Source organism: Schistocerca gregaria, chromosome 7, assembly GCF_023897955.1.
Source record: "Schistocerca gregaria isolate iqSchGreg1 chromosome 7, iqSchGreg1.2, whole genome shotgun sequence".
Lineage (NCBI taxonomy): Eukaryota > Metazoa > Arthropoda > Insecta > Orthoptera > Acrididae > Schistocerca > Schistocerca gregaria.
In genome coordinates this window covers 192,103,396-192,680,111 of record NC_064926.1, presented here as the reverse complement: position 1 = coordinate 192,680,111, position 576,716 = coordinate 192,103,396, and the positions used below count along the sequence as shown (strand labels likewise).

Below are 576,716 nucleotides of genomic sequence, written 5' to 3'. Positions count from 1 at the left end.
ACCTGTGAAGCGCAAAAATGCTGAGCGGCGCATGTCATCGCTGCTGCAACCGCGTATACTGCTTCGAGCAGCTGTTGCAGCATTTCGCCATCATGGTCGGCCTCAGTACGTTGGCGGTACCACGCAGTCGACAGCCAGTGGTGTTACTGAAAATCAGGGCGCATACAGCATTGTGACAGGAGAACTACGGTATGTGACGCATGGGACAACTGCGTGTCAACAACCCTGGCCGTGCCTGCGCAACCGAGACATGGATCTATACTCTGTTCATTATAAGAATAAACCCGGCGTAAACAAACACAAACGCGATGATTGGTCAGAAGCCATAGCACAAGTACACTGGTGTTGTTATGCTCTTGGAAATAGGTTCTACTTATGTATTACATATATTATTACTAAGTTACGTTAAATGAAGCGTAAGATATTCTAACGTATTAACAGTCATAAACATTTTTCATAATCACGCTTTATCTACGTAATTTTTACTTAAAAAATCGTGTGCAGTCACTCTCTCCGCACTGTTGTGCTCTGACCGTCGCGCTGTTAATGCGCAGTATGAAAATGCCTGAGGCTGCTTCCTGCTCCGTAGTGAATCATGCATGTAGAACTCGGTTAAAAAGTGCTGAGAAATAGCTTGTTCTTAATGTTCTTCAAGTACCCGTGGTCTAGGGGTAGCGTCTTTGATTCATAATCAAAACGTCTTCGGTCCCGGGTCCGATCCCCGCCACTGCCTAAATTTTGATAAATAGCATCGGCGGCCGAAGACTTCCGGCATAAGAAGTCAGCCTCATTCTACCAACGGCCATGTCAAAGAGGGCGGAGGAGCGGATAGAGGTTCAGGGCACTCTCTTGTCCTAGGGGTGGGAAATTGCCCCTGAAGGCGGAAGAATCAGCAATGATCAACGACATGAGGATGCAGAAGGCAATGGAAACCACTGCATTAAAGACACGTAACGTGTATCCACAGGACTTGTGGCCTGTAGTTGAAGAAGTGTCATGATGATCTCTCCATTGGCAAAAGATTCCGCAATAGTCCCCCATTCGTACCTCCGGGAGGGTACTGCCAAGGGGGAGGTTACAATGAGAAAAAGATTGAATAATCAACGAAAGGATAATGTTCTACGAGTCGGGGCGTGGAATGTCAGAAGCTTGAACGTGGTAGGGAAACTAGAAAATCTGAAAAGGGAAATGCAAAGGCTCAATCTAGATATAGTAGGGGTCAGTGAAGTGAAGTGGAAGGAAGACAAGGATTTCTGCTCAGATGATTATCGGGTAATATCAACAGCAGCAGAAAATGGTATAACAGGTGTAGGATTCGTTATGAATAGGAAGGTAGGGCAGTGGGTGTGTTACTGTGAACAGTTCAGTGACCGAGTTGTTCTAATCAGAATCGACAGCAGACCAACACCGACAACGATAGTTCAGGTATACATGCCGACGTCGCAAGCTGAAGATGAACAGATAGAAAAAGTGTATGAGGATATTGAAAGGGTAATGCAGTATGTAAAGGGGGATGAAAATCTAATAGTCATGGGCGACTGGAATGCAGTTGTAGGGGAAGGAGTAGAAGAAAAGGTTACAGGAGAATATGGGCTTGGGACAAGGAATGAAAGAGGAGAAAGACTAATTGAGTTCTGTAACAAGTTTCAGCTAGTAATAGCGAATACCCTGTTCAAGAATCACAAGAGGAGGAGATATACTTGGAAAAGGCGGGAGATACGGCAAGATTTCAATTAGATTACATCATGGTCAGACAGAGATTCCGAAATCAGATACTGGATTGTAAGGCGTACCCAGGGGCAGATATAGGCTCAGATCACAATATAGTAGTGATGAAGAGTAGGCTGAAGTTCAAGACATTAGTCAGGAAGAATCAATACGCTAAGGAGTGGGATACGGAAGTTCTAAGGAATGACGAGATACGTTTGAAGTTCTCTAACGCTACAGATACAGAAATAAGGAATAGCGCAGTAGGCAACACAGTTGAAGAGGAACGTACGTCTCTAAAAAGGCCCATCACAGAAATTGGGAAGGAAAACATAGGTACAAAGAAGGCAGCTACGAAGAAACCATGGGTAACAAAAGAGATACTTCAGTTGATTGATGAAAGGAGGAAGTACAAACATGTTCCGGGAAAATCAGGAATACAGAAATACAAGTCGCTGAGGAATGAAATAAATAGGAAGTGCAGGGATGCTAAGACGAAATGGCTGCAGGAAAAATGTGAAGACATCGAAAAAGATATGATTGTCGGAAGGACAGACTCAGCATACAGGAAAGTCAAAACAACCTTTGGTGACATTAAAAGCAACGGTGGTAACATTAAGAGTCCAACGGGAATTCCACTGTTAAATGAAGAGGAGAGAGCAAGTAGGTGGAAAGAATACACTGAAAGCCTCTATGAGGGTGAAGATTTGTCTGATGTGATAGAAGAAGAAACAGGTGTCGATTTAGAAGAGGTAGGGGATGCAGTATTAGAATCGGAATTTAAAAGAGCTTTGGAGGACTTACGGTCAAATAAGGCAGAAGGGATAGATAACATTCCATCAGAATTTCTAAAATCATTAGGGGAAGTGGCAACAAAACGACTATTCACCTTGGTGTGTAGAATATATGAGTCTGGCGACATATCATCTGACTTTCGGAAAAAGCATCATCCACACAATTCCGAAGACGGCAAGAGCTGACAAGTGCGAGAATTATCGCACAATCAGCTTAACAGGTCATGCATCGAAGCTGCTTACAAGAATAATATACAGAAGAATGGAAAAGAAAATTGAGAATGCGCTAGGTGACGATCAGTTTGGCTTTAGGAAAAGTAAAGGCACGAGAGAGGCACTTCTGACGTTACGGCTAATAATGGAAGCAAGGCTAAAGAAAAATCAAGACACGTTCATAGGATTTGTCGACCTGGAAAAAGCGTTCGACAATATAAAATGGTGCAAGCTGTTCAAGATTCTGAAAAAGTAGGGGTAAGCTATAGGGAGAGACGGGTCATATATAATATGTACAACAACCAAGAGGAAATAATAAGAGTGGACTATCAAGACAAGAACGAAGTGCTCTTATTAAGAAGGGTGTAAGACAAGGCTGTAGCCTTTCGCCCCTACTCTTTAATCTGTACATCGAGGAAGCATTGATGGAAATAAAAGAAAGGTTCAGGAGTGGAATTAAAATACAAGCTGAAAGGATATCAGTGATACGATTCGCTGATGACATTGCTATCCTGAGTGAAAGTGAAGAAGAATTAAATGATCTGCTGAACGGAATGAATAGTCTAATGAGTACACAGTATGGTTTGAGAGTAAATCGGAGAAAGACGAAGGTAATGAGAAGTAGTAGAAATGAGAACAGCGAGAAACTTAACATCAGGATTGATGGTCACGAAGTCAATGAAGTTAAGGAATTCTGCTACCTAGGCAGTAAAATAACTAATGACGGACGGAGCAAGGAGGACATCAAAAGCAGACTCGCTATGCCAAAAAAGGCATTTCTGGCCAAGAGAAGTCTACTAATATCGAATACCGGCCTTAATTTGAGGAAAAAATTTCTGAGGATGTACGTCTGGAGTACAGCATTGTATGTTAGTGAAACATGGACTGTGGGAAAATCGGAACAGAAGAGAATAGAAGCATTTGAGATGTGGTGCTATAGACGAATGTTGAAAATTAGGTGGACTGATAAGGTAAGGAATGAGGAGGTTCTACGCAGAATCGGAGAGGAAAGGAATATGTGGAAAACACTGATAAGGAGAAGGGACAGGATGATAGGACATCTGCTAAGACATGAGGGAATGACTCCCATGGTACTAGAGGGAGCTGTAGAGGGCAAAAACTGTAGAGGAAGACAGAGATTGGAATACGTCAAGCAAATAATTGAGGACGTAGGTTGCAAGTGCTACTCTGAGATCAAGAGGTTAGCACAGGAAAGGAATTCGTGGCGGGCCGCATAAAACCAGTCAGTAGACTGACGAAAAAAAAATCTTCATAAATTTACAGAAAAAAATCGGCTTTGAAGTTTTTCAAGTGCTACACTTGATACAGTTTGAACTGTACGTACACACTGGATGTATAGCGGGGTTGGTAGCTCAGTAGACTGCTAACCTCGTGTAGTTTAGGGACCGCTGGTTCGAGTCTCGCGTTGGTCATACTTTTTTTTTCGTTCAATTTCAAATACCTACATCTCGTAATTGTAAAATCCATCATAATTGTTTGTGAATAATGCACGTGTTCTTGTTTCTAGTTGCATATTACACACTAAATTCCTGTTTTTATTGCAAATATAAATTCTTAATTAACGATACATTTACATCTACATTTATACTCCGCAACGGTGTGTGGCGGAGGGCACTTTACGTGCCACTGTCATTACCTCCCTTTTATGTTCCAGTCGCGTATGGTTCGCGGAAATAATGACTGTCTGAAAGACTCCGTGCGCGCTCGAATCTCTCTAATTCTACATTCGTCATCTCCTCGGGGGGTATAAGTAGGGGGAAACAATATATTCGATACCTCATCGAGAAACGCACCTTCTCGAAACCTGGAGAGCAAGCTACACCGCGATGCAGAGCGCCTCTCTTGAAGAGTCTGCCACTTGAGTTTGCTAAACATCTCCGTAACGCTATCACGGTTACCAAATAACCCTGTGACGAAACGCGCCGCTCTTCTTTGGATCTCCTCTATCTCCTAGGTCGAACGAGTGTTTTGTAAGCCACCTCCTTTGTTGATGGACTACATTTTCTAAGGACTCTACCAATGAATCTCAACCTGGTACCCGCCTTACCAACAATTAATTTTATATGATCATTCCATTTCAAATCGTTCCGCACGTATACTCCCAGATATTTAACAGAAGTAACTGCTACCAGTGTTTGTTCCGCTATCATATAATCATACAATAAAGGATCCTTATTTCTATGCATTCGCAATACATTACATTTGTCTATGTTAAGGGTCAGTTGCCACTCCCTGCACCAAGTGCCTATCTGCTGCAGATCTTCCTGCATTTCGCTACAATTTTCTAATGCTGCAACTTCCCTGTATACTACAGCATCATCCGCGAAATCCGCATGGAACTTCCGACACTATCTACTAGGTCATTTATATATATTGTGAAAAGCAATGGTCCCATAACACTCCCCTGTAGCACGCCAGAGGTCACTTTAACGTCTGTAGACGTCTCTCCATTAAGAACAACATGCTGTGTTCTGTTTGCTAAAAACTCTTCAATCCTGCCACACAGCTGGTCTGATATGTCGTAGGCTCTTACTTTATTTATCAGGCGACAGTGCGGAACTGTATCGAACGCCTTCCGAAAGACAAGGAAAATAGCATCTATCTGGGAGCCTGTATCTAATATTTTCTGGGTCTCATGAACAAATAAAGCGAGTTGGGTCTCACACGATCGCTGTTTCCGGAATCCACGTTGATTCCTACAGATCAGATTCTGGGCTTCCTAAAACGACATGATACGCGAGCAAAAAACTTGTGCTAAAATTCTTCAACAGATCGACGTCAGAGATATAGGTCTATAGTTTTGCGCATCTGCTCGACGACCCTTCTTGAAAACTGGGACTACCTGTGCTCTTTTCCAATCATTTGGAACCTTCCGTCCCTCTAGAGACTTGCGGTACACGGCTGTTAGAAGGGGGGAACGTTCCTTCGCGTACTCTGTGTAGAATCGAACTGGTATCCCGTCAGGTCCAGTGGACTTTCCTCTGTTGAGTGATTCCAGTTGCTTTTCTATTCCTTGGACACTTATTTCGATGTCAGCAATTTTTTCGTTTGTGCGAGGATTTAGAGAAGGAACTGCAGTGCGGTCTTCCTCTGTGGAACAGCTTTGGAAAAGGGTGTTTAGTATTTCAGCTTTACGCGTGTCATCCTCTGTTTCAATGCCATCATTATCCCAGAGTGTCTGGATATGACGTTTCGAGCCACTTACTGATTTAACGTAAGACCAGAACTTCCTCGGATTTTCTGTCAAGTCGGTACATAGAATGTTACTTTCGAATTCACTGAACGGTTCACGCATAGCCCTCCTTACGCTAACTTTGACATCCTTTAGCTTCTGTTTGTCTGAGAGGTTTTGGCTGCGTTTAAACTTGCAGTGAAGCTCTTGCTTTCGCAGTAGTTTCCTAACTTTGCTGTTGAACCACGGTGGGTTTTTTCCGTCCCTCACAGTTTTACTCGGCACGTACCTGTCTAAAGCGCATTTTACGATTGCCTTAAACTTTTTCCAATAACACTCACCATTGGCAGTTTCGGAACAGAAATTTTCGTTTTGATCTGTTAGGTAGTCTAAAATCTGCCTTCTATTACTCTTGCTAAGCAGATAAACCTTCCTCCCTTTTTTTTATATTCCTATTAACTTCCATATTCAGGGATGCTGCAACGGTCTTATGATCACTGATTCCGTGTTCTGCAATTACAGAGTCGAAAAGTTCGGATCTGTTTGCTATCAGCAGGTCCATGATGTTATCTCCACGAGTCGGTTCTCTGTTTAATTGCTCGAGGTAATTTTAGGATAGTGCACTCAGTATAATGTCATTCGATGCTCTGTACCTACCACCCGTCCTAAACATCTGAGGGTCCCAGTCTATATCTGGTAACTTGAAATCTCCACCTAAGACTATAACATGCTGAGAAAATTTATGTGAAATGTGTTCCAAATTTTCTCTCAGTTGTTCTGCCACTAATGCTGTTGAGTCGGGAGCTCGGTAAAAGGAGCCAATTATTAACCTAGCTCGGTTGTTGAGTGTAACCTCCACCCATAATAATTAACAGGAACTATCCACTTCTACTTTACTACAGGATAAACTACTACTAACAACGACAAACACACCACCACCGGTTGCATGCAATCTATCCTTTCTAAACACCGCCTGTGCCTTTGTAAAAATTTCGGCAGAATTTATCTCTGGCTTCAACCAGGTTTCTGTACCTATAACGATTTCAGCTTCGATGCTTTCTATCAGCGCTTGAAGTTCCGGTACTTTACCAATGCAGCTTCGGCAGTTAACAATTACAATACCGATTGCTGCTTGGTCCCCGCATGTCCTGACTTTGCCCCACACCCTTTGAGGCTGTAGCCCTTTCTGTACTTGCCCGAGGCCATCTAACCTAAAAAACCGCCCAGTCCACGCCACACAACCCCTGCTACCCGTGTAGCCGTTTGCTGCGTGTAGTGGACTCCTGACCTATCCAGAGGAACCCGAAACCCCACCACCCTATGACGCAAGTCGAGGAATCTGCAGCCCACACGGTCTCAGCCTCTGATTCAGACCCTCCACTCGGCTCTGTACCAAAGGTCCGCAGTCAGTCCTGTCGACGATGCTGCAGATGGTGAGCTCTGCATTCATCCCGCTAACGAGACTGGCAGTCTTCAACAAACCAGATAGCCGCCGGAAGCCAGAGAGGATTTCCTCCGATCCATAGCGACACACATCACTGGTGCCGAAATGAGCGACCACCTGCAGATGGGTGCACCCTGTACCCTTCATGGCATCCGGAAGCACCCTTTTCGCATCTGGAATGAATCCCCCCGGTATGCACACGGAGTGCACACTGGTTTTCTTCCCCTCTCTTGCTGCCATATCCCTAAGGGGCCCCATTATGCGCCTGACGTTGGAGCTCCCAACGACGAGCCCACCCTCTGCGACCGCCCGGATCTTGCAGACTGAGGGTCAACCTCTGGAACAGCACAAGCAGCCATGTCCAGTCGAAGATCAGTATCAGCCTGAGACAGAGCCTGAAACCGGTTCGTCAGACAAACTGGAGAGGCCTTCCGTTCAGCCCTCCGGAATGTCTTTCGCCCCCTGCCACACCTTTAGACGACCTCCCACTCTACCACAGGTAAGGGATCAGTCTCAATATGGGCAGTATCCTGGGCAGCCACAGCCGTAGTCCGATCGGGGGATGCGTGGGACGAGCTGGCCGTCCCCGACAAACCCCCATCCAGACCCCCACAGTGATGCCCATTGGCAACAGCCTCAAGCTGTGTGACCGAAGCCAACACTGCCTGAAGCTGGGAGCGAAGGGATGCCAACTCAGCCTGCATCCGAACACAGCAGTTGCAGTCTCTATCCATGCTAAAAACTGTTGTGCGGAGAACGTCTGAACTAAACTACAGAGAGCACAAAGAAATCGACACAAAATTTAAACGGTTATTAAAATACAAGATTGCTTAGTAAATGCAGTAATGCTGCTACTTGCGCATTGCTGACACACTGCTCGGCGGCGGAAGGAGACTACGCGATTTTACACTATTCAGGTACTAAAACGCGATGCTAAAACTCTCAAATACTATAATACGCCTGAAATTTATGAATTAAACAATGCAAGTACCAAAAACACGGAAATTAAGAATTAAACTACGTAAGAAATGAGTGAGCTAGGAGTATACGACTTTCTGCTGGCAGCTGCTTATCCAACGGCGGCAAGGAGCACACTGTATGTATTGTATGAATGATTTTTAACAAAGGTTGCTTTAATAAAGGGCCGTGCGGTATTAGCCGAGTGGTCTCAGGCGCTGCAGTCAAGGACTGTGCTGCTGCTCCCGGCGGAGATTCGAGTCCTCCCTCGGGCATGGGTGTGTGTGTTTGTCCTTAGGATAATTTAGGTTAAGTAGTGTGTAAGCTTAGGGACTGACGACCTTAGCAGTTAAGTCCCATAACATTTCACACACACGCATTTAATAAGGGAAACATGACAATTTAATTATTTAGGACACAAATTAAAAACCAAATGTCCATTGTTTTGCATCACAAACGTAGTTTTGCACGAACCAGGGTGATAAGTGTCGTGGGAACATGAAAGATGACATTTTCACGGCATCGACCACACCATACAAATGCTGCATTTTTACATTTGCCACTGTACCATTACACTATGAACCTAACAGAACTGATCTGTGGCCAAGTTAAGGGATCTGTCGCGAGAAATAGCAAGACTGTTAAGCTGCCAGACGTTCTGGAAATAAAACACGCAGCGTTTTGCTATGTCACTGGCGGGATACAGAACGATACGTCGTAAAAGAAGAGGAGAAAATGCGGCGCCTGTGTGCCCTTGTGGATTCGGTTGTTGATCGACTCGTTATCAATGTTTCAGAACTGAACTGTATTTTTCGGATTGCCAGACGACTGACTGTAATTAATACATTCAGTGGCTTCAGTATTAAACAATACGTGAAGTCAACGCAGTAGGCCTTTGCGTCACACTACCTCGCTCAGAAAAATTACCCTGTGTTTAAGTTACGAACTTTCATCACTCTTGTTTGTAATTAGAATACTATGTTATGTGAAAAAACGAGAGCATTTTATGCTTTCCGTCTGGTCATCTAAGAACTATGCAGTAGCGCTGGAGTTTTGCCGAATAATATTTCATTCTCTTTAAGAATTAAATCACCTTCGAAGCTATATTGTTTCTCTGCTCGTCTCTTCTTACGTCTGAACTACAACTACTCACATCGTTGCAGATTAGCTGGGCCTGCTGGCTGGCCAGCACTATCCACGTTACATGAGCCGGTAAAGCCATTGTCCCGCATTGTCGCTCAGTCTATGTGCTTGTAATGCTAAAGACCTGAAAACATTCCGATCTGCCCGTTGGCAAAATGAAACAAACACAGATCTATGTCCCCTAACAACTGATCAAATGAGGAATTCACTACCACATACTAAAATGGTATTACCTGGTCTCCCCCGCACACAACACCGCCCAATATTACTGAGCCTTGGAGTGCAACACCCCCTAATTAGATCCACGCAGAAACCAAATTAGAATTTCAGGAAAGCAGACTGTACAACTTCTGCCAAGGAAGTGGACTCACACCTGCGATGAGTCCCACCCTCTGCAGGGAACTATACACGGTTTGTGGGCGTCCTTACTGCAGCAGCAAAACTTAACATCCCTCGTGGCTATAGGAAAGAATACATCGCATGTCGGAATCGAGAAGCTGAAATTCTTTATAACGAATTCCAAAGAACTGGAGATCCTGACATACGAAACCAAATTCTAAACGCCATAAATGAAGGCAGAAGGGAAAGATGGGAACATACAAGAAAAAACCTGAACTTCACCCGGTCTAGCAGGCAGGCATGGTCTCTCTTACGCCAGTTGAGAACAGGAACACCCCTAATCCATTAACAACTCGAAAATACACTACTGACCATTAAAATTGCTACACCACGAAGATGACGTGCTACAGACGCGAAATTTAACCGACAGGAAGAAGATGCTGTGACATGAAAATGATTAGCTTTTCAGAGCATTCACACAAAGTTGGCGCCGGTGGCGACACCAACAACATGCTGACATGAAGAAAGTTTCCAACCCATTTCTCATACACAAACAGCAGTTGACCGGCGTTGCCTGGTAAAACGTTGTTGTGATGCTTCGTGTAAGGTGGAGAAATGTGTAGCATCACGTATCCGAATTAGACAAAGGTCGGATTGTAGCCTATCGCGACTGCGGTTTATCGTATCGCGACATTGCTGCTCGCGTTGGTCGAGATCCAATAACTGTTAGCAGAATATGGAATCGGTGGGTTCAGGAGGGTAATACGAAACGCCGTGCCGTATCCCAACGGCCTCGTATCACTAGCAGTTGAGATGACGGGCATCTTATCCGCATGGCTGTAACGGACCGTGCAGCCACGTCTCGATCCCTGAGTCAACAGATGGGGACGTTTGCAAGACAACAACCATCTGCACCAACAGTTCGACGACTTTTGCAGCAGCATGGACTATCAGCTCGGAGACCATGGCTGCGATTACCCTTGACGCTACATCACAGACAGGAGCGCCTGCGATGGTGTACTCAACGACGAACCTGGGTGCACGAATGGGAAAACGTCATTTTTTCGGAGGAATCCAGGTTCTGTTTACAGCATCATGATGGTCGCATCCGTGTTTGGCGACATCGCGGTGAACACACATTGGATGCGTGTATTCGTCATCGCCATACTGGCGTGTCACCCGGCGTGATGTTATGGGGTGCTATTGGTTACACGTCTCGGCCACCTCTTGTTCGCATTGACGGCACATTGAACAGTGGACGTTACATTTCAGATGTGTTACGACCCGTGACTTTACCCTTCATTCTATCCCTCCGAAACCCTACATTTCAGCAGGATAATGCAAGACCGCATGTTGCAGGTCGTGTAGGGGCCTTTCTGGATACAGAAAATGTTCGACTGCTGCCCTGGCCAGCACATTTTCCAGATCTCTCACCAATTGAAAACGTCTGGTCAATGGTGGCCGTGCAACTGTCTCGTCACAATACGCCAGTCACTACTCGTGATGAACTGTGGTATCGTGTTGAAGCTGCATGGGCAGCTGTACCTGTACACTTCATCCAAGCTCTGTTTGACTAAATGCCCAGGCGTATCAAGTCCGTTATTACGGCCAGAGGTGGTTGTTCTGGGTACTGATTTCTCAGGATCTATGCACCCAAATTGCGTGAAAAGTAATTACATGACAGTTGTAGTATAAAATTTTTGTCCAATGAACACCCGTTTATCATCTGCATTTCTTCTCGGTGTAGCAATTTTAATGGCCAGTAGTGTATCTCCTTCACAAGTAGCACTACTGATAAAACGACATCCGGAAAATGTCCCAGTAGATGATATTTCGATAAAGATATTAAAGCAGAGATTAAAACTATCAACAGCCAACTCGAAGAACATACGGATTTCTCTATTCCGTTCACAGATTTGGAAATAAATAACGTGATAAAATCTCTTAAACTGAGGAAAGGCGCCGGTCTAGGCGGTATATTCGCTGAATTCGTAAGACACCTGGGCCCCTCTGACCGTGCATGGCTTAGACAATTCTACTGTGACATCATGAACATCAGCTGGGTTCCCTGACAGTTCATGATAGCCAAAATCCTCGCAATCTTAAAACCAGGAAAGCCACAGGATGACCCAGCTAGCTATTGGCCAATAGCTCTATTGAGCATTTGCTACAAGCTAGTAGAAATACTGCTGTACCATAGACTATATGACTCCATAGATAGACTAATTCCTGCAGACCAGGCAGGATTTAAAAACAAACGGAGCTGCTGTGAACAAGTCCTTTCCTTAACCTCATACATTGAGTCAGGCTTTCAAAGGGCCCAAAAAACCTGTGTGGCTTTTGTGGACCTCTCGGCCGCCTATGATAAAATCTGGGTTGACGGACTCATACTGAAGCTGAAAAAAGCGATCACCTGCCGCAAGACAACTAAGCTTCTGGAAAACATGCTGAAATATCGCCACTTCAGAGGGAACGTAGGTCAATCTACGAGTAAATCCTACTCAATAAACAGTGGGCTCCTACAGGGATCAGTGTTGGCTCACATTTTCTTCAACCTATACACGAGTGACATGCCAGCAATTAAATTGCAAAAATTCTGCTATGCAGATGACATTGCAATAGCCACTCAGAGTAAGACATTCGAAGAGGGGGAAGCTACTCTGTCAACGGACCTCCAACTTCTTAACCAGTATTATACGAAATGGCGGCTCTGCCCAAATCCAAATAAAACTGAAGTAAGCATATTCCACCTGAACAATCATGAGGAAAGACGAGAGTTGCAAGTAACATTCTGCAATGAGCGATTAACGCACAACAGCCATCGAAAATATCTAGGAAAAACTCTTGACCCGTCGCTAACCTATAAAAACACATAGAAATAACCAGAATGAGATTTTCACTCTGCAGCGGAGTGTGCGTTGATATGAAACTTCCTGGAAGATTAAAACTGTGTGCCGGACCGAGACTCGAACTCGGGACCTTTGCCTTTCGCGGGCAAGTGCTCTATCAACTGAGATACCCAAGCACGATTCACGCCTCGTCCCCACAGCCTTACTTCTGCCAGTACCTCGTCTCCTACGTTCCAAACTTTACAGAAGCTCTCCTGTGAACCTTGCAGAACTAGCACTCCTGAAAGAAAAGATGTTGCGGAGACATGGCTTTGCCATAGCCTGGGGGATGTTTCCAGAATGAGATTTTCGCTCTGCAGCGGAGTGTGCGCTGATATGAAACTTCCTGCCAGATGGAAGGTAGGAGACGAGGTACTGGCAGAAGTAAGGCTTTGAGGACGGGGCGTGAGTCGTGCTTGGGTAGCTCAGTTGGTAGAGCACTTGCCAGCGAAAGGCAAAGGTCCCAAGTTCGAATCTCGGTCCGGCACACAGTTTTAATCTGTCAGGAAGTTACACAGAAATAACCAGTCAAAAGATAAAAACCGAAATAACATATTAAGAAAGCTTGACTGGAACCTCCTGGGGAGCTCTAGCGAACACCCATCGCACCGCGTCACATTCTCTTGTTTACTCGCTGGCAGAATACCGCGCCCCAGTCTGGTACAAGAGCACACACGAAGAAAATACACTCCTGGAAATTGAAATAAGAACACAGTGAATTCATTGTCCCAGGAAGGGGAAACTTTATTGACACATTCCTGGGATCAGATACATCACATGATCACACTGACAGAACCACAGGCACATAGACACAGGCAACAGAGCATGCATAATGTCGGCACTAGTACAGTGTATCTCCACCTTTCGCAGCAATGCAGGCTGCTATTCTCCCATGGAGACGATCGTAGAGATGCTGGATGTAGTCCTGTGGAAGGGCTTGCCATGCCATTTCCACCTGGCGCCTCAGTTGGACCAGCGTTCGTGCTGGACGTGCAGACCGCGTGAGACGACGCTTCATCCAGTCCCAAACTTACTCAATGGGGGACAGATCCGGAGATCTTGCTGGCCAGGGTAGTTGGCTTACACCTTCTATAGCACATTGGGTGGCACGGGATACATGCGGACGTGCATTGTCCTGTTGAAACAGCAAGTTCCCTTGCCGGTCTAGGAATGGTAGAACGATGGGTTCGATGACGGTTTGGATGTACCGTGCACTATTCAGTGTCCCCTCGACGATCACCAGAGGTGTACGGCCAGTGTAGGAGATCGCTCCCCACACCATGATGCCGGGTGTTGGCCCTGTGTGCCTCGGTCGTATGCAGTCCTGATTGTGGCGCTCACCTGCACGGCGCCAAACACGCATACGACCATCATTGGCACCAAGGCAGAAGCGACTCTCATCGCTGAAGACGACACGTCTCCATTCGTCCCTCCATTCACGCCCATCGCGACACCACTGGAGGCGGGCTGTACGATGTTGGGGCGTGAGCGGAACACGGCCTAACGGTGTGCGGGAATGTAGCCCAGCTTCATGGAGACGGTTGCGAATGGTCCTCGCCGATACCCCAGGAGCAACAGTGTCCCTAATTTGCTGGGAAGTGGCGGTGCGGTCCCCTACGGCAGTGCGTAGGATCCTACGGTCTTGGCGTGCATCCGTGCGTCGCTGCGGTCCGGTCCCAGGTCGACGGGCACGTGCACCTTCCGCCGACCACTGGCGACAACATCGATGTACTGTGGAGACCTCACGCCCCACGTGTTGAGCAATTCGGCGGTACGTCCACCCGGCCTCCCGCATGCCCACTATATGCCCTCGCTCAAAGTCCGTCAACTGCACATACGGTTCACGTCCACGCTGTCGCGGCATGCTACCAGTGTTAAAGACTGCGATGGAGCTCCGTATGCCACGCCAAACTGGCTGACACTGACGGCGGCGGTGCACAAATGCGGTTTCTGGTGTGTCCGCTGTGCCGTGCGTGTGATCATTGCTTGTACAGCCCTCTCGCAGTGTCCGGAGCAAGTATGGTGGGTCTGACACACCGGTGTCAATGTGTTCTTTTTTCCATTTCCAGGAGTGTAGCTGCTCAGCTTAATACCACCATGAGGATTGTCTCAGGAACTCTGCAATCAACTCCACTTCCCTGGCTTCATGCCCTTTGCAATTTAGCTCCTCTCTCCCTCAGAAGTCACCAAGCAACTATCCGAGAATGGAAGAAAATTATTGACCTCTCTGTCTCTGAAGATATACCTATCGGAAAAATATTGGACCATCTACCAACTACCTGCCTAAAATCCAGGAAACCTATATGGGAAGACAAAGTCCTCAAATTCCTAGAAAGGTACGACATAGCAAGGGAATGGAGGCAATGCTGGTCGCTGAATAATCACCATCCTCTCGTCAGTGATTTTGATCCTTTGATACCGGTGGAAGGAATGCAAATGACCAGAAGAACTTGGTGCAGACTTAATCGTGTGAGGACTAACCACGGCAGGTGTAAGGCCATTCTCCACAAATGGAAACTCACTGATGACCCACGATGCGACTGTGGTGCACAAGAACAAACAATCCCTCACCAGATCTTCGAATGTCCTGCGAGGAGGTTTGAAGGAGAATGGAGGGATATCATGACTGTTACTCCACGTGCTGTTAAGTGAGTGACCTACTTAGGTGTGGACTTGTAATACCTGCAGTGGCTGTCTCCCTAATTTTCGCGTATTGTTGTTTGCAATCAATCATGTAATAATATTTTTTAATTCGTTTACTATATTAATTAATAGTATGTGTGCCATACGCTAAATAAATAAGTTAACCCTTCTCCAAGGTTAGCATACTAGACTCGCAGTCAGGAGGGCGACGGCTCAAACCCGCATCCGGCCACCTTGTTTACTTTTCCGTGATTTTCCTAAATCGCTCCATGGAAATGCCGGTATGGTTCCTTTGAAACGGCACGGCCGATTTACTTCCCCCTCATTGCCTCAGCTCAAGTTCATGCTCCGTTTCTAATGACCCCGATGTCGATGAGACGTTAAACCCTACCATCCTTCCTTCTTTCCTTCCTTTTTCCTGTTGCCAGGAATCGCTATGTTACTATCATCCGCTCATGTGGTGAAATTACTCTCCATTACCATGATATGCCTGGAGTGTGGTAGAGGTATTGACGTTGCATCCAATTTTCACGGATTTACCCAACGTGGTGCCTTCATCGGTCACAGATTCTTCGCTACATTTGTTTTCTATGTATGCAGAACAGTTCCTTTCTTTGATTTTGCCATCTCCACACTCTCTTCCAACTCCACAGGCGCATTCTGGTGTTACCCGTCGAGCATGTTATCAAATGGTTCAAATGGCTCTGAGCACTATGGAACTTAATATCTGGGGTCATCAGTTCCCTAGAACTTAGAACTACTTAGACTTAACTAACCTAAGGACATAACACACATCCATACCCGATGCAGGATTCGAACGTGCGACAGTAGCGGTCGCGCGGTTCCAGATCGAAGCGCTTAGAACCGCTCGGCGACACCGCCTGGCCATGCATGTTATCAGTTATCAGTGATGCCGATATCATACTGGTCGAATGATTTATTGTCAGCTTTATCACTCTCCATCCCGTCCCCTTGCTCTTCAGTCATAGTTTCTGTAACTTATTCGTTCGCATTTCTTGAATTCCAGGCACCCATAAAGAGGTCAGTAAGCCCCAACAGAACAGTTACATACGTCATATCTACAGTCAGTTTTCCCTCAGGTGTGCAGTTGAATTGCATATGGAACTTGACCGATGTTGGTTCTCATAAAAAACATACGCCCGATGATTGCATCAGTCACATAATAGGGTACGTGCCTTTGTCTATTCGACTGTCACTTCACTTGCCATGGCAACAGTTCTCAGACCACATATCTTTTCCTGTACCGCAAACTGTACGGTATTAGCTAAACATTACTCTGACGTTTCCGAGCGGCACTACAAGACTATACAGAAACTCCAGACATTCGCAGAACCCGTTTATTCTGAATCTGGGGAACTACGACCACAACCATAAATGGAAACGTAAAAGACCAAAAGACATACTTGTAAGGACCTAACATCTACCGCCAAGTACACGCAAATACAACGGTACAGCCACCATTACTGAATATCCAGTTGGAACACACTTGCCGAATAACTGACACCACGCAGGGAAGCCGTACCGCACACTACATGCAGACAAGCTCCACACACCCCCCACACAGTGAGATGATCTAATCTCCCATTAATATATAACGATCCTGATTGTTCCAGGAATGCAGCAGCTGCAGCATACTCGGATACATCGCCATGGCCTGCCACGGTAATGATGCATGATACCCATACTAACAAACCAAACCTTGCATGAACTATCGTCGCTAGTAAGCCACTGCTCTTACTATCCATCCCACTGTCGCAGAGGTTTTTTTCCCACGGCACGAGTTTATGCACTTTTTTTCTGCTCTTCAAATTGCTACCCTCATTTGCGTTTCGTCCACTATCTATCACCTGATGGACCGTGTTAATGCGTAGTATTACCCAGACGCACATCAAAGCCCAGCATTCTGTGATCCACTTACTAGATAACCAACATATTGACGGAGGTGACAGTAGAACTTTTGGTTTGGTCACCACGTCGGTGCGGGCGTGGAGGGGCTCCATCTCTTTCTTCCGAGTGGCACTTTTAACGGTAAATTAGAGACTGCTACAGATTGCAAGACAAGATCTTCGTGTATTATTAACGTTGTGCTAACAAACCACTATTATTCTTAAATTTTACGCCATCATAGTGCTCCTGACTATTCGCTCACAAACGTCGTTATTTACGCACATAGCCTCAAAAAAATAATAATAAAATAAAAAAAATTCAAATGGCTCTAAGCACTGTGGGACTTAACATCTGAGATCATCTAAGCACTATGGGACTTAACATCTGAGGTCATCACATCCCTAGAACGTAGAACTATTTAAACCTATCTAACCTAAGGACATCACACACATCCATGCCTGAGGCAGGATTCGAACCTCCGACCATAGCAGCAGTGCGGTTCCGGACTGAAGCGCCTAGAACCGCTCGGCCACAGCTGCCGGCATGCAGGCAGCATATATACATCTTACACTGTTGTTAATTTGAATACCTATCACTTCCTCATCAGGCAACTTGACGTCATCAGTCAGCCATTTACGAACAGCGAGTGGGGTATTATTCTCGTCGTTACAAAATTAAATTTCAAGGTTTCTCTCCGCGAGAAAAACATGTTATTTACAGTTGAGCTGACGCTTTCCTTCAGCGCAAACGACACTCCGCAGTAAACAAACGCTCCGCTGGTCACAGCCGCAGTGTATCGCCGCACGCCGCGCTTTCCAAACACGGACTGGTGTTACAATGTCCTCCAATCAATAACCACCGGTACATCATTAGCTATCAATTAATTACAACAAACAGTACCAAACACGAGAAGTTCAAATGGTTCAAATGGCTCTGAGCACGACGGGACTTAACATCTGAGGTCATCACTCACCTAGAACTTAGAACTACTTAAACCTAACTAATCTAAGGACATCACACACATCCATGCCCGAGGCAGGATTCGAACCTGGGAACGTAGCGGTCTCGCGGTTCCAGACTGAAGCGCCTAGAACCGCTCGGCCACACCGAACACGAAAAGTCCTCAAAGTGCTGGTGCTCTGACACAGTATATATTCATAGATCATAAGTTATCAAATAAGACCCATCACTTACGGATTTCAGCTGTAAACAACAAATCCATATGGGGTCACCCACATTCTACTTGCGGCGCACAATGTGATCTTTCACCTTGAAGCTCCCCCCTCATCTCCTTTATGGGGTTTTGTGTGATTTACCGAAGCCGCCTAGCAGTTAATTATTATGAATATATGACTGTGTACTTGATGGATGAAAGGCCATCGGCTTTTCTCCTGTGGTTTCGGGCGTATTTCAACAGAGTGCCGCTGTTCTCAGACGAAATAGGTAATGATTAAAAGTTTTTCTATTACACTACTGGCCATTAAAATTGCTACACCACGAAGATGACGAGCTACAGGCGTGAAATTTAACCGACAGGAAGAAAATGCTGTCATATGCAAATGATTAGCTTTTAGGAGCATTCACACAAGTTTGGCGCCGGTGGCGACACCTACGCGTGCTGACATGAGGAAAGTTTCCAACCGATTTCTCATACACAAACAGCAGTTGACCGGCGTTGCCTGGTTAAGCGTTGTTGTGATGCCTCGTGTAAGGAGGAGAAATGGGTACCATCACGTTTCCGACTTTCATAAAGGTCGGATTTTACCCCATCGCGATTTCGGTTTATCGTATTGCGACATTGCTGCTCGCGTTGGTCGAGATCCAATGATTGTTAGCAGAATATGGAATCGGTGAGTTCAGGAGGGTAATACGGAACGCCGTGCAGAATCCCAACGGCGTCGTATAACTAGCAGTCCAGATGACAAACATCTTATCCGCATGGCTGTAACAAATCGTACAGCCACGTCTCGATCACTGAGTCAACAGATGGGGACGTTTTCAAAACAACCATCTGCACGAACAGTTCGACGACGTTTGCAGCAACATGAACTATCACCTCAGAGACCATGTTTGCGGTCACCATTGACTCAGCATCACAGACAGGAGCGCCTGCGATGGTCTACTCAACGACGAACCTGGGTACACGAATGGCAAAACGTCATTTTTTCGGATGAATGCAGGTTCTGCCTACAGCATCATTGATGGTCGCATCCGTGTCTGGCGACATTGCGGTGAACGCACATTGGAAGCGTGTATTCGTCATCGCCAGACTGGCGTATCACCCGGCGTGATGGTATGGGGTGCCATTGGTTACACGTCTCGGACACCTCTTGTTCGCATTGACGGCACTTTGAACAGTGGACGTTACATTTCAGATGTGTTACGACCCGTGGCTCTGCCCTTCATTCGTTTCCTGCGAAACCCTACATTTAAGCAGGATAATGCACGACCGCATGTTGCAGGTCCTATTTTTTCTGGATACAGAAAATGTTCGACTGCTGCCCTGACCAGCACATTCTCCATATCTCTCACGAACTGAAAACGTCTGGTCAATGGTGGCCGAGCAACTGTCTCGTCACAATACGCCAGTCACTACTTTTGATGAACTGTGGTATCGTGTTGAAGCTGCATGGGCCGCTGTACCTGTACACGCCATCCAAACTCTGTTTGACTCAATGCCCAGGCGTATCAGGGCCGTTATTGCGGCCAGAGATGGTTGTTCTGGGTACTGATTTCTTAGGATCTATACACCCAAATTGCGTGAAAATGTAATCACATGTTAGTTCTAGTAGAATATATTTGTCCAATGAATACCCGTTTATCATTTGCACTACTTCTTGGTGTAGCAATTTTGATGGCCAGTAGTTTATTAAAGACCACAAAGGTTGTGATATACAAAGTGATATGTGTTTTCTATTAAAACACAAATTCTGCGGCAGTTGCTACCTTCGCCTTACACGTTTAATTACGTTTATATATTTTATTGGCTGCGTCACACGCAATGATGATGTATAAGATTCACAACAATCCTCAGTGCAATCCATGGTTGTTGCTGGCCTACGCGGTTGACGCGAAACAAGTAATTCGGCACTTGTCACTTTTGGTTTTATATCATTCGCGAATCGGTATTGATGAAGGTCAACTGCACGACGATAAGGCGACGCGCTCATTTATCACACTCCGGAGAATTTACAATTTACTCCTTACAAGGCACACTGTACTCAGCTCGACCGCCATTTTTTTTATTTTTGCCAGTCTTTCCAGTACTGCTTTCACTCGCACTAATCTCACTGCCTCCTGCACCTCTCGGCAATCAACTGTCTGCTATCGACCTGGGTATCGTATACTATTACCTATGTTCGTGAGATCACGGATCCCTTACGATCTCATTCGTCACATTCCTTTGCATGCAGTAAAAGTCTGATTTACTCAGTCTTTTGCGCTACGGACTACTATGGAACGTGAAATTCCACATTGAGATGTCAGAAATCTCGACGAGCTCCTCGCCCTCAAATGCTTTAATGTCTCGCGTGAGGACAGCTTAAGGAAATTCCACTTAGTGGTGCCACGAAACTCCTGCACCTCAATCTCTACGTTCGGTTTTACGTTTCGTGTGAGGATGGCTTTATGAAAAATGATTAATAAAAACCACCTCAGTTGTATTACGAGTGTTATACATGTATTGTGTTACAAACGGTTTCGTTCGTAGAAATTTCCAGGTCAACAGTTTTATTCTCGCTGTTGAACTGCATGGGGTGCTCTTTATGCCTGGTCAGGCGAAGAGGAAATAATCTTGACTCAGACTAAAACTCACAATTTGAAGATGTTCAAGTAACGAAACCGGTCGTAACGTAATAAATGCGTAACAATGTAGCTGAGGTGGATTATATTAATCATTAACACTGTCAGCTGTGGTGCTCAGCATGATCAAGATTATTTTATGAAAAGTGATTACCACCGGAACCGTTTCTGGTGCTGTGCAAGTTGTGGCAGGAGCTGGGCAGCTCACTAAGACAGCCAGTGTGTGCTTCGCATTGCTGGCAGCTGCCATGAATCTCCGTCTACATGTTAGGCGGATATCTGGGGCCTGGTTCTGGGAGGAATCAAAGTTTGTTACTGTCTCTGATTTCCATACGCAACTTACTGACACTTTTACTGTTAATGGGCCACAGATATCTCAGATTTTAATAGTAATGAAATATATAAACAAATGAAACTAAATGGTTCCAGACACCTTTCCAAGTCTTAAATATGTACGATGTATAGAAGATTTTGACCGTAAGAGCGCGCAAAAATTTAACAAGAGGTAGAGGATGCTCCACTGAACAATTTGAGGCAGGGAACCTGGGATTGGAGAAGGCAGCCTAAGGAGATATTAGGAATAAAATCACATTGCTTGTTTATTTACGCTAGTTACAGTTAACTGCAAATACCATCATCGACCCAATGAACGTATCATTTGTATTGTATCTCACAAAATTTGCTGAAACTGACGGCCATCAACCTTAATGCAGGTTGACATCGACGAACAAGTTTCTGTCGTACCCTGACAAATATCCTTGGTGTGTTTCGAATCACACGACAAGCAGATACAATTGTGGCAACTAATTCCATCTCCGTGTCCACTGGGGTCTCATGCAAAAGTTGTTTTAGATATCCCCATAGGAAGTAATCAAGGGGATTCAAGTAAGGTGACCTCGCAGGCCATGGAAGAGGACCCCCTCTTCCAACCTAATAGTCAGGAAATACAGCACTGAGATGGTTGCGGACATCCTCATTGAAGTGAGGTGGTGCACCGTCATGTTTCATCCACATCCTCTCATGAACAGCCAAGGCTACGTTCTCCAGAAACGCAGCTAGAACTACACTACTGGCCATTAAAATTGTTACACAAAGAAGAAATGCAGATGGTAAACGAGTATTCACTGGACACATATATTATCCTGCTTAAATGTAGGGTTTCGCAGGGATCGAAGAGTAGAGCCACGGATCGTAACACATCTGAAATGTAACGTCCACTGTTCGAAGTGCCGTCAATGTGAACAAGAGGTGACCGAGACGTGTAACCAATGGCACCCCATACCTTCACGCCGGGTGACACGCCAGTATGGCGATGACGAATACACGCTTCCAATGTGCGTTCACCGCGATGTCGCCAAACACGGATGCTACCATTATGATGTTGTAAACAGAACATGGATTCATCCGAAAAAATGACGTTTTGCCACTCGTGGACGCAGGTTCGTCGTTGAGTACGCCATCGCAGGCGCTGCTGTCTGTGATGCAGCGTCAACGGTAAACGCAGCCATGATCTCCGAGCTGATAGTCCATGCTGCTGCAAACTCCGTCGAACTGTTCGTGCAGGTGGTTGTTGTCTTGGAAACGTCCCCATCTGTTGACTCGGTGATCGGAACGTGGCTGCACGTTCCGTTGCAGCCATGCGGATAAGATGCCTGTCATCTCGACTGTTAGTGATACGAGGCTGTTGGGATCCATTACGGCGTTCCGTATTACCCTCCTGAGCCCACCGTTTCCATATTGTGCTAACAGTCATGGTATATCGACCAACGCGAGCAGCAATGTCCCGATACGATAAAGCGCAATCGCGATAGGCTACAATCCGACCTTTATCAAAGTCGGAAACGTGATAGTAACCATTTCTCCTCCTTACACGAGGCATCACAATAACGTTTAATCAGGCAACGCCGGTCAACTGCTGTTTGTGTATGAGAAATTGGTTGTAAACTTTCTTCCTGTCAGCACGTTGTACGTGTCGCCACCGGCGCCAACTTTGTGTGAATGCTCTGAAAAGCTAATCACTTGCATATCACAGCATCTTCTTCCGGTCGGTTAAATTTCGCGTCTGAAGCACGTCATCTTCGTGGTGTAGCAATTTTAATGGCCAGTAGTGTATTTCCACGAACCTCAAGTACAGGTGGCCATTCAGGCAGCCAGCTAGAAGGTGTGGCTCGTCCTCCTCGTTTCCTTGCAGGAAATAAAGAATGTACATGGAAATAAACAGCACATTACGTATAAACGTGTACGCCTGTTAATTGCAAATAACCTGGGAAACAGTAACGCTAGACTAAGCGCAGACAGACTTACTTCCATATCTCCTTAGGCCGGCTTCTCGCCCCATGTTCCCTATCTCATATTGTTCAGTGGAGCGTTCTCTATGTCCTGTTAAATTTTTGCACGCTCTTGGAGTAACACCCTATATATGCGGACTGAAGCAACAAATGAAACTTTGTACCAGGAGCGAGATTCGAACCCAACTCTGTTGCCTACTAGGCAGATGCGCTAACCACTAGGCCAACCTGGCACAACGGCTTTGCACGACTGCACGGTCTATCCCTGCACGCCACCCTCCTCAATCCAAATTCCCGTTCACGTCTCAGCCTACTGGGCTTTCCCCCTAAACTCGAACAGCATTGCAGAGGCTCTCCAACTGCATTGGAATAGCACGTCGAACGAAACGGGGTATCCTGCCTGAAACCCAGGCATAGGTGCTTTAATCAAATGAAACTGTATATCCTAGTCTTTGTGCAAATTTTCATTCATCGCTTCAGTCTGCACATATAAATGGCTCTGAGCAGTATGCGACTTAACATCTGAGGTCATCAGTCCCCTAGAACTTGGAACTACTTAAACCTAACTAATCTAAGGACATCACACACATCCATGCCCGAGGCAGGATTCGAACCTACGACCGTAGCGGTCGCGCGGTTCCAGACTAAGTGCCTAGAACCGCTCGGCCACACCGGCCCGCTGCACATTTACATCATAGACGTTTAAGCGTTGCAAAGATCTCTCGAACCATATAGTTTCATTTGATCAATAGCATCTATGTGTGGAGTTCAGGCAGGACCTCTCGTTTCATTCGATGCTGAGGTGCTATTCCAGTACAGTTGGAGAGCCTCTGCAATGCTTTTTCGAGATTAGGGGGAATGTCGAGTAGGCTGAGAGGTGAATGGGAATTTAGATCGTGGAGAGAGACGTGCTAGGATAGTCTGTGCAGTTGTGCAGAGCCACAGTGTTAGGGTGGCGTAGTGGTCAGCGGATCTGCCCAGTGAGGACACCCAGGTTCGAATCCCGGCCTTGGTACAAATTTTCATTCGTTGCTTCATCTTGGATATCTACACATAAATATAAAAATTTTTAATACAATAATAATACATTGTGTAATTACCATTAAACATATAAAAATGTTTTGCTGTAAGAACAATAACTTTGTTTACATCGGTGAATAGTTCATTGCTTTAGGATAACGTCCAGAAACTTTCAATTCAGAGACATCTAGCCTCTGAAAAGGATAGGTACGAAAAATTGAAAGTATTTGTGTCACAGAGTTCATTTAAGAAGTATAGAAGGAATAAACTGTAACAACTTGTGAATTATGAAACCAAGAGGTAAACTTACAACATCATGTATAAAAGTTGTATTATTTGGGAAGAAAACATTACACTCTAAAAGTATCTGTTACTAAAACAAAAGTTATGGTTCATTACAGAAATTTCCCAGTTGGATCTAAGGTACTTATCAAAAATAAGATACTTGACCAATTTTCGAGTTCCAGTTATTTAGGCAGTGCCGTAAGTCTGGACATAGGCAAACACACAGAAAAGGACAACAACAAATTTAAACATATATCTGGAAATACAAACAAAACTTTAAAACAATAAAGTTAGCATTGCCACAGAACTGGAACTATGTAAAACAATGGCATTGCCTATACTACCTTATGACAGTGATCATATATTGAGAAAAAAAAGAGGTGAAAACAACATTCAGTAAGCAGAAATTAGGTTTTTACAACTATCAAAGGTCGCTCAAGGAGGAACAACATAAAAAAATGATGACGTCCGGGTAGAATTGGGAATTTATAATTTAAATTAGGATGTTGAAGTATACAGGGAAGAATGGAGACAACACCGCGCGCGGACGGTTGTACACAGAATTCCAGTCGTTGTAAACAAGTACAAGCCCTCAGGAAGAAGAGGCGTAGGACGGTCGAGAAAGAGATGCAGTTCTTCCCCCCCCTACCAGTGTTCCTGTTTTACTCCACCGTTTTGATAACTATAACTTGCTCACAGACTACTTGAAAGTCACCGGCATCCAAATTTAATTTATGTTGCCGAGGTCTTCGTTTTCAAATTACATCAGATCGGTTCGTAATTTTGTGTTTTGATTTGCGTACGGAGCTCTGTTTGTACATTACATGTTCATTGCTGCTCTCTTGTGCATTTTCTGTCACCGCCTACTGGCGCTATTGTACATACCGTTGGTTGTATTATGTTTGTCATTTTGGGTTTTTCTCGTATTTTAAGTACGTCTATCTCTATGCTATAACTCTCACATTGTTATATGATATTATTTGCAGTTCTGTTCTTCAGCTGTTGTTGTACTTATTTATGTTGTACGGTGTTTTCCCTTTAATGTTTTATCCTTTCCGTAAGAGCATATGTATGTTTGTCATAATGTTGCTATATAGTTCTATTTGTAATTCTGCTCCAATGTCATTGTCATCACTGCCATGGGTTCTCTGGCGTTTGTCTAATTGCGCTTCTGTTTTACTTTAAGAGCGTGTTTATATGCTCACTTTGTGATTTTGTGCTATTCTACTTTTTTGAAATTGTGTTTCTTTGGCACTTTATAATCCTTGCTGGCTGTACGGTCCTTGTAACCCAAAGCCAAAACAAAGAAATAAAAGCCGGACGCGGTGGTCTCGCGGTTCTAGGCGCGCAGTCCGGAACCGTGCGACTGCTGCGGTCGCAGGTTCGAATCCTGCCTCGGGCATGGATGTGTGTGATGTCCTTAGGTTAGTTAGGTTTAAGTAGTTCTAAGTTCTAGGGGACTGATGACCACAGCAGTTGAGTCCCATAGTGCTCAGAGACATTTGAACCAAAGAAATAAAGAAAAAAAGAGATGGAGTTTCATAGTGTGAAGTAGGAACAAGCCTTGAAGCACAGAAGAAGAAGAAGGAGAAAAAGAACTTCGTTGACACCATAACTTATTCAGATAGAATAGAAGTGTATAGTTATAGTTTATTAGTATTTCACTAAACAGTACAGTTCGAACATTGGTCTGCGAGCTATGGATGTATGAATGTGGAGATGAGGAGAATGTTGTACCTTTAAGTAGCTTCTGTCTACGTTCACTAAGCCAGCCTTTCTGTTTTCCATTTTTGTTAACCGAGGGTCTTTCCCCTTGTGTCTTGTCTTACTCTACTTTCTTTGGTTTGCTGGTTCTACATGGGGATCTATTGTCCGTGTCGGTTTTGTTGTTGACAGCAGGTATATTCATGCTGTGAATCTGCGCCTTTACGCCCTCACATAATCGGTTGAAAGTCCGGGGCGTTGCTACCAGACGTTGGCAATGTTTCTTCGAAGCAGAATCCTAAAGAAACATAATGTTAAAATAATCTTCCGGCCGCCTTTGTTCTCATCTCGGTCCGGGATAGGACGGTCTGGGATTACGGTAGGCTGGAATCTACAGATTAAAATTCCCAGTGTCACCAAACCTACATTCCTCAGACCACATACACAGTACGTGAAAGGTCCGGTAAACGTGAACGTCACACTTGCCTTTCGCAGCTCAGCAAGCCAGCTACAGCCGAGCACCACGGGACATTCTGTGGATTATCCTGCCATGGAGTGTCAGGAGTTCCTTCTAGGATTCAATTGTTAAGGAATCTGTGGAAATACGTTTAGTGCAAAATCTTATTAATGGCGATGGCAGCTTTCAACAGGATAATGCGTGGGATCCGGTGATTTCTTTAATACCTTCAGAAAGAAACACGCATCTAGCGACAGTAAATTACAATAATCAGACATTTGAATTCGGACTATGCGAGCCTGCATTCCGACGGAGGGCGTGAATGTACACTCATGCTCATAAATTAAGGATAATTGCAGAATTTGGTGCTACACAATGTGGTGTAAGTAGGATGTTTAGGTTTTTTTATTGGTAACGCCGCCGCCACGTAGCGCTCTGTATGAAAATCACTGGCTGTGCCGTGTGCAGTCTGTGGCTGGTTTGCATTGTTGTCTGCCATTGTAGTGCTGGGCAGCGGCAACTGGATGCGTAGCGTTGCGCAGTTGGAGGTGAGCCGCCAGCAGTGGTGGACGTGGGGAGAGAGATGGCGGAGTTTTGAAATTTGTAAGACTGGATGTCATGAACTGCTATATATATTATGACTATTAAGGTAAATACATTGTTTGTTCTCTATTAAAATCTTTCATTTGCTAACTATACCTATCATTAGTTAGTGCCTTCCGTAGTTTCAATCTTTTATTTAGCTGGCAGTAGTGGTGCTCGCTATATTGCAGTAGTTCGAGTAACGAATATTTTTGGTGAGGTAAGTGATTTGTGAAAGGTATAGGTTAATGTTAGTGAGGGCCATTCTTTCGTAGGGATTTTTAAAAGTCAGATTGCGCTGCGCTAAGGGATACTGTGTGTCAGTTTAAGCACAGTCTTGTATAATTTTTCCAAGGGGACGTTTCAGTGGCACTACACAAAACTGGCGCTAATAGCATAGGCACATAGGAAACACACACGACACAGATCTATAAGTCCACGGTATTGGCCATAAGTTGAGAAAACCGACCCCAAACACATGTGCTTCAAGACGCCAATGTTTCCTGTGCATGTACCCTGACATCAATATGGAATATGATCACCAAGCACACGCACATAGACCGCACGACGGGTTGGCACACTCTGGATCAGGTGGTCGAGCAGCTGCTGGGCTACAGCCTCCCATTCTTGCATCAGTGCCTGTCGGAGCTCCTGAAGTGTCCTAGGGGTTGAAGACGTGCAGCGATACGTCGACCGAGAGCATCCCAGACGTGCTCGATGGAGTTTAGGTCTGTCGAACAGGCGGGCCACTCCATTCGCATGATATCTTCTGTTTCAAGGTACTCCTCCACGATGGCAGCTCGATGGGGCCGTGCGTTACCATCCATCAGGAGGAAGGTGGGACCCACTGCATCCCTGAAAAGGCGGAAATACTGGTGTAAAATGACGTCCCGATACACCTGGCCTGTTACAGTTCCTCTGTAAAAGGCATGCAGGGGTGTACATGCACTAATCATAATCCCACACCACACCATCAAACCACGACCTCCATACAGGTCCCTTTCAAGGATATTAAGGGGTAGGTGTCTGGTTCCTGGTTCACGCCAGATGAAAACCCGGCGAGAATCACTGTTCAGGCTATAACTGGACTCGTCCGTGAACATAACCTGGGACCACTGTCCCAATGACTATGTACTGCGTTTTTGACACCAGGCTTTATGGGCTCTTCAGTGACCATGGGTCAGCTGAATGCACCTTGCAGGTCTCCAGGCGAATAAACCATGGCTGTTCAGTCGTCTGTAGTCTGTGTGTCTGGAAACAACTGTTCCAGTGGCTGCGGTAAGGCCCGAGAAAGGCTACCTCCAGTACTCCGTGGCCGTCTGCGGGCACTGATGGTGAGATATCGGTCTTCTTGTGATGTTGTACACTGTGGACGTCCTGTACTGTAGCGCCTGGACACGTTTCCTCTCTGCTGGATTCGTTGCCATAATCCTGAGAACACTTTGTGGCACACGGAGGGCCCGTGCTACGACCTGCAGTGTTTGACCAGCTTCCAGTCGCCCTAGTATTCTACCCCTCATAACGTCATTAATGTGTGTTCTTTGAGCCATTTTCAACACACTCACCATTAGCAAGCCTGAAAACGTCTGCACACTTACTCGCTGCACCGTACTCTGGCATGCACCAACACACCTCTGCGTATGTGGACTGCTGCCAGCGCCACCGTGCGACGACCGCGGGTCAAATGCACCGCATTGTCATACCCCGAAGTGATTTAAAACCGAAAACCGCCCACTAGAGCGTTGTTTCAACATATATCAGCATTATCCTTAGTTTATGAGCATGAGTGTAGTATTAACATTACGTATGGGCCTGCGCGCCGAAGATGGAGCAGTATTCGAAGAGGGTGCTAAACTCGACAGAGGGCTGACTGCCTACAGTCGGCTTAAAGCCTAGTTTACACGACGACACCGGCTTGCGCCACTCGTTGCGTGGAATGAGTTCCACGCAAATGGTTTCGTATATGTCAATAGACACGCTGCCATCTGTGTACACTTCAGTTTCGTCGTTTGTGGGTGCTGTATATTCTTGTCTAAAATGAAAATTTTGACACCTGTACGTTTTGTGCCGGGGTTAATGTTTCTTTGCGTTACATCGCTGCACAAGAAAAAGAAAAAGGATAAAAAATTAAGATACGTGTTTGGATTCGTGAGTGGTTCAAGAAAAGACCTCAGCTCAGCTGCTGAGCGACCTTTGTACAAGAAATTGTAATGCAGGATCCAAGAAGTTATTTTAATCACCTGCGAATGTCACCAGACGATTTCACGTATCTTTTAAGCACAGTGAGCAATGCAATAAGCAGGAAAGAGGCTGTAATGCGTTAAGCATTGTCGCTAGGGCTAAAGTTACAAATTGCGTTGCATTTCCTGGCAAATGGCGTTTCATATTCTCCGCTACATTACCCGTATCGCTTTCCTAAATCCACAACTGCCAACTTTTTTATGATGCCATTTAAATGTAACTTGCGGAATACATGAAGGTAAAGCATAACACTGTGTATTTTTGTAATATTATTATTAAAGATCAGAAAAATACATTTGCAGTGAGACCACACCATTACAATTTAACTTAATTCATTGTGGCATCATAGTATAAGCTGCTGGCTTTTGTCTTATTCGCCTTCTAGTATTTCCTCGCCAGCAACTAACTGTTCTGAATGGACCTGTTCTTTCTTTTGCCGTTCGGCAAAGAAACGCTTCCACTAATGGGTAATTAGAGAATGGATTTCCTCCGTCAGTTCCATGTTATATTCTTGTGGCCATTTCCGAATTCCTTCATAATGCTCCTGCAAAACCTGGCAATTTCACCCTCCTCCTCAGGCTGATTTGTAATTGACCTTAGCGCATCGACAGCATTTTCGAGATCCTGCAAAGGGTCTTCGGCACCCTTTTCTTTGTACTGTGTTTTGATGCTGACTGCAACTTGCTGCTGCAACATTGCACATTCACTCTGTCATTGATTTTGTTCATGCTAGATGTGGGTGGAGACTGTGGTTCCCTTGTTGGTATGTCCTCCAATGCATGCTGATTTTCATCTTCTTCAGTTTCTTTATCATCATCCTGGAAGGGGGAGAATGGCATTGTTATAACCAGACTTGTAGTATACGTGATCATTCTAATGAACTGCAAGTAGTGTAGCGAAAGTTGGAAAGAGCCAAAATTGCTTAGGTCTAGTTTACAAGACGACACTAGGTTGCATGCAACTGCGCTACCTGACCAATGCGCAAGCGCGGCGCGCGTTTGCGCAACTCGATGGTGAAACTAAGGAGTTTCGGCTCGTTACCAACTTTCGCGACACTACTTGCATGAGTTTTGAGGTTAGACGTTTCAGGAAACAAACGGAAGAGTGAAGTGTTGAACGGAAGAATATACCCGCCTCTTGGACATCTACGCTACGCATAGTGTGGAATTTCAACGACGACAACTATAAAAACAAGCAGCGCCGTGTTGCTGCACTTGAGGCCATCCCACGCGATATAAACATTGAAGGACTGATGATTCCTGAGCTACAGGGCAAAATGCATTCAATTAGTAGTACATATACAAACTAACTAAGAAAAATACAGGTAAGCAAAACATCTGGCTTTGGAATTGCCCACTTCTACAAATCCCATGGTTCGACACGGCTGACTCGTTTTTAAATTGTATTCAAGAGAGAAGTATACACAAATATGGTAAGTTAAATTCTTTATGCAACATTCATATACACTCCTGGAAATTGAAATAAGAACACCGTGAATTCATTGTCCCAGGAAGGGGAAACTTTGACACATTCCTGGGGTCAGATACATCACATGATCACACTGACAGAACCACAGGCACATAGACACAGGCAACAGAGCATGCATAATGTCGGCACTAGTACAGTGTATATCCACCTTTCGCAGCAATGCAGGCTGCTATTCTCCCATGGAGACGATCGTAGAGATGCTGGATGTAGTCCTGTGGAACGGCTTGCCATGCCATTTCCACCTGGCGCCTCAGTTGGACCAGCGTTCGTGCTGGACGTGCAGACCGCGTGAGACGACGCTTCATCCAGTCCCAAACATTCTCAATGGGGGACAGATCCGGAGATCTTGCTGGCCAGGGTAGTTGACTTACACCTTCTAGAGCAAGTTGGGTGGCACGGGATACATGCGGACGTGCATTGTCCTGTTGGAACAGCAAGTTCCCTTGCCGGTCTAGGAATGGTAGAACGATGGGTTCGATGACGGTTTGGATGTACCGTGCACTATTCAGTGTCCCCTCGACGATCACCAGAGGTGTACGGCCAGTGTAGGAGATCGCTCCCCACACCATGATGCCGGGTGTTGGCCCTGTGTGCCTCGGTCGTATGCAGTCCTGATTGTGGCGCTCACCTGCACGGCGCCAAACACGCATACGACCATCATTGGCACCAAGGCAGAAGCGACTCTCATCGCTGAAGACGACACGTCTCCATTCGTCCCTCCATTCACGCCTGTCGCGACACCACTGGAGGCGGGCTGCATGATGTTGGGGCGTGAGCGGAAGACGGCCTAACGGTGTGCGGGACGGTAGCCCAGCTTCGTGGAGACGGTTGCGAATGGTTCTCGCCGATACCCCAGGAGGAACAGTGCCCCTAATTTGCTGGGAAGTGGCGGTGCGGTCCCCTACGGCACTGCGTAGGATCCTATGGTCTTGGCGTGCATCCGTGCGTCGCTGCGGTCCGGTCCCAGGTCGACGGGCACGTGCACCTTCCGCCGACCACTGGCGACAACATCGATGTACTGTGGAGACCTCACGCCCCACGTGTTGAGCAATTCGGTGGTACGTCCACACGGCCTCCCGCATGCCCACTATGCGCCCTCGCTCAAAGTCCGTCAACTGCACATACAGTTCACGTCCACGCTGTCGCGGCATGCTACCAGTGTTAAGGACTGCGATGGAGCTCCGTATGCCACGGCAAAGTGGCTGACACTGACGGCGGCGGTGCACAAATGCTGCGCAGCTAGCGCCATTCGACGGCCAACACCGCGATTCCTGGTGTGTCCGCTGTGCCGTGCGTGTGATCATTGCTTGTACAGCCCTCTCGCAGTGTCCGGAGCAAGTATGGTGGGTCTGACACACCGGTGTCAATGTGTTCTTTTTTCCATTTCCAGGAGTGTATTTAAAAAGTCACCAGTGCTTAACATTCACAAGTGTTATTAGTCTTAAGTTTTGCCAAGGTACAGCTTCATCTGTAACAAAGTAATCTGAAAACTGTGCTCTTCTTAATGCTACTTGTTTTGAATAATTATTACTGCCCGCTTGTAGATCATCATTTATGCTCCTCCATATCCCTGGCTGGTAAAATCCACTTTCCACATTCACCTGGTGTATGAATTGAGGCTGTACATACTGTTGGGGAGCTGCTTTTCCCTGACAGTTGTGGACAGCGCTTGTAGCCCTGACAATTTTGTCCATTATTTGTGAGCGGAGCCGTCTTGATTTCTCAAATACACGAAATTTCGACACAAGAATTCTGAACGCATTTTCTACAACACGTCAAGGTCCCGAAATCCTGTAGTTGAACTTTTTTTTTCTTTTACCCTCAGTGGGCATTCTTCTGAAAAAGGATTCATCAAATACGGTGTCAACGGGAAACATCATGTTGTTATTGTTGTGGTCTTCAGTCCAGAGACAGGTTTGATGCAGCTCTCCATGCTACTCTATCCTGTTTAAGCTTCTTCATCTGAATAATTTCTTTTATCTCATCATACGTTTCATCAATCTCGTCGTCAGCTGCGGAGGTAGTTGGCATATAAACTTGTACTACTGTGGTAGGTGTGGGATTAGTCACAATACACCAGTCACTACTCTTGATGAACTGTGGTATCGCGTTGAAGCTGCATGGGCAGCTGTACCTGTACACGCCATCCAAGGTCTGGTTGACTCAATGCCAAGGCGTATCAAGGCCGTTATTACGGCCAGAGGTGGTTGTTCTGGGTACTGATTTCTCAGGATCTATGCACCCAAATTGCCTGAAAACGTAATCACATGTCAGTTGTAGTATAATATATTTGTCCAATGAATTCCCGTTTTTCATTTGCATTTCTTCTTGGCGTAGCAATTTTAATGGCCAGTAGTGTATGTACTGAAGTGAATCCTGGGTGAAGGGTCACTTGTGTGCAGGGTTGGGTTCCGGGACCGGGTCGTGGGGAGGATGCAGGCCGATGGTAGCTCGGATAAACTACGTGAAAAGTCAAATATTTTGTTAAAACTGATGCGACGACACTAGTGGCGTGGCGGAGCGGCAGCCGCGCCACCTCTCAGATGCTGGCGAGTGTGGCGCGACATTAGCACTTAGGAATGCTGACGCTGGGATCATCTTGTGCCCCAGTTACGCGTGGCACGGCTGCTCACAGACGCTGACAACGATGCTGCAGACAGCTGGAACACCTGCTGGGGTTGGCAAACTGGTGTGTTGGATGTAGCCTCTGTTAGTGGCGTCGTGTTGTGCCAAGTCATCTGTACCAGCGCAGAAGGGTGACTGGTTATACCGACCCGGCCCTCCAGGGGAGAAATCGGGCTGCTTCTGGAGCCAGCTTGCAAACAGCCCATAGTCGAGTGTTACCATGTACAGAGAGGAGGACTTGGTGCTAGAAGACGGTGGTGCATCAGTGGAGATTCCCGAATTCGTGGCAGCTGCTTGCCGTCCCGCACCGCTCACACGCCTGACGTAGGCTTCTCGTCGTAGTAGGCGCTGCCGGACCGCTGAACCCTGTGCTAAGCTTGACGGTTGTTTGTGCGCGTTAGCGATCCACTTGTGGCAACTTGCTGCTTCCAGCCAAGTTCAGAACAACAACGCAAAAACGGCTTGGCTCGCCCCAACTTGGCAGGACGGCGGTGTTTGGCCTAGTCCGCCTCGCATTTCTTAACAGCCCTGTAGCTGCAGCTGGCCGCCTTCAGCTGAGCTGCTGATTTCAGTAATAACGTCCGAAAAGTAGTGGAACTGCTACAACTGCACTGACAGCACAACACAGACAAGAAGCCTAGTGAGTTGGGGACATTCGAATAGTGTGGCAGGTTGGTGTACTGCAAAGCCATTTCAACACCAGTGGATGGCGCTGCACCAGCTGTTGGGTATCTTGGACTGCAAAAGGAGCTGTCCTCGGATTAATGCACTGTGACAGAAGAACGGGATAGTAGTGCAGCATTGCTGCAGCTTTTGTAGCGTAAGACCCGTGATATACTTAATTATCAGACACATTCTTTTTTCTGCCGAGCACCGCGACACAGAGACTTCCGTCGAGCGTTCTGTCGTAACGCCTTCTCTTCAATTAAAACAGGTGGCGGTCATATTTATAGACTTTCTGAAATTTCGTCAGCCACGACTGTTAATAAATCTTTGTTCATAAAATACTTCTCGAACTGAATAAAGTTCATTCTGGCAGCTATTCATTTCTCCAACTCTTAGAAGAGCACTTAAAAAATATAATAAACTTTCGACACTACTCGTATTTCGTGTCTTCCCCCTGTGCTGGTAAATGCACAGTCCCATTCTCGTAGTGAAGTGAAGAAAGGAAGGAAGGAAGGAAGGAAGGAAGGAAGGAAGGAAGGAAGGAAGATTGGGTTGAACGTCTCAACGACATCGAAGTCATTAGAGACGGAGCGCAAGTTCGGATTGTGTCATGGATGGGGAAGAAAATTAGACGACCAATTAAAAGGAACCGTCCTGACATTTACCTGGAGCGATTTAGGTAAATCACGGAAAACCTAAATATGGTTTCCCGGACCCGGATTTGAACCGTCGACCTCCGTAATGCGAGTCCAGTGTGCTAACCACGGCACCACCTCGCTCGGTTGTAGTGAAGGAGTAACATCGCACAGAAGCTATGTCATAACGTAAGAATTAAGCTGAATTATGAACGTGCCAATGTTCTGGAAGTTTCGAAACTAGGAAGCAGAATTGTATCCGGTGCCTTCCTATTGTTTTAGCAAGAGATTTCGCCATGTACCCCTCTCCAACCTGCCATAAAGTCAGCCATATCGACTGCCAATTTTCTGGTCTCGAGAAACATTTCAGTGCTAAAGTCGATCTTGCAGTTGCTCTTAAAAGTGGTTTTTGTTGTTGTTGTTTTTGTTGATTATGTTCTTCAGTCTGAAGACTCGTTTGATGCATCTCTCCATGTTAGTGTATCCTGTGTAAGTCTCTTCATATTTTTATAAGAACAGCAAGATAAGATGCTCGTTCAATAACAAATGCGACGACTTTTCTGAAAGCAGGTTGGTTTTATTCAAGATTCCAATACACCATATTGTTCCCCACTCTTTTGGATACAAAGCCATATTTTTCAATATAGTTTGCCACCGTACTGGGAATGTCTGTACGAATGAATAGTACCATTCTGCCGGTCGACGTCGGATCCCACGTCTTGCTGCATCAATAACCATCCGACTTCCAGGTACTGTTTCCTGCGTAGTGCAACCTTCATTGAGCCAAACATATGGAAGTAGGAAGGTATGATATCCTGGCTGTAGCGTGGATGAGGAAGAACAGTCCAATAAACTTTTGTGATCTCCTCTCTGGTGCACAAACTGTGTGACGCCTTGCGTTGTCATGGAGAAGGACAAGTTAGTTTCCATTTTTTGTTGTGATGAATACGCTGTTTGCGCGACTTTGTTGCGATGATGACAGACTATTGGTCCGAGGACTCTCTGTGCTTTTGTTCACTGCTAGGTCTCTATAGACATTCTGCAAGCGCCTATGATCATCTGCACTGCTCTGCTTTCCCGCCGAAAGAAACTCAATAGCAACTGTCTGTTATGTTACTTCGTTACCGACGCCAAAGGCTTTGTATACGGCAGCTAGCTGTCGGAACTTCTTGAAACTATAGAGGCTGAAGCGGGACTATTCCACGATGTCCCACAACAAATGCCGCATATTTTCAACCGAAACTTCGTCATTAGAAATTGTTTTGCATTATCTGTTGAACGCACTAGTCGATCCATTTGAACCTCCTTGTTGCATTCAACCTATAGTCTCCCTCTGCAATTTTTACCCCTAACGCTTCCATTATCAAACTGATGATTCCTTGGTGTCTCAGATGCGTACTCTCAACAAACCCTTCTTTAATGTTGTGCCATAAATTTCTTTTTTCCGCTACTCAGTTCAATACGTCCTCATTAGTTATTCGATCTATCCACCTACTTTGCAGCATTCTACTGTAGCATCACTAATGCAATTGGTCCTCGCTTTCAAGGATTCTAAAATCTCGCCGCCTACTGCGTGCAGTGTTCCTCTCTACCGAAGTGGCGCTGCCTGGCGGCTGTTGTCACGACGCGAGACTTGCAGTGGCTGCTGGAGCTGGAGTCTTTCCTCTCGTGACGTGCAATGAAGTGGGAGTTGCTAGCAGTATAGGCCTACCAGTTAGCAGTTGTGATGATAGCTTTACTTCCTACTTCAATCGCTGAGGTTGAAGCGACGGTTCGCACCGGCCGTCGTGTGCAGGAGTGTGGATTTACAAACTATTTAGTATTCCTCTGGGAATGCAAGTAGTTTTGAGACGTTTCTGCCTGCTGCAAGATGGCTTGATCACTCACTTGTAAATTGTGAGAGCACTGAATAGAGTCGGTCACATTCTACCAGCTGCGGTTTAGTGTTTGCATCGTGCTGCAGGCACTGACAAGTTGACCTCCTAACGGTTTTGCGTCGAGTTCGGTGAGCGATTCTGTTCCTGGCCGATTAAGGTGTCAAGTCTTTGGAAATTGATCCTGACTTGCTTTGATGTTACCGCAACGACGTATGGTTGGTGATTTGGTGCAGGACAATACGGATAAAAATTTGGAAATTTGAGGTAAGGTCTTATGGGACCAAACTGCTGAGGTCATCGGTCCCTAAGCTTACACACTACTTAATCTAACTTACGCTAAGGACGACACACACACACCCATGCTCGAGGGAGGACTCGAACCTCTGACGGGAGGGAGACACGATGACCGTGACAAGACGCCTACGACCGTGCGGCTACGCCGCGGGTCTGGACAGTACGTTTTGTGTGCGAACCGTGCTGAGGATCAGTTACCAGTATCTGGTGCTTTGCACAGTCAATTTTCTACTCAGATTTCTGAACTTGTGCAGTTTGATTGAGACCCTGTATTGGTTTTCTGTATCAGTGATTCTATAATTCATTTAGTGAACTTATTGATGGGGAAATGAATGTTGTACATCGTTCAGGAGGAGACGACAAGTCTCGCTAGTGTATTGTGTGGAATAGCAAGCAACTGTAGTTGAATCCGGTTGCTGTCTGAATTGTCACTTGGTTTGGTGTGTCCATGTCTGGATGGTCCGAGGACGTGTGGTGCGCCGAGACCATATCCGTGAGAGTATTATTTGACTGGTTGTATTTATGAACTTAAATTTTGCTGGCCGCGTTAACAAAATTTTCTTAATCTTGTTGGTTGTGTTCCCTAAACGGGGTTTTGATTGTACGTTCACCGGAACATCTCAATTAAGTTATTGTCTGTGCTGATCAGTGCCTTCCTCATGTTGATTAATGTCAATTGATTGTAAGGAGGAACGTCCGCTCATTATTGAAGGTTGTCTACTTTTCTCAGTGGGCATCCCGAGCTGTTAAGGAGAGGTTTACTATCTTTAGCCCGAAAAAAGCATGTTCTTTGATAATTTTTTTCTCTGGGTGTGTTATGATATCAATGTCAAATTTAGTCAAAATGTTTATTGAAATTTTCTCTACAAACTGGAATTTTTTCGACCGGAAATGTCGAAGAGCAAAGGCGGAAGTGCCGTCGGAACGAGACAAAATTTCGATGTAGACCTCCACGCGCGGTATGTCACAGGTCGGCCGGCTCGTCTGAAATCAAAATTGAGTCGACGTAAGCGAAGTATATGAGATTCTTTAGGAGTTGTACCTCGCTTAAGTTATTTAAACCATAGGAAACAAACTAGTGGCCATTTGAAAAAAATAGGGTTTTTCATCGATTTTACGACCAAGTAAAGATATTTATAGTTGATGGATCGGAATAAAAGTGGTACAACTCAGAAATTTCGTTAGCTTCGTCGGAAACAAAGAATCATGCCAATCGGCGATAAAAAGAAAGTCATTTCGAGAAAAACGCGTCTGAAGTTTTGACTACATATAAATGCAATGTTATGCAACTTACGTTCAATCTGCTACTCCGGGTCCATAAACTAGTCCTTCCTCTTCCTCACAGAGGACGTTCTGCTCCTTCTAGGCCATCCTGCGCTGCTCCAGAATCGCTCGTACGGCCGGTGACAAGCGGTTTTCGGCAACTTGAATTCGTTGGTCGTCCGAATGCTTGGCGAACTGCGTCGAATAGAGTCCCAGGGTGCCGTCCATCGTTGTCATGGTCTTCAGAATTGCTAAATACCCTTCAATGAAGCTGCTCACTGCCAGGAAAGTCGCAATCTTCACAGTCTTCGCACCAAAATGCAAATACTTGCGGGCTAACTTCCAAACACACGCGTTAAAACTTTCATTTGAATTTTGTTTATTTCCTCCCTAGCACCGGTACAAAAAGGGCCTCGTCGATCGGATGAATCACTTTTTGAACTTCTTTGGAGAGCGGCCGGTAATGTTGATATTCGTCCAGCTGTCCGGTAGCCTCTGCAATGCGCCACTTGCACCAACTAGTTTCCCCAGCCGGACAATTTTGGTGTTGTGGATGGTCATTCGTCGAGCACTTGTGGAAATACGTTGCCCAAATTGCCTTCTTCATCTGTTCCATCAAGTTGGAATGCCGTCGGATTGCCAAGCCGCAGTATGTCGCAAGTTCCTTGATCACTTTATCAGTTTTAGTCATGGGAAAGCACATAGAATGATTTTTCAGGGCTACAAGGTCGAAATTCCCGAAAAAAAACTGGTGCGTGAAAAAGGCGGATGTTAGGCAAGTGCATTTTTTTGTTCAACCGCGAATAACAAGCATTTCCGTTCCGTATTCGGAAAAACAATTTCAGGGGTGGATTCTAAACACTTTTATGGATCCAAAAAAGCAATTTTTAAAAAATTGATTTTTTGAACCAAAAGATAGTGAACCTCCCCTTAAGATCAAAATACTACAGCGAGAGATGTTCTGATTCTACCAGTGATAAATCAGCGTCAGTGCGCTATTTGCATGGCTACTGCCGTGTGCTTCAACTGTCATTGTTGGCCAGGATAAGACTTGTGTCGGGTGCTATACCCTTTGTTTACTGAAAATGTCTTCGAACAAAAGAGTCATTTTCCGGTCCTTTGTAAATAATGTCCTACGACAAACGGGCACTGCCTTAATTGTGTGTTACGCCATTTTCGTTATTGAACACTCTATGTTAACAGTCGGCTTGGGTGTAGTTTAGTGAGTGGCCACTAGTGTGCCTACTACTTTGTAACAACCATTGCTACTAACAGGTAACGCGGTATCTGAGTTATGAAATGAAATGAGCGTTTATCGTCATTGGCCGGGAGGCCCCTCTGCGTGCAGGTCCGGCCGCGTTGGTGCAGGTCTTATTACATCCGACGCCACATTGGGCGACCTCCGCGCTGGATAATGATGATGAACACAGCACAACACCCAGTCCCTGAGCGGAGAAAATCCCCGACCCAGGCAGGAATCGAACCCGGGCCAGTAGGACGGCAATCCGTCACGCTGACCACTTTCTTTTTTATCTCATTTTGTTCGCTGTTGTTCGTTGCATCTGCTCGAGGCGGACGTCGTAACACATCCATTGATCGATTAACCAAGTTTATTTATTTATTTATTTATTTGTGTGCAGAGGGCACGTAACCCTCTGACCGAACACGCTGAGCTACCGTGCCGTCAGCCACCGAGCTATCGGGGCAGACATCTGAGTTATGTAAAAAGGGTACTAGGGAAGTTTTACAATACAGCTTTATTTATTTAATTTTTACCAAGTAATTTCCGCCATATTGAATATACCTCTCCATCCTCCGAAACCAATCTCTAAACCAGTTCTCACAAGTTTCTGTTGGGAGTAAGACACGCTCGTTGTCTCAAGCCCTCACGAGATCCTAATCACTTGAAAACTGTATTTTCACATGCGGGAATAGTGCAAAGTCACAAGAAGCAAGGCCTGGATTGTGAGGAGGGTGTTCAAGAAGTTTCAGTCCTGTATCCCGCAAATATTCGATGCACGCTTTGGCGCAATGAGCTGGAGCGTTGTCATGACGGAGAAACCAAGTGTCCATTCTCGACTTCGGTCGCAGATTCCTCAAGGATTGGATGGCTTTGGGCAGGCACTGCTCAGTGTACCACTTAGCTGTGACTTCTTCTGTGTGTCCAAAACAACACTCTGCACATTTCCACTCGATTTGAAAAAATCTTTTATCATTTTCTTCTTTACTAATCGATTGTGTCGTCATCTCCAAAGACCCAAACTTTGAATTTAGTCAGCACGTCATAATAGTACAGCCAAGTCTCGTCGCCTGTCACGATGTTATTCACAAACTGAGATTGTCCCTTAGAAAACTTCTTTAACATCTCCTGGCACCAAGTCAAACGTTGTTTCATCTGCTCTTCCGTCAGTCTGTGCGGCACCCAGAGATAACAAAGTATCTTTGCATGAAAATGATGATGTCGAGTAGAACGAATTACTGGTGCGTTTAGTTCTAAGCTATCCTCTATCTGCTTATAGGTCACTCGCCTGCCTTCGTCTAGCACTTTCCTCACAGCATCAATCTTTTCCACCGTAACTGACGATCGTGGCATTCCCGACCTCTCAGCTTCCTCCAGAGTGAAACTTCCTCTTTGGAATGCTCTGTACCACCTGAATACAGTTGCACAATGTGGACACACATCAACAAGTGCAAGAGTCATATCTTCAAAGTCTATGTTTAAATCACGTGTGAAGCTATTCCGCAAAACTGCCCGAATATCACTTCGTGACCACGATGCCATAGCGAGCACTTCTAACTAACCCTGCTAGTGAACGACTGTGCCCGCAGACTTGGCACAGCGGCTACAGTGCAGGTATAAAGTTATCTCAGAACACAGCAACAATCATCCTCTATGACTTATTTTTGCGTCGCACTGTTAAACTTTCCTAGTACCCTTGTAACTACAGTGAATGTTGGTACTTAATTGTTAAGTGCATTGCTGCCTTGAAATTTAATATTTATTGACGCTAAATGTTATTTTCTTGAAGTTTTCAGTTAATCGTCACCAGTCAATGTATTTCTCATCCAATCTTTAAATTGTTAGTTAATGGCATGTTTTATTTGTCAAATTTTAAATACGAAAGTGGCCAACCAGATGTGCTGTTATTCGAAGTGGAAGGAAGTTAGAAGTGTTCAGTAGATCAAATTGGTTATTCAGATCTCTATTGCACAACAAGAGCACTTGTGCTTCCATTTATCTTCCATCCTCGGCAATTCCGCGGTTCGCTCCGACAATGTTATCGACGCCGCACTGGTCGAGATGGGTCAAGTTCTCTCAGCATCTTCTGATTTAATGCGACTACATTAATATTGTTTTACATTAACTGATCGTCATCTTACCCGTTTTCAAGACACCATCCATCCCGTTCAAATGCTCTTCAAAGTCCTTTGCTCTCTCTGACAGAATTACAATGTCATCAGCAAACCCCAAAGTTCGCATTTCTTGTCCCTGAACATTAATTCCATTACCAACATTTTATTTGGTTTCCTTCACAGCTTGCTCACAGTACAGATTGAATAACATAGGGGATGTGCTTCATCTATGGCTTATTCTGGGCTCGATCACTGCCTCCATTTCACGTCCTTAGACTCTTATAACTGCATTATGTTTTTGTACAATTTGTGGGTAACGTTTAGCTCCCTGCATTTCATCCGTGTTAAATTGTAAGGTGAAGTAAATTCTCTAGTTTATTTTTGATAGCTGATGAGATTGGTGTCAATTCTGTTTTTGTTCGATGAGCCATACTTCATACTTGTGCTCTGGACATTTTTCAGACATATGTATTTAATAGTCGACATGTTACGCCACAGAGTTTCTGAGTTCAAGCAGTGTGATCTTTGGTTTTCAGTAGTTCGTCGTTGCCTGTGTACAATTCGGGTGCATTAAGTGACAGAATCTGGTGTCGGTCACACTAATGAGGGGTTTGGGTTTATGTAGCATTTTTTATTTGTATTCACTGTTCAAATGGATCAAATGGCTCTGAGTACTATGGGACTCAACTTCTAACGTCATCAGTCCCCTAGAACTCAGAACTACTTAAACCTAAATAACCTAAGGACATTACACACATCCATGCCCGAGGTAGATTTGAACCTGCGACCGTAGCGGTCACGCGGTTCCAGGCTGTAGCGCTTAGAACCGCCTGGCCACCCCGGCCGGCGGAGAATAACAGATACAGAGATATAGATGCAGAGGATGTTGGTGATTGCAAATGTTGTTCCGTAAAGATTGATTTTAGAAGTTTGAAGATATTCAGGTAATGTTACAGTTTCATTGCTTGCTTGAGCTTGAGAAGGCATATTTTGGGTATGATTTTTCTTTATGGACTCGGGTCGGTTAGTTCGATTGTCGAGACCTTATTAAACAAAATTATCTGTTCATATGGCTTGGACTTAGTCATAGATTCATCACTCGTTTACCATTCCATTAAAGAGTTACATGGCAGAGCTATAATTTTTGTAAGAAGTGAATTTTGTAAAGATCGCTGTAATCGTTTAAAATCAGTTACATAATACAGTTTTTTAAATACTAGTTTCTTATATTTCATTCAGCAGGTTCCACTTCTTTCACCGTCTCCGTACTAAAGTTTATTTTGTGATAGAATATTAGGTTTTCCATGATTTCTCTAAACCACTTCAGGCAAACGCCGGTATGCTGCCGTTGAAAGGGCACGGCCAACTTCCTTCCCCATCCTTCCCTAATCCGACGATTGATGACCTCGCTGTTTGGTCTCCGCCCCCGAATGGGCCAACCACGTAATAGAATGTCACGGCGTTGCACATAGCAGCATCTGACCCAGGTATTGCCAGACAAAACTCCACCAAATGAATCATGTTTTTCATGTTAATGTTTTTCATTTTGAAATAAGCAAAAATTTCATACCACGTTGCACCAACACTTTCTTTGTCACCTTCTTCACTTTTTATTAAGTTCTGTGCACATGAAAATTCATCGAACAGTTCGTCTTCATCAACAGGAAAATTTGGTACAGTACTTTTAACAAAAACACAACAGTCCTGAGTATCCTTCCCCTGTAGCTGCTCCTTTTCAGTATTAACCCAGTCAAATGCTTTAAAATGTGTGAGAAATGGTAAACACCATTCTTTAATATACTCAACGCAAGAGTCATAGAAGATGTCAGCATAAATATAAAATTGTTCTACAGTAATTTCACCCTCTTCTTCCAGCTTTTTTAGAGTCTCATGTACAAAGGATGTGATAACTCTTTCAGATTTCCTACATTGTAATTTGCCCAATAATTTGTTTATTTCTTGACAAACTTCCACTAGTGTGATTTCTTGTTTCTCAATACATTTAATTGTTGTGGAGAAAGGTTTTAGCTGGCTAAAAAGAAAATGTAGAAGAACAATAGACACAGGGTTATCAAATAATTGTTTAAGGATAACAGGACACTTATCGAGGGAAATGAAATATGATTTCAAAGCAGGAAATAACTCTACATTTCTTTCCAATGCTGATAGCAGAGGTAGCCACCTTGTCTTGCTGTGCCCAAGTACAGTTTTGTATTCAGTTTCAGTAAACTCACAGAATGACTTCAGAGATTCGGCCCTTACTGTATATATGTGGAAATGCTGGTAGATTTTGTTTACAATTAATTTGCAGTCGATGGGTAGGCAATCTGAGCCAGTTTGTAAGGAATTGTGCACCACATGTGCTGGACAGCCAACACCTACTATATTATTCACTGTGTTCTGTTGCAGTTTATAGAACAAATTGTTTTTTCCTTTCCTCTGCTTACCAACAAAATTGGTGTTAGTGTTGTCTGTAGAAACTGCAATCACCTTTCCCCTCAAGATCATATTTCTTTAAAACCTCCAGCACATAATTCTGAAGTAAATGTGAAGTTTCTCCAGCTAAATTGACCAATTCGAGCACTTTCACAGTGATGCCATTTTTAAGGTGAAAATACCTGATAAGGAGAGGAACCAACTTCAAATCCAGATGATTCGATGTATCAATAATTACAGAAATGATTCGAGCACTTTTCAGTTCATTTAATTGTGTATCCACATGTGAATTTAGGACTGAAAAGTTTTTAACAATTGCTGTAGTACAGTCCATTGACTTAAAGCTATGGTTATGCATTCCACTGTGGTACGCAAACGTAGCTTCTCGTGCTGCCAACTGCCTATCAATTTCTGTTACTGATTTTAAGTTTACATAGTAGTCACTCACGCATTTATTTGCTCTTCTCGCTTGCTCATTCATGCGATGTTTCTTCGTCTTAATGTGATTCACAATGTCAGACCTTCCACCATGACCAATAGCAAATTTTGATCTGCACAACGTACATTCTACAGTTTCTCCACTACTAGTGATAAAAGGAAACTCGCTTTTTATATTGCTGTTAAAATTACACTTGCGTTTTGGCATAATGAAACAGTGATTGCACAGTGCAAAACATTTACAGTGTGGTGACGAAAACCAGAGAGCAAGTATCAGTGGTGAAGTGTATCTCTGGACCGAAAGGACGAATTCAGTGGATCGATTTAGAAGAGAGGAATCTTCGTTGTTATTCGTAACCTATAGTGCGTTTAAAAATACTCGCGATTTTTGACAGTTCGGTACATGTTTGGGGTATGCTATAAGTCATCACACGCTTCCTAGCGTAAATAATTGCGCAGTTAATAGCAAGTCAAACAACCAGTAGCGTAAAATACTCTAGCCAAGCGGAATCATAAAAAAAAACGGGACATTTGAGTGTCCCAAAAAAAAATTTCCGGACAGCGGTACATTTTGGTAAAAAAACGGGACTGTCCCGGGAAAAACGGGACGAATGGACACCCTATGTTACAGACAAGTGCGGAGTACAACCAAAGAGCCGCAATTATTGAAAGTCTTCGCGCTGGGCGTTCGCCCATAGAAATGTTCGATTCTTCGATTCCCGAGATCAACTGTTTACGATACTGTGGCCAAGAATAATGCTTCTGAGAAGTCTGGGCAAGGTTCCGTTAAACTGGCATGGAAACCTCATTCGAGGAAACACATGTCACGAGCTGCAGCAGTCATCAAAAAGGCTCAGGCGCTGATTTTGGAGACCCGGAGCAACCGTTGAGTATATTAGCGTCAGTATTGAATGTCAGAGAGCGAACAATGCGTCGGATGTCAGAGGAGGATCTTATACGAGCCATTTAGTACAAATTTGGCTCTCGGATAACGTTGACATGTTCTGGCCCCTGAATAGCCCGAATTTGACCCCTCTCGACTGCTATGTTTGGAGCGTGGCCGAAAAAGTTATCGATAAGACGAGGCACCCTCAAATCGCATCTCTATGCACCGTTATCGAAGCAGAATTCGCGAATGTGGACAGCCTTGTATTAAAGAATGCGTGCGATCGTTTCAGGTCAAGATTGGAGGTGGTCATTGCAGCTGAAGGGTGATAAGGCGAGTAATGTTAACTCTTGAAAAATACCACTATTTATATGTAAAAGTATTTTCATTTTCATTTATATGTTTTTTAAATAAATTGGCTTTAAAAAAGAAGTTTCACTTGTCCGGGTTTAAGCGTCGCACCCTGTATAGAGTTTCACACGATAACTTCTTGAGCATACAGTTCTAGATTTTTTGGTTCAAATGGCTCTGAGCACTATGGGACTCAACTGCTGTGGTCATAAGTCCCCTAGAACTTAGAACTACTTAAACCTAACTAACCTAAGGACATCACACACATCCATGCCCGAGGCAGGATTCGAACCTGCGACCGTAGCAGTCACGCGGTTCCAGACTGAGCGCCTAGATTAGATTTTTTAATTACTTTTAGTAAAAGTTCATTGGAGTAAAGTTACACAATTTCACTTGGATTTGGCGACCCCTTTCATCAGATAGCGTTTACGTAAGCATACCACTTGCATTGCTCAGTTGAAAAGAACTTTCACATTACACTACATACAACACGAAAATTAAGAATAGGTGACCTTTATACAAAGCAAAACAAATAAAACTGTTACAACCTTCAGAATTTCGAGGAACGTATTCCAGCCAACAATATTAGAAACTTTCTCTTAATCGGCAATCGCTACAAATGTGATTTGTGTTTCCTTTATCCTATCTTCTAAGATCAGTCGTAGAGGAAGTACGATCCTACGCGTTCTTACATTTCCCTGGAACACAAACTGGTCTTCCTTAATGTCAACATCAATAAATTTATTTCAATCTTCGGTACATCTACATCTACATCGATACTCTGCAAATCACATTTAAGTGCCTGGCAGACGGTTCATCGAACCACCTTCACAATTCTCTATTATTCCAATATCGTATAGCGCGCGGAAAGAATGAACACCCATATCTTTCCATACTAGCTCTGATTTCCCTGATTTTATCTTGGTGATCGTTCCTCCCTATGTAAGTCGGTGTCAACAAAATATTTTCGCATTCGAAGGAGAAAGTTGGTGATTGGGATTTCGTGAGAAGATTTCGTCTTACCGAAAAACGCCTTTTGTTTAATGATGTCCATCCGAAATCCTGTATTATTTCTGTGACACACTCTCCCATGTTTCGCGATAATACGAATCGTGCTGTCTTTCTTTGAACTTTTTCGACGTACTCCGTCAGTCCTATCTGGTAAGCATCCCACACCGCGCAGCAGTATTCTAAAAGAGGACGGACAAGCGCAGTGTAGGCAGTCTCTTTAGTAGGTCTGTTGCATTTACTAAGTGTCCTGCAAATAAAACGCAGTCTTTAGTTAGCCTTCCCCACAACATTTTCTATGTGTTCCTTCCAATTTAAGCACCAATATTTTCCAACCATGACTTACTGAATTGGTAGTTAGTTAACTTTCATAACTGTCATCATCCACCCTGTTTTTGATTTGTAATTGTTACATTCTCCTTGAAGTTTGAGATAATTTCACCTCTGTCATATTCGAGAGGCATCCAGTAAGTAATGCAACACATTTTTTGCTGAACGCAGGTTTGTTTTACTCAGGATTCCAATAGACCATACTATTCCCCTCTCTTCTGGCTACCAAACTCTATTTTTCAACACTATCTCTGTTCAATTAGACAGCCTTAGGCCACCTTACTAGGAGAGCCTGTATGTCTGCATATTACCACTCTACTGGTCAACGCCGGAGTCAACGTCTTGCTGTATCAGTAACAACCCAGTCATTCACGTATTGCTTCCCGTGGAGTGCATCCTCCTTTGGGACAAACAGAAGTTGGAAGGTGCAAAATCCGGGCTGTAGGGAGGAAGAGAACGAACAGTCGTCGTCCAGCGACTCACCGTGCTTTAGTTCACTGCCACGTCTCCATACACATTCTGCAACTGCCTACGAATATCTGCGATGTTCTGGCTATCTGCCAAAAGGAACTTACGGATTCCTGATATTCACGGTACCTCTTAACATGGTCGTACGGGAAAATCCCCACTTCATCGCTACCTCGGAGGTGCTGTGTCCCATCGCTCGTGCGCCGACTATAACACCAAGTTCAAACTCATTTAAATCTTGATAACCTGCCATTGTAGCAGCAGTAACCGACCTAACAACTGCGCCAGTCACTTGTTGCCTTACATAGGCATTGCCGATCGCCGTGCCATTTCTTGTATTTGAATATGTATGCCTATACCAATTTCTTTGGCACTTCAGTATATTAACTAATGTAATTGTGGTGTGTGTACTGTAAGACCTTCGGTACACACACCATCAGATTATTTGACTTGTCGCTCTAACGAAGTAGGCGAGTGTTAGCAATATGTCTCGTGGTCATATCGTGGCGTGTTTATCTTCTGCAATTAGGTCAGACGATAGAAATGCCACTTGGACACTTAGAGTAGCACATTGACGATGACCAACTTTAAACAGAACTTGATTAATTTTCACACACATTTATTAAAATAATAACAATCATAAACCTTACTTAACTTGACTCTGGAGGCCATTTACAATTGACAATCTGAAGTTCCTTTGGTCTTGGTACGTTAATCTTATTCTCACATATCTCTGATACTTGACAAAGTGTCTATACATTTCTCTTCATGGCTATGTACAGGTATATGGTAATCTTATTAGGTTCAAATGGCTCTGAGCACTATGGGACTTAACAGCTGTGGTCATAAGTCCCCTAGAACTTAGAACTACTTAAACCTAACTAACCTAAGGACATCACACACATTCATGCCCGAGGCAGGATTCGAACCTGCGACCGTAGCAGTCGCATGGTTCCGGACTGCGTGCCTAGAACCGCGAGACCACCGCTGCCGTCAATCTTATTAGGCGCATACTGAAACTTGACTACAGAAAAATGCAGACTAATGCAGACTGAGTAATCGGAGGTCTGTACACTCGTTATAACACCTCGTGCATTCAGGTATCACTGCGAGAGTGTGATCCATGAGGAGAAAAGGTTCTACGTTAGCAGCAATCTCATTGGCTGCGTTACATATTAACACGCGGATCGGCGGAAGCAGAATTTGGTCCGTCTCTAAGACAGCGCCATCTCGCAGTGCGGAGATGGACGAGCACTGCGCCTGCGCTGTTGTGCTTAGCGGGGCGCGGTCTTGTGGGAAAGTTGTGTACACGCTGACTGCTCGGAACTATGTACACAACAGTAATCTTAGTTTTCAGTATTGTCATAACTTATTTTTAACCTCATTAAATTGTCAAATGCTGTATACATACCGTTATTACTCAAAAGAGGTACTTTCTTTTTGACTGGGCAGAAAATACCCCACATCCCAGGTTATGTGACAGAACAATTATATCCCAGGTTATGGGTTAATTGTATGACTCTCCCATTCTCTACCTGGCAAGGTAAAATCTCCTCTTACTACAATTTCATCATCAAGCAATTTGCCCTTGATATTTTCCATGTTGTCTGTTAATGAGCTCTGCTTTTACAGCTTGGAAGATTACAGAATGTACACCAGTAAATGTTTTGAGAGGACTAGTCATCGCAGTGTACTGAATGATGTTTTCAGTAGGTGTGACAGATTTTCCAAGCCAAGTAAATAGTCGCTAGGGAAATCCTGCGCTTTTCCAAATGTAGTGCCAAATTCCAACATGGACGGTGAAGGAAAGGCCTTTATGTGAGATGCGATCTCGCAGCAAGCGTTCAGGAATCTTTTGGGAGAATGCTTTAGAAATACTGCAGGGCTGGACGACCCTGTTTATAAACAGGACGAGATGTTTCCAGTTCAGAAGGTTGAAAGGGTTGCTATTGTTCCGGACGTGCTCTGGTGCACCATTAGGAGCAGCCGAGGCGCTCAAGGGCTTCAGCAGGTAGCGGCACGTCATCTGGGCGGCCCACGCGGGCTCTTGTACCTAGCAGGTAGCGGCGAGAATTAGCGGCGACACTGAATGATGTGGAATTACCACCAGATCCCACTTACAAACATTAAATGCGCTCACCACAGCATGTCAAACTAAAGGCATTATTTTTTAAACTTCAGTTACCGTAACGAATACTAAAAAAGTGCATATTACTTATCTTACCGTTATATTTTTGAGGTGTTACTTATTTTAAAATGTAGTGTTTCATGTGTTTTTCATCAGCATTTGAGCGTAGTTTATTTTGTAACTCTTTTATAAAAATTAATGTTAGCCAGCTGGAATGTTGTAAAATACTGTAATACACGTCACTCGAACAGAGTGTTATATTAGGGGAAAGAGAACAGTGACAGCCAATAGGAAGAAAAGTGAAACATATAGTGAGGGCAAGGCATTGTCAACTGGGTCTGTTCAAAATGGCTCTGAGCACTATGGGACTCATCATCTGAGGTCATCAGTCCCCTAGAACTTAGTACTACTTAAACCTAACTAACCTAAGGACATCAACACTTCCATGCCCGAGGCAGGATTCGAACCTGCGACCGCAGCAGTCACGCGGTTCCGGACTGAAGAGCCTAGAACCGCACGGCCACCGCGGCGGGATACTGGGTTTGTGTCGGAGGCTTGGTACAATACAGAGATCTATATTGAGGACGCGATTTTGTAAAACTTGGCGAGTTTTGATTTTTTGCTGCAAGTTGCCACATAGTGAAGTTTTGGAATCTCAATCATTTCATGAGTCCATCGCGCCCTACAGTTTCCTAGCGACACTTTGAATGTATTTGTGAATTTGGCTGAAGTTCAGTGAAGTAGCTAGAGCCACTAGTACGGTTTTTTTAGTGAATAAAAAAATTGAACTTTGTAGACATTCGTTGTGTTGCTTAGCTTTTTTGTTGTAAACAAATCCAGCTACGTCCTCTGATTTAAATTGCTGTTAACAAGTTTACAAAGCAGTTATAAATGTGTAATCTTTGTAAATAAGAACTATTTTGGAGGGGTGTGTGGCAATCCGTCACTAGGCTACATCTGACGAGCCAAAAGCGGGTAAATACGATCACGCATTTACTTTCTTTTCCCCAGATACTTGTATCGAAACTAAGTTGTAGCTAGTGGGTTTCTGTTTCAGGAGGTCAATAAAAGCATCCAGTTACCAAGTCTGACCCTCTCTCAATGTTTAACTTCACATTCATAATATGCAATAACATCACTAGATGTAGTAGAAGTAGTACATCTACACTGATTCCGCGCCCTTTGTTTAGATGTGTGACGTCATGCAACTAACGCCATTGACCTAGAGGTGACATCACAAGCCAAGCTCGCCTTATCAGTGATATCACTCTCATCAGTAATATCAACCTTAGCAGTCGCGCCGTGCAGATAAACCCCAGTCCTGCCTCCTCTCCCTTCCCCTGACTCTCCTCTCTCCCCCTCGTCATCTCGAGCCAGTCACAACAAAGTACACTACTGGCATTATACTAGAACTCACATGTGATTACATTTTCACGTAATTTGGGAGCGTAGATCCTGAGAAATAAGTACCCAAAACAACCACCTCTGGCCGTGATAACGGCCTCGATACGCCTGGGCATTGAGTCAAACAGAGCTTGGGTGGCGTGTACAGGTACAGCTGCCCATGCAGCTTCAACACGATACCACATTTCATCAAGAGTAGTGACTGGCGTATTGTGGCGAGCCAGTTGCTCGGCCACCATTGACCAGACGTTTTCAGTTGGTGAGAGATCTGGAAAATGTGCTGGCTAGGGCATCAGTCATACATTTTATGTATACAGAAAGGCCTGCACAGGACCTGCAACATGCGATAGTGCATTATCCTGCTGAAATGTAGGGTTTCGCAGGGATCGAATGAAGGGCAGAGCCACGGGTCGTAACATCTGAAATGTAACGTCCACTGTTCAGAGTGCCGTGAATGCGAACAAGAGGTGTCCGAGACGTGTAACCAATGGCACCCCATACCATCACGCCGGGTGATACGCCAGTATGGCGATGACGAATACACGCTTCCAATGTGCGTTCACTGCGATGTCGCCAAACACGACTGCAACCATCATGATGCTGTAAACAGAGCCTGGATTCATCCGAAAAAATGACGTTTTGCCATTCGTGCACCCAGATTCGTTGTTGAGTACACCATCGCAGGTGCTCCTCTCTGTGATGCAGCGTCAAGGGTAACCGCAGTCATAGTCTCCGAGCTGATAGTCCATGCTGCTGCAAACGTCGTCGTACTGTTCGTGCAGATGGTTGTTGTCTTGCAAACGTCCCCATCTGTTGACTCAGGGATCGAGAGGTAGCTGCACGATCCGTTACAGCCATGCGGATAAGATGCCTGTCATCTCGACTGTTAGTGATACGAGGCCGTTGGGATCCAGCACGGCGTTCCGTATTACCCTCCTGAACCCACCGATTCTATATTCTGCTAACAGTCATTGGATCTCGACCAACGCGAGCGGCAATGTCGCGATACGATAAACCACAATCGCGATAGGCTACAATTCGACCTTCATCAAAGTCGGAAACGTGATGGTACGCATTTCTCCTCCTTACACGAGGCATCACAACAACGTTACAACAGGCAACGCCGGTCAACTGCTGTTTGTGTATGAGAAATCGGTTGGAAACTTTCCTCATGTCAGCACTTTGTAGGTGTCACCACCGGCGCCATCCTTGTGTGAGTGCTCTGAAAAGCTAATCATTTACATATTACAGCAGCTTCTTCCTATCGGTTAAATTTCGCGTCTGTAGCACGTCATCTTCGTGGTGTAGCAATTTTAATGGCCAGTAGTGTATTAACATGAGTCGTAAAATCACAGGGGTAAAAAACAAAAAAGAAGGGAGTTGTCATTATGCCATATACTTGAAGCTGAAGCTTGCCATCTTAGATAGCCCAAAACATAAGGTTCACTGCATTTACATCGCCATAGTTCACCATAGTGATACTTCCGTCTGATGTCACTCTGACATTCCCACATCCAGTTTCGACCTTTGGGGATACTTATCGAATTTTGTGGTCGTAACCCAAAAGCATTATGCTTTTATTGTGTGGATACGTTGTTGATTTGTTAAAAATTCCAGCTAGTTTCATTTACGGCTGTACTAGTTGATCGGATCGTAGTCGTATATTTGAGGAATCACATTTCATTTGTATCTAGAGCCGTTCAAGCAGTATCTTATTTGCTTACATGAATTATGGCTGCCCTTTTCACTTTCTTCCTTGTGTTTTTAACTACTTTCCAAACTGCAAACACTCCCACTTTCAAGGCATTCTTTAACTGTCTCGTCCCTGCACAACACATGGCTACATGACCGCGCTAACTGTTGGTGCAGCATCTTATGCCCTAAATTCCTCTCGGTGATAATTACGCATTGTTCACATTTCCTCCCATTTTAAAACGATTCTGGGTAGAACAACTGGTTCAAAAATGGTTCAAATGGTTCTGAGCACTATGGGACTTAACTTCTGAGGTCATCAGTCCCCTAGAACGTTTTTTTTTTTTTTTTTTTTTTTAAAAAAAAAAAAAAAAAAACTTTATTCATCATTAATAATAATAATTATACAATATTAACCCACTTCCTTAATAGCATTAGTGGGTCGTAATATTAATACATTTATTATTGTTTCATGCAGCATGCTACAAGATATGATGTGCTACAGGTTACTACAACAATGGGCATTATACTATATATCCCTACTACTTAAGAAACTATTACTATCACTAATTTCTAATTTCTACACCTGCAGCGTCACATATGTGCCAGTAGAATATATAAACCTACTTTGCAAGCCTTGCTCTTCGGGCTAACCCCAAAGAGCTTGCCCCCGGCACTGGGCTGGCCAAGATGTTAACTCGCTGCAGTTCCATAACCTAACATAATATCCTATTCTAAGTCCTACAGAGCTAACTTATCCTAAGTCAAATCTGGTGCATCTCTAAGTCGGTGAGATTAACCCCTCCTCCCCCTAGAACTTAGAACTACTTATGCCTAACTAACCTAAGGGCATCACACACATCCATGCCCGAGGCAGGATTCGAACCTGCGACCGTAGCGGTCTCGCGGTTCTAAACTGTAGCGCCTAGAACCGCTCGGCCACCCCGGCCGGCTAGAACAACTGGAGACAGACGTCATGAGTGCGTCTATTCTGTGTTGTACTGCCCCACCACTTACGCCTTTAGGTAATTAAACTGTAGATGCCCAACGAAGACTGTCACAGCAGAGCAGCCGAGAAGCCAACTCAAGCAGACCGCTGCTCTCGGCATTTGGCGTAGCTGCCCGAGTACTTGTCGTAGATCGTTCCTCGAAGCGCTTAAGAACCGTCTCTTTAAATGCAGCATCCCGTCGGGTTTGAGGCCTTCCAGCATCACCATGATATCCGACTAACGAGCGTGTTTCGCCAAGTCGCCGGTGAACTGCTGTAAATGTTTGCGGGTGTGGGTGGCATTTTGCTGCGTACCGTTCCTCATACAGCCGTCGAGCTTCATGCACATTACTGTCGGATAGTCCATAAACAAAAACCATATCTCGTTATTCTTCAAACGAATACTGTGCCGCCATGCTTACTATATGATTAAATCGCAGGTGATGTGTGTGAGCTCTGAAGCGAAGCTTACGTGTGAATGAATCTGGCTTGAGGTGGAGACAAAAGAGCAAGACCTATTCGACACGTGTGCGTGTCATGTTGGGTTAGTGACGGAGCAAGGGACGTTTTTGTGCGTGAACCATCAACCACAGCGCTGACTGTAAACCGACAAGCAGCAGCAGCAGTCCCCCCCAGCCAATCGGAGCATGTGGCACCACCAAGTCAAGTTTCTGTAGTTTAAAAATTGTGCCTTGTCGACAAACACAACATTAGTAAGTTTGGTTCGTACTGGCACAAGCTATCCAGGGTTAAAATTTCGAGACACAATTTTCGGTTACCCTGTGTTTATATGTGAGGGCTCCTCTACAGGTATGTTTGGGACGAGAAATCTGCAGTCTTATACTTATGGAATCCTCACATCTTGCCCAACAGAGCATAGAGCCATAAAAATACCTCTAGCCTTCTTCCAGAACTTGCGTATGTCCACCCACAAATTTCTCTTCTATCGGCGGACTGGCACCCTTGAAACGGCACTGTATGGACCGTTCAATGATTAAATACGATGTTTTACAATCGTACCTTCTTAAAAGGACAGCATCATCGATAGATATCGACGGGTGCGGCCACTTGCCATTTATCTCTCTCTCGTAAGCGGCCCCAACGCAGGCGCCACGAAACTCCCATGATGTAGGATGGAACGTTGATTTATTATGTTGTAGAATATTTATTTAATTTTAATATGTTCACGCACGTGAAATAACTTTTACAACCTATTCCCATCTTTCCTGAAGTGATGTCAGCCATTAGTTTGGAAGCAGACAACTCTTGGTAGACTGTAGTGGTGCCAACTTTGTTTCCTTGGGCTTGAGTGGCAGAGATCGACGACAGGCAAAACTTTGTCAAAGAGAATGCGAGAACATATGGTTTAGCGGGGAGATGTTGGTCAGGCTCCCCGCTCCACCGAATCGAATACCAGAGGCTCTCAGGAGCTCCGCCATGGTAAGTGGCTGTTCTGCGAAGAAAGGGTAAGCGAGTGGACGTGCCTTCACCATGTCCGTCTCGATTGGTAATGGAAAAAGGTATTGGAATTCTAGACATTTGTGAGTAACCCACTCTTTTTCAGCCCAGCGTTGAATAGGGAAACCAATGACTCCACTCATAGTTATTTTGATTATTTTCTGTTGTATGATTTTTGTGTATTGAGAGTGATATATGTATGTCTTTGTGTTCACGCCACGTGGTAGGCAACGTTAGGCTGGGATAGTGAAATTATCCATCTATACGATAGAGTTAGGTAACGAACTGTGTGACTTTCAATTTATTTATGTGGTTTAGGAATTTTGGAAGGGTTTATTGATTTTTAATGTGTGTTTTTTGTGTATTACAAATAGGGGCCACGTGTTCCACGTGTGACGAACTAGTAACACGGCAGCTACGCTCGCCTATAGAGAAACTCGAGTAGAAGCAATAGATTATTTAAATAAACTACTACCGCCTCACGGTACAGGCATTTAAACAGTTTCAACCGTTTGATTACAATCTTGTAAGCACGTGGAAAGCCACTTTGAGCCCACGTGGTCATAGCCACCACGTGCACATGCAGTATCCTTTGATACTGGCTAAATTCTAACTGAAGTTGCTATACAGTACAGAATAGGAGTATAGAAAAGAAAGCTATATCGTCTAATGGCAAGACGATCTCTGTCCTCACTCCACTGCATGCCGGTGTTGAATCTGAACTAGGTGCATGTTTCAGCTCTTGTCTATCCTGTCTTAAGTGTTTAAGTATTACAGTTGCGGGAACATTGCTAGTGGCTGATGAGATGCAATCCCGCCTTTCCCAGAAATAGAGTGCATGTTGCGTGGAGTTGTGTAAAATAATAAGAGGATTCACCTCCACCTAACATATATTAAATTAGGAGAAACATCTATGAAACAAATAAAGCAAATTTATTCAGAATAACTTCAGTATGCTATGCTTGAACAAACCCTATCCCCTCTAACAATTATAAATATTAATGGCACAGACTGCCAATAGGTATGCTGCGTTCTATGATGGAAAACTCCTTCATTGATCCCTCCAAAAGAATCCGTTGGGCATTATTACCAATCAGAGCCTACATATCGTTAGACACTGCCATAATTGCCGGAAGTCTTATCGGTTTCTACTGGCCGTGGACCAGCGTGTTTAATATCCATACCCATAGAGGGCTGTAATACAGATGAAGGAAGTTTCTGAGAACCTTTGACAGAAAAGCAGTGAAACTAATTGCAAAATTCTTCCTTATCGCTAAAGAAAGTAAAATATCCCTAAACATACCTATAAGTAAGAATAGATAATTTCCCCACAAACAGATAACTTTTAATGAAGGCAACTTCTGCCAGAATCTGTTTCAAGTAAAATACCCCCAGCGACAGTCCCTTTTCACCCTCTTCTCTGCATTCTCCGCCCAAATCTCACTGTTGCCCGCTTTCTGGGATCTTTACTGTACTTGACAACACCCTCACCGGAGAAAAACGCTTTAGGAACTAGGGAGCGGCGGTCATCTCGTGCAGAATTCCAGTGACGTACACTCCTGGAAATTGAAATAAGAACACCGTGAATTCATTGTCCCAGGAAGGGGAAACTTTATTGACACATTCCTGGGGTCAGATACATCACATGATCACACTGACAGAACCACAGGCACATAGACACAGGCAACAGAGCATGCACAATGTCGGCACTAGTACAGTGTATATCCACCTTTCGCAGCAATGCAGGCTGCTATTCTCCCATGGAGACGATCGTAGAGATGCTGGATGTAGTCCTGTGGAACGGCTTGCCATGCCATTTCCACCTGGCGCCTCGGTTGGACCAGCGTTCGTGCTGGACGTGCAGACCGCGTGAGACGACGCTTCATCCAGTCCCAAACATGCTCAATGGGGGACAGATCCGGAGATCTTGCTGGCCAGGGTAGTTGACTTACACCTTCTAGAGCACGTTGGGTGGCACGGGATACATGCGGACGTGCATTGCCCTGTTGGAACAGCAAGTTCCCTTGCCGGTCTAGGAATGGTAGAACGATGGGTTCGATGACGGTTTGGATGTACCGTGCACTATTCAGTGTCCCCTCGACGATCACCAGAGGTGTACGGCCAGTGTAGGAGATCGCTCCCCACACCATGAAGCCGGGTGTTGGCCCTGTGTGCCTCGGTCGTATGCAGTCTTGATTGTGGCGCTCACCTGCACGGCGCCAAACACGCATACGACCATCATTGGCACCAAGGCAGAAGCGACTCTCATCGCTGAAGGCGACAAGTCTCCATTCGTCCCTCCATTCACGCCTGTCGCGACACCACTGGAGGCGGGCTGCACGATGTTGGGGCGTGAGCAGAAGACGGCCTAACGGTGTGCGGGACCGTAGCCCAGCTTCATGGAGACGGTTGCGAATGGTGCTCGCCGATACCACAGGAGCAACAGTGTCCCTAATTTGCTGGGAAGTGGCGGTGCGGTCCCCTACGGCAGTGCGTAGGATCCTACGGTCTTGGCGTGCATCCGTGCGTCGCTGCGGTCCGGTCCCAGGTCGACGGGCACGTGCACCTTCCGCCGACCACTGGCGACAACATCTATGTACTGTGGAGACCTCACGCCCCACGTGTTGAGCAATTCGGCGGTACGTCCACCCGGCCTCCCGCATGCCCACTATACGCCCTCGCTCAAAGTGCGTCAACTGCACATACGGTTCACGTCCACGCTGTCGCAGCATGCTACCAGTGTTAAAGACTGCGATGGAGCTCCGTATGCCACGGCAAACTGGCTGACACTGACGGCGGCGGTGCACAAATGCTGCGCAGCTAGCGTCATTCGACGGCCAACACCGCGGTTCCTGGTGTGTCCGCTGTGCCGTGCGTGTGATCATTGCTTGTACAGCCCTCTCGCAGTGTCCGGAGCAAGTATGATGGGTCTGACACACCGGTGTCAATGTGTTCTTTTTTCCATTTCCAGGAGTGTAGATACCTGCTGTCAGCACTGTGTCGGCTGGCGACGGGCGTCCGCTCACCCCGTCCAGAGCACACAGCAGCCTTCGCCGAACGCTGTCCCACTTGGCGTCGCCGTCACCTTTACAATCTGCGGTAAGTTAATGCTGCCTACTGCCCCACTTTGATGTGCTGTCTGTCTGTGAAGCTGCCAGCCCGCCCAAACGCAATTCTCAAAAAATAAAGCGCCAAGTATTTCATGTATTGGCAATCACTGTCGGATAATCTGTAATATAAATAAAGGAATACACACAAATCTAACTAATACGATCTATATATCATTACATAATTTGAAAAGTTGCTACTCACCATATAGCAAAGATACTGAGTCGCTGATAGGCACAACAAAAAGACAATTAAAGCTTTCGGCCATTTAGACTTCCCTCAACAGTAGACACACACACACACACACACACACACACACACACACGACTGCAGTATAGGCAACTGAAGGCAGCAGACCAGTGCATGATGGAAGTGGCGACTGCGCGAAGGTGAGGAGGCTGGCGTGCGGAGGGGAGGGATAGTATGGTGGTGGGGGGTGGCAGACAGTGAAGTGCTGCAGGTTAGACGGAGGACACCATCATCTACTCCACTCCAGTCACTGACGTCATCTATCCCATCAAAGGTAGGGCTACCTGTGAAACCAGTCAAGTGATTTACAAACTAAGCTGCAACTACTGTGCTGCAGTCTATGTAGGTATGACATCCAACAAGCTGTCTGTCTTCATGAATGGCTACCAACCAACTGTGGCCAAGAAACAAGTGGACCACCCTGTTGCTGAACACTCTGCCAAATATGACATCCTTCATTTCAATGACTGCTTTACAGCCTGTGCCATATCGATTCTTCCCACCAACAACTGCTTTTCTTAATCCCTACAATACATCCTATGTTCCCATAACCAACCTGGCCTCAACCTTCGTTAGTCATTGTTCTCACCTACCCAGCTCCTTCCCTGTTCCCATTCCAGTACTACACAGCTGTCATTCTGCCGTCACACCCAGTCTTTTTATTTCTCCCCTTTTCCGCTACTGCCCCCCCCTCCCCACCTCTCCCCTGATTACCGTCTAACCAGCAGTACTTCACTGTCCGCCACCCCCACCATACAATCCTTCCCCCCCCCCCTCCAGCCTCCTCCTTACACCCAACTAGTCACCACTCCCATCATGGTGCTGCTGCTTCCAGTGTGGTTGCATTTGCATGAGTATGTGTGTGTGTGTGTGTGTGTGTGTGTGTGTGCGTGTGCGTCTGTTGTCTATTGCTGACGAAGGCCTTAATGGCCGCAAGCTTTAATTGTGAGAGTCTTTTTGTTGTCTGTGACTCAGCATCTCCATTATATGATGAGTAGCAACTTGCCATTCCATAATACATTATAATGTTACATTCCATCCTGGATTTTACATTGTTTGATTCAGTACAAAATTTACATATCAGATATCGATAATGTGAAACTCAATGAAACTTTCAGTTTCGACATCTTACCGTGTGCATGACTGTATGAATGTGTTTCTGTACTTTGCTTCCTCTCTGGTGAAAGATGTGGCCGAAAACTTAGGTGAATGCACTATGCATCGTGTGAGTAGCTGTATACCTGCTTCACAGTGTAGTTATGCCCTCATGAAGTTTGTCGTAAATAATCGCTTGCACTTCATCAGGAACAATGATGGGCGTAAGAATAATGCCATAAGAAAAATATGATATTCATTACACCACATTAAGGTTGTCTGTAGCAGAGAGGTTCACAATGGTGCAGCCAAACGTTCTGATCACTGACCCATTGATATAAAATGCCTGACAGACAGCAAAGTAAATTTTGAAACTTAACTGAAGACGCTTCTCTTTGACATCTCCTCTATTCCGCAGAAGGCTATTATTGCAATGTGAGAATGGTGATGGGTAGAAATTACTGACTAACATCTTTCCATCTTTAATTAAAAAATAATAAATTACCAGCATGGAGCCATATTTAAAAATTGATGTTGGTTTAAAATGAGACATTCCACATCATTAATGATTTATTGTGCAAAAGATACACTGAACATGAAACTAACTAACTAGTGGTACATCACAAAGCGTGGTACAGACATAATTATATACTTTTAAAACATTAAAAAAATCAGAAGTAACATGATCAAAGTAGACGTACTTTTCAATTGTAATACGTTTGGTTATTCCTGAAAAACTGACAAAGTTACTAGCGAGAAATATTCCAGGGAAAGAAGCAAATACTAGGCTACAGTTGGAGAGGTGGGCCTTATGCTACACAGGTTAGGCTATCATTACTAAAAAGATGACTTGCATACATGTCAAATTAAAATACTATTTTACGTTTGAGACCATTCCCTTATCACATTTATAGTACTGTGCAATGCTGTTACATATTAAAAAAATTATATCATTTTTTACGCTGTAAATTACTATTATTGGTCACACTGGATGACGCATCATAGGTAAGATTGCACAGCGAGGAGGTGTGTAAATTACAGTGAGACTAATGCACTGACAATCTAACAAAATAAGAACACTATTCTGCATGGCCAAATGGGTCGTATTACTAGAACAAATATGGACTAAAGAACAGTAAAATCTTTCGAAATAGCCTCCTGACACTATGTTATTCGTGTAAGCACTGCTCTGTTTTTTTGACATTTCAGTAATCGTTTGTTGACATGTGCAAGATAGGCTAGCATGCTCAAAAATGGTTCAAATGTCTCTAAGCACTATGGGACTTAACATCTGAGGTCATCAGTCTCCTAGACTTAGAACTACTTAAACCTATCTAACCTAAGGACATCACACACATCCATGACCGGGGTAGGATTCGAAACTGCGATCGTAGCGCTAGCATGCCTTGGTCCTTTCGTCATTGGAAAATGTTGCGGATAAGAACTGAATGAAGAAAAGGTGCAATCCCAGTAAGCAAACTTGCACATTTTACGGAGTTCAAGCTGCATTTGCTGTCGATACAAGTGCAGTAAAAGGAGGAATTAAATGGAGTACGAAGGTGTCCTTTGCACATCACTTCCTCTTCTTTTTGGTTACTCCTATCAGTACAAAAAAGTTACATTAGCGAGGCCAAATGTGTCATTACTAGAGCAAATACACATTCAAAAACAGAAAAACGTTTGAAATAGCATTCATGTAAACATTGTAATTTTTAGAGTTTAGAACAGTTGTTGGCGCACACGTAAGAAATAATAAACAAGAAGCAATCGTAAACAGTAGCCTGCTAATATCTGCGGCTATTTAAGATGGCGACAGGCCGACTCTGGCTTCAAAACAACTTACAGCGTTAAGTCTATAACACCATCTATCTTCTTTCTTTTGCTCCTTGGTACAAATGGTGTCAAGCGACATTATTTCTGTGAAAATGAAGACCATGATGTAGTTTTCCAAGTACACGTCCTCCTTTTGTGATTATTGAACAATTGCCGGCCCGAGTGGCCGAGCGGTTCTAGGCGCTACAGTCTGGAACCGCGCGACCGCTACTGTTAAGTAGTGCTCAGAGCCATTTGAACCATTTGAACAGAGTATTTGCTATTACTAGCTGAAACTTATTACAGAACTCAATTAATCCTCCTCTCTCATTCCTTGTCCCAATCCCATATTCTCCTGTAACATTTTCTTCTACTCCTTCCCCTACAGCTGCACTGCCCATGACTATTAGATTTTCATCTCCTTTTACGTGCTGTATTAACTTTTCAATATTCTCATTTATTTTCTCTATCTCTTCATCTTCAGCTTGCGACGTCGGCATGTGTACCTGAACTATCGTTGTCGGTATTCGTTTTCTGTCGATTCTGATCGGAACAACCCTATCACTGAACTGTTCAGTGACTCATTCAAAGTGACTCACTTTCAGCTGTACTTTCCTATTCATAACGAATCCTACTCCCGTTATACCATTTTCTGATGCTGTTGTTATTACCCTATATTAATCCCATGAGTAATCTTTGTGTCCTTTCCATTTCACTTCACTGACCAGTACTATATCTAGACTGAGCCTTTGCATTTCCCTTTTCAGGTTTTGTAGCTTTCCTACCACTTTCAAGCTTCTGACATTCCCCACCCCGTCTCTTAGAATGTCATCCTTTCGCTGACTATTCAATTTTTTTCACATGGTCACCTTATCCTTGGCACTCCGTTCCCAGAGATCCGAATGGGAGATTATTCCGGAATCTTTTGCCAATGGAGTGATCATCACGACACTTCTTCAGTTACAGGTCACATGTCCTGTGGAAAAACGTTGTGTGTCTTTAATGCAGTGGTTTCCATTGCCTTCAGCATCCTCACGCCGTTGATCATTTCTGATTCTTCCGTCTTTAGGGGCAGCTTCCCACCCTAAGGGCAAGAGAGTGGTCTGAACCTCTGTCCGCTCCTCTGCCCTCTTGGACAAGATCATTGGCAGAATGAGAGGACTTCTTATGCCGGAAGTCCTCGGTCACCAATGCTGATAATCAAAATTTAGTCGGTGGCAGATTTCGAACCCGAGACCGATTTCTAATCAAAGACGCTATCCCCCCCCCCCTTTTTTTTCATTTTGACGAGCCAGCTCTCTGACCGAACATGCTGAGCTGCTACCCCTAGAGTGCGAGTTTTATAACATGTAGATTACACATTGCCAATGGAACAGTTACATGGATGACCACCACTAATTCTGATTGATTGTTAACTATGTATAATTAAAAACTAATCTGAGTTGGATAGCTAGTGACGGGGGAAACATAAAAACATATTTACAAATGTACATGCAGTGGCGCGCGCTGCAAGATTAACGTTTTTTCCCCTCGAACCAATAGCAAACCACCTCTACTAAGACCTTGCCTAGTACGGCGGTGCGGGTCTCTCACATCGTTCCCCTACGCTGTGTAAAGGAGTATGGGACTTCATCATCATTTCCTCGAACCTATTTTTTTTAACAATTGCATAGAATTTTTTCTTCATCAGTAAATACAACGTGCTCATCCATGCGTCGTGTGCAAATATACCGACGTCGGTGTACACAAATGGCGCTCATAAATACATATTTTCACCACACATACACACACACATACACACACAGACAGACACATAGTTACTTACACTACGATGAAAGGGCCATGCTATTCTGTCACATTCACACCCAGTCTCATCCTCTCCCCCTCACTCAATCAGTCTCCTACCCCCCCCCCCCCCACCCTTCTCAAGTGATTAGTGTGAGTGCAGGAGAGTTTCAATCCCGTCAACATAAATTACTCTTATCATCATGAGGCGACAGGCCGATTTTTTATGGCAGCACAGCGTAATATTTGCGCAAAAAAAGTTGACACTCTGCGCGGTGGCTGATGGGAGCGACTGTAAATGTGAAATGCCTTTACGGTCGCTCCCATCAGCCACCGCGCAGAGTGTCAACTTTATTTGCGTGTGTAGTACATCTCGTGTCCTCTCAGTCGAATCCTAGTTTGCTGCACCATGTGCTGTGTCTGCGCTGGAGCACCGATAACATCACTGTACAGACATCGCAAATAGTCTTTGATACAGCAAGCTCTGAATGCCACACGACAGACACCCTTAGGCTGCCTCTGGGTGGCATCCACCAATGTGTGATACTCAGACATTTTTGCTTGCAGTCCTACAAATTGTGGAATTCCACAATCGGCAATCCATTCACCTCGTCTTTCATAAGGCGGATAACCTTCTTCTTCTGTGGAACAATATCGTAAGGGTTATCGGCCGTGTATGAAGATGTGGCAAATTCATTGGCATGGTACCTCACTACTTCGTACGGGTCACATTTCTTCACCCAATAGACGAAACAATCAATTACTTTATATAAGTAATTTAGGATCAGTGAAATGAGATTTCGCAAACTCATAATGAAAGCAGTACATCTGGAGTTTGGATAGCTCAAATATGCACATCCCCACATAAACAGGTTTCGCGAACGCTGGTTCGACATTCGCTATCTCCACAGCAACAAGGTTCTCACGGAGAATTGTGACCCGTATAAAGTTTGGACTGAGTCATTTTATTATGTCCCAAAGTCCATCCCATTTAGTTCTAATCAAAATTTCATGATGTTCCCTCAAATTATCCATTGTTTTACCGAAAATTGAATTGTTCATTAACTTAAGAAAATCTTTCTCAAAGTCAAACATCCCATAAGCCATCAGTATCGTTTTCAAATCGATATGCTACTTCAACCAGGGAAATTGCTTGAAGAAGATAGCTCAGGTTATTCTCACCAGCTCCATCCCCAATCTGAGAAACTGCTGGAGATTACGAAGGTGAATGATGTGCCTTCATTTATCCCCCACCGTTGTCATCAGTTTTAAGATGGTGCCTTCTTGCAGAACTAGATGTTCTGGACACAGCAGAAAATCGGCGATGTATCATGCAAACTAATAGAGTATCTGTTCTTGAGTCAACCACATACCCTAAATTAGAATTAGATGCCATACCCCCGATTTTGCCACCTAATTCCTTGCATTCGTCTTCGAGCACCCGTGGAGTCTCGCGGGTTTAGCCGAGCGGTCGAGGCGCTGCAGTCATGAACTGTGCGGCTGGTACCGGCGGAGGTTCGAGTCCTCCCTCGGGCATGGGTGTGTGTGTTTGTCCTTAGGATAATTTAGGTTAAGTAGTGTGTAAGCTTAGGGACTGATGACCTTAGCCGTTAAGTCCCATAAGATTTCAAACACATTTGAACATTTTTGCACCCGTGGAAACTCGCCAATCGGTAGTGATTGTTTTCATGGCGTATCCGTAAAAGTTATTAACGTCCAAGTACATGATGTAACTCGTATCAAGGGATGCGTTCAACCTCTCATCCCTGCATGGCTTAACTGCCTTGGCGTGCCTATGAACACACTGGCAAACTCTCCCACGGATCCATTGCTCAAAGAAAAAAAGCATATCACATTTGGTCAATACGTCCCAGCTGCGCTTCGTTTTCTTGAGCATGGCGTCCCAAGACAATCCACGTGCTGTGTATTAAAAGGCGGGACCCAGAGAATAAGTGGTCATGTACAGACTCCGGAATTTCTCGATAACGTCCGCAAACAAGTGCACGTCTTTATCCATGTAAAGCTGTGCATACCCTCCTGAAGTGGAAATGTTGAATTGCCGCCAGAGATTCACGACATGCTCATACCTGCATCCATTATGTTATCGCTTATCAGGTTGCTGGAGAATGCAGTTATGACGGGCAGTCTGGTTTCGCTGGATTTTGCCGTACTATCCAAATACTTGAACAGAAAAGTCTCTTCCTAGTCACAAATTAAAACTTTTCCTCGTCGGGAAATGCAGCTCAAGTGATAATGTTATCCCCAAACGTAGTATTTCAACGTGGTTTTGAAGTGGTGCCTACAACAAAACGTAGCTTGTCAAGGAAGTGGAGTGTAACTCTTGGCGTCATTCGTCTGGAGGATGAGTTATATTTCCCGACGCTGTCAGGTAGGATACTGACCTGATCTTTCTCGATTCCGAAATCAGCCAAGTGGTCAACTAGAAAGTGAGAGTCATATCCACTTAAATTATGGAAGAAAACGGGAATGTGCCTTGGTAACCAGTACATCAAACAGCACCTATTGTGAGCTGCGCCACGGAACTTCCCTGTAAGCTGATAGTGGTCCCTACGAGTAGTTTCTGGATTTCTGTCCAACGGCGTTATTGTACAAATCTTCAGTCTCCTTTACTTTGGTCATGGGAACGTTGTCACTGTAAAGTTTATCAATCTCCCAGGATAGTTTTTCAAACTCAGTGAGAAGCCAAACTGCAAGATTAGCCCCAACATAAGATTTGTAGCGGTTAAGACTCGAATTATAAGGCGATACAATTTGGTACTTGCCTCATATGCTACTTGTTTTTTTCGGCGAATACACCATGTGAGTCTTTAGGGTCACCTTCAAAGTGGGTCACGGGAGCGTGGGGGCATTCAAAGTCGGCGCACACCACAAACGGGCATCGCTCCTGATGGTGAGGATTTTTAAACTTAATGAATTTCTGTTCCTCGGTAGGCACAGTAACACGTACGGGGTCCTTGGAAGAACACTTTACTAGATGCCCTGCTAATATCTTGTCGGAGGAAAGATAAATCATACACCTTAAGCAAATCAGCTTTACACCACAATCTGATGACAATTGTGAGGAAAGGAGTCGTGACATGTCTTTGATCCAAACATAATGATATTTACCTTTCTCCTTATTTTTCTCATTGGAGGATAGCAGCATGTTTACATTCAGCTTACCCTTACCGGCAAATGTTTACAAATCCAGAAGGCCGACGACTATATACTTTTCTGCTCGTCTGCCCTGCTTTTCATCTCCAGGCCATAAACATGAACCCATATACCGGTATTCAGCACCTCAAACTTAGGTATGTCCTGGATCTTGATGGAGAAGTCGATACCGTCACAATTATAAAACCCACGAATAGTATCACGTACATGGTATCTACCAGGACGCTCAGCATGATCTCTAATTTCTCTCGCAAGCCAGGATTGACCGTACAAAATAACCTGATCAGTTTTATTTTGGACATTAATACTTTCCCCCTTATTAGCTGTATTCTTAGGAAGCTTGATACTTTATTTATTGGGCTTGACCTTCCATTTTCTGAATCATAGTCATATGTATGCGTGTCAAAGTCTAGTATTTGGCTGAGAGTTTTACCTGATCCACAAACTTCCATCTCAGAAAACCGGTTCAGTGTAGCACTCAAGGTTGGACGCCAGAGAGGTAGAGAGGTGATGAGGCGGCACCAAGGGTGGCACCGGGGGGCGGCATGGGGATGGCGGTGGAGGCTGTGATGGGTGCCGCAGCTTCCTACACAGCGACGATGTCCGTCTTACAGGGTGGAGCATCCCGCACCAGACCTTGTCTAAGGGGTTGCAATCCTTACCGGCCATTAAAATTGGTACACTACGAAGATGACGTGCTACAGACACGAAATTTAATCGATGCCTGCTTCAACAGATGGGGACGTTTGCAAGACAACAACCATCTGCACGAACAGTTCGACGACGTTTGCAGCAGCATGGACTATCAGCTCGGAGACCATGGCTGCGGTTACCCTTGACTCTGCATCACCGAGCGAGGTGGCGCAGTGGTTAGCACACTGGACTCGCATTCGGGAAGACGACGGTTCAATCCCGTATCCGGCCATCCTAATTTAGGTTTTCCGTGATTTCCCTAAATCGCTTCAGGCAAATGCCGGGATGGTTCTTTGAAAGAGCACGGCCGATTTCCTTCCCTCACCCGAGCTTGCGCTCCGTCTCTAATGACCTCGTTGTCGACGGTACGTTAAACACTAATCTCCTCCTCCTCCTCCTCCTCTGCATCACAGTCAGGAGCGCTTGCGATGGTTTACTCAACGACGAACCTGAGTGCACGAATGGCAAAACGTCAGTTTTTCGGATGAATCCAGGTTCTGTTTACAGCATCATGATGGTCGCATCCGTGTTTGGCGGCATCGCGGTGAACACTATGGGACTTAACATCTATGGTCATCAGTCCCCTAGAACTTAGAACTACTTAAACCTAACTAACCTAAGGACATCACACAACACCCTGTCATCACGAGGCAGAGAAAATCCCTGACTCCGCCGGGAATCTAACTCGGGAACCCGGATTTACACGTCTCAGCCACCTCTTGTTCGCATTGACGGCACTTTCAACAGTGGACGTTACATTTGAGATATGTTACGACCCGTTGCTCTACCCTTCATTCGATCCCTGCGAAACCCTACATTTCAGCAGGATAATGCACTACCACATTTTGCACGTCCTCTACGGGCCTTTCTGGATACAGAAAATGTTCGACTGCTGCCTTGGCCAGCACATTCTCAAGAACTCTCACCAATTGAAAACGTCTGGTTAATGGTGGTCGAGCAACTGGCTCGTCACAATACGCCAGTCACTACTCTTGATGAACTGTGGTATCGTGTTGAAGCTGCATGGGCAGCTGTACCTATACACGCCATCCAAGCTCTGTTTGACAATGCTATTTTTAATGGTCATTACTCTATACATACTAGACTCTCGCTAATCCGATCCTCAGTAGTCCGGCCTCTCAGTAATCCGGCGCAATCCAAAAACACATGCACAATGAATTTTCGTGCACAAAATGCTTACTTAAACAATGCTTTATATACTGTATTTCAAATTTTAGCTTTCCTTACAGTTCTGAATCATGGCTTCTAAAAGGAAACACGTTACGCTAGACTTCAAGCAGAAACTCGAAATTTTAGGAAAGTTAAATCAAAGTTCTTCGCAGAAAGCCATTGCTGCTGAGTTCAATGTTGGACGAGCAACTATTTATGACAGCAAAGAGAAAGAAAATGTTATTCGACAGTACTCAACGCAAACCGATAGTGAGCTCGGAAAGAAGGTTATGCAAAAATGGTTGAAATGGCTCTGGGCACTATGGGACTTAACATCTGAGGTCAGCAGTCCCCTAGACTTAGAACTACTTAAACCTAATTAACCTAAGGACATCACACACATCCATGGAAGGTTATGAGAAAGAGTGAGAATGAAGAACTGGATGTAACAGTTTACAGATGGTTCATACAACAACGCAGTAAAGGAATTCCAGTAATTGGTCCGATTATAAAGAACAAACCAGCTGCATTTAACAAACAACTTGGTGGTAGTAACTTGTTTGCAGCGAGCGAAGGTTGGCTATCAAACTGGAAAAAACGATATAGCATTCGGCAGCTGACAGTCACCAGGGAGAGTCGCTCAGCTAACGCTGATGAGTTTGTAAGCAAAATACGGAAGTCAATAGAGGAAGAAGATTTAACTGCTGATGCCTTCTATAATATTGATGAAACAGGGCTCTTTTACAAGCTGCTTCTTCCAAAAACCTTAACTGCCAAGAACGAGAGGTAGCTCGTGGTTACAAGCAAAAGAAACAGCGCGGAACATTAATGACATGTTGTAATGCAAATGGAACTCATAAACCACCGATTATGGTCATTGGAAAATCCCAACATCCATGTTGTTTTCAACACACTGACGTAAATACTCTACCAGTGCAGCATTACACTTAGAAGAAAGCGTAGATGGATAGAAAAATTATCTCTCAGTGGTTCCATGAAACGTTTGTACCAGCAGTGAGAAAAGAGCTAAAGAAGAAAAAGCTTCCACTGAAAGCTATCCTTATAACTGACAATGCTTCCAGTCATCCTTCAGATGTTTCTCTAAAGCCCGATGGTGTACAAGCACTCTTTCTTCCACCAAATGTAACAGCCCTAATTCATCCCATGGACCAGGGAATTTTGGAATCAATTAAACTTCATTATCGACATTCACTTCTCGTCTCCTTGCTGAACGAAAGTGAAAACGACTCTATCTAGACTATGCTGAAGGCGTGTAAAGCAACATATGTGATGCTTTCCAAGCAGCCGAATCATGGGATAAAGTGGCGACTGCTACCATGATGACTAGCTGGAGAAAATTGTGGCCATCCATTGCTGCCTAGTTGGATTCAGGAGTGAGTGACAGCGATGAGCCAGTCAATTCGGAAATACCAATTACTTTGTACACTGACATGCTTCACAACCTTCCAGGAGGAGAAGAAATTGTTGATGAAGCTGTAACTAAGTGACTGAATGAGGAAAACTGTGATATGGACCCAACTTTAAAAGATAAGTAATAATCAAAGCGTGCAAGAAAGTAATGATGAAAGTGATGAAGAGAGAGCATGAAGATTTCTCACATTGCTGGTGCAAAAGCTGCCGAGGTCTTCCTGGAGTACATTATGCAATAACCAGGTACATGCAGTACCGGGTCCTCCCTCAGGCATGGGTGTGTGTGTTGTTCTTAGCATAAGGTAGAGTTAGTTTACGTAGTGTGTAAGTCTAGGGACCGACGATCCAAGGAGTTTGATCCCTGTAACGCGTCCTCTTATATTATTATGTTTTGCTATTGTTGTTGTTAGAAAAAACTTTATTCAGTCGGTCGTCGAAATTTTGAAATAAAAGTTATTGTGGATGTCGCATAATAAATATTTCGCGTGAAGCGCTGTTGCGACAATTGTGGAAACTATGTCACTGAATATTACAAATAATGTTACTAAAGAATACAGCCGACTGACTACATCAAAAAAGAGGGCAAATGAGTGGTCAAAAAAAAAACTTTAATACGTTAATACTGTGTAGGAAATATAGTTACGCTTGCACACACTCAAATGTATGCGAACATAACGAACGGGATAGAGGCACGTACATTTTGAGTGTAATCATCCCCCGTGGCTTGGATAAAAATAATTACAGTTGAATGCATTCATTCATCTTAGAACGTAAATGCGTGGACTTCGAAATTAAATGAAAAGAAAGACTGCATTTTATGAATGTCGCAGCAAATATACTGAAATTGACGGTAGCGGCCACGAAATGAAAAAGATGAACACATTCACCTACCTCTACTGTTGAGCAGCGTCGCCGTGAAGATCGTCGCCTCCATCTAAATTCTCTCCATAAAATAATAGTAACAATTTTCTAGAATTTCAGGAGCTGGGGCTCATGGTATCACAAAAGACGAAATCGCTCTGCTTCAAAATCACTTTCATTATTTAACCCAATGTTATCAGTAAGAAATGGCACAACACTTCATAACACTAGGACAGGATAACAGCGAAAGGTAACTTATCTTAAAACTAATAAACGAAGAGCGTAAAGCTTCTTTTGTTCAGCAAATGCTTTAGGCATTAATCTCTGGTAGTTGAACTAGTGTCTATATATTCATAATTTTTTTAATATATAATTCCTTTACATCCCTTAGGATTGAACATTTGCAGTACCGAAAGCGGTTACGTTATAAACATGCCGCCGTCGCATATCATCATTGGTGACGGTTAAAATTTAGGGACATGTTTCATAGTGAGGGATACGACTGCATAATTATGTACAGTATATACTCAAGGACTAAGTTTTCTTTGAAAGTTAGTGTGTATTTTAGTATTTAATAAAGTATATCCTCTATGTTTTAAAATTGCATCCTTCGGTTTAATAAAGTACAGTACACTATATCCCCTATGTTTTCAAAATAAATAAAAAATAAATGAATAAAATAAATTTCAAACACTCAATAATCCGGCACTTCCGCTAATCTGGCACCCATATGTGCCAGGAATGGCCGGATTCGTGAGAGTCTATTAAAGAGGAAGATGAAAATATCTCAGCACTTTGTTTATTAGAAGGTGACATGCATTCAATACTACACTACTGGCCATTAAAATTGCTACACCAAGAAGAAATGCAGATGGTAAACGGGTATTCATTGGATAAATATATTATACTAGAACTGAAATGTAATTACATTTTCACACAATTTGGGGGCCGTAATAACGGTCTTGATACGCTTGGGCATCTAGTCAAACAGAACTTGAATGGCGTGTATAGGTACAGCTGCCCATGCACCTTCAACACGATACCACACTGGCGTATTGTGTCGAGCCAGTTGCTCGCCCACCATTGACCAGACGTTTTCAATTGGTGAGAAATCTGCGGAATGTGGGGGCCAGGACAGCAGTCGAACATTTTCTGTGTCCAGAAAGGCCCGTACAGGACCTACAACATGCGGTCGTGCATTAACCTGCTGAAATGTAGGGTTTCGCAGGGATCGAATGAAGGGTAGAGCCACGGATCGTAACACATCTGAAATGTAACGTCCACTGTTCAAAGTGCCGTCAATGCGAACAAGAGGTGTCCGAGACGTGTAACCAATGGCACCCCATACCATTACCCCGGGTGGTACGCCAGTATGGCGATGACGAATACACGCTTCCATTGTGCGCTCACCGCGATTTCGCCAAACACGGATGCGACCATCACGATGCTGTAAACAGAACCTGGATTCATCCGAAAAAATGACGTTTTGCCTTTCGTACAACCAGGTTCGTCGTTGAGTACACCATCGCGGGCGCTCCTGTCTGTGATACAGCGTCAAGGGTAACCGCAGACATGGTCTCCGAGCTGATAGTCCATGCTGCTGCAAACGTCGTCGAACTGTTCGTGCAGATGGTTGTTGTCTTGCAAACGTCCCCATCTGTTGACTCAGGGATCGAGACGTGGTTGCACGATCCGTTACAGCCATGCGGATAAGATGCCTGTCATCTCGACTGCTAGTGGTACGAGGCAGTTGGGATCCAGCACGGCGTTCCGTATTACCCTCCTGAACCCACCGATTCCATATTCTGCTATCAGTCATGGGATCTAGACCAACGCGAGCAGCAATGTCGCGATACGATAAACCGCAGTCGCGATAGGCTACAATCCGACCTTTATCAAAGCCGGAAACGTGATGGTACGCATTTTACACGAGGCATCACAACAACGTTTCACCAGGCAACGCCGGTCAACTGCTGTTTGCGTATGAGAAATCAGTTGGAAACTTTCCTCATGTCAGCACATTGTAGGTGTCGCCACCCGCGCCAACCTTGTGTGAATGCTCTGGAAAGCTAATCATTTGCATATCACAGCATCTTCTTTCTGTCGGTTAAATTTCGCGTCTGTAGCACGCCATCGTCGTGGTGTAGCAATTTTAATGGCCAGTAGTGTATGAAACCCTCAGAAAAACAAAGTTGCAGCCTTCGATTTGAATCTGTACTTACCAGGTAGCTTTCCATCCTCCTCTAATGTTCTCTGGCACTTGCGTCATAGGCACTGCTGCTGCTTGATGGCGCTGATCACTTCATGGTAGTTCAGAGACGAACAATACTTACGATTAATGCACACGAGCGAGAACAAGACAATCGACATCACACGACAGCGGATGAAGGGAGATTGAGGATGGGAGTGGAGGGGCTGGGCTTTTTATACCTTCACTGATTCATCATTGGCCAATAGGAACACAGTATTATGGAACACCTGCCTTAGCGTTAGCCAAAAGGAGGACAATATTCTGGGACACCTCGGTCTACTGGTTTCAGGTGCATGTGCCGCAACCAGAATAGCCACTTGAGGTAGGAATGCCCCAGCAAAGGACGCCACCACAAACAAAGGGAACTGTAGCTTTGGGTTGACCTGGTGGCCAGACGGCAACAAAAATTGCATCTTGCACCCACTGTCACGGGCAGAGGAACTCAGTGGACGCCCAGTATGCAATGTGTAATTTCAATATTGATTGAAGTCATCGTATTCTCAGACTAGTAAAGAAACAAAATCTTTGTATGACACTCCAACAGGTTTTTTTCGTAAAAAACGCAAATGTACCAACTGTAGTACATCCGTCTCGGGATGTTCCAAAGTGTTAAACAAGTATGGTGCTTAGCAGGAGGAACTTGAAATGTGTGTACACATGATACAGAACAGTTTTGCGATAACATTATCGTATGCAAACTTTTCATTGCCTCTTTGCTTGGCCTTTTAAAATTTAACCCGAATGGATGTACTATAGTATTTTGCGATCGCAATGGTGTCTTAGTCGAGAAATTTGTATGATCAAGGTATTAGGTCTACGATAGTTTTTATGCGTGTAAACATGGCGTAAGGCTCAAATAAGCTAACATAAATTCCAGTTTGGTGGTCCGAATATGTAATAAGCCACTGCGTTGGCTGGATTTACAACTATCGAAAATTCGAAAAGGTTTCCTGGACTTCACGAAATCGAGAAAAAAAAGACGAGAGGACTTTTCTAATTGTAATTACTCCCTTTATTCCTTGACAAATATGTGATATCGACGATGTGGGGGGAAGGGGGGGGGCGGAGGTTGCAACTGCGGAGCTATGGTGTGCAGTGCAAAACGACACGCAGCTGTTGTAAGAGTGGACATACCATAAGTTTGTCGGACGCTACACACCTATAAATGATAATCAGAAATGTTAAGTTGCTTGAATGTAAATTTACTGTGGCTTATATTACGATATTTCTCCAGACGTTTGTTGTAACTGATCAGACTACTGTTGCTGTAAAAAATTACGTATGTCTAGCCATAAGGGGAGGGGGGGGGGCTAGATTTGACGTGGAGAATTATGATTTTTGCGCGTTGAGGAGTATATCCGACCATAAGGGGCGATAGATTCTGTTCGTAAACAGCTGCACAACATAGCAATTAAAGGATGCAGCTAGGTCTGCTATAGTGTACAAACACAGCGGGTGATACGTCTATAACAAAATGGATACACAGAACGTCCTCTCCCATAGGTTAACCTAAACAGGTCCTCACATGTTCTTTGTTGCATTATCAACTGCGATGACTATTGCAGCACAGCAATCCATATTGGTGGTGTATTTCCCGGAGGTTGGAGTCCTTCCTTGGGCATTGGTGTGTGTGTTGTTCTTAGCACAAGTTAGTTTAAGTAGTTTGTAAATCTAGGGACCGATGACCACAGCAGTTTGGTCCCTTGGGAATTCACACACATTTGAACATTTTTGGTGTGTTTCCAATCATGTCGTCTGCAGGAGCGTTGTTGATTATCACTTAGTACCGGACACCGGTGCTTTACAACACATGTTTGAGAGAGTATTGGCAGACTGCAACACCTTCCCCAAGCACTTACTAGAAGACTTAAATAATTTTCTAGAACTGAGGAGAATTGAGACACCTATACGGCGTGAGTGTGGACATACCACAGTTTTTTCGGATGCTATACACACACAACTGCGCTGCTTCTCTGAAATTTGAATGTAGCAGTGTGAAGTTACCGTGGTCGGTGTTCCAACATGTGCAAAGAAAATGACTATGTCCGGTTGTAAGGGAGCAATAAATTTGTTGTGGAAATTGAGATTTGAATGCAATCATGTTCAATCATGAGAAAGACATAGATATTGATATTTACAGATCCAAAGTCGTGAGAAGGATGTATTTCTGATGCATCGTTCATTGCTGAATGTCACCAGATTGGTGCTGCAGTGGTAATGCTTAACTATAATTACACTGATAAATATGGGGCTGGCTTCCTAGGACGACTCGCCTGCCGTCCGTTTGCTTGGCGGAGACAGCCACTGACCAGAACACGTGGAGATTTCCAGCTTAATGCACGAGCCGTCGCTGAGCCTCCAAAGCTGGTCAGGTGAACAGTGTCACCTTTTGGGCGGTTGAATAGCGAACTAATACTCAGAATATGTTGGGCAGCCTTCGTGACCACGTGAGAATTCTACGATTTTTACGTGGACATTTGAGAAGATTCAGTAACGATGACCGACAAATGTTGGCGCTGGACATATTGATAACATCCGAATTCCTACCACTCAGGTTATCCTGATCTCCGACGGCCGTTGTGGCCGAGCGGTTCTAGGCGCTTCAGTCTGGAACCGCGCGACCGCTACGGTCGCAGCTTCGAATCCTGCCTCGGGCAAGGATGTGAGTGATGTCCTTAGGTTAGTTAGGTTAGAGTAGCTCTAAGTTCTAGGGGACTGATCACCTCAGATGTTAAGTCCCATAGTGCTCAGAGCCATTTGAACCATATCCTGGTCTCCCTACACGCTCGGGAGGTCTTCTCTGGCGGGCCGAGTCCACCTAAACACCTGGAGCGATTGCTTTGTTGCGCGTCCATGACCGCAACTTGCATTGGATGATGCCTGGTCTGGTGCACTGCATATGGACATTGGGACATGGGCGAGCAGGATGTACGAGGTTTTATGGGATCTCTGACATCTAACTGTGACAACCACTACTATGGAATGAAACATGGCGTCTGTGTCGTGTTTACAAGAGAACGTATAAAAAAAAATTAGAGTTGAATGTAACAGTTTCGTCGTTCCCCCATTTAAAAACTTATAGATATCAAAGAAATCAAATTTTCATCTCATTAAAAAATAAATTTCTGTAATTAAAATTTAATAGTCAAAAAACTAAATTAAGAAAAAACAAAAATTCTAAAACCTATGGAAATTCAATAAGATGGATCGAAACATCTTTATTTTGTTTTTTACCTCGATAAATAAACTTTAATCCAACACTTTTATTTAATTTATCATCGTCTTCTGAACGGATTTTAGTATGACGATTTGAAACAGTAATTTCATATTTATGATCTAAAAGTAACAGGCCTATAACTTTTTGACCATATTTAGTTATAAAAATTTCAGCTTTTGAAATACTGTAACTTTTTTTTAGCACTGCTAATTTAGTAACCGGATCTGCATATCCATTACTATAGCAGTTAAGTTCACTTGCTAGATCTTTAACGAAGCCATCCATGCTTATTTGGTTTTGCTTTTATTTATATAGGAAAAAATGTAGATTTCAAATTTTTTAAAATTAAAATTTTAAATTTTGAAATTGATAATTTTAATTTTTGAAAATAGAATTTTGTTCATATTCGACCTTCTCTATCTTTTTGAAATTATGAAGATAACGTTTTTAAAACTTTTCAAATTTTGTATTGATCTGAGTAATTAAAAATTTTCAGTTAATATTCTGTGCTGGGAATCACAAGTTAAGAACATACACAACCATACCCGAGGGAGGACTCGAACCTCCAGCGGTAGGAGCCGTGCACTCCGCGACATAGTGCCACTAACCGCGCGAGCGAATGGGGATAGTTCAGATAGAATATAATGAAATTACAATTAAATCAGTAGAATTAGCTGTTGACGGGCGTTGATATACATCAACGGGGACAGTTGAAAATGTGTACCCCAATTGGGACACGAACCGGGGATCTCCTGCTTATATGGCAGATGCTCTACCCATCTGAGCCACCGAGGGCATAGAGGATAATGTGACTGCAGGGACTTATCGATGGTACGCTCCTCGTGAGGCCCACATTCTCAATAGTCCACTCAGTACATTCGTAGTGCCCCTACCATCTACATCTACATCTACATCCATACTCCGCAAGCCATCTGACGGTGTGTGGCGGAGGGTACCCTGAGTACCTCTATCGGTTCTCCCTTCTGTTCCAGTCTCGTATTGTACGTGGAAAGAAGGATTGTCGGTATGCTTCTGTGTGGGCTCTAATCTCTCTGATTTTATCCTCATGGTCTCTTCGCGAGATATACGTAGGAGGGAGCAATATACTGCTTGACTCTTCGGTGAAGGTATGTTCTCGAAGCTTTAACAAAAGCCCGTACCGAGCTACTAAGCGTCTCTCCTGCAGAGTCTTCCACTGGAGTTTATCTATCATCTCCGTAACGCTTTCGCAATTACTAAATGATCCTGTAACGAAGCGCGCTGCTCTCCGTTGGATCTTCTCTATCTCTTCTATCAACCCTACCTGGTGCGGATCCCACACTGCTGAGCAGTATTCAAGCATTGGGCGAACAAGCGTACTGTAACCTACTTCCTTTGTTGTCGGATTGCATTTCCTTAAGATTCTTCCAATGAATCTCAGTCTGGCATCTGCTTTACCGACGATCAACTTTATATGATCATTCCATTTTAAATCACTCCTAATGAGTACTCCCAGATAATTTATGGAATTAACTGCTTCCAGTTGCTGACCTGCTATTTTGTAGCTAAATGATAAGGGACCTATCTTTCTATGTATTCGCATCACATTACACTTGTCCACATTGAGATTCAATTGCCATTCCGTGCACCATGCGTCCATTCGCTGCAGATCCTCCTGCATTTCAGTACAATTTTCCATTGTTGCAACCTCTCGATACACCACAGCATCATCTGCAAAAAGCCTCAGTGAACTCCACCAGGTCATTTATGTATATTGTGAATAGCAACGGTCCTATGACACTCCCCTGCGGCACACCTGAAATCACTCTTACTTCGGAAGACTTCTCTCCATTGAGAATGACATACTGCGTTCTGTTATCTAGGAACTCCTCAATCCAATCACACAATTGATCTGATAGTCTGTATGCTCTTACTTTGTTCATTAAACGACTGTGGGGAACTGTGTCAAACGCCTTCCACCAGGTCATTTATGTATATTGTGAATAGCAACGGTCCTATGACACTCCCCTGCGGCACACCTCAAATCACTCTTACTTCGGAAGACTTCTCTCCATTGAGAATGACATACTGCGTTCTGTTATCTAGGAACTCCTCAATCCAATCACACAATTGATCTGATAGTCTGTATGCTCTTACTTTGTTCATTAAACGACTGTGGGGAACTGTGTCAAACGCCTTGCGGAAGTCAAGAAACACGGCATCTACCTGTGAACCCGTGTCTAAGGCCCTCTGAGTCTCGTGGAAGAATAGCGAGAGCTGGGTTTCACACGACCGTCTTTTTCGAAACCCATGCTGATTCCTACAGAGTAGATTTCTAGTCTCCAGAAAAGACATTATACTCGAACATAATACGTGTTCCAAAATTCTACAACTGATCGACGTTAGAGATATAGGTCTATAGTTCTGCACATCTGTTCGACGTTCCTTCTTGAAAACGGGGATGACCTGTGCCCTTTTCCAATCCTTTGGAACGCTTCGCTCTACTGGAGACCTACGGTACACCGCTGCAGGAAGGGGTGCAAGTTCCTTCGCGTACTCTGTGTAAAATCGAACTGGTATTCCATCAGGACCAGCGGCCTTTCCTCTTTTGAGCGATTTTAATTGTTTCTCTATCCCTCTGTCGTCTATTTCGATATCTACCATTTTGTCAACTGTACGACAATCTAGAGAAGGAACTACAGTGCAGTCTTCCTCTGTGAAATAGCTTTGGAAGAAGACATTTAGTAATTCGGCCTTTAGTCTGTCATCCTCTGTTTCAGTACCATTTTGGTCACAGAGTGTCTGGACATTTTGTTTTGATCCACCTACCGCTTTGACATTGGACCAAAATTTCTTAGGATTTTCTGCCAAGTCAGTACATAGAACTTTACTTTCGAATTCATTGAAAGCCTCTCGCATAGCCCTCCTCACACTGCATTTCGCTTCGCGTAATTTTTGTTTGTCTGCAAGGCTTTGGCTATGTTTATGTTTGCTGTGAAGTTCCCTTTGCTTCGTCAGCAGTTTTCTAACTCGGTTGTTGTACCACGGTGGCTCTTTCCCATCTCTTACGATCCTGCTTGGCACATACTCATCTAACGCACATTGTACCATGGTTTTGAACTTTGTCCACTGATCCTCAACACTGTCTGTACTTGAGACAAAACTTTTGTGTTGAGCCACCAAGTACTCTGAAATCTGCTTTTTGTCACTTTTGCTAAACAGAAAAATCTTCCTACCTTTTTTAATATTTCTATTTACGGCTGAAATCATCGATGCAGTAACCGCTTTATGATCGCTGATTCCCTGTTCTGCATTAACTGATTCAAATAGTTCGGGTCTGTTTGTCACCAGAAGGTCTAATATGTTATCGCCACGAGTCGGTTTTCTGTTTAACTGCTCAAGGTAGTTTTCAGATAAAGCACTTAAAAATATTTCACTGGATTCTTTGTCCCTGCCACCCGTTATGAACGTTTGAGTCTCCCAGTCTATATCCGGCAAATTAAAATCTCCACCCAGAACTATAACATGGTGGGGAAATCTACTCGAAATATTTTCCAAATTATTCTTCAGGTGCTGAGCCACAACAGCTGCTGAGCCCGGGGGCCTATAGAGACATCCAATTACCATGTCTGAGCCTGCTTTAACCGTGACCTTCACCCAAATCATTTCACAATTCGAATCTCCGTCAATTTCCTTCGATACTATTGCACTTCTTATCGCTATAAACACGCCTCCCCCTTCACTGTCCAGCCTATCTCTGCGGTATACATTCCAATCCGAGTTTAGGATTTCATTACTGTTTACGTCTGGTTTCAGCCAACTTTCTGTTCCTAGTACTATATGGGCGTTGTGACCGTTTATTAATGAGAGCAGTTCTGGGACCTTTCTATAGACGCTCCTGCAGTTTACTATAAGCACATTAATATTGTTATTCCTTGTTGCATTTTGCCTACTCCAGCCTTGCCGCGTCTCAGGAGGCGTCTTGTCGGGCCTAGGGAGGGAATTCTCTAACCTAAAAAAACCCCATGTGCACTCCACACGTACTCCGCTACCCTCGTAGCCGCTTCCGGCGTGTAGTGCACGCCTGACCTATTCAGGGGGACCCTACATTTCTCCACCCGATAGCGGAGGTCGAGAAATTTGCACCCCAGCTCTCCGCAGAATCGTCTGAGCCTCTGGTTTAAGCCTTCCACTCGGCTCCAAACCAGAGGACCGCGATCGGTTCTGGGAACGATACTACAAATAGATAGCTCTGATTCCACCCCGCGAGCGAGGCTTTCCGCCTTCACCAACTCCGCCAGCCGCCTGTACGAACTGAGGATGACCTCTGAACCCAGACGGCAGGAGTCATTGGTGCCGACATGAGCAACAATTTGCAGTCGGGTGCACCCAGTGCTCTCTATCGCCGCCGGTAGGGCCTCCTCCACATCTCGGATGAGACCCCCTGGCAAGCAGACAGAGTGAACACTGGCCTTCTTCCCCGACCTTTCCGCTATTTCCCTAATGGGCTCCATCACCCGCCTAACGTTGGAGCTCCCAATAACTAATAAACCCCTCCCCCCATGTGCCTGCTCGGACCTTGCTGAAGGAGCAGCCACATGTCCACTCACAGGCAGAGCGGGCGATGCCACACGGCCAGCCTCCACATTGACCCTCCGCCTCGTGCGCCGCGAACGCCGCTGAACCCGCCACTCCCCTTGGGGAGAGGGTGGCCCAACCGCGCCCGGTACCCGCGAAGATGCCTCGACAGCAGGGACAGTGGGTGAAGCATGTAACACCTGGGGTGTACCTTGCGACGCACAGGACTCCCCACTGCCGCTACACTCCGAGGTAGCAGCCTGAAGACGGCTGACCGCGGCCATCAACACGCTCAGCTGTTCGCGAAGAGTGGCCAGCTCCTCCTGCGTCCATTATACCCGTTACTCGCGGCAGACAATCCGCCGCGCCCCCTAAGAGTTCAGGCAATTTGTGTGCGTCCGCACTGACGAAGGTCATCAGCCGGTTAGCCTTAACAATATGAAGATGGCATCTGTTCTTTCGGAGATGCCTGAAAGAAAAGATGCCATTGGTGACCGTGCAGCTCTCGAGAGTCTGCTTTATAAGCAGGAGATCTCAGGTTCGATTCCTGGTCGGGGCACATATTTTCACCTGTCTCTGTTTATGTATATCAACGCCTGTCAGCAGCTAATGGGATTTATTTAATTGTAATTTCATTCTAGAGAGCTGCACAGTCACCAGTGGCGTCTTTTCTTTCGGGCGTACTCCGAAAGAAGAGATTCTATATTAATATAGAATACAATGAGGTGAACATACAAGAGCTGTAGTTGAAACAAAATACACTCCTGGAAATGGAAAAAAGAACACATTGACACCGGTGTGTCAGACCCACCATACTTGCTCCGGACACTGCGAGAGGGCTGTACAAGCAATGATCACACGCACGGCACAGCGGACACACCAGGAACCGCGGTGTTGGTCGTCGAATGGCGCTAGCTGCGCAGCATTTGTGCACCGCCGCCGTCAGTGTCAGCCAGTTTGCCGTGGCATACGGAGCTCCATCGCAGTCTTTAACACTGGTAGCATGCCGCGACAGCGTGGACGTGAACCGTATGTGCAGTTGACGGACTTTGAGCGAGGGCGTATAGTGGGCATGCGGGAGGCCGGGTGGACGTACCGCCGAATTGCTCAACACGTGGGGCGTGAGGTCTCCACAGTACATCGATGTTGTCGCCAGTGGTCGGCGGAAAGTGCACGTGTCCGTCGACCTGGGACCGGACCGCAGCGACGCACGGATGCACACCAAGACCGTAGGATCTTAAGCAGTGCCGTAGGGGACCACTCCGCCACTTCAAAGCAAATTAGGGACACTGTTGCTCCTGGGGTATCGGCGAGGACCATTCGCAACCGTCTCCATGAAGCTGGGCTACGGTCCCGCACACCGTTAGGCCGTCTTCCGCTTACGCCCCAACATCGTGCAGCCCGCCTCCAGTGGTGTCGCGACAGGCGTGAATGGAGGGACGAATGGAGACGTGTCGTCTTCAGCGATGAGAGTCGCTTCTGCCTTGGTGCCAATGATGGTCGTATGCGTGTTTGGCACCGTGCAGGTGAGCGCCACAATCAGGACTGCATACGACCGAGGCACACAGGGCCAACACCCGGCATCATGGTGTGGGGAGCGATCTCCTACACTGGCCGTACACCTCTGGTGATCGTCGAGGGGACACTGAATAGTGCACGGTACATCCAAACCGTCATCGAACCCCATCGTTCTACCATTCCTAGACCGGCAAGGGAACTTGCTGTTCCAACAGGGCAATGCACGTCCGCATGTACCCCGTGCCACCCAACGTGCTCTAGAAGGTGTAAGTCAACTACCCTGGCCAGCAAGATCTCCGGATCTGTCCCCCATTGAGCATGTTTGGGACTGGATGAAGCGTCTTCTCACGCGGTCTGCACGTCCAGCACGAACGCTGGTCCAACCGAGGCGCCAGGTGGAAATGGCATGGCAAGCCGTTCCACAGGACTACATCCAGCATCTCTACGATCGTCTCCATGGGAGAATAGCAGCCTGCATTGCTGCGAAAGGTGGATATACACTGTACTAGTGCCGACATTGTGCATGCTCTGTTGCCTGTGTCTATGTGCCTGTGGTTCTGTCAGTGTGATCATGTGATGTATCTGACCCCAGGAATGTGTCAATAAAGTTTCCCCTTCCTGGGACAATGAATTCACGGTGTTCTTATTTCAGTTTCCAGGAGTGTATATCGTCGTTTTTAATGTTTCGCTTGCAGCAGCGGAACATCTATAAAACCCATTACAGGTACCAACCCGCCAGACCAGGTGTGAATGATAATAATAAAAATCACTTCTCACTTGGTTCAAATGGCTCTGAGCACTAAGGGACTTAACTTCTAAGGTCATCAGTCCCCTAGAACTTAGAACTACGTAAACCTAACTAACCTAAGGACATCACACACATACATGCCCGAGGCAGGATTCGAACCTGCGACCGTAGCGGTCGCGCGGTTCCAAACTGTAGCGCCTAGAACCGCTCGGCCACCGCTGCCGGCTACTTCTCACTACTGGCACTTTTGCATTACAACAAAAATTATAATTCTCCACTTCAGGCGTTAGCTTTCTATTTAAATAGCTTCCCAGCCTCCTTAACACAATACTTCGATTGTTCAACAAGACGGTGCATGAACCAAAAAAGTGTACAGTTCATGTTTTGAGACTACACTTACCTAAAATTGTTCCTCACTGAATCATTATAAGAGCTTTGTATGATACATATTGTCATCGCATGGTCAATTAGTCTTGATAGTTCACCTTTTTAATAATCACTAGCTTATCATTCACCACAATCCGTAGCAAAATAACTACCAAAACGTTCCTACAGCTGATAATTCTATTCAGAATGTACAAGTAATTACGATAGTCGTCCGATACTTACCAGGTTAGCCAGCAGATACAAATTTTCAGTATTAAACCTGAACGCTCCAGACAAACTCGGAACCACTCAGCACGGGTCCTGACCATCGACTACCTAAAATCAATTTCGTGCGAAATGAACAGCGTATCCCACGACGCGAGAAAACCCGTACTTGAGTCATGCAATATTTGAGAATGAGACTACTGAGGAACTTGCAACAAACTTTACACATAATCTCAAACATTTACAAAACTTTATCTCGCTGACGACCACTGCAAAGTGATTACAGGAAAAAGTTTAATTTCCTACAACATTTTCCGTGTTCACGTAGTAAAACTGCCACATGAAGCATTATGTCTTAATTTATCACTTCTTTACTGCCAAATGTATTCGTAACACATTTCGCAGACAGTATTCACATATACCATCGAATGTACCAGAAACGTTACATCATTGTACGACGCTTAATTCACGAGATATTGCATCACAAACACCGAGAAGCGCGAGAAACTGCCGCGACTTTTTAATTTGTTACTTCTGTACTGCTGACTCTCTTCGTAACACATTTCACAGACAGTAGGCACATATATCACTGGATGTACCTGCAAAATTATATCATCGTACAGCACATAGTTCAGCATGTACGACGTCATAAACGTTAAGCTGCGTGATAATGAAATTATAGAGTGAAATTAGCTAGACATACAGCTGCGTATGAATTGTTAAATATATATGAAATGTATTTGACATGTGCGTATCCGAGCAAAGCCACGGTAGAAAGCTCGACCTCAACCCCTGGAACGACTTCAGTTAAATTTGGTATACATATTACACTGAAAAGCCAAGGAAAGTGGTACACCTGCCTCATATCGTTTACGACCCCCACGAGCACGCAGAAGTGCCGCAGCACGAGTGGCGTGGACTCGATCAATGTCTGAAGTAGTGCTGAAGAGAACAGACACTATGAATCCTGCATGGTTGTCCATAAATGTGTAAGAGTATGAGGGGCGGAGATCGCATCTGAGCAGCACGTTGCAAGGCATCCCAGATATGCTCAATAATGTTTGGGGAGCCTGGTGGCCAGTGGAGGTGTTTAACTCAGAAGAGCGTTCCTGGAGCCATTTTGTAGCAATTCTGGACGTGTGGGTGTCGCATTGTCTTGCTGGAAGTGCCCAAGTCTGTCGAAAAGCACAGTGGACATGAGTGGATGTACGTGATCAGACAGGATGCTTACGTACTTGTCACCAGTCAAGAATCGTATCTAGACGTATCAGGGATCCCATATCACTCCAATTTTACACGCCCCACACCATCGCAGAGCCTCCACTACCTTGAACAGTCCCCCACTGACATGTAGGGTCCATGGATTCATGAGGTTGTCTCCATACCCTTACACGAATCTCTTCAGTCGTCGTTGGTCCCATTCTTGCAGGATCTTTTTCCGGTCGCAGCGGTGTCGGAGATTTGATGTTTTACCGAATTCCTGATATTCATGGTTCGCTCGTGAAACTGTCGTACCGGAAAATCCCCACTTCATCGCTACCTCGGAGATGCTCGTGAGCCGACTATAACACTACGTACAGTATCACTTAAATCATGGTAACCTGCCATTGCAGTAGCAGTAACCGATCTAACAACTGCGCCAAACACTTGTTGTCTTATATAAGTTTTGCCGACCGCAGCGCCATATTCTGGCTGTTTACATATCTCTGTATTTGAATACTCATGCCTGTACCAGTTTTTTTTGGCGATTCAGTGTCGTTACAGTCGTGAGAGAAGTACTGTAGGGATCAGAACCAACAGCCTATTACTGGGGTGAGTGTGATAACGTGGAGGCAGATGGGAGTATGGGGAGATATAGCGATGGGATGGAGGAGATAGGCCCAAATAGGATGAGATTGGCAGAGATACGGGAGGGGGGGAATGATAGAGAGAGGGGAGAGGAGATGTAGAAAGGAAAGAGGAGAATAAGGACAAAGGAGGAGGAGGAGGAAGAGGAATAGGTAGAGAGATGGGGAAAGAGGAGATGAATAGACAGAGAGGGAGGAGTAAATGGACAGAGAAAGGGAAAAGATGGACAGAGAAAGGAGGCGAGAAGGAGATGGGCACAGAAATGAAAGGGGAAGAGGTGAACAGAGAGAGGAGAAGGATGAAATGGATAGAGGGAGGAGGATGAGAAGATAGACAGAGAGAGTGGAGGAGGAGATTGACAGAGGGAGGAGGAGAGTGAGAGAAGGGGAAGGAGAAGATGGGCAGAAGGGGGGGGGTTAGCAGATTGACGTATGGGGGAGGGGAGAGAGGAGATGGGCAGAGATAGTGGGAGGAGGTGTGGGCATGGAGGAGGTTGATAGAGAGAGAGGGTGGTGCAAATGGACAGAGAGAGGGAGAAGGAGAGGATGGACTATTATGAGGTCGAATAAATGCACATACAGAAACGCTGGGACTCAACTTGTTTATGGAATAAAAATGTGACGTGTCTGGCCGCAAAGAACAGACTCATCTCAGTAAGCCACCTATCACCACTCTACATAAAATCATATCTAGAATTACCTATATCCTATCTATCAACTTCACCCACTTTCTTCAGAAATTCACCAGTTTTCCTATTACTAGGTATCAAATAAAAAGTTTTGCTAACTGGCACTTTCTCCATTAAATTATTCATCACACCACTTTCATCAAGTGGTTGGATCAAATACTTTAGCCTTGGAGTTTCTTGACTGCTTACAGAAACGAACTGCTCATATGAAAGTTCCTTTTTCATATTTTTATTTTTTCTCAGGCCAATATTTCTCTAAGAACTCTTTTGTGAATTCCAGTTTTAATTTTAAATCCTCTTTACTTTGGCATCCATCAGTTATTTTGCTGCCCACTTATCAAAAGCCATCTATTATTTCTAGTGTCTCATTTCCTAATCTAATCTACTCACCGCTGTCTGGCTTAACTTACCTTTGATTTACTTTTCTTGATGTTCATATTATACATCTTCTTCAAAACGCTACATATTATACATCTTCTTCGAAATACTATCTAATCCGTTCAGCTATTCTTCCAAGTCCTGTGCCAATCTTTGACTGGACTTCGATCTCATCGGCAAATCTAAAAGTTTTTATTTCTTTTCCCCTTTCCAAAGTTTTCCTTGGTGTCCTTATTAGGCTTGCCCAATACACAGATTAAATAATATCAGGAATAGGTTACAATCCTGTTTCACTCTCTTCTCAACTACTACTTCCTTTTACGTGCTTCCACCCCTATATCTGAAGTCTGCTTTCTGTACAAGCTGTGCTTTTTACTACCTGTATTTTATCCCTTCTGCCTTCAGAATTTCAAAGGAAGTAACCCTTCCAACATTGTCGGAAGCTTCCTGTAAATCTACGAATGCTATATACGTAGGTTTGCCTTTCTGCAACATATTTTCTAAGATGAATTGCGGGATCAGTATTGCCTCACGCATTCCTCCACTTCTCCGGAATCCAAACTGATCTCCCTTAATACCTGTCAGCAACTATCGTGGTTGACTATACGACTTTATTGTGAAGATTTTGTCAGAATTTGCGGCTACGTACGTACAGTTTGCGTAACGAAGGAAAGACCGTCTGAATGCCATGATAAAGTAACTCAATCAAAAAAATTGTTGTCACCATTCTAGTGTCGAGATGAGAAACACGTAAATATAACAAAAGTAAAAGGTAGAGTTACTGAAGTACTTTCTCAGAAACAATATTCTCCGCAAATTTCACTGATCAAATCTCGGTGAGGCGAGTCACAGCATCTTCATCTAAAGATGACGAGTACGAAACGTTGCGACATTCCGACGTCACGACTTAGCTGATAATCCGAGAAGATGTCGTCAGTATTCAGTGAACACGTGTATTTCCTAAGAAGGTTCGCAACGCCGATTCGTACCCGAATCAACAATACTTGAATGTGTAATGTCCCCTTAGAAAAATTATGAAGGACTGTGCTGGTAAACTACGATATTTGATTTTCAAACAGCTGAGCAAAACACAAGATACTCAAACAGTTTTCTCTTTACTTATTCTGATCATCACTAAACTGACACAATATTTTAGCTCAACGCAGTCTGACTTTCAATAATCCCTACAAAAGAATGGCCCTGACTAACAATATTCTATACCTTTCATGAATCACTTAACTCACAAAAATCTTCGTTACTCGAACTGCTGCAATACAGCGAGCGCCAACACAGCCAGCTACACAAAAGATTCTAACTACTGAAGGCACTAAATACAGATAGGCATAGTTAGCAAATGAAAGATTTTGATCGAGAACAAACGATATATTTACCTTAATAATGTTAAAAACTCATCATATATATATCTATCAATTCATGACATCCATCTTTACAAAATTCCTTCTTCTGGAGGACACATGTCCAAACCATCCGCTTAAAACTCTGGCATCTCTCTCCCCACATCCACCACTGCAGGCGGCTCAACTACAATTGCGCGCTGTTCACTCCAACTGTCCAACACTACACTAGTGAATATTCCAACAATGAGTTCAACCAGCCACAGACTGTACATAGCGCAGTCAGTGATTTTCATACAGAGCACAACGTATGTAAGACGTCATGGTCTCCTGACCTTCATTGCTTACATATTCCGCCCTCACAATCATATTCCGCACATCAAGACGCTTCATTCGAACCCACACTCCTTAAGATAAAGTCAATGTTGTATGAATTCATGTAAACGATATGCAAATGGCTAATAAATCGCTAGTGTGCACCGTGGTTGAAATACTCGAGGCTGGCGTACACACATACATTCCGGACACGACAGTCACAGGAGCTTTTAGCTCGAGAGAGGAAACAGCACGCCAGGAGGCCAGTCCCAACCCATCTACGTCGGCCGGTGGCCGCCCGTGGAGCAGCGTTCGCCCGAGTGAAAGGAGGAACGACCCCGTGTTCAGTTTAAAAGCAAATTCCTCTACATTGTGTGGGAGCGGCCAGCCTATGCATTCTTTAAGTATAGCACGCAGTTTCAGAGATTTTCACAGGGAGACAGCAAACGCCAAACGCCGATACTACAGATTTCCGGATTGGTCGCCTTAAACGAAACGTCATTCTCCCGTTTTAGAAGAGCAATGCTGATTGGCAAACGATATTTCTGGCGCCTTGAGTTGAAGGAGTAATGGAAGAGACCGAAAGATATATCCCTTCTCGTCTGGCGTGGAGAGGCGCCGTTCCGTTGTCGCTCTTGGAGCGAGGAACAAGTCTCTCCTCAGTACTTCACTGAGAGAGCACCTCTGTCGAGAGCGAATCGAAGTGCGACTCTCTATATTGAGTCCTAGCGATTAAGCATTGTTCACTGTGTTGGCCGACACACTTACTGTGTGGTGCAAATCGACAGAGTTATAGCTAAACGCCTGCGAGCGAATTTTTGAGTGGCATCGCGGTTGACTGGTTATCTGACCGGTGTACCACGCCAATAGTTAGACTGGGGGCGAATAGGAATCCTTGACTTCATCAAGGCGAAGGGAGGGTTTGATTGCCGAAAGCAATCCAGATAGAACGAGAGTTATCTTATTTGTCAGCAGCGAGCGGCGCAGACAGCAGTCATGGCAGCTTATGGTATTGTGCGCTACAGCTATTGCGAGCCCCATATTTCCTCCACAACAGTACACTTCACTGCATTTCACACGCAACAGCCTCGACCGTACCTAGCAACATTCTAAAGGATAATTATTCAAGTTGAGTAGGCGTGTCTCTCAGCCATTCTGCCAAGTCAACAACAATCTTAAACTTTGTATAGAAATTTCGTTAGCGAATCCTACCCTTGAGAGGTATTTTCACATTCCGAAAAGAACCAGGATATAACGAGTTCAATTCATAACTAAAATTACCATTGTGATTTCTCAGAATTTTTACAAAATAAATAGTAACTTTCGTTAGTTTCATGTTTTTCTTACACTAACTAGCACTACTCCAGTACCCAAGTATGCTACTAGTTATGTAAGAAATTTTGTGAATTATTGTGTCATTTCCTTACAGCGGACGACTCCAGAAGATATTTATTGCTGAAAGTTTGCAGACATTTCTCTTTAGAACGTTAAGTGCGTCTGTCTGACTTCTGTAGTAGTGTGGGTATGGAAATTGCATCTTGCAGGAGCCACAGGGTAAAGTGTACATCTCAGATTAATCCGTTGCGCAGAATAACAGATCAACCCCACGCACACACGTGGCGTTACCAACATAAAAAAGTAAACAGCCCGCTTACAAATGAAAGGATATAGCTACAAGGACAGAAGTCGGAAACCCATACATTCACGAATTCGCTTTACGTATACTGTTCATTCACGTTGTCGCAATCTTACAGTGTTATACATATAAAATTATAATCAGAGGGAACAATGGTAGAGATAGAAGTGTAAAATAAATGTAAATTTCGTACTCGAGGTGTCAGTTGCGATATAGCGCGATTCTGATTAGTATTTTTGAGCTATCAATCATACAAGGAAGTTTCTAACGCACTGACTGATTAAAAATGTCCAGATAGAGCGGACATTAATATGGGATGTGGTATCTGAATGTATCTTAAGGAATGGCAACGCATTCTCAATCAAGTACCGAACTCAGAGGAGGTAGTTATGTTGGACGTTGGGGTATTGAGCGAAGATGGCGTATTGTCATGTTGAAGTAAACAATGTCCGTCTCCGAACTGTTCCTCTGCTCCACGCAATACACAGTGCTATAAAACGCGTTTCTATCCTTCCGCATTTAGCCTTTTCTGCGCAATAAGAGGATCTCACTCTAACCAAGAAAATAATCTCCGTACCCAAACATTACCTCCAACGTACTTCAGTGCTGGCACTACTAATGACGGCAGGTAAAGTTGTCGAGGCATTCGTCAAACTCAGACTCTGCGATCGGATTGTCACAGGGTATAGTGCGAGTGGACACTCCAAATCGCTCGCTTCCAGCCAGCCACTAATCGGTGACGTTACTCTTTACACCACCTCAAGCGTTACTTCTACATCTACATTGTAAGAGGTGCATGCCAAAAGAATTTGTTGCTAGCGCACTCGAGCAGATGTAATTTCTATGGATTTATCACGCGCTGCCTGCGATATGTAAGCTGTAAGAGAATCTCAGACCAGAGAGCAGTGTTGTATGCAGTAGGAATTGTGTAGCAGTAGGAGTAAGTAGTTTGCTAGCTAGTAGTCTTGTGTGTGGAGTTGGCTGGGCCGGTCCTGGGGAGCGATGGCAGAGCCTGAGCGTTGTAGTATAAGGTAAAAGCAGCCTCGCGCATATGTAGTAGTATTATATCAAGTCCCATGTAAATGTTTAAAAAAAATCTTTCTCATAAAATGTAACCTTTGACAATCATTCATTTCAATTTTAAGAATTTACTAATTTCTCCAATCCTTGATCATCCTGATCATTGAAAAGAAAAATCAGTTGTTTCCTTTTATACAAGACTAATCTATCGGCCTGAATTGCACTGTGCTGTGCCAGAAAAATTTCTTACAGGAGCAGGTATATACGCGTTATCCGGCGACCTTTTTGAAGTAAGAATGTTAATTTATTCAGAATGATCTTTCAGGGCCATGACGCAGCACTGCTAATGTCCAAATTTATCAGTTTAAATTCACAGTCAATTATTGAAACGTTATAAGTGAGTCACATTTTCATTATTCCTAGGTTACGGAATAATAAACTGTTGGAAGGTTACGCTGAATGTGAATGAATGTTATAATACACAATTATATTTTTTTACTGTGATGGGGGACTAGGATTGGATAACAGAAAAAGGAAGAGAAGAAAAATAGTAGGAGAACTTGGACTGGGTGGGGGGGAATGGAAATGTATGAAAGTGGAAGCCGCCGTTAGAATTTTGCACTAAATCATTTGCATTAAATCATTGCTGACGTTTGGTTTAACAATCATGAAAGACAACTGGATCGTGGAAGAAACATGAAGACATCGGAACATTATACAAGGTGAATCGCCTATAGCGTACACCGCAAATATTTCTGGAATGGAAGGCGCCGTTGAAACGCGTTTTTCACAGATTGGAATGTTCTACAGCCCATACACTGAGTGTTATCAGTCTCGTATGTGTATTTGCTTACAAAAGCTTCAAATGTTTCAATGGAACAGTAGCACAATCGAATTGGAACAAATTAAAATGTCAGGGATGATTGCTGCAGCCTTGCCTTACTGATAGTTATATCTATCTAAGACACCAGTCATTCCGTTCAACTGCTCTTCCGAGTCCACAGCCGTCATAACGGAGCTACAGTGCCATAGACATCGTTCAAAATTTTTACTTGCTCTCCTTAAACTTTCTCATTGCTTTACTTTATTGCCTGTTCAACGAATAAATTAAATAAAATCAGGGATAATCAAAACTGGTTCAAATGGCTCTGAGCACTATGGAACTCAACTTCTGAGGTCATTAGTCCCCTAGAACTTAGAACTACTTAAACCTAACTAACCTAAGGACATCACGCACATCCATGCCCGAGGCAGGATTCGAATCTGCGACCGTAGCGGTCTCGCGGTTCCAAACTGCAGCGCCTAGAACCGCACGGCCACTTCGGCCGGCCCAGTGATAATCGACGACTCCGTCTCACTACCTCCCCAATTATTACTTCCCTTTATGCTCTTCGATTCTTATAATAGCAGTCTTTTTTCTGTACAAGTTGCAGATAATCTTCTGCTCCCTGTATTTTATCCCAGCTAGCTCCATAATTTCAAAGGGTACATTACAGTCAAAATCTTCAAAAGTATCTCTATATCTACAAAAGCTATATACGTAAGTTTGCCTTTATTCACTCTTAGATAAGTCAAAAAAAATTGTTCAAATGGCTCTGAGCACTATGGGACTCAACTGCTGTGGTCATCAGTCCCCTAGAACTTAGAACTACTTAAACCTAAAGACATCACACACACCCATGCCCGAGGCAGTATTCGAACCTGCGACCGTAGCAGTCGCACGGTTCCGGACCGCGCGTCTAGAACCGCGAGACCACCGCGGCAGGCTTAGATAAGTCATAGAGTCAGTATTGCCTCTTGTTTTCGTACATTTCTCCAGAATCCAAAGTGATTTACCGTAAATAATTCGTATCAGCTTTTTGCAGCCATATCTTATGAAACTGATTGTTCTGTAAAATTCATAACCCTCAGTAGCCGCCTTCTTTTGAACTGGAATTGTTATATTTTTCAAGAAGACCGAGGGTACAACTCCGGCATCGTATATCTTACAAACCAGGTGGAATAATCATTCCATGCTTGATTCTTCACAGGATCTAAATAATTCTAAGGGAGTATCGTGTACTCCAGGTGCCTAGATTCGACTTAGGTCTTTTAGTGTCCCGTCGAATTCTTCACCCAGTATCGTATCTCCCATTTCGTCTTCATCTACTTTCTCTTCTCTTTCCGCAATAATGTCTTCGAAATCGTTTCCGTTGTATAACCTGTCTACATATTCCACCTTTCAGCCTTCCCTACTTTGCTTAGCACTGGCTTACCACTTGAGTTCTTGCTGTTCATTCAGATGCTTCTCTTTATTAGAAAGGTTTCTTCTGTTTTTCTATAGGTGGTCTCTATCATTGCTATAGTCACACACACTTCTTCATCTTTTCATTTCTCTTCTAGCCATTCCCGGTTTACCATTTTCCATGTCCAATGAATCTCGTTGTTAGACGTATTTGTTCCATTTTGCCCGGTTAATTTGCGGCATTTTTGTATTGTCCATTTCGTCAACTGAACTCAGTATCTAGTGTGCTTTCAAAGGATTCTTTGAGGGTTTGTCTCTTTGCTTAGTTGTTCCTCTGGTGTCTTCATTGTAGCGTCTCTCATAATTACCCGTTCGTCTTCTGTTGTTACTTTCCCCCGTTTCACTCAGTAGTTACCTAATGCTACGTCTGAAACTTTAAACAACCTGTAGTTCTCTACATAAATAGGTGTTATCGCCTTGTCTGTCAGATCCTCCCCTAGAAATGTGTATCATTCAGAATGGGGTTTCCAAATGTTCAACTTACGATTATGCAGGGTGAATCACCTATCGCTTCCACCGCAAATATTTTAGACACGGAAGGCGCTATAAACATGAGCATGAGGTTTTCACAGAATTAAATTGTAGGCAATGGCACGCATCTGCAACCAATACAGCTGCTTTTTGAGAAATTTACGAAAGGGAAGTTACAGTTAACAAATTTTTAAAAGGGACAGTGCATATTGTCAGTGAAAGCCTAAAAGTAGGGCAAATGAAAATTGAAATGGTGTTTGTTGTAGGAAGCTACTGCAAGGTGTTTACGAGTTGTCTTATTGTGATCGTTGTAGCCACCGACAGCTGTTTGTGCCGCACTGCTGCCTACATGTTAGGCAACGACTTTAAGTTTGTTTACATTGTGTTGTGTATACACTGCGACGGTCCCGTCAGTTATTTTGTGATATTGGACTCAGTAGGAAGTGCTTACAAAATGGCATTTACCAAAGCGGAAAAAGTGTAGATGCTCGGGGTTTATGGTGAATGCACGAAGAATGCAGTTCGTTCGTGTACCGTGGACGCCGAAAGATGTCCCTATAGACGCCAACCATCGCGACAATTACTTGTGAACTTCACACAATTATGAGCGCGTGGTAGTGTAACGCCTAAAATACCTAACAAAAGGAAGCGTGTGACTGGAGAGGACGGTGAAATTAATGTCCTGGCTTCTGTACCAGTGGATCCGCAAAGTAGTTCCCGTGCAATCGCACGAGGAAGCTGCATCAGTCAGGCAGGTGTACCACGCGCTCTCCAGCGTCATAAGTTCCATTCCATCACATCTTCCTCCGTCGAGTGCTGCATGGAAATTATGTTGCGAATCGTGTGAACTCTTGTTCATAGACATTAAAGCATATAGTCCTGACGCATCATGTGTTTTGTTTACGTATGAAGCAACATTTACTAATCATCGCCACATTAAAAATGTACTACTGGTCTGCTGACAATCCCGGTTGCCAAGATAGAACGCCAGCGTCCATGAAGTTTAAACGTGTGTTATAGAATAGTGCAACGTCACCTCTTAGGTCCGTAGAGGGAACACTGAGTTCGCACAGGTATCTCAACCTCCTAACGGACCATCTTCCACACATGTTAGAAAACGTTCCCCTTCAAACTAAGAGGAACCTACGGTATCAGCATGACAGCTGTCCGTCCCATAGTGCATTAGATACGACTGCTTGTCTTCAGGGATTGGTTACCAATCAATGGATTGGGCTAAGTAAACCTGTACCTCCAGCGATCCGTTCCCCAGATCTGACGCCTCTTAGTTTCTTCTGTGCGTGACGCTGAAAGACACTATCTACATGGGCTTACGAACGACGCCAGATGATACGAAACGACATATTACTGCTGCCTGCGGTGGAATTTTTGCTAAAATGCTACAACATGTGCAGCAGTCGTTGCATGGCAGATTGCAAGCTTGTTGTGAAGCTGGTGGTGATCATTTTGAGCGCAAGCTGTGAGACAACATTGGTTCTTTACCTGTGAGACCCCACAGAGGTACTGTACTCATCTTCTTTGTCTTTTGTTTGTCGTAGCCAAAGTCCCCTTTGTCCACCGGAATAGTATTAACACCTGCTTAGAGCTCACAACGCACCCATGTCTAATTCATACTCGTTTGTGTTACCAGATGGAACACACAACGTCTGTGTTTCCAATATTCATATTACGATATCGCGTAAACTACTTGCACTAGACTCCTGCAACAATTATCACTGATATTCTGATTTGCTCTAATTCGAGTGTGGTACTGTCCGTAGGCACTATTCCATTGAAGTATTTGAACCTTTGGTAAATAAATAGACATGCGAAACTGATAACACTTTGAATATGGGCCACAAAGGCTGAAACGTCCCCTTAGAAAAATTATAGACGACTGTGCTTAAACTGACACACAATATTTTTAGCTCAACGCAATCTGACTTTCAATAATCCCTACAAAAGAATGGCCCTGACTAACATTAACCTATACCTTTCGCAAATCACTTACCTCACAAAAATCTTCGTTACTCGAACTACTGCAATACAGCGAGCACCACTACTGCCAGCTAAATAAAAGATTCAAACTACGGAAGGCACTAACTACTGATAGGCACAGTTAGCAAATGAAAGATTTTAATAGAGAACAAACAATGTATTTACCTTTATAGTCATAATATATATATCAGTTCATGACACCAATTCTTACAAATTTCAAAACTCCGCCATCTCTCTCCCCACGTCCACCACTGCTGGCGGCTCACCTCCAACTGCGCAACGCTACTCGCTGTTAGCATCCAGCTGCCGCTGCCCAACACTACAATGGCAGACAACAATGCAAACCAGCCACAGACTGCACACGGCACAGCCAGTGATTTTTATACAGAGCGCTACGTGGCGGCGGCGTTACCAATAAAAAAAACGTAAACAGCCTACTTACAAGGCTATCCCCTACGTAACATTCCAATCTGTGAAACCCGCTTTTCAACGGCACCTTCCATTCCAGAAATATTTGCGGTGTACGTTTTAGGTAATTCACCTTGTATAATCAATCTGAAAAGTTCCGGTATCTCCATGTCTTTTGCACGATCCAATTGTCTTTCACGCTTCTTGAACCAAACGTATTTGATTTAATTGCACTCAGTGCAAAATTTTAACCGGCGGCTTCCCCTTTCATACATTTCCCCCCCAGTCCAAGTTCTCCTACTATTTTTCTTCTCTTCCTTTTTCTATTATCCAATCCTAGTCCCCCATCACTACTACATTTTCGTGTCGCTAACGAGCTGAACAGTTTCTTTTACCTCGTCATAATTCTTGCAGTCTCTTCATCATCTGCAGAAATAGTGTAAATTACACCAATCAAGAACTAAATATTTATTCCCGACTAGTTCTTTATCTCAGAAAACTCAGTACTGTGAGGTACTCCTTGCGTATACCAGTTTCTGAGCGATATATAGGTTGTTGTATTTTTAAGATAAGATACTATGTGCAAACAGCGTCATAAATAATGTGTAGATTTTTGCAAAGAGGGCTTACCGCAGTCTGCACGAAACATCTCTCGGAAATTGCTGTTGCTTACTCTTTACGTATCCTACATACAAAGCAGATGCGCTTCAAGGCAGTCTTACAATATTCCTCAAGGTGGATGTGAGGACTCTGAATTAACAGCACTAAAGAAAGGCGAAGCAGCGTAACTGAAATACTATCGCTTTTTTCTCGTGGAATAGCGGAGCTTATATTTTGAATGCACACCACTGATCGTTATAAAATCTCATCAGCAGTGGAGAAAAAGAACATGTCATTAGAGCAGGAAACGGTCCAGCAGTATACCGTATCTGGAAGATGGGCTTGGCACCTTTGACAGTTTCTCTAGATCAAAATAGGTACGAATACATTTCCGATCAATACACCGTCACAAAGCCGGGAGCACATCACGGATTAGGTTTAACAAAATGTGTAAATTTTCTTCATAATCAGGAAAGTAAAGAACATAATATCAGCTGTTACGATATCAAATAACTTGAGAAAATGTATCTAGTAGCATTTCCAAAGCAGTAGTATGAATGGAGTGAATTTGATTAGCATTTCAGTATGAAGATGGCATGCATTAAGCATTAAATTGGCTTCTAGCGTACTAATACTTTAAATTTTCAGTTAATTAACATTTCAGTGCCACCATACATAGCACGCGGACTTACCGCGATTTATATCATTTCTACTAGTGATGATCATGCAGCGGAATTCTCATTCAGAATCAAGCTTCGGCTAAAATGAATATATATTACGAGGTGTTGCGTTTCGCCTGCGCGAGCGAAACATTTACTGATTACTCTTTGACATCGCGGTGCTCCATGGCGAGCGAAGAAAATCGGAATGTGACTGGACTTCGCTACGAGACACGATAACGAGAGGAAGTGTGCAAAATGAAACAGTCATCGTTAGCTGCCATATTATATTATTTGTGTTTTTGAGATTCACAAAAAGTAGGTAATTTTAATGTGGAGTTTAGTAACGGCCAGAATACAGTCTGTTGCATTTTAAAGGTAATTGTGCGTATTTAATTTTTATGAGAGAATTCTGTGAGGAACTATTATGCACTACAAGCTTGTACATTACTTCGAACATTTGGTGGTCGATGTTTGAGGTAGAACGTGCTTCTATCACACGGTCAAAGCATAGAGAAAGTTTTCTCTGATAAAAAAAAAAAAACTTATTTCACTCGCAGACAATCATCGAAATGCGGATGGCAGCGTTCGAATTCGAGAAGATCCTGTAGAAGTTTTGTTTTTCTTACATTTCAAGAATTTTACAGGCAAATGTCGGAGTCGGCAGCTGCTTCTCCACCACGAGATTAAATTGCCTACGTACGCTGTGGGGATAGTGTTCTTCACAGACATACAAACAGAGACACTACACACACTAGTTCAGTAACAACGAGTTTAATATTACCAGCATGTAAACATTAACTCTTCTTTTGAATAGTAATACACTGTAACACTAGCAGATACAGGTATTAATTTCAGCAGCGTCCTTAAGTCAGAGTTTGAACATAATACAGGGTGTCCACAATGAGACTCCAACATTTTAATATCCTACATCTTTCTCATTTCAGATGGTGGACCTGTGAATCCTGAAGGGGCAGACAGAGCAACTCAACAAATTTGTGGTGTGCAAATTTGATACGCCAAGTGGCTGTAGTGGAGCAGCAATCAATTGTTTCATCAAAATGGACAATATGAAGGAGCGTGCACAAGTGGTCTGGTGGTATGCGGAGACAAAATCGGCGACCCAAGTGCAAAGAAACTTTCGTCGAGTTTACAACAAAGCGCCCCCGTCCTTCAAGGCTATAAAGAAGTGGTGTCACCAGTTTTTGGCTAATGGGAGTGTTGCGAAAGGGCACGGTGGTGGTAAGCCTGGGATCAGCGAACATCATGTGGAACAAGTGCGGCGGTCATTCGAACAAAGTCCACAGAAGTCAGTGCGACAGGCAGCACGAGAACTTCGTATGAAGCGTTCAACAGAGCACAAAGTGCTTCATCAGCGATTACGTTTGCACGTATATAAAGTGCAGGTTGTGCAAGAAATCAAGCATGATGATCGGCCAAAGCGAGAAGAATTTGCATGTGTCATGTTAGATCGCATTGCCGCGGACGAGACATTTTTATCACGCGTGATGTTTACTGACAAGGCAACCTTTCACGTGTCAGGTGCTGGCAATCGTCACAATGTGCTCATCTGGGGGTGCGAAAATCCATATGCAGTCTAGAACCGCGCGACCGCTACGGTCGCAGGTTTGAATCCTGCCTCGGGCATGCATGTGTGTGATGTCCTTAGGTTAGTTAGGTTTAAGTAGTTCTAAGTTCTAGGGAACTGATGACCTCAGCTTTTGTCCCATAGTACTCATAGCCATTTGAACCATTTGACAGTTTAGCAAACAAGGCGAGGAATGGCTCGAATGGTTGTCCCAATTTGAAGAACATCTCATCGCTCACAATGCACCAGATACTGTGAACTTCCCTATTATCAGCAGTAAGAAGTGCAGTGTTTGGGCTTCAAAAAAATTTTTCCCTAACGCCACTCTGAGTGAACTTCGTTATGAATAGGAGGTACAATCGTTAACTACTTATTATGAGCAACAAGTGTATGTGGTAGCAGCTCAGTATCAATTCTTTAATTGCAAAAAAACGGTCAGAACAAACTTATCACGAGTGGGTAACAGATTTGCAGAGTATGACAAGGAACAGCAAATTCAAATGTGCTTGCGTTGCTTTATATTCCGATGTTATGTTGCTTGATGCATGATGCAAATGTGTACAATGTACCTGATGTAAAACTCAGAGAACAGATTTTACAACAGTCCGATCCATCATTTCAGCAGGTAGTGCAAATACTACACTACTGGCCATTAAAATAGCTACACCACGAAGATGACTTTTTACAGAGGCGAAATTTAACCGACAGGAACAAGATACTGTGATATGCAAATAATTAGCTTTTCAGAGCATTCACCCAATGTTGGCGATACCTACAACGTGCTGAAATGAGGAACGTTTCCAACCGATTTCTCACACACAAACAGCAGCTCACCGGCTTTGCCTGCTGAAACGTTGTTATGATGCATCGTGTAACGAGGAGAAATGCGTACCATCACGTTTCCGACTTTGATAAAGGTCGGCTTGGAGCCGGTTTAGCATATCGCGACATTGCTGCTCGCGTTGGTCGAGATCCAATGACTGTTACCAGAATATGGAATCAGTGGATTCAGGAGAGTAATGCAGAACGCCGTACTGGATCCCAAAGGCCTCTTATCACTAACAGTCGAGATGACAGGCATCTTATCCGCATGGCAGTAACGGATCGTGCAGCCACGCCTCGACCCCTGAGTCAACAGATGGGGACGTTTGCAAGACAACAACCATATGCACGAACAGTTCGACGATGTATGCAGCAGTTTGAACTATCAGCTCGGAGACCATGGCTGCGGTTACCTTTGACGCTGCATCACAGACAGGACCACCTGCGATGGTGTACTCAACGACGAACCTGGGTGCACGATTGGCAAAACGCTATTTTTTCGGATAAATCCAAGTTCTATTTACAGCATCATGATGGTCGCATCCATGTTTGGCGACATCGCGGTGAACGTACATTGGAAGCGTGTATTCGTCGTCGCCATACTGGCGTATCACCCGGCGTGATGGTATGGGGTGCCATTGGTTACAGGTCTCGGTCACCTCTTGTTCGGATTGCGGCACTCTGAACAGTGAACGTTACATTTCCGATGTGTTACGACCCGTGGCTCTACTCTTCATTCTATGCCTGCGAAACCCTACATTTCAGCAGGATAATGCACTAACGTATGTTACAGGTCCTGTACGGGCCTTTCTGGATACAGAAAATGTTCGACAGCTGCCGTGGTCAGCACATTCTCCAGATCTGTCACCAATTGAAAACGTCTGGTCAATGGTGGCTGAGCAACTGGCTCGTCACAATACGCCAGTCACTACTCTTGATGAACTGTGGTATCGTGTTGAAGCTGCATGAGCAGCTGTACCTGAACACGCTACCCAAGCTCATTTTGACTGAATACCCAAGCGTATCAAGGCCGTTATTACGGCCAGAGGTGGTTGTTCTGGGTACTGATTTCCCAGGATCTATACTCCCAAACTGCGTAAAAATGTAATCACATGTCAGTTCTAGTATAATATATTTGTCGAATAGAATACCCGTTTATCGTCTGCATTTCTCCTTGGCGTAGTAATTTTAATGGCCAGTAGTGTATTTCTTGTATTTATTTTGCAGGGGTCTTACATGCTTTAACAGTTTCTGGTCGTTTTTGCTAATCATTGTTTTTAGGTTGGTATTGCAGAAATTTTCTTTGCTTTTTTTGTTTGCTTTCCCTGTCTGTTTGTTGCATTTGTGTCTTCCAACATGCCCATCCCTCCTGTTCGCCCCCTGCACAGGCCTCACAACCGCAATCGTCAGATGCCACACAGCTAATGCAGATGTTTCAGTTCCAGACGCAGCAGATTTTTGCACTACTCAACACCGTGCAGCAGCTACTGGCCAACGCTGCGCTCCCAACGGAAAGAGCACCACGCCTACTGCTATACCTGCTTTTCGACAGTTTAGTGAACAAGATGAAGAATGGCTCGAGTGGTTGTCGCAATTTGAAGCACATCTCATAGCTCACAATGTAACAGGTACTGTGAAACTATCCTATTATCAGCATTATGAAGTGCCGTGTTTAGGCTTCAACAAAAACTTTTCCCTAACGCCATTCTGTGTGAAGTTCGTTATGAATAGGCGGTACAGTCGTTATGAGCAACAAGTGCATGTGGTTGCAGCTCAATATCAGTTCTTTACTTGCAAAAAAACGGTCAGAACAAACTTATCACGAGTGCGTAACAGATCTGCAGCGTATGACAAAGAAAGGCAAATTCAAATGTACTTGCGTTGCTTTATATTCAGTTGTTTTGTTGCGTGATGCAATTGTGTACTGTGTACCTGATGTCAAACTCAGAGAACAGATTTTGCAACAGTCCTATCCATCATTCCAGCAGGTAGTGCAAATACTAGATCAGTACGATTCAGGTGCCTTGTCCGTTAATAAATTTGTCAAGTTTAGTCCCTTGCTTACAATCGCCCCATTACGCGATGGTGGCTTGCGCTAGCAGTACGCTAAACAGACGGTAACACAGGCGAACAGAATTATGTCTTGCCCTCGGTGTTATTCATGGCACAAACGCCAAGTCTACCCCTCCCCACAGACTCAGTTTTACGCTTATATAAGGAAAGGGCATGTACAGTCCGTATGTTTGCAATCGAACAAAGGTAAGAATTCGGGCCACTCATAAAAATCTCGTCACAAAGCCCATGTAATTAATGCAGTACATTCGAAGTCTGCATCAGGGATCAGCAAAAATAACAAGTGTGCAGTTTCTACAGTGATATGCCAGTCAGAAAAACTTTTTGTTCATTTACTTATTTGTGGGAAATGTGTGAAATTTCATTTAGACGTGGGAGTCTCTGTCACATTGCTCAATCGTCACACGTATGAACTGTTAGGCTTCCCACGCCTGTCTAAAACTAGCATGGCTTAGAATGGACAAGACATTCTCGTTCTCGGAACATGTACTTTTCCTGTACTTTGCCTGCCATTTATCGCTCGCATATGCGAACAGTGACTTTTTCAGTGCTACAATCCCGCAAGACTGAGAACATATTTGGTCCTGATTCGCTTTCTTTGTTTGGCTTTAATATTCAGTACAATTTTGTCAGTGTCTGCATTCAATGCAAAAGACAGTGTTACTAGCTTGCTAAAAGAACTCCCGGAACTCTTTCCTGAAGTTATAGACAAAGCTAACAATTTTCTTGCACATATTACCCTGAAAGACAATGCCCAGCTAAAATTTTGCTGGGCCAGAACTGTTCCCATTGCATTACGACACAAAGTCGCCGCTGAACTAAAAGATAGCGGAGTTATTGCGCCCATGTCAGCTAGTCAATGGGCAAGTCCACTGGTTTTGCTCCCCAGACCTTCAGGTCGCATTCGCCTCTGTGTTGGCTTTAAGTCTACAGTCAACCCACAAACTGTGAGTGATACTTATCCGTTGCCACGCCCAAAGGATCTCATGGAAAAATTAGGTACTGGACGCTATTTTTCAAAAACTGATTTGCGCGACGCGTATCTTGAAATACCACTCGATGAAGAATTTCAAAAAGTATGTGTAGTAAATACTCATTTGGGCTTGTTTAAATATTTGCGTTTGCCTTTTAGCAGTGCTTCCGCACCCGCCATTTTCCAACAGTATTTGGAACAGCTGACTGCAAACTGTTCAAACTATTTCGATGTTATTGTCGTAGCAGGTTGTACACCTGCAGAACGTATTGCAAATTTGTGTGCTTTGTTTCGTATTTTATCTGATTCAGGACGAAAGTGTAGACTGGACTAGTGTGACTTTTTACATCTGATTTGCAGTATCTTGGTCATGTCATAAAGTCAGGAAGTGTATCCCCTTCAGTCGCATTTGTTAACCATACGAGGTTGCCAGTTCCTCCCAATATCACAGAATTGCTATCAGTTTGAGGGAAAATGAACTATTATATTCGGTTCATGCTGCGCAACTAGTGGCTCTATCGCATCGCTTGCGTTGCAAGCATGTCCCCTTTGTTTGGGCAGATGAGTGCCACGTGGCTTTTCAAAAACTTAAAGATTCATTGCTCAGTGATCGATGCTTAGTTCACTTTGATGCTGAAAAACCAGTTGTGTTGCAAGTTGGCGCTTCCTGTTACTGAATCGGTGCAGTGCTCTCGTTCACAATTGGTGATAAAGACAGGTCTATTGCTTTCGTATCAGAAGTGTTGTCCAAATCTCAGTGTAACTATTCACAAATTGAGAAAGATGCGTTAGCTATGTGTATGGTGTCACCAAATTTCAGCACTATTTGTATGGCAGAAAATTATATTAGGAACGGATCACAAGCCTTTGCAGTCCTTGTTTCATCCGACAAAACCCGTTCCTGTACGAACTGCCCAAATATTGCAAAGATGGACTTTGTTTTGTCTCAATGCCAGTACGAAATTGTGTATCGTCGGATAGATGGTAATGTGGAAGCGCTTTCACGTATTCCGGTTGGCCCTGATACAGACTTTGGCGCTTCTGCTGCATCTTGTTGTCACATCGATACTCAGGATTCTGAATTGCTTCAGTCTTTTCCGCTGAGCTATAAGAAAACTGCACAGGCCACGGAAGCTGATTCAGATTTGAACATTTTGCTAACATATATTCGCACATCTTGGCCGCTTTCTTTGCACAGGATAAAGAACTCTGTAGTGCGCCGATACTTTGCACGTCGGCATAGCCTCGCTGTAAAGAAAGGTGTACTTCTTGTTCAAAATAACAGTGGACAGTGACGAGCTTTGCAGAGAGAAGTGTTGCAGTTACTTCACCAACGACACCGGGGGATTGTTCGTACGAAACAGTTAGCACGTCGACACTCTACTTGGCAGGGTAGGGACACCCAAATAGACCCGGTGACGTCACAGTGTCACACATGTGTGGAAAATCAGTCCGGTCTGTCACAAAAATTCTCTCATCCTGTCTGATCACCTGCATGGATTCACGTCCATTATACATTCCGACGGACTTGAACAATTTCAACAGGACAATGGGCAACACCCCACACGTCCAGGATTGCTGCAGAGCGCCTCCATAAGCACTCTCCTGAGTTTAAATGCTTCCGCTGGCCACCGGACTCCCCAGACATTAACATTATTGAGCATACCTGGGATGCCTTGCAACGAGCTGTTAGAAAGATTTAGACCCCCTCGTACTCTTACGGATTTATGGACAGCCCTGCAGGATTCATGGTGTCAGTTCCCTCTAGCAGTGCGGGCCATGGTCTTGGGGAATTGTCGGTCTGACGTCCTACCGGACGACGCGTTTTGGTTCTCCGATCGTTCATGAGTCGGCTGTATGTGTGTGCATCCACTCCCGTTTTGCCTTCGTGCGTATTTAGTGACTGTTGGGTATTGTTCAGGTCTTCATGCAAGTGTTTGTCAGGTTGTGTCTGTAGTTGCCGTTATTTCAATTGAGGACAATTTTGGGTGGTGTCGGCATTCTGAGAGGTCGGTCGTCTCCTTGGGCGACGTGTAACTGGTTCTCCGAGCGCTTCTGAGCTCCATAGACTTTTAAAGACATAAGGCCACAATGTTTAAAAACAAGAACTCTTAAAAATCAACAAGATAAAAAAAATGCAGTTAAAACACAAATAAAATAAAAAAACATCATGGCTAAGTGGAAAGCCTCAAGCCAAAGCAGATAGAACAAACATATGTAAGGTGCAATGACAATGGCTGAAGGCCACAATTAAGTTTCAAAATTTTAAAATATTTACCATAACCTTTTAAAGGCAGAAGGCCGCAATGTTTAAGATTGAAAGATAAATTTAAGAATTAATTTTGCAAAATTTTTAAGAAAAAGGAAAGCCTTGAATTTTAAGGAGCTGAAAACAGGTAATTAAACACCGGTGGCACTCAGAAGCCTCCAGGGAGGTCGGTCTGCCCTCGTTCACTTAGGCGAGACAGGTGGTGAGCCCAACTACACTTGATCCGTCGGAACCCAACCAGGGGACAGCCACGGACCGACCGACACAACAACTTTCTTCCCATCACTCAGTACTTGAGAACTCAAACACAAAATGTTACGGACGTAATTATCCACGATCAAATATGTACAAACACTCGGTGTGGCTCACAGGAAAACCTCCCCAACTGCGAACCACCGAAACGAACCACAACATGAATGGTCGAGGCACCACTCAACTTTGACGTCCTGGGTCGGTGAACCATGAAGCTCGTAGCGAGTGGACAGCTCCACAAACATTCCGACACTGCGCAGGGATCGGCAGCGGACCCAGCGACTGCACCGCGGTGATATATCCTTCCTGGACCTCATCAACCGACCGACTGTCCGTTAGTCGGTCTGCGACTGCTGCTCCGTCGCGACTGCGCTGCTGGTGCGCCTCCCACTCACTTCCAGACACACTACGGCAGAAATACTGACTCGCACCCAACCATGCAGAGGAAACACGCCCACTGGCAAAACGACATCCCTGCACCAGGAAAGGACCGACTCAAGTTCCTCAAGATGGTAATTGAAGGGGCCCAGAAGTGCTCGGAGAACCAGTTACACGCCGCCCAATGAGACGACCGACCTCTCACAATGCCGACAACACCAAGAATAGTCCTCAGTTGAACTAACGGCAACTACACGCACAACCTGATAAATACTTGCACGAAGACCTGAACAATACCCAGCAGTCACTAAACACGCACGAAGACAAATCGGGATTCGATACACACACACACACACACACACACACACACAGCCGACTCATGAACAATCGAATCAAAACGCGTCGTCCGGTAGGACGACAGACCGACAATTCCCCAAGACCATGGCCCGGCTCAAGTGAGGCGTGGAGGCAATGGCAGGGCGAGCCATGTCTAAACAGACCTCAGTGCTCCAACCCTACAGCACTAGTGCCGCATTGGAACTCTCCGACTGGCAGGTCCGGGCTGCGCTCCAGACGGGTCCCAACCAACCGGCAGCCTGAACTCGCAAGCCGAACTCACTATGAACTGCCCTACGACAGACAACGACAGGGAAGTAATAGCAGTCGAGCACAGACACTACGAGAGGGGATATATCGATACCCACTCCTAGCGCCGCTCACGGTCAGGCAAAGCAACAACTCAGTAACAGTAGTAATCAAAAATAACGTAGTGAGGTGGAAGTACGTTAAAAACAGGGTGTAAATTACATGATGACGGGGACATGAGCCATGCACGGCTCAGAATCTATTACAGAAGAACGGAAAAGCTAGCAGAGGCAGAACTTGAGGAAGCCTACTTTGGATTCTGGATAAATGTAGGAGCACGGGAGGCAATACTGATCCTACGGCTTCTCATGGAAGATAGGTTGAGGACGAAAAAAACCTATGTTTATAGCATTTGTAGACTTCGAGAAAGCTTTTGACGATGTTGACTGGAATACTGTCTTTCAAATTCTGAAGTTGGCAGCGATCAAATACAGAGAGCGAAAGGCTATTTACAATTTGTACAGAGATGAGAGGGCAGCTATAAGAGTGGAGGGGCACGAAAGGAAGCAGTTGTTGAGAAGTGAGTGAGTCAGGATTGTAGCCTATCCCCGACGTTTTTCAATCTGTATATAGTGCAAGCAGTAAAGGAAACAAATGTTAATTTTTGAGTATGAATTAAAATCGAGGGAGAAGAAATAAAAATTTGAGGTTTGCCGATGACATTGCAATTCTGTCAGAAACAGCAAAGGACCTGGAAGAGCAGTTGAACGGAAAGGACAGTGTCTTGAAAGGAGGATATAAGATGAACATCTACAAAAGTAAAACAAGGATAATGGTATGTAGTCGAATTAAATCTGGCGATGTTGAGGGAATTAGATTAGGAAAAGAGGATCTTAAAGTACTACGTAAGTTCTGCTGTTTGGGAAGGAAAATAATTGATGATGGTAGAAGTAGAGAGGATATAAAATGTAAACTGGCAATGGCAAGAAAAGCGTTTCTGAAGAAGAGAAATTTGTTAACATCAAGTATAGATTTAAGTGTCAGGAAGTGCTTTCAGAAAGTATTTGTGTGGAGTGTAGCCACTTCTGGAAGTGAAACATGGACGATAAACAAACAGGTTAGAAAAGGCGAGGATAATCTTGAAACTTGGTGCTACAAAGAATGCTGAAGATTATGTCAGTAGATCACGTAACTAATGAGAAGGTACTAAAAAGAATTGTGGAGAAGAGAAATTTGTGGCACAAGTTGACTAGAAGAAGGGATCGGTTGGTAGGATATGTTCTGAGGCATCAAGGGATCACCAATTTAGTACTGGAGGCCAGCGTGGAGGGTAAAAAGCGTAGAGGGTGACCAAGAGATGAATACAGTAAACAGATTTAGAAGGATGTAAGTTGCAGTAGTTACTCGGAGATGAAGAGGCTTGCACAGGATAGAGTAGCATGGAGAGCTGCATCAAATCAGTCCACAACAACAACAACGCAAGGAACGCAGCTATAATGCATGGTATCAGTATAAAGGGTACCAGACAAGAGAGATACGGGCAGGAACGCTCTTCACTTACTTTCTAAAACGAAGAAACGTATTAGAATCGATCGCAGTCATCGACGGTCTGACTGCCGCTGTACCTTTGTAACGTTATTTAAGAAATTTCTGTACGTAATTTAATTAAATATGAAGCTATTTACAGTAAGAAATGGATTAGTGAGCGTTTTGTACTTTCCGTCGTTTTTGCGACATAACATTTACATAAAACTACGTGGATCTGTCCACGTAGTGCTTTAATCTCCAGTTGAGAGGAGCGGTGTGCCTGCCAGCCACCAGCTCTGATTTACAAGAGATTATAAACGGATGTACAGAGATATTATCTAACTATTATCATAAGAGGAACTAATATTATTGAATTATTATCTTTGTGAAACTCAAGACTACTGAAGGTATGCTTGGGCAATGCTAGTTGTAAGATTATTGTAAAAAGTAAGTCCCATTACAACGTGTGTAAAATCATTTCATTACCAACAGTAAACTTTTGAAGAATCGTTTTCAGAATATAATTAATTTTTGTCAGCAATATTGCATTACTGATTATAATCTCTCCCAAAAATCATCAACGTAAAACTTTTCAAAATTTTATTGTTCTCAAGAAAAAGTTTAACTATGAATTACGTAACTTTAGTCAAATTAATTAAAGAATAACGTCAGCTTTGCTATTAAAGAATAACGTCAGTTCTGGTAATAAATACAGCCACTTATTATGACAGCCCACCAGCAGCTAATAGAGTATAGTAAAACAGTAAGTATATTCATGTCGCAGTTCGATGTAGCAATCAGATGGCCATCCAGTAACAGTAAAAAAAGGTAAGGAACAGTTTTGGGTTATTGCAGGAAACGATTGAGGGCCACGACGACGACATATTCTGTGTTTCGTCGAAATAATCAGCAAATCACTTTTAATAAGCAGCATGTAAATTTGTATGCGAAGATTGCATTTATTATTATGGAAAAAGAGAATTAATTTCAAAGGGAAGATCTAATTTGTTATTATTAAGCAAGAGATAGAAATCCTAAGGGAAGGTTTCATAGGTTATTGTAGAAGGGAAGGTTGCGTAACAAAAAAGATGTAGAGGAGACGGGAAGGTTTCTCTAGGAACTCGCAATTACTGACATTGACAGCAGCAAGGTTCCTCTGATGGCCCAGCTAGTTGAGGAAGGGTGGATGTTTGTGGCTTAACGTAATATGTTGAGCTGTTGCGGTGGGGGAGACGGGGCGAGGGGGTTTTGAGTGATACACCACGTTCTTCAGAAGACATATAGTATTTTGTGTGTAAGCTCTGGGCACAAACAATGCTGAAAAGGTGGAATAGAACGACACGTTCGGTGGTGAGTGTGATAACATGCGATACATTCGTAGTCACACACATGGTGGCTCCGGTCGCTACCTGCCAGCGAACAATCCGTCCGTGCATGCAGGTACATTTACATCTCAAGTAGGGTCTCCCAACCAGTCTTCGGTGTTCACACACAGTCAGACTGGTCGACAAGCGAGTTGTGCTATGATTGGGCGCCTTTACGTGGTGTGCTGATGAAGAGGACTGGAGATTAAAGCACTACGTGGACAGATCCACAGTTTTATGTAAATGTTATGTCGCAAAAATCGATTAGGATGAATGTCGAGTTGGTTGAAAGGCTACGGCCGATTTTCTTTGCCACCGTTCCACAGTGTAAGCTTGCGCTCCGCTTCTAATAACCACGTCGTCGAAGAGGCTTTAAATACTAAACTTACTTCCTTCCTGGATCGATTGACGCCTTTTCAGAAACAATAGTGAAGAATTACTTGTAAAACCTCTAACACAAAACCCACGGCTTCTGATTTACATTTCACAATGTTAGGGAGAGAGTTCAACTACAACCTGGAAGGCTCAAGCGATTTGGCGGGTAGTATCGACAGGGTATCGTGTGAAACTGTTGTACTATGTTGGTGCGTAACTTGGTAGCGTTTTACCATAAGTTTAATAAACACAACAGATGCTCATAAAAGAGACTTTAGTAATTAATGATATATTGTCCTTCACTGCTTACAGCAGTCTGCCACCGCTGGGGTAACTTTTCGATTCTCTGACTGTATAAATCGTGTGATTTTAAGGCTAAGAACTGGTCGAGCCATGTCTGGGGGGGGGCATTTTCATCCGGAAAGGGATTTCTTTGAAAGTTGGTCCATAGTGAGCGGAAAAGGTAAAAACCTGAGGGTGTAAGATCAGGTGAATAGGGTGGTTGAGGAATGACTTACAAACCCAACTTCTGTACAGTGTTTCCTTACCAGTCTACCAGAAAACGGACGGGCGTTATCGTGGATTAGCATCACCTCACGCAGCCTTTATGGTCGTCGTCCATGAATTGCGTCTGCAAGACGTCACAGTTGTTGACAGTAAATGTCAGCAGTGATGGTTACTCTTCAGGGGAGCAAATCGTAGTACACCACGCGTTCGTTTTTCCATCCGGTGCATAACATTAGCTTTTGTAGATGCTCGCATGTCTTTGTAGGGGGAGTTACTGCTTTGTTTTGCCTTAAACATTCCTTTCTTCTCCTTACGTTAGCACAATGGTACCACTTCTTGTCACCAGGAATGGTCGGTGTTGTTCAGGAGCCAATTGATGACAATCAAGCGGCGATGCACACATGGGCACCCGATGATTTCTGTGATTTTGGTTTAGAGCATGCGGTACCCATACACCCGTTCTTAATATTTGCCAGTTCTAGATCAGACTGGCGTGGATCATTGTGGATTAACGCGTTTAAACGATTTTCATCAAACCCTGAAGTTCTTCCTGAACATGGGGAATGACTAATATCAAAACGATCCTCCTTAAAACGAGAAATCATTTTATTGCTTTCCAATGGCATTATCCCTATCATCATCATCATCATCATCATCATCTCAGCCTTTTCCCATTTCATGTGGGGTCGGCGTTGCTTTGCTGGATCCTTCTCTTCCATAAATATCTATCCAGTGCTTCTTCTCTGAGCCATCCTTTCTCCCAAAGGTCCCCTGCTACCTCATCCTTCCATCTCTATTTCGATCTTCTTCTTCTCCTTGGTCTTTCGGTTTCTAGCTCTTTAATTCTTCTCCCCACGTAGTACTTTGGTTCAAATGGCTCTGAGCACTATGGGACTTAACTTCTGTGGTCATCAGTCCACTATAACTCAGAACTACTTAAACCTAACTAACGTAAGGACATCACACACATCCAAGCCCGAGGCAGGATTCGAACCTGCTACCGTAGCGGTCGCGCGGTTCCCGACTGTAGCGCCTAGAACCGCTCGGCCACACCGTCCGGCCACTTAGTACTCCCCTCTTCTCTGCTCATGTCCATACCATCTTAGCCTACTTTCTTGGATCTTCTTCCCTGTGGGCCCCACTTTCACTGTTCCCCTGATGTACTCATTCCTTAGTCTAGCCTTTCGTGTCACCCCACTCATCCACCTTAGCATTCTTATTTCTGCCACTTCCATATTTTTCTCGTTAACTTTTGTAATTGGCCAAGTTTCTGCGCTATACAGCATCACAGGCCTCACCACAGACTTGTAAAGCTTTCCTTTCATTCTGCAGCTAACCTTCTTATCACACAGTACTCCGCTCTGTTCCTCTACTTCATCCCTCCACCGTTTATCCTGTGCTGTATTTCGGCCTCCAGTCCTCCATCACTTTGCATGTAAGAGCCTAGGTATATAAATTTCTTGACCAGCGTCAGTTGTTCCCCTTGTAGGTTAATATATAGGTCTTTGGCATCCTTTGTACACATATACTCTCTTTTCACCCAGCTAATTCTCATTCCCCTTTCCTCCAGAGCTTTTCTCCACTATTCAAGCTTGTCTTGAAGTGCCTCCTGAATGGGTTCACAGATCACAACATCATCGGCAAACATCATGCTCCAACGTGCCTTTTTTTCACATCTTTGACTCGTACATCCAAGACAAGGTCAAAGAGATATGGGCTGGGGGCTGAGCCTTTGTTGCACCTGCACTGCTCTTGACTTGTGTCATTGCACCTTCATATATGTCTTCTACCACCCAGATATATTTTTCTAGCTGGCATTTACTTCTCAGACATCTCCGTATCTCTTGCCTCGGCAGGCTGTCATATGCCTTCTCAAGATCGATAAAGGCCATATGCAGTTCTTGTACTTCTCTGTGCCACGCCACCAATTGCCTTAGTGCAAATATCGCTTCGGTTGTCTCTCTTCCCGGCATAAAACCAATCTGTTCTTCACATATACTCGACAAAAATGTTTCTGGCTGCCTCGGCTAATATCACACCTCTATTGAACACAAACTGAAGAATATGTCGAAAATGTTGCGATTTCTCCACTCGGCACTCCATTCTCTAGCGCCCACAGTTTCATTCACTGTCTTCAAATGACAAAATGACACTATGTAAATTCATATAGCAACAGTAGTTCAAATGGCTCTGAGCACTATGGGACTTAACATCTGAGGCCATCAGTCACCTAGAACTTAGAACTAGTTTAACCTAACTAACCTAAGGACATCAAACACATCCTTGCCCGAAGCAAGATTCGAAGCTGCGGCCGTAGCAGTCGCGCAGTTCCGGACTGAAGCGCCTAAAACTCCTCGACCACAGCGGCCGGCTCATTGTCTGCGATGATTAATAAGAGGTCTACGATACGCATGCCAATCTCCCCAAATTACCATAAACCGTGAAAAAAGTTACGTGAATTTGAACTTGTAGCATTAAAATGAAGAAACTGCAAAAAGGTGGGAATTTAAGGAGATGGGACCTGGATAAACTGAAAGAACCAGAGGTTGTACAGAGTTTCAGGGACAGCATAAGGGAACAATTGACAGAAATGGGGGAAAGAAATACAGTAGAAGAGGAATGGGTAGCTTTGAGGGATGAAGTAGTGAAGGCAGCAGAGGACCAGGTAGGTAAAAAGACGAGGGCTAGTAGAAATCCTTGGGTAACAGAAGAAATATTGAATTTAATTGATGAAAGGAGAAAATATAAAAATGCAGTAAATGAAGCAGGCAAAAAGGAATACAAACGTCTCAAAAATGAGATCGACATGAAGTGCAAAATGGCTAAGCAGGGATGGCTAGAGGACAAATGTACGGATGTAGAGGCTTATCTCACGAGGGGTAAGATAGATACTGCCTACAGGAAAATTAAAGAGACCTTTGGAGAAAAGAGAACCACTTGTATGAATATCAAGAGCTCAGATGGAAACCCAGTTCTAAGCAAAGAAGGGAAAGCAGAAAGGTGGAAGGAGTATATAGAGGGTCTATACAAGGGCGATGTACTTGAAGACAATATTATGGAAATGGAAGAGGATGTAGATGAAGATGAAATGGGAGATACGATACTGCGTGAAGAGTTTGACAGAGCACTGAAAGACCTGAGTCGAAACAAGGCCCCCGGAGTAGACAACATTCCATTGGAACTACTGACGGCCTTGCGAGAGCCAGTCCTGACAAAACTCTACCATCTGGTGAGCAAGATGTATGAAACAGGCGAAATACCCTGAGACTTCAAGAAGAATATAATAATTCCAATCCCAAAGAAAGCAGGTGTTGACAGATGTGAAAATAACCGAACAATCAGTTTAATAAGCCACATCTGCAAAATACTAACTCGAATTCTTTACAGACGAATGGAAAAACTAGTAGAAACCGACCTCGGGGAAGATCAGTTTGGATTCCGTAGAAATACAGGAACACGTGAGGCAATACTGACCTTACGACTTATCTTAGAAGAAAGATTAAGGAAAGGCAAACCTACGTTTCTAGCATTTGTAGACTTAGAGAAAGCTTTTGAGAATGTTGACTGGAATACTCTCTTTCAAATTCTAAAGGTGGCAGGGGTAAAATACAGGGAGCGAAAGGCTATTTACAATTTGTACAGAAACCAGATGGCAGTCATAAGAATCGAGGGACATGAAAGGGAAGCAGTGGTTGGGAAGGGAGTAAGACAGGGTTGCAGCCTCTCCCCGATGTTATTCAATCTGTATATTGAGCAAGCAGTAAAGGAAACAAAAGAAAATTTCGGAGTAGGTATTAAAATCCATGGAGAAGAAATAAAAACTTTGAGGTTCGCCGATGACATCGTAATTCTGTCAGAGACAGCAAAGGACTTGGAAGAGCAGTTGAACGGAATGGACAGTGTCTTGAGAGGAGGATATAAGATGAATATCAACAAAAGCAAAACGAGAATAATGGAATGTAGTCAAATTAAGTCGGGTGATGCTGAGGGAATTAGATTAGGAAATGAGACACTTAAAGTAGTAAAGGAGTTTTGCTATTTGGGGAGCAAAATAACTGATGATGGTCGAAGTAGAGAGGATATAAAATGTAGACTGGCAATGGCAAGGAAAGCGTTTCTGAAGAAGAGAAATTTGTTATCATCGAGTATAGATTTAAGTGTCAGGAGGTCATTTCTGAAAGTATTTGTATGGGGTGTAGCCATGTATGGAAGTGAAACATGGACGATAAATAGTTTGGACAAGAAGAGAATAGAAGCTTTCGAAATGTGGTGCTACAGAAGAATGCTGAAGATTAGATGGGTAGATCGTGTATTGGAGGAAGTATTGAATAGGATGGGGGAGAAGAGAAGTTTGTGGCACAACTTGACCAGAAGAAAGGATCGGTTGGTAGGACATGTTCTGAGGCATCAAGGGATCACCAATTTAGTATTGGAGTGGAGCTTGGAGGGTAAAAATCGTAGAGGGAGACCAAGAGATAAATACACTAAGCAGATTCAGAAGGATGTAGGTTGCAGTAGGTACTGGGAGATGAAGAAGCTTGCACAGGATAGAGCAGCATGGAGAGCTGCATCAAACCAGTTTCAGGACTGAAGACAACAACAGCAAACAAAAACAGCATTTGAATGACCTACCTGTCCCCATAAATCTCAAAGTTACTGCTAATCTCTTGTCGACTGCGATGGCCTCTCTCATTAAGGTATTTTGTTTCTCTGTTTTATCTCGTATCGACACTAATAACTTGGCGCGTACGATGCAGGATCATCGGAAAATAATTAATGAAATGTTTCGGGTCCGTGGTTCTTATATATAAGGATACTAAAGTTGTGACCAGTCGCTCCGTTTCATCAGACATTCTCTGACCCATTTCCTCTTTTTCGTTGTTTTTTGTTGCTTGCAATCTGTAGCTAATATAATTGCAATACACATTTTCTTTTGGGTTTCCGACATTTTAGCCTTGTAAAATCGCACTGTGAACTGGCAATATTTGTCAATGTGAGGTCGCTCCAATATGTTGTAGGTTTGGCAAGCTAGTATTGCCAATAAATATAGAACGTATGCAGGCCTCTAAAGAACGCACTACCAGACCTATGCCGTTCACTGCGAGAGAATTACGTGTCTTGCATTCCACACTTTGTAATACAACCAAATAAGTCAGTTCGCTCGTGCAACATTGCGCAACAGTAAACTACAAATAAAAAATGACAATCGATAAATAAACCCAAAGCTACTGGCATACCTACATACAAAAGAAAAATGCTATCAAGTTGCACACCAACCTAATAAATGCGTTTCCTGAAAATTACCTAGATAAATTAATCAGAGGGCCGATTTGTGAATTGACCGTCTTAGATCTTCTGGGTACCTAGAGGCCCGAACTACTCGATTACATTAATGTAGAGAGCTGTTGCAGTATCACTGAATACGTCTGTAAATAGGAATGTAAAGAAAGGAAGGAAATCATTTGTGCTTAGCAAATGTGACATAAAGTAGATTATAGGTTATCTGAGTGGTCAACGCGACAGATTCCTCTCTGAGACTATGTTAATGAAAAAAATTGATAAAGTTCAAGAGTATCGTACAGTACGCCTTAGGTATGAACCGAGTAAAGCAATAATTCAGTGGTCGTCAAACGTTTTTGCTCAAGAGCCAATGTTGACATTGTGAGGCGGTACCTAGGGCCGCATCTGTATTGATCCTATTATTAATTGATAAGCTACATAAATTAGTATGTTATGAGCGCCCAATTGAGTAGCTATATATAGTAATGACGTGGCTAGTTGACTGCTGGTCCCCAAGTACCGATCGTTAACGATCGTTCGGAGCACTTCCTGCCACTGTTCTCTGTTGCAGACTGCTGTTTGCCTCAGTAACCCAGAAGTTCCGAAGCTGTAATCGCCTGACGAAGTACTATTGTATTGTCTGTGTGAACGGATGATTAATTTATTAAAAATTTCACTGCCGGCCACCTAAACGATGCCGTTCCTTAGAATGACGTCCAATTTTATATTTGTAATATTTTTTTATTAAGAACGGTAGCCAATTTTAGCTGTGGTATTAACCTTTGTGACGTTACAGTACATGCCGCTATGCGAAGTTTGATTGTTCTCTATTTCTTTACTTTTGTAAACTACACTGGAGGATAGTACGTGCCTTGTTAGCTCGGGAATAAAGCTTCAGATAGTCTTGACGGAGACTAGCAAAACCAAGGGTGTGTTTCCGCGCTCGGTGGCCGGTTCAGGCGTCTCTGTGTGTGGGAAACAGCTTCCCAAGGGACTGCGGTTTGCGGAAGTGAGCGAGGCCATGCCAGACGTGTGGTTTTGTGAGCGCAGGCGGCGTTTACCTTTGTAGTCCAAGCCACCGCGGGTCTTCCTGTAGGCTGATGTAAGGGGGTCTCACAAGTTAACTTATATTTTCAAACCGTTAATATGACGCCCACCCGAGGGCGCGTGTTGATGTACTCTCAGTACTAGAAGTATCAACGAGCAGTATTGATGAACCTTAAAATATTCTCTTGAGTACCTTTGAAGTGAATATCCTCGGAGTACTGAAGCAACTTAAATCACTTAATAAAAGCAAGTCTTCTGGTCCAGACTGTATACCAATTAGTTTCCTTTCGGAGTATGCTGATGCATTAGCTCATATACAACCGTTCGCTCGACGAAAGATCCGTACCTAAACACTGGAAAGTTGCACAGGTCACACCAATATTCAAGAAAGGTAGTAGGAGTAATGTAGTAGGAGTAATCCACTAAATTACAGTCCCATATTGTTAACGTCGAATGCAGCAGGATTTTGGAACATATATTGTGTTCGAACATTATGAATTACCTCGAAGAAAACGGTCTACTGACACACAGTCAACATGGGTTTAGAAAACATCGTTCCTGTAAAACACAAGTAGCTCTTTATTGACATGAAGTGTTGAGTGCTATTGACAAGGAATTTCAGATCGATTCCGTATTTCTGGATTTCCGGAAGGCTTTTGACACTGTACCACACGAGCGGCTCGTAGTGAAGTTGCGTGCTTATGGACTATCGTCTCAGTTGTGTGACCGAATTTGTGATTTCCTGTCAGAGAGGTCACAGTTTGTAGTAACTGACGGATAGTCATCGAGTAAAACAGAAGTGATTTCTGGCGTTCCCCAAGGTAGTGTTTTAGGCCCTTTGCTGTTTCTTATCTATATAAACGATTTGGGAGACAATCTGAGCAGCTGTCTTAGGTTGTTTGCAGATGACGCTGTCGTTTATCGACTAATAAAGTCATCAGAAGGTCAAAACAAACTGTATAACGATTTAGAAAAGATGTCTGAATGGTGCGAAAAGCGGCAGTTGGCTCTAAATAACGAAAAGTGTGAGGTCATCCACATGGGTGCTAAAAGGAACTCGTTAAACTTAAATTAAAAGATAAATCAACCTAATCCAAAAGCCGAAAATTCAACTAAATACCTAGGTATTACAATTACGAACAACTAACAACTTAAATTGGAAGGAACACAGAAAATGTTGTGGGGAAGTCTAACCAAAGACTGCGTTTTTTTGGCAGGACACTTAGAAAATGTAACAGACCTACTAAGCAGACTGCCTACACTACACTTGTCCGTCATCTATTAGAATACTGCTGCGCGGTGTGGGATCCTTACCAGATAGGACTGACGGAGTACATCGAAAAAGTTCAAAGAAAGGCAGCACGTTTTGTATCACCGCGAAATATGGGAGAGTGTTTCATAGAAATGCTACAGGAATTTGGCTGGACATCAGATCACAAATTTTCTCCTCCGAATGCGAGAATATTTTGCTGACACTGACCTACATAGGGAGGAATGATCAGCACGATAAAATAGGGAAATCAGAGCTCGTACCGAAAGATATAGGTGTTCATTCTTTCCGCTCGCTGTACGACATTGGAATAATAGAGAATTGTGTAGGTGGTTCGATGAACCCCCTGGCAGGCACTTAAATGTGATTTGCCGAATATCCATGTAGATGTAGAATGGTCAGCACGCACTGAATGTGTGAGGTCGAGTGTTGAAGGTTTGACAGTATTCCCCATTCAGACGTTGACAGAGCTTCAGGAACCAGCCACACGGCGTTAGTGTGCTCTGTTTAATTTTTTCAATTCGCCATTGTGTGTATCATACCCCTAGTAACTTTATCTTGGAACTCTTCCATTGATTCGTGTTTGCGTATAAAAACAACAGTATGGGGATTATGGGTCCGCCGTGATGCAAAACACTTTTGTTATTTATTTATTTAATCCCACACTAGTTTCAGCGACAGGTATCGCCATCAGCAGTGGGTTCTTTGATTCTAAAACATGCAGAAATAGCATAGTTATAAGAGATTCTAAAACATTATTCCATGGTGTACTATTTGGTTTTAAATATTGATTCATGTGAATACTTTCATAATACCTTATTTACTGCACGTCAGAAAACGGCTCTGAGCACTATGGGACTTAACATCTGAGGTCATCAGTCCCCTAGAAATTAGAACTACTTAAACCTAACTAACCTAAGGACATCACACACATCCATGCCCGAGGCAGGATTCGAACCTGCGACTGTAGCGGTCACGCGGTTCCAGACTGAAGCGCCCAGAACCACACGGCCACACCGGCCGGCTGCTCGTCAGAGCCTGATTTTATAATTTCTGCGCCGGTTTCCGACATATTTTGTGCGTTTTTCTGTCGCTGGTTTTCTCAGTACATCATGTCATCTGTAACTGCATGAGGGGCTGTTAATAAAGAAACACTAAACTTGAACTTATGTACGTCAGCGTTGCGATTGCGGTAGTGTTGTGTATACAGTTTTGTGTGTACTAGTTTCTTACGTAGTTTGCCATGTACTTCCGATCGTCAGACGGCTTGCAGCTATTTATATACACAAAAAATGTAACTGTCGCCCCTCGTTCACAATTCAAAACATTACGCTATTTTACTGATAACGACTTCTGATCCTTACTTATGTCTGTGTGCTTGCGTGTTTGTGTTTTCTGTTCTGTGTCCTGTGTCAGTTCTCTTGGAGTGGTAAAGAGAGTGCTGTTGCAAAGTGTTGTGTTGTCGTTTATTACGTTTTCTCCTTCCACTACAGCTTTTTGTATGTGATAATTTTCTGCTGTTGTTAGTCGACAGTATAAACTGTTGCTGAGTTGCAGGATGTTTAAATCACTTTAGATGTTAGTGGGGTGTGGTTTTGATTCATTAGGTCCTCTGGGTAAGTGTGTAAGGTAGCAGTATTTTGCACCTTACTGTAATATAATAATTGTTGCAAAGACGAGTAAGATATCGGTTATTCTTTTATTTATCAGGCAATCAGCCTATTGAAATTAATATAGGGAGTATCAGACGGTATAAGACGCGTATTAACTTTAAGAAATTCGCATGTTGCATGAAGTCGGGGTTCAGGTGATACACTCCTGGAAATGGAAAAAAGAACACATTGACATCGGTGTGTCAGACCCACCATACTTGCTCCGGACACTGCGAGAGGGCTGTACAAGCAATGATCACACGCACGGCACAGCGGACACACCAGGAATCGCGGTGTTGACCGTCGAATGGCGCTAGCTGCGCAGCATTTGTGCACCGCCGCCGTCAGTGTCAGCCAGTTTGCCGTGGCATACGGAGCTCCATCGCAGTCTTTAACACTGGTAGCATGCCGCGACAGCGTGGACGTGAACCGTATGTGCAGTTGACGGACTTTGAGCGAGGGCGTATAGTGGGCATGAGGGAGGCCGGGTGGACGTACCGCCAAATTGCTCAACACGTGGGGCGTGAGGTCTCCACAGTACACCGATGTTGTCGCCAGTGGTCGGCGGAAGGTGCACGTGCCCGTCGACCTGAGAACGGACCGCAGCCACTCACGGATGCACGCCAAGACTGTAGGATCCTACGCAGTGCCGTAGGGGACCGCACCGCCACTTCCCAGCAAATTAGGGACACTGTTGCTCCTGGGGTATCGGCGAGGACCATTCGCAACCGTCTCCATGAAGCTGGGCTACGGTCCCGCACACCGTTAGGCCGTCTTCCGCCCACGCCCCAACATCGTGCAGCCCGCCTCCAGTGGTGTCGCGACAGGCGTGAATGGAGGGACGAATGGAGACGTGTCGTCTTCAGCGATGAGAGTCGCTTCTGCCTTGGTGCCAATGATGGTCGTATGCGTGTTTGGCGCCGTGCAGGTGAGCGCCACAATCAGGACTGCATATGACCGAGGCACACAGGGCCAACACTCGGCATCATGGTGTGGGGAGCGGTCTCCTACACTGGCCGTACACCTCTGGTGATCGTCGAGGGGACACTGAATAGTGCACGGTACATCCAAACCGTCATCGAACCCATCGTTCTACCATTCCTAGACCGGCAAGAGAACTTGCTGTTCCAACAGGACAATGCACGTCCGCATGTATCCCGTGTCACCCAACGTGCTCTAGAAGGTGTAAGTCAACTACCCTGGCCAGCAAGATCTCCGGATCTGTCCCCCATTGAGCGTGTTTGGGACTGGATGAAGCGTCGTCTCACGCGGTCTGCACGTCCAGCACGAACGCTGGTACAACTGAGGCGCCAGGTGGAAATGGCATGGCAAGCCGTTCCACAGGACTACATGCAGCACGTCTACGATCGTCTCCATGGGAGAATAGCAGCCTGCATTGCTGCGAAAGGTGGATATACACTGTACTAGTGCCGACATTGTGCATGCTCTGTTTCCTGTGTCTATGTGCCTGTGGTTCTGTCAGTGTGATCATGTGATGTATCTGACCCCAGGAATGTGTCGATAAAGTTTCCTCTTCCTGGGACAATGTATTCACGGTGTTCTTATTTCAATTTCCAGGAGTGTATTTTCACGGAGTTTGGCTGGAGCGGACGAGCGGTACAGCTCAAAGGCAGGGCAGAGGGGTGCGGAAGTTTACAACTGACCATTACGAGTCGGCATGCGAAAGCACCCCACTGGGGGAGACACGCCGCCGGAGCAGGTAGGCACCCATTGCGCGGACTAACAGGCAGGGCTTCGAGGGACGGCGCCTCGTTGGCGCTGGAAGTTACGCCGACGCCACTATGTCGATATGAGCTGGCGCCTAACGGAGCCTTCCCACGAATCTTAACGTTTTCTGGGGCGTTCTAAGAAACGCGGTTAAGCTAGTGCAATGACCTTTTCCCGCGCGTGGACGAACAGAGAGACACGACTGGTGGGCTCAATTTTGAACGGAGTTTCAGGTTGTTCCAGAACATTCTAGGCGCAATAAGGCGCAGACTGTTTTAATTGTCTGGAAGAAGCTAGGAAATAATAGTGGGAGCGAACTGTGCTGGTCTAGAGCCACGGGATTGGCCAACTCGAAAAATAGCGTGGGGGTGCTGATTTTTGCAGAGCGAAGATTTTGGAGCTGTTATCGAGGAGAAGCGTCTTAGCTACTGTAGCGAGCGGACGTCGTGCTTTTGGCTCCGCTGTAGGAGAGTAAATTCTTTTCAGTGTGTTGTGCAGGACTTTGAATACGTCGGCCAGTTGCAACTGAAACTAGTATTGAGTGCAACTGAAACTAGTATTCAGTTAGGGGAACTGCCATGTTTTACTGTTAGAGACAGGCTGATTCCGCTAATTACGGTTGGGAATACTGTCTCACAGGAAGCAGACAGGAGCAAAGCACTTTCCTTGAGCCACACTTTATTAAAGACGTTACTGGATTCCGTCTTTGGGCTGGGAAGTCCCGTCTTAACGATTGCGAGACGATTGGAAAGAAAGCAGAATTAGGTTTTGAATAGTAGTTTACGAACAGAAACCCTCTTCGCGAAAATAAATTCATTTTTGTTGCAATTGAGGCTCCTCGATGGCGCAGACGCCATCGGCAGCTTGCTGACCTGTCTACGATCCTGCATTTGGTAACGTGATGCTCAGTTTCGACATTTAAAATGGCTCTGAGCACTATGGGACTCAACTGCTGTGGTCATCAGTCCCCTAGAACTTAGAACTACTTAAACCTAACTAACCTAAGGACATCACACACATCCATGCCCGAGGCAGGATTCGAACCTGCGACTGTAGCAGTCGCACTGTTCCGGACTGCGCGCCTAGAACCGCGAGACCACCGCGGCCGGCTTTCGACATTTAATCCTATATTACACATGCCTGTGATTACCAGAGCTCAGTTTTCCAGCCACGCTCTTATTGAGAATTTGTTAATTGCAGTAGGTTTGTCTGACGTATTTTGCCGTCTGACAAGGGGAGAGAGTAGAAAATAACAAGTACAGATGCGTTATCCGACCTTAAGGGTTAGTTTTGGAATTTAAGGGCCAATGTCATTACTAGCTTAATTTTATCACTTATAAATGTATGTCATTGTTCAGTTTGATGTTGGGAAGATTGTTGTTCAATAAATGTGTTCAATGCTATCCTTGTTTGTTTCGTAGTGATAAGTTCCCCGAACACTATTTAGTTATTAAATATTAATCAAAATTAGTGAAGGGGCAGTTTTAATTAACAGGTTGGGTCCCATAACAGGCCTTCAGCCAGAGCCAACGACCCGATCCAATAGGCAAAGTGAACAAGTAAAAGCATTCTTGTTAAACCCCCCCGACATTTGGCTGAGCCGCCTAGGGTCCCTAATTTTCATTTTATTGAAAGAAACCCCTTCCAAGTGTACCTCGTTCGAAAATTTCTGCTTGTTTGTCCTGTGTATTGGGCCTCACAAGAGGTACAAGTGAATTGGTATATTCCACAACTGCTGAGAGCCCAACAAAAGGATCTCACCCAGAGACACAAGACAAGATAACGCAGCAGACCACACCGCATCAGGTAAAAGAAACACATGGTACACACTAATAATATACACTACTGGCCATTAAAATTGCTACACCACGAAGATGACGTGCTACAGACGCGAAATTTAACCGTCAGGAAGAAGATGATGTGATATGCAAATGATTAGCTTTTCAGAGCATTCACACAAGGTTGGCGCCGGTGGCAACACCTACAACGTGCTGACATGAGGAAAGTTTCCAACTGATTTCTCATTCACAAACAGCAGTTGACCGGCGTTGCCTGGTGAAACGTTGTTGTGATACCTCGTGTAAAGAGGAGAAATGCGTACCATCACGTTTCCGACTTTGCTAAAGGTCGAATTGTAGCCTATCGCGATTGCGGTTTATCGTATCGCGACATTGCTGCTCGCGTTGGTCGAGATACAATGACTGTTAGCAGAATATGGAATCGGTGGGTTCAGGAGGGTAATACGGAACGCAGTGCTGCATGCCAACGGCCTCGTATCACTAGCAGTCGAGATGACAGGCATCTTATCCACATGGCTGTAGCGGATCGTGCAGCCACGTCTCGATCCCTGAGTCAACAGATGGGGACGTTTGCAAGACAACAACCCTCTGCACGAACAGTTCGACGACGTTTGCAGCAGCATGGGCTATCAGTTCGGAGACCATGGCTGCGGTTACCCTTGACTCTGCATCACAGACAGGAGCGCCTGCGATGGTGTACCCAACGACGAACCTGGGTGCACGAATGGCAAAACGTCATTTTTTCGGATGAATCCAGGTTCTGTTTAAAGCATCATGATGGCCACATCCGTGTTTGGCGACATCGCAGTGAACGCACATTGGGAGCGTGTATTCGTCATCGCCATACTGGCGTATCATCCGGCGTGATGGTATGGGGTGCCATTGGTTACACGCCCCGGTCACCTCTTGTTGTCATTGACGGCACTTTGAACAGTGGACGTTATATTTCAGATGCGTTACGACCCGTGGCTCTAGCCTTCATTCGATCCCTGCGAAACCCTACATTTCAGCAGGTTAATGCACGAGCACATGTTGCAGGTCCTATACGGGCCTTTCTTGATACAGAAAATGCTCGACTGCTGCCCTGGCCAGCACATTCTCCAGATCTCTCACCAATTGAAAACGTCTGGTCAATGGTGGAAGAGCAACTGGCTCGTCACAATACGCCAGTCACTACTTTTGATGAACTGTGGTATCGTCTTGAAGGTGCCTGAGCAGCTGTGCCTGTACACGCCATCCAAGCTCTGTTTGACTCAATGCCCAGGCGTATCAAGGCCGTTATTACGGCCAGAGGTGGTTGTTCTGAGTACTGATTTCTCAGGATCTATGCACTCAAATTGCGTGAAAATCTAATCACATGTCAGTTCTAGTATAATATATTTGTGCAACGAATACCCGTTTATCATCTGCATTTCTTCTTGGTGTTGCAACTTTAATGGCCAGTAGTGTACGATAATAAAATCACGCATAGAATTCGAAACGTATCGAAAAAGCAATGGATCCCAGTAATATTCCGAATAAACAACTTAGTGCAATAATGCTAAGACCAGGCAAAAGAACCACAGAAAAATCCAGCAATGCGATGGCGATATTTGTTGCTGAATGTAGTTTTGGAGTAAATAAATAAATAATAACAAAAGTGTTTTGCACCAAGACGGAACCACAATTCCCATGTTGTTGCTTTCATCATTCATCAAATTCAGTTTTTAAGGGTAATCTTTTATTTACGACTTTAGAATGTTTAACGGAGGATTATTTATGACACTGCTTAATTTATTAATTTGAAATTATAGTATAGATTGGTGTATTACACAGCAGTTCGGAAAAACGCTCCTCTTGCGAAAAATGCGTCATATGTCTGCGATGACTAGTAAGAGGTGTGCGATATGCATGCCAGTTTCACCAAATTACCACAAATTGTAAAAAAATGTTACGTCAATTGCTTGAACAGGTCCTTGACAGGTAGATATAATTGCTTCACAGATTTCCATAGAATATTACTAATATTGTCCTTGCTGATATTACAGAATTAAACTTCGAGCATTAGAATGACATACCTGTCGCCATAAATCTCGAAGTTACTGATAATCTGTTGTCGACTGCGATGACCTCTCTCATTAATGTATTTTGCTTCTCTGTTTCATCTCGTATCGACACTAATAACTTGGCGTACGATGCAGGAAAATAATTAATGAAATCTTTCGGGTCCGTGGTTCTGATATGTCAGGATACTAAATTTGTGACCAGTCGCTCCCTTTTATCAGGCATTCTCGGACCCATTTCCTCTTTTTCGATGTTTTCTGTTGCTTGCAATCTATAGCTAATATAATTGCAATACACATTTCCTTTTGGGTTTCAGGCATATTAACCTTGTAAAATCTCATTGTCAACTGACGATATTTGTCAATGTGAGGTCACGCCAATATGCTGTAGGTTTGGCAAACTAGTATTGTAAATAAATATAGAAAGTGCGCAGGCCTATAAAGAACGCACTACCACAGCTATGCCGTGCACTGTGATATAATTACGTGTCTTGCATTCCAGACTTTTTAATTCAACCAAATAAGTCAGTTCGCTCCTGCAAAATAGCGCGAAGGGCATAAGAAGTGAATGGGGCACTGCTATCAGCCAGTACCAACCTCTTGCACGTTAATTCACCTTCTGTAAGCTATGGATGGTAAATTTCAGCATTTACATGAATTTAGGAAAATTCTCGCTGACCACTGTGGTCAAAGGTTGGAGTCCTTCCCACCGAGTAGTGGTTTCTTTAGGGCACTGTGTATGACGCCGGCGTCCTGTCCGGAGATGGAAAGAGAGGCGTCTGTTCCAGTTTGGACCCGACCTGTTCGCTGAATTTTCATGTAAGTTTCACACTTTGCGTCTGCACAGTCCCCTTTCCGAGCAGCTCGCAATCTGCGTGCTCTGCTACGCAACTTGTGTTGCCTCATTAATCACATTGCTTCATAGATCTCGACTCTGTTTATTTCGCAATAGCAAGATGCACAGATCAGGGCAACTCATTGTGTTGCCAAGGCAGTCTTCCAGGTAGTTTTGAGGCATCGACCAAAGTGACAGCGGTAGATTCATTATGCATTTGAACATCTAGTGAGCCATATTTTGTTGTAATTTTCCTAAAATAAATGTTCGTTTCACTGAAAACTGATTATCAGTCAGTAGTCCGCCCCCGGTAGCTGAGTGGTGCCGGCACGGTAGCTCAGCGTGTTCGCTCAGGGGGTTAGCTGCCCTCTGTAATAAATAAAACTGTGTTAATGGATCAACAACGAACTTAAACGGATGTCTTACGACGTCCACCCCGAGCTCATGCAACGAAGGAAAGTGAACAAAATGAGAATTAAAAAAAAAAAAAAAAACAGTGGTCAGCGCGACAGAATGTCAATCTTAAGGGCCCGGGTTCGATTCCCGGCTGGGTCGGAGATTTTATCCGCTCACGGACTGGGCGTTGTGTTGTCCTAATCATCATCATTTCATCCCCATCGACACGCAAGTCGCCGAAGTGGCGTCAAATCGAAAGACTTGCACCAGGCGAACGGTCTATCCGACGGTAGGCCCTAGTCATACGACATTTTTTTTTTTTTATCAGTCAGTTTCATTGTGGTTCGTATCTAACTTTGAGTCAATAAATCAGTACTGTTAAATGCAACTGATATTGATTAGGTAACCCATAAATTCGTACATTTTATAAAAATGGGTGTGTATGTGTGTTCCACACCTTCTCCTAAGCCACTAGAGCGATTTCAACCAAACTTGGTGCAAATATCCGTTACTGTGAGGTAAGAATCGTTGTGGGAATAGGTACCTAAAATAGCTCAGGAGATATGTTGCTATAAACAGTGAGTTGCGTGAAGAAGTACCTCATTGTGCATGACGTTTTAATTTATTCCTTTTTAGCCATTAACTCTGTTCTCAATACATTTTGAAGACAGTATCTACGAGTGCCGCTGAAAGTAGCAACAAAAGATATCATTGTATGTCACAGATCAGAAGATATGACGTCGTAAACACTTTGATGCGTGATAATTTGCCGTATCATGCATGACGTTTAAATGTATTACTTCAGTGTTGCCAACGCTATTCGCAACGTATTTCGCAGCCAGTATCCACATATGCCACTAAATGTACCCACAAAAATATATCATTGTACGACACATAGTTCAAGAGGTATGGCCTCATAAACACTGAGATGCGTGAAAAATTGCCGTATCATGCATCAAGTTTTCGTAAGTATAGTCTTTACTACTAAGACATGGTACAGTCGAGTCAAATTAAGGAAATCCTTGTCGCCCGGCAACGCTTTTAACAGCTTTCAATTGCGAAGCAGAAATATCTGTGGGCAAAAACATTAACCGTTTATACAGATACCAAGAAGCGTTGCCAGGGAGACGTTTACAAAATCGCGTTGTAGACATTTCAAAAGTGTCTATTCTCTCCTTGTCTGACCTGTTTATCGTCCATGTTTCATTTTCGTACAAGGCCACACCACTGACAAATGCCTTCAGATAAGACTTCCTAACACTAAAATGTATGTTCAATGTTTAAAAAATTTTCTTCTCCAGAAACAATTTTCTTGCCGTTGCTAGTCTACGTCTATTTACAAACTGTCTTTCTTTCTAGTTCGGAAAACAGTTCGTTACAAAAGATATTGATTTTTGTTGCGGTAATTCATGCCTGGTTTTTACTCAAATCAGGAAACGCTGCCTGGTTGCATAGTTTTGAGCTACTTCCTCTTTTGACACTGTTGATTCCGGCATAATCCCATACTGTTTTGCAGAACTATGCATTTCTTCATGTTTTGAGCTACTTCCTCTTTTGACACTGTTGATTCCGGCATAATCCCATACTGTTTTGCAGAACTATGCATTTCTTCATGTGAAAAACACCACAGCATAACACCACTATTGTTTGTTTGTACCTTTCTTGCTCCATTCGCCGCATGTGTTTTGTTCAGTTCCGGCTGGTGTGGCCGCGCGGTTCTAGGCGCTATAGTCTGGAACCCCGCGACCGCACCGGTCGTAGGTTCGAATCCTGCCTCGGGAATGGATGTGTGTGATGTCCTTAGGTTAGTTAGGTTTAAGTAATTTTAAGCTCTAGGGGACTGATGACCTCAGAAATCAAGTCCCATTGTGATGAGAGCCATTTTTTGTGCAGTGTTATCAACTTCACTGTTAATTATTATCTAAAATATTCTTTTTCTGTTATTTGTCATATGTGTGTTATGTCGATTACTTATTTTATTATGTATTTATTTAATGTATATGAGATTTGAATGTTGTGGGGCAGGGGAGGGTCGGTTTCCATCCCTCTCATTTTCTCATTCTACCTCTACCCTTTTCCATTTCACCTCTTGCTTCTCACTCCCTTTCTTTCAACACTCTCTCCACCACACTATTTTGCATTCATTGTTGAATCGTCCCTTGAAAACCGTCGCAACCAGGCCCCACCTGCTCAATTTCCTATCATACTGCAAATTCTTGAGTTTTAGTCTACAGTTCATAACCAAAAATTACAGCCAGAGTCCCCATCTGCCCCTGGAAATGTCTTAGAGATATTATCTCATGCCGAAATCGCTGTCTTATCATTATATAATCAATTTGGAAACTTCCATTGTCTCCAGGGTTCTTCCACAGACGCAATCGTCTTTCATGATTCTTTTACCAAGTGATAGTGACGATTAAATTATGATCCGTGCAAAATTTAACAGGTGCTTTCTCTTATATCCATTTCCAACGATTTTGTACTCTCCTGCAATTTTTCTTTCTCTTCCTGTTGTTACTACCGAATTCCAGTCACTCAATACTATTAAATATTCCTCTCCCTTAACTCTCAGAATAATTTCTTTTATCTCAATATACATTTCTTTACAATCCCTTCATTATCTGCGGAGCTAGTCAGCTTATAAACATATACTACTGTGGTAGGTGTTGCTTTGTGCCTATATTGGCTACGATAATGTATTCACTATGCTGCTCATAGTACACTACTGACCATTAAAATTGCTACACCACGAAGATGACGTCCTAGAGACGCGAAATTTAACCGACAGGAAGAAGATGATGTGATATGCAAATGATTAGCTTTTCAGAGCATTCACACAAGGTTAGCGCCGGTGGCGACACCGACAACATGCTGACATGAGGAAAGTTTCCAACCGATTTCTCATACACAAACAGCAGCTGACCGGCGTTGCCTGGTGAAACGTTGTTGTGATGCCTCGTCTAAGGAGGAGAAATGCGTACCATCACGTTTCCGACTTTGAAGGTCGGATTGTAGCCTATCGCGACTTTGGTTTATCGTATTGCGACATTGCTGCTCGCGTTGGTCGATATCCAATGACTGTCAGCAGAAAATGGAATCGGTGGGTTCAGGAGGATAATACGGAACGCCGTGCTGGATCCCAACGGCCTTGTACCACTAGCAGTCTAGATGACAGGCATCTTATCCGCATGGCTGTATCGGACCGTGCAGCCACGTGTACATCCCTGAGTCAACAGATGAGGACGTCTGCGAGACAACAAACATCTGTACGAACAGTTCGACGACGTTTGCAGCAGCATGGACTATCAGTTCGGAGACCGTGGCCGCTGTTACCCTTGACGCTACTTCACAGACAGGAGCGCCTGCGATGGGGTACTCAACGACGAACTTGGGTGCACGAATGAAAAAAACGTCATTTTTTCAGATGAATCCAGGTTTTGTTTATAGCATCATGATGGTCGCACCCGTGTTTGGCTACATCGCCGTGAACGCACTTTGGAAGCGTGTATTCGTCATCACCATACTGTCGTATCACCTGGCGTGATGGTATGGTGTGTCATTGATTACACGTCTCGGTCATCTCTTGTTCGCTTTGACGCCACTTTGTACAGTGGACGTTATATTTCAGATGTGTTATGACCCGTGGCTCTAACCTTCATTCGATCCTTGCGAAACCCTACGTTTCAGCAGGATAATGAACGACCACATGTTGCAGGTCCTGCACGGGCCTCTCTGGATACAGAAAATGTTCGACTGCTGCCCTGGCCATTTCATTCTCTAGACCTCTCACCAATTGAAAACGACTGGCCAAAGGTGGCTGAGCAACTGGCTCGTCACAATACGCCAGTACTACTCTTGATGAACTGTGGTATCTTGTTGAAGCTGCATGGGCAGCTGTACGTGTACATTCCATCCAAGCTCTGTTTTGACTCAATGTCCAGGTGTATCAAGGCCGTTATTACGGGCAGAGGTGGTTGTTCTGGGTACTGATTTCTCAGGATCTATGCATCCAAATTGCGTGTAAATATAATCACTTGTCCAATGAACACCCGTTTATCATCTGCATTTCTTCTTGGTGTAGCAATTTTAATGGCCAGTAGTGTAGCTTACCCGTATTCCTATTTTCTTATTCATTATCAGATCAGGTCCAGCGTTGCCCCTATTCGATTTTGTATTTATAGCCCCGTACTCATATACCAGGAGTCCTGTTCATCCTACCACCGAACTTCATTGATCGCTATCTTCAACTTATGCATTTCCTTTTTCTAATGTTCTAACCTACCTACCCGACTGGTGGTTCTGACATTGCACGCTGCGATATATAAAAGGCCAGTTTTTTTTTTTTTTCCTGATGACATCCTTCTGAATTGTCCCTCAGGTAGATCCGAGTAGAGGACTGCTTTACCTCAAGGATATTTTACCTAAGATGCCATCACCATTTATCAGAATAGTAGAGCTGCATGACCCCGGGAATAATAACGGCAGAGCAGAGCCGCGTTGGCTTATGTTACAAGGCCAAATCAGTCAACCATCAAAACTGCTGCCCCTGCAACTACTGAAATGGCTTCTACCCCTCTTCAGAAACCACATGCTTGTTTTTCCTTTCCACATATACCCCTCCATTGTGGCTGCTCCTATGGTACGACTGTCTACAGGATGAAGAAAAATTGCATTTTGAAAAAACATGTATGAAAACGAGGAGTGGGCAACACGCACTGGAACGTATAGACGAACGCGTGTCACCACCTCCCCCCCCCCTTCCCCCCCCCCCCCCCCCCCCCCCACACACACACATGCCCCTACCATACCAGATGTCGTAACTCACTGAGTAGACTGTCCCTGGACCTCTTTCATCCCGACTCCGTCTATTTGCCGATGACCCGGATGGCCGGATAAGAGTGGTCAATTGGGTACAAGAAACTGTGATTCACTACACCTACTGAGTCGGCGAAAAGCAAGTCCTCGATTTGTGATAGAAATTAAGCGTTTCCGGACACATGTCCACATAACATATTTTCTTTCTTTGTGTGTGAGGAATGTTTCCTGAAAGTTTGGCAGTACCTTTTTGTAACACCCTGAATACTGGGAGGTCCATTGATAGTGACCGGGCCAAATATATCACGAAATAAGCGGCAAACCAAAAAACTACAAAGAACGAAACTTGTCTAGCTTGAAGGGGGAAACCAGATGGCGCTATGGTTGGCCCGCTAGATGGCGCTTCCATAGGTCAAACGGATATCAACTGCGTTTTTTTAAAATAGGAACCCCCACGTTTTATTACATATTCGTGTAGTACGAAAAGGAATATGAATGTTTTAGTTGGACCACTTTTTTCGCTTTGTGATAGACGGCGCTGTAATAGTCACAAACATACGGCTCACAATTTTAGACGAACAGTTGGTAACAGGTAGATTTTTTAAATTAAAATACAGAATGTAGGGACGTTTGAACATTTTATTTTGGTTGTTCCAATGTGATACATGTAACTTTGTGAACTTATCATTTCTGAGAAAGCATGCTGTTACAGCGTGATTACCTGTAAATACCACATTAATGCAATAAATGCTCAACATAGAACCCCGAAAACTGGACTCTCGATAACTCGACACTCTGGGAAACTCGACACATTTTTTGGCTTTGAAAAAGAAACAAAACACAGACACCCACGGTATTTTCGTAAAAAGCTAATTTAATTTACAGTAATAATCATTCTTATAGACTATAATAAGGCAGTGAATATATAGCTTTGAAAAGTCTGAAATTATATTTAAATAAACCCTAAACTATCATTAAAAGAATAAAACATAAAATATTGCTGTCGTACAGTAATAGCACTTTTATTAAAAAGTGAAACAGCTGATTTAAGCTTACCTTCAATAGGGCTCAGGGTTCATTAAATAAAAACGATATCTCAAAGTTAATGCTTTAGTACAGTTAATAAAGTTAATACAGTCCGCATAATACTTCCGGTCAAAAAGTATGTAAACAGCGGGTTTTAATTGGCTCTTACATACTAAAAATATTTAAGTATTAGAAAAAACTAATACAGTACTATAGTGATATAGTAATACAGTACTGAACTAGTACTAATATTTCGAAACTGAAAATCTAACATTATGTTTGTCCATTTTATAAAGATTTGCTCAAAATGTCGTAATTAGGGTTAGAGTGTCTTTCGAAAGGTGCAAATTTCGACCGTCTGACTGGAATACTGAATATGAAGTCGTTGATGACTGGTCGGATAACCAATTCATCCAAAACATCTCAGTGGGCATGAAGAACAGCCAAGTTGTTCAATCTCTTCTGTCACATTGTTGATCGGAGATAAAGACTTCAGACTTCTAAGAGATCTAAATCACCGTTCTACTGTTGCTGTCCTAGTCCGAACTAGTTGGGGAAGCTTAATGCACTTCACTACTCCACTTAACATTTCTCCAACTGCACGCTCTTGTGTAATGTACTTTGTTACATCACGCATGTTTTAAAGAATAGTTGTTTTTTAATAGTGATATCGGCTAACATATTGCAGTGTAAGCGCAGTCTCTCAATGTCTAGGTCATTTTTGAAAAAACTCCTTTGATTTTTCCAAATTTGTTTCATCTCTGTTTACTACACTACTGACCATTAAAATTCCTACACCACGAAGATGACGTGCGGCAGACGCGAAATTTAACCGACAGGAAGAAGATGAAATGATTAGCATTTCAGAGCATTCACACAAGATTGGCGCCGGTAGTGACACCTACAACGTGCTGACATGAGGAAAGTTTCCAACCGATTTCTCATACACAAACAGCAGGTGACCGGCGTTGCCTGGTGAAACGTTGTTGTGATGCCTCGTGTAAGGAGGATAAATGCGTACCATCACGCTTCCGACTTTGATAAAGGTCGGATTGCATCCCATCGCGATTGCCGATTATCGTACCGCGACATTGCTGCTCGGGTTGGTCGAGATTCAATGAATGTTAGCAGAATATGGTGGGTTCCGGAGGGTAATACGGAACGCCGTGCTAGATCCCAATGGCCTCGTATCACTAGCAGTCGAGATGACAGGCATCTTATCCGCATGGCTGTAACGGATCGTGCAGCCACGTCTCGATCCCTTAGTCAATAGATGGGGACGTTTGCAAGATAACAACCATCTTCACGAACGTTTGCAGCAGCACGGGCTATCAGCTCGGAGACCATGCCTGCGGTTACCCTTGACGCTGCATCATAGACGGGAGCGCCTGCAATGGTGTACTCAACGACGAACCTGGGTGCACGAATGGCAAAACGTCATTTTTTTCCGGATGAATCCAGGCTCTGTTTACAGCATCATGATGGTCGCATCCGTGTTTGGCGACATCGCTGTGAACGCACATTAGAAGCGTGTATTCGTCATTGCCATACTGGCGTATCATCCGGCGTGATGGTGTGGGGTGTCATTGGTTACATGCCTCGGTAACCTCTTGTCCGCATTGACGGCACTCTGAACAGGGTACGTTACATTTCAGATGTGTTACACCCCGTGGCTCTACCCTCCATTCGATCCCTGTGAAACCCTACATTTCAGCAGCATAATACACGGCCACATGTTGTAGGGCCTGTACGGGTCTTACTGGATACAGAAAATGTTCGACTGCTGCCCTGGCCAGCACATTCTCCAGATCTCTCACCAACTGAAAACGTCTGGTCAGTGGTAGCCGAGCAACTGGCTCGTCACAATACGCCAGTCACTACTCTTGATGAACTGTGGTATCGTGTTGAAGCTGCATGGGCAGCTGTAGCTGTACACGCCATCCAAGTTCTGTTTGACTCAATGCCCAGGCGTATCAAGGCCGTTATTACGGGCAGAGGTGGTTGTTTTGGGTATTGATTTCTCAGGATTTATGCATCCAAATTGCGTGTAAATATAATCACTAGTCCAATGTACACCCGTTTATCATCTGCATTTCTTCTTGGTGTAGCAATTTTAATGGCCAGTAGTGTAAAAGCATGCACTCTTATTCAACTGCAGTGATCTGTGTGAGTCCAGTTGAAGCAAATCGCTCAGTAATGCAAGCTTGCACCGTTTCACAAATTTCAGTGTAAATAGCCTTGTGGTATTCCTTTGGGGTTTTGAAAGTGTGCGGTGAGCTGGCTTCGTTGTTTTCATACTTTTTTGGTATATTTCGATTCCGAGGAAGTGAAAGATCATCAACTTATGAAGGTTTTTCTTTTAAACACAATTCCCAAAAGTGTTCAGAACTATCACGGTTCAATATACATACCAAGCCATCATATATTTTTTCCAGATCAGCAACACTTAGGTGATGGCATTGAATTTTTTTCGTTGCCGTCCTCTACTGGGTTCACTGCATGGCACTAAATATGTAAAAAGAAATGAGTCTTCAATTGTAACATTGACTCAAGGTAGCCTGCGCATTTTTAACTTGCTCTGTTTTGTCCTCTGCAGAAAATGTTTCATAAAACTCTAGAAGTTCTTCAAAGTTTTTCAATATTCTCAAGATACTAGAAGCTAGTCCATCGAGTCAAAGGGGTCGTAGACCTGCTTCGTCGTTGGCGTTCTCACAGCACATGCTTCTGAAAAGTTCCATCCTTGTGTTTATTAAGTCCTTGGCTAAAGGCATAATATCTCTAACACATAAGATGGCGGAGACTGTCTACAACTGCCAACTTTAAACTGTGAGCAGTGCAGTGCACATAACATGCTTTTGGTTGTATATCCAAAACTAATTTTTTAGTCTTTTGAACTTACATCTCATATTCGAGGCACCATCATAGCACTGTCCTCTTAAATTGTCCATTGACGAATCAAGACGAGCAAAAAAGTGTTTTAAAATACTAAACAGGGTTTGTCATTCAGTGATGGGGCGGGGGGTCTCATATAAGTCAATAAATTCTTTGTTGATGATTAAGGAATCATCGACAGTATGAATACAAAGTGACACTTGTTCGTGAATCGAAGAATCACTTGCTTCGTCAACCATAATAGAAAAATGTTCAGTCTTCTTGACTGAAGCCAATGCCTTTCTCAACACAGACTTTCCTAGGAGATCAATGATCTCGCGTCCTACCGACTTCGTCCGCTGAGTGGGGCCTACTGTTTCTCTTCATCCCTAGTAATGTAGATTTACTACCGTGCTACAGTTTTATACTTGACTTGGTCATACTTTGGCATGCAATAATTTAGTGTCACTGGCTTCTGAAGAAGGCCCAATTATTTTGGCTGAAACCTAGGTAAAGATTGGTTTCTGTTTGCAACTGAGGCTAACGTGTTACATGTTCAATTATCACACTTGTTGACAGGGCTGCACAGTGTTAAAAATTCTTAAATTTTCTTATTTATTCTTTTGTCTGTTTCAGATTTTTAATTTTTATTTCGTGTCGCATTATAAACTTTTTCTAAATGTTTTCGATACTTATTTAATAGTTTGGTGAGTACTATGGATTAAAACACATGAGAATGAAATTCTAGATCGTTGAATCGAAAAGATGGCGTGTACATTTATACGAATAATATAAAGAAATCTACTATGCATATACAATTGAATTTTGTACTTTATCCATCTTCTGTAACTGTAAGCATGTTCATTGAAAAAATCAGCAGCTAGTTGCACCATAGTACTGTAGTCAAATGGATCATGCCGATATATACTACAGTACAGTACCAAGCTGCATACAACTGCATGCTTTTGACATTCGCTAATATTGCAATAATTTTAATCTTCGAAGAAGGACACTATGTAGCTGAAACCGGTAAAGAAATAAAATTTCTATTGAGCAACTGGTTGAAGATTTTGTCAATAAATATACAACTGAATGTGTTGTATCGAAGTACAATATCTTCATATACTAGTTGGATAATTATCATTTCTTTTAGATGAAACGCTACTCGTCACTTTAGTTCCGGAGGTACGAAACGTTTGGACTTTTTAAACTCGTCGAAAATGTCAATTTTATAATTTTACTCCACGTGGAAAAGTTTCTGCGGACGGCCCTGCATTCATCAAAACAAACATGACGCACGGCGCATAAATATTGGGAAAGTCACATTACTGTATAATTACAGGATTTCACAACAATCACTGAATTCAGTCACTTCCATTAAATATCTACGAGTATGCATTCGGAGCGTTTTCAAGTGGAACGATCACATAAAATCACGGAGAAGCCAAGTGCCACACTGAAATTCATTGAGAGAAACCTCGGAAATCCAAACTGAAAAGAGGTTACTTTGGAGACCCTTATAGGATCAACACTCCAATTTTGTTTGTCAGTCTGGTGCCCGAGCCAGATAGCATTGACGGAGGAGATAGAGAAGATCCAAAGAAGAGAAGCACTTTTCGTTACAGATTAATTTAGGAAATGAGAAAGCTCCACGGCGATGTCCAGCCAGCTTCAGTAGCAGACGTTGCAAGAGGGGCGTTTTGCATCCCTGTGTTGTGTATTGGAAAAAATCCAAAGTGCACCCTCCTAGAAGAGTCAGCCAACATAATCCTCCCTCCTGCGTGTGTCTCGTGAAAATACCATGAAGATAAGCAGCAATTGTTCTTCCTGCGGTGCATTCGATGGTGGCACAGGAAAAGGATAAATGACAGTGGTACACAAAATAGCCTGCGCCTCGTACCGTAAAGTGAAATACACAATGTAGATGTACATCTAGATAGTTGCAGGTCAAATCAGGTGCAAGATTCCATCGTACTGAACGACTTGTCGTTGCATCAAGAGCGGAACAAGAGACAGTAATATAGGATGTCACATACACTCAAAGGAGCAAGACTTGAAGAAAACCGACGGAAGTGGGAAACGTTCTAAGACAATGCTGCTCAGCACTATGTCAAATAATAGGCATCGTAATTCCTTTATTGTTCAGAACTGTAAGCAACTGGCGAAGAGCAGCATTAGAGCAGAAACATTTGGCTTTCAAACAGTAGTTTCTGCTATAGTGAAATTTTATTACAGCGGAGTGTGCGCTGTTATGAAACTTCCTGGCAGATTAAAACTGTGTGCCGGACCGAGACTCGATCTCGGGACCTTTCCCTTTCCCGGGCAAGTGCTCTACCAAATAAGCTACCCAAGCACGACTCACGCCCCGTCCTCATAGCTTTAATTCCGCCAGTACCTCGTCTCCTACCTTCCAAACTTCACAGAAGCTCTCCTGCGAACCTTGCAGAACTAGCACTCCTGGAAGAAAGGATATTGCGGAGACACGGCTTAGCCACAGCCTGGAGGATGTTTCTAGAATGAAATTTTCACTCTACAGCGGAGTGTGCGCTGATTTAAAACTTCCTGGCAGGGGGCCGAACCGCACAATAACCCTGGGTTCGGTGTGGGGCGTCGGAGGGGTGAAGTGGACTGCGGTAGTCGTCGTGGGGTGGTGGACCACTGCGGCTGCGGCGGAGACTTCGCCTCTCCGTCGTTTCTAGGCCCCTGGTTAAAATACAAATACAAACGTTATGTCTTGTCACGTAACAGCGTGGATGTTATATCCTCGTACCAGCAGTGTCCAGCGACAGATTTGCACCTGGTGTTTAGAATTTGAGCTAGTTCTTTCCAGCGTAAATCGGTTCCGCATTAACGCTTTAGCATATCTGCCAAGTTTCGCTGCCTTATGATAATTACGGTCCACAATGGACGTCGTTGGGTAGCTACACTATAATTATAACCAACTGGTACATGTTTAAGAACACACTGTGTACCAGTAACGGGCACACTTTGCAAAATAGGAAGTAGTGATATATTTGACTGTAAAAAACCATACTGTTAACGTATTGTATAGTAAACGAGTATGCTTCACCACTATGTGAACCCTCTGGTGAATTTCCTAACGGATTGTCGATTCCTCGTAAACACAGATGGAAAGCCGATCCCTCGTAAACATGGATGGAAAGCGGTCCTCAAAATAGAAAGCAATAGCAACGCAAATACCACTGTGGTCGGTTACGTCACCTACTCTCTACAATACCCATATGAAAACATTCCTATGGAAGGAAACAGAAGTGATGATGGTACCGTATTTTTGAAGAAGGAGCGCCAACACCATATTAGAGTTACGATATTGAACGTTGCAACGCAGGATAAAGTGTGTAGCAAAACTAACAAGGTGCGCTAAAAGCAGCCAAGACTACAACAGCCTAATATATTAATTTCTTCATTTTTCTCGCGGAACGATGAACTGAAGCCTGCGACGGATATGACTCTATGAGACAATTACACAATAACTCAGCAGTTATCATAGTTCATTTTCGGCTATTGCAAATACAGAGACGAAATTCCTGGAGATCTCAGTTCCTGCTACGAATTCTGAATGGACCGCATTGGTCGCGAATTGTAGACATGCAAGAAAAACTACAAGATCTTATAAAAGTCTGTCATATACTAAAAAAAGTTTTTAATGATTATATTTGCAATAATATTCTAATGCTATAATTAATTTTAGTACCAAATTTAATTTAACATGTTTGTTGCAAGAATACCGTTTAATTATGAATTTTTCAGGATTCAGTTTGTTCTAACCGTCTACATAGGACTCGGGACTCCAAAATATTAGGTTGGTGCATACCCTTCGCAGAGTTTTTCCGTAATTTTAATACACAATGGGTACATACATCTGAGACTATAGTCATTAATAATATGTTCTCCTTCACTATTTACAACAGTCTGCCAACACTGTGGTAACTTCTCGATTCCGCGAGTGTATAAATCACGTAGTTTTGAATTGAAAATCTCGTCGAGCCATTTTCAGAGCATATTTTCATCCGGAAATGAGAATCCTTGGAAGTTGTTCGATAGTGAGCGGAAAAGGTGAAAATCTAAGTTCGCAAGATCAGCTGAATAGTAGTAGTAGTAGTAGTAGTAGTAGTAGTAGCTTTATTTATTCGTAGATCTCTTTTTACAAGGATATAGGACATGTCCAAATATTTACAAATTTATATCAATTTAAAATAAGTCAACTCATATACTCATATATTTACAGACTTCTAATTAGAGACGATCATTAGATTTATTCCTGGTATATAATACTTTTTTTTACAAATAACTTATTAAATAATGTAATGCCACACTGTTCGCTCATATCTCACTATCAGTCACTCCACACACTAGACATACATTGTTTCATAACACTTCACTCACTACACGCACACACACACACACACACACACACACACACACACACACACACACACACACAGGTGATCTCTGAGCCATTTTCTGCACTGCAACTTCCCATTTGCTATCCTGATTAATCAACCCCCCCCCCCCCCCCCCAATGAACAATGGACCTTGCCGGTGGTGGGGAGGCTTGCGTGCCTCAGCGATACAGATAGCCGTACCGTAGGTGCAACTACAACGGATATCTGTTGAGAGTCCAGACAAACGTGTGGTTCCTGAAGAGGGGCAGCAGCCTTTTCAGTAGTTGCAGGGGCAACAGTCTGGGTGATTGACTTATCTGACCTTGCAACATTAACCAAAACGGCGTTGCTGTGCTGCCACTGCGAACGGTTGAGAGCAAGAGGTAACTACAGCCGTAATTTTTCCCGAGGGCATGCAGCTTTACTGTATGGTTAATGATGATGGCGTCCTCTTGGTTAAAATATTCCGGAGGTAAAATAGTCCTCCATTCAGATCTCCGGGCGGGGACTACTCAGGAGGACGTCGTTATCAGGAGAAAGAAAACTGGCGTTCTACGGATCGGAGCGTGGAATGTCAGATCCCTTAATCGGGCATGTAGGTTAGAAAATTTAAAAAGGGAAATGGATAGGTTAAAGTTAGATATAGTGGGAATTAGTGAAGTTCGGTGGCAGGAGGAACAAGACTTTTGGTCAGGCGAATACAGGGTTATAAATACAAAGTCAAATAGGGGTAATGCAGGAGTAGGTTTAATAATGAATAAAAAAATAGGAATGCCGGTAAGGTACTACAAAAGGCATAGTGAACGCATTATTGTGATCAAGATAGACACGAAGCCCACGCCTACTACAGTAGTACAAGTTTATATACCAACTAGCTCTGCAGATGACGAAGAAATTGAAGAAACGTATGATGAAATAAAAGAGATTATTCAGATAGTGAAGAGAGACGAAAATTTAATAGTCATGGGTGAATGGAATTCGGTAGTAGGAAAAGGGAGAGAAGGAAACGTAGTAGGTGAGTATGGATTGGGGGTAAGAAATGAAAGAGGAAGCCGACTGGTAGAATTTTGCACAGAGCATTACTTAATCATAGCCAACAGTTGGTTCAAGAATTATGAAAGAAGGTTGTATACATGGAAGAACCCTGGAGATACTAAAAGGTATCAGATATATTATATAATGGTAAGACAGAGATTTAGGAACCAGGTTTTAAATTGTAAGACATTTCCAGGAGCAGATGTGGACTCTGACCACAATCTGTTGGTTATGAACTGTAGATTAAAATTAAAGAAACTGCAAAAAGGTGGGAATTTAAGGAGATGGGACCAGGATACACTGAAAGAACCATACAGAGCTTCAGAGAGACCGTAAGGGAACAAATGGCAGGAATGAGGGAAAGAAATACAGTAGAAGAAGAATGGGTAGCTTTGAGGGATGAAGTAGTCAAGGCAGCAGAGGATCAAGTAGGTAAAAAGACGAGGGCTAGTAGAAATCCTTGGGTGAGAGAAAAATATTGAATTTAATTGATGAAAGGAGAAAATATAAAAATGCAGTAAACGAAGCAGGCAAAAAGGAACACAAACGTCTCAAAAATGAGATCGACAGGAAGTGCAAAATGGCTAAGCAGGCATGGCTAGAGGACAAATGTAAGGATGTAGAGGCATATCTCACGAGGGGTAAGATAGATACTGCCTACAGGAAAATTAAAAGAGACTTTTGGAGAAAAGAGAACCACTTGTATGAATATCAAGAGCTCAGATGGAAACACAGTTCTAGGCAAAGAAGGAAAAGCAGAAAGGTGGAAGGAGTATATAGAGGGTCTATATAAGGCCGATTTACTTAAGGACAATATTATGGAAATGGAAGAAGATGTAGATGAAGATGAAATGGGAGAATGATATTGTGTGAAGAGTTTGACAGAGCACTGAAAGACCTAAGTCTAAACAAGGCCCCGGGAGTAGACAACATTCCATTAGAACTACAGACGGCCTTGGGAGAGCCAGTCATGACCAAACTCTACCATCTGGTGAGCAAGATGTATGAGACAGGCGAAATACCCTCAGACTTCAAGAAGAACATAATAATTCCAGTCCCAAAGAAAGCAGGTGTTGACAGATGTGAAAATTACCGAACTATCAGTTTAATAAGTCACGCGAATTCTTTAGAGACGAATGGAAAAATTAGTAGAAGCTGACCTTGGGGATGATCAGTTTGGATTCCGTAGAAATATTGGAACATGTGAGGCAATACTGCCCCTACGGCTTATCTTAGAAGCTAGATTAAGGAAAGACAAACCTACGTTTCTAGCATTTGTAGACTTAGAGAAAGCTTTTGACAATGTTGACTGGAATACTCTTTTTCAAATTCTGAAGGTGGCAGGAGTAAAATACAGGGAGCGAAAGGCTATTTACAATTTGTACAAAAACCAGATGGCAGTTATAAGAGGGGCACGAAAGGGAAGCAGCGGTTGGGAAGGGAGTGAGACAGGGTTGTAGCCTGTCCCCAATGTTATTCAATCTGTATATTGAGCAAGCAGTGAAGGAAACAAAAGAAAAATTCGGAGTAGGTATTAAAATCCATGGAGAAGAAATAAAAACTTTGAGGTTCGCCGATACGTTGTAATCCTGTCAGAGATACCAAAGGACTTGGAAGAGCAGTTGTACGGAATTGATGGTGTCTTGAAGGGAGGCTATAAGATGAACATCAACAAAAGCAAAGTGAGGATAATGGAATGTAGTCGAATTAAGTCGGGTGATGCTGAGGGAATTAGATTAGGAAATGAGACACTTAAAGTAGTAAAAGACTTTTGCTATTTGCGGAGAAAAATAACAGATGATGGTTGAAGTAGAGAGGATATAAAATGTAGACTGGCAATGGCAAGGAAAGCGTTTCTGAAGAAGAGATATTTGTTAACATCGAGTATTGATTTAAGGGTTAGGAAGTCGTTTCTGAAAGTATTTGTATGGAGTGGTAGCCATGTATGGAAGTGAAACATGGACGATAAATAGTTTGGACAAGAAGAAGATAGAAGCTTTCGAAATGTGGTGCTACAGAAGAATGCTGAAGATTAAATGGGTAGATGACATAACTAATGAGGAGGTGTTGAACAGGATTGGGGATAAGAGAAGTTTGTGGCATAACTTGACTAGAAGAAGGGATCGGTTGGGACATGTTCTGAGGCATCAAGGGATCACCAATTTAATATTGGAGGGCAGCGTGGAGTTAAGAAATCGTAGAGGGAGACCAAGAGATGAATACACCTAGCAGATTCAGAAGGATGTAGGTTGCAGTAGGTACGGGGAGATGAAGAAGCTTTCACAGGATAGAGTAGCATGGAGAGCTGCATCAAACCATCTCAGGACTGAAGGCCACAACAACAACAACATCCTGAAAAACTGAGTCAGCATCCCTCCTTAATGAGTGAGATGTTGAGCTCAGAAACAGGAAGAGGTGTTAGTATTGTCCCATGCATAGCGTTGGGGTAAGTATTTCTAGAAAGGAAAAAAAGAAGGAAAAAAACACTAAGTGAAGGTGCTATGTGGAATGTTGGATACTTTACAATCATTATCATTATTATATATTTGTATAACATTTTTTATCAAACCCCTACTCTTTTTTAGCTAGGTAATCCTTCAATGTATAAAATATATTGCATAACACGTACTTCTTAGCTGCCTTTTTAAATAAATGTATTTTTGCAATTTCTTTTATCTCTTTTAGTAATTTATTGTACAGTTTTATTCCTTGATAGAAAATGCTGTTTTGAGTTTTATGTTTATTTTTTCTTGGTAAATGTAAGTTGAGTCTATCTCTTGTTGCATGGTCATGGACAGAGCTGTTTGTGCAGTAATTACCAATGTTTTCTTGATGTGTACAATTGCCTGGTAAATGTATTCACGTGGAGCAGTTAAAATCCCCAATGTTCTGAACAGATATTTACAATGAGCTCGACTAGTATTTTTGGTTATTAGGTGGGCGTGGACTGACTAGCCAACACAACTTCTGTGTAATGTTTGTTGTCAGTGTAGCAGAATGTGGGTGGGTGTTATCATGGAGCAGCATCAGTTCACGAAGTCTTCCTGTTCGTTGTTCATGACTTGCATCTGAAGGACGTCTCAGTTGTTGACAATAAATGTGAGCGATGATGGTTACACCTCAGAGGAGCAATTCTCATTATACCACGCTGTCGCTGTTCCACCAGATGCATAACATTATCATTTGTGGATGCGCACAGGTCTTTCTACCAGAATTTGCTGCTTTGTTTAGGCTAGGCCGTTAATGTCTTTTTCTTATGTTAGCAAAAAAGACACCTTTTCTCGTCACCATTAACAATACAAGTCGTGAGCTGGGGACTGGTAAGCGCCGCCAGTCCCCTGTCACTGTAAGCTCTGGGCATGCTTCAACGACCACCGTGCGGCACAGCGGTGGAATGTTGTGTGTCTCAGGGAGTGGGGATCTTGGCTTGGCCGCCCGGATCTCGAGGATGGAATAAACCTCTATAAACAACCCCTCAATCTCAAGGTGTGCTGCGCGCCGATGAGATGCATGGCTGTTGAGGTGGAACAGTCGTTAGCGGGCAACCTCTGGGGAACCCGCCGCACCTCAGTTGTATAAGGCTTACCTTGGCACGCGGGGCTCTGTCTAGGTGGACTTCTAGTTCCCTAGCTGCTCGTGGGACTGAGATGGAACCCTCGAACTTTTCCTCTTCTCCTCCCAGCGGAGAGGGTGGGCCGCTGGTAGGTTCTAACACCCAATCTAACAAGAGGGCTCCTGTAGTCAGTCGTCCTGATTCAGGTAGTCGTAACAGAATGCATGCTGCTTCGCCGAATGTTTTTCTTGTAATTAAAAGAAAAGATGGGAGTTTCGAGAAAAGTTTCACCATTTTATATCCAGAAGGGCTTAGAAGGCATTGCTGGAACTCTAAAATCTGTAAAGAGCTTGCGAAATGGCACCTTGTTGGTTGAAACATCTAGCTTCCAGCAAGCCCAGAACCTTCACAAGGCACAATTTCTTGGGGAGTTTGCGATAGAGACTGAATTTCACAACATATGAACTACAGCAAGGGTGTTGTGACTTACAGAGATCTCGTTGACATTCCCCAAGACGAACTGAAGGCTGAATGGTCCCGGGAAGGAATTGTCGACGTGCAACACGTTATGAAACGGGTGGATGGTACTCTCGTAAAGACTGACTCGTTTATCCTTACATTTAACACCACCAAATTGCCAGAGCATGTGAAGGCCGGTTTCCTCCGTCTCAGTGTACGGCCCCATGCGGTGTTTTAAATGCCAACACTTTGGACACACTACTCTCGGCTGTAGAGGGGAAGCCACTTGCGGGAATTGTGGTAAAGCCGCCCATGAGGGAGTTGGTTGCTCCTCTCCTCCCAAGTGTGTCAACAGCTCTGGGGATCACCCTGTGTGGAGTAGGGACTGCAGAGTTTTCCTTTAGGAACGGAAGATCCAGGAACTTAAAACTACAAAACGCCTCTCGTATGGTGAGGCGAAGAAAATTTACAAGTCCATGGAGCAGCCCACGTTCGCTGCTTCCTTTTCTTCCGTTCTCAAACAGCCAGTGTTAAAATCCGATGCCACTACACAAACGGAGGTTGCTACTGTCAGCACTAGCACCTGCGTTTGTCCATGTACTTGTGCTGTTGCCGTTCCTGTGAAGCCTGCTGCTCCCCCCGGCCTTCTGACCAGGCCGTGGTAGCTGACGTCATGGAACTTCCTGCCCCTTCCCGGGTCCAGTTTTGTGCACTGCCCAGCGCTGCTACACCCCCTACTGCTTCTGAGGTTTTGGCAGCAATGCCGCCTCAGGCCAGAAAATCGAAGCCAAAGACAAAGGTGAAGACTCGCCCACTAAAGGAGACCGACGTTCTACAGTCTGCTGATGTGGATGTCATTCGCTCTGACGTCTCTCCCGACTCCTCTTCAGAGGCGATGGAGGTTGATGTCAGACTGGGGCACTCATCTCGCCCCAAAACTGAGCCTCCGTCTGTTGTGGGCTCTCCTCCCCGACAGAAAGTGAGAATGAAGGTACTCCCACCCTGATAGATGGCTCCCATTATACAGTGGAACATGAATGGATTCCGGGCACATGTGGAGGAACTGCACCTCCTAGCACGGCAACGCCCCCTGTGCTTGTGTCTACAGGAAACGCATTTCAAACCGTCTGATGCTCCTGTACTAAGGGGCTATACGTCATATCGCAAAGATGACCTGACTGGAGAAAGGGCCAACGGCGGAGTCGCTGTGTTTGTCAATAATGACCACCACTCCTCTGCTCTCCCCCTGGATACTGACCTGCAAGCAGTTGTAGTTGAAATTCATTCACCTCGCTGGCTTACCGTTTGCTCCCTTTATTTACCCCCTCTGGATGCAATGACCTTAGACGCTCTCACAGATCTTATCGAACAACTCCCCCGCCCATTTCTCCTCCTGGGAGACTTCAATGCCCATAATGTCCTGTGGGGCTCCACTTCTCTTTGCGCTCGAGGTCGAATTTTGGAGAGCCTCCTAACATCTCAAGTGTTGTGCATCCTCAACACAGGTACTGCGACTCATTTCTCTCCTGCTACAGGGCTTTCTGCTCTCTAACCCTCACCGACTCTGTTCACTGGGAGGTCATTGACGACCTTCATTCCAGCGATCACTTCCCTATCCGCATTCATCTCCTGGATGGTGTATTGCTGGAGCAGTGGCCACCATCGTGGATAATTGGCAGGGCTAACTGGCCACTATTCACTCGGTTGGCTGTCTTTGACCGCCACAATAGCATCCAAGAACGGGTGGATCACATCACGCTTGTGATCCATCATGCTGCTGACCTGCCCATACCAAAAGAGTGCCGTTCCGCCATCCGGGACAGGCGTGCGGCTCTTCGCCGATTTAAGTGCCGTCCAACAGCGGTCAATCTTACCGCCTTTCGAATCGCGAGAGCCAGGGCACGCCGTGTCATTAAAGAGAGCAAGAAAAGGTCATGGCAGGCGTTCCTGGACTCCATCAACCGTTCCACTTGTTCCACCAAAGTATGGGAAGCCATCCGGCGGATTTCCGGTAAACATAGCCGTTTACCAATAGCTGCTGTCCTGAACCAGGGATGCCTCCAAATGACACCCAGAGCCATTGCTCAGACGCTGGCAGAGCATTTTGCACAAAGTACTCCCACTGCAAATCAGGATCCAGCGTTTCGTCGCTACCGTGCGACTGTCGAAAGAGCGAACTTGGACTTTCGGTCGAACAGTTCTGAGGCGTACAACTCCCCTTTCTCCATCTGGGAACTTGAATCGGCTCTTAGTGAGACTTCTGACACTGCACCAGGTTACGACCGCATCCGGTACTCCATGCTTCGACATCTGCCAGCGGCGTCAAAGGAAATCCTCCTCGAATGTTTTAATCTCGTGGCGGGAGGCAATCCTCATCCCTCTCCTCAAACCAGGAAAGGACCGCACATGTCCCAGTAGTTATCGTAGTATCTCCTTGACAAGCTGTGTCGGAAAGCCCCTGGAACGGATGGTTAACCGGCGTCTGTTCTGGCTGTTAGAAACCAGACAGCTCCTTAGCCGCTTTCAGTGTGGATTCCGAAAATTTCGGTCCACGGTCGACAACCTGACCCTCCTAGAGACGGCTATTCAGCAGGCTTTTCTCCGTCGGCATCACTGTATTGGTGTCTTCTTTGATATCAGTAAGGCATATGATACTACTGTATTCTTGCACAACTGCATCAATGGGGCTTTCGTGGCCGCCTCCCGATTTTCATTCGGTCTTTCCTGTCTCAGCGGTTTTTTTCGGACCCGCGTTGGTAACACACTGTCTGATCGCTTTGAGCAAGAGAACGGTGTCCCCCAGGGCAGCGTTTTAAGCGTTACCCTCTTTGCCATAGCCATCAACAGTATAACGTCTACAGTAAGGAGTCCAGTACAGTGCTCCTTATTTGTGGACGACTTTGCTGTTTTCTGTTGCTCCTTCAATGTTGCAACCGTGAGCCGTCAGTTGCAGCTAACAGTGCGGCGGTTAGAGGAGTGGACTGCAAAGACGGGTTTTCGGTTCTCTGCCGATAAGTGTGTTTGTGTTCATTTTAATCGTTCTCGTCGTCTTTTTACTTTGCCTGCCTTGCATATGAGGGATACTGTCCTACATTTTAGAGACACAGTGCGGTTTCTGGGCCTAACTTTTGACTCCAGGTTGTCATGGCTGCCACACCTACGTGGCTTGAAAGCCAGAACCCTAAAGGCACTCAACATCCTCAAGTGCCTCAGCCACAGGTCTTGGGGAGCGGACAGGGCGCGTCTCCTTCAGCTTTACCGAGCTTTCGTGCGTTCACGGTTGGACTATGGGTGCACAGTATATGGGTCAGCGAGGCCTTCTTATTTGCAGATCCTTGACGCTGTTCACCATGCTGGGATTCGACTGGCCACGGGTGCTTATCGGACCAGTCCCATACCCAGCCTCTGTGCTGAGGCTGGGGAACCGTCACTTACCATCTGGCGGCAGCTCCTGCTGGTGCGCCAGGCTTGTAAGTTTCTTGCAACTCCCGGCTCGCCTGCTCACCATCTTGTTGCCCATCCACCTCTGGACCACCTTTTTTTCCGCCTTCCCCGGGCTACGTTGCCGTTTGGGATCCGTGTGCAACGTGTACTAGAGTCCCTCAGTGTGGAGTCTGTACAACCCCAAATCCAGGGTTTTAACCGCCTGCCACCCTGGTTACTGAAGAGTGATTTTAGATTTATTGCAGTACAAGAGAGATTGCACTCCTGCCACCGTTTTTAATGCAGCATTTTCTGCCATTTTATCTGAGCACCACGACTATGTAGCTGTTTTTACGGATGGGTCGAAACAAGGGGATTCTGTTGGTTGCTCAGTTCTTTTTCAAGATCGTGTCTTCAAGGTCCGCCTGCCTCAGACTTTCGCTGTCATTGATGCAGAATTGTCTGCGATCTTGCGGGCACTGGAGCACATGAGACATTCTTCCTCTCCTAAATTTCTTGTCTGTTCCGATTCACTAAGTGCCCTTCACTTATTGCAACGTTTGTATCCGGCAGACAAAACTGTCCAGACCATCCAGGATGCCCTCCTCCGACTACAGCGACTGGGGAAGGTTGTAGCTTTCTGCTGGATTCCGGGGCATGTCGGCATTGCTGGGAATGAAAGGGCAGATCTCGCAGCCAAGGAGGCGTGTCTCGCCCCACAAGTATCTCAGTGTGCTATCCCCTTGCACACACTCACCTCGCTGTTGAGCTCACGGTTTATGCGTCGGTGGGAGGATGAGTGGCTGGAAGTGACTGACAATAAGCTCCGTTTAGTCAAGCCCACAACGCGTGTGAGGTGTACTTCCTTTTAGCCCCATCGACGGGACGAGGTTCTCCTCACTCGGCTTCGAATAGGCCACAGCCCTATGACGCATGGCTACCTGCTCCGGCGAGAGGACCCTCCAATGTGTGGTGCTTGCGGCGTCCAGGTCACTGTGCACCACGTTTTATTGGATTGCGTTTTATTTTCTGACCAGCGGGCCGCAGCTGACTTGCCAGCGGACCTGCCATCTCTTTTAGGCAACACTCGGACGAATCTGGCTAAAGTTTTAAAGTTCTGTGCCATGTCAAATATTTTTACAAAGTTTTTAGGGAGAGGATTTTAATTTGCTCACTGTGTGACAAGCTAGCCCGTATTTTATGTAAGTGACCAGCCAATAACAATATCCTGTGACATTCTTGTTGCTATGTTTCCCCTTTCCTTAGGTTTTACTTTCTTATGTAGCATTTTCCATCTTTTCCTGCTTTCTTTGAGTGTGTGCTTTAGTTTTCTTAGGTCTGTCCACGTTCGTTCATTTTAATGTGTGTCAGGGCGCTGATGACCTCGATGTTGAGCGCCCATAAGCCCCAACACACCACCACCACCAACAACAATACAAGATAGGAATGGTCGGTGTTGAACCTACCTGCCAGATGAAAACTGTGTGCCCGACCGAGACTCGAACTCGGGACGTTTGCCTTTCGCGGGCAAGTGCTCTACCATCTGAGCTACCGAAGCACGACTCACGCCCGGTACATATCAGCGCACACTCCTCTGCAGAGTGAAAATCTGATTATGGTCGGTGTTGTTCACGAGCCAGTTGATGATGAGCAAGCAGAGGATCGCATATGTCCAATCGCAGAATTTTGTGATTCTGGGTTAGAGCATGTGGTGCCCATACACCCGGTTTTGAACCTTCCCAGTCGCATGCAAATGTCGTACGATGGTGGAATGATCACAGTTCATCACATCTGACCTCGAGTAGACTGGCGTGGATCATTGTGGATTAATGCGTTAATTGATCTTCATCAGATCTCGAAGGTGTTCCTGAACGTGAAGATTCACTAATGTCAAAACGATCCTCCTTAAAACTATTTTCTTGCCGTGCAAATGTTTCTTGTCGCCTCTGCTGCTGTCACCCATCTACTGAACTCAAATAGAAGAATATGTCGGAAATTTCTCCACTTGGCACTACATTTTCCACTGTCCATAGCGCCAGTCACTATCTCTAAATGACAACATGACTATGTGTTAACTCAAGTAGCAACAGTGAATAGCCGACTGTGGTGGCCGAGCGGTTCTAGGCGCTTCAGTCCTGAACCGTGCTGCTGCTACGGTCGCAGGTTCAAATCCTGCCTCGAGCATGGATGTGTGTGATGTCCTTAGATTAGTTAGGTTTAAGTAGCTCTAAGTTCTAGGGGACTCATGACCTCAGATGTTAAGTCCCATAGTGCTCAGAGCCATTTGAACCATTTGAACAGTGAATACAAATAAAAAATGCTACATAAACCCATAGTAACCGGAATACCAACATGCAAAACAAAAACGCTACGAACTTACGCAGCAACGTAATACGTAGCGAAATACCTGAAAGACATTCCTAGACAAATTTCTTCGTACCAAACGACAATAAATGGTGCGATCTATTCCTTCAAGATGGTACTGTTATCCGCAAAAACAATTACAAGTTTTATTTCTTTAAATGGATGGCCTAGTTTCTTTATCCAAGTTCTAGCTGGGAACGGGAGGAAGATTAGGTTTAACGGACCGTCGACAACAAGGTGATTATTACATGCGGAACACAAGCCCTTATTGAGGATGGATAGGGAAAGAAATCGGCATGTCCTGCTCAGAAGAACCATCCACGTATTTGCCTTAGGCGATTTAGACCAAAGCACGGAAAACCGAAATCTGCATAACCAGCCAGGGATTTGGGTCGCCAGCCACCCGAATGCGAGTCCTCAGAGAAAAAAAAAAAATCTATATGCATGTCATCGTACCTGTCTTAGGCTAAAACTGGTTGTTTTGAATTTCAAGTTTTAAATATAATGTAAGATCATTTCACTAGAACAACTCCTTCTATTTCATGGACGAATTCCTATCTAAAAACTGTTAGTCCGTAAAAAAACTATTTTTTAAGAATAGTTGCATAGGTAGTACGGAACCATAATACGTCCATTAATGTTAACATTAATCGTGTAGACATAGTCTGTAAAGTGACTCGTTCCACAACATTTCGATCAAAGAATCGTTTATATGATTTACGGAACATATAAATAACTGACTAACTCTTTTGATATACAAATAAAAATTTGCGAATTAATTTCTGTTACAGGTGGGAAGAAACTTTAATTCAAAAGGCGGTATTTTGTTTGTTTGCAGGTTTTGTAGGAATATGAGATTTTGCAGTCCCGAATGGGTCCTAGTGGTCATATGCTACAGCGCTGCCTTTCAGAATAGAATTATTTTTACGAAATCTAATTACGTAGAGTGTAGAACTCAAATCTACACCGGTTGAGGTGGCGCAGTGGTTAGTACACAAGACTCGCAATCGGGAGGACGACGGTTCTAATCCCCGTCTGGCCATCCAGATTCAGGTTTTCAGAGATTTCCGTATATAGCATACGACAAATGCCGGAATGGTTCCTTTGAAAGGACACGACCGATTTCCCTCCCCAGCAATCCCTTATCTGACCATGTGCTCCGTCTCTAACGATCTCGTTGTCGACTGGAGTTAAACTCTAATCTTCCTTCCTTCCTTCAAAAACTAAAACGAATAGTGGAGGTTTCCGTTTGGAAAAAAAAGTTGATCTTTTCGCTGATAAGAATGTAGTCAAGGAGAAAACTAATGACAACATCTTATGTCGCTATCTCGAACCAGTCGCGGTCATGACTCTTACCGAACAAAAACTTACTACAAGCGTAGATACACTCTTAAGACAAAACAGAACGACCCACCACAAAGGAGTTATCCGAATGGGACGGAAATCGGTAGATGTGATGTACATTATCAGACCAAAAAAAAAAAAAAAAAAAGATTACAATTTCAGAAAAACTGGATGATTTATTCAAGAGAATGAGATTCACAAACCAAATAAGTAAATAACGAGATGGTCCGTCTCTGGCCCTTGTGCAAGCAGTTATTCGGCTTGCATTGATAGAGTTTTTATACTTATATGAATATGGTGTCCGTCCGAAAGAACAGACACCAATCCATATAAGTATATAGTTCTGGCAATGACCTTCCTCTTCTGTGCGGGTGCACACATATTACCCGAACTCTTATGGGACTTGGTAAGAATGTCTTCCACGAGTAATGAGTGTGTTCGGTAGGGACACTTGTAAGTAGGCTGTTTAGTTTTTTTTTATTGGTAACGCCGCCGCTACGTAGCGCTCTGTATGAAAATCACTGGCTGTGCCGTGTGCAGTTTGTGGCTGGTTGGCATTGTTGTAATACTCGCCATTGTAGTGTCGGGCAGCGGCAGCTGGATGCTAACAGCGCGTAGCGTTGCGCAGTTGGAGGTGAGCCGCCAGCAGTGGTGGACGTGGGGAGAGAGATGGCGGAGTTTTGTAATTTGTAAGACTGGATGTCATGAACTATCATATATTTTTTGACTATTAAGGTAAATACACTGTTTGTTCTCTATTAAAATCTTTCATTTGCTAACTATACCTATCAGTAGTTAGTGCCTTCCGTAGTTAGAATCTTTTATTTAGCTGGCAGTAGTGGTGCTCGCTGTATTGCAGTAGTTCGAGTAACGAAGATTTTTTCTGAGGTAAGTGATTTGTGAAAGGTATAGATTAATGCTAGTCAGGCCCATTCTTTCGTAGGGATTTTTGGAAGTCAGATTGCGTTCCGCTAAAGATATTGTGTGTCAGTTTAAGCACAGTCCTGTACAATTTTTCAAAGGGGACGTTTCATATGTCGACCCTTAGCCAAGGCTGCCTCACTGGAATCTTCTGATTTTTTTCTTGTAGTTTGTGTAGTTAGTGTAGCCTTTGTTTATTGCTAGCGCGTTATCATAGAGAGAATTTCCTTTGTAGTTGCAGCCTTTCATTGTTGTACAGTAAAACAGTTGTGGCATCCATGTAGATTTGCACCAAGTATTTCACAGCTTCGCTTGCAATTAACTAGATATTATTTTCAGTGCTATGTTTTTGCTCTTCAGATTGTGCTTTTATGTGTTGTCGTGTGAAATATTGTGACAATAATGGCGTGTGAAAAACGTAACACTAGGCTCCAAAGTAAACTGAGAAATAATAGTGACGACGAGCGTCGCTTATCAGCACCACTGTGTAGTGAATTAACAGACATTCGAAGTAGTAATTTGGTAATTGTGCATAGAGAAATGGAGCGGGCGGCAAATAATGGTGTAGACAATGAAACAAGTAGTGAACAGGGAACAATTATCGATCGATCAGTCGGCAACAGCTCGCCTCAGGAATCCGAAATGACAGAACACAATATTGCAAATACTGTAGACTTATGTTATGGGTCCTCACCGTTTTCTCTAATGAGTCAAGACACATTTTCTGCCTGTCAAAATGTAAATGTTGCCGGTGAAAATGCACTGCCAAAAAGCATAGAAAAACAGATTCCAGACACTAATACACTATTATTGCAATTAATGCAACAAATGGAACAAAATCAGAGACAAACACAGCAAAAGCTTCAAAAGTTAGACACAGTGGAACATATGCTTGAACAAACACGTGAAGATTTAACTATTGAATTACATAAAATCGAATAGAAACGTCAAAAAGTCTGTAATGACATAAAACACAAATTTGTGAGCATTTCCAACCTATTTTTTCGCGGCATGAAAATGCATTAGAGAATCACGAAGCAGCCATAAAAGAACTGCAAACAATTGTTCATGAAAATCATGAGACCTTGCAAGCTAAAATTGACTCAGTTGCATCTACCGATTCGGTTACACAACTTGCAAAAACTCAAGAAAACTTAAAGGACACAGTAGATACTCTGAAAATTGGTTCAGAAAGACGCATGGAGGACATTAGTTCATTATCAGAGAAAGTAGCTGAACTTTCGGATCAGCTAAATAATTTATCTACGAAGGTAGATGATAATGTGAATGACACAAAACCGGCAGTCTTTAACGACACAGAAGAGTTCGAACAAATTAGGAAATTCAATCAAAATCAAATTAATACGCAACACCAAAGAGAAATCCGGGAAGTACAAGATCAGCTGACACAGGTAATACAAGAATTACGTATTTCAGAGGACTCTCGCACACCAATACGGGAAGAGGGACTTAAAAAGCGGAACTGTCACAAAATAATAACACAGGGCACTTTGGAGATTATGAAAGAAATTGGCAAAGTACACCGAATTTTGAGATGGAACCGCCGAAACGACGTAACAATGACCGACATGCGACCCGCCGACATGATGATTTTGACTATAAGCTGTTCATTACTACACGCAAATTCAAAACATTTAAGAATTCTGGCAACGACATTCATCCACAAGCGTGGCTTCATCAATTCTCTCATTGTTTCCCCCCCCCCCCCCCCCCAACTGGTCATTAGAGCACAGATTAGAATTTATGTGTGGCTATTTAGAGAATGAACCAGCTGTAAGAATGCGATCGGTCATTCACGATTGTCACAGTGAAGGAGAATTTTATCATGCCTTCCTCTCAGCGTATTGGTGTCAAGCCACACAAGACCGAGTAAAACATGGCATCATAATGATGAAAAATTTCGAACAATCTGAATTTTCAAGTCTTGTAAAATATTTTGAAGACATGTTACATAAGAATCAGTAGTTGTCAAACCCATATAGCCCCTCAGAACTCATCCGCATTTGCTTAACTAAATTCCCTGAACATTTACGACATATTATTTTGGTAGGACGTTGCAAAGACGACACTGAAGCTTTTCAGCGACTCTTACAAGAACTGGAAATTGACACTGACAATCGCGGAACGCGAAAACAGGAGCACAACAATTACAGGTCACACCTGTCACAATTCCGCGATGACAGAAATAATACACGACAAGGCTATTCGTACAACGTAAACCGTTACCAAAACAGACACCACCCGTATGACAACCGTTGGCAGAGTAGTAATTATTACAGGGAAGGATCACCTCTCCGTGGTAATGACTATCACAGAGACAATCAGAGAAACAGACAATATGGAAACCAAAGTAATTATTATCAAGGGAGACGGAATAACTTAAGACGCAATGGTCCAGCGCGCAGTTACGATTCAGGGAGAAATTCTCCACCACGTGACCGACAAGAAAGAAACTATGGAATCTACCGACATGACGACACACGATATGATCGTAACGACAGACCTGAATTGCAGCAGAACTGGCGGGATTCAAACAGAGCAGGGCCCTCTCGACAAGGTGAATTTGTAGAAGTTAGGTCTCCAAATCCCATTAACGACTCGCGCCAACAAAGACACAATAGGCAATGACTCACACCGCTGGCAGCCACAAAACGTACGCATGAAACTGACGACGCAGCTGCCGTAGCTAGTAATTATGTAAAAATGGAAGACATTAGGGACATATTACTCCAGGAACAGGACGTAAAACATAACAACATTGCATATCCTGTGATTCACATTACAGTAAATGACGTAAAATTTACGGCAGTACTTGACTCAGGCAGTCCCATTTCAGTAATTAGTGAAACAGCTTTTAGTAAATGCAGCAAATCGAAAGATTGTCCCACACTTCCGTTACGCAAGATTAAATTACAAGGTGCAGTCATTGGAAAAAGTGTAGATGTACGCCAACAAACCAACTTAGAATTCTTTTGTCAAAGCCACAGCTTCTCTATGAATTTTCTTATTGTTCCATTATTGTCGACGGAAATTATACTGGGAGTAGACTTTTTGAATGAATACAAAGCAATCTTAAACTTTCATGATGCTGAAATAAGTTTAGAGAAACAAGGTAAGTCAATAGCTTTGAAATTTGAAGATTGGCTCTCAAACCATGACGAGGAAATTAATCGGCTTTACCTTCTGTTAGACAACAGTTCGGAATTTTCTACGGAATTAGACACTAACAATCACTCTGCAAGTACTGACAGGGATGATATCGACGGCATATTTGAAACTAATGAGTTAATTCAGAATAAAATTCAAAAAATTGAGAATTGTAATAACACTGATAGGCAGGACCTTTTTGAGATTTTACAAGCACATTCCACAGTTTTTACTCACAAAACAGGAACAATCAAGGGATTTCAATACCAATTTCGTGTTCGTGAGCATACTAAATTTTGTGTTAGACCATACGTAATTCCAGCACATTATAGGGACAGTGTTAGAACAGAAATACAATCTATGCTTGACGACGGCATTATTGAGCCTGCAGTAAGCTCATACAACAATCCATTACATGTTGTTGAGAAGAAAAATGGATCGATCAGGCTTGTCTTAGATTCGAGACAAATCAATACTATCATTATTCCTGAAACAGACAGGCCGCAAACGTTGGAAGAACTTCTTCAAAATTTTAATGGTGTAAAAGTGTTGTCTTCCATTGATCTCAGATCCAGCTTTTATCAGATCGAACTTCATCCAGAATGTAGAAAATACACAGCTTTCCTTTGTTTCGGCGTTTGTTATCAGTTTCGGAAACTTCCTTTTGGCTTGAACATTTCTTCGGCGGCATTCATTCGCGGGCTAAATTCCATATTACCTGAGTTCTTAAAACGTCACATCACCTTATATGTGGACGATATTCTGATAGCAGAAGCCTCATGGGAACAACATAATCGCATCCTCAACAGCGTGTTACGTATTTTTGCACAATCTGGAATTACAGTTAACTTGGAAAAGTCTGAATTCGGTAGGACAAAGGTGAAGTTTTTGGGACATATTATTTCTTCTGAAGGCATCCAGCCGGATCCTGAAAAGTTAGAAGCAATCAGAGCCATTCCAGTTCCATCCACAAAAAAACAAGTCCGCAGTTTTCTAGGTCTCGTAAATTTTTACCGTCGTTTTCTGAATATGCAAATTCTAGTTACACCAAAACTTTGTTCTCTCACTGGAAAAAATACTATTTGGAACTGGGACGAACAAGCACAGTTGGAATTCAATTCTTTGAAAGAATCGTTACTTAACGCGCCAATACTAGCTCATCCAGATCTCTCACAAGATGTTTGCCTTAGCACAGATTCTTCTAAAGTCGGTCTTGGTGCCCATTTATTTCAAGAAGCCACAGAAAATGACATTACTGTTCAGAAAACCATTGCTTTTGCTAGCCGAGTGCTAACAAAATCTGAAAAAAATTATTCCGTTACTGAATTAGAAGCTTTAGCTATCGTTTGGGCATTTAACAAATTCCGTTTCTTTCTTTATGGTGAGCACGTAAAAGTATACAGTGACCATCGTGCATTACAATTTCTTATGTCTTTAAAATTAAATCATGACAGGTTAAAACGTTGGGCATTGTTTCTGCAAGAATTCCACTTCACAATAGTCTACATTCCCGGCAAGGAGAACATTGTTGCGGACGCACTGTCACGCGCACCGGGTGGGCTTGAGGAATGTAACACAGAAAGCAACCTCGAGAGAAATTTCAGTATTCTTTACATCCAGAAAGTCGCCTTTGAAAACTTCATCACCACATCTTTAAAGGACATTGCTCATGAACAAGATAAAGATCCGATTTGGAAAGACATCAAAAGTAAATGGCATGAAAAGACACACACACAGATACGGCATTATTATCTGGTTAGAAACAACATACTGTTCAAACGATGCACTGTTGATGGCAAGCTATGGGTACTTTGCATTCCAGACGATTTTGTTAATAAGCTCATTTGGTACATTCATTTCAGCTATGCACATTTTGGTCCACGAAAATGTTATCATATTCTTCGAACGACTTGTTATTTTAACAATATGGAAAAGAGAATTCGAAGAGTCTTGTCTATTTGTAAACTTTGTCAAAAGGCGAAACCATCTACTGTCTCTCATCGTGCTCCATTGTTTCCTATCATTCCTTCTAAATTAAAAGAATTTGCTGCTGTTGATCTCTTGGGACCGCTTGTCAGAACATCTAATGGATTTTCGTACGTTCTAGTCGCTGTTGACCTTACTTCAAAATTTGTTTCTTTCACTCCGTTACGTAAAGCCACTGGACGGTCTGTATCCAACGCCTTTGTTAGAAATTTCTTACGTGAAGTTGGACACGTTAGTAAAGTAATTTCAGATAACGGACCGCAATTCAGATCTGCTGTTTGGTCACGCATGCTTCGTAACCATAAAATCAAATCTGTTTTTATTTCATTGTACTCACCACATTGTAACCCGTCTGAACGGATTATGAAAGAAATCAATAAGCTTTGCAGACTTTATTGTCACAGAAAACATCAGCATTGGGACAGATATTTACACTTATTTCAAAACGTGCTGAATGAAATGCCTCATGACTCCACTGCTTTACCACCTGTTCTTGTACTGAAGAATAAAGAACCACCAAACAGAATCAGAGAGCTTGTACCTTTTCCGAATACACGTAAACTTCGACACAAAGACATAATTGATTTGGCTATTAAAAATATAAATTCTGCTGCAGACAAAAGGAAAAAATTAAACGGTAAAGCAAATGCAAAGAAATTATATATTGGTCAGAAAGTTCTCATTAAAGCTCATCCATTGTCACATAAGAAGAAACACTTGAGTCACAAATTCTTTCTAGTTTACAATGGACCTTACAGAATCCGACGTATACCACATGATAATTGCGTTGAAGTTGAAACTCTGCGTACTAGGAGGAGTAAAGGTTTACACCACATTTCACATGTAAAACCGTTTATTGAAAGATAATCTGCTTTTTAACTTGGTATTTGCCATATAACTTTTCACTTCACATTACTAGTATGCTTTGTCAGACTTATAATCTCTTAACATGCAGCAATATTTAAGTTAAATATCCAATCAAGAACCAAGAGAACTTATCTAAACAGAAATTACGAATGCATTGTTACAGTGAACAGATGACACAGTGTCATTGTGTGTGTGTACATTCTTGCTTGTTAGTGGCACGATTATGTAACGACCATAAGGCTGACATAATTAGAACATTTACCAGTACTACTAATGAGATTTTAATGCAACATTTTGGTTTACTTGCAAATACATTCTGGATTTAAAGTACTTTCTGTGAGATACCAGATGACACAGTGGTTAGTATATGTGACAGCTACACGATTATATCACGACGCTACTAATGAGTGACAATTTACAATGTTGCTTTTGCGGTGATCTGCAGTTTTTCTGAATAATTCTGGAAAGTAAAACATGTTTTACTAGTAACTTTTGTGGTATAGCTACAATGAGACAGCCTTTTCTGTAGCACAACAATACGTTACAGTACAGTACTTACTTCATCACGGCAATAAGCGTAGTAACTGTGATATCTATACGCAAAGCATTTCACTTTTGTTTATCATGAGGTAAGTACACTGACTTCTGCAGAACTTAGCTTTCAGTGGACAATAACTACGACACTTCCACAGAGATTGTCTTACAGCAAGACGCACATTTAGCGCTACAGGACACGCATTAAACTATTTATTTTTCAACATATTTGAATTACAAAGAAAGTTTTCCGTGATACAGTTCATTCCATTGCTGTAATCTGTAACACCTGAGGATATAATTACATTAATCCTCAGGGGGGTACACGCCTACTTTGTGTACCATGTGTATGGCAAGCACAAGGAGCCCTAGCTAATATTGTATTTGCTTATACAACTTTACACATCGGTACCATATTTCTCTAACACATTAATTACACAGCTATCTGATCATTTAACTGGGAGAGACAAACATTCATTTTACTACATCAGTGAGAGATGTTTACGTAATTACACAGTTGGATAACTTCACACTTATGAAATTGTATTTTGTCTGTACTTTATGAACTGTTCATATTTTTTCGGAACCATTGTGATACTATGAGAGCTTTGAATGACATATTTGGTATGGGATCATGATTTTTAAAGTACGTTTGAGGTAGATGACACTTTTGACATGAGCAGAGCATTTTTTTTTTTTTAGGTTTTGAAATTATTGGAGGAAGCTACGACGATTTTGAGAATTGACTGAGGTGTTATGATGTTATTTTTACGACGACGATGTGTATTATGTTGCTGAGGTATGTGTAAGCTGATGCTATATGAGTTATTTGGTTATGCTACGTATCTGTTATGATGAAATATTGAAGAAGTGTCGACGAATAAGGTAAGGAATAATGAGTAGTGGTTAGGGACTCTGGTTTGTGAAAAAGGTTGTTGGAAACCAGGAATCGTACTTTAAGAGTTATGAAAACTATGTATATGCGTGAATGTATCACTATGCTGTCGAAAATTTTTGAACACTATTATTTTTAAATGATTTTATTTCTACAGATTTGTAACGCAAATTCTTGACCTGTGAATTTTTTTTATATGAGACTGCCACTGTAGCGGAAACTGGTGTCGTAATATTTCGGTAAGACAATTAAGTGACCTCCTGCATGTAGTGCGTCGTGGGCACCCAGCTTCGGGACAACCACCTGACAAAAGAGAGCCATTAGTGTGTGCCTTCCAGAGGCACAGGTAAAAAAAAAAAGGGCCATTATCCTCTCTATTGACATTCCTTTGTAGAAAGCACCGCAAATACAACACGCTCATTACTGAGAAAGATACTTGCATCTGACACCTGATTATAACAAACGTCTTTCTACGAGAGTTGAGAGAATTCTACTAACTTATGAAATGTCACATGACTATTGAATGATATTTTTATGCTTTGTCCATTGTTGCTTATTTCATTTGATATCTGTTTTCCAGCTGTGTTACAGCATTGGTTTTATAAAATAAAATTAAATGCATTTGCTAATGTGAAAACTTTCTGTCAACAGATCTATTAAATAATAATTTTATGATCCACATTCTTAAAAAAAAGGAGCACTTGGAAAGGAAACAACAATAAGAAGGGACTAGTAACAGGAACTGCATACATAATTTTCTTTTCAAGTACATGGTAATATTTTTTTACAATAAATTTTTGTGGTGCACCACTTAAATTGCATAGACATTAAGATGTGAATAGACATTGTCCTTATCTGCATTGTTGTCTTTAGTGTAACATTTTTTCTGCTTGAGCTTTGTCATGTTTAGGTATAAGTTATAGAATTTGCTGCGGCTGTTTGTCATTCATAGTGCTACTGAATGTCACTTTGTATTACTAGGTTAAGCCAATTTTATTACTGATTTATTTTTCTTGTTTGCTGCGCATTGCCTTATATTAGTTGTAATATTGCGGCCTTTTTTTGCAGATTTCCATTTTTTTTATCATTGCTGTTTGTGTTAATTGTTTTGTGCTGCTGCATTGCCTCGTCCCTTAGTTTAGCATCTGAGCTCAGTAGATTTAAGTTAGCTTAAGAGGGGGTAGCCTATATAAGAGAATGAGTTGCGATGGATTTGAAGAGATGCACTGAGAGGTTATATGAGAAAAGTACAGAAAGCAGGTATAGATAGGACTTTTTGGAAATAATGAAGAACGAAGGGAGATCTCCGAGAAGTAAAGAAAGTTTTGTTTGCAAAATACTGCAGTAAAACAAACCCTGTCCTTTCCTTGTGTTATCCCACTATTTGTTTGTGTACCCTTGTGTATTTGTTTTCTTCCTGTCTCTGTGTACTGTTTCATAGAATTTTTTCTCTTCTAATACTAAGCTACATTCACTATGATGAGGAATACTGTTATCCTCAAATATAATTTGCATTAATAACATGTTATTTACTTTGTAAAGATGTTTACACATTATTTATTCTGTTTTGTTCTAATGCTCATGTGTGAAGTTGATGTTTCAAAAGTTATTCTGGTCTTTTATGTATGTGCTTATGTCGTAATTTCTGTAACACTGATGTATTTGCTATTTCGATTCTTTTGTAAAGCCTGTACTACTGCAAATGTTATCTGTATTGTTATGTTCTTTAAAGACGTATTTTGTACCTTTGTTATTGTATTCTTATGTTATAAAATTGTAATTGACACCAGTTCATCAAATTAAGAACTTGTAAATTACATTTCACTGCACACGTTTCTGTTGGTCATAGTATATGGACAATATGTGAGAAGTAGGGACTGATAGTGTTTGCACGTGTGTTAATAATTCAGTAAGGGACTGGATAACAGCATTGCTGGTTGTAAGAACATTTCAAAAACAATTTTTGTGAGTGCACAAGTGGTGGTCATGGACTTGCTATATTATCCGCAAGACTCTTCAATGGTGATTGTGCACCTGCACAGTCGCAACAGATGGCTGCTGGCCATCTCTACAAGGACTACAGTGGGTCTACACCTTTGATGACCCACCAATACCATTATTTATACAAGGACTGCAATGGGTCTGCACCTCTGGTGGCCCACCAATACCGTAATCTCTACCAGCACTACAGTGGGTTCTGCTCTTTGATGACCTACCTACCGATAGTCTTCAACGTCAACTGACTCTGTTGTGGCCCATTACCTGTCTGCATGTCAAGAGTCAGCACTGTCTTTCGTTGGAAGGACAACACTACTTCTTCAAGACTGCTTAGAAATCCACTACTTCCAAGTGCAATTTCTTTTATTGCTCAGACTTTGAAAAAAAAAAACACTGCATTTTTTACTGTGATGAATGATCAGGACTGTCTATATGGACTGTGAGAAAATTTTAGCTTTTGACCAACATTGTATCGATAAGTGTGTGCATTTCATTTCTTTGTTATTGTAATTATGAAAAAATTTTCAAATCTGTATTGGCCACTGCCCAAAACAACTTGTAAATTTTTTGTGGGGAGCATGGGGGCTATGTAAGTAGGCTGTTTAGTTTTTTTTATTGGTAACGCCGCCGCTACGTAGCGCTCTGTATGAAAATCACTGGCTGTGCCGTGTGCAGTCTGTGGCTGGTTGGCATTGTTGTAATACTCGCCATTGTAGTGTCGGGCAGCGGCAGCTGGATGCTAACAGCGCGTAGCGTTGCGCAGTTGGAGGTGAGCCGCCAGCAGTGGTGGACGTGGGGAGAGAGATGGCGGAGTTTTGTAATTTGTAAGACTGGATGTCATGAACTATCATATATTTTTTGACTATTAAGGTAAATACACTGTTTGTTCTCTATTAAAATCTTTCATTTGCTAACTATACCTATCAGTAGTTAGTGCCTTCCGTAGTTAGAATCTTTTATTTAGCTGGCAGTAGTGGTGCTCGCTGTATTGCAGTAGTTCGAGTAACGAAGATTTTTTCTGAGGTAAGTGATTTGTGAAAGGTATAGATTAATGCTAGTCAGGGCCATTCTTTCGTAGGGATTTTTGGAAGTCAGATTGCGTTGCGCTAAAGATATTGTGTGTCAGTTTAAGCACAGTCCTGTACAATTTTTCAAAGGGGACGTTTCAGACTACGAATGTAGTGTGTGGACATATAAGGTGAGAATGTGGGTCTCGCGGGAGACGTGCGCGAGATAGTCTCTGCAGTCGCATTATCCTCTGTGCCATCGGTGGCTCAGCTGGATAGAGCGTCTGCCATATAAGCAGGAGATCCTGGGTTCGAGTACCGGTCGGGGCAGACATTTTCACCTGTCCCCATTGATATATATCAAAGCCCGTCAGCAGCTGAAGTTATTAATATATAATCCTAATTTCGATCGAGTTTTTGGACATACTCCTGAGGAATATCGTGCCAAATTCTGTCCAACTGGCGCATTACATCTTCAAAATCCCGATCTGCTTGGAGGACCTGCCCATAATGCTCCATAAGGTTCCAGCTGGGAAGAGATCCGGTAACCTTACTGGCCAAGATAGTATTTAGCAAACACGAAGAAAAGCAGTGGAAACTCTCGCCGTGTGCGGGTGGGCATTATCTTGCTGAAACATAAGTCCAGGATTGGGATTAGAATGTCGTGGACATACCGCTTGTCTCTAAGGGTTGCCGCGGATGACAACCAAAGGGATCCTGCTATGAAAAGAAATGGCACCCCTGAACATCACTCCTGATTGTTGGGACATAGGCAGGTGGCAGTCACGTTGGTATCTTACTGTTGCCTGGGTTGCCTCCAGAACACGCCTTTGCTACTCATATAGGCTCATTTCGAAGCGGAACTCATCGCTACAAACAATTCTACTACAGTCAGTGAGATTTTACGTCGAAGACATGTCTGGAGGCGCAACGGGCAGCGGTAGGATACCAGCCTGACTGTCGCCCCCATACGACCCAATAACCAGAAGCGACAATCTCGCATGCCATTTCATTTCAAAGCCGGATACCTTCAGTTGTCATCCGTGGCAACCTTAGAGAACAGCGGTACGCCGACGATATTCTACGCACTCTTTGGTTACCCTTCATGACAAGGCATCCTGGGTTTACATTTCAGCAAGATAACGCCCACCACACAGGGGCGAGAGTTTCTACTGCTTGTCTTTGTGCTTAGTAAACCCTGCCTTGGTCAGCAACGTAGCCGGATCTCTTCAAGATTGAGAATATTTGAACACTATGCACAGGGCCCTCCAACCATCTCGGGATTTTGACGATCTAACTCCAGTTTTTCTGAAACTGCAATGACTTTTTTTTGTCTATACAGGGTGGTCCATTGGTCATGACCGGGCCAAATGTCTCACGAAATAAGCGTCAGTCGAAAAAACTACAAACTTCTCAAGCTTGAAGGGGGAAACCAGATGGCGCTGTGGTTGGCCCGCTAGTTGGCGCTGCCATAGGTCAAACGGATATCAACTACGTTTTTTAAAATAGGAACCCCCATTTCTTACTACATATTCGTGTAGTACGTAAAGAAATATGAAGGTTTTAGTTGCACCACTTTTTTCGCTTTGTGATAGATGGCGCTGTAATAGTCACAAGCACATGGCTCACAATTTTAGACGAACATTTGGTAACAGGTAGGTTTTTTTAAATTAAAATACAGAATGTAGGTACGTTTGAACATTTTATTTCGGTTGTTCCAATGTGATACACGTACCTAAGACAACTTATCATTTCTGAGAACGCATGCTGTTACAGCGTGATTATTTGTAAATACCACATTAATGCAATAAATGCTCAAAATGATGTCCGCCAACCTCACTGAATTTGGCAATACGTGTAACGACATTCCTCTCAACAGCGAGTAGTTCGCCTTCCGTAATGTTCGCATATGCATTAACAATGCGCTGACGCACGTTGTCAGGCGTTGTCTACATCTACATCTACATCCATAATCCGCAAGCCACCTGACGGTGTGTGGCGGAGGGTACCTTGAGTACCTCTATCGGTTCTCCCTTCTATTCCAGTCTCGTATTGTTCGTGGAAAGAAGGATAGTCGGTATGCTTCTGTGTGGGCTCTAATCTCTCTGATTTTATCCTCATGGTCTCTTCGCGAGATATACGTAGGAGGGTGCAATATATTGCTTGACACTTCGGTGAAGGTATGTTCTCGAAACCTTAACAAAAGCCCGTATCGAGCTATTGAGCGTCTCTCCTGCAGAGTCTTCTACTGGAGTATATCTATCATCTCCGTAACGCTTTCGCGATTACTAAATGATCCTGTAACGAAGCGCTCTGCTCTCCGTTGGATCTTCTCTATCTCTTCTATCAACCCTATCTGGTACGGATACCACACTGCTGTGCAGTGTTCAAGCAGTGGGCGAACAAGCGCACTGTAACCTACTTCCTTTGTTTTCGGATTGCATTTCCTTAGGATTCTTCCAATGAGTCGCAGTGTGGCATCTACTTTACCAACAATATGATCATTCCATTTTAAATCACTCTTAATGCGTACTCACAGATAATTTATGGAATTAACTGCTTCCAGTTGCTGACCTGCTATTTTGTAGCTAAATGATAAGGGACCTATCTTTCTATGTATTCGCAGCACATTACACTTGTCTACATTGAGATTCAATTGCCATTCCCTGCACCATGCGTCAATTCGCTGCAGATCCTCCTGCATTTCCGTACAATTTTTCATTGTTACAACCTCTCGATACACCACAGCATCATCTGCAAAAAGCCTCAGTGAACTTCCGATGTCATCCACCAGCTCATTTATGTATATTGTGAATAGTAACGGTCCTATGACACTCCCCTGCGCACACCTGAAATCACTCTTACTTCGGAAGACTTCTCTCCATTGAAATGACATGCTGCGTTCTGTTATCTAGGAACTCTTCAATCCAATCACACAACTGGTCTGATAGTCCATATGCTCTTACTTTGTTCATTAAACGATTGTGGGGAACTGTATCGAACGCCTTGCGGAAGTCAAGAAACACGGCATCTACCTGTGAACCCGTGTCTGTGGCCCTCTGAGTCTCGTGGACGAATAGCGCGAGCTGGGTTTCACACGACCATCTTTTTCGAAACCCATGCTGATTCCTACAGAGTAGATTTCTAGTCTCCAGAAAAGTCATTATACTCGAACATAATACGTGTTCCAAAATTCTACAACTGATCGACGTTATAGGTCTATAGTTTTGCACATCTGTTCGACGTCCCTTCTTGAAAACGAGGATGACCTGTGCCCTTTTCCAATCCTTTGGAACGCTACGCTCTTCTAGAGACCTACGGTACACCGCTGCGAGAAGGGGGGGGGGGGGGCGGGCAAGTTCCTTCGCGTACTCTCTGTAAAATCGAACTGGTATCCCATCAGGTGCAGCGACCTTTCCTCTTTTGAGCGATTTTGATTGTTTCTCTATCCCTCTGTCGTCTATTTCGATATCTACCATTTTGTCATATGTACGACAATCTAGAGAAGGAACTACAGTGAGGTCTTCCTCTGTGAAACAGCTTGGGAAAAAGACATTTAGTATTTCGGCCTTTAGTCTGTCATCCTCTGTTTCAGTACCATTTTGGTCACAGAGTGACTGGACATTTTGTTTTGATCCACCTACCGCTTTGACATAAGATCAAAATATCTAAGTATTTTCTGCCAAGTCAGTAAATAAAACATTACTTTCGTATTCATTGAACGCCTCTCGCATAGCCCTCATCACACTACATTTCGCTTCGCGTAATTTTTGTTTGTCTGAAGGGCTTTGTCTATGTTTATGATTGCTGTGAAGTTCCCTTTGCTTCCGCAGCAGTTTTCTAACTCCGTTGTTGTACCACGGTGGCTCTTTTCCATCTCTTACCATCTTGCTTGGCACATACTCATCTAATGCATATTGTAAGATGGTTTTGAACTTTGTCCACTGATCCTCAACACTATCTTGAGACAAAACTTCTGTGTTGGGCCGTCAGGTACTGTGTAATCTGCTTTTTGTCACTTTTGCTAAACAGAAAAATCTTCCTACCTTTTTAATATTTCTATTTACGGCTGAAATCATCGATGCAGTAACCGCTTCATGATCGCTGATTCCATGTTCTGCGTTAACTGTTTCAAATAGTTCGGGTCTGTTTGTCACCAGAAGGTCTAATATGGATCACTAAAGCAAATATCCTTCGACTTTCCCCACAGAAAAAAATCTGCGGATCTCAGATCCTGTGAACGTGCGGACCATGATATGGTGCTTCCACGACCAATCCACCTGTCATGAAATATGCTATTCAATAGCGCTTCAACCGCACGCGAGCTATGTACCGGACATCCATCATGTTGGCAGAACATTGCCATTCTGTCATGCAGTGAAACACTTGCCATAACATCGGTAGAATATTACGTAGGAAATCAGCATACATTGCACCATTCAGATTGCCATCGATAAAACGGAGGCCATTTATCCATCCTCCCATAAGGCCGCACCATACATTAACCCGCCAAGGTCGCTGATGTTCCACTTGTCGCAGCCATCATGGATTTCCCATTGCCCAGTAGTGCTTATTATGCCGCTTTCCGTTACCGCTGTTGGTGAATTACGCTTCGTCGCTAAATAGAACGCGTGCAAAAATTCTATCATCGTCCCGCAATTTCTCTTATGCCCAGTGGCAGAACTGTACACGACGTTCAAAGTCGTCGCCATTCAATTCCTGGTGCATAGAAATATGGTACGGCTGCAATCGATGTTGATGTAGCATTCTCAATACCGACTTTTTTGAGATTCCCAATTCTCGTGCAATTTGTCTGGTACTAATGTTCGGATTAGCTGCGACAGCAACTAAAACATCTACTTGGGCATCGTCATTTGTTGCAGGTCGTGGTTGTCGTCTCACATGTGGCTGAACACTTCCTGTTCCCTTAAATAACGCAACTATCTGGCGAACGGTCCGGACACTTGGATGATGTCGTCCAGGATACCGAGCAGCATACATAGCACACGCCCGTTGGGCATTTTGATCACAATAGCCATACATCAACACGATATCGACCTTTTGCGCAATTGGTAAAAGGTCCATTTTAACACGGGTAATGTACGATGAAGCAAATACCGTCCGCACTGGCAGAATGTTATGTGATACCACGTACTTATACGTTTGTGACTATTACAGCGCCATCTATCACAAAGCGAAAAAAGTGGTCCAACTAAAACATTCATATTTCTTTACGTATTACACGAATAGGTAATAAAAAATGGGGGCTCCTATTAAAAAAAACGCAGTTGATATCCGTTTGACGTATAGCAGCGCCATCTAGCAGTCCAACCATAGCGCCATCTGCTCTCCACCTTCAAGCTGGACAAGTTTTGTTCTTTGTAGTTTTTTCGTTTGATGCTTATTTCGTGAGATATTTGGCCCGCTCACGATCAATGGACCACCCTGTATATGTACATAACTTATATCGATTTGCGTCCCGTTAGGATAATTTCTTCGTGGTGGGTCTTTTTATTTGCCTTACAGTCTTACAGTGTATTTAAACGTCGCGATTTCCAAATTTTTCAGCTAACTCTGGGAGACTCCAGTATCGTGAAAACCGGGAGTCTCGACAATCATACCAAATTCCCAAAAAGTCATAAGCGTTGTTTAACAGAAGATTCTGTTGAGTTGCGGTCCTGAGGTTTAGCCTACATGGATTGGTTCCTGACCGGAGTGGCTGTACCAAACACTCCTCACAGAAAAAGGCGCTCATTCACATGCTGAGTTCATAGATGGAAGCGACAAACCATAGGACGTTGAGGGAAGGCAAGGCAGAAACGAAATCATGTTCCACTAAGAAAACGTATCGAAAGACTGGTTTTCTAGAACGTACGTGTAAACGAGATTAAGATATAGCATTTACCTCATCTATATGCTCGAATAGCAGTAATCTGCACACCTGTCTTCACGATCTGAGAGCTGAGTGTAGTACAAATATTAGTGACTGCACACTTCGATTGTATACAATGTAAATTATGAATTTGTCAAAGTTGTGAAGGTTCGTTGCTATAATAGTTATTAAGACAAGTAGATGACACAGTTACATCTCATATTTTTGGACAAATGTTATTCAGATAATGTCTTTAACTGAACTGCAATTTCTTAGAAATTATGCTGAAGCGATTTAGTAAGCAGTAAACAAATTATGTAAAATGTTGTAATATATTAATCATAACATAATGTTATTTTTTTAAATCTTAGGCATTTGTGGTTGTTAAAATTGGAGATAACGCTAAATAGGAGGGAGGAGGTGGGGGTGGAGGCAGTAACAAACTTGACGTCCTTCCCCTCTTCCAGAACCCGCTCACAGATCTGCACATATTTCAAACGAACAACTTTGCTTCTACATTTTTCGTTGCCTACAAACTATATCGCTTCTTGGTGACTGTCATCAGTTTATACATGGTGTAGCTAAATACCCTTTACAGACTTTGATGACTTGTAGAGAGAACCAAGACAGTTAAGTTGAGCTAGGAAACAAAACGTTTCTCCACTGCACGAATACAAGATGCTCTCTAATTGCTGCTACATCTTGCCTGGGTCCACTTACAACTAGGGCTCGGCGTGACGACCGCCGAAGTCAGCACAGATACGGTACCTCCGTACCATGTCCCGGTACGTACCATGTACCAGTCTCTGGTCCTCCAACATCTACTGCAGCTATATTACGCACCAGAGGTATTCCTTCGATGCTTTAGGAGTTTCGTTAATAAAGGATTTCATGTGACCCATGACACGTCTAGCAGGATGAAGTCGGGAAAAGGTGCAGACCAGGCATTCGGGGTACAACGACCTATCCAATGTTCCCCAAATCATTGGTCCAGATGATATCGAATCACACGTGAAAGGCCGGCCGGTGTGGCCGAGCGGTTCTAGGCGCTTCAGTCCGGAACCGCGCGACCGCTACGGTCGCAGGTTCGAATCCTGCCTCGGCCATGGATGTGTGTGATGTCCTTAGGCTAGTTAGGTTTAAGTAGTTCTAAGTTCTAGGGACTGATGACCTCAGATGTTAAGTCCCATAGCGCTCAGAGCCATTTGAACCATTTTGAACCACACGTGAAAAATGAAACGATGCGCCATCGCACTGGAACCAAATGTTTTTACAGAGATGCACTGGTATATCTTTCAACAGCCAGTGCAGTACGCTGTCAAGGAACCGCAAGTACGCAGAGATGTGGAAGAAGGTATGGCCCAATCATACTTCCATCCAGGAACCCTTTCTAAGTGTTCAGACCATATTGTTCCTAAGCCCACGAGGGCGCGCAGCATGCGGACCACACATGGCTGTTGTGGAAACTGAGAACGCCTTCCCTGGTGAACTTGGCTCCACGCGTGGGAAGGATCCACCATGGGAAATCGAGCTCGTCCACGCAACTGGGCAAGAACTACTGGCAGAATGGGCTGGTGACGTAAAATCCTGTGGCTGCATTGCGTGTACCTTTTGGGGTGGTACAGGCGCAGCTGCTGCTCGTGCAGAACACGCCAGTTTTGTGGCCGGTTGCTGTCCTAACACCATCAACATCTGTCTTCAAACAGCAGCCACGGTCTCCATCATGTCATCATATGACAAAATTGCACGCCAATCGGTCCGGTAGTCCATCTTCAGTCTGCCTGCTATGTTTCTAGTACTCACCACTCCATCCTCTTCCACTCCATTAGCACAGTCTCTTCAAACTCGGGTGTGCGGCCCCACGGTGGAGCACCTCAGTCGTCCTTGTTGGTGGTGAACTACCCTTCTCCGAGGCCCGCTGGTACACCTTATCAAACAGGGAATGCGAAGATGTCTGGTGCTGTGGAAAACGCTCTGCATGCAACTGACGAACAGTCCGCTCATTGCGCCGAACGTGTCGTTCACTATGGTCAACGGCAACAAGCGAAAAATGAAAGGTACGTACAGCTTTCATTCTGTACTACAGTGAATGATTACTGCTGTACAATAGTAGAGTGTGAACAAAGACCACAAACACAACAGCAAGTACAAATCTCTCTGGCCGGGTACAGCAGCCAGAATGAGCAAAGATTAAAAGCAGAACAGCAGATACAAACCTCTCTGGGCGGATCACAAACTCAGCTGAATCGCAAGTAAACAAGCCTGTAGTGGCCATGGAACACGGGGTGACCGATGACTGATGTACGTAATACCCCAGTCTGTGGCGCCGAAAATGAGAGCGATTTGATCTGTGTTGTGGTTTCTTGCGTAATGGTGCGTTTCCGGACATGAGTTCTTGTGCTAAACTTAACTGTCTTAATCTCCACTACAAGACCTCATCGTCTGTAAAGGGACTTAAGTTACACCCTGTATAATTTGAAAGTATTTGCCTACTCTGAATTTTTTATTGAAGAAAAATGGAAGTGTATCGTTTTCCGGTTACACAAGACTGCAGTCCTGAGGAGATACTCGTTTCACTTACTTTGCAAACAATAAGGAAATGTTCTTGCAGTTTTCCCGGTGGACTGACTGTTGTGTCGTCTTTCGGTCGTGCATCCGGGATGTTAATCAATTTTTACCCCGATATTTCGGCTGACATCTTCAAGACATTTTCACGGTGAATAGCTCGCAAGATTTTTAGATCACTTTACGCAGTATGTGGAGTAACCTCACCTGCGCCAGAGATCTTGCAAGCGAGTCACCTTGAAAATGGCTGAAAGGTTGTCAACCGAAATATGGGAACAAGAATTAATAATATCCCGGGTGCTCGCCCGAAGGATGACGGAATAAGAAATCGGTTATTAATAATATATAAAATTACAGTTACTGAACTTCTTACCAATTCCTACAAGTAAAGGACTAATATCTGTCATATATAATCCATAAACTAAGCTGCCAGGAGAATTGCACTCTTTCTCAGAGGAAGGGTTACCCATACACCTGGACACATTCACCGACATGCGTAACTCCAAAAATTGTTCAAATTGCTCTGACCACTATGGGACTTAATATCTGAGGTCATCAGTCCCCTAGAACTTAGAACTACTTAAACCTAACTAACCTAAGAACATCACACACATCCATTCCCGTGACAGGATTCGAACCAGAGGACGTAGCACTCGCGCAGCTCCGAACTGAAGCGCCTAGAACCGCTCGGCCACCGCGGCCGGCTGCGTAACTCTTAACGTGCAAGCTCCAGATAGCCGCCAGTTCTACACACGTCAGCTCTTACTCCAGGGAGTCCATAAAGTCTTCCTACACACTTCAGCTCTTACTACAGGGTGTCCATAAAGTTTCTTCTACAAACTTCAGTTCTTACTACAGGGTGTCCATAAAGTCTCGCTATCACTTCCAAGAATCATAATCGGAAAACTCTAAACATTCATGGTGGTGTCTGTTTGTTCTATATCGTGTCTTCCTACAACTTTCGCGCAACGACGCTCTGAGCGTGTTTTTTAGGGAATTAACTAGTTTGAACTTGGGACCTGTTGCTGGTAAGGAGACGCCAGACCACACATGGCATGTAGAATTCAGAAGAGTTCAGTGACTAGCGATGATTTAACCAAATACTTAATGATCTCAGCGTCAGCTCCACTGCACTCCCTGTAAAACAATCTTAATACTAACTAAATTTAGTGGAAGGGGTTCAAGGCTTTCCTATTTTTAGTCAGCTGGTAAAATAACGTCGAAAAAGCAGTTTACTTTTACCATAGGAAATTTTATTCTACTCACAAAACATTGTTTATAAATTGCACTATTGATAAAAGGAAATTTTTTAATACAGGATGGTAAAAACCAACTGCGTTCAACAAAAATGTGAACGAATATTCCCTGAATGGGTTTCCAAGTTCTACAATCGATCGAAGGATGACCTATGCCATATAACATCTATAATCTAGGTTTAATTTAAGTTTCACAAAAGAGAAAACTATCAAAATGGTCTACAGTGACCCTCAATTATCTTTAATTACTCATCTAACTTGTCGTAAATTACAGTGGCTGATGTGGCTTCTCAATAACTACATAAAAGAAAAATCATCGCGTTTCAGATTTTTACTTCAAGTGGCAAATGTGAACACCATGAGCTTTAATTGACGATCGACACTAGTATTACGCAAAAAGGAGGTGTCACAGATGAGACTTCTGCAGTTCTGAGTGAAGCTTTATGCGCTGTTATGCGGCATTGCGTGCGTTCATTACCTAGTCGGTGTTCGTCAGGGGGGCGGCGGCCGGCGCAGCAGCCATCCAGCGCGCCGTCTCGGAACTAACTCTCTTCTCCTTACTACAATTTACCGAAGTTGGTTTAAAAATAACTATTTGGCTGTGTTTTCATCTGACCAATCAGGGTCTCAATGTTAATCTTAAGCTCCGCCTACAAAAATTCTGTCTGTCCAATGAGAAGCGTTATACTTTTCGTGGTGGGGCAATGTTTTTAAAGTTTGCAACGTAACAGAGACGCGAAAAAGTCTCACGCGAAAACCTGCAGCTGGTGTGGTCCTTTTAGCGTTATCGTAAGATCTATACTGTTCTTTTGGAGGGCTCTATCTTTTAACATGGGCTGGCGGGTGGTCCTAACGTAACAGAGACGCGAAAAAGTCTCACACTAAAACTTGCAGGTGGTAGTGGCCCTTTTTGTGTTATCGTAAGATCTATACTGTTTTTCTGGAGGGCTCTAGCTTTTAACATGGGCTGGCGGGTGGTCCTTGACGTAACAGAGATGCGAAAAAGTCTCACGCTAAAACGTGCGGGTGGGTGCTGGCGACGTGGGTATCCAGTCCGTCCCTTATCGTAGGGCCTTCTAGCTTAACACGGTTCTGCTCTCGGCTTCTGTTCTCGTTTCTCCCCTCGGAACTGCGTCGGTCTCATGGTGGGAAGGTATGACATGCATTTAGGCGTTCTTGTGTTAGTCTGTGGTATTCCATTTGCTCTCTCGTTACTCGTATTACTTTGGTTAATTTAATGTCACGATTTATTCGGAGCTATGTGACATACTTCTGGATTTGCTTATCATGTCAGGGTTTTCATGGAAGGTGTTGGATTTGCCTGACACCTTACAAAACTATTAAAGATAGAGCATCATAATTTGTTTTAAAACGGATAACAGCGCTCACTTTTTTCCTGTTATGCCATCCGGCCGTTGTGACCGAGCGGTTCTAGGCGCTTCAGTGCGGAACCGCGCTGCTGCTACGGTCGCAGGTTCGAATCCTGCCTCAGTCATGGATGTGTGTGATGTCCTTAGGTTAGTTAGGTTTAAGTAGTTCGAAGTCTAGGGGACTGATGACCTCAGATGTTAAGTCCCATAGTGCTCAGAGCCATTTGAGCCACAAAACAAGGTACTGTTGAATAATTTGTGCGTTCCAACACTTTGCAGAAATGCAATAATGGCTTTGACAACTCTTATCTGTCAAGTTTTCCAACAATGAGATTTTCAATGAAACAGCCACATATGTCCTTTGTTTCGTCGATAGATAACCATGTTTGGTGGTTATTTATACAGGGTGCCCGGGTGTTCCCATTACAGACTTCAAAGACTTGTGGAGGAAAGTGAGTAGGTAACATTTTGAATTGGAACCCATGAAAACATGTTGGTAACACGACCAATTTTACAAGTAATTGATTAAGTATGACGCATCACATCACTTGTTTTACAGTTCCACACGTTAATAATAACCAAATAAATTCCTCGCGTAATTGATGGGTTTTCTTCAACGTGATGCTGATGCAATATAGCCTCTTCCAATTCGGCGTGTCCTTGGAGCACCATAGTCACGTTTGGTGAAGGTACCCTTTCTCGACGCCATTGCGTAATTGAGGCGAAAAGTCGGACATTGTGGAGGACTATCTTGATAAAGACGACTAGCAGCTCTTCCATTACCGTGAGCTTCGCTATTCAGAAGGATCACGCTGTGTATTCTGCAATCATGTACTCAACCATGTTCCTCTAACACTCACAGACACGTAAATGAGGTTCGAATCAGCCAGAGAGGTAGGACAGATGTAAAATGACATCAGCCGATCTGATTTAACTATTCCACACCATGCCTACCTTGATGCATACCCACCTAGCAAACAAGTTTTCAAACGGCTGTAGCACAGAAACGGTACATTTGTGGATATGGGTTTCTATTCAAAATATTGTCTACTAAGTCCCCTCTACAAGTTTGTAACCGGAATTCCTGAATACCCTGTATAGTGATGCATATTTTTGAGGCCCCCAGGTAACAAAAATATAAGTAGTTTTTGCTTAACGTCGATTCATCAGGAATCTGTTCCACACAGTACTTTAGTAGAAATGAACCATATTCATGTATTTAAAGTTTATATTATGATTCATTTGGGAGTTTGAAGTCCTTTGCACCTGCATCAACAGCGTTTTCTTCTTAGACGATTGCACTGCTTTCTTCCTTGTGCACATATCACTAAGTATATGTTGCCTAAGTTGAGACTTCGTATAGCATCCAATTTTCTTATGCACACTCGACATGGAACGATCTCTATATTGCTGTTTTATTCCTGTCTCTGATCACAAATGAATTCTTTAGACGATGACCGGTTTCAGTCTGTAATGACCATCCTCAGATCTTTTTTACACCATGTTCTAAAGTAATACGGCCATAATGGCATCGTCTAAACATTATGGACGTATCTCTTTAGGACATGGTGTAAAAAAGATCTGAGGATGGTAATTACAGACTGAAACGGGTCATCGTCTAAAGAATTCATTTGTGATCAGAAACTGGAATAAAAAAGCATTTTACAGTATTCGATCACTGTTTGTATACGTGATTATGTCGCAGTTGGTAAGATCTCTATATTACTTGTGAAAGTGTTGGCCATTGTACCCAAGATCTTAGATGAACAAACAGTCATGAACTTTTCAGATGTACTATTTGGCAAATTTTTCTTGGTACAAGCTCTTTCTGTTCTGAATCAGTAGAAGTCGTTAGCAATCATGAAACGTCAGGCAGCTGGGTTTGTTTGTTCCATTGCCAATCTCGACTGCACACAGAATGCTACTACACTGCTATACACGGTGCTGTTATTGTATCTGCTTTGCTTCTGAGAAACGGAATTTTGCATCTTACAAAATTGAGCAGTAACAGAAGCATATCCTTCACAATCCAACTCAAAGTGCAGTTGACCCGTAACGCCTCTGCCCAGTTTTTAGCTAAAATAATGAGAAATAGTAAGGAAGCAACCAGAAGCATCGTATTAAAAGTTAGGGGCTGGTAGCTGTATGTGTGTCAGAATAGCAAATACATAAGAGGAGTCAAGATGAGAGTAGCTGAGTTCAGCGGAAAATTGCACCAGACAGTGGTAATGACTGTAGCAGGTGGGTCGATATCATCACTCCTGGGCAAATCTCTTGCTATTGGAGACGTGATTATGGGCCAGGTTTTAGTGAAACAAATGTGCGTTGGAGCGATATAAACATGTCTGGATTTTGAAGCAAAGCCATTCTTGAACTTCTCTCATAGCCGGAGTCCAACAGCATCAACATATCGCCAAGGGTCAAGAAGCGATGGGGCATCACCAGCAGCAGACACGGGTTTGAGACCGGGCTGCACCTCCCATCACCAGCACTAAGTTCCCAAGTGGACTTGGTACCACAGACCTGCCAACATGTCATCCATGCCTGCCACCATCAATATTAAGTTCCTCACAAGACTTAGTGCATCGGCTCCGCTAACATGCCATCTGTGCCTGCTGCTCCCGACACATAGTTGGTGCCTTAGTGCCAGCTGCTGTCTGACACCTGCCAGAGGGCAGCAAGCTGAACCTGACACACTGTCGTCTTCATGCACCACCTTGGTAAACGCATATGGAGCAAGGGGCCATCAGGGCGTCACATCATTGAGGAAAGCAGGACGCCACTGAAGTCACAGTCGTGGCCTCCAGAGACCCTTGGCCTGCCACAGGCCTTCAGTCAGCATCTCAAAGTGCCTACACAGCATCCAAGTCAGAAGCCACCACCCACATGTCAGTGTCAACTGGGGACAACAGACTGAGACGTGTCTGCCTCAGTGAGCTGTGACAGATCTTGTGCTGGAATCAAATAAAGGCATTCTTTACTGTCATCAGCACTCACTCAACGCCTTTGTTCAAGCTGCACCTTTCAAACGCATGTTTTATTACATTAGAACCCGATTTAGAGATACTGTATTTTCTGTTTTCAACATCTATGATAAGTCAGATTTGGACGTTATTCCCAGGGTACAGCATTCTGAGGGTGCTGAGAAGTATGAATAGGGTTAAAAATAAATAAAAATCTAGTTTTATATAGTACTAAGTTAAAATATGTAAACTACAGTTCTGTGAAAAACAAAGTATACATTTCTATGTTTCGTGAAGTGCACATGTTTACATGTCTGAAAAAATAACAGCTGAATGGTTGGATTTCCTCCGAAATATAACACTACTATCTCTCCATCTACTTTACTGAACGCGCGGGATTGGTCGAGCGGTCTCAGGCACTGCAGTCACGGACTGTGCGGCTGGTCCCGGCGGAGGTTCGAGTCCTCCCTCGGTCATGAATATGTGTGTGTTTGTCCTGAGGATAATTTAGGTTAAGTAGTGTGTAAGCTTAGGGACTGATGACCTTAGCAGTTACGTCCCATAGGATTTCACACACATTTGAACATTTTTTACTTTACTGGACATATAAATCTTCTTATTTGCGTTACTTGTCCTATGTACTCCGATAAGCATTATTGCTATGACAGCCTCATGGTTATTGACACTAGTGTATCCACTAGTGTCAGTAACCACGAGGCCTCAAAGTGTTAAGATTTATTTGTTGCCCTTAGATTCAATATATTTCTGTCGTGAGTGGGCTTTCGAAATATCTGTTCTAATGTGTGCCATTCCATCACTGTGCTGGTATAAGAATCAGCATCTCAATTTACTTGTAGTGTATTAAGTTTTGCATTACAGTTACGTATAACTGTTTTTATTTGTGACTAGTTTCGAACACTGGTATTCATTTTCAAACCATTACCTGTATCTCTAATATTTGACTGTATGCTGTTACAATGGAACATTCGTAAGATTTGTTCATACGTAAGATCAACCCAACAAACGTGATTTGACTGTAATGTAATTCTAGTGGCACATTCAAAACACGAAAGACATCTTTGCTTGTTTGTTTGTACAAAAAAGGCAATAACTAATGTAAACAGTAACAAATGTAATATCAACATGAACAGCCATTTGAAGACGAATCTCTCGTTTCGGTATTGGCGCTATTTGTGTAAATAGCTGTTTTCTTCTTTGCAAGAATCGAAGTATAAAAACTTTCTTATTGCCACTTACAAGCAGTTAGTTTCATGGTATGGCATTCAGAATGTTCTTCATCGAATATTTATATTTTGAATTCGTTTCATTTTTTCTTTCTAGTGAATTTATGAGCACATAGCTTTGTGATATTAGAATACCTTCTCAATTTTTTTGAATACAGTTCAGTTATATAGAAACAGAGATATGTTGTTTATTTCATTCTCCCATTTACAACAGTTTCCATGTCCACTCTTATGCAATCATGAATGTCGCTTATCATTACCAAGATTTCTTTTTTTTCTAAAAGTAGTTCTGAAAATAACCTTAGACTTAAAAACAATCCCAGCAAGGGCCTCGTGATTATAGTGTTATAAAGAAAGGAGATAGAAGCATTGGTATACAAGTCAGTAATTTGATATAGCAAAATTACTATCTTGCAGAAAAAATAGTAGAGTTGAAAAATGATTTACACAATTTCCTCTAGGCTAACTCCTTCAACTCTATTAAAGACAATCTCCACAAATATTCTTCAAAATAATATTTTTGATTGTAATACAGTTAAAAAGTTTACTATTTCTTTCTTTCATAGCTTTGTAATTGTAATGTATTGAATTTAAACAAATGAATCTGTTTCATATAACGTAACTTATAATCCTTGGTATATGACACAAGAACACCATTTATTTAAGTAGAACAAAAATGATCATAATGGAGAAAGAAATGAAGTATACAATCATAAAAATATTTGCCATTCAGCCAGTGATCTGAAAAATGTAGTGAAAAATAAATTAAAATTGTGTATCTACATGGTCTAGTCACATTAATGTGACCACTGCCTCTGTTCGACGTCTCTGCAATAACTGCTCACAGACAACAATGACAGCAATAGCTGTCGAGGGTATACAGTGTGTGTTGGGTTGATACGATAAACAATGCAGTCATTGTCGTAATGCAACAACAGAGCAATTTGACGTCCAAAAGGGCATGATCATTGGCTTTCGTACCAAGGGTGAAGCATTTACGAAACTGCTATGTTTGTGAATTCTTTCATGTGCGACCGTGGTTAAATTATACTGTGCATGGCCAGAAAGCGCTATCCAAAACTTGCGCCAAGCAACTATGGTGTATCACGGGCCAAGAGGTGAACTACAGCTGTGGAGATGTGTACGGGCGAATAAACGCTCCACTGTTGAGCACCTGGCTGGCCAAATGAACCAAGAGCTATGACTGTTCAGTGAAAGTTGCCGCATATGAGCCTCCACAGCAGGCACCTGGTTCACGCATCAATGCTCACCAGCGATGAAGGCTGGAATTTGCATGTCAGTACCCCAACCAGACGTCCACTGACGCGACAGATGGCGTTTTCAGATTATTGATGGCCATTGGCGTGTTTGGCGTGGAACGTGTGAAAGCAAATACACTGCAAAAGTCGTCAGTAGGCTCCAGGCTGGAGGAGGGAGAGTTATGGTCTGCGGAAGGTTTTCGTGGTGTTCCTTGGGTGACCTCGTTTTGGGAGGTGCAATGGATCAAACAAATATTGGAGGGGTTCCTTTGGGGTAGCAGCCGAAATTAAACATGCATAAAATATATTATTGTGACAGTGACGGCTAACTACCACTGATTACTGAATCAAAAGCGATATTGTAAATAACTTGTATTTATTGTAAATTATCTCACGATAGAAATTATATCATATTGAACAAATCATGAATGAAAACAAATTAAACAAATTGTACACTGTTCTGAGATATACTACACTGGTAAGATTGGCTCTCAGTTCTTAATGTTAAGTTGATGCAAAGTTAGATTTAATTATGCCCCTGGATAAGCAAATGGTAAATGTGATCTGACTGCGTTCCTATAATCTCAATGTTAAGTTGATGCAAAGTTAGATTTAATTATTCCCCTGGACAAGCAAATGGTGTATGCGATCTGACTGCGTTCCTATAATCTCTTTTGTGTCTGAAATAATACGCACTTCGGAGATCACCACCAAGAAACAAACTAAACAACATGCAAAAAGACAAATAACCAATAAGGAATCGTAAGCAAAACTGCACGGATGCTCAGTGGATGGCAAGAACACGATCCAGCAATTATTTCTGAACTTTACTGCCGCTGCTGCGAGTTTTACAGTACCGTCTACCAGCGTGCTGGCTCCGTCGATACTACTGGGGCGACGACTGCCGCTGCGAAGTCGCTGAATTAAGAAAAGTCTCTCAAATATGTTGAGCAGAATAAACTACTCAGAAACTACCAATACCAGAAGCCCTATAGTTCCTCTAAATGTTATACAACGCTTTCAAGACTGGCTCAACAACCTTTGAGATGCAACCTAGCGTGTCTTGTACTAACGTGCAATACCAGTATGATAGCTCTGTGCACTGGTTGACTAAGTTCAATGGCGACTGCCAGCCTATAAGGCGGAATCAACTGCAATCATACTAGTGGTCAATGCAATGCCTATCGTGGACGATGATGTCCTACTGTGGCTGCAGACTCTAGATCACACACAGCACAGTCTTCAGAATCTAAGTCCCTACCTCAGAGCTACCGAACTTGGTGACTGTCCGCTTTCAGAGCCTAAGACGCTCTCCTACCTGTCTCTCTCTGCACGATGCTCTTGCGACAATCTCTAATCAGCCAATCCCGACGCTGCAAAGGCCTCCCACATCTCCCTCGCGGAATTATACAATTTCTCCACTTATCCAAAAATTTCTGTGTCCAAACAGCGGCGTTGACCCTCAGCGTTTCCCGCACTTTCTTATGAACTGCCCAACCAGAGCTGAGCCCATTTGCCGCTAAATCAGCTCGCGACCGGGCGGCGCCAGCGCGTACGTTGGACGCTCTCTGTCTGCTCAACGCCTCTCACCTGGCACCCGGCGGCGTTCCTTTGGATGCTTGCAGGTCAGTGGCCGCATCTCCTGGGACCTCCGGCCCCTGCACAATGCTCTTCCGGCGCTCACCGTCCTTCGCCACCCCGCCTCCACTGGCAAATCCACTTCGCTTACACCTACAGCATGCAACTAAATATTATCATTACAAAAGCCTGTATTATTTCAGACATGTGTCTAATCATCACGTATCGCTCTTTCTAATCCACCTAATAACACTAATTAACCATTATATGGGTTTATTTACTACAAATATGCAGAATAATCTGCGAAATGAATGTCACAAATGAAAGCCACCTTTCAATATGTATCTGTCCTTGGGAACCGTGTCCGCCCCTATATGCAGTTTGTTTTCCCTCGGCACTATGGCACTACCAGCAGGACAATGCAGCGCATCTCACGGGGGGGTGGGGGGTTAGTGTTTAACGTCCCGTCGACAACGAGGTCATTAGAGACGGAGCGTAAGCTCGGGTTAGGAAGGATTGGGAAGGAAATCGGCCGTGCCCTTTCAAAGGAGCCATCCCGGCATTTGTCTGAAACGATTTAGGGAAATCACGGAAAACCTAAATCAGGATGGCCGGAGACGGGATTGAACCATCGTCCTCCCGAATACGAGTCCAGTGTGCTAATCACTGCGCCACCTCGCTCGGTAGCGCATCTCACGACTTGCAGTATATGTGCCTCGTCTGAATAGTGTTGCGGCCACATGTAGTAAGCGTTGCTTCACGCAGTGGAGAGTGGCAAAATAGAGGCAGCCGGCAATCGAGGCATTGCGAAGTAAGCGCGGCACAGATAGCCTTGCTGACAGTAGCAGACTACCAACCGGCTGACACAAGGACGCACACAGACTGAGCGCCGAGCGAAGCCTGGAGAGTGCTGAGTAAGGGAAGTGAGGCCAACATGCTAAGGTACGCTGCAATATACTGCGGGAGTAATAACAAGAAGCTGTCACCGAGGGTAAGAAAGGTCCTCCTACCGGATATAAATAGTGGAGAGCAGGCAGCAATGGACAGAGGCCATTAGGAAGCAGTTCGGATCTGAGAACGGACATGGTCCGTGTCCGAATGTTCAATCTTCGTGGGTGACGATTCCAGAAGTCTGTTCCAGCTCGCAGGAGTCATTCTTTCGCCGCCAGATGTCAACGTCAGCTTTGGGGGTCAGCCTGATTTCGGTTGGCACCATGGCTAACTCCGGCGAGGAGTTCCAACAGGACCGGCCGCAGCGCGGTCTCGGTCACAGGCGCCGCCGGGGACTGACGCCCGGACTTCACGGCAACCCGGCCCCACGGCGCGTGGTCCGTCCATGACGGGACCTCACGGACATCGCGACTGACGGCTTCCCAGCCGCCGGTGCAGAAGGCGTCTGCAGCTGGACCCACGGCACGTGGACGAGTTCATCTCAACCACAGGGCATCCTGACTTCAGCGGAGCACTGGTGGCCTGAGGCTCCCGAGTGCGATCAGCGGCGCCCGTGGCGCGCATTGTCAGGGAATCAACACAGCAGCAGCCAGGCGGAGGGATCCGCAGGGCTGGGAAGCGAAGACGAGGGAGAAATTGTAAAGAAAGTTCAATAAATGGGAATGAGAGTCTCACGGAAAGCGTGCAAGGGATAAGTCCCAGCAGTCGCGCTATTCATCTCTGTCCTCGGTGGCTCACATAGATAGAGCGTCTGCCATGTAAGCAGGAGATCCCGGGTTCGAGTCCCGGTCGGGGCACACATTTTCAGCTGTCCTCATCGAGGTATATCAACAACACGTGTCGGCAGTTGAGGTTTCCAGTCAGTCATCATTTATTCCAGGGGCAAGCTGCACGGTCATCAACAGTAACTGTTCGAGGACAAGTTACTGTCTTCGTATATATAGTTCAATAAATGATTGTAAAACTCCACGCCGTTTCAGTCTTTGGCGCAGTCTCTGTGTCAGCTGCTAACAAGTAGCGAGAAATCATAAAAAGTCCAGACGTGAACGTAACAACCGGTGCAGAAGTCGTAACAAGTGCAAACGGCCGTAACAATAGTATCAAAATACATTTACTGGACTCCCCTGGCCACCAAATTCCCTAGATTTAAATGCAATCGAGAATCTGTGAGACCACTTCCACCTAGCTGCTCACGCCATGGATCCTCAGCTGAGAAACCTAATGCACCTGGCCATGGCTCTGGAATAGGCATGGTTCCACATCTCCATCGGTACCTTTCAGTATCTCATTGACTCCCTTCCTGCACGTTTTGCAGTGGTCCACACTGCAAAATGTGGTCATTCAGGCTGCTCAGTGTGTAACGATTCATTCTAATCCGAAGAAAGATATCTTAACAGATAATTCTATATAAACATATATGTGTTATTTTTATTGGTAATGCTGAAAATTTAACAGACTCGATTATTATAAATATACGTTACATTAATTTGAGTACAACATGTACTCTAGAGATACATTCTTTTTTAATTGATGTTGTAACACATTGACATGTTTAATGTCATTGCAAGTCAGAAACTGTACTAAAGTTCCCCAGCTATTAGAACTTTGGGTCATTCAGACTGCATCTCATACCCTTGTCTCTGTGGTAATACATATACTATTGGCCATTAAAATTGCTACACCAAGAAGAAATGCAGATGATAAACGGGTATTCATTGGACAAATATATTATACTAGACCCGACATGTGATTACATTTTCACGCAATTTGGATGCATAGAGCCTGAGAAATCAGTACCCAGAACAACCATTTCTAGCCGTAATAACGGCCTTGATACGCCTGGGCATTGAGTCAAAACAGAGCTTGAATGGCGTGTACAGGTACAGCTGTCCATGCAGCGTGCGCGAGTAATGACTGAATGGGCAAATATCTATAAGGTACATTACATATGTAGAATTGTGGACAGTTGGAAATGTGAGTCTCACGGGAAGCGTGCAACGGATAAGTCCCTGTAGTCGCACTCTTCATCTGTGTCCTCTGTGGCTCAGATGGATAGAGCGTCTGCCATGTAAGCAGGAGATCCTGGGTTCGAGTCCCGGTCGGGGCACACATTTTCAGCTCTCCACATCGAGGTATATCAACAACACCCGTCGGCAGCTGAGGGTTTCAGTTAGTCATCATTTAGGCGTTTGCCTGTTACACCCTCTTCATTGAAACTGTTGATTTTCCTCGGCCTTCTTAAATATCTTATGCCCATTGGGTAACAACCATAATTAATTTTGGTAATCTATCGTCTTCCATTCTTGTGACTTAGTCTTTCCAATTGTGTCTGCATTCTTTAATCTGCTCATTTAAGCTCTTCATCTCAGTTCTTTCCTGACGTATGCTTTCATTCACCCGTCAAACAGAATGAACCCAGGTACTCTTCTTAGCAATCTGATCTCAAATGCTTGTATTCTTTATTCATTTCTTTTTGTTACAGATCACGGCTCACTTCGACGTGTTATAACTGCCACACACGTCATTTTGTAGGAATAATATAGTTTCCTTTCTTGCTTTAGTTCTGAGGATTCTACTGTAACGAAATTAAATCTTTCTAGCGACCTTTGTACGCCCATTTCTGTCCTGAAAGAGATAGTATCCCCTTCCTATGAAGTTGAATGGGTTTACTCTTTCTATTTTATGGTCATTTATTATTTTGCTGGGAAATGGATGCTGGCCCCTGAAAGCCAACTTCAGTTTTCTTTGAAGACACTAACGGATTGTATAACTTAGCTATTGTGGGTAAAATATGAATAGCTGTTTGCAGTGTGTCCTCTCTATCAGCAATCACAATCTGATCATCAGCAAATAGAATAATACCTTTGGATGAAGTATAAAAACGTAATTTACCTATCGCTTGCCTCAGTGTGTCGTCGACATAAATATAAAAAAGAATCTTACTCTAATATTTGTTTACCTTATCTTCGATTTTCTTTTTCCTGTAATGGCGATTTCTGTTCCTTGGTGCTACTTTTATTGTTTACAAAGGTGTTCCTGTTTTGTTCATTATCTCCTACAGCTTTTCTCCACTTATCTAAAACCTTCACATTGTCTATGAATAGTTAATGTGTATGCTTATTCAACTACATACACTCCTGGAAATGGAAAAAAGAACACATTGACACCGGTGTGTCAGACTCACCATACTTGCTCCGGACACTGCGAAAGGGCTGTACAAGCAATGATCACACGCACGGCACAGCGGACACACCAGGAACCGCGGTGTTGGCCGTCGAATGGCGCTAGCTGCGCAGCATTTGTGCACCGCCGCCGTCAGTGTCAGCCAGATTGCCGTGGCATACGGATCTCCATCGCAGTCTTTAACACTGGTAGCATGCCGCGACAGCGTGGACGTGAACCGTATGTGCAGTTGACGGACTTTGAGCGAGGGCGTATAGTGGGCATGCGGGAGGCCGGGTGGACGTACCGCTGAATTGCTCAACACGTGGGGCGTGAGGTCTCCACAGTACATCGATGTTGTCGCCAGTGGTCGGCGGAAGGTGCACGTGCCCGTCGACCTGGGACCGGACCGCAGCGACGCACGGATGCACGCCAAGACCGTAGGATCCTACGCAGTGCCGTAGGGGACCGCACCGCCACTTCCCAGCAAATTAGGGACACTGTTGCTCCTGGGGTATCGGCGAGGACCATTCGCAACCGTCTCCATGAAGCTGGGCTACGGTCCCGCACACCGTTAGGCCGTCTTCCGCTCACGCCCCAACATCGTGCAGCCCGCCTCCAGTGGTGTCGCGACAGGCGTGAATGGAGGGACGAATGGAGACGTGTCGTCTTCAGCGATGAGAGTCGCTTCTGCCTTGGTGCCAATGATGGTCGTATGCGTGTTTGGCGCCGTGCAGGTGAGAGCCACAATCAGGACTGCATACGACCGAGGCACACAGGGCCAACACCCGGCGTCATGGTGTGGGGAGCGATCTCCTACACTGGCCGTACACCTCTGGTGATCCTCTAGGGGACACTGAATAGTGCACGGTACATCCAAACCGTCATCGAACCCATCGTTCTACCATTCCTAGACCGGCAAGGGAACTTGCTGTTCCAACAGAACAATGCACGTCCGCATGTATCCCGTGCCACCCAACGTGCTCTAGAAGGTGTAAGTCAACTACCCTGGCCAGCAAGATCTCCGGATCTGTCCCCCATTGAGCATGTTTGGGACTGGATGAAGCGTCGTCTCACGCGGTCTGCACGTCCAGCACGAACGCTGGTCCAACTGAGGCGCCAGGTGGAAATGGCATGGCAAGCCGTTCCACAGGACTACATCCAGCATCTCTACGATCGCCTCCATGGGAGAATAGCAGCCTGCATTGCTGCGAAAGGTGGATATACACTGTACTAGTGCCGACATTGTGCATGCTCTGTTGCCTGTGTCTATGTGCCTGTGGTTCTGTCAGTGTGATCATGTGATGTATCTGACCCTAGGAATGTGTCAATAAAGTTTCCCGTTCCTGGGACAATGAATTCACGGTGTTCTTATTTCAATTTCCTGGAGTGTATTTCTCAATGATTTGTTTAATAGTCAGCTTATTGTCTGTGCATGACCTACCTTTCCTAAGATCCATTTCCTCTTAGAGCAGAACAACTGGTAGTCTTAGTGTTACTCTTATAAAATATTATTAATACCTCATGTTCAGTATACAGATGCCCTTATAGTTTTCGCGATTGCTTCTGTCTACTCTCTTGTTAATAGGTAATATCGTAGCTTATTTCCAGTCCTCTGAAATATCCTTACTTGTCGTACATCCTCCATATAGTTGAAAACTCTGCATATCAGTGTGGGAGATGCATATTAAATCAATTCTGTGTTAATTCCAAAGGTGTCCGGTGTTTTCCATTCCTCATTTTATACATTGCATCTCCTAATGTCTTCATTTGTGTGTAATCTACTGTTCTCTCTTCCTCATCTTCGCACAAATCATTTTTTTCCGGATATTTATTTATGTCGTTTTATTTACATGATATGTAGTAATGAAATTAAATAGAACTGGAAATGATTTGAAATGAGATTTGAATTTATCCAGTGACGAAGAACTAATAGCAATGAAATTAGCTATACTACTGCTAAAAATGATAATAACAGTGACGACAGTGAAATTCATTTAGGAAATGTGGAATGTCTGGTTGGGTATTTAACAGTAAAGGGATCAGGGATGCGTACAGAACAGAGATAGATATTTTTGTTGGTTTAATGTATATGTTACTGTCTCTGTTTTGAAGCTGGGTGTGTTGCTGGGTTCTCTGAAATGCTGTTGGAGTTTGTTCTAAAGTCGGGTTCCTAATAACGAAAAGGACTTGTAGCCGAATAGCGGTGCTTGACGGACAGTATTATTCTGTGATGGGAACGGGTCTTCCTGCTGTGTTTTTCAGGCAAGGGCTTTAGGGTCTAGGGAGTTGTAGTTATCATGAGCAGAAGTGAGTCACCAGTAACCTTGACCATTTGGAGTTCGACCCCGTCGTGTACACTAAATGCTGATTTGATGGATTTATCGACGGCGTTGTTAGCTCAAGACAGAATTTTTCACGACTACCGTCATTTATGTCGATGAAATAATCAGTAAGACTATGTTTTGTTTATGGTTTAGTGATGATTATCGCTAAAGCGAAGTATTGGTTTAGTTTCTAAATTGGTACAGCTTCTAGTTTGCCTATGCTTCCCTAGATCATACAATTTTTTCCACAGAACATCTGGCGTGCCTTAGGTATCGTTTCTCTCACACTGATTTACTCTGTTTGTTTTCTGTTTTAATCAACTCTATTTTCAATGGCGGAAGGTCGTCGGAAAGTTTGATATGCAGTGTCTCTGAGGTTCATGAACCGTTTTATCTCTCCCATTAACCAAGGTGCAGGTGTTCGCTTCAGATTTCCAGTCTTTAGGGGAGATCCTTATTGCGTTATAGAATTACTTTGGTAGTAAATTCGTGGAGTTTGTCTCGTACGTCCAGGAATGGAATGGAAGTCGTCTCCCAAATTATCTCTTGCGCCTCCCCTGCTAGTTCAGGTACTCTGACGCACTTAAAGTCTCTGTACGTAGTCAGTTATAGCTTATTCCTTGGATATTTTACAGTGTACGTCATGAATACGATGTTGTGAGCTGATATTCCAGATATGAATTGCTATGCTTGTGCCCGCCCCCTTAGCTGAGTGGTTAGTGCTTCTGACTGCATTGCACTGCGCCTGGGTTCGATTCGCGGTCAGGTCGGAGATTTTCTCCACTTGGGGGCTGGTGTGTGTTGTCCTCATCATTAGTTCATCATGATCGACAAGTAAGTCGCCGAGTTTGGCGTCAATTGAAAAGACGTAACTCAGCGTCAGAACTTCTCCAGGTGGAGACTCCAGGTCATAAGTGCCATACGATCATTTCTTTTTCTCTCTCTCTCTCTCTTAGATTGTAGATTTTGTGGCAAATATATGCATGAGAGGGTGACTGTAGGCTGTATTATGGGAAGTTTCAATCTCAAACAGTGTTAGATTTGAATAAGAAACTATATACTTCAATTTCCTAGTGAAGAGGCAAAAAAATTATGTTAGTATTTCTAGCATTATTTGTATGCTCTTAAGTCGAATCAAATTTTGAAAGCTCTGTTTTGAAAAAGGCTATCCCGTCTACTTTCGGAGGTCTGTAGGGGATACAGATTAGGCACATTTTGTTAAGGAATTTGATATTTACGAACGTCTATTCGACTTCTTTGTCTTCATGAATGTAGGATGCGAGTAGCACGGTCAGTAGTAAGTCAGAGAGTTTGTATGCCGTTACTCCTCCCCCTCGGCTGTCATTTGTGTGGTGTCTTAGGGCAGTGAAATGTGTGTTTGCGGGACTGGAGTGCATGCTTGGCTTGAACCAGGTGTCCACGTTCATTAGAAGTCATACGTGAATGTCGATATTTTAAAACATATGGCGGAATTTCTCGAAATGAGCTGAAAGTGATTGAACGTTTACGTGAGCTAGAGTGAGTATTGTTAGTTCAGTTGTAGAAGGTGCGACGATACCCCTGGAAGAAAACATAGGTGGTTGTGGCTAACCCGCCCGCCCGATTACAAAAGCGGGAGGAATGCGCTGGAAGGGCGTGGGAGACGGAACCAGGACGGACCGGAGCAGGCAGGCAGGAATGGAAGGGAGGTACTGCGACCGGTTTTGCAGCAGTCGTGTGACAGGGGAAGTGGAGGCATGGAAACAAGTCTCGCTAAGGACAGAAATAATCTTTGCATAACAGTAGCATAAACAAATCAAAAAGAACCGTGGCAAAAAGTGTTGTTAATGTTAATAGTGTTAATGACAAGTAACATCAATGATATGGTAAGCGGTTGGTGAACAAGAAATGGAAGTAAGAAAATATTAAGATAGAAATTGTTAATCTAACTGAACGTAGTAATAAGGGAAAGTAACTCAATAACTATATGAGTAAATTATGGCCAACTATGTTCTAAGGTAACAATACAGACATACTGGTAGAACTAATGGCTGCATACGTAGAAAATTTCTTAGTTCCTAAAGCACAGGCTTCGTTTCCACTTTTTTTCCGCACCATTATCCATCCATCTCTTGTTCGCACATTATGTAGCCCAAATTCGGGTATCACATTATTCAAAATTTTTGATCTTCCTGTAGTGAAATCCTCCTGTATGTCAGACTTGTCTTCTCGAAGTTCTTCATAACTATAAATGTTTTAGATCTGTTTGTACATGATACAAACTGTGTCGGTCAAGGTTTCGCAGATCACAACGTCCTACATCCCAATCTATAAATTCTATACAATTTTGGTAAACATTTTTGGAAACGGTGATCAATAGAGTATTATATTTTAACTAAAGTTCAGTCTTGATGACAACACTTACGTGTCAATAACATAGGCGACCGGTTTCGGTTACATTTATATAACCATCTTCAGACCCATGACTTCCTTGGAGGATGGTAGTCGACTTCGTAGGAGATGAGGAGAGCTCCACCTATCATCCTCCAAGGAAGCCATGGGTCTGAAGATGGTTTTATAACTATAACCGAAACTGGTCACCTATGTTATTGAGACATAAGTGTTGTGATCAAGACTGAACTTTAGTTAAAATATTTTAAACTATAAATTCTGATTATAGAATGTGCTGATGTATGTTTTTTCTCACTTTAAGTTTTTACTACACTGGTCTCCAAAATTAAAGGAACGTATCATTATTTCCCCGTCCTGTGTGTAATTCACGATATAATCATACAAACTGTCAATGGATGTCGTTAAGATCGTATTCTGCACAGGAGATGGCATTCCGATAAACGGACAACCACGCCAGCAATCACGCCGGGGCACCTATCAAGCGGTGTAGTGTTTGCAGGGTAGATCTACATCCTCAATCGTTGCGTACACAGTCATACATGGTACGGAAGCAGGGGAGTCGCAATCTGATGTGGCCCGATGGCTTAATGTGAATCGTTCTGTTGTTTCTCGGATGGGGGGACAGTTTGTAGAGACCGAAACTGTATTCCAGAGACCAGGACAGGGCCGACCAAGTGTGTCATCAGAAAGAGTGGACCATTATTTGGCTGTAAGGGAACGACGGTGCCGCCTTAGCAAAGCGCTGCAACTTGCAACTGACCTCGCAGCATCCTCTGAACGTGTTGTATCGAGGCAAACGGTGTTCTGAAGGCTTCATCAGAGTGGCCTTTATTTTTGGAGACCTTTTCTCTATTTACCTCTGGCGTGTCTTCACACAAGCGAACGTCTACAGTGGAGCCGTCAACATACCACCTGGACGGTCGAATGGTGGCCCAATGTTTTCCTACAGATGAGTCCCGATTTGGTCTGGAGAGTGATACTCGACGGATTCGCATCTGGAGGGAACGTGGAACACGATGTCGGGACCCAAACATTGCGGAAAGAGACCGATATCGAGGAGGATCCCTAATGGTGTGGGCAGGGATTATCTTGAGTACTCGAACACCTCTTCATGAAATTGTACGGCGGAATTAGCAAAGATTTAGCTGCCGTCAGGTACCGTGAGGAGAGCTTGGGATCTCATGCACGGTTATTGCGAGGTACTATGGCCTCAGACTTCATGTTGATGGTCGACAATGCTTTACCTCATCTCATAGGGCATGTCTGGGATGCTTTAGGGACACGGGTTGCATCACATCAGCACCCACGAACCACTCTTCAAGACTTGTGAGCAGCTCTGCAGGAAGAATGGGCGATATTGCCTCAAAATGAGATTGGCGACATCATTCACAGCATGTACCGTCGTTTTTAGGCCTATACTGGTACCAGAGGTACTCACACTCCATACTGAGCACATTAACCAGTTGTCAGAATGTGTGTGCAAATTCGTTAAGTTTGGAAAAAAAGGAGAAATTTTTTTATTGTGTACCGTTAGGCATGTTGCACTTGATTGCGTTTTGTATTCTTTACATTGTTTCTACTTTGATATCACCTGTCTAAACTGTTTTGTGGCAAAATAAACGCAACCTTGCAAAATATCCGTTTGTTGCTTTAATTTTGGAGACCAGTGTATTTAAAAAGTATATCTTAATAGTAAATATTTTAATTTCTCCAACGCACTTTTCAGTGCCGCAGAACAATACGACACTCACATACCCTTCACCTGGAAGAATCAGGAGAGATGTATGGTCCATTTTATAAAAATGGGAAAAAAGGAAATTGCCGCTACTGTCAGCAGATAATTTCCGTACCTTCTGGCTCATCACCAAACCTAAAGAGACATCTAAAATCGAGGCGTCCTAAAGTACTTCTGTAATGATGTAGGTCAGGAAGCCGACCAAGATCGTTGTCAACCGACGCAGAAATTCGAGAAATCATTTCTCGTGAACCATCCTCATCGATGTCTGCTTCCGCCTCGGTTGAAGGTATTCTCCCAGAAAGGCAAACTGAATCTCAAGCTGTATCGTCATCAAGTTCTGGTCCAAGTCCTGATTTATTTTATTTTGTGACGTTCTCATCCTCAACTGCTTCTCATTTATAACAACCAATAAGTAATTTTTTACTATTGTTAAGTAGCTCACATTAAATAAAAGTTTGGCATTAGATGCACTGTTTTTAAAAAGATTTGCACAGAATATAATCCTTTCTCTATAGCTGAAGACAGAGAGTTAAAAAAAAAACTAATGAATATGCTTTGCCCAAAGTATAATTTACGAAACCGAGAAACGTTGTCAAACTCTCTAATGCCCTGTTTCTATAATGAATTATTTGATGAAATTAAAAATGATTTGTCCAGTGCAAAGTCAGTTTGTCTTATGTCTGATGGGTAGACGAGTGTAAATACAGTAACATTAGTTTCTATGCACTCACTGCCCATTCAATAGAACAGAAGAGTGAACTAAAGTAATATATTTTAGAGTGCTTACAATTCGAAGACAGACACACGGCAGAAAACATCTCAAACTGCGTCAAGGCTCTTATCGCCGAATGCAATATCAATTTTCATATCACTGGCATAGTAACGGACAATGCATGAAAAATGAAATTAGCTGCAATGCGTCTGAAAATTCCACGTATCCTTTGCTTTGCACTTTCTTTAAACCTCAATGTGCAACACGCAATTCAGAAGTTCATATGGAAAACGGTTGACGAGGTCAAAAGAGCTGTTACGTTTCCCAAGAAGAGTACCTTTGCTTTAAGCAAACTTGCAGAAACGGTAGAAAATTAAAAGAAAAAGCTCGACTGAAACTAAAACAAGATGTCCCAACCAAATGTAACTCTATTTACGAAATTTTACAAAGATTTGCTTGCAATAAAGATCCCATAATTTCTTGCCTCCCTATTTTGGGTGGAAAGTCGATCACCTTAAACGTAAAAGATACAGACTGGGAGATAACGCAACAGGCTTTACGGATTTTGAAAGTTTTCATTGAGTTAACCAAAGAAGTGTCCTCAGGCTAAAAAATAAAAATCTTGCCAAGATTAATGGAACGGTATCTAAAGTATTTTAAAGACAAAAATAAAGGATGTCCTCAAGAAACAGAGTCATGGCTGATAATTTGCTTGAAGGGTTATCAGAGCGATTTGGGGTTATCTCCAGCAACGAATACTGATTAGTCACGAAACGTTACTGCACCGCGATTTAAAAGGCAAGATTCTTCAGACGACAAAACATCTCAGGGCTTCTACAAGAAGGATATTGCCTAATGAAAACTTTGGTTGTTCAACAAGAATAAACACAACTAATTTCTCAACCAGCTACTACCGTAACACATGACATATCTTCAATCTGGCAGCTCCACGCTAGTCACGAATTGGAAAATGCGACAATGTCGACTTGGACCAATATTTAGCTGAAGGATATTTGCCCAGGGACAGTGATCCCTTAAAATGCTGCGAACAAGAAAATTTCTGTACTCAACGCTATATCAATTGCGGGCTCGGCTCGTGGTTTCCAAACTGGAGAAGGCTGTGACATTTATCAAACGGAACTTTTCTAGACCTCGGACTACGCTACAGAGCAGTCTGTCATCACAACCAAGATTTCAGGAGAGAGGAGGGGGCAATATTGTACTCTAGCCAAAATTTTACAAACTGTATCTCCTTTCTGTTTCATAATGAACTAATAAATAACATCAAAGGCTAACTCCAAGAAAATCTACAGGTAGCTTAAACTCCAACGTCACGTTTCTCGACAGTTTACACAACAAATCATACTAAAAGCAGTGTTTTGGAGAGGTTTTTAGTGCTGTGTATGGTAGCCTCGCAGCATGCCTAATATTTTTGCTATTTTCATTTCTAAACTTCAGATGTTTAAATGTTTTGCGTGCTCAAACCGCAGCGTCTGTGAGATCGAGTGACGAACTGGCTCTGAGCACTATGGGACTAAACATCTCTGGTCATCAGTCCCCTAGAATTTAGAACTACTTAAACCTAACTAACCTAAGAACATCACACAACACCCAATCATCACGAGACAGAGAAAATCCCTGACCCCACCGGGAATCGAACCCGGGAACCCGGGCGCTGGAAGCGAGAACGCTACCGCACGACCACGAGCTGCGGACACGTGTGACGAAACAATGATGTTTCAGTGACGTCACGGATCGTGTGCTGTGATTGACAAGAGCAAATCGAGCTAAAGCTAATGTAATTCACACACCGATAAGTTATATTTATACATATATATTACAAAAGTATTCATTTTTATTGATATAGTGCACGCAACAACTCAGCCGCAATGTAAATTGCTTTGTTAAAATTGGGTGTATACCCTTGCCTGGATCTAAATTGGTTTTTTTAATGATTCACGTTTACCCTGGAACTGGACGCACCAAGATCCTTCACTTTCAGCCTAAACGCATGCTCCATAATTTTACCTGATAAATTGCACATTGAATTCATACTGTGTTGTTTTCGAAACGTGGTATGTTGCTGTTATTTGCATGGGAGTAAAGCTCACTAATCTTATGCTTGATACACTCACAAAAAGAAACTCGCTAATAACACACGTTACCTGCAGACAGCAAGCAAGGAAAATAAAGTAAAGGGACACATTTCACGGCAGGATATAATCCGCGCTCTCTTTCCTCTAATAATTCGTAAAACTCTCGCTAGGTGGTAATACTTATCGTGCAGTAGTGCACTCTGGCGAGACATCTGCAAACTTATTCAACGATGGACAGGATAGCCAATGACAAGGACAAAAAAATACTGTCTAAAATACTATCAAAACAGTAAAACTAAACGTCGATTAAAGACGTGTCAAAGCATAACAGAATATACAGCGACAGGGATTCGACAACTAAATTTCAGTAACTCTATTCATTCCCTTTTGATGTAAACAGTGGAACGTGAAAACTGTAAGTAGATTGGTAGGACAGCCTAGGGCTGCGTTCACACTGCCGGTCGGGCCGAGCCGAGCCTGGCTGGCCGCCGCCAGCTTTGTATCAAACACATGGTTTTGAATTGCGGTGCTCACACTGCCGACACGGCGTGAGCCTCCCGGAGCCGAGCCGGCGACATCCCGAGTGTTTAATATTGCCGGCGCGAGCCTGTGGAGCAGCACTACAGCTTCTGCAGTACACGCATCACACGTCTCCCTTCTGCTTTCATCACAAGTGTCAGTGCACATGTCTTTTATTTTAAGATGTTACCTCACATTTCACAATCAGTGAGGAAAAATTACGTTTATTATAATGATACATGCGAAATTACTTTTATTTCATTCATTTAATCTACCGTATTTACATGCATTTACAACAATAGCCTGCCAGCGATCGCGGCATTGCCGCCACTGAATAGTTCGCATTTACTTGTAAACGGAGGCATATATGAGTGTCACCGAGGGACGGAAATGGTGTCCCTACCAGATGACAAATCATTGTAAAGTCATGCTGTGGCACGTTACTATTAGCTGTTGTCTGTGACATCTTTTTGCGATGTTCTTACTTTAATAAATGCAGAATAACATATACATGGCATTAACTTGTGTCCGTCAATTTGGTATCAGAAATTCGGCTAGTATGACAGTAATGATGCAGTTTCCACATCATGGAACGAAGTAACGAAGGAGTGTGTTTCAGATAGTAAGCACAAATATAAATTATTTTCCTTTATAATTTTGTTTTATTTACAGTGAAATGAGATACACAAAAATACAGTAAATAGCTAAGTACTTTCAAGTCCAAAATTTATTTTTGAAAGGTTTTTTAATTATTTTAAGTTGCATTTTTAACGAAATATTCAACAAAAGTGTTCCTGACAGTTTTCGAACGTAATGTGGAATTTCTGTTGAATGTGGCACCAGCTGTTTGCATATCAGCATTGTTACAAAACTTTTCAGCTTCAACATTGCATCCTTCTCTGTCAAAGACAATATTATGAAGTAGACAAATGCACTTGACTATGTGATCAGCTAAGTCAATGGATGTTTCATTTTCCTTCCTCAGTAGTCTCCATTTATTGGTCATTATACCAAATGCACATTCAACAACTTTTCTTGCTCTGGAATGCATATCATTGTATAGAATCTTCTCGTTGTCCAAATTTCTGCGAGGAGAAGGTCTCATCAAACTCTCTAATAAGGGGTAAGCTTCATCTCCCAGAATGACGTACGGTAGTTCCTGACACATTCCTTCAAGTCTTGTTGGTGGCGGTAATAACAGCCCCCCATTTGTAAGTTTCTTATATATCACACTTTCTTTAAACATGCCTGCATCATACTGTTTACCTTAGGCACCAACATCTACAGCTATAAATTTGTAATTTGCATCAGCAACTGTTTGGAGTACAATTGAATAATACTGTTTGTAATTGTAAAACATGCTGCCAGAAAGTTTAGGACATTGAACACGTATGTTCATCCCGTCTATACATCCGACACAGTTTAGAAATCCCCATCTCGTATGCATTTCACTGGCAATTTCCTTAAATCGAGAAACAGTTGGCGTTGGTAAATGAATGGGAGCAAGTGACTCCCATATGGCGATACAAACGTCTTTCACCTCCACTGATACGGTGGACACTCCTAATCGGAATGACGATGCTAGTGCATGAAAGGAGATGCCAGTGGACAGATACCTGAGAAAAAAAAATCGTAAAATGTGTTACTCAAGTGTGGTGTTGGCCGAAGTTTGTTTGCACAGTAGATATTTACTTAGTCCATGTCATTTCACAGTTATACAACAATAAATAATTAAAGAGGCATGGCCATACTATATTCTTCCAATTAAGATAATGAAATCGAAATGCAAAGACCTGAGAGACAGTTACAGAGAATAACTTGTATAACTTGGCAAAATGTCATGTGATCCAGGGAATAGTATATAAAAATGCAATTCCACTCGGGCTTTGTTCTGTCACATGATTTTCCCAAGTTCCAAGAGCTATGCGCAGTTCCTTATCAGTGGAAATAGAACCACTGAGTCAAAGGGCATTATCTCAAAACTCTTCGCCTGTCAATCTGCCTATCTCACAAGTTAATGAAAAGAATTCTGTGAGGTCATCAGTGGGTCCACATGATGAACCATCACCACTGCCAAGCGCTGCATCATGAAGAAAAAAGAAGAAAAAAGTTGGAAAATTCTGAAGGAGTATTTCTGCGATTCTTCGTTGAAGGCACAGGAAGACATTACCCAAAATGACTAAGCTAATTACTTACTAATGATTCTCAGTAGGCCTATAAACTCTCTTCCCCTCAGAGTTTAGCTTTTGTGAAATTTAAAATACAAAAGCATGACTACAATTAATTGGAGGTAGTGAATGCTGCACAAAGTTCTACTGCAAACCAAAAAGTGTTTACTAACGAATCTTCCCTTATCGTTATAGACAAGTTTTCTTCTGCTGTTATACTTCTGAGAAAATTTGTGTTCCGTTTCGAAATTTTGTCTCGAATGTTCTGCAGCACATACTGAAATGTATTATGATTCATTCTGTAATATGAATAACATTTTTCAGGATAGTTTTTAAGTTCTTCATGTAAAGAAAAAACTCTCCTAAATGTCTGTCGCTATTTATGGGATAAATCCATAGCCTACTAGTTCTTCTGTACTTCAAAACTCGAAGAGTACTGTAGAGTCAAAACAATTCCAATAAAAGAGTGAAGACATTGTTCTATCGACAGCGCAGACTAGCTAAAGGCGAGCAACTGTTGACTGCAGCTGCGTTTTCCACTGACTTGATTGTCAGCTGTCGAAGGGTCGGGATTTTTTTAAATTTATTTATTTGGCCTCCGGCAACTAACAGCCATTTAGCCAAAGAGTGGGGATTACCCCTATAACTTAGAACTACTTAAACCTAACTAACCTAAGGACAGCACACAACACCCAACCATCACGAGGCAGAGAAAATCCCTGACCCCGCCGGGAATCGAACCCGCGCGTGGGAAGCGAGAACACTACCGCACGATCACGAGATGCGGGCAATTCAACAAGTTAGCTAAATTTCATACGCAGCAACATATGATGCAATACGCACCAAACGCAAAATCATAGCCACCCCTAATTTTCGTTGCATACTTTTTGAGTTTTGCGTAGTGTCTTACTAAAATGTGAACATCACAATAAGAATGGCCATTAGCGAGATGATGGGCACTTCGCCACGAAGCTGACATATAACGCTACAAGTAAGGCAGCTAGACGCGTATAGCGCTTGTGGCGCGACGCAGCGCAGCGCGCGTTTTTGTAACATCACAGGTTCAAATGGGACCGCGCAAATTGCGACGCGACGCGACTGGGACGCGACACGCGCCTGCGCCAGGTCGCGCGGCGTTGTGGTTGAGGCACAGTTTCTCGCGCCGCGCGTCGCGCTTGCCTCGCTAGCACCATGGGAAATTTGAGGCGGGGAGCGGAAAAGAAGCCCGGTCATATGCTCACATCGGAACGGCCCATATGAGCAGCGGTAGTATTGAACGGGTAGTGTTTCGTTTTTCGTCATCGAACCGCTCCAGATTTCTTTGTTAGCACTTTATACTTTTCTGTTATTTACATCTGTGTAGTTTTGTTTTGTTTTTCTTCTGAGAAGAAAAATGCATACTTCAGTTACTGGTGAGCCATTGGCCGCCGGCATTGCATCATATGCATCCGCGATGTTTTCAGATCGCAAGAAGGGACAGATGGTAGTGAATAAGAAAGCAAGGATTATTATAAAATCATGCGATTAAGAAGCAAGGCAGGAAAGTAAAACAAAGTTATCTTCCCGAAGCTTAGTATGCTGGCGTATATTTACGATGTTACAAAAATTTAGAAGGGGATAATCTCCACAGGTGTGATCCCTTTTGTACTACCGGTAAAAAGCGTCCAAGATGTGAAGTATAGAAGTCTCACTGTGATTACTTGGATATGGGTGTAATAAAGTAATACGACACACTGTACTATACGCATGTGAACATCACATTTTCACTGCAACCTAGAAACAGTTGAAAATCAGTCACAATTACAATGTTTTAATTGGTTCGCCGTGATGAGAAAAAGCATTTCAATTTTTGTATGCACATTATCACCGTTAATAAACTAATTATACAACAGGCTACATAAATGAGGAAACTGGTCGGTATTATTGCTTAAGTAGGAATATCCTAAAAGAGTGTCATGTTTATATATATTTAATTTGTTGAAATGTACTGCGGACAAAGATCTACCTTCATGACAATGTTTTTCGAACTACAGCTCGCAAGGTATACACGGCTAGCTTGTGCATTCCTGTCGCGCTCATTATCCTTCGCTGCTGACAATACACAGACCATTGTGTTGTGCGACAGATCAATTGTTTATTTTTCTCAGTAACAACTATTTTATTCGCGACCACACATTCTCAGTTTGGCAAGCCGTAGGTGAGTAACCAGTATCTGGCATGTGCCTGTCAGTACGCCTGTAGGAACGCTCATCATTATTTTAATACTGTTCAGTTCAAGAGAAGTAATAAAATCCTTTGGTAAGTTTCCATTCCAGTCGCTCAGTGTTAAAAATACGATAGGTTACGAGGATTCCACGAAAGCTCCAACACAATTGCCAATCTGTTTTTGTGTGAATTGTTAACCTATTCTCATTCGAAGAAGCGTCACCATTTATGAGTAAAGGCCACATTTCTCTTGGTGACTGGTTTAATTATACTTCCTTTGTCACAGTGTAATTTGCCAAACTCATCTCACAGCAGCTATTAAGACAAAATTCCGAAACGGAGGGCCTCATTAAACAAGTAACTGGCAATAACATATCTCAATTGCTTACGGAAAACCGCATAGTGTCGATTGCAGTAACATAAAAGAAGAAATTTCATGTTATTTTCATACTAGGAAGCTCTTGTTTCGCTAGCTGTCGATAACTCTTTAAAAAATTACGGTCACTGAAGTGAAATAAACAATTGTTCAAAAGGCTCTGAGCACTATGGGACTTAGCAACTGTGGTCATTAGTCCCCTAGAACTTAGAACTACTTAAACCTAACTAACCTAAGGACATCACACACACCCATGCCCGAGGCAGGATTCAAACCGGCGACGTAGCGGTCGCGCGGTTCCAGACTGAAGCGCCAAGAACCGCTCGGCCAAGAAATAAATAAGAAAGGAAGTATAATTAGTGATATATCGCCATAGATAAGAAAGTTCCGTGTGTTTAATAATTGGCAAAACACTCTCCTCCTTGTGTGCTATCATTCGCTAAACTATGTTTCGATGTCTCGAGCGGTTTAGCAGATATGAGAGATGCGAGTATTTCATTCCCGCGGGCGTGAGATCGGAAGTGAGCGCGCTACATGGGATCTATTTTCTCGAGATCGGAGGCAGATAGAGATCTCCTCCCAAGTCTAAACAAAAATTCAGCATGTTAACTAAATTTCATACCGAGCAACATATGGTGTAATACGCACAAAACTCAAAATCACAGCGACCCCTAATTTATGTTGCAAACTTTTTGAGGTTTGCGTAGTGTATTACTAAAATGTCTACATCACAATAAGAATGGTCATTAGCGAGGTGATGGGCACTTCGCCACGAAGCAGACATATAACGCTACAAGTAAAGTAAAAATCCTATATTTTCGGTGAATAGTTTGTGTAAAATAGTTTGAGAAAGATAAGAGGTTGCGCGCGCTTCGGTTCTGTCAGCGCAGAGCGTCGCCAGTCAGCGCGTGCGAAGTATGGAGTACGCGTCGCAATATGCGCTGGACACGCGCGAATCGTGCGGCACGTGCGTGTCGCGCTGTAGTGTCGTGTCACGTCACACGTGCTATACGCGTCTCAATTTGCGCCTACCTTAATACAGCAATGTCAGCGCCCTGTGAACGAATCTTTTCAAAATCAGGACAGATACGTACTAAGAAGAGAAACACACTCACGATAGATAAAAATTTTATTTATAAATAACAATATTGGTTAATTTTTCCTGTTTCGGTACATACGTGGTATTAAAGACTGTAAATGAGGAGTGCGGATATACTTTAATTACAGATATGTTATAATGTTTATATTGTATTTTTCCCAATAATAGTATTAAAAGCCGGCCGGAGTGGCCATGCGGGTTAGGCGCTACAGTTCGGCACCGCTCGACCGCTACGGTCGCAGGTTTGAATCCTGCCTCGAGCATGGATATGTGTGATGTCCTTAGGTTAGTTAGGTTTAATTAGTTCTAAGTTCTAGGCGACTGATGACCACAGCAGTTAAGTCCCATAGTGCTCAGAGCCATTTGAACCATTTATTGAATAGTATCAAAAATAACATGTATCAGTCTTCATTCTCCAAATTTTTCCACTCAATAAAAGATATTTAGGATTTTGTTACAATATTTTTAATTTTTAAAACTCTTGCAGCTCAAAACTACTAGAGACATAACACAAATTACTACTCCACTTTATACAGTGTGTTACAAAAAGGTACGGCCAAACTTTCAGGAAACATTCCTCACATACAAATGAAGAAGAGATGTTATGTGGACATGTGTCCGGAAAGGCATAATTTCCATGTTAGAGCTCATTTTAGTTTCGTCAGTATGTACTGTACTTCCTCGATTCACCGCTATTTGGCCCAATTGAAGGAAGGTAATGTTGACTTCGGTGCTTGTGTTGACATGCAACTCATTGCTCTACAGTACTAGCATCAAGCACATCAGTACGTAGCATCAACAGGTTAGTGTTTATCACGAACGTGGTTTTGCAGTCAGTACAATGTTTACAAATGTGGCGTTGGCAGATGCCCATTTGATGTATGGATTAGCACGGGGCAATAGCCGCGGCGCGGTACGTTTGTATCGAGACAGATTTCCAGAAGGAAGGTGTCCCGACAAGAAGACGTTCGAAGCAATTGATCGGCGTCTTATGGAGCACGGAACATTCCAGCCTATGACTCGCGACTGGGGAACACCTAGAACGGCGAAGACACATGCAATGGACGAGGCAATTCTTCGTGCACTTGGCGATAACCCTAATGTCAGCGTCAGAGAAGTTGCTGCTGTACAAGGTAACGTTGACCACGTCACTGTATGGAGAGTGCTACGGGACAACCAGTTGTTTCCGTACCATGTACAGCGTGTGCAGGCACTGTCAGTAGCTGATTGACCTCCACGGGTACACTTCTGCGAATGGTTCATCCAACAATGTGTCAATCCTCATTTCAGTGCAAATGTTCTCTTTACGGATGAGGCTTCATTCCAACGTGATCAAATTGTAAACTTTCACAATCAACATGTGTGGGCTGACGAGAATCCGCACGTAATTGTGCAATCACGTCATCAACACAGATTTTCAAGGAACGTTTGGGCAGGCATTGTTGGTGATGTCTTGATTGGGCCCCATGTTCTTCCACGTACGCTCAATAGAGCACGTTATCATGATTTCTTACGGGATACTCTACCTGTGCTGCTAGAACATGTGCCTTTACAAGTACGACACAACATGTGGTTCATGCACGATGAAGCTCCTGCACATTTCAGTCGAAATGTTCGTACACTTCTCAACAATAGATTCGGTGACCGATAGATTGGTAGAGGCAGACCAATTCCATGAACTCCACGCTCTCCTGACCTCAACCCTCTTGACTTTCATTTATGAGGGCATTTGAAAGCTCTTGTCTACGCAACCTCGGTACCAAATGTAGAGACTCTTCGCGCTCGTATTGTGGACGACTGTGATGCAATACGCCATTCTCCAGGGCTGCATCAGCGCGTCAGGGATTCCATGCGATGGAGGGTGGATGCATGTATCCTCGCTAACGGAGGACATTTTGAACATGTCCTGTAACAAAGTGTTTGCAGTCTCGCTGGTACGTTCTGTTGCTGTGTGTTTCCATTTCATGACCAATGTATTTGAAGAGAAGTAATAAAATGAGCTCTAACATGGAAAGTAAGCGTTTCCAGACACATGTCCACATAACATATTTTCTTTCTTTGTGTGTGAGGAATGTTTCCTAAAAAATTGGCCGTACCTTTTTGTAACACTCTGTATACAGGTTCACTGATCTCAATTAAAAAGGCAATGTGCCTTCTTTTTACTTTTTTTGTGAGTGAATGGTGAGTGGGTATTTCAAACTAATTTTTAAAGCAACATTTGCAAGTGCATTGACGCGCCAAACACTTTAACTAATTTGTTTATTCGGGCTAATGGGGCAACTGGCTGTGCGGCAGTCGACAGTGGTCGCGGGAATACACAAAGCGGCCTGCCCGGCGAAGCGGATGCGGCTCGGGCGCGCAATGCCGTGCGGTCGCAGCGAAAGATTTCTAACCGTGTAATAACGTGATGTGAATTATGTCCACGATATTCCTTGCGCGATCGGAATTAAAATAAAGCTATCGAATTAATTGTTTTCGATGTATTTTACAAGACCTGCGTCTTCCCAAATAGCGCAGAATGATGACAAGAGAGATCCATCACCTGCTATTTGAATTTTATAAGAAAACAATATACCCTTTGCTGTGTAGCTGAATTTTCTGTCGTGAAATGCCTCCTCTCCAGCACAGACCCGCCAATTTCCAGTTGGGGGAGGGGCGCGGGTTGGTAGGGCGGGATGGGGGATTTACCAAGGGGAAAGGGGTTAATTAACTGATCAGTTTAATTAATTAGCCAATCAAGCTGCCCGCATCTCGTGGTCGAGAGGTAGCGTTCTCGCTTCCCACGCCCGGGTTCCCGGGTTCGATTCCCGGCGGGGTCAGGATTTTCTCTGCCTCGTGATGGCTGGGTGTTGTGTGATGTCCTTAGGTTAGTTAGGTTTAAGTAGTTCTAAGTTCTAGGGGACTGATGACCATGGATGTTAAGTCCCATAGTGCTCAGAGCCATTTGAACCAATGAAGCTGACAGAATGGGAGGGGAACATTCGAATAACTCAGGCCTGAAAACGCGAGTGTATTAGCGAGGGGGAGGATGTGGTTTGGGTGCCCCCCTAATAATCCGGCAGACGTCAATACTGTAATCGAATTCTTGCCATACCCGTCCCAGCATGACATCGCTGACTGTGGCAGCTGCTTCCTGTATTCTCTCCCGAAGCTCTGCTACATCACGTGGTAGAGGCGGTACATATACCAGATCTCCAATGTGTCCCCACAGAAGAAAGTCACACAGAGTGAAATCTGGTGATTGGGGAGGCCGCTTCATGAAACAGCTGTCCCCTTCTGTAGCACTGCCGATCCATCGATGCGGCCGATCCGTACTCTGGTACCCACAAACTTCACGATGAAAATGTGGTGGAGCCCCATCCTGCTGAAAGATGGACGGAGAGTCCGATTGTATTTGAGGCATCAGCCATTGCTGCAACATGTTCAATAAGAATATCCAGTGACAGTGCTCTCGGCGAAGAAGAATCGGCCGTACAGTTTTCGACGTGACATGGCACAAGAAACATTTACTTTTGGGGAATCACACTCAAATTCAGTACATTCGTGTGGATGCTTTGTACCCCATATTCGACAATTATGCCTGTTCACTTTACCATTAGTGTGAAAGTGGCTTCGTCGCTAAAAATTAAGCGAGCAACAATGCCATCCCCATCCTCATTCAATTGATGCAACTGCAAACAAAACTCAAAACGCTTGTCTCTGTTGTCTTCATTGAGCTTCTGAACTAACTCCAATTTGAATGGTTTCATAGACAGCTTCTGTTGCAGGACTTTCCATACAGTTATTGGAGCCATTTAGAGTTCGTGGGATGCACGACGCACTGATTTCGTTGGACTCTTTATGAATGTCGCTCGTACGCGCTTCACATTCACTTCACTTCACTGGAACGTCCGTTTCTCTTTGCCGGGCACAAGCAATCCGTCGTAACGAATTTGTTATGCCAGTGGTAAATGGCCTTCCTTGTTGGTGGCTTCTTGCCGTACGTGGTTCTAAACATCCGTTGAACAGCTGTAGCACACTTGTTTTTGTCGATGTCCAACACAGAAAGCTCGCTCCACACCTGAACTCGCCATGTTTGCGACTAGCGCTGACTATCGGCAAATTACCAAACTACGCTGTGGCGGTGTACATGAAAGAAAACTTTCAGGATTTCTCTTCAAAATGACATATGTATGATATCTTGTGCAATAAATAATTGAAAGTGTCACCGGACTTAAAGTACACCGTGTATTAAAATGCGTCAAACATTTTTGTTCAATTGATACTGATACAAAACAATTTTTTGTCAAATGTATTTAATTTGTGTGTACACCTCAGGCAGTCGCTGGTTTCCTCCTCGTAATTTTAAATTAAAGTCATTCATATGTTTAATTAAATGTGTTAGTCTGCAACTCAGCCAGAGGATGATTCCGTTCATTCAAGAAACTTACGATTGTTGTTCGGAGCTCAAAAAATCGGGCCAGAGCTTTTTCGCAGCTAAATGAGCATACTGCTGTATAATATGGTAAGTCATTTTCGTCAGTTCCTTCAATAAACTCTTGGAACTGACGATGATTGAGAGCATGTGATCTTATACAACTAACAGCTGACATGACTGGCTTTAAAACTTCTGGAATATACAAACCTATTTTGCTCAAAGACTGTTGATGAACAATGATGATGATGTTTGGTTTGTGAGGTGCTCAACTGCACGGTCATCAGCGCCCACAAAGACTGTTGACGAATGATGCAATGTATGATTAATGGTTTTGACGCACCATCATTTTCTATCGCCTTTGACACGAAGCAAAGACATCTTTCTACACATTTCTTGTCACCCTCAGTTGTGATACACCTTGAGTTTTCCACTGGAGATTGTTTAACAGCATTTTCTATCTTTTTTTCTTCTTCCACGAACATCAAGAAGCTTTTCATACACTTCATAATTATTTTTATCTCTCGAATAGAATTTAACACCTGAGTAGTATCAGAAACATCCGTTGACTCATACAGACACTTAAAGAAGCACTCTAAGTATTGAGTTTTCTCAGACAATCGAGTTAATATACTTATATTTTCAGCAATATCGTCACGTAGGAAAAGGTGTAATTGGATGAATGACGAACACTAACTTCACTTAGCGAAGGTTTATTCAGAACCTGCACATACAAGAGAGCGGAGTGAACTGCCTCCAGCCTGAACACATACAGTATACAGTGTGTTACGAAAAGGTACGGCCAAACTTTCAGGAAACATTCCTCGCACATAGATAAAGAAAATATGTTATGTGGACATGTGTCCGGAAACGTTAATTTCATTGTCAGAGCTCATATTAGTTTCATTAGTATGTACTGTACTTCCTCGATTCACCGCTAGTTGGCCCAATTGAAGGATGGTAATGTTGACTTCGGTGCTTGTGTTGACATGCGACTCATTGCTCTACAGTACTAGCATCAAGCACGTCAGTACGTAGCATCAACAGGTTAGTGTTCATCACGAACGTGGTTTTGCAGTCAGTGCAATGTTTACAATTGCAGAGTTGGCAGATGCCCATTTGATATATGGATTAGCACGGGGCAATAGTCGCGGCGCGGTACGTTTGTATCGAGACAGATTTCCAGAACGAAGGTGTCCCGACAGGAAGACGTTGGAAGCAATTGATCGGCGTCTTAGGGAGCACGGAACATTCCAGCCTATGACTCGCAACTGGGGAAGACCTAGAACGACGAGGACACCTGCAATGGATGAGGCAATTCTTCGTGCACTTGACGATAACCCTAATGTCAGCGTCAGAGAAGTTGCTGCTGTACAAGGTAACGTTGACCACGTCACTGTATGGAGAGTGCTACGGGAGAACCAGTTGTTTCCGTACCATGTACAGCGTGTGCAGGCACTATCAGCAGCTGATTGGCTTCCATGGGTACACTTCTGCGAATAGTTCATCCAACAATGTGCCAATCCTCATTTTAGTGCAAATGTTCTCTTTACGGATGAGGCTTCATTCCAACGAGATCCAATTGTAAATTTTCACAATCAACATGTGCGGGCTGACGAAAATCCGCACGTAATTGTGCAATCACGTCATCAACCAGATTTTCTGTGAACGTTTGGGCAGGCACTGTTGGTGATGTCTTGATTGGGCCCCATGTTCTTCCATCTACGCTCAATGGAGCACGTTATCATGATTTCATATGGGGATACTCTACCTGTGCTGATAGAACATGTGCCTTTACAAGTACGACACAACATATGGTTCATGCACGATGGAGCTCCTGCACATTTCAGTCGAAGTGTTCGTACACTTCTCAACAACAAATTCGGTGACCGATAGATTGGTAGAGGCGGACCTATTCCATGGCTTCCACGCTCTCCTGACCTCAACCCTCTTGACTTTCATTTATGGGGGCATTTGAAAGCTCTTGTCTACGCAACCCCGGTACCAAATGTAGCGACTCTTCGTGCTCGTATTGTGGACGGCTGTGATACAATACGCCATTCTCCAGGGCCGCATCAGCGCATCAGGGATTCCATGCGATGGAGGGTGGATGCATGTATCCTCACTAACGGAGGACATTTTGAACATTTCCTGTAACAAAGTGTTTGAAGTCATGCTGATACGTTCTGTTACTGTGTGTTTCCATTCTATGATTAATGTTATTTGAAGAGAAGAAATAAAATGAGCTCTAACATGGAAAGTAAGCATTTCCGCACACATGTCTACATAACATATTTTCTTTCTTTGTGTGTGAGGTATGTTTTCTGAAAGTTTGGCCGTACCTTTTTGTAACACCCTGTATATGCAGCTACAGAACATTCCACTACAATGATTCTTGACATTTGTGGATACTTCTAGAATGTACTTGAACCGAATATAGAAGTTAAAATTGTACAGTACTGGTGATCTTTGAACTCACAACCCTCCATGCAACCGTATAGTATCATAACCCCTACAGCACGGAGCTACTCAGCTTCTTCTAGGAGGTTGCTTCCTCCTTAAGGGAACAGCGTCTCGTTGTTAAGTCGTCCTAGCCCGGGAACGAGTTATCGGTCCTACTTACTCCGACTCCTGATGACTGTTTCTCACCCTGCGGTGATCTTCTTCGAACTTCTTTTACCGCTAACCTCTTCGTCACCTATCCGCTTGTTGCCTGTCGCTGGAGCTTCGAATTTACCCTGCGTTGCAGGATCCTTATAGGGCTTCATTCGAAGGAGGTGGCCCGTTCCTCTGAACTTCCGTTGTCTTGTGTCAGGGTCGAAATCTTCAACTTCATAAGTAACATCAGACAACTGTCTTACAATCTATAAGGCCCAAAATAGCGCCTGAGGAGCTTCTCAGAGAGACCAACCTTCCGAACAGGAGTGAAGATCCAGACGAGGTCACTAGGCTGATAGATAACAGGGCGGTGGCTTGCGTCATACCTCCGGCGATCGTTTTCTTGAGCCTGCAGCGTGCTGAGTCGAGCTAACTGCCGAGCTTCCTCGGCTCTGGTTAACACCTGGCCGATGTAGTCGTCGTCCACGTCATCAGGATGTATCGGAAACACAAGTGTTCATCCTCGTAGTCTCCTCACGCCCATGCACCAGGAAACATGGCGGTGTAGTAGGCAAACATCACAAAAGGTAGCACCTCATCCTAGTTGCTCTGCTCAACATTGACGAACATTGATAGGATGTCGGCCAAGGTCTTGTTAAGGCGCTCAGTAAGCCCGTTAGTTTGCAGATGTTTGGCAGTCATCATGTGATGACTAATGTTGCACTGGCGGTTTATCTCTCTCACAAGATTCGATTGAAAAACTTTGCCTCGATCCTTAATTAACGACCTTGGGGCACCGTGTTTTAATACAATGTCTTCCAAGATGAATTTGGGTACTTCGGATGCTTTGGCTTTTGTAATGGCATAGCGTGTCAGATAATCAGTGCAAACAATAATCCATATATTGCCACTTGCAGATGTTGGAAATCGTCCGAGGAGGTCAGTCCCAACACGCTGGAAAGGCGTCTGGGCTGTTGGAATTGGTATGAGTCGGCCAGGTGGTTTGTGAGGCTACCTTTCTCCTCTGGCGCTCGCGACAGTGCGACACATAGTGACGTACACTCTGAAATAAACCTGGTCAGAAAAATCTCTTGCAGATTCTATCGTGTGTCTTAATAAATCCTTGGTGTTCGGCCTCTTTCCAAACGGATCAAAGTCTTTCTTGCAAAGTAATACATTACTACCTTATATTGTCCCTTCACATCCTCTGACCGATTTAAGGCAAGCATAATTTGAGGTATCTTGGCGTCCTTCTGCTCAGCAGAGAGATCCTGGAGTGCAGTGAGACAGTTACTGTCTTCACCAAAGTCTTGCTGGTCTTGCACAGGGTTTCTTGAGAGGCAGTCCGCATCTTGTGTTTTCTTCCACTTTTTTTACACTATGATAATGTAATATTCTTGAAGACGTAGTGCCCACCTGGCGAGCCGTCCTGTTGGATCGTTAAGACCTGTCAACCAACAAAGTGAATGATGGTCTGTAACAGCTGTGAATGGCCTTCCATAGAGATACTGTCGAAATCTGCACATGGCCCAGATCAGAGCAAGACATTCTCTTTTTATAGTTGAGTAGTTTCTCTCGGTTTTTGTATCTCTCCTAGAAGCATGGGATATAACGTTCTTTTTTCCATCCGAAATTTGTACCAGAACAGGACTAATCCCATACCTGCTGGCATCTGTGTGTAGTTCTGTAGATGCTCTCCCATCATACAGACCAAGTACACGGTCAGTCGTCAGAGCTGTTCTTAGCACATCGAAAGAATCTTGTTGAGCACCACCCCAGATAAATCTACCATCAGCTTTCAACAACTCTTCGAGTGGTCTGGCTTTCATACAAAAGTCTTTGATAAAACGATGGTAATAAGAACATAATCCGAGGAAGCTTCTCACAACTCTAATACTTTTAGGAATAGGAAATTCCGTTATAGATCTCACCATTTCTCGGTCTGGCCGCACACGTTCATTTGATACAAGGTATCCAAGTATTTTGATTTCTTTTTCTGCAAAGAGACACTTTCTTGGATTAAGTTTCAGTCCGCCTTCTTGGAGACACTTAAGAACGGCCTTCAGTCTTATTATATGTTCATCAAATGTCTCTGAGAACACTAGTGTCATTTAAATAACAAAGACACACGGTCCACTTGAGGTGCCTTAGAAGATTATCCATCATCCGTTCAAAAGTTGCTGGTGCATTACGCAAACCAAACGGCATTACCTTAAACCCATACAGGCCCTCTGGGGTGATGAATGCAGTTTTCTTTCGATCAGCCTCATCTACTTCAATTTGCCAGTATCCCTTGTACATGTCCATGGCTGAGAAAAACTTAGCCCGCCTCAGACAATGTAGTGTATCGTCAATTCGTGAAAGAGAGTAAACGTCCTTTTTAGTTATCTTATTAACCTTCCTGTAATCAACACAAAAGCCCCAGCTGCCATCCTTCTTCCTGACGAGGGCCACTCGTGACTGATATGTGCTCTGTAAAGGCTGAATGACGTCATTCTCCATCATTTTCTCTACCTCGTCGAGAATTATTCGACATTCCGTTATTGACACACAGTATGCTCTCTGGCTTATTGGTTGATGGTCTCCAGTGCTAATCCGGTGCTTCACTTTCGATTTGTCTGATCTGTTCTTCACCTGTGGATTGAAGCATTCAGAGAACTCTTGAAGAATGGCAAATAGCTTCTTCTGTCGTTCCTTAGGGAGATCTGGTGACAGTCGAGCTAGAAGATCTTGTCTTGTAGTGGTAGCCCTAATTTCGCCCACAGACTCGGCATGGGGGGTTTCTATGGCGCACAGCTGTTCTTGAATTAATGGCTTAGCGTTTGCTACGCACATGCGTGTCGGAAGGATCTGTGGTTCTTGGCGACAGTTAACTATCCACAGTTCACCGAATCCGTTCTTAAACGAGACGACATAGGCTGGGATGACCAAGATATTCTTCAGTGGTACGCTTCTCTTACATTCCACTACAACATCCATGGGTTGGTGCAAGGCATGACAAGTGACAGTTAACTTTCTAGAGCTGACTGCAGGAATGATCACTTCATCCAGCACACCTAGTCTCCACACACTCAGATGCACATCCTCCTGTCCACAGTATCTCATCTCGTCTAGCATAATCTTCGAGTTACCACAATCTATAATTGCCTGAGAAGCTTTCAAAAAGTCCCATCCGAGAATGACGTCATGATCATACTCTTGTAAGACGGTGAATTCTAAGGGCTGTGTATGGCCACTTATACCAACACGAATGGTACATCTTCCTGTAGGTTTGACACATTTCCCATTAGCCACCTTCAGCAGAGATGTTTTGCTGTCGACGAATATGGTTTTCTGCAACTGGCGACGGTACTTCTCCCAAATGACTGAATATGATGCTCCAGAGTCCACAAGAGCTTGAGGTAGTCGGTCATCCATGAGGATATCGTTTCCTATCATTTTTGTAGCGATCGACGGCCTCACCTACAAGGAAGGTCTCACCCTTTAGTTTTCCAGGTTGTGGCTGCTAGGTGATCGGCTGGAGCTTCTAAACGGCGATGGAGACCTTGATCGGCGTGTTGGGAAGCGTCCTCTCCAGCGACTAGCTTGCAGCGATGGTGACCCACGTCATCCTGCACCCACATCTTCTTGTTCATCTTCGTCGTCCCGGAGTTGGCGTCGGCTAAGATCGGTCTGCTGTCTTCCGGCGCGGGTGTCATCAAATATCCGCCGCCTTTCTCGGCAATCGCGCACCACATGTACCAGTCGTCCACATTGGAAACATACTGGTTGGTCATCCTGAGTCCTCCAGACGTCAGTCTTCCTTGGTGTCCAAATAGGTTCCTCATGTGGCATTGTAGAAACGTAACTCCACCTGGGTCTCGACTTTTTGAGCGTTTTGAAGGGAAATGGAGGACGAGAGATTGGGTTCAATGTGTATTCCATTTCCTCCCTTATGACCTCTTGAAGCGTCTCGTTTTTTTTTTTTTTTTTTTTTTTCTTTCTTTCTCGCCGTGCAATCCAAGTGCTTCTTGAACTTAGTTTCTCACTATCTGACGAAGAACACATGTGAAATCAGTTGCTTCCTCCATCTCAGACATCGATACGACGTTTGGAAGCCGTTCAAACTTCTTGAACGTAATTCTTTTTTGATGCATTGTCTCAATGTACTGGCACCATTTTATGAAGTCGTCTGCTGTTTAAACCTCCTTCAGGAATAGGGCTTGATACATGTCCTCAGCAATACCCTTCACGAGATGTCCAACCTAATCTTCCTCCTTCATTCTAGGATCCACTATTTAACACAACTCTAAGACGTCTTGGAGCTGTAGTTACTCCCAGACGCTGTCCTCTGCTCTTTATCTTCAGCTGTGTGTCGCCGAAATACTTGCGCAGTTCCTCCTGGGATACTTCCCAGTTTGTGAACTTCTCCTCGTTGTTCTCATACCATTGCTTGGCAGCGCCCTCCAAGCTCATATACCTTCAGCCACTTGTTTGGATCTTGTCCATCGTCACCAGAGAAACCGAAAGGATGTGTCATGTGGTGGCACACAGTTGCTGTCATCGTAACGTCCTCTTCTTCTTCTTCTATCTCCGATAGATTGCGATCTGTTGAATATGGCTCGAACTCAGGTTTCTCGCCACGTAAACGGCGGCTCTGTCGTGGCGTGAAAGGAGCCACTGTGTCGTCGATAATATGCGCTATCACAAGTTCCAATACCCAGCGTCACCACCAGAATAATGTCACGTAGAAGGAGGTGTAATTAGATGAATGACAAACACTAACTTCACTTAAGGAAGGTTTATTCAGAACTTGCACATACAAGAGCGTGGAGCGAACTGCATCCGGCCAGAACACATACAGTAAATATACAACTGCAGAACATTCCAGTACAATGATTCTTGACATTTATGGATGCTTCTAGAATGTACTCGAACCGAATATAAAAATTAAAATGGTACAATCGAGGTGAGTTTTGAACACACACCCCTCCATGCGATATTTTTGTATCATAACCACTACACCATGTAGCTATTCAGCTTCTTCTGCGACAATATCATCTGCTCTTCAAGCCACTGTGTTTGTTGGAAAACTGATGTTTTTAAATAATCTAGCTATTTCTGGACACATTTCCTCAACTGCTTCAATCATGCAGTACTTTATAATTCACTGTCAGCAAATGGTTTTCATTGTTTTATTGTAGAGTGAGCCACATGGTAACTACTACAAGTTACTGCTTCTTGTTCAGCATTTACTTTCTTAAACAACATTTATTGAGATTTGAGCTGCTTTGAAAGATGGATGTATTTCTAACCGTTGGATTCCGGTAAATCTGGAATGACTCTGAGAATGTTTGGCCTCATAATGTAGTTTTACATTGTATTCTTTGATGACTAATACTGTTTCATTGAAAATTATGCCTATTGCCTTATATTGATGTCACCGTTGCTCTTTACGGGGGATAGGACGTCAAACGGGCCGACTTGGAGCAGGAGAGGCACCACAGGACATTTTATTTTCCACTGTCTATATTTTTATAAGTAAATTCATAAAACTTTGTCAGCATGACCAGGGAGGATTCAGGATTCACACTCGTAGCAGCGGAAGTTCAAAAACATAACAAAATTTTTTTTTACATCTGAAATTTCATCATTTTTTACTTACTATTGGCTGCATTTGTTGCTGTAGGTACACTTTTCTTCATAAGTAAGAGAGACTGTTCGATGAATTTTGCACAGCATGCAAATCGTACTTACATGTGTGAAACTCTAGAATCTATTTAATTTATGAAAAAATGAATGAGCTGTTACGTTTTAAACTTTATGTTTAGAAAAAAATCAAATTTTGTAGTTAATTATCTCAATTTTTACCACAGTTTTTAATAGATTTGGAAAATTCAAGAGTTTCATACACCTGTAAGTATGGTTTGTATGCTGTGCAAAATTCATCGATGAATCTCTCTTACTTGCTAAGAAAAATGTACCTATAGTAACAAATGCAGCCAACAGCAAGTGAAAAAATGATGAAAGGTCATATGTAAAAAAAAAATTATTTTGTTATATTTTTGCACTTCCACTGCTTTGAGTGTGAATCCTGAGTCCTTCTGCACTTTTTGCACTTCCACTGCTTTGAGTGTGAATCCTGAGTCCTTCTGCTGACAAAGGTTTATAAATTTATTTGTAAAAGTATAGACAGTAGAAAATAAAATGTCCTGTTGTGCCTCTCCCGCTCCAAGTTGGCCCGTTTGACGTCCTACCCCTCTTAAAATTTCTACACACCCTTTCTTCCATTTTTCCTGCATATTCAAAAATCCATACAAAAAGTTGTAACTGCAAATAGAAATTATGCCAGTTAATAGTATTAAGAGCAACAGTTTGAGTAAAGAATTCCACTAGATCTATCTTTAAGATAAATTTAGTTAAATTAAATACTCACTGTTAAATATACAGCATCTTCACCGAGAAACTGATGTCACAAAACATCCTTGTACCACTATATTTTGCTTTTCAGATCGCACACGTTGCTACAACTCACCAGATGGTACTGTACATAACTTCTCAACTCTCTGGAAGACATCATCGCTACACATTTAGCATTGTCGGAACTAGTTGTAACAACACATAAAGCGCAGCATACGCTTCAGCTATCTGTGCTGCACTGTAACGACCTGGACACTTGCCTGTAAGTGTGGAGTGGTGTCTGTCCACACTCCCTGTAGAACAGAAATCTCTAGTACTGAAATAGAATACTATGGTATGTTGGTATGGTGAACTATAGTCTGTCCAACTTTTCTTCAGCCATGGCAGTGGTGACTGCAGGGTAATGGTGGCTGGTAAATACACAGTTGGCAGGGCTTGTGTGGGAGAGCAGTAGTGGTGGGGGTTGCTGGCAGGCACTGTAGTGGGAAATGCCGAGCGCTGGAGGGGAAGTGCCATTCTAAACTGAACCCTACACTCATATTTCATGTGAATATTAAGTGGAGCCCCTCCATGCCTAATCAGGGCTCATGCAGATGTATATAGATAGACGTTTTTCCCTCACTCTATTGGCGAGTGGAACAGGAAGGGATATGACTAGTAGTGATACAGGGTACCGCTGCGATGAACTGTGTGGTGGCTTTTGCAGTATCTATGTGGATGCAGATGTAGATAAGGGATCCAGCAGGCCCAGATCTAGGGGGCAGAGACAAACTGGGGTGTCTGCCTCAGGCAGAAATTTCAGTGGGTACTAAATTCATAGTCTTGAAAAAAAAATAACCTTTGTTTCTCAAAGCACCTAGCGCCCAGTGCACGTTGATCTATCGATTGTTCATATGATTTTGAAACGTATCCTTGTTGGTTTTCGAATATTTTTGAACATATTCTAGGTTGATTTCTCAATCGTAAGTTGATTTTTGAATGCGTGCATAGTGTACACGATTTCTCTGTCAGGGAATTCCCCATTATCTATAGCCATAATAAACTTTCCCACAAACAAATGGGGACAGGGCTCTATGAGCTGAGATGAATAAACTGAAACGGATAAATGGCAATTGCTGTTTGTTTATGTGGTCGATTGGGTGTGCGAATGATAAGCATTGTCATAATTATTAATGAAATCCATAGATTCAGGCTATCAGAGTGGAAATAAAAGAAGCATCCAACCCCTTACATTTCAAGGCCTTGTGTTACTCTGTCCTGTTAATGCAATAAATAAATTACCAGTTACTCGCATAACAATACAGAGTAACACAAGGCCTTGAAATGTAAGGGGGTTGGATGCTTCTAAATCTAACAGTAAAGACTTCTCATTAATGCAGTCTTGTTGGTATACAGCTGACAATGTTTTTTTTTTAAATAATATAAAGAACATAATATACAGGGTGTTACAAAAAGGTATGGCCAAATTTTCAGGAAATATTCCTCATACACAAAGAAAGAAAATATGTTATGTGGACATGTGTCCAGAAACGCTTACTTTCCATGTTAGAGCTCATTTTATTACTTCTCTTCAAATCACGTTAATTATGGAATGGAAACACACAGCAACAGAACGTACCAGCGTGACTTCAAACACTTTGTTACAGGACATGTTCAAAATGTCCTCCGTTAGCGAGGATACATGCATCCACCCTCCATCGCATGGAATCCCTGATGCGCTGATGAAGCCCTGGAGAATGGCGTATTGCATCACAGCCGTCCACAATACGAGCACGAAGAGTCTCTACATTTGGTACCGGCGTTGCGTAGACAGGAGCTTTCAAATGACCCCATAAATGAAAGTCAAGAGGGTTGAAGTCAGGAGAGCGTGGAGGCCATGGAATTGGTCCGCCTCTACCAATCCATCGGTCACCGAATCTGTTGTTGAGAAGTGTACGAACACTTCGACTGAAATGTGCAGGAGCTCCATCGTGCATGAACCACATGTTGTGTCGTACTTGTAAAGGCACATGTTCTAGCAGCACAGGTAGAGTATCCCATATGAAATCATGATAACGTGCTCCATTGAGTGTAGGTGGAGGAACATGGGGCCCAATCAAGACATCATCAACAATGCCTGCCCAAACGTTCACAGAAAATCTGTGTTGATGAGGTGATTGCACAACTGCCTGCGGATTCTCGTTAGCCCACACATGTTGATTGTGAAAATTTACAATTGGATTACGTTGGAATGAAGCCTCATCCGTAAAGAGAACATTTGCACTGAAATGAGGATTGGCACATTGTCGGATGAACCATTCGCAGAAGTGTACCCGTGGAAGCCAATCAGCTGCTGATAGTGCCTGCACACGCTGTACATGGTACGGAAACAACTGGTTCTCCCGTAGCACTCTCCATACAGTGACGTGGTCAACGTTACCTTGTACAGCAGCAACTTCTCTGACGCTGACATTAGGGTTATCGTCAAGTGCACGAAGAATTGCCTCATCCATTGCAGGTGTCCACGTCGTTCTAGGTCTTCCCCAGTTGCGAGTCATAGGCTGGAATGTTCCGTGCTCCCTAAGACGCCGATTAATTGCTTCGAACGTCTTCCTGTCGGGACACCTTCGTTCTGGAAATCTGTCTCGATACAAACGTATCGCGCCACGGCTATAGCCCCGTGCTAATCCATACATCAAATGGGCATCTGCCAAGTCCGCATTTGTAAACATTGCACTGACTGCAAAACCACGTTCGTGATGAACACTAACCTGTTGATGCTACGTACTGGTGTGCTTGATGCTAGTACTGTAGAGCAATGAGTTGCATGTCAACACAAGCACTGTAGTCAACATTACCTTCCTTCAATTGGGCCAACTGGCGGTGAATCGAGGAAGTACAGTACATACTGACGAAACTAAAATGAGCTCTAACATGAAAATTATGCGTTTCCGGTCACATGTCCACATAACATCTTTTCTTCATTTGTGTGTGAGGAATGTTTCCTGAAAGTTTGGCCGTACCTTTTTGTAACACCCTGTATAAAAATTTCTCTAAGGTCACAGTGAATTGAATGCTTTACAATTGTTAAAGTGGTTCTATATAATTTGTTTCTGCCTACTTGATGAGAATATAATTTACATAATGCAAATGACAAAGAAAAATAAAAAGATGTAATACAATGATTGTGCTGAAAATAAGTTGCAATATATAGATGGAAGTGGTATACTATATTTGGACGTGTAATATAGTCTAAGTAGCTTGCCGGTTGATAATAGCCTATTTCAGGGGAGAAGATCGTAGAACTTAGAGCTATTCTCATCAGAAATGGTTTGTGATTGTGTACGTTTTTTGTGTTTGTGTGTATTGATACATTATTGAGAGTGTTGCAAGTCAGGACACTGCTGGTTTTTTTTAGCAGTTGTTTGTCTTATTGTTGGTAGTTGTGGTATATTCTATGTGATACCTTGGGTACATACTCCAGTTATTACATACATTATATACTGATTGAGCATTTGACACATGGAATACATGAATTTAAGCTTCACATGAAGAATAACTTATGGTTGCAAATTTGTTAGTAGAAATATAATGTAATTCATTGCTACCTGAATGCATTGTTCAGTAAGTAACAGGTAAGAGAGATTACATATTGTCTTCTCGGTGTCAGATCGTTACACTACTAAGGGCCAGTTATACAATCCCTGGAAACCACTTAGTTCTATTCTCGGGAGAGCACGGAACACGCATTGTACGAATACGTAATTACTCCTAACCGGAGAATAAGTGCGGGATAACTGAACCGGCGATTCTGGTAGGATTACTGAAGTTATGTGGAGAAATAGCTTTGACAACGGCAGAATTAGTGATGACAAGATTGTTTGTTAGAACGAGGAAGGAGAAGAAACGGGAACATCACACAAGTTATATGGAAGAATACAACGATTCGAAATTTTTATAAAATTTTCGTGCTACTACTACTTTTCGATCTTATGCTTCAAAAATGGTGCATATGAATGAAATGTGAAACTGTTTCCCAACAAAAAACTTTTCATTTGTAACAGACCTAATGTGCATTTGCTATTGGTACATCGTGAATTATATTCTGTCGTGTCCTTTACGTAAATGAGGTAGATAAAAATGACCATTAGTGCCAAAATAGTCTCTCTTATTTAGCGTCTGTTGCAATTGCTGCAATATTTGCTTTGATCCAGCAGACAATGACGAACTAGATGTAATCAGATCGAGAAACCACACCCGTATTGGGTACTATTCACATAACGGCTTTTTCAGTATTAGACAACGACATTTTGATTTTGCATGTAGCAAAACGTTTGGCAAACTTTGATGAGGTAATAGTTCTTTCGCAGAAAGGAAAGCACGGCCTGTAAAGCTGCAGCAAGATTCGAGAGAAAAAGATGCTGGGACCTAAGGAATGATGACATGTGTACTGTCTTGCTTGTCTCTTGTCTCTACTGGTTTTAGGGCTTCTATAATTAGTTTTATGTCATACAAAAGAGAGCATTATTAGCTAATAGGCAATAAAGAGTGCAAATTTTCTGAAGAGCTTTTAAAATAATCCCACTTGATATAAATACTGAGTTTTCTTTGCAGAGAGGTGGGTTGCCAACCGCCCAACTGAGTGGGAGATGCATTACATTACGTCCCAAAACGCACACACTTGAATTCCACAGAGTGAGATATAGTGACGTGCGTTAGAAGAGTGTTGACTGGAGGGGTGTGGCACCGCACTTTGGCACACCTAAGATAAAATAACAAGTCATACATTGCCTCGAACATATATGCTCTATATATCAACCTCTTCAGGAAGATGTGCGCTGCAAAACGAAAATATTTTTCAAAAACGGCTTTTTTTAATGTTTGACATCCTACCTTAAACGCTCGAATGGGGGAGGGCGCTATCAGGCTTTTATCCTGGTTCTGAAACATCATTGACCTAGGGCTGGGGTTCAGTAATTAGAACTAGAATTTAAAAGAGCTTTGAAAGACTGAAGACCGAATAAGGCAGAAAGGATAGAAACATTTCATCATAATTTCTAAAATCATTGACGTGAAGAGAAAACAAAACAACTATTCAGGCTGGTGTGCAGAATGTATGGCTTACGGAAAAACATCGTCCACACGATCCCGAAGACAGCAAGAGCCGATAAGTGCGAGAACTATAGCACAGTCGGCTTAAATGCTCATCCATCAAAGTTGCTGACAAGAATAATGACAGAATAATAGAAAAGAACGTTGAGGAAGTGTTCAATGACCATCAGTTTGGCTTTAAGAAAGGTAAAGGCATCAGAGAGGCAGTTCAGACATTGTGGTTGATAATGGAAGCACGACTAAAGAAAAATCAAGACACATTCATAGGACTCGTTGACCTAGGAAAAGCGTTCATTGTTGTCAGATGGTTCAAAATGTACGAAATTTTGAGAGAAACGGGGATAAGCTATAGGGAAAGACAGGTAATCATACAACATATACAAGAGCCAAGAAGAGAATGAGTGGTAGACCAAGAACGAAGTGCTCATGTGTAAGAGAGGGATGTAGTGTTTCGCCCCTACTGCTCAATGTTTGCATCGAAGAAATAATGACTTAAATATAAGCTTCAACAGTGGAAGTAAAATTCAAGGTCAAAATGATAGTGTAAAATTCGCTGATGATGTGTCTATCTACATTGAAAGTGGAGAAGAACTACAGGATCTGCAGAAGGGAATGAACAGCCTAATGCGTACAAAATATGGATTGAGAAAAAAATCGAAGAAAGACAAAGTAGAGAGAAATAGTAGAAATAAGGACAGTGAGAAACTTAACATTGTAACTGATAGTCATGAAGTAGAAGAAGTTGAGGAATTCTGCTACCTAGATAACAAAATAACCCATGACTGATGGAACAAGGAGGACATAGAAAGCAGATCAGCACTGGCAGTGATGAAGAGAAGTCTACTGTTATTTCAGGAAGAAATTTCTGAGGATGTATGTTTGGAGCACAGCATTGTACAGTAGTGAAACACGGAGTATGGGAAAACCAGAACAGAAGAGAATAGAAGAATTTGAGATGTGGTGCTACAGAAGTATGTTGAAAATTAGGTGGACTGGTAAGGTAAGAATGAGGAGGTTCTCTGCAGAATAGGGGAGGCAAGTAGTGTATGGAAAACACTCACAAGTAGAATGGACAGGATGATAGGACATCCGTTAATACATCATGTAATAACTTCCGTGGTACTAGAGGGAGCTACAGCATGTAAAAGCAGTTGAAGAAAACAGGGATTTGATTACAACCAGGAAATACTGAGTACATAGGTTGAAAGTGCCACTTTGAGATAAAGTAATTGGTGTAGGAGGGGAAATCGTGGAGGGCGGCATCAAATCATTCAGACGACCGATAAAAAAAGTCTTCCATACGAATCTTTTAAATCTTCTCTGTCGTTCATGATATCTCTGTTGATCCATTTCTTACTACGTCTAACATTAGCTTTCTTCTGATTGATTTTGTATGTGGGAGGATGGGGCACCAGTCTCCACACGGCCATACTGATTTAGGGTTTCTGTACATTAATTTAAGTAAATGCTGGTATGATTCCTACTATAATTCAATAGTCCATCCTTATAAAATTGTCTACGTACGTATGTAAATGCCGATATGTAAAAATTATGTTGCATGTTTTTCAACTAACACCGTAATATGTTCAATATCCTTCTACAATGATTCACGGACTAATAAAACCATTACCTCGCTACTACTACTACTACTACTACTACTACAACTTCTATTCAACAGCTAATCGATCCGTGTCATGTGTCATGGCTCATAAGAGTCACTGCCATTCGGAGTCCCCAACAGACCGGAGTGAATGTATTAAGTTTTCAAACAGTATGGGATGGAAATTTAATAGGCAAAAACAACGAAGACGAGTACTTTTGTGAAATCCTAGTAATGACTGATAGAGCTCCATTATTAATTTTTTTTTATCACAGTAAAAGTTTTCGAAACAATAAGTTTTCAAATGTTGGCTGACTTGATGCTTTCTTTTTCAAATGTTTATCGGCCCGCGCGACTGAAATTTGACAAGTGTATTTCGGACGTAGGGACGAGTTTGAGGTTGTGAACAAAGTTCGGTTTTTCTAAATAGTGTTATTGACCCGTGAGTCTTGAAGAAAGTTCGATATTCATTATGAAAACGTTTTTACGATTTAAACACTTAAAAGGACAAGATTGGTGTGACTGAAGTGCTTCACGTTGTGTTATTCGTAGAGTGTTTACCCTCGTAGCTAGCAGAATTTGCCGTCAATATACAACACTGCGAAAGAAAGAAGAATTTTATAAATAGTTTCATTGTAAACTGTAAGGTAGCATTCGGAAGATAACTAAAAAACGGCAGTTTTTTCAAAATATAAAGTTTTGTATTTATAAATGAACGTCATGATGCCCGAATTGAATCTGAAAGAAAAGAAGTACGCCAATCTACGTAGAAATTTAGACGAGCTTGGATACCATCAGAGTTTGGGTACAGACTCGTTACATCTTGTCGAGGCTTTACTTTCTGATTTGCTGCATACTACGGAAAGCTTAAGACATTATAAAGAACTTGCTCAAAAAACTCTCGAGGTGAGCGTCGCCTTATCCTAGAGACTTGGCCATACTTTGGCTTAGTTTGATATTCATATTTAGATATGGTTTTACCAGTGTTTTATGGACATTAGTGTGTTGACGCTGGCCTACAAATTTCTTGATGTGTTGACATAATACGTAGTTGCTGATGATTCGGATCATGATATATGTTGCACAGAGATGAAGCCCAAAATTGCGATCACTTGAGAGAGTAAACATGCTCATGCATGTGGCCAGTGTGATACCGCAACTTTGCAGATTTACCAGTTAAAAATTCTTCGTATTTTTTAGTAATTACAATCACATTAATTAGTAAAGCTCTTACACCACAGCATTTGACTGTACACTATACCGTTCCATTGTACTGGGAAACACGGCAAACATTTATGTGCACACTGATTTTAATACAGTTACACTGATACATTCGTATATTTGTTAAGCACCTTAAAAGGGTTCTTTATGTAAATATATTCTCTTTGCGTTACACAAAACCATAGATCACTAAAAAAAGTACAAAATAAAAACTCTGTGAAAATTCGCGGCCAGTTTTAAAACAGGAACCAGATCTTCAATTCAAAATTGTTTACATTTTTTTTTTACAGGTATGTTTCTTACTATTCGTAGGAGGGAATTTCCCTGTCTGAGGAAAGTGCCAATTTACAACGGAACACTCATTTCATTTTTTCAGTGAAAAATGATTCTTGAACTGGATGTTATTTAAATCAATTATTGTTACTTGATGATTGCTATCTATTACGCATTACTATGTGTATGGCTTCATGATGGCTGTCTGTGCTTTTCAGTTACAGCTTTAAAAAAAAAAAAAAAAAATCGTATTGAAGCAGAAACTGTTGAATTTAGGAATGTGTGTGGTGTTATTCCTGTTGATCTAGTGCATTTAAAAGAGAAGAATGTCGTTGTTGGAAAAGCCATTGCCTTGGATTTGCATTCAATTATATATAATGTTTGTGTGTGTGTTTACCAACAGGATCACATAACAACTTCAGTTCCTTCCTTTCTATGTTTCCTATTTTGCCAGTAGCCACTTTTTTTCTCTCCTTGTTGTCTTTTCCTCTCTTCTGTCCATGTTTCCTCTCTTCTGTCCATGTTGTTCCTGACTTCTTTTCTGAAAGCCTAAAATATTTTGTATTTGTTTCTTAATAAGGTCTCTTTCCATTATTTCTGATTCTTTGATGTTTCTTTCTACTCCTTTCCATACTTCTGCAATCCACGCTATTTTTGAGTTCTTCTTACAGAAATACAGGAATATTAGTTTTCTTAGGATGTTCTCATTCATTCAGTAGAGAATTAATCTTCACTTAGCCAATACTTCTGATATTTTTTCTGTATTTTTGCAGATCACCTTATTACTTCTCATTTTCCAACGAGGCTTTCAAATACCGTTAGTCTGCCAGCTTGTAGTTCATTGCTAGGCATTCACATCCAAATGAATGTTCTGGTCATACCACTGTAGTATAATGTTTTGTTTTTCTATATACGCATTCCTTGTTATAAACATTCTTTATCGTATCATATGCTCATTCCATTTTGTTTAACTCTTTAAGTCTATTGTAAATTTTTCTTGTCCATTTTGTAGCATGGTTTCTCCAATGTATTTAACTTGTGCATTTTTTAATATTTGTTATGAATTTTTTTCAGGTTACGTTTTGAGACTAGTTGTATTCGCTATTTTTACCATAAAATTTATTTGAATAACTGCTTCTGTCAGATTTTCTGAAAGTATTGCAAAATCTTCTGCAAAACTCAGGCAGTGTACCTTAATTCCGTTTGCTTTGCTTCCCAGATATATTGGTTCTTCTCCTTCCTTTTTTCCCAAATTTCAGATCCTTACAATTTTTTCTAAACTTTAGATATAACCTTTCTTGGAGTTTCACAAATTGTTTGCCAATTTTACTTTAACACCAAACTCTCTACTGTTTTTATCTCATGTTTCACTGTCTGCCAAATCAAATGCTTTCTTAAAAATCAATAAATGATATGATTATAGGTTTGCTAGTTAACATTCTGTGGCGAATTATTGATTTTAAATTAAAAATCTGTACTGTACAGAATCTTCCCTTTCCAAAACCACACTGATATTCTATCAGTTGTTTGTTCAAAGTTCTACAGCAGTGTCCGACAGAATTTATAACAACATTTTGTATCCCAGTGGTAGAAGTGACAGTTCTCTATAATTTTTGACATTTTGTCTCTTCCCCTTTTTGTGCAATGGTCAGGTTAATGCTACTCTTTTGGAATCTTTTAATTTTTTCAAACTTTCTCAAAAACAAGTTGTAGGTCTTTTATAATCTTTTGTTTTGACCTTTTCAATAATCCTGCTGAAAAGGAGTCTTCACCACTTTCTTTGTTGTTTTTGAGTGTCTTTATATGTTTGTGAGTTTCTAGCACTGTGGTGGGAAAAATCTTCTTCCAGATTTTGTGGTTGACTGGAAATTCCAATTTGACTGTTGGAACTGCTAATATTTCACATTTTTCTTTGTTATGTAATCCTATTTTGCCATTTTCATCTCTGAAGCATTTGCTTGGTGCATGATGCCTTTTAAGTATAGGCCTATATTTATAAGTTCAGTAACAATTTTTAGTAGACTTTATTTTTGGCGAAATTTTCTAGTGTTTCCATAATCTAAGATTTTATGACTTGATTATTTTGATTTACCAGATTATTTTTGGCATTTTCTCTTTGTTGCCTGAATAGTTCTAAGTGTTGTTATTTTTTGAACATCTCCATTTTATGCACTTTTTTCTAATTCTTCTGCATACTCCTTATCCACATGCTTTTTTTTTTTTTTTTTTTTTTTTTTTTTTTAAATCTTGACTGGACCTAAAGTTTTCTCTGCTGCATTAGTAATTTGTACCTGGGTTTCATGCCAGTCACCTCTGTTGTTATTTCAATGCCATCTCCACATTTTGGAAATGCGGAAGCGTCCGATCCTGCCTGTCTGCTTTGACCCATGACGTCACAAATATGGCGGAAATGACCATAAACCACGATTCCAATATGGCGCATATATAGTCGTTACGTACACAACGGGACAAGGGCGCGAAATAGGGGGTTTTGGGTGGGGACAAACTAAATACAAACAAATTTAGACACCCACCCCCATAGAAGACCACGCAAAACGACGAACAAATATCGACATCCTGAAGCGCCCCAAATACCACTGAACACAATATCATCTGGAATCGGACACTTCCCTTGACCTATATAGCTCAACAGCAGCTCCCGATCCCATAAATTAGGACCTAACACTTCCCTTGACCTATACAGCTCAAAAATATCTCCTGATACCAGTACCAACATTCACAGCCACACATTGGGATTGAACACTTCCCTTGACCTGTTATCCTTACGACATCTCCACATACAGCCATCCCTGGTCTGAGACGCCGGAACTTTAAGCAAGCCTCATTTCTTCACGACATACTGAACACTTCACGACTTCATCCAAAAATCCAAATAGTTGAAAAAAAATTTTACGAGACAATGCACTGTCCCCCATAAAAGCCGACAACCAAAAACTGTTGATCCTGTCAGTCATATCCATACCTACCAAAGACATAAAAAAAAAGCAATGTACCAAAATTCACACTCACAAACTACACCAAAAACATCACCTAACACACCACCAGAGAGTACCACGGATCGCATCAAAACGACACCTACAAACATGCCACTCTCACAAACTAAATTCCACGCCGTCATGACGTCACACACCGCAACAGCCGTACGCGACGGGTGAGATCGGACGCTTCGGTCGACCCCACATTTTTCTATATTTTTTATTGTAATGTTAGCTGTAGTGGAGTTGTGTTCAACGTCTTTCTTGGGAGAAACCAAATCTAGAGGAGAGAATGATCTGAATCAAATTCCCCAGTTCTGATTACTTTAAAGTTCACAATTTCCATGGTACTCCTTTTGAATAAGGCTATGCAACCCAGTTTAAAGTAGCCTCCTAGGTTTGGATTTGGGGATATCAAAGTTTTGCCTTTTCTTGGTAACTTTCAAATCGTATGGACATTTGTTGTTAACTCGAATATTGTACTCATATTGAGGTGTTTTTTAATTTGTGTCTGTTCTTAAGTGTGCTGGATATTTAACGACAATACTTTGAATCTTCTTTTACTTCTCAGGTTGCTCATTGCAGTCACCAAGAAGTATTCTAACATTGTTTTTAAGTATGTCAGAGATTTCTGATTGTAAAGATCTCAAACTTTATTTTCTTGCTGCAGAGCTCTTCTGTTGTCATCATTTATATGTATGGGGCACTTTGTATAGGTGTAGCTTGTATTCTCCACTTTCTGATTTCTCTTTAAATTCTTTTATACTAGCAATGATTTTTTTTGTTATATAAATGCTTTTCCAAACATCAGCATTTTTTCCGTTATACATACTTAGCTTTTCATTTTTAGTGAAAATTTCTGTGGTAAGTTATTGGAAGAATTGCTAGGAAATGAAGATATCTGTTTCCATAAACAAATTACGTGTATGTTTGAAAGCAAAAGAAGATAGAAAAAAGAAGCATTAACTGGAGGCTTGCTCTTTCTGTGGACTAGACTATCTGCATCTTGACTGGAACCATTCCATTTACAAATAGATTGTCACTAGATAATTTTACATGAGGAAGTTCAGTTATTTGTTCTCCTCGGCCTGAATAAAACACTGTAACTGATCAATAAGTGAACAATACACTTTTCTTTCTTTCTTTCCTTTTTTTTTTAAAAAAAAGCAGATGTAGTGACACAAAACATACTGAACAGTTGCATATGCCGTTTGGTGATTTTCCTCCCTTCACAGTCAGTCTTATTGGTTTCAAAGAGCAAACACAATATAAATTCTCTTGGGATGGGTGAGTCCAGATACACAGCAATGGCTGCTACTGAAGAAAACATCCATATTTATACACGACAAGCCAAATTCTGTTGTATGGAAAAGAGGACTTCTTGTAGTTCTATGGTTTATCCCATGCCTTGTTTGTCTTGAACAATTTGCAGGTAGGATGATTGTGTCAGTATATCTCAATGTAAGCTTTAATATTTCTGATTTTCATATGAAGAATTTTTTTTGTTAAATATACATTTTACGAAGTAAAGAGAATGTACGCTCTCAGGATTTAATTAGGGCGTAATAAACATATTGATACTGCACTTTGCCTCTTTCTTAGTGACTGCCTTTGTTGGATCCCCTCTATTATCATATGTGATTAGGATACCAGGCTGATGAGCAGTACTCCAGAATCCTTAAAATTCTTCTATTTACATTGTCATCTGATTCTCCTAAAACTACTTTTATATGGTCTTTCCGTATCACTCTAGACAGATATTCCAAAATAATTTAGTTGATGCAGTTTCCATTGAATCTTTTGCCTATCTTGTAATTGAACCATGGTGGCTGTTTCTGTCACTGGTGGACAGTGTGTTACACTTACTAATTTTGAGGGTCAACTGTCAGTTCCTGCACCAAATGTTGATCCTCTGGAGGTCTCCATCCATTATCTGCAGATGACATCTCAGAGTTTTCACTAGAATCGTGACTTCATAAGTACATGCTTGGTGGGCATGGAGCTCGTAGTCATTGCGATACTCCATCCTTTCCTGTGCTGCATTCCTATCTCTGATTATCAAATTTCTCAGACTTGGTCTGTAGCAAGGATTCCTTAGTTATGATCTGTCTTTTCTGTGGGGCATTTATCGTCACTGCCTAATTGCTTTTTCCACATTTTTTTTCACTCCTACACACTGAAGCACCAAAGAAACTGGTTTAGGCATGCATATTCAAAAATAGAGATATGTAAACAGGTAGAATATGGTGCTGTGGGCAGCAATGTCTACATAAGATAATAAATGTGTGTTGCAGAAGCAGGAGTGCTGACAGAGATACATTTCGACCATTGGGTGTCATAAGTCACCTTCCCAACTCTGGGCAAAGATCAAACGTCTTTTTGGGTACCAGACCCCAACAGGTGTTCCAGGTGTTACCATAAATGGCGTGTTATCTACCAATGCAAATGCGATTGCTGAGCACTTTGCTCGAGCCTCTGTGTTGGAGAATTAGCCCCCAGCCTTTTGCACTCTCAAACAGTGGATGGAAGGGAATGTCCTCTCATTCACTACCTGCCACAGTGAACCATATAATACTCCTTTTACAGAGTGGGTTCTCCTCAGTGCCCTTGCACAGTGCCCCAATACAGCTGCTGGGCCAGATCGGATCCACAGTCAGTAGTCGTCTGAATACAAACGACATCTCCTCATGATCTTCAACTGGACCTGGTGCGATGGCATCTGTTCATCCACTGGTGGGAGAGCGCTGTTATACTAGTGCTCAAACCCAGCAAAAGCCCACTTTGTGTGGACAGCTATTGACCCATCAGCCTCACCAAAGTTCTTTGTAAGCTGCTGGAACGTATGTTGTGTCAGTGGTTGGGTTGGGTCCTGCAGTCACATGGCCTACTGGCTCTGTGTCAGGGCAGTTTCTGCCTGGGTCTGCAGATGTATGAGAAGATATAATGGTTACTTTTCATAAATGCTGGATTGTTTTACTTCCTCATAAGTTATGGAATAACAGTTGCATTGAATGGAAGCAGCAATTGGGAGTGGGGGCAAGGAAGAGGGAAGGATAGCAGAGTATGAATAGGTTGGCTGGGGGACAGAAGAGTACTGTCAAGGACTACTGTAGAAGGCAGCAGCACAAGGATGTAAGGGGCAGTGGTAGAGGGTGTGGGGGTGGCAATGGGGAGAGAAGGAAAGACTGGTGAGTGCACTGGTGTAGAGCAAGCACAATGAGGGTGGGGGATGTGAAAGGGGAGTTGGGTGTAGGACAGAGGTGGCAGAAGCTTTTGGGTGGGTGGGGGGGGGGGGGGGGGGGGGGAATGAGCAGGCAATGAAATTTCGGGAGGGGATAATATGTTGTAAGGATGACTCCCATCTTCGCAGTTCAGAAAAGCTGTTGGTAGAAGAGTGGGTTTAGGTGGCCCGGGTTGTGAAGTAACCATTGAATCAAACATGTTATGTTCAGCTTTGTGTTGTGCCACAGGTGGTCTGTTCTGCTCTTGACCACAGTTTGGCGGTGGCCATTAATTCTGGTAGGCAGCTGATGGGTAGTCATACTAATAGAAAGAGCATAGGTGCTTTCACAGGTGGCCCAGCCTCTGATTTGGTAGGATAAGCCTTTGACAGGACTGGAATATGGGGTGCTGGGTGGGGATATTACCCCTCTGGCGATGGCCTGGGATTGGGAGTGATACAGGGATGGGCTAGGATGTTGTGGAGGTTGAGTGGGCGATGCTATTGAATACTACTTCTCATCATTCTTCAGACTCCCTCATTCCTCTTATGTCTTACTAACTTTATCCTAACACATAACTATTTCATCTTCGAAGGGAAGGTATACAAACAAATCCGCAGTACAGCCATGAGCTCTTGCATGACACCTTCCTATGCGAACCTATTTATGGACCATCTAGAGGAAATGTTCCTAGCCTCCTAAACCACCATACCCCTGGTCTGGTTCAGGCTAATTGACGATATCTTCATGATCTGGACTCAGGACCAAGACACTCTATCCTTATTCCTTCACAACCTCAACACCTCTCCCATTCACTTCACCTGGTTATCCTCAACCCAGCATGTCACCTTCTTGGATGTTGACTGCTTCTCTCTTGGCTCTGTCCACACCTCTGTCCACATTAAGCCCATATACAACCAATAATACCTGCATTTCAACAGCTGCCATCCCTTCCACACCAAAAAACCCCCTTCTGCGCAACCTGTCAGTCTTAGTTACTGCTGTCAGTCTTAGTTACCAGGGACTAGAGTTCCAACAGGTGCAGCATTAGTAGTTTTGGGGCAGGGAGATGGGGAATAAAGGAACAAAAAAGGTGGGAGTGGGGAAAGATGGATGGATGCTTTGGGAGAGGGTGGCAAACAAAGAGGGTGGGAAATGAGAGTGGGGACTACATGATAGAGAGGGGGTGGAAACTGTGAGGTGGAGGGTGTGGGGACATTATGCTACTGTATGTTGTGTTTGAGGTAATTACGGGAGTGGAGAATGTGTTTTAAGGATAACTCCCAAATGAACACTTCGGAAAAGCTGGTGGTGGAGAGAGGATCTAGATGGCTGAGGTGTGAAGCAGCCAAAGAAATCAAAAAACATTATGTTCAGCTGCATGTTGTGCCACAGGGTAATGTTCTTTGCTCTTTGCCACAGTTTGGCATCAGCCATTTATCCTGGTAGACAGCTGGATGGTAGCCATACAAACATAAAAAGCAGTGTTGGTATATGAAATGGCTGCTGCTTTCAAAGATGCCATGGCTACTGATGGGGTAGAAAAACCTGTGACAGGACTGGAGTAGAAAGTGCTGGGTGGGTGGATTGGGCCAGTCTTGTACCTGGGTCTTCTACAGGAATATGATCCACATGGTGAGAGGTTGGGATTGGGAGTGGCTTAGGTACAGACTAGGATGTGAAGGTTGAGTGGACAATGTAACACCACTTAAGAAGGGGTGGGAAGTATCTCGGGTAGGATACTCCTCATTTCAGGGCATGATGATAGATGATTAAAGCCCTGATGATGTGGTTGAGTTGTTCCAGTCCAGGGCAGTATTGCATGATGATGGGGGCACTTGGAGTGTTGCTGGTTCTTTGAGGTAAAGGGAGGATTATGGGTATGAGGGGAAAATGGCATGGGAGATCTGTATGTGGACTACGTCTCTCTCTGAAGGCCTTGGTGAGACTACCAGCATGCTGAGCAAGGGAGTTCTTGTCACTGCAGATATGCCATTCTCGAGTGACCAGGCCTGTATGGGAGGGATATTGTGTTGCGAAAGAGATTACGGCTGTCGAAATGCAGGTATTGTTGGTGGATGGTGGGTTTAATGTAGTCAAAGGTCAGATGGAGTCATCAGAGCGGGGGAAGTCAACGTCTAGGAAGGTGGCATGCTGGGTTGAGCAGGACTGGGTTAAGCGAGTGGGGGAGAAGGTATTGATGTTTTGAGGGAATGAAGAAAGGGTGTCTTGGCCCTGAGCCCAGATCATGAAGATATCATTGAACCTGAACCAGTGTATAGGTTTGGCATTTTGGGAGGCTAGGAAGGTCTCCTCTAGGTGGCCCATAAACAGATTGACATAGGAGCACCCATATAGGCGTCCACGGCTGTGCCACAAATTTGTTTGTATACCTTTCTTTCAAAAGAGAAGTAGTGGGTTAGCATAAAGTAAGTAAGGTGTACGAGAAATACGGTTGTGGGTCTGGAGTCTGAAGGACATTGGGGAAGGTAGTGCTCAATAGCAGTAAGACTGTGAGCAAGAGGGATGTTGGTGGATGGGGAGATGGTGTCAACAGTGACTAGTTAGGGTCCTGTGAGGTAAAGTGATGGGGATGATAAAAAGTTGAAGGTAGTGGTCAGTGTCCTTGCTGTGGAAGATAAGATTACGAGTAATTGGTTGGAGGTTTTGTTCAATGAGAGCTGAAATTCTTTCAGTGGAGTATAGTAATCAGCCACTGTGAAGTGTCCAGGATTGCTGGGTTTGTGGATTTTGGGGAGCATGTAGAAGATGGGCATGTGAGATGTTATAGTGGTGAGGAGAGAAATGGATTCAGGTAGAGCTGATGGACTCTGTATAATGCTCATGGCAATGAGAGGTATTTTAGCTCTTCATTTATGGGAGATTTTTCTATTTTACACTATTCTTCCAAGAACTATATAAATATGTAAGACTAACAGCTAAGAGGCTAGAGTATTTTACTTGGAACAAAAGTTTCTGAACTTTCGCAGGGGAACCCATTTGTGGCCAGCCTTTTTTCTCCAATAGAGGCTTGCAAGCTGCCCCTTTGTCAGACTGCACTGACCCACTTTTTTGTGGGTGTAGGCAAAAGCTCAAATGGAAACAAAAAGGAAAAGGAGGGGCTAGAGTGCAAAATTCTGTTGATGGTGTAATTAGAGATGAGGAACTTCGTAATGGGGAAGAAAATCAGCTTCAAGGAGACCATCCTGACAGTCACATGATGTGGAGTGATGTAGGGAAATCATGGAGAAAAATTAAATTGGAATTAACATGTACAGTTTTGAGAAGAGTGGAATATAAATCCTTATACAGGCATCCTGATTTAGGTTTTCTATGATTTACATAAATTTATTAAGGTGAATGCAACCAGGATTGCTCCTTTGAAAACAAAATGTTTGATGTCCTATCCCCTCTTTGCTCTTTCCAAACTTGTGCTCAGTCTCTAACAACTTCATTATTACAGGAATATTATATTGTAATATTTCATTCATTTCGGACAGGAATTTGGTCACTGCTCCTACCAAGAGCTTTGAACTGCTACATTACCTAGCTCATTGAGAAGATAGCAGCATATAATACTATACAAATGACAATTCCCTTGAAACTTCAAACAATATGATGTTAAATAGGTGACATTCTACTCTCAACTGCAATGTGTGTGTTATCACTTACATAACATTGGAAACTGAGAAGTTCATTCCCATTTGTTTCCATTCCATCACTGCTAGCTACCATTTAGGGTTTATGATATAGAGTAGTGATATTGATTTAAATCTTAGTAGCATCTTGTATAAATGAAACTGGCCTCTACATTATAAAATTTGCCTTTAGGAACACTCAGCTCTTCGAGGTGGGATTGAACCTTACAAGAAGGAAAATGCAAAATTAGTAAAAGAAGTAAATGAGCTTTATTCACAGCTTGTTAACCAGAAGGAAGAGGCAGACAAGACTCAAAGGGGTAAGTTAGATCACATATGATATCAAGGTTTGTGTAAAAATTGTTTTAATAATGTTTTCATTTAAATTATCATAGTGGCAAGTACTATCAGTTAAAACTATAGGAACCAGTATCACCCCAAATTTGTTTTGACTTACAGAAATGGCTACACATGTAAAGTTTTTGTTTTCCCAAAATGGTTTGTCTATTGTGGAAAAAAGCAGTGAAAAAAATACAAGGGGTGACAGAACAGTTTCTGTTGGAAGGCTATACCATCTGGAATTGATGTACCAATCAAGCAGATTCTCAGTGAGCATACAGTCAGTCATCTCATCTATGCACCAGGTTGAATATATCCATTTGGTAAAACATCATGACCTTCTGCACGAAGAACTCCTTAACTGCGTGCTACACCTCATCAAACAGGGATCATAGACTCTTTGAGGCCTTTTTTAAGAGGCTGAAGGTATGATGATAATATGGGGAGAGATCAGGACTGTAGGATGGATGCTAGTGTCTCTACCACTTGAGTTGTTGTCCATAATGGATGTGGCTGGCCAGCCAGATCGACCAGCACCTTGTGTCAAACTGTAACCAACACGGAACTTGGCGCACCATTCCAAGGTGGTGGTTTTTGACAGGCATTCTGCCCCCAAACACATTATTCATTCTCTGATGGATGTCTACCTCCCCCCTCCCCTTTCACTGCAGGTCTGGGGGTTAGAATAGGCCCGATGTATTCTTGTCTGTCATAAGAGGCGATTATAAGGAGTCTCACACTTTTCGGCCCTATGAATTCAGGTCCCATTCTCTGGTTTGACCTGCCACTTTCAAAATTCTACAGAAGTGCGTGCCATATGGGAAAGAATGCCTTATGTGGAGACGAGTTATCCACAGTGCCCTTAGATTCGATCTCCTGAATCTCTTGTCATGGCTTTGCATCTCCACCTGCGATTAAACTATTTGTGCAAGGACACTTTCCGGGATATGTCATCTTCTTTTGTTATCTCCTGTCCTCTTTCACCCTCATGAGAATACTGGATTTCACTGCGCCCAATATCCAGCATGGTACCCATTTTGTGGTAGCTCCCGATAACACAGGGATCACTCTGCTGATGCCCGAGCTGTAAAATTCCCACGTATTCCAAGGAGTAGACGCCTGTCTTCCTGGGGCATCAGGACTCCTGACAATGGCCATCATGCCAAGTGGCTTTTGCTGTGGCTGGGTGGCACCTGTGAGGAGAGCCCTTGATCGGAGTGGGTGGCATCAGGGTGGATGATCCGCAATGAAGCGGACTGTCATCTCTTGCTGGTGACCGTACCGCACCAGTAGTCTCTAAGAAAGGCAAGCTTGAATACAGTGCCGACAGGTGTAACTCTAAATCTCTTCCCTCCTTTGCTACACAATTGGAGGAACATAGGGCTACAGAATGGAGAGAGCCATATTTGCCTTGGTTTTTAGTCTGTAGCAGAGTTGATGGGGATTCCTTTCTACGTACAAAGCCTCAATTTTTCATTTAACACCTTGAGGATAAGTTTGGAGAAGTGACAGCACTGTCAAAGATGCGAATTGGTGCAGTCTTGATTCAGACAGCATCCCCACCCCAATCCTGAGTGTTACTTGCCTGTGACAAGCTGGGTGATATTCCTGTTTCCATCACTCCCCATAAAAGCCTCAACATGGTCCAGGGGATAATTTTCCATCACAATCTCCTCTTGCAGTCTGACGGCGAGCTTCATGCCAATTTAGAACAGCAGGTATTTGTTTCATCCAGTGTGTGTACCGGGGACCCAAAGACAACAGGGTTGCTACCGGTGCCGTCATCTTGGCCTTTTGAGTGTGGTTCTTTGCCTGAAAAGGCCAAGGTGATGGTTTATCGCTATGATGTTAAACCATACGTCCCTCCCCCTATACAGTGCTTTAAGTCCTGGAAGTTCAGGCACATGTCTTCCCACTGCAATTCCAGTGCCACATGTCGAGACTGCGGTTTTTCCACTGCACCCACACACTCCATGTGCGCCTCCTCCCACTTGCATCAACTGTGGAGAGCACCACTCCCCCTGCTCAACAGACAGCCCAGTACTCCAAAAGGAGTGGAAAGTCATGGAGTAAAAGACCATGGACTGGTTGACTTACACAGAGGCTAAACATAAAATTGAAAGATTACATCCCATTCGGTTGACGTTGACATATGCTGTAACTACATCACTATTGCCGTCCCAAGTGCCAGTGTTTCCTCACTCTGTGCCATGGACAGTGGGCCCTCTGGGCCAACAGAATACATTTGCCTCCTTAGTGATAGGGGGAAATCTTCCTCCATTGCTCATTCCCAAGGCACCTACTTTGGGAGCAAGGCCCCCCTGCTGGTGAAGCAAAAGCCTCCTCCAGCTCCTCTCATGTCTCCACTAATGCCACGGTGGACACTCGCCAGTGGCTCAAGGAGCCAAAAGCTGCTGGACAAAGAGCTTCACGGTCTTCTTCCGTGCCTGAAGCTACTTCTGAGAAATCTTCCCAGCAAGCCCCTAAAGAGGAGCGAGAGAGCAAGCAAACTAAGAAGTAGTCTGCTAAGAAACAGGACCCGTGGTGGCCCCAACACCACTACTCCCTGTCAATTCTGCATCTGAGGATGCTGTGAAGATCTTAGTGTCTCCTGTAGACCTGGATCCCACTGATGTCTCATCCAGAATAGAAATGGCTACAAATACTCAATTGGTGGCAGCAGGTGACCCTGAGGCATAACCAGCCTCCTTGGGTGCTTCATTCCTTCCCAGCCTGACTATAACGTCATCCTCCAGTGGAATTGTGGCGGTTTTTTCCACCACCTGGCTGAGCTACGGTATCTCTTAAGCTTTGCACCTGCTTTATGCATTGCCCTTCCGGAAACCTGGTTCCCAGAAATGCAGATCCCTTCCCTCCACAGCTATAGGGGATATTACAAGAACCGTAGTGACTATTATAGTTTGTCAAGTGGAGTTAGTGTCACTGTCATGAACTCAGTATGCAGTGAACCTGTGCCCATTCAGACCCCTCTTGAAGCTGTCGCTGTCAGGATAAGGACGACACAGGAAATAACTGCCACGACGTATTATCTTCCTTCAGATGGTGCAGCACCCCTGAACACATTGGGTGCACTGATTGATGGAACTCCCTAAACCTTTCCTACTTTTAGGAGATTTTAATGCCCATAACCCCATCTGAGGTGGCACCGTGCTTACTGCCTGAGGCATAGATGTCAAAAATTTACTGTCACAACTCGACCTCTGCCTCTTAAATACAGGTGCTGCCACACATTTCAGTGTGGCACATAGCACATATTCGGCCATTGATTTCTCGGTTCTCGTAGCTATCCACTGGAGAGCACATGATGATCTGTGCGGTAGTGACCACTTCCCCATCTTCCTGCCACTGTCCTGGCTTCAGGCCAATGGATGCCTACCCAGATGGGCTTTAAACAAGGCGGACTGGGAAGCTTTCATCTCAGCTGTCACCACTGAATCTCCCCCACATGGTAAAATCAATGTGGTGGTTGAACAGGTAACAACAACAATAATTTCTGCAGTGGAAAACGCAAGCCCTCATTCTTTAGGGTGCCCCTGCAAAAGACAGTGCCTTGGTGGTTGCCAGAAGTCACTGAGGAAATTAAGGAGCTCTACAGATGTATAAGTGGCACCCTTACCTGGAGCCCCCTTGTAGCCTTTAAATGGCTCCATGCTCACTTTCGCTAGCTTATCGAAAGACGGAAACAGGAGTGTTAGGAGAGATATGTCTCAACCATTGTGTGCCATATGTCACCTTCCGAAGTCTGGGCAAAGATCAAATGTGTTTTTGGGTACCAGAGCCCAACAGGTTTTTCCGGTGTTAACATACATGGCGTGTTATCTACTGATGCAAACGCGATTGCTGAGCTCGCTCTTTGCTGAGCTCGCTCTTTGCTGAGCTCGCTCTTTGCTGAGCTCGCTCTTTGCTGAGCTCGCTCTTTGCTGAGCTCGCTCTTTGCTGAGCTCGCTCTTTGCTGAGCTCGCTCTTTGCTGAGCTCGCTCTTTGCTGAGCTCGCTCTTTGCTGAGCTCGCTCTTTGCTGAGCTCGCTCTTTGCTGAGCTCTTGCATCGGAGATATACCCCCCAGCCTTTCGCACTCTCAAACAGCAGATGGAAGGGAATGTTCTCTCATTCACTACACGCCACAGTGAACCATATAATGCCCCTTTTAGAGAGTGGGAGCTCCTCAGTGCCCTTGCACAGAGCCCCAACACAGCTCCTGGGCCAGATCGGATCCACAGTCACTAGTTGTCTGACTATAAACGACATCTCCTCGTGATCTTCAACCGGACCTGGTGCAATGGCATCTGTCCATTCACTGGTGGGAGAGGGCCATTATACTAATGCTCAAACCCGGCAAAAGCCAACTTTATGTGGACAGCTATTGGCCCATCAGCCTCACCAAAGTTCTTGGTAAGCTGCTGGAACTTATGGTGTGTCAGTGGTTGGGTTGGGTCCTGCAGTCACGTGGCCTACTGGCTCTGTGTCAGGGAAGTTTTTGCCTGGGTCGCTCTACTGCTGATAATCTCATGTCCCTTGAGTCTATCATCTGAACAGCCTTTTCCGGATGCCAACACCTTATTGCCATCTTTTATGGCTTACGAAAAGTGTATGACACCACCTGGCGACATCATGTCCTTGCCACATTGTACAAGTGGTGTCTCCGAGGCCTGCTCCCAATTTCTATCCAGAATTTCCTGTCACTTCGTACTTTCTTTGTGTTTCTATGGGATCAAACTGCTGAGCTCATCGGTCCCTTCTCTTGCTCTCTCTCGCTCTCTCTAGCTCTCTCTCGCTCTCTCTCGCTCTCTCTCGCTCTCTCTCGCTCTCTCTCGCTCTCTCTCGCTCTCTCTCGCTCTCTCTCGCTCTCTCTCGCTCTCTCTCGCTCTCTCTCGCTCTCTCTCGCTCTCTCTCGCTCTCTCTCGCTCTCTCTCGCTCTCTCTCGCTCTCTCTCGCTCTCTCTCGCTCTCTCTCGCTCTGCCCCCCCCCCCCCCCTCGTGCGTCGTTCTGCATTTCGTACTGCTCCACCAGTACTGGTGTTGCTGAGCAGTGCCTACAGGTAGCCATCCACAAGGTGCAATGGGCTCTAGTCGACGGCTTCCAGTTTTCGGACACAAAGTTGTGTATTATGCACGTCTGTCATTGTCACAGTGTTCATCCAGAACCAGAACTTTATCTTACTGATGATCCCCTCACTGTAGTGGAGACATATCGATTTTTAGGACTGGTTTTTGACACCCAGTTGACTTGGCTTCCTCACCTTTGTCAGCTTAAGTGGAAGTGCTGGCTGCACCTCATTGCCCTCCACTGCCTGAGCAACACCAACTGGGGTGCAGATCTCTCTATGCTGCTGCAGCTCTACAGAGCCCATGTTTAACCTGCTTTGACTACGGGAGTCTGGTATAGGGTTCAGTGGTGCCCTAAGCATTGTGTTTACTCGACCCAGTGCACCACTGTGGCATTCGACTAGGGACTGGAGCTTTTACGACGAGTCCAGTGACCAGCTTCCTGGCGGAGGCTGTAGTCCCTCCATTGCAGGTCAGGTGTGCACAACTGCTCACCAGTTACAGTGCACATGTTTGTAGTTCTCTTGTGCATCTGAAATCCCGTCTCCTTTGCCTACCCACGGCAGTTATCTCCTGCATCGGCGGCCCAAGTCAGTGCTTACAATTGCAGTTCGTGTCCGATCCCTTCTGTCTGAACTGGAGTCCTTGTCTTTACCACATATACTTGAGGTCCATTCGTGTACACCTCCATGATGTACACTTAGGCTGCGTCTTCACCTGGAGCTTTCACATGGCCAAAAGGACTCAGTTCAGTCCACGGCTCTCCGCTGTCAGTTACTCTCTATTCTTGACATGTACAGAGGCCATGAAGTGGTTTACACAAACGGCTTGATGGCTGATGGCCATGTCGGCTTTGCGTATGTCCATTGAGGACGTATTGAACAGCATTCCTTGCTCGATGGCTGCAGTGTTTTCAATGCAGAGCTGGTGGCTACATCTCGTGCTCTTGAACACATCTGTTTATGCCCTGGGGAGTCGTTTATTCTGTGTACTGACTCCTTGAGCAGCCTACCAGCTATTGACCAATGCTACCCTCGTCATCCTTCGGTAGTGACCATCCAGGTGTCCTGCTATGCCCTGGAATAGACCTGTCGCTCAGTGGTCTTTGTGTGGACCCCAGGACACGCCAGAATCCCAGGGAACGAACTTTCTGACAGGCTTGCCAAAAAGCCTACATGGAAACCACTTACCGAGATCGGCATTCCGATAACTGGCCTGCATTCATTTTTACGCCACCATGTTTTTCGGCTTTGGGAGACAGAATGGCATAGTCTCAGTACGCACAACAAACTGCATGCCATTAAGGAGACTACGAATGTGTGGCAGTCCTCCATGCGGGCCTCTCACAGGAACTCTGTGGTTCTCTGCCGGCTCCGCATTGGACACATTTGGGTGACCCACAGCTACCTCCTGTACCATGAAGACCCACTTCGACTGCCGTGTGACAAAATCTTCGGTTACCGGAATCGTTGTTACTAATTTTATCTGACAACGCCTGATCAGCTCATTTCGTTTTAAGTTTTATTCGTGGGGGTGGGTTTTATCATTTGATCTAAGTTTGAGCACATGTCCTTTGTCCCTCTGAGTCCTCCACCCTAGTGCTTTTAGGGTGGAGGTTTTAATGTGTTGCAGAGTGGCCGGCTTCTCATTTTTATTCTCATGGTCAGCCAGTCATGGTAATCTGTTTTGTCGTTTTAATCTCTTCTACCTGTTTCTTGTGTTTCTGTGGTTTTCTTCTCCCATTTTGTCCATTTAAGTGTTTGCTGTCATTCCAGTGTTCTTTCCTTTCTCTCCGTTGTGTGTTGTCAGTCATGCTTGTTTTATTCTCATCCTTGTGGCACTGTTTTATTTGGAATAAGGGACCGATGACCTAGCAGTTTGGTTCTCCCCCCCCCTCTTTTAAACCAACCAACCAACGAACCATGGATATCTTTCAGCAGCCAAGAAAAAAAATAACAGGACATTGGTCCTGTTTTTACACATTTGTTATTAACATGGCCCTAGTTCATGTTTTTGTATTAATCTCTAGCCTACATATTGGTGATTACATTCCTGCACTGGACTCTCACTTTGTGTATACGCTGCAGCAGGGCCCTCAAACAGAAATTTTTTGATTGCCCCTTATGGCTTAGTAACGAGATTGAAGAATCAGGAGCTTTGTTTTCAAAATTGTTTCCAGAGGCAGGGTAGTCATTTTGTTAGAGGAGACTGAGTCCTGCTCATCAATAAAAATACATTTTTTGTGAGAAAATCGGCTTTCACAAATGTAAATTAAGACAACAGGAGTGAAGGGAAGTTAAAAATAGTATTGTGCATGTTATTTAAAGATTATTTTAATTGTTCTTCATAGCATAATGAAAAAGGCAACACACATTTTAGTAGAATTTAAAATAAATTGTACAGTGCTTCAGGTTTACTTAAAAAAATAAAATTTAGTCAGTTTCTTTTAAATGAAAATTTGGAATCTAAGTTTTACAAACTTCCTGTACATGACTGAGCATGAACAGGTTTAGAATATTAAGCTTTGGTTTTGGGAAAAGCTGTCGGTGGCAAATAGTAACACTTTCTTTTCCTTTTTACAGAAGACTCACAAGGACAAGCTGTTTTTGTGTATTGCTTTTGGGTGTTGTAAATTCTGTGATTAGTTCAATAAACAAGTGCTTCAGAGGAAATATTAGTGGAAATAAATATGCAAACATGATGGTTACTTACAAGAGGCTCATGAACTGTTCCCAGCAAGAGGGAACTGGATGATGATATTGTTACTTACATGATTGAAAGAGTTTTGTGGGTGTTCATATTTCAAGTGAAGATATTGAACATATAAGATCTGCATTGATGAGAATGACTAGGGTATTCCTGAAAAAATGGAAGTTGTGGATTTTGAGTTTCTGTGTTGTTAGCATGGGATATTATAGAAAACTATTTTCACAAGGAACCAAAAAAACTATGGTCACTACTTGCATCAGATACTGATTACATTACTAAAAAATTGAAGTACAGTATTGAAATTCTATGGGGGTGGGAAGAAGATAATTTGTTGAGGCCATCATTGCCATGTTCATATGGCATTCAGAACACACAGTGTCTCTACAGGTTAATTTGTAAATGTAACAACCAGACTGCAGTGCTCTGTATAGATTCATGCAAGTCTTTCAAGCCAGCTTTGAAAGCATGGAGTGGGGCAGTTCCCTGCAGTATGTCTTCTTGTCTGTTCCTGTGCTGAATAACTTCAGCATTTTCACAATAACAGTTACAGACGGATAAGGTTAAGTGGTGCAGTACTATGATGATCATGGAATGAAAGTCCTTATGCTATCAAACATATTATTTTGTTTCCAATAATCAGAGCAATTCTCACTTTTTTTTTTTTTTTTTTAAATGAATGTGACACAAGAACAATATTTTTAGTAGCAAACATTGGCTGCTTTTTTGGGTGGACGGACATGCTACAGAGTTATTATTTCCCAATTTTAAGTTATTAAGTGACACAATTTTAATTCACTGAAGCATTATTGGGCTGTTTACATCCGAACACCATCTTTACAGGACTTTGGAATGGAAGTAGTTCACACCAAAATCTTGTCCCTTCTTTGAGCTTTCCTTGTGATCTCACTGTATGTTTTAGCAATACAGCAATATGAATTTTGTGTTTGTCCTAACTCTAAATAGCACCAGAAATGAATTGTTACAATGTTGGAGCTGTAAAGTTATTGCTGGGAGCCAGTTAATTCATCTATGGCTTGATGCAGAGTATTATTTTGAGCTTGGTCATACAATACTCATAACTTGCATTGAGTTTGCTCAACAATTATGGGTCCTCCATTTACTATGCACAGATAGTATATTGTTTACTCTAAATTTTGGAATATAGACTTTGTTTTCAAACATATGTGCAAAACAGTATTTGTAATGGTGCAAATGAAGAACTGAATATCAAATAAATACGGACAAAATGATGGTTAAAGACAAGCAATTTGCTGAAATGTAAAGTGTGCAAATTTTATATTAGTGAAAAAAGTTTCTTGCTTTGAGGATGATTAAGATAGGAAAAGATGGCAAGATGTACATTTGACGTAGAGGGGAAGAGTTGCTGCCAATCATGAATCATGGGAACGTATTCTGTACAAAAGTAATCAGAAGTGAAAAAAACTTAAGCTATTGACATTTGAATCCCAGAATAATAATTAGCTGTGGTACAATGACAAATAAAAGCTGATAGTTAGAAATGGGAAATAACCCAAAGGATGCACACAGGGGAAAAAGAGAGGTTTAAGTACTGGAATTGTAAGTGGTTTGTCTTGAACAACTGAAATGAGGAGAGTGTTAAATAAGGATACTTAGCACAATTTTTTTCATGCCTGAGTTGCATAATAATTTGCATGTAGATGAAGAAGCATTATTCATTAATCAGCAAATGAGACAGAGCAGCTGTTAGAATGCTGACTTCATATCGGGAGGTCATGCTAATTTGGGTTTTCTGTGGTTTTCCCAGATCACCAAGATGTCGGGACAGTTCCTTAAACAAGGCCACGACTGACCACCTGTCCTATCCCCATAGGCTGCCTGTCCTATTCTCTTAGCACATGTTATTTATGCTGTGTGTTACATTTTGGCCCATTGATTGATTGGAATTGCATTACCTTGTCAAATCCTGTATCATTGTGAGATGGTCCTTGGATGAGTATATAAATAAATAAACTACAAAATCATGTGTCTGTGGTGATGCTCATTTCCATTGTCCTATCTTATCCTCTCGCACCACTCAGTTATTATTACCCCCAATCACAAAGCTGACCCCCCTGTGGGTTCGGGGGTAAGAATAGGCCCACGGTATTCCTGCCTGTCGTAAGAGGCGACTAAAAGGAGTCTCAAACGTTTTGGCCTTGTGAGATGGTCCCCTAACGGGTTTGTCCTCCATCCTTCTAAATTTTCCGAAGAGCGAGCCGATTGGGGAAGGACGCCTTACAAGGAGCGATGTGTCCATCATGCATTACCATCTCTAGCCAGGTTTGTCGTCATCGCTTAGCAGTCCCGCTCACCTACCCTCTCTTGGGTGTGGATTTGTTCTTGGGTGCAGTTTATTGCAGTCTGCTATGCTGTGTCGCTTTATGCGCCAATGACGATATTGGACTACATCACCTGAAATCCAGCATGGTAGCCAGTCCGTTGTGGTGGGGCCGCCATGTACCCTGTTGGTTGTAGCCCCCTGACTACACAGGGATCGCTCTGCTGATGCCAGCGCCGTTAACTCCCCACGTATGCCAAGGAGTAGATGCCTATCTCCTTGGGGCATTGGGACTCCCGGCAATGGCCATCCTGCCAGGTGGTCGTTGCTGAGGCTGGGTGGCGCCCGTGGGGAGGGCCCTTGGTCGGAGTAGGTGGCATCAGGGCGGATGACCGGCAATGAAGCGTGGTACATCATCTCTTGCTGGCGGCCAGCCGCCAGCAGTCTCTAAGCGTTCCAGGGCTCAATACAACACAACTACATATGACCCCAAATCGTTCCCCTCCCTGGCTACACCATGGGAGGAACGAAAGACTAAGGATGCCAGCGAACCATACTCGCCCCGCTACCTGGTGTGTACGAGAGCTGATGGCGAATCCTTTACATCCATGAAGCCTCAGTTCTTCGTCGAGCACTTAGAGGACAAGTTCGGGGAGGTGGAGGGCTTGTCCAAAATGCGCTCGGGCTCGGTTTTGATCAAATCGGCGTCCTCCGCCCAGTCCCGCCGGTTACTCGATTGTAACAAGCTGGGGGATGTTCCGGTTACAATCACGCCCCATAAGAGTCTTAATATGGTCCAGGGCATAATATTCCATCGGGACCTTCTATTGCAGTCCGATGACGAGCTTCGCGACAATTTAGAGCGGCGAGGTGTTCACTTTGTCCGGCGCATACATCGTGGTCCAAGGGATAAGCAGGTTGCCACCGGTGCCTTCATCTTGGCCTTCGAGGGTGATACTTTACCTGAGAAGGTCAGGGTGATGGTCTATCGTTGTGACGTCAAGCCGTATATCCCTCCCCCGATGCGGTGCTTTAAGTGCTGGAAGTTCGGGCATATGTCTTCCCGCTGTACTTCCAGCCTCACATGTCGAGATTGTGGACGCCCATCACATCCCAATACTCCATGTGCTCCGCCTCCCATCTGCAAACTGCGGAGAGCACCACTCGCCTTGCTTGCCGGACTGCAGGATCTTCCAGAAAGAGCGCTAAATCATGAAGTATAAGACCCTGGACCGCCTGACATACACTGAGGCCAGGCAGAAGTTCGAACGCCTCCATCCTGTTCAAATGACTGCCTCTTACGCCGCGGCTACTACTGTTATGGCCCCATTAGCTCTCCCTCAGACTGCCACCTCTCAGAGCCGGAATGATACACCTGCCCCCTTGATGGTGGGGGGCACTTCACTCCCTGCTGCTCCTGCACTACCTGCCTCAGGAGCAGCAACCCCCCAACCATCGGGGACATCAGTCCCCACTTCTAAGCTGGGGAAGCCTCAAACTTCCCCGGCTCGAATAGCACGGAAAAGGTCCCTTGGGTCCCTTCCTTCCCAGGTTTCCGCCTCTGGGAAGGGTGACGTCAGCCAATGGAAGAAAAGCAGACCAGCGGCTGGTCGCAGGGCTCCCCGCTCCTCCTCCGTCCCGGAGACTGACTCGCTGGAGCCCTCCCAGCCAATGAAACCCAAGGACCAGAGAGACAAGATGAAGAAGAAGACCTCTAAGGCCAAGGAACACGCGGTGGCATCCACCCCACTGCTCCCTACAGGCTCTGCGTCCGAGGATAAGGTGGAGATCCGGGCGTCCGCTGAGGACCTGGATCTCGCCGGACCCCCAGACACCATGGAAGCAGATTGTACTGGTCCTCCATCGGTGGCAGCAGGTGACCCAGTGGCGTGATCTGCCTCCTCGGCCCCTTCACGCCTTTTTCGGACATGGACAAACCGATACTCCAGTGGAACTGCAGCGCTTTTTTCCACCACCTTGCTGAGCTTCGCCAACTCATCAGCAGTCACCCTTTCCTCTGCATTGCCCTACAGGAAACTTGGTTTCCGGCAGTGCGGACCCCTGCCCTACGTGGGTATCGGGGTTATTACAAGAACCGGGCAGCTTATGAGAGGGTATCTGGTGGAGTCTGCGTCTACATCCTTAACTCTGTCTACAGCGAATGTGTACCTCTTCACACACCTTTAGAGGCTGTCGCTGTAAGGATGTGGACGCCTCAGCCTATTACTGTCTGCAGTTTGTATCTTCCGCCAGATGGTGATGTCTCGCGTCATGTGTTGGCTGCATTGATAGCACAACTGCCTCCTCCTTTTGTGTTACTGGGCGACCTTAACGCCCATAACCCCCTGTGGGGTAGCGCCGCGATTACTTGCCGGGGTAGAGATGTCGAGACTCTTCTCTCGCAACTTGACCTCTGCCTCTTAAACACGGGAGAGCCGACACATTTCAGCGTAGTCCATGGCACATTTTCGGCCATCGACCTTTCTATCTGCAGCCCCGGACTTTCACCATCCATCCACTGGAGTGTCCATGACGACTTAAGTGGTAGTGACCATTTCCCCATCTTTCTGTCACTACCACAGCATCACTCTTCTGAACGCCCCTCCAGATGGGCTCTGAATAAGGCTGATTGGGGCTTGTTCTCCTCTCTCGCCACTATCGCACTTCCTTCCCATGACACCATTGATGCGGTGGTTCAGTCGGTTACCACCGGCATCGTTTCTGCGGCAGCATCTGCGATTCCCTGTTCATCCGGGTCCCCTCGGCGGAGGACTGTGCCTTGGTGGGCGCCCGAGATCGCAGAGGCGATTAGAGATCGCCGGCGGGCTCTTCAACGCCATAAGCAGCACCCGTCCTTGGAGAACCTCATCGTTTTTAAACAGCTCCGTGCCCGTGCCCAACGCCTTATTCGCCAACGGAAGCAGGAGTGCTGGGAACGGTATGTTTCCACCATTGGCGTCCGTACCTCTGCATCACAGGTTTGGGCTAAGATTAGGCGCCTCCATGGCTATCGGCCGCCTGTCTCTGTCTCTGGGCTTTCGCTGAATAGAGTGGTGTGTCCTGACTCCGACACGATTGCGGACCGGTTAGCAGCGCATTTTGCTCAGTGTTCCGCATCTACGAATTACCCACTGGCCTTCCGCTCCCGGAAAGAGCGGTTGGAAAGTTGGCGGCTTTCCTCTCACACGCGCCACGCGGAGTCGTACAATGCTCCTTTCAGCGACTGGGAATTCCAGAGTGCACTATCTGCTTGCCCTGATACGGCTCCTGGGCCAGACCGCATCCACAGCCAGATGCTGAAACACCTCTCTGTGAATTGCCAGCGACGCCTCCTAGATGTTTTCAACCGCATCTGGGTTGAGGGTGTGTTCCCGTCTCAATGGCGAGAAAGCATCGTCCTCCCCGTGTTGAAACCTGGCAAGAACCCGCTGGAGGTGGACAGCTACCGCCCCATAAGCCTCACCAACGTTCTTTGCAAGTTGCTAGAATGTATGGTGAGCCGGAGGTTGAGTTGGCTCCTCGAGTCTCGAGGCCTTCTGGCTCCGTCTCAGGGTGGGTTCTGTAAAGGCCGCTCTGCCGTCGATAATCTGGTCTCCCTAGAGTCTGCCGTCCGTACAGCCTTTGCACGCCGCCAACATCTGGTTGCCGTCTTCTTCGACATGCGGAAGGCGTACGATACGACTTGGCGATATCACATCCTGGCCACACTTCATGGGTGGGGTCTTAGGGGCCCGCTCCCGATTTTTATTCAGAATTTTCTGTCGTCTCGTTCCTTCCGCGTGCAAGTTGCTGCGTCCCATAGTTCCTCCCGGGTCCAGGAGAACGGGGTCCCACAGGGGTCTGTCCTCAGTGTCTCCCTGTTTTTAATTGCAATCAATGGGCTCGCTGAGGCGGTGGGATCGTCCGTCGCAGCTTCGTTGTATGCAGACGACTTCTGCCTCTACTACAGCTCCGCTGGCATTGCAGTTGCTGAGCGCCAGCTGCAGGGCGCTATCCGCAAGGCGCAGTCGTGGGCTGTAGCGCACGGCTTCCAGTTTTCGGCCGCTAAGACCTGCGTTATGCATTTCTGCCGGCGTCGCACGGTTCACCCTGAGCCACGCCTTTACCTTAACGGTGAACCTCTTGCTGTGGTAGAGACGCATCGGTTCTTGGGACTGGTATTTGATGCCCGGTTGACTTGGCTGCCTCATATTAGGCAGCTTAAACAAACATGCTGGCGGCATTTAAACGCTCTCCGTTGCCTTAGCCACACCGGATGGGGTGCGGATCGGTCCACCCTTCTCCGGCTGTATCAAGCGCTGATCCAGTCCCGCCTTGATTATGGGTGTGTGGCTTATGGTTCGGCATCGCCATCAGCATTGCAATTGCTGGATCCCATCCATCACTGCGGGATCCGACTCGCCACAGGAGCAGTTCGGACAAGCCCTGTTGACAGCTTACTTGTGGAGGCTGGTGTTCCTCCATTGCGGATCCGGCGCAACCGACTTCTGGCCGCTTATGCTGCCCACGTTTGTAGCTTGCCAGGGCATCCCAACTACCGTCTCCTGTTCCCGCACTCGATCGTCCATCTTCCAGACAGGCGGCCCCGGTCAGGGTGTACGATCGCGGTTCGCATCTGGGCTCTACTGTGTGGGATTGAGTTTTTTCCTCTCCCGCCTGTTTTCCGGGCCAATCTCCGTCTGCCCCCTTGGTGTGTGCACCGACCATGCATTCGGCTGGATTTGGCACAGGGTCCGAAAGACTCGGTCCCTCCTCCGGCCCTCCGCCGCCGCTTTGTTTCTCTCCTTGCCGAGTTTCCCGGATCTGCCGTGGCCTATACTGACGGTTCGATGGTCTCTGGTCGCACTGGTTACGCTCTTACTCTAGAGAATCATTGTGAGCAACGGTCGCTGGCACCCGGGAACAGTGTATACACTGCCGAGTTGGTTGCCATCTATCGCGCCCTCGAGTATATCCGCTCCCGCTCAGGTGAGTCCTTTGTCATCTGTAGTGACTCCCTGAGTGGTTTACGAGCTCTTGACCAGTGCTTTCCTCGTTCCCGTCTGGTGATGGCCATCCACGAGTCACTCCATGCTCTTGCCCGTTGCGGCCGCTCCGTGGTCTTTGTTTGGACCCCAGGTCATGTCGGCATCCCGGGCAATGAGCGGGTTGACACGCTGGCTAAACAGGCAGTGAGTTCACTGGCTCTGGAACTCGGCCTTATGGAGTGTGATCTCCTGTCGCTTTTGCGCCAGAAAGTGCTTGGTGCCTGGGGTGACGAGTGGTGCACCCTGCCCACGCCCAACAGACTTCGGGCGGTGAAGGAGACGACCGGTGTGTGGCGCTCCTCCATGCAAGCCTCTCGGAAGGACTCTGTCATCCTCTGCCGGCTGCGCGTTGGCCACACGTGGCTGACGCACGGCCATTTGTTGCGCCGGGAGGACCCACCGCTATGTCGCTGCGGGGCAGCTCTGACGGTGGTCCACATTTTAGTGGACTTCCCGCTTTTAACAGGACTCAGGCAGACGTTTGCGCTGCCTGATACCCTCCCTGCCCTTTTATGTGATGACGTTGCTATGGCAGACCTCGTGTTGAGTTTTATTCGGGCAGGGGTTTTTTATCGTATGATTTGAGTGTTTGTCCTTTTATTTCCTGTATTGACTTGGGCCTTTGGCCTGTGGTTTTAAACTGTGGGTTTTAATGTCATTTGGTGGTTGGCTTTTCCTTATTTTCATGGTCGGCCAACCACCTTCACACTCGGTGTGATTTTAGTTCCGTTTGTCTGGTCTTTGTCTGTCTTTCTTGTATTGTGTCGTCCCTTGTCTCAGTTCTCCGTTTTTAACGACTGACAGTTTTTATTTCGTGTGATTTTATCGTGGAACAAGGGACCGATGACCTTAGCAGTCTGGTCCCTTCAATCCCACACCCAACCAACCACAAAGCTGACGTCCATGATGTCAAAGAATTCTGTGAGAAACTGCTTACATTAATGACTTGTATGTGCATGCAGCTGGACAGAACTGTGTAATGATGTACAGAAATTAAATTATTTGCCTGAGCTGTTTCATTTTGTCCTGAGTGAAATGCAGTAGTTTTTAAATTTTTTTTTAATAGAAAACTGCAGTTCAGTAGTATTTTCACTTGGTGGCAGTCGACCTTTTCTATTCCTACGCCTCTTTTCACCTTCAATGTTTTTGACACCCTGTTGTTCATTGCCTCTGTGTTATGACCTCAAATGGAGCTGTATATACATCTGAATGTAGTATTGCAGGTAATTAGTAGACACACTCAATGTACTTTATCCGTTTGATGCAGCTCTCCATGCTACTTTATCCTGTGCAAGCTTCATCTTCCAGTACCTACTGCAGCCTACATCCTTCTGAATCTGCTTAGTGTACTCATCTCTTGGTCTCACTCTACAATTTTTACCCTCCACACTGCCTGCCAGTACTAAATTGGTGATCCCTTGATGCCTCAGAATGTGCCCTACCAACCGATCCCTTCTTCTGGTCAAGTTGTGCCACGAACTCCTCTTCTCCCCAATTCTATCCAATACCTCCTCATTAGTTATGTGATCTACTCCTTTCTACTTAAAGTGTCTCATTTCCTAATCTAATTCCCTCAGCATCACCCGACTTAGACTACATTCCATTGTCCTTGTTTTGCTTTTGTTGATGTTCATCTTATACCCTCCTTTCAAGACACTGTTCATTCCATTCAACTGCTCTTCCAAGTCTTTTGCTGTCTCTGACAGAATTACAATGTCATCGGCGAACCTCAAAGTTTTTATTTCTTCTCCATGGATTTTAATACCTACTCCGAATTTTTCTTTCGTTTCCTTTACTGCTTGCTAAATAAACAGACTGAATAGCATTGGGGGGAGGCTACAACCCTTTCTCACTCCCTTCCCAACCACTGCTTCCCTTTCATGTCCCTCGACTCTTTATAACTGCCATCTGCTTTCTGTACTAATTGTAAATAGCCTTTTGCTCTCTGTATTTTGCCCCTGCCACGTTCAGAATATGAAAGAGAGTATTCCAGTCAACATTGTCAAATGCTTTCTCTAAGCCTACAAATGCTAGAAACATATGTTTGTCTTTCCTTAATCTTTCTTCTAAGATAAGTTGTAGGGCCAGTATTGCTTCATGTGTTCCAATATTTCTACGGAATCCTAACTGATCTTCCCCGAGGTCGGCATCTACCAGTTTTTCCATTCGTCTGTAAGGAATTCACATTAATATTTTGCAGCTGTGACTTATTAAGCTGATAATTCGGTAATTTTCACATCTGTCAACACCTGCTTTCTTTGGGATTGGAGTTGTTATATTCTTCTCGAAGTCTGAGGGAATTTCGTCAGTCTCATACATCTTGCTCACCAGATGGTAGAGCTTTGTCAGGACTGGCTCTCCCAAGGCTGTCAATAGTTCTAATGGAATGTTATCTATTCCCGGTGCCTTGTTTCGACTTAGGTCTTTCAGTGCTCTGTCAAACTTTCATGCAGTATCATATCTCCCATTTCATCTTCATCTACCTCCTCTTACATTTCCATATTATTGTCCTCATCTACATCTACATCTACATGATTACTCTGCAATTCACACTTAAGTGCTTGGCAGAGGGTTCATTGAACCACAATCATACTATCTCCCTACCATTCCACTCCCGAAGAGCGCGCGGGAAAAATGAACACCTAAACCTTTCTGTCCGAGCTCTGATTTCTCTTATTTTATTTTGATGATTATTCTTACCTATGTAGGTTGGGCTCAACAAAATATTTTCGCATTCGGAAGAGAAGGTTGGTGACTGAAATCGAAAACATCGCCACTGTATAGACCCTCTATATACTCCTTCCACCTTTCAGCTTTCCCTTCTTTGCTTAGAACTGGGTTTCCATCTGAGCTCTTGATATTCATACAAGTGGTTCTCTTTTCTCCAAAGGTCTCTTTAATTTTCCTGTAGGCAGTATCCATCTTACCCCTCGTGAGATAAGCCTCTATATTCTTACATTTGTCCTCTAGCCATCCCTGCTCAGATACTGAAAGTGAATTATTGCTTTCACACACAGAGCTGCAGCAAATGGACCATGGCAGCTTTTGTCAGGTTGAGCACCACATGTGAAGGTTAAAGGCATATTTACAGACCTGATGCCAAAGAATGGTGGACAAAGGTTTGGGGACAACTTGCAAGGAGCCATGAAATCATTGATGAGTTGACAGAAACATCAGTGGGCTTGAGTGAACAATAAGCTCAACATGTACTACCTTGGTCATAGAGAAACAAATGTAACAGCATGCTGATGGAATGTCAGTCAAGGCTCTCTTTATGAGTGCAGTGGTAAACATAGAAGCACTTTGCAGTAAATGAGAGCCATAATGAAACTCTACCTGGATGTTTGCCTACACTGTGTCCAGCTTATGTTGTTGTTGTTCCGTGATGGTTATAAATAACTGTCTTAATAAAGTCAGCTAAATTATGTCTTTTTGCCATTTTACAGTGTGATATTTCAAAACCAACCAAAAAATCTTAAATTGGCTTTAGAATAGTTTTCAGCACACTACCCATTAAGAATATGAATCAACTGCCTATACGCACACAATTGAGGCTCATGGGTCAGGTCCTAATGCTTGAATGTGACATTCTCCAATTCTTTTTAACATAAGTTTCTCCTTTCTCCGGCTCCAGGTGATTGCTTACTTCAAGTTGGTCACTAACAAATAATTTGGAATATCTTCTTTGCTACAGTTATGAAAAACATTTAGGTCATACTGTGCTTGAAAGATTGAACTTTCAGTCTGAAAGCTTTGATGTTTCAACTGTATAGTTAGCACATCATGCCCAATGACTATCAGTTAAAAGTTGTTGTAATGTGTACATGGGAAGAATTCAATGAACTATGACAGGACTGAAGGAGTGATGGCTTGGCTGAGGGAAGTAATGGGAATCTAAATATTTTTTTGAGAAAAACTAATTCCTGTGCTCTCCAAATGTAGTCAAACATATATTGATTATGTGAAGCTGTTACCAAATTCTTTTCTATTTTATTTATAAATTTGAAATTTGAAAATTCCACATCTGTCAACCATGTCAATAAAAGTTTGTGTGATCTGATCAGTTCAAAGTATTTTGAATGAAGAATAGTGTCTACTGGTTTTCTAATTATGATTGTTAAATCAATATAGTTTTAAACTAAAAATTAATAATTGACAGTTGAGTTACACAGTCTTAAATAATGCTGTTATACCAGATGCTATGAGTAGGGACAAGAAAAAACTATTTTATTTTGCAGTCAATTTCAGTGTTGTTTTCTGCCTATTTCACTGTTATTTTTTGCCTACTGTGGTGTTTTTTTTCTGCAATTTGTTTCACCAATTTTGGTACTACAAGGTTTGTTTATTAAATAATACTTTAACATTTTGAATGTCCTTTTAGGTGCTTAAAGTCTGATGTTTCTTCTGAATGTGTGGGGAGTTTTGAAAAATTCTGACCAATGTCAGAGCCATAGCGAATCATTAAAATGGCATCTGCACAAAACACTTGTTACAAGCAATGTGCTTTAGCTGGCTTTTTGGTTGTCAAAACAAACCATAGTGAACATCCATAAACATTTGTGTGCAGTGTACTGCAGTGATGAAGGCGATAAATATACTGTTACGCTATGGATAGAGAGAGTTAGGGTCAGGAACTGTAGAAACCAAGCTTCATGATCAGCCATGTTTCTTACATCCTGTCACAGCCACTGCTCTCAATGTGATGACTGGTATGGAGTCCACTATTCATGCAGACTAGCTCATCATAACTCAACAGTTGCCTCTGCAGCTATCAGTGAATTTTGAAAGTGTGCACATTCAAAGGTATATACAAGATGGGTTTCTAGAATGCTCATAACAGACCATAAGATACAAAGAAAATCAATTTCATCTGAATTTGTGGAGCAGATTGAGGCCAGTGGAGAGACCTTTCTGTCACAGATTGTTACAGGTGACAAAAAAATGGCTGCACTACTTAGAACCAGAAACAAAAAGGTAGCTACTGAGGTGGCGTCACTTCCTTTCATCAAAACAGAAAAAATTTAAGCCATCTCCCTCTGCCGGCAAAATCATAAGTCTTTTGGGATAGTGATTCTGTCATCCCTGTGAATGTGTTGCCAAAAGGGCCAAGCATTAATTCAGAGGCATATGTGAAGACTTCTGAGCAAACTCAAGAAATGAGTCCATCATGCTTAGTCTAACAAGAAGCCAAAATAAATCTTGCACCACACTGCATGCTTACATACAAGTCTCTCAACCCATCAACACATTGTCAGTTTGGGTTTCACGTCACTGCCTCATCTAACCTATAGCTCAGAGCTGGTGCCATCAGACTGCCAATATTTTTGTGCCACTTAAGAGTTCTCTACATGTAACACACTTTGTATGTGATGAGAGCATAATTCTTGCAGTGAAAACATAACTGAGTACAGGACAAGAGCTTTTACCAACAGACAATACAAGCTCTTGCACATTGCTGATGTAAGGCCTTAACACAGTGGTTCCCAACCTTTCGTAGACCATTACCCCTTAAATGCAGTTAGATATGAGCTGGTACGCTGTCACTCTACCATCAACATCAGTGCATAAATGAACTTTAGAAGAAAAATAATTTTCTTGGAACATTTTCATTTTTAAAATGACAAAAGGTAAATGGTATTTAGTTTATCTAGGTTGTTTATTAAACTACAAACACATAGTCAATGAGACTATTGGTACTGCTTCTTTCTAATAACTTTTTTAAATAGCGATGAAGCAGTTCTCAGTACCTTGCAAGTGCCATTTGCAACTCCTCAGAAAAGAAATCTAACCATATTAAGGATAGACACTGAAATTCAAAACATGCTTCCTCTGTACCAGTCCCCTTTGCTAGTGACCCTTACATCACCCACACCTGGTATTGCTATTTAAAATCAGCTAAATTAAAGTGTGTGTGCACTGTGCTTAGGGCCATTGTTTGTAAACCACTTGATTACTGGACTCCTTACTTCTGGGCTGGCAGAAATTGGAAGAAATTTTGGCTGCCATTGCTTTTGTGCTTGATCACTACCACATACCAACAACAACAACAACAACAATAATAATAATAATAATAAGACAGTGTATGCCCCTCAGCAGTGAAATAACCGTTACATAGGAACTGTTGTGTTGTGCTGTCAAGTAGTTCAATAATTTTTGTGGAATGAATAATGAAGCAATTTCTGGTCTGTTGACGGAACTACCTACAACTCAGAGAAGACATTTTCATGACATAGTTAAGCATATTTGATGTCTGTGTCTCAATTCTACTGTCATAGATGCATGGTGCAAAATATATATGTTGCATTGAATTATGCAAAGCAGATATTGTATCATACTTTCATTTCACAAGCTATAACCTCCACCGCACTGCCTTACAGATTAATACTGGTATTTGAATAAAATATATTTATAATTATTGGTAAATTATATGATTAGTATTACAGTTTTACAAAATAATGTAAATGATAGTGCTCTAGTAAAAAAAAATTAGTTTTGGGAGTGAAATGGAGTTGAACACTGCTGTTTTCACTGCTCGGAAAATTAAATTTTATTCTTTAGGACATAACTACCCCCAAGTTGGGAATTACTGTCATAGAATGTGATGGAGACATGTAGAAAAAAAGTACATGTAAAACATGTTATACTGTCATCAAATTCTCTCTTAAGAACAAAATAACGTATTCCGTGGAAAATACTGCAGGACTTTGTTTATTGTATGACCCTTGTAGCTTCTGATGGCATATTTTTGGAGTATCGTGAGTTCCTTACTTTTGTCTTATTTTATTATTTTTCAGTACTATTTTGAAAATAAAAATTTATGTACCAATTACATTACATTTATTGACAGATTACATTATTAAAATAACTCATTTGTGTTAAACCTATCTAATGGGATAAACTAGCTTAGTACCCGTTGCTTCGCTTGCATAGAGTGTATGGCCAATAGAGATTTTTTTGTTTTTATTAAATATTTATGTTGTTCACAAACTGCAACATTTTCTAAGCTTTTCATGCTAATTAAGGCAATATAAGCATGCTTTTTTTGGATGGTACTTACGACCAAAGAGAGATTTTGGTAGGTGGAATCCAAAGTTTTTTTTGATTGTGCCTTTTGTGTTCTTGTGAAGATATTTCCATAGCAACTTTAATCTCCTAACATATATTTCTTGATATGTAACTGAGAAGTGAAATACCAGTTATCATAAGTTTAGCTTTAATATTTTTTTTTATGTAACACAATATTTCTTAAAAATCTTCATCCTCTATTGCACTCCCTTAGAGCCTAAATTTCCAAAAACACTGAAACATTTATTTTTTTATTTCTAATTGCAAAATCAAATATCAATTGTCATAGATGTAGCTTTAAAAATGTGTCTGTAGTTCTTTAGTAATTATTTATTTTCAACAAAACTGTCACTCACTATTTTACCACTTTAGAGGCTGAATTTCCAAAAATGCTGATTATTTTCTGATTGAGAAACCAAATACCAGTTTTCATAGTTCTAGATATAAAAATCCTTTAATAGCAACATACTTTCAGAAAGCTTTTCATTTCCTATTTCACCCATTTAGGAGTGGAATTTCCGAAAATCCTTCTTAAACAATGCCTATAGAATAACATCCACAACCTCTTCAAACTTAATTTCTATCGTTAGCAGTTTGTGTTGGGCGTGATGAGTAAGAATTGAATCAGTCTAACCCTGTTTAACCCCGTTAGGGGTTGAATTTTAAAAAACAGTAAAACACATTTTTCATCTCTACCCAAGAAGCCAACACCAGTTTTCTAAGGTTTATGCTGAAAAATGCTTTAGCAATGAAATATTTTCATAAAATGCTTCACCCCTATTTCATACCCTTAAGGGTTGAATTTCCAAAAACAGTGACATACGTACGTTTCACTATCATAGATTTAGCTGTAAAAATGATTTTCATAAAAAAAAATTCATTTCCTATTTCACTCCCTTAGGGGTTCAATTTTCAAGAACACTGAAACATGTAGTTTTTAAAATTGTAACCAAGTCAAATACCAGTGTTCATAGATGTAGCTTTAAAAATACTTTAATAATGATGTATTTACAAAAAAAAATAAAAATAAATAAATAAAATTTCGTACTTTAGCTCCAAAATTGTCTTAGAAGTGACATTTTCAAAAAAGCCCTTCATACTCTATTTCACCCCCTTAGGATTGAAATTTGGAAAAATCCCTTCGTAAATGATGCCTACAGTATGAGATCCACACCTTCTCCAAATTTCAAGTTTCTGTCTGTAGTGGTTAGGACATCTGTAACTATAGATTACTGAAAGTCTTTCAGACAAAAGCATTGTTATAAGAACAAAGTTCTCTTTCTCAGATATAATGCTCGTGTTCTGTCAGCACTTCATTACAGTGTCAGAACCGCTGCCAACGGCCTACATTTTGACACAGGTGACAAACTGCTTTCAGCACAACACAAAGACACTTGGCAGTCTCCAGATACCGACCAGGGAATGAAAGTTACTTTTCCACTAAATTATGAAGGGATTTGTATCCCTTCAGACTATCTCAAAAGGTTGAGACCTGTTATTCTGTGTACATGTATCAGAATTTTTGCTTTTTCAGCACTGATTGAGTTAATCATCATCCCGTGGTTGAAACAAGAACCTAGAGCTGTGAACACAGACTTAAATAATTCTGTGATCATAAATTAAAAGCCTAAACTGAAGTACATCACAATGCATTTCAGTATTTCCTTGGCTTTTCAGAAGTATTTATCCCTTCATATTACTCAAAAACTTTCTAGTTTAATCACCAAAAATTCATTTTCCCCACAATATAATGAAGTAATCTCTTTCACTTTTATCTTGGAATGTGAGTAATGGATTTATCCAGTGCCATTAGATTTCCCAATATTTTTGCACAACAAATCACACCAAAAATGATGCTCAGTCCACAGGTGTACTGCTGATCCATAGTGTCAAACAGAGACAATGTATTGGCAATTAGGCATGTCGCCATCATGGGGGTGTTGACAAACTTAGCTTATGTGGGTATGTAGCTGACTTACATTCCCTCCAACTGCAAGCCATTCCGTCTGAGGTCTGTGCCTGAGGGCATGCATCAGCAGTTGTAAGATGCTTGTGTTGGTGTCTGTAGCAGTATCAATGTAGTTGCTCTTCTCCCTCAGTTGCCAGATTGTTGTGTTTACTGACTGGCTTCTTAATTAGACCCAGTGCTGGTTCCCAAGCCTTGTTGAGATCATAGACGTACTACAGACTGATAAGATTATCACTGGTGCAAATTTCAATGACTTTCCTGATGACACTGTTCCTGTATTTTGAAGTATGCACTAACATCCAGGTGCATTCGTATTCCATAGCACTATTCTCAGACAAATGGTGCTCTGTGACTGCCGACTTGTTGAGTGACATTAGCAGTGTGTGCTGCTGGTCATCTCAGCATTGATCTTTGATAGTGCACATTGTTTGTCCAGTGTATGTATGTCTTTACGCATTGGCTTGGAATCTGATATACCCTGGCCTTCCACAAACAGAGGTCATCTTTGACACTCCCCAATAATGCATGTGTTTCATTGGGCGGGCAAAAGACAGGACGCTTTTTCAGTCTGCACCCGACTTTTCCTAGTACTGCAGCAGTGTATGGTATAAAGACTGTGGCTATCTCTTCTGTGATTTCTTCCATCCCCATGGCTGCAATACAACCTATACTTTACCACAAATCTCACTTAGTTTGGAATTTTGTATAATACTACATTATTTTAGTTTATATCAACTTAAAAAAGGACAAAAACGATTTGTTAATAATTATCGATGAGTATTATTTGCTGTTTTTGGCTATGTGAAGCTTATTTGCATTATTTAATATAATTTCAGAACTTCAGAAGAGGATATCTCGGTTGGAAAGCGACTGTTCAGACCTACAGTTTCTTGCCTCTCAACATTTGGCAACAGTCAAAACACTCGAAAAAGAATCTGCAGCAAAGACACAGAAAATATTGCAATTGCAAAGGAAGGGCCTACAAACAATAGTTTCTACTCCAGGTAAAATTTAAGATAGTACTGTTTGAATTACAAAGAAGGATAAGTCAAACTGCTGTGAGAAATCTTAGCAGCTTTTGTTGTATTTATTATTAAGCATTAGCTGCTAGAGAATGGCTTATTCCTTAATATCTGTGCAACACTTTGCATCGGCATAGCAAAAGTAATTTGTTTCACTGCCCTTTGCGCAAACTGCACTGTTAGCTCACAAAACAGTCCATGTCTTGTGTTTTGTGTTGCGGTTGGAGCAGATCTCCACCTTGGCTCCTCCAGAGAACCAAACTTATTTTAGATTCGACTAATTTTAAGAAAGATCGCACACCAGATTTTACATTCCAATCTCTGTTTTTTAACATTTTAGATCTGCATCACAGTTTCACTGTCGTGTGCACTGATGGCTCCAAACAGGAGAATTTCCTTGGCTGTTCTGTAGTGTTCCCTGATCAAGTTACCCGGATTCGCCTCCGTGCTGAATATACTGTTTTCGCAGCAGAGCTCCGGAGCTCCACGCGATCCTGAAGGCACTGGAGCCGATGAATTGTGTTCGGGGCGATCGATTTCTTCTCTGCTCCGATTCTCTTAGTGCCTTACAATCACTGCAGAACCTGTATCTGACTGAGGAGATGGTCCAGCTGATACATGACCAACTGTACTTGCTCAACGGCAGGGTACAGAAGTATCCTTCTGTTGGGTGCCTGGTCATGTCGGCATATGGGGCAATGAACAGGCTGATCGGGCTGCCAAGGAGGCCTGCAGAGAGCAGGGTGTGGTCCAGTGTCCTATTCCCTTGCAGTCAGTCATCGCTGCACTCCACAGGAAGTGCATGGAGTTGTGGGAGGACGAATGGCTGGCGGTGACATTCCTCCTGCTGGTTGCTCAGGCGGGAGGAGGTGGCCCTCGCACATCTTCGGATCGGGCACTGTCCTCTCACACACAGCTTTTTATTACGGCGGGAGGATCCTCCGTTTTGTGATGCTTGTGGTGTGCACATCTCTGTCCGGCACATTTTAACAGACTGCATTTTATACCATGATGCATGGGCAGAAGCTCGAGTTGATGGGGATCTGCCTTCTGTTTTAGCTAATGATGAGACGTGTGAGTCGGGGGTTTTTAAGTTTTGTGATGTGTCTGGACTCTGGCCTAAACTTTTAGGCTGGAGGTTTTAGTGTATTGCAGAGTGGCTGACTCCTCCCCCTTTTTCCTTGCGATCAGCCAGCTACTTCCATCTGCTACATTGTTTTAGCTTCCTCTATAATTTTCTTCCTGTGTTGTCCATGTTTTACTGCTGACGCTCTGCTTCATCCCACGCTTTGGTGTGGGTGAGCAGATGTTTTTCAACGATTGTTACCCATGTTTTCTGTTCCATTTTTTATTCCTGTTCTGGGATTTTTCTTGACACCTGTCTCACTATGTTACTGAACGGGCGCTGAAGACCTTGCTGTCGTGTGCCCAAAATCCCTCTACTACTACTACTACTACTACTACTACTACTACTACGTCTTTTTTGCAAATGTGATAGTCCTTCTAAAGCTCCACCAAGAAAGTCCATAGTTGCACCAGGGTCAAATCAGCTGCCACATGAAACAGTTGGGTCAAAGAGAGAATCCTTTTCCACAGCCAGGTAGGATACACCAGAGCATAGTGTTGGTGATAGTAATTGGTGAAACACAACATTGCCCAAAATGCCAGTGCTCCTATGGATGATGAGTTTTACTCTGCTGGCCACTAAAATTGCAACACCATGGACACAGCATTTGACAAACATAAAATTGGCATGAAGTGGTGTACTACATACTTAGGTATGAAGATAAAACCATACAAAGTAGGCAGGAGAAACACTGTCTACATTCCAGAATGAGATTTTCACTCTGCAGCGGACCGTATGCTGATATGAAACTTCCTGGCAAATTAAAACTGTGTGCCAGACCGAGACTTGAACTCGGGACCTTTGCCTTTTGTGGGCTAGTGCTCTCTTAGCTACCCAAGCATTACTTATGACCCATCCTCATAGCTTCAATTCTGCCAGTACCTAATCTCCTACCTTACAAACTGCACAGAAGCTCTGCAGTAGCCTTTCTTCCAGGAGTGCTAGTTCTGCAAGGCATGCAGAAGAGTTTCTATGAAGTTTGGAAGGTAGGAGACAAGGTACAGGCAGAATTGAAGCTGTGAGGATGGGTCGTGAGTTGTGCTTGGGTAGCTCAGAGCACTTGCCCGTGAAAGGCAAAGGTCCCGAGTTCGAGTCTTGGACCGGCACACAGTTTTAATTTACCAGGAAGTTTCACTGTCTATATTCTGTATGTAAGGGGGATTACACAGTACTTTCTCTTTCAGAAATCCCATTTGAATGTCGATTGTTTGTGAAAAGATCACATTATGCCTTGTGTAAGAAAGAGAAATACCTACCAGCATGTGTGTCTGTATTTGACAGCAGCAAGAGCACAGCCTTATTTGACAGCAGCAAGATTGTGCCCTATTGAGAATGCAGTTTACCATTCAGTAATATTGCTGCTTATGATGGTCAGGATCCCACAGCTGCAATATAAATATGGAATTGATTGACTCATGAGGACAATCCTGAACAATTGGGGGGAGGGGGGGGGGGGCGCTTTAATACTTGCCACACCCATGTTATTTTTGACAAAGCCACACGTTCCTGTAGGGTTGTTCTAAATGATGAGCACCTCAGGGAGCCAAGCATTCATTTACAGCGTACAGGCTCAGTGAAACTAGGTTCCCTGTGCTGGGAACTGGTAAGTGCTGCCAGTCCTCTGTTGCCGTAAGCTTTGGGTGTGTATCAGCGACCACCATGCGTCACAGCAGTGGGACGAGGATGGTATAAACTTCTTAAAAAAAAAACCTCAATCTTGAGGTGTGCTTCAGGTTGATGAGACACATGCAGTTGTTGAGGCAGGAAGGTCATTAGTGTGAAACCCCTGGGGTACCTGCTGCACCGGCTGTAAAGGCATACCCATGCAAGTGGGTGCCCTCTGGGTGGATCCTTATTTCCATAGCTGCTTGTGGGACTGAGAGGGAGCCACCAAACCTACCCGTTTCAATTCCCAGTGGAATGGGAGTACTGCTGTTATTTGTGTCGCCAGTCCTCCTGAAACAGAAATTAATTCAGATACATATGTTTCTAGTAATGGAATGAAAGCTGTTAGGCAGAATATGTTTTTAATAGTTGAAGGGAAAGAGATTAAGTTTGGGAAAATTTCAACTTTTTGTGTTCAAAATGGGTTATAAGGCATTGCTGGCATTATAAGTGATTGAGAAATGAGACAATATTGGTCACAACTTTTAGTTTTCAACAAGCATCGAACCTCCAGAAAGCTAAAAGCATTTGGGAAATATGCAATTGAAATGGAGCTCCACAACACTTTGAACTGCAGCAAAGATGTTGTGTAGTGCAGAGATATCGTAGATATTCCCAGGGAGGAACTGATAGGTGAGTGGGCTCAAGAAGTGTCACAAATAGGGAAAATATAATCGAAAAGGGTGGACAGCAAACTGTTAAATCAGATTGCTTTTTCATTTTCATTTGGTAATACACTTTCAGAGCACATCAAGGCATATTTCCTTTGCTCAAATGTCCGGCCTCATGTCCCTGACCCAATGTTCTGTTTAAATGCCAGCACTTTGTGCACAACATGCTTGTGTGTAAGAGAGGGGGCACTTGAGGCAATTGTTGTAAGGTTGTCCATAACAGCATCATTTGTTCATTGCCTTGCTCTGGGGATCATCCTTTCTGGAGTAGACTGCAGCATCTACCTTGAAGAAAGGAAGATACAGGAGTTCAAAACATTGAAGTGCATCCCATTTGATGAGGTCAAAAAGATCTATAAGGTCATGCAACCTTCCACTTTCACTACTTCTTTAATTTCAGCTCTTAAAAAGCCTATTCCAAAAACAGATGCTTACAGACAAATGGAGGTTGCTAGTATGAGCACCAGTACCTGTGTTTGTAAGTTCATTGGCAACAGTGGTTTTACTATGCAGCCTATAGCTCCACTCAGTAAATCTGAAAAGGTCACAGTTGCTGAAATTGTAGTGTGTCTAGCACCTCAACTGGCAGACTTCTGTATGCAGGCCAGTACTGCCACTGCTACGAATGTTTCTCTGAGGTCTCCTCTTACAAACCAACCTAAAGGGAAGTGTCAACTTCAGAATAATACAGATCATAAGCCTTCAGACCATGTGGTTCTCATTCTATCCTGTGGTTCTAATGAATCCACTTCAGAGACAATGGAATATGAAGTCTGCCTGGAGCAACCATCTAGCCCCACAATTAAGCCTCCAACCATTGCTCGCCCCCACCTTGGTGGAGAGATGGGGTGAAGAAAAAACCTCACTGATAAAGTTAGTCATCTACTATAGTGGAACCTCAGTCGGTTCAAGATGCATGTGGTGAAATTGAAACTCGTAGTGCAGGAATGTCCCCGCGCTTGTGTTTAGAAGAAACACATTTTAAATTGATAATTCTGTACTCTTGGGCTATGCCCTTTCACTGAGAGGATGACTTGACTGGGGCAGGACCAAGGGAGGGGTAGCTGTGTTCATCAATAGTACCCATCTACTCTATCATTGGTTAACAATCTGCAAGCAGTCACAATTGAAGTTTAATTTGTTTAGAGGATCACTATAAGATCACTGCAATAACCTCCAAAAGAGATGATGGATTCTGAGGTTCTCACAGATCTTGTGGGCCAATTCCCCTGACCACTCCTACTGACAGACTTCAATGCCCATAATGTATTATGGTGCTGACATGCCGCAGGGGTTGAGTTCTAGAGAACCTCATTTCATCTTAGGAGCTATGCATTCTCAGCATGGGCTATCCCACTCATTTCGAGATCGCTGCTAGGTCATCATCAACCATATATCTTTCTTTCTGCTCCGCAACCCTTGCAGATTCTACTTGGTGGATGTTTACTGATGACCCTCATTCCAGTGACTACCAACCTACCAGTTGGAGCAACACTTGAAAGGAAGCCACCAATATGGTTAATCAATAGAGCTAACTGGATGCTGTTCCACCAGTTGGCTGTGTCTGAATATTGAGACAGTGTTCAAAAATGGGTGAAACACATCACACATGTGATCCACCTTGCTAGAAACTTATCCATTTCAAAATCATCTGATCATCTTTGATGGCAGCTTATAGCTTGGTGGACAGATGCATGCTGCTTAGCAATCTGGGTCAGCTTTGCTGTTATGCAACGGTTAAAGTGCTGCTCAGAAGAAGAAAGCTGTGCCACCTTTTGACTAGTGAGAGCTAAAGCTCGACACACAATCAAGGAGAGCAAACAAAGATCGTGGCATGTATTCCTGAACTGTAAGTAACTTCACTTGTATGAAGGTATGGGAAGCCATCAGGAGGATTTATGGTGAAAGTGGTCAGTGGCCTATAGCAATGATGATGCTGAAGCAGGAATGTCTCCAAACAACTCTGAGACATCAACCACACAATGGCAGAGTGGTTTTAAATTACTTCTACCACTGCTAGGCAGGATCTAGCATTCCGCCACTACCATGCAACTGTGCAGAGGGGTGAGTTGGAATTGAGGCCCAATGATTCTGAGTCCTTTAAGTGCCCTTTCTCCATCTGTGCATTGGATTCGACATTGTCTGAGTCTCATGATATTCTACCCAGTCATGACCAAATCTGATAAACCATGCTGCAAAAATTGCTAATGTTGTCAAAGGAAATCATCATAAAATGTTTATATTCAATATGCTGCACAGGACAATTTCCCAGCTAATAGAGGGAGGCAATTTTAACACCTCATCTCAAACTAAGAAAGGACCAAACATGTCCCATTAGTTACTAGAGTGTCACTTTAAGGAGCTGTGTAGGAAAAGCCTTTGAGCAAATGGTCAACCGTCATCTGGTCTGAATATTTGAGACAGGCAACTCCTTAGCCATGCTCTTCGTGGATTTGGGAGATATCGACCCACTGTCAACAACCTGACTATCCTACAGGTGACTGTCGAGCAGGCTTTTCTATGTAAACACATTTGTAAATGGACACTCTTTGATATCAGTAAGGTTGATGTCACTACTTGGATTCACAATATTTTAGGACAGCTACACCAACAGGGCTTTCATGGTCACCTCCCACTATTCATTCTGCCCTTTTTCTCTACATGGTTTTTTAGATCACGAATAGGTTTAAGCAGGAGAGAGGTGTCACCCAGTAAGATGTTTTAAAGTGTTATCCTGTTAGCCATAGCCAAAAACAGAATTGTGCCTATGGTAAGGAGTCCTTATGCTCCTTGTTTGTGGATGATTTTGCAGTTTTCTGCTATGCCACCAGCACTGCAAGAGCAAATCACTAATTACAACTTACAGTGAACCATTTGGCGGAGTTTGCTGCAAAGATGGATTAACTTTCCTGCAGATAAGTGTGAATGTGTTAATTGTAATCATTCTCATTTTTTAAAAATTTACCTGAGTTGCATATGATGAACATCATTCTGCATTTTAAACACTCAGTGAGATTTCTATATCATGTTTTTTTTATTCCATTCTCTCTTTGTTAACCACACAAGGAGGACCAGAAGGCCAGGACCCAACGTGCCTTAACCACAGATCTTGATGAGTGGACAGGGTGCACCTGCTGCAGTCTCCATGTGAACACAGCTAGAGTATAGGTGAGCAGTGCATTGATAAGTGAGATCTTCTTACCTGATGGTGTCCACAATGAGGGGATCACGCTAGCCACAGCCCCATACTCAGTCTCTGTGCTGAGGTCGGGGAACCACCATCCTGTGGTGACTCCTCATTGTGTCTCAGGCATGAAAGATCCTTACTGCTCCTAATTCACTAGCATACCATACTGTTGCTTGTCCAGCTATGGATCACCTTTTCTCCAATTATCTTCTAGCGTTGAGGCTATTCGGGGTTTGTGTGAAGCATGTGGTGGAACCACTTTGTGTGGAGCCATACACAAAACCAGTGTTGGAACTGACTGCTGCACTGGTTACTGTGAAGGTCCAAAATAATTTTAGATTTAGTGTGATACAGGAGAGGCAGCACTCTTGCATCTGTTTTTCATACAGTATTTTATGGCATTTTAGATGAGCACCACAACTCTATAGCTGTTTTCATGGTCGGGCGTACTCCATTGCTTTTCCTGTTGTTTTCCCTGAGTGTGACCTCAGGATCTGACTGCCTTAAGAATTCACTGTGTTTGATACAGAGTTGTATGTGGTCTTGAGGACACTGCAAGAGATGAGATTTGTTCTGAGAGCTATATTCTTTTTGTGTTAAGACTCTGGGTGCCCTTAACCCTCTACAACACTTGAACTCAGTGGGTAAAGTAGTCCAGGACAACCATTTCCATCTGCAGTGACAGGGGAAGGAGGTGTCTTTCTGATGGGTGCCAGAGCACATGGGTATTAAGGGAAACAAACTTGAGGATGTAGCAGCCAAGAAGATGCATTAAGATGATCTAATAATTCAGTGTGCTATCCCCCTACATGTTGCGACCTCACTGTTGAGGAGCAGTGTCATGCATAGATGGAAAGGAGAGTGGCTTGAAGTGACAAGACAACAAGCTGCATCTTGTAAAGTCTAAAACTCGGGCATGGAGTACCTTATTCCAGCCACACAAACATGAGGAGGTCCTTCTTACTTGCCTTTGCATAGGACACAGCCGTATAACACATGGATTCTTGCTCCAGCGAAAGGACCCTCTAATGCGTGGTGCTTTTGGCTTATGTATCACATTGTGCCACATCTTACCCATCTGTGTTTTATATTAAGACAAGAATGCAGAAGCTCATTTACTGACAGATTTGCCTTAATTTTAACTGACAGTTGCTCAAAAGTGGTATTACTTTTAAAGTTTTTGTGTTATGTCTGGCTTGTTCTCCAAATTTTAGGGAGACGTTTTTAGTGTTTTCTGAGGGTGGCTGGGTCATCCATATTTTTTGTAAGTGATCAACCAGTTACAGTTCCCTGGGTAGTTATTGCAGCGTATCTCTTGTTTTACTTGTGTTTTACTTATCACATTTAGAACATTTCACTGCTTTTATGTTATCTGAAGGATACCTTTCTTGTGTTTGTTTTAAATACCAGCAGTGTATTAACCTTGTGATGTCAATGTTTCTGCCAATGAGATTGTTTTATTATGCTGTCTTGTGGGAGTTGGTGGAGTCTGTGACAGCGATAATCTTAGGTTGTCATCCTCACTGTTCAGGCAGCTACATCTACATACATAATCCACAGCCACTGTATGGTGTATGGTGGACGGTACTGTGTACCACTACTATTCCAATAACAGATGGAGTGAGGGAGTAAAGACTGTCCGTATGTCTCCTTAAGAGTCCTGATTTCTCTGATCTTGTCTTTGCAGTCCTTACTCAAAATATATGTTGGTGGCAGTAGAATCATTCTGCAGTCAGCTGCAAATGCCTGTTCATTAAACTTTCTCAATAGGAAACATTGTCTTCTCTCCACAGATTACCTTTTGAGTTCACGAAGCATCTACTTAATGCTCAATTCTTGATCGAACTACCAGTAACAAATCTAGCAGCACGCTTCTGAATTTCTTTGACATCTTCCTGTAATCTGACTTGGTGGAGATCCCAAACACTTGAGCATTACTCAGGACCAGGTAACACAAGTGTTCTGTATGCGGTTGCCTTTACAGATTAATCACACTTTGTTAAATTTCTCCTAATAAACAGAAGTTGGCCACTCACCTTTCCTACTGCAATCCTTACATGCTCATCCCACTTCCTACCACTTTGTGCAGCATTATGCTTAGATATTTAAGCAGTGTTACTTTGTCAAACAACACACCACTAATACTGTACTTGAATATTATGCGATTATTTTGCCTACTCATCTGTATTAACTTATAGTTTTGTACATTTAGAGCAATCTTCCATTCTTCACACCAAATCAAAATCCTGTCCAATTTATCTTGTATTCTTATACAGTCACTCAGTGATGGGTCTTTCTCTATATTACAGCATCATTAGCAAACAGTTGCAGATTGCCTCTCACTCTATCCATCAGATCATTTACGTACATAAAAAATAATAGTGGTTCTGTTAGACTTTCCTGAGGCACTCCTGATTACACCCTTGGCGGCACACACTCCATCAAGGGCAGAAGTCTTCAATCCATTCATGTATCTGGGAACATGCCCATACCTTCATTAACAGTCTGCAGTTGGGCAGATCACAATATAGTAGTGATGAAGAGTAGGCTGAAGTTCAAGACATTAGTCAGGAAGAATTAATACGCTAAGAAGTGGGATACGGAAGTTCTAAGGAATGACGAGATACGTTTGAAGTTCTCTAACACTATAGATACAGCAATAAGGAATAGCGCAGTAGGCAACACAGTTGAAGAGGAATGGACGTCTCTAAAAAGGGCCATCACAGAAGTTGGGAAGGAAAACATAGGTACAAAGAAGGTAGCTGCGAAGAAACCGTGGGTAACAGAAGATATACTTCAGTGGATTGCTGAAAGGAGGAAGTACAAACATGTTCCGGGAAAATCAGGAATACAGAAATACAAGTCACTGAGGAATGAAATAAATAGGAAGTGCAGGGAAACTAAGACGAAATGGCTGCAGGAAAAATGTGAAGACATCGAAAAAGATATGATTGTCGGAAGGACAGACTCAGCATACAGGAAAGTCAAAACAACCTTTGATGACATTAAAAGCAACGGTGGTAACATTAAGAGTGCAACGGGAATTCCACTGTTAAATGCAGAGGAGAGAGCAGATAGGTGGAAAGAATACATTGAAAGCCTCTATGAGGGTGAAGATTTGTCTGATGTGATAGAAGAAGAAACAGGAGTCGATTTAGAAGAGATAGGGGATCCAGTATTAGAATCAGAATTTAAAATAGCTTTGGACGACTTACAGTCAAATAAGGCAGAAGGGATAGATAACATTCCATCAGAATGTCTAAAATCAGTAGGGGAAGTGGCAACAAAACGACTATTCTCGTTGATGTGTAGAATATATGAGTCTGGCGACATACCATCTGACTTTCGGAAAAGCATCATCCACCCAATTCCGAAGACGGCAAGAGCTGACAAGTGCCAGAATTATCGCACGATCAACTTAACAGCTCATGCATCGAAGCTGCTTACAAGAATAATATACAGAAGAATGGAAAAGAAAATTGAGAATGCGCTAGGTGACGATCAGTTTGGCTTTAGGAAAAGTAAAGGCACGAGAGAGGCAATTCTGATGTTACGGCTAATAATGGAAGCAAGGCTAAAGAAAAATCAAGACACGTTCATAGGATTTGTCGACCTGGAAAAAGCGTTCGACAATATAAAGTGGTGCAAGCTGTTCAAGATTCTGAAAAAAGTAGGGGTAAGTTATAGGGAGAGACGGGTCATATACAATATGTACAACAACCAAGAGGGAATAATAAGAGTGGACGATCAAGAACAAAGTGCTTGTATTAAGAAGGGAGTAAGACAAGGCTGTAGCCTTTCGCCCCTACTCTTCAATCTGTACATCGAGGAAGCAATGATGGAAATAAAAGAACGGTTCAGGAGTGGAATTAAAATACAAGGTGAAAGGATATCAATGATTCGATTCGCTGATGACATTGCTATCCTGAGTGAAAGTGAAGAAGAATTAAATGATCTGCTGAACGGAGTGAACAGTCTAATGAGTACACAGTATGGTTTGAGAGTAAATCGGACAAAGACGAAGGTAATGAGAAGTAGTAGAAATGAGAACAGTGAGAAACTTAACATCAGGATTGATGGTCACGAAGTCAATGAAGTTATGGAATTCTGCTACCTAGGCAGTAAAATAACCAGTGACGGACGGTGCAAGGAGGACATCAAAAGCAGACTCGCTATGGCAAAAAAGGCATTTCTGGCCAAGAGAAGTCTACTAATATCAAATACCGGCCTTAATTTGAGGAAGAAATTTCTGAGGATGTATGTCTGGAGTACAGCAGTGCATGGTAGTGAAACATGGACTGTGCGAAAACCGGAACAGAAGAGAATCGAAGCATTTGAGATGTGGTGCTATAGACGAATGTTGAAAATTAGGTGGACTGATAAGGTAAGGAATGAGGAGGTTCTACGCAGGATCGGAGAGGAAAGGAATATGTGGAAAACACTGATAAGGAGAAAGGACAGGATGATAGGACATCTGCTAAGACATGAGGGAATGACTTCCATGGTACTAGAGGGAGCTGTAGAGGGCAAAAACTGTGGAGGAAGACAGAGATTGGAATACGTAAAGCAAATAATTGAGGACGTAGGTTGCAAGTGCTACTCTGAGATGAAGAGGTTAGCACAGGAAAGGAATTCGTGGTGGGCCACATCAAACCAGTCAGTAGACTGACGGGAAAAAAAAAAGTTGGGCATCACGTCAAGTGCTTTCTGGAAATGTAGGAATTGGTACCCACGCGACAACATGAACTACCACTGTGTTTCAAAATGGCATGTATAAAAATGGGATTTTTTGGGGACACTTATCTTAGATTCTATTGGCAATAGAAAGGTAACCTCCTCCTTACCCCCACCACCCAGATTGTTCATCCATCATCCACAGTTGCTCGCAGTCTGGCCTCCGCAGCGAGAGGCAGGTCATGTGTGTGAGCTGCATTTCTCTGAATGCATCTGTGTATGTTTTCTTTTATTTCAGAAGAAAGCCTTTTGGCCGAAAGCTTGTGTGTTCAGTAGTCTTTTTGTTATGCCTGTGTGCAACTCAGTTTCTCCGCCATATCGTGATTAACAATCTATCATTTCATAATATTGTCTATTCCATCTTGAATTTTCCATTGTTTGAAAGACAGAGTCAAGTGTTTTTGATAGGCCCTTGGGGTAGGGACCATTTGTATACCCAACAGAAGGATTGTCTTACTGTAATTACTCCACAGTCCGTGGTAAAAGTTGGAATATTACACACTTCGTCCATTGGTTAGTTCTTTTTGCATTAGATGTGGTCTGTGGTAAGCCTTAACCCTTCAACTGCTATGCGCAACACTGGCGGTTGCGCCTCATGCTGCATTGTCGTGCTGCTTGCCGTGTGTTGGGTGCTGAATGCTTCTTGCGCACTCGCCACATGCAATGCTTCTAACATGCTTGCTGTTTTTCAGCTTTGTGTTTTGTTCTGGCCTTTGGACTGGCTTTGGAAGAATTGAAGGTATTTGTTTACAATACAAGCTTTCCTGATTCTGAAGATCAGAAAGTTATTTCTCCTTTCTTTGGTTTCTCACCCATTACTGACATTTCCTTCTGTGTTCGTCTAACTGTACCACATACATTTGTCGCTCTACCATGCACCCAACAAAACAAATATGGGCTGGTATACCAGTTGTCAACAAACAGCGTATGTCCTTTCTCCAAGTAAGGTTGGAGTAATGTGGCTGCTGTATTTCCAGACACTCCCATACCATGATTATCAACGTCTGTCTGTGCTCAAACACAAACGATAAAATCCAGTGTATAATTTCTCGCAAACGCAAATAATGAAAATTTTAATTCCAAATCTACTTCTCTTTATTGGAATACATTGCTTTACTTGCAGCTGGCCTTTGGACAGCATAAGAGATTTGTCTATACAGAGTTCCTCAAAAGCATTGGAGTTTCCTTGAACATTTTCTGAAAATATTCTACAATAGGTCAAATTTTCTATAAGTAATCCCCATTTAGGGGCAAAGTTTGTCGTGGAAATGCAATAAATTCTACAGCAAAAAATATTGGTCTCTTGAGATTACTTTGGAAAAAAATTGTGTTTCCAGCAAAGGATCTGGTGACCAATATCCACTCAGTTAAACTTTTTCACTCTAGCCATCAGAAAGGAAGACGCTATGAAAACATAAAATTCTGACATGTGTCACTCCACATGTTTATTCTAGAATTTGTCTTTGTTTTGCAACTGATTAATCAATATGTATTATACTTATTTGTTTCCTGGCAAATCATTTCAACAATGTCTGTTTTTACAAAAAGTCTAAAGAAACAGAGGCAGCTCTCATTTACACTTATGTGACCTTTCATTCCTGATGATTCATTGAACTGATGCTTCTTTGGATTTAAGTATCACATCTCCATATGTTTTCTGTCATCCTTGTGGGTTGCTGTGAATTTCCGTTTGAAGATGATGAGCATTGAATAGAAGTACCCAGCTGCGGGCTTCCTCTCGATGTCATAAGCTTTGCACTTGTAATTGCAGAAGAAGATGAATGAGAATCAACATCTGTGGATTGTAAACTATTTGTAAGAGAATCTTCTTCATCTGAATCGCTTTCTATTGATGAGCACAGTGATTGCTCATAGTCACTCTCCATCAACATCTGTATTACCTCTTTGGAGGTGAGGAGCTTTTTACATTCCATCACAATATGAAAATTCACTATGCAAACACAAGTAAATAATAGGTGGCTGATGTCTGAACCAAGAATAGTGTCTCACAGAAAGGTGCATAACTACAGTTTGACAGAAATCACAGTTGCGTCATCTGTTGTGTCTAAAGCAAATTACTTGTACAAGTGCTATGAGGGTCTGCCAAAAGTGTTGCCATCGACTTCAGATGTAGCATGTTCTGCTTATTGAAATACTATTTGTTGCAGTTAGAGCAAATGATAAGATGTGGCAAAAGTCCACCAGTAGCGCTGCAAACAAACAGACTTCTTATTCAACCGCAGCTAAACTATAGGCGAGAAAATGTCTCAGAAGTTTTACAGCAGTCAGCAGCACCTGGACTGCGGTAGCGGTGAGCTGCTGTGGCAGTCAGCTGCACCCAGGGTACAGTGTGCTAAGACTGCTCTAGCAGTCAGTGGGTTAAGGGGCTCATTGAAGAACCATTTAGGTCATGGGTTGTTCGTGAGAAAACCAAAAAAGGTTGAATAATGACATTTTAATACCACAGCTGCTATTTATTTACTTTGTGATTAGTTTCAGGCTTTGCACATTCTCTCAAGCCACCTACTACAGAGAACAACATTTGTTATGAGAGTTTCACCAATTTGTCCCATCAACAGGGGATGTGCAGATAGTTAATCACAGCAAATTGCTCAAAATTTCAACAGTATATTTTCTAGGCATTTATTTGGAAGTGCCATCTTCCAGTTTTCAAAAAAAATGTATGTTTTATCAAGAAACAACCCAAAAACATGGTTTTTGTATACCAACATGGATACGCACAGCAATAGGTGTACTTTTCATGACATATTCCTAAGATCCTGATCTTGAGCAACCCTGAAAATTTTCATGATTTCCTCATCCATTTCCGAGAGAGAGAGAGAGAGAGAGAGAGAGAGAGAGAGAGAGAGAGAGAGAGACACTCAAATTTACCATACATGTACATGCAAAATGCACATGTAAAATGTTGTGTGAGGCAAAAACTACTTTATAAAGTGCCTAAGCATGGAGAAATATGCTGTAAAGTGTCTCCATTATTATAAGAAGGGTTCTGGGAACACCGTATTGTAGTACTGAAGTACATGCATGTAAAATCTGGTCTGAGGTGTAAAATTAGTTTTGTGTTATTTCAGTTTCACAAAAGTAAACTATCAAAATTTTACTGACCCATAAAGTTCTTTTCATGTGAGTGATGTGCCAGTGCTGTAGCAGGGAAAAGAAAGGAACTAGTGGAAAAATGGTCCTGTCAGAGCACAAAAATGGCAAATATGCTAGTGTTTATTAAAAGACTGTGATGGAAAAGCCAGCTGCCTCACTCTACCTTCCACAGCATATTTACAAATTTTCCAAAATTTTTGCATGTGAACTTATTCACACTTTTTTGTGATTGGAGAGGAGATATCATAGCAGTGGGAAAGAGATGGAAAAATAATAAATACTGGAAGATAGGAGACAGTGGTTGTGGTATAGAAGTAGTGCAAGATACAGTGGCAGTGGGAGAGAGAGAGAGAGAGAGAGAGAGAGAGAGAGAGAGAGAGAGAGAGAGAGAGAGAATGACAGTGAAATGTAGTTGACAGAGACAAAAGAATGTTAGGAAAAGAGTGAAAGAGACACTGCCAGCGGGAGAAGGATAAGTAGAAGGAGAAAGTGGAAGTCGGCAAGACAATAATAGAGAGAGACAGGCTATGACAATGATAATGAGGAAGAGAGCAATAGTGACAGTGAGAAGAGACGGCAGCAGTGGGAAACAATGATAGCAGCAGTAAGAGAAAACAAGGAGGAGACAGTGACAGTGAGAGGAAACAGTATTTGTAGCATAGAATGAAGGAGACTATGGCTGTGAGACTGGGGACAGTGGCAGTTAGTGAGACACAAAAAGATAGTGGCAATGAGTTGAGTTGAATGAATGAGTGAGAATGAACGAGTGGTAGTTAATGGGTATGAGAAACTTATGGCAATGGACTACTAGGTGAGAGTGAGCTAGTTAGGGGAGTTGTGTAAGTGAGAGGCGAGTTGCATGTTAAAAAGAGCCCAAATATGTTAGCATATCAAAATTTTTGGGAAAATTTTTAAAGCTGCTGTGGAGGATAGACACTTTTCAGTCAGATTCTTTCACCTTCTTTTCTGCTCCAATAATAGCATTTTTCCACTTGTATGGAATCTGCCCGTAGCCATTCATCTATGGTTTGCAGGATACTGTGTGAGAAATTGGCAATCTGAGTTTCACACAAGTGGTGATTTCTATATCCATGCATATTTGTGGACATAAGCTTTTGTGTCTCAAAGAAATTTATTATAATCAAACTTAGAATATAACTGACAATTCTGCAACATACTGGCAGTAATGATATGAGTGTATAATTTTGTGGGTCCATTCTTTTATGCTTTTATATATAGGAGTCACATGCTCTTTTTTTCTAGTCACATGGGCTTTGCACTGGATGAGAGATTCACGCTAAATGTAGACTAATTAAAGGGCAAGTAGAGTACTCTTTCTAAAAGCGATTTGGGATTCCATCTGGTCCTAGCAACTTATTTGTTTTCAGTTCCTTCACTTGCTTTTTGACTTCAGGGATGACTATTTCTGCATCCGCCATACAGGAATCTGTGTGATGGTCAAACAGTGGTGTGTCTGTATAATCCTTCTTAGTGAATGTTTTTTTTGAAACGCAAAGTTTAAGACTTTAGCTTTTAATTTGTTGTCATCTGCTGCCACACAAGACTGATATGGTAGCTGGATAAAAGTGGTTTTATGTAGGACCAGAATTTTCTCAGGTTCTAAGAAGATCCCTTGCTAAGGCATGGCTGTGGAAGATATATATAAAGCTGCTGTGATTTACCAAACAGGAAAGCGCTGGTGTATAGACACAATAAAAAACACACAAAAACACATGCAAATTTCAAGCTTTCGCAACCCGAGGTTGCTTCATCAGGAAAGAGGGAAGGAGAGGGAAAGACGAAAGGATGAGGGTTTTAAGCGAGAGGGCAAGGAGTAATTCCAATCCCGGGAGCGGAAAGACTTACCTTTGAGGGGAAAAAATGACAGGTATACACTCGCACCACACACATATCCATCCGCACACATACAGACACAGGCAGACATATGTAAATGCAAAGAGGTTGGGCAGAGATGCCACTTTCCTCAACGTTGACCTCCATCTCTCCAAAGGCCAGCTTCACACATCTGTCCACATCAAACCCACCAACAAGCAACAGTACCTCCACTATGACAGCTGCCACCCATTTCATATCATACGATCCCTTCCCTACAGCTTAGGTCTTCGTGGCAAACGAATCTGCTCCAGTCCTGAATCCCTTAACCATTACACCAATAACCTGAAAACAGCTTTCGCATCCCGCAACTACCTTCTCGACCTGGTACAGAAGGAAATAACCAGAGCCACTTCCTCATCCCCTCAAACCCCGAACCTCCCACAGAACCACCCCAAAAGTGCCCCACTTGTGATAGGATACTTTCCAGGACCGGATCAGACTCTGAATGTGGCTCTCCAGCAGAGATACGACTTCCTCAAATCCTGCCCTGAAATGAGATCCATCCTTCATGAAATCCTCCCCACTCCACTCTTTCCGGCGTCCACCTAACCTTTGTAACCTCTTGGTTCATCCCTATGAAATCCCCAAACCACCTTCCCTACCCTCTGGCTCCTACCCCTGTAATCGCCCCCGGTGTAAAACCTGTCCCATGCACCCTCCCACCACCACCACCTACTCCAGTCCCGTAACCCGGAAGGTGTACACGATCAAAGGCAGAGCCACGTGTGAAAGCACCCACGTGATTTACCAACTGACATGCCTACACTGTGAAGCCTTCTATGTGGGAATGACCAGCAACAAACGGTCCATTCGCATGAACGGACACAGGCAGGCAGTGTTTGTTGGTAATGAGGATCACCCTGTGACTAAACATGCCTTGGTGCATGGCCAGCACATCTTGGCACAGTGTTACACCTTCTGGGTTATCTGGATACTTCCTACTGAAGCCAACCTATCAGAATTCCGGAGATGGGAACCTGTCCTTCAATATATCCTCTCTTCCCGTTACCCACCAGGCCTCAACCTCTGCTAATTTCAAGTTGCTGCCCCTCGTACATTATCTGTCATTCAACATCATCTTTGCCCCTGTACTTCTGCTTCGACTGACATCTCTGCCCAACCTCTTTGCATTTACATATGTCTGCCTGTGTCTGTGTGTGCGGATGGATATGTGTGTGGTGCGAGTGTATACCTGTCATTTTTTCCCCCTCAAAGGTAAGTCTTTCTGCTCCCGGGATTGGAATGACTTCTTACCCTCTCCCTTAAAACCCACATCCTTTTCTTTCCCTCTCCTTCTCTCTCCCCTTATGAAGCAACCTTGGGTTGTGAAAGCTTGAAATTTGTGTGTGTGATTGTGTGTTTTTTATTGTGTTTATCTACCAGCGCTTTCCTGTTTGATAAGTCACGGCAGCTTTGTTTTATATATAGAAGTAGGCAATTTGATTAACTTTTGCCTGTTGACATTTCCTCGTTCTCTTTTGATCTGAGAGGGGAACAATTTCCGCTTCCTCAGCATTTTATAAATTTTATTATTGAACTCAAATGGCACTCAGTGATGCTTGAATTGTGAACTTCCTGAACGTGCAAAGGAGTAGATGCGTGTTCATTTGGGAGAACTGGGACTGGGCACTGACCACTGTGCCAAGTGGACTTTACTCTTTCTTAGTGCTTCTCATTGGGAGAACCCTCATTCAGAGTAGGCAGCTGCATGACAGATATTTGGCATCGTGAAGTGACCAAAGTTATCAGATGATGGCTATGAGACTCCGGCAGTCTCTTAGACAGATTATCATTATAGCACTAGAAACTTTACCTCCTCGGTTACTCCATGAGAGGAAAGCAAAACCAAGTGACTTTAACACAGCTGTTCCCCATAGTTTGTGGTTTACACCCATTGAGATGGAGAATCCTTTCTGCTAAACCAAAGTTTTTGTGGAGAATATTGAAGATATACTCTTCCTTTAGCAGCTGTCTTCTCCTGCCTCTCCCTGTGACAGGAAACCCTATCTCCAGAAATCCAGAGATCAGAGATCTGTCACCAGCCAGTGACTGAAGGAACCATGGTCTGCAGGCCCCAGGGCTTCCTACTCACCTTCCATTGCTACACCTTTAATGGATAAACCTTCACAAGAATCGTAACCACCAGAAGTTGTGAAAAATAAGAAGTGACATGGCTAGTCTGGTGACATTAGATGTGCCAGATACCCCCCACCATTCGATTCAGAATCAGTTTTCATTGCTGTTGTTCCGCTCCCACCAGTGACAGACAGTGGTCCTTGGCTGTGACTTGTCCTCCTGGCCCCTTCACGCATAACCAGGGCACACTCTATTTGATGATGCAATAGAACTGTAATGGATTTTACTGTCACCTGCCAGAAGTACAACAGCTAATTTCCTCTTGTTCTGTGATCTGTGTTGCCCTCCAAGAGCCACACTTCACAGATGACCAATCCCGAACTTTTCAAGGTTGCCATGTATTCTGTCAGACTCTGTACATAGGTTCACACTGATGTCATCAGGGAGTGGATTGCCATAAATATCACACACTGGAAGCAGTAAAAGTGTGAAGGGAATAAAGCCAACAGTCACCATATGCGACTTTTATTTGGTTCTAAGCGAGGCACTTGATTACCGAGGGTAACTACCTCAGTCCAACAACTCTTCCCCACCATCTTTTCTTTTATTTGAATGTTTCATTACCCATCATACCCTATGAGGGAGTACCACTTTGTCTGGTAGGGGCCATTTGATTGAGCAGCTTCTTTCCAATCTTGGTAACTGGACTGTCAGGCAGTGATAAGAAAGGGACAGGATCACCTAAAAGTGGTGGTACTCTCCGACCCACTTCCGTTCAGCCCATGGCACCTTTTCAGTTACTGGCCTTACGATCCACCCCCCCCCCCCCCCCCCCCCCCCGCCTCCTTCCCAGTCTTGTGGCTTTGCTACAGTGGCCACCACACATTGATCTTTGTGACAGCGATCACTTTTAGGTGATCCTGTCCCTTTCTTATCACCGCCTGACAGTCCAGTTACCACAATGGTCTCTTTGAAGAGCTGACTGGCAGTAGTATACTTCTGCTGTCTCCTTAGTCCCTCTGTGTCAGACTGAATCAATGTTATTGTGGAAGATGTCTCTGATGCAGTCGTCTACACCTCTGGAATCGATAGCCCCCCCCGCCCCCCCGTCTACAGGCCATCTTCACTGCTACCTGGTGCCATTGTGAATCAGTGAAATTGCAACAGCTGTTCAAGGTCATTGAAGGCCCCTGCAACATCTCAAGCGACAGCCTTCAAAGACCACCCTCCTCACTTTTAAGCATCTTTACACTAAGGCTCACTATCTAATTAAATATGGTAAGAAGGAATGCTGTGCTACATTTTCCTTGAGAAAAGATGCCTGTTCATTCCAAATAGGGGGCAAGCTCTGTACTCTTCTGGGCTGCCAAAAATTGACCACTGTTTTGGGTCTCTTCCTTCAGAGGTGTATTTGTACCAGTGCTTTGGCTGGTGCTGAGTACCTTGCAGCCTACTTTGCAAGAGCATCAGTGTCATCTTCTTACCAAGCAATCTTTTGAACACATAAACGAGATTCAACATCTGAATGTCACCCTATCTACTCATGATCTTCATCCAAATGGTGATACAGTATATTGGTTCCAATCCTTACTATGGACAAAAACTCAACATTCATCCACAGCTACCGACAACTTAGCATCAGTAATGTGCTCCGCCAACTGCTCGAGAGGATGGTAACCTGCCAATTATGCTGGGTTCTTGTCACGGGTCCTGGCAGTGGTCAAGTGACCTCTTTTGGACCACTGGTCACCTCTGTGCTCTTTGTCAATGACTTTGCATTTAGTGTAGCTTCTAGTCCTTTAACCTTGGTTGAATGCGAGCTCCAGTGTGCCATCCAGAAGGATTCTGCTTGGACCTTTTCCCATGGGTTCCAGTTATCTCACATGGAAATGAGTCATGCATTCCTGTTGTTGAACTGTGGTCCATCCTGACCCAGAACTCTACTTCAGTGTCCAGTGCTTGGATGTGGTTGCACAGTCCTGATTTTTCAAGCTCTTTTTTGTTAAAAAGCTGACATGGCCGACTAATTTTCATCAACTAAAAGCTAGCTGCATGCAGAAGGCTTAATGTTTTCTGCTTCCTTGCAGACACCTCTTGGAGTGCAGATCACGCCGCTCTCCTCCATATTTTCTGGGCCCTGTTCTCATCCCAAGTGGGCTATAGTTGTGAGGTTTTTTGGCTCAATGGCATCTTCAGCTTTGAAATGGTTTGACACAGTCCATCATCGTAGAACCAACTTTTACTTATTTCTGCAATCACCAACTGACAATTTCCTTATCCAAGTTATCAAATTCTGTCTGCACACAAAGGCATCGACCTCCTGGCACCCACCTTCAGTTGGGATTGCCTGTTGGAATGCACCTTGTGGTGCTCTGCTGGGCTGCCTTACTTCCTTAGAATGTGCTATTCAAGTTGCCCCTGCCCCTCTCCTTCCCTGCTGGTTAGTGCTAAGACTAGTTAGGTCCAGTCTACTTCAAGGATGTTAAGTTTGTTGTCCCATAGCCTTTCAGCATCCGATCTCCCTCCTTCCCCCATTTGTCAGGGTACTACCATTGTTTTATACTGATTACTCTAAAAATACAGATAGAAAGGAATATGCTTTTACATCTCCCACTGGTCAGAAATGACAGCCAGAATTAAACAGAACTCCATCAATTACACTTCAGTTTGTAGTGACTCGAGGAGAAGTCTTCAGGCAATTGATTGGTGTTACTCATGTCACCCTGTGAGATCTGTTATTTTGGACCTCCTCTCTGACCTTAGTCTGCTTAATTGTCTTTCTCTGGTTCAAGTCGTGGTTATCCCAGAGAATGAACAGACTGACCATTTGGCTAGAGAAGCACACAATCATCCAACATTCATGTTGGTAATTCCAGGTACAGATTTGCAGGTGCAGATAAGACCACCTCTCAAAGATAGAACGCATCTGGTCGGACTATCAAATCGGCAAGGCACTCCTCCTTCCATTTCTCCTGGAAAGAATCCACTGTCCTGTGTTATTTCTGCATTGGTCATTGGTCATTGGTCATACTATATTAACTCATAGTTTTATTGTATGTAATGAGCCACATCCACATTGAGGTTGCAGAGCCTAACAAACAGTAAGCAGTTCATATCTTGGTGGAATGCCCCCTTTTCCTAGCTCTCCATTGCTAAGCATGGTTTTCAGGATTTCTTGACCATCACCACCCCCCCGCCCCCCCCCCCCCCCCCCCCCGGCCAGTATTGACAGACAACTCTCAGGTGGTATAAATTGTTCTTTGTTTTCCTCATGAAAATGGCTTTATTCTCAAATGTAATGTTTCTAATTACTTTTGGGACAGGGTGGGGTGGAGGTGTCTCCTGCCACATAATGGGTCTGGAGTGTTCTCAGCATTACCTCCTTTGCCAGTTGCCCTGGTCACCCCTCTTTTACTTTGTTATGCCTTTAGATGTGCTCAACCAATTTTTTCCTAAATTTTATTTTCTATTTTAAGGGTAGAACACTGATAAATAGTGTGTGCTTTCTCATTCTTTAACACTTAGGTGGGACAGGAAGGGGGGAGGGGGTGGGGGATGGTCACAGTCTTGTGCAGAGCCTCAGGGGACATTTGCCTGGTCCCCACACCTGCTGGTCTAATTATTTCTCTCGCCTTGTTTTATTGTTGTCAGTCCAGCTGATGTCTATTACATGTTTAGACTTCCCTCTATTGTGAGTGGTTTGGTTAGAATGCGTTCTTCACTGTTTGACTGCCTTCACCCTTTATTGGATTGGTCAGGGAGTCTCTCACCACAGATGAGCCGAGGAGACCCCTTGTCTTTTATTGCCGGTTTACTGGCCTGGGACACACGTTTTTACTTCCTTAAATTCTCAGTATTTGCAATAGTATTACTTTCAATGGCTCGATTTTAACACTCCCATAAACTTCCAGAAACGGATCAACCTTCTGGCAGACGTCACTGACTCAAGAACAACTGCCTCTTGACTGAAAGCTATAGCCCACACTGTTCAATCCCTTAATATTCAACCATCCAACCAACCAACCACACTACTGGAATAGTAACAAGCTCTAATAACTGGTACTACAGGAAGTATCCTCTGGATCCTCTCGCATACACTTTGCAGTTGTTTTTCAGAGTATGAATGTAGATGCAGATCTGTCGTATGTGACGACTGTGATGTTTCAATGACATCACATACTCTGCACCACAATTGGCTGTTAGAAGCAAACTGAGCAGACACAATGTTGATGAACATTCTTGCAAAGCTAGTGCTGTATTTGGCAGTTTTCTTATTTGTGCTACTATGCTCTGAAAATATGCAGTTTAAATGATGCACCACATTAAAGTTGTACATAAAATGTGTCATTTTTTGTGTGATTTGTTGTCCAAACTCAGGAAATGTATCGTCAGTGTTTGAAACTGTTGCTGGAATGGGGTTTGATAGAAGTAGAGCATTTTCATTTGATGTCATATCATAGTTCGTTATGAGCGAAATGAACTATGCTTTTAAGATTATACATGAACCTCAGCCTGGAGGGTGGTAATGAAAAATCTTGTTTCAACATTTAATAAGTGTCAACTGCGAATATTAGTAAATTGCCATCCTCAGATTTATAATATTTTGATATGGGAAAATAGCATATTTTATGACATTTCATAAAAGATCACCAATTTTTTATTATTTTGCTAAAACTACCAATTTCATGTTATTTTTCACATTATTGGTTTTGCAAAATTTTGCTGGCCTTAGGTGTAATAAGTGGCCAAAATTCCTGTAACTTGTATCTGTTGCCTATTAAAATCAAAGCAAAAAATATTTTAATTGAAAAAATGCCTGTATTCACTGTGAATGTGGAAATGAAAAATAGTAAGAACCCGTTGATGTATTGTAACATGAAGTATATACAAGCTAGAAATTTGATGTTTCAAGTGTTTTTTTTTTAAATAAATAATCAATGTCTTGGTTCATAAAAATTTGGATTTGTAGTATGAGATGAACTAATGGTCCTCATACTAACGCATGTAAAGATTGTAGTCAGTTTTGACAAGTACGAGGGTGGTTTGAAATCTTCTTGGAATGGAATAGAAAAAAAGTACTTTTTTTATCTTGCAATGTAGTTTCCTTGTAGATTAATGGGTTCAACTATGTTCCAGTGCCTTGATCCCACCTCGAAAATGAGTTTCCTCCAGGCCTGCAAAAGTTGTCAACTCTGGCTACCAGTTCTTCTTTTGAAGTGAATCTTCGTCCACCAAGAAAAAAATTTCAGTTTTGGGAAGAGATGGAAGTCTGATGGGGCCATATCAGAGGAATAGGTGAATAAGGCGGGTGTGGCGACAACTCATACCGTAGTTAGCGTAATTTTGCCATGGCAGCAGCACATGTGTGCGGGCACCCATTGATCCAGCATCAGGAGTCACAACTCCCATCTTGCAGACAATTTTTTCATTTCTGATTCTTCAGTTAAAATGTGATACACCCTTCCAGATGACATCTGGCAAGCATGAGCAAATTCACTCACTTTCAGTTGGTGATCCTCTGTGACAATTTTGTGCACTTTTGCAATGATTTCTGAAGCAGTGACACAATTTGGCCGACCACTGCGCGGATCATCATCTAAGCTCTCCTGATTAAATTTAAATTTATTTGTCCACTTGGCAGTAGTTGAATATGAAGGGGCAGAGTCCCCCAGTGTCTTTTGGAAATTGGCATGAATGTCCTTTTGCTTTCATACCTTTCTTTACAAAGTGCTCAATCATTGCTCGAATCTCGACCCCCTGCCCCCCCCCCCCTTTCTTTTTTTTCCCTCCCCCCTCCCCCATCTTTGCAAACCACTACACGGGAACAACAACAGAGCCACATAGCCACCACAGCTATCTTTAAAGAGCATTGACATGGCACGTTGTTTGCAGGCAACAGTCCAATGAATGTCATGTGAATAGCTCATTGCACTAGCGCTCACCCCTCATGGTGATTCCGAGAACTTTTCAAACCACCGTTGTATTACTGATTGTTTCCATTACTACTTGTAAAATTAAGATCTATATCTGAGAGATTTGCAAAAGTCATCATATTGATGACTCGGTGCAAAAAAAGGAAGTAAATAAAATAAACAATAGAGCAGTGATTCTGTGTGCCATGGATTCAACAGGTCTGTGGTAGCTTTTCAGAGGTATGCAGCACTAGGTGTCTAATCACAGGTCACTCAATTCCCATAAATTACAAGCAAAGTTCTGCAAAGCTGAGGCTTGATAGCATGCCAGATGTGTTCAGTCATATTCAGTTCAGGTGAATCTGGTGCTAAAAACATATATGTGAGTTCATTATCACTCTCCTCAAACCACTGTAACATGTTTCCGGATATGTGTTATGGTTATGGTTATCCTATTTAGTGCTATGTGGGAAGCAAGACCTGTACAGGTGCATGTGCCCCCCCCCCCCCCCCCCCCCCACACACACACACACACACATGTACACTCTCTCTCTCTCTCTCTCTCTCTCTCTCTCTCTCTGAAAATCTGCTTAAATACTTTCTCTTCTCTTGCAGGTGGTAAGAGAAAACTACCACTTTCTCATCGCCAAATACTAGAAATTGATGCACCTTTGAAGCCCAGGAAAAATTGGAGAGAGCAGTTTAGTGCTGCAGTTTCCCAGGCAAAAGATCCCAAGGTTATTGATACACACAGGATGGCTCTTAATCAAATAGTTAGTCTCTCTGAGGAGGTAAAGGACTTGAGAAATGATAGCCGCCGAAAATCAGAGACTATTGGTATGCTTAAGGAACAGGTAATTTGAGTTATTTTACGTGGTTTAACTTTGTACCTATAGGCACACCACAAAATGTGACAAATACTTAGGTATCACAGCTTCTGTTTTCTTTCTTTGATAGATGATTAACTGAAATCTTTGTCCCATAATTGTGTCTGCATTGTAAGGTAGCAAAAAGCCTGCTTTGAGAAATTTGTGCACTTAGGTATAAAGATAAATTTTTGTATAATTATCAAAGTATTGATAGTGATACTTCCAATCTTTGTAAATTTTTATGAATAATCAGTTACATTCAGAATTGGAATAGAATTGTTGTACTTATTTTATACCATTCATACTGACCATTTTACATTTTGAAGTTATATTGAAAAGAATAATCATGGGCCAGTAAAGGAAACACTCCAGGTATAATTGCTTAATCACAATGTATTATATGGGTGTGTTAAGAAGTGTTTTGCACATGCCAATAAAGTGCAATTGGATGATGTTAAAAAGGTTTGTGGCAGCAGTTGGGCAATCAGTAAATACCGCAAAGTGCAAAAACAGTTCTAATATTTACTAAACTGGAAGCATGCAGAACAACTGCTCAGTGGATGTATTTTATGCTGATCCTCAAGTAAGCCTCACCTTTAGCTCAAGAATTTCGTAATTGCAATTTAATGTATTATGGTATGCACATGGGAGGTTTAGAAGAGGGAAACGGGGGTGGAGGGAGTAGGAAGAGGACATGGCTAGGAGTTAAGGTACTCAAAGTGTTATGGAGAGAGCAGATCAAGTGCCAAAATACAAATCTTAAGAGACAGTGGTGCTAATATGAAGGATTAAGAAGTGCTCACAGTGAAGTCACCAGTTGGTTTGGTTTGCCACAAGTGATGTGAAGTTTTAACAGGTAGAAATGTGGTTTCCACATGACCAACAATAATATCAGTGTGCTTTGCATTAGTGTGACAGACAAATGTCAGAGATTCTCATACTTCATTGAAATCTCATGTAAGCTCAAGTACTCCGGCTACAAGGCAGATCCAGAAATTCGGAGTACTGAGCCTCCGATGAACAAAGGGATTTTTTTGACATAGTTAACAGCACTGTAAGAACAAGATTTTGGCGACAGAATGCAGTAGTCTGTCTCTGTAGGCTGGAAACTATTGTAGTGCCATTGAAATGAATATCTCTAGTCTAAATTGTGCCAGTTACAAAGTAAGGAGCATAATCTGTTTTATTCTTGCAAAGGGAAATACACCATTTCTGATTGTTTTAATGTAATCAAAACTGTTTGTAGGATGCTGTGATGCATCGTACCATGTATAAAAGGGGTGTTACGAGTTCAAAGCTGACTGATGAATATTTGTAGTTAACAATGGATTGGGCATCCCTCAATCGTGGCTACTGAGATGATGAAAAAGTTCGAAGAAATAAATCTTGGCAGTGGTTGATTGACTTTGGATAAGATGAATGCAGTGTTTCTATAACTCTCCAGATCCCTTCCACATGATATCTGTACTGCAACACTTGGTTTTCGAAACTTGTGTGCCAGGTTGGTGCTAAAAGAACTCTCAGATCAACACAGTCAAGAGAATTACATTTTCACTGAATTTCCTGAGTGCTTTTAACTGGACAATGAGCAATTCCTTGATTCTGTTGTGACTGGCGATGAAATGAGCCCGGCCACCTAATTACTTATTTACTGAATTATTTAAAATGACAAGATTAAGTCCATTGGGCCCCCCCTTAAATCTAACTGGGCATTCTGCCTGCCAAGCCAGAGCCAGAGACAGTGGTCATGCGTGCGTGTGTGTGTGTGCATATTGTCTAATTTGGAAGAAGGCCTTTTGGCTGAAAGCTTATTGTTTAACAGTTTTTGTCTGGTGCCTATCTGTGACTCAGTGTCTCTGCTATATGGTGAGTAGCCGAATATCCTTTTCATAATATTGTCATTATTCTATCCTGGATTTTCCATTGGTATGTTATAATAACGATGTAGGTAAAGATAGATTGCAACTTATCGTAAAGATGACATGTGAAGTTGCAGGTAGGCACAGTTAAGACACGCACAGATTTTGGCCACAGCCGTCATCAGCAAAATAGAAACACACACCATTCATATATAGAAGTGAGCACGCCTCATGCACACATGACCACCAGTTCTGGCAGCTCCGGCTGGAATGTGTTCTGGTCAGAGATGCTGGAGTTTGTGGTCGTGTGTGCATGAGATGTTGGGACAGTGTCTTTTAATTGTGCAGGTCTGCAATTTAACGTGTCTTCTTTACAGTAAGTGGTAATCTGTTTTCCCTACATTCCTAGTACTCCTACCTGGAGTTTCCATTGTTTGTTATATTATGATAAGCACATTATACAAAATTTAGAAATTAAAATTAAGATATTGCAGATAAAAAAACTCCTACACCTTTTATATTCATTCATAAATATAATGATAAATACACTCATGTTCATAAATTAAGGATAATTGCAGAATGTGGTGCCACACAACGTGGCACAGCACAAAACTGGCGCTAATAGCATATGCACGTAGGGAACACACACGACACAGATCTGTAAGCCACAGTATTGATGAAAAGTTGAGAAAACCATCCTGAAACACATGTGCTACAAAACGCCACTGTTTCCTGCACATGTACCTCAACAAAATGTGGGATGTGATCACCATGCACACATACACAGGCCACACAGTGGGTTGGCATACTCTGGATCAGGTGGTTGAGCAACTGCTGGGGTATAACCTCCCATTCTTGCACCAGTGTCTGTTGGAGCTCCTGAAGTGTCCTAGGGGTTTGAAGACGTGCAGTGATATTTCGACCGAGAGCAGGCGTGCTCAGTGGGGTTTAGATATGGAGAACAGGCAGGCCACTCCATTTGCCTGATATCTTCTGTTTCAAGGTACTCCTCCTTGATGGCAGCTTGGTGGGGCCATGCGTTATCATCCATCCTCCACTGTACCCCTGAAAAGGCGGACATATTGATGAAAAATGACAGCCCAATACACCTGACCGGTTACAGTTCCTCCGTCAAAGACATGCAGGGGTGTACGTGCACCAATCAAAATCCCACCCAACACATCAGACCATGACCTCCATACATGTCCCTTTCAAGGGCATTGGACATGAAGGGGTTGGTATCTGGTTCCTGGTTCACGCTAGATGAAAACTCGGTGGGAATCATTGTTCAGACTATACCTGAACTCGTCTGTGAACATAACCTGGGACCACTGTTCCAATGACCATGTACTGTTTTCTTGACACCAGGCTTTACAGGCTCTCCTGTGACCAGGGGTCAGTGGAATGCACCTTGCAGGTATCCGGGTGAAGAAAGCATGTCTGTACAGTCGTCTGTAGACTGTGTGTCTGAAGACAACTGTTCAGTGGCTGCAGTAAGATCTCAAGCAAGGCTACCTGCAGTACTCTGTGGCCGTCTGTGGGCACTAGTGGTGAAATATTGGTCTTCTTGTGGTGTTGTACACTGTGGACATCCCGTACTGTAGTGCCTGGACACGTTTCATGTCTGCTGGAATCATTGCCATAATCTTGAGATTGCATTTTGTGGCACATGGAGGCCCCGTGCTACAACTTGCTGTGTTTGACCAGCCTCCAGCTGCCCTAGTATTCTATCCCCACAACGTCATCAATATGTGTTCCTTGAACCATTTTAAACACACAGTCACCATTAGCACATCTGAAAACATCTTACTCGCTGCACCGTACTCGTGACATGCACCAACACACCTCTGCATATGTGGACAGCTGCCAGTGACACCGTACGACAACTGGTCAAATGCTCCATGTGGTCATACCCTGAGGTGATTTAAACCTGCAAACCACCCACCAGAGAATTGTTTCACCATGTATCAGCATTATCCTTAATTTATGAGAACGAGTGTAGAAATTACAGGAAGTTAGGTTTTAATTATGAATGTGCTACCAGCTTTGGGCATGAAAAAAGAGGTAGAAAACATAGAGGAGGAATATGATGACTCACCGTTAACGAATAGAAAGAAGAACAAAGTAGCATAACTCAGAGAGAGGAAAAAAAGATGGAAGCAGAACTTGGTTCAAAATACAGCCAGTGCAGTGGCAACATCGCTCCTCACTATCAGCAAAAAAATTCAAAACTCTTGTTTCTGCTTAAACCTCATGACCCCTTTCTGTTGGGATGATTAGACATAGGGGGTGGAAACTGTTGGATGGAGGGTGTGAGGACAATATGTTACCGTAGGTTGAGACCAGGATAATTATGGGAGTGGAGAATATTTTGTAAGGATAACTTCCATCTGCACACTTCAGAAAGTCTGTTGGTGGAGGGAAGGATCCAGTGGCTCAGGTAGTGAAGCAGCAATTGAAATCAAGTGTGTTATGTTAAGTTGCATGTTGTGTTACAGGGTGATCTATTTAGCTCTTGGCCACAGTTTGGCTGTGGCTGTTCGTCCTGGTGGACAGTTTGTTGGTAGTCAAACCAATATAAAAAAACCTTGCAGTGACTACAGCAAAGCTGGTAAATCAAGTGGCTGCTTTCACAGGTGGCCCGGCCCCTGATGGGGTAGGATAAACCTTTGACAGGACTGGATTGGGCATGTTTTGCACCTGAGTCTTCCACAGGGATATGATCCTTGTGGCAAAGAGTTGGAATTGAGAGTGGCTTAGGGATGGACTAGGGTGTTATGGAGGTTGGGTGGGCAACGCAACACTGCAGTGTAATCTCACTGAGAGTCTTCAGAGATCTGAATGTGGAACTTGGTGAGTGGTATCGTAAGATGACGTGCAGACAGGTACATTGGCACAAAGCAAGGGGAACTGAAGCTGGTGTACTCTGATGGCATCTGTAGTGCCACCCATAGGAATAAGACAAGTCCTGTAGCTAGCATGACGTGTGGTGGAGCCTGCTGGCTGCCTTTCTATGAGTTGTGTCTTCTGCAGAATTGTGTGTGGTGTTTTGCATGCAGTCTGTAGTGTGTGTTGTATGTGGATCTCCCACAAGAAGAGAAAGCTGCCCAGGTAGTGAAGAACGATAGAACTTTATTGCAACTCAGGAGGTAAATGATAACGTGAGCAATGGAAACAACTTTCTAGTGAAGCCAATATAAAGATTATCTTGATCCGCTGAAAGATTGTTATTAATATGCTACAGTTCTTGCAGGTACAACTGGAGAAGTCAACCAAGCAAGGTGGTGCAGTTGTTAGCACACTCAACTCGCATTCGGGGGATGACTGTTCGAACCTATGTCTGGCCATCCTAATTTACATTTTCCATGATTTCCCCAAAATGGCTTCAGACAAATGTGAGGGCGGTTTCTTTGAAAGAGCAGGGCCGATTTCCTTCCCTATCACTCCCTAATCCAAGCTTACGTTGCATTTCTAATGACCTCATTGTTGACGGGATGTTAGTGTAACCACCTCTGGTAGCACTCAGTCTGTCATGATCGAGAAACAGTACCATTGGCATGGGCAGTCAAGGCTGGACAGGCAATTCTTTAAATTCTAATGTCATGCACTGCATTCTGTGGAATATAGTCACTGCACATCTGAAGTAAGACGTAGATGTTGAACCTGGAACTCGCACTGACTGATGAGCTGTGGGATGGCGTGGTAAAAAGGCCACGTGGTGGAGGAGCACCAGGAAATTGATGGTGCCCCCAATACTGCAGTGGCTGTCGCAGGCAAGATAAACTGTGTCGAGTCACAGGTGTTTCGACAGAGTGCAACCTGCAGCACTGTGTTGTGTAGTGTGTAGCTATTTGGTAAGGCACCAGTCAGAAGCTACATAGTCGACATAGGTCTCATCAGTACTGCACAAAAACGAGTTGTTCTTAGTTACTTCGAGACGCTTCCACCTCATTAGTAGGATATAGATTAAGGATTATTCTAGATAAAGTCAAAAGACAACCCGGGGCCCCTGGGATTTTTAGACAATATTCCTGCAGATACTACAATGCAATGAAGCACCCGGACTGTCTGATCAGGACAGTTTACTTCCACACAACGGCCTCCCAGTAGTGTGGGATTACAGGAGTATGCCACAACTCCCAGCCAGTGGTTCAGTAACTAACAAATAGTCTTCTGGTCCAGCTGGATGATAAAAAACCCAGTGTTGGAGGAGAAGACCTAGACTGTAAGAAGGGGAAGAATTGTCTTTCAACAATTGTGGTTTGGAAATGAGAAACCAGAAGTCAGATTAACAAATTCCATCACAGGATTGATACTAAACTTAGCGTGGGGGAATGGAGAATCTCGTGCACTGTGAGTTTGGTACTGAATTTCTTCCTGTTCCTGTTCTTGGTCTTAATGTATTAACCACATTAAAGAGTTGTCTAAAAACTTCAGTAATTTCTAGATGACAGACATTATAAGCAAGGTCCCCAAACTAAAATATTTCAGATACTGCCTATATGATAACTCCATATGTCTACTGCTGTTTTGCAGCAAGTGGTATATGTCTTAATCTACAGAAATTTTAATAAAAATAATCTACAGTTGTAAGAAATAGACTTTAATGGTCATGCAGTAAATGAATTTGTATTTATTGTGGAGTCAATGTAAGGTAATTGTGGATACTTTCATTCTGTGTGATATGAATTTATCTTCTGGGGTGAAGCAGCTAAATAAAACAAATTTATTGTGGTAAACTGAGAAATAAGAATATTGTATTCTACAGAGAATCCTTCGTCTCTTAGAGGCTTTCACTAAATCTAGGTATTCTCGTGAGCACGTCCCAGTACACTGACTGTCCTTATTTTGTGAGTAATAAGAAAACAGGTTTAAGTCAACTCTGATTTTTAGTGACGATAAGACAAGAGTCTCAAAAAGGCACGAAGAAAAAAAGTACCTTGTTATGTTCTCTAAAAAATTAAGAGATTATTTATAGTGCAGGATTGAATACTGCTGTTAGTAAAATAAGTATCGATGTTCATTGTAATTTGCTCTCTAGCCTCAAACGATGTAGGTAACTATTACACTTATGCAATTAAGAGTTTACTCATGTAAATTTTAAGCAAGCAGTAGTTCGTAAACAGCAGCAAATTAGTATAACTGGGAACATAGCAGCTTTCTTCAGAGTTGTTGCTTTCTTGCTAGTTGTATTGTTTTCATTTACTGGCTTTCAAAGTACAAGATGGGCGTATCAGTTCACTAATCCTCCTTTGCAGCTTACAGATTTTCTGCAAGCTACACCTTTTCATTAATGTGTACCTTGATACCTTTCTGAAGGTTTTCTTTTGTGATGGGGGTTTGTTGAATATAATATAGATGTAGATAAATAAAAAAGCAAATATAAATATTTTGTACTGTGCATTATCAAAAAAACTAATCTGCTAATGTAGATAATAGTCCTTCTTTTTGCTGACTTTTCTCTTATATTTTCTTGGGTTAATTATTGGATCTGGTACTGTTAGCGGTAGAGGATGCCCATCTTATGTTTTCTTGGGTTAATTATTGGATCTGGCACTGTTAGCGGTAGAGGATGGCTAGATGCCCTTCCTGGTATTACCCATTGTGCCCCTGCCCACCACAGGATGAAATATGTGTACTCCAGCTGTCTGCATTCAGTTTTATCCTTTGTGAAAGTGTGTAATGGAGGTGGGATCTGGAAAAATGCCTAAAAACCATTTCCAGGTCGGTCAGCCCACCAGACCTCATTGTTAATCTGTGGAGTGAAAAATCAACATTCCTTATAGTACTGAAGATATGTGGAAAATTTCAAAGTTGATTTCTTTCAAGAATTTTTTAGAGTTGCATTTGACTGCTTTGTGGGATTGTTATTAGAGTTCTGAATTTCACTTAACCGTAAATATAAAAATAGCTCAATAAATACAAATCTTCAAAATGTGGGAGGAAAGGAGTGGGGGCACTTATTATAGTTAAAAGAAACCACTGCCAGTCATGGCCTAGTAGCAGGTAATGCTTGTTACACTGATATCGGTCATTACAGTTGCACAGTAGAAATAGTAATTTCAGTTTCAAATTCCCACCGACCAGGTCATAGCTGCAGTGCTTCTAGCAGCTGGGATTAAACATGGAAATAAGTGCATATGGGAATGTTCAATAGGCTGATTTCAACAAACTATTTAAACAACAGTATGTGACAGTAAAATTTGTTTGAAAACAATAATACACAACAGTCAAAATTTCACCCAGCCCATTGAAAACAATAGTTCCAGAGAGTCAAAATAATAACTAAAAAAAACTTTAAAAATGTGGAAAAGAAGGGAGCTAGGACGTTTATTATGACAGTTGACTGTTAGGTAAGATGTGTTTACTGAAACATTAACACATTTGTTTTTTATTGCTTCTAGTTCACAGTATGTGTGATGTTGCCAATGTGTGACGTTGCCAGTTTTAAATGAACCGTTTAATTTTTCTAGGTTTAAAAAATCTAAAAATTGTTGCAAATTATTTATAATGATCTTCTAGATGGTTTTTTCAAGAGCATAATCAGTTGTCTTTTTTGGTGTGTGTATAGCCATTTATGCGGGCTTATGAGAGCCAGTACAGTCTCCGGGGTAAGTCTCATCATGCCTCCTGCTTTGACTACAGAAAGTACTCAAAATCTTGTTTAATCTTTGAATGCCAGTGATTGGTATTGATTCCTTTCTCATCACTATTAACTTTCGACATCAGATAGCACTGCATTTAATGGGTCTAACATGTCAAAGTACGAGATGATTCTAACATCAGTTACACACAACAATCACTCAGTGACTGGCGACTCCATGGAGTGCTGTGTGCACAACGACCATATACGTGAAATTAGGAGGAAGGTCAGTGTTGGCCGTATTGACAGCAAAACAGATTTTCAATCGGGTAGTGATCGTCTTCAGTACTGTGGTGTATAAATTAAACTCGTAGGCACTGGTGTCAAGTTATCAGTAACTAAAGCTAAGAAACAATCTCAATAACTCAATTAGTGAGTTATTGTGATTGTTTCTTAGCTTTGGTTACTGATGATAACTCGATACCATTGCCTGTGAGTTTAATTTGTACACCACAGCACTGGAGATGATCACTACCTGATTGAAAATCTGTTTTGCTATCAGTAAACCATCAATATTACAGCCAATGCTGACCTTCCTTCTAATCACTCAGTGTATCACTTCTGCTCTCATAAACATAAATGCACTAAACAGTGTTGTCTGCTATTTTGTATTAGCAGTGATGACAAATAAATTAATAATACTGGATATCATGTAGTTTCTATTGATTCAAGTAATCCCATCATCAGCTTGCTGTGAGTCTTTGTAGAGTGCACATATGATATGTGCATAGCAAAAAACTCACACATTAGAAAAGGATATAAGATGGAATACCTATAGTACAGGCAGTGTATAAAAAGTAATGAGTCCAGAGTCAAGAAAATGTGTTAAATGTATTGCTACAGACAATTAAACTGAGACCCTCGGGCACTAACACACTTTTGCTAATGAGTTTTTCATGCTTGGAAGTCACAGTGGAAGTCCAATTCTGCAAAAACTTTCAAGCAGTGAATCAAAGTTGCTTTAACCTCTGCTACAGTCTCTTAGCATTGTCCTTTGAGGGATGTCTACACCTGAGATATCAGGAAGAAATCCACTGGGGCCAGATTGGGGCTGTAAGGGGGTTTGGGAAGCATTCAGTGCCATTCCAAGTCAGGTAGCCATTGATCACAAAGAAAGTGTGGCTTGCTGCATTAGTATGAAACAGCTTGCACTTGGCAGGTCACTCAAACAGGATTGTTATTTCTGTTTGTAGCATCCTGTGGAAACGTAATACACTGTATAGTGTACAGTGTGTATTTCATTTTTTCCCTCTTCACCACTCTTGTGCCCTGCTGTAATTGCATGACGTATATTACCTTAAAAATGTGAGACAATTTTGTTCCTAACAGATACATTATTGTGATACAGTTAGCCAACCGAGGAAAGGAAATTGAACGACTCTCACAGATGTTGGATGGTGGTCGGTCACTGAAAGCATTAAGAAATGATTGTGCTTCTCGTGAAGCTGAACTGCGGATTTCAAAATTATCCATTGAGCTCCAGGATCTGGAGACAGCTAATAAAGAACTGGAGGAACGACTTAAAGGTATGTTGTTAGGTATATGTTGTTATGGTTCCATTTGTTGAAAATGCATAATAGTATTGTGTTGCCACATTTCTAAATTTGACTCCCTCCCTCCCTCCCTCCCTCCCTCCCTCCCTCCCTCCCTCCCTCCCTCCCTCCCTCCCTCCCTCCCTCCCTCCCTCCCTCCCTCCCTCCCTCCCTCCCTCCCTCCCTCCCTCCCTCCCTCCCTCCCTCCCTCCCTCCCTCCCTCCCTCCCTCCCTCCCTCCCTCCCTCCCTCCCTCCCTCCCTCCCTCCCTCCCTCCCTCCCTCCCTCCCTCCCTCCCTCCCTCCCTCCCTCCCTCCCTCCCTCCCTCCCTCCCTCCCTCCCTCCCTCCCTCCCTCCCTCCCTCCCTCCCTCCCTCCCTCCCTCCCTCCCTCCCTCCCTCCCTCCCTCCCTCCCTCCCTCCCTCCCTCCCTCCCTCCCTCCCTCCCTCCCTCCCTCCCTCCCTCCCTCCCTCCCTCCCTCCCTCCCTCCCTCCCTCCCTCCCTCCCTCCCTCCCTCCCTCCCTCCCTCCCTCCCTCCCTCCCTCCCTCCCTCCCTCCCTCCCTCCCTCCCTCCCTCCCTCCCTCCCTCCCTCCCTCCCTCCCTCCCTCCCTCCCTCCCTCCCTCCCTCCCTCCCTCCCTCCCTCCCTCCCTCCCTCCCTCCCTCCCTCCCTCCCTCCCTCCCTCCCTCCCTCCCTCCCTCCCTCCCTCCCTCCCTCCCTCCCTCCCTCCCTCCCTCCCTCCCTCCCTCCCTCCGTCCCTCCCTCCGTCCCTCCCTCCGTCCCTCCCTCCGTCCCTCCCTCCGTCCCTCCCTCCGTCCCTCCCTCCGTCCCTCCCTCCGTCCCTCCCTCCGTCCCTCCCTCCCTCCCTCCCTCCGTCCCTCCCTCCGTCCCTCCCTCCCTCCCTCCCTCCCTCCCTCCGTCCCTCGCTCGCACACACACTTTGTGCTGCCTTCTGTAGTGAAAGACTGAAGACATTATTACAGCCTAAATGGTAAGATCACATGACAATGGAATCTTTTATATTTAATGACTATGATAATCTTGTAACAACAGAGATGATGGTGAACTGCCGAAGAAGGCTGCTTCTGGACAGATACAATAAAACTGAATGCAACCTAGAAGTTCAGTGGGAGCATCTTCTGCTGTTACATCATTATGTGAGATGACTGTTATCTGCAAGAAATGATGATTATAATAATATACTAATAATGAATGAATTTCATCATAGTCAAACAGAAAGTTGGTAAACAAAAACTCACATTCAGTCGTGTCAAAAGCAGCTGTAGGAATCTGGATGTTTCCTTATGATTTTGGGTCTGAATTTCATCCTGGTTGTTTGCAGCACAATTGAATAAAAAAAATACTAACTCAAAATATTTCCCTAGCAAGTTTTGAGGTGTCTGTTACAGTAGACTTGGCACTAAAAAACAAGCACTGTACCAATATCAAGTCTAATGTTACAGCTGTAAAGTACTCTCTTATCACTCAAATGATGATTAAGGCAGACAACCCATAGCATAAAAGATAACATAGTTGTAACTTCTAGATGAAAAAACCTTCCAGATGTTGAGAAATTCAGTTCACCAACTCAGTGCCATATCATATGTGTGAATTATTTGGCACATTTAATTGAATGGTCATGCAAATATCAAGTAAATTTAGTAGGGTAATTCAGCAACATACCAAGAAATCGGAAAAAGATAATGGAGCTGCTAAACATTTCCCACAGTGCTGCCAAGTCTCTATCTACTAAAATAGCAGGAAAAATAGGTTTCCGTAGCCGATTTGTTTCTTGAGTGAATCTGAATGTCTCATGCTTCTAAGCACTGCTTACACTGCCCAGACTTCAGATATTTGGTGCAATTACGTGTTGAACACTAGATCGCGTGTTATTCCAGAGTTCTCATTCTGACTTTTTGTAACTAGCATAAAGGACTAAAATGATGATTGAAGAAGTGGATGAACTGGCACTTGGTTCTATACAGCATCGTTTACACAGTTTATTCCAAATTTAGTTCCTGATAGTTTCTCGCTGTCAAGTCCTTTTGGGCTGTGAGGATGTCAGTATGGAATTATCGAGGTGTAGTTGCTAGGTGAACATCAACAAAAGTGAAAAAAGGTTAATGGAATGTAGTCAAATTAAATCGGGTAATGGTAAAAGTAACAGATACGTTTTGCTATTAGTGCAGCAAAATAACTGATGACGGCAAAAGTAGAGAGTATACAATTCGAAGATTTGCTATATTTAAATTCACAAATTTATGGGGTCTGGACGAGGCTACCATACAGTAATAGATTAGGTGATAATTAACCAAAAGTTAGCTCAAAGAATAATAGACATTCAAGTATGTAGGGCTAGAAATACAAATCCAGAAGACTAGATTGTAAAATCAAAATCCTGGCTATGGTCAAGATGGAAAAAGCAAAGAATCTATATAAATAAAAATGTAAGTGTTCATTTGTTCAAAATCATAATTCGCTGAAACTACTTCTCCGATTTCTTTGAAATTTTGACACAACATTGCATTTGAATAAGTGTTTTTTTTTATGTACCCACTGGAGTGCCATATGGTGTACAAATATGTAAAGGGCATACATTGTTAACAAAAACTTCCTGTTCATTTGTTCAAAATCTTAAATCTCCGGATGTTCTTCGCTGATAGCTTTGAAAACGTGACACAACTTAGCATTTGAACACGTGTGTTTTTCTATACCTACTACAGTGCCATATACAATGTATAAAACTATATGTAATAATTGTCAGGGAAATCTAAAATGTAAATGTTTATTTGTTCAATATCTTAAATTTCTGAACATTGTTCACTGATTGCTTCAGAATTTTGACACAACATTGTTTGAGAACACATGTGTTTTTATATGCCATCTTTTAAATATGTATAATACATAAATATTTAATATATAAAGAGGAACTATTATTACCAAAAGTGTTGGAAAGTTCGTGACAAATTTACTTCAAATTCTTAACAGGACTCTAATGAACATACATAAAAAATAGTGAAATGTTGTTAGCAAACAGAAAACTTGTATTTATGACTTCTTGCGTTATGATTAGAATACTACTAAAGATTCTGAATTTGCTGTAACAATCTACAAGGCTGAAAGTCAGAGAGAGAGAGAGAGAGAGAGAGAGAGAGAGAGAGAGAGAGAGAGAGAGAGAGAGAGAGAGAGAGAGAGAGAGAGGGGGGGGGGGGGGGGAAGAGGATGTGGTTAGAGGGGTGGGAAGAAATGGACATAAAGTGTCAGATAGGAGGACAGAGAGAGGAGGGGCAAGTTGGTGATGGCCAAAACCCAGGGTGGGGAGGGGGGAGGAGGGAGGGATTTGGAAGTATATCCAATTTCCATACACATTTGAAACATGTGCTCTCTCTTTTCTTTCTTTCTGTTCCATTTAACCAGACTGAGCCATAGCAACACTTATTAGAAACAGCTAGTAAGCAATAAAAATTAAAACAATTTAAACAAAAATTTTAAAAGTTACATGTGTAATAAGAGATCTTCAGTAATTTATATCACAGCTGGTAAGTGAAATACCTACTACTGGTAAATACACAAACTGAGAATAGTTTGATATTAAAAATACTATAAAAGCAGATAGCAAGTGTAGTGTTAGGTGGAAAACATAGAATAAATCAGAAAAGAGATTTAAAAATTTGTAACAAAGACATACAAGAAACAAGAAGCAATAACCAGAAAGCATGTAATGAATGCTTACAGAAAAAACCATTAGAAGTTTAAAAGCAATCCCATTGGAAAAGAAATCAAGCAAAAGTGATTATAAGCTCAGCACAAATGATATTGTGTGACATGTTTATAAGCAGAGTTGAACACTACACAAGAAATAGCGTACAAGCTAATGAAATACCTTAGAGAGAGAGAGAGAGAGAGAGAGAGAGAGAGAGAGAGAGAGAGAGAGAGATACCATAAACATAAATTTAATAGAGACATCTAATTGGATTGCACATTATATAGGACTATGGTACAATCCAGAAATCAAAGTCGCAGGTGATAAACAAAACAGCAAGGAATAGATTTATACATCTGTTGGAATTGAACACTGTTCTAAAATGTGAAAATCACCAGGATGCAATGAAAAAAATTCTGAACTGATTAAACATGGAGGAATTTTCTTATAATTAAGAATGTTACAGCCTTTTAACATGGGCTGGGTAAGGCTGGGTAAAATATAGGTTACTGGAGGAATGGAAAATAGCAACTGTCATTTCACTGCCAGGGAATAAGTATTCTGAACAGTGATTATAAAATCTATGGCAAAATTATGCTTGTAAGAATAAGTATTCTGAACAGTGATTATAAAATCTATGGCAAAATTATGCTTGTAAATGAAAGCCTTCGAAATAGCTTGGATGTAATTGTAACAGTGGAATTAACAGGTTCATGAAAGGGAAGATCATGCGCAAACAATGTTTTTACACTGAAACAGATAATACAAGAATTTAATCAGGGTAAAGAGACAACACCTGGAATACAAATAAATGAGGGAGTAAAACAAGACTGTAACTTTCCACCTTTCACCAACATTATTCAATTTCTATATGGATGATGTGACCAGACAGTGTAAAAGAGGTAGAGCACCATCAGGCACAAATATTGGAAGAAATAAACATACTAATACTATGTTGTTTGTGAATGACCAAATTATCATACAAGACAGTGAGGATGAATTACAAAAGGCATTACATTAACTATATTAAATAAGCAGAGCTACAATATGATAGTATCTATAAACAAAACTAAAATGATGGCCTATTAAGGTATTTAGCCAGTACGAGCAAAAATAGCCCTTAATAATAAACCAATGGAACAGGTAACCCAATTCCAGTATTTAGCAAGTGATGTATCATATGAACAGGATGTTTATATACAGAAAAAAACTAATACTTAAAAGCACTTATATGGCACAATAAGAGCACTTAAGGGTAAAACAAGGAAAGAGAGGCAATTGAAATTTTAGAAAGGCATCACAGTCTCCACATTTTTTAGAATATGTATGTGAGGTTATCCATCAATAGCTGCAGATGGGCACTGAGTTTGTTCCATTTTTAAGGATTAAAATGGCACAATCTCTGTACTGTGTAGGAAAAACACCAAGCCAAATATAGTCACATTCAGATGTTGGATCATCTGATTATAAACTGAATCAGGGCCTTGGGCCATTGTGTGCCTGAAGAAGTTCCTATTGGGGAAAAGTTCATTATATGATTCAGGCTTACAGGAGTTAGAGGATGGGGACATGCGTGCAACTTCTCACTAATTCATTCACAAGGTAGTCAGGTAAGCATAATACACAAACACTAATCCAAAGTGTGCTGTGAAGTGGTCAGCAAGAAACAATGCATCAGTGAAGTGCCACCATTAAGGAGGAGATGCTGAGCAATTGTTGATCTTCGGTGGCCCAGTAGGTTATGGAGTGGCCCGCACTTGGAAGAAGCAGCAGGTGTTCCCCAGGAGGAGACATTCCAGGACTCTTTAACAGTCCAAAATAGCTGTTGAAATGTCTTTGGTCTGCCATAGTACCAACCACCAGTGGAGAGGCCCAACAGAAAGTGCATAGCAGTTTCAGCTCTGTGGATTAGACAACCTCATTAATACCATCTGCTAAGATGGACCGAAGTTAGCGGCAGAGGTATAAAATTGCTAGTTGGGTCTGCAGAGTGTCCAACATGACAATTGGTCCATCGGGCAGTGACAAGTAAGTGACAGGATCACCAGGAAGTGATCACTGTAACAAATATTATCATACAGCAATCATTCTAGCAAAGCCAGGAGACTGGGGGAAGAGATTGTAATGTCAGTAGCAAGAAAGGTGCAGTGTGTCTCACTAAAATGGTTATGGCACAGTCATTGAAGATGAACAGATCAAGATCAGTCAAATGTTTGTCTATCAGAAGGCCCCTACTACCATGTGGTGTGGTACTGCCCCACAAGGTTTGGTGTGCATTGAAGTTCCAAGGTAGGGGAAATGGGAAGGAGGAATTAAGGTATGTAACTGCTCTGTCTGAGGGTAAATGAACTATGTAAACAGTGATCATTGTGGTCATTTACACTTGCACTGTTATTTCTTCCAGTGTGGTAGGGAGGGGAATAATCCACTCACATCTGTGTGAATTAACATACACATCCCTCCAGATGCTCTTTTGAGGTAGGTATGTTTTTAACAGAATGCTTAGTAATATCAAAGATATGAAGAATGTTCACCAGTGAGATGCGTATTTTGGAGAGCAACACAGACCACACTGGACGAGAATATTTATTGTTGCATTTCTGGTTATTGTGACTGTAATACTCATAGTATTTCCATTGTATTGTCACAGCAAAGATCTCCTGGTAAGGTGTAGAAGTGCCAGGAGACCATATCAAGCAGCAGGATCACTCTCTCTCACTGGCCAGGATGGAATGACATTGACACACACGGGTTCAGGTTTCGGTGACATGGGGAAATCGGGCACCTCCAGGATAACTGGAGTAGCCTCCTCCTGCAATTCTCTCTCTCTCTCTCTCTCTCTCTCTCTCTCTCTCTCTCTCTCTCTCTCTCTCTCTCTCTCTCTCTCTCTGACTACTTTAGAGAGTTGGGACTCCAGTGAGAACTCAAAGCTGCCTGGGTGGGAGTTAGCCATTGAAGAGAAGCATGAAGCCCCGTTACCTGCAGTCAGTTATTACTTCAGCCACTGGCTGGTGTCAGGTTTTCGGTAATAGATGACAGAGAGGTGCAGCTTCTCTAGCTGGGTGTGACAAACAGAGGTCTCCAAAGATGGTGAAGCATGATTACAGGAAGTAAGGGCCTGTCTAGCTAATGGGCTAATTTACTTGCTTGACTACCAGAGGTCAGCGGTGAGTGAATGTTAGAGTAAGTACTTAAGGTACTGCTGACGATCTGGCCACAAAGTGGTGAATTGTTGACACCATTGGGATGGGATATAAATGATCATACTTCTTCTGAACCTCAAAATATGAGAGGAATCGAAGACCTTCAGCTCCTGGATTTTACATTGATTCATTAGGGCAGCACACTTTGGGGATTAGGGAAGATGGTTGTCTTCACAGTTTATGCAGAAATGTGGTTGATCACATGGCGAGTTTGGATGGATCAGCTGACCACAATCCCCATAAACTGCCTTGTTCATACAATGGGGATCATTTAAGGCAGTGCAGCAGTAGTGGGAAATACGGCATTCACCACCATGGTAGACCATGATTTTCAGTTTCTCGGGAAGTGAATCACCTCTTGAAAATATGAATGCTCCAATGCCAGCCTTGTCAGTGGGCCTTGATGTACACGATGTATGAAGTGGGTGCCTTGCTTCCCCAGGTTCTCACATAATTCCGTATCTGTCAGCAGCATTACATTCTGGTGATAAATTAAACCCTGTGCCATGCTCAGGATCTTACGGGGTGTTACGGTAATGGGTGCATCACAAAATTTTGTGAATAAGTGTAAAGCTTTGTTGTGGGTAGAATTAATTTTTGAATTAAGAAAGAAACATTTCATAATTTACTGGGGGAAGGGATTTCTCCAAATGTATTTTCAGTATTTCAATATTCTCCACGAAGAACATCACCTTAGAGATAGAAAGGTTACTTCATCAGCCTGGGTACAGATAGGGAGCTGAGGGGGAGTGAGTTTCTACAGTTCACTGGATTTTGCTTTTCTCTCATGAGATGGCCAAGGAGGAAAAGTTCCTGGGGCCATATATCATCATTGAAGCTTTTAGAGTAGTCTGAAGAGATTACCAGAGCCTCGCAGCTACTGGCTGATAACTGTGCTCTATTGACTCTGTCAGAAGTCAACATTATACCACCTGTTGTGAATGAGAACACTTTCCATGGGCACCAACTATCCTGTCAATGACCTCGTGGTTCGATGGCCAATCCGTTTTGGCCTGGTACCCCCAAATGGACAGTCACCTACTCCTCGGCATGCATTTTGAGGAAACAGCTTGAGGCCTTTGCGCATTCTAATTGTCAGGTGACAGATAATCTAAATCCTACATTCTGTGGGAGATGCATCTGCAGAAATGGGTATTTTTCTTGGCCACCGAGGTCCCCGGAATGAAGCTCTTTAGATTTTTTCCTGTAAATATTATTTGAAAGATGAAGCCGAAAAAAAGAGTGTACATGAAAGAGGCAAAATGACCATTTATATTATGAACAGTATTGGCTCTATAAAAGAATATCAAGATGACCTCAGAAGAACTACATGTGGTGTTCTCATGAGAATTAGAAAGTGCACTGAAGTCAAAGGAGAAATTTTTGAAAGTCAAATTTAAACATAATCATTTGCCTTTGCTTAACATCCTCTGAGTATTTGTTTGTGTTACATTTAACAGCTTTATTTCTGTAACCAATAAAAAGTGAACATGTGTTATGTGGAATGTTTTATTAAAATTAGTATGTACTACCATTAATACCACCTCCTAAAATATTTACTATGCAGCCTGGAACACCCTGCATATTCCTTTTGGCCTTTCCTTCTTTGCTTAGTAAATACTTACCTTCTGAACTCTTGGGATTCACACAGCTCCTTCTCTTTTATCCAAAGGTTGCTTCAGTTTTTCTGTAAGTGGCACCTGTTTTTTTCCCAGCAATGCATGCTTATGTAGCTTCACATTTCTCCTCAGGCCATTCCTGCTTAGCATTTCTCCTACAGCCATTCTTGCATTGCACTTTTATAGTTTGTGTCAACCTCATTTTAAGACATCTGTATTTTCCTTTGCCTGCTTCATGTGCTGCATTTTTATGTTCTCTCCTGTCATAAGCCAGATTCGATATCTCGTGTGTTATTGAAGAATTTCTACCAGGCCTTGTTATTTTGTCTATTTGTTATGCCACTACCTTCGCTATATCATTTACCACAGCTACCCATTCATCTTCTGTTGTAACCCTTTTCCCTGTTTCTGTTAGTTGTTTCCTAGTGCTCCCTGTAAAATTATTAACATCTTCCAGTTCTTTTAAAGTTTCTCAAACCCTCTTTCGTTAATGCCTACCTTTCTGCAGTTTCTTCAGATTTACTTTGTAGTTCAGAATCTTATAACTTGTGGTCAAGAGCACACATCTGCCCTGAGAATGTTTTACAATTTTAAATCTGATTTCTAAATCTGGCTTACTGTTACATAATAAAAGTCTCCAGATCTCCTCTACATTTACTACCTTCTTTCATGATTCTTAAACCAAGTGTTTGCAATGTAAAATGCACTCTGTACAAAATTGTATCAAGCAGTTTCCTATTTCATTCCTATTGCTCTGTACATGTGTGTGTACTATTTTTCCTTCTCTTCCTTTTCCTTGTGTTAATTTCAATCTGCTCCAAAAATTAAACATCTCACCTAACTATTGGAAATATTTCTTTTATCCAATCATACATTATTTGGCCATTTGCCTTCTGCAGATCAGTTGTTGTCGTTGTTGTTATTGAGACTTGTTTGATGCAGCTCTCCATGCTACTCTATCCTGTGCAAGCTTAATTCGACTACATTCCACTGTGCTTGTTTTGCTTTTGTTGATGTTCATCTTATATCCTCCTTTCAAGACACTGTCCATTCTGTTCAACTGCTCTTCCAAGTCCTTTGCTGTCTCTGACAGAATTACAATGTCATCGGCGAACCTCAAAGTTATTATTTCTTCTCCATAGATTTTAATACCTACTCCGAACTTTTCTTTTGTTTCCTTTACTGCTTGCTCAATATACAGATTGAATAGCATCAGGGAGAGGCTACAACTCTGTCTCACTCCCTTCCCAACCACTGCCTCCCTTTCATGGCCCTCGACTCTTGTAACTGCCATCTGCTTTCTGTACAAATTGCAAATAGCCGTTTGCTCCCTGTATCTTACTCCTGTCACCTTCAGAATTTGAAAGAGAGTATTCCAGTCAACATTGTCAAAAGCTTTCTCCAAGTCTACAAATGCTAGAAACGTTGGTTTGCCTTTCCTTAATCTTTCTTCTAAGATAAGTCGTAGCTTCAGTATTGCCTCCAACATTTCTATGGAATCCAAAATGATCTTCCCTGAGGTCGGCTTCTACCAGTTTTTCTATTCGTCTGTAAAGAAACTGCTTATTTGCTTCTGTCTCGGGTTCTTCGGCCGACGTTCGTGTGATGATTTTGCTGACGTTTCGCCAGCACGAGTGGCTGGCATTGTCAAAGCTTCACCCTCCATTGCCGGAGGTGAACTGGAGCCGGGCTCGCGGCCGCAGACTATATGTACCTTGCGCGCCAACGTCCGAGGGCTTCTCCGCGGTCATTTCCGCGGTCATTTCCGGTGCGTTTCTCCTCTTGCTACCTGCTACGGTCGTTCTCTGCAGTCCGGGAAGCCAGGAGCCGTTTACCTTAAGGCTTTCTTCTTTCTTGTTGAAGCTGTTCCCGTGTTTGTGTATTTCTACAGCTTCTCTGTACAAGCGGGTGTGATAGTGCTTCTCTACAGCCAGAACTTCCGTGTCGGTGAATTTTATTACATGTACCTGGTCGGTCTCACTCAGTGCGTGTTCTGCCACGGCCGATTTTTCCACCTGTCCCAACCTGCAATGTCGCTTATGTTCTTTGATCCTGGTGTTGATTGATCTTCCAGTCATTCCAACATAAACTTTCCCGCATGTGCATGGTAAGCGGTATATTCCTGACATTGCAAGTGGGTCCCTTTTATCCTTTGCCGATCTAAGACATTCTTTGATCTTCCTTGTCGGTTTGAAAATTGTCTTTACGCCGTGCTTGTGTAATATACGGCCGATTCTGTCCGTCACTCTGGGAATGTATGGCAGAAAGGCCGTACCCGACATTTCTTTTTCTGGTTTCTTACTTCGCCGGTGGTTTGGCTTTGTTACACTTCTAATATCATTTGTGGAGTACCCATTGCTCCTCAGAACACTTTCCAGGTGTTGCATTTCGCGTTTAAGGTGCTGCGGCTCACATATTCGTGCTGCTCGCGTTACGAGCGTCTGAATCGTGCCTCTTTTCTGGCTCGGGTGGTGGTTTGACAGTTTGTGCAGATATTGGTCCGTGTGCGTCGGTTTTCGGTACACGCTATGTCCCAGGTTTTGGCCATCCCTTGTGACCAGCACATCTAGAAATGGTAGTTTTTTGTCCTTTTCCACTTCCATGGTAAATTTTATGTTGGCGTGGAGGTTGTTCAAGTGTCTTAGGAAGTCACCGAGCTGTTCTTCACCATGGCTCCACACGACGAAAGTATCATCGACGTACCTGTACCACACCTTAGGTTTACAAGTCGCCGAGTCCAGTGCCTGTGCTTCGAAATGTTCCATGAAGAAGTTGGCCACCACTGGACTAAGAGGACTACCCATGGCAACGCCTTCCAGCTGTTCGTAGAAATTGCCATTCCACGTGAAATAGCTCGTGGTGAGACAGGCATGGAAGAGCTTCATGATGTCTTGCGGGAAAATGGAACCGATGTGCTCCAGAGCGTCACTGAGTGGCACTTTCGTAAACAAAGAAACAATATCAAAGCTGACCAGGATGTCGTTTGGTGCAAGTTTTAGTTTCTTCAGCTTCTCGATGAAATGTCCTGAGTCCTTTACGTACGTGTCGGTCTTCCCCACGTGCGGCTGGAGCAGAGAGGCCAAGTGTTTTGCCAGTTTATATGTCGGTGAGCCAGGAGCGCTAACAATCGGTCTTAATGGAACGTTGTTCTTATGGATCTTAGGTAATCCATACAGGCGAGGTGGTAGGGCTTCTGTGTTGCGCAGGTATCTCTGTATGTCCTCCGGAACAGAAGATGCCTTGATTAACCGATTCGTATTCCGTGTGATACGCTGCGTCGGATCTGCGCTTAGTTTTCGGTACGTCGTCGGATCTAATAGGTCTCGGATCTTTTGTTCATAATCTTCGGTCTTCATTACGACGGTCGCATTCCCCTTATCGGCAGGCAGTACCAATATACTCTTGTCAGCGTTAAGATTCTTAATAGCTTGTACTTCTTCTTTCTTCAGATTGCATGCTGGTGGTTTAGCTCGGCGCAGTATCCTGGCTGTTTCAGTGCGTATTTCCTCTGCCCTTTCACAAGGAAGGGTCCGAATGGCCGCTTCGGTGTTAGCAATGATGTCCTCCACAGGTATAGTTCTTGGGATGACAGCGAAATTCCCTCCTTTTTGAAGAACGGATACTTCCTCTTCGGTCAATTGTCGTTCAGTGAGGTTGACCACAGTGCGTGACATGTCGGGAAACGCGTATCACACGGAATACGAATCGGTTAATCAAGGCATCTTCTGTTCCGGAGGACATACAGAGATACCTGCGCAACACAGAAGCCCTACCACCTCGCCTGTATGGATTACCTAAGATCCATAAGAACAACGTTCCATTAAGACCGATTGTTAGCGCTCCTGGCTCACCGACATATAAACTGGCAAAACACTTGGCCTCTCTGCTCCAGCCGCACGTGGGGAAGACCGACACGTACGTAAAGGACTCAGGACATTTCATCGAGAAGCTGAAGAAACTAAAACTTGCACCAAACGACATCCTGGTCAGCTTTGATATTGTTTCTTTGTTTACGAAAGTGCCACTCAGTGACGCTCTGGAGCACATCGGTTCCATTTTCCCGCAAGACATCATGAAGCTCTTCCATGCCTGTCTCACCACGAGCTATTTCACGTGGAATGGCAATTTCTACGAACAGCTGGAAGGCGTTGCCATGGGTAGTCCTCTTAGTCCAGTGGTGGCCAACTTCTTCATGGAACATTTCGAAGCACAGGCACTGGACTCGGCGACTTGTAAACCTAAGGTGTGGTACAGGTACGTCGATGATACTTTCGTCGTGTGGAGCCATGGTGAAGAACAGCTCGGTGACTTCCTAAGACACTTGAACAACCTCCACGCCAACATAAAATTTACCATGGAAGTGGAAAAGGACAAAAAACTACCATTTCTAGATGTGCTGGTCACAAGGGATGGCCAAAACCTGGGACATAGCGTGTACCGAAAACCGACGCACACGGACCGATATCTGCACAAACTGTCAAACCACCACCCGAGCCAGAAAAGAGGCATGATTCAGACGCTCGTAACGCGAGCAGCACGAATATGTGAGCCGCAGCACCTTAAACGCGAAATGCAACACCTGGAAAGTGTTCTGAGGAGCAATGGGTACTCCACAAATGATATTAGAAGTGTAACAAAGCCAAACCACCGGCGAAGTAAGAAACCAGAAAAAGAAATGTCGGGTACGGCCTTTCTGCCATACATTCCCAGAGTGACGGACAGAATCGGCCGTATATTACACAAGCACGGCGTAAAGACAATTTTCAAACCGACAAGGAAGATCAAAGAATGTCTTAGATCGGCAAAGGATAAAAGGGACCCACTTGCAATGTCAGGAATATACCGCTTACCATGCACATGCGGGAAAGTTTATGTCGGAATGACTGGAAGATCAATCAACACCAGGATCAAAGAACATAAGCGACATTGCAGGTTGGGACAGGTGGAAAAATCAGCCGTGGCAGAACACGCACTGAGTGAGACCGACCAGGTACATGTAATAAAATTCACCGACACGGAAGTTCTGGCTGTAGAGAAGCACTATCACACCCGCTTGTACAGAGAAGCTGTAGAAATACACAAACACGGGAACAGCTTCAACAAGAAAGAAGAAAGCCTTAAGGTAAACGGCTCCTGGCTTCCCGTACTGCAGAGAACGACCGTAGCAGGTAGCAAGAGGAGAAACGCACCGGAAATGACCGCGGAAATGACCGCGGAGAAGCCCTCGGACGTTGGCGCGCAAGGTACATATAGTCTGCGGCCGCGAGCCCGGCTCCAGTTCACCTCCGGCAATGGAGGGTGAAGCTTTGACAATGCCAGCCACTCGTGCTGGCGAAACGTCAGCAAAATCATCACACGAACGTCGGCCGAAGAACCCGAGACAGAAGCAAATAAGCAGTTTGTCAACAAGTGGCCACGAAACTCTTAACAATTTTGTACGTCTGTAAAGAATTCGCATTAGTATTTTGCAGCTGTGACTTAATAAACTGACAGTTCGGTAATTTTCACATCTGTCAACACCTGCTTTGTTTGGGATTGGAATTATTAAATTCTTCTTGAAGTCTGAGTGAATTTCGCCTGTCTCATACATCTTTCTCACCAGATGGTAGAGTTTTGTCAGGACTGACTCTCCCAAGGCTGTCAGTAGTTCTAATGGAACGTTGTCTACTGCTGGGACCTTGTTTCGTCTCAGGTCTTTTAGTGTCAAACTCTTCACGCAGTATTGTATCTCCCATTTCATCTTCATCTACCTCCTCTTCCATTTCCATTTCCATCATATTGTCCTCAGGAACATTGCCCCTGTATAGACCCTCTATATCCACCTTCCACCTTTCTGCGTTCCTTCCTTTGCTTAGGACTGGGTTTCCATCTGAGCTCTTGATATTCATACAAGTGGTTCTCTTGTCTCCAGAGGTCTCTCTAATTTTCCTGTAGGCAGTATCTATCTTACCCCTCGTGAGATAAGCCTCTACATCCTTACATTTATCCTCTAGCCATTCCTGCTTAGCCATTTTGCACTTCCTGTCGATCTCACTTTTGAGACGTTTGTATTCCTTTTTGGCTGCTTCACATACTGCATTTTTGTATTTTCTCCTTCCATCAATTAAATTCAGTATCTCTTCTGTTACCCAAGGATTTCTACTAGCCCTCATCTTTTTACCTTTTTGATCCTCTGCTGCCTTCACTATTTCATTCCTCAAACCTACCCATTCTTCTTCTGCTCTATTCCCCCATTCCTGTCAATTGTTGCCTTATGCTCTCCCTGAATCTCTCTAAAACCTCTGGTTCTTTTAGTTTATCCAGGTCCCGTCTCCTTAAATTCCCACCTTTTTGCAGTTTCTTCAGTTTTAATCCACAGTTCATAACCAATAGATTGTGGTCAGAGTCCACATCTGCCTTTGGAAATGTCCTACAATTTAAAACCTGATTCCTAAATCTCTGTCTTACCATTATATAATCTATCTGATACCTTTTAGTATCTCCAGGGTTCTTCCATGTATACAACCTTCTTTCATGATTCTTGAACCAAGCATTAACTATGATTAAGTTACGCTCTGTGCAAAATTCTACCAGGCGGCTTCCTCTTTCAGTTCTTACCCCCAGTCCATATTCACCTACTACGTTTCCTTCTCTTTCTTTTCCTACTGTCGAAATCCAGTCACCCACGACTATTAAATTTTCGTCTCCCTTCACTACCTGAATAATTTCTTTTACCTTATCATAGATTTCCTCAATTTCTTCGTCATCTGCAGAGCTAATTGGCATATAAACTTGTACCACTGTAGCAGGCATGGGCTTAGTATCTATCTTGTCCACAATAGTGCATTCACTATGTTGTTTGTAGTAGCTTACCTGCATTCCTATTTTTTTCATTCATTATTAAACCTACTCCTGCATTACCCCTATTTGATTTGGTATTTATAACCCTGTATTCACCTGACCAAAAGTCTTATTCTTCCTGCCACCGAACTTCACTAATTCCCTCTATATCTAACTTTAACCTATCCATTTCCCTTTTTAAATTTTCTAACCTACCTGCCCGATTAAGGGATCTGACATTCCATGCTCCGATCCGTAGAACGTCAGCAGTTTTCTTTCTCCTGATAACGATGTCCTCTTGAATAGTCCCCGCTCGGAGATCCGAATGGGGGACTATTTTACCTCCAGAATATTTTACCCAGGAGGACGTCATTATCATTTAATCATACAGTAAAGCTGCATGCCCTCAGGAAAAATTACGGCTGTAGTTTCCCCTTGCTTTCAGCTGTTCGCAGTACCAGCACAGCAAGGCCGTTTTGGTTAGTGTTACAAAGCCAGGTTAGTTAATCATCCAGACTGTTGCCCCTGCAACTACTGAAAATGCTGCTGCCCCTCTTCTGGAACCACATGTTTGTCTGGCTTCTCAACAGATACCCCTCCATTGTGGTTGCACGTATGGTACGGCCATCTGTATCGCTGATGCAAGCAAGCCTCCCCACCAACAGCAATGTCCATGGTTCATGGGGGGAGGTCTGCAGATCTAGTAGGCATATAAACTTTTACTACTGTTGTGGGTGTTGGCTGTATCTGTTGTGGATGTGATAACTTGTTCACAATGCTGTTCATAGTAGCTCACCTGCAGTCCTATTTTCTTGTGGGTTATTAAGCTCGCTCATGTTTTACTCCTATTGAACTTCGTTTTGATAACTCCTGATCAGAAGTCCTTTTCTTCCCATCAGTGTATCACTGATTCCTACTTCATCTAACTTCAACCTATCAATTTTTGTTCTTAAGTTCTGCAATCTTCCTACCCAGTTTAGGGATCTAATATTCCGTGCTTGTATCTCTTGATAACATCATCCTGAGCAGTTCCTATCCTTCCATAATCCAAGCTTGTGCTGCTCCTCTAATGACCTTGTTATCATTGGGATGTTAAAGTCTTTTTCCCAGTAATTCAGTTGATTGCACCATGTCCTAGTAGTATTATGTAACTAATTTATTTACCTCTGGTGCTGGATCACTTTAATTTGAAAGCATTCTGAATGATTATATCAAGGTGTGATGGCTAGTGTTTTTGTCTTTTATATTTGTGTAGAATTCTGATGGTTATGCTTTACAGCATTTTATGGTGAACTGAACGAACTTTTACTTAGTAGCATATGTCATATTTGGAAGTTTTTGATTCTTGAAGTATATACTTGTACTTGCAGTAGGTATTACTACCATAGGAATTTTATAATCAAATTATAGAGTCTAACTATGTGCAGAGTCCTTGGGTAAGCAACACGAAGCTATGACAAGAGCTGTGAAGCTGGCTGAACGCAATAAACACCTTGAACAGGAATTAAGAGACATTGACCACATTGCATTGGCTGTTGAAGAGGAATGTAACTCAACAGTGAAAGAGAACTCAAGGAGAGTTTCAAAGATACAGGTGCTTTTATACCACTAAACCTACTTTTTAGCATATAAACTGTATTTTAGGAAATTTTTGTTATGTTGTGGTTACCGTAATACTTAGCAGTGGAATCAAATAAAATGATCCTAGTGTAATATTTTGCTTGAACTGACTTAACAGTTATGCCATCATCTTGTTTAGTGAACCAGCAATAGCCATTTCTCAAAGCATAACAAAAGTTAAAGTTGTTTTGTTAGTTTTTAATTATGTCTTCCAAAGATCATACAAAAGATAGAAATTTATATTTGGAGCATGCCAACCAAACAAGACGTGAAGACAGGCGATTTGCAGATTGTATTGTTTTTGATCTGGAAACACTACTGCTAAGTTTTAATTCTTCACGTAGATTGTTAGTGTAGTAGTTTCATATTTTACTTCTTTCTGTGCCAATTAGGTATACTAAAAGACAGTGTAGGTCATTTTCTTAATATGTACAATAATGGAAATTCCATGATAGCATACAATATCTAGCTATCATTCATGTCTTTTTAGAGACCAATTGGTCAGTTTTGTTGTTTGGAATGGCATATTATCCATAAGCTCCTCTCGATACTTCATTGCATAAATAACATCAGTGTATCGCATCTTCTTTCATTTGTTTAAGTATTCCATTTTGGTAGGAGAGAGGCAACATGCTATTTGGGAAATGTTTTGGTACTTGTGTACTTCCATGGACCCCAGATAGTGCACATTACTTTTGTGAACACTTCCCTGTGGCAAGTTAAAAAATAGCAATTCTCTAGATTAGATTAGATTAGATTAATACTTTACTGGGCAGTTATCATTTTTTACCAGTTAGTCTTTTTGTTTTGCAATTTGTTTTGTGACAAACACATGGAAAAGATGAAAAATGAAAATGCAAGTTCTGATGGCCTTTCATAGCTATTATATTTTTAGACTTGTAAAGATACTCGAAGTGCTTGTGTCACATGTTTCATTTACTTTGTTTGTGTGTTGTCATGGTTTGCATGATCACATATACTATGATGCAGAATCTCCAACCTGTATTTCACTTGTAATTGTTACCATGCTTACGTTGAGTTTACTAGTTGGATAAGTAACAAATGCGTTGCCATTCATTATTTTGCTTTTGTGTTAGTCATCACGATGCAGTTTATTATTGCACACTTTGATGTGGGAAAGCAGTATTCTGCAATAGCAAGCATTTTTATTTTGGAAAAATTGAGAAATAAGTGGAACAACCACTTTTGCATAATTTTTGTAAATTGAGCTACAGGTGTAAGAAGCCCAACAAAATACCTTTGCTGATGGAAAATAACTGAACAGCTATAAAAGGTAGTAATTTTGGGAAATTAAAGAGGCTGGTGAAATACTGGACAGTCTACACCTATTTATAACACTGATGAGATTTGGTGTGCTGTATATCATTCCAGAAAGTATGGATAACCAGAACATAAAATGTCTTGTGCATCAAAAATGGATGTGATTGTCATGCATGAAGTATGCAAGAGTGGAATGGCTGGAAAAATTGGTTGCCCTATAAATAAAGAAGTGTTGTATATGTGAACACTGCAAAGGAAATTGTTCACATAATTATGTTCTTGCTTCTGTGTCTTGCCAAAAAATGCTCAAAGAACATTCCTTGTGTTGAATACTTCTGCATATGTTGCCCTCCTTTTGAACCAAAATGTAATATTCATGTACAAAATAATAGAAGACATTTCCACAGTTCACCAGTGTTCATCAGGCAATGTATCCAGAGTAGGTGCTTGAAGCCGGGTGGCAGACATTATGAATTGGATAATAATGAGTCTGTATGGGGGTTGAAGACTTCGGCTTTAGCAATTGAAACTTTTGCTAGTGTGTTGAATTGTTACTTGTGAATCTGTCCTGTTATCCTCATGTGATCTAATCCTACTTGTCAAAATACAGGTGCATCAAATAAATATGTACTCACAATTGAAGGATGTTTAAAATTTGTTTTCATATCTATAACTGTAATCTCTGGTTAAAGTAAGTTTTCCAAACTGCAGATAAGGTAATACTTAAATTTTTGGCCTTCAGCCTCAATACATATCTGATTGAGTCATGGCAGATTTCCTAGCTCACTTTAAAACATCCATTGGGATTTTTGCACACTCTGCTTGAATCTCACATCAAAGTGTGTTGATGTTACACAGTGTTCCACAGTAAAAATTGAACACCATAACATCTGTGGAACATGCAAGAAACTCAATTAGTCCCATGCATCCTATCCACTGCCCTTGATAACATTTTAATACAGGTATGCTGACAAATTTCTGTGATTGTGCAGTGGAGACCGTCTTGTTGGTAATAAAATGTATAATTCAAAAAAGATAAAGGAATTTGGCAGTTGATTGCAAACCCAACCTGTATTTTTATTGTAGATTTAGATTTCAGCTGTTGAGTAGCCGTCTTCCTTGCTTTTAAATGGAGTCATTTAGATTCATCAAGCTTTTGGCAACGCATGTTACCAGTCGACTTTTAAGACATATATGGCCATAGCCTAATTATTGATGGAATCAAACTTTTGTCAAATGTATAATTGCCATACTTTATACAAATGGAAAGGAAAACCTTGTTGGTTCCTTTCCCCCAGTTACAGTAACTTCAAAATAGAAAAGTCCCGTGAACCTGATAGAAGACTAGCCACACCTCACCTTAAAACCAGGTGTTTTTATGAAGTGATAATTTTCAGGCCAGTAAGCACAATTGTGTTCATTGGTAGCTCCATTAAATTTGGACTGTTCTTCATCTGGCCAAAAACTGCTACCCATAAATCTCAGTTCTTGTTTCACCATCCCATGAACCCACTCGCAAAATTGTTTCCTGCAATCTTGATAATCACTTAGCTTTTCACTAGCCTTGGAATGAAATAACGCAACCTGCTTCTCTCCAGTATACACTGTATACTAATAGTAGTTACAAGTGGTAGTCATAAAATTTTATGTATTACCTAACAAAAATAAAATTGTACGATTAATTTCTTGTTTGCAGTTACACTATGTGATCAAAAGTATTCAGACACCTGGCTGAAAATGACTTTAAAGTTCGTGGCACCCTAAATGCATGTCGTACCTTCCCTACGTGAGGCAGACGCAGTTCCGAGGGGAGAAACGAGGACAGAAGCCGAGAGCAGAACCGTGTTAAGCTAGAAGGCCCTACGATAACGGACGGAGTGGACACCCACGCCCCCAGCCTACCTGTACGACTACACAACCCGCACGTTTTAGCGTGAGGCTTTTTCGTGTCTCAGGTACGGCAAGGACAACCCCCAGCCCATGTTAAAAGCTAGAGCCCTCCAGAAAAGCAGTATAGATCTTACGATAACACAAAAAGGGCCACTACCACCCGCAAGTTTTAGCGTGAGACTTTTTCGCGTGTCTGTTACATTAGGACAATCCTCCAGCCCATGTTAAAAGATAGAGCCCTCCAGAAGAACAGTATAGATCTCACGATAACGCTAAAAGGACCACACCAGCTGCAGGTTTTAGCGTGAGACTTTTTAGCGTCTCTGTTACATTGCAAACATTAAAAAACATTGCCCCACCACGAAAAGTATCACGTTTCTCATTGGATAGACAGAATTTTTGTAGGCGGAGCTTAAGGTTAACATTGAGACCCTGATTGGTCAGATGAAAACATAGTCAGATAGTTTTTTTAAATCTACTTCGGTAAATTGTAGTAAGGAGAAGTTAGAAAGAGTTGGTTCCGAGACGGCGAGCTGGATGGCTGCTGCGCCAGCCGCTGCCGCTCTGACGCTGCTTAAACACCGACAAGGTAATGAACGCATGTGATGCCGCATTTTTGGGCGCATAAGGCTCCACTCAGAACTGCAGAAGTCTCATCTGTTACACCCCCTTTTTTGCGTAATACTAGTGTCGATCGTTAATTAAAACTCATGGTGTTCACATTTGCCACTTGAAGTAAAGATCTGAAACGCGATAATTTTTCTGTTTTATAGTTATTGAGAAGCCACATCAGCCACTGTAATTTATGACAAGTTAATAAGTAATTAAAGATAATTGAGGGTCACTGTAGACCATTTTTATAGTTGTAGACCATTTTGATAGTTTTCTCTTTTGTGAAACTTAAATTAAACCGAGATTATTGATGTGATACGGCATAGGTCATCCTTCGATCGATTGTAGAACTTGGAAACCCATTTAGGGAATATTCGTTCACATTTTTGTTGAACGCAGTTGGTTTTTACCATCCTGTATTAAAACATTTCCTTTTATCAATAGTGCAATTTATAAATGATGTTTTGTGAGTAGAATAAAATTTCCAATGGTAAACTTAACTGCTTTTTCGACGTTATTTTACCAGCTAACTAAAAATAGGAAAGCCTTGAACCCTTTCCACTAAATTTAGTTAGTATTAAGATTCTTTTACAGGGAGTGCAGTGGAGCTGACGCTGAGATCATTTAGTATTTGGTTATATCATCACTAGTCTCACTGAACTCTTCTGAGTTCTACATGTCGTGTGTGGTCTGGTGTCTCCTTACCAGCAACAGGTCCCAGGTTCAAACTAGTTAATTCCCTAAAAAATACACTCAGAGCGTCGTTGCGCGAAAGTGGTAGGGAGACACGATATAGAACAATCAGACACCACCATGAATGTTTAGAAAATCTGTAATGCTGGAATTAAATAGGGTGTTGGCTCACCCTTAGCCTTGATGACAGCTTCTACAGCTTCCACTCTTGCATGATAACACTCAATCAGGTGCTGAAAGGCTTCTTGGGGAATGGCAGTCCATTCTTCACAGAGTGCTTCACTGAGGAGAGGTATTGAAGGCGGCATTCCAAAACATCCTAAAGGTGTTCTGTAGGATTCTGTAGGCCAGTCTGTTACAGGGTTGTTGTTGTCATGTAATCACTCCACCACAGACCGTGCATTATGAGTAGGTGCTCGATTGTGTTGAAAGGTGCAATCGCCATCCCCGAATTGCTCTTCAAAAGTGGGAAGCAAGAAGGTGCTTAAAACATCAATGTAGGTCTGTGCTGTGATAGAACCAAGCAAAACAACAAGGGATGCAACCCCCCCTCCATTGAAAACACAACCACACCATAAGACCACCACCTCCGAATTTTACTGTTCGCACTACACATGCTGGTAGATGACACCCTGCCATCAGATCACCACATTGTGTACCGTGATTCATCACTCCACACAACATTTTTCCACTGTTCAATTGTCCAATGTTTACGATCCTTACACCAAGTGAGGCATCGTTTGGCATTTAACAGCATTATGTGTGACTTATGAGTAGCCGCTCGACCATGAAATCAAAGTTTCCCCACCTCCTGCCTAACTGTCACAGTACTTGCAGTGGATCCTGATGCAGCTTAGAATTCCTGTGTGATGGTCTGGATAGATGTCTGTCTATTACACATTACGACCCTCTTCAACTGTCGGCGGTCTGTCAAACAGACAAGGTCGGCCTGTACGTTTTTGTGCTGTACGTGTCCCTTCACGTTTCCACTTCACTATGACATCGGATACAGTGGACCTATAGATGTTTAGGAGTGTGGAAATCTCACCCACAGACTTATGACACAAGTAAATGCTCTCTTACGATGTCTAATGACTACTGAGGTCGCTGATATGGAGTACCTGGCAGTAGGAGGCAGCACAATGCAGCTACTATGAAAATCATAGATTTTTGGGGGTGTCTGGATACTTTTGATCACATAGTGTATATGTCATCCCACTAATAAAATGGAGATAGGCTGTGCCATTTTTGTTTTGGCTCATCTTGTACTGTATAATGTTAATGTGGTGGTGGAATTTCAATTTTTTTTTATTAATTAAAACTTTATGACTTCCTCTCACACACATCTCTCGCACAACTCTTAGCTTGAAGACTTGTATTAAATGGACAAACAGTTCCAGCACCACATTTTAGAATTCATCAATGCAGTCCAATATTGATCCTGCTTTATAAACAGTAACACACGAACGTCTCCTCCTCATATCGTAGTGCCGCGTGATAAATCACAATGCTGCTGCTCATGCTCTGCCTGACGACGTCTCCTGACACAGTAAGCTTATATACAATCAAGTGTTTATGTAAAAAGGTGGTGGCAACTGTGCAAAACTTAAACTTGTTGGAGATAAAAAAAAATTTGTGTCAACCCATTCGGAGAACTTCTGAAGACAGATGTTGACTGTGGGTATTGTATCACAGACACAGCCCCTTTGACTGTTCAGAGATGTCACTAGACTGGCTAAAGATGTAAACAACCATGCATGAGCAGCTCCTATTAGCCGGAGGGGGTCTGACAGCTGATCAGTTCCAGTCATTCCACCAGGAAGGAGGTACACGGCTGTAGTTCAACCATGCCTAGACAGTCAATACCACAGTTCGATCACATCTACATTGTTACTTTGTGCCAGGAAGGGCCCTCAGCAAGGGAAGTGTCCAGGTGTTTCGGAGTGAACCAAAGCAATGTTGTTCAGTCTTGGAGGAGATATAGAGGGACAGGGACTGTCGATGACATGCCTTCCCACCCAAGGGCTACTACTGCGGGGGTTGATCACTACCTCTGGATTATGACTCAGAGTAACCCTGACAGCAGCGCCACCATATTGAATAATGCTTTTCATGCAGCCACAGGACATTGTGTTAAGACTCAAACTGTGTGCAATAGGCAGCATGATGTGCATTTTCACTCCCGACGTCCATGGTGAGGTCCATCTTTGCAACTATGACACCATGCAGTGTGGTACATATGGGCCCAACAACATGCCAAATGGACCGCTTAGGATTGGCATGATGAACTCTTCGCAATGAGTGTCGCATATTCCTTCAACCAGACAATCGTCGTAGACGTGTTTGGAGGCAACCCGGTCAGGCTGAACGCCTTAGACACACTGTCCGAGTGAAGCACAGTGGAGGTTCCCTACTGTTTTGGGGTGGATTTATGTGGGGCCGATGTATGCCTCTGGTTGTCATGGAAGGCCCCTATTGGCTGTACGATACGTGAATGCCATCCTCTGACCAATAGTGCAACCATATCGGCAGCATATTGGCTAGGCATTCGTCTTCATGGATGAAAATTTGCGCCCCCGTTGTGCAGATCTCCTGAATGACTTACTTCAGGATAACGACATCGCTCAACTAGATTGGCCAGCATGTTCTCCAGACAGGAACCTTATCGAACTTGCCTGGGATAGATTGAAAAGGCATGTTTATGGATGACTTGACCCACCAACCACTCTGAGGGATCTATGCCAAATTGCCATTGAGGAGTGGGAAAATCTGGACCAACAGTGCCTTGATGAACTTGTGGATAGTATGCCACAACGAATACACGCATGCATCAATGCAAGAGGACCTGCTACTGGGTATTAGAGGTACCAGTGTGTACAGCAATCTGGACAACCACCTCTGAAGCTATCACTGTATGGTGGTACAACATGCAATGTGTGGTTTTTGTGGGCAATAAAAAGGGCAGAAATGATGTATGTTGATCTCGATTTCAGTTTTCTGTACGGGTTCTGTAACTTTCAGAAATGAGGTGATGCCAAACATTTTTTTGATGTGTGTATTTAGAAGCTTTGTAGTTTGGTTTCATCCATCTGCTGGATGTGTAATTTGAGTATGACTCCTTTCCTGGATGGGTGGCATATTCCAGGACTTTGTTGTCACAAATGCTTTGGAAATTTATTGTTAGTCAAATTTTTCAATCCAATACCAGGTTAGTTACCTTATGTAGCATTACTCCACCAGATTGTGTATCATTAGCTTCAGGGGATTTCTCTGTACCCTTGGTGACACGGCAAATGCGTTAATGTCACACCAGCACGCTATCGAACTTAAGGAATGTGGTGTTTCACCTGCAGTGAATTGAGCCAGGTGCAGTGGAATAGTGTCCTATGAATAAGATTACTCACAGTTTAACCTAGAGTGATTTTTGCTGTTTGTTTGTCTGATACATTCCTGGGACACATTAAAAACATCCAATATTGTGTGAAGGACAGACGATGGTGTCACTAATATTCTCTTCTGAGGCCTGTTAGTGTCACGTACATCATTGCCTGCGTATCCTTATACTTCTGCAGCAGCTGCAGCCCAGATGGGTGATATCGTAGAAGGCACTATGTGCCTTTCCTTTAGTTCATATCAATTTAGGTTGCATCTGCTGAATGATAATTTCCAGCCACAGAGAAATAACCTGGTAGGTGAGCACTTGCAACACAGACATCATGCACTTACAACTGTCAGTTTGCTCCCTGGGCTTTAATCTAACTGGTAACCCCATCGATCACTGCCGACTTCCAGATGGCACTTGTCAGCAGTGGTGCTGCAGCAAGTCATGTTGGACAACTTGATCTGCACTATGGGGAAGTATCAGGCACCTTATATTGCAATACCAGGTTGTCCTACCATATATTGGCATTTTGTATGCTCCATAAGAGGTACACTATATGCAGTTACTCCTCCCAAGACCTGTGGCCAGTTTTCCAGCATGCTTTCTAATTATACAATTGTACCATTGTCACCTGTCCCAATATTTCCAGAGCATCTTTTGGTTCACACATGACAGCTATGTGAAATTTTTTTGTGTATATTGAAAATCCATTAATTTTAGTTCATAGGTGTATCGCACAATAGAGTAACATTACAAAAGTTCCAGTGAGGTGCATGCCTTCTTTTGTATAAACAATATTTGGGAAAGTGTTCCATTAATTTTCATTTTAGACATTTCTCCTGCATTAATTATTGCAGCTCGATACTACTACATTTTATTCAAAGCTTAGTGTAATCCAGGTGTTCTGCACACAGGAGAGACTAGATGCAAGTCTAGCTCAAGTACGTGACTTGGAAAGGGAAGTTCTAGAGCTTAAACGCAATGAACAAGAAGCTCAAGCTGATGTGGAAAGTGCCAAGAAAGATACTAGGCATGCTCAGCGAGCATTGGAGAAAGCCCAGTCAGAAAACAGACGCCTCTCTGAAAAAGTCAATAACCTCCTTGTAATAGGTAAGTCCATAGCTGTAAGCATTCTTATCTTTACCTTGTATGCTGCTGGCCATTAAAACTGCAACTCTATGATGATGCTGTGAAACAGACGAAAAACTAGAATGGAGTGTACTGCATGCTTGGATATGGAAATTATAAGCATTTCAGTAAAACACACAAAGTAGGTATAAGTAACAGCATCTAGATTACTTTCTTCCAATACAAACACCTGTCGGCAGGCAGCTGGGTCTCCATGGACACGTGAGCTGGACTGGACAAAAGGTTGACACACAGGCAACTGGGTTGGAGCCTAGGTGACAGTTATGCACCAGCCAGTGAACATGGGCAGTGTTGGTTGTGTGGTTAGTGAGGCATAGAACATGTACAAAAGGGTCGCCTGACAATGTTTGTGAAGAGATCATGTTATAACTTACGTAAGAAGGAAAAGTGTCTATTAGCATGTGTCTGAATTTGACAGGGGCAGAATTGTATCCTAGTGAGATAGGGGCTTTATTGCTGGATAATTTTGCTGCTCAGGGTCCGAGTGGCATGTGAATATGGAACAGACAGTTAAAATTTGCGCCAAGCAAGATCTCAAGCGCTCCGTGTGACTAGTGCCAAAGAGGACACACACACTGCTGGATTGGCCGTGCAGTACTGAATGGTCATCTCACATACTTTGTTAGAAAATGGTCTTGTTTGCTACAAGTTGAGTAGCCAGACAGGCCCTGTGCTCTGCACATCTCCAGAGCAACAATTTATATATTTAACTTTTCCTGTGTTTTATTAGTAGCGTATTAAATTTTGTGCATGTTTTTCTATTAAAAAGGTTTCATCTTGTGTTCTTAAGTGTAAATATAAATTCAGGTAATCTGTAATGCAGTTTTCATTTATTCTGAAGAGCCAGCTTCACAGCTCACAAGGCATCAGCTTCCACTTCTGACACATCAGGAGATAAGCAAGTTGTATATTTAAGTTTCTGTCTCTACTTTTATAGTAAGTTCTTAAGTTACGTAGGATTGGTAGACTGTGTGCAGATGTAGGAGGACCTGGCTCGATTTAACAAACAGCTGAATATACTTTTGGATACTCTGTCACCTTTAGGTTGCTGCCTTGGGGCATAGTGTTGGCGTAGAATCTGGTGCATTGCACGAGATAATGCTCAGGAGCTCTGTTGCCGAGGCACCTCCCAGTGTACCCAACGCAGTGGATCCGCCCACATAGGGGAAGGAGTGGCAGGTGGTAACACATTTGCATTACTCGAGGTGAAGGTCTAGTGTGGAAGCTGGCCATGTGGCCTGGCACAGTCATGCTGTGAGTGGACAGCTGGCTGCTACTTCAGCAAGGCCCAAGCAGGCACACATGGGCAGGAGTTAGTTAGTTATCAGCAGCTCCAACATTAGCACATTATGGAGCCACTGTAGATTAAAACTGAAGACACTGCAAAAAGGTGGGAATTTAAGGAAATGGGACCTGGATAAACTTACAGAACCAGACCTTGTAGAGTGTTTCAGGGAGAGCATTAGGGAGCGATTGAGAAGAATGGGGGAAAGAAATACAGTGAAAGTAGAATGGGTAGCTTCGAGAGATGAAATATTGAACACAGCAGAGAATCAAGTAGGTAAAAAGACGATGGCTAGTGAAACCCTTGGGTAGCAGAAGAGATACTGAATTTAATTGATGAAAGGATAAAATACAAAAATGCAGTAAATGAAGCAGGCAAAAAGGAATACAAATGTCTCAAAAATGAGATCAACAGGAAGTGCAAAATGGCTAAGCAGGGATGGCTAGAGGACAAATGTAAGAATGTAGAGGCAAATATCTCTAGGGGTAAGATAGATACTGCCTACAGGAAAATTAAAGAGACCTTTGGGAAAAGAGAACCACTTGTATGAATATCAAGAGCTCAGATGGTAATCCAGTTCTAAGCAAAGAAGGGAAAGCAGAAAGGTGGAAGGAGTATATAGAGGGTCTATACAAGGGTGATGTAGTTGAGGACAATATTATAGAAATGGAAGAGAATGTAGATGAAGATGAAATGGGAGGCACGATACTGTGTGAAGAGTTTGATAGAGCACTGAAAGACCTGAGTCGAAAAAAGGCCCCGGGAATAGACAACATTTCAGAAGAACTACTGACGGCCTTTGGAAAGCCGGTCCTGACAAAACTCTACCATCTGGTGAGCAATATGTATGAGACAGGTGAAATAACCCTCAGACTTCAAGAAGAACATAATAATTCCAATCACAAATTAAGCAGGGGTTGACAGATGTGAAAATTACCGAACTATCAGTTCAATGAGCCACGGCTGCAAGATACCAACACGAACTCTTTACAGGCAAACGGAAAAACTGGTTGAAGCCGACCTCGGAGAAAATCAGTTTGGATTCCGTAGAAATGTTGGAACACGTGAGGCTATACTGACTCTATGACTTATCTTAGAAGAAAGATTAAGGAAAGGCAAACCTACATTTCTAGCATTTGTAGACTGAGAGAAAGCTTGTGACAGTGTTGACTGGAATACTATCCCCGATGTTATTCAATCTGTATATTGAGCAAGCAGTAAAGGAAACAAAAGAAAAATTCGGAGTAGGTATTAAAATCCATGGAGAAGAAATAAAAACTTTGACATTCGCCATTGATTTTGTAATTCTGTCAGAGACAGCAAAGGACCTGGAAGAGCAGCTGAACGGAATTGACAGTGTCTTGACAGTAGGATGTAAGATGAACATCAATAAAAGCAAAATGAACATAATGGAATGTAGTTGAATTAGGTTGGGTAATGTTGAGGGAATTAGATTAGGAAATGAGACACCTGAAGTAGTAAAGTAGTTTTGTTATTTGGGGAGCAAAATAACTGATGATGGTCGAAGAGAAATTTGTTAACATCGAGTATAGTGTCAGGAAGTCGTTTCTGAAAGTATTTGTATGGGGTGTAGCCATGTATGGAAGTGAAACATGGTCAATAAATAGTTTGGACAAGAAGAGAATAGAAGCTTTAGTCATGTGGTGCTATGGAAGAAGGCTGAAGATTATATGGCTAGATCACATATTGTATTGAATAGAATTGGGGAGAAGAGGAGTTTGTGGCACAACTTGACAAGAAGAAGGGACCGGTTGGTAGGACATGTTCTGAGGCATCAAGGGATCACAAATATAGCATTGGGGGGCAGCGTGAAGGGTAAAAATCGTAGAGGGAGACCAAGAGATGAATACACTAAACAGATTCAGAAAAATGTAGGTTGCAGTAAGTACTGGGAGATGATGAAGCTTGCACAGGATAGAGTAGCATGGAGAGCTGCATCCAACCAGTCTCCGGACTGAAGACCACAACAACATGGGGCCACATAGGAACATAGTGTTAAGGGCAGGAAAGGAGGCCAATTTGCACTGCTGGGGGACCTCATTGAAATGTGAAAGTGGCCTTGCCTGTGGCAATTGAGTGTGCAGGGTGCAGTTGTCTGCAAGTTATGGCTCACATGATCACCATCATTTACAAAAGGTAATGAATCAGTCAAGAAGGCTAGGAGAGTATTTCTCCTATAAAGAGCAGATAAACAGTTGTTAACAGTTCACTTAGTCAATGAATTGACTTTGTTTAGTTCCAAAATGATGCCCATAGAGGAATCTGGGCAAAGTTAAACAGATTGTAAATCATGCTCTGGAGAAGAATATGCCTAGCAAGTGGATTAAGAATAGAAAAATCCATCGTCATTTAGCAGTGAAATTCCAAAAATGATGAGTAAGCAAAGGCTGTTGATTTTCGGTTCAAAAGAGAGTGCACAAATGAGGACGGGCACAGGTTAGTAGAGGTGTTTGCATCTGTGCTTTGTGCAAAGCATACAACTACTACCACTGTCATACCTTAACAAAAGATCTGGCTGAGCCCCAGAGAAAATCCAGGTCCTATGTATAATTGCTAAGTGGGTATAGGGCTTCCATTCAGTCACTCATTGACAAAGTTTTAAATTTTGCATTTATAAAATAGTTCACTTCAGAGAATCGCGTAAACATACCATCTTTTGACCATCAGACTGACTCATTTATAGATGACATAGTACTAAGCATCCCTAGTGTAGAGAAACAACTGAAGAAGTTGAAAACAGATAAATCATCATGTCCCAATGAGATTCCAGTTCGATTGTATAAAGAGTACTCCATGGCACCGGCCCCTTACTTAGCTTGCATCTGTCAAGGAATTTCTCACTTAGTGTGCAGTCCCAAGCAACAGGAAAAAAGTGCAGATGACTCTTGCATAGAGGAAAGGTAAAAGAAGGGACCTACAAAATTACAGACCAATATCCGTAACATTGGTTTGCTGTAGAATCTGGAGCATATCCTTATTTCCAGTATAATGAATTTTCTTGAGACTGTGAAGCTTATGTCCATGAATCAGTATGGTTTTAGAAAGTGTAACTCGTGAAAAACTCAGCTTGCCCTTTTCTCATGTGGTACAGTGGAAACTATGTTTAAAGGGAAACAGGCAGATTCCATACTGTTAGAGATGGTGCCCCCCTGCAGAGACTTAATGAGGGTACGAGCATAGGGAATAGGCTCCCAGATTAGTGAATGGCTCAAGATTTCTTAAGTAATAGAATCCAGTATGTTGTCCTCAATGGTGAACATTCATCAGAGAAAAGTGTATTGTCAGGAGTGCCCCAGGGAAGTGTGATATGAGTGCTATATACAGAAATAATATAGCAGGCATGATGGACAGGAATCTACAGTTGTTTTCTAATGATGCTGTGTACAGGAAGATGCTGAAGGTGAGTGACTGTAGGAAGATACAAGATGACTTAGACAAAATTTCTAGTTGGTGTGTTTAATGGCAGGTAGCTCTGAGTGTAGAAAAATTTAAGTTAATGTGGATGAGTAGGAAAAACAAATTCATAATATTCAGATACAGGACTAATGTTGTCCTACTTGACACAGTATGTCATCTAAATATCTGTGTAACATAGCAGTGCGATATGAAATGATACTAGCAAGGGGGGGGGGGGGGGGTGTTATGGTAGAGGAAGTGAAAGTCAACTTTGGTTTATTTCTTAATTTTAGGAAAGAGTGGTTCATGTGCAATGGACACTGAATATAGGACACTAGTGCGACCTATTCTTGAGTATTGCTCGAGCATTTTGGATCCATACCAGGTTGGATTAAAGAAAGACATTGAAGAAATTCAGTGGCAGGCTCCTAGGTTTGTTACCGGTAGGTTCAAACAACATGCAAATGCTATGGAGATGTATCATGAACTCAAATAGAAATCCCTGGAGGGAAAGCAACATTATTTTTAAGGAACAGTATTGAGAAAATTTAGAGAACTGGCATTTGAAGTTGACTGCAGAATGATTCTACTGCTGCCAACATACATTTCATGTAAGGGCCATAAAATGATATATGAGAATTTAAGGCTTGTAGAGACACACTAGACATTTTTCCCTCATTCTGTTTGAGAATGGAACAGGAAAGGAAATTACTAGTGATGGTGCAGGGTAAACCCCCTCCCCCCTACACACCGTATGGTAGCTTGCAGCTATGTCTGTAGATGTACCATCTGGAGCACCAGGAACTGTCAGTGTGGCGATCACTGTTGTGGCTTCCCTTGCCATGGCAAGAGAGAGATGTGTGCTGAGTTGTGCACCCTGTGACAATGCTGGATACAGGAATGGTGCTCCTCATCTTTACAAACAAGTCCAATTCTGCATGCAGCATCACAACATGTGGAGGGTCTGCCGAGAACAAAAAATGCCAGTATTCATTTGACTTCATTATATGGGCCCACCACCTGGTTTGATGGTATGGGGCGCCATTGAGTGCAGAACATAATCACCTCTGGTTCACATAACTGGTAATTTGGACAAGAGTGTCTACATTTGTGCTTTGAGGTTAGTATATGTGCACTGTCCAGATAACATAAGACCACATATTACTGTTCTGACTACCTCAATACAAAGTGTGTTTGACTCTTGCTTTGGCCACCACTTTCTCCAGATCATTCAGTGACTGAAGACATAAAATCTAAGGGTCTCTGAGAAAATGCCATGCCATCACATGTCAGCCACTAGCATTGATGAACTCTTAAATTAAGAGTTTAAGCAGCATGGTGTGACATACCCTTGTCTGTCATGCAAGCTCACTTCGACTTGATCCCCATCCATTTTAGAGCTATTGTTGTTGTTGTCATAAGTAGCATCTCTTGTACCAAATTTCACACATTGCATAATCTGAAATCACCACCAAGTTTGATCATTTACTCTTCCTACTATGCACAATGATTTAAATTTCCATTGTTTGCTATTTGTCTGTTAGTTAGAATTTTAACAGACAGCAGTGTATTGTTCGCTTTATTTTTTTATTGCAAATTATTTTGTGAATATTCTAGAGGAAATAGTCAATGAAGATATGTTCCACACTAATGTTTCGCTGATACAGTAGTGATTGAACTGGAAGTGGAGGTCAGTTTGTCTTTGGATCATCAGTAAATGCAAAATTAAAATAGCACAGATAATAGATTGTAAAGGGCCTAATACTTTGTCCACAGATTGCTGTATGTTGAAATACTCCATTGCAAATACTGAATCACGGCAAGTAATATTTGTAAATAATATATTAGTATGACTGAGAATCACTCAAATTATATGAAAATTTTTGCATCTGCAATTTCATAGGTTTGTAGGTCAGTGTTAAGAAATTCTGCTGTGGATGTTGTAATGTACTACCCAATTGCTGAATATTGCAGTACGTGAAATCACAAAAATATTACTTAGCTTCGAAATTACTATGTTAGTCTTCGGATTGATAAATACCGATGAAAAAAAAAAAATCACAACACCAAAACATATTTAATGTAAAGTAATGAAATTTCAGAAATATATTTGTGTAGATAACACATTTAAGTGATTAACATAGCATGACCACAGATTAATGAAAGCATGAGACAAGTCATTGCAAATGTGAAATGCTGGTACATTAATAACTGGTGTAACTGCCAGAATGTCAAATCCAAACATGCAAATGTTCATGCATTGTGTTGTGCAGGTGCCAAATGTCAGTTTGTGGGATGAACTTCCATACCTGTTGCACTTAGTCGGTCAGTATCGGGATGGTTAATGCTGTTTGTGGATGATGCAGTAGTTGTTGTATGATTGTGTCCCATATGTGCTCAGTTGGAGACAGACCTGATGACTGAGGAGGTCAAGACAACAAGTCAACACTCTGTAGAGCATGTTGGATTACAACAGTGGTATGTGGGTGAGTGTTATCCTGTTGGAAAACACCTTCTGGAATGCTGTTCATGAATGGCTGCACTATAGGTCAAATCACCAGGGTGACCTACAAATTTGCAGTCAGTGTGAATGGGATAACCACAAGAGTGCTCCTGCTGTCATATGATCATGTTCATCCCGCGATACAATGTTCGTCTGCCATTGTGATGCTGTGTTTAAAGATGCCAGGGACCCTGTTTACACAGCTTGCATCATACAGGAGTGGGTTTGTGAGGTTGAGGATGAATTGTTGAATTTCCCCTGACCACCACAGCCACCAAATCTCAGTATTAGTGAGTATTTGTGGTCTGCTTTGCGGAGAAGAGTGCATGATCATTGTTACCTGAATTTGCCACAATTTTGCTGGAGGAATGGTATAAGATTGCCTTGGAATCCAGACTTGTATTTATCCATCTCAAGACGACTGGAAGAAGCTGTTTGGGTTTGCAGGTTTCCTTCACCATACTAGGCATGGCAATGTATTGATTTTTGGTGTATCCATATTTTTGTCCACCCTTTTACATCTCGTCCATTAGTTATAAAATCATTTGCAATTAATTTTATTATACAGGAACAACTTTTTTAAAAGTTTTTAAATGATAAATAATTTAGTATTTCCATCAGTAATTAATGACATCATAAGCTTTTGTAAAATTTACTTTTTTATGATAGACATAAATTACTGATCATTCTGCGGACCATTTAATTCCTGTTTGAGCCCAATTTATTCTTACTCTTTTATTTTTTTTACATTGGACCTCTACACTTTGCTGTGCAAAATTTTGCGCTTGTAATGTGACTTAATACTCACACACACACACACACACACACACACACACACACACACACACACACACACACACACATTTTCATTCAGTTTCATGCAATCTGGACTTTTTAAGAAAATGTAAATTACACATTTATACACCATTGAACAATGACATATTCATTTTTTTAAAAAAAAAGTCGTACATCTTCTCATTTGTATCAGAAATGTTTTCACTACCTAATAGCACATTAAAACACCAAACTCTTGGAGAGACAAACTTTTGATTATGAAAAACCACAAATATCATGTACTACAGTAACACACTGTATTGTGCACTACATTAGTGCCTACCTGAGTCAGTGATATTTCAGTATGTTTGATCGCACTAACATTCACTTTTTTCACACACCTGTTCAGCATTTATCAAATTCTTGGCACCAAAACCACAACTATTTTTTATGACTTTACGGTTTTCCCACAAAGATCCGTTAGGTGGTCATTAATTACAGCTTCACTATACTTTGTATTGAGGCAAATTTATTCTTGCTCTCAATTTACCATATGACACTTTGTTGCCATAGTTCCATCAACAATGTAAAGTCCTTGTCAAGATGTGGGAACTGTTTACATGTACAACTGAAGATGAGACTAGAAACCTCAAAAATGATCATCTTACATTAAAACTGCAGACCATTTAATTGCTGTTTGAGCCTAATTTATTCTTACTCTCAACTTTTCAATTCATTTTTGTGTCTGTTCTGTACAGGACTTCATTTCTTCTCAGTTGTGTTGTGCACATGCATTTGTGTCTTAGCAGCCTGCTACCTTTTCAACTTACCATGTGGGTATCCAAAACCCCAAAATGTGGCATAGGTTTTTCTGTATTAATCATATTTTAGTTTCCAAATAAAATTCCGTTGTCATGTTAATACTTTAAAAGAGAAAGTAGTTAGTATTACTTACACCTATTAAGAACTGGAGGTGTGCAATTACTTTTGTGACAACAAGCTTTTGTTTCTGTTTTGCTCTCCTGATTTTCCTTCTGTTGAGTTTTAAATGCCTTAAAATATTTTATTATTTTTTTTCTATTTCAGCTATTTTCTATACAGATAATAAAGCATAAGAAACTAAAATTAAATCTTTTACATATTAGGTAACAAAAGTAAACATGAACCAAATGTGCAGAAAATGGTGTCTTTCTGAACCAGAGGTCCTTCATCTGGAAAAATGAGGGAGAATGATTGGAGGTAACAGGATTATTGATGGAATCTGAGGCAAAGGAGGCACATCAGACTAGAAATGTGGAGGGGGGGGGGAGGGGGAAGGGGATCTTGCACCACTTTGAAATGTCTTTAGTGTGTGACTGGATATTTGTTTATCTTTTTTAGGGTGTTTAATCAAATTACCTGTTGTTCAGTCCTGCAGAATCTCCATTACCTATAACCTTTTGACCTCATAATGTTTAACAATTAAAGAGTACATTTTCTCAGTTCTCTTTTCCTCTTACAGCAGTGGAAAGAACCTCCAATTCCAATTATTAGCATTTTTGTCACATTTTCTTTGATTTGTATGCAGTTTTCATCCAGTGTTTATATGATTATAGTTTTATTTTGGTGATAACTTTCCTTTGTGGAATACTAAAAAAACTGTTTTTGATTGTGATAGTCATAAAGTTTTTGGCTGTTTCCCTAATAACCATTTAGTACCTTTAGTTCCTCTTTCCATTTAGAACATGATCTGAATAAAGAAATTGATCGAATCAATAAGGAGAATGCAAGTATCAGACAAAAGCTGATTGAGTTTGAGAACAGACAAGCTCCATCAGGAAGAGAAGTGTCACCAGATGAAAGAAGTTCATCATCTGCAAGTGGTGGACCAACACACAGGATGGCTGCTGAAAGAGATGCCGCTAATTTGAGGGCGGATAATGTTTGGCGCACAGAACAGGAGCCACTTCGAAGCACAAAGTCTAATGGGGCAACTGAGTCAGAGTTGGCACAGGTAAGCAATGTTAATATATTTAAAAGAAATTAATTTAGTTGATAGAGAAGGGTAGCATACCAGTGAATTTTCCTTACAGCAGTGGCCATCATTCAAAGTACCAATGTCAGAGATCAAACTTTGGAAGCTGTCAACAATGATAGGAGGTATTTTCTGTGATTTCTTGGAGACCTTTGATTGTGTAAACCATCAAATTCTTTTGAAAAGGCAGATTTTTATGGTTTAGAAGGTACTGTCAGTTCATAGCTTCAATAATTTCTAAAGAATCAAAAGCTGAATGGCATGTCTGAACACATGTTTCATTTGAGTGGACACATTAAATTGTGGTGTTCCACAAGGCTCTATTTTAGGTCCACTGCTACTTCTAAATTTCATTAATGACATCCCACTTTGTTCTGATACAGTGAGTAACTGACAGAAAATAATCTTGAACAAACTGCAAAAAAAGTTTTCACTGTCAGCGTAAACATGTTTTCTTCAAACGGTCTCTTACTCAATGCTGATGAAACCAATTATATTAGGTTCCACACACCACAAAGAAACTGACATAAAGTGTTGAGATCAAATGACCCAGGAAGTTGAGGATACAAAATTCCAGGGTGCTTATAAAGACAGCAAAAGCAACTGGTCATCCCACATTCATCATCTTTTCAAGAGACTTAGCTCAGCAACTTTTGTACTATGGCTCATCGATTTAGTGGCTTTCATTCAGTGATATTGTCTGAGACTGGGGAGTTTGGGGGGGGGGCAACCTCTTGGGGAAAAGGGGGGGAAGAGAGGGGGGGGGGGGATTGCAAGCTATTAGAATAATGAGTGGTTTCCATCAAAGGCATTCTTGCGGGCACCTGTTTCGAAGGCTGGGAACTAGATTTGATTACATTTATGTCAGGACATCTGATTGAAACATATTGTGATGCAGCATTCTGTTTAAACCTGATTGTGTTGTTTCTCAAGAACAGTATAATATAAAATGTCTGTATCACATTTTTCATCTTTATTGTCTTCTCAAGTATATGCTAAGTTTGAACTTTTACCACTCTCATTTTATTTTGGGCACTATCATAGTCAACTGAAAATGTGGTTTTTGTAGCATTGGGGGGGCAGCGTGGAGGGTAAAAACCGTAGAGGGAGACCAAGAGACAAATACACTAAGCATATCCAGAAGGATGTAGGTTGCAGTAGGTAATGAGAGATGAAGAAGCTTGCACAGGACAGAGTAACATGGAGAGCTGCATCAAACCAGTCTCAGGACTGAAGACCACAACAAGAACAAGATAAGTCGTAGCGTCAGTATGGCCTCATGTGTTACAGATTTTCTGCGGAATCCAAACTGATCTTCCCCGAGGTCGGCTCCTACCAGTTTTTCCATTCATCTGTAAAGAATTCGCATTAGTATTTTGCAGCTGTGACTTATTAAACTGATAGTTCGGTAATTTTCACATCTGTCAACACCTGCTTTGTTTGGGATTGGAATTATTAAATTCTTCTTGAAGTTTGAGGGAATTTCGCCTGTCTCGTACATCTTTCTCACCAGATGGTACAGTTTTGTTAGGGCTAGCTCTCCCAAGGCTATCAGTAGTTCTAATGGAATGTTATCTACTCCTTGTAATGTACCCTCTTTCGTCCGGGGTGAAAATCAAATATCAAGCGACAAAATTTCAATTCATTTAAATGCTATTTCAAACCCTGAGATTATGATGATCAATTGACAACACCCCGCCAGCTTGGGTGATCTGTATCTACAACAGACGATGTTAAGCTTAATATTTAGACAAAAGAATGATACATCACAGAATACTAAAACTAATAAAATACCTTACCTTTAAATGCTGAGTTTGGTCTCATTGTCTTGATTCTCGCCATGGTGCGTTCCATCCATCTAACATTGTTAATATTAGGTCCGGGTCTTTGTGTGCTAATGAAAACTGGTACTCGCTTTTTGTTTTACTAATGATTCTTCATTTTTATTAATTTAACTTTTTCATAATAATTTCCATCTTCATATCACATACTATTTATAGATACTCTCTATATAAGACGACAGACTTCCTTCTGTACTCCCATCAACAGTCCACCTCACAAATTCATGCTCTCCCCACAACAGTCCAATTAACTCACTCCAGCAGTCACCTTAACAATGTCCGACTCTCTACCTTTCACACGCGAATGTCTTTGGCTCACACTGGTGCCAACATATTCTCCAGAAATAAACAAATAAAGTTCACATTATAGAATAATAAAATAAAAAAAGATTTGGGCAAAATTAAATACTACATACAATAATATTAAATTAAAGAAATCATAGAAATGAAATTGGAGCACTGACCCTGCAAGGGCAGATGTGACTAGAAGGGTGGTATCGCACTCTTCAGTAGTCCATTACATTACATCCTGGAGCCTTGTTTAGACTCAGGTCTTTCAGTGCTCAGCAAACTCTTCACGCAGTATCATATCTCCCATTTCATCTTCATCTATTTCCTCTTCCATTTCCATAAAATTGTCCTCAAGAACATCGCTCTTGTATAGACACACTATATACTACTTCCACCTTTCTGCTTTCCCTTCTTTGCTTAGAACTGGGTTTTCATCTGAGCTCTTGATATTCATGCAAGTGGTTCTCTTGTCTCCAAAGGTCTCTTCAATTTTCCTGTAGGCAGTATCTATCTTACCCCTAGAGATATGTGCCTCTGCATCCTTACATTTGACCTCTAGCCATCCCTGCTTAGCCGTTTTCATTTCCTGTCGATATCATTTTTGAGACACTTGTATTCCTTTTTTGCCTGCTTCAGTTATTGCATTTTTGTATTTTCTCCTTTCATCAGTTAAATTCAGTATCTCTTCTGCTACCCAAGGATTTCTATTAGCCATCGTCTATTTACCTACTTGATCCTCTGCTGCCTTCACTATTGCATCTCTCAAAGCTACCCATTCTTCTTCTACTGTATTTCTTTCCCCCATTCTTGTCAGTCATTCCCTAATGCTCTCCCAGAAACACTCTACAACGTCTGGTTCCGTCAGTTTATCTGGGTCCCATCTCCTCAAATTGCTAACATTTGCAGTTTCTTTTTTTTTAATCTACAGTTCATAATCAATAGATTGTGCTCAGAGTCCACATCTGCATCTGGAAATGTCTTACAATTTAAAGCCTGGTTCCTAAATCTCTGTCTTACCATTATATAATCTATCTGATACCTTTTAGTATCTCCAGTGTTCTTCCATGTATACAAACTTCTTTCATGATTCTTAAACCAAGTGTTAGCTATGATTAAGTTATGCTCTGTGCAAAATTCTACCAGGCAGCTTCCTCTTTCATTCTTTACCCCCATTCCATAGTCACCTACTACGTTTCCTTCTCTTCCTTTTCCTACTCTCGAATTTCAGTCACCCATGACTATTAAATTTTCATCTCCCTTCACTATCTGAATAATTTCTTTTATATCATCATACATTTCATCAATCTCTTCGTCATCTGTGGAGCTAGTTGGCATATAAACTTGTACTACTGTGGTAGGTGCGGGCTCACTATCTATCTTGGCCACAATAGTGCATTCACTATGCTGTTCGTAGTAGCTTACCCCCCGGGTTCGTATTTTATTTTGTATTTATTGATTATTAAACCTACTCCTGCATTACACCTATTTGATTTTGTTTTTATAACCCTGTATTCACCTGACCAGAAGTCTTGTTCCTCCTGCCATCAAACTTCACTAATTCCCACTATATCTAACTTTGACCTATCCATTTCCCTTTTTAAATTTTATAACCTACGTGCCCGATTAAGGGATCTGACATTCCACGCTCCAACCCGTAGAATGCCAGTTTTCTTTCTCCTGATAACAACGTCCTCCTGAGCAGTCCTTGCCCGGAGATCTGAATGGGGGACTATTTTACCTCCGGAATATTTTACTGTATATTGTAAGAAAACTGCAAGAAAAACAGCTCTGCAAATATATCCATGGAGGAAGTTTTTTGTGCAACATTTACAAGCTGAACTAAAGCTTTAACAAGCAACCTCCTGACATGTGAATTATTTGTCATCTGTAATACGTGTTGGGAGGTAATCCATGTCATAGCTAATGATGGTGATGGAGTGAGTGGGTTGACAGTGGAACAGGAAGGGGGGGGGGGGGGGAGAGAACGGTTAGAAGATAACAGAATTTATAGGCAGCCACCCACCTACAGTCATCTAAGTTTACCTTTGCAGACAAACTTGCTTGCAGGAATTTGAAAAGCAGCAGTGAAGAGTACTAAAGGTCAGGCATTGATGTGACTGCAGTGACAGTCAGTAGGATGTCACAGCTTCACTGATTTTCAGTCTTTTACATTAAAAAGTACAAAAAACTATAACACTATATTATTACTGATTTTTCTTGAAAATATTTATGAGAAAAGAACTTTACAGATAAATGAACAGGTTTAACAACTCAAAGTGTGATGTGCAAGGCCAGATCTTCTAAAACCTGACTCCTTAACTGATAAGTGTAGGTGCAGAAACAAATGGGTAATTATAGTCCTTGGGCTAATGCCACAGGTCTTCAGTGTTGCTCTGATTTTTCTTTTTTGGTTATTAACAGCCAATCAAGTTAAATACAGGGTGTCCCAAAATAATGTATACACTCTTTGAAACTGAACATTTCTTTAATGAAAGGGGGTCAGAAATACAGTTTTAGTGGTGTTGGGTGCCTCATGGTCCAGCTTAAGGTGGTAAATGTTCAAACTGGTGTCTGTCCATCGCAAACACTGTCGACAATGACTTACAACTAAGCAACATGCCAATTTTATTGTTTCCAATGGAACAGCGTCACAGGGTTACTCAATTTGCTCTCTAAGATCATCCATTGTGTGTGGTCTCGCAGCGCCAACTGTGTTCTTTAGAGTACCCTGTAGATAGAAGTCTAGAAGAGTTAAATCTGGAGATCGAATCGGATACTCCACACTCCCAAGTACAAGTCGCCTGTGACAGTGTTGTCAAAGAAGTACGGCCCAATTAACACTCTAAAAGACAGACCACACTAGACTGTTACTCCTGGTAGGTTATCATGCCTTTGCTTGGTTACATATGGATTCTCCTTGGACACGCAATTATGGCAGTTAATTGTTCCATCAAGTTTAAACGTTGCTTCATCTAACCAAACAATTCGATCTTGGAAATATTGCTCTTCTTAACATCTGTTAATGAACCACTCACAAAATTTGCTTCACCTATCAGGATCACCCTCATTAAGAGCATGGAGAAGTCTTGGAGTGTAAGGCTTAAAGTTCTGAGTTCTATGAAAACTGCTTCTGCAGATCCCAGTCTCATAAGAGCATTGCCTCAGATTTCTTTGGCGATCATGTGTATGCCTGGATTACTGCATCGACACTGTCATTGTCTGTTGATCTTCTTTCGTCTACTATTTCCCTTTTTGATATGGTGCACTGTTCCTTCAACGTCAAACTTATCTCTGATTCTTGTAATTGTTACTCTTGTCGATTGTGGTTTTTCAAATTAAACTCTCCAATGTCAGCGTACCGCACTCACATTTTCTGTTTTCCAGTAACACTTTAGCACCCATTTCCATTGTCCGAATCATAATGCCATGTTTTCTGACAATCTTGCAACAAAAGAAAGCTTTGTTATGTTTTTCACCAGCTTCTAAATTATTACCCATAAAAACTGAATTTCTGTCTCCTTTAATTAGAGAGATATTCTGTTTCAAAGAATGTATACACTATTTTGGGACACCATCAAGTGGGAAAGTGCCGGTAGACAGGCACAATAAATAAAACACACACACACACACACACACACACACACACACACACACACACACACACACACACAGACACACAGAATTTCTAGCTTTCGCAGCCGACGGTTGCTTCTTCAGGAAAGAGGGAAGGAGAGGGAAAGATGAAAGGATGTGGGTTTTAAGGGAGAGGGTAAGGAGTCATTCCAGTCCCGGGAGCGGAAAGACTTACCTTATGGGGAAAAAAGGACAGGTGTACACTAGCGCGCGCGCACACACATACATCCATCTGCACATACACAGATACAAGCAGACATTTGTAAAGGCAAAGAGTCAGAGATGTCAGTTGAGGCGGAAGTACAAAGGCAAAGAAGTTGTTGAAAGACAGGTGAGGTATGAGCGGCGGCAACCTGAAATTAGTGGAGGTTGAGGCCTGGCGGATATCGAGAAGAGAGGATATACTGAAGGGCAAGTTCCCATCTCCGGAGTTCGGATAGGTTGGTGTTGGTGGGAAGTATCCAGATAACCCGGACGGTGTAACACTGTGCCAAGATGTGCTGGCCGTGCACCAAGGCATGTTTAGCCACAGGGTGATCCTCATTACCAACCAACACTGTCTGCCTGTGTCCATTCATGCGAATGGACAGTTTCTTGCTGGTCATTCCCACATAGAAAGCGTCACAGTGTAGGCAGGTCAGTTGGTAAATCACGTGGCTGCTTTCACATGTGGCTCTGCCTTTGATCGTGTACACCTTCCGGGTTACAGGACTGGAGTAGGTGGTGGTGGGAGGGTGCATAGTACAGGTTTTACACCGGGGGCAGTTACAAGGGTAGGAGCCACAGGGTAGGGAAGGTGGTTTGGGGATTTCATGGGGATGAACCAAGAGGTTGCGAAGGTTAGGTGGACGGCGGAAAGGCACTCTGGGTTTGAGGGAGAACCTCTCACAGAAGAACCCTAAAAGTGCCCCACTTGTGACAGGATACTTCCCGGGACTGGATCAGACTCTGAATGTGGCTCTCCAGCAGGGATACGACTTCCTAAAATCCTGCCCCGAAATGAGATCCATCCTTCATGAAATCCTCCCCACTCCACCAAGAGTGTCTTTCCGTCGTCCACCTAACCTTCATCCCTATGAAATCCCCAAACCACCTTCCCTACCCTCTGGCTCCTACCATTGTAACCACCCTCGGTGTAAAACCTGTCCCATACACCCTCCCACCACCACCACCACCCAGTCCAGTCCTGTAACCTGGAAGGTGTACACGATCAAAGGCAGAGCTATGTGTGAAAGCACCCATGTGATTTAACAACTGACCTGCCTACACTGTGACACTTTCTATGTGGGAATGACCAGCAAGAAACTGTCCATTCGCATGAATGGACACAGGCAGACAGTGTTTGTTGGTAATGAGGATCACCCTGTGGCTAAACATGCCTTGGTGCACGGCCAGCGCGTCTTGGCACAGTGTTACACCGTCCGGGTTATCTGGATACTTCCCACCAACACCAACCTATCCGAACTCCGGAGATGGGAACTTGCCCTTGAGTATATCCTCTCTTCTCGTTATCTGCCAGGCCTCAACCTCCACTAATTTCAGGTTGCCGCCGCTTATACCTCACCTGTCTTTCAACAACTTCTTTGCCTCTATACTTCCGCCTCAACTGACATCTCTGCCTGAACTCTTTGCCTTTACAAATGTCTGCTTGTGTCTGTGTATGTGCGGATGGATATGTGTGTGTTTCTCTCTCTCTCTCTCTCTCTCTCTCTCTCTCTCTCTCTCTCTCTCTCTCTCTCTCTCTCTGTGTGTGTGTGTGTGTGTGTGTGTGTGTGTGTGTGTGTGGACCAATTGAATTATACATGGCAGTTGTGTTGGGGAGAAGAGATCTTGCCTGTTAGCACAGCGAATGGCATACTTTGGCATGTCACATGACATTGATGTCATCGGATTTTGCACTGATGGTTGGCATGGCAGTCATGTAAAGCATGAGAAAGCCATGTGATATCAAAGCTTTTACCGTAACCAGATAATGAATGCCCAGACAATTGGAACGTTCGTATCTCAGGTTGCAAATGTGCTGGGCATTCACAAGATATGGTATAGGTCTATCTTGAGTACCTCAATTCAGAGGAAACATTGGATTCAGCTGTGACCACTGTTGCAAGAGAAACTGCTATAAGAAGCTGTATGGTACATTGGCTGGGGCTGATATTGACTATCACTCACAATGCAGGAAATAACTCTTGAGTCAGTGTAGGACAATAGCAATTGGTGAGTGACCATACCAACCAGAAATCACCATCTACTTACTGGGTATGATAGGAACTACTCCACATTTATACCTTTTCTCATCACAGGGTACAAAAAATCATGGGAACAGAATACTGCCAATTGATACTTTAAGCATGGATAAGGGTCATGTAGATTGATGAATTGTGGTACACATTTCTGCAAGTTGTTGGCAGATAAGAATGCCTTGAAAAGTGCATAGCCTGCTTGCCAACAGGGCACTGTTCATATATGTGCTGGAGAGAGCTTGTGGATAATGTAGGATGAAAGGAGCCCCTTGATGTGTAGCTTAAGTTTATCAGCAGTGAAAAATACCAAAACCAACTGTCTGATCCTGTGCATCCATTTGTATCATAACAGGACCCAGCAGGTAACATGTACATTTAGCAAGACGATGCACCACACACCATTCTTGAATTGTGTAAGAATGGTTTGGCGAATAATGTTTGAATGGGGTGTTGGGTGGAGCTGCTATTGAGCATACTGGAGACACCAACAGGAGTAACATTCGTATATTGCATTCAGATGTGACCAGTCTCTGTGAATTGTTGGCATTGGTTGAATGGTCATCGATCAGGATGTATCTTGTGATGTGCATGCCACCACCGTGATGCCAAAAGGGAGTATTGTTCATAAAGGTTAAAAAATATGCTTTGAAGTGGTTTACCATTTAGCCTTCCTGATTGTGACTGTTCTTATTAAAAATTTATTAACGTAAATCATTGATTACCCCTTAAGTAGGAAATATTTGCACTGCTTTTAGTCTAATGTAAGCATTTATCACACTTGTGTGGTATTTGCATATGACCCACACTCTACCAAGTTCTTATTCTATCGGAATCCAGCTATGGATATCAGTTATGCCAGATTGTAACATAATTTTTTATGTACCAGGAAATGTAAGATGACTGGTGAATCTAGGAGATGGCTGGTGAAGATAATAGTGTTCCCTTCCAGACCGAGGACATTTGTATTTTTATAATAATAATAATTGTGCCTGTAGGTTGTGTCATCAGTCTGTCTATTTTTACAGTTCAGGAAATTAAAGATGCAAATTGTTCATATTTCAGCTAGTTAAATACCGTAGAATATTCTGTTTAGACTATTGAATTTGAAGATCTTAGATAGGGAACCCTCCCTTTAACCATGAACAATGCCATGGTGAGGAGACTTGCATGCAGAGTCTGTGGAGAGTCCAGACTAATACATGCTTTCCAAAGATGGGCAGCAGCCTTTTCAGAAGTTACAGAGACAGTTTGCCACATGGTTAACTAATGTGGCCCTTTAACATTAGCCAACATGGCCTTGCTATATTAGTACAGTAATATAGCTGAGAGCACGGAGAAATAACACCCATTATATTCCATAAAATTCTGGCATTCTGAAGTTCAGAATGTGGATAACTTAATCAGATAGGTAGAGTAGAGTAACTGAAAAGAGAAGTATGTGAACCAAAGTGTGAGGTATAGTGGGGATAAAGTCTCATTTACACTGGAGCAAATGGAAGTTAATGAAAGTGAATGAGTATTCGCAGACAGTTCGCCAGTGTTCACTACTGTTGGCTTGTATCTTTGAACAAGCATTTATGTGGGAGGGAACAGAAAAGAATAATCAGCACACAGAATGAAGCACTACATAGTTAGAAACACAATGCAAAACTTTAATATATTCAGAGAGGATTAGTTTGCATGGTGAGAGCACTGTTTTTGATGAAATATACAAATTGGCACAGGAAAAGACTAATTTGTTCTCTGGATTTGTTTGTAAGTGGGAAACAAGTTGTTGTAGCACAGTCAGTACTGAATTGCAACTCCAGCTTTCCTTTAGCTTTATTGTCAGACTTTGCACATGGAGGGAATTGACAAAAGCAAAGGAATGCAAAAATTTAGTAAATTACCATGCCTAATATGGCGCAGGATAACTATTGGCATTCTAAACAATTTCTAGTTGTTTCAGAATGGATAACTGTAGGTTCTGCATGGTTTCTGAAAAATAGTGCCAAGTCCAGTTAACAATTATGGAAGGGGGTAGCGATTGTACACCCTGCTCTCCAAAGTTGACCACAAAGGCTAAATAGTATGTCCGGTGAGTGGTGCCCAAGGGAGATGTGACAATTTATCCTCATGCATACGAAGCCAGTCCTGGGTGGTGCAAGCTCTGTAAACAGGCCACCTGTCATCTTGGAATACAGTACCACCATTGGAGAACAAGTGTTGTAGAATGGGGCGGACCCGGTCAGCCAAACTGATCGCATAATCCTTGGCAGTAATGCGACCTTGCAGAGTAACTGTTGGACTCATGGAATACCACAATATGGCTGTCCAAGTCATCATGACCTCCCACCATGTTTCACTTTTGTGATGTACTGTTTGCCAGAAGTTGGAAACAGTGTGAAACAAGACTCTTCCAACCAAATGACTTCCTTCCATTGCTGCATAACCCAGATTTTGTGGCTTCGAAACCATGTTTTCCTGTTATGGGCATTTGCATCACTAATGAGGGGTGTGGAATTCCAGCTCACCCTGCATTTCCCTGCTTAGGAAGTTTCCTTCATGTTGTTTTAGTGCAGACAGAGTTCGTGAGTGCAACATGCAGTTCTGCAGTGACTTCTGCGGCTCTGTCCTCTTCCTTTTCTCCACAACCCTCTTGAAGGCTGTGCATCACTGTCACTCAGCACACACTTTCATATATGGTGTGACTTTGTGCTTGATGTTTTGCCACTTTCCCTGTATGTGGTATAAATCTTTGATACTGTGGCTCTTGAAGCACCAAAATCTTTGGCTCCCTTGGTCATGGAAGCATCTACTGTATGAGCACCAACAATTTTCCCACATTTGAATTCACTTAGCTTGAACCAAATGTACTCACAACTACACAAAATAGTGTTCTGACCAATGCAATGTGTTGAAGACATTTACAGGTGCCGGTTGTAGTCATATATAGCAGCGCAGCTTTCAAGCTTGGCCGGTATCTCCTTTTATGTTCAGGCATGCATCTCACATCGTAGTTCAGTGTTTTTTGTTCTGTCCCTATACAACAGTTGGCACTTTTTGGTGGCTTCTCATTACCATTGAGGAGCAAATTTAATAGCAGAACCCCAGCAAATTTAATAGCAGAACCCCAATTACTGATGGTAAATATCACCTGAAGAAAAGCTAGCACTTTCTCTTTGGTTGGCAACTGGAGACACTTACAGTAGTGCCTGTTTCACATTTTGATAAGCTACTGTATTTCAGGTAGTTTCTGATGTGTGCAGTGATATATGCAAACCATATTGAGGGTTTTATTGAAGTTTTTATAGGGAAGATAATATCGATAAAATATGATTAATTAAATCTGAAATATACATACAAACTGTCGCATAGGCTACGTGATAAAATCTGCTGTGTAGTTTGTTAGAGTGCAGATACTGTGATTACAGGAAAATCATTTATCTTTATCATAAAAAATTGCTAACATAAGTGATACGCCGACCATATAATTACAGCTATCACAAATATTTTTAGTTTTAATCAACATAATAGATATGTGTTTGCACTTCTTTACTTTCAAACAAAATTTTTTATGCTCTCTCCTTTTTAAGAAAATAAAAATACAAGCCGTGTGCTTATTCACTTTGCTTATGTCTGATGCAGGTATGTAATGAATTTATCACCTTTCTCGCATTCCCAGATGGACATTTGAGTGCTTTGGGAATTTTCTTCCAGTCATAAGAAGGAAAAAGTAGGTGAAGAACATAATCTGGAGGAAACTAATGAAAGAGAAGGTAACTGATAGAAACTTATCTGGAGCACAGTTTAATCATTGCAAACATTTGGTTTCAGAATTTTGAAGGAAGAATGTATACACGGAAAAAACCTGGAGAGATCACAATGTTTCAGATAGATTACATAATTGCAAGACAGATTTTTAAAACTACAAAACATTTCTAGGAAGAGATGTGGGTATTGACCATACTTTGTTATTTCTGAAATACAGAGTGAAGCTGAAGAAATTGCAAAAAGGTACTAAATGAAAAAAGATTTGGAGAAGTTGAAACAACCAGAGACTATTGAGAGTTTCAAAGGGAGCATTAGGCAGTGATCTACTGATATACGAATTGAAAACATCCAAAGAAGAATGAATAGCTGTGGGTGATGAAACATTGAAGACAGCAGAGGAATAACTAAGCAAAAAGACAAGCAGAAATCCTTGGGTGATATTAAATTAATTGATGAAAGCAACTGAAGCTAGCAAATATAAAAGAATAAAAATAAACCCCACTAAAAGAATAAACTGAACTGAAAAGAATGGCAAAGCAGGGATGACCAGAAGAGAAATACAAAACTATGGATCTGTAGGGAGCTTGGTATACAAAAAATTAAAGAAACTTTTAAAGAAGAGAAAATTTTGGATGGCAAGCTCTTACTAAGCAAAGAAGGGAAGGCCAAAAGATGGAAGCAATGTATAACGAAAATAAACTTGATAACAACCTTATAGGAAGAGAAGAGGAAGCAGATGAAGATGCACTGTGTGATACATTATTGTGGAATGAATTTGGTGAAATGCTGAAAGATGCGTAAAGGCTTGTGGAATAGATGTAATTTCTTCAGGATTATTGAGGTCCTTTGGAGAACCAACATTTACAAAACTGTTTCACCTGATATTCAGGATATGAGAGACAGATGAAACCTCAAACATCAAGAACAAAGTGAGAATCCGAATACAAAAAACCCAGTAACAGACAGGTGTGTTTCCAAATTGTCAGTTGAATAAGGAGTAGTTGCAAAATACTATCAAAATAATCTACAGAAGAATACAATGAATCGTAGCAGTTTACATAGAGAGAGAGAGAGAGAGAGAGAGAGAGAGAGAGAGAGAGAGAGGATGGGTGAGATGAGGTTGGGCTGTGGAGGAATGTAGGAACACCAGAGACAATACCAACTATACAAACTATATTAGAATATGACAATGAAAACAATCAATTTTTCACAAAATAATTTAATTGAATAGATAAAAAAAACTACTCGCCAAACAGTGGTGGAACACACACATTAGAGGAAGTTGTAATTGGGCTAGCTTTTGGAGCCAGTAGCTCATTCTTAAGGCAGAAGGATTAAAGGAGAAGGAAGAGGGGTGAAGGGAAAGGACTGGAGAGGTCTAGGAAAAGGGGTAGATTTCGGAAAAGTCACCTAGAACCTCAGGGTGGGGGAGACTTAACATGTGGGATGAGAAGGAAAGATTGATTGTTGGGGACTGCATCAGACAAGATTTGAAAACCTGAGAACTCGAAGGTGGAAGACAGGGTAATATGCAAGACAGAAATTACTACTTAATCATCATGCATGAGTTAATAAGAGTGAAAAGCTAAGAGCAACATTGTATATAACAGAGGTGGGAGGAGGGCAGTGGAAAATAGGCAGGTAAGACAATGAAAGGTGCAGGAAACTAAAACAGAGTGAAGAAAAGAGTAATTACTGTGAAGAAATGTTGGGTCAGAAGAAATTAATGTAAATGGGCGGGTGGCAAGAACCAAGGACATGATGTAGTGCTAGTTCCCACCTGTGGATTCCTGAGAAACTGGTGTCTTGGGGGAAGAATCCAGATGGTGCACATGCTGAAACAGTTGCTGAGGTCACTAAAGCCATGTTGGAGAGCATGCTGTGCAACAGGATATTGCATGTTGCCAGTATCCACCCTCTATGCTCATTCATTGTAACTGATAATTAGATGGTAGTCATGCTGATGTAAAAGACTGAATAGTGTTTACATAACAGCTGGTATATGACATATCATTTCACAGGTGGATCTCCCTTTGATCGTATATGTTTTACCAATTACAGGGCTGCTATAGGTGATGGTAGGAGGTTGCATAAGGCAAGTCTTACAATGGGGATGGTCACAGGGCTAGGAGCCATAGGGTAGGGAGACAGGTTCAGAAGGAGCATAGAGCCTGACAAGAACATTTTGGGAGATGGGAGGGTGACAAAAAGCTATTCCAGGTGTGATGGGCAAAATTTCAAATAGAATGGATCTCATTTCATGGCATGATTTTAGGAAGTCATGGCCCTGTCGAAGTAGCTGATTAATACATTTCAGGTCAGGTGGTCCACGAAACCTGCTTTTGAACTAGGCTGGTGGGGAAATTATGTGCAGTGAAGGCTGAGGTGAGAATGGTGGTATATTGCTGTAAAGAGTCTGCATCCAAACAAATATGTTTGCCTCAGATGCCATGGCTGTATGGGAGGGAATGTTCAACATGGGAAGGATGGCAACTGTCAAAATGTGTACTGCTATTAGTTGGTAGGTTTAATGTGGATGGAAGTGTGTAGCTGGTGTTCAGTGGGGACAAGATCAACATCAAGGAAGGTGGGCTGGGATTCGGAACAGGACTATTTGTAATTTAATTGTGAGAAGGTATTCAGAGATTCCAGGAATTTTAACAGTTCAGCCTCACCATGAGTGAGAATGTTGAATGAGAAAATGTAATCCCACATTTCTTGAATTAATAGCTTTATAAAGTTTTTTACAGTTGACTTGAATGCATTATTTGAAATTCTAAATTTGTTGTTGTGGTCTTCAGTCCTGAGACTGGTTTGATGCAGCTCTCCATGCTACTCTATCCTGTGCAAGCTTCATCATCTCCCAGTACCTACTGCAACCTACATCCTTCTGAATCTGCTTAGTGTATTCATCCCTTGGTCTCCCTCTACCATTTTTACCCTCCACGCTGCCCCCTAATACTAAATTTGTGATCCCTTGATGCCTCAGAACATGTCCTACCAACCGATCCCTTCTTCTGGCCAAGTTGTGCCACAAACTTCTCTTCTCTCCAATATCAGGGAAAAAATATGGGAAGTGAAAGATTAATTAACTTCAACGTGTACAGAAAACAAACTGGAGTTTTTAAGAGCCATAGGACCTGTAAGGGACTTTATAATTGAGCCTATCCTCAATGTTATTTTACCTGTACATGGAGCAAATAGTGAAGGAAACCAAGGGTAAGCTACTGAAAGGAATTGAAGCTTTCAGAGAAGAAAAAATTCTGTGGTGTTCTGATGGCATAGAAATTCTTACACCAAGGGACTTAAGAGATCAGTTGAACAGCACGTTAATGTCTTGCAAGTAAGTTATAAGATGACATCAACGAAAGCAAAAGAAGGGGAACAGAATGTAGTTGAATTAATTCTGGTGATGTGTGGGGAATGCTTCTAAAAGTAATACATGGGTTTGCTGTTTGAACTGCAATATAATTGATAATGACTTAAAACAGAGAAGATATAAAACACAGACTGGGAATAGCAAGAAAAGTTCTGTTGATAAAGAAAAAAAATGTAACATCAAATATAAATTTAATTTTGAGGGAGTCATCTTTGGAAGACTGTCTGTAGTGCAGCATTCTGCGGAAGAGAACTGTGGACAACACACAGTATTGCAAAGAAGGTAATAGAGATTTTCCAGTATATGTTACAGTAGAGTGCTGAATTTTAGATGCATGTATTGGATAACTAAAGCAGAGATTCTCCATTGAACTGTGGAGAAACGAACTTTATGAATCAATGAGTTATTAAGACACTTGCCATGGCATCAAGGAACAGTTAATTTGGTAATGAAGGAATCTGTGAAAGATAAAAAGTATATAAGAAAACCAAAGCTTGAATTCAGTTAGCTGCTTCAAGTGAATGTTGGAAGAAGTATTTATGCAATGATAAAGAGACTTGTACAGTTTGGACTAACATGGATAGTTGCAGACTGAAAACAAAAACTACAAAGCAACCACAGGTAATTCAATAAAGGAAATGTGAATTCTGTGACTGGGAGCTAAAAAGTATTGACTACTTTTGTTAAGAAAGGATATGCATATGGCACAGAAAACACGATATCCCCTATCATATTAGAAATTATACTTTGCAAGCAGACTGTGTGTACTCTTCTGTATGCACTCATTCTCAGTGTGTAGTCATTACATTTACTTTGTGTTTAATGTAACACACTATTTTCATTTGACATCATTGAAAGATGAAATAGTTGATTACCTGCTGGTTTTATGATAGTTATACATTCACAGGTTATAGGTTCGGTAATAAAAAATGCCAAACAGTATTAGTACCTGGGATAATAGCAATTTGTCAGGTTTCTCCATAACTGGCGTAATATTCTGGAAATGTAACTTGACAAAGTAATAATTTAAAAAAAAAAAATCTTAGTGGAATTTGAAATCCACAGTGCATTAAGGAATACATGTGCAATGTAAAAATCTTTTAACAAGACAAATTGTAATATGCATGAGAGGAAGTTAGTGTTCACTGCAAGAAAGGAATACAGAAGAGGAGATAAACTCAGAAAATAATACAAGAGGAAGACACAATACAAAGTGGGAGAAGGGGAGAGAGAAAAAAAAGAGATACATGATTGAGATAGAAAAAGAGGGGGCGAGAGGGAAGGGGGGGAGAAAAGAGAGAGGGAGAGAGAGGGAGGGAGAGGGAGGGAGAGGGAGGGAGAGGGAGGGAGAGGGAGGGAGAGGGAGAGGGAGAGGATTATTTTGTACAAATATCAAGCTCAAATGGAACATCTGGTCTGTATTCTTTAGGCTTAGGTCCCCATCTCCACCTCTGAAATGTAGGCAACTGTGTGCGCTCGAATCAAATTTGGCAGATGCTGCTTTAGTACCTAATAATATCTCCTAATAAGAACAATATGATGGGTTCTTCAACTAGGAAGCCTTCAGTCCAGTACCTGACAGAAATTGTTTGTAAATCATTGCAAGTTTCTGCATGTTTTTAATAATGGAGTGTTCTTGCTAAAAATTGAAATGTACAGTTTTTTTCACCTTTTTACCATATCATAAAGAGGCCTTGCAAATGCTAAATGTCTTATCATTCATCATTAGTTTCTAATATTGGTTTTCGAACTTGTTTTAGACTGTTGCAAAACAAACGGAGGTAATACAAAAACTTCAGTCTGAAAGAGACAGGTATTGCCTAAAAAATGAAGCTCTGCAAGAAAAACTTTCTGATTTACAGAATCAGCTTGATGTAAGTTAATTCTTTTATTGATACATAAGTATTACATTTTATTAGTGTATACAGGTGGCTTTATTTTCTTTATTGGTGTTATTTAATACATTTTATGCACATTTTACTTTCACTTTCCTTCCATATCTTAAAAAGGACTTGCAAATGCTATATATCTTCATATTCAATGTGTTAGTTTCTAACACTGGCTTTCAAACTTGTTTTAGACTGTTGCAAAGCAAAAGGAGTTAATACAAAAACTTCAGTCTGAAAGAGACAGATACTGCCTAAAAAATGAAACTCTGCAAGAAAAACTTTCTGATTTGCAGAATCAGCTTGAAGTAAGTTAATTCTATTATTTATACATATTGTATTGTATTTTATTAGTGTATACAGGTGGATTTATTTTCTTCGTACACATTTTTCAGGATAAATGTATGGAAAATGGCGTTCTTGAGCAACTACAGACAGAAAAAGATTACTATAAGAGAGAATATGAGAAACTAAGGGAAAAACAAAGTAATGCTGATGCTGAAACTGCAAGTGTAAGTTTTGATCAAAATATTTGATTTTCTTAATTTTCTTGTTTGCCTACATTTATATTTCTTCTTGTGAAAGTGTGATAGTTTATGGTAGTAATTTTTCTACTGTTAATTTGAAAGTTATAGATAGAAGCAGGTGACTAGAGTTCACATTTCATAACTCCTGGAAGGCTTTAGTACATTCTGATACTATAATTTAATAAATGAGATGTAAATATACAGCATTAATTTAGGTAAGTATGTTGCGATTTTCATGTTAGCTACACTGTTTATTTTGCAAAACCTCAGTTTTGGTGAAAAAATGTTATTTGCATATTGAGATGCCTATGAGGGCTACAGAAAATACCAACTGGTTTTATTTCATCATTCTATACAGGCAGATGTACTATGGAAATGCCCAGTCATAATTCGCCATTTCAGTCACAGCTGCAAGAAAACATCAGTGACTGCAATCAGGTTCAACTGCCAAAGATAATCTTCAGAAGTATAAACATAAAATGGAAAAACTTCCATCTCTCATGTAAAAAGAAAATCTTGGTCAGCAGTTCACTGCAAGCAACATCCAGTGCCAAACTTGATATCAGTGGTTGAAGTTGACAGTCCACATAGTTGTTTTTGAGGAAGTGTTGATGTAAACTTTGTCTTTATCAACTTGATTTTTTCAAAACTCATTTCATCTCTAGCTACTGATATAGTTAGGAGTACTTATAAACTTACAAAAGTATTGGGAAATATGTCATTGCTTGTTGTAATATAAGATAATGAGCTTTGTGGAGAACTTTCAGCAGGAAGAATGGACACAAAGATCAAAACTTCATAGCTTAGTTCCTTCTCAGTTATGTCACATTCATGACTCTCTCTTAACACATTCTCAAGGACCACGCATGCAGCTTTGTTTCCCACCATCAAACATTTGCAGATGATCAATATCATATAGAAACATAAGCTCTTACTATCACTGTCTATAAGCTCAAATCGAGCAGGATTTGCACCTTACCCACTAAGGTCTCCTGACAGTTCTCTGTATTTTATTGTCTGTGGTGAGTGAAGTGAAGTGATACATTTGAAAGGCTGGAGCAGTAAACTGACTGCTCTTGTCAAGATGTAGATATGATCGAGGGTTGTTGGAAAGAATTCATAATCCAGAGCAGAGATGAATATCGTATTGCATCTAAACATGAGAATGACAGGTGAAGCACTTGCCTCAACAGGTACATGTACACAGTAAATCCTAACACATAACATTCTGAAGCAATATTGTATTTCTTGTTAGTAGGCCATGAATGAAATTCTGTTCCAGTTATATGTACACTTAATCCTAAAGTTAAATTTGTATAAACTAGAAAATAACTTCATATTGAAGTCAGTTGTGGCTCATAACCACATATTTGTATTTACCACACAAACAACTTATTTGATTTGGAATAATTTTACCCTTCATAAGGTGTAGGCTTTCACGGCCAGTGTCATCATTAGTTAAAATGTCTGGGCTGAGAGACCGTGGTCGATCTGTAAAACTACTTCTTCCTGACGTATCATTGCCTACTGCGGGCAACGTCTTCAGAGTTGAGGTAACGACTAGTTGCCAGGCCTTGGAGGTCCCTTTTATATAGAGTGCATAGGGAGCACCACCATATGTAATGTGGGGCCAACAGTAAGTCTCTCTCTTACTAACGTCATTATTCTAGATCGAAGGTAATCTGTTGTCACATTGTTGATGCAAAGTTGACCACCATATCTTGTCTAAATTTAACATTCTTCATTTATATTAAAATTTTTGTGATGTTTCTGAATCTTTATAGCTTTTCTATAAAGAGAGCAATGGAAAACAAAATTTTTGGATGTATCAGTAATTAAACTGGCAGATGGGAGTCTAGGGCATAAAGTGTACAGCAAAGATACACACACTGCCCATTAACTGCATAAGGATTTGAACTGTCATCCCAGGCAGAAGAGAATGTCCTTAAAACATTGGTGGATGGAGCTAATAAGATCTGTGAGCCAGTTTATTTGCAAGATGAACAAAATCATTTGTGAATGGCTTTTAAGGGAAATGGATATGCTGACAATGAGACATATCAAGCACTTCATCCCAGAAGAAAAGTGTCTGATGACATTAAGCAACAACTACTGTCAGCTGGAAAAGTTTTTCTTCCATTTATTCACAATGTTATGGACTGTATTGGGAAACTTCTGGCCAAGTTTCAAGTTGAAACAATCTTTAGACCCACCAAGAAAGTTAGTGAGTGTTTAAGATTGGTGAAAGACACAAGACACCCCTTAGGAACTCCTGGGGTGTATAAAGTTTCGTGTAGCTGTGGGAAGGTTTAAATTGGAAGAGTGAAAAGAAGCGTCAATACCTGCTTAACAGAACATGAAAGGAACTGTTGACTAGGACATACTGACAAATCAGTTGTAGTGTAACATCTTTTTAAAGACAGTGATCATGAAATAAAATTTAGTGAGACGAGCATGCTAGCCAGGACATTGCATCATTATGCGTGTATGTATAGGGGAGCTATAGAGATTTAGAAACACCACAATAATTTTAATAGAAAAGTGGAAGACTTAGAGTTAGGCAAGAAATGGCAGCTGACTTTGCTCCGACGGTGTGACATGTGGGAGACTGGAATAGGCGTAAGGAAGAGTGTAAGACAGGTGGAGTACAGGGACTAGGTAAGGTTGGTGCTAGGAGAGTGACGGGAATAAACAGTGTTGTAGGGAGAGTTCCCAGCTGTGGTATTCAGAAAGGCTTGTGTCGATGAGAAGAACCTAGAGGGCAAAAGGCTAGAAGCACAGTCCTCAAAGTTGAACAGTCCATGTTGTGCAACCTGTTTGACAACATGTCTTCTCCTGGCCACAGTTTGACAGAGACCGTTTATGCAGACTGGCAGCTTGTTAGTGATGATGTCCGCATAGAATCCATAGGATACATCCTCCCACTACGACCTACTACAATCCTGTCATAGGCATTTCGCACCGCATCAAAGGCAGTACCAACTGTGAAGAAAGCAATGCAGTCACCAAGATAGGTGCAACCTCTGTGCATCTTAACTTTGCATATTTGTGAGAGAGAGAGAGAGAGAGAGAGAGAGAGAGAGAGAGAGAGAGAGAGAGAGAGTGTGTGTGTGTGTGTGTGTGTGTGTGTGTAGACTGTGGTATTCCTTAGCAACAGACCACACAGTTTTCAAAAACATATTTCTGTAGATTGGAATGTTTCATCATTAAATGAGGCCTTACAAGGTTAGAAACTATAAGAAGTCACCAGTCGATGTCTCCTATGATCTATCCTAGGTAACTGATTTTGAATATCAGCAGATACTCATAGAAAAGACCTACCATTATGAAATCGTAGGACCTACTGGTAATAGTTGAAATCGTACTCTCAAGACAGAAAGCAAATGATAGTTCTTGGTGTCTTAGATAGGCACTGTGGTGGTCAGTATATCATCAACTAACATTGTGTGATGTCAGTGACATACTCAAAGAATTATATCCTGATTCGCTACTAACTACCTCTTGATAACTCTTTGAAACTGAAGTGGTTTTAGACATGTCAAAAAACATTTAAAAGAAAACAGAAGACATAGGTGCTTCAGATAACAAACAGTTGACAGAACAGATACTCTCTTCCAAATTCCTAGGTATTCACTGTGAACTGAGGTAATAATTTCCTCTTGCCAGTTAGCAAGGTGTGAGGCAATATTTGCCTTCAAGAACTATCTTCTGGTTTGAAGACTCGCCATCTGTCAATATACTGTACCTTCGTCTTTCATCCAATAAAGTGGTATGGTATAATATTCTGAGTAATACATCGGTTTGAAAGACAGGTCTAACAGATTTTGAAAGAGCAGTTATATGAGAAGTTCTCCTATGTGTCAGTACATTTGTTCCATGATGTCTTTGGTTGTAAACAACACTGCACATTATGAGAGAAATTATTTGCCATGATCAAGTACTAAAAAGCAGGCAACTCTCCAGTGTGAAATTAATGGTTTGTTTGATCGAAAGGTATGCAGTTTTAAAATCTTTGACATACTGCCTAGGAGTATGAAATGCATAAGAGGCAATAATTTGTATTGAAATGTAACTTAGGGAAATCCTTGACCTATTTTCATTGTACTATGTAGATGAATACTTTCATGGAAGTAAAATCTAGTAAGGAAATTTCTCTTCGTGTAAACACAGGATTAATAGATAAATGTTATTACTCAGTGTTCAATGTCAAAATGCTATAAAGGAAAATTCTGGTAATCACTTTCATATCTTGAATAAATCATAATATAATACTGTACCAGTTCTTACCATCACTTTGTAATTGCTTGTATCTTCAGTGTTAAATTTTAGTGGAGAAACAGTGTAACTCAGGTTTGTATTTAAAGTTTACTTGCGTGATTGTTATTGATATTGTGAGTTGGTGTTACAACTATCACATTTTTGTGCCATTTATTCACTTGTTCCATATCTCAGTGACTTGCTTGTATTCAAGGATTGGTGAAGTAGATATACTACAAATAAACATATTAACAATTGTCTTGTAGTTTATTAGGTAAAGTATGAGGGGCATTTGAAAAATCCACGTGTGGGGTAAACCTTTTTTCTTATTTTTCAACATAATCTCCTTTTAGACTTATGCACTTCATCCAATGCTGTTCTAATTTGTTGATCCCTTCCAAATAATAGGAACTGTCCAAGTCTGCAAAATAGCTATTAGTTGCTGCAGTCACCTCCTCGTTTGAATAAATTCTTTGTCCCACCAGCCATTTCTTCAAATTGGGGAACAAAAAGTAGTCCAAGGGAGCCAAGTCTGGAGAATAGGGGGGATGTGAAATGAGTTGGAATCCTATTTCCATTAATTTTGTAACCACAACTCCTGAGGTGGGTGCTGGTGCATTGTCGTGATGGAAAAGGACTTTTTTGCAGTCCTATTGATGGCAGTTTTCAAACAGTCCAATAACGATGAATAATATGCACCTGTAATAGTTTTACCCTTTTCCAGATAATCAGTGAGGATTATCCCTTGCAAATCCCAAAAGACAAAACCATAACCTTTCCTGCCGAAGGAATCAATCATTTTCACCTTTTTTGGTGCAGATTCTCCCTTGGTAACCCATTGTTTAGATTGTTCTTTGGTCTCAGGAGTATAGTAATGTATCATTGTTTCATGTACAGTGACAAAATGACACTTAAAGTCTTGTGGATTCTTCCTGAACAGCTGCAAACCATCCTTGCAACACTTCACACAATTCCGTTTTTGGTCAAATGTGTGCAATCGCGGAACCCGCCTTGTGCTGTCTTGCAGATAGCTTTCTCATGTCTAAATGTTTATGCAAAATATTATGTATCCATTCATTTGAGATGCCCACAGCACTAGCAATCTCGCGCACCTTAACTGTTCTGTTATCCATCACCATATCATGGATTTTATCAATGATTTCTGGATTCATAACCTCCACAGGGCATCCAGAACGTTAAATATCACTTGTGCCCATATGGCCACTCTGTAAATTTTGAAACCACTTATAAACTCTTCTAATCGAAAGTGCAGAGTCACCGTAATGTTTCTCAAGCTTCTCTTTAGTCTTCTGAGGTGTTTTGCCTTTCATACAGTAATGTTTAATCACCACACGAAATTCTTCTTCATCGGTTTTTTGACAATCATTAGACTTCCTTGATTCACACGAATGCCAAACACAAAGTTATAGACCAATATGGCTGAAACTTGGTGTGCGTTCTTTCCAAAGATGCTACTAACAAAACATGACCTTGATACATGCCGATGGTGTCATCTCTTGGACTTTGCACGGAATTTTCAAACGCCCCTCGTTTGTGTATCTATATTAACAAATTTGATTATAGAATATTTTTACAGTATTATTTTCAGTAATAATGGCTTGCAGATACATGACCATTGACTTTTTCTATTAAAAACAGGAAATAATGTTTCTCATCTGAAAATTAACATCAGATGTAAACTGACTTCCTCCACTCACATCAATATGCACACTTAAATGTAAGAATATTAATATGAATACTTGTGAACGCTATTTACACCTTGCCTGTGAAGGGTGCATAACTTTGTCAAAGATGTGCGTTCTGAAGGTGAGATGTGGTCAGTAGCACTCTTTGTACCAAAATGTTTTCTTTTCAATATAGATGCAGAGCCTGAGGCGCAGATTACAGGAACAAGATAAGGAGATAAAAATGTTAGAGATGACAAACAAGGAATTAGCATCAGAAAAATTACATCTTCAGACAAAAATAGATGCTCTTCAGACACGCAGATCGCTAACGCCAACCCAATCTCCTGGATCTCCTACAAACGGGATCTCTGTTCAGGTTTTAGTTTCCATACTTCTTTTTTCTATCAAAATTCACTGAAATCTAGGTATTTGCACCACCTGAGGTAAAAAAACTGAGACTATACAATAGTTGTCCTTTAAGTTAAATGTTTTTATAATTCAGTACACCTTCTTGCGTCATAAGTGATGCAAGTACGTTGATTTACGTACAGCTTGTCTTGGAAGTATTTTGTGGTAATGGAATTAATCTTCTATCTTTTGTTTATTCATAAAATATTAGTTCTTTGTCCACTAGAAGTTTGTTAATACCCCTAAAATGAAAATACATTTATTATTTTTTGACACATTTCACAGCCTTGTGGATCATTTCACATCTTATATAAAAAATAAATTGTTCTAGATTTGTGCTGAATATTTAATAGAGGTAGCTGAATATATTCTTAGGACAGATATTTTAATAGTGATTTGCTGTATGTGTAACATCTCCCTTGCAGAAATATAAGATATGAAAACCTGTAGGATTCTTGCAAATGTGATGGAATGATTGGCACGCAAAATTAAATGCGATATCTGCCAAGTGCACCTATCATGAAAGAGAATCTTCAGAGACCGAGAGGGTTCCAAACAAACATATTAGCTGCATGAAGCAACCCTCAAAAATACTTCAGTTTGTGACCAGCACTGAATAACATAAACAGTAGTTCTTTCTAGCTTTTCTGCTAGTAGTATAGGTCAGAGTAAATGACTGATACTCTCCAATCAGTGATGCTGCTGTTTTTCTAGTTGTACTAAGTAGCTGCTGTTTGCTTGCTAGGACATAATGCTTAAATCGTGCATGCATGTACATGTGTGCTTCATCCCTTTCCTCCACCCATATCAATATGCACACACAAATGTAAGAATATTGATATGAATGCTATTTAGCTTTCTCTGTGTGGTTCCACATTTCATTGTGTGTATTGTAGTGTAGGGCATTAGCAAACATGTGAGGCCTGTATTGTGGATAATCATATTATTTATAGATTGAGTAATAAAGTAGATTGTTACAGATTTTAAAAAATCTGTAGGTACAGTTTTGCTAACTTTTATTCACTAGTGACTTGTTAAAGATTTTTGGATCAGAGTAAAAATATTGCATTATGAAATTTTACAAGAATGTGAATGCTGACTGAAGTTATTTTTACATCTTCTTAAAAATATTTTTATATATTGTCTGCTGTTAATTCTATTATAGAATGCACTTGCTCCTGACTTTTAATGATCAGCTAGAAATATGATTTTGAATGTTAACGTACTGGGACACAAATGAAAAAATTTAAATGGATCAGAAAGAGGAGTGTGCCAGTTACAAACATTGAAGACACTTCTCTCACTTCCTCTTTCATTCCGAATTTGAACACAGACACACTCTGTCTCCACAACAACTGGGCATTGAGGCTGTTTGACAATTTGTAGAAGGAAATTACCGCAACTTAAAATATTGCAGATACGTTAAATCATATGTGAAGGTGCTCCACCACTGGAATTCCAGGAAGTACTCTTGTTGAGTTCCATATACACTAAAGGAAGAAAAGAAAGCTGCATAGATTGAAATTTCACACACACATTACATAAAGTACATGATGGAATTAATTAAATATTTATATTAGTGGACTGAAAATAAAAGAATTTCATGGAATGTTGTGATTTTATGAGTTTTTTGGTGTAAATTTAGTTTTTTCAATAAAGAAATTTAAAAAACTAATTAATTATTAGGAGAATTTTTTTAAAAAAGTGCAGCTTCTGTGTATTTATTTATTTTTGTCATATTTTGTTTGTGTTAAAAATTAAGTAACAATCATCTCTTCCTGACTTTTATGATCCTATCAGTCTTCTGTCTGATGTTGCTGTATTATTATTAAGAATAATAATTTTATGTTAATTCAGTGTAAATACTCTAAATTGGCATAGTCTCACAAATAATGTATTTCAGTAGACGTGCTCTGTCAGAACCTTTTTAAAACATCTTCTTTCTTTTTCCATGTTTATGGTTTTATTTTTATTGTATCCTTATTTGTTTTATGGTTACTGGAAACTGCCTGACTGAGACATTTTTTTCCACCTACTGCAAAAAGCTACAACCCTTCTGTTCTTTATTTCATCTGCAGACTGCTGTGAAACGTCTAGAACATGAAAGAGACTGTGCTAAAGATGATGTAAGACGCTTGCAAGAGGAGAGAGATGCTTTGAGAGAGAGATTAAAGGTATGGTAATAGGCAGTTATTCCGTAGCTCTTTTAGTAAAGAACATTTAAATTGACTTTCGAGGCTTCCCCATTGGATCTGTTGCTAATACACTTCTCAGGTTTGCCGCTTGCTGCCAGATAACAATGTACAAGGCCCCCAATATTTCATTGAAACAACTGTTCAACATCTTCAGCTAGTGATAATTGTGCACCAGCGTCAAAATTTATCAGACCAAGAGCAGAAATTATGCATGCACGAGGAGGCACTCACAATTGACTGAATGGAAGCAGCACTTAATGCCCCCTACCAGTAGCTGATGAGAGGCACATGCCATGTGCAGTGAGCAATGACTGTGCTGCTGAAACTCCAGTGGTTAAAAGCTGAATTAACTATGCAATGCACTGTATAGGATCATGAATTGGGGGGTTTGTGTTTCCCATGTTTAAATTTAATGGCAGCCAGTGCTAGAATCCAGGCAGTGCTTAGTAGAAATCCTGCATCCCTCTTGATAAGACTGTCTGCCATACAGATATATATGGTCTCCTTCAAACCACGATCTTAGAATGACAACAATGAGGATAAAACTCAAGTTTTCATGTAAAATATGGGATGCTCCATGTTCAGCCAATGCTCTGCTCCCACTGATTAGTCATGTAGATGTAGACATGTATGAGATTCTGTACAGTATAGCATTCTTGCTGTGTGTGACTCGTCTGCCCAGTATAATATTCTCCACACTGGCATGGGATTTTATACATGCCATGTTCCGTAAGGCCAAGATAGTCCTTGACTGAATGTAACAAATTCCTCAATTTTGCTGCTGGTTGAAAAATCCACTTACAGTTGTGTCCATCAAGAACTCTTTCCATTATTGAACATATGCCACAAAAACAAGGCCATTGCAATCAAGTCCCATTAGCTCACTGTCAGTAAAAGACCAATGAAGAATTACACTGAAATTGTTGAGGAAGCATTTTGGAGTATAACTCTTATAATTTTCCACAAGATGTCAAGGACAACACGGAGAAATAGAGATTTCTGGGTAAGACCCAGTGATGAATATACAGATACATTGTATACATAGTTCCTATATGTAAATACTCTAGTATACAGTAAGCTGTTTTCAGCTAGGGGAACAGCACTTCTCACACTGTAAAAGTGAATGTAATTCAATGAACAGTTTTTTAGAAAGCCTGTATTTCTCCTTATATGGGATTTCAAAAAAGCTTTTCATTCAGTTTCAGTGAATTCTGTACTAAAAGTCTCTTAAAAACAAAGCATTGTTTCTACTTGTGTTAGTTACTGATGAATATGTACATTAATTCTGCAGGATCCATTAGTATTCATCAAGGTAGTGGGTACTTCAGAGTTGAAAGAGGAGTTAGGAATCGAGATCCCATAACATTAATGCTGTTTTCCGAGGTCCTAGGTGAAATATTTGGATAACTAAACACAGAAAAAGAACAACATATATTAATAATGTAAGGAAAATATAGACTGCTACTTACTGTAAGAATGACACAGTAAGTTGCAGACAGGCACAATTAAGACACCTACACAGTAGCTTTTGGCCACAGCCTTTGTTGGAAAGAGAAAGAGAAACACACACCATTCATTTCACACAAGCAAGCACATCTCTTGCCCACATGACCGCCAACTCTGGCGGTACATATCTGAACCTCTTTAGTGTTGTTTACAACAGTGCAATGTTTGGTTCTAGTGCAAGTAAACTTGGACATTTTGTGGAAAACAATAATAGAGCAAATTATGAAGTAAGTCTGAAAATGAATCATAATAAGACTTGCTTAATGCAAAATAAAGATAAGAGAAAAAGGGAGTTGAACAAATTAATAATTAAGTCATAGAACCAGCTGACGAGTAATCTTATCTAGTGAAGATGTGAACACAGGCATGATGGGCACAAAATAAATAGACAAGCAAAAAAAGGCCTGGCATGATTTTGCTCAGCTAGTAAAAATGGCCTGGCATGCTGTTGCTCAACTAAATAGGGTTTTCAGAACCAAACTTACGATGTGTGTGAAGATGTCTTGTGCAAGAGATGCTTTTATCCAAGTGAGGTGTATCTCTCTGATTGGTTATTAACACAAAGCACAATAAGTAATGGGACCATGAGGGACGCAGCATGATGCCTATTGTAATGTAAGTTTTTCAAGAGATTTATTATACAGGGTGTGGCAAATAACTGGCCCAGAGAACATAGAGTTCCTAGGTACAAAGAGTCACAGCATAATACAGTACTTACCTAATATGTTGGAAGTCACCACCATTCATCTCTTGGTACTTACAGGCTCTGGTTAGCAAGCTGCTGAAGGCGGATCAAAGCTGGACTGCTGGAATTGCTGCAGTCTCATCTGAAATATTCCGCTGCAGTTCCTGAATGGTATGAGGGTTGTTGTGATACACCTTAGACTCAAGGGCTTGCACATGAAGTACTCACATACTGACAGATCAGGTGACCTAGGTGATCAACAAGGGCAGCAACCTTAGTAACCCCTTCTAACAACTCTGTTAGGCATGAAGAGTGTGTAAATGTGCTCGAAGGTTCGGAAAGCTGTATGGGCAGTTGCTCTGTCCTGTTGGAAGTAACTGCAGGTCTTTTCCTCCTCCATTAATGCAACCATTAATCCAATGATTTTCACTCGTTCAGGCCACTTTTATGTGCCCCGACCTGTAGAATCAGTATTTTCATGGAGTAAGTTGCAGAAGATCCCAACTTCCCAACTGATGGTGGTTCAACATTGTGAAATGTGATTATGTACTCAGGGAAGGTGTGCAGTTTTTCCAAAAGTTGATTGAAATGCAAAATGCAAACGAGTGTTCTCCGGAAAAAAATAATAACTGCTGAAGGGACTTGGGTTGTGCATACAAACCTACCACAAAATGACAAAGTGCCGAAATAAACATGACTGGTCAATGCCAATGTGACGCACGAGGTGAACAACATCCCAAAAAGAGACTTTTAGAACAGTTTCACGTGGTTGCAGGAACATTGTGTGTGTTATACTCAATTGGAGGGAGGCTATGTATCATTAATTAAAACTTCTGGGCTGAATTGCCATGGTCCATATATAAAACTTCTCCTTCCTGACGTTTAGTTGCCTACTGCGGGCAACATCTTCTGAGGTGAGTCGGCGACTGCTTGCTAGGCGCTGGTGGTCCCGCTTATATAGAACGCTCAGATGGCACCACCACTCGTCACGTGCTTTCGACTTTAAAACTATCTCTGGCTAGTGCCATCTCTCTCGATTACAGGTAATCAATTGTCACTTCGTTGGTACAGAGTCAACCGCCATATCTTGTCTAGTTTTAATCCTCCTCCTTTTCTATTAAAATTATTTCCCTGCTTGAAGATCTCTATATCTTCTCTATACATGCGAGTATAATAATGTGAGGTCCTAGCTATTACGTTCCAACAGGACGGAACAACTGCCCATACAGCTGGCCGAACCTTCGAGCACATATACGTGATAGCTAGGACCTCACATTATTATACTCGGATGTATAGAGACGCCATAGAGATCTTCAAGCATGGAAATAATTTTAATAGCAAAGGAGGAGGATTAAAACTAGACAAGATATGGCGGTCGACTCTGTGACGAGTGGTGGCACCATCTAAGCGCTCTATATAAGCGGGACCACCAGCGCCTAGCTGGCAGTCGCCAACTCACCTCAGATGATGTTTCCCGCAGTAGGCAACGAAATGTCAGGAAGGAGAAGTAGTTTTATATATGGACCACGGCAATTCAGACCGGAAGTTTTAATTAATGAAGATGCCGGCATGAAAGCCTACATGTTATGAGGAGGCTATGTGGAACACTGAAGCATTAAGCCACCATCTTAACTTTTCCTTTGTATATTTTTTACTACTCAAGTCTCAAAACTTTTAGTACTGATGAGGTATAAATGTCTCTTGAATAAATACTCCATTTGCATCTGTGGGTGTTGTAAAATGCCTTACAGCAAAAGAGAATCATTCTGAAGGGGAGCAGGAAACAAAATGACCCTTCATTGGTTTAGAGGGTATGGATATTATTTCAGTGAATACAAAATTGAGTAAAATTTACAAAGAACTAGGCTGCGTGAGATCACTCTTTACTCTGATGTTATGCCCTATTTTTCATGGGTGTATGCAATGACTTGGTTGCCTCTCCTGAGGAAAGCCGGCCCACAACAGTCGTAACTGGTCCTTCATATCCTGGATACTGGCACTGGAACGGTTTTGACTACCTATCCAGTCCTACACATGTTTTTTTATCTTGTGGATCTTGCTGGCTGCAGGAGTACCTCTACACCATGCAGACAGTTCATACAGACATTTGCCATGTGTGGACTGGCATTGTCCTGTTGAAAAATGGCACCACAATACTATGCAGGGGTCGGTAGTTCCCTAGTCTTGCTGCAGCTAGTCCCTGATCAGTGTTGCAGGGCGACACAGAATGGTGCAGGAGTACATTACTTGTTCTTGGTGGTTGTCAGACAGGCAAACCTTGATGATGAGTATTCCCATGCAGCCCATCATTTGGGCATTGCACGATTTGACCAGGCAGCCAGAGGGAGACATGCAGTGAGGCCCCTTTCAGTAACTTTGTCTCACATGAGTATGTGGCATCTCCATGTCCTTCACAGTGATTATATGATATTTTATGCTGCTCACACCTGTCACATAGTGTATCAAGCCTGGTAACAAAACAAACATGAACAACACAAATATTCTGTGGTGGTTGTTATATGTGTCGTGCAGACTTACAGCTCTAGGCATTTGCATAGCTGCTGATAGTGTATACATGTAATAAATTACACTACATATGGCCATGTCTTCTGGGTGCTTTATTTTTTGTCGGGCAGTGTATTTAGATGTATGATATTTTCATATGTACTACAGTACCATAGAGGGTAATGAAAGTTTTGAAAAGCCTAACTACCACTGAATTTCCCAATACCAGACATTCTCCATTATCAATATCTTCAACATTGTAGTGGCTTTAGTTTCCAGTAATGTGTATAATGCTTGAAATTTGAGAATGATATGCAGTGAAGTTTAGTGTAAACCAAACTGGGCTGATTCTGAGTCAGTTTTGCTTTGTAGGGATTATAATGACCCTGCATCTTTCCACTAAACCAAACCATTTCAAAATGGAGTGGAGAGGTGTGAACATTTCATCACAAACACTTGTTCGCCACTAACTGTGAACAGATCGTTGGTTCTGAAGATAATGATGTGGACAGAGTTAAATAATATTACTGTAAATCAATTTTATGATTTCCTTCAGAAATGGATGAGAAGGCGGTTGTAGTGGCAAGTGTATTCAAGGAAAGGAGATTAATTTTGCATGATTATCTTACTAATAATTATTTGCCATGTATGTCTTATCAGTCAGATTTCCTGACAAATTTATCATTAGTCGTGCGCATGAGCATTACAATTTTGATTTTTTTCAGCTAAGCACAGAGACACAGGTCACTGAACATGCTAGGTTGGAGAAAGCTGTAATGGACAGTGAGGACCGTGTGCGGCGCCAAGAGGCTGAACGGCGTAGTCTGATCTCTCAGCTAGGGGAAGTCAAGGCCCAAGTTCTGACTCTGAGGGACGAGGCAGATTCAAATCGTACGAAGTTGCGTCAAGCACAAACTGAATTGACACAACAACAGGCATTGTATAACCAGACCAGGTTAGTGAAATCATGAGTGTTTTTGTTTTTGTGAAAAATAATATATTCTTTGGCCTCGGTTGTAGTGCTTTAAGAAAAGAAAGGAAACCAAAGCTGAATCCTCAGGAGATTTCAGTTTTAGCTACCCAGGAGAGAGGTACTTTTACTTGGTTTCCACAGGTATCAACCTTGCCAGTCATGAAAGCTTACATTCAATCATTCTACATTGTATTATTTACACTGTAAATAGACTGGATGTTTTTTCCATGCCAAGATAACTAGTTGTAGTGGAATGTTTCATGGCTTATTTTCCTACTTGAGGTGATAGGAACGAGGTGTTGAAACAGACCAGTAATCAATCACCAGCTCTCGTATTTTACTGGACTTTCCAATTGTATTAAGTTTTCTGTCAGTTGCTTTACAATATCAATGGTGGAAGAATCTTTCTATGCAGTGCCCTTGAACTGTGAACCTGCTTATCCACAGTGGACTTCAATCTGCAGCGTTGATGATTCTGAAAGTGACCTTTTGTTCTATCTAGTGAAATGAAACACTCAGAGAAGTTGAACTTGGTGTATTTTCTCTAACATACTATGCTAACTGCTTGGAATTGATCCACTACCTAGGCTTAAAATTCCAGCTAGATGTCTGCATGAGTGAGTCTTGCGAGAGACCCTGAACAATTTGTACAATAATATCTGAACGTCTGTTGTTTTCTTGATGATTTCTGTGACATCTTGGAGGAAACATAAGCCCCATTCCCTTCTCTCCTGGCCCCACGGAACAAACTACTTCACCCAGCAGGTAGAAGCGCCAGTCCGCTGCACAAGTCAGCAATAGCACACAATTGGTACAACTCTGATCTGTACAAACCATCAGATAACTCTCTTAATGGGGGTGCTTCCTAATTACTACCTACCTTAAGCTAAGAACATCTTTCATCCACCAATGGGTATCAAGCACATGGAACATCTCGTACTACAAATGACATGTTACATCTCAACAGTGAATCTCACATTGCTTGTTTCAAGATAGCTAAGATGTTGATTTTATTGCTGACTCTGGGTCCTTTGTTGAGTGAAGTTGGGTTTGCAGTTACTGGAACTGAAAGATATTCACTGCTTGATTCACAGTTTTGTTATGCCAAAGATAAGGAGACACTTCAAGCATTTCTTTCTGATTCAGTAACATTGCTTTCTGTGTATACTATCATCAGTGAGGACCTCCAGGAATGTGGCAGAGGGATGATAAACTGCCTTTTTCCCCATCAAAAGGAGAATTCTGTTGAGAAAAGTGCAAAATAAGGGGCCATAATGACTGGCCCATACCTTTAGGAGGTGAAATCCCAGAACTGCTGATAGGTAATTTGTAAGTGAAAAAAAAAATTAAAAGATCATGTCCTTCTCTTCAACACTGCTAATTCCTTCCTCAATGAGGTAAGTGGGGTAGGTTTGAGAAGGTTGCATAGGAATGTCAGGTCACTCAGACCCCAGGTATTGAAGGACATAGATTTTGCAAGGATGAGAGGAGACAAAAATTAATGGGATGGTGTGAGAGTAAAGGGATCAGAGATGGTAAATTGATAAGCACTGTGCCACCTCCAGTCCAGAGATGATAGGAGGACAGAGTGAGAGTAAGAATGGATTGAGAGGAAGAGAAATGAGGAGCGGAATGAATAGTGGCAAATAAGAAGCAAGGTGGGAGCAGGAAGAAAATGGGAAAAACAAAAGTATAAAAAAGTAAATAACAAAAATAAAGAGGAAAGATGTTGAGGATTAAGAAAGCAAATCTGGAATATCTAGATGAACTAAGGTGGAGCTGAAAAGCAGTACCTATGGTATGAAGCTGGAGGACAGAATTAGATGCTAACAGAAGAGAGGGTTCTGGTCCCCTAATCTACTCCCTGTCACCATGTGTAGATACTGTTAATCTCTGCCCTGGTACATTTTGCACTGCCAATGAGAGCTACAGGTACCTCTTTCTCTTGCTTCCAAATGAACCCTCACAGAACAGTATTATGACTACATGTGTGTGCACAGCCTATCAATCAGCAATAAATCCATGAGGTTTTTTACCAGAAGTTTTATTATTGTACCTGTTCAGAGCTTACAATGAGCTTGTCTTAGTGTTAGCTTATAATTACTTGCAGAGTTGTTGTAAATGTGGAGATAAGTATTAATGCATCCTAAAAGAAGTAACATTCACTTTTTGCTCTTTGTTTTCAGAAATCTTCAAGAACAGACTGATCGATCTTTATCAGAAGCGCAAGGGCAATTAACACAGGTCCGTAAGGAATTAACTATTGCCCAGGAGCATGTGAGGGAACTAGAGCGTGACCGCGCTAAACTTGACAAAGAGGTAGCAGCACTTAAGAATGAACGGACTGTTTTACGTGGTAGTATTGCACAACTGGATCAAGAAAAAGACACTCTCATTGTAAGTAACTGGCTTTTTTTTAATTATTTATTTTTTATGCTACTTTCATGCGAACCCATAGTTGTCAGGGCTGTGTTGATGTAGATAAAATCAAACTTCACATAAAACAAATAACTTCATTGCAGACTAGCCAGAGCTGCACCTTTCTGTAGAAATGGTCATTTGATTAACCTTTTTTTCCCTCTGTAAAAGAGATAAATATTTAACAGTGACACATCTGCTGTTAACAATAAATATTAGAGAACAACTGGATAGTGTTATAAGCGTCATGGGGGTATCTACAGCAGATGACATTGTATATAAAAAGTTTGAAACTAGAAAAGGGTAAAGAAATACATGAAGACCAGCAGAATATAGACACTGCGTATGTAGATTGATCACCGACACTTATTATAAATAAAGATGGAAAGATCCATTACTGTTTGATACAGTTGGCAAACAATCACTGGAAACTGTCTCATCCATTATATCTGGGAGCATTTGTATGGAGCAATGTAATGTGAAAGTACCACCTGTGATTAATACAGGGTGGAGCAGAGGAAATGCATGTTCTTTGAACCGCTAGTACACGGTGATGAGAGGGGGTATTGACCTTCAATGAATGTTGCAGTTTCAGTCGCTATGGAGTGTTGGAGCGTAGAGCATCATGTGTTCGTTGCCAAGCCGTACTTTAGAAACAATAATTTCTTAGTCACAGTGCAGCTTCTTCTCCATAAAAATTTTGGAGTTGGACGTAAAGGTGCAGTGCCTGATTGAAATACTGTACTCTGATGGGTTGCAGTGTTTAGAAGTACTGGATCTGTGATGAAAAAGAAATCACGTGGTCTTCCTCGTTTAGTTCATACTCCAGAAAATGCAGACCAAGTGAGAACGGCAGTTCTTGCTAGTCTGAAACGATCGGCTGGACAACAGGCTGTAGTGCTGGGTATGTCATGTCGTTCTCTTCACTTCCTCTTACACCATGATCTTAAGTTTCACTGGTACAAGATAATGATTGTCCAGCAGCTTAGTGAAGGGGATTTTGAGTTTTTTTGCGATATGAACGAAATTTTTACGGAAGATGCAGATGCTACAGTCTTCATGAGTGATGAACCACATTTTCATGTAGGCAGTTAAGTCAATGTTCAAAATTGTTGGTATTGGGTGCCGGAGGACCCACATGAATTACACCAAAGACCTCTCCACAGTTTAAAAGTAACAATGTGGTTCTTCATTTAAAAAGATTGTTGGACCATATTTTTTGTAGAGGAAGGAACTGCAGTTACTGTGACGTCAGTGTTCTATGTTAAAATGTTAAACAACTTTCTTCATCCAGAACTTGAAAAACGTCAAGTGAACATGAGAGAAATATGGTTTCAGTAGAACGGTGCCACAGCTCACACGGTGAGAGCATCCATGGAAGTGGTTCGACAAATGTGCCCAGGACATGTTATTTCGAAATATGGTGATGTTTACTGGCCTCCTCACTCGCCCGATTTGTCAATATGCGACTTCTTTTTTTTGGGGATATTAAAAATCAAAAGTCTACTTGAACAAGCCTCACAACCTGAAGAATTCCATTCGTCAACAAAATGAAGCCGTGCCGAATAAAATGTTGGAGAGAGCCATGCGTAACTTTTGGGAGAGGATCCAAATTTGTATCCAGCAAGGAGGATGTCATCTCCAAGACATTATTTTTCAAACCTAATTAAAGTATTTATATTTCAAAACTGCAATAAAAAATCCATCACTTAATGCTTGTTTTTATTATTTTTATCAAACCGTGTCCCTGTCATTCAGTAGTGAAAAACTTGTTTCCTCTGCTCCACCATGCAGTAGGAAAGGCAGATGCTGGTCTGAGAACCGTTCAAAGAATCCTCGGAAAGTGTAGTATACCCACAGCAATGTAGCTTACAAAATCATCATTTGACTAATAGTTCAGTAATTCTTCTCAGTCTGGAACTCTTATTTGGTGAGATTGATAGAGGAAATACATTAGATTAGAGCGCGCACGGAGGCTTTCAGGCAGTCGTTCTTCCCGCGAACCATACGCGACTGGAACAGGAAAGGGAGGTAATGACAGTGGCACGTAAAGTGCCCTCCGCCACACACCGTTGGGTGGCTTGTGGAGTATAAATGTAGATGTAGATGTAGATCTCCAAAAAAGAGTACTGCATTTTGTCATGGGTTTATATACGAAGTGCAAAAGCACCATGGAAAAGTCACCCAGCTACAAGAAAAGCGTTATGCTGTAGAGGGTATTATGATAATTCTGATAGTGTATGTTCCTAGAAAAATCAGCTATATATTACTTTTTCATCCCTATATGTTGCAGACTGCCTATGAAAATAAAATTACGGAGATTTCAGCTCATATAGAGGCTCAGCACCAGTTCTCACCATGCACCATTCATGACAGATTAGGAAAAGAGATAAGTGACAATGGTATGCAAAATACCCCCCAGTACATGCCATTGCATGTGTAGATGTAGGAACTCAAATGAGAAGATTTTAGGAAATCATTTAATAGAAATTCTAAAATAGTACTTTCATTGCCTTGATTTTATTTATTTGTTTCCAATTTTGTGCAAATTGAATATTGTCATTGCAAATCTCCTTGAAATTGATGGGGTAAGTCAAAAACAAGTTAAAAAGGGTTTTTATACAAGAATGCTTCTTAATAGTGTTCTTCCATCAATAAAACCTGAGAGATCACAAGAATGTTCATATTATGATGTTGTAGAAGAGACTTCTCCGCATTTAATCACAGTGTTGACGAATGAGTGTCAGATTTTCTGATAGAGGAAAGTATAATATACCACTTGAAGGTGTTAACTGGATTCAGTCAGCATAAACATTTCTCTCTGTGTATATACTATTTGTCTTAATTATCTGTGAGGAGCACTGTTCAAGCCTTGATCTGTAACATACATAAAATTTTGAATGTGGTTATAGGATGTAGGTAATGTCACACAACAGTCTTAATCATTAAAGGGAACTGAAAGTTTTGCAGCACTCTTAGACATAAACATGACTCTTTTAAATGCTTCTGTAGCCACATCTAATCCTTACAGTTTTCTGTTTTTTTTCCATTTTTCAGCTCAGTGTAGACAGCAAGACAGAAAAATTGGCAGCTATAGAAAAAGAGGTGAAGTTGAAGGACACTAAGTTATTGAACCTGGAAACAACAGTCACAGAGCTCCAGAAGAAGTTAGAGTGAGTATTAATAACATGTATACACATTTATTTATGTTTTATGTACATATCACAGACATTATGCTCTTTTAATTATGCCAGGCTGATGAAGTAAATATTACTTCAATCAAGTGTGAATTATAGGAACTCTTAAGAGGTACAAGGGTTTCTTCTATTGATAAAACATTCTTTTGTATTCAAGGTACATGAAATTGAAACTCTTCTGTCACCACTCTAACTTGTCAGTGCTAACCTCTCTCTCTTTCTCTCTCTCTCTCTCGGAATAGTGTAATTGAAAGACATTTGAGTCAGCTGTTCATACCTTAATTCAGTGTATCTTAAATGAAAACTGAGTGCCTACTTTGGGCCATTATTAGTTTTATAACCTGGCATACACCTCCATCATAGTGTTTGTCATTCACCAGAGTTCATCTTTTTAATGTGTGAAAGGTAAGTGGAGATAGCTACTAATTGGGACCGACAATCTCCTTGGATATCAGACTGGTGATAACCTGGTTGGCACTCGCATCGCCCTATAAGAGGCTGATTCTGCAGTTTATCTTCTGGTTGTCTTATGTCTGGCACCAGCCAGGCACCGTGTTGACATGGCCCCCGTTCATATAGCTTGTAACATTGACCTAACCAAAGGACCCAGCCAACATTTTCACATGAATTAGTAGTTTGTTTTTGGCTGGCATCAATTTGTCTGTGTGCAGTGGAACCTTTCACTACATGGAGTGGCAGTTTATCAGTTTTAGGCTTGGGAATTACTGTACCAAGAAATTCATTAGTTATTTCCTGTGTTTCAAGTACACTTTCTGAACTACTTCCTGTTTCATGTGTGTTATCATAATATTCCACACCTTTGATATATGACTTTTCTTGGTCTATGTTTAAAATCGGTGTCGGGAAGTGTCTCTGTATGTCTTCCAGTATTTGTTCCTGTTTGTAAGTGTTATTTGATTCATTCTTATATGAAATATGTGGTATTGCTCCTGTTTTGAATTCAATGTGCTTTTGAATGTCTTCTAATATTTGTGTAGCATTATACTGGTAATCAGTGATAGCCACCTGTGGAACCTGGTCAGCACTGTAGTGTTTTTGTTGCTCTGCATTTTGATGTTGTAAAGTGCTTTCGTGCCTCATATGTTCATTGTTTCTATCGTAATGGACGGAATGGATGAATGGAAGGTAACGGTGTTGCTTATGACGATGGTGAAGGCTCCCTAGATGTCGTATGCCAACATTTGTGATGTTTTTTGACTCATTTTGTAAAGTGTGCTTATCTCTTTGGTCTGTTGAAAAGTCACTTACTGTTTTTCCTTTTCTGTTATGCAGACTGATAGTAGATTTACTAGTCTCCAGCTCTGAATTTTCTATTTTGTGTGCTACTTGAGTTTCTTCTGTTATGCATCCGTAAGTCATAGGACAGTCACATATCCCTAGAAATGACACATCGCCAGGATCAACATCAGAAAATAGGAGCCTCTTTCCCTTGGGACATGGTTGCTCTGTCCCTGGGTGATGGCAAGTTTTAGATTCTAAATGTAGCAGCAGCCCTTGAGGGCAGGGTTCAGGTTCACACATTCCTTTCCCTCCCTCGTTCTCAAAGACAACAAATCCCCGACGACAAGGTCCTCGTGAAAGTGGTCGCCAGCATCCTGGTGCAGCACCGTGTACACTCACACGTCCAGTGCTGCACTGGCACTGTGCTGATGACCCAGATGAGCCAGCCATCAGTATCTGGCCATGCTGACAGGGCCCACGGTGTCCTGTAACACCAGGAGAATAAGAGCTGGTAGTTTTATTTAAAGTTATTTCTCATATTAGTACAGTAAATCATTTGTGAATTCGGAGATCTGATAAACTACAGCAAGTAATTGTTTAAGAAACAGTTAAATTGGTATGGAAAGTCCTGGTGGAATGTAAACAATTTAAGGAGCATTAGTAAGAACTCACAAATATTAGAGACATTTAGTTGTCGGAGGTGCAAACATGTCTTAAATGTGCTAGCTTTCACTTGAATCCCTTTTTTGAGCGTTAGAGTAAACATACACCTACCTGTGTGTGTGTGTTCTGTATGACTTCATTGTGCTGGTTGACTTCATAGAACTATGCAGCTCAACTGGGTTGGGTAACTGGGTGAGGTGGACTGGGTGAGGTGGTCAAGGAGTGGGGAGTGGCAAGGTTGTTTTGTGGTTATCAGGTGGGAGGGAGAAGCAGCAGATGCATGGGTTGGGGATGTAGCATGGGCACCAGCACTGGTGAGCTGATGATATGCATGATGGCATGGGGGAGTGGATTTGGAAGGAGGAGACAGAACAGAGGAATAACAAACTGTGGGGAAGAGAATGTGGGTGGAGGCTGAGTGAACTTATGCCTCTTTGGCAGAGGTGTCAGTCGGTGTGGGGCAGAGGACTTGTGAAGATAGAGGCTAGTAGGATTGTGGGTTTGAAGGAAGTGTTGAAAGGATAACTGTCATCGTCATAATTCGGATAAGTGGATTTTTGGAGAAAGGCTTCAGATGGCATAGCCTGTGAAGCAGTCATTGAAGTAAAGTTTGTTTGAAATTTGGTTCTTTCATTCCACTCCATGATAACAAAAATTGTTTTCAGACTATAGATTTCAGTCTTTATAAATAAAAATGGTCATCACTGAAATCAATAGACTCACTAGAATTTTTGTGGTAAAACACTGGAATAAAAGAAACACATTTTACACTTTTGGAGCACTGTTTTTATTCCCAACTATGTTGCAGGTTGTGATAGAGTATGTTTTCTGTCAATGTGTGATCAAAACTGCTGTTGGTTACAGTTTGGCAGTGGCAATTCACCCATATGGCTGCTGGTTGATGGTCATGCTTACATGCAATCCAATGCAGAAATTGTAACAGATATGTTGCATGACATGACTACTTCCAGAGGTGGCCCAGCCTCTGAGCAGAATAAGCTTATGGCAGACAGGAATAGGATGTGCTGGATGGAGTTGCCAGACAAGTCTTCCACAGGGTTACGATCCCTGTGACAAGGGGCTGGGAGTGAACAGTAGATTTACTAGTCTCCAGCCCTGAATTTTCTATTTTATGTGCTACTTGAGTTTCTTCTGTTATGCATCCGTGAGTCATAGGGCAGTCACATCAATGTGTCACCTTACTGAGTGTGGTGGCATGCATGAAGAAACTTCAGGATTTTTCTTACTGGCTGAATTGAGGTGATTATCAAGGGGTTATTCAGTAGTGATTATGCTGTCTGAAATTCTGTCTGAGGGAACCTGCCTGAATTTGTGAAGAAGAAGAAGAAGAAGAAAAACAACCAATTGCTCCCCCTTTTAAAATAAGAATAGTAACCTGAGCCTCCATGAAGTTATCGTAGTTACTTTGTCAGTACTTGTAGGGAAGACTTTTGAACAAATGTCAAACCATCTTGGGAGATGAGTGTCTCCAGGATACTTATCATGAAGATACAGGAAAAAGGAAAATTTTTGGATCACCAAGAATGTTGAAATAATGTCCTGATTCATGTTCATGATAATTTGAATGAATGGCATGAAATGGGAGTTTTGAAAAAAGAAGACTTACCAGCCACTTTCCATGTTGCCTAAAAAAATTCCAATAAACTTCTGTGATATGAGCATTTTTAGTCAATGAAAAAATTTGTCGTTTTATTGGAAATGATATTATTCTGAGACAGATTTACAATTAGGATTTCCTCAGGAGACAGCCAGCATTTCTAAAATCCGTCCTGACAAAATCGTTCTTTTGGCAGAGTTTGAAGTTTTCTCCACTGGAGAATACTGTTGTCAAAGGAAGTACTTTTGTTGTAACTCTGCTATTTAACAAATAGTAAAATATGCCTTATATGGTGAGCAGTTTGTTGCCCTTAGTTTGGAAAGAAACTTGCAATTTTTAAAATGCATACAGATACCCGATTTCCACTAATTATTCAGAAACCTAAAGGATCTCAAAGAGAGGTCCAAATGCTGAAAACTCCAGTTAGGAATATCAGCAATGTTGGAAAAGATAAATTGCTACTTACTATAAGTATGACACGTTAAGTTGTGGAGAGGCACAATTAAGACACTTACACGTAGGCTTTCAGCCGCAGCCTTTGTCAGAAGAAGAATGAGAAACACGCACCATTCGTTTTCATGAAGAAGCGCACCTCACACACATGACTGCTAACTCCGGCAGCTTGGACCATTTGGCATTCTGGCTCGAGCTGCCAGAGTTGGTGGTCAAGTGTGCATGAGGTGTGCTTACTTGTGTGAAGGAATCATGTATGATTCTCTTTCTTTTTATGTTGAAGGCTGTGACCAAAAGCTTATGTGTAACTTCACAGTAAGTAGCAATCTACATTTTTCCTACATTGTTAAAGAGAGTCCCTCAGAACAACATATTTCCCTAAGAACTTTGTTGACAGAACTTGGGAACATAAGTCTTGTGTGTTACAATAATGGAAATATTTTGTTCAGTCCTGTTTAGACTATGGCTATACATCTTGTGGATCAATGTAACATAGCTGTCTGCAGATGCTGGATACTGTCTAGCGTATATGGTAAGCTATCTTTTCATTCAGAAGTCAGCACTTTAAAGTGCTATCAAACTAAGCAAGGTACATGAAACCTTACGGTTTAGATTACATTAGTAAACAAACATGGTGAGAATTGTAATTCTGCTGTAGTTTATAAGCCAGAGCCAAAGTAAAAGTACTGTTCAGGGATCAGTTCTCTTTCCTAGTCTTACAGCTGAAATTTATTGTCCATTTGAATGTTCTGATGGTGCTCAGGAACATGTCATCCTGAAGGTACTGCAGTGGAAAAGGACTAAATGATGGAATAAATATAAAAAAATTAATTTTGACTCTCTTTATTCAGAAATGCTTTGAACACATGTGCTTATATCTGACACGTGTGGTTTTACTTTTCTTAGAATATGTTTCATAGTTCAACAACTACTTTTGGCACCAGTGGTGCGTACTAGACTTTGCATTAAGGTGAGCAGTTTTAAAAGAATATAATGTCCTTTTACAGTATAAAATTATCTTTTGATGAATTCATTGATTGCTGGGTCAAAGAATGCAGTTATCAGCTGCTAAAGGAGATCCTTTTCATTTTTACTAGATCAAGTATTCATCAAAGACAAGGATATCGTCAGAAGTGCCCCAGGGGAGCGTGGTAGCACCGCTGTTGTTATCTGTATACATAAATGATTTGGCAGACAGGTTGGGCAGCAATCTGCAGTTGTTTGCTGATGATGCTGTGGTGTGCAGTGAGGTGTCAAAGTTGAGTGACTGTAGGAAGATACAAGGTAACTTAGACAAAATTTCCAGTTGGTGTGATGAATGGCAGCTAGCCGTAAGTGTGGAAAAGTGTAAGTTAATGTGGATGAGTAAGAGGATCAAACCTATAATGTTCTGAGACAGTATTACTAGTGTACTGCTTGACACAGTCAAGTCATTTAAATATCTGGGCGTAACATGGCAACGCGATATGAGGTGGAACGAGCATGTGAGAAGTGTGATAGGGAAGGTGAACGGCTGACTCTGGTTTATTGGGAGAATTTGAGGAAAGAGTGGTTCACCTGTAAAGGAGACCACATATAGGATCCTGATGTGACATATTCTCGTGTGCTGCTTGAGTATTTGGGATTTGTACCAGGTCAGATTGAAGGAAGATATCGAAGCAGTTCAGAGGCGAACTGCTAGATTTGTTACCGGTAGGCTCGAACAACACGTAAGTGTTACGGAGATGCTTCGGGAACTCAATTGGGAATCTCTGAAGGGAAGGCAACATTCTTTTTGAGAAACAGTTTTGAGAATATTTAGAGAGCCAGCTTTTGAAGCTGACTGCTGAATGATTCTACTGTCGCCAACACACATAGCGCATAATGACCTTGAAGATAAGATACGAGAAATTAGTGCTCATATGGAGGCATACAGACAGTCGTTTTTTCCCTCGCTCTATTAGCGAATGGAACAGGAAAGAAAATGAATAGTAGTGGTACAGGATACCCTCCGCCACGAACAGTATAGTTGCTTGTAGAGTAGCGATGTAGATGTAGATGTAGATGCAGAAGTTTGTGAGCTGTTTTTGAGTTTGTACACAACATACAAATAATTTTTTATCCTTTTTATGGCTGAAAAGCTCCCCTCAAATAGGCTCTGGATGCAGCAATATTTAAAATAAGTTCAAAGAGTTTTATCATTTCACAGTATGGAGACTGGAGTCCATCTGACAAACTTCAAAAAATCACCAATACTTTAATAATACATTCCTTTGGAAATATATGCTGTGAATAGCTGTGGTCTTTACAGGGGAAAAAATTATCCATGGCAGTCCCTTAGTGAGTGCAATAAATTTTGAGGATAACACTATTCATATTGATCAAGATCATGTACATTTAAAAGGTCCAAAAATAAAGAATCAAAGTTTCTTACTCTCTCCTGTCTAGCCCCATCACTGTCCAAAATTTTACCGTAGGTTATTCTAAAATACCTCCCCAAAGTGACTGCAACATCACGCCTAGAACATTTAGTTATGGTTCATCCGTATGTTGGCCATCAGTGACTTCATCCTGTTTTCTTTCATATGTCACAATTGGTTTTACAATTCTTGGAAGTCATTAAGTTTTGTTACACATTAGCCAATGTCATAAGCTCCAGTTTGCGATATATCAAATGAGATGTCAGTGAAAGTGAAAATATGTGCAAAAGTATGTAGAAGAAAAGTGAAACTGGCATCTTGCATCATGATTTTAAATCCATAGGCTTTTCCATGACCCTTATCTGGATCTGTTCTCTCTTTTAAAACTGAAACCAGTTGACTGTGGTAAAAGATTTTCATTGAACAAGATGCAGAATTTGACAACATGGCAGACACTTTAGGTGCAGTTGTTTCCTTACTTTCTTATCTAGAGCCCAGGTTCTTTTGCTTGACTTGGGGAAGAAGTTGAAGTTCTGCATTTTTAATCTTTGACACTGTTTGTGATAGCACTGAATTCAATTGATGAGTGAATTGGTGAACCAATGTAGCAACAGAAAATGTGTGTACCACCTTTCATGGCAATCTTTTCAAATAACCAGGCATAACAGCAGCTCATTCATAATTCAGTGGAGGTTCATGAATTTAAAAAATCTTTAATGGACCTAGGTAAGAAGTTCTCAGTTAACTTGCTGTGTCAAATTTGGATAAAATCACAAGCTTTTGATGACTGTCTCCACAAGAGTCATTGACAGCGATGTGTGACTTAGCTCCTGTATAGTGATTTATGCAGTCATCAAAATTTTGGGATTTTATCTGAACTTGACACAGTGAGTTAACTGAGTACTTTTTCTCTGAGTTCTCTCTTGTGAGAGACTTTCATGGAGTTGACAATCACCTGTGATATAGTGGAGTACTAAAGAAATCCATGAGAAAGTACACTCATCAGTTGCTTCATCTTTAATAATTGATTCATTTCTTTTTTAGATTTGACAGTCCTGTAAACGCAGAAGTGTGTCCTAAATGATGTTTCAGCTTTTTGTCATATTCATTGTGGAGATGTAAGAGTTCATTGTAGCTGCTTTTAACTCTCACATGTAAAGGCATCCTAACAGCCACTCAATAAAGTTTCATATTGAAATAACTTGTGCAAGATTTCGCCTCAGTTATGAAGCAAGATTCAGTGTAGGTCTGCTTAGTTGTTCAATGTTCTCCTCTTGGAAACTGTGAGCACCGAAGTTGTGCAAACGGGCCTCACATTCTCACAGGTGCAGCTCTACTTCGTTTCCAAGATTTTACTGCTCAGCAATACAATATGTGAGAAGCTCCATTGCCTACTTTCCCACATATGGCAGCATACATATGCAATGTATATTAGAAACTGTCAAGGCTGTTTATTACATTTAAGATAACCTAAAATTATGGAACACACATGTAATTAGTTATTAGCCTTACCAAAATCACTTGTTCTGTAGCACCAAACAAAAAAGTAAAACTTTTAGTTCTGCCGACCTCACACCAAGACCTGCAGCCACCTATCTGTGGGACATGCATCTGGATTGAAGCTTTGTACCCATATGATTAACAGTTTCATAATATCTGACAACAAAAATGGCTGCACCACTTTTTAGTGTAAAGACAGCAGTGGAGTGTACAGGTAGATACACATAATTATAGGTCTATATTGCATGTCATTCTGTTTTATGGATGTGGAACATATTTTGTGCTCTTTTATTGTAACATTTTTAGAGAATTAAAATCTCATCTATAAAAATCGACATGAATTCCCAATGAATGATCTTGGAATCCGCAGCTTGCTCTGTTTGTCCATGAAATCCAGAGTGCCGTAGACCATGGAACCTAAGTTGATGCTGTATTGTTGTTTCTGGAAGGCATTTGGTACAGTTCCACACTTTTGTTTAGTGAACAAAATATGAACATCTTGAGTTTCAGGTCAGATTTCTAATTGGATTCAGAACTTCTTGCAGATAAAATACAACACATCACTCTTAACAGATCGAAAGTAGCAGATGTGAGGTTAAATACAGGAGTGTCCCAAGAAAATCTGTTAGGATGGTTTTTCAGAGCCATTACTGGTTTCAGGCTACCATGCCCATATTCATAGACTAATATTTTTTATTACATAGATGATTTGACAAACAGCATGCCATCTGCTTCCATACTGCACAAGAATATTTGAATATGTAGTGCCATGTTATAAGTTGTTTCTATAATACAAATAAACTGAAGTGCTTGCATTTATTTGTATATGATACAAAATAGTTGTGTTCACATACATAAGTTCCAGTAGATGGTGATTTGTTTTGTAGTGGTGCATGTTGTTTTCCAGGTTGATGTATGTGTTGTTGAATCCCACACAGCACACTCATTGTAAATAAATTACTGTGGCACATTCCATAATATTCTTAATATCAGTGTTGAGCACCACACATGTTATACACTTGATGTTCTTGGTTACAATGCATTATTAAAAAAAGTAGGACAAATTGTTTGTAGTAAGTTTTCTTCCAGTGGAAACCAGATGGCTAAATAAATCTTCAGTAGCCACTCAAAAGGTTCCAAATGGACACACTGCTTCTAACATTAATGATAACTTATAGACATCACATGCTACATGTTTTGGAAGGCAAGGAAGTGGACCTCTTAGAGGAGCCAGAAATATATATTCTCTCTCTCAGCTCATTCAGTACATTCTTAATGAGCAGCTGGGGCTAACCAATAAACAGTTACACCACTGCAATTTAAGATGTCACTATATAATTGTACAAATGTAAATTAATGTGATGAACAAATGTGTTGCTCTCATCCCACCTCCAACTTTTTAATTTTGTATTTCCTGCTACTAACTTAGAAAGTTTATTTGTAATCAAATATCTGTATACATAAATGAGTGTACATATATGTCTACTTTTATTTATTCCATAAAAAAATTCATACAAGGCTGACTGAAAACAATTTGTGTTACTGTCTTTTAATAATCAGTTTACTCTTAGAGTGCAGACATTTTTGTGTGTTACATTTTGCACATCCCATGCATCATCTTTGCTCAGTTTACATCCTTGGCCGATATTTAATGAATATCTTTGTATCTTTGCTTAATGATAACCTTTGCATTGTGAACAAAAACATATGTGGAATTCAACAACATATATATCGAGATGGAAAACCACATGGACCACAACAAAACATATCGCCATCCACTAGAACTTATGTAAATGGATACAACTATTCTACATTATATATGAATAAATGCAAGCACTTTGGCACATTTTTACTAGCAAAACAACTGATAAAGTGGCACTAAATACTCAAATATTCTTTTGCAGCATGGGATCAGATGGCATGCTGTTGGTCAAAACATCCATGTAACTAAAAATGTTAGCTATGTAAAAATGGGCATGGTAGCCTGAAACTGGTTATTGTACTAAAATAAAACATTTAGAAAGTATTTGTGGCTGGTTGCATCATTCACCAACATAAATAAATGTAACATATTGCACTTAAATAGGTGAAGAAATTCTCTACTGTTGAATTACAGTTTTGTTGGCAACAGCTTGGAGTGATTTGATGGGACGGGGGGAAGGGGAGGGGGGAGGGGAAGGGGAGAGTCCAATGAAGAACACTGCATTTTACCACAGCATCGTTTATCATTACAGAGATGCTCAGCAAACTTCAGTGGTAGACACTGGAAGAGAGTTGTGGTGCAACAGGGAAAAGCTTGCTCTATTTCCAGAGAGGGAAAAGTTGGGCAACATATCACTTCCTCCCACATAAATGTTGCAGAATGACTACAATGAGAAAATCGGAAAATTGGAGCCCATACAGAGGTTTTCTGGCAGTCATTCTTACCACGGGGCATTTATGAATTGTAACATTGAATTGTGGAACATACAATAGTACAAGAAGTAGTGTTTTCCCCATATCATAAGATAGTTTGCAGAGTGTAGATGTAGGTGGTCTTTATAATATACAAAGTCTGACAAAACTATAATGAAATTTCTCACTTTACTGGGAAACATCATGTTGTGGAAAATTATTGGTTTTTGCCATTTCCTTGTGTTGTGTCAAATTTCATCCAAATCTTTCAACTTGATGGCAGTTTCTCTATAGATGTGTCCTTATGTTGCACTGAAAGGCAAAATTGTAAAGCTTTTGCAATACCCTCAAAGAAAATGTCTCCAGAAATGTTTGGAACAGAGGCAAATATGTAGCGATTCAAATGGATTCTACTTTAATGGGAAAAAAAGTGCACAAAAAGGTACACAACAACACATAGTTCCATAGTAATGTAAATGTTGTCTGATCTTGTGTTAACAAGAATCAGTTTTTGGATTGAAATAATAAGAAAGAAAAGGAATGCCAAGTGTATTGTTCATATAGTGTAGAATAATCATCTTATTGTTTAGTAATTTACTGATGACACAAGTTTTACCTTAGTATAACAGAATTATGTTGAAATTTGTAACCATTCTTCCTGATTTTCTACTTGAATGATGTTTATCATGCAGATAAGAAAAGTCTATCTTCACCAACTGAATGTTTATTTTGCTTGAACCAAACCTGTTTTGCTTATTCATTCTAGGCATCACCAGTGGTTTTCATTTTCCATTCTTTTCATGCAGCCATTGGTTCTTCTCTAGGCACAAGATGCACACAATACAGGTTTCCAGTTGGTGGTCGAGGATGCATCTGGGAAAAACTTGGGAATTTTTTAAAAGTCTGGGAAATTTTCATGGCTTTGGTTTTCAGTTAAATTTTTGTAATTTTAACTGGTAAGAACTGATACTCTAACAAAGAATTTTACTTTAGCCCATTACTGCAGAACAATACTGCAGTGATAAAACATAAACAAGAGAGTAACACCGAAATAAAATTTTAGTTGCAAATAAAATGCACCATTTACAACAAAACACAGTGTACTCACAAGTGTCTGCTGACAGCAGATTGTGTCAAAGGCTTTAGGATGAAGACAGTGCAATGCTTCAAAACAATAAACTGCATTTGATGAGTGTGTCATCACAATTGTTTGCATATCTAACAGGTCACAGAAAAATATTGTGAATGCTGGTTTGAGAAGTGTTAGTTTCAAAGTAATTTTTTTATTTATTTATTTGTTTATTTATTTATTTTTTCCAAGATGAATTTCTTATGTCACGGATCTTTAGACACTCGTTCAAAATTTAACACTTTGGGGACCACCCACTTACCCAGAAGAGCAGCCATTTATGCCTTTATTAAAAATTTTACTGGCACATTTACGTTTCATATATCTTAAAAGGTACCACATGCTAAAAAGACCAAGCTTCAAGATTAGTTTTTCATATTTGTTCTTTTTCCTTCATTGATTACAAACTATGCAATACTTGACAGAACATTTATTCAGCAGGGCAACTGATTAAATGTTCAGTGCACAGCAGTAAAATTTATAATTGTGCTTGTCAGAATTATTTAGCAGCTGCAACTGAAACTGTGCTCCTAGGATCCTGCCAAGACACACCCTCAGAAAAATCAGCAAAAATTTTTTGTTGACTAATATTATATGTAAAAGCTTAGCTCTTCTTGTAGCTATACTGTATATACAGAGGGGTCCAAAAAATGTATCCACTGTTTAAAAGTCCATAACTAGCAAACTAATTGACAGAGTTGTCTCATTTTTGGCGAAAGTGTAGCTTAAAGTCCAACTTAAAGATATCATTGTAAGTGTTCGAAATGGTCACCATTAACATCCACACACAAACTATACCGCCAAACTGCAGCACGAACTACTGACTGCAACATGTTCAACTGGATATTTGCACATGAATGTAAGACGGATTCTCAAAGTTCATCCAATGTGCATGGCTTTTGTTGATAAATGACATCCTTTATTGTTCCCCACAGGTAAAAGTCCTGAGAAGTTAGGTCTGGGGAATGTGGTGGATACTCCACAGCACCTCTATGGCCTATCCATCTTCCTAGTAGATTTTAGTCGAGATACAGCCTAACACAATTTTGGTAGTGGACTGGGGCACCATCTTGTTGAAAGTAAACTCTCTGTCTCCATACAAGTCTCGGATGGCAGGTAAAATGGATGTCTGAAGTTTGTGAAGGTACAGTTCACTGGTAACAGTGCTGTCAAAAAAGAATGGCTCAATCAAATCCAGGTAGACAACACACACCACACGTTTACTCCTGGAAAATTTGCGGCTTTGTCTACATGGACGTTTGGATTTTCGGTGGCCCAGTAGAGCAATTGTGGCGATTTACTGTGCCATTGAGTTTGAGCTGTGCCTCATCAGACCACACAATCATCTCTGCAAACTCTTCATCGTTGCTCTCCATGTTAGTAAACCACTCGCAGTACTCCATTCTATGATCTGGATCGTCCTCATTCATTGCGTGTAGCAACTGTTTGATACTCATTTCGCCATTGCCGTTGAACCTCATTAATGTTTTCATACTTAAAATACTACTTCAAAACTGACTTCCTTTCATCGAATGTAACCTTTGTGCCAGCCATGTTTACTCAAGTAACTAGGTGCAACTAGGAACAAAACACTGACTATCTGGTGAATGTCCTCTGACAACAAAAAAAAACAAAACAAAAAAAACAATAGAACGCTTGTGTGGCGATTGCCGGAACTACAAACTATTACACTACCAAAGATGAGACAACTCCTTCAAATAGTTTGCCAGTCATGGACTTTTAAACAGTGGATATATTTTTTGGACCCCTCTGTATAACTAATTTAAACCATTAACTTTTCATATTTGAGAGTTCATGCTGTTTAACGGCGATGTCACTACTGACTGACATCATCACATGTCCTTTGCTCTGAATATCTGCTCACAAAATGGCATCCAGCCATCGTGTCACCACATGTTCTTACAGGTAAATAGGCAGGAGGACACCTTGTGACATGAACTGCCACGAGTCTGTTGAATTTTAATGAAAATGCACTGAAGATGGCTAATCATAGCCAAAATTTAGATCTGCAAGCATAATAAGAACTAATGGGATTGCAACTAACTGCTGCATGCATCTCCTTCCATACAATCCATGGTAACTGTACACAACAGTTCCCGATGGAATCAAAATTGGTGAAGACTTTCTTCTCAACTACTGCTTTTCTTTTACGCCCTTTGGCTCTTAGCTGCATCTGGTTTCTGTTCGAGTAGTATAAAACAATTTGCTTTTTGTATTGTATCCATGATACCTTCAAAACTTTCAACAGAATATTCCAGTCTACATTGTCAAAAACATTCTCTGTGCTATTATGGTTTGTTTGTTTATTTTCCATTTCTCTTCTGAGTTAAGTGTAAGGCTCAGTACTACTTTGCATGTTCCTTTATTCCTCCAGACCTACACATGTCAGATGGAATAGCTTTGTCATGACTGTATCTCCCAAGGACTGAAGCAACATCTGTACTACTTGCCTTGTTTATACTTTGGTCTTAAAAGTGCTCTGTCAAATTCTTCTCACAGATCATATCTCCCATCTAATCTTTCTCTATTTCCTCTTCCTTTTTTACAATAGCATGTTCTAGTGCATTTCTCTTGCACAGCACTTCTATATATTCCTTCCACCTTTAACGCTTTTCTTCTTTGCTTACCACTGTCTTGCTATGTGACCTCATAATATTTATATAGGTGCTTCTCTTTTCTCCAAAGGTCTCTCTTATTTTTTGTAGTAGAATCTATCTTTCATTTGGTCATCCATGTTTCTACAGTTCCGCATTTCTCTACTAGCTATTCCTGCTTTGTTGCTGCGCAAGTTTGATATCAGTGCTTTGGAAGCTACTGTGCTGTATTTGGCAGAATTCATATTTATATTTTCATAATACCAAGATATGGAGCAGACATGTTGCTGTGCATCAAAGATCTTTCCAAAATTTGTTGTTTTGTCCCCTAAAGTACTGAAGTTCTATGCCGGTGTATAAAACTTTTACCATGTGGAGTATTGAAAGTTTTACAACTCTGAAGGAAAGTATTTTATCACTTAACATGGAAAAAATGTACTTTCACCTGAGGCTTAGTGTATTTTTTTTTTCAGGGAAGATGTGCATCTTTTAACCAGGAAAGATGAGATAATTTTTTTTTTGTCCAGGTATATACTCCATAGCATGTAAAATTCATAAACTTCACTACACACAGCCTTTCCTGTTTTACACGTGACAGGTTGTGTTCTGGAATGTATGAATGTGACATACTGTCAGTTGGAAACCTGTACTGTACATTTACTGCCTAGAGGAGAACCAATAGATATATGAAAAGAATAAAAAATTGAAAACCACAGATTATGCCCAGTATGAATGGGCAAGACATGTTTGGTTAGAGACAAAATATGCAGTCACTTGCAAGAGACAGAATTTTTCTAATCGGCATGATAAACGCAACAGATTTCTTAGATTATTTCAGAATGCAAGAGTAATTCACTGACAGACATTTTACAACAAAGCAGTTGATTTTGGATGACTTCGTTATATTGTACTCTTCTTGTAGCAAACCAGTCTATGGTTCGTCTTGCCATCTTGCAGCAGCTTTGTTAGTTCTACCAGGAGTTCAGAGTAACATCAGTACAATGCTGTTCGTAACTGATAATATTTAAGGATTATGTGTGCCAGCTATATGAATTTAATTACGGTACATCATAATTGCTTCTGTTCCCACACGAATTATCCATTTTGACCAATGCCATAATAAAGCAGTTATACGTCATAGAATTGCTTAACACCTCATTTTGAAGTGTTTAAACTAGAACTCCTAACATTTTTCCTCCACAAATTAAGATTTGAAAACAGTGATATGCATATTATTAAGGATAGTGTCAGACTCATTTTTTTCTTGTGCATTAATTTTAATGAATTTCAGACAAAACTAAAAACTGACAGTTGGATCGTTCAGTGAGTGAGTATCAGGTAGTGAAGGCAGTGACAGAATTGAGAAAGTTATGGCTTTCAGGTTGTGTGCCTAGGCTGCAGCCAAACTGGACTTGACGTAATATCTAATGACGATGACTCTGGTTGTTAGCACAAGCAAAGGAAGGCAGGCAGACCAGCCAGTCAGTCAGTCAGTCAGTTTGAGGTGCATAACAACATATTTTATCTCCATTACTTTCTTCAAGTATTCACACTGGGCCTGTAGTCCAGTCATTTGAATTGTATGTTAAAAACTTGCTTTTGAGTAGTATCCTCTGTTCCCGTCCTAAAAATCACTACTCTCTCTCTCTCTCTCTCTCTCTCTCTCTCTCTCTCTCTCTCTAAGCATTTTAGATTGATGCTTAGTTCTCAAACACGTAATGTTCAAACGCCTTGTTTCTTGGGGTAGTAATGTTTTGTGCCTCCTGTATAGATATCTGGATCATTCATTGTGCATTTTAACTGACTTGGAAACCAACAAAATTTGTGGCCTCTCTCCCAAAACTACATTAACACTCACCTGGGACGTCATTACTTGATAAGAAGTCTTCTTTACCGCCCCCCAGAGCACCCATTTGCACACACACAATAGACTTCTGAACCATGCTGTCTTACTGTCTTAGAAATTCAAAGCCTGCACCATGACGAAAATCTCATACTTCATGTCATGCTTGTATAACAGGAAATATTTCCTAACAATTGGTTTGCTTTGCTACTTCAATTGAATGTGTTCTTTGTGCTTCTTCTAAGTCTTTGGCTGTCCTAGTAGACTGCTCTGTGCTACATGAAACAGTTTTCAGTGTACATCTGCATTTTAGTGTCTTATATTTTCATTCTCTCCACAAACCATTATTGGCTTGTATACCCCAATAATACAGATAAAAGTACTGTTGATGCAATGACATCAGAAGTGCTTCTATGGAGAGGCCAGAGTAATATTGGGTTCCTGAAGAGAGGCAGTAGTCTCTTCAGTAATTGTTGGGGCAACAGTTTGAATGATTGAGTGACTTCGCCTTCACACAGTAGTCAACAAGCCCTTGCTACTTTTGTGCTGCAAATGATTGAAACAATGGTGATGCAAATGATTGAAACAAGGGTGAACTATAACCGTTATACGATGGTAGGCTGAAACGTAATGCACATATGCATGTAGAACATCAACAAAAACAAGTAGGGAGATTGGGAAAAAAGTACATTAAAGTACAAATCAAACAATGGAAAATCCAGGATGGAATGTAACAATACAATTATGAGAAGAAATGTTGCTACTCACCATATAGCAGAGATGCTGAGTCACAGACACGCACAACAAAAACACAGACACAGTTATAGCTTTCAGCCATTACAACAACAACAACAAAAACAACACCACCACACACACACACACACACACACACACACACACACACACACACACACACACACGCGTCTATTGTTGAAAAGGGCCTTAACGGCCAAAAGCTATAATTGTGAGTCTTTTTGTTGTGCCTATCTGCAACTCGGCATCTGCAACTTTCCTTCTCATAATATCGGTACACAGAAATACAATTCTAAGCTTTAAAATCATATATTTATTTTTCAACACATTCACCGTTAAGACTAACACTCTTCTCCCAACATGTAACAAGTTTTTTCATTCCCTCACTGAAAAATTCTTCTGACTTTTCTTGAATCCAGGGCTCTACTGCTGCCTTCACCTCGTCGTTCGAAATGTAACAATTACCCTTGAAGTCTCTCTTGTATAGAGGAAAAAAATAAAAATCACAAGGTGCAAGATTGGGGAAGTTAGGAGGGTTTGGTATCTGTTCAAGCTTCAGATTTGTGCTTGAGGTTTGCAGACAAGCATTGTCATGTTGCAAGACAGTTGTTCAAGAATGAAGCCAACATGTTTCTTGCATATTCCAGTATGGTTTGCGATGCACAACTGAGTGATTATGGTTTGCGATGCACAACTGAGTGATTCGCCAGTCATTTTGAATCAAATTGTTGATGAGTTTTCAGTGTTTATCATCTGTGACAGTGATTGGATGTCTTCTGTACAATTCAACAACAGTTATAGCTTTTCCAGGCCTGCAACCCCAAAATTATGTTACCCATCGATTTACTATAAAATAGCCTTTAAATGATGACGAGTCTTACTAAGAGCCATGTTTTCAGCATTTAAAAATTCGATTACAGCCCGCTGCTTAACTTGTGTTGACATAGCTGTAAAACACATCTCCATACACTTCTGTTACTCAAAATGCCCTGAATGAATGTGACACATTCAAACTGCACATGCATATGGGCCACATGGCATGTTTCTCAGTCATTTTGTTCACTTTCTACAAATATCTATGTGTTACTTTTGAGCCTACCCTTGTATTTGCAGAGAACATGCAAGTCTATTTTTTGACATATGATGAAAGCATTCTCTTGAGTAAAATATTGCAGAGACAAAATAGTTCCCCATTTGGATCTCTGGGCAGGGAGTACATGGGAGGATACTGTCATTATGCAGGATGGAGTGTGGAATGTTAGATCCCTTAATTAGGTAGGTAGGTAGTTTAGAGGATTTAAAAACAGTAATGGATAGGTTGAAGTTAGATATAGTGAGAGTTAGTGAAGTGTGGTACTTGGAGGAAGTGAACTTTTAGTCAAGTGAGTACATGCTTATAAATACAAAGTAAAAAAGGCTAATGCAGGAGTTGGTCTGACACTGAATAGAAAAATGGGAATGTAGATAAGCTACTATGAACAGCATAAAGACCATGGTATTCTAGCATAGAGATGTGTAACAAGCACCCACCACAGAGCAAAATTCTACACGCCTAGTTGTCCAGGTGAAGATATTGAAATAACGAATATTTCTTTCGTCTCATTATACAGACATTTAAGGGGGACAAAAATTTAATGATTATAGGATGCAGGAATTCAGTTCTAGGAAAGAGAAGAGAAGGAAAAATATGAGATCGTGGACTAGGGGGAAATGATGAAAAGTGAAACCACATGGTAGAATTATGCACAGAGCACAATTTAGCCATTGCTAACACTGGGTTTGAGAATAACTAAAGAATGTTGTATATGGGAGAGACTGGAGTCACTGGAAGGTTTCAGATAGTTTACATAATGGTTAAGGCAGATTTTTTGAAACTAGATTTTAAACTGTAAAATATTTACAGGGAGAAACAAAGACTCTGACCACAATTTACTGGTTATGAATTGCATATTAAATCTGAAAAAATTGCAGAAAGTTCTGGAACTAAGGAGATGGGACCAATTAAGTGAAAAGAAACAGAAGTTATCTAGAATGTCAAAGCATTCGGCAACAATTAACTGAGACAAGGGTAAGGAATAGAATAGAAGATGGATGAGCAGTTTGAAGATGAAACAGAGAATGCAGCAGGGGATCTAATAGGCAAGATGCAGTAGAAATCCTTGCATAGCATGTGAAATATTGAATTTTGGTAAATGACAAAAAAGAAAATATAAAAATGTGGCAGATGAATGAAGCAAAAGCTAGTGTAGACATCTAAAAAAGTATACTGACAGAAATTGCAAAGTGACAAAGCTAGTAGAGAAATGCAAAACTATAGAAACATGGATGACCAAATGAAAAATAGGTTCTACTGCAGGAAAATAAGAAAGGCCTTTGGAGAAAAGAGAAGCATCTATATAAATATTAAGTGCTCAAATGGCAAGACAGTGGTACGTGAAGAAGGGAAACGTAAAAATTGGAAGGAATATATAGAAGGGCTGACCAAGGGAAATGCACTAGAAGATGCTAATATAGAAAGAGAAGAGGAAATGATGATCTGTGAGAAGAATTTGACAGAGCGACTTTTAAGACCAAAGTCGAAACAAGACACATAGTATGGATGAAATCCCCCGGTTGCTGCAGTCCTTGGGAGATACAGCCATGGCAAAACTTTTCCATCTGGTATGTTTAGGTCCTGGAGAAATGAAGGAACATGCAGTACTGATCCTAAGACTTAACTTTGGAGTGAAATGGAAAGTACACAAACAAACAATAATAGCATAGAGAGTGTTTTGACAGTGTAGGCTGGAATACTCTCTGTGAAATTTTGGCGGTTTTGTAGATAAAATACAAAGAGCAAAATGTTATATACTACATGCAGTTAAGAGTCAAAGAGCTTAAAAGGGAAGCAGTAATTGAGAAGAAGGGAGTGAGGATTGTTGCCTTTCCCTGATGTTATTCAATTTTAACCAATTTTGATTCCATCAGGAACTGTTGTGCACAGCGACCATAGATGGTACGGAAGGAGAGGCACACAGCAGTTAGTTGCAATCCCATTAATTTTTATTATGCTTGCAAATCAAGATTTTGGCTGTACATAGCCATCTTCAGTGCATTTTCATTACAATTCAACAGGGTCTTGGCAGTTCATGTCACCGTGTGGTCTTACAGGTGTATATGCAGGATGACACCCGTAAGAACATACGGTGACATGAAGTAGTGTGTGCCTCTCCTTCCATTGTTCAATCTGTACCAATAATAATAGTAACAACAACAACAACAATGGCAGCCTGGGAAAAAAATAGGCCTCTGGTATGTTCTGCCAGTCGTAAAAGGCGACGAAAAGAACAAACCACTAATAGGGCTAACCCCTTCTTTAGTGTGATTAGTTGGTTCAGGACAGAACTAATGAAGCCTCGGACAAGCGCTGTCATGGTCGGGGACGACGCTTGAGCCCTATGCCCGTCCACAATGGTAACAACACTGCTAGCCACATGGAAAATGATTTAAATCCAAATAGATATGTTTTTGCAGGATATGCTTCCTCCGACCACTCTAGAAGGAAAACAAACACAGAGGATGATATGGTCTGATTGAAGTTAACCGACACCTCATGTTCTGTTATTACCAAGCAACAGACCTAGGAACCAACACAACTGGATACAGATCACAAGTATACACAACATTTATTACCAGATACCCAGAATTAAAATTTTTAACAGAACAACTACTAGCTGATCAGATCCGTGTAATAATAAAAAATAACAGGATACCCCAGTCAGAATTAGAAAACATCAAACAACAAGTACAACAAATACTAGAACAAAAAATGTGCAATCAGAAGAAGAAGAAGAAAATACAGTAATGGTCTCAAACATCCCAGAGCAAACAAACAAAGAACACCACACATCAATTAAACAATCAGATGAAAACGAAATCTTAAGACTACCACCAGAACAAGTACAAATAGAACACGAAGTGACACACATGTTAGATATGGAAGAAAAATTTCAGCTGACATATATAGAATACAAAGACACAAATACAGACATTAGACCATTCTTGCATAGACCGCCAAATAACCCACAAGTCGAAACAACAAGAACAACTATCAACTCGATCATACACAACAAAATAAATGAAAATACAACTATGGAAGAGATACAACTACTGGTTTATATAGGAGCACTCACTACACTAAATATACACACTAGGCAGAGATCAGAACCAACCTACACACAAAAGAAACCCACAAAACCAGCATGGCAACACAGGCTACAGATCAGAATAGAAAAACTGAGAAAAGACATCGGACAGCTAACACAATTTATAAGAAATGAAATATCAGGGAAAAACCAAAATGGTTAGGTAAAATCTCACAACAAGAAGTGATAGAGCAATTAGATGAAAAGAAGCAGAAATTACAAGCATTGGCCAAACGACTTAGAAGATACAAAAAAAGTGAAAATAGTAGGAAACAAAATCACACATTCAACACAAACCAAACGAAATTTTACCAGACAATAGATAAAACACACATTAAAATAGACAATCCACCAAACATAACAGACATGGAACACTTCTGGAGCAACATATGGTCAAACCCGGCACAGCATAACAGGCATGCACGATGGATACAAGCAGAAAGAGACACATACAAGATGATACCACAAATGCCTGAAGTGATAATTTTGCAACATGAAGTCACCCAAAAAATTAATTCTACTCACAATTGGCAAGCCTCTGGAAAAGATAAAATAGCAAATTTCTTTCTAAAAAAGTTCACCTCAACACATTCACATCTAACTAAATTATTTAACAATGATGCAAATAAAATAGAAAGAAACTTCCACATGGGAAAAATATATTTAACAGTTACATTGCAGACCCATACACATTCCCTGATACACTTACACATGGAATAACTTATCTGAAAGCTAAAGGTCAAGAAGACACAGCAAACCCAGCTAAATATCGCCCCATGACATGCCTACCAACAATATACAAAATATTAACTTCAGTCATTACACAGAAATTAATGACACATACAACACAGAACAAAATTATAAATGAAGAACAAAAAGGCTGTTGCAAAGGAGCACGAGGATCTAAAGAGCAACTGATAATAGATGCAGAGGTGACATATCTAGCTAAAACTAAACAAAGGTCGCTACACTACGCATACATTGATTACCAAAAACCTTTTTATAATGTACTGCACTCATGGTTACTAAAAATATTGGAAATATACAAAGTAGATCCTAAATTGATATAGTTCCTAAACATAGTAATGAAAAATTGGAAAACCACACTTAATATCCAAACAAATTCAAATAATATCACATCACAACCAATACAGATTAAGCGTGGAATATACTAAGGAGACTCATTAAGTCCTTTCTGGTTCTGCCTTGCTCTGAATCCACTATCCAACATGCTAAATAATACAAATTATGGATACAATATTACTGGAACATACCCACACAAAATCACACATTTGCTATACATGGATGATCTAAAACTACTGGCAGCAACAACTCAACCAATTACAAAAGATAACAGAAGTATTCAGCAATGATATAAATATGGCTTTTGGAATAGACAAACGTAAGAAAAATAGCATGGTCAAGGGAAAACACACTAAACAAGAAGATTACTTATTGGATAACCACAGCGACTGCATAGAAGCGATGGAAAAAACAGATGCCTATAAATATCTAGGATACAGACAAAAATAGGAATAGATAATACAAATATTAAATAAAAACTAAAAGAAAAATATAGACAAAGCCTAACAAAAATACTGAAAACAGAATTGGTAGCAAGAAACAAGACAAAAGCTATAAATACTTATGCTATACCAATATTGACCTACTCATTTGGAGTAGTGAAATGGAGTAACACAGACCTAGAAGCACTCAATACACTTGCACGATCACAATGCCACAAATATAGAATACATCACATACATTCAGCAACAGAAAGATTCACATTAAGCAGAAAGGAAGGAGGAAGGGGATTTATCGACATAAAAAACCTACATTATAGACAGGTAGACAATTAAAGAAAATTCTTTCTGGAACGAGCAGAAACTAGCAAAATACACAAAGCAATCACTCATATAAATACATCGGCTACACCACTGCAATTTCCTAACCACTTCTACAACCCTTTAGATCACATAACATCAATACATACGAAGAAAGTAAATTGGAAAAAGAAAACACTACATGGCAAGCACCCGTATCATCTAACACAGCCACACATCGATCAAGGCGCATCCAACACATGGCTAAGAAAAGGCAATATATACAGTGCGACGGAAGGCTTCGTGATTGCAATACAGGATCAAACAATAAACACCAGATATTACAGCAAGCATATTATTAAAGATCCCAATACCACAACAGATAAATGCAGACTTTGCAAACAACAAATAGAAACAGTAGATCACATCACAAGCGGATGTACAATACTAGGAAATACAGAATACGCCAGAAGACATGACAATGTAGCAAAAATAATACAACAACAGCTTGCCTTACACCATAAACTTATAAAACAACACATTCCCACACACAAGTATGTACCACAAAATGTACTGGAGAATGATGAATACAAATTACACTGGAACAGAACCATTATAACACATAAAACAACACTACATAACAAACCTGTCATCATACTCACCAATAAAAAGAAGAAATTAACACAAATAATCGAAATATCCATATCCAATACAACAAATATACAGAAGAAAACAGGAGAAAAAAATTGAAAAATACATCCAACTGGCTGAAGAAGTCAAGGACATGTGGCATCAGTATAAAGTTGACATTATACCAATTATACTATCAACTACAGGAGTCATACCACACAATATCCACCAGTACATCAACGCAATGCAGCTACATCCAAACTTATATATACAACTACAGAAATCTGTAATTATTGATAAACGTTCAATTACCCGAAAGTTTCTAAATGCAATGTAACATATACCGTACAGTTAAAAGGAAGTCACGCTTGATCAAGGTCCGCGTCACTTTCCATTTTTGACCAGACATAACATATGAGAAAAGAAAGAATAATAATAATAATAATTTATGTAAATCAAGGAGAGATTTGCAAAGGTAATTAGATGTCAGGCAGAAGAAATAAAAACATCGAGGTTTGATGATAACATTTTGTTTCCTTCAGAGACTGCAAGGGGTTTGCAAGAGCACCTGGATGAAATGGACACTGTTTTGATAAGAGGTTATAAGATAAACATCAACAAAAGTAAAGCAAGAGTAATGGGTTTTAACTAGATAAAATTGGGATAGATTAGAAAATTATACACTAAAAGTAGTTACTGAATAGCAAGAAAAGTGTTTCTGAAAAAGAAAATTTACTATCATAGAGCATAAATTTAAATCTTAGGAAGCCTTTCCTGAAGGTATTTGTCAGAGTGTTGCCTTGCACAGAAGTGAAATGTGGATGTTAAATATTTCAGAAAAGGAGAGAATCTAAGCTTACCTGATGTGGTGCTACAGAAGAAGATGGCTGAATTGAATAACTAATGAGGAGATACAGTATCAAATTTGGGAGAGAATAAATGTATCACACAACTTGTTGGAAAGAATGAAAGTGTAGCTAGAATACATCTTTATGCATCAAGGAATCATCATTTTGGCATAGTGGAAGCTGTGTGGTGGAGGGGGCATTAAAAAGTGTAGGACGAGGCCAAAGCATAACTACAATAAGTAGGTTGAAATGGATGTAAGTTGCGATATTGCAGTAGTTATGCAGACCCAAAGAAGCTTGCTCAGCAGAAAGTAGTATGAAGAGCTGCATCAAACCAGTCTTCAGACTGAAGACTACAACAATGTATTTTCATTAGTATAACATAACAAATTATAAATAAGAGACAAAGATGAATGAGACTGGATGGTAATGACCAGTACAACTCTGGAATCCATGTCTTTCCAGTCAAATACAACAAGGAAAAGTAGTTAGTTCTCTTTTTTAACACCATTATAGAATTTGAATAATGAGTGATTTAAATTTTTGAGTACCAGTGGTTTCTGCCTGAAACCATTATATTTTTTAAGTACAGTGCTGTTCATGGGATACCACAGATGCTATTGCAGGACAGAAACATTTAGTGGAACACTGAGAAACTTATACAAATGTAGTGGATTGTACCACCCACATACAGCGTTCAGAGCAACAGTCGTCACGGAAATTGTGCTACATATTAAGGAGTGAATTATCAGTGAAAGTAAGTATATCTAAAGTTACTGTAGTGTAAATCTGAGTTTATACTACTGCTGTTATGATAGGTTTTGAAATGAAGCAGTTGGAGCTGTATATACTTTTGATAAGAATTTACTTAAGTTTAGACCCATTTTGCTTTTTATATGAGACTATAATTTGTTTTAGGCATTATGAGTTCACTAAAGTTTCGAGATGTGGGATTGTCTCTGGGAAAAATTCAAAATTTCTTTCAAATCTGTCTTGTAAAATGATGCGTGGCTGAAAACTGTATGTCTCAGTGATTCCAAAGTGTAACCACAACTTTAAAACAATTGATTGTTTACTTTTTGCAGATTTCTTCTTGTATTTGTCAATTGAAAATTTTTAAAATGATTTTTTTGTATTGTTGTGACTGGAGGGTTAAGATGCACCAAAAAATATGCAATTTTTTCTGTTCCACTTGTCTGATTATTATCTTTATCAGAAAATTTTCTTTAAGTTTGATGCTGCACATTTCCATACCACAAATTTCCTTGTATTCTTTCTGGTAAATAGAAAATAGCAACATGAGACTGCACCTTGAGAGATCTACAAAACGTTTGTTGGACTTCATCAAATCATCCTAGGATTGATTATGTGATACCTGTTCAAAAAATTAAAGGCATTAATTTTCTGCATTCACAGTTCTCATGTATTACTCATTTGCTGAATTAGTGAATGTTGTTTTCACAATCCTCACATACTGTTAAGCATGTTACTGGAACATTTTTCCAGATGATATGAGGATGTCTTAACATTGCCAATTATAGGTATGCCTCAAAATTATGCCAAGACAACAGTTCATGGTGTAAGACTACTAATTATGTTATGAGCATGCAGCAATATTGTTAGGGGATTGGTTTTCCATAGCGCTTGTTCACAATTTAGGACAAAAAGTGTTAAGAAAATGAAACACACAGTGCCAGATCTATTTTTGCAACAGATACCACAATAGCACAGAGAACACTTTAACAATCAGTTGAAAAGTTCAAAGAGATCAAATATCTCCAGTCTGGTTTAGCAATAGTGATGAGACAGGCAAAAACAATAAGAATGAAAACGTAAATATACAGATAAAATTGGCCGAAGGCTGTTCACAGTATGACTCACCTAACGTGTGGCAGGTTTGTGTAGGAGCATGATACTGCTGCAGACCCTTGTGACAGCCACATTTTCCATCAGGAAGCAGGATATGGCCCTCCATACAAGGACCTTTGGTGAACAACTGATGGCAAGACCATGTCTGTCTGTGATAACCAAGGGTTTGAGGTTTACAGCCACACTTTGCCAGAGCTGGATTCTCAGCATCTTGCTGGAGTAGTTCACCCCAGGCACAAGGTCCCCTGGCTGGAGGTTGCTGCAGCTTGTAGCACTGCCCAGAAGGGGGCCACACTGCTTGCCCTAGAGGGCACGTTGCAACAGTGATACACTCTCCGATGTCCCTGGAATATGTTACACATTGTAAGTAAAGTTACGCAGCACTGGATGAGAACAGGAACCTCAAAACTTATTCCTAATACAAATATTTTCTTGCTATTCTACTTAGTAATCACCTACATAAACAGTAATTATTGTGTCATATTCAGATCAAAGTTATATCATCTTGTCCTGTTTATGTCGGCTGTCTACAACAAGGATGACTTCCCAAATGCAAAATGAAACAAGGGATAAGTTAGTTGGACACAGAAGTTATTAAAAACTCATTGTGCATATTATTTGAGCTAACATTAATTACAAATAATGACCATAATCTATCAATAGTCATAAAAACAGTGAAGTAGAGCAGGATTTTTTTTTTACTTAAAAGAAAAATGTAAGAGATGGAAAAAAGGTGCTCATATTGTAGTTATACTCTTAAACTACTTTTTTTAATTTGTCTGTCTCATGCTGGTACTGTGCAAAATGGTTGTGCGAATACAGAGCATTTTTTTTACGAACAAATTCTAACTTGTTTGTGGAATGATTTCAGGAAGATCAAATATGTTATCATGTTATGTAAAAACAGAAAAGTCATTTTATTGTAGATAAAATGTAGATGCTCCGTGATAGGTGTCATAGATGTATTTATATTTTATTAAAAATTTCAGTGCCAGTTTTTTTTAATATAGCCCAAGAGGAATACAGTAGCACTGAAAAGTTGTGTCTTGCTCTTTTTCTTCTAACCATCTGTGTGTAGTCTTATTCATGTGGAAATGAGCAGAAGTTTTGTAAATGTTTGTAAATTGTATAACTGTGGTGGGACTTGGATACCAGCATGGTATTCCCCTAATGGAATGTGGGAAAAGTGCCTAAAAACCACATCCACCACTGAAAAGTTACATATGCACCAGTTATAAGCACAGGCTTATAAATTGTGTGGTGAAATTTTAATAATAATATTGCCCAAAGAAATAAAACAGTCATTGATACTGTTCACATATCCTGTGGTATTACCATATTTCTTTGTCACATGTTAGTTTAATGAACAATATGCACAATCAAAATCAAGATTCCTGTTTGATGAAAGTTATCAGAAAGGGTAGGCTAAATACAGTTGGTGGTGGCATGTTTGTTGCTGTCAGAAATAATTTATCTTGTAGCAAAATTGAAGAAGATAGTTCCTGTGTGTAGGTATGGGCAGAGGCCATTGTTGGCAGCCAGACTAAAATAATAATTGGATCTTTTTACTGACCTCCCAACTGAGATGATTCAGTTGCTGAAAACTTGAGTCTAATTTTCAATGTGTAATTGACTCGTGCAGTAATAGTTGATGGTGACTTCAATTTACCCTTGACATGTTGGTGAAAATACATCTTTAAATCCAGCGGTATGCATAAAACATCATCCGAAACTGTGCTAAATGCTTTCTGTGAAAATTATTTCGAATAATTGTTTCATAAGCCCACTCAGATAGTAAAAGGTTGTGAAAACACACTTAGTTTCTTAGTAACAAATGATTCTGAGCTAATAACGAGCATCAAAACTGATGCAGGGATTAGTGAACTCAGAGTTGTCATAGTGAGACTGAATACAATGGCTCCAAAATCCGCCAAAAATAAATGAAAAAATTTCTATTCAAAACAGCAGATAAAAATTCTCCTGATGCCTTCCTGAGAGACAGTCTCCTTTCCTTAAAAAATTAACAATGTAAGTGTAGACCAGATGTGGCTTAAATTCAAAGAAATAATATTTGCAGCAATTGTGAGATTTATACCAAGTAAACTGACAAAAGGTGGAGCTAATCCTCTCATGGCACACAATATAGGTCAAAACATTGTTTCAGAAAAACAAAAAGCATACCAAATGGAAAAAAGTGCAAACACATGAGGTTGGTAATCTTTTACAGGAGCTCGAACTTTAGCACGGACATCAATGAGATATGCTTATAATAGTTTGCACAATGAAACTTTGTCTCGAACCCTGGCAGAAAATCCAGTAAGATTCTGGGCGTATGCAAAGTATGTTAGCGACGAGACACAATCAGTGCCTTCTCTGCATGACAACAGTGGGAATAGTATTGATGGCAGTCTTGCTAAAGCAGAGATACTAAACGTGGTTTTCCAAAATCCCTTCACCAAAGAAGGTGAAGTAAGTATTCCATAATTTGAATCAAGAACAGCTGCCAACATGAGTAACTTAGAAATAGATATCCTCCTTAATAAAAGCAAGTCTTCCAGTCCAAACTGTATATCAATTAGGTCCTTTCAGAGTATGCTATTGCAATAGCTCCATACTTAACAATCATATGCAACCTGTCACTCAACAACAGATCCCTACCGAAAGACTGGAAGGTCACACCAATATTCAAGAAAGGCAATTGGAGTAATCCACTAAATTACAGGCCCATATCGTTAACGTCAATATGCAGTAGGAGTTTGGAAAATACGTTGTCTACAACCATTATGAATTACCTCGAAAAGAATGATCTGTTGATGCATAGCCAACATGGATTTGGAAAACATCATTCTTGTGAAACACAGCTAGCTCTTTGCTCACACAAAATGTTGAGTGCTGTTGACTATGGATTTCAAATTGATTCTGTATTTCTAGATTACCAGAAGGCTTCTAGGCACTATACATCAGAAGCAGCTTGCAATCAAATTGCATGCTTATGGAATGTTGTCTCAGTTGTGTGACTGGGTTCATGATTTCCTCTCAAAGAGGTCACAGTTCATAGTAAGTGACAGGAAGTCATAGAGTAAAATAGAAGTGATTTGTGGCATTCCCCAGGGTAGTGTTGTATGTGTCCTCTGTTGTTTCTTATCTTTGTAAAGAATTTAGGAGACAATCTGAGCAGCCATCTTAGATTGATTGCAGGTGGTGCTGTTGTTTATTGTCTCGTAAAGTCATCAGAAGGTCAAAATTGATTGCAAAACAATTTATAGAAGATATCTGTATGGTATGAAAAATGAGAGGTCATCCACATGAGCACTAAATGGATTGTTAAACTCCAGTTACATGATACATCAGTCAAGTCTAAAAGCTTTGAATTCAACTAAATACCTAGGAATGACAGTTACAAATAATTTAAATTGGAAACAACGCATAGAAAATGTTGCTGGGAAGGCAAACCAAAGACTGCATTGTATGAGTAGAACACCTATAAAATGCAACAGAGCTAATCAAGAAACTGCCTAAGCTAGTCTTGTCCACCCTCTTTTGGAGTACTGCTGTATGGTGTGGGATCGTTACCAGATAGGCCTAACAGAGTTCATCGGGAATGTTCAAAGAAGGGCAGCACATTTTGTACTATTGGGAAATGCGGAAGAGTGTCAAGGACAGGATACAGGATTTGGGGTGGACATCATTGAACCAAAGATTTTTCTTGTTGGGACAGGATCTTCTCATGAAATTTCAATCACCTAATTTCTCCTCTGAATGTGAAAATATTTTGTTGATGCCACACTATGTAGGGAGGAATGATCATGATCAGAATAAAATAGCGGAAATCAGAACTCACATAGAAACAGATAGGTGGCTGTTTTTTCCATGTTCTGTTTGAGAGTGGAATAACTGAATTATTGTGAAGGTGGTTCGATGAACCCTCTGCCAGACACTTCAGTGTTATTTGCAGAGTAGCGCTGTAGATGTAGATGTAGTTGTCCCAACTTGGAGTGCTTTCAGCTCTTTGAGCTAGTCCTACACAATGTTAAGTAACTATGCGAAGACCTCTGTTCCACCAAAGTGAAGCACTGGAGATGAATTAATTGTTTAAAATGTATGGGCTACTGATACGCTACACCATTTAATTATGCTTATGAATCAAGAATTACATAAGAATTTTCCTTAAAAACTTTTTTTAGAGGCTAAAGATAGATAGCCATGCATGCGTCAATTTGTTAGACCTTCGAAATGACATGACATTTATACATTACCAATAATCACTACACTGTTATGGAAGGTGTGTTTGGATCCTGTCAGTTCAGAAAACTTACAGGAACAATTTTTGCTCATATGCTAAGGGACTGTGCTTTTTGTTGTAGACTGAGAATGATGATTTTTTCCAAAACTGTATGTAATTCGACATTGAATTCTGAGGGGAAAAAAATTATGCTGTTGTGTTACGTGTTTGATAGCATACTTGTACGGTACTGTTTTACATCTCAGTTCTCCAAAGAATGCTGTGAGGGAGAAGAAACTCAGTGAAGTGAATGATTTGCTACAGTACTCACGAATGTGTCGCAGCAGGTTGTAGGTAGTGGTTAAAGGGACAAGGCCCGCGTTGGTGTGCAGGATAGCAGACATGACCAGTAAGTTCTGGGACCCGGAGATGGCCCGGTAAGCAGCGACACAGTGGCTCCCCTTGTAGGCTTACCACCAGCTCTTGGCCGACTGGACAGGGACCCTGTTGGAACACTTGGTAGCAGTGGCCATCAGCTGGCCACAGCACCAGCTGCCATCCTTGCAGAGCACACGGGTTGCGTGCAGTGTCACGGGCCCACCGTGGAGGTAACACAACCCCAGGCGCAGCAGAAGCAGCAGGGTCCGGGTTTGGGGTTGTTCCTTGACACACCATGAGAATGACCAGCAATGCCCACAGCATAGGTATCTCCTGCAGCAGTGAAATATTTTTTTTACTTAATAACTTAATAGTATGCACTCAAAGCTACAAAAGTTAATTTTGCACTTACTTTTTCAAGTGGAAATCTTATTGCTTTCAAAACATGAATTTTGTGGGGGGGATCTTCTTTGAAAATATTTGAATTTCAGAAATTGATTGTATGTAAAATAAAGACAACCTTACAGCTTTGGACATCCAAGGATAAAACATGTTTTCCAAGGCCTGTAGGCTATTACATTAAAGTATGGGTATTCTGTGACAACCCTAAATTTCTACAAAATCATTTATTAGACAAAAGACTCATTTGACCATCTGGAAGAACTGTGCCAAAGAAGTTAATACAAGATTTGCTGAATCATCACTAAAGTGATGTGTTAATTGTATATCGTATTTCAGAAGCCCACCTGAATGTTAATGGATGTGCATACCAAAAAGTAAGAAAATTTGGACATTTCAATTCATGACACACTGTGAAAGCTGTGAAATATATACTAAGAAAAGAATGCAAAAATACAGTAATTTCATTGAACTGTTAAACTTTATATTTAATTTGCTAAAATCAGTAGATTCCCCAAGATATTGAGAAATTATCTGAATTTTACATCAGTGCTTGGCAGAAGATGATGATAATATTAAAAAAGGAAAATACTTCCTAATCCTGCAGAACATTAGGAAGTGTTTTACATTTTAATATTAATACGAAAATTTCCCTGGGAAGCACATCAACCATAAAAATCAGGATAGTATTTTAAGATTTTTGGGTGTTTACTCAGCTGCTTATTTTGGGAAAGCAAGTATCATTCCAGAATGAAATTTTGACTTTGCAGCAGTGTGTGTCCTGATATGAAATTTCCTGGCAGAATACGACTGTGTACCAGACTGAGGCTCAAACTTGGGACCTTTGCCTTTTATGGGCAAGTGCTCTCCTGACTGAGCCACCAAAGCACGACTCTTGACCCATCCTCACAGCTTTACTTCCACCAGTACCTCATCTCCTACCTTCCAAACTTTACAGAAGCTCTCGTGTGGAACTTGCAGAACTAGCACTCCTGGAGGATAGGATAATGCAGAGACATGGCTTAGCCACAGCCTGGGGGATGCTTCCAGAATGAAATTTTCACTCTATAGTGGAGTGTGTACTTATACGAAACTTCCAAGCAGATTAAAACTCTGTCAGACCTAGAGACTAACTTGGGACTTTGGCAAGTTCCGTACCAACTGAGCTTCCCAAGCACAACTCACGACCTGTCCTCATAGATTTATTCCTCCCAGTACCTCATCTCCTACCTTCTGAACTTCACAGAAGCTGCCAGGAAGTTTCATATCAGCACACACTCCTCTGCAGAGTGAAAATTTCATTCTGGAAACATCTCCCCAGGCTGTGACTAAGCCATGTCTCTGCAGTATTCTTTCTTCCAGGCGTGCTAGTTTTGCAAATTTCGCAGGTAGTCTGTGAAGTTTGTAAGGTAGGACACAATTTACTGGTGGAAGTAAAGCTTTGAGGATGGGTTGTGAGTCGTGCATTGGTGACTCAGTCTGTAGACCACTTGACCACAGAAGATATAAGGTTCCATATTAAAGTGTTGGTCTGGTACACAGTTTTAATCTGCTACGAAGTTTCAAGTATCCTTCCATTTCAGAAAGGATGTTTTTGTGACTGAAAACTTAATTGTTAATCACTCAATATAAAAACATGGGTGTGTTTTACATATAACTGCCAGGTTAAGCCAAAACTGCCTAGGGAAGCACTTTTTCCAGAGTTTACAAATTTGATGGTTTGAGCAACAGTTTCATAGCATTGGTACAAAAAACAAAATGTGCATTTCAGTACTCATGATAGATGCAACATTATTCTATCGTCTATTGGGACTGTTGTTGCTGAGGATGCAAGGGTCCTTCGGCCTTTAACTGTGTTGATGTTATAATACTGGCAGAAGAGACCAACACAGATTGTAACAAAAAAATTTCAAGTCTGTCATAGGTAAACCTCGGTTTTCAGTCCACTTCTTATACGAAAGCATAAAGCACAATCAGAGCAACAGTCATCATAAGCTGCACAATGAACTTGTCCCAATAGCAAAAACCAGACAGCCCAGACCAAAAGCAGGGTCATTGCAAATGTAGCAATATAACAAAATACCGGGCACTTAATACTGTACGGAAGAAGTGATTACTATCCTATACCAATGCAAGATGCACGGCTTGTGCAACACGCTTTTTCTGCCTCTTGCAGCTAGAATGATGGCTGTCATAGTACTGTGGCACAGCATCTCCGACGCACTACCAATACCCAATGTAGATGGAGATTCTAAATCCCTTGCTCTTGAAATCATTATGTAAAGCTGATAATGGCCGTGTTTGTGCAATTGCCAGTGTGGAAAGTTGGAGACTTGGCTGAGCTCTCTGCCAAGGGATCAAGCAGCATGGCCCCATCTAGTTAGGCCAACGTGCATTGATACTATGGAGGCAATGGAGTTGGCAACATGCCAGAGGGGCCCCCCAGGGGACTCGCCACTCTTTGACGGGTTCTTGCTTGGCTACCATGGGTGTCCAGCCTTTGGAGCATCTTTTCCCTTCCATGCTGCATGTCTATACTCTTGCTATTCTGTTTCCCTCCATTGGGGAACTCGTCTGTGGTGTTATTGGGAATGTTCCGCATTGTCGTCGCTGACATAAGAACAGTCTCACCACTGTTTTTTGTTCCATTTTCCTTTCTTTGTTTCCCTTCTCCTATCCTTCCTCCACTTTGGTGTTTGAGATTCCTCTCTTTCATCTTCCCCCCTGTGTACTCATGAAGGCCAGCTGGTGTGTCTGATGCATAACAGGTGATTGGCTAATGCCTAATTCCCAGCCCCAGGTCAACAGGTGGAGTTCACATGTACCCCCTGGTACAGGCAAGGCCCAGGGAGGAGTGATTGCCTGAGCTGCTACCTTTCCAAATTGCTGAATGTTCCCTCTGTCAGGTGTTCTGGAGGTGTGAATAAACACCTAAGGTGGGTGCGTCCCCTTGTGAAAGCCCCCCCTGATTGGAAGGAGTGCATCATCGGAGACTCTGGAAATCATAGGGATTTTCTTGTGATGAGCCAATCATTTTCACAATCAGTTTCTACTAAACGTAAACAGAATGAGGCTAACAATTCAAAGACCCTTCCTGCTGTGCCATGGTTTCTTGTGGTTTCACATACTGAAGATGGTCAGTCCTTTGCAATGGCAAATTCATTTATTATTCAGAAAGGTGTTAATGCAGTTGCCTGCCCTGTGAAATCTGCTCTTTTTTACAGAATGACACTTTGCTTTTGGAGATTACTTCTGATTCTCAAGAACAACAAGTGCTTGTTGCCTTGCTTCTCCATGGCTGTCCTGTTCATGTCGAGGTCCATAGAACTTTGAATCATTGGCATGGTGTTATTTACACTAGGCTGCTCGATGGTATGACTGAGACTGAAATCCAATCATATCTCTCTGATCAGATTCTCATTGCCATTCATCAGGTGATAAAAAAGGTAGATTCCTCCTTAGTGCCCACATGCACTCTTTTTCTCACCATTGAGAGTGGTGCTTCCGTCAAAGATCAAAGCAGGCTATGAAATTATCACAGTACCCGAGGCACTGCTACCAGTTTCATTGTTTCAACCACACTAGAACGTCTTATCAACACACAGACAAATGTGTAACCTGTAGAAGGGATGCGCATGAGGGTGATTGTCCCCCTCCTTCTCCCCGTTGTATCTACTGCGATGGCGGCCATGCTGCCTCCTCTCCGGATTGTCCCATGTATCTTGATGAGTGGTCCATTCAGGAGATTCGCATAAAGGAAAAAGTGCCTTACACAGTTGCCTGCAAGTTATTGGCTAGTTGCAAACACTGCATTCTACTGTCTGGCACTTATAGTTCTGTTCTTGCTTCTTCTCGCTCTATGAAGGACATGGCCATGCAGACATGGGACCTCCAATTCAGCTCTGAGGTTGTGAAGTTGCCCAGTGTCAAGATAGTATTGCCATCCCCTTGTCCAGCTGTGCAACAAGCCATCAAACTCTAGCCTCAAGGGGCATAGCCACCAGCTACACAACTGGCAGACTGGAAAGGCCATGAGTAGTACTCTTTGAAAACTTCCTACATCCCTCCAGCTAACCAACACCTGAGTCTTTCTCTGCTAACCAGAAAGGCTCAAAGATGTCCAACAAAGGCAAACGGTCTTCTCCTTCGCCAACTCGAAGATCCTCTTCGACGATGTCACCACGTGATACCTTCGCCTGTGTCGCCAGTGCACACAACCAACCATTTTTCTGCATTGGACTCCACAGGCCGACAGCACAAGAAAGCCGATGCTTCCGTGGACCTCATAGAGCAGGATCATCCTGCTTTTGTGCCCTGTAGCAGCAAGTCTTGGCAGGCTGGCACTTGGCAGCTGCTGAGGTGACACCCCTATATTATTTCCTCATCATGACTCTACTGCAGTGGATCATTCGCGGCCTTTGATCCCACAAAGAGGATTTATGGCTGCTTTTAAAATTGCAGTGTCCCCTTGTACTCTGCCTTCAGGAAACAAAATTGCGTCCTCACAACCGCTTTGAGCTTTTGCATTTCTTCCCAGTCAATTTTGACTCCCTCCTGAGCTCGGCATTCCATCTCGTGGGGGAGTCATACTGCTCATACGGGATGATGTTCATAGTCAACCTATATCCCTGACTAAGCGTCTTCAGGCTGTTGCAGTTAGTCTTTTCCTTCCTCACCTGACCTTTTCCCTTTTTATTATTTGTATTCCTCCATCAACCGATGTCACAAGGGCAGACTTCCTCCAGCTTACTGGGCAGCTACGTCACCCATTTCTACTGCTTGGTGACTTTAATGCACATGATCCTCTTTGGGGTTCTCCCAGAACCTGTCAGAGATTGCCCTCTTGGCTGACTTTCTTGATCAACTTAACCTCTTCTGCCTTAACAAAGGAGCACCCACATTCCTTTCCAACTCCTCACACACCTATTCCCGTTTTGACTATCCTCCTGCACTGCCCAGCTTGCCCATCGTATGAAGTGGTCGATTCTTTCTGACACCTCCTTGAGCGACCATTTCCCATGTTCTATCTCTTTGCTGACTCCTACCCCACCTGCATGTACACCCAAATGGCAGCTTACTAAGGCTGACTGGTGGCTTTACTCCTCCCTGGCTACCTTCAAAGAACAAGATTTCCCCAGTTGGGATGACCACGTGGAATACCTTACAAATGTTATCCATACTGCTGCAGAACATTTCATTTCTCGCACTTCCTTTTTACCACATCGTGTCCCAGTCCCTTCGTGGACTGAGGCATGTTGTGACACAATTCGCACGTGGGGCCGTGCTTTCTGCATTTTTAACTGTCATCTTATAATGGCAAACTGCATTCATTATAAACAGATGTGTGCACAGTGTCGTTGCGTTCTTTGAGATAGCGAAAAAGCTAGCTGGATTTTATTCACTAGTTCTTAGAACAGTTCTACCCCTTCCTCTGTCGTGTGGGTCAACCTCCAATGGCTCTCAGGGACGAAGATCCATTCCCCAATTTCTGGCCTGACAGTAGCAGATGATATCATCATGGAGCCTACTGGTATCTCCAACACCTTGGGCTGCCATTTTGCGGAAATTTCAAGCTCTTCCCACTACCACCCTGCCTTTCTCCATTGAAAACGAGTGGAGGAGCCTCGGGTAATACCCTTCTCAGTATCGTAAGTGTTACAATGCTGTCTTTACTATGAAGGAGCTAGATCATGCTCTCAGTTCATCCCAATCCTCCGCCCCAGGGCCAGATGCTGTCCACATTTGCAGCACCTTTCTCTTGCAGGTAAGCACTTTCTGCTTAATACGTACAACAGCATCTGGGCATAGGGCACGTTTCCTAGACGCTGTCTTGAAGCCACTGTCATACCCATACTTAAGCCCCGTAAGGACAAACACCTTCACCTTCCTTCTAGCTACCACCCCATCTCTCTCACCAGTTGTGTTTGCAAGGTGATTCATGCCCGGCTGGTATGGTGGCTAGAGTCTCGCAATTTTCTAACCACTGCACAATGTGGATTGAACTCGCCGTTCTGCAGTTGACCATCTCGTCACTTTGTCCACTCATGTCGTGAATGGTTTTCTGTGGAAACCACAGACTGTGGCCTTGTTTTTAGATTTGAGAAGGCCTACAACACCAGCTGAAGAACTAGAATCCTCTGTACTACCCTCTACATGTGAGGCTTCCTTGGCCTTTAGCCTCGTTTCCTTCAGGAATTTTTAAAAGACCGAGTTTTCAAGGTGTGTGTGGGTTCTGCCTTGTTGGACAGCTTTATCCAGGAAAACGGTGTGCCTCAGGGTTCCGTTCTGAATGTTGTCCTCTTTGCTATCGCCACTAACCTGTCTTCCCCTGGGCATCTCTGGCTCCCTTTCCGTTGACAATTTTGCCATATATTGCAGTTCTCCATGGACCTGTCTCATTGAGTGCGATCTTCGTCAATGTCTCGATTGTCTTTACTCTTTGGGCATTGTCAATGACTTCCATTTTTCCATGGTCAAAACCATTTTTATGAATTTCTGGTGGTGCAATTGGTTTCTCCCAACATCTTAACATCTTGAGCCTGTAACTTTTCCTTTCATTGAAACTACGAAATTTCTGGGGCTCATGCTCGATAGGAAACACTCTTGGTCCTACCAAATGTCTTGCCTGGCATCCCACTGTACATGGACCCTCAAAGTCAATGTCCCCTCAATGGTACTTCCTGGGTTGCAGATTGGAAAACCCTATTCCATTTGTACTGATCCTTTGTCCATTCGAAACTAGACTACGGGTGCATTGTTTATGCGTCTGCATGTCTGTCTCTCTCTCTCTCTCTCTCTCTCTCTCTCTCTCTCTCTCTCTCTCTCTCACGCTGTTTCAACACTATCCACCATCGTGGCATCCATTTCGCCACTGGTTCCTTTCACACTAACCCGGTTGAGATTCTATATGCTGAAGCTGCTGAACTATCACAGTCCTACCAGTGTGACTTTCTCCTCAGCAGATATGCATGCTGTTTGTCTGCCATGCGTGGCCACCTATCCTATGCCTCCTTCTTTGATAACTCCTTTGATTGTCAGTATGGGACGTGACATTCTTCTGTTACCTCCTGGAGTCCGCTTTCGGCACTTGCTCCGGGGGATTAACTTCACACTTCTGCAACTTTCCCGGTGGGTGTGAACCCTTCACCACTTTGGCATCATGCAGCGGCCCGTGTTCACCTTGGCCTTCAGTTGCTTCCTAAGGACACTACTCCAGCCTCTCTCTATTGCTTTCAGTTTCACGACCTTCACATGGAACTTTGCGGTAGTACCTTTGGTACATTGGTAGCTCTCGGACTGGCCATGGTGTTGGGTGTACCTTCGTCATTGGAGCTGACGTTTTTCGGTATCGTCTTTTGGCACACTGCTCAGTATTTGCAGCAAAGCTCTTCACCCTGTATCAGATCACAGAGAACATCCAGAGACGCAGGCTATTCAATTGTGTCCTCTGCTCTCTCTCTCTCTCTCTCTCTCAGCACCTTTCAAAGTCTCTGTGCGCTGTACACCTCCCATGCTGTAGTGCAATAGATCTAGAAAACTGTCACTTGCTCACTCTTCATGGAGCCATTGTGATGTTTGTGGGTTCCTGGTCATGTCGGTCTACCAGGAAATGAGGCTGCTGACACTGCTGCCAAGGCTGCAGGCCTCGTACATCAGCCCACAAGTTCCTGTATTCCATCTGATGATTTGTGTGTTACCATCTATCAGGAGGTGGTGTCACTTTGGAACCGCCTTTGGTCGTCAATTCATGGGAATAAGATCCAGATTATTAAGCTTTCCAAGCGGCTTGGGTGACTTCCTTTGGCTCTCCCGCTTGGGGACGTCATTTTAACTGGGTTGCATATTAGACACTGCCTTTTTAGCCATCGCCATTTGTTAAGTGGTGCTTCCCCACCTCTTTGTGCACATTGCACCCAAGTTTTAACTGTCCACCATTTCCTGATGGAATGCCCATTTTTTTGCCGGCCGGAGTGGCCGAGCGGTTCTAGGCGCTACAGTCTGGAACCGCGCGACCGCTACGGTCGCAGGTTCGAATCGTGCCTCGGGCATAGATGTGTATGATGTCCTTAGGTTAGTTAGATTTAAGTAGTTCTGAGTTCTAGGGCACTGATGACCTCAGAAGTTAAGTCCCATAGTGCTCAGAGCCATTTGAACCATTTGAATGCCCATTTTTTTTAACTGTTTACGTTCCTGCTTGGGTTTGCTATTCGAGTTATCAGCCATTTTAGCGAACTACACGCTAGCTGTCTACAGCGTTTTACTTTTTATCGATCGTAGCAGTATGGCGAAGGCCGTTTAATTTTTAGTCCTGGACCTCCATTTCTCTGTGGTGCATTTTATAGTCCTTCCTCCACGTCCCTGTTTTTAGCTCTCTTCTGTTACATCGAAACCATGTCCATGGGCTCACACGCAGCAGCCACCTTGCCTATGTGGTTATGTGTAGGGTAGCAGGGGTGCAAGCTCTAGTAGTGAGTGTGTAGCATGAGGTGGTGGCCAGTGCATGGTGGGTGGTTGCTGGAATACCAGGTCTCTCGGTTGGAGGTGGCTGTGGCACTTGGGGTGCTGATTGTGACTGCATTCACAGTCGGAGCGGTCATGAACTTGTGACCGCCCTTGACGTCAAACTGTTGATGCCGCCTGTGGTCTACAATGTCCCATTGGGTCCATCTTGTGTATGCAGCAAGGGGCGCAGGAGGTCTAGGAAGGTTTGGTGCCTGTGCCAGTAAAAGATTTCGGCCGAACTGGTCCCGTTGATGGGGACAGACCTGTACGTGGCAGCGAACCTGTGAATCAGTTCCTCAGATGACGTCGTCAGCAATGCTTTATGCATTTGAGCTTTAAATGTTCTGATCACCTGTGTCCCCAAATGGGGCTGGGTGGAAGGGAAATGATGGTCAGAAGCTCACTCCCATTGTGGTGACAGATGGTCTCAAACTGCAACTACGTGAACTGGGAATAATTGTCAGTGTATGTTGCTTTCCTTCGATCACAAAGATTATACAGAGAGAACAGATGGGTGGCCGTTGACAAAATGTGTGCCACAAAGGGGAAGTTTGAGAAAATGTCCACTGACAGCAAACACATAGCTCCCTGAAATAGTCCAGCAAAATCAGTGTACGCTGTCTCCCATGAGTAATCTCAGTGTAATCATGAAGAGAAACGTAGTGCCTGGGCCATTTGGTTTAAGGAGCAGGTATGACAGGACCGACATGCTCATTAAATATCAGCGCCAACACAAGGCCAGAATAAGTGCTGTTGAGCTAACATCTTCATGTGCATCACCCCCAATGTGAGGTATGAAGTAGCTGGAGGATGTGGGTCCTGAGTGGGAGGGCAAATGACGAATTGGTATTAAAAATCACGAGAGGCCAGTGTCAGAGACGCAATTTGTGGCATTGAGCGTGTCTCATTGGTGAAATAGTAATGAAATGTCAGGTCTGCTTTATTTGGTAAGTGTTCCAGCCAGTGCAACTACACCACTGACAAGACTTTGCGCAGATCTAGATCACTGGCCATCACTGTAGCTTACCTCACATGCTGTCTGTGGGAATTTGTTCAGGCTATGATACAGGTGCTGATAGAGTGCAAGACACGAAAGAAACAGTTGTCATGTCCTTGAACTCTGTGTTGAGGCCAATGGAAAGGCATGACAAAGCGTTAGTGTTGGGATATTGGGTGGAGGGGCGAAAGTGGATTTTGTAGCTATACCCATTTTGAAACGATGCCCACTGCACTGTCTTTTCTGGGAGCAAAGGTTTATGGTCAGTTAAAACGTACCAGATAGGACTAACGGGGGAAACTGAACGTATACAGAGGAGGGCAGCACTAATGGTCACACGTTTGTTTAATCCATGGGAGACTGTCACAGAGATACTGAAGGAAGTGAAATGGCGGACTCTATAAGTCAGAGGTAAGCTATCCCGAGAAAGCATATTAACAAAGTTTCAAGAATTCAATCAATCATTCTTCCCACGCTCCATACGTGAATGGAAGAGGAACTGGTACAATGGGACATATCCTCATCCATTAACCTAACGGTGGTTTGCGCAATATAGATGTGGATGAAGATGCTGTATAATCAAACAGGCATCGATTGCAACATCTGGGAGGATACTGTAAAAAGTAGGAAGGCTACCGAAAATAGGGTACAGCAAATGGGCAACAATAAATTTCCATGGGAATTCTCGTCCAGTTTTGATGTAAGTTGGTGTAACCTTCAAGTCTTAATGGAAGATCCATTCGCAGAATGCAGATGATTGTCCTCAGTATTAGACGAGAAGGAGGGTAAACTAAGAGATCAGCACCTGTGTCAGTAAGAAATTGCAGCTTAGTAGAGCGCTCTGTTATAAACAGTTACCGGGTATCCAATGTGAAATCTGTTGCTGTCGCAACTTATTTACGGCACCCTTCCCTTCTCACAAAGTGCTCGATACTGCCGATCTTCAGTTCCAATATTTTTATGACATCAGCAGATATTCTCCCTGGTGGACGAAAGCTTGCTCGCCTGGAAGGAGGTTACCGTCCCGACACACATGTGGAGCGCTGTATTTGTAGAACCGCCACTTGCTTAAGTTGCGTCCACACCTGACGCAGAACGACACAGAATCGAACGGAGTGTTCGTAGGTGCGCAAAAATGTTCCAGTGTGGACGCGCGTGTCAATAACAGTGGACAACAAGAAACGACGTCCAAACCGAGCGATGCACTAACGAACCATTTCCTTTGATGTACCGACACAGCGTGCAAGTTGTTAGTCGTTGTGCAGTGTGTCGCGGTTTATCGCTCACACAGTCTGCGCTAAACGACTTTCCTTGATTTTGTTAAGATGTGTCCAGTGTGGGCGCGGCGGCTGTAGGTAGTTCAGCCACATTTTCTTGCAGTGCTACCAGACAAGTCAGTATACCTGCCAGCGTGTGAAGACGACGAAGTGGTTGGGATGGTGTGCAGTCGCCGAACTCTTCAGTATGGAGCAATTTTTGAAGTCGTTATCTTCAGAGTGCGACAAGACATACTTGATGGAAGCGTAGTTTTCAGTGCTTGGTGGTGAAGCTAGGGTGCCTTTGTACTTCCGTAGCCATTTACTCGTTAAGTGCATCGTTCTGCAGTCTCTAAACTTTCTCAATAGCGTTCTTCAAAAGGAACGTTGCCTTCCCTCCAGGGATTATCATTTGAGTTCCCGAGGCATAATTTATCATATATTCTTTCGTGATTGTCGAGTTAATTTTTCACTTGACCTCGATACGGGGGCAGCTGGCAGTGGGTGGTTTACACTCGCAATAGTCCGCTGTGAGAATGCTTCGCTACCTGGATTGGAATCTTTCGCTGACCGAGACTTCATCGCCTATAAGACATGACATTGTGGAATCGACCCGAAGTCCCCAAGTAGTAGTACCTTGTACCACTACTAATCATTTCCTTTCCTGTTCCACTCGCAGAGACACCGAGGGAAAAACGACTGTCTATACGCCTCCGTATGAGCCCTAATTTCTCATATCTTCGTGGACCTGACGCGAAATGTGTGTTGGCAGCAATAGAATCGTTCTACAGTCAGCTTGAAATGCCGGACCTCTAAACATTCTCAATAGTGTTCCGCAAAAAGAACGTTGCCTTCCCTCCAGGGATTCTCATTTTAGTTCCCAAGGCTTATACGTAACAGTTGCATATTGTTCGAAGCTACCAGTAACAACTGCTTCGGTGTTTTCCGTTTGTCAGACCTGGTACAGAACCCAAACACTCGAGCAGTACTCAAGAAAAAGTCGCACCAGCGTCCTGTATGCGGTCTGCTTTACAAGTGAAACACTCTTTCCTTAAATTGTCCCAATAAACCGACGTCGACCATTCACCTTCCCTACCACAGCTCTCGCATGCTCGGTCCATTTTATATCGCTTCCAGATATTTAAACGACTTGACTGTGTCGAGCAGGGCACTACTAATGCTATATCCGAACATCCGCGTAACATTTTTCTACATTTAAAGCGTCCGCCCCTCGGTAGCTGAGTGGTCAGCGCGACAGAATGTCTATCTTAAGGGCCCGGGTTCGATTCCCGGCTGGGTCGGAGATTTTCTCCGCTCAGGGACTGGGTGTTGTCTTGATTATCATTTCATCCGCATCGACATGCAAATCGCCGAAATGGGGTCAACTCGAAAGACTTACACTCGGCGAACGGTCCACCCGGCGGAAGGCCCTAGTCACACATTTTTATTTACATTTAAAGCTAGCTGCCATTCATTACACCAAACAGAAACCTTGTCTAATTCCAGTTACTCAATGTCGGCACTTTCCCGTACACCGCAGCGACGACAGCAAACAACCGCAGATTGCTGCCCACCATGTCAGCCAGATCATTAATGTATATAGAAAACAATAGCAGTCCTATCGTTGTTCTCTCGGTCACTCCTATGGAGGTAAAAATAAGAGTTTTCATGACGTCACAAACTTGAAGCCGACCCAAGTGAAGATCCGCCATGTTAGCTACCCCAAAACATTCGCTTCTGGTGGTTTGATTCCGTGTAGTTGTGAAGTGTTTTGATAAAAAAAAATGCCGGCTTGCGTCACTTGCGAGTGTACTAATAGTTGTGATTGTAGTCTAAAGTTTAAACAAATCACATTTCGTTCGTAAGTGGGCTTATTTAAGCGCTATTTTCTTATATACACTTGAAATTCTGATTCACTGTTAAGTTGTACAGTATGGTCTTATTTTTGTGATTTGACTTTAGATTTCCTATCAATCCAACGCGAAGAGGTCTCTGGAGGTAAGCAATACATTTGGTTTTCATTGTTTGGTCATTCCCAAGTAACCGAAAAGTCCTGGCAAGAAATATCCTGGAAATGGGGACTAATGTTTTAAAATGCAATAATTTAATATAAAAGTAATGTAATCTTCAGTAAAATGTACTTAAAGGTTTACATATTTGTTAAAGCAAAGTTCCCTATCAAAGACCAGCCTTAGATTATTACATTAATCACTGTGTTGTCGTGTTACCCTGTAACCTGCTGTTATTTGCCACACTGAATGTCATTTGGTAGGTACAATTTAGAAACGAAGCAGATGTATAAACTACAATGGGCCTGACAATCTTAAATTCACTTCTTTTCCTTCGTAATTTAACGAATCTTTCACTTTGTTGACATGACAGATGGCTTGTTTATTTCACCCCTGCATAGATCTATGAGACACCGAAGGAAACGGGGTTTGTTTCTTGCAAACTGGAACATTTAAAATTTGCATTTGACTTGAAAATACAATGAATACAAATCGGTGCCTCTAAGCTATCAATCATTGCTTTTGGAGTTCGGTCTTTATCAATTGTCGACACAAACACAATGAAAGTGAGTAGAAATGGATTACGAAAGCACGCTTTTCATAGCACATACTTCTCTTCTCGGTTATTCGAAGTGTATAAACAAAAAGGAATTACAGTACTGAGGCCAGAAGCGTCATATTTTCGTGTCGTATTACTGTATCGAATACGCATTTAAGAGCAGAAAAACGTTTGAAGTTCGTTCCTTATGCTTTGTTGTTATCTAAAACAGTGTAACATTTACTATATTAAACGAATATCGCGTGCACACGACAGAAATAGCGAACAAGAAGCAATTGTAAACATTCGTCTGCTAATGTTTTGGAGGATCCAAGATGGCGGCAGGCTCCGCCCACTGGCTTCAAAACAACGTACAGCGTAAGACTGTAGCGCCATCTCCCCTTAATCTACCTCCATGGTCACTCCTGAGGATACTCTCATCTCTGATTGACAGACGCCGTCGACGGCAACATATTGGATTGTATTCCTTAAGAAGTCTTCGAAACACTCCAGCAATGCTTTCTAGACAGTGCTGTTCGTGAACATAAGCTTCTCGGTCCCAAGAAAATTTATTGTATTCGAACGGCGGACATGTTCAACGATTCTGTAGCAAACCAATATTAGAGATATTGGTGCGTAATTTTGTGGTTACGAGGTGATGTGCGACATATTGGCTGTACTGTATTATCCGACCAGAACGATGAGGTTTCACTGCAATCGGACTAATTATCACATATCTCACTGGTAAGTCAGTGCTTGTCATGGTAGGCGTTGATTACTCGACGCGCTTGTGCGCGAGAGATTCTGCGCGGCGCGGTTTATCGTTCAGGCGCGCTACTAAATTTTTCCATTGCGCGATGCGACCGTTCCAGCACGATTTGGGAACACGGGGTCACCAAATGCATGAAAAATACGGTTTATTTACGTAAGCCCAGACGCAGCGCGGAGAATCAGAGTTTACAGTGCACACGTAAGCTATGTAGCAGACGATTCACTGCTGTTCGCATCACTGCCCGCGAGGTCACAGTGAGAATCCTGCCCTGTTCGATCAGACTGGTGTGCGGTAATGACGTCACAGTTAGACAAAATGAAATAACCTATGGCTGTTTCCGTGGCAACAGAGATCTGTGGAAGGGTCGGCACCCGTGGAAGCGGGGCCGGGCTTCGACTCCCGGACATGGCGCAGGCGCCGGTGGCGCTGGCAGCGGCACAAGTATCTGACACGGCGCTCACGCTCCGGTGCGTATACGCAGGCACGTCAGTCACCACAACAGTGGTGAGAAATATCACGTTTTCGATGTTATCTGGCAGACACAGTACTTATCAGAAGTGTTCTTGGGTCAAGAGGAATCTGCGCGAGACTAGTCGCGGACTTAGGCCAGTGCCTTTCTGTGGGGACTCCACTGTATGGGGAGAACCATCACACAAACAAAGTTATGATAATCTTTTCTTCTTTTTTTTGTTCAACCTCAATTCTCTCAAGTTTTACTAGCTGTCTAGACGCCCCTTGAACATATTTTTCACCCATCTTTTTTCTTCTGCTTGCAACAAAGTAGATCAGTTCCACAGCAGCAGCATCTTCATCGTCCAACATTCCGGAGAACAGGATTACTGCACAGTATTATTGTGGAGCCTAGAGAGAGTGTCAGTAATGTGCGATATTATTTACCGTGTAGGAGCGGCTGCTTTAAGGTACGCATTTTAGAGCCCGTATTTACTAGACCTTTCTGCATCTAATGATCCCTGAATATCGACCATCCCACCCGGGGCACACTATACAGTGTGTATATAAGTTATAAATATTGAAATATTCAGTCAGTTTGTTTTTTCCCTCTCTTTGACAGATTTTTTAAAAATACGTATTATGTATTGTGGTCTACACTACAGGTATAGAGCTTCTTTCTACGATATTCGTTTCGTCTTCTATCACACTAAAACACGTATTTTTTAAAATTTCGAACCGAGAAGTCAAATACCAGTTTACATAGATGTAGCGGCTTTATTAGTAATTTAATAATTTATTTAAAAAAACTTTTTTACCTCTTCAGTCGTTGAATTTCCAAAGATGGTGAAATACGTACTTTTTATTTCTGACCGAGAAACCAAATACCAGTTTTCGTAGCTTCAAAAGTGCCTTAAAAGAGACATTTTCAAAAACCCTTTAATCCCCTATTTCACCCTCTTAGGGGGCTGAACTTCGAAAAGGCCTTCTTAAACGACGTCTGCAATATGAGGTCAACACTCTCCCTACATTTCAAATTTCTTTCCTTAGCGGTTTGGGCTGCGACATGACGAGTCAGTCAGAACAGTTCCATTTATATACAGAGATTAACGATCAACATTATGATGTAGAACATGTCATTGGGAATAAATGTTGTCGTAGTGGTAGCTTGTGAGTCGTATCGCCAAGCAAAAAGCGCTGTTTGTATATAATTGATATGATATGCAGGGATTCGCGTCTAGACGTGTATGACAGTGTTCCACTTGTAAGAATATCGAAGTGTACGCTGAAACTGCTTTTCATTCCTGGTTCTCGCAATTGGCGAAAACAAGCCAATTCCATGCTCGCTAGATTAAGATTATAAAGGTCTTAACCAAGAGTCGTGTGTCGTGTTTGTGGAAAAATGTTCTCGAATCGATCCTGAATATATGAAGTGGAACGTCTCAATAGGGCACTCAACATTTTTCAGAGACCCTCTGATTTCAAGGTCCTTCCGGCTGATGATGCCTAACAAAAAAGTTCGAATGTGGAAAGTCTGTTCTTGATGTCATACTGGCTGTGACAGTTGATTACGTACCTCCATGGATAAATGTTTCTAATTTTCAGTATATATTTTATAGTTGGGACTTACAACAATGCGATCATGCAGAGTATGACCTCAATTTCTTTTTTTGCACCCTGAAACAAAAGGGCGACCTCGCAAACTTACTAGCGGCATACAATTTTACTGTCAAAAGGAAGAATCAAGGTGAAATACGAAAGGGAAAACTTAAGGTCTCAGATGCTTGACACTGCACTCCTGCAGAAAATCACACAGCCTTGTTTTGTGTACTATCTGACCAATGTATGGACACCCCTACGTAATCCAGAACTGACCACCAGATGTCACAAGAGGCAGACCCGCCGCGGTAAAAAGAGGCGGGGAGAATTGTGTTGTCAGTAGAGAACCAGTAAGAGCTGAATGGGTCAGCCATGAGAGCTTAATGACTTTGAATGTGGCCTAGTCACTCGATGTCATCTGAGTGACAAGTCTATCGGGGATATTCCAAATCTTCTACAGCAGCCAAATTAGAGTGTTAGTGGTGTGACTGTGAAGTGGAAACGCGAAGAAACCACCACAGCCAAACCAAGGCCAGGCAGAGCTCATGTACTGTCGGAGAGGAAGCGTCAAGCATTGCGGAGGTTGTAAAAAATGGCATTAAATCAGCGGAAGAAATCACTCGCGAGTTCCAAAGTGCTACCAGCAGTCCAGCTGGTACAGTGGCTGTGCGTATGGAGATATAATGGTCTAGCAGCTCTTCAAAAATAGCTTGTCGGGAGACGCAGTGCTCGCTAGACTGGCGTGGCTCAAAATGACTAAGTTCTACAAGGGCTCGCTCTCTCCTGTCCGGGAGGGAATGAAAGATTTAAAAGAAATTACAAGAACGAATGACGAGGGGTGGACCGCCATCAGATCAATGGCTCCCATGCGGCGCGAGGGCTGTCTGTGAAGAATCGGGGATTGCTAGAGACGTGCAGGCCCTGTTGCTCAAAGACCGCAGTACGCAATCGAGCGGATAGTGGAACAAGTGCATAACAGTCAACGATCAGTTATCAACATCTAGTACGACATCTTATCCAGGAAAAAGGTCGCCGCCCTCTGTGTTTGGGGACTGCTCACATCCATTCAATAATCGCGCCGAACCGAAACAGAGGATATAATGCAGTTGTGTCAGGCAGCTCCACGTGATTTCTTTAGCCGCCTAGACTCCATGGACGAGTGGTGTGTGTGTGTGTGTGTGTGTGTGTGTGTGTGTGTGTGTGTGTGTGTGTGTGTAGGATATAATGCAGTTGTGTCAGGCAGCTCCACGTGATTTCTTTAGCCGCCTAGACTCCATGGACGAGTGCTGTGTGTGTGTGTGTGTGTGTGTGTGTGTGTGTGTGTGTGTGTGTGTGTGTGTGTAGCACTATGACCCCAAGACACTGCCGAAAAAAAGACACAGACCCAGCAATCACCGGGAGAGAGAATCTTGAGTGATCTTTGGAGCTGCTATGGTATGGTGCTAACAAATTATGCTCATAAAGGACAAACTGTCACAGGAACAAATTGCGTGATGAGGTTATGGGAGAAACAGTCCGTCGCACTGCAAGAGAGGCGTTCTGCATCACGGTGTGCTTTAATGTTAAACTTCCGGGTTTCGAGAGCGTTCGTCCGTATGAATGAAATGGCTAGGGCCTGCGTCAGGCACCGGTCGCCTGGTGCAAGTCTTTTTGAGTTGACACCACTTCGGCGACTTGCGCGTCGATGGGGATGAGATGACGATCATGATGATGAAGACAACTCAACGCCCAGTCCCCGAGCAGAGAAAATCTCCGACCCAGCCATGAATCGAAAAATGGTTCCGATGACTCTGAGCACTATGGGACTTAACTGCTGAGGTCATCAGTCTCCTAGAACTTAGAACTACTTAAACCTAACCAACCTAAGGACATCACACACATCCATGCCCGAGGCAGGATTAGAACCTGCGACCGTAGCGGTCGCGCGGTTCCAGACTGTAGCGCCTAGAACCGATCGGCCACTCCGGCCGGCCCTGGAATCGAACCCGGGCCCTTTAGCGTGGCATTTCGTCGCGTTGACCATTAAGCTGTAGGGGCGGACTTCGTATATGAGTCATCAAACGTATAGCTTCCTCCTGCGTATATCTTGCTAAAAGTCCATGAAGTACCAATAGTTGTTTGGTTCATATTTCTAATGAATCTCATTCTTGTTGCCTATATTCTGCTGAGGTCTTTGTTTAGTAGAATACATGTTTGTAAACCACATGTTAGGGTTCGTACGTAATTGGTGTGGTACATGGTCACTTTTGCTGTTCGTGCCATTTTATGATCCCAGAGAAGATTTCTGATTTGACGGTAAAAACTGGATGATTTCTGCGTTCTGCTGAGTATTTCCTGCTTAATGGTGTTGTCTTCCGAAATCATGCTTCCTAGGTACTTGAAATGTGCAACATATTCTACTTTGACTCCTCCTAGAAATGTATTTGAGGTTGTTTCTTAGTTGTAGTGGTCGTTTCTACTCTCTTTGTTTCATTTATTCCAAGTTCAAAATTTTTGAATGTATTGTCTCAATCATTAAGTGCCTTCTGTGCTTCTGCCTCTCCCCATACTATCAATCATCAGGAAAAAATTGAGAAAAGGGACAAGCACTATCAAGGAAAAAAGTGTTTATCGCTTTTCTCAATTTTTATAACAACCCAATATTTCGAAACAAATTATTTTACAAATTAAACGTTACTCCTTTTAAAAAAGTTTATTTAAAAGTCAAAACTTTTACCACCGCTGCTATGTTAAGTTGATCTGCTGGTTTGTTACCCGGTTATTAGTAAAAAAATTTAAAAAACACCTGTTACAACCGAGGACAAACAAACACCAATTACACTGTTCTACAAAAAAACTTTTTTCTATTTATGATAAAACATATTGTGATCCTATTGTATTTTGAGTGCTGAATTGAAAACTGTTTTTGGTTTTTTTCTGCCAGGGATAGTTTATGAGTAATCGCAATTTTATTTCTCTTTTCAGTTTCTGATATAGTGCAGCAAACGTGAGGTGAAATTCGACAAACAAATCCACATCTTTATGATTTTATAAGTTCATCACATTAATGGAGGGTAGGATCTAACACACAACACAGTAACCATTGTGTATACACTTTGAAGCATTTATTTGACATGAGAAATTACAGAAAATTGACAAACAATGAGCCACTGCCTTGTAATGCACATCACTTTTTTCTCTTTTATTGTGAATCTTTCTTCTCTCGAATGATATTCCAGCAATAATCTGCTATCATAGAAGGTACCCACTTCCGCCTTTCTATGGTAGAAATGTCTCTATGGAACCTTTCCCCATGTTCATCCGATACGTCACTACAACTTTGTGAAGTAGTCCAGATGAGTGTCCATCATATGTACTTTCAGAGACGTATTGCACTCCAAATCCTGATATGCTTTGATCATATCCTTCACCATTGCTTTGTAGTTAGTAGCTCTTCTTCTTCCGAGGAAGTTTTCCAACACCTTCTTGAAACAGTCCCATGCGGTTTTTTCTTTATCAGTCAATCGAAATTTGCATCTTTCTGCAGCTCCCTGATTTGTGGGCCCACAAATAAACCTTCCTTTATTTTTGCAGCTGAAAGACGGGGGAATTTGGTAGCTAGATATGCAAACCCACAGCCTGTTGGCTCCATGGCCTTCATGAATTGTTTCATCAGGCCAAGTTTGATGTGAAGCGGTGGAAGTAGTATATATTCAGGAGCTACCATACTTTCATGTTTTACATTCTTTTCGCCAACTTTCCGTCTTCGCCTAGGCCACTCGCAAAGAAAACAGGCATACTTTGTGTAGCCTTGTTGCATTCCCAGTGCCATAGCAATTACCTTGAAATCTGCACATATTTTCCATTTGTGTTCATTGTATTTTAATGAATTTAGCATCCTTTGCACGAATTCGTAATTCTCTTTTGTCAAACTAACGTAAGCTACTCGAACAGAGGGTATTTTATTTCCGTTATGGAGCAAAATACAATTCAGACTTATTTTCGATGCATGTATGAAAAGTCTCCACTCCTGTGAAATATAAATGAAGTTCAGCACTTTCATCAGGCCAGCAACGTTATTGCAAAATGTCAGTGCTTCGTCAGTTGATAAATAAGAAATAAAGGCATGTTCTCTGTGCCTGAACACACTGATTTTAGTACTTTGGTGCAGTAAATTATACTCTTGTAATCTTGAACCAAGCAGCTGCGCCTTTTGTTTACTTAGTCCTAGATCACGTACTAAATCATTTAAATCTGCCTGTGTTAACAAATGTGGCGATGACTCACTTGTGCAGTGATACAAAGAATCATCATCTGTGATTTCTTCAGTACTACTTATTTCACTGTCACTCGGAATTTGACCTCGAGCTCTTGAAGGCACTAGAAGGTTGTCGGGATGCTGCACTGGCATTCTCGCTGAAGGCAGATCTCGGTAAACACTGTGCCTCTTCGACTTTTTGTTTGTAAAACCTTGAATTTTTGTTAGACAGAAATATCAATCAGTAATATGGTCCTTAGGCTCCCTCCACACCATGGGAACAGCAAACAACGCCACATTCTCTTTACCTTTCCACCACTGAATTAGTTTCCAGTAACATGTAGCACAACAGAAATGTGGTGCCCATTCTTTATCTTGGTCTCCTACCTCTACTCCAAAGTAATGTTTGTATGCTTTCTTTATGAGTGAAGAAATTTTCTTCCTATTTCTGGCAAAAGTGAACTTTCCACAGATGTAGCAGAAGTTGTCCGGGTTATATCGACATCCACGACGACGTGGCATTTCTGCAAATTTAAAAATACCACTTTGGTAGTACACCTGTATTAAATTAATAGTAGGGAACTAGAGGAATGATGATGTGTAAAAACAAGCCGTCGATTTACCTTCAGCACCAGGCTCAATCAGTTTACACACAGGATCTCAATAATTCAACCGTGCTCGGAAATATGATAGACAGTTACTTGTCAGCCACAACACCCACTCGTTAAGACTGACACAGATTGCGGCTAACACCACCGTTGTAAACTCGATGCACCTGCCCCTAGGAGGCGTGAAGCTTTAGTGCCGAAGCAGCGACCGGCCGTCGCCGTTCGAGTTAATGAGATGTTCCAGGTGGTCTTAATGACATAGGTGTGGCGTGGGATAACCTAATGATGTCTGATTCTTCCCACCTGCTGTTGCACAAGAAATTATCAGGTTCTATCGCTACTGGATGCGGCAACATACCCGTATTTCTCTATAACGTCTCTGTGTTTGCCATGAATTGCGAATATACATATATATACACATATTACATGAAAAGTATCCCTGACAACGATATTTTGTTTACATATTTGAATTTCCCACGGTAAAATGGTCTCGAAGCACATACTTTAATATCAGAAATAGAACCCATGTCGAACAGTGTTGTTCAAATCCTATGCTTACACACTACGTAACCTAAATTATCCTAAGGACACACACACACACACACACACACACACACACACACACACACACACACACACACACGCCCGAGGGAGGACTCGAACCTCCGCCGGGACCAGCCGCACAGTCCATGACTGCAGCGTCTCAGACCGCTCAGCTAATCCCGCGTGGCAAACAAATTATTCAGAACTAAAATTACCAGTATCGGTTTTGACTGGTCGGTTTTTTTCATCCCTCCTTTGGAGACTGAATCTGCAGAAGAGGATTAATAATATCACCTAGTTATGACTATCCCTCGTATGGCACTTGAGCATTTGACGACGACAGGAAGAACTGAGCTGGAAGGTCGTACATGCTATGTGCTGTAGTTCTAAGTCCGAGAACGTGTAGCTTGATGTTTTATTTATTTATGTGTAGAGAAGTGTGTGTGTGTGTGTGTGTGTGTGTGTGTGTGTGTGTGTGTGTGTGTGTGTGTGTGTGTGTGTGTGTGTGTGGTTGGTGCGCGGCGGGGGCGAGGGGTGGGTGGGACAGCGGAAATGGGCTGTCGGAATCTTGTGGGAGAAGTCCCAATTAAGCGGTAGAGGAGGAGCGTGAAGAGTCCGTGGGAAGGCTCGCCAGTCGGGTCCTGGGAGATGCTGGACGGCGCCGTGACGCAAGGTCGGGGCCCGTGGCACTTCCGCTGTCGCTTTCGTGCGGCGCGCGCTTTCCTCGCACCTCGACCGCCACGCAGAACCGGTCGCCATGGCTTTCACCGTGCTCCATATGTGGCCGGGGCCGTTACCACACATGGAAAGCCGACATTGCATAAAGCGGTCGCGCGCGCTCGTACCGCCTCCCCCACCCCCCCTTGCTGCGTAATTCGTGTTACGCACGTCCTGAACCGATGCTGACGCCTGTCGCTGCGAAATACATTCAGGGTCACTTGTCCTATAGCTGAGGCTTTCTTTCGCAGGTATGTGCAACACAGGAGATTCGTCTCCAGTTTCACGCTGTGTCATTGTTTGACCGTTCTAAAGGAAATTGTTGGCGCTCCCTGTCGTATGTTTGCAGACATAGTTTCTGTGGTTGGGTGAGTCGGCCGGAGTGACCGAGCGATTCTAGGCGCTACAGTCTGGAGCCGCGCGACAGCTACGGTCGCGGGTTCGAATCCTGCCTCGGGCATGGATGTGTGTGATGTCCTAAGCTTAGTTTGGTTTAAGTAGTTCTAAGTTCTAGGGGACTAATAACCACAGCAGTTGAGTCCCATAGTGCTCAGAGCCATTTGAACCATTTTTTTGTGGTTGGATTAAAAAAAATTTATTCACAAAACCTTTATAATTATACATTCTAAACCCACTTCCTTATGTGATTAGTGAGTCCTAAAACTTTATACAAAACACTGGCTGCAGCTAATTACAATTTTATTAAATGAGCTACAGCCAGAACTAATTAATTTATTTATTATTAATATTCTCTTTAGAAAGCCTACCTATAACTAGTCTGTACTGCCTGCAGCGTCGCAGGTGTGTCAGCAATACACAAATCTACTTACGGAGCCTTGCTAACCCCGATGAGCGTGCCCCCGATACTGGGCAGCCAAGGATGTTAAGCGCTGCAGGTTCATAACTAAATTTCCTAATTATAAGTCCTAGTAACTAATTCTATTTTATGCCGTATCCGGTGCTTGTCCTATATTGGTGGTGTTGTTCCCCACTCCCCCTAGACCTGCACATGGAAGATTCCAGACAGGAAGTCGGCCTGTCCACACACAGGCGGTATGGGAATAGGGCACTGGACCCAGTCGGTATTAGACATGTCTCACATTTTTAATTAATTAATGTCCCTCAGGTATTCTATCAACGCTTTTCGTGATACCTCGTTAGCCAATTTATTCAGAGGTTGAAAAGAGTCTCCTCGTCTAAGTAAGTGGTAAGTGTCATGGTCGGGTAGTTGGTCTCGTAATGTGGTTGCTACATCATTGAAAAGGGGCACACGTAAACCACCTGGTCGAGAGTACCCTCCGATGCGCCACATTCACACTCGGGCGTAGACCTCTTCCCAAACAGACATAGATCGGTCGGGTTAGCTATCTATCCTTCGATCCGGAGCTACCTAGTACGATTTACCATGAAGTTTCGTTGGCGTAAGCACGGCCTGTTTAAGATCGCGCGGGATCCAAATCCAGAAATTTGTGTTCGTTTTTTTTTTTTTAAAAAAACGAATTATTTTAATTTTATATTATATTAGCCATGTATGGAAGTGAAACATGGACGATTAATAGTTTGGACAAGAAGAGAATAAAAGCTTTCGAATTGTGGTGCTAGAGAAGAATGCTGAAGATTAGATGGGTAGGTCACATAAGTAATGAGGAGGTATTGAATAGAATTGGGGAGAAGAGGAGTTTGTGGCACAACTTGACAAGAAGGGACCGGTTGGTAGGACATGTTCTGAGGCATCAGGGGATCACCAATTTAGTATTGGAGGGCAGTGAGGAGGGTAAAAATCGTAGGAGGAGACCAAGAGATGAATACACTAAGCAGATTCAGAAGGATGTAGGTTGCAGTAAGTACTGGGAGATGAAGAAGCTTGCACAGGATAGAGTAGCATGGAGAGCGGCAGCAAACCAGTCTCAGTACTGAAGACAGCAGCAACAACATTATATACGACGGTGACGTCTGCCACATTTTATGCTATAATTTAAGCACTAATAGATGCTATGCATTTTGAGTTCTCAGCGTAATCTGACCGAGACAATTAACATTAATCGATACACAAAAACTGTTCGTTGAGTAGGACTTTTATTAACTGCATTCAAATACAATGGGAAAATCGCTGTTTACTAATAATATTTCTATCGTAAAACAGAAATGAAATATTTTTCTACCAATTGTAAGTTGTGTACATCCACTGAAGCTGAGCAAATGACCAGGATTTCTTACTATTGGTTTTTGTTAAACGGGAAAAATAAAGTTTTTAACATCAAATTACAGGGCAATAAGTTTCTGCTATCAGTCACGATTTTCTTTTATTTATGTTTTACACGACACGTTTCGGGAAATGATTTTTAAGAGTGTATTTCTTTGTGTATGCCACTTTTCGCAATGTTTTAGATATGTGAGGTCCTACTTTGTTTTGTTGACTAGGTTTTCTTATGGTCCATTTGTACAGTGTCTCGCATATGTTAAACATCACTCACACCTGGCCGTGCACAGTACACATCAAGAATAACGCCATGTCAAGTAAGAATAACTCACATGTAATGTAAATACACGCTGAGATTAACTTACATGTAATGTAAGTTATTCTCGATGTGTACTGTGCACTGACAGTTCTGTGTGGTGTTTAACTTGTGTGTGACTCTGCACAAATGGACCGTAAGAAAACATAGTCAACAGAACAAAGCAGAACCTCACACATCGAAAACATTACGAAAAATGGCATATTCAAAGAAATATATACTTGAAAATGGGAATAATTTCCCGAAACGTGTCGTATAAAAACGCAATTAAAAGAAAATCATGACTGGTAGCAGATATTTATTTATAAACAAATTCACTGAAGTTGGAATTGTTATAATCTATTTCATGTAGAACAGCCGCTGGCTTTTCCTGCAACCGAAAATATGCAGAGAATGCAGTTTGAATCTGTGTGATGTCTCGCTTGACTGGTGGACACAGTGCTGCCCTGAAAGCATGTGAGAGCGCCTGTTTGCTTCCTGTATGCGCCAGTGTGTGGCTGCCGGCGGCAATTAGGGTAAGAGTGGCTGTCCCGGTGCAACGCCTCCTTCCGTGTGGAGAAACCTGTACCGAGGTTGCTGGGATCACGCCTGTGGACCCTCCGTGTGCAGGAAGCCAGAGCCTGTGCACTGTGACCTGAAGACGAGTAAACCGGTATTGGGCAGCTGTGAGGCAAAGGTGCCGGTGTGCAGTTCCTCATCCTCTCCAAGGAAACAGTGTTTCGTTGAAGAAACAATTCGCATTTTAGACCAAATAAGCTATCTGATACATACGTTTTATGGTTTCTGTGAACCACACGGGGTGAATATCGGGATAGGTTTTTCAGTGAGCTCACAACCTCTATCAGTATTCGTGTAATTCCCCGTCTGTGACTCCGTGACTAAGGAGAGGTTCCGCAATACTGTTCACCGCGCACATTTGATTCCAAATCTCTGTGGACTATGTCTTACTAAATGGCTAGATTGCTAATGTACGCCTGTGCAGTGGCGCTCGACTTTGAGGTCGGTAAGGTAGACGGACCCACCGCCGCATCCTCTGCCAGTGGCGTCGTCGGACGCGGTATGGACAGACGTGGTATCAGTGCACGCTCTCCCGGTCGTTGTCGAGTTCTTGATCTTGGAACAGCGACTACTCGGTCGAATAGCACCTCAATTGGTCTCGCAAGGCCACCAAGTAAAAACAGCGGCCACGCTGACCGCCACTCAGCTATGCAGGTAAACACCTCTTGAGGTAACGCGCTAGAGTTTGGTGGTGGTAGAAGTTTTCATCGATATTATTTGGCTGATAAGGGGCGGGGAGATGATGGCGAACAGTTCCAGACTGCCAGGCATTGCGCCAATGTCCTGGATTAAATTCCAAATCTCTCCACAGTGTCTTGCGGATATCGGAAATGTGACACTGTTGTTGGTGATGCCTCCATCAGATGGAAACGGGAACGTTAAGCTCGAATCCTATTCCAAACGACAAGCGTATGCGCCGGCACTAGTCTTCAACCTCTCGTTTCCCTTCAAACGACACGACCACGCTTCACAATCATCTGCACGACTCGGGAACATACCGCATGCCTCGTAGTATGTCGGGTGAAGACCATGGGTACCTCTGCTAGGAACCTGACCAGGATAGCAGAGCTGAATTTCCGCATTTGTTACCAACACCAATTTCGTTAGTATGAATCTGATTCTGACCAAAAGCCGCAAAGTAATTTTAGTGATGCGTATTCCATAAGATTTCGATCGTTAAGCTGTGCGGCACCTACTTTATGAAAAACATGTAGAAAACCTGGGCGCTCTCTCGAGTTTTTCGTATTTACGACTAGCGACACAGTGTCTGTTGTTGTTGTTGTTCTTTTTGCTTTTGTGTGTACTCGCTGCTTGCATTCCAACCACTCACTGAACTACTGTTGGTATCGCAGCGCTGTTTATACCTGATTGTCAGGAAATGCACATTATCTCAACATAGCCTTGATATAGTGGATATAATGGCTGGCGAGATCTTAATATACTGAGGTGACAGAAGTCATGGGATACCCAGTAATATCGTGTCGGACTTCCTGTAGCCCGGCGCAGTGCAGCAACTCGACGTGGCATGGACTCAACAAGCCGTTGGAAGTCCTCTGCAAAAATATTGAGCCGCACTGCCTCTGCAGGATTTTGTACACGAAGTGACGCTTCGATTATGTACTATCAATGTTCGATAGCATTCATGTCAGGCGATCTGGGTGGCCAAACGATTCGCTCGAATGGTCTAAAATGTTCTTCAAACCAATCACGAACAATTGTGGTCCGGTAACATGGTGCATTGTCGTCCATAAAAATTTCATCGTTTGGGAACATGACATTCATGAATGATTGTAAGTGATCTCGAAATAATCGAGCATCCAGAACCCAGACCATTCCCCATGAACACAGCTCACATTATCCTGGGTCTGCGACGTACTCGAACCCAAGTGTCAGATCTCACCAACTACAGTCAGGTCGTATCTGACCAGGCCACGGTTTTCCAGTCGTCTAGTGTCCTACCGATATGGTCATTAGCCCAGGACAGGCACTGCAGGCGATGTCCTGCTGTTAGCAAAGGCGCTCGTGTCGATCGTCTGCCGCCATAGCCCAGCCCAATAACGCCAAATTGCACCACTCTGTCTCAGCTGATATATTCGTCGTACGTCCCGCATTGATTTCTGCGGTTATTTCACACAGCGTTGCTTGTTAGCACTGACAGCTCTGCACAAATGCCGCTGCTCGCGGTCGTTAAGTGAAGGCCGTGTGGCCACTGCGTTATTGTGTGAAGTTTGGTATTCTTGGCCGCTCTTGACACTGGGGATCTCGGAATATTGATTTCCCTAACGATTTCCGAAATGGAATGTCCCATGCGTCTAGTTCCAACGACCATTTCGCGTTCAAAGTCCATTATATCCCGTCGTGCGGCCATAATCACGTCGGGAACATTTTGATGTGAATCACTCGAGTTTAAATGACGGCTCCGTCAGTGGCCTGTCCTTTTATACCTTGGGTACGCAATACTACCGCCACCTGTATGTGTGCATGTTCCTGTCGCATGTTTTTTGTCACTTCAGTGTAAATTAAGAGGCAGACATATTAAGTTTGCCGACGCCTTATTTCGATAGAGTTCATAATTGTGCTTTCCGAGAAACGTGGCGTTGCGCCACAATACTAATCTCCATTTAATTTCATCTGATCATCATATTCGAGGCAGGGCTAGGTAGCAGCTGATTTGCTTGGTTACTTAAGTCGGGTGTGTCGTTAACGTAACAGTCTGCTCCACAATTTCCACATTCGCATGGAATCGGATATACACCCGTCTTCCATTACAGAGAAGATTTTTGATCTGTGTTGTCAGAAACGAAATATACTGGCTGCCAGGTTTCCATGGGACTTTACCGACCTTTCCGGATACTGGACCTGCAAAAGGCGGATAAGCTATTCTTGGCTTCTCTCCCTCTGTCTCAGCATCTTTTATTTTGACTGCTCAATTTGACAATATAGGTGCCCATTCCTTCCAACACTATTCCTAGGTGTTGTAATTCTTCGACGAGGCTCTCCTTGTCTGAAATAACACAATCCGCAGCACCTAAGGGCGACGGACGTTTCAGTCGTCGAAACATTGTGAGAAAATGGTAATACAAACTCGGCTGAACTCCGAGATGACTATTACTAGAGATACTGACTGGCCTGTCGATTATCATCATTTTTATTACACGATGAAGGCGTACATGGCCGATATTTGCGTCCTTGCTGAATATTATTGGCTAAGTCATTGGTCCAAGGCATATTTATGTACCTAACGATTCGTATCTTAACGCTGAAGACATCAGCGATTATAAGGATCAGCAGTTTCGAACTTAAACAAGCTGAGATAACCGAACTGCTTATACGTATCCATGAAACGATAGATCATGACGCCCCACACGCTTTTTACGATCGTGGATTCGCGCCGATGTGTTATGAGCATAAAGTTCGGAAACAGTTGGCGTTGTTTGCTGTGTTAGCACGAAGGTCGACAACTTTTCTAATTTGAATCATCCTCCTTTTCAGTTAAATCTGTTTTTGTGCTTTTGAGTTTATGTGTCATCTTTGTACGAGTGAGGGACAGAAATATGGAAACATCAAAAACAGGGCACATTACCATCTCTTAATACGTCCGCAGCTCGTAGTTTAGTGGCCAGCGTTGCTGCCTCTGGATCACGAGGTCCCGGGTCCGTTTCCCGGCCGGGTTGGGGACTTTCGCTGCCTGGGGTTGGGTGTTTGTCTTGTCCTCATCGTTTCATAATCATTCTTGACAGTGGCTAGATTGGAGTGTGAAAAAAATTGGACTGCGTACAAATTCGGGCTTTGCATGGGCGCTGATGACCGCGCAGTTGAGCGCCCGACAAACCAGTCATCATCATCATCTCTAATACGACATAGGAAAACCGTTGGCATACAAAACAGCTTCCATTCGTCTCGGTTAAATATTGGTCCTGTTTAGTTTTCAGTGCATTATTATATCATGCTTCTTGCAAAATAGCGGCAAGCTCATGTAGACCATAAAAATCGAACAGTATTGAAATCTGGTGAGACTGGTGCCCATGTTGGAACTGATGTCTTAGCTCCGACATAATGCACACTCAACTACGCAGAACACTGTTCTGCGAACGAAGGATAATGTAACGTATCGAGGACACAGCGCTGGTGTTGTTCGTAGTGAAATACAACAGTGCAACCTCCAGGCTTGGCTAGCATCCGCGTTTATATTGAAGCATAAATTTCTCGCGGTGTTTCCATATTTTTCTCAAATCTCTGTACATCCTAGTATATTCATAGGATCTTGATAAAACCATAATATCGGAGATAACCAATTTCGTGGTTCCCTGGTCTCGGCTGATGTTCTGCCACTGCCGATTTGTCAGTGTTTCCTAGATAAGTTGTTCTTGTTTTCCTTAAGCCTAAACAACTGGTACGATGTGAATTGAATTCAGTTTTTTCTGCCCTCACCTCTCCTCCTCCTCCTAAATATTTTCGTTAGAGTCTCGTTGTTTCGCAGAATGTCGCACGGAAAGCGTTGGGAGTTAAATGTCGCTGCTCTCTTATAAATGTAAATAAATCGAAATAAAATGTTCTCTATTTCCAGTTGAATATAATGATTTATAGCGAATGGTACACATGCTAAAGAGTTTGACTGAACTTGCGGGCTGGTATTAGTCTGGCATTGGCATCACCTTCTCTCTCTCATATTATTTGTTTAAATCCCTCGCAGCATAATTATTTTTCTAATATCGCTGTCACCCACCTACCTAATTGTAAGAAGAACAGCCAACAAGCGAGGAGCCTGCCAACACTAAATCATAATTATCTTTTTGCGTTGGCTAATTTGAACCAAACATCACTATTAATTTGTTTCATAAAAAAGATTTTGTAAACCATTGTATGTGGCTATATCAAGGTAATTATTGCTGCTGTGTCATCGAAAATGAGGAAGTTTCTTCTCAATTTCTCGACGCCTTACTAGAAAACTTTGTCTTTATGGGATACTTCGCTCGGTACAGATTTCACATTTAGATCAAAAGTAAGGTCATTATTCTGCATATTGAAAATAACATTCACTTGTAGCCGCATTCACCTGTCACCAGACACTGAACCAACGTTTTACAACGAGCACTGGTTCGACTTGGGACGATCAATAGCAATGCTTACAAAGTTTCTCCGTTGGGATGCCCCACCGTGGGAATACCACGATGCGAAAGGACATCGTGAGCACGTGTCTCTGGTGTGACGGGAAGGAGAAAACTTTACACCAGTCGTTCTCGTCTTGGTGCCTTGTCAGATTACGCTTGTTCGATGTACTCCACAGAAAAGGCAAGTGCAAGGACAGGAGGCGCTAGAGGCAACGTTTCTTATGAAGCATTCTTTGGCGGTGTTGTTATAAATTGACTGAAATTCTTGTTTGAATACTAATTTCATCGGAGAGACATCCTGTATTATGGCTAACTTTCGTACTGAAAACATTTTGAACGTAGAAAGTGCGTTCAACGGTTAAAACATACACTTTTTGCGCCTATCTCATTGTGTGCAAGATGTTGGATGTAGAGAAAATGTTGGTGCCATTTCAGAAGCATAGAATGCGACTAGACGTTTTGAAATAAGCCGAATGTAATGTACAGCTTTAATGTGCTTAAAGGAGTGAAGTAATGAGCAAAATATTTTGTTCTCGAACCAATTTCCGGGCTGAATATGTGCCGCATATCTGTGTCAGGTCCGCTGACTGGCAAGCGCGTGTGGAATTAGGGAGGGGAGAAAACAGGAAATTGCAAATTGGAAAGAAAAATAAATGTCCTGAATTGCGTTTTCCGGTTACCCTTGACACATGCCTTTCGAGTAAAGCCCAGCATTAAGATTGTTTCCCGTGAGTTGGTCTATTCAGAACCATAGACACCAACATAACAAAAGAATCACAGCAACGAGAAACTGGATACATGGACCGGGTTCATCATAATGTCTGACTACAGCCATTATTTGATGCGTGGAGACCTACAATGATTCTTACAAGGTCTTGACGCCAACTGCCTGTAAAACAATGATTTGCGTGTTTATTAATATCAACCAAATTTGTCTGTTCTTGAGGAAGATACACACTCATTCCAAAGAGTGCGACAGATCATGTGGATTGGAACTGTCGAAGTTCCTCTTCTGCCTGTTTTCAAACACAGAAGATAAGCGGCAGCCGTTGGGACCTGATCAGGATTAATAATTACTTGAACCTAGAACACACCGAGACCACTTCACACATAAACTGAATGTCTGGTCTTTATCTGACGAAAGCATCAGATAGGTCCAAGTAGTACGGAAAATCTTGTTTTCTTCAGGTGTTTCTCACAATTTATTTGAAAGCAAAGATTTTTCGTTCCGAAACTGTGTAGACCCCCTAGACTAGACGTATCAGAAGTGATACGTCAGTGAAATTGCGTTCAGTCTGCAACACGGTACTGACTTTCAGCTTGAGTAGTGTGTTTCCCGATAAGTTATATCTAATTAGTTCTTCTTTTCGTTTAGCTGCAACCGATGTCATGTGAAATAAAAATGCCATCGTGTGTTTCGCGTCAGATCATGTTCCGTAAGTGTGGAACTGCAAAGCTAACATTTCAACAAAAGATAAATTCTTTCATTTTAAATCGTCATCTTCAGTAATTTGTCATAGTTTCTGGTACAGAAATATTTCCTGACGAAGTATTCCCTTTTGAGTAAATAAACACTTCGGAAAGTTCTTGAGTGTAGGTGGACTTCATTTTCTGTCTGGTCTTTCATTCTTAGCAGATGCTACGTCCTTAATCACATATTCGACAAAAATACACAAGTGAGGTTAACGTTTTCATTTATAAAATTTGTGCCATTACGCGAAACTGTTTGTAGTTGATATTGATTACCACTAATCAGTAAAGTATATTCTGCTATTACGCAGGCTCGGTCCCGATATCAGGTCAAGTGTTCGTAGATGATAAATTCAGGGAAGTGTGTAAGGTCTAAAGTCAGTCTCGGTTGAAATTCAAAGTAAATCCGAATGCCTATACTGTAATATACAGATATCATAATTGTCATAGCTCATGATGTACACACCCTCACCGTTATCACCGCCTCCTTAACGAACTTTTTGGTAGGTTTAGCTGCCGCAAGGTGCAATTCTTTACGGAACGGCAATAATAGAAGGCCATAAATAAAAAAAAAACAGGGTATGATGAACTGTTTTGTCATGCTGGACAGTCCCGCTGCCTTGGCGTTGTCTCCTATCCTCTTTTACGACTGGATAGATTCAGGATTGCGTATAGTGAGACGGCACTTAATGCCGCACACGAGCATGGAAAGCAAACAGCGCTCTCTCTGTCTCCCTCCCTCCCACTGCAGCAGATTTCCGTGTAGCGGCACATTGTCATATATTTTCTCTTTCCAAAGAAACTGCTGCCGGAAACATTTTGCGGTAATAGTCCACGCTGCGAACTGTGCTCTGCGTCTACTCGAAAATAAGCGTATAGGATCCGTGGCAGGCGCAAGCATTAACTGAGAGGAAGGAGCCAGAGGAAAGTTTATTGTTTCTATTGTTTCCTGTGGAGCGAGCCCTCTCTGTGGTCTAGAGATGGTTGCAGACGCGGGCGTTCGCGAGTTAACATTGTACAGATACATACTTATTTTCCTGACGTGTGCTGTTGAGATTTACATTTACCGACTTTTACCTCAAGTTTACGTACAGTTTAATGCGTTTTGACTGGCAGCTTCACAGTGAAGCTATGTACGCTCCAATGATTTCTCATTTACGGAGTGGTTTGGGCCGTAACTGCTGGGTGCAGTCGATAGCAATAGTTGGTTGGAAATTAAGCAACAGCCACGTAACGTCAGATGCCTGGCTGGTACCATGGCCAGTGACCGCGTTTGATCGCCTCCCCCCCCCCCCCCCCGTCTCTCTCTCTCTCTCTCTCTCTCTCTCTCTCTCTCTCTCTCTCTCTCTCTCTCTCTCTCTCTCTCTCGTCATGCCTACATAAATTGCAAGGTGTGGTTTCTGACATGACCGCCTTCACCGGTGACCTCTCTGCCAGGGAGAACCTGTGACGGAATCTAGTCGGATGTGTGGGTAGATATATCAGACAAGATTTGCACATTTGTCTTCCGCCGGGGTATGACCCGTATGATAAGGGGCTGTGACTGGATGTTGCGGAAGGGTGGACTAAGTTACTGCATGGATTGTGTGCGCGTTTTGGAAGTGGTGGAAAGGATTGTGGGTAGAGTCTCTCTCATATCTGGGCACGATGTTAGTATCGAAGCCTGGGAAGAGCAGAGTTGACCACCCAGAACACGCTGCTAAGCACAAAATGCTCGACTTCAGTGGTTGCTTCACAATCTGTGCCATCTGCATCCTTCCCCCAACACAACCTGCTCTGAATTACGGAGATGAATTTGTTGCAACGAATCCTGCATCATCATCATCATCATCATCATCGTGCTGGCATCAATCTCCGATAGCACCGTGCCGCCCACCAGCTCAACGCTAACCTCAGGACTCTTAACTTCACTCAGCATACATTGTGGACTTTTCAGTCTTCCGTTCCTCTCCTCTGTTTCCCCCTCCTGATACACTTCTCCACATCGTCGTTGGTTGGACAAGATACCCGTGGCCATGGCGCATTTCTTGCGTCTCCATCGTAGCCGTCAGCCTACCTTCCATAGTCTCATCTATTCAGGTTACCATGAATAGGTGGTGTGTGAGAAATGTAATGAGACTGTTTTTTTTATCTACCAAAGGTTCTTTTTTCAAACAACGATACTGACACCCTAAAGAAGTTTCCTTCGGCAGTTATACACTGGCAGAGTTGGTGTTCCTAGTTTTTTCAGTCAGTTTTCTAGTTTGATGCGGCTCGCCACGAATTTCTCTCCTGTGCCAACCTCTTCATCTCACAGTAGCACTTGCACCTACTTCCTCAATTCTTTGCTGGATGTATTCCATCTCTATCTTGCTCTGCAGTTTTTTGCCCTCTTCAGCTCCCTTTAGTAACATGTAAGTCATTCCCTCATGTCATCCTGCCCCTTCTCCCTATCAGTGATTTCCACATATTCCTTTCCTCTCCGATTCTGCGCAGAACCTCCTCATTCCTAATTTTCAACATTCGTCTGTAGCACCGCACCTGAAATGCTTCGATTCTCTTCTGTTACGGTTTTCCCACAGTCCATGTGTCACTACCATGCCCCAGACGTACATTCTCAGAAATTACTTCGTCGAAATGAGGCCTATGTTTGATAGTAGTAGATTTATCTTGGCCAGGAATGCCCTTTTTGTCATTGTTAGTCTTCTTTTGGTGTCCTCTTTGCTCCGTCCGTCATTGTTATTTTGCTGCCTAGGTAACAGAATTCCTTCACTTTATCTACTTCGTGACTATCAATCCTTATGTTAAGTTTCTCGCTGTTGCCGTTTCTGCTACTTCTCATTACTCTCGTCTTTCTTCGATTTACTCTCAGTCCGTATTCTGTACTCATTAGATTGTTCATGCCATTCAGCAGAACATGTGACCGTTTATGTTTGTAAAACATTTGGTTGACAGGTTATTCTGGAGGAACAACTACAATGTTGTAGCAGTCGTTTCAGTACATAACTGAGTAACTGCTTGTTACAAGTCGATGTGGCACGGACTGTTTGTAATATTTGGAGATGGGAGGTATGTGAGAAAAGTAGAAAGACTGATTTTTTAATTTTTATTTTGGAGAACTAAGAAGACAGAGGCTTGGCTTAAGTAGCAAGTTCAAATGTACTTAGGTTGCAGCACTTACAGGGGGAATTAGTGTTGTACAGATCGGACCAGCGTAGAAAGTTGCATCAAATCAGTTTAGTACTGAAGAATACAACCACCACCACTACCACCGCAACCACATTATTGTACCGAGATATAGGTACTATTTTAGGTACAGGTATTGGTTGTTTTTGTTGTTGTTGTAGTAGTAGTCTTCAATCCAGAGACTGGATTGATGCAGTTCTCCAAGCTACTCTATCCTGTGCAAGGTTCTTCATCTCACAGTACCTACTGCAATCTACATCCTTCTGAATCTGTTTAGTGTTTCATCTCTAGGTCTCACTCTACGATTTTTACCCTCGACGCTGCGCTCCAATAATAAATTGGTGATCCCTTGATGTCCCAGAATATGCCCTACCAACCGATCCCTTCTTCTAGTCAAGTTGTGCCAAAAATTTCACTTCTCTCCAATTCTGTTCAATACCTCGTCATTAGTTATGTGATCTACCCATTTAATCTTCAGCATTCGTCTGTAGCACCACATTTCGAAAGCTTCTATTCTCTTCTTGTCTAAACCAGGGGTCTCCATTAGTCCGCGGGCCACATTGACTCCTCCACGAAGCCATAAGGGCCAAGATCTACCTAGTGGTATTAAAGCACCCTAGCACTCAATGATTAACGCAATGTAAGACTAAAGGAAAGATGAAATCCCAAAAACCTAAGGTTGTGGGAAGAGCTAGCACTGAAACGAACTATGATACTCATTTAGTTACATAATTTTGATTGGTACACGTACTTGTCCGAAATTATGGCATATATTATTCTGGCGAATTTCACCGACAAAAAAAGTATGTCACTGCACATTCTTCACGAAAGCGTCCTGCAAAGTTAACGAAATCTCATAATCATTGTTAGCTCTACTATTACTGCAAGACGTAACAGAGGTAGAGTATGTCAACGCATTGTTATTTCAAGCGGAGCAACAATAAGTTTAGTTATGTAGTCTTGCAGCGAGTAGCAGAGCCAGAACATATATTTGATAGTTCTTTTGCGTGATTGTGTCCATGTTGCGAGTGTCTCGCGGTTTTTTTAGTGTTTTATGCGCTGTAGTAGTAGGTGAGAAGACGAAGTGTGGGACAATTCAAAGTTTGAATTCGAAGAGAAAAGGAAAATCTGAAAATCGAAATAAGTATAGCACGTCTTTTCAGTTTTTTCACAGTATTTTAAAACGTGCCAAACATTCAGTCAGTAAACTGAGATTCCGTTTCCTGTAACTTTCGCAATTAAAGCTTTGGGTGCTTTAAAAATTAATTTTGAATCGCGTTTTATCAGGTATCTATGCAAATTCAAACGATATCAAGATATTTCAAAATCCCTTTGACGTCGTTATAGAAGCGTTACCCGCAGAACTTCAGTTTGAAATTATTGATTTGCAATGTAGCGACTTTTTTAAAGAAAAACATTCAAAGTCAACATTACTGGCATTTTATAAGTGTCTTCCATGCACACAGTTTCCAAATTTACATAAATTTGCCTGTGGCTTTTTTCCGCTTTTGGCACTACTTGTTTGTGTGAAAAAAAACTTTCTCCAATGAAACATGCTAAAAGTATTTACAGATCATAATTAAGTGATGAGCATTTGAAGTCGCTGATGATTATCTCTACCAGTAAACGTGATTCACAACTGGAGTGGCCGAGAGGTTCTAGGCGCTTCAGTCTGGAACGGCTTGACCGCTACGGTGGCAGGTTCGAATCCTGCCTCGGACATGGATGTGTGTGATGTCTTTAGGTTAGTTAGGTTTAAGTAGTTCAAACTTCTAGGGGGCTAATGACCTCAGCTGTTAAGCACCATAGTACTCAGAGCCATTTGAACCACAACTGGAGGTAATTATGAAATGAAAGTTACAGCTACATAAAAGTCGCTAATTATCACTAAGATGTTAAATTTCTTTACGTGTATACTCTAACACTGTGAGTTTTCAAGATATAAATTAATTAGTTATTTTTATACATCATTACAACATAAAATATCCAATATCATTATGTACACCAGATATTGTATTTTCTTCAAATTGCCTTTAAATAAAAATATTTGTTTACGATTGACTTGCTGTGTGTATTTTACAACGTAATCAAAAGAAAGTGAAATCTCGCTTAAGAAGAATCTTCGATAATGATTGATTACTAAGGCTAGTCGTCGAAGTGGCGTACATTTGAAAGACATGCACCAGACACCAGAGTAGAATAAATTTGCAAAGAATATTTTTACTTGAAATGTTTTCGCCAAACTAGTCTGTTAATCCTTTTTTTTCTACTATCGCACGGAGAATGGTCTGTCTGTTTATTGTGGATAGCCACAAGTTTAACCATGAGTTTCCGCTTTGTAAAGATAGAGCTCCGACAATGTCGCGGTGTATTGGTCGCGATAGGCCTCGAAACTCAATTGTTCGCAGTATAGGTACCACCTCAAATATTTGGCGGGCGGGAAACCGGGAATATCCGGTCAGCTAACGCGGGCCGGTTTGCCAGCCCTCACGGGCCGTACTTTGGAGACCCCTGGTCTAAACTGTTTATCGTCCATGTTTCACTTTCATATATGGCTTCACTCCTTACAAATACTTTCACAAAGAACTTTCTGACACTTAAATCAATACTGGATGTTAACAAATTTCTCTTCTTCAGAAACGCTTTTCTTGCCATTGCCAGTCTACATTTTATATCCTCTCTACTTAGACCATTATCAGTTATTTTGCTCTCCAAATAGCAAAACTCCTTTATTAGATTAGGAAATGAGACACTCGACGTAGTACCCTCAACATCACCAGACTTCAACTACATTCCATTATCCTCGTTTTGCTTTTGTTGATTTTGATCTTATATCCTCCCTTCAAGACACTATCCATTCCGTTCAACTGCTCTTAAGTCCTTTGCTGTCTCTGACAGAATTACAATGTCATCGGCGAACCTCAAAGTTTTTATTTCTTCTCCATGGATTTTAATTCCAACTCCGAATTGTTTTTTTTGTTTCCTTTACTGCTTGCTCAATATACAGATTGAATAATATTGGGGATAGGCTGCAACCCTGTCTCACTCCCTTCCCAACCACTGCTTCCCTTTCATGCCCCTCAACTCATAAATGCCATCTGCTTTCTGTACAAATTGCAAACAGCATTTCGCTCCTTGAGTTTTACCCCTGCCACCTTCAAAATTTGAAAGAGAGTATTCCAGTCAACATTGTCAAAAGCTTTCTCTAAGTCTACAGATGCTAGAAACGTAGGTTTGCCTTTTCTTAATCTAGCTTCTAAAATAAGTTTTAGTGTCAGTATTGCCTCAAGTGTTCCAACATTTCTACGGAATCCAAACTTATCTTCCCCGAGGTCGGCTTCTACCAGTTTTTGCATTCGTCTGCAAAGAATTCGCGTTAGTATTTTGCAGCTGTGACTTAATAAACTGATTGTTCGGTAATTTTCACATCTGTCATCACCTGCTTTCTTTGGGATTGGAATTATTAAATTCCTCTTGGTGTCTGAGGGTATTTCGCCTGTCTCATACATCTTGCTCACCAGCTGGTAGAGTTTTGTCAGAACTGGCTCTCCCAAGGCTGTCAGTAGTTCCAATGGAATGTTGTCTACTCCCGGGGCCTTGTTTTGTCTCAGGTCTTTCAGTGCTCTGTCAAACTCTTCACGCAGTATCATATCTCCCACTTCATCTTCATCTACCTGCCTTTTCCATTTCCATAATATTGTCCTCAAGAACATCACCCTTGTATAGACCGTCTATATATTCCTTCCACTTTTCTGCTTTCCCTTCTCTGCTTAGAACTGGTTTTCCATCTGTGTTCTCTATATTCATTGTTGCCGAGCGCAAATACTGTACTGATGTGCGTGAATGGGACCCCTGGCTACGGAGCTTGTGCAGCTCGTGACACAGGCGTGAGGCGGGTGGCGTTCCTCGGCGTCCAGGCGCGGGATGTGCCAAGAGTGCGCGGGCTGCCCCAGACCCTGACACGCTTAGCGGCGGGCGAGCAGTGAGCAACTCGCCAGACTGCCGGCGCATACTGAGCACTGCGTGCGGCGTCGGCGTGACCCGCCGGCCGCTGTGGTAACGACCGAGCATAAACGCCTTCCATTACACGCAGGGCGCGAGCGGCTTTCGTCGCTGCCGACGTTCTGTGACCGGCGTACAACGAGGACGTTCTTGTCCACGCGCGAATAATTCTTTTTTCCTCTCACTGTACTGCTCCGCAGCTTTGATCTTCTGCCTTACGATTTTTCGTCTTTAGATTGAGTGGCCGTATATTTGTTTCTAATGAGGAAGTCCAAGAAATTGGAACAGGTGTTTTCACTCATCTCCAGCTTAATTATGAGGGTGAACCATAATACTAGTTGACTCTGAAATATGTGATTCTCTGCTGGAGTTGCGTGTCTATAACAACTTGAACTGCTTGGTCCGGATCGCCTCAACTAAAACTACTGCAATGGAGGGCTGTTATTTAGGTCCCGGGGCTCTCTGAAAGGAGATATTAATCAGACTGTGATTAGCAGCGTAGTAGGTTCCATAGAAGGGAAATGGAACGCGGAAGAACAGTGTCGCTGTTGGTCATTTGTTAAGCTGTGTACGCGACCAGCAACGCCAGAACATAAGGGAAAAAGAAGAAAGAGGAGAAAAAATGGTTCAAATGGCTATCAGCACTGTGGTCATCAGTCCCCTAGAACTTAGAACTAGTTAAACCTAACTAACCTAAGGACAACACACACATCCATGCCCAAGGCAGGAATCGAACCTGCGACCGTAGCGGTCTCGCGGTTCCAGGCTGCAGCGCCCAGAACTGCACGGCCACTTCGGCCGACAAGAATGAGGAGAATGAAGGCGCTCAGCATAGCAGACGTAACTAAAATCTCACCAAGCGAAGGTCGGCCTGAAAATGTTAAATTATACATTTATCGTCGGATACCTCTTTTTTTCTGTAATGGACTGCCTGCTGTTAGGTCATTAGGTACGATAAGTAGTTTTCAAGAGTTGAAATCACCTTGCTCAGTGGTCGTCAAACTGCGGGCCACATGCGGCCGGAATAAAGTATTTGTGCGGCCCCCGGTTCTCAGCGGTATATAATATGCATCAGCAACTGACTACCGGATCCGAAAACCTCAACTGACGTTAGGAGCTTCTTAATAGTGTAGTTTTCTTGTTTAGCAACGAACAAAAAATCTTTCGTAGACAGTAATATGTAACATGTGCTTCATTTTAACTGACGTTGATGAATTCGGTAAAGTTAAGTAGGCCGGTTACTTCAAGGACAGAGGGGGAAGTGCCGCGGCCACTGCCGTGTTAGTGTCGAAGGGGGAGTTGGTTCAAATGGCTCTTAGCACTATGGGACTTAACATCTGAGGTCATCATTCCCCTAGACTTAGAACTACTTTATCCTAACTAACCTAAGGACATCACACACATCCATGCCCGAGGCAGGATGCGAACCTGTCGCCGTAGCGGTCGCTCGGCTCCAGACTGTAGCGCTTAGAACCGCTCGGCCAGTCAGGCCGTCGAAGGGGGAGTGTTTTAAGCTTTGTCATCCAAACTGGCAACTGAAGAGTGTGAGCTACTCGTACCGATTACCTGCTATGTTGTAAATATTGACAGAGAAGTAAAAACGGATTCGCGAATCCGCATTGTAGAGGCGTTTATCTTCAAGTACGGTACTTACTTCAAGCAAAGAGTACGAAATTAAGTCTGTTGTAACACAACGCAGTGAGTAGAAGAAAAAGACATCGTATCTCAAATTGCATTTCAAATAAGTAGAATTGCTGTTATTGATCAGTTAATCATTCGCTCACACAGACAGCACAACAAAACATTGTCAGGCAGCTAAGCGCCACAATCTTCGGGTTGCTGAGGCCGACGGAACTCTGAAACAGAGAATAGCCGACACAAAGTATTGCGAATGATGTCGACTTTTAATGATAGTGCTTGGGTGGAGAGGGGGGGTGGGGGCTTGGGTTCGGCGATCACCTCATCGCGCTCGTTCTGTAGTTAGTCTGTTGGGGCCTCATAACATATTAATATATGTAGGTTATCAATTAATTATAAGAGCGGTACATATGAGGCCCGAGATGCAGGCCCAGAAGGCCAGTATTGCCTCCTGAGCAAAGAAGTTTGACGACCACCGCCCTAGCTGAATGCCGTTCGCAGCTTTTTGTAGGAACTACCATGCAATTATTAAGATATATACGCTATTTATACTGAAGTCTCTGTTCAGTAAATGAACCAGGTCCACTCACTACATCAGCTCGCTTATTATCGTCACATGCCCTGACTGTGTGTCGCCAGAGCACTGTTTTTATGGCTGTGCAGTTAGGCTATGTGAATCAGTACTGCAGTTTCTGAATCAGAGAAAAGTAACATGTAATTCAAGATGATGAAAGAACTTGTTACACAGTGTGAAGTAGTACGTTCCATCTCGACCTTCGTGTGGCATGACTGACTGGTCCACAGTGCAACGTGAGCGCTACCATTTTCCACGATTTTGTTTCCCTAAGGCTCTACCGACGCACATCGCGTACGGGATTCTAACAAATACCCGCATTTTTATTTTATTTTTAATGCCTTGTTCGAAATCTCTTCTATGGAGCCTTGTCTACTCCTCGTCTGTCGTAAGAGCAACTCGCAGAGTGCCACGGGCCCTCAATACTCGCTCTACACTCTGTCGAGTTTGGCAATGGCAAGCCAGACTGAGCGCTCCCTGCTTATTACGACACGGCAAGGTCAGCCGTATCGATGTTGCATTCGTGAATACATCTATTTATTCCCGTACCTGAGGGGACAATCTTGAGATTATTATAACAACATTATTACAGTACATACCTAAGTCACAGAATTTGCTCTGGAGAATATCAACGCCATGTACTTGTTCTCTGTTTATATCCGATTTACACAAACTGCTAATGATTGAATTGTATGCTGGTCTGTTTCGTGCATGTCTTTTTTTCAATTTTATGCTGATCTGTTTCGTGCATGTCTTTTTAAAGTCTCTGATTTTACAACACTCCTTTCTCCGGATGTTCTCCATCTCGGACCATGATCACTTATGTGAGTTGCTATATGTACACATTTATTTGACGTCTCCCAGGTTTCCTTCCTGGTCCGTACACATTCCAACAGATGTGAAAACGCTTCCTAGATGTTTAGTAGCCTCCCGGATGTACTGTAGTACTCACTCTTGCGACTAGATTCCTACATGTGACTTGATCCATGCAAACAAATGTATTTATTTACTTATTTTTGTGTGAGCTTGCGTACTGATACCATATAACCACCACGTTTTTATTGGTAAGTTTTGACCAATTTTGTGTTTAACCTTTAAGAGTACAGTCTTGTAACTGAAAATATCAAGATTATTTCGTGTGTTAGAATAGAAGCAGACTGCGTTGCCTTCAATATGGCAGTAGTTTCCGCCTTGTAAATGAAAATTTCCTTAGGAAATGTGAACTTTCCTGAGTGCCCCGTTATGAAGCAGTGCTAAGTGCAGCCTACAGCATTTTCTATTCTTTCTTTGGACCCATCGGTTTCAAAAATGGTTCAAATGGCTCTGAGCACTATGGGACTTAACATCTATGGTCATCAGTCCCCTAGAACTTAGTCCTACTTAAACCTAACTAACCTAAGGACGTCACACAACACCCAGCCATCACGAGGCAGAGAAAATCCCTGACCCCGCCGCCCATCGGTTGAAAAATATGTTGTATCTCTCTAGTGTTAGAAAGTTACATGTAGCATCTGATTCTGAAGTCACTTCGTGGCTTCTCCGTATGATCCAAATAAATTACAGATGGAGGTTGCAATCAGGCTTCCTTACGTTAGAATCACCCACGTTTTTACGGCATTTGACAACAATTCCCGTGTTAAAAATCTATCATAGTAATGTGGAGTCACCCAGTATGCCCTTCAGCGCTTTGTGTCTCGTGATTACCGGGTGACGTTTTAAACTTACTTTCCCCCATTGTGTATTTACTTGCCAATTTTTCTTCTAATTGGAAGAAGTATTTCTCCTGCTTCTACCAACAGATCGTTTGTAAGCGTTGGTCTAGTTGCACCAAGGCAAGTTCGAAGACCCCTGTATTGAAACTTGAGCAGTTTATTGTGGTAGTGCAGATGAGAATTGCACTACAGAATATATCCATAATCTACGGTCGTTCTGATTTGTTCCCCGCCATACCCTGTACTGACATTACAGTTAAACTACACGGTTGTTACAGTTGAAATGCGTAAGACGCGACACTGTTCGCTGTTTCTTGCTTCTGTTTTCTGTCGGCTAACTCTGTGGCGAGGAGTGGGTCAATTGTACAGCAAGGGGAGACGCTCAGCCTCGCTTTACGAAATTGGCTGTTGGCATTGTGATTGGTGACGGCAGTTGCACAAAGTGAGTTTCCAATTATTACATCTGTATGGGCAAGAAATGTCGAGGACACACTGTTTCGTCAGTGATATTCTCGCAACTCTCATCTGGCGATTAGTGCGTGGACTGTTAACAGTGTTCTTAGGGTTTCGTTGCAGAAATCTGTCTCGATTAATCTTCTCTGTGCTTTAAAATACGAGACTATGCAATTCTTTTCGTAAAAGTTAATAAGCGTTTGGGATCCAGAGATGCATACAAGCCGTTTTTGCAGCAGTTTTTGGTGTATGTTAGTCAATTTTTAGAATTTCGTCCCTGTGGCGTTATGAAAGGGTAGCTGTTAGTTCATGTTAATGGAGCAAAGAGCATTTACAACATTTTTTGAGTGGCTTTTCTGATACTTTCCATAATTCCTGTAGTAATTCTAACTAGTGTCTTAATACACAAGATTAGAAATATTTTTAAATGTGCAAGAATTATGACCTGCTCGATGTGAGATTACATGTGTAACTCGTAGAAATTTAATCCATTTATATAATGGCCTTTTTGGGAACTAAAGTTTAAAATTATTGAGCATACTTAAATAATATCTATGGAAAGAGTAATTAAAAGTAATATAACAGAAACCACTATAGTCGATTATAGATTGTCTGTTGATGAAAGTAGTGTATTTATATTTTATGCTAAATAAATTCGTACCTATACTGTACCTAGCGTTAGGATAATTTTACAAGTGTATGTCGAAGACGATCTCACAAACAGAAGTACTTGCAAACACAATGTAAATGATTTAACATGTACGGCTGAGCATCTTGGGCGTTCGAAGTTTCGGACTCACTAGCACTGCTAAAAGGCGCCGATGAAACCCGTAAACCGTATTCTGTAGCCGTTTGCATTGGTTATTTGGCCACTGTAGTGAAAATTGTGGCCTCACGTAGATGTTTCAAGTTTACCAAGTCTGTAGATAAAAAGACTGCGATTAGGCGGTAGATTGCGTGCTACTGCGCTGTTTGAGAAAAAGGGTAGAACAGCACAGAGTGTACAACTTAGTGCACATAAACTTCACCAACAAATGAGAAATATAAAAAATTGATAAAAATTGAAGTTAAGGCTGAAAATAAATTAGAATAGTACTAAAATTTTATACTTAGTGTCTGTGTTTTACAGTTTCTACATCTTCACAATACGGTGTACGTCAGAAGGAACAGACACTGATATTGACGACTACAACTGTGGTAAACAGTACGAAGTATATTCACATTCTGCGACTGTGCAGTGACAGCAGTATGCTCCACACGAAAATTTGTACCGGACCTGGATTCGAACCCGGATTTCCAGCTTATCGTAAGCTATCGCTTTAACCGCTTCTGCTATTCGAGCACGTCTCCAGGACCGATCCAAACATCCAAAACCATTATGCTCGCATATTTCGTGATTCCTACACTTGGAGACAAATATTATATTGCCAATTTAACCTGTCGAGGGATGGGTACATCATTTATGGTTACATGTCTGTGTTTACACAATGTCATTCCTTCACAGTACACAATAAACACATACATTGTTACCATCAGTGATATATCCATGCCTTGAAGGGATAAAATGAGGACACAATATTTGTCTCCCTGTGCGGCAACCGTGAATTGTGCGAACACTAGAGTTGTGTCTATGCGATAGGTGGGAGTTTGGGTCGCTCCTGGAATCGTGTTCGGATAGCCCAAATGGATAATGCAATCTCTCGCAATAAGCATGAAATCTGAATTGGAGTCACCATGTGGCCCAAATTTTCGTGTCCCAAAGAGTTAGCGTCAATGCATTGTCGCAGAATCCAAATATACTTCTTAATAATACTAAAATGATTATGACCAACATCACATAGTACAAATTAACAAGGAAGTCATGAATCCAGGTTACCACATTTTGTATTTGATGCAAATGAAGTTAATGACCAGGTGAACAGAACAATAAGTAAATGGAGGGGTGAAAATATCGTGAAGTGTTTTTAGTAATCTTAAAACAAAAGGATTTCGAAACTAAGCTTTTGATGTGTCTGAAAATTAACCATCAGTATGTAATATCAATTTTTACATGTAGTGATGAGAACTGAACTTGAAATACCTGTTTATCAGCGAGCAACGGAGAGATGGATATTGGGAATTACTGAGGGATAGAAAAAACAAACAAAAAAGCAGATGGTTCGGAGCAGAAACGCGAGGGGAAGGCGTGGCTATGAGTGTAATGTCAATGAAAAAAGGGGTGGGTAGGACAGATAGTCAGACGAACGAATAGTAGAGGGGTCAAACAAATTGTTTGTCTGATCCCGAGATAAAGACCATGACGAGGGAGTAATGGGAGCTGGTTAGATAGACGACATTGGACAAGGTGCAGGAGTGTCGTGGATGGCTATAGCTGAAACCAGGGATGCCTTTATGCAGCATTGTCGTCATACGGCTTCTGATGCCGATGGATTGAATTAATGAGCGAGAGAAAGGCTCCTTTCACCCGCCACTGCAGAATCTTTCCTATTGATTGCAGTGCAGGCGTGATTTCCCATCACGAATCAGCAAACCCGCAGTAGCTATCAGCAGTTAACCTTTGTCCCTGTCTCGCGGCCCTGTCCTTTCGCCTTTCACGCTGCTATTCTGGAACCGCGCTTTGTCTCACAGAGGCTAACTATTAACGAAGGAAGCGTGTTGGTTTTGACAGGAGGGCGCTAACTTTCCCCCTCGCCTGCTCTCTCCGGCGCTAATCTTTGCACAGCATCTGAACTGTCGCCGCGACTTGTGCCTTGCCATTGCCGTAGCGTGCGTGCGCCCACTCACGTCCGCATGCTCTCTCCACAGGATGCTCTTGTTGTTCTCCCAAAGCTGACTTCAGCTCGTCAGCTAACAAAATGAGGGATCTCATTGGAATTTTTTCCTGTTTATTTGGGATGCATAACATTCAGATCAAAAGGAACAAATAAGAGTGGAACATAAATAACGCTTGGATCAGAAGAGGTAGACTTCCGTCCCTGTCTATCTATACATCGATGAAGTAATGTCGGAAATAAAAGAAATGTTCACGAATGGCATTAACATTCAGGGCGAAAGGGAATCAGTGATAAGTTCTCTGATATGGAAATGAGCGTTTGGCGCCATTGACCGGGAGGCCCCTTACTGGGCAGGTCCGGCAGCCTTGGTGCAGGTCTTATTATATGCGACGCCGTATTGGGTGACCTGCTAGCAGGATAGGGATGAAATGATGATGAAGACAACACAACACCCAGTCCCTGAGCGGAGAAAATCCCCGACGCAGTCGGGAATCGAACCCGAACCCCTTAGGACTTCAGTCCGTCACGCCGACCATTCAGCTATGGCGGACAGTTCTCTGATATCGTTCCTATTCTCTTTGAAAGTGAGTGAGACTTGCAGAACCTATTGAATGGAATGCACAATGTAATGAGCGCTCACTATGGAAGGAGAAAAGCCGAAGAGGGAGATGACAGCAATGAGGACTAGCAGGTATAAGGTTAACGAGAAGCTTAATATCAAGACTGAGTAGACGAAATTAAGGAATTCTGCTTCCTAAGCAGTATAATCTATAACAGGACAAGGAGGACATAAAAAGCGTACTAGTACGGGCAAAAAGGGCATTCGCCTCCAGTATTACAGACCCGAGAGTTGTTATTTCCAATGTAGTATTTCGTAAGTGAACTTGAATAAACGTTGTATCTTGTGCAAGATGTCCTACTTTGTTTCTTGATTAGTTTGTGTGATATTCAAATCTGAAATATTCAGAACATTATGAAACAGCTTGTATATATATATATAATCAAAAACATAGTTGAAACTTCCTGGCAGATTAAAACTGTGTGCCCGACCGAGACTCGAACTCGGGACCTTTGCCTTTCACGGGCAAGTGCTCTACCATCTGAGCTACCGAAGCACGACTCACGCCCGGTACTCACAGCTTTACTTCTGCCAGTATCTCGTCTCCTACCTTCCAAACTTTACAGAAGCTCTCCCGCGAGCCTTGCAGGCAAAGGTCCTGAGTTCGAGTCTCGGTCGGGCACACGGTTTTAATCTGCCAGGAAGTTTCATATCAGCGCACACTCCGCTGCAGAGTGAGAATCTCAGCCGGGCCGCGGTGGTCTCGCGGTTCTAGGCGCTCAGTCGGGAGCCGCGCGACTGCTACGGTCGCAGGTTCGAATCCTGCCTCGGGCATGGATGTGTGTGATGTCCTTAGGTTAGTTAGGTTTAAGTAGTTCTAAGTTCTAGGGGACTGATGACACAGATGTTAAGTCCCATAGTGCTCAGAGCCATTTGAGAATCTCATTCTAAAAACGTAGTAGTAGTAGTAGTAGTAGTAGTAGTAGTAGTTCAGGGTGGGGCAAATAAAAGTAGCCTGGAGAATAGTGTTTCAGGCTACAAGGAAACACAGCGGAGGAAAGGAAATACAGTACTAACCTGGCCAAGGTGTTGAAAGTGACCACTATTCATCTCTTGGCACTTTCAGGCACTGGTCAGCAGGTTGCTGTAGGCAGATTGGACTGCTGGAATTGCTGCAATCTCATCCGAAATGGTCTGCTGTTCCTGAAGACTGCTAGCGTTGTTGCGATACACCTTAAACTTGAGGGTTCCCGCACAAAGTACTCGCACACTGACAGATCAGGTGACCTTGGTGGGCAGCTAGGGACGCGACCAGACTGACCTGTGCTAACAACTCCGTCAGGCGTGAAGATTGTATAAATGTACTCCGAGGTTCGGCTGGCTGCATGGGCAGTTACTCCGTCCAGTTGGAAGTAACTGTAGGTCTTTTCCTCTTCCGTTAATGCTGCCACAAATCGTTTCAAAATGCCTGGGCCACTTTTATTTGTCCTACGTTGTGGTTGTGGGATTATTCTTCAGTCGGAAGATTGGTTTCGTGCAGGTACCTATACTGGTCTAAGTGTATCCTGCACATTGAGATGCAAAAGCCATGGAATACCTCCTAATACCGTGTGAGATCTCCTCTTGCCCGGCGTAATGCAGAAATTCGACGTAGCATGGAGTAAACAAGGCACTGGAAGTCCCATGCAGCAATATTGAGCCATGCTGCCTCTATAGCCGCCCATTATTGCGAAAGTGTTGCCGGTGCAGAATTTTGTGTACGAATTGACCTATTGATTCTGTCTCTTAAATGTTCGATGGGATTCATGTTGGGCGATCTGGGTGGTCAGATCATTCATTAGAATTGTCCAGAATGTTCTTCAAAGCAGTCTCGAACAATTATGGCCCAGTGAAATTGTACATAGGAGCATGAAGTCCATGAATGGCTGCAAATGGTCTCCAAGTAGCCAAACGTAAAAATATGCAATTTATGATCGATTTAGCCGGACCATAGGGCCATGTTTATTCCAAGTAAACACAGCCCACGCCATTGTGGAGCCACTACCAACTTGCGCAGTGCCTTGTTGACAGCTTGGGTCCATGGCTTCGTGGGATCTTCGCCACACTTTAACCATACCATCAGCTCTTAGCAACTGAAATCAGGACTCATGACCAGGCCACGGTTTTCCAATCGTCTAGGATCCAACCGGTATGGTTACGAGCCCAGGAGAGGCACTGTAATCGATGTCGTGCTGTTGGCAAAGGTACTCGTTGTTAAAGCCCAGCCCATTAGCGCAAACTTTCGCCGCGCTGTGCTCGCGGATACGTTCGTCGTACGTCCCACATTGATTTCTGCGATTATTTCACGCAGTGTTGCTTATCTGTTAGCACTGAGAACGCTGCGCAAACGGCGCTGCTCTCGGCCATTTAATGAAGGCCGTCAGCCACTGTGTTGTCCGAGGTGAGAGGTAATGCCTGAAATCTGGATTTCTCGGCACTCTCTTGACTATGTGGATCTAGGAATACTGAATTTCCTAGAGATTTCCGAAATGGAATGTCCCATGCGTCTAGCTCCAACTACCATTCCGCGTTCCAAAGTCTGTTAATTCCCGCCCAGCCGTGGTCACGTCGGAAACCTTTTGACATGAATCACTCGAATAAAATGACAGCTCCACCATCGCAGTGCCTTTTTCTACCTTGGGTACACCATACTACCGCCATCTGTATTTGCGAATGTCGCCATTCCTTGACTTTGTCCCTTGAGTGTATATCCACATACGTACTCTGCAAACGACTGTGAAGTGCATGGCTCTGGGTACATTGCATTGTATCACATGCTGTGGAACATGGGAAGGATGACTGTTTAAATGCCACTTGCGAAAGTGTTGCCGGTGCAGAATTTTGTGTACGAATTGACCTATTGATTCTGTCTCTTAAATGTTCGATGGGATTCATGTTGGGCGATCTGGGTGGTCAGATCATTCATTAGAATTGTCCAGAATGTTCTTCAAAGCAGTCTCGAACAATTATGGCCCAGTGAAATTATACATAGGAGCATGAAGTCCATGAATGGCTGCAAATGGTCTCCAAGTAGCCAAACGTAAAAATATGCAATTTATGATCGATTTAGCCGGACCATAGGGCCATGTTTATTCCAAGTAAACACAGCCCACGCCATTGTGGAGCCACTACCAACTTGCGCAGTGCCTTGTTGACAGCTTGGGTCCATGGCTTCGTGGGATCTTCGCCACACTTTAACCATACCATCAGCTCTTAGCAACTGAAATCAGGACTCATGACCAGGCCACGGTTTTCCAATCGTCTAGGATCCAACCGGTATGGTTACGAGCCCAGGAGAGGCACTGTAATCGATGTCGTGCTGTTGGCAAAGGTACTCGTTGTTAAAGCCCAGCCCATTAGCGCAAACTTTCGCCGCGCTGTGCTCGCGGATACGTTCGTCGTACGTCCCACATTGATTTCTGCGATTATTTCACGCAGTGTTGCTTATCTGTTAGCACTGAGAACGCTGCGCAAACGGCGCTGCTCTCGGCCATTTAATGAAGGCCGTCAGCCACTGTGTTGTCCGAGGTGAGAGGTAATGCCTGAAATCTGGATTTCTCGGCACTCTCTTGACTATGTGGATCTAGGAATACTGAATTTCCTAGAGATTTCCGAAATGGAATGTCCCATGCGTCTAGCTCCAACTACCATTCCGCGTTCCAAAGTCTGTTAATTCCCGCCCAGCCGTGGTCACGTCGGAAACCTTTTGACATGAATCACTCGAATAAAATGACAGCTCCACCATCGCAGTGCCTTTTTCTACCTTGGGTACACCATACTACCGCCATCTGTATTTGCGAATGTCGCCATTCCTTGACTTTGTCCCTTGAGTGTATATCCACATACGTACTCTGCAAACGACTGTGAAGTGCATGGCTCTGGGTACATTGCATTGTATCACATGCTGTGGAACATGGGAAGGATGACTGTTTAAATGCCACTGTGCCCCCTCTATGGGATTCAAACGTGTGGGGAACTAAAGTATGTTTCTTGTATCTTCACGTAATATTGTGTGTTGAAACGTTACAAATAGACTTTCGCAAGGTAATTGGCGCCTATCTTCTAGCGCCTTCCAGTTAGCGTGTTTTAGCATTTCCGAAACGCTTTCCTGTGAGTGGAACCAAAGTCTAACCATTCGTGCTACCCATCTTTGAATACGTTCAGCATCACATCTACTCCTGTTTGATATGGTGCCCCACATTTGAGCAGTATTCTGAGATGGCACACACAAGTGCTTTATAAGCAGTCTATTTTGTACACTTACGTAACCACAGTATCCTGCGTATGATGCGTAGTCTGTCTCCTGCTTTACCTATGGCATAGCCTATGTAATCATTCAGTTCCATTTCATATCCATACAATTTTTTGCACTCAACTGTTTGTATGAGTTGACTGATTCCAGTAGTGACTCATTGATGTTATAGTCATACGATATCACTGTTTCGCGTTTTTGAAGTACATAATTTTGAATCTCCGAACAATTACAGCTAGCTGTTAATCTTTACACCACTTCCAAATCTTATCTGCATATGACTGGGTATTTGTTCACCTTTTTTTCCAGATAGTACTTACTTACAGATAAATTCACTATCTGAAAAAGCCTATTGCCACTACTCTTTGCCATACCATTCATGTAGAGATTGAACTGCCCGGGGTGGCATTATAAGTCTCTGAGGTACGCCTGTAGTTACTTCTGTTTCTGTTCCTTGACGTTGATAGTCCTATTGACCCTTTCCCTTCTTTTACTCAAATTGTGCTCTAGAACACTTTTCCCACTTCATGATCATTTCATTAGTTATCCGACTAATTTATTTAATATTCAGCGTATTTCTGTAACACAGCTTTTAAAAAGCTTCTAATCATGTCTTACCTTGTCTTGCCTTGTTTTGTCTGCACTGTTTATCGTTCAGTTTCTATACCGTTTAAGGATACAACCCCGACACATTCACGGCCGGTGTTTACATCTTCGACGATTTCTATTATAACTGACAGTTAAGAAAAGTCACGAAAGATATAGGACAAAAATTAAAAGTTTACGGGGTGTCCTCGGAGGGTTGGTCAATATTCAAGGATACGACGGAAACTGTCATTAAGAAAGAAAAAAGTCTGCTAAACATGGGCTCTAAAATGCAAACCTTCAGAGCTACCTTCGGAAATGTGAAACACTTCTCTTCTACTGAACACGTGTTCATACTTCTTATGGTATGCATTTTAGAGACCATGTTTTCTATACATTTTTTGCTTCGAATGATCGTTCCTTTCATATCTATGAATATTGATCATTCCTCCTGGGACACCCCGTGCAAAGGATACTAGTAAAGTTTTGCAATACAGCTTTATTTATTTAATTTTTTCGAAGTAATTTTCGTCGCATTGAGTAGACCTCTCTATCCTCCGAAACCAGTCCCTAAACAAGTTCTTCCAAGTTTTTGTAGGGAGTTGTCCCAAGCCGTCAAAAGGTCCTCATCCATGAAAACTGCACTTTTTTCGGCTTCATTTTCACATGCGGGAACACTGCTAAGTCACAAGGAGCAAGGTCTGGACTGTAAGGAGGGTGTTCAAGAAGTTTGTCCTGTACCACGCAAATATTTGGTGCATGCTTCGATGCGGTGAGCTGGAGTGTTGAGAGGGGGAACCAAGTGTCCATTCTTGACTTCGATTGCAGGTACTGCAAAGATTGGATGACTTTGTGCAGGCACTTCTAAGTGTGCCACTTAGCTGAGACTGTCTTCTGTGTGTCCAAAACACCACGCTCCACAACTGCACTCGATTTTAGAAAATAGCTATGATTTTCTTCTTTACTGATCAGGATTTTCTGACAGCTCTGGGTGTGTTATCTTCAAAGACCCAAACTTTGTTTTGGGTCTTAGTCGGCATGCCATAATAGTAAAGCCAAGTCTCTTCACCTGTCACGATTTTATTCGCAAACTGAGATTGTTCCTTAGAAAACTTCTTTAACATCTCCCGGCACCAAGTCACACGTCGTTTCATCTCCTCTTCTGTTAGTCTGTGCGGCTTCCAAGACAACAAAGTTTCTTTCCTTGCAAATGATCATGCAGAATTGAACGAACTGCTGGTGCACTTAGCCCTAAGGTATCCTCTATCCGCTTGTAGGTCACTCGCCTGACTTCGTGTGTATTTCCCTCACAGCATCAGTGGTTTCCTCCGTAACTGATGATCGTGGCCTTCTCGCATAGTGAAATTTCCTCTTTGGAATTCCCTGTACCACCTGAATATAGTTGTACGATGTGGACCACGTCACAGAGTGCAAGAATCATTTCTTAAAAGCACTAGTCTATGTTTAAACCACGCACGAAGATGTGCCGCAAAACTGCCCGAATCTCACTTCGTGGCTACGATGCCATAGCAAGCACTTCAAACTAACTCTGATAGTGAACGATTACGCCCACAGACGTGACACGGCGGCTACTGTGCAAGTATAGAGTATTCCCAGAATACAGCAACAATCAGATTGCTGCGACTTATTGCTGCGCCCTATTGCAGAACTCTCTTGTTACCTTTGTATATAGTGTGTGTCATAATTAAGAAACAGAACCTGGTGAAAGTTCACGGTAACAGAAGTAACAACGATATAATAAGAGGCGATTGCCAATGTCTGGTTAGTGCATGCTACTGACTTAGGTGTGAAATATTGTCGTAGCTAGTACAAATGTATTTGAAGTGTAAACTTTCCGATGAAGTACCACTAACTTGTTCAATTTTACCAGTGCCCTCCCTGAGCTAGAGATGCATTATTACTTCAGCAAGTCAAAAGTTACAATGTATTTTACCTGTCAAAAGTGATTTTCATGTGTTGTGCTAGCGTTTGGATGCAATTATGCACTCGTCTCTGCAGAGTTTACGAATTCATTCTAACTTCCCCGGGTCTCCGCGAGTAAAACTTCACATGACTACAATTCGCTGCTCTACAGCCGTATTAACAGGAGTCCTATTCACTTTTGAGATGACTCCACGTAGAAAAGTCCAGAGCTTTCAGGTTGTGCTGGGGGCTAAAATACAAGCTCTTGTCCGTATAGGACCATATCGGCACGTTAGATGCCGTCGTAGATCAGCAGGAAAATATGCCGGTGCTCCATCATGCATGTACCACCACTATGAGTCAATTTTCAGCCTACGTAGAAAGGGACTTAACTGAAAATGTAACTTGTCAGATAGATTTGTGCAAGCCAAGATATTCTTTCTTACTGGAGTCAGTGGCGTCTCGTAACCATACATTCGTAATTATTTCGCAATAGGATGGTTTGCGGAAAAATGTTTAGTGGAACGTTTTTGCTTCTGTTATCGCATAGTTTCAGACGCGCCGGTTTTCGCTGTTAATTATGATACACCCTGCAGAAAAGTACCCTGCAGAAAAGTAAGGATTACAGCAATCAGTCTCACCCCATTTGTTTTTTATTACTGTTGCATATCTAGATTTCAGCTATAAAGGGCCATCTTAAGTGCATTTGGCGGCTATTTATAGCGAAAATCTAGATGTTCAAGGATAATAAAAAACCGATGGGATAACGACTGATTGCTGTATTTCTATCCTTCCGTATAATAATATACAGTTGCTGTGCACAAAGTTCCGTACGGAATCAAAGTTGGTGGCGACCATGAATATAAGTTATTCACTTCGTTTGTTTCAGATATTCATAATCACGGCAGTATAGGAAAAAAATGCTGTAAGTCAAGGTCCATAAAGACTCGGTGATTACATTCTACCGCATAATTGGCTGCCACTGGATGGATTAAAATATCCCTTTATTTTGTATTCATTACCACGCAGTTTCGAGTTGTAGCCATTTTCAACAGATAATTGGAAAATGGCTACACAGCCAAAACTATGCATTAACGAAGCCAAGAGAATGTTATTCAGACAATTTGTGGTTGCTGTGATGCTATTACAATTATTGCTCCGTAAAGAAAGGAAACGTTAAAACTTGGAGATGAGATGAATATGAAGCGATATTAATTTTATCTGGCTTAATTGAAATCCATTGATTTATTCTGACAGTTTTCTCCATAGTACTAGAAGACTGACCACCTCAAAATTATGCAGTAGGATTTAGCAGAAATAGAAAATATTGCTGGGGTTACGAAAGTGCCTACAAGAATGAACTTTAGTAATCCAAGTCAGAGAAGCTATTTTTCAGGTGAAATTCCCGCTGATAAAACACTGCGTTGGTGTCTGATTTACAAGTAGAAGATTAATTTAGAGTATGCAGGCACAGCAATAAATGGTTTGGAAATGTGCTAACATCCGAACCTCCAGATGTCAGACATTCAGACGGGTACAAGACGTTGTATGTCGGTAGAGTATCAACCAAAACACTGATTTAGATTATGCTGAGTGCTGTCGTCCAGAACATGCGTAAACGGTAATTAAAAGTAACACCAGAACTACGGAGCACAGGAAAAGCGTACATGTGACGATTTATTCGGAGATCTCGCGTATGTCAGTTGGTAGAGCGTCAGATCATCGAACCGCGCTCAAATCCTACTGACTAAATTTTTTTTTAATTTTTACGCATGAAACTGTTATATGGGAGAAGACTTTCCTGACATGTAAAAAGAATTTTAGGAGATTGTAGCAATGTTCTTTTGGCAGTCTGTTTTCGCTTTGTTAGCTGAAAGTAGCAAACCTATAGAGTGCATTTGTATAGGCGTGTCTGACAGAACACCACACCACGCCTATCTATACAAATATAGCCTATAGGTTTGCTACTTTCAACTAGCGAAGCGAAAGCAGACTGCCGAAAGAACATTCTAACACTCTCCGAAAAGTCCTTTTACATGTCAGGAAAAATGTTCTCCCATATAACAGCTTCATGTGTAAACAGTTAAAAAATTGTAATCGTTGGGATTCAAACTCGCGACCTTTAATACGATGATCTGACGCTCTACAAATTCACCTATGCGGGATCTGCGATTCAGTCGTCACAGATACCTTTTCCTGTGCTCCGTACTTCTTGCGTTACTTTTAATCACTGTTTTCGCAAGTTTTGGACGACAACACGCAGCTTGAACTAAAGCGGTGTTTTGGTTGACACTATCGACACACAGTGTTTCGTATCGATCTGAGTGACGTCTCGAGGTTTGAGTGTAAGAAACATCATCTTCTGCTCCTCCTCTACAGAATCGTTTCAGATGCAAGTAATCACCAAGTGAAAGAGCACAATGAACTCGCATTCGAGAGGACGACGGTTCAATCCCGTGTCCGGCCATTCTGATTTAGGTTTTCCGTGAATTCCCTAAATCGCTCCAGGCAAATGCCGGGATGGTTCCTTTGAAAGGGCACAGCCGAATTCCTACCCCGTCCTTCCCTAATTCGGTGAGACCGATGACCTCGCTGTCTGGTTTCTTCCCCCAAACAACCCAACCAAACCAAGTCAAAACAAGAGAAAACTCCAGCTGCAGATAAAACTCATATTTCTGACACCTCCTTTTAAAAATACAGGTAATTTGTCCAAGCATGTCCCCCTGTGTAATACGGCAGCTATCACATTTCAAGCAAAAACTCATGTAGCCACAAAAAGTTTCCAGTATACACACATTCTGCGAAACATAAGCCCTCAAGAAGCCTGACACACTGATGGGCCACGGGCATTACGCCACTTAATGGCACTGAGCTGCCGAATGTGCTTGTGGCTAAAAAGGCACCAGAACATTCTGTGTCCGATGTATGCCAACATTGCTGATACTGATAGACAGTAGCTGGATCGGCACGTAGTACTCAGTGTCAAGGAGATGTCATGCGTTATGAGGCAACTTGACAGATCCTGAATCACCACCGATAGACCTAGAAGCGGAGTGACATGGGCCGTATTTGGCTATACTCCTGACCGGCATCAGCTATGCTCCCTCGGACCAGTGCAGTCATCGCCTGCATTCAGGGAGCCTAAAGACAACGGAAGAGGCAGATGCAACCACAACACCCTTCGCACCGCCCAAGGATCAGGCAGGACGGCTGGGGCGATTGAGTGCGTTGTTGAACGTGGGAGACAAAACCAGGTGTTGTTAGAGACTGCGCCGGCCGCGGTGACCGAGCGGTTCTAGGCGCTTCAGTCTGGAACCGCGCGACTGCTACGGTCGCACGTTCGAATCCTGTCTCGGCCATGGATGTGTGTGATCTCCTCAGGTTAGGTAGGTTTAAGAAGTGCTAAGAGCAGAGGACTGATGACCTCAGATGTTAAGTCCCAGAGTGTTCAGAGCCATTTGAACCATTTTATTAGAGGCTGCTGTTGGTAATACGTTTCAATTAGTTGTAGTGTATGCTAGTGCCACATAAGAGTGAAACAAGTTGTTGGACATTAGTAGTAGTGGGGAGCTAGTTAGGTATGGTAGTAGGCGTAGTCTTCATTAATAATAGTAGCAATGTCAGTGTAATGACAAGTAGATGTGTTGGATGTAATAATGCAGTTCTACCATTAGTTGCAGAGTTTGGGAAAAAATTTCTACTTAATAGCAATAATTTACATAAGAACAAATAAAGCCTATGTTTAAATTATCCGTAACATGCTACAACGTAATAAATAAGTAGCTAAATAAAAACAAGTAAATACATAAATATACACACAGTGCATCATCTAGCTATTGTAAGACCCCATCGCCAGGAATGTAAAATCACCAGGCTACAATGTTTTTTGTCGCTTTCTTGCGTGGCCACGGCTATAGATCCAGGTGACTATCATTCTCTTGGGTACTTGCGCATTCGTGTACTGAAACAGTTAGACAGTGTCGCGTGAGATAACAGTTCCATCCCACTCTGCCCAAGAAATGGCAGTGAGCCGGTGGTACGGGGGCGGTCCCCGGTATCGCCATTCCTGTTTACTAGAGTGCTGCCTAGCCTTTTCGTAAACGCTTCTTGACAGGAACGTCTGATCCAGCAGTGACTAAATCTCAAAAAATCGTAACGATAATTGTGAAACTTTTTGCCTAAACGTCCCTGGTAGTTCGGTGCACAGCGCCGGCATTTCAGACTTGTTTGTTTGTTGGGGAGACCGCATACTTCGACGGAAGAATTCGGTCTTGTTTTGTATCTGAATTGTCGATAGTTTCTTATATTGCGTACTGTGACTATGCTAAATAAGTGAGCGATACGGCGTAGCTGAAATTATATCCTTCAGGGATTGTTGTGAACACCTGGCATCCTAAGCCCCAGCAGGTGTTTTTGCGTATTTTTGCTTGCTTCTTATATTATTTAGAGATGGGGAACAGCTCTGGCGACATACCCTTATAGATTGGGCTCTATCTTATTTCACGTTGGGCCTTTGCAGGGTCATTGATTTCTCCTCCACAAGCTAAGGTACATTGTATGGATTTTTATCAGCTTGTATACCGCATGTGTTAATGTATGACTCCGCGAAAAAGTCATAGTTATCGTATGGAAACTGATAAAATTCTGTTTCCTTGTAATTCAGAAATTTCAATAGTTATCGCTTGCTTATTGGGCAACGCCTGCGATCGAATCATTGAGTCAGAAACATCTACTCAGATTAAATTACAAAATAAAGCAGAGCTAGTGATAGAGAACGTGCATACGCATTACTTACTGTCTTCATTTGTGCATCGTATGTCTGTCTGTGCCGTGACAAAGTCCCTTCGTCCACTCCTCAGCCATCGATTCGCACGTGACGGTACCTGAAAACAAAAACAATCATTTGATACGCATATCTTGCTTTGCATTCACTGAAGCTGCTTTATAAACTGATAGCGTATTTCTTATAAAGCGTGTGTACTGGCGTACATGGAATTACGTGACCGCTCACTTAGAACTGTGCACTTCCTAAATTGCTTTACTGGTGTCCTGTGTTGCGACATCGTGGTATGGCTCGTCTAAAAAATAGTTGGTTTCGAGTCTGATGATGGACAATTTTTCGTCCTTGGAATACCAGTGGCCCAGGTGGAGAGGGGAGGGGGTAAGAGCAAGATGGAGCCCAGACTGTGCACCATATGCTAAGGTAAATTTAAGAACAGTGCCCATTTTCTCGAGAACGGAAAAGTTGTATGTCGTCTTGTAGTCTTTAGTCTTGCATGTAACTGTTCATTGTGCTCATTTATTATACTCGCCAGAATGATCTTTCTTTCAGCAGCGAATGTGTGCGTTTTTGCTAAACTTCCAGACATAAAATGATGTGTACTGGATCCGCAGTTCCTATTATCGCATATTTCGCAAACCTGGTCATTTTACGGCAGTGCAACAGAACCCTGTAACTCAAGACCGTGTTCTATCAGCTCGGAATTTAGGTACACTTGGGTTGGATGGGGGAGGGGAGGGGCATGGTCAGGCATTCCGAAGATGGACACAGCTTACTGTAGAAATAAGTACCGAGAAATCAGTGTCCCTTGCGTAGGTGAAGGCTGGCAGCTGGCCATATGGGAGATGACTAATAAGAGAGCGTCTTGCGTACCGCTTTAAGAAACGAGCAAGGCTTTCTAGACGGCGACTTGGACACTACATACACCTCTTCCCCCCAAAAGCACATTATGTTTCAGTAAAATAATGTACCTGCTCCATAAGTGGTTAATCAATAGGCCCGAGAATACGTTAACTGTGTACTTAAGCTCCTGACAGCAACATCATCTTAGGGTGCGAAAAGCCACATTTTTGTCTATCATGTATGTTTATTTTTTTATGGCAGTGATTCTCATACTTGCAGTTAGCAGTGCATGCAAATTTTCTTTTCTCTTGCCTGAATAAGTAGTTTTCAGAGAAAAAACAGTGAGTATTGACACAACCGGGCAGAACTGAAAAGGAAGGAAGATGAGACTTTAAGGTTCCATTTGCAGCGCGGTCATTAGAGGCGGAGCACAAGCTCGGATTGTGTCAACGTCAGGAAATGAAACCGGCCGTGTCCTTTCGGAGGAATCATCCCAGTATCTGCTTGAAGCGATTTTGAAAAACCACGGAGAACCTAAATCTGGGTGGGCCGGGCGGGGGTTTGAACCGCTGTCCTTCTGAATGCGAGTCCTGTGTGATGACCACTGCGCCACCTCGCTCGATCTGGAAGAAATTCGTTCTTTCCGCACACCATTCGTGACTGGAATATGAAATAGGCGTGGAGTACCCTGGCCACATACCAAAAGATTTCTCCCGGACTGTAGGTGTTCTGGTGTAATGCCGTTCTTGATCGGTATAACTATGCTGTCGTTATACTTCCATAATTTTATTTAAACCTTGTGCAAATCGTATACTGTTTTACATTTTTCACAAAGCGAAGGGTGTCCCATTGCGGAACTTACGTGTATTTTTATTGCATGAGCATCATTAAACCGAACGAACTGAGAAGAAAGGAAGACGTGATGTTGCACCAATCTCAGAAGTCACGACTAGGCAGAGTTCGCACATAAACGAGTGTCGATGTATTTATCGCCAAAATTTATCGACTCTGCAGCATCGACCTCCGCAAACAGAAATTTTTAAAATAAGTAAACAAATCTGTATCAGATCAGAAATGCCACCCTTTGCAGCTATCAGATTGTATAGCGGTAATCTATATTTAACGAGCGCACGCTCTGGCATTCAACCTGTCAAGGAGCAGATCGAAAGCAGAGTATACAAAATTCCTAATTTGGTATGACTGATGCTCAAGGCACTAATACAATCAACGAAAGGGTTTTTCTTTTCTCCATAGAAAGAATGCTATTAAAAGATATCGTCGTAAAATATAATGAAAAACTTGCACCAATGCTCTAATAATAAATTTTACCATCATTACTAGGAATAAAACCATCACAGTATCGCTACACAGTTAATAAGTGTGATTTAGTTCTTCCAAGAACATACTCGTGTTTCTACTCATTTCTGGTTCAAAGATGGGAGTATATTGCTGACATGGCTCCTCTAGGGTGTTCAGTGTTCTGGGAAACCGTATACGATTGTTATCGTCCGTTAGACACTCTCCTTAAAGGTACTTTTCACTGGTACTGGTTCGGTGATGATAGGCTGCCGAAAAAAAAATGCAATAGCCATTAGGACCAGGCCTTTCTGGTGAGGTGAGAGGTAGTCAATCATTGTAGTAGTACATGATGATAAATTCAGACCAAATGAAACACTCGTCACAGTAAAGGGTGCAAAACAGTCGCATAAGTACACAATGTACACTCCTCTGGCGTCAACCAGGCGTGTATTCTCGCATACGAACGACCATAAAAGTGCCGAATGGGATGCAAGTATCTTGCGCCTTTTATTGCAAGTCGGCAATGGTGCTTGCAGGGGCTAGGGAACGAGTAAGCTCCCGCTTCATGATGATGTCCCATAGTGTTCAGTTGGCGAGAGATCTACTGATCTTACTGGCCTGGGCAAGAGCATGATGCAAGGCATCGGCCGTATTTGGACGTGCACAGTCCTGCTGAAAAGCACGTCATATCCCTGCCGAAGAAGTGGCATTAGCACGAAGATAACAGCTTGTGCAATGTAGTGGGCCCTGGATACTTTATCCTACAGGAACACCAATTGTGACAGCTTGTTTTAACTGATGCCCCCCACCCCTCCACGCCCGTAGCATGAAGTCTGTGATGGATACTCTATGTCGTGGGCGAATGCACTCCGAAACAGGCAGCTCACCAGCTCCACACCAAACACTTGTGTGTCCATTATTCGCATGCAGACAGAACCTGCTGTCATCACTGACGATAACAGGGCGCCGTTTCACTCTCCAGTCAACTGTTTCACGGCACCAGATTAGCCAAGCTTGGCAGTGTCGTGGTGTAGTGGTAGCGTGGCCAGCCTGGCTTGATCTTAATCCTGCCCCAAGCAGATGGCTCCCAATGGTCCCTGATAAAACAGCAGGTGCGCAACATCTGCCCGGATTTCGTCCCTGGATGACGATCGGTCGGCTATCGCTGCTCGCGCAATGATGCGATCTTGACGTGCAGCTGTAACTCGCGGACGTCCAGAACCTGCTGTACGAGTTTGGGAATGTTCCACCGACCACTGTTAAAAGCAGCGACACCTCACCGATACACTGTTCCTAACGTTTGCAGCAATCCGCCGATACGTCCACCCAACTACATGCAGACCCATAATACGACCCCGTTCAAACGGTTGAAGATGTTCAGCATGAATAAGTACTCGTGGGTGGGGCATGGTTGTTCGTTAGAATGAATGTTGTAAACGCAGTTACTGTATGCAGATTAAGAACATGGGGTTCACAGACATGCCTCTGAGCTTCACTTGATCGCCGATGATTATGACAATGAATCACTAAGGACACAACCTGTCAGTATGCACTTATTACACCCTGGTGCCATTGAACACAGACCTTGAGGCTGTTGCATATTTTTCCTGCGGTGTACATCGCTGCTTCTCTCAATTTCACTGCACGCCGAATCATTGGAAGTACAGTTCTCACTTGGGAATTCGAATACTTTAAACAGACCCCAAAATTCTAGTCGCTGTTGTTTGACGGGCCATTGTTTTTATTTAGAGTGTTTAGCTATACTATCAGCCGTTCCTCCCCATCCTCTCGTCAAGGACTAGCCAGCAAGCTCTTCTGGGTAGAGAATGAGAGATGGAATATTGCGTTATGTGATTCTACTGTTTATGGTCACTGAAGAACGAACATAAGCCAGCTTGTACCGTCGTCCAGTATTTCACGTTCCAGTCTGAGGCTTTAATGATCACTGGGCAACGGAAAGCAACGCGTAGCATACGTGCCACCAGCCCAGCTCAGCCCGTACCCAGCAGCAGACAAGTTCACAGCGGTTGCAGTGCTCGAACACGGAGCGAATACTGTAGATGGCTGGTTCCGCGGACGCATCTTCTATGCCTTATGCTTACCGAAATGGCAAAAAAACCTATTTCTTGGAGATCATATGCCCTGTTAGAATTTACTCGTATAGCCTACTGATACTGGTCCCTTTTATAGCGACGGTACATGTCTATAGTCACCACACCTTAGGAAATGCGGCGGAGTAGATTACTGGTGACATCATCATCTAACCGTCGCCGCCCCCCTTCCCCCAAATCTTTTCCTGGTACTTTGGTGATTGATATGAGAGAAGAACAACTGTTGATAAATTCGATTTTCTCGTCTTCGTCATTTCGTGAGAAATGTGTAGGTGGAAGTAATGCTACTCGACTCTTCTTGCGTCGTATGCTCTCGGAAGTTCGACAGTCAAGATTTCAATGATGCACAAGCCTTTCCTGTAATGTATGCGACTGGAGTTTCTTGACCATCTCCTTGCCGATATAAATACACTATTTCTTTCAAGTTTTCACCTGGTTTGACAACTCTTGATTGATTGTACTTGGCATACCACTGGACTTATGGTTACACACAAAAGCAAGCTGTTCCAGCTCGCCTATAGGTAAACTCTCTTTGATTGCTTCTTGCTGGTAGAATGTTCTACGCTTCATCCGATTATGTATTCATTCGAGTCGTTTGTGTGCTGCAATTTTCAGAACTGTTAGCATATTGTGGAGCGCACAGCTCAAGTTAAATACGTTTTGTGTGCACAACCCTAAACTAACGGAACGACATCGATGTTTTGTGTTTGGTTCTGTTTCAACAACTTTTGTCAGAATTAACCTTTCACTGTGCAACGAAATGTTCATTTTTTTGAAATTTCTTAGTAGATTAAAATTTGTGCCACACTAGCGCTCGAACCTGGAAACTTCTCTCTCGCTAAAATGCTCTTAGCCGTTGAACTCTTTAGGCAAGTCTCGTACTTGAAAAGTGGGAAGAGGTGTGGCAAAACTGAAACTGTGACGACGGGCCGTGAGTCGTTCTTATAATATAAATCTCAGCATTGCTTCTGAGAGGTAACGTTATGGGGAAGAGTCCCAGTGAAGTTCACGGTTTCACACTGCCAGAGTGTTTTAGTAGCAAACTTTAAAGAAACGTAGTTTTTCGCGACTTCGTTGGCTGGAATTAACGGTTCAGGTTGTTGACAGAAGTGGGTTGCAGTACTATAGGACAAAACTTAGGAGTGTATCATTTCAGTCCCACCCCACACCACTCCCGCTAGACGCCGTTTTTTGTACCTATATTTGGATTTGTTGGACGCGAGTGAGCCTGCAGCTGTGAAAGTACTATGCTCATAACATCAGTTATTTGTGGTGCACCAATATTTGATTATTTTGTAAGTTGTTTATCAAAACAAACTTTGGAAATATTTACGCAATGAAAAAGCGAGTTAAGCCCCGCCGCTGGAAATGAAACACTCATTCTTAAACTCTAAATTACACCTTGTTTGCTGTGACGATGATGGTTAGCTGTTTGGATGTCTATGAACATTGGAGTAAATATGTAGCCAGTAAGTTTATACTACCTGTCTGTTTAGACGCGACAAAAAAAAAATCATATACGACAATGTAAACTGCCAATTTGGATCATAGAGAGACTTCTTCTCATCTCTGCATGCCGAGTTTTAAGAAAACTCGAATACGTGAACAGAAAGTTATATAGTCACTTGGCAGGTCACGAGAAAAATCATGGAAATGTAATTTTTTTTTATACAAGGCGACATGTGCTTTAAATTAAGGCAATGTAAATGTCGTGTGACTAGGGCCGCCCGTCGGGTAGACCGTTCGCCGGGTGCAAGTCTTTCGATTTGACGCCACTTCGTCGACTTGCGCCTCGATGGGGATGAAATGGTGATGATTAGGACAACACAACACCCGGTCCCTGAGCGGAGAAAATCTCCGACCCAGCCGGGAATCGAACCAGGGCCCTCAGGATTGACATTCTGTCGCGCTGACCACTCAGCTACCGGGGGCGGACTTAAATTAAGGTGACATTGCAATTAAATGAAAACAGAGGAAATACTGTATTTTGCAGTACAAACCGCAAAAACTTGTTTCAGTTTCCGTAAAGTTTCATTTTTCGGAAGAAATTGTAACCTGCTATACACGAAGAAAGTAACTTTCACTTCTTAAAGGACCTGTACTTCAACGCCGCGATTAGGCGCCCTTGCGTGAACTGTCTATATCGCTAAATTATTTTTTAACAATACGGACACTGCTTTAAGTTAAATCACTTTAATGATTGTTGTGTTAAGTATGATGAAACAACTTACTAAATAAGCGCATTATTTGCAGTTGTAATTTATTTGCTGAATTTAGCGACCTCAGTCGTCACTATAAAACATGAACTTTTACGGAGATAGCCAATATAAAAGATTTCGGAAATGGAGAACCCTGTGGTGAATTTGCATCATTTTGCTACTTTAGAGAGGTCACAGTTAACAATAAAAGAACGAAAAGCACGTTACGGGGGATTTGCGCACAGAGAGACCAGGATTTGACGGTCTTCTCTCTTCGTGGCTTACAAGGGGAAACCACCACAGGGTGCTTTCTGACCCAGCTGAAACTTTGCAAGGTGAAAGAAGAAAGAAAGTAAAGGGACACCAATGTTGACTTAGGTGGCGACATTCAATACTTTTCGGGCAAATCACGGCAAAAATTTCTACGCCGCATCATCAGTTTGCTGGAGCGTTTTAAAATCTGGCAAGTCCGTAGCGTAGTGGTTGAGAACACAGTGTCAAATTTCTACGCCCTGTGTTCGAATCCAAACTTATGCTTTTGTTACTTTACCTACTATTGTTCCGAAAGTACGTAACATCAATATTTTTGTGACATCGTGAAATACGTCGGAATCATTGACAAAGGACCCAAGTTATTGAAATCATAGTTTATCATAACAAACCTTATATCATCATGGATTATTAACAGTGATTCAGAATGAAAAACATATAAACCCGAGTATTTCGATTTCCTTATAAAACGGGTTGTTTGTCGATGAAACTGGATTACCGGCGTGTTTTTAAAAGGTAATTTCCTAAAGTGTACGTACGCTGCTCTGACAATCCTGCAACATATACTTTTACCAACAGCTGAAGAATTACATTCGCGGATTACAGACGTGCCCGGTTCTCCTCGCACAGTAAAGGGAAATCACAAGTAGAAGTGACGCAATTAAAAACAGCCCCTGACCCATCGTCAGTTGCATGTTCCAGCTTTCGCGAAAATGCTTCGATATGCGTGGTTTGCCACGAAATTATCGCCAGATCGCGACGCATTTAGCAGCGTTGACGATGGTAATTTTGCTAATGACATCACGCTAAAAAAACAAGACTGTCGATGTGTGCACTCAATGTTTTTATGACAGATACCGCCGTGGGGAATGTACTGGTTCTCGTGAAATATAAAAGTGAAAATCAAAGCAAAAATTGAAATATTATAATTGATACGTTTTTAATCTTCAATTACTGTCAAGATTTTAACATTATATATGTCAGTTGAATTTGTAGATTGAAATACTATAATTGATACGTTTTTCATTTTCAAATAGTGGTAATGTCGTAACATTATATAAGATTCGTGACGATAAAATCTATTTTAATAAGATTTGAAATGCTTACTTCTTTTCTTAGTAATTACATTGCATTTTACAATATCCCAAAAAAAATATTGTCGCATACTTACGCAACAACAAAAAATAAGAAAGATAGATGAAACTGGATTTGAACGCCGGCGCAAAAGTTCGAGACGGTGCTCTTACGCAGTATGCTACCGACTCATTGCATTTATTGCAGCGCAAGCGGCCTGATGAACTGGCGTCGAAACTTTTGACTATCACTTTCCTGAAAATTAATTGATGTCTGTACTTAAGAGCAAAATAGGTGACCTTCTGAAGATAGCGACCTAAGGCTTTATCTGTATCAGTTAAATGAGAACGAGTGAAGTGATAGCACATATGCGACGTTTTGCACCGCACCTGCGTTCGCTGCAGGGTAGCGACTGAGCGGCGTACTCACCTACAGAACGGCTGGTCCGGAGCGCAGCTGTGGATAGTCCACTTGGTCCGCGCTGGGTTGCCGCCGACCGGCCGCCTGGCCACGCTGTGACTGCTGTAGAGGCTGCGGCGCCGGCAGTGCGCATGCGCCGCTTCGCCCGCCCCGCTGCCTCACTGCTAGGGTGGGGAGCCGAGAGCGCACATCTGCAGTGCTCATGAGGTGCCCCCCCCCCTCCCCCGCCCCTTCCTCCCCCCCCCCCACACACAAACACGCGCACCCGCGTGCTTTAAGTGCGTGACAGTACACAAAGTAGATCAAGGTACGCGTCAGCATACGTCAATCAAGTCAGTTTTCACCAACTGGAGCCACAAATGGTTGTTAAGGCAACAATCTCCCTCCAGAATGTAGATGGGGGACTCGAGTTACTACAGTGACTTGATTGTATTTTTCGAAATTTATTCGCTGACTGCAAATTTATCGATATTAGCTATGGATCTTCTACTGAATTACCCAGTAGTGAGATATGAAAATTGCGCCCGACCATGACTCTAATCTGGATTTCCCTTTTATCGCGAGCGGTCGCCTTAACCACTTGGGCTATCCGTTGCACGTTCCCCGGGTCGAGTCAAGCCTTCATATACTGAAAAAAAAAAAAAAAAAAAAAAAAAAACTGGTACACCTGGCTAATATCGTATAGCGCCACCGCGAGCACGCAGAATTGCCACAACACGACGTAGTTTGGACTCAACTAATGTCTGAAGTAGTGCTGGAGGGAACTGATGCCATGAATCCTGCAGCGCTGTCCATAAATCCGAAAGAGTGCGAGAGGGTGGAGAGCTCTTCTGAACAGCACATTGCAAGGCATCCGAGATATGCTCAAGTCTTGGGAGTCGTATCTAGACTTATCACCGGTCCCATATCAATCAAACTGCGCACGCCCCACACCATTACAGAGCCTCCACCAACTGGAACACTCCCCTGTTCATATGCACATTCATGGATTCACGAGGTTGTCTCCATACTCGTACACATCCATCTGCTCGATACAATTTCAAACGAGACTCGTCCGACCAGGCAACATGTTTCCTGTCATCAACAGTCCATTTTCGGCGTTGACGGGTTCAGGTTAGGCGTAAAGCTTTGTGTCTTGCTGTCATCAAGAAAACATGACTGGACCTTCAACTCCGAAAACCCATATCGATGGTGTTTTGTTGAATGCTTCGCATGCTGATAATTGTTGATGGCGCAGCCTTGAAATCTACAGCAATTTGCGGAAAGCTTGCACTTCCGTCACGTTGAACTATACTTTACAGTCGTCGTTGGTCCCGTTATTGCAGGATCTTCTTCCGGCCGCTGAGAAGTAGGAGTTTTGACGCTTTACCGGATTCGTGATATTCACGGTTCATTCATGAAATGGTCGTGCGGGAAAATCCCCACTTCATCGCTACCTCGGAGAAGCTGTGTCCCATCGCTCGTGCGCCAACTATGTAACACCACGTTGAAACTCACTAAAATCTTGATAACCTGCCATTGTAGCAGCAGTAGCCGATCTAACAACTGCGCCAGACACTTGTTGTCTTACATAGGCGTTCCCGACCGCAGCACCGTATTCTGCTTGTTTGCATTTCTCTGTATTTGAATACGCTTGCCTATACCATTTTCTTTGGCGCTTCAATGTATGTCATACTTTCTACATCCTCCCCTACATTCGTCACCTAATACTCCCAACATTATTTGGATTCCCACAACAGGGAGAGTGAGACAAATAAGAACCGAGGTCAGTGTTATTACCGTCGTGTGCCCGCGCTGGCTTGTAATAATTGCATGCATGTCTGAAAGAACAGGCACTATCGACGATCCACAGCTGTACGAAATACTCTGAAATGTATTCGCTCACTGTGAATTCCATGGAATCAGGTGTATTAGGTAAAAATTTGTGCCGAACCGGAACTTGAACCCGAATTTTCCGCTTATCGTGAACGATCGCCATAACCACCTAATACAGCTGAAATCATGGAATTCGCAGTCCGCGAATAAATTTCGAAATATTTCGTACAGCTGTAGATCGTGAACAGTGTCTTTTGTTTGTCATGTAAATACTGAGCGTATTTATTACTGCAAAACTAGAAACTTGGCAGTTTGTTTGATCAGTTTTTCAGTTTTTTCCTTCTTTCGTCTACTTCGTTCTAATCTGCAGATGACTGGAACTAAAAACGCCACCCATAATAAATGATGTGTAATTACCTATTTAATAAAAGTATAGCCCTTTATCCTTTATTTCTAGATGGGATATATTATTGGCATGTGATGTACTTCGCTATGTGAGCTAACACTGAAATGCCTGAAGATTATTTCACTACCCTTAATGTCTTTTCGCAACATGTACAAAAGAACTTATCACTGGATGTGAGGCGATAAGTTTTTCCCGCTCTTGTGACACCTATTTTTGTACCTAGTGTTTTTCCACTTTAAGTCATGTGTATTTTTATGATTTTTCTGTAATTAATGAGCTTTCTGTACTAAACATGCCATTAAGCGGGAAAGCTACTGCAAAAGCTGCTGTTGTGGTGGGAGATGGTTGCAATATGCATTACACTGCAGAAATGTTGAGAACTACACTTTCCACGATTTGCAAGTTGTAAGAAGGTACATGGAAACTGGTGGCTATACAATAAAATCAGGATCAGGTCCGAGAAGAATAACGTCGGCAAGAGATGACTACCTCTGACGATTTCAAGGTCTCCACAACCGTCACACCGCCATCGCTTGAAGCACGAAATCGACCCCCACCAAGTTCGAGGGATCAATGTTAGCGAGAAAATCGTCCGAAGAAGAGTGGAAGAAGCCAGTCTTAAAGTCAGAAGACATATTACAGATCCAGAACTCATCAGAAAGCATCGCAGAGGACGACTGAATTTCACAAGCGAATATCGCGGATGGATAGGGCAACAATGACAGCAAGTGGTGTTCACCGATGAGTCGCATGATTTGGCCTGTGATCACCTAATGTTAGATACAGGGTTTGGAAAAATCCTGGGGAAAGCTATTCGCCTTGCAAATTCCCAACCAGGACTTCTCACTGTGGGTCTGTGATGGCGTGGGCAGGAATCAGTAGTACTGCAAGGTTGGATTTGGTCTTCGTGGAACATGCGAGCCTTACAGCCAGCACACCGGTATGCGGAAGAAATCTTTTTGGGGCGTTTTGTACCTTTCGCTCTATTTATTGGTAATGGTTTTACACTAAAGCTATGCAGTTCATACTATGACTTCGCCTGCTTGAATCCCTGATTTGAATCCTCTCGATCATTTATGGGACTGCCTGGGGAGAAAGGCCCGTCAGCACTATTCAGAGACCTTACAGGACCTACGGGAGGCGCCCCTTTAAGATTGGGAGATGTTTCTTCTAGAGCACGTTGCCTGTATGGTTAGTGCAAGGGGAGGTAATATGCAGTTTTGAAGATACTGTACGAAGAGAGTTCTGTGAAGTATAGAAAATCAAAGCAGAGGTGCGTTACCTTCATGATCTCCCTCTGAATTTCCTTGAACCTTGAATCTATTCATGTTGTTTCCAAATTTCAGACGTAATCCTCCCCTCTGCTGTCCATTCTGATTTAGATTTCCCATGCTTTCTTAGAATCACCTCAGGCGAATGCCGTAATTACTGTTTCAACGAGGTCATTCCCAGTTATCTCCAGATTTCACCCATACTCCACATATCATGTCCCTCACCCTTTTTGCCCCTGAATTCTGGCCCAACAGGAGTAGCGATCAGCCGCTAAACCTAATTTTCTCGTTTCTTTCTCAGAGATGTTACTCGGTGTCAGTTTATGCCGCACCAATGTGAAAGCCGCGAAACTGGTTTACCGCAAAGAGGTAACTTTGAAAATGCAGAGAATGGGTGAAGTACGCAAATACGACGTGGAACAATGGGGAACATTACGTACGTTTGGGAAATTATTTTGTAGCTCATGGGTTTCGTATTTTGACTGTCTTAATGACTTGGTCCTAAAACCAAAGTGTTGGTCTTATTCGGTGTTTCTTGGTACGTGGAAGTTGTTGAGAATATCTGTTTACGCAGCAAGTTCTCAGCCATTTTTTTCCTTCGTATTCTTTTGACATTTACTCCCTTGACGTTGTTCTCTACGTTACGTCAAATATGAACTGATATTGTACAAACATAATTGTCCCATACACCTGCCATTTATGTGAAAACGCATACTGACTTATTTTTCAGACGTACATCCTTGCTACCTTTCATCGTCTCTGGGAGAAAGTACCAAGTAGCGTTGGGTGCGGACACCATACTATATTCTCCGGCTGCCGATTGCATCTCCCAACATCGACGTAGAACGTCATTAGCTTTCTCTCGGAAGTTTTGATACCACACCAGATAAAACTATTTTCACTCTTCCACTTTCTAAGTATGTTTACTATTAAAGGCGCTACTATCCCTCAAACACCGTTAATGTGCAATCTGCAGTGATATCGGTAGAAAATGTACAGTCCTCGTGCCTAATTTCAGCTTCTTTTGGAACTTTCCCTGTTTATTCGTATCCTTGCATTAAAATGTGTAGGGGTGAGTGACGTTTAAGTTGTGTCTATTTTTATTCACGCTGAAGGGTGAAACACATGTGTTGTTCGTGCATTGTTTTGTTCATGGTCGCTGATTTCTTTGTTCGGTGTATGGCTCCTTCAGCTCTGGTATGTGAGGTGAAAGTCTGGTCTAAATCTGTCTTTGCACAATATTTCATCATTTGTTATAGCCACTGCATTAAAACGTCTTATAACTACATTCATGGTCCGCAGCTCGTTGTCGTGCGGTAGCGTTCTCGCTTCCCGCGCCCGGGTTCCCGGATTCGATTCCCGGCGGGGTCAGAGATTTTCTCTGCCTCGTGATGGCTGGGTGTTGTGTGATGTCCTTAGGTTAGTTAGGTTTAAGTAGTTCTAAGTTCTAGGGGACTGATGATGACTGATGTTAAGTTCTATAGTGCTCAGAGCCATTTGAACCATTTTTATTTGAACTACATTCCTGTCGGAGCCCGCTACTTCCAATGGCTGATTTCACTCTTCATCTTTACTTCGTAACGTGAGCTATAAGAACAGTTGAGCAATGCGATTCCGCTCCTTCTTCCTCTCTCACTGCTTAATGTTCTCGCAACTACAGACGTCCAGAGCTAAAATCGAATATTCCAAATGCAATTTGAGTGTTTTTTAATTACGCGGACTAGTGACTGCGAATGTTAAAGAAATGACGTATGAGTACACCGATGAAAATGGAAAGTGTTATACCTTGAAACATGAGTTCGATATTTCATCATTCATTGCGAGATGTGTTCATTGCATAATGGGTAATCGATGGTTCGAAACTGTATTCGCTGTGCAATTTGAACAAATTGTCTTCGAAAGTCACCTTGAGGAATTTCTTGCCATGCCTGAACCAGATTGCTGAAATCTGATACAAGAACATACGTCGTCCATTCGCGATTGATGAATCTGGTGATTGGTAGGCTACTCGAGGATCTTTACATTCCTCAAGGCAATTATGGTGTAAACTACAGCGTGGGATCATCCATTAGCCTTCTAGGATCTGCTATTTGGTACCGTGGTCATGAGGGCATGGCGACACGGTTGACTATCCTTGGCACATACTGACGTGCATTCAGCCTACCAGTAACATCAGTCCTGTTACCATATCCAGTTGATCCCGATAACATTATGGATGGGGATGTGTCTCGAGAGAATCTCTGCTTCTTGTGACCTTTCACCAGTTGGTCTACGGACTAGTTTGCGTCGAACTGACCGCCACAAACAGAAGCGTAACTCATCGCTGAACACCACTCCATATCCCAGTTGACGCTGTCTCTACGCCATGCAACTCTGTTTTCTGTGGTAAGGTGTCAGCGGTATACTACGCATGGCAACTCAAAATATCAGCCCAGGTTCCAGTAATTTCTTCCACACTGTAGTGACACACTGCCTGTAACCTTTGGCCAGATTTCCTCTGTTTTCTTCTGCCCGTTCGTCGGCTCTTTGGTACAGATCCGAGTGGAAAGTCTGAATCAGAGGCTCAGATGTTTCTGCGTCCGTATACGCTGCAGATTCGCAGGCTTGCATCACGGAGTGGAGAGGCAGCGGCATCTACTTGATAGACCTGGCGTCCACCACCAAGTAGTAGTGGACGGTGTGTGGTGTGGAGTGAGCGGTTTTTGTAGGTTACAAGGTCTCGAAAGGTTAAATATCAATGGTACAGTCACAAAGGGATCAGGTCAAACACAGAGTTAGAAAACAAATGTTATAGACTTAAATTGTGGTAGCTGTGTGAGGAAAGGGCCAGAGCTCAAAGCGCTCATAGGCAGCACTGAAGCACAAATCGGAGTGGTCAGACTTAATCCGTCGTTGGTGATGGCGTGTTTCATGCTGTTTGAAGTATACTATGGTGTAGTGAAATTAAAGTAGAAAGCAGCTGCTGATTAGTTTGGTAGAAGCTTTACAAAATGAGTTAATAATTGATTTCTTTTATCGAGCCCGGACTCAGATGAATTAGTTGTTGTAAGTTTAAAGGAAAATTTGAGTCTCCTTTAGAACAGATATCCGACTCGTACAATTCTATTACTTTTAACTTCATTCTATCCTCGATTTGTTGGCGAAAACACACATTTACAGTCGGTTCTAGACTTAAAGCATCACCAGAAATTGTAGTAAAAGGCTTCTGAGAAAATTATATTGAGCATTTACTTCAGGAGTCCATACGATGTGAAAATGTTTGCTCATGTTGCTTGTCCGCTAAGAGGTTTCGTACATTATCGCAAAGAGCGCCTCATGACAGGTACAGGAATTAGTGAGCTCAAGGTCCTTTCAGCGAGATTCCGTACCATAACGTAAAAATCCACCAAATTTACGCGATTTGCCTATTTAAAAAAGCATATAAAATTAGTTTGTAGCCGTTCTAAGAGACAAAATGGTTCAAATGTCTCTGAGCACTATGGGACTTAACATCTGAGCTCATCAGTCCCCTAGAACTTAGAACTACTTAAACCTAACTAACCTAAGGTGGTCACACACATCCATGCCCGAGGCAGGATTCGAACCTGCGACCGTAGCGCTCCGCCACGCCGGCCGTCTCTAAGAGACAGTCTGTTTTTCCTACATAATAACTATGTTTGTGTCTATCAACTATTGCTCAAATTCATGGGAATACCGTTGACGGCAATCGAGAATAAATTACACTCCTGGAAATGGAAAAAAGAACACATTGACACCGGTGTGTCAGACCCACCATACTTGCTCCGGACACTGCGAGAGGGCTGTACAAGCAATGATCACACGCACGGCACAGCGGACACACCAGGAACCGCGGTGTTGGCCGTCGAATGGCGCTAGCTGCGCAGCATTTGTGCACCGCCGCCGTCAGTGTCAGCCAGTTTGCCGTGGCATACGGAGCTCCATCGCAGTCTTTAACACTGGTAGCATGCCACGACAGCGTGGATGTGAACCGTATGTGCAGTTGACGGACTTTGAGCGAGGGCGTATAGTGGGCATGCGGGAGGCCGGGTGGACGTACCGCCGAATTGCTCAACACGTGGGGCGTGAGGTCTCCACAGTACATCGATGTTGTCGCCAGTGGTCGGCGGAAGGTGCACGTGCCCGTCGACCTGGGACCGGACCGCAGCGACGCACGGATGCACGCCAAGACCGTAGGATCCTACGCACTGCCGTAGGGGACCGCACCGCCACTTCCCAGCAAATTAGGGACACTGTTGCTCCTGGGGTATCGGCGAGGACCATTCGCAACCGTCTCCATGAAGCTGGGCTACGGTCCCGCACACCGTTAGGCCGTCTTCCGCTCACGCCCCAACATCGTGCAGCCCGCCTCCAGGGGTGTCGCGACAGGCGTGAATGGAGGGACGAATGGAGACGTGTCGTCTTCAGCGATGAGAGTCGCTTCTGCCTTGGTGCCAATGATGGTCGTATGCGTGTTTGGCGCTGTGCAGGTGAGCGCCACAATCAGGACTGCATACGACCGAGGCACACAGGGCCAACACCCGGCATCATGGTGTGGGGAGCGATCTCCTACACTGGCCGTACACCTCTGGTGATCGTCGAGGGGACACTGAATAGTGCACGGTACATCCAAACCGTCATCGAACCCATCGTTCTACCATTCCTAGACCGGGAAGGGAACTTGCTGTTCCAACAGTACAGTGCACGTCCGCATGTATCCCGTGCCACCCAACGTGCTCTAGAAGGTGAAAGTCAACTACCCTGGCCAGCAAGATCTCCGGATCTGTCCCCCATTGAGCATGTTTGGGACTGGATGAAGCGTCATCTCACGCGGTCTGCACGCCCAGCACGAACGCTGGTCCAACTGAGGCGCCAGGTGGAAATGGCATGGCAAGCCGTTCCACAGGACTACATCCAGCATCTCTACGATCGTCCTCATGGGAGAATAGCAGCTTGCATTGCTGCGAAAGGTGGATATACACTGTACTAGTGCCGACATTGTGCATGCTCTGTTGCCTGTGTCTATGTGCCTGTGGTTCTGTCAGTGTGATCATGTGATGTATCTGACCCCAGGAATGTGTCAATAAAGTTTCCCCTTCCTGGGACAATGAATTCACGGTGTTCTTATTTCAATTTCCAGGAGTGTATTAAGAAATGAAACAGAGCCCTCATTTACATAAAATAGGTCAGGACACTGTTGCAGAAATAACGAAAAGAGCCTGCCAAATTTTTAAAACAAATTCTCCAAGATTGGGACGGTTTGCGGATGCTCGAAACTTAGGGCAAACTTCATGGACATCTCCTGATACTTTTATACTCTGGGGTGGGTGCGGCTCTCAGGATCTTAGGTTGTCGATTCCGAAGAGGCGCCATTCGAGCGTACGGAGGAAAAAGGATTTCTCCACGCCAGTGTGGCGAAGAAGCCAATTTCAACTAACGGCTCTTTTTGCTTCAACGCTGCACGCTATCTTGGGATTTCATTTAAAATAATATGCTTAACGAGTATCAAAATTATTCTGACTTTTATCATCCGGTAATTCTGTACTTCAGTAACTTATCGGCGGGTTTTGAATCCCACAAATAAGAGAATAAGACAAATCAACATGTTAAGTTTTCCCTGTTCAATTTATAGGAACACAATTGTCCCGCGATTTCCCTTCTGTATCAATCTGTGATGGAGTTTTGTATCAGGTGAATAATACGGTACTCTTTCTTTTAAATGGTTACTAAGGCCTCTCCATGTGTTAGGAAAAATTTCAGGTTTATAAAGTGTGAGGCTGTGCCCGTGCTTTCCTGTCAGAAAAGTCACAGTTCGAAGTAATTTGAAATCATCTAGTGAAACGGAAGTAATATCTGGGGTCCCACAACGAAGCGATAAATGTCCTCTGCTGTACGTAATCTATATATACGATTTATGAGACGATCTTATCAACCCTCGTAGCTTGTTTACAGAGATGATACTGTCATTTATAGTCCAGTAAAGTCATCAGAAATTCAAAGCTTGCAAAATGCTTTAGACAAGATATTTTATTGCGCAAGAAGTGGAAATTGGCTCTAAATAATGAAAAGTGTGAAGTAGTTCATTTCAGTGCTAAAAGCAATCCGTTAAATTTCGGTTAAGTTATAAATCACACAAATTTCAAGGCTGTCGGTTCAAGTATATACTTAATGATTACAATTGCAAACAACTTAAATTCGTACCATCACATACAACATGTGTGCGGAAGTGGAACAAAGACTGCTTCTTATTGGCAGAACACTTGGAACATGCATCAGGTATACTAGAGAGACTCCGTGCGCTACACTTCTCCATCCTTTTCTGGAGTCTTGCTGTGCAGGTTGAGATCCGTGTCGGATAGGATTGACGGAGGAAAATAAATAAAGTCCAATGAAGGGCGGGTGGTTCAGAATTAACACGGAATAGGGCAGAGATGTCGTAGATATGAAAGCGGTTTGGAATAGCAAACATTGAAGGAAAAACTTTTCATTGTGGTGAAATCTTTTCACGAAGTCATAATCAGAAATTTGTTCCTTAGAATGCAAAAAAACGTTTTGTTGACTCCCATCTACATATGGAAACAATGCCTTCGTGAAAAGAAGATAAATCAGAGTTCGTAAGGAAAGAATGAGGTGCTTATTTATTCCTACGTTCTGTTCAAGAATGTAACGTCCGTGAAGCAGTTTGAAAGTGGTTTTATGAACCCTCTGTCAACCACTGAAGTGTGAATTGCAGAGTATCATGCAGATTTAAAAGGACTTGAGCCAATTCTTACAGCCATACTGTTGTCCTAAGTTCATCTAGTCACCACTAGTTGTACTGCCATTGCACTAGAGCCACTTGTCTGTGTGATTTGTTGGTGTGATGCTCCTTTCGACATTTCTCGAATTCCGAGGGATGGTGATAAGCTGCAGGTGCTCGTCGTATTGGGTATTCTTTGTTGCGACCTGCTCCTCAAACGTTCCAGTGTAATCTGATAGTTGACATTTCAATTCACATGAACCATGGAATTTGCCGTCGTGGGGTGACTTGCGTACCTCGGTTATTTGCCCTTAGGTGAAAAGGCATTGGATAGCGATATGCAGATACACAGGCGGCGGTAGGATCGCGTAATCAAGTTGTAAGCAGTGCATTGGCGAAGGTGTCGGTTGAACTCGTGTGTTTCATATGAAAAGGTTTCCGACATGATTATGGCCGCACAACAGAAAGAAACGGACTTTTCAACGCAGAATAGTAGGTGGAGCTAGGCGCGCCGGACATTCCATTTCGAAAATCATTGGGTGATTCAGTATCCCACGATCCACAGTGTCAAGGCTGTGCCGGGAGTACTAAATTTCAGGCTCACAACGGACAACGCAGTGGCCGACGGTCTTTACTTAACGACCGAGAGCAACGAAGTTTGTCTAGAGGTGTCAGTGCCAGCAGACAAGCAACATTGCATGAAATAACCGCAGAAAGGAATATGGGACGTACGACGAACGTGTCCGTTAGAACAGTGCGGCGAAATTAGGCGTTAATGGGCTATGGCAGTAAACGACCGACGCAAGTGCCTTTGCTAGCAGTACGACATCGCCTGCAGCGCCACTCCTGGCCTCGTGACCATATCGGTTGGATCCTAGACGACTGGGAAACCGTGGCTTGATCATACGAGTCCCGGTTTCAATTGGTAAGAGCTGACAGTAGGGTTCGAATGTGGCGGAAGCCCCACGAAGCCATGGTCCCAAGTTGTCAACAAAGTATTGTGTAAGCTGGTGATGGCGCCATAGTGGTGCGCCTACATAGAATGGAGTGGATCCTCTGGTCCAACTTTACCTAGCATGGACTGAAAATGGTTATATTCTGCTCCTTGGAGACCATTTGCAGCCATTCGTAGACTTCGTGTTTCCAATCAACGATGGAACAGTTCGAGCAAATAATTTGGCCACCGAAATCACCAGACATGAATACCATCGATCGATCAAGAGACATAATCAAGATGTCAGTTCTTGGACAACATTCTGCACCGGCAACACTTTCGCATTTATGGACTGCTATATTTCTGCAGGTGACTACAATGGCTTGTGGCGCTCATGCCACGTCAACTTGCTGCACAACGCTGGGCAAAAGGAGGTCCGACACTATGTTAAGAGTGAGGCCAAGATTTTTGTCAGTTCAGTGTGGATAATCGTACTAAGGCGCAACCGTAGTGGAGCGATGTCCGTGGAGAGGCAGACAAACATGTGATGTCTGAAGGAGGCAGCAGCTTTTCAGTGGTTGGAGAGGCAGCAGTCTGGATGATAGACTGACATAGCCTTGTCACGTCAGCCAACATGGCCATCCTGTACTGGTACTGCGAATGGCTGAAAGCAGGGGGTAAACTTGGAAAGTTATTTTTCCCGATGGCATGCACATCTTATGTATGATTTTATGGTCATGGTATCCTTTTGGGTAAAATATTCCAGAGGTAAAACAGTCCCACATTGGGATCCTCGGGTGGAGACTTCTGAAGAGAATATCGTCATCAGGAGAAACAAAAATGTCATTATACGGGTTGGAGCATAAGTGTTAGATCCTTTAATTGGGCAGGTAGGTTAGCGAATTTAAAAAGGGAAATGTATAGGTTGAAGTTAGCTATAGTGGGATTTAGTGTGAATTCCGGTGGCAGGACTTATGGTCAGGTGAGCGCAGGTTAGAAGTATGAATTCTGATTGGGGTAATGCAGGTGTAAATGTAATGCTGAATAAAGAAATAGGAACGCGGGTAAGTTACTATGAACAGCATAGTGAACGCATTGTCATAGCCAAGATAGACACGAAGCCAACACCCACCACAATAGTACCAAATTTACATGCCACCTAACTCCGCAGATAAATAGACGCAAAGCATGTATGATGAGATAAAAGAAATTATTCTGATAGTTTAAGGAGAAGAAAATTTGTAATGGGGGACTGGAATTCGAAAGTGGGAAAAGGAATAGAAGGAAAAATAGTACGAGACTATGGCCTGAGGGAAAGAAGTGAAAGAGCAAGCCGCATATTAGAATTTCACATAAAGCATAATTTAATCATTCCTAACACTTGATTTAAGCATAATATAAGAAGTCTGTACATCTTGAAGACACCTAGGGAGACTGTAAGGTTTCAGACTGATTATAGACCTTAATTTCGAAATTTGATTTTAAACCGTAAGGAATTTCCATTTGCAGATTTCGACTGCGATTGGTTATGAACTGTAGATTAAAACTGGAGACATTGCAAAGAGACAAGAATTTAAGGAGATGGGACCAGGATTAGTTGAAAGAACCAGAGAGTAAGTGTTTGAGGGGGAGAGTTACGCAAAGTTTGGCTGATATGGGGGAACGGAATCCAGTAGAAGACGAATGATTAGCTCTGAGAGATGAGATAGTAGAATTTAATTGACGAAATGAGAAAATATAGAAATGCAACGATTGAAGCAGATAGAAGGGAACACAGTGTCTAAAAAATTAAATTGGCAGAAATCGCAAAGCTGCTAAGCAGGAATGGCCAGAGGGCAAATGCAAGGCTGTAGATGCATGTATAACAAGGAGAAAGATAGATACCGCCCATTGGAACATTAAAGAGGTCTTTCGATAAAAGAGAAACAACTTTATGAATATTAAGAGATCGGATGGTAAACCAGTAGCAGGCAAAGAAGAGAGACGTGAAAAGAGGAAGAAATATTTAGAAGGGTGAGATATGTGAGAAACGCTCTTGAAGACAGTATTAAATAAATGGAAGAGAAAATAAATGAAGATGAATTGGGAGATAAAAATCTGCTAGCTGAATTTGACAGAGCACTGTAAGATCAAAGTCGAAACAAGGCAGCTGGAGTAGAAGACATCCCTCAGTTGTTGTGATCCTTGGGAGAGCCAGCCGTGGCAGAAGTATTCCACCGGATAAACAATGTATATGAAACACCATCAGACTTCAAGAAGAATATAATAATGTTAACTCCCAACAAAGCAAGTGCTAGCAGGTTGCAAAATAATGACACGAATTATTTGCAGAAGAATGGAAAAACAAGTAGAAGCCGACCTCGGGGAAGATATGTTTCAAGTTCCCGAAGATATGTAGGAACACGCGAGGCAGTAGTGATCGTAGGACTGACTTTAGGCCGGTATTACACTATCAAATTCTCTTCGACAAAGAAATTTGATCAAATATTCATCATATTTCTTTGACAAACATCTTCGACGTGGCACAAAATAGGATATTACGCTGTCATTTACTATTTTGTCATAGCTCCTTCACTCCGCAAACACCGACGTCACGTGTGCTCATGGACTTTGCGGCCAAGTTTACATTTCTAAACACTTCATTAAACTGCAGACAGCTGCACCACCAAGCGGTTACATTTCTCCATGCAGTAAGCAGAAGACAAACTATCTTTGATCAAATCTAAGGCGAAAAGCTAGATTTGATCAAAGAAAATTTGACGAAGGCGTAACTTTGACAAAGTTTCTTGTTATACTACCAAATTTTATTTGACAAATAATCTGTGAAAGAAAATTTAGTAGTGGAATACCAGCCTTAGCTAAGTCTGTAGCATCTGTAGACTTAGAAACAGCTTTTGACAATGATGAATGGAATACCCAGTTGGAAAACCTAGAGGTAGCATAGATAAAATACCCGGAGCGAGAGGTTATATACAGCTTGTAGAGGGGCCAAGACTGCAGATATGAGTCAAAGGACAGGAAAGGGAAGCAGCAGTTGAGAAGGGAGTGAGACAGAGTTCCAGCCTATCCGCGATGGTACTCGAGCCATACGTTGAGCATACAGTAAAAGAACCCAAAGAAAAATATGGTGGACGAACTAGAATTCAGGAAGAAGAAATAAAAACTTCGAGTTTGGCGATGGCAATGTAATTGTGTGTGAGACATTAAAGGCCTTCGAAGAGCAGTTGGACGTGACGGATAGTATCTTGAAAAGAGGTTATAAAATGAGCGTTTACTAAAGTAAAACAAGCGTAATGGAATGTAGTCGAATTAAATCAGGTGATGCTGAGGGAACTGGATTAGGAATTGAGACACTGAAGTAATACACTAAGTTTGGTAATTGCGTAGTAAGATGACTGGAAAGGTTGTAAACTCTTATGGGAACAAGCTGCTGAGGTCATCGGTGCTTAAGCCTACACACTACTTAATCTAACTTAAACTAACTCACGCCACGGACAACGCGCTTCTAGGATATAAAATGCAGATAGCAGGAAAAGCGTATCAGAGAAAGACAAATTTGATGAAAAGCTCTTGGGATTCCAGCCGAGTGGCAGCGTTAAGACACCGCGACGTTTCGGCCGTGTGAAACTCGTCGAAACGTCGCAGTATGTTAACGCTGCTACTTCAAGTCGAGAGCTTTTCGCCTGTAGAATACGCTGCGGAAGTCTACATTCACCAAGGGAAATGACGTTGACGTTGACGTTGTCGTTGTTGTTGTTGTTGTTGTTGTTGTGGTCTTCAGTCCTGAGACTGGTTTGAGGCAGCTCTCCATGCTACTCTATCCTGTGCAAGCTTCATCATCTCCCAGTACCTACTGCTACCTACATCCTTCTGAATCTGCTTAGTGTGTTCATCTCTTGGTTTCCCTCTGCGATTTTTACCCTTCACGCTGCCCTCCAATACTAAATTGGTGATCCCTTGATGCCTCAGAACATGTCCTACCAACCGATCCCTTCTTCTGGTCCAGTTGTGCCACAAACTTCTCTTCTCCTCAATCCTATTCAATACTTCCTCATTAGTTATGTGATCTACCCATCTAATCTTCAGCATTCTTCTGTAGCACCACATTTTGAAAGCTTCTATTCGCTTCTCGTCCAAACTATTTATCGTCCATGTTTCACTTTCATACAAGGCTACGCTCCATACAAATACTTTCAGAAACTACTTCCTGACACTTAAATCTATACTCGATGTTAACAAATTTCTCTTCTTCAGAAACGCTTTTCTTGCCATTGCCAGTCTACATCTTATATCCCCTCTACTTTGACCATCATCAGTTATTTTGCTCCCCAAATAACAAAACTCCTTTACTACTTTAAGTGTCTCATTTCCTAATCTAATTCCCTCAGCATCACTCGACTTAATTCGACTACATTCCATTTTCCTCGTTTTGCTTTTGTTGATGTTCATCTTATATCCTCCTTTCAAGACACTATCCATTCCGTTCAACTGCTCTTCCAAGTCCTTTGCTGTCTCTGACAGAATTACGATGTCATCGGCGAACCTCAAAGTTTTTACTTCTTCTCCGTGGATTTTAATACCTACTCCGAATTTTTCATTTGTTTCCTTCACTGCTTGCTCAATATACAGATTGAATAACATCGGGGAGAGGCTACAACCCTGTCTCACTCCCTTCCCAACCACTGCATACCTTTCATGCCCCTCAACTCTTATAACTGCTGTCTGGTTTCTGTACAAATTGTAAATTGCCTTTCGCTCCCTGTATTTTACCCCTGCCACCTTCAGAATTTGAAAGAGAGTAGTCCAGTCAACATTGTCAAAAGCTTTCTCTACGTCTACAAATGCTAGAAACGTAGGTTTGCCCTTCCTTAATCTAGCTTCTAAGATAAGTCATAGGGTCAGTATTGCCTCACGTGTTCCAACATTTCTACGGAATCCAAACTGATCTTCCCCGAGCTCGGATTATACTAGTTTTTCCATTCATCTGTAAAGAATTCGCGTTAACATTTTGCAGCCGTGACTTATTGAACTGATAGTTCGTTAATTTTCACACCTGTCAACGCCTGTTTTTTTGGGATGGAATTATTATATTCTTGAAGTCTGAGGGTATTTCGCCTGTCTCATACATCTTGCTCACTAGATGGTAGAGTTTTGTCAGGGCTAGCTCTCCCAAGGCCGTCAGTAGTTCCAATGGAATGTTGTCTACACCGGGGACCTTGTTTAGACTCATGTCTTTCTGTGCTCTGTCAAACTCTTCACGCAGTATCGTATCTCCCATTTCATTTTCATCTACATCCTCTTCCATTTCCATAACATTGTCCTTAAGTACATCACCCTTGTGTAGACCCTCTATATACTCCTTCCACCTTTCTGCTTTCCCTTCTTTGCTTAGAACTGGGTTTCCATCTGAGCTCTTGATTTTCATACAAGTGGTTCTCTAACACTGAATATAAATATAAATGTAAATGTTGGGGAGCTTTTTCTGAAGGTGTTTGCCTGGAGTGTAGCATTGAGCAGGGAGCGAAACTTGTATGATAAAACTGTTCAGACTACAAAGGAATAGACGGTTTTTAAATGGGCGATGGTAAAGGTTAGATGGTGGATCTAATAACTATAAAAAAGGATTGAATCGAACTGGAGAGGGAATAAATTGATGGCACAATGTGACTAAGGGAAGTTAAGGGATCAGCACCGGAAATATGAAGGTATCTTCAATTTAATAATGGAGGGAAGTGTCTAAAGAAGAGAGGGGGTGTAGAATGAGACCAAGATTAGACTACGGTGAGCATATTCACATGGGCGAAGTCTGTCAATCTAGCATGGATAGCTAGATACATTAAACGAGTTACCGTACTAAAAACCCGCAACATGTGCATTGGTGAAATCCTTTGGTGTGTAAAGACACGGCATTAGTTCGGTTAGATGGAAATAAAGAGCGAAACACAGTCCATGAATGCAGCAAAGGAATACGGCTCTGAAGTAATTACAGATCAAGAGACATACTATAGGTACCTGGTCAAGAAGAGACCAAAGATGTATTCGTTATGTAATCTGTAACAATGCTGTCATGTTACATCATAAGCTCAGTTATTTAATTACGAACTATTAATTCCTTTGCTAGCATACGTATGTTCTCTTTCCTAAATATGATGTTTTGTTGTTGACTTTTGTAAAGTGTAGCGCAGTGTTGCTGATAACAGCGAGAGTCTAGGCAGAAAGAGAGACCCCATTCGAAATAAAACGATCCGGTAAAAGCAATACTAGAGACGACGAATGAAGGAATTAAGATTTGTTGGAAGGATTGTGGGAAAATGAGATGCATCTATAAAGGTATACGTGATGCTAGTGGGACCAATTCTAAAATACTGCTTCAGCGTTTGGCGTTCTTATTAAGGGCAGATGAAAACAGACATCGAACGAATTCAGAGAAGCTGTGGTTGTACAATAACAGATCAATATAAGCCATATGAAAATGTAACATAAATGCTTGGCGAACTTGGGAAATCGTTGGCAGAAAGATAACGTAGTTCTTGCTAAAATCTTATTTCGTATATTAGGAGAGCCTGTATTCGAATAAGACTTTGCGAACATCACGCTGCCACCAACGTATAGATTCCGTAGCGATAATTAGAATAAGATAAGAGAGATTCGGACATTTTAGAATTATAGAGATAGTCATTTCTCCCTAGGTCAAGAACTGAGTGAATTAGCAAAACAATTGATAAAATTGGCGCGATGCGCTCTCCACCATTTACTGTACAATTGCTTACAGAATAATAATGTACGAGGTCTGTTCAAAAAATTCCGGAACTTTGTCTACAAAATTTTTCTGCGCTTACATATTACTTATTGTGGATAACGCCCTTCGAAATGCTGTCATTCGCAGTTGATACTGCGCTCACAACGCAGATTCCACTTCCGGAAGCAGACTTGGTACGCCTCTTGCTGGGTCAAGCGGAGCGCCGTCTGCAAGTTTTCTTTTATGTCGTCTATCGTTGCAAATCATTGTCCTCTCAACGGGGTTTTCAACTTGGGAAATAAAAAAACGTCCGGATGGGCCGAGTCTGGTGAGTACTGAGGATGAGGCAGCACAGAGATTTCGTTTTTTGTGCAGTAGTCACGCACAAACAGGGATGAATATGCTAATGCGTTATCGTGGTGCAAGAGCCCCGAAATGTCTCGCCACATTTCAGGCCGTTTCCTTCTCATATTTTCTCGCAAGCCTCGCAACATGTTCCGATAGTACGATCGATTAACATTTTGTCCCTGTGATATGAATTCATGATGATATACCCCTTCAAAGTCAAAGAAAACTACCAGCATGGCTTTGACGTTTTATCTGACCTGACGAGCTATTTTTGGTCTTGGACAATCTTTGCCGAGCCACTGTGAAGATTGAGCCTTGGTCTCAACATAATAACCGTACACCCAACTCTCATCATCAGTTATGATTCTCTTAAGGAACATCTCGTTCTCATTTGTGCGATCCAAAAGCTCTTCACAGATGGCGAGGCGAAGGCTTTTTTGGTCTTGACTCATCAGCTGTGGGACGAACTTGGCGGCAACGCGATGCAGTCCAAGATGCTGTGTTAGGATTTCATGACCTGATCCACCTGGAATGTTACATTCTTCTGCAATATTTCGGACAGCCTGTCTTCGATTGGAACGCACTATTTTGGTGACGTGCCTGACATGAGCGTAGTCGGTAGACATCGAAGGGTGTCCTGAAGGAGAATCATCTTTAACTTCCGTCCGGCCATTTTTAAACTGTATGAACCATTCGTAATACCGAGTACGGCTTAAGCACTAATCACCGTAGGCTTGCTGCATTATTTGGCGTGTGTCTGTAAATATTTTTTGTATTTCACGCAAAATTTAATGCAGATGGGTTACTTTTCTAACTCTGCCATCTCGAAATTCGTAAACTGCGCAACACAACGTTCTACTCAGTGCAGTACTGAACAATAATTGAGAAACATATTTCAATGAAACTTACGGCAGTTTGCACATTAAACACAACGTGTGCAGGGATGCCAACGGCGTTTCTCTCCAACACACCATTGGCGCGATATTTCAAATGTTGCGGTATTTTCTGAACAAACCTTGTATATGTTGATAATAATGAATGCCCACCGTTCTCTAGTAGTATCCAGGAGGGCGTCTAGTTTCATAGTCTTACTTGCTCCCACCTCTCACTTAATGGGGCACTGCTGAGAAATGTGGAATTGAGAAGGGTGAGCCTCCTTAAAGTATACTCTCACTATCTCTACATGTCTCCAGGGTGGCGACAAAAGCTTTTGTAAAACCAGGTTTAGAACGTACTACTTCCTGGCCAAAGAACACTATACCGTCCATTAGGAACCCCAGGCTATGGAGGTGGATAGGAAGTTGAGTGTCGCTTGCTGTTACACATCTGTCAAGGAAGTGGACCTGGACGACAGGGCCGGCTGCGCTGGCCGGACTGAGCCTGCTCTCAAGTGTTCCTTATTACGGCCCTGGAGAGAGTGAAAGTGTTCTGCTGCCTGGGACCCCACGGCGGACCCTGTGTGGGAGTTATGCTGTCATCTGCGGAAATTCTCGGGCCCTTTCTTCCTCACTTCAACAGTTGCGTCATTCGCACCACGACACTACACTACACTGCTTGGCTGTGTGCGTGCGTGCATGTGTAAAATTACTGTAGGAAGAAAATCGTCTCGCTGCGATTTCAAACACTGAATGATTCCTCGTGGTTACGTCGTAGAAAGCGGGGGCGCCCTATAGCTGGGTCGTAACGATAAACTAATTTACAGCTAGTTATTTACGGTAGTTTCCATAGTGAACAACCAATCACAGAATGAGCTTGGTCACTCTTCCTGTGCCTCGCTGTCATGGCGATCCGCTACCCCAGGTGACAGTATTCAGTTGCTGAGGTCACTTGCGGTTGGTAATGTAATAGTTTTCGTTGTTTACAGTGTTTCTTTGTGTGGCGTGTTTACTGTACACGACACAGTATCCTAAACTAGCTGTGTGATTGCACAGAAAGCCGGCCTGAGTGGCCGAGCGGTTCTAGGCGCTTCAGTATGGAACCGCGCGACAGCTACGGTCGCAGGTTCGAATCCTGCCTCGGGCATGGATGTGTGTGATGTCCTTAGGTTAGTTAGGTTTAAGTAGATCTAAGTTCTGTGGGACTGATGACCTCAGCTGTTAAGTCCCATAGTGCTCAGAGCTATTTGATTGCACGGAAAAGTGGTGAGACTATTACCAAACTGCCAAACAAATAGTAATGCACATTAACTCTCATAGTGTGAATGTATCCAGAACGGAAACATTGCTATTGCTGTCATTAGAGAAACGTGATCCGACCGCATCGCCTCTGCCTGCATAACTGGCCATCACCTTTTCCTTTTGATGGAGGTATAGGCCAGAGACTTATCGGCGCTCCTCTCTCCCACTGTTTTAGACTTTCAACTTTTTTAGTATTCACACAAAACTGATATTCCATACCAAAATGTAATCATTAGTTTTCCTGGAACTTTGAAAACAGAGCACACATTGCTACAATGTGAAAGATTCGTTCTGGAAATAACGGAATTGAAACAAACACACGATGGACTCCGCACTTTAATTGTCTTTCTGCGGAGGAAATAAACTATATCGGAGTCGGGTAAACAACAAGCGTGACTTACGGCGGTGTCGCCATTTGAGTGGTTAACACAGTAGCCAACATTACGTCAGAATAACAGCGAAACAATTAAGACCGATGCCGCTTATTAACATAGGGTAAAAAGTGCCTGTATTTTAATGTTAAATCAACGACCTAAAACAGTTGTACAGCGGTTGCGATAAGTGACGTTCAATAAACACATTCCAACACAGTCAGGTCGTTTGAATATTTGGGTATACCTTAGCCGAGCGATAAGAGATGGAACGAGGATGTGAGAATAACCATTGTAGCAGCAGTAAACGATCTAACAACTGCACCGGACAATTGTTGTCTTATATATGCGATGCATACCGCAGCGCCATAGTCTGCGTGTTTACATATCTCTGTATTTGGGTACGCACGCCTATACCAGTTTCTTTGGCGCTTCAGTGTTCATGTAAGTGCTATGGAAATGCTTTGGGAACTCAAATGGGAATCCCTGGAGAGTGGCGAAGTTTTTTCGAGAGAGACAATTGAGAAAATTTAGAGAAATGGCATTTGAAGCTGACTGCCAATGATTGTGCTGCCGCCAGCATACGTCGCACGTAAGGACCACGAAAATAATATAGGAAAAATCAGCGCCGATACGGAGTCATACAGACAGTTGTTTATTCCCTCGCTCTATTTGTGGGTAGAACAGGAAAGAAAATGACTAGTAGTGGTAAAGGGTACTCTCCGCCACGCACCGTATGGTGGCTTGCATAGTATCTATGTAGATGTACATTAGAACTGAACTCAGTGATGAACCAAACGCCAGGCTAGCGGCAGTACGGTTGGCATACCTTCATATTATCAAATTCGATGCAGTCCTTTTGTGTCACTAAATCTGTCTGAAAGTACAGGAGCCGACAAGGTTCCTCGGCGCTCCATCTTCACTCTGTGCCGTAGAGTCGCAGACAACTAATTTGGGATCACAAGCGAAATGTGAACTGTTCAATAAACCACGGCCCCCACTTCGACGACAAACAAATACGCATTATCTTCCTTGCCAATGTTTTCACTGTGGAATGTTTGTGAAAGCCTTGATGTGGAACGAAGAGGACATTGTATCATAAATATGCCAATTCCTCCAATTCCCCAAATAATGTCAGCGAACCACCATTTCCAAACTACCATGTCCTGGTTTTTATGGTCTGGTATTCATATTTTAGTAATAATGACTCTGTGCTTATGTGAAAGAGAATATGAGAGAGGAAATGCGAATTTAACTAGCTTTTCAAATGCCAGCATGTTAATTTTAACCATATTCATCTGTTTAGTGTTTGGGAGGGCCCTTACAATCGCGACGTTGAATGTGCTAAACAAATAAAAATAACAGAACGAAGAGCAAGGTACAATTTATACGATGAGTTAAAAATGAAAAAGCTTTGTGCAGGATGCGTGCAGGAATTCCCGAACGCCGACCATAAGAGAATACGAAAACGAATTTATAAACAGCTTTTGTATTGTCTACAAAAGATTGGGTAGGGCGGCCAAGAGGAATGAAACCCCTCCACTTCCCCCCTCCACCCCTTCACAGTGGTCTCCAGAGAGTAAATTTCCGTGGACGCCCGTGAACTCCTCTGATTTTGTGCGTCGGTGTGTTACTGTATGTGACATATGGTTTTACTGTTCTGTAATAGAAACTATGTAGTAATGCAAGCAGCGGGTGGGAATCGCTAACTCTAGTCTATTTAGTTTGCAGGGTAAGTGTCATGGGCCAAACGGATTTAAAATTACTTGAGAAGAAGCCAGAATTGCAAAAGAAAGAGAAAAAATATTCATTTCAATCAGCACAGTGTACATGATCACAAATGTAGCTTTGGTAATGGAAAAAAACTGATGGATTTAAAGCAGAAATTGTAGCATCCATCGCCACCTCCAGGTGTGGTACACTCTTGATCCCGCGACACGAAGAAGCGAGACAGCTGTAGTTACTAATGAACTGTTTGTCGTGGCGCATCACTGCACGTATATTTTTGGACCTTAAACTGTAACCTTATACTACATCTACATCTACATGACTACTCTGCAATTCACATTTAAGTGCTTGGCAGAGGGTTCATCGAACCACAATCATACTATCTCTCTACTATTCCACTCCCGAACAGCGAGCGGGAAAAACGAACACCTAAACCTTTCTGTTCGAGCTCTGGTTTCTCTTATTTTATTTTGATGATCATTCCTACGTATGTAGGTTGGGCTCAACAAAATATTTTCGCATTCGGAAGAGAAAGTTGGTGACTGAAATTTCGTAACAAGGTCTCGCCGCAACGAAAAACGTCTATGCTGTAACGACTTCCATCCCAACTTGTGTATCATATCTGCCACACTCTCTCCCCTATAACGCGATAATACAAAACGAGCTGCCCTTCTTTGCACCCTCTCGATGTCCTCCGTCAATCCCACCTGGTAAGGATCCCACACCGCGCAGCAATATTCTAACAGAGGACGAACGAGTGTAGTGTAAGCTGTCTCTTTAGTGGACTTGTTGCATCTTCTAAGTGTCCTGCCAATGAAACGCAACCTTTGGCTCGCCTTCCCGACAATATTATCTATGTGGTCCTTCCAACTGAAGTTGTTCGTAATTTTAACACCCAGGTACTTAGTTGAATTGACAGCCTTGAGAATTGTACTATTTATCGAGTAATCGAATTCCAACGGATTTCTTTTGGAACTCATGTGGATCATCTCACACTTTTCGTTATTTAGCGTCAACTGCCACCTGACACACCATACAGCAATCTTTTCTAAATCGCTTTGCAGCTGGTACTGGTCTTCGGATGACCTTACTAGACGGTAAATTACAGCATCATCTGCGAACAATCTAAGAGAACTGCTCAGATTGTCACCCAGGTCATTTATATGGATCAGGAACAGTAGAGGTCCCAGGACGCTTCCCTGGGGAACACCTGATATCACTTCAGTTTTACTCGATGATTTGCCGTCTGTTACTACGAACTGCGACCTTCCTGACAGGAAATCACGAATCCAGTCGCACAACTGAGACGATACCCCATAGCTCCGCAGCTTGATTAGAAGTCGCTTGTGAGGAACGGTGTCAAAAGCTTTCCGGAAATCTAGAAATACGGAATCAACTTGAGATCCCCTGTCGATAGCGGCCATTACTTCGTGCGAATATAGAGCTAGCTGCGTTGCACAAGAGCGATGTTTCCTGAAGCCATGCTGATTACGTGTCAATAGATCGTTCCCTTCGAGGTGATTCATAATGTTTGAATACAGTATATGCTCCAAAACCCTACTGCAAACCGACGTCAATGATATAGGTCTGTAGTTAAATGGATTACTCCTACTACCCTTCTTGGACACTGGTGCGACCTGCGCAATTTTCCAATCTGTAGGTACAGATCTATCGGTGAGCGAGCGGTTGTATATGAGTGCTAAGTAGGGAGCTATAGTATCAGCGTAATCTGAAAGGAACCTAATCGGTATACAATCTGGACCTGAAGACTTGCCCGTATCAAGCGATTTGAGTTGCTTTGCAACCCCTAAGGTATCTACTTCTAAGAAACTCATGCTAGCAGATGTTCGTGTTTCAAATTCTGGAATATTCCATTCGTCTTCCCTGGTGAAGGAATTTCGGAAAAGTGCGTTCAATAACGCCGCTTTAGCGGCACAGTCGTCGATAACAGTACCATCGGCACTGCGCAGCGAAGGTATTGACTGCGTCTTGCCGCTTGTGTACTTTACATACGATCAGAATTTCTTCGGATTTTCTACCAAATTTCGAGACAATGTTTCGTTGTGGAACCTATTAAAGGCATCTCGCATCGAAGTCCGTGCCAAATTTCGCGCGTCTGTAAATTTTAGCCAATCTTCAGGATTTCGCGTTCTTCTGAACTTCGCATGCTTTTTCCGTTGCCTCTGCAACAGCGTTCGGACCTTTTTTGTGTACCACGGGGGATCCGTTCCATCTCTTACCAATTTATGAGGTATGAATATCTCAATTGCTGTTGCTACTATATCTTTGAATTTGCGCCACATCTCGTCTACATTCGCATAGTCAGTTCGGAAGGAAATGGAAATTGTCTTTTAGGAAGGCTTCTAGTGGCACTTTATCCGCTTTTTTAAATAAAATTATTTTGCGTTTGTTTCTGATGGATTTGGAAGAAATGGTATTGAGCCTAGCTACAATGACCTTGTGATCACTAATCCCTGTATCAGTCATGATGCTCTCTATCAGCTCTGGATTGTTTGTGGCCAAGAGGTCAAGTGTGTTTTCGCAACCATTTACAATTCGCGTGGGTTCGTGGACTAACTGCTCGAAATAATTTTCGGAGAAAGCATTTAGGACAATGTCCGAAGACGTTTTCTGCCTACCACCGGTTCTGAACAAGTATTTTTGCCAACATACCGAGGGTAGGTTGAAGTCCCCACCAACTATAACCGTATGAGTGGGGTATTTATTTGTTACGAGACTCAAACTTTCTCTGAACTGTTCCATAACTGTATCATCGGAGTCTGGGGTCGGTAGAAGGAGCCAATTATTAACTTAATTCGGCTGTTAAGTATAACCTCCACCCACACCAATTCGCACGGAGTATCTACTTCGACTTCACTACAAGATAAACCACTACTGACAGACACAAACACTCCACCACCAATTCTGCCTAATCTATCTTTCCTGCACACCGTCTGAGACTTCGTAAAAATTTCTGCAGAACTTATTTCAGGCTTTAGCCAGCTTTCTGTACCTATAACGATATCAGCTTCTGTGCTTTCTATTAGCGCTTGAAGCTCAGGGACTTTTCCAGCGCAACTACAACAATTTACAACTAAAATTCAGACTGTTCCTTGATCCAAGCACGTCCTGTAATTGCCAAGCACCCTTTGACATTGCAGCCCATCCCGCACTTTCCCGAGGCCTTCTAACCTAAAAAACCGCCCAGTCCACGTCACACAGCCTCCGCTACCCGTGTAGCCGCCAGCTGAGTGTAGTGAACTCCTGACCTATTCAGCGGAACCCGAAACCCCACCACCCTATGGCGCAAGTCTAGGAATCTGCAGCCAATACGGTCGCAAAACCGTCTGAACCTCTGATTCAGACCCTCCACCCGGCTCTGCACCAAAGGTCCGCAGTCGGTTCTGTCAACGATGCTGCAGATGGTGAGCTCTGCCTTCATCTCTTAAGCAAGACCGGCAGCCTTCACCAAATCAGATAGCCGCTGGAATCCAGAGAGAATTTCCTCAGATCTAAAGCGACACACGTCATTAGTGCCGACATGTGCCACCACCTGCAGCTGGCTGCACCCTGTGCTCTTCATGGCATCCGGAAGGACCCTTTCCACATCAGGAATGACTCCTCCCGGAATGCACACGGAGTGCACACTGTATTTCTTCCCCTCCTTAGCCGCCGTATCCCTAAGGGGCCCCATTACGCGTCTAACATTGGAGCTCCCAACTACCAGTAAGCCCACCCTCTGCGATTGCCCGGACCTTGAAGGCTGAGAATGATCCTCTGTGACAAGGTACATCAGAATCGATCAACTGAGACACAGAGAAGGAGCGGTTTACTACAGGCGTGTTCGTATGTTCCTAAGGAAAATGAAGAATGACGTAAAATATACGACAGTGAAGGTGGAAATTGTCTCTTGGTTCAGTAGATGAGCAATTTAGTGCTAACGTATTCTTGCGTTTCGCAGGAATGTAAAAAAGGCGGAGCCCTGGCACAACCCCAAGCAAAACGACCCACAGGAAAGTTACGAAAAGTATAAAGAAATGTTACAGACGTTCGTGTAGACAAACAATTCTGAAGGAGACCGCCACTATCAGAACACCTTTGGTGAGTGGTTTACCAGATGCCGGCCGGGAAGGAAGGTAGGTGTATATTGGGGTTTAATGTCTCGTCGACAACGAGGTCATTAGAGGCTGGGCGCAAGCTCGAATTGTTCCATGAGTGGGGAAGGAAATCGACCGTGCTCTTTCAAAAGGAACCATCGTGGTATTTGCCTGGAGCGATTTAGGGAAATCACAGATAACCTGCGTGGGGAGGTTCGGACGTGGATTTGAACCGTCATCCGTCCAAATGCGATTCCAGTGCGCCACATCGCTCGATCCGACTATTTCGTGTGTATAATCAATAAGACTGGAGACATACCATCAGACTTATGGAAAAAGTCCACATAACTCTAAAGATAACAAGAGCAGGTAAGAGCGAGAACTATCGTTAACGACTCGTGCATCAAAGTTGATTACAATATTAATGTACAGAATAATTGAAAGGAAATTTGATAATGTGTTAGCCTTTCATTCAACAAATTTATCGTTGTCTAAGGCGCTTGAGAACCTGCCCGAATACATACGCACGTTTGCAAGACGCAGCTTCCAGGATTCGGGGACATGCGCCGACCCCGGATCGAATCCGTCCGGACGATGAACGACAAGAGCCCATGTGCCGTTGAGTTTTGATTTTATCTGTTATCTTTTATATTGACTCGTTCCGTAATCTTGGAGATTTGCTCCTAAATTTGATCTTACGGAACTAAACGTGTAAATTAAAATAAATAAATAAATTAGCGCATCAGATTGCGAATTCAACGCGGCGCTAAATAATGGAGGAATGGCTTTAGAAAACTCAAGACACGTTCGTAGAGTTTGTCAATTGAGAAACAGCGTCCGACAATTTAAAATGATACAATATTTTAGAAATTCTGTGGAAAATAGGAGTAATCTACAGAAAAAGACAGGTAACTTACAATATGTAAGAGAACCAAGAAGGAACAATAATAATAGAACAAGAACGATGTACTTCGATTAAAAAGAGTGTAAGGCACGGATGCAGTCTTTCACCCTTATTGTTCAATCTGTACATGGAAGAAACAGTTGACTTGAAACAAAAGGAAGTTCAAGAGTGGAATTAAAATTCAGGGTGAAAGGATATCAATGATAAGATTCGCAGATCATTGCTACGCTCGTCGAGCGTGAAGAATTATTACAGGATGTGTTGAAAGAATGTACAGTCTAATGAGTACAGAATATGGATTGGGAGTAAATCGAAGAAAGACGAAATTAATAAGGAGTAGCAGAAATGAGAACAGCGACGAAAAATTAGACATCAAAATAGGTGAACCTGAAGTAGATGAAGTTAAGAAATACTGTAAAACTGGAAGCAAAACAACACATGACGAACGAAGCAACGAGTACGTAAAAAGCAGACTAGCACAGGCAGAGGTAGCATCCCTGATAAAAAGAAGTCTCGTTGAATCAGACATCAGTCTTAATATGAGGGAAAAAATTGTGAGAGTGCACGGTTGGAGCACAGCGTTCTATGGGAGTGAAGCATGGACCACGGTAAAACCGGATCAAAAGAGAATCTGAGTCTGAATGCGGTACTATAGAAGGATGTTACAAATTAGATAGACTGGTGAGAATTGGAATGAGGTGGTTCTCCGCAGAATCGGCAAAGAAACGAATTTATGTAAAACACTGACAGGAAGAAGGGACACTGTCATAAAGATAAAGGGAGCTGTAGAGGGTAAAAACTGTAGGTAAATACGGAGATTGGAATACATCAAACAAATAATTCAGGACGTAGGGTGAAAGTGCGACTCTGATGTAGGGATACAAAAAACCGACGGTTAAAACAGATACCGGTATTGTAGTTCTAAATAACCGATATTTTTCGGCATTTGTTTGGCCTTTATTATAACAGGTGTTTTTATTTTTTACCAGTAACTGGGTAAAAAACGGAAACATCAATTAGCCATAGCAACAGTGCTAAAATTTTGTGCTCTTTAATAAACCTTTTTTAAGGAACAGGTAAGTTTTGTCGTAAAATTTGCATTTGTTTGAAGTATTGCGTTATTATAGGAGATGGGGAAAAGCGATCACTATTTTAATAACAATGCCGACGGAAACGAGCAATAAACAAACAGAATAACAATTGGTACAGCATTGCCGAGACGCTAGTGTTGTGTTGCAGTTAGTCGTGGTTTAAATACGCGGGTACGTGCAGCGTGCAAGAATGGCCACCAATAGGTTTAACTTGACGATATTTTGTCTATGTCGTCGCCGGACATCTGCTGTATTGCAGGAGGACACATCCCTAGTCTTTAGGTAATTTGCGAAGTGCAGTATCAATGGAGTACAATGGTCCATTTGCTTTAAAAGATTAAAAGCGGCAGAAACCACAACAAACTTGCGACATAATATAAGGAGAAAACTTAAAACATAACATTCCACTAATAGCTTATGATTAAATAAATGTTTGCCCCGATAGCTGAGTGGTCAGCGTGACGGATTGCCATCCTACGGGCCCGGGTTCGGTTCCCGGCTGGGTCGGGGATTTTCTCCGCTCAGGGACTGGGTGTTGTGTTGTCTTCATCATCATTTCATCCCCATCCGGCGCGCAGGTCGCCCAATGGGGTGCCGAATGTAATAAGACCTGCACCAAGGCGGCCGGACCTGCCCCGCAAGGGGCCTCCCGGCCAATGACGCCAAACGCTCATTTCATTTCCATTAAATAAATAACTGATCTGCTGCCTATATCTGTGTGATGGAAGACATGCGATACCTCATTTTGTCCAGCGTAGTGCAGCAACTCGGCGTGGCACGGACCAGCAAGTCGTTGGAAGTCCCGTGCAGAAATACTGAGCCATGCTGCTTCTGTAGGAGTCCACAACTGCGAAAGTGTTTCCGGTGCAGGATGTTTTGCACGAACTGACCTCTTGATCATGCCCCATAAATGTTTGATGGGATTCATCTCAGGCAGTCTGGGTTGCCAAATCATTCTCTCGAATTGTCCAAAATCGTTGTTTGGGAACTTAAAAAAGTCTACGAATGAATGGTCACCAAGTAGCTGAACATAACCATTTCCAGTCAATTATCGGTGGAGTTGGATCAGAGGACCCAATCCATTCCAATAAACACAGCCCACACCTCTATCGAGCCATCAACAGCTTGGACGGCACCTTGTTGACAACTTGGGTCCATCGCTTCGTGGGTCCTGCGCCACACCTGAACGCTACTATAAACCCTTATTGGAACTCATATGATCAGGCCACTGTTTTCCAGTCGCCTATGGTCGAACCCACATAATCACGGTTTCAATAGACGCCCTGAAAGCGATATCGTGCTGTTTGCCAAGACACTCGTGTCGTATGGTGCCATAGCCCATTAGCGACAAATTTTGGCGCTGTGTCCTAACTGATACGTTCGTCATAGATCCCACATTGATTTCTGCACTTGGTTCACGCAGTGTTGCTTGTCTGTCAGCACTGACAACTCTTCGCAAACGCCGCTGCTCTCGATATTCAAGTGAATGCCGTCAGCATCTGCATTGTCCGTGCTGAGAAAACTGGTATACTCAAACACTTTTGACACTGTGGATATCGGAATATTTAATTCCGTATCGATTTCCGAAACTGAATGTCCCATGCGTCTAGTTTCAGGTACTGTTCCACCTTCAGTCTGTTAATTCCAGTCGTACGGCCGTAATTACGTCGGAAAACTTTCACGCTAGTCATCTGAGTACAAATGATAGCTCCACCAATGCACTGCCCTTTTATCCCTTATGTACGCAATAACGCGATACTGCCACCAACTGTATGATGCGTATCGCTATCCTATGATTTGCACCTCAGGGCAATGTGGCCTTAGTTGCGTGTAGTCCTTGGAAAACGGACAAATTAACACGAAAAATAGCGGTATTATCCTTGATTGCTTCACGATTTTTGAACAGAGTTTCAGTACATTAGAAGCAGTAGGAAAATACAAGTTATATTTTTGTAATATTCATCCACTTATCACTTTTCGAGAAAAGCAGTGAACGGTGGACGGATTCAGTTTTCTCTTATTTGCTTGGTTAACTTTGTGTAATATTTTGAATCTGTGTATCCTGATACTTAGGGAGTCACAATTTTTCGATCTTTGCTCGATTTCTGCGTTTGTTACAGGAAATAAAAGGAATAAAAGCCCAAAATCGATTATTTCAGAAACTGCTTATCTTGATCGGTTTTAATAGTCAGGTTGGACTGTCGTCGAAAAAAAATGAAACGATATAACTGAAAACGGGTTGTCCACCGATAACCACCACCATTACTCGAGGTGAAGAGGTTGACACGGGGGAGGAATTCGTGGCGGACCGCGTCAAATCAGTCAGAAGATTGACGACTCAAAGAAAGTTGACTCTTGCTGACTCTAACCTGGATAATTCGAAAAAAATATTAGAGTTTTGGAACACATCATAAATGAAAGTGATTATAATGACGGATCGCCTGCAAACAATTTATAATTCAAACTCAGCGGCTATCTTATACTTGGTAATTCATTCGTTGCGAGGGGTGCTCACTAACTTCAGAAAAGACAGCTTCATTTTACCTATTCTCTGAAATTTCTGTATTCTTTACGTTCGAAATTAGAGAATAAATAAGAAATACGTGATTAAAAATCAGCTTTCTGTTAATTTGTGTTATTTCTGTACGAAAAAAGAAAAATAGTAGTAACTACGAATACGTTAATGAAACGCCAGTTCCATTTTTTACCATTCTCTTATTTCGACTGTTTGCTGATCCCACCTTAATCGATCTTTCAGTAATCGAACTGTCAGCTTTTCCATCTTTTTGTTAGGTATCTGGCACTTAAATTCACCGAGAATCGGCTTTACGTGCTCGAAACTTTGCTTGCGATTCACACATATGTATAGTTACGCTTGATGCTGCCAGCTCTTCATATCTCATGTCGACGTCATTACAACAGCACATTCCTCACTGACAGCTGCATTGAGTCTGACAACGATGTCACTCGCTGGCACGCTCTGCACCTTGGCCTATGCGTGACTTACGCGAGTAAAATATGCGTATCTTTGAATAAGGGGCCGTGAATCCCTTGCAATGGGTCTCTAGTGAAGCCTCTTTACTTTTAAAAGGGCATGAATCATTGAACCCTGCCCCATTAAAAAAAAGCATTGTTTTTCAGACTGCTATAGAATTGAGGCACTGATATTCTTTTAACGTCAGTTTGGTCAGTTGCGTATGCAGTATCTGAAACAATAGGAAATTAAGTTTCCAAATTAGACATTTTGCGGCCTTTTAAAAATATCCGTTTCACTTAACGAGTTCATTCTTGACACTGTCCAGGTTGTCTGTGTAGCGCTTGGTGGGTGCGGCTTCTCTTCGGACGCAGCCGTTGATCATTGACCTTTGTGGTCGTTGCCCATTGCCGAGGGTCGATCGAGAGGCCAGGGTCGTGTTGTCTGGAGAAAGCCGCCTGCTGACATACTGGGCTTTCTCTGTGTGAGATCGCCGGCATCGGCTCATCACTAGCAGGGAGCTGCCACCTTCACCCGGCCTCCAATTGCGATACAGCAGTCGGGCTCTACACGGGTCCGGCTAGTTCAGAGCCCGCAATCCAAAGATTTTCCAGTGACCCTGCTAAACAGATAGTAAGACCACTCCAGAAGGTAACCAGACTACCTACAAATACAGTATCCTGACGTTACCCCAAATGACTTTAGCAGTAAACGCCCTAAGGTAAGCACTACACCTTAATTCTTTCATACGGACAGAAATATTTGTACATACACACTATGCAAACCACCTTACAGTGTTCGGTGGAGAATACCTTCTACTACTGCTGATCATTCCTGTTCCATTCGCAAGTGTATCGAGAGAAAAAGTCTGTCTATATGCCCACTCAAGAGCCCTACTTTTCCTTGTCTTGTCTGTCTTTACGTGAAATGTACTTTGGCGGCAGTAGAATCGTTCTGCAGTCAGTTGAAAATGCGGTTCTCTAAATTTTGTCAACAGGGTTCCGCGATAAGAATGTCGTCTTCCGTCCAATGGTTCTCGTTTGAGCTCACGAAGCATCTCCGTAATACTCGCTTGTTGGTCAAAGGTAGAGGTAACAGATCTAGCAGCTCACCTCTGTAATTCCACTTTTAACGCGACCTGGTGACGGTTCCAAACATTCGAGCAGTACTCAAGAATGGATCTCCTTTTTATTATTTCCTAGAATTCTCACAGTGAACCCTAGTCGACCATTCACCTTCACTACTATCGACTTTGCAAACTGTATGAAATGAAACGAGCAAGTGAAGTTAGGCCTAGACATTTAATCGTCGTGACTTTGTCCAGCAGCACACCGCTCACATTATAACAGATTACATGGTGGTTTTTCCTACTCATCTGCATTAATTTTAATTTGTGTACATTTAGAGCAAGCTGCCCTCGTTATACCAAATATAAATTCTACGAGGGATATTTCATAAGTAATGCACACTATTTTTTTTACTTACACCTTTATTTTTTTTTCAATACCTCTTTACGGTCTTTCAATATAGTCTCCATGCTTCTCTATATCTGAATCTCAACGTCTCGGAAGCTCTCTTATCCCATATAGGACACCACTTCTGTTTATCTGTCGAATGACTCGGACAACGGCGGTGGAAAACTCTTCCAGAGAAAGATAACTACATCCACGCATGGCCCTTTTTTTCTATTTTTTTCTTAAATAAAAAAAAGCTGCAGGAACAAGCTGAAGTGTGGTGGGCTCATGTGCGGGTTGTAAGAAGGATGCGGCAACACTTCCCATCCATATTCGCGTATATTTTGAGCTGCAACGTTGCCGAAATGCGGGCGAGCATTCTCGTGGAGAATGAGTTGCTCAGCCTTGAGCAACTGAGGTCGGATTTTGCGCATTTTTCTGCGCATATTTTGGGTGAAGTTACGATAATACACTGCTGTGACACTTGTTGCACATGGTACTGTATGTGTCAAGAAGATTCCTTGGTGATCATAAGCAGGAATCATCATTTGCTTGAACTGTGGTTGAGTGCGTCAGAATTGTTTTGGACGTGGAAAATCTCACTGGACTGTGTTTTCAACTCTGGTTCAAAATCTGTGACCCATGTTTCATCAATAGCGACAGTTAGACACAAGAATCCTTGACTTTCACGGTCGATTCGTTGTCTGAGCAAGGTTGCAATGTTCAGGTGTTTCTGTTTCTCTTCGGCAGTCATTGTGGGACCCATCTCGAAGGAATTTTTCTCTTCTTCAAATCATTTGCCAGAACACGTAAAACTGACGTTATGAGTAACTCGCTGTAGCCACTGGAATTGCCCCAAGTCGCACTACGATCTTCTACATCTACATACATACTCCGCAATCCACCATACGGTGCGTGGCGGAGGGTACCTCGTACCGCAACTAGCATCTTCTCTCCCTGTTGCACTCCCAAACAGAACGAGGGAAAAATGACTGCTTATATGCCTCTGCACGAGTCCTAATCTCTCTTATCTTTGTGGTCTTTCCGCGAGATGTAAGTTGGCGGCAATAAAATTGTACTGCAGTCAAATTCCTCCAGAGACTCCCACCCGAGTTCCTGAAGCATTTCCGTAACACTCGCGTGATGATCAAACCTACCAGCAACAAATCTAGCAGCCCTCCTCTGAATTGCTTCTATGTCCTCCCTCAATCCGACCTGATAGGGATCCCAAATGTTCGAGCAGTACTCAAGAATAGGTCGTATTAGTTTTTTATAAGCGGCCTCCTTTACAGGTGAACCACATCTTCCCAAAATTCTACCAATGAACCGAAGACGACTATCCGCCTTCCCCACAACTGCCATTACATGCTTGTCCCTATCGCTCTGCAATGTTACGCCCAAATATTTAATCGACGTGACTGTGTCAAGCGCTACACTGTTAATCGAGTGTTCAAACATTACGGGCTTCTTTTTCCTATTCATCTGCATTAATTTACATTTATCTATATTTAGACTTAGCTGCCATTCTTTACACCAATCACAAATCATGTCCAAGTCATCTTGTACCCTCCTATAGTCACTCATCGACGACACCTTCCCGTACACGACAGCATCATCAGCAAACAGCTGCACATTGCTATCCACCCTATCCAAAAGATCCTTTATGTAGATAGAAAACAACAGCGGACTTACCACACTTCCCTGGGGCACTTCAGATGCTACCCTCACCTCCGATGAACACTCACCATCGAGGACAACGTACTGGGTTCTATTACTTAAGAAGTCTTCGAGCCACTCACATACTTGGGAACCAGTCCCATATGCTTCTTCAAGAGCATGCGCCAAAAGATTCACGTTTTGTTCATCTGTTACGTGTTTGGCATTCCGGGTCTTAGATTATCGTATATGCTCATACGACCACCACGAAGACAATTAACCCATCGTGAAACTGCACTATGGCCCACTGTAAACTCACCACAAACTTCGCTCAACGCACTGTGGTTTTCTGTCTGGTTTTTGCCGTGTAAAGTTACGATCTTGATGTACGACCTGCTCTTCAACAGCCACAGTACACGAGGCCCCTGTAGGATTCATCTTTACCTCTCGCCAATTATATGTTATGATACACAGCGAAAAAACAAAAACGTGTGCTTCTTCCTCAAGCTCCCAACAACTACATCTGACGTAATTTTCGTTGTTGTTGCATCAAACAATACACAGTAATACCAACTTGTGCGTTATTTATGAAATGTCCCTCGTAAGTCATACTGTGTCCTAGGGGTCACTCAGCCACATTTTTTTCGTACATTACAGCGTCAACAGCAAACAGTCGGAGATTGCTTCTCACCCTGTCTGTTGGATCGTTTATATATTTAGAGAACAAGAGCGATCCTATCAGTTCCCTGGGGCACTCCTGATGATACCCTTGTCTCTGATAAAGTCTCGCCGTCCAGCACAATGCGCTGGGTTCTACAGAGTGTTCCGAAACTATTTGTTCAAATTAATACAGAAGATAGAAAACATTAAAACAAGTACATTCAGTGAAGGTACATATGGTCCCTGACGGCAGTTTCTGATGCTAAGATCGATTTACGCGGAAGGTACACTGAAGCGCCAAAGAAACTGGTATAGGCAAGCGTATTCAAATCAGAGATATGTAAACAGGCAGAATATGGCGCTGCGGTCGGTAACGCTTATATAAGACAACAAATGTCTGGCGCAGTTGTTAGTTTGGTTACTGCTGCTACAATGGCATGTTATCAAGATTTAAGTGAGTTTGGACATCGTGTTACAGACAGCGCACGAGCGATGGCACACAGCATCTCCGAGGTAGCGATTAAGTGGGGATTTTCCCGTACGACCATTTCACGAGTGTACCGTGAATATCAGGAATCCGGTAAAACATCAAATCTACGACGTCGCTGCGGCCGGAAAAAGATCCTGTAAGAACCGAACCAACGTCGACTGACGAGAACCGTTCAATGTGACAGAAGTGCAACCCTTGCCCAAACTGCTGCAGATTTCAATGCCGGGCCGTCAGCAAGTGTCAGCTTGTGAACCATTCAACGAAACATCATCGGTATGGGCTTTCGGATCCGAAGGCCCACTCGTGTACCCTTTATGACTGCACGACACAAAGCTTTACGCTTCGCCTGGGTCCGTCAACACCGACGTTGGGCTGTTAATGACTGGAAACATGTTGCCTGGTCGGACGAGTCTCGTTTCAAACTGTGTCGAGTGGATGTACGTGTACGGGTATGTAGATAACCTCATGAATCCATGGACCCTGCATGTCAGCAGGGGACGGTACTGTCGAAACTGTTGGAGGCTCTGTAGTGGTGTGGGGCCTGTGCAGCTGGAGTGATATGGGACTCCTGACACGTCTAGATACGACTCTTGACAGGTGACAAGCATCCTGTCTGATCACCTGCATCCATTGATGTCCGTTGTGCTTTCCAACGGACTTGGGAAATTCCAGCATGAGAATGCGACACGCCACACTTCCAGAATTAATATACTGGCTCCAGGAAAACTCTGGAGTTTAAACACTTCGCTGGCCACCAAACTCCCCAGGCATTATTGAGCATATCTGGGATGCCTTGCAACGTTCTGTTCAGAAGAGATCTACACTCTCTCATACTCTTATGTATTTATAGATTCATGTTGTCGATTCCCTCCAGCACTAATTCAGACATTAGTCGAGTCCATGCTACGTCGTATTGCCCCACTTTCTCGTGCTCGTGGGGGCAGGTGTACCAGAGTCTTTGGCTCTTCAGTGTAGTTTAACATATTAATTACAGCAGTCGCATTACAAGGACTGCACGGAAACGTAAACATTGGTTTGTATGCACGCAGTACGTTTTCGGACTATTGATTGTCGTGTCAGTTGGAAGATACCTGGCGTGCCTGCAATGACGGTAATTCTAGCGACAAGGTGGTATTCTGTTCCCACAACGGTTTCATACAACAGCTGATTCTTATGGCCCAGAGAAAGAAACACACACGTGTGACGTGAGGTCACCTGGGTGAACAGACAACATGGCCACCTCAGCCCATTCATCGATACCCAAAGGTGTCTCTCAGGTGATTCCCCTCGGCAATGCTGAAATGAGCTGGCGCCCCACCGTGCTGGAAGTACATCCTTTATATAACATTCAGAGGTACATCCTCGAGCAGCTCTGGCAACACATGTTCCACGTAGATGCAGTATCTCCGTCCATTGAGACGGAATTGAAGAATGTGGGTAGTCAAAGTATCACCGAGAATGCCGGCCTACACATTAACACCCAATTGCTGATGTGAGCACAAGGTAGACAACTTTGTGGATTCCAATGTACCCAAACATGCGAGCTATGGATGTTAAATAGCCTTCACTAATAAACAAATCACTGTCTCTGTACAGGACCTCGGCCAGAAATAGAGGTGCAGGGCAGCCTATTGTAAAAACTGTTGTGCGAACTGCACGCGTTGGGGAAAATCTCCTGGTGTTAATGCTGCCAAGCGTTAAAGAGGGATAGGGCGAATCTTCCAGTCATGTAACACTTCCATGTGCGATGCCTAGGACATGTACAATACGTCGTGTACTTATAGATGGAGTGTCTTCAGCATGTCGCAGAATCTCGTTTTCCATTTCGGGAGGTCGCACTGTTCGATTCCGACCTGTATCATGCATACTCGCACACGTAACTCCTCTTTCACGGAACAGGCGATGCAGACGTTCTAATGTTTGTTGTGGAATTCTTCGGTTGGGAAAGCGCTGTCGGTACTTCCTCACTGCAGCTCGTCCAGTTCCATTCACAGCCCCATGTACCAGACGGATATCAGCCATTTCAGAATACGTAAACTGTTTCGTGCTCACTGTTGTTGTTACAAGGCGACAATGATTGCAACTGAAACGGTGTGTTTACAATGAATTCATCGTTGTTGCTACAAGTAGGTGATACTTCCAAACAAATCGGAATGTTTCCAACCAGATGTCTGAACCAACCATCCGTACACATGGCAGTTTTGAATGTCAGTACACATTCACAGTCTGCGACACTGAAACAACAGCTTACGTTAGAACCACTAACAAAATGTACCATAACATTATATTTAGGTGATTAACATTGCAAGATCACAGGTCAACGTAAGCATGAGATAAGCCATTGCAAATGTGAAATGCTGGTACATTAGTAACAGGTGCAACCGCCAGAGTGGTGAATGCAAGCACGGAAACTTGCATGCATTTTGTTGTATAGGTGCCGGATGTCAGTTTGTGGGATGGAGTTCCATGCCAGTTGCACTTGGTCGGTCAATTGAGGGACGGTTAATGCTGTTTGTGGGTGACGCTGGAGTTGTCGTCCGATGATGTCCCATATGTGCTGGGTTGGAGATATATGGTGACTGAACAGACCAAGGCAAAATGGAGACACTGTAGAGCATGTTGGATTACAAGAGCGGATGTGGGCCAGTGTTATCCTGTTGGAAAATAGCCCCTGCAAGGCTGTTCATGAATGACATCGAAACAGGTCGAATCACCATACCGACCTACAAATTTGTAGTCTGGGTGCGTAGGATAACCGCAATGTTCCTCCGCACTGCAGTCTGTAGCTCCAGATGTAAGTCCATTGTGTCTGACAGGCTGTTTGCAGGCCTTCAACTGGCCTCCTCCCATCCAACAAACGGCAATAACCGAAACCGAGGCAGAACCAGCTTTCTTCAGAAGATACATCAAACCTCCACACTGCCTTACAACGAGAGCTTGATACCACTGAAGTTGCAAACGTTGGCGGTTTGGGTTCAGCGGAATGCACGCTACAAGGCTTCTGGCTCGGCGCTGTCCTTGAAGTAACCGATCTGTAACAGTTCGTTGTGTCACTGTGGAGCCAGCCTCTGCACAAACTGCTGTTGCAGGTGCAGAGTGATGCGCCAGAGCCATATATCGAACCTGATGGTCTCCCCTCTTCGTAATGTCAAGTCGTCGTTCGGGAGTCCGGTCTTCATGCGACCGTACGTTCTCGTGACAAGTGCTGCCAGCAGTCATGTACAGTAGCTACATTCGTGCCAAGCCTTTCTGCAGTACTGCAGAAGGAACATCCAGCTTTACGTAGCCGTATTACACGACCTCGTTCAAACTCAGTGAGATGTTGTATGGCATCGTTGTCGCCTTAGAGACATTCTTGACTAATATCAACTACTAGCGCTACTCTTATGCAACTGGCAGATAGATATCATTTTTCAGAAAACTTTCGTTTGTGTCGCGCAACACATTGGTGTTGCTTTTTTTTCTTTTCTTTTTCATCAGTGTACATTTGTTTTGATGATCTCTACCTCCTGTACTAATTTGAAAGAACATTTTCGAAACACCGTTTATATCCCCCCTCCATAACTGAGTGCTCAGCACGACTGAGTGCCATATGGTGTGTCTGGGTTCGGATTGCCGGCCGGCTCGGATATTTTAATCCGCTCGGGGACTTGGTTCTGTGTTCTCCTCGTTATATTCCGTCATCACCGACGCGCAAACCGCCGAGGTTCCGCCAGATAAAAAGACTTGCATTGCACGGACGAAGAATCCCAGATGGCATCTCTCGCCAATAATACCATACGTTCATATCATTAGTTAAGAAGTCTTCGAGCCACTCACATATCTGAGAACCTAGTCCGTGCGCTCTGACCTTCAACAGTCTGCAGATGGCCGGTGTGTCAAACGCATTCGAGAAATCTGAGAGTATGGAATTGCCTGTTGTCCTTCATCCATGCTCCGCGAGATATCGCGCAAGAAAGAGATAAGCTGTGTTTTGTGCCAGCGATGCTTTCAAAATTCGTTCTGATTTGAGGACAAAAGCTTTTCTGACTCAAGGAAATTTGTTATATTCGAGCATAGAATATGCTCGAAAATTCTGCAGAAAACCGACGTTAAGGATATTGGCCCATAATTTTGCGGGTTTGTCCTTTTACCATTCGCTTGAGACTTCGCGCTTGGCGAGAGATTCGCGACAAATGCAAGCTAAGGAAGGGGCCCATGCCTAAGAATACTATCTGTAAAACCGATATGGGATTCCATTCGGACCTGTATTGTTAAAGCAAAAAACACTTACTTGTATTCAGTTGCTTCTCAATGCCAGCGTGAACGATTGTCTAAACGTGGACTTTAAAACTCCAGCTTTCCTTTTTTGCTATGTTTTATTGCCAGCCAGACTGGTCGACAAGTGGCTGAATGGAAACTTTCGACCAGCTTAGTGGTTTCATGATAAGACCAGAATTTTCTCGTGTTCTCGGCAAGATCTTTGGCTAACGACGGTGGAAATTGTATGTTTCGCGTATCTGTCTTTTTTTTAAGACACACGTATTTGTACCTTCCGGGAGGAGAAAATATCGAATTCCCATCCAGTCAGCCTGACTGAGGGTTCCCTCGTCTCCTTTTGAGGCGAATAACGATGTTATTTCATAAACATAGCTACAGTTGCCTGATTTCCGCCATCTTCGTCGTCTAATGCAGCTTGCGCTCCGTCTCTGGTGATCTTGACGTCGGCGGGACGTTTAATCTTCAGCACAAGGCCCGGATATAAAGGGGGACAAAGCGGGGTATCTGCCCGGGCGGCAGTTTCAGGGGACGCCAAATTCATGTTATTGAAGGAAAAAAACCGTTTCAAAAGGCGCTTAGGATCCAGCGCACTTTGGTCTATCGATTATTCATATGAATTTTTTGAACATTTTTGAGCACATTATAAGTTGATTTCTGAACGAATCATAAGTTGATTTTTGTATGCGTGCATAGTGTACGTGATGTGTCTGCCAGTGGAATGCCTGTCGCACCAAGAAATAAACTTTCTCGCAGACTAAAGCGGGCGGGCTACATGCGCTAAGCCGTATAAATCTGAGCTGGTGGGTACCAGTCGCTGTTTATGTCGTTGTGCGAATGATAAACGTTGTTACAATAGCTAGCGAAAGCCCGAGATCCAGACTAGAGTGGAATTAAATGACTAAAAGGAATAACATGTAAGAAAGATTACGTATCACCTTCTCGGTATGTCCAAGAAAATGAAATTTTGAAAGAAAATTTTTACCAGATAGCTACGCTACTAATGGCCGATTAAGATCTATTCTCGGAATGGCGCAGAAAACGCGTTGCCACGTTGTAGGAACACATAATAACGCTTAACAGGAGAATAAACGCGGCATTTAAACCGGTGATTCTGGCAGGTTTAATGAAGTTAACAGGAGAATCCGTGTTGACAATAGTAAGAATAGTTACAGAATTAGTGATGACTAAATTGTTAGAACGAGGAAGGAGATGAAACGGGGACATCACATTTGTGTCTGGAAGAATATGACAATTCCAAATTTATATAAAAATTTCTTGCTGCTACTACTACTACTACTACTACTACTACTACTACTACTACTTTTCTATCTAATGCTTGAGGAACTGGAGCGTCTGAATGAAATGTGAAACTATTTCCTAACACAAAACTCTTTGTTTGTAATGGGCCTAATAGGCATTTCATATTGGTACTTCGTGAATTATGTTCTGTTGTATTATGTAAATAAGGGAGAGAAAATGACCATTTGTCCCAAAACAGCCTCGCTTATTTGGCGTGTGTTAAAATTGCTGCAATATTAGAATGTCCAATTTCGTTTTATCTAGCAGTGACAAAATAGACGTAATCAAATCGAGAAATCACGCCACTTTTTATTACTATTCGTGTTAACTACTTTTTCAGTATCAGACAATGACATTCTGATTTTTCATGTAGCAAAATGTTTGACGAACTTTCGCAGCTGTAGCAAGATTAGAGAGGAAAAAAATGCCGGATTAAAGAAATGTGTACTGTCTTGCTTGTCTCTTTTCTTTACTGGTTTTATGTTTCCTATTTTTAATTTTATGTCATAGAAAAGAGAAAGTTATTAGATAATAGGCAATGTTGTTGTTGTGGTCTTCAGTCCTGAGACTGGTTTGATGCAGCTCTCCATGCTACTCCATCCTGTGCAAGCTTCTTCATCTCCCAGTACCTACTGCAACCTACATCCTTCTGAATCAGTTTAGTGTATTCATCTCTTGGTCTCCCCCTACGATTTTTTTCCCTCCAAGCTGCCCTCCAATACTAAATTGGTGATCCCTTGATGCCTCAGAACATGTCCTACCAACCGATCCCTTCTTCTAGTCAAGTTGTGCCACAAACTTCTCTTCTCCTCAATTCTATTCAATACCTCCTCATTAGTTATATGATCTACCCATCTAATGTTAAACATTCTTCGGTAGCACCACATTTCGAAAGCTTCTATTCTCTTCTTGTCCAGACTAGTTATCGTCCATGTTTCACTTTCATACATGGCTACGCTCCATACAAATACTTTCAGAAACGACTTCCTGACACTTAAATCTATACTCGATGTTAACAAATTTCTCTTCTTCAGAAACGCTTTCCTTGCCATTGCGACCCTACATTTTATATCTCCTCTACTCCGACCATCCTCAGTTATTTTGCTCCCAAAGTAGATAAATTGTTTAAGCCAAAATTACGATTTGAAAATTGTTATTTCTATGCCTGAAATTAATTAATTTTGTCTGTCTGTGTGTGTGTGTGTGTGTGTGTGTGTGTGTGTGTGTGTGTGTGTGTGTGTGTGTGTGTGTTTATTTACATCATGTTTCACATGTTCTTTTCCTTCATCTTCATCTCTGTCGAACACTATATGTTTAGCTGTCACTGTCACTGTTTACCAACTATAAAAACAAACATGTCAGACAGTGGAACAGTTATAGGTGTAAAAACAATATGGCTGGCGGTGGAACAGTTGAAGGTGTTCCTGGGGCCCAGCTATCAAGTTTCTGCTCCGGTAGATACGGAGCTGTTCAGCAGCCATTACTTCATCTCCTTCGTCTAGTTAGAGAAATTTTGCATCGAATAAGCTTTGAGGTACAGTTTACTCAACAAAGAATATCAGTCTCAATTAAGGAACGTCGTCTTTTTACCCCGTTACATGTGAGTTACGCACAGGAGGCATCCTCCAGGTTCAAAGAATGAATAACAACTACTGCGTACAAATTACATTCTTGACTTAGACTGCGCGTCTTGCCTGTAACTTCCTTTAATGTAACTTCCAATTCGAGGTCTGTCGACGCTCAAGCCTTGTGACAACACAGAATCATCTCTCTCTCTCTCTCTCTCTCTCTCTCTCTCTCTGTCTCTCTCTCTCTATCTCTCTCTCTCCCCCTCTCCCTCTCTCTCTCTCTCTCTCTCTCTCTCTCTCTCTCTCTCTCTCTCTCTCTCTCTCTCTCTCTCCCCCTCTCCCTCTCCCCCTCCCTCACCCTCCCTTCCCTTCCCCCCTCCTCTTCCTCCCTCTGTATCTGTTCCCCTCCCTCTGTCTCTCTCCTCCCCTGCCTAACACAGTAGCTATTTATAATAAGATTCAATAACTCTTACGTGTACTTGCTATGAATGGCAAGTGGTATGTTTATTGAAACTGCCTGCCTGCCGTGAATCTTGTCTCGTGCTTGATACCTTCGTAGCAATGAGTCTTTGCAACAGTGAGTCCAGTTCTGTTTAGCTGAGCTGGATTTTGCCTCATGTTGTGGCGCGTATAATTTAGTAGGGGGCAATCAACTACCCTCTTCTCATTACGGAGTAATATACACCACACTGTTGACACCTCCTCGAAGAAGGTAGTCACGCGAGTACACCTACCTGTCGACCTAGGGGAACGTCGGGCGTTGCGTGTAGAGCCTGTTGCATGGCCGAAGTGTTCACTTGGTTTAGCGTCGTCTTGTCTTGTGAAGCGAGCGCATGTCAGGGCTGTAGTTTAATGTACATCACTCCACTGCCACCATAGCTGAGCTAACTGGTTTCATATGTTAGGAATCATGCAATGCAGACCCAAATTTTGTATACGTTAGCTGTGGCTTAGCCTTGCATTGTATTTTGTTGAAATATAAGCCCGTTTTTAACTAATACCATCTAAGAAATTGTTGAAAGTTTGTTTTAACCATTGCAAGTAGTTTCCAGTGGTAATTAATCAATGATACCAGCTTGTAGTGCATTCACGAATCTGTGTTTTTTGTATGGGCTGCATAGTTTGGTGGGCTAGATAGACCCCACTGTATATTTCTCATTTTTAAAGATTATATTCCGTTTTCTTATTTGATTACAATCCTGTCTGTTGACAGCAATAATAAAGAATTACACTAATACAGTTAAATTATTCATACAAAATTCAATTCCTGAAGAGCTGTAAGGAGGTCATCACCTTGGTCACAGTATTTCTATTTTGAGAAATAACATCTTTACAAGAGTTTTCGTAGCAGGCGACGTTTTTGTGCTTTTCTTTTTCGATAATACGCGGCAGATTGTTTTTTTTTTTTTTTTCTCCAGGCATACTTTCCTGAATTTTTTGATCGTTAAGATAAGACCAAAATTTCAGAAAACTTCACGGAAGTGCTGGACAACCAGACACAGGAGTAAACTAGCTTGCCGTAAGACGATTCTAGGAAACCAGTTGAATACTGCGTCCTGGAATCAAGTGTGACTACCACATTGCTTAGATCTACATTCACATATATACTTTACAAATCACCACGAGGCGCATGGCAGAGGGTATGTCCCACTGTATCATTTATTAGACTCTCTTCCTGTTTCATTCACGTATGTAGTTCGGGAAGGATAATTGTTTGAATACCTCTGTGCGTGCAGTAATTATTCGAATCTTATCCTCACGATCCCTATATGAGTGATACGTAGGTAGTTGTAATATATTCATTTAGAGGCGGTTCTTGAAACTTTGTGAACAGACTTTCTGAGGATAGCTTACATGTATCTTGTAAGAGTCTTACAGTTCAGTTCCTTCAGAGTCTCTGCGACTCTCCCACGGATTAAACAAACCTGTGACCATTTGTGCCTCCCTTGCCTGTGAACGTTCAATAACCCCTGTCAGTCCTATGCGGTACGGGTCTCACACACTTGAGCAGGACTGGTTGCGCGAGTGATTTGTAAGCAATCCCCTTAGTGGACTGATTGCACTTCCTCAGTGTTCTACCAATTACCCGAAGTCTACCACCTGCTTTGCCCACGACTGAACTTATGTTATCATTCCATTTCGTATCCCTACAAAGTGTTACACCCAGGTATTTGTATGAGTTGGTTGATTCGAACAGTGATCCACTGATGTTACACTCATAGGATAATAAGTTCCTTTCATTTTTTGAAGTGCAGAATTTTACATTTCTGAACATTTAGAGCAAGTTGCTAATCTCTCCACCACGATGAAATCTTGTCAGTATCTACTTAATATTTGTGCAGCTTCTTTCAAATAGTAATTCATTATAGATAACTGCAAGAAGCCTGATTTTACTATTAAGATTATCTGCAAGGTCATTAATACACAATATGAACAGCAAGGGCCCAACACATTTCTGTGGGGCACACCAGAAGCTACTACTACATCTGACGATCACTCTCCGTCCAAGATAACATGCTGTGTCCTCCCCACTAAAAACTCCTTAATTCAGTCTTAAATTTCACTTGATACTCCACATGATCTTACTTTTGACAATAAGCGTAGGGGCGGTACGAGCCAAATGCTAATCTGAAATCAAGAAATATTGCGTCTCCCTGGTTGCTTTGAACCAAAGCTTTCAGTATGTCATGTGAGAAAAGTGCGAGTTGGGTTTTATATGATTGATGTTTTCGAAATTCGTGCTGATAGCACTGAGAAGGTCATTCTCTTCGAGATACCACATTATATTTGAGCTCTGAATGTGTTATAAGAATCTGCAACAAATCGATGCCAAGGATATTTGACGGTAGTTTTGTGAATCGCTTCTACTACCCTTTTTGTAGAAGAGTATGCCTGTGCCTTTATCCAAGAACTGGGCACGTTGTTTTGTTCGAGGAATCTACGATAATTATTGTTAAAAGAGCGGCTAACTCACCCTCAAATTCAGAGCAGAATCTGACACGGATTCCATCGGGGCCTGAACTTTGTTAAATTTAACGATTTCAGCTGTTTCTCAATACCACTGACACTAATAGACATTTCATTCATCTTTCAGTGGTACTGGGGTTAAATTTAGATGTTAATGTCGGCTATGCAGTGAAGAAGAATAGGAGGAAGGCACCAAAGATGAATGAGTCGTGTGATTATGTCTATCAATAGTTTATTCCTCATCACTGAATACTGGCGAAGCGCTCAGTATCTTTCTGTTAATAGCAGTTGTTCTTTATTACACAAAATGTTCTGAGGTTAACTATATCCGATCGGAAGTATTTTACTCACGTCATAATTATAATTATTTCTCTCCATAGCTGAATGGTAAGTTTCACGGTTTTCGTGCGGTGGAATTGGGTTCGGTTACTGGTGGCAACACCAATTTCAACTGGTACCTCCGTCAATCAAATTGCTTCAGATGAGAATATTTACACCAGTCTGTGAGCCACACAAGATTTATTATTTATTTATCTATAAACATTGTAATAAAATTGTATTATGTAATAATTTTCACCCGTGTCAGTTTCCGCTACTAATTGTTCTGCACCCTGTATATAAATTTTGTACTTGGGCGCCACTCAACTTGACACTCGAAACGACCTCATGTGTCGCTTCGGCCTTAAACTGCCAGTCTGGAGTCGGAAGTCGGGAGGAGTGGTTCAAATTATCGAGCCATACAGACTTCGTTTTTCCGTGGTTTTCGTGCTTCTTTTAACACTAATTCGGACTAGTACGTTTGGTAAGTATAGTCTCGCTTTGTTCCTTATTTTGTAGACTTCGCTGTTTCTCTACTTATACTCACTTCAGGGCCGTACCAAGGGCATGGCGGGAAAAGCTCCTGCCTAGGGCGCAGTTAAGAGAGGGTGCAATAACTGACTAAAAATAGGACGGTTTAAGACTTACCGTTACATGGGAGACGTAACTAAGTTCTTCTACCCTTCGTCTTCCGATCTTCTGTCTATGAAAAGAAGCATTTCCTTCTGTCTGAGGCCATAATCTGTCACAGCGCTATTTCTACAGTGTCGTTTCGTTCAAGCAGCATCCTAGAAATACGATTACTGCCGAACAGACGTAGATTAACATGGTTTATGCTGATTCCCACAACTACCGCCGTTCATGTTCAACGATGAAATTATTGCTGGTATTTTAAAAAATATTATAGGATCACAGAGGTCGGCGAGAGGGTGCTGAAACAATTATGCTCTTCAATTTTGTTTCTCCAGCCGACTGAGAACTGTAGCGAGACGCTACTGTGGAGCGAGCGTCCAAACCGGGTGGAGAGGATATGTAATTTACATGTTCCTCCAGACAGTACTTTCGTTGTATTGGCTGTTCTAGGGCCCAGGACCTTCTCGTTTCGCGTGTGACTACGTTAATGAAATACGTGCATTATTTCAGTATCCCGGAATTGACACTGAGAGCTTTTCTGATAATTAGGTTTCCCGTTGCCCACGGAGTGCTACATTCCAGCCTATGTAGAACTAAATTGTGCCTGAATAGTTGGGCTGAAAGTAGGGGAAAGAAAACGGGATGTGAAAGAGACAGGAACGAAATAATGGTATCAAGGCACGCAGGGCATTGCGACAATGCAACAGCGAGAGTTGAAATTTTGTGCCCGACTGGGACTCCAACCCAGATGCGCCGCTTCTCTTGAACTATTGCCTTAACTGCCTCGGCCATCTGGAAGCGTTTTCCGTCAGGTTCAATCGCCGCACTGCAACGACAGCCGCACATTAATCCGCTTCTCGCAGACTACTTGTTATTCCCGTAGGAGTCCGGACGTTGGTTGTGCATCCGTGCTGAAATTTTTTCTTCAAACAGCCCTTAGAATTATAGATGTGAGTGATGTCTGTTAGGTCGGAAGTGTCCGACAGAACAAAAAGCATTCACGTGTATAAATTATATCCATCACACTGAAATCGAAGGTAAATTGACATTTAAATAAAGGCGACTCTCCCGAACACACTCGTAACGTCCCTTCAAGCGTTTACAACAATGAAGAGTCGACTGTGATATCGCCAACACAGGGCGGTGTTTAGATGTCAGTTTTGTGTGCGGGCGTGCGGCCGCCGCACGTCCCAATTGAATGTTGCGACTGGAGGGAGCTACGCAGCTGCGGCTGTGTATGGAATGACGTTCGTCGGAGAGCCCTGAGCGACAAGTTGGCCGTACCTGGCACGCCCCAATCGATAACGCCTTGCAAGGAGTCTCCTCCTCTGCCAAATGAAACGGGCACAGTCGCCGTCGCGTGATTACCTGCCACGGGAATACGAATTGCTTTCGGCGAAGCTGCCTTGAATAGAGGTCAACATTACTGAGCTTCCGAATTGGTGTGCCTCATTTGCTTATAGGGAGAGGGGGGAAGAGGGGAGGGAGAGAGAGGGTAGTGAGTTTTAGGACGGGAACAGAGGATACTACTCAAAAGCAAGTTTTTAATATATAATTCAATTGGCTGGACTCAAAAGTTGACCTGACAAATCACAATTAAGGACATGTCCAGTGTGAATACTTGAAGAAAGTAATGGAGATAAAATATTTTGTTATGCACCTCAAACTGACTGACTGACTGACTGACTGACTGACAGGCTGGTCTGCCTGCCTTCCTTTGCTTGTGCTAACAACCAGAGTCATCGTCATTAGATGCTACGTCAAGTCCAGTTTGGCTGCAGCCTAGGCACACAACCTGAGAGACATAACTTTCTCAATTCTGTCACTGCCTTCACTACCTGATAATCACACACTGAACGATCCAACTGTCAGTGTTTAGTTTTGTCTGAAATTCATTAAAATTAATGCACAAGAAAAAAATGAGTCTGACACTATTCTTAATAATATGCATATCACTGTTTTCAAATCTTAATTTGTGGAGGAAAAATATTAGGAGTTCTAGTTTAAACACTTCAGAACGAGGTGTTAAGAGGGGGTGGGGGTTCAAGAAGAGAAAAAGGAGGGGGGGGGGGATATTTTCGATAGATGTGACTAAAATGTAAACTCTGAGTAGACAGACTAGTGCCTGTAACTCAATGTAAATAACAGTGGCTCAGGAAATTAAGAGTGGAATGAGATAGAACTTCCAGTGGAGAACACATGAAACAGCATAAATAAACTATGGAAACAAACCGTCGGGTAAAGAATTACAAACACATGGAACTAGAGACAGTTGGATGTATCAGTTTTGTTGCTTTTTTGTTTTTTAGTCTAAATACGGGTTCAGTGCAACTCTCTGTGCTGGTATATCCTGTGCATGCCTCTTCATATTAACATAACTACTGCAGCCTGCATCTTTTCGAGCCTGCTGACATAGTCAAGCTTTCATCTCTGTCTACAATTTTTTCACCCCTCCTCCTCTCATCCACACTTTTCTCCTTTTCCACATTGATTTATTAATGCCTCAGAATGAATCCTATCACTTAGTGCTTGTACATACACTGAGGCAACAAAAGTCGTTTCCAGCAACCTGAAATGTCATAGGCTCAACAAGTCGTTGGAAGTCCTGCAGAAATAGTCATGCTGCCTCTATACTTGTCCATAACTGTGAAAGTGTTGCCTGTGCAAGATTTTGTGTACGAACTGATCACATGCTTATGTACCATATATCTTCAATGCGATTCATGCCTGGTTGGCCAAATCATTTGCTCCAATTGTCCAGAATGTTCCTCAAATCAGTCATCAACAGTTGTGGCCTGGTAAAAGGATGCATTGTCATCCACAAAAATTTCATCATTTTTTGTGAACATGAAATCCATGAATGACTGCAAATGTTCTTGAAGCAAACTGTATCCTGCAGAGGACCCAATCCATTCCATGTAAACACAGCCCACACCATTATGGTGCCACCACCAGCTAGCAAAGTGTGTTGTTGATGACTTGTATCCATGGCTTTGTGCAGTCTGTGCCACACTGAAACACTGCCATCAGCTCTTACCAACTGAAATCGGGACTCATCTGATCAGGCCAGGACTCCCAGTCATCTAGAGTACAACCGGTAGGGTTACGAGCCAAGGAGATGCACTTCAGGTGATGTTATGCTGTTCGCAAATGTGATGTGATGCTGTTAGCAAATGTTCGTCATACGCCTACATTGATTTCTGCGGTTATTTCAAGCAGTGTTGCAGTCTGATGCCTCTACACAAACACCACTGCCCTCAGCCATTAAGTGAAGGCCATTGGCCTTTACATTGTCCGTGGTGAGGAGTAATGCCTGAAATTTGGTATTCTTGGCACACTCTTGCACTGTGGATCTTGGAATTTTGAATTCTCTAACGATTTTCAAACTATAATGTCCCATACATCTAGCAGAAACTACCATTCCACATTCAAATCCTGTTAGTTCTCACTGTGCAGCCACAATCATGTCGGAAACCTATTCACATGAAGGGCAGGTTACTCAGACCTCAGGAGGAGATTGATGCACTTTCAGTGTACACCGAAAGTTGTCATTAACTACAGTAGAGCGTCGATTATGCGAACATCGGTCAACCGAACAACCGCTTAACCAAACCGTGTACTTGCTCGCACCTGTTACTCTCCCACCCTACCGTCCATCATCCCTCTCACTCCCAAATCAAGTTTCCCACAGTAGTCACCGCACTGGGCCACTGCTGGCGGAACATTGCTTCTAATGGGGCCTTGTTAGGAAGTGGTTTCTGGGCGTTTTTGTACTCTCTGTAAAAGCTCATCAGCTAAAAAATGGGAAGAGGGAGAAAACACTACTTCTCCTTGACAATGCACCAACTCATCCGCCATGTGATATTTTAAACGAAAAAGACGAGTTCATAAATGTAATATTTCTCCCACCTAACGTAACCTCCTTATTACAGCCCATGGATCAAGGCGTTATTGAGACTGTCAAACGATATTACAGGAAAGAATTGTTGCATAAGTTATTGTTAGAAAGAGAAGAGGATGGAGAAGAAAGTCTCTTAAGAAATCATAAGAATATTGACTTGAAAGACGCATCCTGCATGATCTGTGCAACATGGAAGAGTGTAAAGGAAAAGAATTTGAAGAAAGCCTGGAATAAAATTTTGGACACAGAAGAAAATTCACAAGGTATGATTGAAAATGACAAACAGAATGATATGTCCAAAATTCTCGGTATGCTAAAAGAAATAGAGTGCCACGAATGTGATGAAGAACACGTTCATGAATGGATGAATATCGATGATGCAGATCCAGGACACCAAATCATGCAGGACAGCGAGATTGTAAACGTCGTCACTGATAAAGATGATGCCACCAGCATCTCATCAATCAGTGCTGCAAAAAGTATACCAACAGCTTCTGAGGCGTTCACTTGTTTAGATACTGCCTCGCGATGGTTTGAAGCCCAGATGAAAGTGACCAGTTTCAGATAACTGTAATGAAAAAAGTACGTGACTTAGCTGCTCGTAAGTGTGTAGGCTTGCTTAGTCAGACCAAAATAAAGGATTTTTTTAAACGTTAATTTTGTATACTGTGTGTATTGTTCATGCAAAATGCGTCTGTAATATGTATATATTTGTGTTTAATAAACTGTGCCACATACTATACATTCCTACTGAAGTTGCCTTTGTATGTTACTTTATAATACTAAAAGAGATGCATGTTTTTATGAATAAATTTACTGTACAGTACTTCTTTTTGGCAAATAAACATGTACAGTTCGATTATCCGAACAAACCAGATTTCCGAACACCCATGTCCCTCAATTACTTCGGATAATCGACACTCTACTGTACAACCAAATAACAACTTAAATGAGTGTCAAGTATGCCATTGAGTTACGCAAGGAAACACAGTGAGTTACGTGCAGCAGCGATAAGCTTTAATACTAGAACAAACATGCTCCTTCATATGAAGGCATATGAAACATGTGTGTTTTTGAATGCTAAGGTATGGCTGTTCATCAAACTGAATTTAAAAAATCGGCATTTTATAGGTTAAACTGGGATTTATACATTCAGAAAACTGGTCTCTACTCATTTTGAATGCAGATCACAAGTTGGCATACCCAGCACAAGTGTTGCTGTTCTGACAATGGCAATTGATACACACTAAATTCGTAACTAGTCATCTAGCGTACTGGTCACTTCCATGTATATGCTTTATCATACGGTGATCAATTATATCAGCCTTTGAGTGATGCAGAAAGGGCAGACTCTAATTGGGATGAGGTTGGAGCCCTATTACTTCAAGAACATATCAGTGAACATTGGTCATAGTTGTGCATCATTGTCCTGGGGCAAAACTGTGCTTAGAAATTGTTGCCACAGCCTGTCAACAACAAAAGACAAGCATTTATTCACCTGGCCATTGCTGCCTGACTTTTACCTTTTTCCTATCTATCAGTGGCCTTCCGGTATGTGATGACTCAACACAACTTGAGCAAATTGGATATTGTGCTCTCTTCTCTTCTAGTTTGCTCAACCAACTGCTTTCCTCCCAAATGTGAAATTATGCCCTCTGTACAGATGGAGCCAATAGACTGGAATGCTAAAGACTTAAAAATAGTCTGATAAACCAAAACATTGACTGGTACCCACCACGACTTTGGATGCCACCTGGTGATGTTGCTGGCAATTGACGTGGCAACAGAAGTATGTAAGCAGAGCAGACACGGATGAGGAATCACCCTAGCAAAGATATGGGCTGCCAACGGGAAAATCCATTGAGATAAGCTCTTTTACAAAGGGCAGATTATTATTATGCATAGCCTGTGAACAAGTGTGTCAAAAATGTACTAATGTCATGTGCATCTTCGGAAAGAGGTAGAAAGATAGCAAAACTACCAATAGGCACTCAATGGTTGGATATTTATGACTCTCCACAGAATGTGGAGTTCAGAGATTTGTCTGCTCTGTAATGTTGGATTAGGTGGTGATCTGTGGCATATCTACTGTTTCGGAGCACATAATTCATTGTACATTGTTTAACATGGATCTCTGTAGCAGACCACCTCTGTGTGTTGACCCAGTGACATCATCAGTTAAGATTGCATTGGGCACGGGACCATCAGGATTTGATCATCGATCAATGGAAACGTGTCGGTTCTTCAGGTGACTCATGTTTTTGCTGCACTAGATCAATGGTCTAAACGGCAGCTCCAAACATGCAGCACACAATGAACACAGGCTGTTGGGGGCAGTATTATGCTAGTGGAGACATTCGTGACAGCTGCAAACCAGCTGCATCACATCATGCTTGATGTCTTCCCCGATGTTGGTTTCATCTTTCAGCAGTATAGCTGTCCATGTCTGTGAGCCAGGACTGCGCTACTGAAGTTTTAGGAGCATTATAGTGAACTCGCGCTGATGTTTGTGAGACAAAATTCTCCTTTTGTAAATCCTGTGTAACCCGTATGTGTTGCTATTGGGCACCATCGCCGTGTACACAAATCAGTGGGCTGTTATTTACACAAATCAGATGACCAGTGTGTAGACATCTAATGCCACATATGTCCACAAACCTACCAAGCAACTGTTGGTTCTCTGATACGCAGAATCAGTTATGTATTTCATTCCAAAGATAGACAAACAAGCTATTAAGCAGGTGGTCATAATGTTTTGGCTTCTCAGTGTATGGTTGTGAATATTGTGGTCATAATATACTCAAATTACATGTCAGTTAATTAGGTTTCCCAAGCTAATTCTCTTTTATGGTAACCTCTAATTTATGAAGGCCAGTGTAGGTGATAAAGAGGCTATAATATCAAGGTCTGTTTCTCTCAATTTTTTGCAGCGCGCTGGCCTTTGAATGATGTGAGCATTGTAAGTCAGACATATTTTTCTTACCATATGAGAAGGTTAATTTTATAAAAAGTGCCAGAACACAAGAGACAAATATTCTCTTAAGATCAACTGAATTAAAATATTAATTAAATTAATGGATGATAGAGATGAACTCAATAACCCCTTCCATATCAGTGAAGATGCAACAACATGAAATAATTCTAGCAAAATAGATGAGGAATGCTGATCCTGTAATGTAATGAATGTGTAATGAATAGTGAAAATTTATGCCAGATTGGGACTCACTCAGATTTCTAGCTTCTCTTGATTAGCTTACTGGTTTTGACCTTTCTCTCATCCTGCTAGAGACCTTACATGGTTTCAATATCACCCCAGCTGAATGAAGCATTTGTGCCTTTGACTAAGGGGCAGTTACCCCATTTTGTGCTATATTGAAATATTGAGGAAACATCCAGTCTTGCAACAAAAACAGAGCCAAAATGACTCCTCATATTTGCTTTGTTTGGAACTGAAACAGTAGCACTATGAAATATTTTTGAAATACACCCAAGCAGAATTTGATTTTTATACTTAAAGAGCAAAATGCAGAACTTGCTCTTACTTGAACATTCTGTATTTAATAACTGTTATGGCAGTCTTTCTTATTGTGAAACCTATGGTTTCTTTGATGGTGACAACAGCTTGTGACATAGAGCTCTTGCACAAATCTGCTTTCCATATCTCTGCCACATGTCTGCTAGTTAGAGACATGGCACCAATAAGTAGACTGTATGAAAAGTATGTTGTTGTAATTATAGATAATATTATAATTTCTTTGTCAAAAGTAAAATGGTAAGTGACACAGATCTCAACTTCCTTAATATTATATTCAATGCTGCCAGGCACCTAATAAAGTGTTCATATTTGAAATCTAGGTGCTCTCTCTCTCTCTCTCTCTCTCTCTCTCTCTCTCTCTCTCTCTCTCTCTCTCTCTCTCTCTCTCTCTCCTCCCTCCCTCCCTCCCTCCCTCCCTCTCTCCCTCCCTCCCATTCTATTCTCTTTTAACTAAGAATTGCTCTTCTCACTGATATCGTGGCAGTTGATAACCTACGTTTGATCAACTTTTGCTAGATTATGAATCAGATATGACCCCAAAGAAACTATGGATTTCCATTCAGGTAAGACTTCACTAAGTGCTCTCATTCTCAAATACTGGAGGAATACAGTCTGGATAATCTGCACAGCACAAATTACGCTACTTCCTGGCATATGCACGGTTTCTAACTGTAACACTTGTCTCATTGCATTAAACCTTTAACAAAATATCATACCTCTTAATGAGTACATTATGACAGCATTTTAAGTATTCAAATTCTGTCAACAATTATATGGCATACTGAAAATCAAATTTTCGATGCCCCTGGAAACCATTAGGCAGCCTGCAACTGAGTCATCATAGCCGTTCACTAATATGGGTATATGAGATTGATATTCTGCACAGACACTTTACCTGGATAAGAATCCAAATTTCATTTCTGTGGTAATGTATGCTATTCTTTGGTCTTGGCACATTTTATCTTTGTCATTTTTGTGTAAGATGCTGTTCCGAAAACTGCGAGGTAATGTAAATAATAATAATGTGTTTTGAGTTTGCCCTGAGTGTCTTAGTGTAGTAGTTAAGACACTGGATCTGTATTTGGGAAGGTTATTGTTCACACCTCTTTCTCATGATTCTGTTTAATGTTTTTTTATGGTTTCCTTAAATCACTTTGGGGAGTTATGTGGTGGTATCTTTAAACAGGTGATGATCTCTTTCATACTCATTCTTTGTCTAAATGGGCTGCTGATATCCCTGGTGACCTTATCGTCAACTGAACTGAGTATTATCTTCTAATGACATTGATGTTTAGATTAGGGTGCAGTTAATGAGCCATTAAACACTTATATTTTCTGCTATCCTCTGTTAGCTTTCTGTTGTCTTCATTTTGCTGTATAACGTTCCTTATGGCATAAAAAAACTATATCTTAAGTGCAAAAGCTATGTTTGGTACAGTCCATGTGAAGTAATCAAACCGGGAGTTTAAATGAGAAATGAAAATTGTCACTCCATTCTTTTATGTAATTAAATAAACTGTATAACATTATGAGTGATGAATAAATCATGGCAAATGGAAATTTTTCTAAATCACGATTTTAACATGGAATTCTCTCTCTCTCTCTCTCTTCTCTCCTCTCTCTCTCTTCTCTCCTCTCTCTCTCTCTCTCTCTCTCTCTCTCTCTCTCTCTCTCTCTCTCTCTCTCTCTCTCGGAGTCAGTGTGAATGATGACATCCTTGTATCAACTGAAAATTTGTGCCAGACCAGGACTGAAATCAGGATTTCCTACTTGTCATGAAAAGAAGCCTCAACCAACCAGGCCGTTTGTTTTTGCCTCCAGGAAGGGCCTACATAAATTTGCATACATGAGTGTAGCACCCATCAAAGAATTTTCTGCAAGTGCTTAAAAAACGTTATGCAGTTGCTTAGCGGAGTGTTTCTTCTGTAACTAGTTGCAAATGGATTGTTGCAATTTGATGTGCTATTCATAATCATATGCTCCTTGAAGTGGATAATTCTCTTGACACACAGAGTAACACTACATTGAGGAGTCAGCTCAATTACACAGTTTACTTCATAATCAAATATGGTAAATAGTGAACACACCTTTCCATGTCATCACTGTTCTGTTCGCTTCAGCTCCAATAAGAGATTTTTTCACTTGACCTTTTTAATTATTTCTCAGCATCACCTGCAAAGTAACACAGCATACTCTGACATTCACTTCCGGGATTTGTACTCTCTCTGCTGATAGTAGTAACCAAATACAGATTTCAGTTGTGCAGTTTTTCAGTAAGAGGGCATAGGGATTTCTCTGCTTTCTTGAGAGTTTGATTGAAATGTATTTACAATTTCATGGTTATTTACATGTTTACAAAACTTGTTGACTAGACAAAATGAACGTGAAATGATTTAAAAAAATGAGGCGTCTAAATGAGTGAGTACAGTATGTGTGTGTACAAATTTTGAATGTTTATTCCACCATACAAAAATGAAACACATCAGTTATTTTTATTCCTTGATGCATGCTTCTGATGAGATGATTTTATTGACCAGCAGAAAGACATCAACAACAGCTAGCCGAAGAGTTGTACAGCATCACTGCAATGTCAATGTATCCCTACACAACATGCCATCAACATATCACTGGATTCCTGGTACAGCACCACATCATCACCCAACTTGATTTTTGCTAATAAAAGAATGGTCACGAGTTTTATTGGACGCAGCCCTTTCCAAGGCTAAGACTTCATTATAGACTATGATGTACAGTTTTAAACAAGACAATATTCATTGGTGAAAACTATTCCATTGTGTCTTGCTTAATAGTAGTAGTATGTGTTTATGGCTATCAAAATAATGAATGTAAATACTTCCTTGAACAGCACACCCTTAGAGATCTTTAACACTGTCCACTTTGCTGTGACTAGTGCTTTCATTAATGTAGTAAAGGAAGTTTGAAAGTAGTGTGTCAGGTGAAGTATTGGACTGTAGGCTGTGGGCCATGTAAAAGTGAGAAAAAATGTGCTGCTAAAGATTTTAGAGAATATCTTAGTGATATATAGTTAGCTGAAGCAAGTTTATTTGAAGACTGCCAGAGTGTAATGTATACTGAGCCCATTAGCATTTGGATGATAATAGTATACCAGCTCATAGTGTGTCACTGTCACCAAAAAGTTATATGGAGCAAAAACTAGTCTGTAGTTATCAGGATCACTGAACATTGCACAGAGATGATGTTATGTGACTTGGACAACATGAGTGAGCAACTTCATTTTGTGCCTGCTATCATAGTCCAGTGCACTCCACATTGTTTTTTCATCTGCACTTTGTAGAAATGCGCACACTAATAATGCAAGTAAACAATTATGGAAATTCTAGAAAATATACTGTAGGCACACTGCACGAAAGCATCATTTCAATTTGAATGGTGTCACTGTTCCCATGAGTAGTATTCAGGACTGATATTGTTATTTTTTTCCTTTTCATGAAGAACCAGCGCTTCTGCTAAGTGGTATACCAAGTTTTGTCATTCCTAATTGTACTTCATTACACTATTTTTGTGTTTATTGTGCAACCATATGTGTCATACATTGCATTGTCTTAATCGCATTAATGATCATGTCTTTTTTCATGTTTTTCAGTGCATTTGTAATTGTTTAACGTTGTAATGCAATTAATAAGTTTCATGGCATTCCGTATTAAATAGTAAAGAAATATTTTTGAACTATGTAATCTGTTTTTTAAGCTATGTAATCTGTTTTTTAAATCTGTACTTTGCTTTTTAAATCTGTACTTTGCTTTAATTCAGGGTAAATTTGTAATTACTTCAGGCCATTATTTGTACAGCTTATACAACACAAATTATACTTCTAAAAAATACTCAAACTGAATGTAGCAAATTGTATTTGCTTTATCTCAGTTGACATCCTGCAAAAATAATGGTTAATCATGATGGTAGAATGGAAAGTGGGGGCGGGATAATCGACAGAGGTGAAGTATGAAGAAACCCAAAAAGAATTTCAGAAAAAGCCAGCTGAATGATAAAATTTTGGATTACATTATTGAAAAAAAAATTACATTCCTAGTCATTGTGTGGAAAAGGGTAATTGCACCATATTCCCTGGAAAATACATTATGAACTTAAAAATGAATGCTTATAAATTCAAAGAGAAACTATGATACTAGTATATATCTCGTTCAGCACAAGATGTTCTGTTTATAATGATTGCGATAAAAGTAGATAAGAGCAAAGGTTGATGTAATGGAGCTACCTGTACTCCTTGTGGGCAGGAAATAATTGTGGCTCACTTTTGAATACTTTTTATTTTTCCATGTCACCAGGCTGATCTGAATAACTGCTTTTAATGCTGTTCACTTTTGGAATAGCTACTTTGCACTTCTGTTTTTGTTTTTGAACATTTGTCTTAAATTCTGATCCATTCAAAGTTTGCTTTTATTTGCAGTACAAACATTGAAATTTACACATTTCAGTGAGCATACACCAAATTCAGCATCAAACAGCACAGTGTGTGGAATGATACCAATATGAGCAGATAAGTTCTGTTTCATACTTGATATCAATTGCAGATACGGTTATTAGATTGAATAATAGGATAGAAAATCATATTCATGTAAAGCTTTTTGGACAGTTATCTGATGTAGTTTAAGAACTGCCTGTATCTCTAAAACTACCTATCTGTCCAGCTACATGCCCAAGAGACTTCCAAGCAGCATATTCACTATGTAAAACCTACAAACTCACACTAGTTCAAAAATGTTAATATTCCCAGGCTCATAATGCTAATCTCTGCAGTGAATTCAATATATGAAAGTCTTAACGTATAAAAACAAAATGGTACAGACAGAAGAAGAGAATATTACTTGAACAACTGAAACAGTACACACAGACATGCAAATGTGACAGAGTACTGAGCCTGGAGCTTTCAGAATTATTTAAAGTTGGTCTTTTTTGGGGAGAAAAATATTGGTAATGAATCAAAAAATTATAGGAGAAGAATGGAAGGAAACGTTATTCCAAACCATGAATGAAGAGAGAGAAAAACAAATTTGATTTCAAAAGTGACAACAGAGACTGATTATGCAATGTTAATGTTATGCTCAAGGGAAGCAAAAGTGAACTGAAAATGGCAGCTTACCACAATATAGTGACATTTTAATAGCAGTCTATGAACATTTATAATATGTAGTTGTTCTTTTTATGTATTGAAAGCACTGCCATTGACCGATTTGTTGAATAAAACTTAATTAGTATTACACGTTCTTGTAGGGAGTAAGATGAACTTACTTAGAAGTAAAGGGAAATGATCAGTCACTGAATTAGGAAACTGACAATAGCAGTGTAAAGTTTATTGCATTCATATGCATTGTTCTTTATGCCACAACTTTTACAAAACTTACTGTAGGATTTAACCAAGTGAATGCTTGCTTTTTCTCATTTTTTTTTTGTAATTTCAGAAACTGGGCACATGAATGTGGGGTTTGTGGAGGTCTTTCAGCACCATGATCAGCCCTGGGTAAACACTGCTATAAGGCGTGTTAACACTGAGCTGAACGGGATGCTCCAGACACCAGCAAGGTCTCACATGAGTGTTGTTCCAGTTGATGCTGTTGGTAGGTGGGATTACACTACACATAGCCTGCACTTTAATAGGAAGGGGAAACATAAGTTAGCTTCTCTATTAGCAGATACTGTAAGGGGGGCCACATTCTCACAAGGGGTGGTCCCTGTGGTTATTGGGACCAGTCAGACAGGTTTTTAGGTTAAAGCCAAATTTCAGACAGACAACAACCAAGGAAAATAGAAGAAAAGAAACTTCATGCACAGCAAATAGGGATAAAGCTAACGGCAGTATCACCTTACTTCACAAAAATATCAGGGGAATAAAAAATAAATTAGATGAGCTGATAATGTGTTTAGATGCTCTCAGAAATAAGAATGAGATTGATATACTTTGTCTGTCTCAGCACCTTTAACTGTGGAGATGGAAAATGTCAGTATAAATGGGCGTAATTTAGCATCTTACACTTGTAGATCTAGTATGGATAAAGGAGGAGTTGCCATTTTCATAAAACAAGGGTATAAATACAGAACTGTTGGAGTAAGCAAATTTTGTGTTGATCAGCACTTTGAGGTTTGTGCATGTGAACTTCAGCTAGATAATGTTGTGTTGATATTAGCAACAGTGTACAGGTCTCCACTAGGAGATTGGCAGCTATTCATAAAAAAAGTTTGACTCTCTATTATGCAATCTGTCAGACAAGAAGAAGAAGTTATTAATCTGTGGTGATATCAATGTTAATTTTCTAAGCAATTCTGATAGGAAAAGAGAACTAGAAGTGTTGTTAACAACATATAACTTAGAACCAGTGATCAATTTCCCTACACGTGTAGCTCAGGTCAGTAGTACTCTAATTGATAATGTATTTGTACAGCAAGAGGATGTAGAACAAACACATGCTTTCACTGTGGTAAATGGATCATCTAACCATGATGCACAATTGATTAACTTACAAAACCTAACGGGGTGAACACTCCAGAAACCATTAAGTAAAAGTGTGAGGGTGCGCAACCTAGTATCTATAGATCACTTCAGAGAAAGTTTAGGAAATGTAAACTGGGAAGATGTACACAATGAGCCAAATGCTAATGATAAAGGAGCATATTTCTTGATAAATTTATATCCCTTTTTGAACATTGTTTTCCAAAGAAAATTACTAAATGTAACACCACAAACTTTTCAAAGAAACCTTGGGTTACGACAGGTATTAAAGTGTCTTCAGAAAGAAAAAGAAAACTGTATGAGACAGCAAGAACTAGTAAAGATCCAGTAGTAGTTTTATACTATAAAAATTATTGTAATGTACTGAGAAAAGTTGTAAGGAAATCAAGAAATATGTATGTTAGACAAGAAATTAACAACTCCAGCAATAAAATCAAATCAATATGATGAATGAAAATCAAAAATCAAAATCAAAATCAAAATGATGAATGTTGTTAGAAGGGAGACAGGAAAAGTAACTACTGGGATAGGTAGTATTACTGTTAATGAGAATGAGACCATCTTAACCAACAGTACACAGGTAGCCAATGTATTTAACAATCACTTCTTAAGAGTAGGAGAAAAAATTAGTGATAATAGTTCAAAAGAAAATGCCAGGCAGTACATGGAAGAGTCAGTTTTGAAAAATGTTAGTCAGATTAAGTTTCATCTAACAACCTCTTGTGAAATAAGGAAAATTATTAAATCTTTGAAAAATAAATGTTCTGTTGGAGTAGATGACATCTCTAACAAGTTATTAAAACAATGTGGAACAATTACAGCAGATGTTCTGAGCCACATATGTAATGCATCACTGACTCAGGGTATTTTTCCAAACAGGTTAAAATATGCCATTGTCAGGCCTCTAAACAAAAAGGGGGAAACCACAGATGTCAATAATTACTGGCCAGTATCCTTGCTTACAGCATTTTCAAAAATCTTTGAGAAAGTAACGTACTCAAGAGTGGTTAGCCATCTCAACAGTAATGGGATACATAGTAAATAACAATTTGGATTTCAGAAATGCTGTTCCACTGAGACAGCAATATACAATTTCACTGTACACATAATAGAGTCTTTAAATAGTAAAATGTCACCAGTAGGAATATTCTGCAACTTAGCCAAAGCATTTGATTGTGTGAACCATGACATTATATTAGAGAAATTACAGTTCTGTTGTATAAATGGAACAGCGTATGAGTGGTTTAAGTCGTATCTACAGAACAGGAAGCAAAAAATCTCTTTATATGCTTCAAGTGATTCAAAGGAGTTTGCCACTTCATCTACCTGGGGTGAAATTACATTAGGTGTTCCACAAGGTTCGATCATGGGTCACCTCCTGTTCTTTATATATGTGAATGACCTCCCTTCTTATGTGAAACACGATGCTGAACTGACACTGTTTGCTAGTGATACAAGCATAATTATTAATCCAGTAAAAGAAAGTCCGCTAGAAAATGATGCAAATAAGATCTTTGGAAACGTTATTAATTGGTTTTCTGCGAATGGGATTGCTCTGAACTTCGAAAAAACACAGTATATCCAATTTTCTGTTGCAAAAAGTATAATTCCTTCAGTAAACATAACACATCAAAAGCAGTCATATGCCAGGGTAGAGCATACTAAGTGTTTGGGTGTACGTATAGATGAGAATCTTAATTGGAAAATTCATATTTTGGATCTCCTAAAGTGACTATGTTCAGCAACTTTTACAATCAGAATAATTGCCAATTTTGAGGATGTAGAAATTAGTAAGCTTACATACTTTGCCTACTTCCACTCTCTGATGTCGTACGGAATAATTTCTGGGGCAACTCAACACTTAGGCAAAAGGTATTCACTGCTCAAAAGAAAGTAGAATAATGTGTGGGGTTCATAGTCGCACATCTTGTAGGCATATATTTAAAGGTTAGGAATTCTTACAACTGCTTCACAGTAAATTTACTCAGTAATGAAATTTTTTTCTCAACAACATGGATCAGTTTAAAATCAACAGCGACATCCATTATTCCAATACCAGAGAAAAGGAAGACCTACACTACCCTTTACTTAACCTATCTTTGGCATGGAAAGGGATAAAATATGCTGCTCTATTGTAGAGTTTTGTTAGGCCTGGCTCTCCCAAGGCTGTCAGTAGTTGTAATGGAATGTTGTGTACTCTCAGATCCTTGTTTCGACTTAGGTCTTTCAGTGCTGTGTCAAACTCTTCATGCAGTATCATATCTCCCATTTCATCTTCATCTACATTCTCTTCCATTTCTGTAATAGTGTCCTCAAGAACATCACCCTTGTATAGACCCTCTATATACTCCATCCACCTTTCCGCTTTCCCTTCTTTGCTTAGAACTGGGTTTCCAACTGAGCTCTTGATATTCATGCAAGTGGTTCTCTTGTCTCCAAAGGTCTCTTTCATTTTCCTGTAGGCAGTATCTATGTTACCCCTTGTGATATGCACCTCTGCATCCTTACATTTGTCCTCTAGCGATTGCTGCTCAGCCATTTTGCACTTCCTGTTGATCTCATTTTTGAGACATTTGTATTCCTTTCTGCCTGCTTCATTTACTGCATGTTTATATTTTCTCCTTTCATCAATCAAATTCAATATCTCTTCTGTTACCAAGGATTTCTACTAGCCCTCGTCTGTTTACCTCATTGATCCTCTGCTACCTTCACTATGTCATCTCTCAAACCTACCCATTCTTCTTCTACTGTATTTCTTTCCCCCATTCTTGTCAATTGTTCCTAATGCTCTCCCTAAAGCTCTCTACAACTTCTGGTTCTTTCAGTTTATCCAGGTCCCATCTCCTCAAATTCCCACCTTTGACAGTTTCTTCAGTTTTAATCTACATTTCATAACCAATAGATTGTGGTCAGAATCCACATCTGCATCTATAAATGTCTTACAATTTAAAACCTGGTTCCTGAACCTCTGTTTTACCATTATATAATCTATCTGAGAGCTTCCAGTATCTTCAGGATTTGTACAATTCTTTTTTCTGTTAATGGTAAGTAGATAAACAAATTTAAAAAAAACTTATTATTGAGAGTTTGAAGTGACACATATGTCAATAAACTTTACACTACAGATTAAACAGACGAATTATTATCCTTCCCCGAACTGTACATGATCTTCGAGTATGACTCTGTTTTAAAGTCAGTGTGATTTGAAGTCTCCTATAAAAATAGTGGAATGGAACCAAAGATGGGCTGTATTTTCTCCTGTGGAATTTTCATCTATGCAGTTAGTATCTTGCAGGTCCATAAATTAGCAGTAATGGTTACTGGGGAACCATGAGGCAAAATGCCTACATCTCAGTCTTGTTCAGTGGGCAATGTGCTGGGTGAGTGCTCAGACAAGGGGTACAGGTAGCACATTCTTAGACACATGTATGTGCACAGTCCTGCATGGAATTGCCTCAAGGAGGACATGTTTCAGACTCCAAAATCTTCCTGTTAGTGTTCAGGGTATCCCAGGTGGAACGGTCAGTACTCGGGTATAACAGAAATGCTCGTTTGAAGCAAAACACTTCACATAGTCATATTTATTAGTCCTAATGATTTCAGAGATAGAACATTTAATGTACATTTGTTCTTGGGTGGTGGCACACACCCAACCTCTTTGACATTTTATTCTAGCCTAACCTACCTCATTGCCTCTAACCTCTTTGCTCAGGATGTTGTTGTGCCATTAAACTAGCCCATTAAATGCACAGTTGCCCATGTTTGTGAAGTAGTACGAGGGGTGGAAAGTGTGCTAGACAGAAGCATTGGTTAACTGTGTTAGTACACATACTGTCTAAAATGCCACACATGTACACTAATATGGAGATTACATGCATGCAGACATGGTGCACATTTACGACTTCTGCAATGGTTGTAACTCTGCTGCTGTCGAAGAATACCATTGGCACTTTCTGTGGAGTGTTTACCAGTGTTTTTAGCGTATTTGTGAAACCGCTGTTTTTCCAAGTTCCCATTTTACTTTTGAATCTGTAGTTCAACAAGTAGTTCAACAACCTGTGCAGGAACAGCAACACATTGTTGAAATGGTGTAGTGTGGTGCTAGTTCTAGCACATAGCAGCTTTGTGCGCATATCATGTGTCCCACAAAGACATGGAGCAAACTTACATGTGGGAAACTTGTAGCCATTTCATGTCTTAACACCTCTACATTCTTCACATTGGTGACAGTCACATGACTTGAATTTTGTCACTGCTTAAATGACAATCATTATTTGCATCCATTAATACTAGTCACTGATGAAGCCATGTTTACTTGGAGAGTCAAAAGCATACACAATAATCAATTATGGTTGCAGGAAAATCCACTGAAACCAATTTCCAAATATATTTTTCGATCAGTGTTTGATAATTAACTTGTCGATAGCTCTAGCTATTTTAAAAGAGCAAATGTCTAGACATAATTTTCTCAAGAGGGCACAAATATATTTAAGTTGATGGTGGGATATTCAAACATTTGTTCTGAACTCTACAATAGCTGTAATACGAGGTATATGATGATACTTAGAGATGAATGTTTTAAAAAAGGTAGTTTTCAATTGATACTTTGTAAAACGTGTGTTATAATATTTTTTAAGTGTTGCATGTGTGTAAACCTGACAGTTTATTGAACAACAGAGAAAATAAATAAAAATGTAGATTAAATGTGTTCTATCTCAGAAACCATTTGGAATAGTGTGTGTGTCATATGAAGTTTTTTTGCTTCAAATCGTCATTCCTGTCATATCCTTGAATATTGACCATTCCTCCAGGGACACCACATATAAGAGTCAAGATCATGTTTTATCCATTGACACTTCAAACCAACACACTTGTTTACATCCATTATGTCATTCTTCAATGCAGGCCACCAGATTGTGGTCTAATATGTGTTCAGACATATTTGTAGGGCAGGTTGAAGTGAGACTCATCCCTGTATGCTGCATTTTGTCTCTCAGTGCACAAATGACAGTGCTCGTAATCTCGTCTCTCAGTGCACAAATGACAGTGCTCGTAATCTCATTTCAAGGTACTGACATAGAACTTATTATACATACTGGCGTGCACCCATTGCAGTGCTCCAGCATCAAGCCAACACTGTGAATGAAGTCATACCATTTGTTAGGTATGACCCTATAGATGCATTGGAAATCATCCCTTGCAGTGTTAATGTTGGGTGATGCAATACATCCTGTATGTATACACATATTCATCACGTGCATCACTATAGTAGCAACTTCCCCAGCATTAACCAAAGCATTTCTCACAGATTTTTCTAACCAATGTGAGCTCACTATTATGCTGATATTGTGTCCTTCATCAGTGAACACACAGGTTTCGTTTCATCAATTTCCATTGATTGCATTTGGCATGACACTAAACTTCCTGGTCAGTAGAGAGAGCACTAATTAAGCCTGTGCATACATTACCTCTCTGCTGTCTTATCTACACAATGTGTTATCTTGGATGGAAAATTATCATCAGATGCAGAAGTAACTTCGGGTGTGCATCAGGTAAGTGTGCTGGGACTCTGGCTGTTCATGTTGTGTATTAATGATTTTGCAGATGATATGAATGGTAAAATCAGGCTTTTTGCAGATGATGCAGTTATCTAAAATGAATTACTATCTCAAAGAAGCTGCATAAAATTTAGTCAGATCTTGAAAAGATTTCAACATGGTGCAGAGATTGTTAACATGCTGTAAATGTTCAGAAAAGTAAAATTGTGCACTTCACAAAACAAAAAATTGTACTATCCTGTATGATAATATCAAAGACTCACTGCTGAAATCAGCCAACTCATACAAATACCGGGGTGTAACACTCTGTAGGGACATGAAATGGAATGATTACATAGGGTAAGTCATGGGTAAAGCAGATGGTACACTTCGGTTTATTGACAGAATACAGGGGAAGTTCAGTCAGTCTACAAAAGATATTGTTTAGAAGTCACTCTTGCAACTCATCCTAGAATATTGCTAAAGTGTGTGGGACCCATACAAGATAGGTCAAACGGGGGATATTGAACATATACAGTGGAGGGCAGCACGAATGATCACAGATTTGTTGAAGCGGTTGGAGAATGTCGTAGAGATACAAAGGAACTAAACTGGCACACTGTTGAAGACAGGCATAAACTATCCCAAGAAAGTCTATTAACAAAGTTTCAAGAATCAGCTGTAAATGATTACTCTAGGGATATACTACAACCCTCCAGGTATCGCTCACACAGAAATCGCAAGGATAAGATTAGAAATATTACCACAATCATTTTTCCCATGCTCGATAAGTGAATGGAAAAGGAAGAAAACCTAATAACTGGTACAATGGAATATACCCACTGTCATGCGCCTCATGGTGGTTTGCAGAAAATAGATATAAATGTAGATGTATACATATTCTTTTGGTATCTAAATGGTTAAGTGTCAGAAAACAAATCCAAAAGTTTATTGTACAATCTTTACCAGTCTTTAGATTTTTCTAACACTTATTTCTTCTTTTGAGTCTTGCAATTACTTGTTAATGTGAATAAAAAGCAATGTTGCATTGTAATTTGAGGTCCATGTTAAATTGTAGTTTCCCTACAACAGGCTCGGAAAGATGGTTCAGAAGGTGAGGGAATGCCATCTCCAGTATGACCATACCTGGTAAAGCACTGTGTTGTTCAAAGCAACCCTAGGGTCAAGCATAACTTTACCATACCAGTTATACCGGTATGAAATGAGCGTTTTTTTGTGAAAATGAAGCACTAATTTTGAACTGAAAAGTAAAAACATTTTATTCAAAGTACTGACCATTGCTTTCTATACATTTTGATCACCTCTCTGGCAATTTGTGGACACCATGCCAATAGAAAAGTTCGTCTTTTGAAGCAAACCAATCAGACACTCAATTTTCAACTTCTTCGTAGGAATGGAAGTGGTCCTCAGCCAATGCGTGTCCCATTGATGAAAACAAATTGTAGTCGGAAGGGGCCAAGTCTGGTGAATATGGCATTTGGGGTAGCAGCTCCCAGCCAAGTGTTTTGATTGTATCCTGAACCAGTTTTGCTTTGTGTGCAGATGCATTGCCATGCAAAAAAATTACTTTCCTATGTCTTCTGGCCTATTCTGGTCTTTTTTCGATCAATGCATAGTTCAAATTGATCACTTGTTGCCTGTAGCAGTTAGTATTCACAGTTTCACCGGGTTTTAGAAGCTCATGATACACCACACCTCTCTGATCCCACCAAACACAGAGCATTGTCTTCTTGTCGAATCAATCTGGTTTTGCAGTCGATGTTGATAGTTGTCCCGGATTAACCCATGATTTTTCCCATTTAGGATTCTTAAAATAAATCCATTTTTCATCATCAGTAACAATTCGATGCAAAATTGATTTTCTTTCATGTCTTTGAAGCAAAATTTGACAAATGGTTTTTCAGTTTTCCATCTGTCTTTCATTCAATTCATGTGGCATGGCACCCATTTTCCACACATTTGGATCTTTTACCATAGCATTCCAATGGTCAGAAATAATTGTTGTGCAACATTTAGCATTGCTGCCATTTGCTTCTGGCTCAAAGTATCATCTTCATCCAATTTTGCTTGCAATTCGGCGTCTTCGAACTTTTTGGGTTGTCTTCCATGTTCTTCATTCCTTACATCAAAATCATTATTTCTGAAGTGTTGAAACCATCTTTTGCATGTTGCTTCTGACAGAGCATGAGCACCATATGCCTCGGCAAGCATTCTATGCGACTCTGCAGCACTTTTTTTCAAATGAAAACAAAAAATTAATGCTTTCCGCAAATCATCACTTTCTGGTACAAAATTCGACATTGTTAACACGATGGTAACATATGATGTTGTTTGTTCCATGACTTGATGTATACTAAATATCTTTGACAGATGACATACTAACCAAACCAAAAAAATTTAAGGCTTGTTCACAACAAATGTCCCCTATTGACACATTTGTATCTTTAACCCTGATTTCATACTGGTACACCTGTTACCTTCTTAGTTTTTTATGCATTTGCATCTATCTGGGTACTCAATTTTTCTCAAATATTTGTGTCCAATCTCTACAGATCTGATTACTTGGCATTAGATGTGTTAGTACGAAAGCTAAAGATTTGAAAAGTAAATAAATAAATGAAATATAAAATGAAATCTGCAATAAAGTTAATGACAATGTGACAGATATAGAATTAATTTCTACACCTAGGAGAAGTAAACAACAGTGCAGATTAACTTTTAATAGCATTTAAACATTTAGTGTAAATAATAAAGTACTAGCAGATTTATATTAAAACAGATATTAAAAATAAATAAGAAAAGTGTAAATTATCAAATGTATTCAGATAGTCAAAGTCATCTATGCATCATTGAGGGAATTTTCTTAATACAGGAACTGCATAATTTCATAATTTTTCTTTGGTGTTTTTGAATTGTTTTTGTTTTCATAATCAGAAGTAAATGTTGCAACTCTTGTATGCTTCTTACAGGCATCTTGTGGGTATTGTACACAGTGTGAAATTGCACCCATGGACAGTCGCAATCATTGGAGCATAAAAAGGGAGCACATAGTAGATAAAAATAACACTTTGGCTTATAAAAGCAATTACTTTACTGAAATAGAGAGAGAGAGAGAGAGAGAGAGAGAGAGGGGGGGGGGGGGGGTGATGGCACAGGACTTCAACAGCAGCAGCACTGCCAGTCATTTGAGTCAGACAACTAGCCTATCAGCATGATATTTGAAGAGGTGTTTCCACTTTTGTTTGACTGACCCTCAATGCATTTTCAAAGAGGAGCATTTCTCCTTTGATCCCTTTTAAATAGGGCCTTCTTAATTCATTGTTCTGAAATGAGGACATATCTAAGGGATTTTCTTTACTCCCTTCAGTTGACTGTAAAAGTCATGTGGAAACTATTTGACACTGATTTTTATTAAATATATTAATGTTATGGCTGCATTATTCAAGCATCAGTTTATATGTTATTAATCAGTGATGCAGGTGATATTTCAGATGCAACATGAGTATCCCTCTTGTAATTATAACTATATCTCGGCAGCAATTCATTTGGGGAAAATACATGTGCCACTGAATTTCAGTTTTCTATGCAAATTGGGGCAACCAGACTAAAAATCTTTTCTGTTTCAAAATAAGTAAAAAAGTCCAATACACATCTGGAATTCACACTGCAGTTAGGTTAAGGTTGTAATTTGTTTTATGATATTGCACCTCGATATTTAATGATACTATTACAAATCATATTGATGTTCGGAAATAAAAATATTAAACTTAGTGCCCCCACTCCCCCACCCACACACACAAAACTTTGCAGCCTTCTGCCATTCTCTCCAGATAACTAAACACTTGTAAGATGCTATACAGCTACTAAACCCCACCCATTAGGTGACAATCATCAGATAACAGTCCCATACCCCACTAAACCCCTACAACTGCAAAACATTTCATCTAAGTACTTATTACTTTTCATTTGAAGACAGTATTGGCAAGCTACATGTGCTAAAGGTGAGAGCCATTCTTGTTTCATTCTGCATTATCTGTCAGCTCATCTATAAATAATTATCAACATGTTAGTGGTTTAGCCATGAAATTCTCAATATTAATGAAAAGTCAGAAATTGTTTTCAACATGTTCTATTGGTTTAACCATGAAATTTTCAGTATTAATGGTGAGCTAGAAGCAGAATGTCAACACAGTGTCTTGTTATCTCACACACTTCACAACAGAATTACAGGAAACATGGTATTTATTATATTGTACTATCTAACAATTTCTGCCATGTTCAGAATAAGAGTGTCAGATGGTTTTATTTTACGTGTTATATACCTATACATCTCTACTTCTTCAGTTCCCTGTAAATGATATTTGTGTATTGAAATGTACTGGGTCTCAGTTTCCACATATGTTTAATGTACAGTGACTTGTTTGTTGTAGCATCTCACTGGATGAGACAGCAGCTCGTGACGCTCTGGTGCGAGCTGCTGAAAGAGAGGTTAATACTATTCGGTCAGAACTGGAAGCTGCAGAAAGAGCAAGGGATGGCTTGCTTCGAGAGAACAGGTGGGCTACTTTTTAATTTAATATTAGCTGAAGATGAATGCTCACATTTAATGTGCTTGTATGAATATGTATTCTTTAGTAGAGGAGTGAACATGAAATGTCTTGTAGACTTGACATACTCATTTGTCTCTTGAGAGTACTAAGTGGTAATATACAGGATGTTTTTAAATTCTCATCAGCAAATTGCTAGTATCTGTGTAAGGCTTTGAGTAGATATAGTTTGAGTAGGAAACCATGACAGATGTATAATTTCCATGCAAAAGGAATGACCCTATGGATCATTGTTTCATGCCCTCCTACATATGCTGAGTTATACAGCAACAACTATTTCCCATGATGATGATGATGATGACGACCATGACTGTGATGACAATGAGGATGATGATGAGGATGATGATGACAGTGACAATATTTGTAATCATTGGTGGTAACAAAGTCCTATGCTAAGACATACACACAACATTAGACATTTTGTTTCTTTTGTTCCACTGAGGGTAATTACTCTGTGGTACCACACTAGTTACAAATGTAATAATTGTAAGAAAATTACTGTTCATTTTTCACCCATCACACGTGTGTGTGTGTGTGTGTGTGTGTGTGTGTGTGTGTGTGTGTGTGTGTGTGTGTGAGAGAGAGAGAGAGAGAGAGAGAGAGAGAGAGAGAGAGAGGAGGGGAGGTGGGTCACCCTCTATAGCATGGAAACTGTTGTCACAGGAAAGAATTAAGAATTACGATTGAAACTACTGTCTCATCTCCGACACTATTTCCTTATGTCTAGTGTGACACTCATTGCCAGTATATCTCAGTGATTATTTTCTGTTTCCTATACACTCTCTTCCTCAGCCCTGTCGTAAGTGACTTCTTTAAAAGCTTCCCTTATATGATTTCTCTTTTTTTAGTTCTAAATATTAAGCTCAGGAATAATTAAAAAATAAATGTAGTAAATAGTAAATGCAGTAAAAATTCATAGTTTAGTCAGTTTAGAAGGTGTAAACTTACATACGCCACTTCTTGTTTATAGGCGCCTGCAAGACGACTTGGCCTCTGTGACAAAAGACTGCAATATTGCAAACAGAGAACTGGTTGCAGCTCGTGACGAGGCAGATACGCTAAAGAGACAGCTTCAGGACTATGTCAAGGAGATCAAAAGGATTGAAGACATGCTTGCAAGGAAGGTAGACAACTCGTACTTAATTAGTTTCTTGTCTTCTTAAATATAAAAAGCATGTGGTTTTTCTCCATCACAATGAGCAGATTTGTGTGAACTTTCCAGTCTTCCCTCCCTTTGATCATGGAAAATCTTTGATCCTGTTTCTCTCAAACGTTTGACACCAACCCTCCCATCCCCCTCAAAAGTTTGTAAAGAGTGTCATATTGTTTGAAATGATCACTTATTTCTGCATGAAATAAGAGGTCCTTTTGCAACTTTGTGTCTGTGTTTGAATGACAGGAAGTAAATGATTTAAAGGTAATAAAAAATCATAATGTATTTGTTAATGTGATGGAAGCGTGTTATATTTTAAAAGAAAATAATTGTGAATATTTCCGTTTAATTAATGGATATAAAATTCATGAATGTAATGTATAAAATTTCCAGTAATCCAAATGAATATCAGTTGTAATTAAATGATTACATTAACCACACACTAAGGAAACTAACTTTGACATTGTATGTGAATACAGGTTTTATGTCAAATTTCACTGATAAAATCTTGTTGGGTCATCAGCAGAATGACAGTGTCATGTTGTAGCAACTTTTCAGTGAGTAAATCATGATCAGTAGACCACTACTTACTTTCAAGAAATGCAAGTCCCAGTACAGTTGATCATTGTGAACAAATTTTATGAATAAAGCTTGTCATTTTGGAGGAAGACAGGTGAGGTCAAAGGGAACAATGTTTCTGATTTTCAGAGGAGATAGAGCGATATAAAATGAAAAATGAATTTCTGAAGTGAATGGTCTCTTGAAAATGAAGTTTTATTATATGGATTGTGCACAGTGCATAATTATATTCATACAACAGAGACAGAGAGCATTGAACTCTCAGGGGGTAGAGTTCTACAGTTCATGTGTTGTTTTGATTTGTCAAGAGATACTTGAAAGGTTCTCAAGTGTAGCATCAGATCAAATTGTCTAAACTGCAAAATATTTTGTGAGGCAGCTGCTTGTCATCTTCAGGTGCAGCTGTTGTTATGGCTTGTCATTGTATACACCAAGTTGCTAGAAAATTTTTTACATGCATTACTTCAAGATCTAATAAAATTGTTAATTTTAATTGCTGTGTTTTAAAGGTTAAATCACATGTTTGTATTGTTCATATCCAGAATAGGATGGACACCAGGTTGAGGAAGTTGAAATAAAATTAAAGAGACAAGAAACTTTCTGATGGTAAGAGGCAGACTGACAGACAAAATGATTGATGTACTACAGCAGTATTATGGGTTGGGCATTAGAAATAATTCTAATGATTTGTTGAAAATGAAGTAGGCGGTATGGGTTACCTTCTTCTGCAGGCTGTCAACTGATGAAAAACCAGTACACCATCTTTCCCCTCTTGGACCTGATTCATGGTGCAATTACCACAATGCCCAGTACTCAAACAGTTCATACAGCCATAAACATTCTATCCCAGCAGCAGTCATGGATATCATAAAACCTATTTACAGACACCTGGCAAATCGTGAATTACTGAAGAAGTGTCTGCGTGAATTACTGAAGAAGTGTCTGCATTGTCAGACTCGAAATCCCAATGAGTCGTTCAATATCATATTTACTCGAATGTAAGACGCACTTTTTTCCGGTTTTTGTAATCCAAAAACCCACCTGCAGTTTAGAATCAAGTGCAAAGTAAGCGGAAGCTCTGAAAAATGTTGGTAGGTGCTGGCACAACTAACTTCTGCCATCGAATATATGTAGTCGTACACAGGCATGCTTTGCAGGCACAAAGATAAATACTGGCGCCAAAACCTCTGCATCAGTAAATACATTTTAGAAAAAGCTGGAAGACGAGCTTTTTTCTCCGCCCTGAATTTCGACCACTGCATTTTCATTTTCGTACATTATCCAATGAAGACAATGTAAATTCCGTATTGTTCATCTTCAAATGTAGCAGCCTTTCAAATATTCATAGCAACAAAAATAATTTTTTTTACAAAAATATACCAACAATGCACAAGGCAAAGATTGTTGCATCAGTTGATACGCTGGGACTCATTAAGATTTCACGTAGCGGCACCTATTGCTTCGTGGAATATTGTGAAGTGCATTATAGTGCCAAATTCAAGAGGAGAGTTATTACTTTTGTGGAACAAAGTTCCAATTATGCTGCAGGTCTGTGAAACGGGATTGATGAGAGCAACATCAGGTGATGGCTACTGCAGAGAGACAAATTATTGACTGATGACCATAGACGTTAAGTCCCATAGTGCTCAGAGCCAAGGCAAATTATTTGAGTGTTCAAGTAGCAGGAAAGCATTTAGTGGGCCAAAGTGTGGCCGATATCATGCACTAGAAGTGATTTTAAATGAATTTGTTAAGGAACAGCTCAGAAACTCCTGCGTGTGAAGGCTGAAATTTTAAAAATTAAGGCACATGAAATTTCTAGAGAGCAAAAAATCAAAAATTTTTGAGGCTAGTCACAGCTGGACTGATCTGTTTATGAAGCGCTGGGGCTTTTCACTTCGGAGACAAACTTCGGTTGCACAGAAGCTGTCGAAAAATTATGAAAAACTTGGAGAATTTCAGCACTTCATAATTAGGTGGCTCACAGAAAAGCAATAACTTCGTGGTCAGGTAGGCAATGCTGACCAAACTCCCATATATTTAGACATGCCATCAAATTAAACAGTTGATGCCAAATAAAAAGAAAGGCATAAATGTTCTTACATCAGGGGGGGAAAAACAGCGAATGACCATTCTGCTTGCTTCCACAGTAGATGTACACACATTATCCCCATTCATAGTTTTCAAGTGAAAGACTGTACCGAAATTGGAAGTGTTTCCAAAAACTGTAGCTGTATCTTCATCCGTTCAACCGAATATGGAAAGCAAAGAGCTTGCAGTCTTACAGTATCGAAGATGAAGTAATGCTCCTAGCTCTTAAGGTATGCGTTTCAGAGCCCATACTGACAGTTTTTTGCTTCTAATGTCGTATTCATTCAGCTGTATGTGTTTATGCCATTAATTGTGATACACCCTTATAAAGCACATTCAAAGCTGATGCTAAACTCCAGTTACATAATTTTAAAATGATGATGTAAAATTTTTTCGAACAATAATTTGCAAGTGTTGTATTGCTCTAATTCTACATTACATACTTTCTTGATGAAAGAGATATCCTTGTTTTTACTTCTGACTAGAGAAATTCTAAAATTAACTATACAACAGCAGTACATTTTATGAAAGTATGTGTTGTAGTTCTTAATTTATTACACAAAATTATTTCCATTTCTGTGGCAAGATATACAAGCAATAGTATGAAAGGGATAGATCGCTACTCTCTACATATAGCAAGCATTTAGTCACAGACAGGCACAATGCAACAGACTGCTAAACATTTAAGCTTTTAGATATAGAGGAAGTGTTGAGTTGCAGACAGGCACACTGCTGCAGAATGGTAAACAGTTAAGCTTCCAGTTTAAAAAATCATCCTTCCAAAATACACACACACACACACACACACACACACACACACACACACACACACACACACACACACATTCACACAAGCATTGCTCACACACATAGGAGGTGTGATCAAAAAGTTAAAGAAATTTTTTAATCTCGCAGATTTTATACATTAAATTTTGCTTGAAATATGAAATAAAGTGCTGCACCACATTTGAAATGTTGACTGTGGCTTTTGGTAAATCGACTATGAGTAATACAAGATTTTACACGTGGTATAAACATTTCAAAGAGGGCCGAGAAGACATTGAAGATAACCACCTCCCTGGACAACCTAGAACCTCAATCACAGATGACATTGTTGAAGAAGTAAAGAAAATGGTTCTGGAAAATTGCTGAATCACCATCAGAGAAGTTGCTGATGATGTTGGCTTATCCTTTATCTCATGTCAAGCAATTTCTTTGGATGTTTTTGACATGAAATGTGTAGCAGCGAAGTTTGTTTCGACATTATTGAATTCTGATCAAAAATTACAGCATGGAAACACCGTTCAGGATGCTTTCAGAAAAACAAAAATTTTCATTACTTTTTGAACACACTTCGAATGGCACTATCTCCAAGCACTGGGGCCTGACTGCTCACTATGAATGCTTCTGATCTGATTAGCAATCTGCTGGGATGGGTTGTGGGAGTAAGTTGGCAGCATTGGGCCAGTAGAGGTAGGGTTAGGGGGAGGAGGGGGAAGATACTGTGCTACCTGTGGGTATAAGCAAGGATGTCATAGGGATGGGATGGGCTGCTAGTGGCCAAGGTCAACACAGTGTCCCAGTGTGTGCACCTGGTAGTCCATCCTGTCCCCACCACATCCCTGCACATTCCCCCAGGCAGCACACCATCTTCCCACACCCTTACATTGCTGTTTCTCCCCATCTCCACCCCTTGCCACTTCCTTACCTCAACCACCCCTCCCAGCAGATTAAGGCTTGTGTCAGACACAGTCGCAGTCTGCAATTCCCAGTGCCATATGTGTGAGAGTTGTCCCTGAGTGAATGTGTGTTTCCTGTTCTGTAAGGAGGACTTTTTTTGTCTGAAAGCTTAAATGTTCAGCAGTGTTTTTCATTTTGCTTCTCTGTGACTCAATGCCTCCTTTATGTGCTGAGTAGCAATCTATCCTTTTCATAATGTTGTTATTCCATCCTGGGCTTTTCATTGATTAAATATATACAAACAATTAGTGTCTAATTGTGAGATTGCCATCAGTACAGTCCTAGCAGAAATCTTATGGACAATTTTGAAAAATGTTTTTTGGAAAATAACCCACACACTTCCAATATTGGATACTGGTTTAGGTATGTTGATGATGTGTCAAGCTTGTGGGCAGGTATTACCAGACAAATTCAAATGTTCCTCAAGCAGCTAAATTCTAAGCTCAACACTATCAAATTCACAATTCAGATTTGGGGTAACTCCATAAATTATTTAGTCCTTAAATATTCATGATCACATTTACACTTCCAAGATTTACAGGAAGCCTACCACTACTGACAATGTAATACCTGCCGATTCTCAACACCCTGTCACCCAGAACCATGCTGCCTTTCATTCAGTGATACTTCACATAATATCCATTTCCAAGAGTGTTATGAAAACTTCTAAACTGAGTTAAGCACAGTCAAACAAAGTGCATTAAGCAATGGCTATACCCCTGCCATGGTGGACTTCATAGTGCATAAAAAAACAAAAATAACAGGTCTTCTCTCTCTCTTCTGCACCCTGTATTTGACCCTCCATCTCAGACCTGAATAAATGGTGCACAGTTCACATTTAGCAAAGTGTCTGTGAATGTGGCCAGAGTGTTTAAATCCATGACCTTTAAAACGTAATTTTATGTGCGCGACACTGACGGACACTTTTTTTCCCAGTGGTAAAGACACTACTTTAACTTTGGAAAAGAGTGAATTATAGAAAATCATTTTTAATTTTGATAGATTCTAAATAGGCCCATCTGGCAAGTCAAATATCCACCCACTCGAAGGAAAACCATAGAAGTTGGTGACTTAGAAATGGAGACTCTGTTTTTGCAGAGTACCTACTTCAAGAAGGCCCACATGAAATCTTACATAGCATCCAAAATAGAAGGAAGATGAATCACCTCGAAATAATGGAGATTACTAGAAGTACAGCCCTTGCCAAAGCTTAGTACTAAACAATCAGACACAGTTCACTTACTCACCATTTCTGACTAAAGATACTGCTAATAATTTCATCCAGACCACTTTATCAGTGACCCCTGTTACTCATATGCTACATTTTTTCCTTTATTTGCATTATTACAGTCTCATTTGTCAACTGAAAATTTTTCTATGTATAATTACAGTTCCGCGACTGGTTGCTACAGTCTTTATAATTTTATATTCCACAGTCGCTGCACAGAAAGGGAACCTTATGGAGCCCAACATTTAATTAACCCGTTTAGTCTCATGTGTTAAATTGCATTTGTCTGTAATATTGGGCCTTTTAAGGAGAAGTTTATCTCGTTCAGTCACCCTCTGGGAACATGTCATGAAATTTTGCTATATATTGTTCAACTTATTTTCCTTCTTGGAACCATTTTGTAATTTTTCATGTAGTTCATTATTTAATGGCTCACCTATTTCATTTGTCCTAAATATTTTTAAATCACATTTTTACTTAAATAATTCCACTTGTTTTAGTAATTAATGAGAGATCAGCCATTGCCATCATTGGAAACCAACTGAGGTATTCTATAGTTGCACTATTTTAAAATCTCTCAGAGCTGTGTATTTATCCTTGTACTTGATTATGGTATAACAGCCAAAAATCGGTCTGTAGAATATTATACCACTGTCATGTATTCTTTCATTCAAAATGAATATGAATTATTTGGTATCACATCTTTAGCATGCTGCTTTTAATTTTCAGGAACGGGAGCGTTCCGAAATGTTGGAACAATTCCGTGGCCTCAGCCTGGAAGCAGAAGCTCTGGAAAGTAATAACCACAGTTTAGAAACAGAAGCACAAGAACAAAAATCAAAACTGCGGCTTGCTGAGGACCGCATTGCTGAGCTCGAAGGGGAACTCGAAACAAGGGATTCCTTGGTACACAGCTATGAATCTCAGGTACTATTGTACTTAAAGCAAGAAATGTCATGTGAAAGTTCAATTATGCTGCTAAAGATATTTGTTTTGAAGTATAGCCTATTGCATGTAGCACAAAATAAAGGCATGTTTCATATGGTACATGCTCTAATAGCTGATATATAAGGATGTGGTAGAATTGTAGTGGAACAGTTTGTAGCAGTGAATGTAATTGGAAATAAGGAAAAGAGTATATTATTGAAAAACGTCATATTGTCATGAAGTATTGGTGTGAAAGAGAAGGATGTGAGGTACATAACATACCAATACTCGTTTGATTGATTGTTAATGTAATACACGTATTTAAATCATACAAAATATTTTTAAAGCTCTCCAGTCTGAACTAATATAGGAATATACTCAATAAAAGGCATAACAATTTTGAACTTCTAGGAATAGAAAAAGGTGAGAGAGCATTATATCATCATGATCTTAGTAGTTAGCATCCCAGCTACTGCTAATATTTTAAATGAAAATAATAGACTTTTTGGTACGTACTTGACTAGGATTCATATATAAATCTTTGCCTTTAGTGGACATCAACTGAGGTATTCCAGTATGTCACAACCTGACTTGCTGCTACAACCTACCAGCAGTTTGATGATTGGTGATCTCCAGTAAGAGCAGAGACCCCTCATTCAAGAGAGAGCAGGGATGCTGAAAATAGTTTTGTACCCCTGTTTGCCTGGACTGGAAAGCTGCCCCCTACAAATTAAAGAATTGCTAGTTATCAAAGACTAAGGAAGCATGTAAAATTGGAACTCTCTACTTTCACTATGCAGAATTGTGTGCACAATGCATACAGTCTTGTAAAATAATCTCAAGAGATTATCTTGAGAGGTAAACTGGTCTCGATTTCTGATACTGATGAATTTGTGCATAGAGAAATGAAAGTGAAGGCCAGGTTTCTGTTACTTCAGTAAATAGTGGAACTGTTCAGTTATATAAGAATATGAAGTGATAATGCTGGAGGAGCTACAGTAGGTAGCCACGTTCATGACAGTGCACACTGACTGTAGGTTTTGTATCTCCAGTTTCTCGTACAGTGCTATTTGCATAGTGTCTTGTGTCGTGTAATCATGTAGTAAGCTGAACAGAACTCTGGAAGTTATTCATACATGGTTCATTAGCTTCACAACCAAAAGATGACTGTAAAATCAGTTACTCTTAAGTGAACTGCGTATCTCAGATTTTTCAGTATAATCTGTTTTTAACAGAAAATACTTCACACTGACTTTTTCTTTCCTGTTTAAGATCTTAGAATTAATAAGAAAGGTCTGTTGATTTGCTCCAAAACATGAGCTGTTTTGCCATGATTTCTTCATTTGATGTGTCAATGTGTGAATGTCCTTTGATTGTTATGTCCTATTTTTTTCCACAAGAGTTTTTGGGCAAGTCCACTAGATAGGCTAGAAGACTTGGTAGTCTATAATGCTGTTTGATGGTTTTAGCCATGACCATGGCTGGCAGCAGTTCATTGCTGTGATAAAAGAGTATGTTTTCCTTCATTGAATTTGTTCACTTTTCTTTTGCCAATTTCTTGTAAAATGTTCCCACCTAAAGAGACAAAAATAGTCTACCAATAATTTTCTTCATTAATAAATATCACTTGTAACAACATCTTCCCTCCAAACTTGCACAAAAAACACCTGTCACTACAATTTCACGGATGATGGAATGTTTTTTAAACTTTTAAAGGGTTCAAATCCCAAGTTTCAGTCCATAAACATGTTGTTCATTAAACAAATAAATTCCTTATAGAACACTTAAAAACAAGTCGTGTTCCACTAATCAAGATGTAAGACTTCAAAAATAAACTTAGACCCAGCATAGACATGTTCAACCATGTGTTGCTGGCAAATTCAATTTTTTTTCTTAATTTGGAATTTGTGCTGGTACCATAATCCTTTGTGAAAACATACAGATGATAAAAAATGTACATTAGTCTGAAGTTGCACCTTAGTATTTGGGTAACATGTCACAGAGTACTGGTGTAGACACAGTGCCAATCATTCCGTGGTAGTGGCAACAACAAATCTCAGTGCATTCTCAAATTTCAGAACGAACTTAATTTTATGAGAAGATGAACAAGTAAACATAAAACTAAGCAGCTTTTGGAACATTGTTCTGTTTTTAAAGGTGCACAATTTTCTCACATATTTCCTAAATAAAATGTACCATGATTATTACAGAAACTCAATCTTATATTTTAAATATTTCATTGACTAAGTTAATTTACTTGTGATAGTACATATTTTCCATAAGGAAAACTGAAAGATACAAAACATTGATATCAGTTTTTCAAGGATTTAAATTCTATGGTTTTTGCATTCTTGTTTTTTTCAAGAAAACTTCACTAGTGACTAGTGGTAGATTTTCTGTGATTACAGGTATGAGAGGTAAGCCTTTTTTGTCTAAATACCTCACTCAGTGAGTGCTTTAAAAGAGATTTTGATAAATTGTCACTCACAAAACAAACTTCTTTGAATAGCTTTACATGATGCATCATAATGTTAGAAAACTAAAAACACAAAGTTAATGCTCCAGAATGTCACAAAGAAGTTGGTGGATTATTTTTGTCTCAGGACACTGTAAATCCAGGAACCCATGTGTTAAAATATAGAAGACTATAAATTAGCAACTTATTTCTATAGGGAAAGTGTGGCAAAAGGAGGATTGCCTTGTATGTGCAAAATATGAGCAATTTCAAATCTACTGAAACCAGTAGTTTCTGCTTGGATCAGTAATTGGAAACCTGTGATGGTAAATTGCTGCTACCGGTAAACTTCCATATATTCTTAAAGACTTAGTATTATGTCAACAAGCAGACAGAAAAAAGCAAATGGTGAATGTAGAGAATTTAACATTAATTTCTAAAATACCCAGACAAAAGACATCTTTCAGAAATGTTACTTAACATGTACAACATTAGTTCTGTTGTTAATTTTCCCACTGGAACTACACCAGAAAGCAATACAGTAATTGTCAACATTTTTGTAGGTGATATATAAGTTTACCTACATCTACATGTACATCCATACTCTGCAAACCACTGCAAAGTGCATGGCAGAAGTTATGTTCCATTGTACCACTTATTCTGTTCACATACAGAGTGAGGGAAGAATGATTCTTGAAAACCTCTGTGCATGCTGTAGTTATTCTAATTTTGTCCTCATGGCCCCTATGTGAGCAATACATAGGGATAATCTATATCTATCTTAAAGAGCCTGCTAGTTCAGTTTCTTAAGAATCTCTGTGATTCTCTCCCACTGATCAAACAAACTTATGACCAACAACCATACTGCCCTGCTCTGTATACATTCAATACCCTCTGTTAGTCTTATTTTGTATGGGTCCCAAGTACTTAAGCAATGTTCTAGAACTAGTTGCGTGAGTGATTTTTAAGCAGTCTCCTATGTAGACTGATTACACTTTCCCAGTGTTCTACCAATAAATTGAAGTCTATCACCTGCTTTAATCACAACAGAGCCTACACAGTGATTCCATTTCATATCCCTACAAAGTGTTGAACCCAGGTATTTGTATGACTGGGCTGATTCCAGCTGTGACTTGATATTACAGCCATAGTATACTAGATTTTCTGCAGACCTGCAGAGTGAAAATCTCATTCTGGAAACATCCCGCAGGCTGTGGCTAAGCCATGACTCCGCACTATCCTTTCTTTCAGGAGTGCTAGTTCTGCAAGGATCGCAGGGGAGCTTCTGTAAATTTTGTAAGGTAGGATATGAGATACTGGCAGTTGTGAAGCTGTGTGGATGGGGCGTGAGTCGTGCTTGGGTAGCTCAGTTGCTAGAGCACTTGCCTGTGAAAGGCAATGGTCCCGAGTTCGAGTCTTGGTCTGGCACACAGTTTTAATCTGCCAGGAAGTTTCATATCAGCGCACACTCCGCTGCAGAGTGAAAATCTTATTCTGGAATTTATCGATTGGTTTCTATCAGTCTTCAACAGCTACTTCCCCAAGAAGATTATGAGACTAATAAAATGTAATGAAACTCTGGATTAAACATTTATATTGGAAGTGACAGGAAATTGTTTGAAATGGTAAGGACAAACAGAGAAATAGGAATGGCTAGCGATATACCTGTGCTTTGCAACACAAGTTGTGCCTTTGTGTACCATCAGTTTTTAGGGTTCTGTATCTCAACTAGTAAAAATACAACACTTATAGGGTCACTTTGTCAACAAGTTAATTTTTCTAGTCAAGAAGTCAAATATAAATAAAACCTATTGGAAGAAGTAAAGCAATTTGATTAAGTTTTAAATATACAGAGTGAAATCAGTAAATTCATATATCCTAGCCAAGTAAATTCTATGTTAATTTTCATTTGTGAAGATAAGATTGTGGCTTTTAGTTCTGATAAAAATTTGGAAAATACTTCTGTCACTGAGGGAAAAGAACCAACACTGCCATCTACTGGATCTTTGGTGTACCACATCTGAAGGCATACTACTAAAGTACTAAGCTGAGCAGTCTCCTAAAACTATAACTACAATATCTTTTTTTCTGTGATCCAATTTTAAGTAAGCCCTATATGTTGCCCAAAGCTATGCTCAAATAATCTGTAAAAATCTCATGATAATTCATCTACTAGTTTCGTAGAGTAACGTATTCAAGCAGGACATGACAGTTTTGCAGTTTTATTATTAGTGTAGATTACATTTTATAAGACATTTATTATTATTAAAAACTGATTAAAAATAACATATAAACCTTTATAATGTTCAGAATTAATAACTGAGACAGTAGAATTAAATCTTTGTGGGCGAAAGTTAAAAAGAGAAACCAGGAAATGAGTTGAGGAATGCAAAGACTTTATTATTAAAGAAAACAGCTAATTAATAAATGGTAGCAGTTACAATACGTGAAAAGGAAAGTTGCTACTCACCATATAGCGGAGATGCTGAGTCGTGATAGGCACAATAAAAAGACTCGCACAATTAAAGCTTTCAGCCATTAAGGCCTTTGTCAGCAGTAGACATACATACACACATGCGCGTGCGCGCACGCACACACACACACACACACACACACACATCTACAGTCTCAGAAAGCTGAAACTACACTGCGAGCAGCAGCACCAGTGCATGATGGGAGTGGTGACTGGGTGGGGGTAAGAAGGAGACTGGGGCAGGGAGGGCGAGGGACAGTATGATGGGAGTGACGGACAGTGAAGTGAAGTGTTGCAATTTAGATGGAGGGCAGGAGAGAAGGTGCGGAGAGGGGAAGGGGTAAGTAGCGGAAAGGAGAGAAATAAAAATAAAGAAATTAAAAGACTGGGTGTGGTGGTGAAATGACGGCTGTGTAGTGCTGGAATGGGAACAGGGAGGGGGCTGGATGGGTGAGGACAGTGACTAATGAAGGTTGAGGGCAGGAGGGTTACGGGAAAGTGGGATATATTGCAGGGAAAGTTCCAACCTGAGCAATTCAGAAAAGCTGATGTCACTGATAATATCTCAAGTAATATACTAATATCCTGTTCTTCATATATGCAGCACATCTCTATCACATAGAATACTTGCAAGCAGACTGAAATATGCTCCTCTTGTCACACTCTTTTACTTGAAAGCTAGTAACACAGAAGTGTCAACCAGTCGTGCTGTGTATGTGCTTCTTAGGGTTTTCGAAAAGATTATGTATGCAAGAACCATAACACACCACTCTCAAAATAAGGTATGTAGTCTTAGTATGGGTTTTATGAGTGTCTTTCCACAGAACATGCTATTTTTCAATTCACCAATGAGTTTATACAAAATCAAAAAGACAAAATATTGCCAAATGGTGTTTACTGTGACTTGTCAAACAGCATTTAAGTGTGCAGTCACAATATTGTCCTAAACAAGCTAAAATATTATGTCATCAGAGATCTTGCTGATTACTGGGTTTTGTACTATCTGAATAAAATTATGTATGGTGTTGTATTAAGGAGCTCTGGGGGTGTACACAATGAGACAGTATCTTTGGAATGGAGTATAATCACAACAGTTGTACAATGGGGCTTGGCACTGGGTCTGCTCATGTTCTTGTTGTAGATAAATAAACTGCCATCATGTATCCAAGAAGCAGAAACAGTTCTCTTTGCTGACATAGCAAGTTTTATAATCAGGTCTAGTGGAACAACTTCAACGCTTGAAAAAGTAAATAATAATTTCTTGAAAATTAATATCTGGTTCTCTGCAGATGTAATTTTTACATGATACTCTAATAAATATTCAGTTGGGCATAGGTTATATATTCTTTTAAACAAGAATGTACATATTTTCTGTTAAAATTGACTCTGAGAAGAAAAATGCGTTTGAAAATGTGCAGTTTCGTTTTCTTTCTCCATAGTTAGTTTTAATTACAATAGCAGGGCATTTAAACCATTAGACATATTGTTTCTTGCTTAAATATTCTTTCTTCTTATATGTAATTTTAAACAAAACTATATATTGTTTCATTTTCTTCCTCACATTTGATTTTAACAGAAAAGAGGTAGATATTATTTGTGGCTTATTATTAGCAAATTGTTACATAATCTCAATTATCTGAAACTTCATAATCCTAGGCATTTTCAGGTTAAAACTATTTTAAATACTAAGGTCTCTGATATCCGGTATACTAATGAGGCCAACCAATTTACCAATTCATTTTAAGTGTCTATAAAACAAGGGTCAAGGTCAGAGATATGGGAAAGGGTGGGGAGGGGGGAGAGAAGAGGAATTTTCCAAAGTGTGGCCAAATATTAAAATTCTTGCCCAAAATCAAGTGTGAAACAACACTATTGGTTTCCCAACATGTTACTTCAAGACTGATCTGTACAGACTGACTACCTGATGCAAAGGACCTCTGGAGTCATATTACAAGGAGTGGCTGCTCCCTTGTACTCCTGATAAAGCCGGTGACCACATAGCTTACTGGGGCAGTCCAGCTGCCTACCCTAGACTTGGCCTCGCAATCTGAACCAACTCTTACAATTCCATGACTCGATAAGTTTTACTTAGCTGTTCGCTCACCAGCATATGCATTGTGTTAGGAGATACGAGACAGTAGACAGTGAAGCAATGATGAAATTCATAGAATGACAGCAAAATTAACAGACAATAGATGAATGGAGCAAAATAAAAGTGCTGTGAATGAGAAACAGAAGCATAAAGGACGTGAAAGAAAAAAACAAGTGAAGGAAAATATTCAGAGGGAGATTCTTTTTCATTACTCTCTGTTTCTACATTAATGAAGATTATTTATGTATTGCTCTTTATTAATTACATGATTGATTATAATCAATCTGTCTTTCTTTTCCAGCTTGCAGAACTGACAGGAAAAGTTGCAGGCTTTGAAACACAAATTCGACAACATACAGACAAGCTGCGGAGAGCAGAGGCAGACCTTGTCACAGTTCGGGATCTCTGTGTCACTCTGGACAGCCAGAAGGAGGCCCTTCAGGAACAGGCAGCAGAGTCTGATGAACAGAGGATCAAGGTCAGGTTTATACCTATGTTGACTAGTTATTGGTGGTGATGAAGAAGAGTGCTAACAGATAAACAAAATTTCAAAGAAATTGTCGAAATTATTACTTCAGGTTGTGGTGACTGTAATAGAAAGAAAATTCAACCTGAGATATAAGGTGAAAGACTTGCTTCACACTATCGTACCACCCTTTCCTTGACCTGTTCATCCTTTCCTACCCCCTCCCCACCCCCATCCTCCCAACAACTGCTTTCTATAACCAATATTCAATAACCAGTCTAGATGCTACTTTGAGTGTGTATGTTTGGCTATCTGTGTGGTTGTTTGTGAATGTCTATACTCTTACTAGAAAAAGAGAAGGAGCTCAATAGGCAGTGTTAATTTTTTTCTGTTATGTGCTTGACGCGCAGGGTACCCACACGGTCTGAGGCGTCTTGTCACGGTCCATGCGGCACCCCCCGTCGGAGGTTTGAGTCCTCCCTCGGGCAAAATGTGTGCATTGTCCTTAGCATAAGTTAGTTTAAGTTAGATTAAGTAGATAAGTAAGCTTAGGGACCAATGACCTCAGCAGTTTGGTCCCATAAGACCTTACCACAGATTTCCCAAATTTGTAACATGTTTCTGTGCACCACACACACACCAACATTCTATAAGTAAATGCTCGCTTTTGCCTTATTTTACATATTTTTCCATTCAGGAATTTCAGTTATTATTCTGCCGAATTTCTATGATTTGAAATATTAAATCACAACAGGAATGATGTGAGTAAGAGCTGAGCTACAATTCTATAAAATGAAAGATGGATATATGATTAGCAGAAATTTATGTTGAAGATAAAGCAAACAATTTATTTATTTTTAAGGTGACAAATGGAAAGTGTACTGCCATGCCCTGTATAGTGGCTTTCTGAGTGTGTATATATAGATGAAGGCACATCACCAAAATTAAATTGTTCCAAAGCCCAGCCCTCGCATAGATTCCAATATAGTACTGAGTTATTGTAACATTAGTGTTTGCTTGTATTTAAAATAAGGTTAAAACTTCCTGTACATTAATTAAGTATTGTTAAATGCCAAGTAGGAATCATGGAAGACAGTTTCACTTCTTCTTCTTCTTCTTCTTCTTCTTCTTCTTCTGGTGCTGCCTGTCTTTGGAGTTTGGCAATAATTACATCTAATATTGTTTATGACTTTTCAGCTCTAAACAGTTATAGGGAAATGTAAGTGAACCACTTTCACAGGTTCTACAGCTATGAAGTTCATCTTCTTCCTACTGATCTTTTCTCTAGAACTTTTGCTTCTGTTAACAATATTAGAATGTTATATATATATATATCTCTTCTAATAAGATGGCCAAAATACTCTAGTTTTCTGATTTATGTTATGGTCTCCAATTCCTGATCCTTATCGATTAACCTTAGAATGTCTTCATAAGTAATTATGTGTGTTCAGGGTATTTTTAACGCTTCTTGATCCAGACGCAGTTCACTCTTCGTCATTGTTGCCTTATTAATTTCCCGTACATCCATTCCATACAAGAGTCGTAGGATTACAAAACATAATTCAGGTAAATTTGAAACACTTATCAACATTACAGCTGGAATTTATTTAAAAGTGTGTTACGCACTGATTTGATTTGATGAGTCTATAGTGGCGAGGCAATGAGAAATTGAGCACAATGATGAGGGAAGAAATTATGATAGCTTTATTACATCTAGCTCCTAATCATTTCTGAAATAAAGAAATAAGTGAAAGACAGTTACCTTACTGGAGTACTCTTAGCTTTTTAAAAAAATAATAATTTAGATTTGGATTTTTGAAAAAGAGTAGCTTTTAAACCCTAATTTTAATTATCTTGAAGCTTTAGTAGTGCAAGTGTGTTTTTACATTAGAAATATGTATGTTAAGTGCTAACAAATATGTCACAATGGTTCAAATTGACATAGGTTAAGTTTTGGTTTTATGACATTTCAACAATTACTAAATTATGTTACTTCAGTGTTCACAAAATATTACTTGTGTATAATTTAGCAACTAAATTAAGACATTCAATTTCAATTTTTAGTAGTGTTTTGTGAAGTAAGCTCACATTCATTTCTACAGCAGTTATAATATCATGCTTTAGATAGTCCCAAAGATCAAAAAAATCTTGAAATAATTTGTAGAATAATTTGTTTTAATCATTCTACAAATCATTTCAATATTACTTTCTGTAGTGACTGTGTAGACTTTTCCAGCATCTTAACTGAATATATTATTGTTGTGTCTGCAGCCAGATTATACAGTCATCAAAACACATTATTTCAGTGGTCCATCTGGCTGGCATCTTCATGTGAGAACACTATTTATTAATGAGATTAGCAGATATTGTTCTGACCTTAAGATGGTGACCATTTCGATTGCTGAGATACTGTGTGTAGATAATTATATGATCTGGCCGCAGATTCAATTGGAAGACTTTTTGAGAATGATTGTTACCTAGTTGCAATAATAAATATCATTATTCAAACTATAAAATCAATATTGATGTAGTTGCATCACACTATTGTTACTAAATAATTCTGATTTGGCTACCATTCTAGAGGAATAATCACATTTAGGAATCCTGTAATCAATATCTGTAACTGAACAAATACGTTGAACTGAAAAATATAGCAGCAACAATAAACAGTTTTTGAAAATATACAGTTATTGGATGAATGAAAAATTGATTCAACAAGCAGGAGCAGGGGAAAATACACATAAAGGTATTGAAACCCACAAACTTTCAGAGCCAGTGTATTCGTCTTCTGGCAGAAGGATGAAGGGGAAAGAAGAGGGCTGAAGGTAAAAGAGTGGTGATATTTAGAGAATGGGAGGAGTTTGGAAAAGTCACCCAGAACCCTGGAGCAGTGGAGACTTACCAGACAGGATGAGAAGGAACAGTTCTGCTTTCACAGAAACATGAAACACAGGCATAGGCTGACTGCCTTATGAGAGGAGGCTAGGCTTGTTTCTCCACACTACTCCATGCCACTCTGCTGATGATAATTCTAACTTGTTTACACTTGAGGCAAACTGCCGACTTATTGTATCTGCATATTGCACTGTAGTGACCAGAAAACAAAAACAGTAACTATACATCGACCACACCGAAAGTGTGCCCCTGCGAACAGAGTTATTTTTGGTCCTAATTCTACGTTAAGTACGTTGTTGGTTTTATCTGTAGTGTTGTCAAGTATGGGTGACATGGCCATGAATCCCCATGAATGGTACAAATTGATATTCTGCAGATTCTGTTACTAGACTTCTTTTGTCTTTTAACCCCTACCTTTCTAGTCTTAGTATATACAAATTGTGCTGTCAGACTGCTTTGTCTGCCACAAAGCTTTTGTTGTGTGTCTCCAAAATACTAGTGTCATTGAAGATTTTTAGACTGAAGCTATCAGACATGCAGAGTCTCCTTGATCTATACAGTAATTTTGCAGGCTTGACCACAGTTCAGTCAGTTGATATAGCCTTAATGTAACTGGTCAAACTGCAGCTTGCAATTCTGAAAATTCATTTTGTGTAAGTGACCTTTCCGTAATACACTCCTGGAAATGGAAAAAAGAACACATTGACACCGGTGTGTCAGACCCACCATACTTGCTCCGGACACTGCGAGAGGGCTGTACAAGCAATGATCACACACACGGCACAGCGGACACACGAGGAACCGCGGTGTTGGCCTTCGAATGGCGCTAGCTGCGCAGCATTTGTGCACCGCTGCTGTCAGTGTCAGCCAGTTTGCCGTGGCATACGGAGCTCCATCGCAGTCTTTAACACTGGTAGCATGCATCATGGTGTGGGGAGTGATCTCCTACACTGGCCGTACACCTCTGGTGATCGTCGAGGGGACACTGAATAGTGCACGGTACATCCAAACTGTCATCGAACCCATCGTTCTACCATTCCTACACCGGCAAGGGAACTTGCTGTTCCAACAGGACAATGCACATCCGCATGTATCCCGTGCCACCCAACGTGCTCTAGAAGGTATAAGTCAACAACCCTGGCCAGCAAGATCTCCGGATCTGTCCCCCATTGAGCATGTTTGGGACTGGATGAAGCGTCGTCTCACGCGGTCTGCACGTCCAGCACGAACGCTGGTCCAACTGAGGCGCCAGGTGGAAATGGCATGGCAAGGCGTTCCACAGGACTACATCCAGCATCTCTACGATCGTCTCCATGGGAGAATAGCAGCCTGCATTGCTGCGAAAGGTGGATATACACTGTACTAGTGCCGACATTGTGCATGCTCTGTTGCCTGTGTCTATGTGCCTGTGGTTCTGTCAGTGTGATCATGTGATGTATCTGACCCCAGGAATGTGTCAATAAAGTTTCCCCTTCCTGGGACAATGAATTCACGGTGTTCTTATTTCAATTTCCAGGAGTGTAGCTGTTGTGCAAATGCTTGCTGGTGTTGCCAGTGTTGTAAACAAGGAAGTTCAAGCTTGACCTCTACCAGCATTTGATGCAAGCATAGTTCAAACCTGAAACTCCCATGTTGAAGTGTACACATTCTTCCAATTTTTGAACATTAGCTAGCAGACAAATGTATTTGTTTCATTGTTCGAAGATGCTAGGCCCCCACAGTTAAGTCCTACATTGCATTACATGGTGTGTATCTTATACAGACCATTGAAGTATGAAGAGATGGCAGGGCACCAGAGTATCAAGTGCACCAATATATTGTTATCTTAGTGTACTTTTTATCTTGCAAATGTGTTCTTATCCATATTAACTTTCCCAAGTGGGCTTTGTCATATGATCTGAAGTAGCAGTATCCAAAAATTGGTTACATTTTTAATAATTATATGCAAAAAATTAAGCTATTTCAAACTCTCTCTAATAGAATAGTTCACGTGGATACAATTCACTGTGGAACAGCACCTATTATGCAATTTTGTGTTTTAGCATTTTGAGGCAAAATTTGCAATTATATTTGCATTTATTGTGAATGCAAATTGTTTAGGTTCCTGCTTGTGATTCAGGTTCTTTGTGAAATGCTCTTTGTAAGCATAATCATTTAATTACATTTGGGAGTGCAGGCAATAATTTGAAGTGCAACCTTAACTATGTAACTGAGAATGACATCAGGCACATAACTTTGGATGTTCCTCACTCTCATGTGAAGAGTGCATCATTTTTTGAGCAGCCCTTGGATGAAGCATTCCTTGTAATACGTCATTCAGACCTGGGAAAGCCTTTCTGGAAACAATGAATATCATACTTGGCTGTGACTGGCATGTCATCCATCATTCAGTCGCATCACATGGGGTGCAACAGAATGCCTCTGGTAAGAGGCTGCTTTCAAGACTAACTGCCAACAGCATCCAGCCTGACCAAGGCACTTCCTATCATATCTCAATAACTTCTAATTTTTCCACTAGGTATTTTTGTTAGAGAAAATTTGTATGGAAGACAGACATGTAGAGTTAGTACAGTTTCAGTAGAAGCAGCAATTGCCAAAGGAAAATACTGCAGATTGGACCATTCTGTTTATTTTGATAGTACCCAGCAATCAGTTGACATCCACAAACTTTGCTGTGATGTACAAATTTGCAGTATACGTTGCCCATCTACAAGTACCAAATTTACTTGGAAAGCAATGTAACCTAAAAATTGCAGGGTGGCCCTCTGACAAGTCAAATGTACCTGTATGATGAATGCATATGAATGAAAAGAAAGAAAAATCTTTCATCAATATTTAACAGCTGATGTCCCTGTTCAACTGTTGAATCAAGATTGTATAGAAGAATCAGTACAATTTTTAGTATCAAAAGTCAATCTCATTGTCATTCATACCATCTCTATGATTTCTCCCTTGTTCAGTTACTATGATATGTCATTTTCATTTACTGAGATAAGTCTGCCTTTGTATAACAGGAAAATGAGGAGAATAATGCTCTGATGGTAATACCGAAAATCGAAAATGTAAGGAGAAGTCAAAAACATTAACACAAGATTCCAAATAGCATGCAGATATTTCAAATAAGCTACTTTAACCTTGAGCAGCCAACTGGAAACTGGCACACAAAAATAGCTGTTCACATTAATACATCCACAGCATACACATACCTGTGCAGCAGCAAGTGTACCTCATCAGTCTGAAGATTTCGAGACTGGATTAATAAACAATAAAGAAACACTATGATGGGAGTTTAAATGCTACAGGTTTTCTACAATGTTTTCCCCACTGCAAGACAATGTACAGGAAGTTCATGCAACCATGTGTATCTGCTAGAAAAGTTCTTCTTTGGGATTTTGTTCAACTTGCATGTCACATTGGCTTGAATGTTGGTTATGTCCTCAAAGCATTACCTTTGATGTAAATTACTGCATGTTATCATTTTGTGGGTGAGTTTGTTTTGATATCACAAAATCTCATCACCCATAATGATTTGTTCCAGAAAAGAATTGCCTGTGCTTTTCATTTCGATCAAGTGGTGGCAGGAATCCATATGTTGTTTGGTAGTCAAGGAGAGCAGGACATACTTTGTACATACTTCTCTGTTCATCAAAACATTCTGGAGAATGTCTTGACCACTTAATTTAGAGATGTTCAGTTCGTTACCCAATTCTGATTTGTACCATAACACCACTGACACACTACAGTCACGTGTCCGGTACTTAAACACAGCTTGCTCACAACTGATTGGTTGAAAGTACATCTGTTGTTTATAATAGTTAGTTCAAGGTGCCACTATAGTTAACTGATGACATCACTTATATCCCAGCCATAAAAGCAGTCTCTGAAGTTTTTGGGTGAACAGTGTAAACAAAGGCATAGCACTCAGAGGCCAACTGGGTAGTGTGAGCATGTATGTCCTGAGGCAATTGGACAGCACAATGTATCAACATGTCTATGTCTCTCAAAGAGTTAATACAGACAGATTGACCACGTCTATCCATACCTAATGGCAACTTTATAAATGCAATGGTGATGCAGCAAGCTAAATGGATGCTATATATAATCTTGTGTATTGTGTTCGGCAAGACAGTTGTAAGAGATTGTATCAAGGTGAATTTTCCGATGGATTTAGTCATCTTGATAACATACATGTAGCAGAAGAATAGGGTGTAATGTGGCAAAGAAAAGAGGGTAGAAGGAGCAACGTAGCATACTATCAGGATACTCGCAAGAAGTGAGACAAGAAGAAAGTTAGGATTAAATGATTTATTTACAAATAATGGACTGAAGGGGGTGTTAACCATAAATTATCAATTACATATGGTCAGAATTCTATTTCAGAATTTAAAATATGCAGAGAGCTGTTGATAATAAAATTAGATTAAGAAGGCATCTCATGACACAGTAGTAAAATTTTGTCTATTTCCTGTCCAACAGCACTGATGTACATTATAGTTGTATAGTAATAATTATATCTTCAATTCTATCACATCATAGCTACCTATTGACAATACACTGATTAGCATTTGGTGATGCTCTAATGATCTTTCTCATCCATCAGCTTGAGAGAGAAGTGTGTCAGCTGCGGAAAGAGGTGGAATGTTTACAAGTGCAACTGTCAAAGGAACAAGCAACTGTCGTCTCTTTGGAAGAAATCCTGGACAGTAGTCGTCAAGAGGCATTGAGGTTTCGGCGATCATCCCAAGATGCTGAATGCGAGGTGACTCGCCTGAGGCAGAAAGTATCAGATCTACAAGCTGATCTGTAAGTTCGAAGTTTTATTGTTTTATTGTGAATGTAATTTTGATTGAAAATTTCATGGGTGATTGTTATAATAGTTTTGTAACTACAAATGAAATAGACTTCTAATAAATATTCTACTATATATTATGTCATTATAAGGCAACATTTGTTTTGGTTGGATTGCTCGGGGGAGGGGGGGGGGGGGGGGCGACTACAGGCTTCCTGTTCATTATGTTCAATAGTATGTGGCAAAAAGCCTATCCACTGACTGGCAGTGACAGTTGTTACTTCCAAGTAGAAGTGGAAGAAGTTAAGCAGACAGTTACTGTGTATGCTGGTGGTGCAGTGTCAAATGGCTTGCTGTATAAATGTACATGTTTGTCTGAGATCCTAGCAGCAGCTTTGTCGCTACTGTATTATTTTGCTCAAAAAATTCTTCAATAAAAGAAAAGTATAGTGTGCAGTGCACGTTCAGCAGCAGGGCAAGTACTGTCCGTCAACAGAAGACGTAGATGGCTGTCATGATTCTCAACCCAGAATGCTGACCACCTCACTGCAAATTCTTTGACTGCTCAGAGACTGTGATCCTATTCAAAATTCTAATAGAACAATTGAGACCAGTGTTGTATTATAAACTTTCAGAATACTTGTGGATGTGACAGCTGTCCTAAGGGACAATAAAATTATTCAAAACATAAAATGACATGCTTGGAAAAGGAAAGTAGGAAATGCTGTGAACTTCACTTTCATTGTTGACAAACATATAATTGTTTTTCCTATATAACAAGAATATGTCATGGAAAGATAACTATCTTTAAAATTTGGTGCCTTACTATTACAAGCTCTCTTGATTCACTTTGGCAGAATGAGTTTTTAATTATTCTACTTATTATTGTACTCGATAACATACATTTACAAACAAATGATTTTCCTGACTACAACAGTGAAGTACTTTGCACTTGTCACCTAGTACAACACTTAGCAAATTTCACAAGCAAGCTGCAGCCAGTACATCTTAAAGGAAGTACTGAAATTAATATTTGCTGTACAAACTGAAACACATTCACCATTGGATAATGCCCTACTCAACATGGCAGCCTATTCTAATAATTTGTCATAAGAAGAATTTTGTCATTTGTATCACAGTTGCAACATGAATTGAATAGTCATGGTTTGACACTAGTCAACCCTGTACTAGACTAGGACACCATTCATTCTTTTATCATTGTCAAGCAGACAAAGAAAAATCTTACCATCACAGTCTCATGTTTCTGTTCCACCTAACCCATCTGTAAGTCTCACTCTATCATTATCTGCGTGCTGAAGTTGGCACAGTGTATCAATGTATCATCTCTGGCATACTCTGTCTGACACCATCTCGTTCATATTTGTCTGTTCTGGTCATCACTACAGGTGGGCCTATTTTATCCTGGGGTGAAAGTAACCTAGCTTTTCTTAAAAACCTTTCAAAACTCATCCCTCTCATCCTCCCATTGAAGTAAGTGTTATTTCTGAAAGCCAGATAGTACCCCAATTTTATTTTTAAATGTGTGTATCAGCAGTACTATACATTCTGTCTTCTCAAGTTAAGTACTGGCCATGAATTCTGTCTCTCATCATATTAATACTAGTCCTAATTCTGTTTTGTGTACTTAAAATTCTTCTGACCTTTAATGCATCATGTTAAATGGCTGTTACAGTGTTACAAAGTGATATAAATGTATTATACCTGCCATGCTTTCTTTGTTCTGTGAAGCATCAGTGAAAACTGCTCTGCAGTATCTGTCTGAAATTCTTTTGTGGTATGAAGAAATACTACTAAATGTTTTTGCTTCCACATGTACCTACTTGTTCGCTGTTTTTGTGTTACAATGTTCACTCCAAGCACATTTAGTCCATCCGTAATTCAGAATACACACCTTGTCTGTGCTGTACATGTATACATTTCTCACAATTTTCTGATGGCATGTTGTGATATTTTACTTGCAATAACTCATGTATAGTTTTATCAGCAATTTCTTGGAATTTTTATTGTAACTGGTATATTTGTTTTGTTCACAAGAGATGCAGGGGCAGCAGATCTTCGACGGTACCAGACCCAAGCAGCTGAGTACAGCAGGCAAGTGGCAGACCTACAGAGGCAGATTACAAATGAACGTTTTGAACGGGCTCGCATGCTAGACGAATCTAGAAGGTGAGGTATATTTGTTACTCCTGTATTGCTTGATATTCAGTTTTTAAAAATATCATAACTAATTATCTCTTGTTTCTTGAGTGAAGCTGTCAAATAATAATGCTATCAGGCATTGAATTTCATTGTGCTTTACATACAATCAACTGACACATTCACATCCACCCACGCGTGCGCGCGCGCGCACACACACACACACACACACACACACACACACACACAAGTCACTCTGGCTCACTAGATCGTGCTGGCACTGCAGTTTGACTGGGATGAGGGGGTGTGTAGGGAGGAGTGGGCAAGGGGAGAAAGGAGGTGGGGAGTGGTAGGGTGCTTTGCAGAAGTGTGGATGATGGTAGAGGAGAGAGGGAGCAGATGAACAGGAAAGGAATACTGGCCATTTACAGATTGTAACTGACTACTTATTTATCTTCAAAAAAAGAAATCCTCTAAGACCTACAATCTTAATCCATGGGACATTGTATTTCAAAAGGCAAATTGTCAAGGAGTTTTATAACTTGTTATTTCACTCTTTTCTGTGTTAAAGCTAAATTTATCAGAGGAAAGTCTAGATCATTTTTCTTTCTAATAACATATTTGTAAATATTTCTGCTACTTTCACGCTGCAATGAACTGTGGACAATAAATTTCACCTGTGAATAAAAGTTATGTGAGGTTTTAGTTAAATGTCCCCAGTTTCTTAAAGAGATACCTGCAAGATGCATATGTGTGAAATCCATACTTGATTCTGTTCACATTCTGTCTTGCAGTACCTCCCTAAGCAAGGAGTTACTCCCTTAGAGTTACTCCCATAGAATGTCAATGAATGGAAACATGGAAAATATATCAGCTCAATTTTTTTTTAGTTCCAAAGTTGGCAATTATCTCATGACAGAAGTAGCTGAACCTGAAAGTTCCAGCATGTCTACTATATGGTTTTTCAGTTTACGATTTCATCAATGTGCACACCCTAAAAGTCAGAACTGTCTATTCTGTTCGTTATTTTTTGTTAGTACACTGCAGTAATAGCAAGTGTTGTATTTTTGACAATACAAAACTGAGTGTGATGCCAGTTTCAAATGTTTAAAGGCAATCAGTTTGTGTAAAACCAGTTAATATCTTCAAGAAATAAATCTTTTACTACTATCCCTGTGAATCTGAGCTTCTCGTCTACTGCAACAAATACACCACTTCCTGTTCTCAGTAGCCTATCCTTTCAAGCCTATCCTTTCAAGCCTATCCTTTCAAGCCTATCCTTTCAATATACTGTTAGATTGACTCTCAGAATTTAACTACTATCAATTTCAGGTACCTAGAGTTATATGAACTCCACTGTGTTTTGGAATTGCTTCAAACTCTCACAGTTTGTTACAAATGCTTCTCACTTGTTCACTAGGATTTTATTAGTCTCATGTGGAGGGGGAATGGGAGCATTTCTTTGGATCATACACAGCACTTCAGGATCTCCTACAGCTATCATTACCTGGACTGGGAGGGGGGGGGGGGGGGGGGGGGGGGAGCTGAACACATGCAAGTAGGACTCACAGACTGAGGTTTCTGTGCAAACTCAATTATGTTAGTAGATGATGATGATGGTAATAATAATAATAATAATAATAATAATAATAATAATAATAATAATAATTTCGTGTGGCTCAATGGCCTGCTGCATGTCTTTCTATTGGATGCCATTTCTGTGACTTGTGTGTCCCTGACATACCCCAGTTATACAACTGGGGAAAGGGAACATACAGTTTAAAGTGGAATCTGAACTACTACTTATTTCTGATGACTCCTCAAATTGTTGAGAGGTGAAGGCTAGATTACAACGAAGTTGAAAAATCCATGGTCCAGCTGTGTATATAGATAGTTTATGTATAGGTTTTGAAGAGTGAATATGTGAGTAGCAAAATATGTCACATATATGGCCCTATCTTTTGAACACTTTGCCTTAGAAGCTTAAATTATATACACTGCCAAGAGACCATAGACCTTAGTGCTCGACATAAATTTCAGCTTGATGCTCCTGAGAAAAAGGGGTCCTTACAGGTAGGTGGCCCTATCTTTTTATTGCACTGAATAACAAACTTAAATTTTGTACACCACCAGGGGACTGTAGACCTTAATATTTGACAGTAATTTCAACTTGATACCTCTACCCATTCATAAGAAAAAAGGGTTCTTGACAAACTAAACAGATGGGTGGACAAAAAATAGAAAAAACAGGTGACGTAATTACCAATTAACAGCTATGGATTTTTCTCTTTACTTGTACTGTGAAACCTATCTGTCCCTGACAAAAACACGTCTTCACAGACTGACAGGCAGATAGATCGGCAACAAAGTGATCTTATAAGGGTTCAAATTTTGCCAGTTGAGGTACAGAACCCCGCAAAAATCTTTTGTATGCTCCAGGCACAGTCAGGTGTAACTCAGTAGTGACACTGGTTGGCGCATTTTGTCATGTGACATGGTCCCTTGCAAATCATTTATCTGAGGTATGTAGAAGCACAGTTTGGTACAGGTCAACTGGACTTAACAACTATTGAAGGAAGCAAGGAGGACTCACTCTGATGACTCTCAAAGCTATTGACAGCTTCTATCAGCAGTTTCATTAGTGAATCATGAATAACAACTAGCATCAGAGCAACATTACCTTGAAAAAACTTGATTTGTAAGTGCCTTTTTAAGGTTAGAAGAGTTTTTTTTTTAAAATTCAGGATGAGTATTTTACTGTGCAGCAGTGTATAGGCTTGTCAGATCCAAACTATGTCAGACTGAAATCTAGAACTCTTCATGTGCAATGATTTTAACAGTTGGGTATGCAATCTCTATCTCTATGTAATGTTGTCTGTCCTTCAGAATGTGTGATTTATTTCATCTATAATCTGTAGGTATCAGTGACAGTTCTTATTGCAGCAACAAAAGTTTCTATCATGTATTTGCAAAATATTAAGGAGCAGATCACATCTGTCAGCTGAAAGAAGTAGAATTTCTTATTAGAAGAAATGGTAATATTTGTAGTACAGACAGTGTTGTTCCCAGGCTCCTTGAATGAGAGGTTTGTAACAGAAATGGAGACTGATTTCTAGCAGTCTACATAAATAAAAAATTGATTGTTCATTTGTTGAAAATCATATATCTCCAAAGGTTCTTGACCTATTGTTTTAGTGTGCATTTTTAGGCACCTATTTCTTTAATATATGGTACACAACATGTATAACTTTTGAGATTTTTTGTAACAGCCTTTCTTTATTATTAAATTTATAAAAAAATTATATATTAAATTACATTAAAAATCACATATATAAAAACATGTACATATTCCAGTGCAACATTATGTCAAAATTTCAAAGCATTCAGTCAGAAACTTTGGGAGATTTGCAATTAGGAACATCTACATTTTCCATATGTAGATATTCATTTTTTCAAAATTGCAAATCTCTGAACATTCTTCATGCTGTGAAATTTTGACACAACATTGCATTCGAGTACCTGGATGTTTTTATATATCTACTGGAATGCCATCTGGTATATATGTAATAAACAGGTAAATGTTAGTTTGATAAAAATCATTATTCACTGAAACTTCTTGACTGACAGTTCTGAAATTTTGACACAACATAGATTCCTAATTTGGGTGTGTTGTTTTTAGGTATATATATATCTTTTTTTAATACATATAGGGAAAACTTTATCACCATAAATCTCAAAATGAACATTTCCAATTTAGTTCCAATTTTTTCATGTTACTGTAATAAACGTTTAGACGTGTGTGTGTGTGTGTGTGTGTGTGTGTGTGGGAAGAGGAGATGGACAGAGGGGTTGGAGGAAAAGGAAACAGAAAACAGGAAGGAGGAGATGGACATAGAAGGGGGGGGGGGGGGGAGGCATGAGGAGATGAAGACATGGGGGAGTAGAAGATGGACAGAGACATTGGAGAGAAGAAGATTAGAATGTATATCCATTTCCCATACATATGAGGAATGTGTATTTTCTCTGTTTCTTTCTTTTCCTTTTAAGTGGACTAAGAAACAGCAGAGTTTGGCCAGGTACAGCTAGTACAAAAATAAATCTGAACAATTACTTTTTCTATTTAAGTTATTAAAAAGTAATATTTTGTTGTTAGAACTGTGGTGTCACCGTCAGACACCACACTTGCTAGGTGGTAGCCTTTAAATCGGCCGCCGTCCGGTAGTATACGTCGGACCCGCGTGTCGCCACTGTCAATGATTGCAGACCGAGCGCCGCCACACGGCTGGCCTAGAGAGACTTCCTAGCACTCGCCCCAGTTGTACAGCCGACTTTGCTAGCTATGCTTCACTGACTTCTACGCTGTCATTTGCCAAGACGATAGTTAGCATAGCCTTCAGCTATGTTATTTGCTATGACCTAGCAAGGCGCCAGTATCCGTACTATTGATATTGTGAATCATGTACCATAAAGAGCGACGTTCTCCATGAATGGATTAAAGTTAAGTATTCCACGAGCTACGTCCGTTTTCCTCAGTTCTAATTCCCTTGTCATGTTCCAGACCTCACGCCAGCCTGCGTGAGCTAAAACGCGTGCATATCAGCCTCCTTTAACCATACAGTTGGCTCTCCTGCCAACCACAACAAGAACACTTAAAATCCACATCTACTCCTGACTCAGAGAGCTAAAATGTCAATAGTGAACCAGAATGGCAACAGTTGTAGGAAATGACAGCGTAAAATATAGTCCATAATTATCATTCATAATTTTAGTATTGGAAATTTTGGATTTTTATGTGCAAAAATGTGATGATAGTGTCTTGCACTGACAAATTGTGTTTCTTTCTTCATTATGTTGTACATGAAGAGTCAAAACATTCCTGCAGAAGACGTTAAGATACCTTTTGTACTTCTCCTCTCTCTCTCTCTCTCTCTCTCTCTCTCTCTCTCTCTCTCTCTCTCTCTCTCACCCCCCCCCCCCCCCCCCCCACCCAACTATTTCACTATTTTTTAAAAACCAAAATGCTGTGCAAACTTTTGAATTCATGTCCATGCAAAACTGTGTTAGACCAAAACGCAGACATTCAACACTGGGCGTAAACATAAAGTAAATAAAATCTATCATGAAAGAGTTAAAAGTACAGAAGTAGCAAAGAAAAATGCTACAATAGTAGTGTATAAGTTCCCTGATCATACAGACATCAGTGAAGGAGACTTTAATAATCCAACAATCAGTTGGGATTGTTACAGTTTTGTAAGTGGTGGCATGACGAGGTATTCTGTGTTGTTTGTCGTGTCCATGTAGAATGCTGCACAGTCCGTGCAGCTAACAATTCTTTGCCAGGATTTCGACCATCTCTCGTTGTGCTCTGATATGAGGAATGTCCTACCCACTATCCTTCCCACCCCTCTCACAGTTGTATTCCACTGCCCATCCCTTTTTCATCCCTGGTCTCCAAACCCTTGCTTCATGGCCCATATATCTGCAATAGATCTAGATGCAATACACGTCCTGTACTTGCTCCCACCACCATCACCTACTACAGTTCAGCAATAGGCATCACCTACCACATCAAGGGGAGGGCTACCTGTGAAAGCAGTCATGTGATCTACAAACTTGGTTGCAACCACTGTGCTGCTTTTTGTGTGAGTGTTGCAACCAACAAACTGCCTCTCTGCGCGAACGGCCACTGACAAACTTTGCCCAAGAGACAGCTGGACCACCCAGTTGCAAAACATGCTGTCCAACGTCATGTGCTTCACTTCAGTGACTGCTTATTAACCTGTGCCATCTGGATCCTCCCTGCCAACACCAGCTTTTATGAACTCTGCAGGCGGAAACTCTCCCTGCAATATATTCCATGTCCTTACCCACCTATCCTCTTCTGTGCTCCCACTCCAGCACTACATAGCACACACTAGTCATTTTCTCCCTCCTCTAAACTAAACTAAGCACTGTCTGAACAGCCCAGGAAGGCCCAAAGGTACTGACCGACCACTGTGTCATCCTCAGCCTACAGGTGTCACTGGATGTGGATATGGAGGGGCATGCGGTCCCTCAAACCTCTTCCTCTCCCCCCCCCCCCCCTCCCTCCAGCAGCCCTGCCTTGTTCCTACCATGTCCCTGCACACTCCCAGAAGCAGCACTACACTCTCACCCACTCACACTCACACTCTGCTATCCCTCCCCCTCCCTCTCCCCCACCACACCCCATCCTCATTACATACCACCACTCACAGGTGGCTTCTCCCATCAGGTTGCTGTATGCAGTCCGGTGTTAGTGGACAGACACAGTGATGATGAGCATGCGAGTTTAACCTTAGAAGGCCTTTGATAGAAAGCTCAAATGTATAGCTGTCTTTTTGATGTTTCTGTTTGCAACTCAACATCTTCTCTATGCGATATTTACAGAATGGAATAGATGATTGCTTCAGCCATGAATCATATTGCTTATACACAACTCTTAACTGACACACATGTAATTATTGCTTTTATTTGTTGGCTGTATTGCTTTGTGCATTACAGTGTATTAAGATAAATTTCGATCGGTCAGATCATTTAATATTTGATATGCAGTGTTGATATATTTGTATACTACACTAGTATAATTATACAGTTTTAACAATTTTTTATAGTACTCGTATACAGTTTAACAGCTTGAATTAAACCAGTTGATATTTATAGATTTGATTAACATTAGTGGGATTGTTACACTAGAAGTAGTCATTTTTTCAATAAAATTTCAAATGTCTGAAATGCAAAAGGAAGAAATATAACAATCAAAATAGGAACCAAGTGGTAATTTGGACTCTGATTTAGATTGAAGCCATTGAAAATGTGTACAATAATGCTCCTTCACATTCCCCACAAACACTCATAGAATTTCACCTTTCTGCACTGCACTCTCTCAACAGAATGTTTGTGCAGCATGTTTTATTGATGAAAATGCATAAGTCATGGAAAAAAAAGGACTCTAGAAAGAGTAGCAAATTTATTATGCAGTGTGTACAGTTGGTGCACAGCTCTTATTGCCATATAATGACTTTCCCTTGTCAAGCAACGATAAAATAGAATTAGGGAATTACTTTAATTTGATTAACTCAGGATTTTGTTTGTTAATCCAGCAGAGTACAATCCTCTCAGTACTGATTATCTGAGAAAGAGTTAGTGTGGAACATATGTACATACATACATGCAATAACAGAAGAAATAGTAAATCCTGTAATATTTTTAAAAGTATTATTGACAGGTTTTCCGCAAAAGATACTGCTCTCAATTTCAAAGACACGACATATTCAGTTCTACACATCTGCGGATACTAAAGCACTTACATGGTAGGGAAATAATAAATAGGATGGAAACTCCAAACTTTTTAGTTGTCCATATTGATGAGAATTTAAATTGGAACAAACACATCATTGAACTCCTAAAACAACTTAGTTCAGTGGCACTGAAGTGAGAACATGTGGGTATTGCCACTTACATGCCAGTCATACAGTGAGCCTGATTTACTGCCACACCTATGCACTGTGTTCAGGATGTAGTCTATAGGGACAGTGTGGTGATGGAAATGGATAAGTACATGTTTGCCAAAAATATATTTATTCTCCACAAATGAGTAAATGAACAAGTGACAAAAAGGAAATCTGATTGCAATGTCTCTTAAATGGCAATCTTAGCAAAGTGATGCATTGCTGTTCCACTGGAACACTGTCCTAGAGGATATACACTCCTCAGTGATAAGGGCATTGACTGATCACCTGACCATGGGAGAATTTTGGACACGTGTCCAGAATGAAGTGAACTTTACCCATGATCATGAGGTGCCATGTATATTGCAGATGTGATGAAGTGAGAGCAAAAATAAACAGAGTGCACCAAACAAACCTCCATATGCGTCCATGGGGAGCTTGCATTAAGCTCTACTCAAGTAGTCTGTGGATTGCAGTTATAGATTGTGGATAGACTTGTCTGTGCTGTACAGTGCTTAGTTTGGACTGCTGTTTCTTTTTGTTGACCAATGCCCATGTACACCACATGTTTCCAAAATTACGCCTGTTACTAAGTAGGCACACTGATGGATACTTGATGCAGCTATATTTTGCTGGCTGTGAACAGTTGTGGTCAGTTCACACATTTTTGCAACACGGCTGTCACATTATTTCCACTTAAAATCTTTACAAATCTTGCTGATAGACTAGTAAGTTGACATTTCCATTCAATAATGTCATATGAAATAATGTGCTGGGTAACAGATTTTTGAAAACAAAAAAAGTCTGCATTGCCCAAAATTGTGCAGTGCAAATAATACTTGGTTCTCACCAATGATTATTTTGTAGATATTTTTTCAAGGAATTAGATAGTTCACATTGTATTTATTTCCCCATGAAGTTTGTTGTAAGTGATTACACAATAACAATATCAGAAGAAAAGATGACGTACATTACTCCATATAATGTTGTTTTTAGCACAAAAATGGATGAACAGTGCTGCAGCCAAAATATTTGATCTCTTGCACAGTGATATAAAATTTCTGACAGGCAGCAAAGTTAAATTTAAAGACAAACTAAAACAGTTTTTCTTTGACAGCTCCTTCTATTCTATAGTAAAACTTTTATTTTTGTAATCTGTGAAAGGTGGTGGGTAGGAATTACTAACTCACATTTGTATTTTTTTTATTTTAATGTAAATGGTCAGCATGTAGTCATAGCTACAAACGAATGTGTAATTTGAATGTAAAATGACTTATTCTGCATCATTACGATTGAGCATGCAAATGATCTATGAAACATGAAACTAATTAACCAGTAGTACACCAGAGAAGTCACTACTATTTCATGTGGATGAAGATTCAGTTGTAGCACATCTTCACAGACCTCTCAGTGACATGGCAGTTGTGTAGAGCAGCAGCAATTATTGTACAGAATCTATTTTCATCATACAATAAACACTACAAAAAAGTGCAATACTTTGGTCCTGCAGCAGCAAAGAAATGCAAACTTCGTAGTAAGGTGCCTTGCGATGAATATGTTGTGGTAAGTGATAATTTGTATGAGACCAAGACTTGCGCAGAGATTTCCTGCTTTTCACATGCAGTCACCTGAAGCATTAGCTTATCTGACGACACCTCCAAATCTGAATCTGACTGATATTGTCACTGATGTTTCCACCTGTGGACTCTGTTCATTGCTATCAGAGTTCTCTGATAGCTGTTTACCAGATCATTTCTCCTAGTGATGTTATTCACATATACCCATGGAAGAACATCTCTATGAAGTATTTTGTAATTGTATGTGGAAATATCATTTAAATGAAAAAGTGATTAAGGTGACTGCAACCAAGCCCTGGCTGGCAGAAATTTGCAGTTGTCACAACATATTCATTACACTGCTGATTAGGGTATCTGAATGGTTTGCAAAGAAATCATTTCATGTAAGTACATTTAATTCACTTCATATAAAGTGTCGTGCTGTTGCTTACATTTCTACATAGCTAGCCCAGTCATTATTCTCCTGACTTTTCCACACTCTTATAGTTTCACATCACCAAGGCTCAAATTCTGTTATTAAAATTACTTGAATTTTGAAATGATTTATTTTCTCACTGTACCAGGTCCAAATTCGAGTCCAAACAAGTGGTACCTGGAGCTTCAAATTTTTAATTTTTGTCACTTGTAATCCTACTTCCTTTGTACAATAACCTACTATATCTTGCAGCCTGTTATGATTACAACATAGTTTTAGTTGTAGTCTGTACCATGTCATACAGTATTCTATGTAAGTACAAGCTGTGGGCAGGTTTGTTGTGCTGTTACTGCAGGACTTGCCCTGCCACTCGTGCTCTGTCTCCGACTCGGCGATCTGCCAGCCCGGGCGCAACAGCTTCTTCCCTACGTTACAAGATTCCTTCGCGACCATGTTCAGCACGATCTGCTCTTCTGCCTACTCACTGCTTGTGTCCTGACCCTGAAACCAGTAGTATCTAAAGTTCTTTGCTACAAAGTACTAACAACAAACATGTTATACCTTAACACCAACAAGTTCTTTCTGAAACACGTATGTTGTAGTTGCCAAATTTTGTTTTGTTGTATTTAAAATTAATGCGTGTGTCAGCTGTTGTAATAAAACATTTGCCAACAGTTTTGTGGTTTTTAGTAGACATTGAATATGAACTCTGAAAGTTATATCGATACCCCTTTTATCAAAACAGACACTGACACGTGATATATAGTAACCCGTGTTGGTTACGTACATCTTGAATATCCCCTTAGATGAATCTCTGTGGATTATTTTTGCATTGTTATTAGTACACAGGCAAACTAATACTTGGTATTTGAAGAAGATGTAAATGATTACCCAAAACACCATGTATTGGACAGTGGTCCGTGTCTGTAATTGGGGATGTCCGTGTCAGTTTACATTGTGTCCAAGGACACACAGGATGCATCTACAAGGACATATGTAATTCACATTGCATCTCCACAAATAGCCATTGTGAAAATTATTTATGTAATATATCACACCCACCTCCACAGATTATTGCTGAAAATAGTTGCAAAATTAATCTAACATGAAGTAAGAGATGTGCTAGCAACCATTATAGGAGACAAGCTGTTACCTTACTTTAAAAAAAATCTGATGATTATTTAGTTAATGATAACTTTAATCAGTAAGTGCATAGCAGTCATTCAGCAATGGGAAATATTGTTTTGCTGTTGCTTTAAGCCTTGCTCTGCTAACCATTCTCTGGCAACAATGTGGGTTGCTCTGCTAACCATTCTCTGGCAACAATTTGCTTTGTATCTCCTACAAGACAATACTCCAGCCTTGCCTTAATCAACGTCAAAACAGTAAGCCACCAGTACAAGAAGGCACTGTCTGGGCAGCTGGCTACATTCACAGTCTCTCACAACAATAATCAAAGTGACAGTAAGCAAATGATATAACAAAATAATGATCTACATAAACACACACAAACAGAAAATCTAAATTAAGGCTAACTCACTTATGATTGGTTGATTTGAGATAAGGGGACCAAACAGCGAGGCCATCAGTCCCATCAGATTAGAGAAGGATGCGGAAGGAAGTTGACTATGCACTTTCAGAGGAAACATCCTGGCATTTGCCTGCAGTGATTTAGGGAAATCACATAAAACATAAATCAGAACGGCTGGACACGGGCTTGAACCGTCGTCCTCCAGAATGCGAGTCCAGTATGCTAACCACTGCGCCACCTTGTTCGATCTCCATTCTGAATTGGGAATAAGACAAGTGTAGAGTGGTTGTAAGGTTGGAATAATCAAAACAAGCCTTTTTGAGGCATCTTCAGAATTTCTGCATGGAAAAAATACATAAAAACAGATGAGGACTATAGCCCTATCTGGCAAGAGAAGGTGGTAGTAACTTATTTAAAATACTACAATATCATCAGAGTGGAGAGGGACTCACGACTAGCATATTATCCACAGTTCCTAAACATAAAGTAGCCATAACTTTTGGTATGCACCTAGAATGGAAAATATGTATAAATATTTATTTATTTTGCCCTAGACTAGTAACAAAGGGCCAGATTGGTATGGAATCATGAAGGAGACGATAATTCTTATCTTCTGCAAAGGCATGCACTTATGGTAAAATAGCGCCACACTTCTAATCTTAACACAAATATTGGAAAACAAATTGCAGTGGCTGTGAATACCTGACCAGGTATGTGCACACTCTGAGACTGGCAGGCTGGATGCTGCTGATGCAGTGCAGGGAATGTCCACTAGGTGGCTTTTGGGTGTTTTAAAGTACAGTATATAAAAATAAAGTAAAACATATAGTGGTAGTTAATGTCAAAAGGGTAGGGATCTATTAATTGTCAGCAGTTCAAACATACAGCGAATGATAGTACCCCTTAGGGTAATGGCAGCCAGGGACATGAAAGGACACCAGGTGCACTCAATGTGTATGCTTGGGGGTCCACATTCAATGTGTTTCTATTCTGGCAGCTATTGAGATAACGGAGTGCAACCAACTGCAGATTGTGGTGAATATTGCAACATGCCTGTTGTGTGGGCTCTGAGGTCAGTCTTGGGTCATTTCAGCAACTGGCAGAGAAGGTTGAGGAGACCAACCTTGCATGTATAGTTCCAGTGAAGCTCACAATAGGCAGCATTGTCCCTAGAACTGATTGTGGTGCTTTGGTTCTGAGTCAAGTGGAAGGACTGAACCAGAGACTCTGAAGGTTCTGTGACAAGCTGGGCTGGGACTGTCTGGACTTGCACTATAGGGTTCAGAACTGTAGTGTCCTTGTAAATAGGTCAGGGGTGCACTACACATCACAGGCTGCTATTTACCAAAGTACAAAAGGCAACTACAACAAACAGAAAGGTATGTAAGCTCAGTAAACTAGATAAAAAATCGGTAGTGCCATATCTCAATGAGGCACTTGAAACTTTTAGCACAGGTCAGGAACATTTAGAGGAACTCTGGCTCAGGTTCAAAAGAGTAGTTAACCACACACTGGATAGATATGTACCCAGTAGAACAGTCACTGGGGAACCTCCATGGTATACAGTGACTGTAAAGAAACTTCTAAAGAAACAGAGATTACTGCATAATAGGTTAAAACAAAGCATAGAGCTATGGATAGAAAGATGCTGAAGAAAACACGTTTGGCTACCAAGAGAGCAATTGTGATGCCTTCAGTGAGTGCTGTAGCAGAATATCTTTTGGTGTGCCCCATGGAAGTTTGTTGGGACCCTTGCTGTGCATGTCGTATGTTAATGACCTTGCAGACAATATTAATAGTAAAATCAGGCTTTTTGCAGATGATGCAGTTATCCATAAGGGAGTACTATCTGAAAGAAGCTGCATAAATATTCGATCAGATCTTGATAAGATTTCTACGTGGTGCAAAGATTGGCAACTTGCTCTGAATGTTCAGAAATGTAAAATTTTGCACTTCACAAAATGAAAAAAAAAAAATGAAAAATTAAAAAAGTTGTATCCTACGGCTACAATATCAGTGAGCCACTGTTGGAATTGGCCAAGTAATACAAATACCTGGGTGTAACACTTTGGAGGGCTATGAAATGGAATGATCAGATAGGTTCAGTCATGGCTAAAGCAGATGGTAGACTTTGGTTTATTGGTAGAATACTGGGGAAGTGCAATCAGTCTACAAAAGAGATTGCTTACAAATCACTTGTGTGGGTGAGCTAGAATATTGCTGAGGTGTGTGGGACCCATACCAGATAAGACTAACAGGGGATATTGAACGTATACAGAAAAGGGTAGCATGAATGGTCACAGATTTGTTTAATCTATGGGAGAGTGTCACAGAGATACTGAAGGAACGTAACTGGCAGGTTCTTGAAGGCAGACATAAACTATCTTGAGAAAGTCTATTAACAAATTTTCAAGAACTGGCTTTAAATGATTATTCAAGGGATATACTACAATCCTCTGTGTATCATTCACATAGGGATCATGAGGATAAGATTATAATAATTACTGCATGCACAGAGACATTCAAACATTCTTCCCGCACTCAACATGTGAATGGAATGGGAAGGTACCCTAATGACTGGTGTAATGGAACATACGCTCTGCCATGCACCTCACAATGATTTGCAGAGTGTTGGTGTAGATGTGGAATACAAATGAAAAAATAGGTTTAAAATAGGTCATAAAGTAAAACAAATGTAAAAACTATTAAAGAAGATATAAAGTATCTAACAGCTGAGGGCCATGTGTTGGCGCCAAAAGTGAAGATGAGAAGTCCATAAGAAATACATGGACATTACAGCTCCTTTACCAACCAGAAATAAATTAACATCTTTGTGAGGAGAGTTATACCAGAGCTCAGCTATATGCTTTGAAACATTGTCATCATTGAATCATAAAACATTTGATTCTTGGTAATCAGTTGGTCATTAAGACTTATATCTTTATCTGCACGAGAGTGTTTCACAATCTCTAATTCCTCCAGCAAAGTCAATGTTTTATTCTTAGGGGCACAATGCAAAATTTGGAGAAAATCTAAAACAGTTTCTGCATGTTCACCAGCTTTTAAATGGAAGAATTATTTTTAACTGCGCCCATTTTAGTGAGCATATGTTCTTGATGATGATTGAAGTAGAGAGGATATAAAATGTAGACTGGCAATGGCAAGGGAAGTGTTTCTGAAGAATCGAAATTTGTTAACATCAAATATAGATTTAAGTGTCAGGAAGTCCTTTCTGAAAGTATTTGTATGGAGTGTAGCCATGTATGGAAGTGAAACATGGACGATAAATAGTTTAGACAAGAAGAGAATAGAAGCTTTCAGAATGTGGTGCTACAGAAGAATGCTGAAGATTAGATGAGTAGATCACGTAACTAATGAGAAAGTACTGAATAGAATTGGGGAGACGAGAAATTTGTGGCACAACTTGACTAGAAGAAGGGATTGGTTGGTAGTACACATTCTGGGGCATCGAGGGATCACCAATTTAGTATTGGAGGGAAGTGTGGAGGGTAAAAATCGTAGTGGGAGACCAAGGGATAAATACACTAAGATGATTCAGAAGGATGTAGGTTGCAGTATTTACTCAGAGATGAAGAACCATGTACAGGATAGGGTAGCAGCTTCAAACCAGTCTCTGGACTAGAGACCATAACAACATAACAGAGCTCTTTAAATCTCATTCTGAACATCTAACCAGTTTGCCCATTGTAATGTATAGAACACTGAATGCATGTTAATTTATAAATGCCAGAATGGAAGAATTTGTCTTTACATGACTGTTCATTATGTATAAAACGATACTGGACCTTGTCATGAGTGAAGATGTAACCTACATTAACATTATAGCTCCTAAACAGCCTACTGAGCTGATAGGAAACACTATCCAATAATGGTAAGACAACAAATTTTGCATTTGGAGTTACAGAGTTGGCATATGTTATAGCAAGCAAGTGATACATCTTTATTTCTCAAGTAGATTTTTACAATCCACATTATGTAAAGCTGTGGGAAGTTGACTAAAAATACTGACAGAGTATTCCTGAGACACATTCTCAGAGTTTCTTGTCTGTACATGTACAGCATAATTTGATTGAGACTCCAGTAATTAGAACTGTTTTATTACTAGAACACCTTGAGAGAACTGTGTATGCATGATCCATGCTGGATGAGTTTGCCTTACTACCTGGAGACTTTCCAAAAGAGTTGGAGCTACAGACATGAGAACTTTGAAACTTAATACAACATTCTTTGAACAGTGAATCAGTAAATGGAAAATAGTTAATTAAAGTCTGCTGTGTAAACATAAACATGGCAGTTGTTTTAGTCATTAGCTCTAAGAACATCTCTGTCCTGTTTGAAGAACATAAAAACTACAATGGCCACAGGAAAGCTGCATGCAGTATTATCAAGAGCATGCTTTGAAACTGCCAACAGAACAAAATATTTTTCTATGAAGCTGTTTTTCATTTTTAAACTCAGTTATCACTTCTGTACTTTCTATCCTTTTTTAAAGATATGTTTCATATCTATTGAAAATCAGATGCATGTTTGTATGAACTCGTCATTAAATTTTTATTTAGTTACTCAAATGGCTTCTTGCAGTGTGTTTCATAACCATTCAGTCCATTTACGTTCTTTAATTACAGTGAAATGATTGTGATTAGTAGGATACTGTTACAAAAGGTATCCTATTATCTGTGTATTATTGCTGCTCCTTAAAAATATAGTTTTAAATAGATATTTCTTTATTGACAGAATTTCAGTCTTGTTGTGTGACAGTTATTTGTCTTTGAATAATGTCTGTGAAAATTGGAGGATATTTATGAGTCATCTGTAATTTATACTATGCTCATATTTACAGTTACAGCACATTGTAACATACTGAATGCTGTGAGATGCAGAAAGAAGACGCCAGGACTCCCAGTACTGAAGATACCCATTAGAGAAGAACAGCCTCAATAGCACTTCAGAAATTGAGACCACAGTTTTAATCATGATGTCCATAATGTGTGTGTATGTGTATGTATTTTAACAAAGAAGTTAACAAGGCAATATTTGCCTTGGCATATCTGTAGCTATTTATTGTTTACTTATTACCTCTTGTCTCTCCTTATCAGGTACTCCCCTTCTCACCAGATCCCACTGTTTCTACTCCCCCCCCCCCAATCATCTTTCTATCTAATGTTGGCTTTTGTCTTAGAATTTATAAAATATTCTAGAATTTCTTAACAAATCACATAAATTTTGAACAAGCTTTTGAGAGATCCTGTAGTAATCATACAAACAGAGAAGGTTTTCAGTAGCTTGTGACAGAACAGGAGGAGTCTTTCCATCTGTTATATTTTTCTACTCCCAGAAATAACCTAATTTTTTCGCTAAGTATGGCATGCAGCAGTTGCTTGAGAACGCCAAGTTCCTAAAACAATCAACTTTTACTTACATTTATTATTCAGACTGTTATTAAAAATGTTCTGCTTCCATTTGTGGGATTATTTTTCATTAGGGCACTGTTAATTAAAAGTTACAGTTAATTGTGAGCTAATACTTATAGTTGAGAAGGGTATCTACAATATTTGAAAGTTTAGCACTCTGGTTTTCCTGCAAAGTATTTTAAATTACCAAAAGCCAATTATTTTCTGCAATAATTAAACTTTGAATTTTTAAACCAGTAACATTTTCCATTGCAGATTTCGTCAAAACCACTCTTAGATTCCAGGCTCTAACTGCTTACTTTTGTTGCCTTAATTTTTCTGGACAAAGTGACATACAGCATTGATCAATTAACTCATTAATTAATAAATTCATGTAAGTTGCCATTTTTTTTTTTTTTTGCAATGTGGCATCTATTCATGGGGGATTCTCATTGGGAAAGAAAAATAGTGTCCACATATTTTCATAATTATTGTAACCAGTGACATTTTCTGTAATCCTAAATTCCATTGATTCTTGCTATTTATCAAAAAAGTAAATTCCAACCTAGCTATTTT

General features: G+C 41.9%; 2 protein-coding genes across 4 annotated transcripts; one reads left to right on the top strand and one right to left on the bottom strand.

Moving 5' to 3' along the window:
* Window positions 1-220,804: 220,804 nt before the first annotated feature.
* Window positions 220,805-576,324, top strand: LOC126281309 (centrosomal protein of 135 kDa). Of its 2 annotated transcripts, none has more exons than XM_049980149.1 (23): window positions 220,805-221,606; window positions 232,243-232,369; window positions 257,358-257,525; window positions 282,543-282,781; window positions 292,647-292,824; window positions 309,600-309,766; window positions 318,565-318,760; window positions 328,500-328,771; window positions 345,690-345,803; window positions 346,010-346,123; window positions 346,211-346,327; window positions 352,481-352,663; window positions 354,774-354,869; window positions 360,312-360,541; window positions 362,746-362,956; window positions 366,035-366,150; window positions 534,516-534,641; window positions 535,663-535,816; window positions 542,213-542,410; window positions 549,732-549,908; window positions 557,392-557,594; window positions 559,636-559,767; window positions 575,591-576,324. In XM_049980149.1, the coding sequence occupies exons 1-23, from the start codon at window positions 221,412-221,414 to the stop codon at window positions 575,604-575,606; spliced, it is 3,729 nt and encodes a 1,242-aa protein (XP_049836106.1). In that variant the 5' UTR covers window positions 220,805-221,411; the 3' UTR covers window positions 575,607-576,324. The 2 variants fall into 2 exon arrangements, with proteins under 2 accessions (XP_049836106.1, XP_049836105.1); XM_049980148.1 differs by lacking the exon at window positions 575,591-576,324 and adding an exon at window positions 569,554-569,872 and having other exon boundaries at window positions 220,840-221,606.
* Window positions 365,467-463,809, bottom strand: LOC126281310 (uncharacterized). 2 transcript variants are annotated; one of them, XM_049980151.1, is made up of 6 exons: window positions 463,700-463,809; window positions 455,491-455,578; window positions 396,691-397,070; window positions 392,150-392,481; window positions 367,444-367,901; window positions 365,467-365,854 (listed from the first exon to the last, which is right to left on the bottom strand). In XM_049980151.1, exons 2-6 carry the CDS (start codon window positions 455,497-455,499, stop codon window positions 365,843-365,845), a joined length of 1,191 nt encoding a protein of 396 aa, XP_049836108.1. In that variant the 5' UTR covers window positions 455,500-455,578; window positions 463,700-463,809; the 3' UTR covers window positions 365,467-365,842. The 2 variants fall into 2 exon arrangements, with proteins under 2 accessions (XP_049836108.1, XP_049836107.1); XM_049980150.1 differs by lacking the exon at window positions 365,467-365,854 and having other exon boundaries at window positions 366,156-367,901; window positions 463,700-463,804.
* Window positions 576,325-576,716: the final 392 nt, after the last annotated feature.

Excerpts from the sequence above, each read along its gene's own strand:
- LOC126281309 (XM_049980148.1), top strand. The coding sequence starts at position 221,412 with ATGAACGTCATGATGCCCGAATTGAATCTGAAAGAAAAGAAGTACGCC. Across the intron at positions 352,664-354,773 it reads CAAACGGGATCTCTGTTCAG|ACTGCTGTGAAACGTCTAGA; the intron begins GTTTTAGTTTCC and ends TTTCATCTGCAG. Across the intron at positions 542,411-549,731 it reads TACACAGCTATGAATCTCAG|CTTGCAGAACTGACAGGAAA; the intron begins GTACTATTGTAC and ends TTTCTTTTCCAG.
- LOC126281310 (XM_049980150.1), bottom strand. Across the intron at positions 392,482-396,690 it reads CAACCTGCTGCGACACATTC|GGACATCGGAGAGTGTATCA; the intron begins GTGAGTACTGTA and ends AACATATTCCAG. Across the intron at positions 367,902-392,149 it reads ACAAACCTGCCACACGTTAG|GACACCGTGGGCCCTGTCAG; the intron begins GTGAGTCATACT and ends CTGGTGTTACAG.